General features: G+C 40.6%; 4 protein-coding genes, 4 long non-coding RNA genes and 1 other non-coding gene across 36 annotated transcripts in view; 5 read left to right on the plus strand and 4 right to left on the minus strand.

Annotated features, from left to right (window-relative positions):
• The first annotated feature begins 40,355 nt into the window (after positions 1–40,355).
• LOC101094765 (60S acidic ribosomal protein P2-like) lies at positions 40,356–40,718 on the plus strand. The gene has a single exon (XM_045060668.1). The coding sequence runs from the start codon at positions 40,356–40,358 to the stop codon at positions 40,716–40,718; it is 363 nt and encodes a 120-aa protein (XP_044916603.1).
• Positions 40,719–59,958: 19,240 nt separating this feature from the next.
• OTX2 (orthodenticle homeobox 2) lies at positions 59,959–69,925 on the minus strand. Of its 8 annotated transcripts, none has more exons than XM_019833051.3 (5): positions 69,748–69,925; positions 69,529–69,596; positions 64,647–64,862; positions 63,504–63,679; positions 59,959–61,602 (listed from the first exon to the last, which is right to left on the minus strand). In XM_019833051.3, the coding sequence occupies exons 3-5, from the start codon at positions 64,741–64,743 to the stop codon at positions 60,982–60,984; spliced, it is 894 nt and encodes a 297-aa protein (XP_019688610.1). In that variant the 5' UTR covers positions 64,744–64,862; positions 69,529–69,596; positions 69,748–69,925; the 3' UTR covers positions 59,959–60,981. The 8 variants fall into 8 exon arrangements, with proteins under 8 accessions (XP_019688610.1, XP_006932953.1, XP_003987729.1 ...); XM_006932891.5 differs by having other exon boundaries at positions 63,504–63,655; positions 69,748–69,902; XM_003987680.6 differs by lacking the exon at positions 69,748–69,925 and having other exon boundaries at positions 69,529–69,736.
• Positions 69,926–71,103: 1,178 nt separating this feature from the next.
• LOC111560878 lies at positions 71,104–285,179 on the plus strand. 6 transcript variants are annotated; one of them, XR_002743105.2, is made up of 7 exons: positions 72,151–72,832; positions 157,791–157,933; positions 158,360–158,484; positions 202,654–202,794; positions 226,768–226,973; positions 238,772–238,883; positions 241,748–243,535. It is a non-coding gene; the product is annotated as an uncharacterized LOC111560878 (long non-coding RNA). The 6 variants fall into 6 exon arrangements; XR_006599633.1 differs by lacking the exons at positions 157,791–157,933; positions 158,360–158,484 and adding an exon at positions 71,104–71,571 and having other exon boundaries at positions 72,675–72,832; positions 241,748–243,533; XR_002743100.2 differs by lacking the exons at positions 157,791–157,933; positions 158,360–158,484 and having other exon boundaries at positions 72,183–72,832; positions 241,748–243,534.
• Positions 140,034–144,117, minus strand: LOC109500854. The gene is made up of 4 exons (XR_006599634.1): positions 143,783–144,117; positions 142,776–142,906; positions 141,962–142,246; positions 140,034–140,995 (listed from the first exon to the last, which is right to left on the minus strand). It is a non-coding gene; the product is annotated as an uncharacterized LOC109500854 (long non-coding RNA).
• LOC111561056 lies at positions 177,321–177,425 on the plus strand. The gene has a single exon (XR_002743426.1). It is a non-coding gene; the product is annotated as a U6 spliceosomal RNA (small nuclear RNA).
• Positions 285,180–416,674: 131,495 nt separating the features above from the next.
• EXOC5 (exocyst complex component 5) lies at positions 416,675–479,426 on the minus strand. The gene is made up of 18 exons (XM_023255717.2): positions 479,264–479,426; positions 458,994–459,088; positions 458,008–458,155; positions 455,838–456,032; positions 452,249–452,313; positions 449,431–449,459; positions 448,149–448,258; positions 446,635–446,679; positions 446,392–446,532; positions 444,475–444,557; positions 443,245–443,454; positions 441,256–441,403; positions 433,387–433,495; positions 428,897–429,017; positions 427,584–427,670; positions 424,054–424,162; positions 423,641–423,856; positions 416,675–422,989 (listed from the first exon to the last, which is right to left on the minus strand). Exons 1-18 carry the CDS (start codon positions 479,288–479,290, stop codon positions 422,801–422,803), a joined length of 2,127 nt encoding a protein of 708 aa, XP_023111485.1. The 5' UTR covers positions 479,291–479,426; the 3' UTR covers positions 416,675–422,800.
• AP5M1 (adaptor related protein complex 5 subunit mu 1) lies at positions 479,424–523,883 on the plus strand. Of its 13 annotated transcripts, XR_006599641.1 has the most exons (13): positions 479,424–480,033; positions 484,116–484,761; positions 488,228–488,455; positions 490,494–490,633; positions 491,375–491,460; positions 491,831–491,949; positions 495,075–495,171; positions 498,009–498,087; positions 509,370–509,596; positions 516,874–517,294; positions 520,098–520,144; positions 522,130–522,182; positions 522,571–523,883. XR_006599641.1 is itself a non-coding variant. In XM_019833058.3 (9 exons), the coding sequence occupies exons 1-9, from the start codon at positions 479,960–479,962 to the stop codon at positions 500,255–500,257; spliced, it is 1,488 nt and encodes a 495-aa protein (XP_019688617.1). In that variant the 5' UTR covers positions 479,424–479,959; the 3' UTR covers positions 500,258–504,778. The 13 variants fall into 13 exon arrangements, 3 of the variants coding, with proteins under 3 accessions (XP_019688617.1, XP_023111487.1, XP_003987731.1); XR_006599640.1 differs by having other exon boundaries at positions 516,874–520,144; XR_006599639.1 differs by having other exon boundaries at positions 522,130–523,883.
• The window catches only part of LOC111560881, a 73,584-nt gene continuing 3,431 nt past the window's right edge, over positions 506,564–576,716 (minus strand). The window contains exons 1-4 of one of the 4 annotated variants that reach the window (XR_006599645.1): positions 576,590–576,716; positions 552,855–552,943; positions 520,081–520,128; positions 506,564–507,057 (exon numbers count right to left, since the gene is read on the minus strand). The exon at positions 576,590–576,716 is cut by the window's right edge and continues 3,431 nt beyond it. This is a non-coding gene — a long non-coding RNA (uncharacterized LOC111560881). Of the gene's footprint in view, positions 507,058–520,080; positions 520,129–548,048; positions 548,511–552,854; positions 552,944–564,521; positions 564,581–576,589 lie in introns of those variants that run through there. The other 3 variants (XR_006599644.1, XR_006599643.1, XR_002743112.2) reach the window with 3 other exon arrangements.
• LOC123386100 lies at positions 545,345–554,270 on the plus strand. The gene is made up of 3 exons (XR_006599646.1): positions 545,345–545,861; positions 549,019–549,091; positions 552,864–554,270. It is a non-coding gene; the product is annotated as an uncharacterized LOC123386100 (long non-coding RNA).

Raw genomic sequence — 576,716 nt, forward strand, 5'->3', positions numbered from 1 at the left:
TCCCTAGAGGTCAAAGGAAATGGTGCCAGCATGAAGCACTATGAAGGAAGACAGTAAAATGCCACCCAAGACTTTGAATCCAAATCAAATGCAACAATTCACCTCAGCTGGGCATCAAATAATTTTCTTTGCACGTGTTCTACTAGCAAATGACCAGCTTTGAACATTTTGTTTTTAATGTTTATTTAGTTTTGAGACAGAGGCACACAGAGAGCGAGTGGGGGAGGGTCCGGGAGAGCGAGGGGGGGGGCACAGAATCTGAAGCAGGCTCCAGGCTCTGAGCTGTCATCACAGAGCGCGGCGCGGGGCTCGAACTCACAAACGCTGAGAGCAGACCCGAGCTGAGCCACCCAGGCGCCCCTCAAACAGCCAGCTTTTAAAAGCACACATGAGCATGATATCATCCAGCAGGCCATATAATTCAGAGGTGGGAAAAGCATTAGACACGATTAAAAAACAGAACAAGACAAAGCTACATGAGTCTTCACAAAATAAACTAAAACATTTTCCCGTTCCTAATAGGACCCCGGTGAAAAACCTACAAAAAAACCCAAAAAACCAAAAACAAAAAACCCTTAAGACCTGCAGGAAAACTCAGGCCCAGGATGTTTTACGAGCTTCAAATCTACCTGGGTGTCCCAGCACACAAGCCGGGTTATCAACTTGACAACCTTCAAGCAAAGCAAACACATGACATCAGACCATTATGAAAGAGCCTGCACTCAGCTTCCCCGTTCTCTCCAGAAGGGCTCCCAGCCTGCTAGTGGGGTGCTCTGTTTTCAGTCTCCTGGGGCGTTGCATATATCCTTTGTTTTTGAAACAAGAAAGTTTTCGTAATTCTTCCAAAAGGGTGCTTTCTATTTTAAAGGCAGCCCAGGATCTTGACTGTTTTGCTCCCTTTTCTGCCTCGAAGCCCAGCACGTGATTTTTTTATTTCTTTGTTTTTGCATTTTTACATCAGGACTCGCCTGATTTTCAGGGCCATGGGGGCCACCTGTAGGGTTACCTGTTAGTGTAAGCCACCCAGCAAAGGTTGTGCTCGTCCTGTATGCTACTGGCTGGAACGGAGGACCCGGACTAAGGTCAAAATTATTATGTGGAGATTAAACCGTAGAATTTAATTATGTGTTCTGTTGCTCCTGGTACATTTATTAATTTAGCAGTATAAACTGACTGGAGCTAAACAAGCAGGACTGATTAATTTGCAAAGACATCTAGGTAACAGATTGTGATCAAAGCGGAGACCTGATCCTGTTAGATTGAAATGTGTTGTTTTGTGCTTGCAGGAAGGACATGGTGTGGCGTGGTTTATCTTTATCAATGCTTTCCTCTGAAGGAGGGGAACAAGCTTGCAGATACTAATCAGGGCTGAGGCCCTGCCACTCAATAATTACCCACTGTCTCATCATAATCCCGGAACTAAGCCCCTGCCCAATCCATCTGGGACCCTTTTCCATCTATTGCACAGCTCAAGAATACGTGTGTAAGCTATTACCTCTGGTCGTGCTATCTGTCCCCTGAGTATAGATTCATGGCAGTGACCAATTAGGTGGCCGAGTTCTCTCTCCCCCTTTGCTTCCAAACCACGCTTGCTGTACTTCTCAGCACCGGAAAGGGAAGCACAGACTCGTGGGGGTGCGGGAATCCACTCACCTATAAAAGCTGTCTCGTCACCGTCACTGGTAAACATCGTATGATGCTTAATTTTGTGGGCTGCTCTGAAAATAGGAGCGGCAAGACCAGAACTCTGTATCTCGAGGTTTCTTTAAGCCACTCTCAACCTGCCACTGCCTTATGCTGGAAACAAATCACAGAGTGAGGAAAATATTTCTGACCTTAATCCAGAAATCAAACGGCCGGGAAGTGAGGAGGGCAAATGTGGGTATAACTGAATTCTGGATCCCTGAATGAAAACCCTGTATTGTACCGCGGTTAAAAGCACGGAGCCCTGAAGTCCAAGGGGACTTCGGTTGAAATTCTGGCTCTGTTCTCGCCAGCTAGTCACTTAACTTTTCCCTCTCGATAAAACAGTGCCGGCCATATAGGATAGCTTTGGGAGTTAACAGAGACACTCCCTATAATGCATACAACTTGAAAATGATAAGGCCTGGGGGCATCTGATTGGCTCAGTTGGTAGAGCATGCAACTCTTGATCATGAGGACGTGAGTTCCAGCCCCGCACTGGGTGTGGAGCCTACTTCGATAAATAAATAAATCCAACCTCAATATGTGTTAGCTAGCCCTCCCACTACATTTATAGCCAGAACCAAAAAACCCAGCTCCGGTTCAAATTGTGCCAACCATTATGTGCTAATTATTTTACATATACATTTCCTCTTCCCAAATAAATTGCACATTCCTGAAGGTCAAAATCCATTTTTTTTTAATATCCCACAGGTGATAGTTAACAAATGCTGCCTGATTCTTTCCCTTGAACTTAAAAACACCCTTCATAAAATTCTTCATGAACAGTTTTGAAGAGGGACAAGTAGTCAGTTACAATTTTCCAATAAAGAAACAGAGACAACAGTGATGGTAAGCAAGCTGCTATTGTTAGTGGTAGAAATCAGTGGATACAATCCAGTCGTCGCTAGTAGAAGAACCCGAGGGGCAACTGCGTGATGCCTACTGTATGCTCTCGGTCAGGGCGAAACCCATTTCAAACCTCAGGGACCGTTTTCAGTATATACGCTGTCAGGGCACACGCCCAGCTCCTAATTAGCCAGGACCCCATTTCAAGATCTTTGCTGATGCTGACGGTATTTTAATTAGTTAAATCTACAACTTGGCTCTTCTTGTTCTTCTCTGGCAGTCAGAGAGGAAAATCTGCTAAAATGCGAATGTTTCACATTCACCCTTCCAAAACACCCCTTCCCTCACCTAAGGCGTTGAGGAAGCACCCTGAAGACGGACCATCCTTTGGAATTTATACCGGCAGCTCTGACAGCTGTTTTGTATTTATTTCCATGGTCGGCCCTTTCAATTTGGGACTCTTATTCATTATATAAGCAAATATTTGTTAAGGGATCGGGCACAGGATGAGGTATGTTTGTCAGGATTGTAATTAAGGTGGTGTGTGCACCAGAGTTAGAGGAAGACGGGAAGGGGGGGGGGCGGGGATCCTCAACTCACGGTGGCTGTGTTACTTCGAAAGACTTACCAACCTCTCTAGGCCACGTCTGTCCCCTGTATGTGTTATCCTTGTTCGACTGTCCCAAAACACAGGTGAGTAAGAAACAACCTGGATAAATATTTTAAGACGCTCATACATGACTTTTGACAAATTCTTGGCCTATAGCATATCCTAATGCCCTCTTATTTTTTAGAGTGAATTCTAATTTTAAGGAATTTTTGACTATGTTTTAGTTCAATGCTCTTACTTCTAATGCATTCATCAACATTTTAGCTCGTACAAAATGATTATAGATATTACCGGTGAGTACTTCGCATATGACATGATTATTTTTCTTTTTTTTTTCCAATATATGAAATTTATTGTCAAATTGGTTTCCAAACATTATTTTTCTGAACGGTTATGTGGTTTCACGGATTCACCCGGCAGTTGCCCAGACAGAAAACTACCCTCAGGAGTGTGGCATTCACTTTTTAGATTGTTAATTGAAATGTGCTGTTTCATGCTGCAGGAGGGACAACCCTCCTGTGTGCCCCAAAGCTACCTGTGGACATTTCATTGCATATTTGAATCTGCAGTAGACGTTGGCTGTTTGTCAGTAAACTCCCTCATTTCATATAATGCCTTACATCTTGGGATCTCTACAAATTCATTAATGTAGACGCCTCAGGCGTTCAGGGAGGGTGAGTCTAAGTTGTGAGGCTGGTCAGCTGGGGCTATGAAGTTACAAGTTCTGCTATGGGGCTGGCCCTCTTAAGAGGAACTCAAAATCACTAAACTTAGCTGGGCTCCCTCACGAGAGAACCCCAGCCTTTTCTCTCTGTGGCTGGTGACACTGCAGAGCTCTCTCCATCGAACAGAACTTTGGCTTCTATAATATGACCTTCCCTGGTGGTTTTCTTCCCCCAGTCCTCTCACTGTGGATGTTCTTTAACCCTCTGCTTGTTTCTTTCTAAATTTAAACTGTCTAGAACTTACTTATTCTTGTCTCCTTCACATCACCCAGTACAGCACTTGGAAGCCTCCTTCTCCATTGCCGACCATTCACCCAGGCTCTAATTCTGCATTACCAGCACTTTCTAGATGTCTATACTGGAAAAACCCTCATCTGCCAAAATTCAACCTGTTCTCAAATAAGCCCATTAATATCCCACCCCACCCCTCAACACACATTACAGTATTTTACCTCCAGCAGCGGCTCGACACAACTTGACACTTCTCTGTTCTCTAATTGCTTACTTTGTGTGTCTGTTTTGCCTCCTGACTAGATTGCAATATCTCGGAGGAAGGAGGTTCCGTGGAGCAGGAGGCCCCTGGAGAGACCCTAATAAGTGCCAGATGCAAAAAAGGTCCAAGTCACCAATTGAGAAAATCTGCATAAAATACACCTGAGCTTTTGGCCTGTATAAAACCAGCATGATGTTTTCTCCTGGGAGAGGTTCACAGCATATAATTTTTAGTTCCTGTTTTCCCCAGTGCTCAAGTTTCTCCAGGAAGCAATTTGGGGTGAGAGAAAGGCACAGGTTCAGCTGAACACATGGAACCAGAAAATGCTTTAAAATGTCTTCCATGAGAAAACTTTGTTTTCTCTTGAATGAATATTCTGGGGACATAGGTAAGCCTCAGAAACTTCCCGCAAGCCGGCAAGGTATAAATACCTTGCTAAGGGAATACAGCATGGGATAATGGAATCAGAGGGACCGCAGGTCAAATCTGACATTAGTTGCTACATCTGTGTGTCCTGGAGAAAGTCACTTACCATCTCTGAGCCTCATTTTCCTCACTGTAAAAATGGAAATAAGATCATTTCTTAAGATTTGTGTGAGGACTAGTAGTAATATACGTGAAGTACCTAATGTAGTGCTTGGCATAGAGCAGGTTCTTAATGAATAATGGCTGTTATTTATGATGAGGATGAGGACAGGTTTTGATGATGGTTATGGGGATAATGTTGAAGACAAACCCACCCACAAGAGAGGTTCATTGATACGTAATTTGGCACACACTACAGCCTGCCCAGTGCACCACGATTAGAGAGGTAAGGATCTTCACTGCAAAAAGTAGCCAATGAATTCTTTCCCTTTGGGATTCTATCATCAGCTCTTGGGGTGTACTGCTTGCTCCCCACCCTGATACCATCCTGCCCATTTTCCCAAGCATTGCCCTGCTCAAGAAACTTGCCAATCATCTGCCATATTCATCTTGAAGAAGCTGAAGTTGCCTGTTCACAGGCACACCCGGGTGACTTAGTTGCTTAAGCGTCCAACTTTTGATTTTGGCTCAGGTCATGCTCTCACGGTTCATAAGATGCAGCCCTGTGTCTGGCTCCGCACTGACAGCGTGGAGCCTGCTTAGGATTTTCTCTCTCTCCTTCTCTCTCTGCCTTTCCCTTGCTTGCACGCGCGCACACCCACCCGCCCCCACACACACACACACACGCTCTCTCTCTCTCAAAATAAATAAGCGTTAAAAACAACGGAGTTTTCGGGGCACCTGGGTGGCTTGGCCGGTTAAGCGTCCGACTTCGGCTCAGGTCATGATCTCACGGTCCGTGAGTTCAAGCCCCGCGTCGGGCTCTGTGCTGACCGCTCAGAGCCTGGAGCCTGTTTCAGATTCTGTGTCTCCCTCTCTCTCTGCCCCTCCCCTGTTCATGCTCTGTCTCTCTCTGTCTCAAAAATAAATAAACGTTAAAAACAAATTTAAAAAACAACAACAACAACAGAGTTTTCTATTTACATCCGGTCTTCTCTTCATCTCTCAGCAACAAAAGCACAAAAGCACAAGCATCGGTCATGACATTCCCTTTTGGAAAGCTTCCAACCTAATGTATAGACACTGTCATCTCCTATCCATCTATCAATGCATTCATATAGTTAGTCCTCTGTTGACTGATCTAATCTATCTATACTATGTGAATCCAGCCCTTATGCAGGGAGAAATCAACCACTTTGAACAATGCTTATCCTATTGAAATGTTACCTGGCTAACGGTTCTTCAGGGACAGACTTCAAAAGGCTTTATGACAGTGTCATAAGCTCAGTCTATGTAAGTTGGAAGTTACAGCCTCTGAGCTTTAGGGGTAAAACATCCTATAGAACTAACACACCATGAAATGACCATGGGATGAGAGCTGAGACGTGTTTGATTTAATCATTGAGTATTGTGGTTGAGGGATATTCTAAAATGGTTTATGGTGATTTTATCAGCCCACTTGAGTTAATGTTGAATTTTCTATTTGACAGGACCTGCCAATTTCCCATCTGTTGGATCTCAGTAATATACAAAATGCCCAAGATGAATTATAATCCCTTTACTATCATAATCAATGTTCAGTGCATATGGCGCCTTGGCCCACAGACAATGGCTGGGGGTTTGGGCAGATGATTATCTTCATATACTTGCCGGTTGCCTGATGCTTCCCTTTCTGGTTTCAGATTATGTGCCTCAACTTTGCTGTGATAGAGAATGTGCTGATTGGTGGGGATTTACTCAAGTCTGAGGCATTTGTTAGACTCTCAGATTCTGATCCAATAGCTGCCTTTGGCTTTGTGTTTCTCTCACAGTGATAATGATTGAGAGCCTCTAACCTCTCTCGGAAAGTGTGAGAGGAAATCTGAGTCCCACCAAAGTTGAGTTTCTTGATAACATTTCAGAGTTTGAGAAGGGAGCCTACAAAGGACTGAGACAGGAAAGGTGTGGATTTGCCCCTCCAGGAACAGAGTGCAAATCTTGAAATTCATAGTCTCTGATGTAAGAATGGGTTCGTTTATCTTAAAATACCTGCCTTTACAGACAGGAGATGTCTATATGACATTTTCTCAAGTCAAAAATTCATTAGTTCATTGTCCTCCGAGGCAATTCATGGACTTAAGTAAATTTTTTAACTGAATCAGTAAGACAGCATTCTACTGATTCAGACAAAATTAAGACCAAGCCTTTCCTCCCCAAACAGTCAACTGGTGACCAAGGGTTAGGAAAGGGCAGACTGGTGTGCCTTGCTAAGAAATTTCTCCCCTGACAGACAACATGGGCAGGCTTCATCTATGGCTTGAGCACAGAGAAAAAGGTGACAACATTATAGTCTAGATGATAAAACCCCCAAGACAGAAAACATCTGGATGCTTAATGACTCTCCTATAATTGTTCCACCTTCCTCCTCACAGCAGGGAGAGCAGTGCCTTTAGACCAGTGGCTTGACTTCACGTTTGAGAGGCTCCCTGGGCTGGGGCCTACCACAGATGAGGCTCACCTCACAAATTAACAGGCTCTGGGGGGAAGGCATCATTTTAATTGCTCCCAAATGTCATCAAAATCCAGAAATCTACATAGGAGGGGAAGTCACTTCTATGATAGGAAAAGCAGAACTGAAGACGATTCGTGCGTCAGTGTTCCCACATCTGTTTGGTGGTGGTACCTGGTATTCCTACTGTCCTGGATCATGCCATTTATTCCACGGTAGAGACCGAACACGTATGAGTTAGGGTAATACTAACCACTGTAACAAATGGATATCAGGTTTCTTTTTTTATATACATACTCCAAGCATGTGTTGGTGAGAGATAGCGCTCTTCAGGGACCCAGAGGTTCTGCCACCTTCAACACATGACTTCCAAAGTCACCTTGATCATTCTCCATCAGAATGGGGGAAAGCATGGAAGAGCACGGATATCACCCTGAACCATTCACATGGTCTAGAACTCACGTGAATGGCCACACATAACTGCAAGGAAACCTGTGAGATGTAGACTAGCTGGGTAGCCAGAAAGAAGAGGAAACATTCTTGGTGAACAGTTGGAAATCTCTGCCCCTAGCTTATAAGACAGAGGTCTCTGGGAAAATAAAACATTGGCTATTAATGTTAGGGACTGGCATGAGGCTTGATTAGGAAGGAAAGTGTAAGGAGACTGGAAATATGAGGAGTAAGGTGAAAGAACAATATTCCAGATGAGGGGACGATGCCACACCTGACGGTCCATCACGTTCTATAAGATGACTTCCCGTGTTACCCTGAGCTGTACACATGGTCTCACAAGGTCCTGCTTATGGCCAATGGTATGATGGCTGACGGAGGGGGGGCCAAAACTGTGACCAGGGAACAGATCTATGTGGCTACCACAGAAGGATGGAAACTGTAAGCCTCAGCCATCGACATCAAAAAGATTGCAAAATTGACTTCCTTGCAGTTAGCTCTGAAAAGAAGGATGAATGTGATTGATTTCAGGTCATGGAGCTATACAAAGCCAGAGTCAGAAATAGCACATGGAAAAATCCGGGTGTCTTCACTTCCCAGCATTCATTCAGGCATTCATCCCACAGGCTAAAGGAGCCACTGTCCTTAATCAAAGATGGCATCAGAGGTTCTGGGGGTGGCCCATCAGATGAACAAGTAAATACTTTCTTGGCAACAGGCACTGACACACTGACCTGAGCTGGGGCCCAAAATGCTGTGTAACTTTTGGCCAAAAATGCCACTCCATTGCTTAAGATGAATGACAAGCTGGACTCTTGCAAGGTGCATGCTCCCACTCATCCAATACAAGACTGTGAAGTTTGATGTGTAATTCATTATGCCCTTACATTTTTTTCTTTGGTTGATCTGATTTTTGGCTACTTGATTTTGGGTAACTGGGCAGCATTTCCCGGATGGTTTTGCCAACCATTTTCTTTTCTTTTTTTTTTCAATATATGAAATTTATTGTCAAATTGGTTTCCATACAACACCCAGTGCTCATCCCAAAAGGTGCCCTCCTCAATGCCCATCACCCACCCTCCCCTCCCTCCCAGCCCCCATCAACCCTCAGTTTGTTCTCAGTTTTTAACAGTCTCTTATGCTTTGGCTCTCTCCCACTCTAACCTCTTTTTTTTTTTCCTTCCCCTCCTCCATGGGTTTCTGTTAAGTTTCTCAGGATCCACATAAGAGTGAAAACATATGGTATCTGTCTTTCTCTGTATGGCTTATTTCACTTAGCATCACACTCTCCAGTTCCATCCACGTTGCTACAAAGGGCCATATTTCGTTCTTTCTCATTGCCATGTAGTACTCCATTGTGTATATAAACCACAATTTCTCTATCCATTCATCAGTTGATGGACATTTAGGCTCTTTCCACAATTTGGCTATCGTTGAGAGTGCTGCTATAAACATTGGGGTACAAGTGGCCCTATGCATCAGCACTCCTGTATCCCTTGGGTAAATTCCTAGCAGTGCTATTGCCGGGTCATAGGGTAGATCTATTTTTAATTTTCTGAGGAACCTCCACACTGCTTTCCAGAGTGGCTGCACCAATTTGCATTCCCACCAACAGTGCAAGAGGCCAACCATTTTCTTCACATGTCCACCCCAGGGTATGGGCAACACAGCAAACAGCATTTCAGTGCCGGAAAACCACAGTCCATGATATACTTAGAGGTTCATTATTGCCATGGTATGTGCTGGGCTCCAACATTGCGTGTAGCATCCAAAACTACCCAGCTTCCCTGTAGGGGCTGATTTTCAGGGCTGATTCACTGCAGAATCAGAGCCATCAAGCCACGGCTACTCAGATACCAGATATCCTTTGAGTAGTCTGATGCAATGGAAAATGCATGGGATTTGGAGTCAGGCTGTTCTGCTTGTCCCTGGCAAGCTCTGTGAATTGGGGCAAATTCTTTAATCTCTCTGAGTCTTAAGTATCCATTCTGTAAAATAGCAATTATAATATCTACTTTATACACCATTATAAAATAGAAAGTAGTAAGTGCTTTATTGACTGCCTTCCATATAGGCTAGAGATTTTATATATCTTAACTCTTGAAACGATTCCTTGAGTTAAGCCTCATTTCCACACCCTTCATTTATAGATGAGCAAACTGAGGCTTTTAGACTAACTGGCCAAAGACCTAGAGCTAGTAAGAAGTAGGATTTGAATCCACAGCCTTCTCATCCAAAGATAGCCTTAATTACTAAGTTACCCTGCTGAGATAAGGTGAGATAAATTATGATACTTGGCAGCAGGTACTCAGAAAATGTTAGTTTTCTTCCTTTTCCCCTTTTGTTTCTAAGGTTCTAGGCTACAGCTTTCCTTTCTGGGCTCAGATAATTCATACTGTTTTGCAGTTGGCTTGCTTTCATTCACACTCACTCAATAAATATTTACTGAGTGTCTACTATGTGTCTTGCCCCACGCCAGACACTGGGTATTCAGTGGCGAATACAAAAGACATGATCCCCCCATCCTCAATGTACTTGTAGCAATGCCAACTGCGTCCTCCAGGAGTCTCTGAATATAGAGACTGAGCCATGCTTCTCTTCTTTAAGATGGATTAATACCACAGCATTTGCAACTATAATATTATGTTACCTTGGACACCAGGCAATTAGCAAGCAATTAAATCTCCCTTGGTCTGAATACACCTGCAACCAAACTGTCTGCTAAAGTTCTGTTACACTCATTAATTAGCATGAGTTGAATGACAGGATAATCAGAAAGGAAATACCTCCTCTTGGAGACCAGGAGTAAATGATTAAAAAGTGGAATGTGCTTTTTAACACTTTTGCTTGAGTTTATATCAATGTAGAGTATATGGAGGGGCCCACTGTTTATCAATATTAATGTCTCTGGCGGTGAACGTGCCAAGAGAGAACTGACATATGCTAATATTTATATTCGTCCATTTGACATCACGAAAACTTTGAAAATAACTTGCTTAGACACCAGCCAAATGCTTCCGATAGTAACAGGCAACCATCTCTCAGAGCTAAAAGTGAAGACCCTTACACCTGGTCAAGTACAGGAGTACTTACTCAAGAAGCCACAGTTTTATTTTTATGACCATCTACTACAAAGGCACTATAAAAAATAGAGGACTCTCATCCAATTTCTCTCCCATCCATTATATTACCCGTTTCTTCTTCTTTTTTTAACTGTTTATTTTTGAGAGAGGGAAAGAGAGAGTGTGAACGGGGGAGGGGCAGAGAGAGAGGGAGACAGAGGATCCCAAGCGGGCTCTGTGCTAACAGCAGAGAGCCCTGTGCGAGGCTCGAACTCACAAACCGTGAGACCATGACCTGAGCCGAAATCAAGAGCTGGACACTTAACCGACTGAGCCACCCAGGCGCCCCTATTACCTGTTTCTATAGAGCCTGATGGCAACCTAGATGAGCTGATACATCAGGAAAAATCAGCTTTTTGGCTGTAGAGTATTTTTTTTTAATGAACAGAAAAAACAAGCAGGAGATCTTTAGATATTATGTTTCCTCCTTTTAAATCCCTTAGTTCTTTGATTAACAGATTGCCTTAAAAACGTCGGGAAGGAGTATCACAGTATCACATTATCCTTGTGCTATTCCCCCACTAAGGAGCCCGTGAACATCTCTCGACTGCAGACAAAAAGCAACTGTCTGGGCTGTGTGGCTGGTTCATTGTACAGGCTCCGCTGAACCTGCCCCGGTTGAGTCAGTGGTTCTCATCCCTCCAGCCACAGCCTGGGCAGACCGCAGCCTTGTGGCCTTCAAGAAAGGCCATGAATCGGGGCTGCTGCAGTAACAGTCAGTTAGAAACAGACTCAGGGCCAAGTCAGAGGTCCTGGAGCCCACTCTGGGTTTTCAAATGTCTATTGTTCAAAACGTTTGCCAGCCCTTCAACAAAAGCTCGATGGGACAAACCTCAATGCTCTAAGCTCTAAGGGAATTTAGCTTCATGCTAACGCAGAAAAAAATGTCCCAGCCACTCATGTAACATTATTAGACAAAGTGGAGCCTGCCCGCTTTTAAAGAAGAAGAAGAAGGAAAAAAAGACATTTTCTTTTTCCGAGATTGTGCTACCCTCGAAAGGGAATGCATTTGAAGTGGCAAATGTAGACGTTTCAGGCAAATGTGTACTTTGTCTTCAAATGAACAGCTTTCAGAATGATCTTGTTTAAGCCCCCTTTTATTTTTATCTTTTATTCCCCCACAATGCCAGCCGAGGTTGTCCATCTCCCAACAGCTACCAAATGGACTCGTAATTGTAAGGCTCAGTGATTTAATTAGACTCATTCTAAACACTCACATTTTTATCAATTAGTTAATGGGCTAAAGAGAGTCTCTTTGTTGGAGCCAGGTCATTTGGAAGCTAGAGGCTTCTTGAGGGCAAGAAGCTGAAGAGCCACAGCGTTAATATCTGTAATTAACCTCACGAGTCCTAGGTTGTTCAATTAGGAATGACCTCCCTTCCCTTCCATATGCCGATCGTCAAATGGGATGCTCATGTGAAATAATCACTGAAGAAAAATGAATCCAAAAAGGATGCCGCAAAAAAAAAAAAAAAAAAAAAAATCACACCTGGATGAAAATAAAACAAAAAGTTCCCGGTCTTCAAATGCTTCTCAGTTATTTTTTTCAATTACAGTGGTTTGTGCTTTGCAGCTTCCCCTAAAAATAATAATTCTGGGTGTTTCAGATCAGCAATGCCCCCAGTAATAGATATCGAGGAATGTTGAAAAACAGGGTTTTTTTGTGTTTGGGTTTGTGTTATCAAACAGGCCAGTTCTGAAACAGGGATGAGGGGCACCTGGGTGGCTCAGTCAGTTGAGCATCCGACTTCGGCTCAGGTCATGATCTTTCGGTTCGTGGGTTCGAGCCCTGCGTTGGGCTCTGTGCTGACAGCTCAGAGCCTGGAGCCTGCTTCGGATTCTGTGTCTCCCTCTCTCTCTGCCTCACCCCTGTTTGTGCTCTGTCTCTCTCTCTTTCAAAAAAGTGAATAAACATAAAAAAAATTTTAAACAGGGATGATATGCTATGATATCAAAGTTCAACCTTTGATCACTTTTTGCAAATTATTGCCTTCAACTTTTTTTGGCTTGGAGAATTCCATTTACTATTTCTCTGTGAAAGAAGACTTCCATCTTGTACCTGTGGTTATAATAAATAAATACCAGATGCATTAAATCGAGGATTATTTTGCTTCTTAACAAGCTACTCAACTTCTACTCGTGTGAGAAGTCTATGGAAAATTCATAAACTGCCCATACTTATTCCTATCCAATGACAAAATGTGAAGCAGGCTTACATAGAAATAAAAACCAGTACTGACAGAAAAAAAGTTAATCTGTAAGAAAGGGATAAAACAATTTACAAATTAAGGTATACAATAGACCATAACAAGCGATCTACCAGGAAAAAATCCATACCCTCAAAGAATATACACCACTATTTTTCATTTCTAACTAAATCTATATATAAGTTGTTATGGTTCAACAGCATCAGTGTTTTGAATGTGAAGGAAAAAGATACATTGAAGCCAGACACATCAAAATAGTAGCCGTTACAAAGATAACTTCTTTGTTTTCTGCTTGGTTAGAAACCACTCACAGATGAGAAAATGAAGGCATGAACTTCCGAGAACCAGGCAAACCAGAGGAAAAGCCACTTGTTTTGAGGATTTTAACAAGCAACGAGCATGGACTACCATTTGCGAAAATCTGAGTCTGTCAGGCATTCTTTGCAAACTTAGAGCCCTATCTCCTACCGCCGGGCATCAAAATTACAGGCACCAAAACAGCTGGTAAAGAGTAGCAATTCCCCACTCCTACTGTGATTGTGTTTATGTATCAGCCGCGCTGACCAGTAGCAGTTTACGTTTATTGTTATGGTCAACAATTATATTGTGCATGCTCAGTAAATACGCTGCTTGCTGCGCTTCATAAATGTGCCCTTTGTTCCCTTCATCATTAGGCAGACAGTTCGTTCTGTACAATGTCCAACTTCCAGACAGGTGGAATAAGGAGGTGGCATCTGTCTAAATATTGAATGCCACGCTTCCCCCATCTGCTGTAATAACAGTGCCGGGTCTGCTTGGCTTCGGTTACCCTCTTCTGCACACAACCAGTCAGCCATATGCCCTATATAGTGCATGTGCCACCAGAGCGACAGGGCCTGCTCTGCAGCCCCTGAGCTGGTCACCAAACAAGTGGGGAAAAGACGCGAGGTGGAGACTGGAGGTCAGGCACGTGCAGGAATCAGCAGGTGATGGTCAATATGGCCACTGGGAGCTGTTCAAAGAACCAGTAGAAAAGGCCCTCAAAAGGCAATGGCCAGCATAGAGCACATTGCCAATCAAATTTTACAGGGCATACCTTCCAGGCTAGGCAAATAAGAAGATTTAGAGCACATGGCAGTTCATCGTTTATAATCCTGTCTTAGCCCAGCATGGCTTAGTGACAGTTCAGTGACAGATGATGAGCACATGACAGCTGCAGGATCTTATACAAACGCATACAGTAAAATTAAAATTAAATTAGTGACACACGTGTACACATTGGTCGTGCAACAGTTACACAATCTGTTCGGGACCCCTCACAGACTCTGCCACTGTGCCCTCGATTCGGGGTGCCTATAACCACTTTCAAAAGGTCCCCAAGAGCTGGTCCTAGCCAGGAAGGGTCCTTCCCTTGGACAAAAGTGGAATTCAGAAGTCCTCTAAGGCAAATAAAGGTGCTCAGCATCCCCCCCACAAAACTGACAAAGTTTAACGATGTACCCAATTGGCCTAATTAAAATCAACTGAGGGTTTGGAGTATTTAAAGGAAGAAGAAGGGGCGCCTGAGTGACTCAGTTGGTTGAGCGTCTGACTTCAGCTCAGGTCAGGATCTCGCAGTTTGTGAGTTCAAGCCCTGCGTCGGGCTCTGTGCTGACAGCTCAGAGCCTGAAGCCCACTTGGAGTTCTGTGCCTCCCTCTCTCTCTCTCTGACTCTCCCCTACTCACACTCTGTCTGTCTCTCTCAGAAATAAATAGGGGCGCCTGGGTGGCTCAGTCCGTTAAGCGTCTGACTTCGGCTCAGGTCATGATCTCACGGTTTGTGACTTCGAGCCCCGAGTTGGGCTCTGTGCTGACAGCTCAGAGCCTGGAGCCTGCTTCAGATTCTGTGTCTCCCTCTCTCCCTGCCCCTTCCCCACTCATGCTCTGTCTCTCTCTGTCTCTCAAAAATGAATAAATGTTAATAAAAAAAACAATTTTTTTTTTTAAATGGAGAAAAAAAAAGGCCAACACAACCAAAGGAAGTAAGCGTATCGGGCCTGGAATAAATCATTAACGACCTTGCACCTTCAATCTGTAATCTGCTGATTTTATTACTCACAAATTATATATATTTTTTGTAAAAATACAAATGCCCATACTTGAGAAATCTAGTTTGGGTGTGACTTCGATTGTTCTAAATGTCTCCGTCTTTTGCTTTACAAATGTTCTATCATTCATTTGTCTGAATATTTGTTCAGGTAACTTGCCATAATAAAAGAGTTTCTGAAATTGTGCTTCCCTGTGAAACTTTATGAAGATGTTACCTATTTTTAGAAATTGAAGTTTGTATTTAAAATGTTTTTACTCTCTTCTCTGGACCTAACCCACTTCAAAAGGAATTGTGGTGACTACGTTTCACATTTACATTTGCTTTTCCTCAGATTGTGTTGGCAAGCAAAAATGTTAGATAAAAAAAGAATAGTTTCAGCTCTGACCTGCTTGTCATATGTCCATAAGATATCTTTTTTTTTTTTTTTTTTTAGTATATTAGTCGTACAGTCATGTCTTATTGAATTTGCAATTCGCAGATTCCCGGAAAAGAGTGTGTAGGGGGAAAAAAATGATAGTACAGACACAAACTGTACTTTACTGATTTGGAAGATTTTCACAGTCATCTAAAAAAAATGTTAATTTCTTCTCAGGAAAGCAACTCAAAGATAATAACAATGGTTCTTCCAAATGTCCAGATCTGTTTATACCTCATGGAATCTAATCAAGATGTGTAACTCCACAGCCATGCGTGTTTATGACAATATATTCTCTACATAATTACTTTATAAATCATTCCATATTTTAGCACACAAAATAACTCATGAAAGCTTTTTTTAGTTAATGTGTTTTTAAAAGACTATGTTAAATTATTAGAACGTTATATCAAAATTAATTTTTTATAAGTAATTATTATGAATCCCCCCCAGCAGCTCTGTGAACACTAGGACTCATTAATGCAACAAAGCCCTGAAAGGGACAAGCCATTTGATCGAAGTCACATGCAAAAAAATCATCAGTAAAATCAAGATTCAAACAAAGAACTTCTTACTTTGCCTTTTACATTTTATTGTAGACTCAAAATTTCTTCACCGAATTTAAACTCCTGTCCCCTCTTTTGGGACGGATCCTTTACTCTAGGTCGATCCTTTACTCTAGGTCACCTGTCACTTGTGTCTCCCATGTTACTAAACTAAACATGAAGCAACCTTAGAATCCATGTGAATAGGCTTACCAATAAAGAAAAGGCCAAAAGGTGTTTAAGGTGGGTACTGAAGCCTGATTTCTGGATGCTTTGGGGCCATTTCTAAAAACTTGTAAGGATCGGGAGTGCTGGCTGGCTCAGTTGGAAGAGTATGTGACTCTTGATCTTGGGGTCATGAGTTTGAGTCCCATGTGGGGTGCAGAGATCACTAAAATAAATAAATCAACTTACAAAAAAACACACTTCAAAGAACTATACTTTCATAAGAATGAAATCTTAGCTATCAATGCTGATAGTGTTTTGGATATAAGATTTATTGGAACATGTCAAATTCTCCTGAGGTAGTAATAAAATCACCTCCTATTTTCCAAGTGAAGAATCTTTAAACATTTCTTCTCTGACTCCTATATGATATGTAGCTTCTCTGGAGGTCAATTTCTACTGAGCATACACACAAAATATCACATGCGTCAACTAAGGAGATTTCCTGGAGCTACTCTTAAAAAAAAAAAAAAAGAAAGAAAAGCTTTGATAAGCAACTGTTTTATTGTTTAGTTGTTACTGCCCTTTAGCCAAACTTCCTACTGAATCCCAGTTCTCTGTCCCATTCCCAGAAGGGCCATCCAACAAGTTTCTGTACTGGTCTTACATGCTGCGTGGTGGTATCCTATAGAAAAGGCATGGAAAACATGAGTCCTATGACATTCCACATTTAACGTAAAGCAGCAGGGATATTTGCCTGAAAGCGAAAAGCAAGTGACAATTTTGAACCTATACTGCTAAGCCTTATTTGGTATATCCAAACAAGGGGCTGAAAATCTACCAGCTCCAGAACCATGCATTCAAGTTAGATTCCTGGTCCATCCAAATTTTGCATGTGGTCTGAGTAGCTGTGAGCACAAAAAGCCAGAGGGATCCTAGTCCCAACCTGTGTGAGCCCTTTGAGATCTCCAGACAGACCGCAATAAGGCTGCGCTCACAAGATGCCTTTTGGCAAAGCTTGGAGGAAGTGGAAAATAAACACTGATAGAAACTAATATGAAAGTCCCATTAAAAAAATACACACATGTACATTTTTGACAAACAGGTTCACGCAGACAGAGCATCCAGGGGTCAAGGGCAGTGAGATGGTCACAAAAGTTCTCCAAGGGAATGAACCACACTACGTACGATGGGAAAGAGTAGCAGTCACTGCAGGTGGCCTTGTGTTTATTGAAAAGTGACACAAATCATACAAATAACAAATCATAAAACTTCATTATTAGGTTGATGGAGTGGCCATATTTGACACAAGGGTGTCCTCTGGAGGGAGTTCTGTGTCCGAGCTTCTCTGCAGCCCACCCATGAGAATGAAGCTTAAATCTTTGCTGGGTGAGCAGCTTTGGGGGGGGGTAGGGAGGGCAGAAGGCAGGGTAGAGAGCAATCTCCCTAAGTCACTAAACAAACCTTAAAAAAAAAAATCTCCTCGTTACTATTATTATTTCCAGCCCCAGTTCTTCATTAGAAATAAAAGAGTTGTACTCAGGAGCCAAATCTGAAATGATGAAAATCCTTCAAGGAAAAGAAGGAAGAAAGATTTAGCCGTTCACCCTTTTATTACTGTTATGATTACTCTTTATTACTTGGCACTTACATGGTACTTTATTTCTTCCAAGTGCTTTACAATCCTTAATTACTTAATCTTGAAATATATTTAGAAAGGCACTTGAATTTATTTGACGCTGCTATTCAAAACCTATTTTGCCCCATTTTCAGCCCCCACTCGCGGAGGTACGGTATCTTCCCGCTGGGGAGCGAGGTGCAGAAAAGGGGTGGCCCATAGAAAACTCCTGAAGAAAAATAGAGGGGGAGGAAGGAGAGGAGAAACCAGTCTGTGATACAATAACAATAATCAGCCATGACTACTACTCTCTCCTTCTCTTCGGCATTCTATGCCAATCCGGTGCCTTTCAAATTTGTAAATAATCAGTAATTTATAAAATGCGGTAAATATATATTATGCATAGCATACACACAACAGATTTTTCTGACTGAATTATGTTGCTTGTCATGCAAATAGGTAATCCCGAATCAATTAAAAAACAAAGGCACGTTGTAATGGAGTAATGGAAGTTTCTGGATGCCAGCTCCTAGGCACAGGGTCCTTAAAGACAGAGAAGAAAAAGGAAAAGAAACCCGGAGAACAATATCATCATTCTATCAGCAGTTAACTTGAGTCTACTTATGCATGATCAAAGACTGCAAATATAGTTTAAACAGCATGAAATAATCGCTGGGTTTACAATATGAAATGATTTTTAAAAGCGAGACCGACAACAATCGTGGTGCCACTATGTTCGGCGACTAAAGACTAATTTTGTGATGCACAGCCAAGCTGAGGTAGTGGTAGGGAAATTAGGGTTAAGAGGCTAACCTCCCTCCCGGGTTCCCTTTGAAGATTTCTATATTCTGGGGGAGAGGGTAATGAAAATATTTTACCTCCCCTATTGCAATTAGGTCAGTGGGCCAAAGAAAAAAGCTGCTCCCTCCACCACACGCCAGCGCAATTGCAATCCCAAAAGAGGCCGAAGGGACAGGATTCCGCAATATCGCCTGCTCTAGAAAGGCCAGTCCAACGACAGTGAGTTCGGCTCCTCTGCCAGCTCCGGCATTTTGGCAAGGGAGAGACTAAAAAAGAAGCGCAAGCCTTCCTTCCCGATCCTTAAGCTTCTCACACCTGCCGAGCATCCACACCAACTGGGAGCTCCAGTGAACCAAAACGACTCACGGCTTGGAGATGAGGGCCAGTGTTCCTAACGACAGAAAGGGAGACCCTGGCATCTCCATTGCCGGACGCTCCTTAGCAAGGAAAGAAAGCCGTAACAGGGAACAGCCATCTGCCTGGTTGCCTCGCTGTTGCTGTTTTTCTAATTTCGCTTCTGACACCGATGAGGCAAAGGAGTGGCGTATAGAACATTCAGAACCCAGAAACTTAATAAAACGGCTCGAAACATGACAGCGTTTATGAAAAAGATTAATTACTAGGAGTACGGAGGCCTGATGCCAGGAATTTATAGGATTGATACAAATACGATGCCCTGCTGGGCTGCTAGGCCCATAAAATGCGACCCTAATCTTCAGGCCTATTGTTGTTTTTGCAGAAACAACAGGCTTCAGCCAAGACAACAAAAGGGTCCATAATAGAGTTTCAGTAGGGGGAAAAAAAATCACCAGAGCCGTGGAAAATAAACACCTTTAGAGAATCTGTTTGTGAACACCTAACCCGGCCTTCCCTCAGAGCGCCCATGTCTACAGAGTGAAGGCGCCATTGTTGTGTTTATCTCTGAGCCCAGCTGAAGGAAAGGGGAGGACCAATTAGGAAAAAGAAATGGGGCCGCTAACCGCACAGCCCGCAGTTCCGACTGGCAGTGGACAGATAGTTTGTTCTTTAATTGGGAAATAATCCAACCGCCTTCTTAAAGAAGAGAATTGCTCTTGCAAACACCCAGGAAGACCTCTGCCTCCGATCACTATTTTAGTTCTTTGTAAACATGTTTTAACCTCCTCTCCCCGCCTTATGGTTCTCCTTACGCATCTCGCCCACCTCTCATAATTGATGTGTCTGACATTCAGAAACACTTTGCAAAACCGCAAATTAGTCATGGCAGGAACAAGAAAAGAAGCTCAACTCGGCAATTGGATTACACTAACCAATCGGACCGGTGGCTGCCTGTGTTTGTCCTCGCCACAGTGATGGTAAAGAGAAAGACAACCTTCGTAACTAGTAATTTGAGGTCTGCACTACATTCGTGTTTAAAATCGTACACATTCCCTGGGTACCGACCAAAGGGAAAGCACTGCGTTTTTCCATGTTCGTGTGTCTGCAATGTCTTTATAAAGTGTGAAGGGGTCAAGGTAAAAACACCTACCCTAAGTGCAACCTGTGTTCACGTACAAATTAATCTTGACATTCGACATCATTCAAAGGGTTCGTTTACAACATATGGTGTCTGTTTCACACGCTAACGGTGACTTTTTAATTTGAAGTCAGCCACAATCAGTGGTCCTAAATCCTCACTGTCTCCGGGATTAATTATGGGCACTAGACAGCAATAGCAATCCTCTCTTCATGATAAGCTGCATGGAGGAGTTGGCAGGAGGAGAAAATAGGGCTTTCAAGGTTAGAGAATAACCAGACGGACACACACATCTTTAATGACACCCGTTTGAAATATTAATGATAAGATGGCCTCCATTCTTAGAGCACCTTAGTAAAACACCCTAGACCCAAGAAATGCCATTCCTAAGTGCTTCCTACTTCTTCCTCTCGGTAGAACAATTGAAATAGCTACACTCTTCTGCCTCTACAGTGAACAACTGCTACACAAACAAATACACGAAATAACAAGAACAACAATAATGGACAGCAACTATGGCTCCATCGGCCAGCAGCTTCCCAGCTTAACCAGCCAGAACCTGCAGGAACACGGGTGGTGCTCATTCAGGACGTGCCGCCTCACCATGGACGAAAAGAATCACAGTCTCTACCCACAGATGAATGAAGCAGCCACAGATTCACTGACCACATATCTACCTATGCTTCCCGCAATGTATAACATAAAGTGGAGTTCCTAATCACAATCATTCCTGCAGACCTGCTCACACAGCAAGATGCTCAAACCTCTGTGCTGTTTTAGCAATGTATTCTTCTACCTGGTCATCACCTGTTTCTAAAGACTGAGGAAAGGGGTCAGGTTGATTCCTTGCAATACTTTCCAGTCCTGTTTTTCAAAATCTAAGATGTTTTACTGGATCATCCTGATTGTGTCTTGGGTAACTTGTTGTATATTCACTGGAGAATTTAAACACCTACAATGTGTCAGGCACCGTCCTGGGCCAGAGGATACAATGGTGTGCAAAAACAGGGGGGTTCTGCCTTAGGTGGGAGGATGTGCATTAGAGAAAAGAGGCCAGGTCATTCTGGGGACTGCGGGAAGCTTCCTTGAGGAAATGACATTTTGGCTGAAATCTTAAGGAGGAGTAGGAATTACCTGGGGAAAGTGGAAGGCTGCTCACTCTAGGCAAAGAGCACAGCATGTGCAAAGGTCCTGAGGTGGGTGAGAGCTTATTTTTTTAGGGAGCAAAAGAAGGCTGGTGACTGGAAGTGAGGAGCGCCTGGCGCTGGAGGAGGTGACAGAGGCAGGCAGGGATTCAACTACAGGGTGGTCTTGCATAATTACAGAAACCCAGAATCTTTTTTCTTAGTAAGTCCGTTGCTCTTGTGGAGTTTTTCCAATTGCATTGTGAACAAATAAGAATATAGGATCTCACTTTGGAAACTCTTAGGGATTTAACATTCCCCAAAGTACTCACAAATAATATAGAGTATAGAAACCTAGGGTGTACAGTCTGAACTGTTCAGACATTCAACTCCTGTTTTATAATTTACAACACAGTTTAAAGGCTTAACCATCCAAGAAATACAGACCTATCTCCATAATGTTCTCCTGTGTATAGCCAGTTAGTCTCTGAGTTAGTAGCTTTACTAACATACAGATGAAGAAACTCTTTTTATAATTGATCTTTTATATAATTATGTATTCATACAGATGAATAAACTTTTAATAATTATAAATTTTATAATTTTGTAATTATAATTTTATAATTTATATAATTTTATAATTTTTATAATTGATAAATTCAACAGAATTTTAGCTTTTTTATGGCTAAAACTTTGATTCCATCATAGCTCAGAATTTGTCCCTCTGTGTCTTCTTGGAACACCATCCAAGATGGGGGGGCCTGGCTAGCTCAATCGGTAGAGCCTGTGGTGGTGAGTTCAAGCCCCACGCTGGACCTAGAGCTCACTTGAAAAAAAAATGTCCAAGAGATTTTAAGTTAAATACCAGCACTGAGATACTACCCTACTAAAAACAACTAAGTCCTAAAAAACAGACAGCCAAACCCAAAATGTCAGCCAAACTTGTTATGAGATTAAATCCTTTTTCAAATGTGGACAAAAGACTTGAACTAATTGTAGATACACAATTACAACAGAAATAGTTTTAGGCCATTGGAAAGTGGACTCCATGAAAGGCAATGCAAGGGAGCATCATAAATAGGGATGAGTTGACTATCACACTTGACCCAAACATGTCTAAAGAAAACATCTTTGTTTTTTCAGCCTAATTAAATATGGACATTACTGATAGACAAGACAACATTCAGCATTACATTTTGCCATTTCTCAATTCATAAATAGCCTCCGATGCATTGAATTCTCACCGAAGAATGAAGTGCTTCTGGTTCTTTCTGTAGTCTGGGATCTTATCTCCCATTGTTGACTCTATCTTAGTAATGGAGATAGATTCAGGATTTTAAATGAATTGGCTTCTTATTCTATATTCTTTTTTCTTTCACTCAATCCCTCCCCATTAAAAAAATAAATAAATAAAGGTGTAGTTGTTGTTTTCCTGAGGCAAATACTGCTTTTGTATAATGGCAGCGTCCTTTCCTTTGTCCACCAAGTAGGGACCTCTCCCTGCCATCCACTCTTCGGCACCTGGCTCCCGTAACCACACATCAGTCTCTGGGCTTTGTTTTCTGAAGTTCCTCAGTGAGTCTTAGCACCTTCCCCCCTCAAGAGTAGTGCTTAATTTTCAGGAACAGAAACTCAAACGTCAGGAACACCATTCCCCTTCAGTTGCTAAAGAGCCACTATCCCAACAAAACCCACTCGGTTTATCCAGAAGCTGTATTTGCAGCCTGTTAATTACATAGCTCCACAGCAACCCTGCGGGCTGTTGGCTTCTTGGCCACTTCACTTTTCATTAGCACTTTCAGCAGAAAAAGAACAAGAACAACCAGAAGGCTGAAATTCTCATAAAGCAGCCTTGGATCCTCCCCTGCGAATTTGGGATCTCATAATTTTGGAAAGGGCCTTACGGATCACCTAGCCCATCCCAGACACGAGGAAACAGTCTCAGGGCCCCGTGCGATTCCCAGGGACACGGGCTGACATAATGGCAGCGAGGAGATTAGAACCTCCATGGCAGACTCCTGTGTCTTCTACTCCTGTGTCTTCTACCGCAGTGTAGATTCTTTTACAACGGGAGGTAGAAGTTTGAAATTCTAGTTCCATCTTTGCGTCCTCCTCGCATTGTACTTTCAGGGAAGCCACAGAGCTTTTCTGAAACCCCAGATGATTAATACCTGCCTTACCTATTGCACAGAGTTACTGTACAGGAAATTACTTTAAAATCTATAAGGAGTGGGGGCTCCTGGGTGGCTCAGTAGAGTAAGCCTCTGACTCCTGGTTTCGGCTCAGGTCATGATCTTACGGTTTGTGGGTTCAAGCCCCGCATTAGGCTCTGCGCTGACAGTGGGGAGCCTGCTTCTAGGATTCTCTCTCTCTCCCTCTCTCTCTCTCTGCTCCTCCGCCACTCACGCTCTCGTGCATTCTCTCTCTCTCCCTTTTTCTCTCAAAATAAATAAATAGACTTAAAAGAAATAAAATCTAGGGGGTTGGGGGAGAGGGGAAAGTGGGTGATGGGCACTGAGGAGGTCACTTGTTGGGAGGAGCACTGGGTATTTTATGGAAACCAACTTGACAATAAATTATATTTAAAAAAATAATAACAATAAAATAAAACCTAGGTGCACCTGAGTGGCTCAGTCAGTTAAGTGCCGACCTTGGCTCAGGTCATGATCTCGCGGTCCGTGAGTTCAAGCCCCGCGTCGGGCTCTGTGCTGACAGCTCCTAGCCTGGAGCCTGCTTCAGATTCTGTGTCTCCCTCTCTCTGCCCCTCCCCTGCTCGTGCTCTGTCTTTCTCTCTCTCTCAAAAATAAAACATGAAAAAAATTAAAAAATAAAATGTTAAGGAGTTGGCGTTGTGGTGTGTGTTTGTTTTTGAGGGCAGAAGAAAATGTATTCAAAACACTGTAGTAAAATATACCTGGTTCCTGACAAGGTGGTGAACAACTCAGGGTGTTAGCTTCCAGCATTAAACCTTAAATCCCGGGGGCGCCTGGGTGGGGTCAGTTGAGCATCCGACTTCGGCTCAGGTCATGATCTCACCGTTTGGTTCTTGAGTTTGAGCTCTGCATTGGGCTAGCTGCTGTCAGCACAGAGCCCACTTCAGATCCTCTGTCCCCCTCTCTCTACCCTTTCCCTGTTCGTTCTCTCTCTCTCAAAAATAAATAAAACATTAAAAAACAAAAACAAAAACAAAACCTTAAACCCTCTGAAGTGAGAGGGGTACGGATGAATCCAGAGCTTAAAGACCTGCTCAACACAAGGCATAGAGAGAGGGACAGAGGATCTGTCACAGGGCAGGGGCAGGGGCAGGTGTCCCAGACACAGGACAGGATGGGGAGGGTTCTTGTTCCTGTTGTGCACTTTTTCTCCGCCTAAGTGCTCCGGGAGGCCCCCCACACAAGCAATGTCTCCTCAGGGCAAAGAACTATCAATGCCAGCCCAGCACTCGCTGGAGGCAGCAGGTAACATCAGAACAGCCTAGAAGCCCAGTTGTAGCTGATAACATAGTCTATTTCTTGAAATTCCAATCAGAATTCCAAGAGGACTTAAAAAAAAAATGGAAAAGTTACTGTAACTTAAATACAGAGAATAAAGAGCCATAAACAGCTAAGATACTTTTGAAAAAGAAGAACAAAGAGGGAAGAGCATGATTCACTCTACTAGATTCAGGAATGCAATAAAGCCTTGGTGGTAATAATTGCTGTTTAAAAAAAAAAAAAAAAAGTCGGGGCACATGGGTGGCTCGGTCAGTTGGGCGTCCGACTTCAGCTCAGGTCATGATCTCGCGGTCCGTGAGTTCCAGCCCCGCGTCGGGCTCTGTGCTGACAGCTCAGAGCCTGAAGCCTGTTTCAGATTCTGTGTCTCCCTCTCTCTGACCCTCCCCCATTCATGCTCTGTCTCTCTCTGTCTCAAAAATAAATAAACGTTAAAAAAAAAATTAAAAAAAAAAAGTTGTTCAGGTACTGAAATAGACCCATGATCCAGAACAGAATGAATATTTATGGAATACAAGTATGGATAAATATATGGTATTTCTCTTAGCAACAAGAACTTTGTATATAAGAAAAATGTCACCAAAACTCAGTGAAGAAAAGATGGTCATTAATTAATTAATTAATTATTCTTATTTTAATTTAAATCCAACTTAGTTAACATATAGTGTAATAATGACTTCAGGGGTAAAATTTAGTGATTCATCACTTACATATAACATCCAGTGCTCATCCCAACAAGTGCCCTCCTTAATGCCCATCACCCATTTAGACCATCCCCCCCACCCACCCAACACCCCACCAGCAACCCTCAGATTGTTCTCTGTATTTAAGAGTCTCTTGGGGCGCCTGGGAGGCTCGGTCGGTTAAGCAGCCGACTTCGGCTCAGGTCATGATCTCGCGGTCCGTGAGTTCGAGCCCCGCGTCAGGCTCTGTGCTGACAGCTCAGAGCCTGGAGCCTGCTTCACATTCTGTGTCTCCCTCTCTCTGACCCTCCCCCGCTCATGCTCTGTCTCTCTCTGTCTCAAAAAAATAAATAAACGAAAATAAATAAATAAATAAATAAACGTTAAAAAAATTAAAAAAAAAAGTCTCTTATGGTTTGTCTCCCTTTCTGTTTTGATCTTATATTTGCTTCCTTTCCCTTATGTTCTTTTGTTTCATTTCACAGATGAGTGAAATCATACTAGATTTGTCTTTCCCTGACTTCACTTAGCATTCCATTCATATTGTTGCAAACGACCAGATTTCATTCTTTTTGGTTGCCAAGTAATACTCCATTGTGTATATATACCACATCTTTATCTATTCATCAGTCAATGGACATTTGGGCTCTTTCCCTACTTTGACTATTGTCGATAGTGCTGCTATAAACGTTGGGGTGCATGTGTCCCTTCGAAACAGCACACCTGTATCCCTTGGATAAATACCTAGTAGTGCAATTCCTGGGTCGTAGGGTAGTTCTATTTTTAATTTTTTGAGAAACCTCCAGACTCTTTTCCAGAGTGGCTGCACCAGTTTGCATTCCCACAGCAGTGCAAAAGTGTTGTCCTTTCTCCACATCCTTGCCAGCATCTGTTGCTTCCTGAGTTGTTAATTTTAGCCATTCTGACAGGTGTGAGTTGGTATCTCACCGTGGTTTTGATTTGTAAGAAAACATGGTCATTTAGACTGATTCAGGGTTGGAAAACTGATTATATCAAGAAGAGTAAAAGTTGCTCTCTAACCTAAAAGGATGAACTTCAAGAAAGAATTAGAGATATCAATGTGAAAGATGAAACTACAAAACTAATACAGGAAAACTGCTGAAGAATATCTTTGTGAGCTTAGGGTGAGGAAGGATTTTTTTTTTTTAATTTAAAGGCATAAACCATAAGAGGAAAAACTGATGGACTTGACAAAAAATAATAGAGGTAGTAATTTTGATTCAACAAATGACACCACAAAGTTAATGAATTGGTGATATATTAAAAAAAGATATCTGTCCTAAGTAAAACCAATGAGATATTAATTTCTAGATGACACAAAGTACTCCTGTATGTCAGAAAGAAAAAACCATGAACTCAAATAGGAAAATGGTCCAAAGATATAAATATTCCATTCACAGTGAAGGAAATAGAAAGAGCTAATAGATACACCAAAAAATAGACAACAGTGCTAATAACCAGAGCTATGTACATTAAAGCAACACTAAAATAACTTTATGTTCATCAGATGGGTCCAAAACTGAAAAGTTAGATAATGTCAAGTGTTGGACTATTTGGGGAATCAGGAATCCTCATACATTGCTGGTGGGAGTATAGACCTAAGTACAGTTAAGCTACAATATGATCTGACACTATTTACAGTATATACCTGAGAGAAATGATCCTGTACAAGGCCATTCATGGCACATTTTCATTACAATGGAGATTTCAAAGTAGATGCCTGTAACATTAACAGTATGTGGCAGTCAAAAGCCATGAAGTACGTAAACATCTAGCAATGTTCATTTCAAGCAGAACTTGAAAACTGCACGGAGGGAAAAATGAGAACTGGATTGGGATCCATAGCACAACACCACTTATGTATATTACGATCATACATCCTTTGGGGCACCTGGGTAGCTCAGTCAGTTGAGCGCCTGCCTTCGACTCAGGTCATGATCTCACCGTTCCTGGGTTCAGGCTCTGTGCTGACAGCTCAGAGCCTGGAGCCTGCTTCAGATTCTGTGTCTCCCTCTCTCTCTGCCCCTCCCCCATTCTCTCTCTCTCTCTCTCTCTCTCTCTCAAAAGTAAATAAATATTTAAAAAAGTTTAAATCATACATCTTTTAGAAAAAAATTCACAGTGTATATCTTCCAAGAATCCATGCATATCGAAGGAAAAACATGATCTGCATTAGAGACAGTGCCTATGGAGGGTGAGGACATACGGGGATACAGGTGGGGTCGATGACTGTGTGATCAACTGGAGAGTATGATTAATCCAACTCTCTGCACCTCAGGTTAAAAAAAAAAACCCTGTGGAACAGCTTAATGAACATTATTTTTTAAGATGCTAAGACCAACAGCAAGGAAAGACACGTTTAAACATTAAATAAAATGGTCACTCTAAACTTTATCTAGAAACTATCTCATAAATTCAGCATCACTGAGGGAGTGATCGCAAATGTCAAGGAGTTCTTTACAGAGTCTGTCTTGTGAAACGGGTACAGGGGAACGTTGCATTTCTAAAACAATGTGCAATAAGTTTTATTTATTATTTATTGTTTTTATTTATTAACAGCTGAAATAAACACTTGCGTTTATTCCGGGCTCATTTCAGAGAAAACCAGTAGGATAGTGACACCACCGTTTGGAGAAGTGACTAAGTGCCATTCCCTGCACATGGGGAGAGCACCCACTCTAAGAGATTGTGCAGATTTGCACCAGAGACCATTCTAAAGTCCTGAAACGTTAGAATAAAAAATAAGGGCAGCCGTCTCTGTTTCCCTTATTTCCAATGTTGCTGTTAGCATCCGCCCAATGTTTAAACGGAGCGTCATTCGAAATGTACTTTTTATTTCAGTGATTCAAAGCTCTTATAAAGCTGCTCAGTAGAAAAGCATGACATAGCTTCGTCTCAAAAGGACTTCGTTTCCAAAGGAATTTCATAATACATGCGATATGACCCCTCTACCTGTAGGAGGGATTGGAAATGAACTGCAGGGCTGTGAGTTCTGTCCCTTTCGACTCTGAAGTCATTTGCATGGCGTTGGGTGGTGTAGAACCAGCAGTTGTAGATCCCTGAACAGCATTTGTGGCTCCTCTGCTTCCAGCCCTGCGTGGACTGTCACCAGTGCATTACTAATTGAACATGATGGGCACTAGGTTGATTAAAGGGAAAATTGCATTCTACTTATCAAATGCTGATTAGCATAAGTAGCACATGTGCTTGCTTTCTCTTGCCCTATTCAAGAAACATTTCATTAGAAAAATGAATTCTGTCACTTGGGAAATGGGGTTCTAACTCATAAAGTTTTTACTCGGCATGTAATATTCAGAGGAACTTGATATACAGTCCGTGGGGGGTGTGTTGCTGTATTTATTTAAAAAACTCCCCAAGCAGATCTTGGCCAATACTTTGCTTTTAAATTTTTTTTTTCAACGTTTATTTATTTTTGGGACAGAGAGAGACAGAGCATGAATGGGGGAGGGGCAGAGAGAGAGGGACACACAGAATCGGAAACAGGCTCCAGGCTCTGAGCCATCAGCCCAGAGCCCGACGCGGGGCTCGAACTCACGGACCGCGAGATCGTGACCTGGCTGAAGTCGGACGCTTAACCGACTGCGCCACCCAGGCGCCCCAATACTTTGCTTTTAGAATAGGGGAAGTAAAAAGGCAACTGATGTGAGGTCTTGGCCCCAGGACATGAAAAGCAGCTGACCCAGGTCCCCTGGGCAACAGATCAGAGCCCTCCAGGGCAGAGACACCAGGAACATAGGCTGCTCCCCTCAGGAGACAGTCCCACAGCCAAGCGGCAAAAGGCCTCACCGAGCGTGGCCCCTGCCGCAGCTAGCTGCCTGGGTTCCAGGTCTGGTGCCCCACTGCAGCTGCAGCAACTTTCCCAAGCAGCTGTAAACATCTGTCTGACCCTACCTCTCCCCCACGCCAAACAAAGTTAGAGGAAGGCAGTGTAAGGGAAATGAGGGGAGTAAAGTATTGACTTCCCGGAGCGCCTGGGTGGCTCAGTTGGTTAAGCATCCGACTTCGGCTTAGGTCATGATCTCATCATGGTTCATGGGTCCGAGCCCCCCGCCCCGCATTAGCACTGATGGTGCGCAGCCTGCTTGGGATTCTCTCTCTCTCCCCCTCCATCCCTTCCCCACTTGTGCTCTCTCTCTCTCAAAATAAACAAGCCTAAAAAAAAAAAGAAAAAGAATTGACTTTCCCCTCTGTTGTAGCTGACACCCTTTGGTGTGTCTGACTAGCTTGCGGTGGCTCCCTCGGTTCTGGAAACCGTTTGCCCACTTTGCCTGCCAACGTGGTTAATGGCTTGCACTCCGTGACCCACCTGGACCTTCATTGATTGGATTGGGGATGGGGGAGTCACCTATCTCAAGCTGGGCCAGTTACCTCCTTCTTCAGATTCTGGAACTAGGTCAGAGCGGCAGCAAATTTCACTAGTACTTGGAATCGCAGCAGGTAGGCCATATTCCACATGGACCACAAAGATAGAGGTGGTCAGAGAGAAAGCAAGCTAGAAGGAATTGAGTAAAAATAGCCAGAGGAGAGGAGAGGAGAGGAGAGGAGAGGAGAGGAGAGGAGAGGAGAGGAGAGGAGAGGAGAGGAGAGGAGAGGAGAGGAGAAGAAAACCTAGAGACTTTGCACTTCAGATGCAAAAACGCCTTTGGCATGCATGCCCTTGAATCCAAAAGAAAATCCCTGGGTCCTGAAATATTCTTCCCACTTTTGCTTAAACCAGTTCAACTTAGTTTCTTTTCCACGAAACTATTAGGTCTTGACTAATTAATATAACATTTTTCTTTCAAGAGGTTCAAAGTGACTGAAAGAGAGCCCAGGATTCATCAATATCCATGAGAAGCTAGTGCCAAGATGTCCACAAAAGTTTGGAAGATGGAAAGCAGATGGCCAGGCAGTAATTGACTCAGCAAAGCAGAGAAAGTACAGTCATCAGCACCTGCAGAAGGGAAAGGTCAAAACAAAACAAAACAAAACAAAACAAAACAAAACAAGAGCAAGTAGATACTTGCCATAGAATCCAAGAAGGGGTCAGGATTTAGAAGCACCAGATATAATTGAAGAGTAGATTGGGGTGGGGATTTTACACTGAAGAATGCCATCCTATATGTGGCTGCTCATACAGGAGCTGAGTGACCAGTTCTCCCTCAGACCAGCAGAAGTTAGGATAGTGCCTCTCTGAAGAAAAAGGACCAGGGGGGGCTCTGGCCATAGACATGGGCTCATAAGACAAAGAGGAGGACAAGGGGGAAACATTCCACTGAAAGACAGAGAAGATGATTGACAGTTTGCATGCTGAATCAGGACCACCCAGCCTCCCTCTCCTGCTCTCCCAGAATGCAGGTAAATGCAGGGAAATGCTTATGCAAGTAAATGCATTATAAGATGTTTATGCCTTATTCTTCATATGTCAAATACAGCCAGTAGAGCACAGACACCAACCAACTGGAATGAACACTGGCTTTAGCACTGAGGTTAGATCTTGTAGGTGTTAACCCTATAGTTGCTAGTTGTGGGAAGTGGGGTTTCAGAAGGGTCAGGGTGGTAAAGTAAAAGGCAGTCTGAGAGCTCAGGACAGTGGCTCTTTACCCCAGTAATAAGAGTTTCAATATTTTAACAACAAGTGTGTCTGCACTAGTGTGTCCCAGCCGAACATCAGCCTTGTTCATACCTATAGGCAAGAAATTCTTCTCTGGTGAAACTGAATTTTTCTCTGATGAAAATCTGAAAACTTAGGGTCCCTAAATATAAAAGCCAGGTCACGCCCAATCATCTGACAGCGAACCCCAGTAGTCAACAAAACTGCCCATGCACACAGAGCTTCCAACTGGCTTCTAGTACCTCCAGTTTAAATAGGAATGGACATGCCCGGACCATTCCACTTTTGAAGGAAGCCCGTGCCATTAAAGACGGAGACCAAACAAAGGAAATACAGAACTCAGAGGAAACAGACATGAGGCAGGGAACAGGGGGTTAAAAAAAAAAAAAAGACTTCCAGTTATAGAATTAATATCTTTAGAGGGCTAAATAAAGAACTTGCAACCAGAGAAGAAAAACAACCACAAAAGCATATATGCCATTCACGTATTCAACAATTGTTTATTTAGCATGTACTATATATATATCACCCTGTTTCAGTGATCACTTCCTATTTTCTGCCCTCCTGCCACCCCCACAGCCACAGCCCTAGAGGCATGCTTATCACTTCTCAGCTGAACGTTAGCAATTGACTTCCAATTCATTTCCCTGTCTCTAGTCTTGCTCTCCTATAATCCACCATTTACATTTAGAAGGTAAACTCCCAGGATCTATGGGATTTCCACTGCTCAGAGAAAAGAGCCCAGAAACCTTAGCTCTGCACACACAGCCTCCAACTCGGCAGTACTAAAGCACTTGACATTCCCCTAAACGTGTTGACATTTCCCAGCTTCGTGTCTTTGAGATCCTTCTGCCTGAAATCACCTTCCTTAACTCGTCCACATTGAGAGACAGCTCCTCTCATGTCACCCTAACACCAGGTAGCACTGAACATGCTCTGCTCACTGTCACTGTACCGTGGACTTTGTGCTCTTCCCTGTCACGGAAATGTTGTCCCTCAAGGCTCGGGACTTTGCCTCATTTGGATCCTCGTGACCTTGCCCAGTGCTCGACACCTGGTAGAGTGATGTTCTTAGGCTAGACAGGTGGGTGGGTGGATGAATTTAGGAACTGAGCTGTGTCTTATGGGGTGAATAGAATCTGGACTGGCAGAAAGAAAAAAGGAAGGCATTCCAAAGCGGGAGAATGTAATGAGTGTTCAGGTGGAAGCAGGGACAGGCACGGTGAAAACACTACCCAGCCTAGAACACAGGATGGGAGCTAGGCAGAGGAGAGTCCGCGAAGCCTCGGAACAGGAGTTTGGTTTAGATATGGCAGAGCATAGAAGCTGTTGTTAAAATGGTTTGCAGGTCTTTGAGTAACTACAGCTTTGAGTTAGTCCAATGAATCTGTCGTGAAGCCTGGTGGAGACCCCCCAAAAAGCGAAATGTATAAAGAGCAACATGTGTGAACCCTGAGTGCGTACAAGACGTATCATGCGGAATATCTTAGGTCAGACTCATTTCCTTCTCATGAGGCAGGAATCATTACCCCCATGCTGGACACGAAGGGACTGAGACTTGAAGAAGTTAAGGAGCTTGCCAAAGACCACAGCAAATGCCAGTAAACTTGAATCCAGATCTAGCTCACCACAAATACTGTATTCTTTGAACTCTGTATTCTAACTGTATTCAATAACTCTGATTGATATAGAAATCTAGGTCATTTCCATACTTGACCCAAAATGTGACAACTCTGCTGAAGTAAACACCATTTAAATTAATTTCTGGCTTTAAGGTCTGGTGTATTTTATTTACAAGCAAGCAAGAAAACACTTGGTATGATGTAAACAATCACATAATTTCTTCGGCCTTAGTTTACTCATCTATAAACAAATGATTACCTCATAGAGTTGCTACGGGGGGCTAATGAGTTAGTGAATTTAAAGTGCTTAGCTAGTATTTGATACATCCCAATACTTGATAAATATTAGCTACCGTCATTACGTTTGTTTTACTAACTTAATAATACCATTCATGTAATAACTTTAATCCTTTAAATGTTTTACGAAACGAGCTAAGAGAATAGGTCTTAAATGTCCTCACCACAAAAAAGAAATGGCAGTTCTGTGACATGATACAGATGTTAGCTAATGCTATGGTGATAATCATTTTACAATATACGAGTATAATATCAACACTGTTGTGCACCTTAAACTTACACAATGTTGCATGTAAACTGTATTTCAATAAAGCTGGAGAATAAAAAAAAGTAATAAAATAAAATAAACATGAGATAAAATGTTTCTCTTCAGGACACAAAACCTTCACATCTTGCATTACATACAAGAATTACTTTGCAAGTTAATATTTTGAAATTATAGGCAATATACAAGTGAATCTTCTTTATACACTCTTACTACATAAATGGCTGTGCTACAGTCAAATATATTAAAATTACTCACTAGAAACCAGAGCCACCATTTCCATCACAGTGATTTCCTAAGCCATCCCACAAAATACAAAATCAGACACATAATGAGGCACTGCTTTTGAACTTCTTATAAGCCCAAAAGGTACTGCACCTTGTTTACTTGACAGCTCAGCCATTAATTTCAGAAAGGCTAAAATGAATAACCACCCAGGTTACAGTTGCCTTGCAGGGATCCCTCTGCTATAATCTCATAGTTTTTTCACCTAATTAATTTCCCCTTTCCTTACACCAGAGTTTCATGAGTGTATCTTGTTTGGAGGAGATTAAGAGCCACACGCTTCATTAGCAAGGTGTAAATTATCAGCGAGGCCCTCTCCATCCACCTGCTTAATCGGGTTAATGAAGCACCTCTGCAGGCCCTTCCTAGTGCCGCCCTCTCCATGCTCTCTGCAGGTTTCACCTCCCTCGGCTGCTGGAAAAACAGGGAAGTGTTTAAAGGTGCTACCGGCCTGCTCTATTTCCAACAAGGGAAACCTTGACACCAAAATTCAGCTTAGCTTTGGTCTTCTGAAAGACAAAAATTGTTGCTTGGGGAAAATTACCAACAGGTGTTTCCACTTTTGCCTTCCTGTCTCCTGCTCTTTCAGACAGTTTGCCCTGAGTGGGGCTTGAGTCAACTCTTGAGATTAGGGTTGTGACCATCGAATAGAGAGTCCTAATCTCCCTTTAGGCCTCTTGAATATCAGTGCAAATGTCAGGAAAGTAAGCTCCATCATGGTTTTTTCTGGTTATCTCTGCTTTGGAGATCATCAGGGTAGCTTTTTCTTTTTCATCATTTCTAAGTTCTTGAGTGTTGACTTAAAACCTCTGCCAAGAAATTTTTTTAAATGTGATGCATCACGGTTAGCTGTGTGTAAGCTGGTCATTTCTACAATATCCTTACTCATAAAGGAATGTTCGTGGTGGCTCCTTAAGCCCTCCGAGTGATCTGCAAGCTTACTTGGAGCATGCTGATCTTACACCTATAAAGACAGAACGAGACAACTACGTGCATCCAAGGTAAACATTTACTGGAACACTCTTAAATGGGCTTCTGTTCTACTCCCCATTGCCAGGGGTAAAGCTAGCGGCTTCACGGCTTCCTCAGGTCTGTAGCTGAGCGGGAATGAACACTTGGGTCCCTTCTGGCATCCCCTCAGGCCAAATTTTCAATGAACTTAAAATTAATTAGAGGTCAAATTTGGATGTCAGTGACTATCTCGGGAATTTTGTCCGAGAAAGAAGCCCATTGTGCTTAAATCCCCTGACCATATGAATTAAATCTCTTCTTAGAATTTGCCATTATCAGTTCACTGAATTGCCCATCCCCGACGGCCAATGAGAAATACTCCAGCTCCTGCTTTCTGAAACTCCCTAAAGTGTAAAGACAACATGCGTGGAGAGAAAGAAAAAAAAAAAAAATCCTTTACTAGATCAAGTTCTCCCTTTAACCATCTGTATACACTTTGATTCAAAGTGAATGGGGTTGGGGGGTGGGAGAAGAAGAAAGTCAGAAGTAGAAGAGGATCCATAAGTACATTCAACTTGTGTGCTTGTTTTGGGTATTCAGGTGGAAACTACCAAGTACAGGTGTGCTAAAGGCTTTAGTTTCTACTAGAATATGTATACTCTTCAGTTTATGCAACCTTCAGCACACTGCAATTTGAGCTTTTAAAACCATGTCTCATACGATTAATGCCATCCCTCAAACATAAATACACACACACACACGTACACAAGCACACGTATAGTCCTACGTTTCACAGGAATCCTTCCTTCAGCCTCTTCTGATAGGGCAATTTAAGGTGAATTATATGAATAAGCAGATTGGTCCATCCGTAATGTCAACACCGATAATGCAAATACAGTAGAGGATTTTAGGCACGTAGGTTTTTCTTTTATTATTAATGAAAAGTAATCAAATGACAACTGAATGTGTTTCCATTCAGGCCAGGGAGACAGTGTTAACATTAATGTCGGGATCTGTTTATCTTCGCACTCAGTTGTGTGGTTGCAATTATTACGTTGTTCAGATAAGAAACCTTTACTTTTGCAGCAGCTCCCTCATTTACTTCCTTTATAATCACTCCCATTACAGTCACAACTACCCACGTCTGATGTAATAATTCTCTTTGCAGCCGTGCAATCTCTAAGACAACATTCATTAACATGCACCACGCTGACCTGAGTGTGTGCTATGCACCAAGAAGTGCCCAGGGCTGCTTGGCAGTCAGGGGTCAGCAGATAACTCTGCCACCCAAAATGTGCTAGAAAGCAACGTCCTGCCTCCTCTCCACATAAGGAATACTTAGGCCCCTCTTTTCTCTGTAAGCACACGGAAGTTCTCATTGGCTCCAGAATAAACCTAAGGAGAGAAGGTCGCCTTAAATTTCATATCTGGATGATGGCTGCACATAGGACATGTTCCAGAATCTGATCTGTACCTCTTCCACACAATGTTTGTGAAGGCAACCCAGTGAGAAGAGACATCTCCCTGCATCCCAGGCACTATCTATGTTTGGACCGTTCTCCACCTTGGGAACCATAAATGTCAGCCCCACGTCAATTGCACCGAAAGTCTGCGTTAACGTAGACTGACAACTATGGGCATTATAATCAGTGTGCAAGTAATATCAAAGGATAGGTGAGAAACTGGATCTTTTGGGAGAACCACCTGCGATGTCAAATGATTCCCAAGAATGTGAGGGCAATCACATGATGCTCAACTGCCTCAGAGCTGTGAAAGCTGACTCTATACTGTTTTTTTCCATAGGCACCTTAGTATATTTCTAGCTATAGAACTTTTAATAGCCACTGGTGTTTTTATGCCTTCAAATTTTCATTAAATTAATTAATTAAATCTCACTAATTAAATAAAAATCAAATGCAACTTTGAAGTCTCTTAATTTTCTGCTACCCTGAAAGCATGTTCTGACTTTCCAGATAAGATGATTACATTCCTTTATGATCAAACTTTCTCGCATTTCTGATAAGTGAGTCTGCATCAGGGAAGAAGAGGGAAAGAAAGCACATAACTTAGGAGAATGAGACTTTCCTGTTGAAGATAACTGCAAACCGGAGTGTCCCAGCTTAACTGCCTTGACTCATGTTTCACAGTTCATAGGTGAATTGAAATTGCCTCCATTTATTCATTCAGCATTTGACAATCATTCACTGAACGTCAGTGCTCTGTGCTGAACGCAGCACTAGACAGTGGATATATGTAGATAAAGAACAACCATGTCCTCAAAGTGAGGCTCCCTCCCTCCAGGATAGGAGGTTCCTTTGGTGAACAGAAACCAATGGCTTCAAAGTCGCAAGGTATCTTAAACATCGGTAATTCAACCTCCCTTCTTTAAACTACAGGAATTCCTTCTACAAAACACATGACCAAAGTTTCAGCCTGTTTCTGCTTGACTAGTTCACAGATGGAGAGCTGACACCTCTGCAAGTCAACGCTTTCCCACTATTTGGTCACTCTCTGTGTTACTGAATTATTTCTTAGCATAAGCCCCGATTCTTCTCACTGTAACTCCATCCACCATCACCCCACTACCTTTCACTCTAGAATATAATTAATTCCTTCTTTACCTTTTCTGTGTATCACATATTTACAGACAGTGATTATATCTTCCCTACTTATTAAGTATTCCAAATTTCTTCCAATGTTCTTCAACGGAGAGAATTTGCAAGTCACCGTGTTTTTCAAAGTCCTTCATAAAGTGTGAACCCAGACCTGGGTGCAGCTCTGCAGTTATGAGTGGAAGACTGTACTTCTACTAATTCAGTCTCCAGAGGCATTTCATGTGTATTTCTCGATTGGGAGTCTCTCACTTTTCCTGCACCCCAGGAGTTTTTAGAGCCCAAGCCATTCTTATCTGGCAACTGCCCCCCAAATCCTTTCTACATACTCCTCTTAGGGATGTCATTGTACTCCCAGGCACCTAGATGTGAAACCTTGAAGTCTTTTTTTTTTTTTAAGTTTATTTATTTATTTTGAGAGAGACAGAGAGAGTCCTAGTAGGGGAGGGGCAGAGAGAGAGAGGGAGAATCTCAAGCAGGCTCTGTGCTGTCGACGCAGAGCCCTACTCGGTGCTCCAACTCATGAACTGAGATATCATGACCTGAGCCGAAATCAAGAGTCGGGCACTCAACCGACTGAGCCACCCAGGTGCCCCAAACCTTGAAGTCTTAAGTGGGTATTTATTATATCTCACTTGGACTATTTACTTATTTTTTTTTTAATTTTGCTTTTGAGTAAACTCTACATCCAATGTGGGGCTCAAACTCATGACCCCAAGATCAAGAGTCTCGTGCTCTACCGACCGAGCCAGCCAGGTGTCCCTAGTTTGGGCTATGTAAATGGCTGCCAACCGGTCTTTCTGCCTTAAATCTCTCTGAGCTACAATCCATCCTTCAGCTACTACCACAGTCATCTTTGTAAGGAGGTACCTCTGATCATTTCGGTCCAAGCTGAGGTAAACTATGCATCTTTTTATACTTCCCCTCCACTTCTGTTGGAAATGTTTCAATTTCTTAACCAAATATACATATTTTTACTTGCCACATTTTATTTGTACTCCTATCACTACCATTAGGGTGATAACTGTGCAGTTATATTTACAACCTTGGTTAATACTCCACGTTCACTTTATTACTCATGTAGTCTATTGATATCGAACTATCGAGGGCCCTAAGAATTGGGTTTTTTTTAACTTTCTATTCTGCTTTTCCTTCCATCACTGGGCACTTTTTCTAGTATAATATTTCTCCAAAGGCCACAACTTTTGTTGTCCATAGAATCAACAAAGAGAGTTACTGACCATAAGAGAAATAAAGATAAAATGCTATAAAAGAGGCAGAGTTTGAGTTGAGCCTTAAAGGATGGGTAGGACTCAGGGATTGCGATAGAAAAAAAGGCATTATTGGTGTCAGGATTTGCAAAGAATAAAATGGAAGCGGGCACAGAATTTTGATAGGTCTAATTGCCAAGAATATAAAGTGCATGAGAAAAGGATACATGGACCCTAAGAGAAAAAAAGGGATTGGATCTTAGTGTGCTTGAATGCCAAATGGTGGCATCTGATACCATTGGAATGACAAATTTATAATTTACAGTGGTCAAAATTCTACCTGTGCCTCCAAACTTTGGATTCCCTATCTCTTCAAAATTGATAAAGATATATACTAGGTTAGGTTTACACTGTGTGGTTTGTTCTCATTTGAATCAGTTGAAGTAGATGGAGGGTAGTGGGCTTTATGACCCTTGCCACGTATCACCGATTCAGGAAGATGGGGACGCTGCCCACTCTGCCACCACTTGACAGTCGCAGGCACAGATCCCTTCGTGCTCCTCAGTATGGTAACATCACAATGTGGTTCTTTCTGTTGGGGACAGCTACAGAATTTCTTCCAGTTGCTAAAACTTGCATGTACGTTTTTGGATTCTTCCAAGTTTTCTTGCCCCATCCTCTTCTGAACATCTCTGGGTCCACTCCACAAAGGAAGAACTTCTTACCTGCTGCAAGGCTCGAATGCTGCTAAGTTTCTCCTCTTCCTCCTCCTCTCTCCCTTTTATTATACTCCTTCACCATGTGCCTCTTGCCACTGATTTTGTGCCATTTCTGTGCACGGGACAATTTTTTCCATCTGGCTGACTTCTATCTCTGAGCACTCCAACCTCTTCAAAAGGCAGAAAATCTGTCCTTTCTAGAACATGGATTCCTAATCTGAAGTTCAAAGGACCAATCCCCACATACACATATATAAGGTGTTTGTGCACAGAATTCTGGGGGAAGGGGCCATGAACTTAGATGGAAGGAAAAAAAATCACACCTTTAATTGCACTCACCTCTTAGAGATATTTAGCATTTTCTTCCATTATGAATATAGGCAACAAACTTCAGTATCTTTTTTTTTTTTAATTAAAAAAAAAATTTTTTTTAACGTTTATTTATTTTTGAGACAGAGACAGAGCATGAACAGGGGAGGGTCAGAGACAGAGGGAGACACAGAATCTGAAACAGGTTCCAGGCTCTGAGCTGTCAGCACAGAGCCCGACGCGGGGCTCGAACTCACGGACCGCGAGATCGTGACCTGAGCCGAAGTCAGCCGCTCAACCGACTGAGCCACCCAGGCGCCCCAACAAACTTCAGTATCTTAAGCAACACCTGTGACTTTGTCTTGAGTAGAGAGATCACAGATATTTTCGTCATATTTCAGTTGCAGATATCTCAAAATATTGTCTAGGCCCATCAAAACTTCAGAATTAAAGTCATTATTAGTCTCACTGCTAGATCTTATTTTTAAGGCATTAAAAAGGAAAGGTACAGGGGCTCCTGGCTGACTCTGTCGATAGAGCATGCAACTCAGTGTCGGGGTCTGAGTTCTAGTCCCACCTTGGATATAGGGATTACTTAAATAAATAAAACTTTATTTATTTATTTATTTATTTATTTAGAAAGGCACCTATTACTATATCACAACTTTTTTCTTTTTACTATTTTGATAAACCATATTTCAACTAATTGGTTTCCTTTGCAATTCTGTTATTTTTAATGCATTTAAAAATGTTCTGGGGTGTCTGACTGGCTCAGTCAGAAGAGTCTGTGACTCTTGATCTCAGGGTTATGAGGTCAAGCCCCAGGTTGGGCCTAGAGCCTGCTTAAAAACAAACAAACAAAAAAACCCTTCAGTCTCTGACACCGCAGGAGATGTGTTACATTGCCTCTTACCTGCTGACGTCCTCTAGGGCAATGCCTCCCCCCAGTGCCAAGGACATCAAGAAGATTCTGGACAGCATGGGCATTGAGGCGGATGACGACCTGCTTGACAAGGTCATCTGTGAGTTGACCGGAAAAAGCATTGAAGACATCATGGCCCAGGGTATTGGCAAGTTGGCCAGTGTGACCGCTGGTGGGGCTGTGGCTATCCGTGCCTCCCCAGGATCTGCAGCTCCTGCTGCTGGTTCCATCCCAGCTGCATCAGAGGAGAAGAAGGATGAGAAGGAAGAGTTAGAGGAGTTGGACAATGACACGGGATTCGACTTGTTCCATTATAGTCCCGCTGTCCTGTAAACAAAACCCTTTTTTACATACATACATACATACATACTTTAAAAAAGTGTTCTGCGCAGTCTATGAACATTACCAGACTGCCAAAGGAGTCCAAAGCACAGAAAAGGATTAGGATCCCTGCCCTGGAGGGAAACCCCACTGCATTTAGAGTACATATATTTTTGTTTTATAGTACGTGTGACTGGGGGCGCTTGGCTGGCTCAGTCAGAAGAGCATGCAACTCTTGATCTTGGGGTTTTGAGTTTGAGCCCCACATTGGGTGCAGAGATGACTTAAATAAATAAAAACTGTTTAAAACTAGAGTACATATAATTGGTGAATGCTCTTGAAAGAAGACACACTTACCCGGCTATTCTTCCAGCAAGGGAAAAATGGCTAAGAGCATGGACTGAATCCAGGTTTCAAATTCCAACTCTATCATTTCCTGGGGTTGCAGCACTGGATCTATCCTCAAAACTCTGTGTCTATGAACTTACCTAAGATAAAACATAGGTTGTAAAGTTTAAGTGAAATTTTATATCTAAGTGATTAGCAAGTACCTGGTACATAGCATTCAGTAGATAAAATACAGCTATCGTTAATAACAATTATAGTCAATTATTATCATAGATGATAGCAATATTAGTACTATCATTGATTATTAGTATTAATTGCTAATATAGTTATGGTTTATCACAATGACTATGATCCCTTGCTAAAGCATTTTAATTACCATTTAACATCAGCGACTATGATCCCCTCAATTCTGCCACGACATGTCTTTGTCTCAAAATGTTCATCATTAAAAGTCTTCTGCAAAAGAGTGATAATGAAAAGCCCATTCAATTCAACTAATATTAAGGTACGATTGTGTGTGCTGTGCTCTATACTGGGTGCTGAGGTTGTAAGATGGCTAAGGCTTGGCTGGCCCCCTGCCCTGGGTAGCTCGTGGTCTAGCTGGAAAGACAATCATGTAAACAAACAGTTATGATAACTTATAATAAGTGCTAAACATTAGTCCTAGCAAAGTGCTGTGAGAACCTGGTAGACAGAGGGATTAGCTGACCAAGGAGGCAGCAGCTGAGCTGGAAGTCTTCACAGAGATGGTGATATTTGAGCTGTCTGGAAGGATGAGTAATGGTTTAGGAGGCAGAAAAGGTATAATGTGAGTCAAAGCCCAAGTTGGAAAATTGCAAAGGAATGCCAAGAACAAAAGTTTTGCTAGAATGTAGGGCGCGGGGTGAGGAGTGAATCGAGATGAAGCTAAAAGGGCATTTACCACCTGGGCCAGGCCAAGTGTTGTAGAGACTTGCCGTTCAAAATGTGGTCCCAGGACCTGCAGCATCTGCCTGAGATGTTGTTAAAAATGCAAATTCTTGGGCCTCACCCCCAGACCGACCAGAACAGAATCTGCATTCTGAAAACCCCAGATGATTTGTATGCGCATTAAAGTTCGAAAAGCGCTGTTGTAGAACCGTAAATGCTAGGCTAACATGTTAAGCCTTTATCCTGTGGCCCTTATACGTTATAGATCTGGTTTGTAGAAACTAAATTTAATAGCAGCATGAACAGATTGGAAGGTAGAGAAGAGAAAGCAGGATGGGTAGATAAGAGACCAAAGTAAGGGCTCTGTCAAGGTAGAGAGGGAACAAAAGAGACAGATAAATACCCCCTGGCCTTGCCTTTGGTTGCTAGAGTCATCATGACCTGTCAATAATTTCTCTGTATTAAGCACCTGCTGTATTCCAAGTCCTGGACTGGGTACTGGGGGACAGAAATAAGTGTAAAGTGAAATCCCCTGAAAATTTCACCCTATATAATGAGATGACAGACACACGAAAAGTCAACAAATACACAGGGGGGTGTATATGTGTCACACATACATGTACACATGCACGTATGTGAACATGATGTTGGCTAATTGCCACCTCTCCCTGACTCCTGCTGTAACCTATGATAAAGTGATTACTGGTCATCTTCTGGAGGTGAAACTGGTCATATGGAGATAGGAACCAATCCCAGGTTCATGGCTGTGCCCGATTAATCTGAGATTGGAATGGATAGCTAATGGGGGCTTAGAGTATCATCATATCAGCCATTAACTTGAGGGGAGGCATTTTTTCCCTGACAACGCAATCACTTGCCTCGTGCTTGGAATGTTTAAACATAGATCATATTTTGTATCTAGCGATGTTATCTTTGTAAAAATTAAAATAATAAATAGTCATGCAACGTAATTTTTTCTCTCCCCATTAATATTACAATTAGTTTGTTAGATGTTTGGTGTAAATTTAATGGCTTTGTGGATCAGACGCACTTAATACTATCTCATAAGCATTAGTGATTATTCCAAATATATTAGCCATTTTATCTCTTTGCAGAATGCCTATCTGTGCTTGTCAAATGAAAGAGCATTACCTGCAGGAAACCTCCCCCCCATCTTGATCAATATTGTATCATAAAGTACACTGGGATTTTCTTTCCTACTGGTGTAGGCAACAGAAATGATGTCTTAGAGTAGCCACAACTTCAAGTGTTTTATAGCAGAAAAGTTATCAGAAGGAGCTCCACAGCCATTCAGCCTGAGGAAACGTTATCTACTCTTCCTCCCTGACCCAGAAGGGGTTAGGAGAATGGAGGAACCAGAACTTGGCTACATATCTAACAATCTCTAGATATACCACCATCACCTCTCCGTTTCTCCCCGACCCTCGCACCTCTCTCTCACTGTCTCTCTGCTTCTCTCTCTCTCTGGTTCACACACACCCACACACACCCACACACACCTCCTTCAGGAATTTCCTCACAGGAGTCAACTGTAAACAAGGCCAGCCCCACAGTTGACACAGCAGCAGTAAGGACTTTCACACTAAATTAAAGAATAAACATAATCTCACTCTATTATTTTTTTAATGTTTATTTATTTCTGAGAGGCAGAGAGAGAGGAAGACACAGAATCCGAAGCAGGCTCCAGGCTCTGAGCTGTCAGCACAGAGCCCGACATGGGGCTCGAACTCATGACCTGAGTGAAGTCAGGTGCTGTATCGACTGAGCCACCCAGGTGCCCCTAATCTCACTGTATTATCAAAGGAAATATGAATGTGTGTATAGAAAGCCATTTTGTAACAAACTGATCATTCAATTTCATTGCGATAGAACAAGGTGTTGGGAGCCCTGGACGTAGACAAGGTTCAAGAATGTCAGCACATATCACACCACTCTGAGAAAGAGTTGAGAACAGTGCGGGGACTCCCTCTCGGAAAGAGCTGTGGAAGCTACATGTACTGCAGACAAAGCTTTCTAATGCCTGCAGCAAGTCTGGTTGCTTGAAGACACATATATTCACTTTTTACCCCCCTAGGAGGATTATTTCTTGTAGGATTAATACCAGACCATAAGAAAGAAAACAGGGGCACCTGACTGGCTCAGTCAGAAGAGCATGTGACTCTTGATCTCGGGGTCATGAGCTCAAGCCCCCACGATGGGTGTAGAGATCACTTAAATAAACAAATAAACACTTATAAAAAAAAAATACTTCCAAAAAGAAAACAGAAACAAAACCCTAGTACTGTTTCTCTCACAATCAACTAGTTTCTTTTTTTCTTCTTCTAAGTTTATTACTTATTTTGAGACGGCATGAGCAGGGGAGGGGCAGAGAGAGGGGGGTACAGAGGCTCCGAAGTGAGCTCTGTGCTGACAGCAGAGAGCTCAATGAGGGGCTCGAACTCACGAACCCGTGAGATCATGACCTGAGCGGAAATCAGATGCTTAACCGACTGAGTGAGCCACCCAGGCGCCCCACCATCAGCTAGTTTCCGAGTTTACCCAGCCTGTCAGAACTCTGGGCGCTCACCTGGCATTTAACTCGCGACTTACAAAACGGCGTTTCCTTGTGGTTTCAGACTTTAAAAGCCCACCACAGAGATTCAACATCTCCACTATTTTTACTAAGTCAGCTCATTTCTGATGCATCAAGGATCTAACGGAGACCACTGAGGCGTAAGTTGAGACCTAACAACGGTACTTGTTCCAGTCAACGTTTTCTAAACAGAAGATCGTTCTGCTCCTTCGTCATTCTGCTCCTGTCCCTACCACCCCACCCCCCACCTCAGGACCCAGGACCGGGGCAAATGCCGGCCATCCCCCAGTGCGGACAAGGACAAAGTGGGAGAAAGGTGGTGAGCCGCAGATGGACGGCCAAGTTCATGCCAGCTGTAAAAAGGGAAATATTAAAGCCACGGCAGCCTTTTCGCGAACCCATTGATGCCAGGAGAAGAGAATCTGCATTGGCAGGTTTTGTTATTTTTTAACTTGACCCTGACAATACCTGCTGGGCTACCTGTGCTTTCTGCCAAAGAAGTGTCAGATGAGGGAGGAAGTTTGCGCACCTGGTGAATTCAACATCACAATGCCAGTTGGGAGGGAGGAAAGAGAGAAAGAAAGGCAACTACAGAAAAGAACAGAGCCAAGAAATAGAAACTGGGGAGGAGGAGGAAGAGTAATGAAACAAACAATTTGGAGGAATTCTTGTGTGACATTTTCCAAGATCGTATTACACCACAGGGACAGTAATAATTAACGATTCTAGTCACCTTGGGGTGTGAGTATACACCGTTCTGGGTTTGAATTTTTGTACCTGGAGCCCAAAAGGAAACTCTGCACCAGCCACCGCTGTCTGTCTTAGATTTTGATGCCCTGTTTGGCTGGGCTGCTGCGGAGTTTCCAACTGCATGTAATTAAACATTAAGTGGTCTCTTGATGGGCTGTCTTTTCCAAAAAGGCCTTTCTTTAATTTACAGTCAGTATGTCTGTAGAAAACACTAGATGGTTGCTTTTGCCTGTCCCAGGGACACTTCGGCCATTCCATTCACAGCCCTGTTTTTTAAGGAGTCAGTCTGATGGAGGCAACTGGAGGGGGGAAAGGAGGGGTGAGTTTCAAAGACGTCCAAGCCTAAGCCAAGCTTGTTAGCAGCAACTGTCACACAACAAGGCCAGGACACAGAACACCATATGGAGCTTCCGCAGCCACGGGCCCTGGGACCTACGTAGGTTCTCAGTGCAGAGCATCTCCTGTGCTCCGACCTCCCTCCGCACACCCAGGACTCCCAGAGGGGCCTGAGTTTGGAGCATCACAATCTATAACCGTTCATCGGAACATCTGGATCGTATTCAAATGTGTTAAAAATACGTGTTCCCATCCATTCGAGTGTCAGCAAACATCAAGCTTCTAGCGTCACTTGCATTTCCATACATCCTTAAACGCACCAGCATTTTCCTTTAGGCTCAGAAGCCTTGGCTTCCGTTGTGACCACCCAGCAGAATGGTCTCCCATAACCATGAATGTGAGTTCCATGGAAGCTGAAGCTTTGTGTGCCTGGTAGAAAGAAGACCCTCAAATAGTTACTGAATGAATAGATACATCTTACGAGGGCCCTAGTTTTCCTAAATCCTAATGAAGGTTTAAGTGGAAGCTTAATTTTGTAAGCTTGACACCTGAGAATCTTTTCCTACAGCCAACCTAACATCCATTTTAGGGGCGCCTGGGTGGCTCCGTCGGTTAAGCGTCCGACTTCAGCTCAGGTCACGATCTCACACTCCGTGAGTTCGAGCCCCACGTCAGGCTCTGTGCTGCCAGCTCAGAGCCTGGAGTGTGCTTCAGATTCTGTGTCTCCCTCTCTCTCTCTGCCCCTCCCCTGCTCATGCTCTGTCTCTCTCTGTCTCAAAAATAAATAAAAACATTAAAAAAAATAATATCCATTTTAATGTTTATTTATTTTTGAGAGAGAGACAGAGAGACAGACAGTGAGTGGGGTAGGGCAAAGAGAGAGGGAGACACAGAATACGAAGCAGGCTCCGGGCTCTGAGCTGTCTCTGTGCAGAGACTGACGCGGGGCTCGAACCCATGAACTGTGAGATCACGACCTGAGCCAAAGTTGGACCCCTAACCGACTGAGCCACCCAGGCACCCCTCTAATATCCATTTTAATGTCTCCGGGGCCAGAAAAATATTATAACTTTATCATTCATATAATTGTTAGTAATGCAGTTAGTGTCTGCTCTTCAGAGAAATTTACAGCAGGCATGAGAAGCTACAATGTGCTTGGTTATTCTTTCAATCTCCCGAAGAGGTCAAAGCTGAAGTGTCTTCAAGGCAAACACGGACTCTTATTAATATAACTACGTCTCCTCGTGGAACAAATGCAAATCTATATGAACCTACAAAAGTCCCTTTGGCAATAATACCATTAGTGTCACAACTGTCAAAAGGAATTGAAAAACGAGTGATATTCAATAAGCATATGGTTAAGTACCTGATAGGTGGGAATTCTCACCTAACAGGTCACCTAGTCATGAGTCGAGCTGTCGGCTGATGCTGGACAGTTCCTGAGGCTTAATTCCAAGGGTTCTTCCTTCCCTGGCTTTAAATGTTCCAGACTGGTGATTCTGTCACTTGCCTTGAGCGACTCTTCCCGGGCCATTGAGAGGTCATCACTGAGACATCTCGCAGTTTCATATTTTTATTCCAAATTAGCCCCTCGGATGCCCCTGGTCAATTCTGATGGGTGATGCCTTTTCAGACTCTTGCAGGTGGTTGTCAGGTCCCTGCTCCATCACAGACGTCACAAAGGAGGTCCTGTCTCCCTGTGCGTGCCCTCAGAGACATGTTTTGAGTTTGCAGTCTTAAACAAATTGCTTGCACAGACCTGTGTGCTGAAGAACTGTGGAAGCTGATGACTAAAGCTTTGCACTTTGCAAATGTGGTCCATTTTGCCTATTCAGGCTTTCTTGAGATATCAGCCCCTCTAGCCACTTACTCGTTTTCTCTGTAATTCCTTAGAGAGTTGAATTGCCGTCTTCAGTAAATTCATTTGAACAAATTCATTACCCTGTTCTCTTCTCCTTCTGCCATCATCCTTACTAGTTGATTTGCATAAAGCTTTTTTTTATTCCCAATTATTCTCTCCTTTTTTTAAACCAAGGGCCCAATTTACAAGGTCTTTATTATTTTATTACTAAACAACGTTACCACACTTTTCTTGTTAAAGGCCGATGTTTAGGGGGAAAATTGTGAAATGTGTTGGCAGCCCTGTTTAAGCCACATTTAAAAGGAAATTAAAACCATGTTTTGACAGCATTTTTAGAGATGAGGAGGAGGCAATAAACATTGCCCACAGACTGAATTAACCTGCAGTATGTGGGAATAAAGATGCTAGTATCATTCTCAACAACACTGAGAGCAGGTTGGGGTTCAGAGCATTTGGAGCTGGGAAAAAACTACTTGCAATAATGGATAAACATTTTAAATCTTACATGGAGAGGACTGAAAGTATGATTTAAAGATAGCAGTGTGGCAGCACCTGGGTGCCTCAGCCAGTTAAGCAGTTAAACATCTGACTTCGGCTCAGGTCTTGGTCTCCCGGTTCATGAATTTGAGCCCCACGTCAGGCTCTCTGCCGTCAGCATGGAGCCATATTTGGAACCTCTGTCTCCCTCTTTCTGCCCCTCCCCAGCTTGTGCATGTGGCTCAGTCGGTTAAGCGGCTGACTTCAGCTCAGGTCATGATCTCATGCCTAGTGAGTTGGAGCCCCAGTGGCGGGCTCTCTGCTCTCAGCGTGGAGCCCACCTCGATTCCTCTGTGTCCCTCTCTCTCTCTCTGCCCCTCCCTGCTTGTGCTCTCCCTCTCTCCTTCAAAAATAAATAAACACTAAAAAAGATTTTTTTTTTAAATAAAATAAAGATAGCAGCGTGGTTTGTTTTGTTACACTTTGACCCTCTTGTCAAATTTGTCTTTGCTCTTCCTTCCTTTTTGCCAAATGCCTTTGCAGATTTCAAAATCCTTACGGTTTCTTGGACTGTTGAACAAAATCAGAGGCTCTTTGTGACAAAGGCAGACCCAACACAAAATGAATTTAACCATGTGGTTATGCTACATCTATAATTTGGTACATATTATACAACAGCACACGATTACTCTTGCATTCTTCCTATAACTGTGTTCTTGTCCTATCGGTGGAGTGAAAACAGTCAACGTTAGTTCATCGAGCCTTCTGACTCTGACTCAGTTTTGCCGGCCAGAGACTGACTACCATGACAGTGACCATAAGGGTGGCAACAGTAACTGGGACCAAGGATTGAGCGCCTATTACCTACCAGACACTGAGCTAAGTGCTTTGTCTTCACGACAATCAGGGAAGTGGAAACTACCATGTTTTCCTGTTTTACAGATGAGGACACTAAGGCACAGAAGGGTTAGAAAATCTTCATGAGGAAAAATATCTACTTCATTATAGAGGAGCTTAACACCAGACAATCGAACTTTAAAGCCTGAATGCTCCCCCACTGCCTTTAACTACTCCCCTCCTGGAACTAGGGGGTCAGCTTCTCAAATAACAACAAAAAAAAAAATATGGACTGACTTATGTTTCCTAAGACACCTGGAAGTCACAATTGCTTATTTAAATACTGTCGTATGAGGGTTTCTACAATACTATGAGAGCCAGAGACATAGGCAAAAACCAAATACCTCTCACTCACACCACCCCTACCACAGCCCAATTTGTGTGTGAATTTGAGGTAAAATTAACCAAAGCTCAGAGAAAGCTCAAGATATTCAGAAAAAGATAAGCGGGCGGAGACCAGACTGCGCTTCCAAGAGGGAAGCTACCGGTTTTCTGCTCACACTAAATCCGCTCCAGTTATCCATGAAACGCACAAATGTAAAAGTTCTAGACCTACAGTAAAAAAAAAAAACTGACCTCTGGAAAGCAGCAAATTTGTCAGTTGGGATAGATCTTTGAAAGGCTGAGTAAATCACCTGGTCCCATGTCCTGCTGATTGGTCTACGATACATGCAAATCATTTCAATATGGGAGACTGATCCCACCTTCATCACTGCCATCATGAAGACGTGGCAAGACTAGACCAAGAGAACACAGGCCTGGTCTCCTCTGTCCAGGCTCTAGACTCTATCCCAGCCCACTTCTCATGGAGCAGACACATACTAAGGAGAGACAGTCCTGACACTGTAACCTCCTCCAAATACGTAAACATTTTGTTTTGCCTCTTGTCTGACCAGGCAAACGCTGTCCATGTTTTTTTGAACATTGTATCATCAAGACACTGGAGCCAAGGCCAGTCTTAAGCAGTAACAAGACTTTCCTGTTTATTCCATGCCCTATTTCCCCACAGTCCTTAAAAAAAAATCTTCCAATGTTACAAAACACACCACTGTTATCAATCAGTGACTTTTTACCCTAAGGGGTGTCCTTTTACCAATTGTATACAGCTCTCTCATCCTGAGATTAGTAATTATGACTTGAGTTTGTTTATTTAGTGTATCATTTGGGGGAGAAGATACCAAACAATGGGGTAGGGTTTGCAGATACCAGTTAATTAAAAAGCTAGGTCAGCAAACAAAGGGTCTAGGAATGAAGTTCTAGAACAGCATAGCGGGATGTCTCTTTGACACTGTTTGCTGACCGACTGAAATTCTGCATATGTCAAGTTGATTTTTGATCTTGTCCAAAGGAGCTTATTGCTAAAAATACCCAAAAGAATTTGTGTCTACTTCATCAATGACCCACTTCCAACACAGGGACCTTAAACAACATATGATTAAAATAGCTACAGTATTTTTGAAACCTCTCGATTTTTTTTTATCTGTCAATCCTTTCCAGAGCCATTTAACAAAAATCAAATAGAATGATTATAACTAGAATACTAAAGTAGCAGAGGCAGAATACTTCTACCAAGCAGTAAAGGCGTATTTCTGTGACTTGAGGCTAGACCTGAGTACCCTGGGATATGAGCCTAAAACTGTTCCCTCTGGATATTTGAAAAGTGCAAATAGTTAGCAATTGCCCTGCAGGTCACTTAGCCTGGTCTCCCTCTGGGCATCAACAGCTTTCCTTCACCACTACACTGCTTTCCTTTATTCTCCACTGTAACCCCTCCCCCGCCCCCGACTTTCTGCTGCCCCTCATATCCCTGAAATGATACGGAATGAGAACATGGTCATCTGTACTGACCTTCCAGATGGCAAAAATAAAGCCATTTTCAAAACAATAAAAGCAATTCTAGATAGTACTTTGCCTTTTATTTTTTATATGTGCATTTTCCCTCTACTGTTTGGCAAAAAAACATTCATTTCCAGAGGTCTTTTTCTAGTCATGGTCACAGTGATGTTGTTTAAAGTTTATTGGGCAGGGAAAACACACAGTTACCTTTTCAACCTTTCTAATTTGTATTGGATTCTAAGCTCCCACATCTTGGCCCTCGGGCATTTTCCTTGATAAAGCCCTCCTACCTTCCAGTCCAACAAAGACCAAAGACTTTGGATATGAAATTTTAAAGTAACCACTGGAGAAGAGGCTTCAATTGTATTGGCCCAACTGGCAATCTGTGGAAGGCCACATGAATTGCTCAGAGATAACGCCCTGCCTTTCACCTTGCGGTCACCAGTTTGAGTCAAGCAGAGATTAACGGTGTCCAAGGGTTGTTATCATCTGGTGATGGCCTGGGAGCTGATATGAAATAAATTGCTAGTATCTTGCGTCTACTTGCCTGAGGTCGCTCAGTTCAGGCTATTTTAGGGACCAGATCCAAATCTTAGCTGCAATGGTTACTCTAAATGGAAGCCTCTGCGCAAAGATCAAATGCTAAATAAACCCATAGATTATGCTTCCTCTTGCACTAATGGAAGATATCCCCTTAGACAAGGTTGGAAGTAAGCTGGGGAGTTATGGGGGTGGGAGGGTGGGGGAGGGATGGGCTAGATCTGCTATTCTGAAGACAGGCCTCTAAGTATTTAATTTAAATTCTACCCTGGGTCCCTTACAGGTGATTATACCATCTGACCTTGAATTCCTTACCTGGATGGTATAATCATGCCCTCCTTCTGATTCGGTTGGAAGGTCCCACCTCCCTTACCTATTATTTCATCCACCTTGACAATCATTAAACTTTAAGGAAAATGAAAAACCTTTCAACAGAAAAATTTGGGAACCTAGGCATGATTACTAAATCTATGTACGTGCACAAAGAGAAAGGGAGATCCAATTCATACTAAATTTTCTAAAGTTTTAAATTAGAGCCAGATAATATTTTGTTGTTATTACTGTTGATTGTCTTGTTTTGGGTAAAGAGACTTGGGGTGCCTGGGTGGCCCAATTGCTTAAGCATTTTGTTTTGGCTCAGGTCATGATCTCATGGTTCTTGAGTTCAAGTCCTGCACTAGGCTCTGGGCTGATAACACAGAGCCTGCTTGGGATTCTCTGTCTCCCTGTCTCTCTGCCCCTTCCCCACACATGCTCTCTTTCTCTCAAAAATTAAATAAACATTTTTTTAAAAGAAGTTTTTTGGTCTGAATCATTAAAATGTTTGCTTAAATTCTCTACTTCACATTTCATATGTAGATAATATTAAAAATAAGTTTTATTTAATTCATTTGTTGTTTTACAATGCGTTATACATAAATAGCCTCATGGGCAATAATTCAAATTGGGCCTAACTAGATAAAATTTAAAAATAAAAGGGATTTTTTAGATTACTTTGTTTAAAAAAAAAACAACAAAGTTTCAAAATGTTAGGGGTAGATCTAAATTTCACTGGGGTGCCATTTTGTCCAGGTTTTATGAGAACTACAAGTATCTATCCCCAAGTTCACTCTTCTTTCACAACATATGAATCATAAAAACCAATGGCTCTTAATTCGGGGTGGTTACAGTCTGTGTGTGTGTGTGTGTGTGTGTGTGTGTGTGTGTGAATTTAACAAAAGCTGTAGATCTGTCCAGAAAAATTACACTGAACACACACCAAAAAAATGTATTTTTCTATACAATTGAGAGAATTTATCCATCCTCTAAAATCTATCCATGGACAACCATCCCCAAAGGGAAGGTCACTGTTAAGAACTCCTGAAGAAGCACCTGGGTCACTCAGTAGGTTCAGTGACAGACTTGGGCTCAGATCATGATCTCCCTCTTCTGGAGTTGGAGCCCCATATCAGGCTCTCTGTTCTCAGCACACAGAGCATACTTTGGATCCTCTGCCTCCCTCTTTCTGCCCCTCCTCTGCTCACGTGCAAGTTCTCTCTCAAAAATAAATAAATATTAAAAAAAAAAAAAAGAATTCCTGAAAAAGATATCAGCGCAGACACCTCTTAATAAAATTGTGTATCATACACTCCATACCTTTAGCTATACATATGAAGGAAAGGGGGGGGGAAAAGAAGGAAGAAAAAGGAAAAGAGGAAGTGATGTGTTCATTTACAATAGTCAGGAATCAAGATTATTGGTTTAACCAACTCAATTACTTGTTCTTGAAAATAGGGAATGTATGTTTATACCATCCCCCCCCCCCCACCCTCCCCCTCATCTCAAGATCAGAGGGCCTTATCTGTGGTCAGTTTTAAGACTAAATAAAGGCTATGCTTTTTGGTAGAGATTAATCAATAGACTGAGTTCTTGTTAGCCTTCTAAAGCTTCAAAGTGGCCAATTTAGACTAAAATTAAAAATAGCACAAACTTAATCCGCAAGAAGAACTATTGAGAAAGACATTTCAATTAGAGACTTGCATCAATTTAAAATGTATAATATTAATGTGACTCTTCATTCCACAATTACCTAATTTCATTTTTGGATGTGTGCGTGTGTGTGTAAAACTCTCCAAAGTATCTGCCTCCCTATGAAAAAATTCCTTAGCACTGTGTAGCAATAAGAATGAATAGCTGGACATTTCGAGCCAAAGGTAACTCAAAGGTTGTCACACTCGCATGGGTCCATGGGCAAGAAGGACTCGGGAAAAGCTGTGCACCGTCCGTGTTCAAAACTCGAACGCAGCGTTCATTTTAGGACGCTCCTTACCAGCCTTCTGAACCTGCCCTGGCAGCTCCCGCGGGCCGGGTCAGGCCAGGCCAGGCCTCCAGGTGGAACCGGAAGCTGCCACCCGCGGGCCGGCGTCCAGGCCTCGGGGCCCGGATGGGCGCACTGCCGCAAGGATCCAGGACGGGGTCCAGACCCTGGGCACTGGGGTCCGAGCCCAGGCCCGCCCCGGGAGGCAGCGTTTACTCCAAGTCGCGAGCTCTAGGGACAAGCACGTCGCAGTTCTCCCGTCTTTTCGCCACGAGGTGCTCGAAGGAGGAAACGTGGACTTCTGCGCCCGCCCAGAGTGGGGCGCCCACGTGGGACCGGACCGCGGGGCGTTTTGGCCTCCTGCGTCATTACGCCCCCACGCACCACCCTGAACTCGGGGAGACTGCGGAAGCGGATAAAGGTGGGGCACGAAGACCACGGCACCCCCACCCCCACCCCACTTCCCGCTTTTTCGAGAGCGGCGGCACTGTGCCTGGGGCCCGAGCCTTCTCAGTCTCCACGGGAGCCCCATCCACAGCGGGTTCGAGGCCCGCAGCCGTCGGAGGTACGGGTTAGGGGTCTTGGTCTCGCTGTCCCCAGCAGCTGGCCGGAAGCTGCCTCTTGGCCAGGAGAGTGAGACTCTCTGCGGTCCCTGGCACTCTCTCTGGTCTCCAAGTCACCTTAGCGGGGGCGGAGGGGGGTGGGCGCCGCTGGGGCTGGGGAGGCCCAGCATGCGGAACCCTCCGCTTAGTTTGCTGAATTGGGGTGCGGGTGGGGAGGGTGGAGGACGGGAACACGCGCCTGCACCACTTTTGCTGGAAACCCGGGGCCCCGCTCCCTCCCTGGCGCCGCAGCCGCTGCAGGGGCGTCCACGGCGCCGTCGACTGCGAGCAGCCAGGCCTGTAGGCTTCCGCGCCGCCGGCAGGAGCGCCCCGCGAGTGTTCCAGACTCGCCGGGCCTTGTCGGGGCGGGAGGGCAGGGGCTTTAGGGACTCTGCGCCGGCGCTGAGAAGCGCGGGGGTCCCGCGGGGAAGCCCCGGACTTAGGGCAACGCAGACGTCCCGGGCGCGGGCCTCCATCGGCCTTAGCCGCCTTTCGGGCAAAGCTCCCTTAGAAGCGGGGAGGAGGGGCAGTGGCCCGCGACCCGCCCCTCTTTCGTCTGGAGGTGACCTTATGCCGACAGGCAAGTTTTCCCCCTCCCCTTTCCAAAACTCTACGCGTTTGTTAAATCCGGTTAAATGAAGAACACCGAAGTCTCCCGCTCTGCTGTCGGGAGAAACGCCTCTACTTAAGAGCATCGCAGCTAAAATGTGGTTTGGCTGTAAGCTGATAATCAAGTAGCTGTGGTCAGACACCCACTCCAGAACATCGCTATTCAGGGACCATGTTGTCACACACGACGTCCATTAGGCCCCAGTAATCCGCCATCAACGCATTTTAGAGCCATTTGAATGTTAAGGAGATTTTTATTAATGGCCCATGAGCCTAAAATGTGACTATTGATTCTTGGAACAGATTTTAACAACTAGGGGCCGGGATGAGTGATTTTCAGGTGGCAGTGTGGCCGCAGGCCTCTGGAGACTCCAGTTGGCAGATGGGGGGCAGGGCCTCAGGGAGAGTCTTCACCCAAAAGCTGGCTCTAAGGGGCACTTTCAGGCCTTTACCTGGGGAACCGAGGGTGGAGGGCAGCAGACCTGCAGGGTGCAGTCAAGTGCTGCTCCTGTGTTTCCCGGAGGCCGCATTTGCTGGGCTCGTCTTGGGCCGTTCAGAGGGGTAGAAATCAGCACTGGTATAGCTGCTAGAAACCGGCATCTTATTTTTAAAGACACCCTCGGCTGCAAGTGTCTCCTAGTAAGAAACATCTAATCCAAAGGCCCCCTTCCCACCTCCACAGTAGGCAAACCAAGGCGAGGACACCGGGAGAAGGTGGCAGAAGATTCTGATTCTTAGATAGCTTTTTTTTTTTTTTTTTTTCCCTTCTGGAGCTGAAACAAGTCAGTTCAAACTTTGGTCACTTACCATTATATATTTGCTGTGGGATTCTTTTTTTGTTTTCTTTGTTTTGTTCTGTTTTGTTTTTTTCCATCCCCAAATACCATGTTTCCTTCCACTAAGAATGGAAGGTAAAGAGTTGGGGAGATTAAGGAATAAAAGTGACTCATGGACCTCATGCTGTTCGACTTTCCCTTTAGGAGAAAAACAAAATTCGGAGTCGACCCTCCCCCCAGTGATAGCCTGGCCTCTCGGGCACCTGCAGTTATCTTTGACCGAATGGGTTGGGCTTGGTAGGGCTCCTTTATTTGAATTTGCTTATTGTTTGTTTGCAGTCGACAGCAGGTTGATTTTTAAATATAAAACCCGCTGCTTGCAAGAGAGGAAGTCTGACAGATTCCCTTTAGAATTGGGGGGCGGGGGGGGGGTGGTGCCTGCCTTGCTTCTGGGAGTTGCTGCATAGTAGAAGGTCTTGCAAACGCACGCCTGCTCACTTCTCTCAGCCACTTCTGCAGACAGAAGCTTCCTCCAGCTGGCAGAATGGGTTCCGTGTCCTTCGAATTGCCTCCCTTGGAAAAACTGCCCTTTCCAAATAGTGCCTAAATTTTGTTTTAATCGGGTTAAAAACAAAAACCCACAAATGCGTTCAAGGCCTCATATTGCTATTAACAGGCAGTTTGGAAGAGATGCTCCAAGCAATTCTATACAATGTGTCTCAATACACCGGAGCACTATGGTTTCACATGTAATGTTAATTCTGTCCGAGACAAATCCCATAATCTGTGCAGTTTCAGAGCCTAATAGTGAAAGACATCGGGGTGGGTTTTGTTGGGGGTTTTGCTCTCTCCATCCCAGGGGCTCCCTGTCTTTCCTATCGTGCTAACCCACGGGCGGAAATGGGGCAGCTGGGGGATCAGGTTTTATCCGGGCACGCTGCGCTTACTGGGTGCTACCCGTTGAGAGAAAAACAGAGGTGTGTTGAAGGCACTGGTCACAGATCTGGGCATGCAGATACGCGACTGGGGCTTGGACCCTTTTGTGGTAGGAAGGGGAAAGAGCTGTCCTTCCTAAAGGTTTCCAAGGAAGGCAAGAAGCAGGCTGAGGTCATGGCTGAGTCCGACCCTGTATCTTCCCGTTTGGGTTGTTTTCTACCACGTCCGCTTCAGTTGTGTGGGATGCGCCCGACGCCTGCCTGACTCCTTTGTTTTTCTCTTTTGCGTAATTAAAACATGTCTCTGTGTGCAGTAAACCACCACCTAACACTGGCACGCCTGGTTTTGGGTTACAGCTTTGTCCCGGTAACAACAGCGAGGTTTTCACCGGGTGTTAGATGCGGGTTCAAACTTGTGCTGTACGTGCCAGGTCTGGCTGCCCGACCACCCGCTTCTGGTTAAGTGCGGGCGGGCACAGTTCTGCGGCCGCTGCCCTGCAGGTGACCGGAATGGGCTTCCTGGCGCCTTCCAGGACGCCTGAGGCACCGCTTCCCCATTCCAGACCCGGCTTCCAGCCTTCGGGGCTGTTCAGTGCTGCGCCCAGGTCCAAAAAGGAAAAGACGGGGCACTCGGCTAAAAAAAGAAATGTAGAGGGGTAGGAGAAAAGGGATGAGGCTCCCCTCTGAAAGCCTCAGCCCAGAGCCCAGGACCCCGAGGGAGGGCGGAACACACAAGCACGACTTCCCCAGACCCGCCAGCCGGAGCACCTGGCTCTCCAGGGAGATCTCTGAGGGCCCAGAGCAGGCCCAGCTGGACTCCCTGTCGGCGCCACGGACGCCCCTCGGCGGGAGCCCCCGCTGTGGCGGCGGCGGCGGCCTCCCCCTCGCTGCCGGGAGGAGACCCAGCGGTCTGCGGCGCTTCCTCCCGGGAGACGAGGAGAGCCAGAGGCCGTAGGCCCCGCCAGGCCCGCTTTCACCTCCCTGGCCCCCTCTCCTGGGCCCGGCCTCTCCTTGGGTCTCAGTTTTCGTTCCTTTTCCAGCGCAAGGTGCTCTGCTCCTGTCCGGACCACACACACACTCTCCTCCCTCCCTCCGCAACTCGGGCCGGGCCGTGCTGTCAGCCAGACGCCCCCCAAGCCCGCGGCCGACCCAAAGGCGACTTCAGGGCTCGAGGAGGCCGCGCTCTCCGTGCGCTGAAGGCGCGCAGGCCCCGCGGCGGCTCCTCAGCTCTGCCCGCGGCCCCCAGCCCCCTGGGCTCGGGCGCGGCCGGATCCCGCGGGGCCTGAACACTTAGCCGAGCGGGGTGGGCTGCGGCAGGGCACAGGAAGGGAGGGGAACTCAAAGGACGAGAGACGGTCTCCTGTCGCCTCCGCCAGGCCCGCAGGGCTGTGAGTAGGGCCCAGAGGGCGGTATCGGCCCGGGGAACTGACTTGGGCCTCTGCCCCAACTGGGGCTCCCAGGGGCAGGGATGCGAGTCCTTTCCCCGGCCAACTCCGACGGGCCTCCAACCCTGAAAGATCGCGGTGAGTTCGGCCGAGAACCCGGGCCGCGCTCCTGCGCCGCCCCTGTGCACACCTTGGGGCTCAGTTCCCGCAGTCCCGCCCAGGGCCTCCCGGGGCCCCACGCCTCCCGCCCAGGCTGTGCGGGGCTGGGGCCGAAGGGACGTTTAGAGGAAAGGTGAGACCAAGGAACCGGATGGGAGTCGAGGAAACTGACCATTATCTAAAACTCGGAAATTTCGGCAGCCGGAAATTAATTGACTTGATTGCATTGCTCTTCTTATCTGGGAAGGCTAGAAACACTCCCAAGGTGAAATACAAACGGCCAAGAATCTTTGTGGGGAAGATAAAGGATTGGGGCGGCAGATTTTTTGTGAAGCGGACCACCCCACCGACCTCTGCCCCCCGCCCCAGTTGCCAATATGCAGTTGAACTAGCTCCCTGACGCCTTTGGAGGGTGACGTCATTTCAGTACAAGTATCACCATGACTGGGCTTAATTTTGTTAAACCCGGTCTTGAGTAGGAGGGGTGATCAGAACTCTCTGGACGTCTTTAAGCCAGCGCATGCTCCCCGCCCCCCTTTCCCTCCCTTCGTTGCCTGCGGTCAGGGGGAATTCATTTCTACTTTGCCGTCAATCCAAAGGGATTTAACTCCGTGGTCTGTTAAACGAAGTTGTGCAAAGGTGATGGAAAAATTAGTTTCAGAAGATGCTCAACGCCTTTTTCTGACCTCCTCCGTGTTTATAGTATTGGGGGAGCAATCTAACCGCGTTATTTGCTGAGCAATTATTATTATGCCATTTTATAATTACACCATTATTATTTTTAATGAGAGGGGGTCTTTTCCTGATCCTTTGTGGGGCATCCTGAAAACTGGAAGCAGGGAGAGAAATTACTTTCGATCTGCTTTCCTGTTGCATGAGAAAAGCTGGGAGAGTTAGATCCAGAAGCTGGAAAATTATGAAGCAAAGATTCTCTCTTGGGCCTCAATTTCACTTCGGTGTAAACTCTGTAGGGTAAATGTTATCAATGGGTACTGGAAAATCTTGCCATGAAGTTTTGCCTCAGTTGCTTCTTGTTAACTATTGCATTTCCTTTAGCAGTAAAACAAAACCAGTTTACTTATTAGGCAAGATTATGTAGGGTTCAAGAGAGCATGCACGGCCAGGGACAGAAAAATTAGCTAGGAAACAAAATGGTTGCAACTACTAAAGTCATTTAAAAAGTTAGTCAAGAGTCACTTAATTCGGGCCAAATTTAAGAACATGAAGAGTTTAACGTTCAATACTGCTTTTGCCTGAGGAGCACCATGACCCTTGGCCCATTTGTCTTTTCTGGCGATTGGTTTACAAAATGCAAGTGGAACTGAGAAGGGACCTACTTTCTTTCCCTCAGCACTTTCTTTTAAACAAAACAAAAACAAAACTGACCAGGGTGCCTTATGTTCAACTACTGAAATGATAGGTTTTAAGACTTTTCTGGAACTCTTTTGTTCAGGAATCATTTCTGCCTGAACTGCTTTCAGATTCTGATTACATTCCCTCTCATGTTCACCTCAGATTTTTTTGGAAGTTAAAAAATAAAAAGTCCCCTTAAATGCGAGAATAAAAACAAGGAATTCTTGCCATTCCCATTTTCTCCGAGGTACTACAGTTCTCCCTGTCGCGCTAAAAAAGGAATGAGCCATGTTAAAAGGTACCAGTAAAGTGCCTAAGAAATCACCATGGCATGCGGCAAGTAGAGCAAGAGCCTAATGATTGTCAGGCTCCCTATGTTCTGTTCCAGAGCAGTCCTGATGGAAGTCACACAAAGTGGACATGCCACAGTCACTCGTATCTAGTTCATCCATTGATCAAGCCAAAAATGCTTTTTAAATAGAGTTTATGGATTTCCTCTCTGGCCTAAATAAAATATGTTTAGGGAAGGAGAGGCTGAATATGGGCTTCTCATCCATAAATAGCGGCATAAAATTAAACTGGACCCAATATTGTGCTAGAACCATTTTAATATAATTATACATATCTGCCAAATCCAGGAAGAAAAGGTTTATGCATATATAACTTTTCCAGTTAACATCTGCAAGCATAAACGACAATGATCTCAGTCTATAAATTCATCAGGGTCAGAGCAATTGACCAATGTCTCTTTACTGCTAGGCTTACCAACAGTAAATTACAGATGAATCAGTGTCCTTCTGTTTCTCTTCTCTCACTCTCCTTGTCCAGAGACATTTTGTTGTAAAGTTTCAGTGCAGCTCACCTCCAGCCAAAGGTAATCTTTTTAGATAAGTACTCAGTTGCTCTGAATTTGCTTATAATTATAACCTATTTAATCACAGAAGAACCCCTGCAGAGGTGGAGTTCAAGGTTGCATACAATAACAGGAGATCACAGTTTTGAAGTCTAGCACAGATTAAAAACCACAGATGTACCATTTATATAAGACACACACTGATTGTCTCTTAAACTACATATTGACTCCTTATGAACATTATTTTTTAAATAAAGTAGTGCATCTAGGACAATCAGTCGCACAATTCACACAGCCCTGAAAAGTTTTTCAGTGCCAACTACCAGTTGGTCATGAAACGTGAGTGAGCTTGAGACACTGTCCATTCCTAAGATTCAACCACGGATTGGCTAAAACATTGGAACCCCTCTGCTTAAGAAGGCTATGTCCTTCCCTCCTTTCCCTCGCAATTTAGTTTTGTTTATTTTTGGTGGTGTTTGGTTGCACATGGCTAGAATGCTTTTGATCACTTTGCAAATCAGGAAAACCAATGACCTAAAACTATGACAGGATCTTAAGTAGACTGGTCTGTCCATTTCAGGTTGCTGGTTGGTGGGCCCCTGTAAGGCCCTTCATTTTTCCTTCTATGCCTCTCGGATCATTGATCAGAAGATGAGTCTGAGCATCATCCCATCTAACTCTTTTAACCAATGCCTGGCTAAAACTGGAATGTCCAGCCCAGTATATTTAAAAATCACCCACAAAAAGGTTCTACGGATCTTCACAAAACCTGGAATTTCCACGAGGACGTCTGATCTTTATAATCCAAGCAGTCAGCATTGAAGTTAAGCTTCCAGGAGGCAGTTTGGTCCTTATAATCCAAACAATCAGTGGTTGAGTTAAAACCCAAGCTTGAAGCTCCATATCCCTGGGTGGAAAGAGAAGCTGGGGACTGATTGAGATGGCTGGTGACTGCATTGGTACCCATGGGGCTGAGTGTGGCCCCTGGTCCAGGAAGCTGGTGATGCATAGGGGTCAGATAAGATCCACAGTCCATGCCCCCAAAGTAGGAAGTTGAGCCAGCATATCCTTGACTATAACCTGAAGCCTGAGTATAGGTCATGGGATAGGACCTCTGCATGCAGGAAGAGGAGGTGGACAAGGGATCTGACAGTGGGGAGATGGAAGCTGGGCTCCAGATAGACACGGGAGCACTGCTGCTGGAAATGGCCGGGACTGAGGTGCTAGAGGGGGGAGTGAATTGGCCACTCGTTCCACTCTCTGAACTCACTTCCCGGGCTGGAGAGGTCTTCTTTTTGGCAGGTCTCACTTTGTTTTGACCTCCATTCTGTTGCTGCTGCTGCTGTTGGCGGCACTTAGCTCTTCGATTCTTAAACCATACCTTGAAAGGGAAAGAAATTTCTTTAACGTGGTTTCAAGGACAAGAGTGGCTTCCAGATTATAAATCTGCTCTCCATGGACAGATGAGCTAAGCAGACAATCTCTCCTGCCACTGAAAACCCATTTTGTGGTGCTTTCATATGTACCCCTGGAATGGTAAGAAAGTGGGGAGGCTGTCTTAAAGCCTGGACTCCCAGCCCAGTATCATAAATCATATGGCTAAAAATTCTCCCTCTCATTTTCCTATCTCGTATTTCACCTTAAATACGCACATACACATAGACCCAGCAGTATTGTGGAACACTCTTACAGTGGAATTCCATGTTTCTATGTCTTTTGGGGCAAAACACAAGCAAAGCGAGGGATAACAATTCTCAACAACAAGAACAGCCTAAATTCAAAGTTTACAGTCCATCTTCTGGGGAGTAACTTTTAATATGGAGGTGGTTCCATCACTCTATTTTTTTTTTCCTTCTCTCCTAAAAAGGCTCACTTACAAAAGAGAGCTCCAAGGAGAAGCGTTCCTGTTGAAGGAGGTCTGAAAGCCACTGTTTGCGGAAACTGTCTTTATGGTAAGTGGAATGTTTTGTACGTACTCAGCTTTGAGCTTAAGCACAGACTTCTCTGCTAGTCTCAGGTCTGATACTGGAGTCTTTGCCTTCAGGGTGGTGCCACTCAGCACACAGATTCAGTGTCCTGGGCTATGTTCACTGGCTTGTCAATTTAAGGGTCTGCCTGCAACTGTGAAGACTGTCTTTACCAGCCCTGTTCATGTTCTGCAATGAAGGAACAGTATTTGCTGTGGGAGGGGGCCTATCAAAGAAATTACCACCCTTTGAGAGAAAACTACAGGCATTTTCAGAGCAACACGTCCTCCGTGGTTTTCTCGAATGAGCTCTACATATGGGTGTGTTAACTGTGCCCCCAAAGCTGAGCATATCACCACCAACCACTCAGAGCCACTTACTTTCTTGCAGTGAAGACTTGAGTTCAAGCCCCCCAAGTGCTAAATTCCTCCGTCCTACTTTGGAAAGTCTCTTGTGTGATCTGCAGGTCACATTGATATGTCCTGGCTAAAGGGGAGTCCCAGGTGTGTGTGTGTGTGTGTGTGTGTGTGTGTGTGTGTGTGTTTAGGTGCTAAACATTATTTCCAGAGAACTCTATATGCGACTTGCGTTTGAGGAAATTTGGAGTTTACTTTCCCTCTCCAGCTTAAGGTCAAGTTAAGGGGAGGGGGGGATGTCACTGAGGATGTTGCCTTGATATTTTATCTGCAAGATGGCTCAGAGCTAGCAAATTCTGTCTACACCCTGAGAAGTTAAAGAAAACACTATTATTGTGTAATTTCTTTGTTAAGAACACCAGTGTTTCTATGGCTTGGCTCTATCGCCAAACTGACATGTGACCTTGAGCAAGTCATTTACTCCATTTCTTCACCTGTAAAAATATTGGGGCTATACAGGAGCTAAGCTCCTTTCACCTCTAAAAGTAGATGAGAATGGGGTAGGATTTCCACACGGGGAAAGGGAAGTATTAAAATATTAAGTGACTGCCCTTGAAATCTGCCAAGACCAGGCCTCTGTTGGCTGGGGACCCGAAAGCTCTAGGACTGTGCTTTATCACTGCAGCAAAATCTCCAGTCTTCCCTTACAACCTAGGTCGGGAGACTCATGCAGAGACTCACCCCTAGGGTGGGGTGGGGGTGCAGAAAGGGGCAAGAGGAGTAATCAGGCCCAAGGAGCCTTAGAAGAAGAGTGTACTGGCCTCCAATGAAGGGCTGAATTTCCAGCCTTCCTTTCACACTTTCTAAGACCTGGGACTCTGCCGGGTCCTCAACATACACCGAGCTCAGGGGAGGAGTGGCACGGTCAGGAAGGACGGTTCTATCTACATCTGCCCTACCTGCACCCTGGACTCGGGCAAGTTGATTTTCAGCGCCACCTCCTCCCGCATGAAGATGTCTGGGTACCGGGTCTTAGCAAATAGAGCTTCCAGCACGTCTAGCTGCGCCCGTGTGAACGTCGTCCTCTCCCGGCGTTGCTTCCGGGGAGTGGCTGCGGGACAAGAAGCCCAGGGCCCTTTAGGGTGGGGGAGCAGTTTCTCAGTCATAGGGGTCTCTGCGGGTGCTCCGGCTCCCCCGACCCCCACTCCCGGCGCTTCCCTTGTCCTCCCAGCCCTTCAACCCAGAGCCTACCAGTGTTCTCCCCACCCCCTCCCCGGACCCGGAGCCGACACTCGGTCCCCAGACAAGCACTGTCCTTTCCAGGGGAGCCCCCACTTTTGACATTGGAGATCGCTCCAGCCAGAGCGACCCTTCCATAGATAACAGATGAAATAAAAGGAAGCCCAAAATCCTAAACTCCCACAGAAGCAACCCCTAAGCCACAACACAAACAAAAAATCCATTCCATGAAGTCAAGGGATCCCCGAGGACCCGCAGTTCGGATTGATGGGGTGAAATCTCGATCCTGCTCGAGACTCTGGTTTTGAGGGCCTTTGTTCCTCCATCTTTAAAATGGGGGCATATTTCCTACTTCTACGAGGATTTTAAAAAACAGATCTGACCGGAAAGGAAAGCACCCATACCCAGGGTAAGTCACACCTTTAGGGCTTAGAGGCATGGGGCCTGGAGGTCACAGGGGAGGCCCCAGGATTGGTCCGGAGAATTTACGAGGAGAAACCCAGCTTCTCGAAGAGGGTCCTTCGAGGAACTGGGATTCCAGATATGGGCGGAGGCAGGAACCTTCCTCGCCCGGCTCCGAAGTGTGTCCCCCCAATCACTCCAATTAAGAATAAAGCGGTGTGGGTTTCCTCCAGCATTGCAGGATCCACCTACTCCCTCCAGCCCCTATCCTCCCCTCCGGCCGGTAAACGCCCTGTGGCCCTGAGCTGCTTTTTCGAAGGAAAACCCAGTGGGGACCTCGCCTGGAGCTGGGGTGGGGGCAGCGCGACCGCCGGCCCCAGAGCTCCGGGGGGAAAGGGCGTCACAATCCGAGGGGCGGGCCTGGAGAAAGGCGAGGCAGGAGTGCCGCGAGGCTCACTTACCCGGGTAGCCCACCGAGGGGTGCAGCAAGTCCATGCCCGAAGTGGTCAGACTCAGTCCATTGACTGCGTAAGGCGGTTGCTTAAGATAAGACATCATGCTAAGGTTGTTTGGAGGCGCAAAATCGGCCCAAATCGGGGGGACCCAGCCAGAAGGTCTCGCTTCGCTGGGGGTGGACAGATTCAGGGTCCTTAGTGTGTGGGTTGGGAGCGGTTGAACTATGGGCAAAGCAAACAAACAAACAGAGGTGCTGGTTTACTGCTTCGCAGGCGGCAGCTCTCCCACGTTCCACCACTAACTTAGAAAGAGCCTGGGCTGTGCAAGGTAGAGGCTTTTAAAGGACTTGCAACCCACCCCTCACCCCCGCCCCCAGCTGCTGTGGAACTAGAGGGGATGGAGAGAGACCAGATAAACCTGTCTTCCCCACCCCCACACTAAACTTAAGGAAAAAAAAAAAAAAAGTACCAGAAGAAAGCAATTACAATCTGCCTTCCCCCCGAAGAACAAAACCCTGCGCCTTCAAATGCACACATTGCATTCCTATCCCTACATTTGCATAGGACTCATTGGCTGGCACTAGCTAATTGTCTCAAACAAAACTTGATTGGGGCCATTTGCAGAGACAAAGAACTCTTTGGCTAAATAAATAATGCTGATAACAAAGCCCATTGGTGAGAAACAAAGAAACAATTCAAGAAATCTACCTCTCCCCAGACTGTTGCCTTTCCAAGGCAAATTTTAATTATCTTCGCTTTTTTACCACTTTTAACTGCTGTGAACCTAAAATGTCAGTGCATTTAACATCTAAAATACGAACTTGCTAATCGACAAAGTTGAGAAAACTGCTCAACTGCTATGACTCCACATTTGAAGTCATTTCCAGTAATCATTTTCACCTAATTAGTAGTCTGGGTAATTAGATTTTGAGGTAAGTAACAGATTTATTAAGGTTTTGGAGGACCTTGATTATGTGTCTAAAGAACTAAAGCTAAACAAACAAGTATTTAACTTTTAATCGACACCCATCAAATATTTAAACACACTGCAAAAAAAAAAAAAAAAGTCTTAGAGATTGGCATGAGGTTTGCTAGAAATCCTGAAGTTAGAATCCCACCAATCAGATAATGACAGGCCCCCACATTTGCAAGCAGAAAGGGTGAGCATTTGTAGTGCAAGCCGCTTCCATGTTGGTTTTGGTGTTGTAGAGGCAGCAGATCCTGCGGGAGGCAAATTTTCAGACATTGGGGTCCTCAGCAGCTACAGCAGAGCTTCCTGTTAATTCTAGCTGCCTGCCTTTTGCACATTTTAGTTTTGAAGAAAGTAGATCCACAAACACCCAAAGTTGTGAAACTAGTAGAATTTCTCCCTACCTTTCAAGTTTTCTACAATCCTATAAGAAAAAGCTCAGGGAGGGAAAAGGCAGGCAGAAAAAGAAAAGTTATTTACTTTCTTCAGCTGTGTGTCTCTCACTGCCCCAAGCAAAGGGATCCCAAATGGATGTTAATACGGGCTGACAGTTTTCAAGTCTAGCTTTTATTTGACTAAAAATTGACACTTATCCTGCAAAGACCTCTACTTTGCAACTTTGACACTATGAGAGATTGCTTCAAAATGGCGGATACAAGATTAGGAGAAGTTCCCTCTTACTTTGACAAAGGTCCTACTGAGTTTTTAGGACTGGATTTTCATATTTCCATTGCTTTAGAGATCAAGGCACAAAATTCTACAAATGGAAGTCAGTTACTGCAACTTCTTCCCGATTTAAAGTCATAGCACAAAAATCATGCTTTCCTACCCTCGGGTCTAATTTAATGTAATTTTATAAATACCCTTCTTGGAGGAGTTTGAAAAATCTCATCAATAAAACTAATTTAGTTGCCCCCTGTAACAAAGACTTGATATTTTCTACTCTCTTTCCAAGACAGAGTTATTTAGAGCCTGTGAAAACAATGTTGCTTTAAAATACAGTCATTTATTTGTTTATGTAGCTTCTAAGCTGGAGTTCTTTCTTGTTTAATGCAGTCTTACTATGTTGTACAGTTCTGAACTACCACAGAAAAAACCAAAATCATAGCAGATGTACACATGAGAAATATGGAATTGTTCTTACATGTAGAGCTCTCACCCAATTAGAAATGCACATTCCAACATAAAAAGCAGTAACAGACAGAAAGCACTAGGCAAAGATCCTTCTCGGAACAGCTTTGCCCTTGCCATCGCAAAATCACTAAAATTCTAGGGATAAACTGTTTTCGCTTTAGCTACTCTATGCATCTTTAAAAGAAAAAGAAAAGCACCCCCAAATAAAACTATTCGATACTTTGAGCAGCCGGCCTAGGCTATGAAAGAGCCATGCACTCTCCAAAGAAGAGGCCATTGGCTCTTCCATTAACTTTCAAAGCCCTGCAAGGACGCCTTTCTCCCTTCCTCTCTAAAGCGAGCCCAGAAGGGGAAACTGAAATACCCTTTCAAAAATATAAGCGTCAGTATGACTGCTCGTGAGGTAGCCACTGGAGAAGTCCTACCCACGGGAGCGGGCGACGGTCGCTGGGCGAGTCTCCGCAGCCGCTGGGCGCCCGCACGTCCGGGCGCGAGTGCCTCGGTCCGGCGTCCCTGCCCGGCAGCCCCGCAGTCCTGGCGCCCCGGGTCCGGCTCCACTGCCCGCCCGGGCCCGCGCCGCCTTATATCTAACGGTCAATTCGTGCAATCTGTCGCTCTTCCCTCCCTCCCCCACATCTCCCCCCCTGTTGTTGTTGTGTGTGTGTGTGTGTGTGTGTGTGTGTGTGTGTGTGTGTTTCTTCCAAGGAGCCCATCTACCAGTTGCTGTGTCCTCGCTCAATAATAATTACCTCGTCCAAGAATTAATTATAATAAATGTTTTCTTGATAAACTAACGAGATAATCCGAGGGGCACACGTCCCTTAATTACAGGCCGCCGTGCTCAGCTCCGCTTCTCGTCCGGGCTGATTAATTTTCTGCATGATGGAAAAGAAACAAAACTACGCGGACTGGCGACTGGCCTGTGGCTCGGAGGACCGCGAAGAGCAAGAGGAGAGAAAGAAAGAGGAGAGAAGTGGGCACCGCGGAACCAGCCGGCGCGGGCCTCCCTCTCCGGCGAACTCGAGTGAAAGTTTCTGGCCTCAGGGAATCAAACAACGCTGCCACCCGCAAGGGAGGGAGGAAGAAACGTGCCAAAAGGGTTGGCCTTGACTATTAATTATGGTGAGGAGAAAGCCCCAGTGTTAGCTCGGGGAGTGAGGAGAGGTCTGGTGTCTACCTTCCTTTGGGGGGAGGAGTTTCCTCTCCAACTGGTCTCCTGTGCTAATAACTTTCGGTGCCTGGAAAAAGTCCCGAACTGAGCGGGAAAAATCCTGACCCCCCCCCCCCCCCCCAGGCTCTCGGACGGAGGAGAGCATTTCCAGGAACGACTTCCCCACCCCCTCCCCAAGTCATCCACCGCTCCAGGGTCAACGCAGCTCGGCCTTCCGTCCCCGCATCCCACTTCTGTCTGTGAAGGAGGAAAAAGCCAACTCGGGGGAGTTCTGACGAGGGACTTGATCTCAAAAAATGTGTTCTGAAATCGGACTGTGATTTCAAGAGCCACTTGAACACATCAACACGAAGACTTCTTTGGAGTTGGCGGCGTGACACGTCGCCGAGGCCGGCTGCCCGCGGAACCTGATGGTTCAACCTGCGTGGACCCAGAGCGGAGGCTGGGCCTCAGGGCACCCCTCCACCCCGGCCCGGCCCCTGCCCACGACACCCCGGTGTCCCCGAGCCTGGGAGGGGAGCGCGCGAGCGCGCACGCAGGCCCCGGCGCTGCCCCAGGTCCGGAACGGCGGAGGGCCGCCTTCCCCAGTGTAAGGTTTCCGTCCCCGGCCCCGCCGCGGCCTTAGGCGGAGCCGGGGCCACTCACCAACACTTCTGCCAGCCCCAGGTGCGTGCGGAGGGCTGCACCGGGCGGGCCCGGAGCCGTTCCGGACAAAGTCACGTAGCAAAACGACTCTCCCGCTTTCGCTCGGTCTGGAGACCCTGGTCTGGGACCGAGACAACCGGGGATGGGGATGGGGGGTTTACTGCACTCCCAGGTTATTTTGAGGGGAGGAATGTGGCGATCAAAAAGGAAAAGGGGACCTGGAGGCCTTTGAAAGAGGCTGAGAACGGAGGGCGAATCTTGGTGAGCTGCTCTTGGCTCTAGGGAAAGGGGACGGGACAGAGGGAGCGGCGAGCGCGGGGCGGACGAGCTGCCGGCGCTCCACGCCTCCTAGGTTATTCGCTCGGGTTTCCTCTCACGTTCGTTAAGGGCGGGGGGGGGGGGGGTGGCTCGAGCTGCGACCATCCTCACCCGCTGATCCGCGAGCAAGCCGGGCTTCGGGCACGCTGGCCCTAGAAGACGCCTATCTTATCATCATCATCATCATCATCATCATCATCATCCATCTAGCTACATCTGTATCTTTTTGTCTCGGACTCTGAAGATGTCCTTGAGATCAGTCCAAATGACCCAACCACATCTGAGGGCCAAAACGCAAACTAGCAGGGAGAAGCCCAGAATGGGCGTTGACATAAAACAAAACCAGAAACAGAACCCCTCCAAAACACCCCACGTTACCCTCACAGGGTTTCCACGACGTTGGGCGGAAGCGGCGACCCCAGGAGCGCGCTGCCTCCCCTCCTCCCACTCCCGCCCTCACCTCCAGGTCAGAAATTTTTCGCAATGCTCGTGACTACACCTAAAAAATTTACAAGGGAGAAAAACACGGCATGCTTCAGAAGAACTCCACGTTCGCAGAAGTGTGCATCAGTCGGTCTATTGGAGGTACCGGGGCGATGGTAGACAGGAGGACACATGGACATAGGCAGGCAAGACAGACGGACACTTACCTTACAGCCGCATGGGAAGTTAGAAAAAAAATTAAATTATCCTTCAAAATTCCAAATAGCCAGCTATCCTAAAAGAAATCAAGAGTATTGAGTTAGAAATCTTGCTGTCTTCACCCCTCCGTAAAAAGTCAAACAACGAAAAAAAAATATTTTTAAGAATCGAAAATGAGGAAAGTAGCTCGAGTTGGAAACACGCGTGGGTCCCTCTGTGATACATACAAAGTAGACGTGGTGAGGGCTGCTCTAGCGATTTTTATTTTTAATAACAGTGGAGGCTGAGTTGGAGCTGAGGTCGGTCCCGCTCTCAGGGAGATTTGCTGAGAAAGCGCCTCTCTGGCAACTTTTTGACGCAAACTCTCCAACCAATGGCAGGGAGAGAATGATTGACACATCTAAGCCAGAGGGAAAATAATAAAAACACACAACAGGGGGAGGAAAACAGGCCGCTGCTGCACGGGGGGACGAGCAGGCAACAAATCCAGGCCTCCGACATTACCAGAATGTTCTTGAAAGACACTGGGCTCCGCTTAAAATATACATTATGGGCTGGAGCATGTGAACTAATTGTATAATTAAAATGATGGACAGGGAGGCCTCCCTTACCTTCCTTCTCCTTTTCTTCTTTTCGTTCTTTTCCTCCCCCCCCCCCCTTTTTGTTTTGTTTTGATTTTAGGGAAGGGGAGAAAGGAAACCCATACAATACGATGGAAAGATAAAAATATTTAGGTAAATGTTGGAGAAGAGTGAGGGTGGGGGTGGGTTATCGCGTTCACCGCCACCAGGAAGGGTGTAGATCAAACGCAGAGAGCAAGTCAGGCTGAAGCCTAAAGCCACCACTGTGCTGTCTTAACCAGGATCGGACCACGCTGAGGGCCAGAAAGGGTGAAAGGAGGCGGCCTGGGAGTGAAGTGTGGGCGTGTAGGCAAGAGAGAGACAGATGCACAAGTCCAAGAACAAACTATTTTCAAAAACTCGTGTCTCTCCCGCTCGATGCGCCCTTCTAAATATTCCACGGTCCCCGGAGGAGAGACTGGACTCGTGGGATCCGCGCAGGGCTTTTAGAGTTGGAAAGAAACCCAAGGCAGGCTGCAAAGAACACCAACCGGGGAATCTAACCCCAGGGCCGGTTTGGGGAGACCACAGGAGCCAGGTCAGGACTCGGGGATGGAAGAGGGGTCGGCCGGACACCGGGGGAGGGAGCGAACGCAGGAGGCCCACGCTGGAAACAGAGTGTCCACGTTAATACAAACGCTACTCAATGCCCGCCGGCGCGGCCTGGAGCAAACAGCCCGCGCGGCCCGAGCCGGGGGCTGAGAGCCCGGAGGCGGGAGAGCGGCAGCACCAGGGGACCCGAGCCAGAGAGCGCACCCCAGCCTAACTTTAATGCTGGCACAGAGAGCGGGACCCGACAGCCTTCAAACCGGTCTGAGTCCCTAGAAAAGCAGAAACAGATTGGGCGGAGGAGTCGCGGGGGGGGGGGGGGGGTGAACAAGGGGACCGGCTGAGGGTGTGAGTGGTAGGTGGGGGGAGCAGAAGACATTTCTTCCCTCACAACTCCCAATGCCGGAAAAGAAAAATAAAATCTCTTTCTAAACACCCTCCCCCTTCAACCACCACCACCACCACCACCACGGCAAGTGGGCCCAAAGAAACAGCTCGCTGCCTTTAATTTGGGGACCTATGTTAATGAAGTTGGTAATTAATTCGTCGCTTTGTTGTCGGTTCTTATACTGTATGTGTAATCAAATGTGGCCGTCCTTGGGATTTACAGCAATTAACGAATTACGGGAGTGCGCACGAGGCAGCAAGCGCACGGCAGCCCGGCTGGACTCCGGCTCCGGCTCCGGCTGCGGCTCGGCCTAGGGCTGGGCATTCGGCGGCCGCGGCCAGCCTCGCAGGTGTCTCTAGAGCTTTGGGCCCCGGCGTACCAGCGAGCCCCCGAGCGGCCCGGGGTCTGCCCAGCAGCTCCAGTCCGGAGAGACCCGCTGGCTGTCGCGTTCCCAGGAGTCGCGACATTGTGGGGTCCCGGGCTGAGGGGGGAGGGTGAGTACGGACCTTTTTTTTCTCACCCCGCCCCCTCTGTTCTAAAACACCTGGCGACTGCTCCCCCACCCCGGGCCTTTAATGGGGGGGGGGGGAGAGAAGAGCCACAAATGCCCCAGGCGGTCTGGCCCATTGGTTGGGAGCACTTGGCCAGAGTCGGGATACTTTCGGTGAAGGAAGGGCAAATCCACCCAGCTCCCCTGAGCCAGAGCCTCCTTCCTACTCCGAGAAAAGACAGGGATTCTCCCAGTTTGATCGCAATGATGTTTAAAGCATCAAAGAACGAAAAAGAAAAATGGACGTTGTGCGTCTGGTGGAGGGGAAGGGCCGAAGGGAGGCCTTGGGGACAGTGGAGGTGGTGTGTGTGTGTGTGTGTGTGTGTGTGTGTGTGTGTGTGTGTGTAGAAATATCAGAATATGCGCTTGTGTTCTCCACGAAGTACGGGGAGCGTTTTAGGCCCAGAGATCTATGTGCTGTGGGGGGTCCATTGGTGTGGGAAACCCGTCGAACCCTACCGAGAGGTTTGCGGTGTCCTCTCAGTTGGCGGGGGCAGCTAAATCTCCCTGAAAATTCCCGGGTTCTGTCGGACAAGGGCACATTTCTGAGCGGTGGGGTGTGGGAGGGCTTTTCCCTTTACTGCGGCTGGGAGCAGACAGCTCTCGCTTCTCCTTTGCCCTTTAGTCTAATAACTTCGCAGAAATGCAGGACCAATAAACCACGAGTTGGAAATGGACAGTGTTAAATAAACAAGGGTCTCTTTAAAATTCCCATCCACTTCAGATGTCTAAAGTAAGATTGTGATGATTTTGTCACGGTTTGGTAAATTTACCCCTTTAAGAGGCTTTCATAAATCCCAGAACACACCTTCAGCCAGATTTGAATATAGATTTAGGTTTTAAAACCCAGAAGCTGGAAACGCCGCTTTATCAAAGAGAATTTCCCTTTAGCTTAGCAATGTGCTGAAGCTCTTAAAAGATTGGATCTGAGAGAGAGAGAGAGAGAGACAGAGAGAGAGAGAGAGAGACAGAGAGAGACAGAGAGGAGAAAGAGAACTAGAGACACAGGCAGACGGGGGGGAAAAAAGACTTTCTTTTTCTTTCTAGAGGAATTCTGCCCAGACTCTGCAGCAGTTGGTAGCAAGAAAGCTTTCTCCTGGGTGTCTCCTGGAAAAGTTGCAAAATTGCTCTTCACCTGTAAGAACATGCTCTTTATCTTCCAGTCTCTTCTTGTCAATTTGGAAATTGCAGACAGCCCGGCTCAGGTACAGTCCCCACAAACCATACTGTAGGTCAGGACAAAAGCCACTGGCTTTGGTGGCAGGGGGGGTTGGGCTGTTGTACGAAAACCGCAGAGGCTTGGTGGGAGAAAAAGACTCCTTGGATGAAAAGTCTAACTCTTGATTTCCAGTAAGTCCTTGAACTTCCAATATACTTACTATGTGGTCATTGTATTTTCTCTGTTCATGTTTAACTTTTTTCTCCCCCTACATCTTCTGTCTTTAGATTTTTTTTTTTCTATGAATCTGACTTGTGGTAGGTAGCATGCTTTGTGTTTGTAAGTAATTTTCATTAACAAGTGGATGGTTTTTAATTGCCATAAGTACAACTGTCTTGCTATCAATATGAGATATAAGTATTCAGAAGTGAAATTAAGAAAACCAGTACATAGGAAATCAAATTGTTTGTCAGAGCTTGCATACAGTTTCCAAAATATGGCTGATATTCATATTTTGAAATCTAGATTAATGTCTCACGCTAGCTGGATTTACTTTCTCCACCCCACTTGCCAGGCCAGTTTAAAATATTCCAAACTTTCCTCCAAGTTTATTAACTATGGTGCTGTGGGGGGGGGGGGGGGGGAGGAGTAGAGGAGTGGGAAGAGAAAGGAGAAAGATTTCAGGATTCTTCCAGGCTAATTAAAAAAGAAGAAGAACAAAACCCATATTCCGTGAGAACACCGCCTCTCAGGGGGAAAGGAGCCAGTTAGACTCCCTGAACACTTACTTCAGAAATATGAAGATTAATTTCCAATCTTTTCAGCGATTCAGTGGACAGTAGGGGACCACATCTTGCCTTAGAACTGCCACGATATTTAGAAAGAAGTCATTTTTCATTAGGTTTTTAGATATGTCTTTATTAAAAACTTTGACAAGATTAACTTTAATTAATTTTTTAACGAGGGTTAAAGATTGGCAATGCAGGCAGAATTTGGAGGGAAATAGAAAGCAGTAGATCACTTGTGAATTAAGCTTGAGTTGCTTATTCCCTGCATTTACGATTGCCTCAGAAAAGAGGGTAAGGGAGAAAGAAACAACTTCAAAGATAGGATTGTGCTGTCTTGATAAAAGAGTAGGAGGCAAATTCCAAATGCAGAAAAGAGGAAAAGAGGACCATGTTGTTCCGGAATGAAACGGATTAAGATTGTGTGACAAGTGCGAGATGTGGGGCTGGGAGACATTTATGAGCTGAGTGTGAGCTGGTTGCTGTGCGTCTGTCCCTGAGCATGTGGGGACCCAGGGTGTGTGCAGAGCAAGGTTAGGGTGGGGGATAGGAAGGGTTGGTGTGTGAGAGACGGAGAGCAATATGAGGGTGTGAGTGTGGGTGTGGGTGTGCGTTAGGAGGGTGTGGACGGGAATGTGGATGGATTGATGAGGGGTGGTAGCTGTCAGTTTATATAATTTTCATCTTCTGGTCCCGAACTTTCCTTGAAATCAATCCTACTGCAGGCAGTAGCCTTGAGCTTACAGAGCTGATATAAAACAACCATTACAGTCCAATATCTTGCCTGTTTGCAAACTTCATTTAAAACTGGGGGAAAAAAGACCCAGGAATGGTTTTGTAAGAAAGGGAAAAAAGAAGAAAAGAAAACCGCAGTGAAGCTTTAAACTAGTTTGGATAAATCTCTAATCTTTTATTTGTAACCTTTTACAAGCTTTATTTCCCGTATATGAAAAGCTTCTTTTATATGGGCACGACAGACTTTTCCTTTGGATTTTTAATTAGAGCCCATCAATTGTAGCCATATTTAAGAATCAATATAAAGTAATCCTTCGAGATGGGATAAGGTTTTAATCGAAAATCTAATTTCCCACTCTTTGCAGATCATTTTGAGGGGCTGGTTGATTAAAAAAGAGTTCAATTTTTAAAAGACATAACACCTAAGACCTGGAAAGATCATGTCCGCAGAAAAAGCAACTGATGTTTTCTTACAAAGAAAAAAGTCTGGCTGTTGTTGGGAACTTTTTTTTTTCTATTTAGAAGAATTTGACTTATTTTTCGCTCAAACACTACTCTCTGCTGTGGCTCCTATGAGGGTATTCACATTGAATGGGGAGAGAAAAAAAAGAGGAATTGTTTGTCTAAAACAGTATTTCATATGCAAAAGACAGTAACTTAAATTTTTTATTAACAAAGAAAACATAGATTTTGATAGATCTTTTTCACTACAACCTCAAAAAATCCCAAGATTAGAAAACGAATAACACATTTTTCATTTTTGTTCAATGGATGCAAACTTTCCACTTTCACATCTAGGAATGAATATTTTCAACAGATTTTTAAACTTCTACATTAGAATTTTGCAATTTTAATTTTCTTACAATTGAAAAGTTGCCTATCACAAAAGCATAGAATTGTAAACAGTTGTACCAGATTCACTAGCTTTGAATTTGTCTTTTTTTTTTTTTAAGGAAGAAAAATGATAGCGAGGAAGGAAGTAAATAAACACAAACTAATTGTAGGTGCACAGCCCAGACATTTTTTTGCTTCTTAATGATCAGGCTGAGGCATTTGTTCAAAAACTGCTCATTATCTAAATGGGCACAGTGCATTTTCTGCAAACACACCACTATTCTGTAAGATCTGCAAATCATCTCTAAACTAGAGGAGATCCCCCCTAAAGTTTATAGACGCATTTTCAGACATTCACTGACTTGTTTTTATTGTTACATCTGTTAAGTGCATTTCAAAAAAAGAACTCATGGTATTTGCTTTTTAAAATCTGAATGGAGCGGTTTGAACATAGTTGCTGCTCATGCTTTTCTTTTATCTGCAGAAATTTCAATTTATTTAAAAGCTTGGCGTTTAATGCACTACATGACCGCATAAATTTTAGAGAAACTCTCTTGCATTTCTCTGTAATCGCGTCTAATGAAAACCTGGGATTTTCCATTATTAAAAAAATGTGAAAAAATAATGCATCTTCATTAGGAAAATTGACTGCTGTGCTCACGACAGTTCTTAATTGAAAAGGCAACCTATTTTAATGGTGTGGTTGAGAAGAAGATTACATACTTTATCCAAACACAAAGACAATTAATAATGAGAAGCAGGCTGCTGCCATTAACTCTAATGCAGTTGCATCAATGTCAGTGAGAAGTGCTCATACCTGAGATACATGGTGCAAACTCCCCCGGCTCCCTCCTTCCCCAATTCACCCACTCCTTAATTTGGGTTTCTTAAGCAAGCGCCTGGACCGGCTGTGATCCGGCGGGCTAGTGTCATGCAAATGCGGCGCGGGGCCAGGCGCCCCTTCTTCCCGCGGGTCGCGCGGTCCGGGACAGCGCCGCCCGGCCGGAGGCTCCCCGGCTGCGGGAGGCTCCCTGGCTGCGGGAGGCTCCCCGGCTGCGGGAGGCTCCGCGCACACCTCGCGCGCTCCCGCCTGTGCGCGGAGCCTGGCCAGGGCAGCCGCGGCCCCCGCGCGCCGGAGGGTTTGGAGACCCAGGGCTACCTGGTACATGTTAAGAAGTTTACCAAAAGGGACCGGGCGGCCTCGGAGTCTGGGTTCTGCTTTGATTCGCTTACGGAAAGGTCGTAGGGGGGAAAAAAATCTTTTAAAATTGAGAGTGTGGTGGGGACGTCTGGGCGCAAGTGGTCATCCGGCGGATTCATCAAGTTTCCAAAGCGCCCCCTCTCCAACTCGGGCCCGGAGAGCAGAGCGTGCGTGTGTGCGTGTGCGCGCGCTCCTGTGTCTCCGTGTGTGTGTGTGCGCGTGTGTGCTTGCGCGTGCGTGTGCGTGTGCGTGTGCGTTGAAGGGGAGATCCCGACCTTTCCTGGGTTCGAGCACGCCAGGCTGCTCCAGGCTGGGAGCTAGGGAGGAGGCGGCAGCCACCTCTCTGCTTTTTCTTTCCTCTGCGAGGCGCGGCCAATTCAGGCCTCCAGCCGGCTGCCTCGAACCCGGGCCGGCGAGCTGCAGGAGACAGCGCGGGAAGGGGGGTGGGGGGACCCGGGGCTCCCAGGCCTTGGCGCTGGGGGTAGCGGCGGCGCCTTGTGCCAGGCGCGGCGCGGCCCGGCGCTCCTGGGCTCGAGGACTCGAGGGTGCGATCTGCCCTTGGTCGGCCCTGCAGCCGCCAGGCCCCAGGGAGGCGTGCAGGTTGAGGATGGGGCAGATCTCAATTTGGGTCTCTACGAGGGGCTTTGGCGCCCGAGGAGGGCTAGGCGCCTGCTGCGTGGCGTACTGCAGCCCTCCGAACCAGCTCTGCCCCTGGCCCTTCCCCAGCTCAGTTTCCCCAAAGAGGCTCAGAGCAGCGCGGGGGGGGGGGGGGGGGGGGAGGGGAGGGAGCGCCCCTCAATCGGTATTACTCCCTTCTCCCAGTGTGAACCAGGGCCGGGCTGCAGGCTAACAGGAGCTTTCACGCGAGGTGGTCACCTGCCTTCACCAAAGGGCTGGTGGGGGGGGGGGGGGGCGTGCTCCTTTGGGAAATTCTGGAGGCTTCTCGCATTGGCCAGCCATGCGCAGCGACCGGGAGAGAGAGTGTGCTGGGTGAGAACTACACACACGCATCCTGCAGAGGAAGAGTGAGGGACCCCATTCTCTAAGGCCCGACAGGCTACATCTCTACCCCTTGAGGGACAGCTTCACAGGGAAGTTCCTTCCACACATGCCACACTTCCCTCTGCAGCCCTCAGAGTCCCTGGGCCCACCTTGTCCTACCCCACTTTCCCTCTGGTTTCCACCTTTTCATCTACAGACATCCTGCAGATTTGCCATTTTTTGTTTCTGCCCACTGGTCAGGGATCCTCTCAAACCTGAAGACAAGAGGACCTGGAGTTTCCCTGAAGCCCAGGCTCCTCCGCTCCCTCCCTCAGGATAGGTGATCTCTGGGACATTGAAACCTCCCTTTGGTGAAAGCCAGCCATGGGCTACTTGGCATGGTCTGCCCTACATCTCTATGATGTATCTAGAGCTTTTCCTGTTCCTTTTGACTACCTTTTTCACATTGCAAAGGTTGAAGTACTCCAGTTATTATTTATCAGCAAATCTCAGCTTCTGCTGGTGCTGAGGCTAAATGTGTCAGCTGAGTATCAAGGGGGAGACCAGGTCTCTTAGACCAGAGAGAAGTGATTTTCTTCTTGGGAGAGCATGAACCTTAGATGTCATACTTGCCCAAGAACATAAGAGCAACAACAAACTAACTTGTATTTATGGATCTGTTTCTTGACATATGACCTATGGGTGCTGGAGACATCTTTTTTTTTTTTTTAAGTTTTATTTATTTTTGAGAGACAGACGGAGTGGGGGAGGGGCAGAGAGAGAGGGAGAGAGAGAATCCCAAGCAGGCTCTGCACTGTCAGCACAGAGTCCAATGTGGGGCTCGAACTCCTACACCGTGAGATCATGACCTGAGCTGAAACTAAGAAAGAGTTGGACTCTTAACCGACTGAGCCACCCAGTTGCTCCAGATGCTGGAGACATCTTTATTAGCATGTATGGACTTTGGATAGCCAACCAATAATGACATTCCTAATCATTTATTGAAAATTATTTAAGCTAGTTCAGCAAAAGACCGTAGCTCTTAGCCTAAATGGCAGGTTTCTGACAGCTTATTCAATGAGCAAACAAGCAAAAAACGAAAGATATCATCGCTTCCAATACTTAACTCCTGAATGTAACAGTCACCACTTAAGGGACACGCAGACCACACCAAAAGTAGATGGTGTGGTCTAAGTTATTATTGGAAAAGCAGTTTCTTTCTGATTGTGCTCTCTTGTATATAATGCACAAAATTATGTCAAAGAAACAGAAGAACCAGGCATGGTTTATAGATATTGGGTATCAACAGAATCATGGCCCCAAGTGTATCCTGACCTTTCCCTGCTGTTTTGGGAAAAAGCAGAAGTCGCAAAGACCTTGGTGAAGACTTTTTCTAACAGAAACATTCTGTAGACACTATGTATTCACCAAGGAGTAGGTCACCTCGAGTCAGCCTGCGTCTGTGTCAAAACACCTGGAAGGAAATTAAACAATTCCATTATTTTTAAGAAATATTTTTAAATGTCCTTGTTGTTGACTTTGGGTGGATACAACCCCAGTCAACTCTAGAATCCTAATGAAGATATTCCAGTAAAAGAAAAAAAAATTACCCTAGACCACACAATAGTAGCCCCTTATCTGTGGTTTCACTTTACACGGTTTCAGTTACCCAAGGTCAACTGCGATGTGGAAGCAGATGATCTTCCTGCTGGCCCATCATCAGAGAGTCAACAGTAGCCTAAAGCTACGTCACAATGCTTATGTCATTCACCTCAATTCATCTCAATTCCAAGGCATTTTATCATCTTGCATCATCACAAGGAGAGGAAGAATGAATACGGTACAATAAGATATTTTGAGAGAGAGAGAGACCACATTTGTGTAATTTTTATTACAGTATATTGTCATAATTGTTCTTTTATTATTAATTATTGTTAATCTCATGCTGTGCCTAGCTTATGAATTTTTGATAGGTATGTAGGTATAGGAAAAAACATAGTGTATATAGGGTTCGGTTCTGGCTGCGGTTTCAGGCATCCTGTAGGGGTCTTGGAACATATCCCCCTGCAGTTAAGGGGAGACTGCTATAGCGTCTTAAATCTGATTGCACATTTGGATCAATTTGGTTGATTAACCAATTTATTCATACATGGCAGGATGGATAAATCTATTTCTTTTTCATGTGCAGAATTTTTCATTGAAGTCTCTGATTTCTCTAAAGGTTTGTGATTTGCGATGTAAGAAGTCTCCAGAGTACATGCATTTTTTTTTAAGTGGACTGTAACATGAACTCGCATTGCTTCCTTCCTTCATTTCTTCATTTAGCAAACATATTTGGGATCCCACTGTATACTATGCGATTGTCAGGCATCGATTATGCTCAGGACCAGGAGCTAAGTTGTTGTTTTTTCTCACTTAAAGCAGAAGGCAGATGGTTATATAATAAACGTTTGGTCTAAAGGTATACATTATCTACTTTCTTCTGGGAAATTCACCATCCCAAATCTGAGGACAGAAGTCATCTTGATTTTTCTGCTTTCCAGAGTATAGATTATTGGAGACAAAAATTAAGCCTGGAGAGATTTGTGAGTTGCTCAAAGTTGTAAGACCTTGTTGGTCATTCACAGCAGTGCTCCTAGAGAAAGCTGTAGGAATTGTTTGTATTAACAGACACAAGTAGATGACTCTTAATGTTCAAATTTGGTTTGTTTCTAAAAAATAAAATCAGAAGGCAACTGAGTGTATAATTTATTGCATGTTTAGATAAATTATGTGCTCTTCAGTAACAGATAACTTTTTCATAGGAATAAAAACAAATTTGATATTTAACCTTCTTTTAGCCAATATCTAAAAGACGTAGAGATGGTGTGTATGCCATCATTACATTCTTACCTTATTTTTAAGAGAATGTAAAGAGTCGGATGCCTGGCTGGATCAGTCAACAGAGCATACGACTCTTGATCTCGGGGTCTTGAGTTTCAGCCCCATGTGCGTCGTATTTAGTTAAAATTTAAAAATCAATTAATTTTGAAAAGGGAGAGAATGCAAAAAGAAGTATTTGTAAGCCTAATACTATTTATTTTTTGAATCCCTTTTCCTGGGCTAGAAATAGTTGTTATGGTTTGTTTGTTTGTTGGCCTTTTTAGCTTCAACTACTTGCCAGTCCTCAAAGTTGACAGGTTTTCTTTCTTTTTGAATTTAGGATTTACAAAGTAACAACTTATACTCAAATATAGTCTTTTCTATAAAGATTCTCTCCTCCTGTTTTTAAATTTGTTTCTCATTCATAAAATAAACATGACCATGAGTTTTTGCATAGATCCTTGATGGAGTTATTGAACGTGGTGATCAAATGATAGATTAGAACTGAGTCTCCATAGAGGTGGCCAGTATAGAAAGCCCCTTTTTTTGCTGGTGAACTCTACCAGGAGGAATTAAATGCTACCTCTTATAAAGCAATCTTACTGATCTATGTCTGTTTGGGCCCACTAGTCTTTGAGTCCTCACTTTGCTAGTAGTTATTTTACCTTTTGAATATGATTTGTGGGTCATGGCACCCGTGCATAGCCTGTGGTCTGTAGAGAGGCCATATTGATTAATGCCTTTGGTGCAAATTATTCAGAAGGTTATTGTTGTTGTTGTTGTTTTATCCTAAAAACATCCAAACACTAATTCTTTACTTTCCCAATTTGATCTTTTTAATTTCCTTCACAGCTAAGACGGTATGAGAGCCCCTTTGTTCTGGAACTGCCGATTCTAGTGTTCAAGGTGTTTGTTCCAGGGGACTGCACTTATGATTTTAAAGTGCCATAAATTCTTCAAACTAAGCCCCTCTACTTTTTATAACACCTTACGAGCTTCGATTGTGTGATCTTGAGAATGAAAAAAAGTTTTCCATGAGATTAGGTAGCTATTCAGATTATAAATATGGCTTTATTAAATTTAACTGGCAAAGTGATCTATTGCAAGTAAAGAAAGTGAAAACACAGGCTTAAAATATCCAGGACTGAAAATAGAACATTTAATTTCTGATTCTCTCTGCAGGTGGGGTATGAAATAGAATGCTAGTGTTGCTGCTGCCAGAATGCTTGCCTGTTTTTATACTTTTGTCAAGGATGTGGGCAATGGAAACGGATACTTACTGAAGTACAACAGGGTTTATGTAGACATCCACAAGACTTAGGGAGGGCAGTATTTCCTTTACAGAAGAAAGTAGGTCTCTTAATGCCGGCAAGGTATATGAGAAAGATGGTGAAATGAAAGGAGATGAGAATCCAGACACTCTATCAGCAGCCTTACCCTGTGACAGACCCAGAGGCAACTCCAAAGCCACCAGGGCAACTGCCTGTTCAGTTTGCCAAAGAGCCAGATGCTGTTGCTTGGAAGAATCTCCTCCACAGCTTGATGTCTGGGTCCTGTGATTGCCATCCAAAGAACAGTGGTGGGGCATGCTGGGATGAATGCAATCCCGGCATCCCACTACAGTGCTTTCTTTTTAAAAAGAGTCATTTTAAATTAAATAAGTTTTAAAACTCACATGTTATTTTTTCTTAATGTAAAAAGGAAATTGGAGGAGGACAGTAGTACAAATCAAGGCTGTATAATTGAAAAAAAAATCCTCTTAAACTTTATTTTGCTTATAAGTCATATTTAATTATCCCTTGAGGATCGGGACATTTAGAAAAGACAAAAGACCATCTACTGTTCACAGTGATGAAATAAAAATCACTATAATATAGATGAATGGTGATGCAGAGAATTTTAACTATTTATGTTATTAACGATGGTCACTTACAGTATTTATTTGTGTGAAATAAGATACTCAATTTTAGTGTTAGTTTTGCCACAGAATTTTGATTGTGGGTGCCACTGAACACGTGTTTAAATTAAAAGGGCAATAAAAAAGTGATAGGTGACATCTAAGGGAAAAAATTATGCCTGAGTTTCTGATGAGGCACTAACATCTCTTCTTAAATGTCAGCAGTATTGTCACATGAAGCAACATCTCTCCTTTTCAAAATATGTGTTAATATCTGCTGCGTTGTAGCTGAGTGAATAACAGCTGCTGTATGTCTTTGGAGTCATTCAGACCACTTCAACAAATGAATGTAATTTGATTCCAGAGTACAACCAAAATCTTTGCTCTTTTCGTGTAATCTCTTATTTTTGTAATTATAGGAATTTTTTCCCTTTAATATTACCAGGCTTTGTCTAATAGCCTGATAGTAAGTGCTGGAGTGCCAGAGTAAATCTGTAATTTCTTTAATCATTGTGATCAATGCGAATCATGGCATGATTAATGCAGCCATGGTAATAGGTAATGGTTAAAAAGATAATCAAAATATTTGGAGAGTAATAACTTACTGTAGAGCAGTGGTTCTTAACCAGGGATGGCTTCTCCCCCCAGGGGACATTTGGCAATGTTCTTCAGACATTTTTGGTTGTCACAACTGTTATCTGGTGGATAGAGACCACAAATACTGCTAAACATCCTGCGATGCAAAGAGCAGCCCTTCCCACTCCCACAACAAGCTATCTGGCCTATCATGTCAAAAGGTACCAAGGCTGAGAAATTCTGATGTAGAGAAACAGATAACATGTATAATAATGTTGGCATTTAAAAATTTGGGTAGCGATATAGTTTCACTAACCCAGATGAAAAGTAAAAAAACTGAACAAAACAAAACAAAAACACAAAACAACAACAACAAAAAGTCTTAGTCACTCAAATATTTTCAAATACCTTTAGGTTTGGGGTCATATAGACAAGGCATACAGACATAATATTATTCTTACCTTCTGTAAAATATATTTCTCGCCCTCACCTCAGTTATTATTAAAGCACAAACTAGCCACATATTGATTAAATCAGTTAGTGACTTCGCGTTATTAAGCTCTGCTTCTTGAATAGAATATATTCAGCGGGAAGAAATATATTAAAGAGTTTTTAGCTTTTACTTTTTTTTCTCTTTCTAAAAATTCTTTCCAAAAAATTTGGAAAACACATAAAACTCTCAAGAGGAAAAGGAAAAGAATCTTTAATTTTACTACCTTAGGTTTTTAGTTTCTGTAAACTCAAAGGTATACCTATGGTCATTGATTTTTCGCTACAGCAACAAATATTGTTTGACCAGTATTTCACCGTGTTTAAATTTTCATGATACTAACTCCCCTGTTAACAGGGGAGATGAAAAGTGAAATTTTTAGTCATTTTCATAATTGTTGTTTGACAAATATTTCACTATGGTTAAATATTTCATGATATGAACTCCCCTGTTAATAAGGGAGATGGAAAGTGAAATTTTTAGTCATTTTCGTAATTGTTGTCAATACTAGTTTATCTCCCTGCTTTGGAGCATGAATTTTTTTAAGTTTTTTTTTTTTTTTTTTTTTTTAAGTAGTGTGTTCAGTTATACTAAATAGAAGGCGTCTCTCCATATAAAACTTTGCTTGGACAACACTAGCATCCTGCCTTATCTGTTTTTATGTAACCTTATATATGATTTGTCTTCTAATAATTTTTTCTTAACTCAGATGTTTATGCTAAAGTTGTTTTTCAACTTTGAACTACTGTTCATAGGTTAATACTTTTGTCTCAGTGAGATCTATGGGTGAAGATACCACCAAGATTAAGGTGGTAGGTAGTTAGTTACTAATGGCTATTAAGGGTCCTGGTAGGGAGACACAGGCACAGGGTCCTTGTCAGGGGATGAAACCTAGACAGTAGTGTAGGGAGGATTGCCGGAATGGCAGACTGGCCCAGTGTAGAAAAATGACAGAAGCAAAGAGGACAAATCGAAGTTAATGGAATAAAGCACAGCTTGTATTTTTTATTTTTTTTACCTTTATTTATTTTTGAGAAACCGAGTGAGACAAAGCGTGAGTGGGGGAGGGGCAGAGAGAGAAGGAGACACAGAATCTGAAGCAGCCCCCAGGCTCTGAGCAAGCAGTCAGCACAGAGCCTGATGCGGGGCTCGAACTCACAAACTGTGAGATCATGACCTGAGCCGAAGTCGGACGCTCAACCACTCAACCGACTGAGCCATCCAGGTGTCCCAAGCACAGCTTTTAAATAACAAACTGAACAGCAATGAGTTTGTATTATCATTTAGGCAATTAAATCCTTAACAGGACTTCTTTACTTAAGCCATTGATACTTGGTTTCCTCCTCAGACCCAATTACTTCTTGTCAGGAAAGCAGAGGGGAGAGTGCAAATGGCCCTTAATTTGCGGGGTTTATCTTTTCTAGGATTTTAAAATGGGGGGGACTGGGTGGCTCAGTCGGTTAAGCGGCCGACTTCGGCTCAGGTCATGATCTCACGGTCCGTGAGCTCGAGCCCCGCGTCGGGCTCTGTGCTGACAGCTCAGAGCCTGGAGCCTGCTTCGGATTCTGTGTCTCCCTCTCTCTCTGGCCCTCCCCCCGTTCATGCTCTGTCTCCCTCTGTCTCAAAGCTAAGTAAACGTTAAAAAATTTTTTTTTAATAAAATAGGGACAGTTCCCTCAGCTACCACCAGTTTTGTCTTATGCAGTTGATAATGGCAATTTTATGGAGCCCCCTCAATACAACACAAGAATTTCAGTGAATAGTTTCTTTCTTTTCATTCATTCATTCACTTAAAAGTAATCTCTATACCCAACGTGGGGCCTGAACTTACAACCCCGAGATCAAGAGTCACATGCTCTAGTGACTGAGCCAGTCAGGTGTCCCTGAATAGTTTCTAGAGTAGAACCACTTTTCTTCTTCATAGAGTAGGTCTCATTCCTGTTCCTGGGTAACAGGTATCATACTCAACAGTAATAGGCCTGTCTAGGGCGTGTTTGTTATTTTTTTCACAGACTCTGAACAACAGGGTTTAGAATAAGTCCAGTCTCTTGTGTCCACCAAGTTAAGGCACATGAAAAGAAACATAATACAGGGCCTTCAAAAGGTTGCAAAAGAATTATTTCAGGAGGAATAAAACATACTATGGAATGAATAATATTTCAGTTAGTAAGAAAATAATATAAACATATAACTAAAGTAGGGATCCTTTCTACAGTAAGGAATGGATGAACCCTTTTGCCACTAAGACGGTGGAGTGACTTGTTCTGGTTCCCTCTGGGGTCTTCTTTCCCATCAAATGATAGTAGGTGTCTGTTGGGCCTCCTGTGGGTGCCGTCCTGGCCACATTGAAAGTTGGCCCATGCTAGCCTCGCCATTTCTATGATTACAGAGAAATTTCAGTCTCTGGGTGTTTCAAACTTGAAATTTGAAATCCAATGTGGAGTGTCTTTGTGAACTTTATTTCTACACCTCTAGTTATTTCTGTTCCTGTTTATATGTGCAAATGCCAGAATAGCCTGCTCATTTAATTATGTCTTAAGATTTTTATGGCTGTTAATTATAAAACTCATTTTATTTTGTTCTGCTGCTATAGAGAATGGGGCCTTATACATCCACCCCAATGTTGATGGGAAGAGAATGTTAACTCCTCTGGGCCCAACTAGAAGTTTCCTTCTTTACCACTTACATGTCCTTGGCTTCAGGCTACTTTGCATATTCTTGCTGCACTTTCATCATTAACTAAAAAAACAGGGGCGCCTGGGTGGCTCAGTTGGTTGAGCGTCTGGCTTCGGCTCAGGTCATGATCTCACGGTTTGTGAGTTGGAGCCCCGCGTCAGGCTCTGTGCTGAGAGCTCAGAGCCTGGAGCCTGTTTCGGATTCTGTGTCTTCCTCTCTCTCTGCTCCTCCCCTGCTTGTGCTCTGTCTCTGTCTCTCAAAATAAATAAATAAACATTAAAAACAAAAACAAAAACAAAAAAAACCCAAAAAACAAACTAAAGAACCAGGTGCAGATTCTTTATTAGGGTTTTGCACTTACGTGATGCCCATTTGTATGTGGTTTGTATACACAACACCTAACTTCTTCCCAGACTGTTTTAAAAAAGAACAGAGAAAAAAATGGAACAGAGCATGCATAGCCTGGGAAGCACTCAACCCTCAGGACAGCGGCTGAGTATCATTAACAAGAATACAGCCCCTACTTTAGTCACTGTTCTTTAAAATACACAGGGTGTGTCGGGAGTGCCTGGGTGGCTGAGTGGGTTAAGCATCCGACTTCGGTTAGGCATCCGACTTTGGCTCAGGTTGTGATGTCACTGTTCGTGGGCTCGAGCCCCACATCGGGTTCTTTGCTGACAGCTCGGAGCCTGGAGCCTGCTTCAGATTCTGTCTCCCTCTTTCTCTGCCCCTCCCCTGCTCTTTCTCTCTCTCAAAAACAGTAAAAAGAACTTTTAAAATAAAATAAAATACACTGAACCCCAAGTGAATATGTTATGATAGAAGTATCTTGGGGCACCTGGGTGGCTCAGTTGGTTAAGCATCCGACTTGGGCTCAGGTCATGATCTCACAGTTCGTGAGTTTGAGCCCCGCGTTGACAGTTCAGAGCCTGGAGCCTGTTTCAGATTCTGTGTCTCCCTCTCTCTCTGCCTCTCCCCTGCTCATGCTCTGCCTCCATCTCTCCCTCAAAAATAAATAAACATTAAAAATTAAAAAAAAAAAGGAGTATCTTATGGGTATCTCTATGAGCATAGCACATAGTTAAAGGGTTAAGTTTGTTGAACTTGACTGAGAATGGCTAAAGTGATGACCCAATTAATATCATGAAGAGCATCTATAGAGATTAGAGGAGGAATTTTGAAGGACATTCTCTATGTCTTCTTTCTGAGATCAGAGATGATGAAAAGAATTGTTTTTGAATGTTTATTTTTAATTTTTTATTTTTTAAATTTACATCCAAGTTAGTGTATAGTGCAATAATGATTTCAGGAGTAGAATCCAGTGATTTATATCCCTACATATAACACCCAGGGCTCATCCCAACAAGTGCCCTCCTTAATGACCCTTGTCCCTTTATCCCATCCCCCCACCCACAACCTCTCCAACAACCCTCAGTTTGTTCTCTGTATATGAGTCTTTTGTGTTTTGTCCTCTCCCTGTTTTTATATTATTTTTGCTTCCCTTCCCTTATGTTCATCTGTTTTGTATCTTAAAGTCTTCATATGAGTGAAGTCATATGATATTTGTCTTTATCTGACTAATTTCGCTTAGCATGATATCCTCTAGTTCCATCCATATGTTGCAAATGGCAAGATTTCATTCTTTTTGGTCACCGAGTAATACTCCATTGTATATATACACCGCATCTTCTTTATCCATTCAAGATGATGAAAAAATTTAATGTAGGAGGTATTTCATCTAAACATACAGACTGATATCCCCAACTTACTCAGCCCAATAGTAAAACACAGGAATATATTTACTGTTGGCCATTGTGGAATCTCTATGTTTGGAGATCTCTGAGAAAAGATTTGAAAGTTTTGGTTAAATAGCCTGAGATAATCAGTCTTAAATTTCTTTCTAGTTCTTATTCTTTGATACAAACATAATTTTAAAATTATTTTTATTAATAGCTGAGAAAAATATTTATTTCCAACTAGTAAATCCTAGGAGGGTCTTCTTGTGTTTTGAGGCTATAAAAAGTTTATGCTTGGAAAAGTTTTAGTAGCTTTGAAATTCTCTCTTAAGAAAGCTCATATCCCAGATTGCATAGTTCTTTCATATTTTTTGGTATGTGCTTTAAAGCATTTTTCCTTGTGAGGCATCTGGCTGTCTCAGTTGGAAGAACGTGTGACTCTTGATCTCAGGGTCATGAGATCAAGCCCCACAGTGGATGTAGAAATTGCTAAAAAAAAAAATAATTTTTTTTTTGCTTTTTTCCATATAGTCTTAGCACTATTACTATTTATTTATAAATTTTTATTCCTTGCCACAGGTTATGTTTTATCCTTCAGAGGCCAGCACAAACTTAAAAAAAAAAATCTAAACCACTTGTCTTATGGTTTATAAAATGCTTTAAAAATTTTAAACAACTATACAATTTTTTTAGTTAATTTTGTTTGAATTATCATACAGTAAATCTGACCTTTTTTGGTGTATAGTTCTGTAAATTTTTAAACCTATATATAGATTCATGTAACCACCATCCTAATTGGGATGCCCTGAACTCTTTTAACATCAGACATCCTCCATCTTTTAATAATTTTGCCACTGAAATCAGTTTTCTAATGAAATTGCTCCATGAGTTTATATCCAGCAAACACTTAGTAGAATATAGTACTAAAATTGTAAAGGGGTCAATGTTTATCCACAAGAAAGTGCTTTACTCAAGATACTCTTTTTTTTTTTAAAGAGAGACAGACTCTTAAGCAGGCTCCATGCTCAGCGCAGAGCCTGATGTAGGGCTTGATCCTGCAACCCTGGGATCATGACCTGAGCTCAAATCTAGAGTCAGATATTCAACAAACTGAGCCACCCAGGTGCCCCTACTCAAGATACTCTTTTAAAAAATCCCAGTTTCTGAATTCAACTCATTGTGTCCAAATTCATTTTATACAATTCCTTATTATCACAATAGCTATCATCATTAATAGAAATAATACATGTCAATATAATATCAATATTCCATAATTTTGAAGGCTTAATTGTATCTCACAAGGTTTTTAGTTTTTTTTTTTTTAATCTAACTTAAACTATGACATGAACTTACAATCAGATTATAACTTAGAATATTTTCAGTCATTTGCCTGGTATAGAATCTATCTTGATTATATTTTAACTTATTCTTTTTTTTTTTAATGTTTATTTATTTTTGAGACAGAGAGAGACAGGGCATGAACAGGGGAGGGTCAGAGAGAGGGAGACACAGAATCTGAAACAGGCTCCAGGCTCCGAGCTGTCAGCACAGAGCCCGACGCAGGGCTCGAACTCACGGACCACGAAATCATGACCTGAGCCGAAGTTGGCCGCTTAACTGACTGAGCCACCCAGGCACCCCTAATTTATTCTTTTTATAAAAGTTGCTTAGAAGAGATTGCAGAAAATGTGACTTTTACCATAAGACATCAAAACAAAACAAACTCCTTACCATGCCAGATTTATAGATACTAAAAATACTATCCTCAGTATGAAAAGAAATTGATTTGAAGATTCTACCCATATTTTTATGGTTGAATTGGATACAACAAAAATTTTTGGTCATTCTGACTTGTGTAAACTACCTAAGAGGAATTAATACTATATGCAGAGTCTTTTATTTTATTTTTATTTTAAGTATACTCTACATCACACATAGGGCTCAAACTCACCATTCTGAGATCAAGAGTCACACACACACTCTATGGACTGAGTGAGCCAGGCAACCCCAGAATCTTTTTTTTTTTTTTTTAATTTTTTTTTGATGTTTATTTAGTTTTGAAGGAGACAGAGACAGAGCGTGAGCAGGGGAGGGGCAGAGAGAGAGATGGAGACACAGAATCTGAAGCAGGCTCTGAGCTGTCAGCACAGAGCCCAACACAGGGCTCGAACCCACGAGCCATGAGATCATGATCTGAGCCGAAGTCAGATGCCCACCTGACTGAGCCACCTAGGCACCCCAACCCGAGTCTTTTTGATAGGCATGATGAGTCAGATCTGTTAGCAATGCCAAATTTGCTTATCCATTTGTAGATGTATAGCATGATAATAATTTGTCATAAGCCCAGTTTTTATATAAATAGAGAAATAATAATATGGGTAAAGATAGCATTGATTTTTGGATATGTTGTTTCTGTAGATTGATGAAAATATGTGTTTGTAATTTTTTTAAATAGCTAAGTTAAAAAACTCAAGGATTTGTACCCCACTAATAGCAGTCAACACATTGAATAGAATGCTGTTAAACATGCCTCTTTCTTCACATCTCCTCTTCAGAAAAAAGGTTATTATGAGACAGTAAACATAATGGGGTTAAAAATACCTGGAAATTTAGCACGTGGTATCAGAGAAGATACCACAATAGTCAAATGTAATGAGGTTGGATTGTGTGTATTCTTCCAATTTGTCATTTCCTTTCAAAGCTATTATTTCACCCTTACTGATAACCTCTCTTCAGTTAAAAAAAAAAATTACCATTAACATTCACTACTTTTTGCAGGTTTTGAACAATTTTTTAATCCAACAAGCTATTTTACCTTACACAATAGATGTGGTCTTAGCCAATAATCTTCATTGTTAACAACATCCAATGGCTTTTTAACAATTACATGACATCCATTGTGTTCCATTTTCTTTCTATGTCAGTAAATGCCTTCTAAAGCACTCCAACTAGTAAGGTACACGAAGTATCACTTTCATAAAGCTATGCTAGCTGTCTCTAATTCAATTATTCAACTCAAAGACTGCCTTCAAAGCTGCAAAATTGTCCTGGTACTTCCCCATTTCTGATGTTAACCTGAGCTGTTTGTGGTTCCTTGGGTTGTAAAGTGTTTTCATTATCTATTTTGCTTATCTTTTAGAACCATTTTACTTGTCCTGAAGAAATGGTTTTAGATTTTTTTTTTTTTAATCCTTAAGAGTGACCATGGGGATTATAAGTGGTTGTCATTTGTCTAAGTATAGAAAAGAAATGAGCATCTTGCGGGAGAAATGTCGGCATCTGTACCCGTGAAGAAAGCCATGATGTTAAAGTTCAGACTCTGTACTACCCATGCCACTGCTTCTTACTGCTCTCTGCCTCCCACTCCCTTATTTCTGGGGTAAATCATATTTGGGTCATTTGATTATTTACTTATTATCTCCAGAGGCTGGGTAAGCTAGTACTATCTGAACTCTAAATACACTCAAAATGCAATAAAGGCCAGAAGCTAGAGAGGATTAACCCCTCTACATTTTATAGTGATTGTTATATTTACCTTTCAAAAACCCATCCAGCTTCACCCCACAATTTCATCCTGGGAAAAAGTAGAAATGATATTGGATACATTGTCAGAAGAGAGTAGGTATGTGGTTCTTTGTCGTAACTAATCATGAGTCATTTCTTCTCATAAAATAAATATTTGGAGTTAGTTTGTGATTTCTTTTTTCTTCCTCTCTGAATTTTTAGGTATGTAAACCACAGATCTCAAAATCTCCCCCATACATTTGATTCTACAGTGACTGAAACGGCAAATCATTTGGCTGACATGATTTTGCCTTTTTAAAAAATCCCTCAAGGGGCACCTGGGTGGCTTAGTCGGTTGAGCATCCAACTCTTGATTTTGGCCCAGGGCATGATCCCAGGGTCATGGGATCGAGCCCCATATTGGGCTTAGGGCTGAGCAAGGAGCCCACTTAAGATTCTCTCTCTCTCTCTCTCTCTCTCTCTCTCTCTCTTTCTCTCTTTCTCTCTCTCTCTTTCTCTCTGTGCCCTTTTCCCCTGCTCAAGCTCTCTCTCTGAAAAAAAAAAAAAAAAAGGTCTGGGAGTGGATAGGGGTAGAGTCTGGTATGACTGGGGCATCACTAATGGGGGTCCTAATTAAAAAAAAAGTAGGGGCGCCTGGGTGGCTCAGTCGGTTAAGCATCCGACTTCGGCTCAGGTCATGATCTCGCAGTTCGTGAGTTCAAGCCCCGCGTCAGGCTCTGGGCTGATGGCTCAGAGCCTGGAGCCTGTTTCAGATTCTGTGACTCCCTCTCTCTCTGACCCTCCCCCATTCATGCTCTGTCTCTCTCTGTCTCAAAAATAAATAAACATTAAAAAAGTTTTTTTTAATTAAAAAAAAGTAAAAAAGACAAAAGGAAGGAAAAAATAGAAATTTCAGTTCATTAACCCAACTAATTTTTCCTCCAGAAGAACAAGTGGGCTTAAATATATGAACTATATTTAATAAAGGTTAATATTATAAACACAAATCCAATAGAAGCCTGAAACACTATAAGAACAAAAGAAATAGCAAGCACTATATTTAGTTAGGTATAAGTACTTGCTGAAGGTGAATCTTCTTACTGATTGAAGAACCATAGTTCATAGAGTTGTTTTCTCTTCTGCAAGTCATAAAATGTTAATTTAAGTCTGGTAGTTCTTGCTTTGTTTTCTTTCTTCCTTTAGCAGATGCTTACCAAGTACCCACAGTGAGCTAGTAGCTGTTGGGGGCTATATAGAGGTGTAAGCCATGGGAATTCATAGAGGCTAAAGTAAAGCCAAAGTGCTGTCCTATCAGTTGGGATTTGGGCAAAGAATAGACAGTAATTGACGAGAGTTTAATGGAGGGACTATTTACAAAAGTGTTGGGCAGGGGTAAAGGAACCCACAAGAGATGGTGAAGTGCCATGGGACTAGGAATATTGGGGAGCCATCTCCACCTCTCCACCTGAAGGGATAAGGAGAAAGCAGTTACTGGAACCCAGGGCAGGCTGTAGCTGTAGAGAGAGCCACCCAGTAGGAACTGTGGCCTTCAGGAGAAGAATGGCTGATACCTGTGTCCCAATAGGGAGGAGATTGGGCAACAAATACCACATACTGTCTCTTCCCACCCTCTTATTTCCTTCTGGTGATTGTTACTGCTTAAATTCAACCCCAAACCAGTGAACAAGAGAGTCCATTGACAAAAGCCACAAAGGCCAGCATCCTGGTTTATAGAAGAGAGTGGAAAAGGGTAGAGGATGATGGTTCTAGAGGGGCAGGCAGCATACCTAGCACAGTGATCTTGAGATATCCATACAAAGAAAGTTAACCTCAAAAGAAGGAAAGAATACAAAAGATATCCCAAGATAAAGGATACCTGGTATAGACAGTAGGTCCTGGGTAAGGTGTGTGGTGTAACTCAGGGAAGACTCCTAGAAATAAAAGGAACACTTCTGTGATTGAGCCTTTAAGAATGATTTGGGGGCCGCCTGGGTGGCTCAGTCGGTTGGCCGTCTGACTTCGGCTCAGGTCATGATCTCGCGGTCCGTGTGTTCGAGCCCCGCATCCGGCTGTGTGCTGACAGCTCAGAGCCTGGAGCCTGTTTCAGATTCTGTGTCTCCCTCTCTCTGCCCCTCCCCCGCTCACTCTCGTTCTCTCTCTCTCTCTCAAAAATAAACATTAAAAAATATAAAAATAAAATTTAAAAAAAAGAATGATTTGGGATTAGGTGAGCACAGAGGAATGTGGAGGATAGTCGAGCTGGAACAGAATAAAGGGAAGAAAGGCATAGAAGTAAAAATAAATATGACATAACTGAGATTATATTCAATTGGCTGAAGCATGGAGTATGTAGAAGCCATAATAAAAATGCCAGGAACTTTCTGTGAGAATGGTGAACCACTTCCATTTATGGAAATCTTTTTAGTTCTACTGAATGCCTGCTGTATGCCTTGTACTCTACAAAGCTCTTGGACAAAAGAGGACATCAAAGGTAGGCGATCTGGCCCCGAGACCTTTGACTTTCACCTATATTCACGTGAAACAGTGAACCGGTTAACCATACAAAGACAAAATATCAAAGTGAATGTTACTTGGGGTTCAAAAGTGGGGTCCAGAATGTGTAATTCCTGATGTGTGTTCATTCGTTTAAAAAAATCCATCCAACCAACATTTTTGAAGCAACCAGGATGTGCCAGGCACTGCCATTGAAGACACAGCCCCTTGGGTTGATCTGGATCCAACAGCCAACAACTGAGAGTTTGGCTCAGACCGAACCTCATCTAATTTAGACAAGAATGAAATGAAATACACTTCTCCAAAGTAAACCGTAATAAATCCATGATAGGTGCTCACTAAATATTCGTTGACCATGTGAATAAGTAATTATAATGAAGAAGTGTTATAAATTTCTATGATATTTTGAAACAACACATACACTAGGCATTTATACTGATGTCCAAAATCTAATCACAATGCGGACCCACTATGAAGGCAGAGACCTGGCCTGTCTTGTTTACTGGAATAATCCCAGCTCCTAGCATGGAGCCCAGCACGGAGCTGGAGCTGGAGCACAGACTATATCTAGTGAATAAATGTGGGGATAAATTAATAAACGAATGCATTCTTGAAGCAAGTACTTTTACAGCGAGGTCGCTTTGGGTGGTGGCGTCCCTTGGGGGCATCCTTTGGGGGATGCAGTTACCATTACAGCACATTAAGTACTCCTTCAGATTGTTCATGAGTACTTCTTGAAAATGCATTTTTAACTTTTCCTCACTTTAATTCCTTGCGAGTTCCAGATGTGCCAGTTGTTTCAATAGCTCTGAATACAAAGGGAGAAAATCATGTCCTGCTTCACCTTTGAAAGGCAACACATGAGGGCAACACGTGAAGATGCAGGGCTTCTGTCTCCGGCCAGGGCCCAGGTGTGCATACCTGTGGTTGGCCTCAATGCCACTTGTACGTTTACCATCGTTCCTTCCTTTGAGAGCCCTAACTTCTTTTCCTACTGCCATTAAAATCATATTAAATCATTCTGAAGTGCTTCCCATAAACACCAAATAAGAGGTACAGCCGCGAGAAAAATTATCTACCTGTGTGGAATAGGTTATTATTTTATTTGTAATCGAAGTGGCGTATGTTTTAGAGAAGAGAGTATCCGGGTAGGCACCCTCCCCCCATGCCTCACATACTCAACAAGGAGTGTGGCTTTTACGCCACCCCCCTCTCCCCGCCCCAGGCTAGTTTTAACCCTACTGGCTTATTAATTATGATACCTGCAGGTACGTTTCTGTTTACTGGCTTTTATACAGTGTACTTTTTTATTTGCCATCGGACACAAATAGAGATCTGTGTTCAACCTGGTTTTATGGCTTATAGAAACTGAAAAGTCAGATAAGATTAATATTGTCAGATGATGACGGATATGTGCAAATTTTACCTTTAAAGCAGGCAGGCCTTCTTGTAGAGTGAATTGCATTTACACAACCGGATTTCTCCTCTGGTCGGCTTTCAGCTTAAGAATTCCTGCCTCTGTGCGGATGAGACGGGAGATTGGAGGCTTTCAGGGGTCTGTAAGATCTGGGAATACGTGCTGCAATCCAATTGTGGGCGAGGTGCTCTGCCCACCAAATCTTTGTGTTTGTATGTAGAAAGAACTAGAAAATGATTGTTAGGGCTGATGGCACCCTGCTGACTTGTAGACGGAGTTTGTAACAAGGGGGTTTTCAGAATCTAGTAGCTGAGATAGGACAAATTCTTTTCACTTGAACAAAAGATTATGGTGAAAACCTTAACCAGCACACCCTAAGACAGACTGAAATAAGAAAGAGGTGAAGGAAGTCTGAAATACATGGATGAAAAAAATGTTGTAAACATGTGCTGGGAATGGAATTGTGCACATGCTACTTTCAGTTGAGTGTTTGTCCTTTCTTGTTTTTAAGATTCCTGCCCCCAAATATACCTAGATATCAATATGCAGGTGTCTCTGCCAAGATTCAGTTTCTAATTGTACATGTAATATTCCAAGCAAGTTTTTTTTTTTACTTCAGATTATGAAATTAAACTGGGGTATTTAATTTTCCTCCCATAATGATGATTGTGGAGGCTATATAAAAATAAAAGTAAATGTTTTGGGGTGCCTGGCTGGCTCACTTGGAAGAGCACGCGACTCTTGATCTCAGGGTGGTGAGTTCGAGCCCCACGTTGGGTGTAGAGATTACTTAAATAAATAAATAAACTTAATAAACTTAAAACTTAAACTTAAAAAAATTAAAACAAACGTTTTGAACACAGTTGACACCACCCTAGTATTACGATTTGTGGAAAAAACATTGTTTTTCTTTTGAAGGTTTGTATACGTATGAAAAAAAAATGCTTTGGGCTGAAAATAAAACATGGGATGTTAGTCAAGAAGTATAATTTGGAATTACTTAAACATTAAGAAAAATCTTCTGAACCTCAAGAAATTACAATTAATGCACAATAAAATTAACTACATTTTGTGTTACTTCTCATCAGCTTTTTCAGTAAGTAAGAGGCAAAGATGGTCTGTTTATTAGACTATTATTGAGTAAGCCCTAAGTATTTTAGCAAATAAGAAAGAAAGAGGAGAGAAAGAAAGAAAGAAAGAAAGAAAGAAAGAAAGAAAGAGAGTAAGGAAGGGAGAGAGAAAGGGAGGGGGGAGGAAGGGAGGCAGGAGAGGAAGGGAGGAGGGAGAGAGCAAAGGAGGAAGCAAAAGAAAGAGAGAAGGAAAGAAAGAAGTTGGTTTGATCATATGATTCAGCCTTTTTAATTGATGGCATATAATAAGTTCAAATAAAAAATTCAGTTATTTCAAAACTCATGTCTGATTGTACGTATGAGCAGGGTAGGCAAGGCTGCGTAATGAATAGACCCAAACAAGTAAGGACTCAACACAATGGAAGTTTATTTCTTGTTTACGTCAGAGTCCTAGGAGGGTGAACAGATTGGCCTGTGGCTCTCCTCTATGTACCACGCGGGGTACAGGTTGACAGAGGCTCTTCTGTGACCACCATGGTTATCTCTGTCATAGCCTGCAGGAAGAGGAAAAGAGTACAGAGGAGAGAGAGGAGGAGGGCCCTACTGGCGAGGACTGGAAGCCGCGCACGTGACTCTGTTCCCCTTCCATTGGCTGGCGCTCAGTGACATGGCTACCTAACTATAAAAAGGAGTCTAGCTCTGTGCATAAGAAAAAAAGGAGGCAGATTTTGGTGAATAGCCAATACCCTCTGCCACAGTTTAGCACCTTCCCAGCCTAGCAGAGCGTGTCATGTGTACTAGACCTTCCATTAATATTTGCTGAATTGAGTATGTGCATACTGCCTTCCAAATGTGTATCTATTTCTATAATGTAGTAATAGGATAGTGGTCACATTTCCTATTTTGCTGCTGTGACTTGGATGTTTATTATTTATTGGTGTAGTTATTTATATTCCAATTTGTTACAAAAAATTAAACATACAGCGATGCAGCAAGATTAAATAACTGGTCATTAACTAATAAATATTTTTCTATGGTTCTGTATAACCTTCAGAATTACAGTGTTGCAACTGAATTTACTAAGGCTTATATCTAAAGGTGGACATATTTTTTTCTTTTGTACATACAATATGATGTATATATGCACATTGATAATGGTTTAGCTGAAGTAATTTCTTAGGATAAATTCATAGAAGTGAGAATATTGGATCAAAAGAAATAAATAATTGCATGATTTTTGTGAGATATTTACAGTATTTGCAGGAAGGAGTAGAGAACTCAGTGAGGCTACGACCTCATTGACTTGAATAGTATTTGTAAACACGTTTCACTGCCTATAATGTGCAATAAGGTATAATCGTTTTAATTTATATTTCTTTGATTGTTAATGGCATCTCCAAGTAGTACCTTCTATTTATATGTAACTTGTTGAGTGCTATATTAAACATGCCATTTAGGAATGAAATTCATTTTAAAGTCTTCAAGAAAAGTGGGGTGCCTGGGTGGCTCAGTCAGTTAAGTGTCCAACTCTTGATCTCAGCTCAGTTCATAACCTCAGGATCATGAGTTCAAGCCTCACATTGGGCTCCACACCCAGTATGGAGCCTACTTAAGCAAACATTTTTAAATTAAAAATTAAAAAAATAAAAAATAAAGTCTTCAAGAAAACGCAAATGCAGCGTTCTTTAATCTGGGGTCTGAGGATTCTTGAGGCCACAGATGGCCTTCAGGTAATAGTGACACTTCTGAAATTATGGGCAAGATGCTGAGAATAGTAGCACCTACAGATATTTTTCTGTGTATAGAATACATAATATTTTATTTTTTTTATTTTTATTTTTTTTAACAATTTTTTTTAAAGTTTATTTTTTTGAGACAGAGAGAGACAGAGCATGAACGGGGGAGGGTCAGAGAGAGGGAGACACAGAATCTGAAACAGGCTCCAGGCTCTGAGCTGTCAGCACAGAGCCCGACGCGGGGCTCAAACCCACGGACCACAAGATCATGACCTGAGCCAAAGTCGGCTGCTCAACTGACTGAGCCACCCAGGCGCCCCTAGAATACATAATATTTTAAAGTTTATTTATTTGAAAGAGAAAGCAAGAGTGAGAGCCAGGAAGCGGCAGAGAGAGAGGAGAAGGAGAGAATCCCAAGCAGGCTCCACTTTGCCAGCCCGGAGACCGATGCACATGGGGCTTGAACTCACAAACCGTGAGATCATGACCTGAGCTGAAATCAAGAGTTGGACGCCTAACTGACTGAGCCACCCAGGCGCCCGTAGGGTATATCATACCTTCTGCGTCCATTCTACTTCTTTCCATGAGTAACCTAAGAATTTAGATTTGTCAGAAATAGAAAAATATATTAACTTTTGCTCAACTTCACTGTAGGACTGTATACTAGGTTTCAGAGGTGCCTGTCTTCTGGGTTTAAAAGACAGAATTCATGAAATGCTAGTTCAGTAGGAAGCTATCTCTTAATTTTATGTTATTGAGATTCTATGGCTTTACGATTCGCAGATATCAGCGATATATGACTAATATTTCTAAGCTTTTGGCTCTTTGGACAAAAGTTTCAACAACAATGTGCTGTGATTTTTGAAGGGAAGTTCAAACATCAGAAGACGTGTGGAAAAATAGTGGGAAAAACAGAAACAATAGTCCCAACGAGGGAAAGCCCTGGGTTCATGGTACGTTTTAGAAATAAACCAACTTATAGCTGGAGACAAAAGTAAAGCAGAGGCAGAAACACAAAGTGACACCGGAGAAAGATGAACGTTCTTGGTCCTACAACTTATCATAAATTAGGAATTAAATGAGTGGATAGTGATTTCATCTGTGAGTAGACATGCATCACACTAGAATCTAAGCCCTGTGGTGGCAGGAAGCTTGCCTGCTCATTGATGTATTCCCAGAACTTAAAACAGTGTCCATTATAGTGGTGGGCATTTGATAATCATTTATTGAAAACTATAACTAAACCAAGTAAATTCCAAGTGAAAAACACACACCTTAAATTCTCATTGGAAAGGAGGCAAAAGAAGAATGGTGTAAGACAGAACAGGGGCCATTGACTGATTCAACAAGTGTACTGGGCACTGACTGTGTGTATGGGACTGTGCCAGGGACCACGGAGGTTACAGGTGGCTTCCAGTCTTGTAAGGCCAGCATCTGCACCAAGAGAAGCCTTGGAAGGCGAGGAAGAATTTCACTCCATTATAATCTCCAATGCCATCTTTCCTTCAATAAGTATTCTCTGAAAACAAAATGGGTATTTTTTCAGTAACTTTAAATAAAGTATGAATAAAAGCATCTTTATAAAGATGTTGTTCTCATATGGATTTTAAAAGTACAACCTAGGGGCACCTGGGTGCCTCAGTCGGTTAAGCGGCCGACTTCGGCTCAGGTCATGATCTCGCGGTCCGCGAGTTTGAGCCCCGCGTCGGGCTCTGTGCTGACAGCTCAGAGCTTGGAGCCTGCTTCCAATTCTGTGTCTCCCTCTCTCTCCGTCCCTCCCCCATTCATGCTCTCTCTCTGTCTCAAAAATAAATAAACGTTAAAAAAAATTTTTTTTTAAATTAAAAAAAAAAAAAGACTTTATTTTTAAGTAATCTCAACACCCAACGTGGGGCCCAGACTCACAATCCCAAGATCAGAGGTTGCACACTCTACCGACTTTTAGCCAGCCAGGCACCCCTCAAAATAAGAAATCTTAAAAAGCAAAGAAAGATTTGTGGTAAGTCCCTTAAACCTTTTCTCCTTTTGCTTTGCCTACATAGAATTCTGGGAACTGCTATTGTGTAAGATGAAGACAACAATGACAGGGACAATTATTATTCAAGATAGGAAATGTAAGGAGCCCTAAGAAGTGTATAGGTTAAATCTTACAAGGGTTTGGAAGAGGGGATGATCGCCTTTTCTTTTTTCTTTTTTTTTTTTTTTGCCTCCAATATTTTATCTTGAAAATTTTCACTCTTACAGAAAAGTGATAATAGTAGTGTAATGACATTCATACGCCCTTCACCATGTTAACATTTTACCCCCCTTTCTCTCCCACTTGAAAGTGAATTACAGATACCACAATACTTTACACCTAAATACTTCCTATGAGTCTCCAGGAAACAAGGATATTCTCTGACATGAATCACGATACTTCAAAATTTTAACATTATGGTAACAGGATCAACACTATATTATTCAGTATTCATTCCATAATGTTCGCCATTTCTATCAATCAGTGTCTTTGGGTGCAAATAATAGAAACTGGAAGTGACTAGTTTTATAAGAGTTCACTGGAAGGGTATGAAGTTCTTCATAAAAGCAAAATATAGGTCAAAGAAACCAACACTGGCAAGGACTGGAGCAGAGCAGAAACAGAAACTTCTGTGAGCAGAAATAATCAAATTGCAGAGAGAGAGAGAGAGAGAGCTAGAAGGAGAGCCGGCGGAGGCTGAGAGGAATGGCTCCTGATTGGTGAGTCAGGAGTGAGTGTCACATCTCTGTCCCTTCACCACTAGGGATAGGGCATCTTGAGTTACAGTCCCCTCAAGATTGTACGCAAAACTGATGCATTCCTCCTGAAAGAATGGTGAATGAATGATGCCAGAAAGGAAAAACCTACAGGTGTTCAAATACTCACTGAACTTGGGGTACAAGAGGCAGAGAAGTCTTCATGAGAGAGTTGGCATTGGAATTAGGCCTTAAAAAAAACATTTGAATATGTTAGAATGGAAAGAAGGGTTAGGTTTGAAGGCAAGAGATCATGGTATGAACAGAGGCACAGAGGATGGACCAGAAAATAGGTCTACCAGAGGTATGTTGGGAAGAGAGAATGGTACCGTTTGGATAGAGTATAGGGTGAGAACATACCGGGAAGAATTATGAATGCCAGCCTAAGAAGTTTCGATTTTATTCTGTAGGCAGTGGATGGACTGAATTTTTTTAGATGGGACATATAACTGTAATTAAATACTGAAATATTAGCTATGTGCTTTTTTCTCTTTCTTTCCTTCCTTCCTTCCTTCCTTCCTTCCTTCCTTCCTTCCTTCCTTCCTTCCTTCTCTCTTCTCTTCTCTTCTCTTCTCTTCTCTTCTCTTCTCTTCTCTTCTCTTCTCTTCTCTTCTTCTTTTCTTTCATGGAAGTTCCCTCTGGTGATGGGATGGATGGCAGAAGAGATTTGATACAGGGGAACCAGGACAGTAATGCAAAAGTTTGGTCTAGAAATATGAAGGAGGGGTGCCTGGGTGGCTCAGTTGGTTACGCGTCTGACTCTTGGTTTCAGCTCAGGTCATGATCTCTTGGTTCATGGGTTCGAGCCCTTGCATCCGCCTCTGCGGTGGCAGTGCATGCAGAGCCCGCTTGGGATTCGCTCTCTCCCTGTCTCTCTCCCTCTCCCCGACCTGTGCTCACTTTCTCTTGCTCTGTCTCTCAAAATAAATAAATTTAAATTAAAAAAATATTGAAGATTATGAAGCAAAAAACTATTGTAACAACTGTGGGGATGTTGTTTGAGGAGCTGGCACAGGAAACATGGTAACAGGTTGTGTTTAACCACAGGACTTACTCTCACCAAATGTACATGAAGGGAAGGGAAGGTAAATGTGTGGCTGAAGATTCAGTCAACAGAATCTATGCAATGTTGCTCACAGAAGTAATAACAATGTAATTTAGCCACCGTTACTTTTCACATTAGTTATCAATCAAATATTCTTCATGATTAAAACCAAGCTATTGGAGAAAATCCCTAAATGCATGCCTATGTTCCCATAGCTTGAGACTTCAGAGTGAAAGAAATCAATTTAAATAATATGTATCCATCTTCCACTAAAAACAACAGGAAAGAGGGGCGCCCAGGTGGTTCAGTCAGTTCAGTGCCTGACTTTGGCTCAGGTTATGATCTTGCATTTCCTGGGTTTGAGCCCCACATCCCTGCTTTGGATCCTCTGTCTCCCTCTTTCCCTGCCCCTCCCCTGCCTCACACACACTTTCCCTCTCTCTCAAAAATAAATAAACATTGAAAACAACAATAGCGACCACAGGAAAGGTACTATTGGGAAGGATCTGCAAACTTTTTCTGGGAAATGTCACATAATAGACGTTTTGGGGTTTGTGGCCCATGCAGTTTCTGTTGTAACTATTCTGCTTTCTGTCAGAAAGCAGCTACAGACAATATTCAAATACATGAATGTGGCTGTATCCCAATACATCGTTATTTATGGACACTGAAATGTGAATTTCATATGATTTTTACGTGCCATAAAACCTTCTTTTGATTTTCTTCTATAATATAAAAATGTCCAAACAATACTTGCAACTAGTAGATAAATCAGTCCCAGAGACCTAACACACCGTACAGTGATTATAGACAACAAAACTATATTATAAATATTAAATTTGCTGAGAGACTAGATCTTAACTGTTCCCAACACTAAAGAAATGGTAATTATGTGAAGCGATAGAGGTGTTAGCTCATGCTACAAAGGCAATCATATTGCAATATATATCGAATCAACATCTTATATACCTTAAACTTACACTATGTTCCGTGTCAAATGTCTCAATAAAAAATAATAATGAATACAAAATTTTTAATAAAAGCCTGGAAAAATAGAAACTAAATGAAATAAAAATATAAAAATCATTCTTTGCTCCCAGGCTGTAAAACACCAGGCAGTGGATTGGATTTCACACTTGCTAATTGTCTCATTGGCTACTATCACAACTTTAGAAATCAGGGCTAACATTTTTTCTCGTGAGTCAACAACAATGTGAACCCATTCTGAAAGTAGTAGCTGAACTAGAAGAAGGAAAATATGAGAACCAATTTACATTATTGATTCTGCTCTACTTGTTTTTAGTTTAAATGAATGGAGTTTTCCTTTCAGCTTTCTTTCTTAATGTGGCATGGTGTTAATGTTTGATAAAATACAGATGAGGCTAATGTAACAGAGGTGTTCCAAAACACAGTGCTTTGGGCGATATAGAAGTTAATTTCTCTCTGAGAAGTAAAATCTTCATCTGGAAAGCCATATGTCCAACTAAAATTGGGAGTTAACATTCCTACAGGAAGATGGGGAGAAGAGAATTGTAGAAATATCTGACGACAGCAGGAAGTCTTTGCCAAGGGTTGCATGTGACTAAACAGTTTCTTTATTCTAAACAGAGATTGTTTTATTGCTTCGGTCGGGGAAAAGGAGTCATTCTAAATATTTTTAACGATTGAACATTAAGAATAGAAATCAGTTATTTTGTTGGAGGTGCCTTTTCCCAGAGCTTTTACTATGGTAACTTCTATAACATCATAAATTCATTCAACAAACATTTTTGAGCACCTATGGTGTTTACCTTTCTAGGCAGATAAACACCCTCATTTTCTACACTACTAACAGTTTTAACATATCTCTGTTGAAGACAGTAGATTAGAACACATAGGAAAAGCTCCTAAAAGCATGGGGAATGAGAGTTGGGAGCCACGGTTGTTAGAATACAAAGTGAGGGGTGGTTGGGGGGACTCCAGCCCTTCAAAATCTCCATCAGCCTTACAAATTCACTTCCAGTAAACATGAGCTGCATGCAACAGCCTGTTCACTATGCAAACAGAGTTTCAAGAGAGGTCCTCTAGCTCTCTTTCCAAAAGATTGCCATCCTTGCACCTGTCCTTCCTAGAAATTCTGGACCCCTCCTTGGTATGGGGATTTGGGCTGATATTTAGGTGCTACCTCTCTCCCAGCCTTCCCAATGGGAAGATAACGGAGGATCCTGAAATGAGAGTCTACTTGCATGTGTTGGTGTCTTTCCCAAATTGTATTAAGAAAAAAAAAAAAAAAAAAAGGAGCAGTCCAACACTAAGCACTCCACCTGGCATGACTTCAGAATGCTTGTGATTAAGATATTCTTCTTATTGTTAGTCAAAGGTCTAGACCTGCCTCGCTCCACGTAAACAGAAGCTCTGTTTCTCAGCTGCCTGCGCGCATCCTCTCACATGTCCTTAGGGCGCTAGAACAGCAGGTCTTCTCTAAATGGCTCTTAGACTCGAAGAACATGAAAAGAAGCAGCGAAGGGTTCCTGAAAGCATTTACATCGACGAGTAATATGTATCGACAGTACATTTTTTCCTTTTCTTGCTATAAAGCGAAAGCCTTTGTGCGCCCCTTTCGTTGTTAGCACCAAGGCGTGGCCAGCAGCAGGAGTGGGCTGAAATTAATTAAGTGAGGCAGTTTGGGCCACTCCTTCGCACTTTAACTGGTTGGAATGCAAGGGGCATGGTGGGGGGCGGGGGGGGGGTGGAGGGAAGAGTGTGTGGCCATGCAAAATAGAAAGAATGAGAAACATTTGTTTGGGGTTCTGTCACCTGTCAGGTGGTTGGAGAGGAAGCCACAGATTAAAAAAAGCAGAAGAAGAAGGAAGAAGGAAGAAGAAGAAGAAGAAGAAGAAGAAGAAGAAGAAGAAGAAGACAAAGAAATCCCTTTAGTTTTTATAGCGTGAATCAGAGCGATTAAGTACCAATAACAGCTAACACTTATTGAGCCCCTTATATATGCCAGACACTGTTCTAAGTGTCTTACATGTCATTATCTCATCTGATTCCGACAATAACTCTCTGCAGTAAGTGCTCTAATTATTTCCATTTTACAGCTATGAAATTGAGGCCGGGAGAGGTGAAGGCTTTCAGCAGTAGGCCTGGGATTCTGCCCTTGGCAGTCTGACTCCGGAGCTGTCATGCCATCCAGTATGTCATTCTACCTTAAAGGCAGTGGATCCCTTGCTTGTCATTTTCCTCTAGATTTATAGCACGGTTTTTGCCACAGGTGACGGCATAGATTTGCATTTCCTAATGAAAGAGCAAGTGAAGTTAAATCACAAACAAGAGAATGCCTGAAAAGTATGATGTTCAAAAAACCGCACAGAGTTTGTGCCTTTTCCCTGATTGCCTGCTAGCACATTGCTTGCTGTAGGGAAGAAAGTACAGCCTAACAGTGCTAGATTCTCTATAAGGCAATTTATTATTTTTTGAAAAGTGATAATGGCCTTGTTTTCATCTTAAGAGTCCAGAGCAGCAAAGGACTGATAGGACCCTAAGAAGCATGCACTCAGCAAGATTCCCTAAATAGTTCTTTCCCCTCCAGTCCTGACCCAGTAACCTCCGGGCCATTCTATTCCCTGGAATCTCCTGTATAGGGCCCCAAAGAGTATGCTGATGCCTGCAACATCCTTTTAGGATTTGAAGACCTGTAGACAAATGGCTCCTGGGGACAGGGAACATATCAAAACGTAATCCTTACTCATAACAGAATTGAGTTTGGTGTGAACCCAGCAATCAGGGAATGAAAGGTGAGTGCATTAACCTACCATGTTATCTGTATAGGAGTTTTATATCTTAAATGGAACAGACATCCCTGCAAAACAATGACGGACCGAGATTAATGAGTTACAGGTGACCCTCAGACACGGGAAGGTTGACTTTGGATAAGCACCCACAAAGGTCAAGTGCTTATCTGAATTAACCACAAGTCTTGGATCTGGGGTAAAAATAAAGGACGAGAAATACCCCAGGGAGAGGCTTTCTTCAACCTGAGTTTTGTGTTCTTTCTTACCTTCTGCTAAATTCTGCATTGGATTGGACCAGCCCTTTTCCACACACATCTCTGGCCTAAGCCAGATCTCAACGTCGTGGAAACAGAACGAAAACCCAGAGCAATGCTTTTCAGATTTCCAGGGTTTCAGGATGTGTTGTAGACCAATTATTTTTGCTAACATAGAATTGAGTCTTTTTGACAGAGGCTTTTAAGAATGGGATGGAATCTTCCCAGCTGTAGTCACTTTTGCCTAGGACTGACTAGAGGATTTGCACGTCTCGTGGTAGAGTGCAAATATATAGTGGCGCTGACAACTTTCTGTGTTTCTCACTCTCGTCCTTGGGTCAATTTTATTTCCATTTAAGACAATAATTAGTCCCCAGAGCGGTGCTGTATTCCACTTAATGAAAAACACACTTGACACCCACCTCCCTTAATTAAGCGGAGTTGTATAGCTACCTAGTGTCTCCCCCATAGGGAGTATCTGCTGGGCTCTATCTTAGGACCCTGCCCGGAAGGTGAGTAGACTGGGAGAGGCCCATGGAGCTGGTGTAGACCCAGCTCAGGCTTCAGGAAGAGTTCTATGTGGAAAGTAGAGTGGTCCTGCAGGAAGGTGAGCATCCACTCACCTAATACAAAACACTGGGGCATCTCCGCGGGTGGACAGAATCCTGGTCCAGGTGTGTTGTCAATAATAGAGAAATATAAAGAGACAACTCTCAAACACCCCCCCCCCCCCCCCCGCAGAACTTGGAATTGAGAGAGAGAAGATGCCCACTGAGAGCAAAATTTTAAAAACAACGACTAAAAATAGAGCATAGATATGCAAAAATTTTCTTACACCTCAGATGAGTCCGAAGAAACCTAGGCAAATGCATTAACACATGCAAAGAAAGAATGTGTTAATCAAAGGGGGTTGGTCAGCCCTGGAAGGTGGTAAAGAGAGAGTTCCTGAGGCCAAGTTAGAGGTGCTGGTCCAAGTTTTGCCCCTGGAAGGCCAGACCTGGCCAAAGTTTTTTTCAAACCAGGGTAAGCCTCAACTAAACATTTACACAAATTGGTATGGTGTGCTTATAACATGCCAGGCTTGTGTCAGGCTTTGGGAGAAAGTGCCGAGCGTTGAGACTACCTCTCAAGACAGAAGACTGACCTGAGCTAGGCATCTTATGAAGGAGAGAACATTAAAATAACGAAGGAAACTGTAAACTGAGGACTCTTGGTCCGAGGAGGAAGTAACTCTAGACTGAAGAAGCTAAGGACTTGTAGGAGTTAAACAGAAGAAGGAGGAGGTATGAGGAGTGTATTTCAAACAGGGCCGGCGTTTGTTCAGAGCACCAGGCTGAAATGATCTTAGCTTGCAGCGTATTTGAAAGATGGAGGGAGGGCTGGTGTGGCTGGACCCAGGGTGGTTTCAGATAATAGATACCACTTCCTGGGCACCTAGTAGGTGCCAGACCGTGTTGAAAGCAGTTTACTCTCCTAATTTCATCACAATCTTATGAAGTAACCGCTATCTCTATCCCTATTTTCCTGAAGCAGAAACTATGGCACAATGTAAGTGAATAAACTGCCCGAGCTTGAAAGTAGAGGGAGGGGATTTGAACCATGGAGTGTGGTTGCAGAAACCTATGTTCTTAACCAGTTCCTACAGTGAAGACAGAGACTGAGCCGTCAGATCGCGTAGGGCCAGTAGCTGGAGGATTTTGCCCTCTTGTGAGAACAATGCCCAGTTTGAGAGGAGTGACCTAGTTGAATGTGTGCTTTGAAAAAAATCACTCTGGCTGCAATGTGATTAGCTACTATTTTTTAAAAATCTGATTATGATTTTGCTTCCTGTGTACGTCTGCAAAGAAAGAGGGAATGCACAGATCATATGAGCAGATCATATGCACAGAATTTTGCTCGCCAAGACAGCCATTTATTACTATGAATTAATATACTAGCTTTTTAAAATATATGTTCTAGCTTTCGAGCATAACCTGGCTTTTCAAAATTCTTGATGGTAGGCACAGAATATGTTGTGAGTGTGGCTTTGAGTATTCTACAACTGTTCTTTCTTTCTTTTTTCTTCTTTTTTTTCCACAACGGTTATTTCTTAGTGTAAATTAATAAATTACCCTGGTTTGATATGTCAGACTCATGAGATAGATGAAGCAGTCTGCCTTAGAATGATTGATTTACTTTCTAAAAATATGAAGTTTCTGATTTGCAATGCTAAGATCAGGCTTTGAATAGACTGCAGTAAATTCACCAAAGTAATGACTTTGCCTATGGCTGCTCAGGAGGAAGCAGCCTATGGCTGCTGCCTTTTCCCCAAGGGTAACATTTGATTACTCACAACAGTCAACATCACTGGGGCTGTGTACAACAGCCACGGGTCCTTCTTTTCTTCCTCCGTCTTCCTCCTCCTCCTCTTCCTCCTCCTCATAAGACATTCAGAAACCTAGACAGGTAGGCAGTTATTAGGAAAGTCTGCCAGAAGGTGTCATGTTTAGAGCCCTTTGATAGGAACCAACAAGAACAATTCAGGGACTCAGGCCTTAAGGGATTGTGATATTAGACAGGGAAATAAGAGGGGAACCCACTTAACATAACTAGGGCACAAGACAGAACCTGGATCTTGTTTTCACAAAAGGGGTGCAGCGTAAGGGCCATTCAGGCTAGATATATACATCTAGACAACAGTGTAGAGATGGTATATAAAGCTTTGTGACTGATGAAATCCTCTGTGGCTTGAATGTAGTTAGAGGACAAAAGGGTCAGAACCCTATTTGGGGCTCCATCTCACGACTATGAGATCATGACCTGAGTCAAAATCAGGAATCGGAAGCTTTGTGGACTGAGCCACCCAGGCGCCCTGGGAGGAAGGAGTATTGAGGACAGAGGAGGAGGGAATGGTGTAGGACAACAAATGAGAGCTGAGCAGCATTATTGGTCCGAGGTTATGATGACCAGGAATTTAGAATGAGATCAGCCAGCCTAGTTGTTTGTTTTTCTCCAACATGTTCTGTTCAAGGATGCTGACGTGGAATGGACAGAAAGTTGGATTTAAGAAGTTATGAGAATTTACCAGTATGCTCAGAGAGGAGCAAGGAGGATGAGGGTGCTTGCAAGAGAATAATAATGGTAATGGATCATGGACTTTAAGCAGGATAAGGAGGAGGAAGGTGAGGACGCAGAGGATGAGGACAGTGACAAGGTGGGAGGGAGCATCAATAGATCAATAGATTGTTCTACTGGAGTAAATATGGTATTTCTGGCCTTCATCCTAATAAATCTCTCAAATTTGGAGCACCTGGGTGGCTCAGTCGGTTGAATGTCCAATTCGGCTCAGGTCATGATCTCGTGGTTCATGAGTTCGAGCCCCGTGTCGGGCTCTGTGCTGACAGCTCAGAGCCTGGGAACCTGCTTCCGATTCTGTGTCTCCCTCTCTCTCTGCCCCTCCCCTGCTCGCACTTTGTCTCTCTCTCAAAAATAAACATTAAAAAAAAAATTTTTTTTTTTAAATCTCTCAAATGTTTGACGTTCACATTTCTTTAAATGTTGATGGAGATGACAATAACATCTTTAGTTTTGGGGGAGCCGCGGCTACTCAGTTGGCGCAGTTATTGCTGGGAAGTAGCTGGCATCAGTGGCTGTTGACAAGAGAGAGGAAAAGCGGAGTGTTAGTTCCTCGTCAAAGGGGAAAGACTGGTGTGGGGTAGGAGGTCTCAGAGTCTCCAGTCTCTTGAAGTTTATATTCCTAGGATTGTAGGAGGAAGTGTTTAGACTCCAAGCCACCCACCGACACACACACACACACACACACACACACACACACACACACATTTTTCTTCTTTACTAGGAATTAGGATAGTGCCCCATGCCAGAAGTGCCGTCTGTCAATGATTCTTCAAAAGATTTTGGAGAGGGGGGCGCCTGGGTGGCTCAGTCAGTTAAGTGTCTGACTTCGGCTCAGGTCATGATCTCACAGTTCGTGAGTTCGAGCCCCGCGTCGGGCTCTGTGCTGATGCCTCAGAGCCTAGAACCTGCTTCGGATTCCGTGTCTCCCTCTCTCTCTCTGTCCCTCCCCTGCTCGAGCTCTGTCTCTCTCTCTTTCTCTCAAAAATAAATAAAGATTTAAAAAAATTTTTTAAAAAGACTTTGGAGAGTAAGAGGAAAGCCACAGAGAAGACAAGATAAGGTGAAAAATCAGGACAGGTAGAGGCAGGAGGAAAAGCTTTTTAAATACAATGCTTTACCTTAGAATTTAGTTTACGGATGATTTCAAGAAATGCGTGTTAGAGCAGCACTTGGGGGGCTCAGTCAATTGAGTGTCAGACTCTTGATCTCAGCTTCGGTCATGATCTCACAGTTCATGGGATTCGCCCCATGTCAGGCTCTGTGCTGACAGTTCAGAGCCTGCTTGCGACTCTCTTTCTTTCCCTTTTTCTCTGCCCCTGTCCTGCTCATGCTCTCGCTCTCTCTCTCTCTCTCTCTCAAAATAAATAAACTTAAAAAAAAAAAGAAATGTATGGTGGAAGCTTGATAATAATTTCATTAAGGCTATAAGAATGCTCACACATGTCTTTGTGTATTGACTGTAAGATAGGCAGTTATTCCTATAGGCAGAATTCCTTTGGGAATTCTCATGTTTGTGGATTATTGTCAGCTTCTTGGCCCCTGGTCCCTGGTTCAACCAAGGATACTTGGTAGTTGAGACTTTTAAATCAGGAATGGGCCTTTAATTTTTTTTATTTTTATTTTTTAGATGATTAAAAAAAATTTTTTTTAATGTTTATTCATTGTGGAGAGAGACAGAGCATGAGTGGGGGAGGGGCAGAGAGACAGGGAGACACAGGATCTGAAGCAGGCTCTAGATGTGGGGCTCGAACCCACAGGCTGTGACATCATGACCGTAGCCAAAGTCAGACGCTTAACCAGCTGAGCTACCCAGGCATCCCAGAAATGGGCCTTTTAGATCATCTAGACCAATCCTTTCATTTTACAGATGTAAGGAAGACCTAAGACCTACTGAGGTGAAATCTGTGTTCCCCTATTTTACCATGATGTGGATGCCGTATTCTGGCCTCTGGCTATGATGAAAGCATCCCCTTCTTCCATGCTTCTGTTGGATACTTGTTCCTCGTCATGGCTGCCCTTGTCCTGTACTAAAAGTATCGTTCCGGGGCGCCTGGGTGGCTCAGTCGGTTAAGCGGCCGACTTCGGCTCAGGTCATGATCTCGCGGTCCGTGAGTTCGAGCCCCGTGTCGGGCTCTGTGCTGACAGCTCGGAGCCTGGAGCCTGTTTCGGATTCTGTGTCTCCCTCTCTCTGACCCTCCCCCGTTCATGCTCTGTCTCTCTCTGTCTCAAAAATAAATAAACGTTAAAAAAAAAAAAGTATAGTTTCTAGGGCACCAGGCTGGCTCAGTCCGTAGAGCATGGCACTTGATCTCAAGGTTGTAAGTTTGAGCCCTGTGTTAGGCATAGAGTTTACCTTAAAAAAAAAAAAATAGAGTTTACCCTCAGGTTGAGATGACCTCCCTGTGACCCAGGAAACATAAACTTGCTGCTTCCAACACTGTTATACAGAGGATGGAACAAGAAGGTTTGTGTTTTCTTTGCAAGTTGGATACACATCTTATTCACAAGAACAATCAGGGACTGAGGTTGAGGGGGGAGAAAGGTTTTCATCCTTCTTTAGAATAATTTTGCAGAAGAGATACAAAAATAATAGCATGAACTTTTTTGGAAGAACTCGGGTTTTGAACCCTGACAATTATGATGAAAGTTGTACTGAGTCTTACTTTATGAAGGGCAGTGTCGTCTCTCACATCCTGGTACCACTTATTATGAGATCTTGGGCAAGTTGCTGAAGTTTTTTGGATTTTTTTCCCCCATAGAAAGAAAGGAATATTAATGCCTTTTTTGCATGGTTATTTTTGTAAAATATTAAATTTGCTATCATGTAAATATCTCTGGCACATAACAGGTGCTCAGTAAATGTTAATTTGTTCCTTCTCTTTCCCTCAAGGTTCCTGAGGTTTATTTATTTATTTATTTAATGTTTTATTTATTTTTGAGATAGAGAGAGACAGAGCATGAACGGGGGAGGGTCAGAGAGAGAGGGAGACACAGAATCTGAAGCAGGTTCCAGGCTCTGAGCTGTCAGCACAGAGCCCGACGCGGGGCTCGAACCCACAGACCGTGAGATCATGACCTGAGCCGAAGTCGGCCGCTCAACCGAAGGAGCCACCCAGGCGCCCCCAAGGTTCCTGAGGTTTAAAAATACTTTTCCAGATTTTGAGCCGTTGAAAAATTTCAACGGCAAAGCGAGAATGGTTATGATTAAAACCAGTGGATACTGTGTATTCAATTTTGTAATGTAACCTGATACCAACAGCCAAGATCTTTGTCCTGAAGGGGATTTCAATATTCAGCAAAGTGAGGCTGATTTAATAGCCATTAATTCTGAGGATATGTTCAAGTTCAAAGTCCGTCTGTTATAAAATGTAAATTGCTCTTTTTGTAATGTATTTTGTATTGGAATTTAGGAACAAATGCTGTCACTTTTCCTTTTCTTTGCACGGGATTGCAGGCGCCTTTATTATCACAGAGCCCTATTATTGTGATACCTCACACAGGAAATGCTCACTCCGACATTAGTTACCAAATTGCTGAAATATCATGTGTTTTCTATTCATTAAAGCCCTAAAGCACTATGTGCAAATTCCCTTACTTTAATTACACACCTCAGGGATGTGCATGCCAAAAAAGGAGCCAGTCAGACAAAAAGCCGGGTCTTTGCCAAAAAACCCCAGCCCCCTAAACTGGTAAACATTTATTTTCAGCTGGGAAATCTGCTATTAATTCATATAGTGACTTTCCCAGCTGAAATAATGAGCCAAGCCAAGTGAACCAAATGTTCGCAGTGAGCAAACATGAACAGTGGGGAATCAGCCCATCTCTTATTTACATGTTTGTTCCTTCCTCAGTTAAGAACATTTGAACATTTTCCTTTTACCGGGAAGCATACCAGTGTTTATGCTTCAAGTGTCTTCGTTTTCAAACAGAGCGCATACACTGTAGACCTAGGGTAGGTGTTTTAAGAATTAAAAGAGAAAAATCACAAAACCAGATTATTTATTAGGGCTTACGAACAGAGTCACCCCATCAGCTTCATGGACTTCCCTATCTTGTCGGAGCCCTTCAGAAAAATCAGAATTGGCAAAATAATGAGCTTTTGAAGGACATGCCATTTTGAAATTTTTGTTTCGACAGAAGTTGACAAAAATTCTAAACTTATAAAGAAAAGAGTTTATTGTTCCACCAAGCAAACTAGGAATTAAAATACACTGTAAAAGTTTGGTTGTTTTTTTTAACGTTCATGGAGTCTCTTTTCATTTCCACTTAATTACGAAGCTTTAGCATGTGGAAAATAAGAAAAGAAATAGTTGTCCACAGGCACCATAGACATATGACCAAAACCAATAATAACTACACCTTGTTGAGGTCTGAATACTCAACAAAATGCACTCAGATTCTAGAACAGAAAGTTGCCCTATGTGTATAAAACTTAGAATAAAAAGTGGTTTGGATAGAAGAGCATGCATAAAGGCTTAATGGAAAGCAAAGAAGGAAGGAGAAACAGTTAAATTAGCACATGAAATAGCAAAGTTCAAGAGTCAAAAAGTCAATATATTGATTAATCCCTGTGATGATGCTGAGTATCTACTCAACAGTCAATTAACCATTTAACATTTTTCTTGATATAAAGGACTGTAAAAAAAGGTCCCCACCCCAAACTTATATAAAGATATAATCAATAATTGGAGTTTTAATGCCACTTTTGGTATAAGCCCAGGTGCAGAGTTTTTAATCTATTCTCGAAGAATAAAATGCTTTCCATTTCAATGAAGGTGTAATTTTTATTATAACAAACATAAGAAAAAGTAGCTTTCAATTCACAGTACTTTAAAATCAAGGTTGACCAGCCCCAAACCTTTTTCCTAAATGAAATTTTTAGCAGATACATGATTTCTTAGCAATGAATAAATGAATAAAATGTATGAAAAAAAATTTTTTTTGTTCTATAAGAAGAAGCAATGCCCTATTAATTTTGACAGACAACTTGGCATTAGCCATTTTAAAATCCAACATGGGATAAAGTTATGCATTACTAGTCTCTCTACATTTTTGTCAAGAGATGAACATTTTGCCAGATTTTTAATAATATGCCAAGAGCTTTGTCAGTCAGTTTATTTAGCCCCGCGTGGTTATGCCAGTTTTTGTCCACCACCCCCACTGGGTGTAACGCTGCCCGTCACAGCTCACAAACCCCTCCCCTGCAATTAGACAAAGTCAACACGGCGATCACTCCCAACCGCCCTGAGGTACCTGCACTATCAACAGTGCAGATTGAACAAGCTTTGCTTTGTCACTGCCTCCCCACCCCAATTAGGACTTTTTTCTGCCCAGGCAATTTAGCACCAACACCAAGGGTGAACCAGATAACTCTTTTAAAAAAGTGTGTTTAAGTCATTCTTTTGCCCTTCCCCCCCCCTCCCCCAGCCCAACCCAATCAATTCTTTCTCCACCCCCTTTCACTACTTCCTCCACTGCTATTGCCTCCTGCACCCCCCTTCCCTAAAAAAGCACTCTCAGAAGGAACTAGTCTGCAAGAAGGCGGCTTGCAGTCCCTAACTAGTTACCATGCCGACTGGAGCCTGTGCTGAGGAATGTGCCACTGCCACACGGAACTCAATGAAAAGATGAAGAAAATGTGCAGGCAATACTAGTTTGGCTGGGATGCTGGGGAATCTGAGACAGGGCTGTTGGTATGGAAGGATCTCACTGCATGCAATTTGCAAACATGCCAGCTCAGTAGCATGCGATAGGCACTGGATGGAATTTAGAGGTCTTGGAGGCTTCACGGCTGGAAAGGAATAAGAGAGCTGACTGGGGGGAAATCTGCCCCATGAAACAACCCCTGCCCCTTAGAAATGGAAATATAAGACTTACTATTAAAGTTTATTACTGAGAATCTGTGGAAAATGCTAAAAGAGATTGATCTTTTTATAAGCCCTCCTTTTCTTAGTCCACTCATTATGCTTCCTTGAGATTTATTTGCACCTCACTTCTGACTGGCCATAACAGTCTGACTTTCTGTCCTAAAAGTCATCAGCAGAATTCATAGGATACTAGAGCTGTGTGGTCAGGGGATCTGAGGCAGTTGGGGATCATAAACAATATTTCCTGAGCAGTTGCATGAAGGAGAGGACTGCTTTAATTTTGTGTGAAGAAAGGTGGAGGAAGAATGCAGAATTCTGAGAGTTGAAGACTTCCGCGGCTTTCCATCTGGATGGAGGCAGATTTGGGTCTCCACTGGGGTACTTCTAGGGAGTCTCCCTTAGTCTGGAGAACTAGGCTACCAGGAGATTATTTTTATTTTAGAGGTGCACTTGGGATATTGAGAGTAGATATGGGACCATCCTGAGGGCTAAGTCTACTCCAACAAAATTCTTACCCAAAACACCACTTCCTGCTCCACATGCGTGTGAACCAGAAACTGCCCTAGGTTTCCTGGAAAGAATAGAGAACATTTTCCAGAATTAGGATGGTTCAGGGTTACTACTTACACCTCACACTCAGAGTAGTAACATTTCTTACTTCTTGCCTTTTCAGTCTTCCACATTGATTGGTTCCAAACTGTCCTGCACATCACTGGCAAAATAGTTTTCCATGCTTGCCAATTCGACCCTGTCTTTTCATTGCCCACAGCCTCCCTATGGCTCCTCATTGCCATGGCAACCACATGTCCTGGATTTTTCAGGACATTTTGATTTCAAATATTCTGTCATGTGGTCAGACCATGTGTCAGATCATATGCCAAAAGATATGTCCTGATTTGGGTTTTGAAAATATGGTCACCATACCCCTCACTCCCCAGATATGAGTGTTGTCTCTTCTCCCTTTTCTAGCAAACTAGAAAACAGTGCTTCTCTTTTAATATAATAATACCTTATATTTTTACATAATATTTTGCTGCATGCTCTCACATAATCATCTTGATGGATCCTCTCCTCCGTGTGAACTAAGACAAGGGGAGACATTATTTCAGTTGTATAGATGGGAAGATTGGGGCACAGAGTAGTGAACCGACATTGTATTATTTCCGCAGTGGCAAAGTGACTAGAATCCCTGCCTCCTGACTCTAATGTTTCGTTTTGTTTTGTTTTGTTTTTTTCACTAACACACTGCTTCCAAATATAAATGCTTTGTCCTCTAGGTTTGTTTGCCATTTTGCCCCTGAAAGACTATCTATCAGGGACCATGTGACTGTAGATCAATGCTTTCCTGATTTATGCTGCACATCAACTCACGAGGTTGAGGAAGAATTGGGGGAAAGGCTTTAAGGTGAAAGATTGGGGGCTGAGATGTTGACAACTGACGTCATATATAACTTAAAAATAAAGAGAGAGAAAATGAGAAAAGGGGAGGGGGAGAGAGAGAGATAAAGAGGGAGGGAGGGAGGAAGGAAGGAAGGGCTATTCTTTATCATTAAAATTTCTCCAAAATGGTATTCTTTTTTTTTTTTAATTTTTTTTTCAACGTTTATTTATTTTTGGGACAGAGAGAGACAGAGCATGAACGGGGGAGGGGCAGAGAGAGAGGGAGACACAGAATCGGAAACAGGCTCCAGGCTCCGAGCCATCAGCCCAGAGCCTGACGCGGGGCTCGAACTCACGGACCGCGAGATTGTGACCTGGCTGAAGTCGGACGCTTAACCGACTGCGCCACCCAGGCGCCCCCAAAATGGTATTCTTATGTCAAATTCTCCCTAGCCAATATGATATATGGTGCTAGACACTATACATAAGAATAAAAAAAGAAAAAAGGGAGGAAAATGCTTGTGATTAGCATAATTGTTTATTTGCATCCCCAATAATAATTTGACAACTATCTAGCATTGTCTCTGAGCCGGGCGCCGTACCAGATGCTGGAGATGTTGTGGTGATAGCACGGTGCTTATGGTCCGGTGATAATTATTGATTGTGATAAGTGCTACAAAGAAGATAAACAGGATGATGTGATAAAGAGACCTGCAGGAAGCTGGGGAGATACTTAGGAGAGCTGCTTCAGATAGAGTGGCAAGGGAAAGCCTCTCTGAGGAGGTGCTGCTTAAACTGACACTTGAAGGATGATAAGGAGCCAGAGACATGCGTGCACAGAGCTAGACAAAGAGCATTTCAGAACGCGGGAACAAGAAACACAGAGCCCTGTGCTTGTCATGTTCTGTGTGTCTACAGCATAGTGACCAACCAGTTGGGGATCAGAGGAATGGTACGAGGTGAGGCTAGAGAGTTTTACTCACCTTGAAGGCCATGGTAAGGGGTTGGGACTGTATTCTAAGAGTAATAAAAAGCACCGAAGCCATTGAAGAAAGAGACCTGTAGGTAAGATTTTTCTAAGGAAAAACCTGTCATTCTCCTCCTAGACCCAATTCTTATCCTTAAAGCCCACGTCAACAGAAGCAACACTATAGGTAGAATATTAGAACTCTCAGAGGCTATTTGTGTGGCACTATGTAGTTCTTTACCCTCTAAAAGTGTTCAGAACAGAATTTTTACTCTAGATTTCAAAACGTAGATTCATTAGCGTCTCTTAAATGCCAAGAACTGTATTGTCTAGGCATCGTGACTCAAGATCAATAATATTACCCAAAAATGATCGTGCAACCAAGGTCAATTTGAGAGGAGAGGGCATGGAAATAGGAATAAGCAGACAGATTGTTTCTGGTGAGATAGGGATGGAGAGGCTTTGTTATTAAGCCCTGAAGAGCTTTAAATTCTAATTGTTGTTGGTATCTTCAGCTTTAATGTTTTGCCAGAAAATGGACAGGAGGCAGCAATGGTATGTAACTGAAGCTTTTCAGTTTACAGTTTACTATGGAATCAACTATGGAAGCTAACAGTTTACTCTGGAATCAACTCTCTAGGCAGCCAAATGGCTGTGACTCTAGTCAGAACACATGTGATGTGCCTCTCTTTCTGTTGTGATCCATGACAACTACTCAATGAAAAGGGAGAACTTTTAGTTGATTTCAGATGTTTTGCAATAGTCAGATGTCATACACAATACATGACTCACAGGTTTCCGTTTTCAGCTAGATGTGTCGGCATTGAATTGTAAGTGTTCTTTGGGGTGCCTGGGTGGCTCAGTTGGTTAAGCGTCCAACTTCGGCTCACGTCATGATCTCAGGTTGTGGGTTCGAGCCCTGCATCAGGCTCTATGCTGACAGCTTGGAGCCTGGAGCCTGCTTTGGATTCTGTGTCTCCCTCTCTCTCTGCCCCTCCCCTGCTTGTACTCTGTCTCTCACTCTCAAAAGTAAATAAACATTAAAAAAAAATTTAAAAAAATTGTGAGTGTTCACTAAGAACAGTATATACATGACCCTCAAAGGAAGCTCACCTAATGCACAGTTGCACAGTATAAAGTCAGGAGTTGGTTTTTTTTTTTTAATGAAATGTATGACTCTTGGTCTATATTATTTGTAGACTCAATTTTAGAAAAGGAGGAAGTGTTAGATGATTTATATTTAATTTGCTACGCTATTGGAGAAAAAAAGATTCCACGTCAATTCAGGCTAATAATCGTAGCTTCTTTAGTTCTTGAACGTATATATTTAAGGGCAGACATACCATAGCTTGGCAAGAATCCTCATTCAAGAGTGCTTTCTAATGAAAAAAGTGAGGGAACTGGTCCATTTGCGTCAATGTGGCTTATCATTGTGTTACTTCCAGAATAATCACCTTGGAACTATATTAACAGTCTTAACAAATAACACGATAATTCCATGTTATGAGCCTCAGGACCCTGTAAGGTCAGGAGGGGTTCAGTATGCATTTGTGTAGCAACCATAATCCGAAATACCTAACCACTCATTTGTTAAAACACACATCGCAAAAATAAATTTTACTTTAAAAGCATTGGTTTTCCAGGGCACCTGGATGGCTCAGTTGGCTAAGCGTCCGACTTCGGCTCAGGTCATGATCTCACGGTTCGTGGGTTCAAGCCCTGCATTGGGCTTTGTGCTGACAGCTCAGAGCCTGCAGCCTGTTTCAGATTCTGTGTCTCCCTCTGTCTCTGCCCATCCCCCACTCGTACTCTGTCTCCCTCTGTCTCAAAAATAAATAAACATTAAAAAAAATTTTTTTTAAAGCATTGGTTTTCCCATTTTGTTCTTTGGATTTGAGTCTTATAGATTACATAGCGTAAGGCAAACACTTAAAAGCCAAAACATATGTAAGTTACTTCACATTATTTTTTTTTATTGCTTTTTAATTTAAGAATAGAAGTATGATGTTCAGTCAATACTAAGAAAAAGTATAATTTTTTAAATTTTGTTTGAGAGAGAAAGAGAGTGAGCAGTGGGGGAGAGAGAAAGTCTCAAGCAGCCTCCACACTCAGTGTGGACCCCGATGTAGGGCTCAATCCCATGACCCTGGGATCATGACCTGAGCCAAAATCAAGAGTCAGACACTCAACTGATTGAGCCATCCAGGCGACCCAATTTTTTTTTAAATGGCCATGCTATATTCCCCAGCTTTTGGTCTACATCCTAAAATTATCAGTTCTTAAAATGAAAAACCAATTAAGATCATTTTTAAATAGTGAACTGAAGTTCTTTCTTTAGTTGTTAATAAGTAACTTTGCATGCCTACTGCGTGCCAGGCACAGGGTTAGAATCCAGGGATACAGTAAGGAGAAAAACCCAGTTTATTTTAGAAGGGGCTTTGAAGGCACCGGCCTGGGATAGGAGGCAACCTAACAAAGCACAGAAGGCTTCAGAGAAACCAGGTCTTGGAATATTCTGGCCCGTGATTTTTAAGCAGGAAGTAACTAAGCATGAGCATTCTTCATGTCAGTAGTTATGATGTTGTGTTAATAAAGGGATTTTCCCCACATTGCCTCATTACGCATCCCATCATAGAGGGCATTCACAGTTTTTCACATCCTTGACCACTGAATCAGTAACTAGCCTAGGCTTCTTTTTTTTTCTTTTCTGTGCATTGATTTTAACTAGGAGAATTTTATAGTTTCATCTGTTCTAATGTTTCGGCCTGTCTGTCCGCTTCTCAGAGTACGACTTCTTCAGAGAACATCCTAACCCTGAATGCTTTGGGGGCAGAGATGCATGGTGGTGCAAGGGGAGACAGGAGATAGGGAGGGAGTTGACGATTCTTTTGAAAATAACTTATTTTCCTGGATGTATTTTCTTCCGTTACACTACATTCCCTTGGTTCTGTTCTAGTTCTGCCATTTAGTGAAAGCTCACAGAAACATCCCAGCTGCCAGCGCGGGGAGAATAGAGAGTTTTGGTGACTCCGAAAATAACCATCTGGCACTCAAGCTTTATTTTGTCCGAAGAGAGCTCACAATAATTCAGTCATGAAGTTCACGCACTGAGACGAACACATGTACGACCGTGGAGCAGGTTTAAAATTGTAGCCATTTTTTTTTATAAACATTTTATTTTATTTTTTTCAACGTTTATTTATTTTTGGGACAGAGAGAGACAGAGCATGAACGGGGAGGGGCAGAGAGAGAGGGAGACACAGAATCGGAAACAGGCTCCAGGCTCTGAGCCATCAGCCCAGAGCCTGACACGGGGCTCAAACTCACAGACCGCGAGATCGTGACCTGGCTGAAGTCGGACGCTTAATCGACTGTGCCACCCAGGCGCCCCTAAAATTGTAGCCATTTTTGTTGTTTCCTACCCGAATGAATATGATAGGGCTTCTTTTAAGGAAACTCTCAACTCTTCCGTGTTGGGTGATTACGCTGCCAACTATTTTGGGGACCTTAAAGAACGGTGTCAGAGTAGAGTTGTCAGAATACTGGGTGCCCGGTTAAATGTGAATACCAGCGAAAAACAAATAAATTTTTAGCATAACTGTGCCCCGTGCCAAGATTAGGACATGCCTGTATCAAAAAAAATTATGTGTGCTGTCTTGTATTTTTTTAATTTACGAATGGTGGGCAACTCTGTGCCGGGGCAACGAATACATTATGGTGGTGTCAACAGACAGATCGGGAAATCGTTCCAACCCACTATTGTCAGCACGGTTTTGGCGTCATCAACAGCAGCACCGGGCAAACAGTTATGAAGCACCTGCCTGCTCACCAGAACCGTGCTGGTTGCCACACCGAGTTAGTTAAGTGGACAAGATCCTTTCAGTCGAGGAAGGCAATAACGGGACAGTATCACCGCGAGAAACCAGAGAAAAAGAAAAGGAAACATTAAAAGAAAACTTGACAGGGGCGCCTGGGTGGCTCAGTTGGTTGAGCGGCCGACTTCGGCTCAGGTGGTGATCTCGTGGTCCGTGAGTTCGAGCCCCGCGTCGGGCTCTGTGCTGACAGCTCAGAGCCTGGAGCCTGTTTCAGATTCTGTGTCTCCCTCTCTCTCTGACCCTCCCCCATCATGCTCTGTCTCTCTCTGTCTCAAAAATAAATAAATGTTAAAAAAAAAAAACAACAACTTGACAGCCATCAAAGGAACATATACAATAAATAAAGTACTTCTATTATGTGGACACCTCGTTGTTAGGAACCAACACAAGACCACAAACATTTCACAGAAGTCACTGGGCAACTGTTGACATCTTCTGTTTGGAAGCAAAACAATGACTCAGAAGTAAAAGAATCTCAGCTTCATTTAACTCCCAGAATTTCCGCAGCTCCCAAACCACCTCAACTCCTCATCTCTGCAAGACACTTCATGGGATTAAAAAAGTACGTGTAAAAAAGTACGTATAAAAAGGGACACGTGCACATACACGCATGCATGCGTATAAACTATACACACATAAATAAGGGAAAATGCAGCCATTGATGCAATCAGAAAATGCTCACATACGTATGTGTGACAGATCTGATCAGTTTGCTGTCAGCAATGAATGTTCAGGTCAATTGCAAAGATACTGTGCTAAGATCCTGAAATGACCCAGTCCATTGCACCACAGCCTAGTCTTTTTTTTCCTTTTTAAATTTTTTAAAACGTTTATTTATTTTTGAGAGAGAGAGAGAGAGAGACAGGGACAGAGCACACATGGGGAAAGGGCAGAGAGAGAGGGAGATGCAGAATCCAAAGCAGGCTCCAGGCTTTGAGCTGTCAGCACAGAGCCCAATGTGGGCCTCGAACCCACAAACTGTGAGATCGTGACCTGAGCCTAAGTCGGACGCTTAACCGACCGAGCCACCCGCGCGCCCCAGTGCCTCAGCCTAGTCTTACAGTGAATGCCCACTTGGCAACCAGCTTCTCAAACTTTAGAAACTGATTTTAAATGATTGATTCCCAATGTCCATATGTAGGATTGAGGTGGCCCAAGAGACTGTCAAGAATTTTCTGTGTATTTTTCCATATTCCTTTCTTTTTATAAAAGTAATGTAAGGGGCGCCTGAGTGCTCAGTCGCTTGAGCGTCCAACTTTGTCTCAGATCATGATCTCACAGTCTGTGAGTTCAAGTCCCGCGTGGGGCTCTGTGCTGACAGCTCAGAGCCTGGAGCCTGCTTCACATTCTGTGTCTCCCTCTCTTTCTGTCCCTCCCCCAGGCGCATTCTCTGTCTCTCTCTCTCAAAAATAAATAAACAATAAAAAAAAATTTTTTAAAGTAATATAATACCATCATAGAGAGTTTCAGAAAGCAGATAAGATGAAAGATAAAAAGTAACCATCATCTCATCTCTCTGAAATCCTCTTTAAAATTTTTAATAATGACTCATTTCATACACCTCCAGAAGATCAGAAAAGAATCTACCCAATTTCCATCTATCCACCACCAACATTGAATACATATTGTTATTACCCCATTCATATTTTATATTTTTAAAAGAATTATCTGTTTTTTAAGGGGATAAAATATAATAGATGCTGGTGAAGACCCATTTCCATCCCTTCTTCTTTTCCTTTCCCTTCCTAGGGCAACTACTACCGTGAAATTATGTATCATTCCCATCCATCCGTTTGTACTTTTGCAATACATGTATAGATACATAGTCTATTGTTTGTGTGCTTTTTTTTTAAAAAGGCATACTGCCCATTTTCTTCAGAATTAGCTTTCTTTTACTTACCATCATGTTTCTGAGGTGTATTCATGTTAATACATGTAGCTCTAACACATTCATTTCAACTGCTGTGCAGTATGCCATTGAGTGAATGCATCCATTCCTACCACTAAGGGACATTTAGAATGTTCTCTAATTTTTTCAAGAACACTTTTCTCCAATACAATAATTTTTCTGTAATACAAACAGCATAACAATGGGTGTCTCCAAGTACACGCGTTCAAGAATTTTTTACAGAGGATGCCTGAAAGTATAATTACTGGTTGCAAAATACGGAAACCTTCAGTTTTCTAGGTTTTCAAAATTGCTCTTCAGAGTGATGGTGACAATTTATACTTCCGCTAGGAGTATACATACTAGTTGAATTCCCCACATCTTTAAGAACGCTTGGTATTACCAGACAGTAAATGCTTGCTAGTCGGATGAGTGTGAAATTATTGATTTAATTTGTATTTCACTAATTGTTAACGAAGTTGAGCATATTTTTCGTGTGTACTCATCATTCACATTTCTTGATTTGTCAATAACTTATCCATGATTTTTGCTTTATATTTTTTTTCTTCGTCTCACTTGCTTTTAGGAGTTTTTAAACGGCTCGGATCCAAATCTCCCGTCATATCATTTGCAGATCTTTTCCTCTAATCCGTGGCTTCTATTTTATTTTATTTATGACATCATATCAAATATTTACATTTAAGGTAGCAAAAAGTATTCATATTTTCCTTTAATGTTCATGCCTTTCATGATTTAAGATAGTCTTCTTTACTGTAAAGATACTCAATGCTTTCTTCTAAAAGTTGTGCAGTTTTGTTTCCTTACATTTGGGTTTTTAGTCCTTCTGGAATTAATTTTTGTTTACAGTATGAGACAAGGATTCAATTTTATCTTTTTCCATATGAATTTCCAGTTGTCTTAGGGCCCTTGGTTGGGTGATACCTTTTCCCCCCATGGATTTGTTATGTCATCTCTGTTATATATCGAGCATCCGTATAAATGAGACTCTGTTTCTGTACTTTTTTATCCCATGGCCTTTTTGTCTATTGCTTCTCTAATACCACTCAGTTGGGAGTAAGCCTTCTCTTCTCATTCCTACTCCTCCTCCTTCTCGAGGATTGTCCAGCCTCTTCTCGGCCCTCCACTCTCATGTGTTGAGGGTTGCCACCATCTGTGAAAAATCATGTTGTGATTTTGATTGGCATTGCATATAATTTTTAGACTCATTGGGAGAGAGCTCTACTATATTGAGTTTTTGCTATGTAGCAATACTCTATATAAATCTTTAGTATATAGCAACCTTTACTATGCTGAGTCTTTACTATATAGGTATTTTACTATATTGAGTCTTTGCATCCAGTAACTTGATATACCTCTCTTTGTTTTAGTTCTATTATGCTGCTTAATAAAGCTTCCTATTTCTCCGTAAGGTTCTTTTGTTTTTGTTACATATTTCCCTACATTATAGGTCGTGAAGCTATTGTACATAGTAGTAGTTTGTGTTGTATAGAAATGCAATTAATTTGGGTATATTGATCTATGTTTAGCAACCTTGTTGAACTTTTATATTTTTTGGAACCAATTTTATTTTCTTTGAATAATAACAGCTTCATTTCTTTTTTTCCAATTCTTATATTTTTCATTTTTCTCCCCTGTCTTACCATGCTCCCTAGAGCCATCAGGACAATGCTGAATAGAAATGGCAGGGAGCGGGGGGCACCTGGGAGGCTCAGTGGGTTGGGCATCTGACTCTGGATTTTGGCTCAAGTCATAATCCCAGGGTCATGGGATTGACCCCTGTGTTGGGCTCTGAGCGGTGTGTGGAGCCTGCTTAAGATTCTCTCTCTCTCTCTCTCTCTCTCTCTCTCTCTGTGTGTGTGTGTGTGTGTGTGTCTCTGCCCTCTTCCCTGCTTGTGTTTTTTTTTTCTCTCTCTCTCAAAGAAAAAAGAAAAAAAAGAAATGGGGAGCATCCCTGTGAGTAAGGGCATGCTTATAGGACTTCACCATTAAATACGATGTTTGCATGAGGTTAAGGAAGTTTGCTTATCTTCACAGTTTGTTAAGAGTTTTTGGTTTTATTTATTTTGTTTTGTGATTCAATAATGGGGGATTGAATTTTATCTTGTATTTTTGTACATCTAGTAAGGTAATCTCATCGTTTTCTCCTCTAATCTATATTTTTCTTTTTATCATAATATCCTTCTCTGCTTTTGATGTAAAAAGTGAAGGGAATACCTGCTTCAAAAACTAAGTTGTCTTTTTTTTTTTTTTTTTTTTGAATCACTTTGTGTATGATAGAGTTTATTTACATTTTGAAGGCTTGGTAGAGTTTTTTTTTTAAATGTCTGAGTCTGGTGTTTTTTATTTGCTTGTTTTGTGGATAGGTTTTTTACAACTGATCCAATTTATTTTTAATTTCTTTTAATGTTCATTTATATTTGAGAGAGAGAGAGACTGAAACAGAGTATGAGAAGGAAGGGGGCAGAGAGACAGAGACACAGAATACGAAGCAGGCTCCAGGCTCTGAGCTGTCAGCACAGGGCCGGATGCAGGGCTTGAACTCACGAACTGCGAAATCATGACCTGGGCCCAAGTCGGCCCTCAACCAACTGAGCCACCCAGGCACCCTCAATATTTTTTTTTTTTTTGATTGTTACGGTCTTTAGTTTTCTATTTCTTTTTGTATCAGCTTTGATAGGTTTTATTTTCAAAGTAAAATTTCCATTTCACTTGTGTTTCTAAATTTGTTGGCATGAAGCCATTTAAAGTATTTTCTCATGATTTAGAAAATCTTTTATTTATCTGTACTCGTGTTCTCCTTTTTATTAGGTTATTGTTTGTTTATAACTTCCTAGTTTTTCTTAAACAGAGATTCGTTAATCTTGTGTATTGTCTGGACAGTCTAGGATAGTTTATGATGTGCTTTGACTGTGACTTCATCTCCAGTTAGACTTCAATCTGTGGGAAACCTGTGGGGCCCAGGTTGATGGACGTCCCCCCCCAGAGCAGGTGTTTTGGCCTGGCAGCTAAGTGATGTCACTGGATCCTTGAGGACCATCTCAAAGGCTGGCTACCACTGGCACGGAAGCACCTTTTATGTTGGTTTCTATACTTTGGGGCTCCCTGACTTTGTGGTATGAATTCAGGAAGTTTTATTCTCACCTAGAGGTGAGAATTTCCATGTCATTTCTCAGTGTTATTGGGTAGATTTTCTCATCCTTCCTTTCACTGAAGATCATTTCTCAGATAAATTTCCATGTCATTTCTCAGTGTTATTGGGTAGATTTTCTCATCCTTCCTTTCACTGAAGGTCAGAGTCCTGGTTTTATGCCAGAGTCTTAGTTTCAACTCCCACTTTGTGCTACCCCAGTCTTCTGGTCCTGTCTGTGTGTTAAAAGCCAAGCTTCTGTGAGGGGCACCTGGGTGGCTCAGTTGGTTAGGCATCCTACTCTTGGTTTCAGCTCAGCTCGTGATCTCATGGTTCATAAATTCGAGACCCGCGTGGAGCCCCACGGAGGTCTCTGTGCTGACAAGGCAGATCCTGCTTGGGATTCTCTCTCTGCCCCTCCCCTGCTCATGTGTGCATGCTCTCTCTCTCAAAATAAATAATTAAACTTAAAAAAAAAAAAGTCGAGCTTCTGTGTCACAGAGGCCAATACTCTCCCTTCCTTTCTCAGATGCTTACGTATGTATTGAAAAACATTTGTGTGTTTTATCTAGTTTCTCTAGGTATTTGTAGGGGAAGGGATTGCAGGTTACCTCGTTTTCCGTTTACCAGGACACAAGTTTGCTCATGGTACTATTTCAAGAAACAGAGGTCAGCTGATCCGTTTGTGTCTGCGCCGCTCCGTGTATCTGCCATTCTCTACGCAGGGAGCAGGGGGGGCTCCCCTGCGAACCTTGAAAGTGGCGAAATTCATCTTTAGCACCTCCTCGCTCGGAGCTCCCTCTCCCACCTCCCCTGTCCTCTACGGCACCTCGCTCGTCCTTCCTCACTGGGTCCTACTTTTCCAGGATGCTCCGACCTCCTTCAGGGACTTGTCATTGCTGTGCTTCCCCCCTGCTTTTTGTGGAAATGTGCCTCACCAGTATCTCTGCACTGTCCAAAGTGTCCAGGTGACAATTAGCTAATCTGATAAGCTCATTCATGCTAATGTGCTAATGAAAGAGGCCTACAGAAGATGGCTGTCCTTCCCCTACCTCCTAATCAGGGGCCCTTCTTCTCCTGCCAGGTAACATATGTGCATAGCAGCAGTGATCTTCCAGAGACCGTGACCTGGCTGTAGTGGTCTAACCTGGAGGATTGACGTTAATGGAATGAGATTTTTAAGTCAGGTAGGAGGGACAGCTGAGTTGAGGCAGGCAAGAGAGGGTTAGTCAGGCAAAAATGACCCTCCGATCATGACGTGTGAGTTTCTACTAATGTGATGATTGCATTAACCCTTGTCATACCTACCCCACAAAGAATAAAGAGGATTTCTCAGAACACCCTTTTGCTAAACCAGAATTATTCATATTGAAAACCCCTCTACAAAATCAAAATGAGAACCCAACAGAACCAAAAACACATAAGGGGCTCATTGCTACACATTCTGATATTTTCATTTTGCTGACTCCACAGGAACAGTCTATGCCCCTTGAAAGGGATGGACAGGAAAGAGATAAGTCCTTAAGTTGGAGGCCACAACTTACAGAGTTGGCTTTTAACAGGATACCGAAGGACTGCTAACTGTTTCTTCTCTCCTTCTGGGCCTCGGTCTGTTGGGTTTTGACCCCGGAAGAGTTAGGGTGTCAGTTCCCTGGAAGTGGTTCAGAGATGATCCAGACTCACGGGGCGCTGCGGTGGAGTGTGGCTTTGAGCCCCAGAGAGTAAGCTGTGTCTAATGAGAAAGAGTATCCAAGTACATACGTGTTTCTTTTTGGTTTCTCTGTGTTTTCACAGAGCAGATGCTTTGGCCCGGTTGTTGCTATGCTATGGGACCCAACGAGAAAGCAGACTTGGGTAGTATGCATCTGTGATGCTAATGGGTCTCTGTTACTGCTTTGAGGACACCGTATTACACCGAACCCTGTGGTGGCTATCTTCCTTTTGCCCTTCTTATCCACTCTCCATGCTCCCCTCTGGTGTCCTTCCTGCAGGTTTGTTACAGGCTGGCTCTCCCCACACTGAAAGTCTTATTCCTCTAGAAGAATCTTTCCACACAGCCTTCTGTTTCTTTGGCTTCTGGTTCCCTGCTCCTTCTATCCTAGCCCTGGGGTTCTCCTCTCTCCCTTGCCATTTCCTTATGCTCTGTCCAAACCTTTGTAAAGAGTCCTTTTATTAAACTCTCCTCAAATTGTCCTAATTTGAGTGTGCCATCTGTTTCCCGCTGGGAAGCTGACTTATAAAACACTCAAATTCTTCTTGTTATTTGTCTTATTTTTTTCTTAAAGTAAAATGTAACTTTTTTTTTTAATAATGGTAAAATATGCATGACCCAGCGTTTACCATTTTAACTATTTGTAGGCATACAGTTCAGTGGTATTAGTTACATTCACAGTGTTGTGCAGTCATCACCACCATCCATCTCCAGAACTTTTTCATGATCCCAGACTAAAACTCTGTACCCATGAAACAATAACTTAACCATTCCTCCCTGCCCCCAGCTCCTGGTAACTAGCTTTCTACTTTCTGTCTCTATGAATTTGACTACTCTAAGTGGAATCATACAATGTTTGTTCTTTTGTGTCTGGCTTGTTTCATTTAACATGATGTTTTCAAGATCCCTAAAAGTTACAAGTGAATTGATACAATAGTGAGATCCACAGGGGACAATATTGGTTTCCCGATATAAGCTTTTAAATCTTTGAGATATTTGTGGACAACTTCCCATGAAAAGCAGCAATGAGAGAATCAACATCCTGATTCTTCAGGGGTAAGGAATGACTGATTCCTTAGTGGTAATAATCCAGTTTCTTCCCTAGAGAATTTTGTGCAGTAAAACCAAACACTGACCAATAATACCTTCAAATAAGACCAGCTGTGCAATTGTTGTAACATTGAATGAATTTGAATCTTGATAATCCTTGAAAGGGCCTTTAAAACTATTGTGGAAGATCTCTTTCTTCCAAGTTGCATTCACAGTCATTTATGAATATTGGTGTAAATATGGCAGAATCCAAAAGTATCTTGTCCCGTGTCCTCTGGACATGCCTCACTTCCTGAGCTACACTGTCATATGTGTGATGAAGATCACTTTTGTCATGTAATGTGGATTGTTAAAGCATTTTTAAGGATTGTATTCTAATGGACTTTCCATGACTCTATGCTTTACAGATTATGTGAGCAGAGCAAGGATATAACTTCCCAACAGCTTGAAGAATGTTTGTTCTGTCTAGAATTCGAATTCCCTGTTTTGTGTATTTTATTGTTGCTGCAGGTAAAGGTGTTGAGTCAGAGGATGTCCTAGTTATCTATTGTCATATAACAAACCATCCCCAAATTTAGTGGCTTAAAACAAATTTGATTATTATCTATCATGGTTCTGTGGATCAGCTGGGTGTAGCTGGATGGTTCTAACTTAGGGGCTTTTATGTGGTTACAATCAAATGGTGGCTGGGAACTGGAGTCATCTGTAGGCTTCTTCACTCTTGTATCAGACATCTGGGCTGGGGGGTGGCTGGAACAGCTGGGGGCTGGACAAAGCTCTTCATGCTGCCTTTCCACTAGCTATCTTGGGCTTTTTCATGGCATGGCATTCTCGGGATGTGTCAGACTTCTTACTTCTGGCTCCCCTTGTAGTGAGCATTCCAAGAGGGCCTAGGCAAAAGGTGCGAGGCTTCTTCTGACGTAGCCTCTTAAACCCTCTATCAATTTTTGTCACATACTATTGGTCAAGCAGTTCGATAAGGTCAAGCCAGATTCAAGGAGAATTAGACTCCACTTGTCAAGAAGAGTAGCCAAAAAATGGTGACCTTAATCTCAACTCTGCAGCTTCCAAGCTCTGAGAAGTTAGGTCCATCCATCATATGCTTTTCCTGAGAATTAGTGTCCTCATCTGTGGACAAATTGCCAAAAAGTCTGTGAGTGATCTTAAAAATCCTTTCGCTTCAAAATTGTGAGTATGCTCTGTCTTCAAAGTATAGACAACATTTATAATAGGAGCTCCTCTTTAAATTTATCTAAATTTGTATTTCGTAGTTTTAGTGTCAAAACTTTTAGGATCTCTTTTGCTCATCCTGTGTAAATATAAAACTTGAGTTGGCCCAAAGATATCAGTACAAGATCCCAGTATGAATTATGAATTATTTATGAATTTTTCATACTTCTTGGTGCTAGCCAAGAAGTTTACAAAATGACAATGTTGAATAGAAGACATATTTCTGAAATGCAAAGGGCAATGTCCTCATTAAGGTGTTGATTTCAGATGCAAATGACAGTTCTCTAGACAATGGTAGCTAAGCGTTGGTGCCCGTTCCATAATCTGATGCTTATCGAAGGCTCTTACCTAGTTTTAGGTGAAGCAGGGACAATGACAGATACAATCAAGGTTAGTGTCTGAGTCTGGTAGATGGTCAGAGCACATTGACCATCATTTTGTTTCAGGGTAGGATGAAAGTCTCTCAGATATGAATTCCTTCAGTAAGACTGACTCTTCAGTTTTCATGGACACAAAAATAACTATTTAAAAAAATTTTTTTTTGAGAGAGAGAGAGAGCACGTGAGAGTGGGGAAGGGGCAGAGAGAGAGGGAGAAGGAGAATTGACATGGGGCTCAATGTTGTGAACCGTGAGATCATGACCTGAGCTGAAAGCTGAAATCAAGAGCCTGACATTGAACTGACTGAGCCACCCAGGTGCCCCGAAAATAGCCCTTTTCTTTTCTTTTTTCTTCTTTTTAAAATTTAAATCCAAGCTAATTACCGTATCGTGTAATAATGGTTTCAGGAGTGGAATTTAGTGATTCATCACTTACATATAACACCCAGTGCTCATCCCAACAAGTGCCCTCCTTAATGCCCCTCACCCATTTAGCCCATCCCCCCACCCAACACCCCTCCAATCATATGATATTTGACTTTCTCTGACTGATTTATTTTGCTTTGCATAATACATTATAGCTCCATCCATGTTGTTGCAAATGGCAAGGTTTCATTCTTTTTGATCACTGAGTAATATTCCATTGTATATATATGTCGCATCTTCCTTATCCATTCTTCATGGACAAATATCCATGGATGTTTGGGCTCTTTCCATAATTTGAAAATAGCCCTTTTATTATTAGTTTTATTTATTGTTTTCCAATTATTTTTTTATTATTTTTTATTTTTTTATTTTTTCAATATATGAAGTTTATTGTCAAATTGGTTTCCATACAACACCCAGTGCTCATCCCAAAAGGTGCCCTCCTCAATACCCATCACCCACCCTCCCCTCCCTCCCACCCCCCATCAACCCTCAGTTTGTTCTCAGTTTTTAAGAGTCTCTTATGCTTTGGGAAAATAGCCCTTTTAAATAGAGGTTTTCCTCAGGTTCCTAGGAAAGTCCTTTGTCAGTTCTATACCTGTTACACCTCAGAGTTAAATCGTATTGCTTGCACTGCCCAAATCTCAGATGTATTAATATTTTATTTATTTTTTTTTTTTAATTTTTTTTTTTTAAATTTTTTTTTTTCAACGTTTATTTATTTTGGGGACAGAGAGAGACAGAGCATGAACGGGGGAGGGGCAGAGAGAGAGGGAGACACAGAATCGGAAACAGGCTCCAGGTTCTGAGCCATCAGCCCAGAGCCTGATGCAGGGCTTGAACTCCCGGTCCGCGAGATCGTGACCTGGCTGAAGTCGGACGCTTAACCGACTGTGCCACCCAGGCGCCCCTTTATTTTATTTTTTTTAATAATCTCTATACATAACTCTATGCATGAACTCACAACCCTGAGATCAAGAGTCACATGCTCTTCCTACTTTAGCCAGCTAGGCACCCCATCAGATGTGTTATTATTTTAAAAATAAAAAATATATAAAACACAAAACAAGGAGTTCATAACCCTGCTAAAATACTTTAGTCTGATTAAGACTATTTTTTGATCTACTTCTTGTAAACCACTGTGATAAGTACCAAAATATCAAAAAAAAAAAGTACCAGAAATTTTCTGTAGCAGACCCTAATTGCCTTTTCAGTAGCCATTCCCTTGTTCTTCCTCGCTTATAGAACCTCAATCTTGTTCCAGAATCTACCCCTATTCCAAACTCTAGGGTAAATCCCAGTTAATGTAAATTAACCATGGTGATCCCATTGACAATCTTTGGTTTAGGATTGGGCCTGTGACCCAAATCTGACCAAGGAGACATGGAGGGATTCTGCTTGGGGCCTCCACAAGAAGTATTTTTCAAGTCAAAAGTATTTTGCTTGTGTGTAGCACACAAGAATGGACATTCCTCTTCATCCAGTGAATATTGTTGTGTCTGAATGTGATTCCCAGGCTATAGCTCCTGCAGCTCTCTTGTAACCATGAAAGTCCTGGCCTAAAGTCAGGCAGACATACTGAAGAAGATAGAGCAGAAAGATGAAAAGGATCTGGGTCCTTGATGATGTTATGCAGTTGATAATTTGAGCAGCTGCAGCACCGCCTACTTTTGAATTTATTATCATGTGCCATAGTAATTTCCTCATTGTTTAGGCCAGTTTAATCAGAAGCCTCTATTTCGTGAAGGCTAAAATATCCTAATGTACCCACTTAACCACACGCGGCTAGAAAATAGTGGCATACCTAATATCTCCACTTCACCTGTGCCTAGGGCTGGCCCTGATATCTCCTGAGACCTAAAGAAAGAAAATAATGTAGTAACATAACTCAGCGGGATTGTGTCCAGGTTTTGAAGCATGGCTGTGGTCTGATACAACCCTATACCCTAAGAGGAGAAGGATATGGATGATCATAATGATGGCTGACATTTTCTGTGTGTGCAGTCTACACCCCCAGACGCTGTTTTAAGTTCATTAAATGCATAAATCATTTCATCCTCCCCAAACCCTATCAGGCCAGTGTTACTTTTGCACAGGCAGAAAATGAAGCACAGAGAGGTTAAGTAATATGCCCCAGGATGCATATATAAATGTGGTGGAATCAGGCTCGCCATTTGAGAATTCACAGTCTCAATCTGTGTGCTTTTTAGTCTTTCTGTTCCCGAGGAAGGACTCCTCTCCATTGCTTCCAGCAGCCCCAGAGGAGGCAGCATGTTTTCCTTTTCTTTTTTAATTAATTATTTTAAAGTAATTCCTACACCTAACGTGGGGCTTAAACTCACAATCCTGAGATCAAGAGTTGCATGCTCTTCCAACTGAGCTGGCCAAGCACCCCGGGAAGGTCTTCTTTTCAAGGGAGCTTTGTGAATCACCATACCTGGTTCAAACCACCCAGTGTTGGGGGTCATTCATTCAACTGGCGAACATTTATTTAACACAGACTATCTTCTGGGCCTTGAATGAAGGTGAAGAAAACCTAGTTTCTGCCCTCAAGCAGCCTAATCTAACGGGAGGGCAGATTCTTGATCAAATATTTATCAAACATCATACTCTGAGAAAATAACTCTGCTTTATCTGAGAAAATAACTGAGCTTAGCGTCTTGAGCATGTGTCAGGGAGTCTTAAAGATGTAACATGTATTACCTACCTGGTCATCACACAATCCCTATTTCCCCCGAGAGGGAACCAAGGAAGAGCTCTGCCCACCGTGCCACAGCTGGTCAGTGGCAGAGCTGGATTTGAACCCGGGCAACCTCGCTTGGGCTGGTAACTGCTCTGCTAACGGGGTGAGGTATATACAGGGAAGCACAGGGAGCCACTACTTCAGCTAGACAGGACAGAGGCAAAGGAAGGATCTGGAATACTTCATCGATGAGATGACTTTTCAGTTGGATCTTGAAGGGTAAATGTGAATTGAGGTACCATAAAGGGTAAACCAACAGAGAATTAAGAAGAAGGAAAAGGAGAAGGAGGAGTAGGAGAAGAAGAAGAAGAAGAGGGGCGCCTGGCTGGCTCAGTCAGTAGAGCAAGTGACTCTTGATCTCAGGCTGTAAGTTTTCGAGCCCCCTGCTGGGTGTAGAGATGACTTAAAAATAAAAATCTTTCAAAGAAGTAGAAGAATGAAAAGTAAGGAAGAAAGAGGGGGGGGCATTCCAGGCAGAAGAAATTGCAGGTGCACGTACAAGGGCTTCAGGGAATTATAGGGTGTTCACAGAATGACATGTTCTTTGTGGCTCCTCCTGGTGTGGAGGATGGAGTGAGGGGAGATGCAGCTGGGAGCCCTTCTTGCACGTAAGGGATCGTTATTTGTTTTATAGATAATAGGAGGCATACTGGAAATTTTAAAAGAGGAGAACAATAGGGACTTGTTTTATCATGATTTAAATGAAAAGGAAAGAGTCGAAGTCTTGGGCTTTCAAATGTCTGATATAGAAAGATGGGTGGGGAGAGGCCAGCGTGGGAGGCCAGCCCACGAGAACGGCCTGAAAGTAGGTAGACCTGCTCGGGGCCGTTGCTGTTAACATAAGGCCAAAGCCAGCCTTGGAGCCAGGAATGGTTTGCACACTTTTAAAGAGTTGTAAAACAAAACAAAACAAAACAAAACAAAACAAAACAGCAAAGAATATGCGACAGAGACTATCCGTGGCCTGAAAAGCCCACAACACTTACCATCCGGTCCCTTGCCGACACCTGCCCGGCTTGGAGTCGGTGGTGGCCTGCAAGTGGGGAAGGTGGGAGAAGGCAATGTGGAGGAGGAAAGTCATCCTTAAAATCCTTAGTGGATAAGGGGCGCCTGGGTGGCGCAGTCGGTTAAGCGTCTGACTTCAGCTCAGGTCACGATCTCGCAGTCCGTGAGTTCAAGCCTGGGCTCTGGGCTGATGGCTCAGAGCCTGGAGCCTGTTTCCGATTCTGTGTCTCCCCCTCTCTCTGCCCCTCCCCCGTTCATGCTCTTTCTCTGTCCCAAAAATAAATAAATGTTAAAAAAAAAAATTAAAAAAAAAAAATCCTTAGGAGACAGAGCTGACGGAAATCCTGGCCAGAGGAGGTGGGGAATGTGAGAAGGAGCGATTTCAAGGATGAATCAAAGACTTCCGCCTCTTTAGAATATCATCATCCAACTCAGGAAATACAAGAGGGAGGATCAGGCAGAAAGATTCTTTGATTGGGACCAGGTGCTGGGAAGTATCCACAAGACATCGAGGTGGAGATGCTCAGGGGACATTATATTGAACAATGCTGATGTCTCTGCTTCTCTGCGATCTATGATATAAATTCCTCAAGGGCAAAGATAACACAACTGCTTAGTATAGATCCTGGCACGTAAGAGGCTATTAACCAAGCGTGTCGAGCTCACTAACCTGAATTAGGCGGTTGAATTTGGGAGGCTCAGTGTGAGATCTAGGTTAGAGGAAGAGACTTCCGTCATTGGCTTTGGTGGTTCCTGAAGTATAGAAGTTGATGGCATATTTAATATACTCTTATCAGTGCAATATTAAGTTGCATCGTTACATGAATCTTTCTGGCTGCTCTTCCTCTGGCAGAATGTATCACTCTATTTTTGGAGAGGCAGGAGAGCATAGCAGTTAGAAGCCAGAGCTTTTACCCCTGCAGCTTGGGTTTGAAAACCCGTCTCCTGCTTTCTAGGTGTAGCTTTGGGTGACTCACTCAACTTCCTTGTGTATTAGCTACTCCTCTGTTAAATTGGAGATGACAATAATGCCCTTCACAGGGGTTGTTGTGAGACTTAATAATACATGAATGTATTAAAAAGGACTAGATCTGGGGGTGCCTGGGTGACCCAGTTGGTTAAGTGTCCAACTCTTAATTTCGGCTCAGGTCATGGTATCACGGTTTGTGGGATCGAACCCCACGTGGGCTTCCACACCAACGGTACAGAGCCTGCTTGCGATTCTTTCCCTCTCTGTCTGCCCTTCCCCTTCTCGCTTTCTCTTTCTCTCTCCCTCTGTCAAAATAAATAAAAATAAACATTTAAAAGGGGCGTCTGGGTGGCTCAGTGGGTTAAGTGTCCAACCAGCTTAGGTTGTGATCCTGTGGTTCACAGGTTTGAGCCCCGCGACGAGCTACTGCTGTCAGCCCAGAGCCTGCTTGATATCCTCTGTTCCCCTCTCTCTCTGCCCCTCCTCCACTTGTGTTGCCTCTCTCTCTCTCTCTCTCTCTCTCTCTCTCTCTCGAAAATAAACATTTTAAAAAAATGAACAGTAAAGAAAGGGGCTAGATCTGTCCTTAACACAGCACCCAGAGTTATCCTTTTAAAAAGTACGCCAAATCATGGCAACCCACTAAGGAAAACCCTCCAGTGGCTCAGAGTGAAGGTCAGAGTCCTCACCATGGCTTCCTTTGCCTTACTCCCCTGAGTTTATCTTCTCCCTCTGCTCTCCTTGCTCCTGCCACACCAGCATCTTGCTGCCTTCTCATCCTCCCCAGGCACACTCCTGTCTTGGAGCCTCTTGCTCCCACTTTGCTTTTGCCTGGAGCCCTCTTCTCTAGGACATCAGCACGTCTTGCTCCCCTCACCTCCTCTAAATCTGCATTCTGACGTCTCCACCTTTTTCTGAACAGCAAACACCCTCACTCCTGGACCTCTCTTTCTCCCTTCTTTCTTTGTATTTCCTAGACCGACTCTCACATGCTAATATGCCAAATAACTTATATTCTGCCTCCTCCCACAAAAACGTAAGCTCCGTGAAGGCTGCAGGACTGCTGTATCTGTGAGTGAACGAATGATGCCTCCCCCATAGTAAGTGCCAGGCCAGGTTAGCTGTGGTTCTTCCCAAAACACCCGGGGCTGTGTGACTCCACACACACACACACCCAGCAGATTGAGGGGACAGGGGTAAGAGCAGGCACAGATGTCTACTTCTCGACCCGCCTCCCTCCATAAACCCTGCACAAGAAAGCTTCCATTCCGTCCGTCTCGGACAGCCATCTTGTTAAATGCATACATTTGGGGGAAATACGCAAAACAGGCGAATGCTTTATGAGAGTGAAAAACCCATTTATGGTCTTTTAGAACTAGTTTAACACCCCAAAGAAGAAAATTTGTGTATACACAGTAATGCTGTTCCTTTGATATTAAATTAGTATTAAAGTGGGATGGAAACTCCTCTTATATTGGGCTCCTATGGAGATGGACAAAGTAATTTTAGGGAAAAAGCAGCTGCTCTCAGCAGTAGGCTCAGAAATGTCAATTTTAATTAAAACATTTATTTTCAAATACATTTCACGGTTCATATGTAGTGATATGTGTCTACTTCATGCAAACGTTCAAACCGCTGGGCTGCGGAAATTGGAGAAAGGCATTTTGATAAAGAACATGAACGGTATGATCAAAACAAAGAAATGCAAAGAGAAGAAAAGCCACATTGGGCTTCGGTCCACACGTCAGATTGCTCCTCATGGACTTGCTCGCTGCTGGCCAAAGGCCTGTGGACCCCCTCAGAGAAATCTGGTGTCCGTGGGTCATCATGGGCACACGTGGGCCGTGCCCCCACTCCCAGGTGAGATCCATTTTGCGTACGGATACCTATTTACTTCAAGAACAGAGGCTCTCTCCCCGTGTTACAAGATCTTAGCCGAAGAGAACTACCAGAACCTCCAACTCCCAAATCAAAATTCACCCCAATTCCATCTTTCCCCAAGCACTGTTTTGGGTTTGAGTTATGAAAGCCGCAGAAAGGTGTCCAAAATTTTACAATGACCTTCTGAGCTCCCGTCTCCTCTTGCTCTCTGCCCTGCCGAGAGCTCTATGCACCTGCCAAACTTCTGTTGACTTCCCAGGGAAACCGGCCATGGCTTCAGTGTGGCCAAAAACCATTGAAATAAAAACGCGGCAATTTAAATAAGCAGCAATTTAGGCGAAGGGTTTCTGAAAATTTCGCTCAAATTTCTCTAAAGACATCTATGAATATACTCTTATTTAGCATTAGAATATTGAGATAATCACTGTGTGTGCTATGCTAGAAAAATCATTGCCACTGGGTTGAAATCAAAGGCGATAAGCAATATTTATTAATGTGACAAGTGTCCTTTATCTTGTAATCTGGTGCATGCATTTCTGATTAAGGTGTATCCTAATATTTGAGAAAATTACAACATATAAATACAGTTGCATCGATTGCTGCTCTCAATATGCTTTTAACCTCTTCAAAGGAGCCATTAACATCACAGTCAGAAACACATAGTGAAGTCCAGAGAATGTATGCACGTACTTGCAGTTGGCTGGGTACTCCAGTGCCAAGCACGTTTACGAGTTATTGAATGCTCCAATGTGTAAGTTGTGAGAGTTTGACTTTGTATTTAATGATGTCAATAGCATACTTCCAATTTTTTTTTAATTTCTGAGCTAATTTTAAACTGTTTTTGAGTTTTGCATTTTGATTTTAAAAGTGTACTCAATTATAATCAATACTTTCTTTTAAAAAAATATTTCCTTTGAGAGAGAGAGAGAGAGCATGCGCGTGCACATGAGAGGGGTCAGGGCAGAGAGAGGAGAGAGAAAATCCCAAGCCGGCTCCACACTGAGCACCAAGCCCGACTCGGGGCTCGATCTCATGACTGTGAGATCATGACCAGACCCAATATCAAGAGCCAGACGCTTACCCGGCTGAGCCACCCAGGTGCCCCTAGTCAATACTTTCTTGAACCCAAACATTTTGTTCCTTCCCAAGAACTATATATATAAGATTCTGATTAAGAGCTCTGATAAAGGAAAGGAGACCTCTGTTTTCTTTTTCTTTTTTGTTAATTTTTTTAATGTTTATTTATTTTTGAAGGGGAGAGGGGGGTGGGGGGAGGGGCAGAGAGAGAGGGAGACCCAGAATCCGAAACAGGCTCCTGGCTCCGAGCTGTCAGCACAAAGCCCTACGCGAGGCTCGAACTCATGAACCGCTAGATGATGACTTGAGCCGAAGTCTGACGGTTAACTGACTGAGCCACCCAGACGCCCCGAGGCCCTCTATTTTCTTTTGATTGCTAGTGGAAGGGCTATTTGGTCACGGAGTTATTTGGTGACAGCAGACATATGTCCTGACATATCCTGGCTGAGTGAAGAGAATGGGGCATCAATGTCACAGAAGAGTACATGGATAAGGCTTAAGAAAATCACCTGTGGGTTACTTAACACCAACAAAAGAAAATAGGACGCTTCTTAAGTGTTGACCACGTCAAAGCAGGTGCTGTTCTAAGAGGTTTTGCCTGGCGGTTCATCTAATCCTACCAACACACTGTGAGAGACCATACTATTATGATTGTTCCCATTTTTCAGACGAGGCAAACTGTCACAGAAAGGTGAAGTCGCCCTACATCATATAACCAGTAAAAGACTTAAAAGTAGGCAGTTGGGCTCTATAGTCTGTGCTGTTTAAAAGCACACATTTAATTAAAAAAAAAAAAAAAAGAGGATGCAGGACTTTCCTAGGACTTTCCTTTCCATAGACCAGTGGTTGTTCATAGCGTAGTAGTTAAAAGTAAAGGGCTTTCAAACCAACTACTAGGTGCAAGTCATAGCTGCTTTAACTCCAGCTGCGTGACCTTGACTGAGGTACTTAGGCTCTCTGAGCCTCAGGTTTCTGCTTAGGAAGATGGAGATGATATGAGGATTAAATGAGTTGGTACACAGCAAGCACTCATGAAGGGTAGTTATTGTTGTTATTAGTTGTATTACTATCTACTTACAAACAGAATGGGTCAGGAGCATCCTGGATTTACAAAGGCCAAGAAAACCTAACTCATTTGCATGGCATTTGTTTTTCAATAATGAAAAAATTGGAAGAAAGTTAAACAGTGTGTCTGCCCTCTTTTTAAAAGAGGAAACTAGATTTTTTTCAACTCTGATTTTGGTATAGATTTGGCATTCATTTTGATGTAACCTACTACTTAGTATTTAAAAAAATCTTTTTAATGTTTATTCATTTTGGAGAGACAGAGTGGGAATGGGAGAGGGGCAGAGAGAGAGGGAGACACAGAATCCAAAGCAGGCTCCAGACTCTGAGCTGTCAGCACAGGGCCTGACACAGGGCTTGAACTCATGAACCGTGAGATCATGACCTGAGCCGAAGTCGGATGCTCAACTGACTGAGCCACCCAGGCTCCCCACCTACCACTTCCTAATAACAGCCTTCAGATCACTGTTGCTTTGTTTTTCCCCACCCCCATTTTCCTGTTCTCTTCTTAACATCTTCTGAAATCCAGTCAGGATGAGGCTCGACAAAACCAGATGTCACAAGAAAAACAAGAAAGAATCAGATTAATGATTCTTCAGCTCAGAGGGAGTAGCGATTTTATTAAGGGAAAACCGCAGAAGTCGTGGATATTGTCGGCAGCATTTGCCCTAGTAGAGCATCTAACACAAACCAGTGAGAAGCAAATGTGTGTGTGTCCCATGTTTATGCTGCTCATGTAAGCACAGAAGAGACACGATCTTCAGAACCAAAGGATGTGGGGAAAAATGAACGGCTTTTTTTGTTGCAGTTAGGTGCCAGGTGGAATCCCTTATTACCAATATAGTAGATACGATCATTCCATACAGCAGTCATACATAGTCTTTACAGCTCGCAGGAGGGGCGCTGTCTACTGTAAATAATTTTACCATGATGCAGCCATGGAGAAAGAGGCACCATTAGCGAGAGGGATTCAACCAGCCAGCCGCTGGCTTGTATTAAAAGAAGACCTGTAATGAATGATTGGGAAGAAGTTGAAAACCGTAGGCTTCTTTGCTTGCAACTTGTATTTTTTGTTAGTGAGGATCATTTTTGCTTTCTAAAGCATTTGATTGATTTAAAGTAACTCTTCTCATTAAGTAATCTTTAAATTAACCTTCAACCATGTATCAGCAGCTGTACGATGAAAGCAAATGCATTATGTATTACTGTTTTGGATATAAGTTCTGAAAAAGCCAACTATCATTCTCAACATCAAAGAATGGCCCTTATCAAGGGCTTGGCTGAGAGGATAAAGCACTGGCTAGTTACCTTATGACCTTGGTTCCAATCCAATTTGTATCGCCAGTCATAGGAGTTCTATGATCTCAGCTCCACACAGGTAGATGGTAGTCCATATCACCAAAACACAGGTTGGCAAAATTGGAATTTTCCTGCTTAGGAGAGACCTAACGCTGAAAAAAGTCCAGAGACATGCAGGTGAAAAAGCATCCAGCTCATAAGCCATCCGAGAGATGGCAGGCTTCTCGACTGGGCGAGGTGGCTCAGAATAGCAGTCTGGGGATGCTCTCCAACCTGGCTTGCAGATAAAGAAATCTGTTTTCAGAGCCTGCAGTTCATCCAAGTCTATTTTTCAAGCCAACGTCTCCTCTCCAAACTTTCCCCTCCCCCATTTCTCTCCTTCCAGAAACAAAAAGCAGAAAGCCCACCAGAAGGATTTTTAGGATGCTATTTGTAGAACTAGTGTGATGGTTCTAATCTCTTGAAAGGATATTCCAATTGAGCTGGTCTGTTACAGACCTTGCTTTTTAATATTAAGATTAAAAATAATTAGTTATCACATTCTCAACAAAGCCATTTAGATTACAGTTAAGTATGAGGACAGCTATGCCCGTAGTGTTGTATTCTCAGGAAGGAGACCTACTACATCAACTGTAGGAGAAAGTACACTAAGCAAAAATACTTTCCTGGCCCCATATGAGCAGTTTTAAAATTTTGAAACATTTTAAATCAAATTAATAAAAGGCAATGCCGTTAGTATTTGGCATTTGTATTTGATAACAGGTAGTATGTGTCCCAACTATGTAGTGTCTTCTTTTCAACAATTTCTTTTTGCTTTTGTACATTTGATCACTGCCTTTATTTTTCATTCTATTCATTAGCACACTAATTTAGTCATTCCTAGGTCCTTTCAAGAAATATTTTAGTAATTGTGAAGTGAAATAGTTAATGTACATACTAATCCTATGTATTTGGTTTGGGAAGAAGGGAGCATTCCAACCTCTGGTTATACAGTATGTCCTTTATTTCCAAATATAGATAGATAAGAATCATCTCTCTTGAGCTCTAAGTCAGAGCACTCGGCCAGGCAAGCAAGGTGAACTTCTGTGATGGTGCCATTAGAAGCATTTAAGAACTTGTTCTCTCTATATACAAATATTAAGTAGCTTCAGCTATTTTGAAAGCAGAGGCACATTTCCTGAGTTGGGCAGGGTGCACTGCTATGGGTTTATGTTTCTACTAAAGGCAGACATGGCTCACCCATAAGATTGAAAGATGACTACACCACCCATGTGAAGCGAAGTCTCTTCTCCTTTTCTGTGTGTGGTGCAAAGTTGGAGAGCTTTGGGACTTCAGTCACCACAACTTGCTCAAATGACTCATGTGGTGGACTTGAAGGAGACACAGGTTGGGGTGGGGTGGTTGTCAGCACACAGAAAGTTGCACGGGGATCCAGACATTCCAATGGTTGTGCCTGGGAAGCAGGTCCCTTGATTTTCCAGGAGGTGGTTAGTCCTTGGTGCCTGCGCCATGAGGCTAAATGGGCTTCTCTCACACGCGCGGAGGGGAGAGCAGATGAAAGGATACACATTCAACAGCCTTTTATTGTCAGCAAACAAAAAGGGGCACACATGTGCCAGTTTATAAATTACTGTTTTCATTAAAAAGGAGTTCAAAAATCAGGTTCCACTTATCATTGTTAAAACCTTAAATTTTTTTTAGCCGTGTGATTTCATTATATGAATTGCAGAACAGTAATAGAGTAATATTACTCTTAAGCCAGCTCACTTAAATTTAAGACATTCAAGACCCAATAATGCATTAGGTTCTTTAGTTCAAGTTATGCAAATAATATACATTTTTTATTCGGCTTCCCACCAGGTTATACATGTATTATAAACACAACAAAGACCTCTTTCTTGTACAATATATTACTCAGAAGCTGGTGAAAAATAGAAGCCAAAATATTGTGAATTACATTCTCAAAATGGTTTGGCTTTGTACGACCGGCTGACATATTTTAAATGCTAAAGAGAAGCTGGGACTGGAAAGGAAAATGTTGACTCACTGTTACCTACTACTGTTGTCATTCATACCGATGTTCTTCAATGTCTAAATCAGATTATTATCTTTATTTTCTTTAGAGTGGAACTAGCAGACCCAGCTTTACTACATTTGGAAAATCAGCAGGGGGAATGGTCATCTCTAAAAGACAAAAATAAAAGAAGGGACTGAAACTTAACATAAATTACCATGGCTGTCCCCAAACTCAGAACTGGAGAGAACCTTTTTATTCTTTCACACAAAGCTGATGACGGAAATCGATATGGATTATTTCACAAGCCTTGTTTCTTAAATATTTTGTATGGTTGCATGATATAATTCACACACTTTTTAAAAAATATAGCCGCTGACGTATTAATTCCATTTGGGCTTTCAAAGAAAAAAAAAAAAAAAAGCTAAAGTTTAGGAAATTAGAAATACTGGTGGGTTCTGTCGTATGACAAACACAGCATTTACATCATTTATAGACTTAGCCCCAAAATTTATACGCTAGGTGGTGAGATAGCTCTGTGTCCTTGCCAAGGTTTCCATGTTGCCATTTATGCCCCATGTAGTCAATTGGTAACTTGCTCAATTTGATAAAATTAATCAATAATATATATATGTATGTATATATATATATATATGGATATATATGGATTTTTCGAGAAAGTGAACATGAGCATATTTGTGTGTGTCTCTGAAACATACAGATGAATCTCATCGTAATCTCATGCTTTAAAAATATCCCTTCACCCAGGGGGCTTTACTTGTTTATGCTGAGCAGACTGAAAACAAAAATAAGAAAAGTGGAAAATAAGAAATTCACAGTCCCTTGGCTTCATGACGTAACATGAGCTCTGTGGGAACGAGGGAGCATTCCTTTATACTTGTATGCAATCTGAGCTCAGTGGCTTTGAAAGCTCTGAAGTCCTCCACAAAACTCTTTCCTCCCTCTTACCCCCCCCCCCCCGCCAAAAATACCCCATCTCAACTAATTTATATAATCTCATCAGCATTTCTAACAGAAACTCTCACCTCGGATTCATTCCTTCCTGCGGTAGAGTGGGTAGAACCAGCCTCTGGAGTACTTAGCAAATCACTCCCAGCCGCTCCTTCAAGTCAACAAGTGTCAGTCAGCACACAGTTCTTTCTAGGCGGCAAGATGGGCCGCACTGGACGGCAGGCCAGCGCGTGTTAGGATGGGTGCATCATCATCTGTTTTGATGCTTGCCTGTCTGCCCCTGAGTCTGCGGATGGCTTCCTTCTTAACAAAATCTAGGCACGGAATCACATTTACTGTCACACCACATAGTGCTGCTGCTGTGAAAGATCAAAAATGGCCCTCCATCACATCGCTATTAAGAATTTTAAAAAAGACTGTGAGGTCCGAATTATTTCTTAATTGCATTTCACACCTGGTTAAGATAGTGTCTACAGCTGCAAGGAGATGAAAGGAGTGATTGATCCTTGAAAAGAGAATAGGTAGGGTAGGCCTTGGAAGGCTTGAGAGCAAGGCACACTGGGACGGAGTGAAAAGCAGAATCCACTTTTGCTAGAATGAGTTTCTTGCCAGCGTTTGAAAAAGAGGAAGGTGGCTCTGGGGGCAGCCTTCATTCTCCAGTGCGGACTGCAAATCCCCCACCGAATGGTCTCACTGTAAACAGCAGATATTTCAGACGCAATTAGACTTCCATGTGCCCTGCAAACAGCTGGGAAGAGTTTCCAAAGTTTTCCCTCTTTAATCTGAGTGGAATACTAAGGAAATAAAATATCCTGACAACTTCTGGCGTGGTCTTGTGACTTTAAAAAAAAATCAGCCTGTGAAGTATCACTGCTCTGTTTTAGTCTAATGCTACTTCTATCTTTTATCCTTTTTAATTAGAAGGCAAATTCTCAGACCGCCAGGCCTAATCCCTACACAGTGGAACAAAGCCCAGCAAAGCCTTTGAACACTGTTCAGCCGGGCAGCACAAACCCTAGTAACTGTTGGCAGTAAGGGCAGGACTCTGACCCTCATCTCAGCCATTCTCCTGCAGCTCCTGATGCACCCTGCCCTTCAGAACCCTATCTGTTGTTCTTCTGTTTGGACTGAAAAGACAAAAGAGGAGACAATGTGGGAAGCCTAGAGGATTGGCTAGGTAGGACGCGGGGCGCTAGTGGAGGATAGGGGCAAGTAAATGGAGTTTCACGGGAATGGACACAGTGGGGAGAATTGGATCACCAGATTAGGTCTTTAGGTTCAAGAAATTTCTTCATCCCTCACTAAATCTTTTCATGGACAATGCCACTTTTTAAACAATTGTTGCATTTCCAATTACTCCAGGAGTGTTCAAACAAATGCCCCCAAACCCTCCATGAAAAGTTTGCTCATATTTTAAACTCGCCAGATGAAAATCAATAAAACAAATACCCCCAAATCAGTGGCAGACACTGACATCTCCAAAGTATTTACACTTGTAATAATATTTGAGTCAAGAGCGTAATTTGAGCTCACTCAAGCAAAACCTGCAACTAGACAGAAACGTGAATTTTCAAAGCTAATGGGAACAATCATGAATCAAAAAGCCAAATTCCGAGTATGCAAATATGAAAAAGGATTGTTTGCATTTCCTACTCTGGCTGTGAATTATTTCAGCAGTGGAACGACAGATGCTGCAAACTTTTCCAAACTGTTCTTAGATGGAGCTACGTGTATGTGGGAATTACGTCTGCAGCCGGGATGGTTGAGAGTTGTATCGGGATTTCTGAAAAAAGATACGTGTTTTCTGTTTGTTGAGACATCTGGGAAAGACACCGCAAGGAAAAAAGGAGGGGAAAACCCCAGAAACCTTTCACTGGGAACATTTTTAGCAGTCCCGCAGACTCTTAAACAGAGCAGGTTTCACAAAACCACTGTCTTTTTTCCCCCACTTCGAATGTCCGCAGAAATACCAATATATGTAGTACAGTAATAAACCCAATCATTATGGCTGTCTTTGTAACCAAATAGAAAATGTGTTACTGACCTGGCTTTGGGTGATGAAGAGGTTAATTTAAATCACAGGAAAGGATTCAGTCAGGGGTTTAGATGAATGATGTCCAATAAATGTGTGCGTTTTATCATGTAATCTCAAATCCAAAGTTAGAGTTGAGCAGCCTTTAAGGAAGTTCCTATTTTTAAAGCTCTCAGTAAGACAGAGGTACCACATTTTATGTTGAAATAAAATGTGACTTTGGAATTTTTAAAATGTGAGTTTCGCCCTTATTTCTGGCATATTTATTTTGAGAACATATGTCTATCTTATTAAAGGACGCCAATCTATGGAATCCTAGTCCATTTCCATATCATATCTATTATTCAAGTGACAAAACCCAGTATCTTCCCCAATACTCTCTGCGCCGTGGAAGCAAATCCTTTCTCCAGGTCACACGGTGGTAAAGTAGGTGAAATGCACAAAGATGATCAAATACAGCTACAGATAGTATGTTACAAAGGATGACGTGGCATTACTGACAGTCTTCTCTCCGACTGCTTTTGTGTTTGTCTTTACCTTTGATACCTTCCAAAAGAATGTGAGACGTAACGGCTACCTACATTGGTGTTCTTTAAACATACCTTACGTTCATTCTTTTCTTCGTTTCCTTGCAGACGGTTTGAAAAATTAGGATACCCTAATTACTTCGGGGGGCTCCCAGCAGCGATCACAATTTGCAAATAAAAATACTTTCAAAATATTTAAAATACTCTGAAAAGATAGAAGCCTGTTAAAGAAATTGTCTAAATGTTTGCATACATTTCACCGTCCAGTGCCCCAATGGAAATGATCAATAAACATTTGCATAAACAACAGCAAATTTATTATGCTCATGCGGGTTTTAAATAATCATTGGAAAGCTTTACCTGGTGGGAAATTATTTCCTGTGGTCCTGCATGCACGTGCTGTCTTTTGCAGGCATGTTATAAAGTTCTATGGACAACCTGCTGTAGTGATATTTAACACTGCATTTCCAAAAGAAGGTTCTAGAGACTCAGAGATAGTCCTAGAAATGAACAGAAGCAACAACCAACACACTTCCCATAAGTCAAACCTGGCGTCACTTCCATCAAGGAATGTGTTTTCTGATTGTTCTTTTCACCATATCATTATCATCTACCTACTCACCTTGATCGTGTGTATGAATTAATTTTATAGGAGTATAATATAAAAGAATCGAGATCCCTGAAATCCAAAGCTTTTGAAAATAGCTTTTTCTTTTAAGAAACGAAGACTTGCATTGAACAGTAGCAATGCAGTATTACCTCGGTATTCAGTGTGGTTGAATATATTCATTAATACTTATTAGAATGTGAGAATTAAAATATCTACTTATATTTTCTACATTTCTCTTTTTTAGAATTCGTATAATTTAGCTGTACATAGTAGCTGTGAGTGAATAGGGTTGCCAAGGTTAAAATATTTTTTGTGCAGCTTAGTTTTTGTTATTGTTATTCAGTTTATTCTACCCAATTAGGCTTTTTTTACTAAGAATAAAACCTTAGAGGGTTTCTGAAGCTTATAATGTAAATGACCACAAAAACTAAGCTCAATCCAAACAAATACAAAAAGAAGAAGAAGAAGAAGAAGAAGAAGAAGAAGAAGAAGAAGAAGAAATCCTACCCTTAATTCTGTATTCTGATCCATCAGTGACTGTATAACTATATCATTAACGATGTTCTCTAACTGGGGAAGTCCCTACCCTAGAGTGTAAAGGATCAAAGAAAACATTCTTTTCTGTCTAGTACACTTAGTAGTCCGGCCTCCCAACAGTGGGATAAAAGGAACTTGCTAAACTGTTGCCATTTTGCAACATCTGCTATAATTCCCCTAAATCCAGATTTGTCTGACACAGAGAGGCCTGTTCTTACATCATTGCCATGTGACAGAATAACACCAGTCACATCAAGCTTGAGCATTGCAGCTTCAGGCTATGATAATATGAAGAAAACCTTTTTGCCTAGGGCAAAACACTTGTAACAAAGTATTATTCATCTGGCCAATTTAAATCTTCTCTCAAAAAGGTACCCAGAAACATATGCAGTATGCCTTTGTAAAAGGCTTGAGCAGCTCATAGGCAAATGACCTGAACCAAGAGTACAAAACCTAATGTCCTGATTAATTACTGCTAAGCGGCTCTGATACACAGAAAAGAGAATGCTGGTACTAATCCTTAACCCTGTCCTACATTCTCAAAATAGCCAAAACACTGCTGACAGTTAGAAAAACAAACCTGTCTAGGTTTTAAAAAAAAGAAAAAAAAAGTCGTACATTATCACTTGATGCCCTCCACCTAATAAAACCAGGATGCAGACAGATTAGGGAGTTAGTTACCAGTCCAGGGGGCTTCTTGGGACAAGGACACGGCCTCGTGGAAAGAAAACAATCCGAAGGGGGAAAAATACGTAACAACAATACACAATCCCCAAACAGAAATATTTGGGGTATTCTTATTTTCAGGGTTCAGCTTCCAAGAGACTGAGCTTGCCTGGAAATTGTTCCTTAAGAGTTGAGCAACCTCAATACCGCAATGCCTTGCTGATTAACCTGGAGCAAAGATTGCTGTGCTTAGAATTTTATTAGGAAAGGGTGTTAGAATTTTTTACCTATAAAAATAGGAGGATGCTCATATTTCACTCTAAATATCAGACATGTTAGATTTCAAACTATTTGAATTGGAAAGCTATCTTGGTTTCATCAACCACTCAAATTACATCTACCTTTATTAATAAAGCAGAGTTCTGGAGTCCTTGTTATTTTTGCTGAGCAAGAAATAAATGTCTAAAAAGAGAAAAGTCCTGTAAGGGAGAAGGAAGTTGCCTATCTTAGCAAATTTCTTTCATTAAAAAAAAAAAAAAAATCAAAAGGTCACTAAAATGCAGCTTGTCGTACTATCAGCCATAATGCTATTACATTGTAGGTAAATAAAATTAAAATACTTCTCTTGGACTTTATGTAAAAACATGTACTTCAATAACACTAATTTAGAGCAAATAATGACCTTTATCTATTTCGAAAGCTGTTCTTAACTTGACATTATCTTACAGGTACACCCTCTTCCCCCCCCTTCCCCCCCCCCCCCCACCCCCGAGTTCTAGGAAATAGCAGGGAACGGGGAAGCCATCCAAGGCTGGGGTTTTGAAGGGCCAGCCTAACTAGGTTCAGGGTCATTTTACTAACTAGGCTGCCCCCAATGCAAAGGAGAAGAGGCATATTTTCACCTGCAATGCAGTTGTTCTCAAGTCTAATTCCATTTTGGATTTTCAAGAATATTTCTCTGTGGGTGCACATCACTTGTAGACACAAGCATTTTCACGTGCCACAGCTACCCACCCATTCTTTAATAGATGGTATAGGAAATACATTTTCCACCTGTACGGATCAAAGCCATCAGATGATGACCGCCGGAGCAAATGCGTGATGCTGCTTTGGCATCACAGCCTGGGTTTTGATGGTTTGTGGTGTTTTTAAGGACACCAAGCCCTTGCTTCTCTTTATACAACCCTTTTTCTCCCTTTCCCTACCTTTTTGCTCTGCCTCTTCCTTCCGCAACTGGTCCCCAAGGGATGCACGTTGATTTCCCATCATTCCTTAGGCCCTTTCTTTCTGAATTAGGGCGACTCACCTTGTCGTTAATGAGGGTTCAACTTTGGAGTCCATTCACCTTGGTTCATGACATCCCCATAATTCTGAGCACCGTCTGCTCCTGCACATGCTGACCTTTGATGGAGATTGTCCTTCCTGAAGCCTGAAGCCCTGACTCTATGCAAGGCAGAGTAAAGAACCAAATCTTGCCACTTCTCAGCTCTGGACATCCAACCTGATAATCCTTCAGAGGTGAAAGAGCTGCTTTATTAAAATACTGCCAAGATTTGACACCATTTAGGGGGAAACTTCTCCTGTTGGTTAGTTGCAGATTTTTTTGGCAGATTAAAAAAGATAAGAAGTTTGAAAATCACTGCCCTTCTTGGAATTGAACTGAAATGTTACTAAGGATTGGAAAGACTAAAGTAATTCCCATTATCTGGTCTCCCTTTGACTTGTCAGTTTCCCTAAGGTGTAGGAAGAACAATGGAGAGCACATAAATTTTGGATTAAAGAGATCCAGACTTCAAACCTGGTTCTTACTTATGAGCTGCATGACCCTGAGTGAATTACTTGATGTCTCTAAACCTCAATGTCCTCAGCTGTAAAATGGGGCCACATGGGGCCTGTTTCACTGGGTTGTTGGAAGAAGTCAATGAGATAATGATTATAAAGCAAGCTCTTTAACCAACCTCAACAATCCTATTAGGCATTATAATCTCCATTTCACAGAGCAGGGGTGAATGGTTCAGGAAGGTTAAAGCACTTGCCAAATGTCACGGTCACATCACAGGTGTTTAATAAGTGGGGACTATTTACAATCATCAAACCAAGGAGCGTGGGTTCTCACCTACCTCCAAGTAACTCGAGCGCCTTTGCTCTTAGGGGTGAGAGAGCCAAACTTCCTTTTTGACTAGCTCTTCAGAGGCCTTGCCAAGAAAGCACAAGACAAAGGGAAATACCCTCTCCTCCCCTTTACCACCCTCCCACTTTGCAGTAGGCCTTTTTGAAGTTTTACCTCTTGTATCAATGCAACAACCCTTCAAGTTATCATCTCCTTTTCACCAGAGCACGATCCAGAGCCTGAGAAATGTTACATTGCTTGCCAGAGGTCACAGGCATTCTTTATGGTGGAACCAGCCTTGTAAATTCCAGCCTCTCCTCCCCTGGGGCCCTTGCTCTTTCCACTACGGCCCTGACTCACTGTTGTTCTGCTCAGGGGCATGGGGGCAGAGAGCGGTCAGGGGTTGGAGAAAGAATGGCTAAACCTTTTGCAAGGGATGTCGTCTGTAGCAGGTGCCAGGAACCCCTCCAGAAGGTCCTCTATACACTCAGGAAAACTACAAGGGTTTCTGGAATGAAGTTTACATAGAAACGAATCTTAGGTAAAAATAGAAATCAGGGGGCGCCTGGGTGTCTCAGTGGGTTAGGCATCCAACTTTAGCTCAGGTCGTGATCTCACGGTTCGTGGGCTCGAGCCCCAGGTCAGGCTCTGTGCTGACAGCTCAGAGCCTGGAGGCTGCTTTCGATTCTGTGTCTCCCTCTCTCTTTCTGCCCCTCCCCCACTCATGCTCTGGTTCTCTCTGTCTCAAAAATAAATAAACATAAAAAATATTTAAAAAAAAATAGAAATCAGGGTTAAATTACTAGGTCACTAAACAGAAAAGACCAATACAGTAGAAGCCATTTCAGGGTGTTTTTGCAAAAGAAAAATATTTCCAGAAGAAATAGTGACCTAATAGCCTATATATATTTTTTTTTTTTTTTTTTTTTTATATGAAATTTATTGACAAATTGGTTTCCATACAACACCCAGTTAATAGCCTATATTTTTAACCGTGTATGTACCAAAATGATTTTTTAAATTAGCATATTAGAAAATCAGGTTAGTAATAATGGAGTTATAACTGCTGATTCCCACCATCCCTCTGTCCCAACCCAAACTCCATATCCTCTCTGCCTCATTAGGGATTGTGATTAGAAGACAGAAAATTAATTGAAAGGACTCTCAAGGGTACTCTGTATCCCCTGCCTTCTCAAAGATCCTCAGGTGATTAAAGAAATGTGCATACGAATCACCTGGGGACCTTGTTAAAATTCAGATTCTGGTTCAATAGGTCTTGGGATGGGACCTACCATTCCACTTCTCCCATGAGAGGCAGAGAGTTCAGATGACCGAAGTAATACAGACAGTGGATCAACTCAGTTCTACCTCTTGAAAATGTTAGTGCAGCCCTTAGAGTTCAAGAGATCCTGGTTGAAGTCAGGGTGCTAACTCTAAAGTATTGCTCATTCCCAGACGTCAGAGGCAACCAACCTGGAGATCCTGTATGGTAGGCGGGTTCAGCTTGCCAAGTAGAACAGGCTACTCAAGTTAGAGGAGGCGGGCAACCTGTCGTATAGATCCCCACCTTTAACCAAAAAGGTCAGGAAGAGAAAGGTTTGTCAGTGACCTAATAAGCCCAGGTGAGAATCTCTAAGTAGGGACCAGACCCTGATTGTCTTAAAACCAAATTTCCTATTCAATTAGAATGTAAAAGGTGAACAGTTGGCTGTTGGTAGGACTTAATGGGTAGGTGCTGGGGAGAAAGGTACTGTGAATCCTCAGAAAAGGCAAAACTAGAGCATCCAAGCACAGAGCAGGGTGAGGGAAGGAGTGGTGGGCTTCCCCCCACCCACCCCCTTTTCCTTCTTTTACTGTGATTTTTCTGGCCCTGGCCAAGTGAAGGAGACTTGAGGGGGTGAGTTACATTACTGGCTAAGATTTTTTTTTTAAGTTTATTTATCTTTGACACACAGAGAGAGAGAGAGAGAGACAGAGCATGAGTGGGGGAGGGGCAGAGAGAGGGAGGTACAGAATCTGAAGCAGGCTCCAGGCTCTGAGATGTCAGCACAGAGCCCGATGAGGGGCTCGAACTCACGGACCGCGAGATCATGACCTGAGCTGAAGTCGGACGCTCAACCGACCGAGCCACCCAGGCACCCCAGAACTGACTAAGATTTAAGGATGAGAGTTCTGCTGGAGGGAGCCAGAGTGAGAAGAAGGAGAAGGCAGCTGAATGAGAGGTAAAAGCAGGCTTCGCAGGGTGGGGCTGCAGGAGGGCTGAAACTTTGGCTGTCTGCAGGCAAGGACCTGCTACTTCTCAGGAGCTGGGCCATACACTCTTATATGTTAGATCGATCACCTGGTGGCAGATTCGGATTGAGGCCAAATTGAGAATAGGATTAAGAACTAGGATTTGTCTCTTGTCTTGTCTTTCCATTCCCTGGGAAGAGTGAACTACATCAGACTGAAACCCACCTGCCCTCCATCCCTGCACTGTCCACTTCCAGGTCAGAGGGATGTTTAACAAGGGCAAGAATGGTCATGTGACTTAGGGTGCCCCAGTGGGAAATGTGATGGGAGAGTGCCAACGTGGATTGGTTGCTCTTGTCTCATAGCAAGAGTGTCTCTCGCACACAAGTTTTTAAAAGTGGTTTTGGCAGAATGGGTGTATGAGCCTATGGGAAAGTTCTATGCTTAAGTGTTCTATTAGATAAAAAAACTAATTGTTTCCGATTCTTAAACAGAAAAGGACGATCATTTCCTGTTAGCTATTAAAATACATGCTTTCTTATGAGACTGGCGGACCTGCTTCCTGTTTTCAGAAGCTGGACAGAGGGGTGGCTGGAGAGTAGTCATTGTGAAGCCCTGCGATTCACCCCATTTTGGCCGTTGCTAATGCCCCCTTGAATCTGTTAACACTTTTTTTCTGAAAACCTTCTTAGTGGATGTGAAGGGAAAAAAGGGGGAGGGGGATAAAGGCTACTGTCAGATTGATTAAGTGAACGCTCATTAGAGAAAGTAACAAGAGGTGAAATCTGCATATGCATTGCAGAAATGTGTCTGATCTTGCTAAGTTGTAAAAAGACAAAAGGGCTGAAAACCTCCCTAGCTGGAAGTACTTGAGGGAGAACTGGGGGAGGGGAACATTCTCTAATAGTGACCATCCTTCTTTATAAACACATGCTAGAGCAGCCACAGTCTGCAATACTTGGCTATATATTTGCAACTCTGTTTTCTAGAAATTTGTACTACAAATATAAACGAATTAATCTGACTGTTCCTAGAATACACTAGCCACTTCCTTAATTTATTTTAATACGAATTTTATTTCCTCCTTTTCCTTTCACTCCTCAAGAGACCCTTCCCTCACCCCATATATAACTATTCTATTGTACCAAGAACCTAAAGCGATTAGTTTTGTGTCATTGGGGGCATAAACTGTTTCTGTCCAGAGTAGAATAGATTTTTTTTCTTTCTCAGTTGTAAAAGATAAGCAAACCTAGAGTCAATTATTTTTGCTTAAATTTCTTGTTTGTTGGAGGTGAGTGGGGCCATCCTTACCAAAATTCTCCCTAGCTTACTGGCCTGAACAAAAAATTTAGAATAGGATCTAGGCTCCAGGCAATCGATATTGACTTTAAGCAGGCGAAGGTCCCCCCCCCCCCCCCCCCCCCCGCTCGCTATAAAGTGGTCAGCTTGGTATGTAATTACAATGAACAGTTAAGCTGGTAACTTGAGTAACGCTTTTAAGAAGACAGCGTATTTCCAATTCCTCTCATCTGTGGGAGAAGCCTAATACTATAGCTGTAAGATAACGGTGATGATTTTTTGTTAGTATGCATTTTTTATGAACAAAAATTTCGTAAGTAGTGTCAAATCTGATGTTTCTGTTAACGTTCATTGTCAGGCATTCCTGTGGTTAGCTTTCTACCTTTCTGCTAACACCTCAAACTCAGCTCCTCGTCTCCAGAAACCTAACCAGAAAATTCCTTACCGAAAGAGATGATGGTGTTGACCTTAACCTGCAGAATGAAGATACTTCAGGGCTTAGTGTGAAAAGCGAGATAGAGGGGCGCCTGGGTGGGTCGGTCAGTTAAGTGTCCGACTTCGGCTCAGGTCATGATCTCAAGGCTCATGAGTTCAAGCCCTGCATCGGGCTCTGTGCTGACAGCTCGGAGCCTGGAGCCTGCTTCAGATTCTGTGTCTCCTTGTCTCTCCGCTCCTCCCCCGCTTGCACTCAGTCTCTCTCAAACTAAATAAACATTTAAAAAAATAAGGCAAGGTAGACAGTGATATCAAATGTGCCTCAACTGACACCAACCTTTAATTTTAAAAAGTTAGAAAGAAGAAAAGCACAAGCTTGACATTTCTTAGGTTTAGAAAAAAGACAGCATGCATGAGGGGTGGACCAGACTGCCCTGAAGATTTGAAAGGAGATGAACAACAATAATAATAATGCTTTGCCAGAGGATGTCCTTTGAAATATCTGCAGACTGCAACAAAGTGGCTCTTCTCATATGCCGGGTTGTCTGGGCTGTTTTGCACCATTATGTGCTTTGGAGATCCTTGTAATTACAAATTTAAGACTTAAATCCTCAGTTCTTCTTTATATTTCTAAACTACCCCCATAGGTATATTTACTTCCTTCTTTTGTCAAGCTTAAACATTTCCAATTACCTCAGATTCTAAAGGGAAATGTGATGGTTAAATTCCTGCACTTGTAATGACATTTATTAATCCAGTTCTGGTGAGAAATGTTGAATGTCTTGCCTTCCCAAATCATACATTTTAATTCCAAACACACCTCCAAAGAAAATTGACATTGTTTAATTAAAACGAGGGTGCACATTAATAAGAAAGGATATCATTTTGTTATTTATATATAATTTTATTTTGTTAAAAAAAATGAACAGAGACTACTGGTAAGTTCCATAATTGCCCTCCATGGTGAAGGAATAAGTGTAGGAGAGAAGAAAAGCACAGTAAGACACATATGTTAGTAAAACACTCCTTAATACTACACAAGCTGTAGAAAATGCTACTTTGCATTTGGTCCTCAACATGGCTAACTGCAAGCCATTGAGTAAAAAGTGCACCTTTTAAACTAATTCCTTGGTCCGAAGATAGAACCACAACTAGAAACCTCCTCATTAATACGCTATAATGGTCAAGTAAGAGATTAATAGCAAAGTCACCTGCTAAAGCAACCAGGAACCTGTTGATTAACAATAAGCCTCCAAAAATAAGATACCAGATTGCAAAGCAAAATCGAGTCTCAGGGCAACAAGTGCTTCTGTAATTTATTCCTTCTTTATATGAGGGCATAAAGCTCCCTTTATAAACGTGTTTTCCAGGCCCTGCTGTGAGCTGTAGGTGTGAGCTTTTCAGCTGATTTATTAATTTTAGTTTCAATCAACGTGTCACCTGCAGACACAAAAATGTAGGCCTCACCACAGAAAATACAATTTAAGAGAAAAAAAAAAAGTAAAAGAAAAAACAGGGCTCTGATTCAAAAAACTCTGCCAGCATTTTTTTTTTTCCCGACGAACACTGGAACGTCTATTCTTTGAGATCTCAAATAATTCCCAGCAACATAATTAAAAGAAATCAAAATTAAACATTTTTGTCATACTTCGAAAGTCAGTCTTAGACCCGGGAAGAGTAACATGAGGCCTGCCAAAACCATCAGTTCCTCTTGTCAGTAGGGGTACATTCTCCCCAAAGAATCGAGTGAACAACAAGTCCCCTGGGCAAAATGTGCAAAAAATTCTCAATTAGTTGTCTTTATTTAGTGAGCACTATGGGGTCCTCAACCACACTATAGAATTATGGCAAGAAAGCTGAGCTCTTCACTAGCTTATTAGCATTCTCAGAGGGTTGGAGCGCTGCTGATAGCAGGCTGTTGCCTCCAAGAGCTGTTGGTGGGACCCCTACACTCCCGGGCTTTGTCCTTTTGTCCTTCCAAGCCAGCAGGAAGTACTGCCCTATGTTCGGGGCATTCTGGGATACCTTCATTCCATTCACAGTTTGCATTACCGACCGGGCCCAAGTCTTTGTTATTGACTATGACCATCACTGTTGCAGGTTTAAATGAAAAGCAAAAGCAATCCGTATGTATCAGTCAATCCTAAATGCAGGTTGAGGAAGTAGCCCCTTCCAAATGAACATCCTCGTAGGGCTGGAGTGGCCTTCTGCGGCCAAAGCCCCACAGGAAATCCATGTCCCAGGTTATAATCTGGCTGCTTTCTTTCATCCCGAAATGACGTTAGGCGAGGGGCTAGAAATGGGAGTGGGTTAGTGAATATACCAGACTGCGTCCTCAGCGGTTACATTTTTACAGCACTCCCTTACCTATTGATCTCCTCCCCACACCCACAACCCACTTACCTCTAAACACTCTTGTCCCAGAAAAAGAAAACGAGAAAGATGAAAAGTGAAAATAAAAGGAGAACTGGCAGCAAGTGTTAGAAATGCCTTTTCTAAAGAAGAGGGTATTTGCCGCTTTAGGGAAAACACTATCATTGACTAAATTAACAAGTTGTCTTATCAACTGCCATAAGCCTCGGAGTCTAATTAATTTAGTACTGATCAATAGTCCTGAATGAGGCATTGATTTCTGCCTGCTCGAAAGGGCTGCAGCTGAAATCACTTTCTCTGTATGCCACACACACACACACACACACACACACACACACACAGGCATCCAAAGCTTATGCGTTATCACATTAAGATTTTATTTCACTCCTTCTATGTGAACGGGAATTTCATGAACCAACTATAAATGAGAAAATGGAATCAAAAGCAACTTTGGAAGTAAGAACAGTTTTACTAGCAAGTGTGAACAGAGCTTGAACACTCCTGGCCAAAGTTCTGCTTCCTTAGAAAATGTCCTTTGAGTGAGATAAAACATTAGCAAAGAAAAAAGAGAACTGAGGTGCTTTGCTTACAATAGGTAGTAAGTGCTTTAATTGGTCATAAAACATGCAAAGAGGGCTTGGGTTATTCCTTTGTCTCTTATTTTTCGAGTGCTGATGATACTTTATTAAAAGTATTCTGATCCGAAGTAATAATAACAGTAATGCTATCTGGCCAAGGGCAGAAGCAGATGGTGAGTCTCTGATAAGAATGAAAACATGTGGCAGAGCTACACAGATTTGTCTTTTACTGCTGGGGTTGGTGGGCTAGGGGTGGGGGTAGGGGTGGGGGGGGGCGGAGGAGGACTTTCTACTTCCAAAAAAGAAAAAAAAAGATCAATGACAATATATCGGAACGGTATTGGGATGAAAATAATTCAGGCATTGGACTTTTTAAATTTGACGTGTACTGACAAAAATCTTTATTCTCTTATGATCTATATCTGTAAAAAGGTCTAGGTTTGAATTCAGACTTTCACATCCTCCTACGGCACACTCCTTGCGTTTGCTTTTGGGCCCTCCCTGCTTTTGCGATTTGCTTTCATTGTGGCGGCCAGCTGCCCGGCACTCCTGAAAATCTTAAGAGTTTTCCCCCTCAGGCCTGGTCACTGGGCAAAGTTTTCCTCCCACTGCTAAATCATTACTCGAAATAAGAAGTACAGCCAAACTCTTCAAAGATTTTAAAGACGATGCTTCCGTTTCAGACCCAGGAAACAAGATAACGAAGGAGCTTGCTTATCTCAGAGCCGATGTTCTGCTCAAGAAACATCACCAAAAGAAAAGGAAAAAAGGAAGAAAGAAAATGAAGAGAGGAGGCCGAAACCCAGGACCAACCTTCTTTCACAGGGTTAGAGAAACAATCCCCAAATGATCAAAACAACACAGAATTCACCTTCTTTTCAGTGCGCTTATTTAATATAATTTGGCTTTTTGAAACTCTCTCTCTCTCTATGTATATACATATATATACACACTCTCTCTATATATACTCTACGTATACTCTATATGTAGTTTTTCAAAATCCCAGAAAAGTCCTCCCCTTAATCTCTTTGGGGCCTCCATGAGTTTCCATAGCACTTTACAAAAGATCTTTATTGAGGAAAGGATTGGACAAACTTTCCTTATATGTGTGGCCCACACCATTAATTGCCCCATCTCCTTTAGTGAGGCCTTATTCCTATGTAAATACCCTTGCATAATGTTACAGGCTATTGTTAGGCCAGCGCCAGTCAGTCGCCACTTATATGCATTTTTATTTCAATCCGCTGCTCAGAGAATGAAAAGATGTCTGGACTTAAGCTGTTTACCAACTGGGCCAAAGCTGCAGAGCGGCAAAACTGAAGAAAAGCCCCAAGCAACTGCGGGAACAAGCTTTTACAATGCGAGCGGCCATTTTCAGTTGAGTTATTAACCCACCCTGAAACTCTTCTAAGCTATGCCTTTTTTAAAGAACAAATGTGCTGAATCAAACATGAATGAGCCAGAACTATTAAGAGAGAAATCCCCTAAAGAACTATTGAACACAACATAGGTTTGTAATCATTTTGTCTCAGTTGTGGGCTACCAACATTATCAAGGATGATAATGCTGGCTCAGTTGTGGGTTGGCTCGTAATTAAACAATAGTGTGGTACAGTAAAAACACACACGCGAGCTGCACACACCCAGAGTCAGAGAACTGCGTGCAAGAGATGAGAAGACTGAGTTAATAGTTCACCACCAAGACCTTGCTACCAATTTGGTCACCAAAACACGGTGATCTCCCTTGGGAGCATTGGAAAACTGCTTCTGAATCAAGTGTCGCTCCCCCAGCACGCTACGGCCTCCTCCATTCTTAAATTGAAAACATAAAATAATTTTTACTTTATGGTTGTAAAGATCCGAGGGAATGAGACACCATGAAAATAAAGGAGCAAAATTCTACCGAAGGGAGCTGGCTGTTTCTCTGCAAAATGTGCTGCAGGCGACCAACATCGTACTTATTTAATGGCAACCACAATCTGAGTTAGTGTGGTATTAGCCTAAAGAAACTCTTGACTATTTGCATGCTTATTAGAATCCAATGAGTGCTTAATAAGTGCATATATATGACAGAGGAAACATCTCATTGCATAGTTAGTGCTACAGGAAACACACACACACACACACACACACACATACACACACGCTGAGGAAAGCAGTCTTGAGTTAATTACCATCACAATGCAATCAAGTACAACAGTCATAGCTGAAAACCGTTTCTATTAAAGCTGCTAGACTCAACCTTGCCTCTGCAGGTCAGCTGCGGCACTGATAACCTTTCCAGCAGACAAATACATGTAACATTGCCTCATCTAATTAAAAGCTCAGGGAGGTGTAGAAAAATACCAGCACATTGAATCCGAGCAAATGAGTGCTGCCTTCGGCTGATGAAGCTACCATATGCTGCTGCTGTTTACTCTGGAAGGAAACTGAGTCACTTAACATTTCAATAGGTTAATCAATTGACAATTAAATGGAGAAATTGGTTAACTCTGAAAACAATTAACATGACACTCCATTAAGTACACTTTCTAATTGCCACAGCTGTGAGTGGAAATTAACGTGCATGTTAAAGCATCTAACTGGGGTGGCACTGTTTTTTGTGTTTGAGAAAACGGAATTAGCTGAAAACTCGGGTTTTATTTTATAGATTAGACAGTAGGAATTCTATCATCAACTGCAGTTTTAGCAGAGGGGAGCTATGTACATTTTTTCATTCTTTTAAGGGCTCACTTCAAGTTGTTGAAATATTTAATTTGCAATAATTAATTAAAATAGCCTACACCCCTCCTACCAAATTATGGGTTGGCGTACAAAATGGGAAATCTCTCCCTTTGCCCATTTTGTGGACAGAATTACTTTGCAGGATCAGGTATATTTCAAGATTTCCTTTCTAATTAAACGATGCAATACGCAAGTCTTAAAGTCAGAATTTTTGCCGAACATTTCTGTGAATGGCTTCTGATTGTTGGCCTGGTTCCCTAGCCTTACTATAAAATAGTAACAATGGTGTTTGTTAATAACAGTTTTAAGTTGGAGGATTTGGATTTTTACAGGCTATTAAACATGCTAGCTAGCAAGCAGGCAATCATTAAGGCAAAGAATATTCATTTACAAAAGAGGTGATAATTTAAGCGACTCATAAATGTTTCTGATCTATATTAAGTGTGAAATATATATTTTGTGAATGAATGAGTATCTTTAAGAGCTGATTATAAACATTTTATAATCTTCCTCCTTCCCACCCCTTTTGGTAGCTTTACTATCCCTGGATACACAAAAATGGAGAGGATAAATCCTACTTTGAGGGGCCGGTGGTCTGTCTGGCAATGGAGTAAGAGAATGGCATTTAAGAAGAAGAAGGTAGGGGTGCCTGGTTGGCTCAGCCTGTGGAGCACGTGACTCTTGATCTTGGAGTCGTGGGTTTGAGTCCCACATTGGAGGTAGAGTCTACTTAAAACAAACAAAAAAAATTAAGAGGGTAAAGGACACAGCTAGTGCAGAAGGGGAACACTAAGACTTAAAATTTTCCGGTTTGGGCATCTGGTTAGATGGTGAGGTGATTCATCAAAATAGCAATAAAGAAGAAAGGTGGAATGGGGTAGGGATACTAGATAATGAACTTAACGTGGAATATGTTGAGTTCAAAGTGCTGTAAAACATGCGGCTGCAGATGTCAGCGGGACAGATGGATGGATGGAAACTCATGGACTAGAGATATTTCGGAGTTCTCAGAGTACATGTGAGTGCTAATACCATGGAAGTGGGATGAGATTTCACTTCCATTTTTTTTTCTGCATCGAAGAAGACCAGGAGAGGGTGGAGGAGAAGACCTTGGGTAATACCAGCATGCTTGGGTGGACAGAGGGAAGAATCAGCAAAGGAGGCTGAAAAGAGGTCAGAGGAAAAAGAGAACAAGGAGAGAGTGATCCTGGAGGTCAAGGGAAGAGAGCACCACTGATGCCCAAGACATCTAGTAAAACGAGGGCAATTTGAACTACTGGTACCGACTGATGGTTGGTTAGTGTGAGGAAGGCTTGAGTCAGAACACAGTTCCCGTGGGGAGTTAATGGGAGGTGAGCAAGGAGGGGTGTTGAGTGTGAGCTACTTGGAGGAGCTTTGTTGCAAGGAACAGAGAGGGCAGGGGCTTGAGGACCGGAGGATGGAGGGCAGTTTTGTCTGTTTATACCTAAGTTTGGAAACAGCCATAGGTTAGGCTATATTTGAACAATCCAGAATGGGAAGATGAGGAGATTCTGGACTGCTGGCTTCTTTTCATGCGTGTATTTTTTTAGTCTGAAATGTTGAAGGAGGAAAAAATGGTTTGGCATCACTGCCGAGAGGGCTGGAAGAGGGATGTGACTGAGAATGGAGGAGAAGGATTACCACTGAAAGGCTAGCTGGAATTGGACACAACATCCTGTGGTCATACTCATTCATATTGCAGTGGGATTTTTCCCTAGGAGGACTCCTTCATTCATGTATTTATTCATCCATTCAACAAAAATTAATGAATGCTTGCCATGTGCCAGGTACCATTCTAGGCTAGCAAGACATGGTAATGAGTGAGACAGACAAGGTCCCTGCCCTCAAGGAACTAGGGAGTTCCTGGAAAGGATCCTATTTTAAATTTGGCACCTCCTAGGAGGCGACCTTTGAGTCTTTTTCTGAAGGATGGGAAAGACCTGGAGGTCAAGGATCTTGGTGGAAGAACATTCTAGGAGTTGGGAGAATGGAGAGTTCCTTGAGGTTGAAGGACATGTGTCCACATAACCAGCTGTTTCCTACTTCATCAAGTCTTAACCACTGTAACAGCCACGTGAAGTGGATTATATGCTACCTTGAATTCGTCTTTAGTTACTAGTGTTTGTATATAACCCTTTTGAACAATGCTGCTTCTAGAGCCGACACTTAAAACACTGTTTTTCCCTCCTTAATCAGTGAGCAAAATGAACTTTATGAGATACAAATTTGGTAGTTTTAACTTTTTGTTAGGTTTGCTCTGGGATCTTTGAATGATCTTCAATTAAGAAACCCAGGCTGTGGCACAAAGGGTACTTGTCCTGTGAGATCCCTTTCTTCTGTGGTAATAGCTCCAGATTTTTATCTGGACATAAGACTATCCAGGAAAAAGGCAAAATTTTTCAGTCTTCCTTAGAGCTACACATGGCTATATGACTGGCTTTTGGACAATGGGCTATGGAGGGAATGATGTGTATAACTTCTAAGAAGTGCTATTAAAGGAAGTGGTGTCCTTCTCCCTTTTCTCCCTCCACTGCTTTTGTCCATCTAGTTGTTTAGAAGGTAGATGTGATGGCTGAGTTGTCGTCTTAGACTATGTAGTCAACGCCACACTTGGGAGTTAGTAGAGTGAAAAGTGAGAGTAGTCTAGATTGCAGATGACCAAGGAACTGTCACACCAGCCGTAAGTTGTTTCCACATTGACCCACATGAAAAAGAAGTAAACGTATATATTGTATAAGGCGTGGTCATAACACATGGACACATTTTTGTCCTAACTATTCAATCATACCCTTTCCTATCATATCCTATCCTACCCTATCCTAAACTGTGTTCAAACTACATACATAACAAGGGTCTATTAAACAACCATTATTTTTTCATTAAAAAAATTGATTTATTTGGGGTGCCTGGCTGGCTCAGCCTGTAAAGCATGCAACTCTTTTTTTTTTTTTTCAACATTTATTTATTTTTGGGACAGAGAGAGACAGAGCATGAACGGGGGAGGGGCAGAGAGAGAGGGAGACACAGAATCGGAAACAGGCTCCAGGCTCTGAGCCATCAGCCCAGAGCCCGACGCGGGACTCGAACTCACGGACCGCGAGATCGTGACCTGGCTGAAGTCGGACGCTTAACCGACTGCGCCACCCAGGCGCCCCAGTAAAGCATGCAACTCTTGATCTCAGGGTTGTGAGTTCAAACACCACACTGGGCATAGGACTTACTTAAAAATTTTGATTCCATATTGTTTAAAGTTTTATTGAGATATAATTGGCATATAAAGATTGTATATATTGAAAGTTTACAACTTTATTGTTTTTTACTTTTACTTTTAATTTTTAAAAAAAATTTTAATGTTTATTCATTTTTGAGAGACGGAGTGTCAGCGGGGGAGGGGCAGACAGACAGAGAGAGCGACACAGAATCAGAAGTAGGCTCCAGGCTCCGAGCTATCAGCACAGAGCCTCCCTTGGGGCTTGAACTCAACCAACGCGAGATGATGACCCGAGCCAAAGTCAGACACTTAACCAACTGAGCCACTCAGGTGCCCCTTTATTTTTATTTTTTGAGGGGGGGAGGGGCAGAAAGAGAGGGAGAAAGGGAATCCTAAGCAGACTCCTTGCCCAGGCTGAAGAAGGGCTCCATCTCACCACCTCAGGATTATGACCTGAGAGGAAATCAAGAGTGGGACGCTTAACTGACCGAGCCCCTCAGGGGCCCGTACTTGATTTTTTAAAGATTTTACTTTTAAGTAATCTTTACACCCAACGTGGGGCTCAAACTTACCCCAAGATCAAGAATCACATGCTCTACCCACTGAGCCAGCCAGGTACCCCTATAACTTTTTAAAAATGTTTATTTATTTTTGAGAGACAGAGAGAGGGAAGGGCAGAGAGGGAGGGAGACACAGAATTCCAAGCAAGCTCCAGCCTCTGAGCTGTCAGCACAGAGCCTGACTTGGGGCTCGAACCCACCAACCGTGAGATCATGACCTGAGCGGAAGTCAGACATTTAACCGACTGAGCCACCCAGGTGCTCCTTTTTTAAAAAAACATTTTTTAAATGTCAGGCACCCCTATAACTTGATGTTCTGACAAATTTATACATTGTGAAAAGATCACGACCATCAAGCTAATTAACATAACCATCACTTAGGTATCCCCCCGGCTTTTCTAATGTTCTCTACTTTGCTTTTAGGAAAAGCCTGCATTAGTGCCTGTTTTCCCTAACCAAAAGAAATTCAAAGAGGATTCTTGCTTTTATGGAAAAAGGTGAAAAGTGAAAACAACATTCAACATTTGTTTTGCAGGGAGGCCTTACAGAGGTAGCGTGTACCCCAAGCAGCAAGGATGGCCCTGTCAAGCTCCTCTGGGAACTACACTTAGCATCTCAACGCCAAGTTGGCCAGAGCTTTGAACAGTGTCTGTGAGCATCTGTGCTTTATCTCGATTCATTTTGCGCATCCATTAGCAAGATGTGTTCTAAGGTATCAGGAAAGTCTTAAGAGAGTGTATAGCCTTCAGGTCTGAGAATGCTCAAAAGTTTTTCATCTGAATTCCTGGTAATCACTTCTTTTAATGCCATTTCATTTACAAAAGATTCCATAGGAATGCTCTACTTTGATGCAGTGGAGGAAACCTGCACCATACTGTCTGTGTGTGTGTGTGCGTGTGTGTGTGTGCGTGTGTGTGTGTGTGTGTTATGTTGTTTGTGCATGGTGAGGCGACTATTGCTTTTTGACTTTGTGAGTTTTGAGATTGTGTGACAAATTTCCTTGACATAATAGTCTAGAAATAAACTACTTCTGAGTGATCAGGTAAATGTTAACTCCATGTAAATCCAAATATAATGATCGTCATTCTATAAAACAAAGCTGTTTCCTTTTCCCAGTGGGTGATCATAATAAGCCCCTTTTGTCTTATATGAACACACTGCTGTGGCATTCTGTGCCTATTTGCCTTATCATCATTGATAGCCTTCCCATGTAAACGTATGGAAATGCCTACCTTGGTTAACTTTTCTTATGGGATTGAGTCATCAAAAACAGGAATTTTGCTGTGTTTTCATGTTAGCAAGCACTGAGAAGAGATGAGATTTTAGTTATTTTGTAGTTTTTTGGTAGCAATATCCATCGACTCCGTGTGTTTCAGACCCATTTTATGGACCTCCCTAGAATTGCTTGGCCTGTGTGCCTTCCCGACGCTCCTCTGCTTGTTCAATAGGCAACCTGGCCACCACTATTGTTAGTGCCTTGTCTTCTAAAACTGCTGGAGGTTCTAAAACTTTCTTAGTTCTGGCCTAGGACTCCCCGCATTGGGAGTCATAGCAGTTCCAGTAGCCAGACCTCATCCTGCCATACTCACAGAGACTCTGGCTTGTCCCATCACTTGTGGACCCAAATGCGTCACTACATCTTGGGGCATCAGATTTGGCTTACTAGGCAGATGGCCAGTGGAGCTGGTTAACAAGAAGTGTTTTTCTCTCACTTTAACCAGTGAGAGATTGGGACTAACAGGCAGTTCCATGCTCCCTGCCTGGAAGATGTCTCCCATCATTCAATGGCTGGGTTTTCTTATTATGCTGTGGTCAATTCACCGTCGATCATGTTTTACCTGATTTTCTTTCTTCTCTGCCTCACTTCTTCTTTTCCCTCACTTTTAATACCCTGGCGTTGTACCTCCCAATAAAGCCTTCCATCATAACATTTGCCTTAGCACTGTTTCTAGGGATACTCCTATTCCAGAAATGTGATGGAGATGGCAATGAATGGTGGCATCATCATTGATATTTCAGCCCATTTTTTTCAGAAGAGAATGCAGCATAGGAAGGAAAGAAGAGTATAGTCAGTATACTGACTGAATCACCTCGGCTGGATTCCCTTTGTGAGGAACAGTCCGTACGCGTATAGTTGAGCATAGTAGAAGTTACACAACTTATAAAGGAGTAAATTCAGACAGTTCAGGTTTTTAAAGCAATTCTAGCAGTGCTTTGTTGATGTGGTTATATCCAGTTCTAAAGAAAAAGTAAGTTTCACACTTTATTGTTTACAGTCTCCAGTTATATGACAGTTAATCTTAGGACAGAGCTTAAATGGTTCTTCAGAAGAGAGACGAGTTAGGCTGAGTCATAACTAACTGCTTCAGTTCACATTTAAAATTGGTGCCTCGGGATGCCTGGGTGGCTCAGTCAGTTAAGCGTCTCACTTAGGCTCAGGTCATGATCTCAACGTTTGTGAGCTGGCGCACCGAGTCAGGCTCTGTGCTGACAACTCTGAGCCTGGAGCCTGCTTTGGATTCTGTGTCTCCCTCTCTTTCTGCCCTTCCTCTGCTCAAGCTCTCTCTCTCTCAAAACATAAATACATACGTACATATATACATACATAATTAAAATTAAAATTAAAATTTAAATTTAAATGAAAAAAATAGGTGTTTAAGGGGAGGCTGGCTGACTCATTCAGTAAAGCATGCACAACTCTTGTCCCAGGGTTGGGACTCCAAGCCCCATGCTGGGCATAAAGCTCACTTAAATAAATAAATAATGTTCTTTAAAAAAAAAAAAATTGGGGGGGCATCTGGGTGGCTCAGTCGGTTAAGTGTCCAACTCTTGATTTCGGCTCAGGTCATGATCACGGTTGCGTGAGTTCAAGCCCCACATCAGGCTCTGCACTGACTGCATGGAGCCTGCTTGGGTTTCTCTCTCTTTATCTCTCTGCCCATCCCCCGCTCATGCTCTTTCTCTCGCAAAATAAATGAACCTTAAAAAATTGTTTAAAAAAGAGAATGTTTTTTAAAATAATAAATAAGTAAAACTGGTGTTTAAAATGTGCCCAGGCATCATTTCACATGTGGTGCTACAGTGAGAAATCAGCACAATTCTGCATATGTTTTTTGCATCTTCTCACAACCCTGGACTGAAGAGTAGAGAAAATGGATGGTTGAGTTTATCGAGGCCTGGGAATACCTTCCCCCTCCCCACTTTTTTTAAGCTTCTTTTTTTTTTTTTAATTTTTTTTTAACGTTTATTTTATTTTTGAGACAGAGAGAGACAGAGCACGAACGGGGGAGGGGCAGAGAGACAGGGAGACACAGAATCGGAAGCAGGCTCCAGGCTCTGAGCTGTCAGCACAGAGCCTGACATGGGGCTTGAACTCACGGACCACGAGATCATGACCTGAGCTGAAGTCGGCCGCTTAACCGTCTGAGCCACCCAGGCACCCCTAAGCTTCTTTAATCTTACCTATCACTCAAGTCTTCAATACTTTTCTACCCCTCAACTTTCTACCACACCGCAGGAGCACTTAGATTTCCTGCTTCTTCCTTATTGGAAAGAAATCCACCCCCCCAAAAAACCCCAAAGAAATGGAAGAACAACAGCTATTCTGTTTAATTTATCTGCTATGGACAACACCCCTCCCCCTTCCCAAATCTCGGCATATTCAGAGCCCTGCAGCTGGCAGATGGGGTTCCAGATATTTGGTGGAATGGTAGGAGAGAAGAGAGGAAGGGAGACAAAGAAAAGCCCAGCATCTGTCCTTAGGTGGGGCTAAACACACCAGCTGGAGACCTCCCCACTACACATCTTAGGCTAGAAAGACCTCCTCAGCTCCCTCGGTTCAGCAAACATTTATTCATTGCTTACCATATACCAGACCTTGTGCTGAAAAGTGAGTAAGAGTTTCTGCCCTTGATGAGCTTATGGTCTAGTAGGAAAGTTGCAAGCATGACAGATCATTTCAATCTAAAAAGTGTGTAGATTGTGCTGTGGGAGGCTGGGGCAGGGGTGGTTCATCCCCCTTAGGGAAGGCGTCCTAGAGAAGACGGAGGAGTTGCCCCTTTTGAGTCTGTCTTTCAGGGACTGAATACAACCTGGCTCCCTATAGACTCAACCTGTCTGGCTTTATCCCTTGTCAATTTCTACCTAGCCCTCCTCAATTTACTGTGCAAGCATTCACACTCAGCTCTCACTAATTTCTACCACTGCATGTTTACACAGCTAGGCTTTCTGTCTGCATGTTCTTTTTCCATTTACACATCTAGAAAACCTCTATTCATCACTGAATACCAACCTCAAAATCACTTAAAAATATTTTATTTTATTTTTAAGTTTATTTATTTACTTTGAGAGAGAGAGAGAGAGTGAGCGGGGTAGGGGTAGAGAAAGAAGGAGAGAGAGAGAGGATCCCAAGCAGGCTCCACACTGTCAGCATGCGGAACGCGATGTGGGGCTCGAATCCGTGAACGGTGAGTTCGTGACCTGAGCCGACATGCTGAACTGACTGGGCTACCCAGGCGCCCCAGAGTCACTTCTGTGAAGCCTTCCTGAAGCTCTTTGGCAGAGTTGCCTCCTTCCTCTTTTCTGCTCCTAGCCTACTATTTATACTTCTATATTTACCACAGTGTACTCCTAAGATAATCTTTACTACAGTTTTTCTGTATAAATATCTGTTTTCTGTATAAATATCTGTTTCCCCATTAGACTGCGAGCTCTTAGGACAGAAGTCATTCATCTTTGTTTCCCCAGGGACTAGCATCTCCAATGACCCTTAGCCCTGTACCTTAGTATTTGATGGATGAATGATTATTTTTAATATACTAAGGAAACACCTTAGTAGATGGAGTTGTTCACTATGCTGTTCATGCTGAATACAACATTTGAAGCATATGTTAACATAGTAAATAGGCCTCTGTGACAATCTCTGAGAAGATTTGGAGGGGTCCAGGACAGAGCCCTGACTTAGAAGATGCTGCCAGCTATTCAACAGAATAGATGTTCTTTCAGGTCTGTTGTGTTTGCCTGGCTACCATCTCAATGTACGTCACGGATTGTTGAGTGCTTTATAGATGATTGAGTCAGGAGAATTTGCTTTGTTTAAAGTTTTATTTAAACTTTATTAGTTGTTCATTTATTAATTAATCAGTTTGTTAGTTGTTCATTTATTAATTAGATATTTATTCAGTGCCTATTATGTTATTTAAAAAATGTTTATTTATTTTGAGAGAGAGAGCGAGCGAGCTTGAGCAGAGGAGGGGCAGAGAGAGAGAGAGAGAGAGAGAGAGAGAGAATCCTAAGCAGGCTCCACGTTGTCAGTGCAGAGTCTGACTAGGGGCTCAATTCCAGGAACGTTGAGATCATGACCTGAGCCTGTCTCAAGAGTTGGATGCTTAACTGACTGAGCCACCCGGATGCCCCCAGTACCTATTATGTTATCGAGTGTTATTCTGGATGCTTGAATACATGGTAATCAATTATAACATGTATGGTTGAAGGGTCTATGGAGAACACACTATGACAGCCGTTCTCAAAGCTTCTCTTTATTTAGATCAACATCACTTGGGAACTTATTAGGGAAGCAAATTCTTGGACCTCAAATTCTAAGACCTACTTCCAGACCAACTGAATCCGAAACTCAGGCAGGGAGTGGGTTGGGTTGTGGGAGTTAGCAATCTTGCTTAACAAGCCCTCTCCTTGATTCTGACACCAAGAATCATGGCTGAGGTTAGCCCAAGCCAACGCTAGAGAGACCACCTCTGTCCATAGCTTCCGACGGGTCCTGCACATCTGCCCTTCCAACAGTGCTCTGCCCTGGGAAATGAGCATGTGTGAACAGCATCAGCGCTGGTCATGCCCTTGGCTTTTGGTTGGGCTCAGTCAGTGGGGAAGAGAGGAGAAGAGCAAGGACCTGTTATTTATAATCCTGGCTTCTTCCCTGCTATGTTATTCCAGGCCAGCGGTGCCCCTCAAGTCAAAGCCATGTACCTCCTAAAGACAGCTCCTCCGCAGCTTTTTCCAGCCTCTGGTAAATAAACTTTGTTCATAAGCCCTCCATGAACTCTCTTGAATGTCTTTTCTGTTCTCTATTAGAACTCCACCATTCAGGTCAGGTGTTAACCTCTCATGTCTGATCTTCTGTGGTCCAGGACCTACCTCTTCATTTGGCACAGTGGACACAAGTGCCTACAGCAGTAATTTTAGGGGCCCATGAAAATGTTTAAAAGGTTTTTTTAAAATTATTTTTTAAATGTTTCTTTCTTTTTTTTTAAATGTTTTTAACGTTTATTTATTGTTGAGACAGAGAGAGACAGCATGAACGGGGGAGGGGCAGAGAGAGAGGGAGACACAGAATTGGAAGCAGGCTCCAGGAGGCTCCGAGCCATCAGCCCAGAGCCCGATGCGGGGCTCGAACTCACGGACCGCAAGATCGTGACCTGAGTCGAAGTCGGACGCTTAACCGACTGAGCCACCCAGGTGCCCCTGTTTGTTTCTTTTTGAGAGCGACAGTGTTAGCAGGGGAGGGGCAGAGAGAGAGGGAGCCGGAAGATCTGAAGTGGGCCCTGCACTGACAGCAGGGAGCCCCACGCGGGGCTCGAACTCACGAACCGTGAGATTGTGATCTGAGCCGAAGTCAGATGCTTAACCAACTTACAGACATGCACGCATATTTGCCCCTCCACACTAGTTCTCTGCTTTTCTTCACTTTCTCTTTCCTTGTCTGGGAGGCAGGGGGAGGCTGACCTCTGTGAACTACATTATTCAGGCTTCCTTGTCGGGCCTTGCTTCTCTTTGGGAACTATGAATAGGAGGCATCAGTGGGAGATCACAGGGCCAGAGGAGGGAGAAGTCTCTGGCACCCTCTCTGCTTCTGGCAGTGGCTGCCCTACTCTACCTAAGGCCACAGCTTCTGCTGCTGAGCCCCTCCCATGCTACAGCTCTTTCCAGCTTCCCACAACCCACACCCGCTCCCTGCCCCTGCTCCTTCAACTCTAGAACAGGTCTTGGCTCTCCACTGTTAGAGCCCAGTGGCCCCTCGCCACGCCATCCCTTGTTGGCTTCCCTTTACCCTTTGTTAATAGCCTTTGTAAATAGTTTCTTCGTTAGCATGCGTTGATAGTAGAGAAACATGGCAAGTTTTGATTTGTTCATTTGCCACGATATCACAAACATTTCCTGAGGTTTCTGCAAAGTCTGCATAATGATGCTTTATGACGACACAATATTCTACCTTAAGACGTACAAGAATTTGGGGCCTCTGGGTGGCTCAGTCGGTGGAGCGCCAACTTCGGCTCAGGTGTTGATCTCGTGGTTCATGAGTTCGAGCCCTGTGTCGGGCTCTGTGCTGAGAGCTCAGAGCCTGGAGCCTGTTTTGGATTCTGTGTCTTCTTCTTTCTCTCTTTTCCCCTCCCCCACTCACACTCTGTCTCTGTCTCTCTCTCAAAACTAAAATAAACATTAAAAAGATCCTTAAAAAGATGTATACAAGAGTTTTGGGGTGCCTGGCTGGCTCCATCAGTTAAGCATCTGACTTGGGCTCAGGTCATTGTCTCATGGTTCGTGAGCTCGAGCCCCACGTCTTGCTCTGTGCTATTGTTGCAGACCATGCTTGGGATTCGCTCTCTCTCCTCTCTCTGCCCCTCTCCTCCCTCCCCCCCCCCCAAAATAAATAAATAAACTTAAAAAAAAAGATGTAGAAGAATCTACTCTCTGGAGCGCCTGGGTGGCGCAGTCGGTTAAGCGTCCGACTTCAGCCAGGTCACGATCTCGCGGTCCGTGGGTTCGAGCCCCGCGTCGGGCTCTGGGCTGATGGCTCGGAGCCTAGAGCCTGTTTCCGATTCTGTGTCTCCCTCTCTCTCTGCCCCTCCCCTGTTCATGCTCTGTCTCTCTCTGTCCCAAAAATAAATAAATGTTAAAAAAAAATTAAAAAAAAAGAGAAGAATCTAATCTCTTAGTATATTCTCCCTTTGCTCTCCTTCTGCTTGACTTGCTTTTCCTTTTCATGTCCTTTCTTTATTTCCATTATAGACAGACAAAATAAACATTCTCAAGGTGCAGATTTTTACTGCATGTGAACTTTTATTTCATTCATGTTTTTTTCCCCCTCGAGATTCTGATGCCGCCTTTTTCTGAATGCGTCTGTAGGCAAATAGCCTTACTCATTCTACTTGGAATGTAGTTAACGCTCAGCTCAGCTGTCAACAGACGTGTGTTTAAACTATTCTGTCCGCTTGAAATACTCTCTTCTTCACAGTTTTTCAAATGTCAGTTTTTCCTCCCTACTTAAGTTAAAGATGTTATTCTCTCTTTTGAATTAACCTATTCAAATGATTGGTTTGGTAGTTAGTGATTTTTATTGTTATATTTTTTAATGTTTTTATTTATTTTTGAGGCAGAGAGAGACAGAGCATGAGCAGGGGAGGGGCAGGGAGGGAGGGAGACACAGAATCCGAATCAGGCTCCACGCTCTGAGCTGTCAGCACAGAGCCTGACGCGGGGCTCGAACTCACGGACCGTGAGATCATGACCTGAGCTGAAATCAGATGCTTAACTGACTGAGCCACCCAGGTGCCCCTTTTATTGTTCGTTTGAAATGTAATTAAAATCTTTTAGGTTATTTAACTTGGTTATTTAACTTTAAATATGGTACTATCTTTTCCGAAGTTGATGATTAATTTCTTGATTGACATGAATTATTTTCTTGGGTCACTTTATGTCTCCTGTAGGGACATTCCTGCAGTAATTGCTTAATGACCATATGTTGATTTGAAAAGTATTGGAGTTCCGTATATAAAACATTGACTTTCAGAATCCTATGTAGGTTCAAGTGTAATTAAAGTTGAGTTCTTAGTCCATCTCTCTGACTACAAACTGTAACTTCATCACAGGGTGCTCAGATTTCCAATATTGTTTGGGGATCTTATTGTTCTTACATGTTGCTAGGAGGGGAAATGCCTTAAAAGTGTTTACGTCTCTCTAAGCACAAGTGGAGCTCATGCCTAAGAAGTGCCTGAACTGTGTAGAGAAGGAAGAGTCAGGTAGTAATACGCGTTGTAGTAGTAACTCACTTCTGATTAGTAATAACAGAGATTCTCAGTCATCCTGTGACATATTGCCCTGTTTTCTTTCGCCATAACATGTATCACCTCCAATTATATTTATTTGATTATTTGTAATTATAATAAAACTTTCCCCACCCCAGCTAAGATATACCGTGAGAGTGAGGACTTTTTTGTTGTTCTTGCATTCTGTACTGTACCCCTAGTCCTAGAATAGGTCTGGCATAGAGTAGGCACTCAATAAATGTTTGCGGAGTAAATGAATGAATGAACATTTGTCAGTATTTTACAGTTTTCCAGATGGTGCTATAAATGCTCTGCACTGCATCTCATTTAAGCCTCACAACACGCTTTTAAATAGGTACTGTACTTTTTTTTTATTTATTTTTTTTAATCGTTTATTTATTTTTGGGACAGAGAGATACAGAGCATGAACGGGGGAGGGGCAGAGAGAGGGAGACACAGAATCAGAAGCAGGCTCCAGGCTCTGAGCCATCAGCCCAGAGCCTGACGCGGGGCTCGAACTCACAGACCGCGAGATCGTGACCTGAGCTAAAGTCGGATGCTTAACCGACTGAGCCACCCAGGCGCCCCGGTACTGTCCTTTTTTACAGAGGAGGAAACTAAGGCTTGGAGGAGTTAAAGGAGTCCCATGGTCACAAATCTAGTAACTGGGGGATATGGTACTTAAATCCAGGCAGTCTGGCCTAGAGACCATAGCTTTAGCCACTATGTTAAATTTTATTCAGTCAAATATTGTGAAATAACCACAACTACCATTTGTTAAAATGTATAAATTACTGTCACGTGTGTTTCCTCTTTTGATAGCATTCAGTGATCCTGAGCTAATATTTTCATTATCCCTACTTTACAGATACGAATACTAAGACATGATTTGTCAAAGTTCACCGTACCATTAAGTGGTAGCCCTGGGAATGAAACTCAGATCTTCTGAGTTCAAACCCCATCTCTCTCCCACCTCCTTCTCCTGTCATCCACTGTGCTGCAGCTTAAGTGTGGCCAGAGACCCCAATTTATGGCTTTAGACATACATGAAAATGAATTCTATTTAATTAGTCACTAATAAAACCATTGTATTAGTACTCAGCAAAAAATAATTTTATTTTAATATTGACTAGTTTTATTTTAGTAGTTACTAAGTTGTTACTAATGAAAAATTACACAGGGGCGCCTGAGTGGCTCAGTCCGTTAAGCGTCTGACTTGGATTCAGGTATGAGATCCCTCGGTCCATGAGTTTGAGCCCCTTGCTGGGCTCTGAGCTGACAGCTCAGAGCCTGGAGCCTGCTTCGGATTCCATGTCTCCCTCTCTCTCTGTCCCTCCCCCACTCATACTCTGTCTCTCTCTCTTTCTCTCTTTCTCAAAACAAGTAAACCTTAAAAAAAATATTTTTTAATCACACGGAAGTTCTAAACTTGGAGGTGATGGCAAATGGCTCCCAGTTGCGTTTTCTGGACAACATAGTAAAAATTACAAACAATTAGGAGTCCTTACGTGAATGGAAAGAAGAGAAAGGAGTAGCCATAGATAAAAGTAACTAACATTGAAGAGATCAATAGGCCCCATGAGTCACTGAGGAATGGCGGGGGTGGGATTGAGACACTTGGAGCAAAGTGCCGGAGGGTGGTCAGTGGCAGGGGTGACAGGGGGAAGGGTGGCAAGAAAAGATGGCACAGATTTCACAACTTTGAAGTTGGAGGGTGATGGGGGGGGGGCGTTGACTTAGTAGTGAAGTGAGGAACATGTCAACCTTCTCTTCAGGGCGATGGATGAAGAGGCACGCTCCACTTGTGGAAGGCACAAAAGGAACATTGTCACTTTATGCCCAGTAAGAGGGTGGAGTAATCATTCGTGATTAGAGTGGAAAATACAGAATAATTCACTTTATGAGAGAAGATCTGAAAACTACTTGGAAATCTCAGGGGCCAGTAACTGAATATGATTTAACATAGAAGTATTAGCATTAAATAGAAAGATAGCGTGCTTTAACATAGTCAGGAGGCATTGCTATTGTCCACTCAAAACTTTTACTTTTCATAAAGCTTTTATAGTTCATACCGTGCGCTGGCCAATTTAATGTTCCAATGAATCCAAGACTCATTTTAAAGCATGCAAACCTGCCCACCTACCTCCCCAATCTGCAGAGATTTCTCTTTTTTTATGAACATGTCGAACACTTACTTTTCTATACCACTCACTTGGAATCTATCACACTTAGACTTTTGATGATGGTCTGACTTCATATGCATACATGCATGTAGTCTAATGGTGACTAATGGTAGACTAACGAGGTGACTATGTTTATTGAATTGTATTCAATATTGTTATTGAATAGGTTTATTCATAGGCACCTGTCTTCATGAGTACCTACCGTGTGCTTTTTCCTAGATCCACAGCGCTTACTTAGTTTGGGGCCTGATGGGATTGTTATTTTGGCTTAGGCTGTTGTTTTCTTCCTAGCCAGCAACAGTTGCAATGAAAACCATGTGGTACTATTTATGGAAGTTGTGAATCGTGATGAAATGCAATGAATGTCTCTTTAGGTGAGAAATTTGATAAAGACTGGGTTTTGAGGAAGCATCTCCTCCCCCAAGGAGTGGGCTTCCTTTCAGAGGAGATCCCCTTCCATAGCTGCCCAGGTTGCTAAGGCAAACCTTTGCATATACAAATTTGGGTCAATGTGTTGACAGGATGTCAGATTTGTGTAGCTAATGCAGCTTCAGCATGAATACTGAGCTTTATGCCACTCCATTGATGCCCAAATGAATCTGTAGGTGCCTATTTGTGCCTGAGGCTACTGGGGTAGAAAATAGAAGCCCTTGTGAAAACCTGACCCAGGTCCACAGCTTACACTTGACCAGTAGTAATTGGCTTGCAGCAACATCTGAAAAGTAAATTCAAAGCGATCTGAATGGCAGACCGCTGACATCTTTCCATCAAATCGTCTGTAATTTCTCGTTGGAGTTATTTTGCCTCACAGACTTATCCGTGAGTGTTCCAGGAATCCTCATCATGGCATGGATCCACAAAGAGTTGCAAAAGAATTTATGTAATCAGCTGATTTGGAGGGACCGAGTTTTCTGTATTACGAAAGACCTAAAATATCAGTTAGTTCCTGAAACATAAATCGCAGTGAGGACAATGGTAAATGTGACAATTCTTTTTTTCTTTTCGTTTTCTTTCTTTCTTTTTCTTTCTTTCTTTCTTTCTTTCCTTCTTTCCTTCTTTCCTTCTTTCTTTCTCTTTCTTTCTTTCCTTGTTTCGTTCCCTTTCTTTCTCTTTCTTTCTTTCTTTCTTTCTTTCTTTCTTTCTTTTTAAATAAAAAGTACTCTTTGAAATGACATGTCAGGGTCATGAAAATTTTGAGATTGATCACAGTAAACTGAAGACAACTTTTATAGTCTTTGAGAGATGGAAGTGTGAATTAAACAGCATTCACTAAAAGCCTTCTTTTTAACTTCTTAATTCTCTACTATCATTGTATTACCTAATGCTTCTACTTGTGAACATTTCTGCATACATATACAACAATTGATGTGATCACTGATCACAGTAATAATTTGTCAGTGAAAGACCTTTCTATTTATCAAAGAAAGAATCATTTGGACACAATCTAGTTTTATTTGTTTTTTGCTTTTCATTATCATTTTATGAGAATTGACAATCTATTAGAAAGCCATTAGCTAGATTATTTAAGCAGAAGACCTTATCTTCCAATCATTCAGATGATATAATTTATTTTCTTTGCTTTAGTAGAGCACATAGCATATTTGATACCTGGAGCAGATCACTTGTTCATACTTTTCTTGTCTTACACAACAAAATTATGTTTTGTAAAAATTATGAAATGAAGCAAATAATAATAATAATGTCCAGAAAAGAAATGAAGACACTGAATATTTTTTATCATACTTTGTGTTTATAGTTGTACAAGTAAAGGAAAAATGATTATGAATACAATAGAGATTACAATACAAAAATGAAAAATGGATTAATAGTTTTATGTATCTTTTTAATAATTTTTTTAAAAAGTTTCTATTTATTTAAGTGATCTCTACACCCAACATGGGGCTCGAACTCATGACCCCGAGATCAAGAGCTGTGTGCTCCTCCTACTGAGCCAGCCAGCCGCCCCTGGATTAATAGTTTTAAAACACATTAATGCATTTTTTGACAAAAGAGGAAATATTGTACTTACGTATTTGTCTGTGGCAGTAACAAACATGTGAGGCTGAGTCTGTGTGGGTCTGGGACAGTGCTCCTGGTAGTTTCCCAAATTAAGTTCCATGGAACGTGCAGTGATTATAAGGCCTAAGAAACAAAAATGCGGGGCGCCTGGGTGGCTCAGTCGGTTAAGCGTCCGACTTCGGTTCAGGTCATGATCTTGCGGTCCGTGAGTTCGAGCCCCGCGTCGGTCTCTGTGCTGACAGCTCAGAGCCTGGAACCTGTTTCAGATTCTGTGTCTCCTCTCTCTCTGACCCTCCCCTGTTCATGCTGTCTCTCCCTGTCTCAAAAATAAATAAACGTTAAAAAAAATTAAAAAAAAAAAAGAAACAAAAATGTGCTAACTTGAAATGTACACATAATTAAAAGTTGACAGTAACCTCAGAAATTGCTTAGAACTTGTGCTCGCTTCGGCAGCACATATACTAAAATTGGAACAATACAGAGAAGATTAGCATGGCCTCTGCGCAAGAAATTGCTTAGAACTTAAGACAAACAGGATTTTTGCAGAGAGAAGCATTTTACTCCTGATATCATTTGGAACGGGCAGTGCATGATGACACTGAAAGGCAGATGAGATTTCAGTTGGTTTTGACACTGGGTTTGCACTCTGTGTAGACTGTGCATTAGGGGTGTTTGTACCAGGGGCCACCGCTTCCACCCCTTCTCACCCCCACCCCCCTGCCCCCACCCCCTCCTTGCCCTTGGTCACCTCTGCTTTGCTTTGTAAACTTGTATTTCTATTTTCTCCTGGCGTACTTTGGAGTGTAGCTTTCGGGAATAATCTCTTGCAGCGCATTTCTTTTTTTCTACCGTGCCTCCTCTCAGTATATCAGAAATCTTACTTTTGTTTAGTATTTCTGAATTATTAATTGTCACTCAGAACGCTGTATACTGTTTGATGAGACCTAGACCTATAGATAAATACTGATTTGTATTTAGCATGTATTTGTACATTAGTTTAAAAGGAGTAATGCTTTTTTTTTTTAATAAGAAAGAAAGAGATTAAATAGAAGAACGTGGAAACATTCCCAACCATTTTGTACGTGTGTGTTTGTATTTGCCATCTATAGAAACCAACTTATCACATCTTATCTCTTTCATGGAGGCATAAAGTAAGAATCCTTCACAAGAGAGCTCTCTTCCTCTCATCTCTTCATCCGAGTGTATGAGTATGCATGGATATTTTTTCACACATTTATCAAGTTGTTTTTCCCTAGCCGGTACCCCAAACAGTGCCCAGGCAGCATTATCCTATGCATGAGCCTGTTTTTATTTGACACTATTGTATTTTTCCCCCTCTCTAAAATTAATTCCTCTATAGTGTCTGAATAGTTTTTTTTTTTTTTATCAATTAGCTTTCTCTAGGAAAATCTTTTCCCTTCTAATATAGAATCATGATTTTTTTTTCTTCTGTCAAGGGGGTTATTAATAAATGCCACCAGTGGGGTTAGAACATTCTCTGGTGTTTGCTTTAGGGGAACAAGGGGATTGTCGGAAATCCTAGCCAAACTGAACCATAATTAGAGAGAAAATGTTAGCAATTAGAACTATACATTAGGCTTTAATTTACTACCATGGAAAAGTCAAGGGTGGCATTTTTATTCCATTTTTAGGTGCAGCCAGATGGATTGCTCATTACAAGATAATTTCCGCCGACCCTCTGCATTTCTCAGAGTAACAAAGCCGCTGAGAACACTGTGTAGCAACTTGCTCAGATTTTATTTTATTTTTTGTGGGGGTGGTGAGCAGGGGAGGGGGGCTGCTGAGCCATCATCAATTTCCTATAGTTATTGACAGAGTTGGGAATCTTTTCACATGTGGAATAATTTTAGGCCAAGAAAACAGAACGCTAACGCATTAATATCATTTACTTTTCTATCCTCACCTTAACAATCTCCATGTTTAAAAAAAAAAAGTCTCCTTTTCGGTGTTTCTACCTTTAATTTTTCCTAATGACCAAAATAAACATTTTAACTTAATGATTAAAAAAAAAAAAAAAAAGATGATGTAGCTCCCGTCAAATTCCAGTCTAATTTCTCCAAAGCTTCCAGGTCCACCCAGTGCATTATTCTTGAACATGTGAGGTATCTGTCATCATTGTTTTCCTTTTTAACTCACACTCAGATGGCATTTTCTTATTAACTCTCCTATCCAGTTTTCTTTTCCGTCAAGTGAATTTGGGGCCAAGATGTTAATGACCATTGAAAATAAATGTATTTAGAGCACCTGGGTGGCTCAGTCGGTTAAGCATCTGACTCTTGATTTTGGCTCAGGTCATGATCTCACAGTTCGTTGAGTTTGAACTCTGTGTCTGGCTCTGGCTGACAGTGCAGAGCCTGCTTGGGATTCTTCCTTTCCCTCTCTCTCTGCCTCTTTCCTGCTCTCTCTCTCAAAATAAATAAATAAACTGTAAAAAATAAAATAAATGTATTTTTTTTTGAGCTTAACAATGTTTTCATGAGAAAAAAATCTATCTTTTGTTACTTTAAATTTGTTTTTTAATGTTTATTTATTTTTGAGAGAGAGACAGAGCATGAGCGGGAAAGGGGCAGAGAGAGGGAGACACAGAGTCTGAAGCAGGCTCCAGGCTCTGAGCAGTCAGTACAGAGCCCTACGCGGGGGCTCGAACTCCTGGACTGCGAGATCATGACCTGAACTGAAGTGGGACGCTTAACCGACTGAGCCACCCAGGCACCCCAGTCTTTTAGTTACTTTATATTATAATGAGTCAAAATCAGTTTCCTTTGGTTTTAAAAATATAGTTGTAGATACTTTTATTGTTATTTTATTTTGTTTTTATTGTGGTCAAATATATATAACTATATATAACATAAAACTTAACCACTTTGGCCACTTTTAGGTGTATCGTTCGGTGGTGTTAATATATTCACATTGATATGAATCACTATCATCCATCTTTGGGAATTTTCATCTTCCCGAGCCAAAACCACATTCATTAAATAATAATTCTCCCTTCTCCTCTCCCCCAGCCTTTGGTGACTACAATTCTACTTTCTGTCTCTGTGAATTTGAGCACTCTGTACCCCATTTAAGTGGAATTGTACAATATGTGGCCTTTTGTGTCTGATACTCAGCATCATTTCTCTAAGCTTCATCCATGTTGTGTGTATGAGAATTTCCTTCCTTTTTAAGACCAGATAATATTCCACTGTATGTACATACATACCTTTATTTTATATAATTTATCCACATTCCCTAAAGAGTTCCCTCCACACTCAAGTCTTACTGAGTTGACATCAACAGACAAAACGTTGGTTCCGCCACAGGTAAGGTAGTGGGTAAGAAGGGTTGGTGAGTTTTGCCCCAGGACAAAGTGTCAGGCATTTTGGACAATAAGCACTTGAGGTAAAAAATTGAGGTAGCCTCAATTTTCTCTTTAAGCTAACAATCAGAAGAATGAGAAATATTTTCCTTTCATTCTGTTATTCTTCCAGATTTCAGCTCATTTTCCGTGATTCTTATGGAAAACATTGACACAAAAACCCCATACTTTTGTCAACTGAAAATTCTACAGTTCTGTAGCCGTGTGACAGAAAGCATTTGTTTTTCTCATAAAAATCCGTATTATGTAAACAAAACAAAACATTACTGAACTCTTGATTTTTAAATGTTTTGATGGCAAGTTTATTTAAAGAGTGCCCTGCTGGGGTGCCTGGCTGGCTTAGTGGGTAGAGCCTGGACTCTTGATCTTGGGGTGGAGTTTGAGTCCTGCGTTGGGTGTAGAGCTCACGTAAAGAGAGAGAGAGAGACAGTGAAACAGAGAGAGATAGTACTATGCCTCAAGGAGAAGTTTCACTACATTTCACTTTTTCTAAGCTACCTTATAAGGGAACTCTTTATTTATTTTTTTTTTCAACGTTTATTTATTTTTGGGACAGAGAGAGAGAGACAGAGCATGAACGGGGGAGGGGCAGAGAGAGAGGGAGACACAGAATCGGAAACAGGCGCCAGGCTCTGAGCCATCAGCCCAGAGCCCGACGCAGGGCTCGAACTCCCGGACCGCGAGATCGTGACCTGGCTGAAGTCGGACGCTTAACCGACTGCGCCACCCAGGCGCCCCATAAGGGAACTCTTTAAAACAAAGGAAGGGTTCCTGGCTTAGTGGGCGTCAGACTCTTGATTTTGGCTCAGGTCATGATCTCAGGGTTCATAAGATTAAGCCCAGGGCAGAACCTGCTTGGGATTCTCTCTTTTCATCTCTCTCTGCCCGCCCCCTCAAAACAAATAAACTTAAAAAAGAACAGAAAAGAAAGAAATGAGGAGACTTCACAGAAGAAAACTTAGAGTTTCACAGTATTTTGTATTTTATTCATTCTTTACAAGAGGCAAACCTCTAACTTTCTTCACTGCTTGAAACAGTTCCACTTCAAAGGTCACCAGTTTTGAGCTCCCCATTCTGACCCCAAACAACCTTTTTTCGCTTTCCCTTTTCTTTCATGTCTTTTGAATCTGTTCTTTATTTTCATGGGGGGGGGGGACTCCGTTCTCTGCCTCCTTTTCTCCCTCCCTCCTTCCCTTCCTTCTTCCATAATTATTTCTTGAGCGAGAGTTTATTGTGTGCCAGGTATAGCCCTTGGAGAGTCAAAGATTAATCTGACATGCTTCCTGCCTGGGTTGAGCCTGCTGTCTAGTGTGGGTCTGTCCAGTGGTTTTCACATTGGTTGTTCACTCTCAGCGACTGAGACCGGACTGCTGGAGCAGTGAATTGAGGAGGGTTTTGGGCTCATATCTAGTTCTGGTAAGAAAGGATGCCAAAATCAATTAGCGATGTCGGCCAGTGGCCTGGGAACAGAATGGTTGGTGTGTGTGCCGTGCCTTGCCAACCCGTAATCCAAGAGAGCCAAAGCTTTTTCCAGATCTGTTTTTCCTTTGCCCAATCTGACCCTCAAGTTGGGAACTTTAAAGGGTGCTTTATTATTTAAAAAAAAAAATGAATGTTTATTTATTTTTGAGAGAGAGGGAGACAGAACATGAGCGAGAGAGGGGCAGAGAGAGAGAGGGAGACACAGAATCCGAAGCAGGCTCCAGGCTTCAGGCTCTGAGCTGTCAGCACAGAGCCTGACACAGGACTCAAACTCATGAACCGTGAGATCGTGACTTGAGCCGAAGGCTTAACCGACTGAACCATCCAGGCTCCCCTAAAGGGTGCTTTAATTAGCATCCTAGGGGCGCCTGGGTGGTTCAGTCGGTTGGGCGGCCGACTTCGGCTCAGGTCATGATCTCACGATCCGTGAGTTCGAGCCCCGTGTCGGGCTCTGTGCTGACAGCTCAGAGCCTGGAACCTGTTTCGGATTCTGTGTATCCCTCTCTCTGACCCTCCCCCGTTCATACTCTGTCTCTCTCTGTCTCAAAAATAAATAAACGTTAAAAAAAATTTTTTAATTAGCATCCTAGTGTACGTCCCTTGCTTACATATGGTAAGTGCCCACCATATCATTCCCTAAATCGTGTTCACCATTGCCAACTAATTTCTCTTTTCTCCCCTAGGCTATCAAGTTTTGCTAGAGAAAGACGTGAAACCATTCTGATTCAGGTCAATAAAAATTCATGCTTCCAAACTTCTTTAGTTCTTACTGCTGCTCTGTACTCGTTTATTACTCTCTTGGAGATTCACTAATGAGTTTCCTCCCTTGGTTGTTTAAGGCCATCTGTAAATCTCCTTTGAGGTCCTATTCCTTCCCTCAATCTTTTCTATTTTCCTTCATCCATTGCTTCTTCTGCCCTTCTGCCTCAAAGGATGTGGCATCTCTCTTATTTCTAGATTGACCACAACTCATCCAGGACTTTTCTCTGTAACGTCCGTTCATTGAAACTCTAAATTCCCTTGCCATAGGTTCTTTAGTTTGGAGAAAATAGAGAATAAAGTACAGAGATTAATACCACAAATATGGGTGTTTCCAATACCCAGCATGACCGTTGTCACTGTTATGATGCATTGGGTTATCTTTTTTGTAATAAAAAGAAAAGTTACAGGGATGCCTGGCTGACCCAGTTAGTAGGGCATGCAACTCTTATTCTCCGGGTTGTGAGTTCAAGCCCCACGTTGGGCATAGAACTTACTTAAAATTTTTTATAATTTATTTTTTAACTTTTTTTTTAACTTTTTAAAGTTTATTTATTTGTTTTGAGAAAGTGAGTGTGTGTGGGAGGAGAAGAGAGAGAGAGAAAATCCCAAGTAGCTTGAACTCATAAACCGTTAGTTCATGACCTGAGCTGAAATCAAGGGTCAGACGCTTAACCGACAGCCACCCAGGCACCCCCAAAAACTTAAAAATTAAAAAAAAAAAGTTACAGGTAAGGTTGAAGTTCCCTTTGACCTACATCCGCAGTGCTATTCCTTTCTTCCCCTTCCCAGAAGCAGCCCTATTATGTATGATTTTTCTATGGGTTCTCTAACTTTATTAAAGTATTTATTTACATGTGTGCATACATAAATGACATGTAAGATTATTTAGTGGAAAATTTAAGGACTTACGCATTTCATGTTTTACAACCTCCATTTTTCCTTCCACATGTTTCTGCCCTCTGTCTGTGCTGATACGTGTGGATCCAGATGTCAACTCCCTGACAGCAGGGGTTTTGGCTTATTTATCTCTAAATCCCCAGAACCTAGAACAGTACTGTATTTGGCATTGAGTAAATACTCAATATGTATTTCATAGGTGAATTAATATAGCTAGCTCATTTTTAGCTGCTATGTACTAATCAACTGCATGACTATCCCTCATATCACATTTTATTTATTTGCTCCCCTGGTCCATAATTTAGGTTGTTTCTCATTTACAAGCAATGTTGGAGAACACTCTTGTGTAAGTCTTCTTGTGCCTCCACTTGATATTTAAAAAAAAAATGTTTAGGGGCGCCTGGGTGGCTCAGTCGGTTAAGCGACCGACTTCGGCTCAGGTCATGATCTCACAGTCCGTGAGTTCGAGCCCCGCGTCGGGCTCTGTGCTGACAGCTCAGAGCCTGGAGCCTGGTTCCGATTCTGTGTCTCCCTCTCTCTGACCTTCCCCTGTTCATGCTCTGTCTCTCTCTGTCTCAAAAATAAATAAAATAAAAAAAAAATGTTTAGTTGTTTATTTTGAGAGAGAGAGAGAGTGAGCAAGGGAGGGGCAGAGAGAGAGGGAGGCAGAGAATCCCAAACAGGCTCCACAACTGTCAGTGCAGAGCTCGATGCAGGGCTGGAAACCACGAACTGGGAGATTGTGACCTGTGCCAAAACCAAGAGTTTGATGCTTAAGTGACGCTTACCCCACTGAGCCACCCAGCAACCCCTGTTTGAGATTTCACCAGGCATGCTTACCTAAAGTTGGAATTACTACATTGTAGGAAATAAGCTTTAACCTCTCTCTAGATAATTGCTTTTCAAAGTTTCCTGGTTTTCAAACATGTTCAAGAATTTCTCTCTACAGTTGTCCCTCCCCCTCCCCCGAGTGCTCTATACCCTGAAACAATAGTTTTATCTTATTCTTTCTTTTGGCATCTCAACTTTTGAAAATAATAATCTATTGGCCCAGGATCCATTCATGCCTAATGCTTGAAAGAGCCAACCTCTGATTTTTAAGTTGTATTAGTGAATTAGTTCTCCCTTTTAAAGATAATTACTATATGTATACACATATATAGTAAAAATTATTATATACAGTAAATATGTAGTATACATATGCTATAAATATAGTAAATACAGTAATTTTTACACTATTTATACTTATGTTTATAGTATTACTATAGTAATGGTATTTATAGTATTACCCATCACTACTGCCCTCCACAAGGGTAGTCACCATTCTGATTTGTAACAGCACAGATTTTATATGAGTTTATACGAGAGAGAACAGTTGTGGAGTCCTGGTTAGACCAAAGTCTCCAGGGCAGTCCAGCAGGCTGGAGACAGGGGAGTTGATGTTGCAGCTCAGGTCTAAAGGCAGTCTGGAAGAATTCCCTCTTTTTGGGGAGACCTCAGTCTCTTTCTCTTAAACCCTTCAACTGATTGGATGAAGCCTGCCCATATTATGAAGGTTGATCTGCTTTATTCAAAATCTACTAATATTTTTTAATTAAATATTTTTTAATGTTTATTTATTTTTGAGAGAGAGAGCAAGAGAGAGAGAGAGGGAGAGAGAGAGAGAGAGAGAGAGAGAGAGAGAGAGAGAGAATGAGTGGGGGAGGGGCAGAGAGAGAGGGAGAAGCAGAATCCAAAACAGACTCTAGGCTCTAAGCTGTCAGCGCAGAGCTTGACGTGGGGCTCGAACTCCCGAACCATGAGATCATGCCCTGAGCCCATGTCAGACGCCCAACTGACTGAGCCCCCAGGTGCCCCAAAATCTATCATTTTTTTTCAAGTTGTACTTATTGAAGTAATCTCTACACCTAACATGGGGCTTGAACTCACAACCCTGAGATCAAGAGTCATATGCTCTACTGACTGAGCCAGCCAGGTGCCCCCCACATTGACTAATTTAAATGTTAATCTCATCTAAGAAATACCTTCACACCAACATCTAGACTGGTGTTTGATCAACTCGCTGGGTACCATGGCCTACCCAAGTCAACACATAAAATTAACCATCACAATAGGTGATAAGCTTTTTAAGCCTCTTAATCTATAGATTTTCCCAGGCATAGTCTTGTCTCTCTTTTCCTTTTATAATTTATTTGTTGAAGAAGCTGAGTCCTTTGTATTTTTTTTTTTTTCGGGCTGCATCCTCATGGTGTAGTTTGATTCTTTTCCCTATCAGTTAGTAGTTGGATCTCAAGGTTTGATCAGATTCAGGTTTGAAATTTTTGACTAGGTTGCTTCACAAGTTGGGTGTTTATTCTTTTATCAGAAGGCACATAATGTCTGGTTGTCTCTCTTTGTGATATTACTGGTCATTGATGGCTCGGTGCCTAGACCCATGAATTCATCAGGAGATTGCGAAACGGCAGTAATTTGATTCTATTATTTCTTCTTCATTTTTTAGCTGCAATGCTTCCAAAAAAAGAAATTTAACATATATTAATTGGTTAACTAGTGGTATAGGGTGAATAGGAAAGTCAGGATAAACTTTTTTTTCTCTTTGTTGGCCAGCTTTCAAATAATGAAGTTAGTTGACAAACATTCTCTGAAAGTGATCATTATGAATTCATGAATTTGAACTCATTTGATGGACCATATATTTACTGATACCTCAAATTGTTCCGTCCTTGGCAAAAGGGAGTCTTTGAATTGACTCCTGGGTCTGTCTTTTTTTTTTTTTTTTTAATTTTTTTTTTCATTCAACATTTTTTATTTATTTTTGGGACAGAGAGAGACAGAGCATGAACGGGGGAGGGGCAGAGAGAGAGGGAGACACAGAATCGGAAACAGGCTCCAGGCTCTGAGCCATCAGCCCAGAGCCTGACGCGGGGCTCGAACTCACGGACCGCGAGATCGTGACCTGGCTGAAGTCGGACGCTTAACTGACTGCGCCACCCAGGCTCCCCCAACTCCTGGGTCTTTCTGACATGCCCTTAATCATATTTACTGTGCTATCTGGTAGGATGGAAATATGTTCCAGGCTAATCTGGTACGTTTCTTTAAGGGAAATGGAACTTCTACTTCACCATCTCAATGTTAGGGATACTAATTATTATTATAAAACTTTTGTCATCCTTTCAGTGAATAGAGTCAGGAAATTGTTTTTAAAGTTTTTTTTTTAATTTTTTTGTTCTTTAACATTTATTTATTATTGAGAGATAGAGAGACACAGAGTGTGAGCAGGGGAGGGGTAGAGAGAGAGGGAGACACAGAATCCGAAGCAGGCTCCAGGCTCCGAGCTGCCAGCACAGAGCCCGACGCGGGGCTTGAACCCACGAACGGTGAGATCATGACCTGAGCTGAAGTCGGCCGCTCAACCGACTGAGCCACCCAGGCGCCCCTAAAGTTTTTTTATTTATTTTGAGAGAGACAGCACATGGGAGGGGCAGAGAGAGAGAAAGAGAGAGGGAGAGAATCCCAAGCAGGCTCTGCACTGTCAGCGCAGAGCCCAATTCCAAGCTCGAACTCATGAACTGTGAGACCATGACCTGAGCCGAAACCAAGGGTCAGATGCTTAACTGACTGAGCCACCCAGGTGCCCCAGGAAAAAAATTTTTTTTTCAATATATGAAATTAAAAAAAAATTTTTTTAAGTTAAAATATATCATGAGTTCATACTGATATTTCTTTTTTCTTTTTTTAAATGATTTTATTTTTAAGTAATCTCTGTACCCAACTTGGAGCTCAAACTCACAACCCCAAGATCAAGAGTCGCATGCTCTACCGACTAAACCAGCCGGCCGCCTCCATGCTGATATTTCTGATTCACGTTCAGGACTGTATGTTTTGCTGCTCAAACTCTCCTGTCTTTTATCTGTATCTCTTTTTTCTCTCACTAAGAATTCTGATTTCAAGGACACCATCTGTGGAGATGATAGAATCAGATCGTCAAAAATGTTCTCATTTTCTTTATTCTACATTCCACAGAATAATAGTACTAAAGCTACGACTTGTAATATGATTATTATAAAGGGGCGCCTGGGTGGCGCAGTCGGTTAAGCGTCCGACTTCAGCCAGGTCACGATCTCACGGTCCGTGAGTTTGAGCCCCGCGTCGGGCTCTGGGCTGATGGCTCAGAGCCTGGAGCCTGTTTCCGATTCTGTGTCTCCCTCTCTCTCTGCCCCTCCCCCGTTCGTGCTCTGTCTCTCTCTGTCCCCAAAATAAATAAACGTTGAAAAAAAAATTTTTTTTAAAAAATGATTATTATAAAGAGTTTTGAGTTCTTTTTTGCTGCTGTTTGTTATCCTATGAAAGACTGGGTATGCATTTAAATTAATTTTATTTTTAAAGACTGCGTTAAGATTTTAATTTTGTACGTTTCCCAAGACTTCTTGTTAAACACGTGCGCTGAGTTATGTCTCTGCCCACAAAATTATGTGGCTCATGGAGCTTCCTTGCCCTCTGCCTTTTGTTAGCTTTTATTCTCATCACTTCTGTGTATATTGAAAGCTGCTTTTGGAGGTTTAAAGTTCTTTATAATATATATATATATTTTTAAGTTTATTTATTTATTTTGAGAGAGAGAGAGAGACAGCATGAGGGAGGGGAGGGGCAGAGAGAGAAGGAGAGAGAGAATCCCAAGCAGGCTCTGCACTGCCAGTGTAGAAACTAATGTGGGGCTCGAACTCACGAACTATGAGATCGTAACCCAAGCCGAAATCAAGAGTAAGACGCTTAACCGACTGAGCCACCTGGGTGCCCCAAAGTCTTTATAATTTAAAAAAGTCAGATTTCAAAACGTCATCACAGATAACTTATATTTTTTATTCAGTTTTTTCCTGTTAAGAAGACCCTGATCAAGAATAGCCTGGGGCACCTGGGTGGCTCAGTCGCTTAAGCGGCCGACTTGGGGTCAGGTTATGATCTTGCAGTTTGTGAGTTCGATCCCCACCTCGGGCTCTGTGCTGACAGCTCAGAGCCTGGAGCCTGCTTCAGATTCTTGTCTCATTCTCTCTCTGCCCCTCCCCCACTCGTGCCCTGTCTCTCTCTGTCTCTCTCTCTCTCAAAAATAAACACAAAAAAAAACTTAAAAAAAAAAAAAAAAAGAATAGCCCAGGTTGATATCTCTGTATTTCCACTAGACAGTTGTCCCTGGTCTTCCAAAACTGTATCTGATCAAACAATCCAAGATTTTTATAACGCGGTGTATCCACAAGTATTAGATTAACTCCAATATCCCAGTTACTAATGGTAAATGCATGCTATTCATCAACGATGCACCATAATGACAATCTCTGGGGACTGAAGCCCTTGCCAAGACTTTTGACCCCAATCGGGTATTAGTGACATCTTTTAAGAAATTTCAAAAAACCTTGTGAATCCGTCCCTTTAAACTTTATCTTAGGTGTAGTCCAAGGACTTTAGTCTAGCATAGACTGTCCAGTAAGGTAGATGCCAGCTACATGTGGCTATTTAAATTTAACAATAGCTAAAATAAAATAAAATAAAATAAAATAAAATAAAATAAAATAAAATAAAATAATAAAATATTCAGTTCCTTGTTACACTAACCAATTTCGAGTACTCAATGGTCATATCACTAGTGGCCACTAGATTGGAGAGCACATATTATATAACACTTCCATCGCTGCAGAATGGCCCTGATTTAGAAAGTCGTAAGCTGTGAAAGAGGCAACACAACTCCTTGGTTTTCGTGGTGTTCCTGAAGAACCTCAGTTATGTTGATGACAATGATGATGATGATTGACCGTTACAATAATTATAAAAACTATGGCCATTTATTTGTTTTTTTAATACTACACCAGGAACTGTACTAATCTCTTTTCAAAGGCGTCTCATTTCCCCCTCTCATCAACACCGTGCCGTAGGTATTAATATCCCCATTTTACAACTGAGGCAGTTGCGGATTTGCAGGAGCCCGAGATCACATAGTTAGCATATACTGGACTGGAGCCGGTGTTCAGAGCAAGTCTGTCTGACTCCAAAGCCCATGGGTTAAGTCATTCTGCCACATACCACATATCCTCTCTGGATGGCTCAGTCGCTTAAGCATCTAACTCTTGATTTTGGCACAGGCCATGATATCACAGTTCATGAGATCAAGCCCCATGTTGGGCTCCATGCTGACAGCGCAGAACCTGCTTGGGATTCTCTCTCACTCTCTCTCTGTCTCTGTCCCTCCCCTGCTCTCTCTGTCTCTCTCTCTCTTTCAGTAAGTAAATAAACTTAAAAAAAAAAAAAAAAGGAGAAGTGACATAAATTATGGAAGACAGAGTTAGGGATGCATAACATAAAACCTCTCCAGCCTGTAACTATTTTCAGCTAAAATAGACCAAGATAAAGTAACTCAAACCTTGATTTTTGAATATAATGGAATATCTTAAAAATCATATTCATGTAAAAGAAGGATGCAACTTTATATTTTAAAAAGATCTACACTGATGTTGAAAATGGAAGTGGGGGGCGCCTGGGTGGCGCAGTCGGTTGAGCAGCCGACTTCAGCCAGGTCACGATCTCGCGGTCCAGGAGTTCGAGCCCCGCATCGGGCTCTGGGCTGACGGCTCGGAGCCTGGAGCCTGCTTCCGGTTCTGTGTCTCCCTCTCTCTCTCTGCCCCTCCCCCGTTCATGCTCTGTCTCTCTCTGTCTCAAAAATAAATAAACGTTAAAGAAAAATTAAAAAAAAAAAAAGAAAGAAAAAGAAAATGGAAATGGCCTGAGCTGTGACTCCTTTGCAAAGTTTTTGTCAGAAAATATAGTGATTAATGACGTGTTCTGGTGGCAGGCAGGAATGCCTCTGCCAACCTCTACCTGTGATCTTGAGCAAATTCTTCACCAGGGTAACACATTATCTGTGAAGTGGGAATATAAGTGCTATTTACCCACATTGGACAGTTGTGGGATTAAAATGAGATCATGCAAACAAAATGCTTAGCATCGTATGTGGCCTACAGTAAATGCTCTGTAACTCATACTTTCTTACTCTTATTACTTATTAACATGTTGCTTCTTTGCAACTGATGTGGGATTCCAAATGGCTAGGCCAGGGTAGGGTCAATTGGCCTTAGGCTAGGTGGGGGGGCCCCACCTAGGACTTTATTAGTTCCCTGCAGGCCCACCTCAATAGGTAAGAAAGATACCATATTGCTTCCAATGTATCCTAAGGAAGAAGTACCAACACGGATGACTAAAAGTCAAGGTCTCGCATAAACTGAGCTAATGACCAGATCAAAGGTTCTTAGTCACAGCTGCACATAAGAATCATCTCAAAGAATCATCTCAAGAATCATCTCTTCAAAGAAGAGCTTTTGAAAAATAATTTCCAGACAAATTAAATCAGAATCTTTGGGTATAGGGCCCAGAATCAGTATTTTTAAGAAGAGATTCCCCCAAATGATTTTAGCGTGCAGTTAGGATTGAGAGCGATCTTACCCGATGGTGTGTAAGGTTTCTTCCAGTACCCAGAATATCTGCTAGAAGTCCTCAGGCATGAACTCCTTAACCTGTGATCTCCTGCCCATATATATCTCTTCAGGGGCAACTGTCTCCCTTTTCTGAAGATGAGATGTCTTTATCCTGACAAAGCTGAAGGCTTACCCCCGGAATTGTGTCCTGCCTTCTTGAGGAGCAAATTCTAGTAATTACTTCTCTTCTTGTATGTTCATCCTCTCTGCTTTCTAAGGCTTCCTTCTCCCAGTAAATAAATATATTCAAATTGTTTTCATCTTAACACACACACACACACGCGCACACACACACACACACACACACACACCCCCTAGAACCAAATCAAACCAAAATAAAAAGACCCTTTCATGGTTCTGTGTCTCCCCATGTGACTACTGTCAGATGAAGTGCTGATACACGCTCCAGTTCATGGCCCTTCAGTTCGTAGTCCAGCTTTCAGAAAACACTGTCTCCGCCCATGTTCCTCATAGCACACATTTTATTTAATCTCCCCGCCCCCACCCCTGCAGTGTGGCACTGCCCCATCCCCCCGAAACTGTTCTCAGCAATGTCAATAGGGGCTGCTGTCTTATGGTTCTCACCTAACAGGACACTGCTGACTTCACTCTCATTCTTTTCTTTTTCCTTCGCATTTTATTGGGGTAAAATATTCATAACAGAACATGTGTGCGAAACCATTTTAAAGAATACATATGGTATTACATACCTTCATAATGTTATATAACCATTATCATTATCTAGTCCCAGAACTTCTCGTCATCACAGACAGAAACCTCCTACCCATTAAGCAGGCACTCTCCACGCCCCAAACCCCAACAGCCTCAGGCAACCACTAATCTCTAGGGATTTTCCCATTTCGCCTATTGTCTCTAATAAAATACGTGACCTTTTGTGACTGGCTTCTTTCATTTAGCATAACGTTTTTAAAGTCCACCATGTTATAGCATATATCAATACTGCATTCTTTTCATAGCTAAATAATACTCCATTGTATGGATATACCTCATTTCGTTTATCCATTCATCTGTTGATGGACTTTTGGGTCGTTTCCACCTTTGGCTATTGTTGAATAGAAACTGCTGTGAACATTCATGAATGTGTTTTTATTTGAATACCTGTTTTCAATTCTTTGGGGGTTTATTCCTAGGAGCGGAGTTGCTGAGTCATGTGGTAATACCAAGTTTAACTTATCGAGGACCCGCTGAGCTGTTTGCCACAGTAGTTGTGCAATTTTACATTACCACCAGCCATGTATGAGAGCTCCAGTTTCTCCACACCAGTGCCAACACTTGTGTTATTTGGTTTCAAATTATGGCCATCCCAGTGGGTGTAAAGGGGTATCTTATTGCTGATTTGATTGGCAGTTTCCTAACGTCTGATGATGTTGACCATCTTTTCATATGCTTGTTCACCACTTGTACTCCTTCTTTGGGGAAATGTGTATTCAAGTCATTTGCCTGTTTTTAAATCGAGGTGTCTTTTCGTTGTTGAGTGTCTCATTCTTTTGTTTGTTTGTTTTTAAAGATTTTATTTTTAAGTAATCTCTATGCCCAAAGTGGGGCTTGCACTCACAACCCTGAGATCAAGAGTAACACACCTCACTGAGCCAGCCAGAAGTCCATCATTTTTTTTTAATTTTTTTTATTAACATTTATTTATTTTTGACACAGAGAGAGAGAGAGAGAGACAGAGCATGAACGGGGGAGGGTCAGAGAGAGGGAGACACAGAATCTGAAACAGGCTCCAGGCTCTGAGCTGTCAGCACAGAGCCCGACGTGGGGCTCGAACTCACGGACCGCGAGATCATGACCTGAGCCGAAGTCGGCCGCTTAACCGACTGAGCCACCCAGGTGCCCCTCCATCATTTTTTTTTAATCCATGTTTTTATCTGATATTTTTCACACAAAGAAAGAAATACATGCTTGCTAAAGAGCGTAAATAAAATATTTCTCTTTCTGGTTTTTCATGACAGCACTCTTTCTTAATTTTCTTCCCACTTTCCTTGCAAGTTTCTTCTGGCTTCTATATATGTTCTTGTTCCTTCTCCTGACATTTTACGGGTGGAGCACTCCAAGATTCTGTGCTCAGTCTTCTTCTCTTCTTACAGTAAACATTTTCTGGTGTTCACATTCATAACGCTAAGGATAACTCCAGTTATGACTTCTTTTTGAGTCTAGGAAGAAGAGTATACACAATCAGACATAACCACTTAGGTATCTCAAACGGATTTCAAGCTGAAAATGTCCCCAAATTACTAACTACCTCCATAAACCTGCTGCTTCTCCCTTTTTTTTTTTCAAGTTTATGTGTTTATTGTTTTTAGTAATCTCTGCACCCATTGTGGGGCTCCAACTCATGACCTTGAGACCAAGAGTAGTATGCTCTTCCAACTGAGCCATCTTGGACTCCTTTTCTTCTTTCTTTCTTTCTTTCTTTCTTTCTTTCTTTCTTTCTTTCATGTTTAGTTATTATTGAGAGACAGAGAGAGACAGAGCATGAGCATGGGAGGGGCAGAGAGAGGGGGAGACACAAAATCCAAAGCAGGCTCCAGGTTCCAAGCTGTCAGCACAGAGCCCGACGCGGGGCTTGAACTCACAAATCACACAATTATGACCTGAGCTGAAGTCGTACGCCCAACCGACTGAGCCACCCAGGTGCCCCATCAGATTCCTTTTCCATTTTTCTTATAAATAAGTGGCACCAGTATCTGTCAACGTCATTGCCTAAGGAAAAATCCAGACAGTTATTTCAAGATTTTTTCCCCCTTCGACTCACATCTAATTAATCAATAGCTACTGTTGATTCTGATTTCTAAATGTATGTTTTATCTTTCTCCTCTTTTCCAACCTTAGTACCTCTGGAAAGGTTCAGCTCTTCAATATCCATTGTCTGCACCATTGAAGTACTTGGTCATTGTTTTTTCTGCCTCCATGTCTGTCCTCCCCCAACTTATTCTATGCATTTTCTAAATAAAAAGCTGATCACGTTACTTGAAATTCTTCAATTAACCTCTATGGTCTATGGAATAAAAATTACATATTTAAAAATGATTGATTTATTATTATTTTTTAATAAAGTATTTTAATTTTATTTTAATTTTATTTTTTAAAGTTTATTTATTTTGAGAGAGAGCAAGAGAGTTTGTGTGTGTGCAAGTGGGGCAGAGGCAGAGAGAGAAAGGGAGAGAGAGAATCCCAAGCAGACTCCGTGCTGTCAGCACAGAGCCTGACATCGGCCTTGATCCCACATGAGATTATGACCTGAGCCAAAATCAAGAGTTAGATGCTTAGCCGACTGAGCTGCCCAGGTGCCCCACATTTTTATTTAATGTGAACTGTATGCCCAGTGTGGGGCTTGAACTCATGGCTGAGGCAGCCAGGCGCCCCTATTCTTTTAATGCAGAAACAGCCAAAGTTTTAGTTTTTAATATTTAACAGCAGAGCAGACCAAGGTCTGAGATGTGAAGTTACCATGTTCAAAAAATTGGTGGGGCAGGAGGTAGAAATCACTCTATAAACTAATGGTATAGTATGTGATAAAAAGAATACTCACTTTATAAAAAAAATTAATTCTGAAGACATTCTTAAGCATAGCATAAAATGAATTTTGCTATTTGTCCTCAGAATCCTGTTCATACCTCATTTCTTTCATATTTTGTTTGAACAATAATAAACTAGTTGTGTTTTCTTAAGCAGCCTAAATTATACATAGCTCTATGTCTTGGCATGTGACAGTCTCTCTACCTGGAACAGTTACTATTTTTGCTGCTTTTTATTCTTGCTCATTTTTCTTTCTTTCTTTCTTTCTTTCTTTCTTTCTTTCTTTCTTTCTTTCTTTTTTTTTTAAGATTTTATTTTTAAGTAATCTCTGCACCAAATGTGGGGCTCAAACTCAAAACCCTGAGATCAAGAGTTGCATATTCTCTTTAAAAAATTTTAAGGGGCGCCTGGGTGGCTCAGTCGGTTAAGCGTCCGACTTCGGCTCAGGTCATGATCTCGTGGTCCATGAGTTCGAGCCCCGCATTGGGCTCTGTGCTGACAGCTCAGAGCCTGGAGCCTGTTTCGGAGTCTGTGTCTCCCTCTCTCTGACCCTCCCCTGTTCATGCTCTGTCTCTCTCTGTCTCAAAAGTGAATAAACGTTAAAAAAAATTAAAAAAAAAATTTTTTTAAAGGGGGGGAGGGGGGCACCTGGGTGGCTCAGTCGGTTAGGCTTCTGACTTCAGCCCAGGTCATGATCCCATGGTTCGTGAATTCAAGCCCTGCATCAGGCTCTGTGCTGACAGCACAGAGCCTGGAGCCTCGTAAGGATTCTGTGTCTTCCTCTCTCTCTCTGTCCCTCTTCTGCTCATGTTCTGTCTCTCTGTCTCTCAAAAATAAACAAACGTTAAAAAAAAAATTTAAGAGTTGCATGCTCTTCCAACTGAGCTAGCAAGGCACCCCTTCTTATTCATTTTATCAAGTTCTATCTCAAAAGCTACTTCCTCTATAAAGTCTTCCAGACTCCATCATAGAACTGTAATTCTCTTCTTATATTTCTATTGTGCACTGCGCATGCTTATCACATAGAGATTACCTTATTGTAATTTAATTGTTTAAATAAATGCTTCCTCAAGAGACTGTGACATCCTTGAGTTCAGCAACTATGTAGGCCCAATGCCAGATATGCAGCATGTTGTCAAGTGAGCAGGCACTCAATACATATTTGTTGAATGCTCACTGGACTCCAGTGTTGATCCTTCCATTAGTAAAAATGCCCTTAAACCACAATGGCTGTGCTGAATCACTAAAAAAAACCTTGAGTGAAATTAAATGGTGGCTATGTGAAAATCCTTCACCACCAGAAAATAGTATATTTGTTTGTCATCATGGGAACAAGCCATAAAACTAGATATAAAAGCAACATAAAGGTTCATTACTCTTCCATATTTTGAATTTTTTTTTTAGTGTTTTTATTTATTTTTGAGACAGAAAGACACAAAGCATGAGCAGGGGAGGGGCAGAGAGAGAGGGAGACACAGAATTCGAAGCAGGCTCCAGGCTCTGAGCTGTCAGCACAGAGCCCGATGCGGGGCTCGAACTCACGGACTGTGAGATCATGACCTGAACTGAAGTGGGACACTTAACCGACTGAGCCACCTAGGCACTCCTACTCTTCCATCTTTTGTAAGCAAGCTCTAGGTATTAAATTACCTCTTACGGGACAGATTTTTTTTTTCTTTTACCATTAGCAACTGAGTCTCTATTTTAAAAAATGTTGCTCAAAACTTTCATATTATAGATCTTACAAAAACTTGCATATTAATCTCAGAGTTATCCCTTAAACAAGGGTATTTTGATAACTCCAAGTAGCTATTTTAAAACCGTACATCAAAACTTTTTTATGGTATCAGGTTCCCTGAAAAAACATGCAAGGAATTTCCTTTATTTTTTTTGATGACTGTATTTGGCTTAGGCTGATCCCAAAACATAATACTTTCATTTTATAAGCAAGAGTTATTACATTTTACTTGGCTTTAAAGTCATTGCCTTTGTTTGCGAACTGTCCTTGATAATGTTAATGGTTCATGGATAAAGTTATTTGGAAAACAGATTTCATGCTACTCTGAAGAATGTCAGAGTTGAAAAATCAGCCAGAAGTAAAGACAATAATACCTTAAGCCTAAAAATCTGGTCATTCTATCGCACTGTTAGTGCCTATGCTTACTGGTCCTTCAAGACTCTGAAATGGAGGTGAGAAAACTAAGCTGTCTTCTTAGTTCTGGAGGGTGGTGTGCAGATTAGGGAGATAAGAGTTAGACCGTAGGGTTCACCAGTAAACAGATTGGAGTTTCTCCCCTTTAATGGCTAATGCACAACATTTTGGTGAAACCATCATATTTCTTACCAGATGGCTGAAACTTTGTCCTATGATGCAGTTTGGAGATAGTAGAGAAGTGGGCATAGCTCTCCCCAAAACAGACTTAAGTCATTGCCACTAGTTTCATCTTTATTTCCATGATGCTCACTTTCTCCTATTGAATTAATCCATCTATTGGGAACCATTTGGAGAGAGAGGAAGAGTGAACAACATGAGAGAAAAGAGAGAGAAGAGCGAGGAGACAGGGAGGGAAGGAAGAATGGCAGGGTGTAGGTGAGGACGCCTGGCTGGCTTAGTCGGTAGAGCATGTGACTCTTGATCTTGGGGTGGTGAGTTCAAGTCCCATGTGAGGCGTAGAGCTTACTTAAAAAAATCAGATGGATTTAATAAAAACTTTTTAAAAAATCAATGATACTACAAAAAAGAATGGCAGGTGTAGAAGAAGAGGAAAAGGGAAGAAAGGACAGAGAAGGAAGAAGTATGTGTGTGTAAAAGAGACAGACAAACATGGGTGGGGGGCTGGGGAGAAGCAGAGGAAAGAAAGAGAAAAAGATAATAGGTGATATTCAGTGGATTTTCTAGCAGCTTTCACTTGATCAAAATAAGTGGAGACAAATTAAAGTCTTCCCTTGAAAGTTCTCTCAAGTTATTTTTCCTTGAAGATGAGGTAAAATGTCAACATTTCTACTAGGAAATTTAATAACTTAAGGGAGTGTATATTGTTACTTGGCCTTCACTTAATAATGATTTCAAAAATTCAGAATAGGAATAATTTTATTTCAAAGTACTGACCATATTAGGGGCACTTGGCTGGCTCAGTCAGTAGAGCATGCGACTCTTGATCTCAGGGTCATGAGTTCGAGTCTCACATTGGGTGTAGAGATTACTTAAAAATACATTAAAAAAATAAAAGTATTTACTATATTAGATCATAACATTTACCCCTGAACAGAACAAGTACAAAAGCAAAGCTCATTCCTGCCCCCACCCGAGGTCCGCCCAGAATATAATGCCATTTTCAGAAGAGAAGGAAGAAGTCCATACCTTTTTCTTTTGCTCTTGCTGATATGAACGAGTGGCCCTATCCTCCTGAGCTTCATAGACCAAGTCTGACCATGATCTCACAGAGTCAATGTTTGTTAGATGCTTTGTCAGCATCAGTTTCATCCTTTACTCTTCCCAATAGTCTCTAGTTTCCTTTGGGGGTCTATGTAATTTTATGAAAGCCTACCTCACTGCATCCTAGAGTAGGCCAAGCCAATCACCGCATTCTATCTTCTTGACTGCAGCAGTGGAAGCAAGGGTCAACATGTGAACTGAGCTGACCATACAGTGGCTATAGAGGGTTTTCTGGGAATGCTAGAACAAAGTTGCTCTCCCTGACACAAAAAAAGAAAGCATATGGCTCCAGAAACTATGAGCAGCCATTTTGGGAGTAGGCGTGGAGCTAGTCTTGGATGAAGCTGACATGAATTGCTGGAAAGAACTCGCCAGATCTTTTGGATATCCCTGAGGTATCAGATCAAGCCTCATCTACAACATCCCTATCTCTGGATTTTTTGGTTGTGTGAGGTGATAAATGTTCTTTTCTGTATTATTTACTGTCAGTCTGAGTGTAATGTAAATGTTTTCCCTTCAGTAAAGAGATTATGCTGCCAGAAAGAGCCATTACTATGCTTTCTGTTTTAAGTAATGATGACTGCTCTTTTTGAAAAGATCCCGGGACAGGCAGCAGCAGAATTTTATACTGGGAAGATACTTTCAGACTGCAGAAAACAGAGTATCTTCAGGGGTTGGCCAAGGGATTTCAGTCTGGGATTCTTCTAAGAATGTCCCTCTTGCTATAAGATACTAAAGCTTTTTCATGATTAAAATTCCATTGTAACTTGTTTCTGATTTATTTATCATCTATAATATGTGAGAGAAATTAATGTATAAAAGTTCATGAATGAAATAGTGTGAAGATTAGACAGAATCTTTTGAAATAGGGTCAATTTTTCATATCTGGAAGTCAAAGAAGAGAGTACAATATAGTTCTATTCTACAATTCCTGGAGCCCTTAGTTTACGCCTGGAACTCTTTAGATTCCACAGGCGCAGCAGAGGCAGGCAGGTCAAACAGACTTTACCTTCAGGAAGTTTCTAGTCCAGCTGGTAAGGATTAGACAGGGGCTTAAATTAGACTAGCAATAGCTGTCATTGTTAGCTATACTTATGAGCTTATGAGTAAAAAGAAACAAATATAATAAAACTATAATGTGGCATGGGGTTTGGATGAAGGAGAAAGACCATATAGTTGGGAGAGAATGGGAAAGGGCAAAGGTAGGTTTCATGGAGCTGAGACCATGTGAGCTGGATCCTGAAGAATCGCTGCTTCTGTAATTCCCTGTCATTTGTTGCTCCCTTTCATGGCACCCTTTTCCTTCTTCGGCAGCTACTTGCATGTTTATTTATTTAATGATCCATCTCACCAAGCTATTGATTTCCACTCTGATTTGCTCCCCATTGTATTCCCAGCACAAGGCCCAGTGCCTGGTACATAGTATGCGATCAATAAAAATCTGTTGAGTGAATAAATGAACAATTAGATGAATGATGGACGGCACTAGGTACTATTGCTGAAGGCCAGTTATGGAACACTCACTGTGGTCAGCACATAGGTAATCAAATGTATTGCATGTAACAAAAATACGAGGTACGTTTTATGTCAGCTTTGTAGAGGAAGAGACGGAGAACTACAAAAGATAGATAGCTTACCCAGTGCCATGCTACAAGTGCCTGGCTGTAGCCATACCCACGGAGGTCTCTCTCCAAAATTTGCGCCGCCAATCACTGCACAATATTGCTTCCCCTTCACTATGTACCATGTGCCATTTGTTGGACACGCGTTACCCCATTTTACTTTCTCATTTACTTCTAGCAACAACCTGTGAGTTAGTTATCGCTAGCCTCGTTTAACAGCCGCGAAATCAGATTCAGAGATGTTTGTTCATTCACTCAACAAATATTTATTATCTGTCTACCAATTGCCAGTCGCGATGCTACTCCTGGAGACAGAATGGTGAGACAAACAGTCATCCTCCCTGCCCATGTGGAACTTATGGACTTCTAGGGGAGGCAGACAGTGATCAGATGTACAATAACAAACCGTGAGAAGTGCTGCAGGGAAAGTCAGGGTGTCCTACGTGCACCTCATGGCTTCAGTGAGGCCCATGTGACTCCAAGGCTCTCAAGTTTTTATACGACTCTTTTAAAAAAATTATTTTAAGTTTATTTATCTATTTAGTTATTATTTGAGAGAAAGTGTAGGAGCGGGGGAGAGGAGCAGAGGAAGAGAGAGAGAGAAATCTTAAGCAGGCCCCACTCTTAGCAAGGAGCCTGACGCAGGGTTCAATCTCACCACCCGGAGATCATGACCGGAGCTGAAATCAAGTCAGATCAGAGTCTTACCGGACTGAGCCACCCAGGTGCCCCTCTTTTTGGTTTTTAACAACATGGTGGATAAAACTTGAACTGGCAGAGAGGAAGGACAGGAGTGGCCCCCAAAGTGCAACTCTCTAGTATGACCAGAGAAGGTGGGGGGATAGGTGTAGGAAATCATGTGAGTAGCTGAGGCTGGAAAACTCACAGAGTGTTGAAGGTCTAGTAAGGGACTGTCCTTCTTTAGGAAGGCAATGGAGAGCCATTCAAAAGGTTTTGAATGAAATCTCAAATCAAAGTATCTTTTAGAGAAGAGTAGCTTAAAAAGCAGAAACAGTGACAGAGGTGGCATGGGGGGAAGACTTACTGACTGGTTCAACATGGCACTAAGTTTGGATTTATTTTGCCTATGTTTTTTTTTTTAATTTTTTTTTTTTTAACATTTATTTATTTTTGAGACAGAGAGAGACAGAGCATGAACTGGGGAGGGGCAGAGAGAGAGGGAGACACAGAATCCGAGGCAGGCTCCAGGCTCTGAGCCATCAGCCCAGAGCCCGACGCAGGGCTCAAACTCACGGACCGCGAGATCGTGACCTGAGCTGAAGTCGGACGCTCAACCGACTGAGCCACGCAGGCACCCCAATTTTGCCTATGTTTTGTCAGTGTATTAGTTAGGATGTAGGCTTAGCTGAAAACACAGGGGTTTTAACAAGACAGGAGCATATTGTTTCTCTCACATAGAGGTTGAGCTGAGATGGCAACTCTGTTCCCGAAAACCATTAAGGGTTCTTTTATTTCGATTTGAAGAGGGAGAAGGGTGAAAAGAAGTCCTGCTACTTAGGGACCCAACAAGGAGGAGGTTGCACACGTCACTTCTGCTCGCTTCATCTCGGCCAGAGCCGAGCCTTAGAGCTGCACTCGGCAGTTATAAGGAGATGTGTAAACGTCATCTCTGGTTTTGCTGTCTGCATGCCTTAGGGCAAAAATCCATAACTATGGAAAAGAGGGCATGATTATTAGGATACGACCAGCAGTCTCTGCCATACTCGCAGGCTTCTCTTCTGAGAAAGAGAAATCTCGGTGATTCATTTGCTCCTGTTAGAAAAGCATCCAAGAAAATTAAAAAAAAAAAAAAAATTTAATGCTTATTATTTTTGAGAGAGAGAAAGAGAGCAAGCAGAGGAGGGGCAGAGAGGGAGGGAGACACAGAATCAGAAGCAGAATCCAGGGTCCGAGCTGTCAGCCCAGAGCCCGACGCAGGGCTGGAACTCACATACTGGGAGAACTCCCATACCGGGAGATCATGATCTCAGCTGAAGTCAGCTACTTAACCCACCGAGCCACCCAGACCCCCCCCCCCACCAGAAGGCATCCAAATTTTAAATAATGTTGGATTTTTAAAGAATTAAAATTGTTAAAAAAATTTTTTCACATACCATAGAAAGCTAAGTAAAATTTGACAGCTTATAACTCAAAAACACAATAATAACACAAATAATAACACAAAATAATAACACAAAAAGCAAAATCCATTCTGATTCCATAGATAACTATGGAGAAAAACTTTATTTTAAAACAAATTACCTAGAAAAAGATAAAGTAAGTAATCCATCATATACTTTTATGTCCTTAAGACTGCAAAAGGTACTATTTGACACTCTGATATTAATATTAATGTTAGCCATACTAGTATTTGACATTAACATTGCATATATTTTCCTTCTCCCTTAATTTCCCATTAAAAAGTAACAACCCATTCCTTAGTTGAAGACTGAGAGTCATTTTTACCAAACTTGAAGAACGAGCAGTCAAAAGAAAATGCCTCTGTGTTTGGGGTGTTCCCATCTTAGCAGGTTCTATGATGTGAGTGGCTTCTGCCCTGAACCATGAAAGGAAGGATTCCACTGGGAGGACTGAGGCTGAACTGATGCACTTCCTGTGTCACAGCTGGGACAGCAACATACAATATCCACGCCATAGAGTAAAGCACATTTGCTGTCCTGGGCAGCCCTTAATTTTAGTTCATTTTCCTGCACCTATTTATTTGATCGCTCATTAATTGCCTCTGAGCAGAGAAAATGTTTCCTTTAAGAAGGTTAAACAAAGAGTTTATTGACATAAGTGAATTGGTGGAAGAAAACATTATTAAATAAAAGACACTTATTTAAACACCAAATTAATCATTTAAAGGCAAATTAGAGGTCATATCCCCTCCTAACTAAATAATGTTAACCAGTAATGAGATATCCATTTTAGATATAAGCACTTTCAGATTCAGGCTGCTGGTTGAGCTGTGCCTTGGGTTTCCAAGTGTTCAGAGTCCATAATTACACTGGTGCTTTAAACGTCACTATTTTAAACCATATTCCATCTATAATGGGATAATGTGATATCGTTTTTCATTGTATAATTAAAAACTGAATAAATAAAGCTTCTCTTTCATCCCAGCAGAAAAGAAGACTCGTGCTCTGAGAGAAGACCCCCCAGTGGAGACAGACTCACCTCGGGCTCTGGCTCCAATTATTGAACTTCCCACACCACCGGTGCTTGCGTGTTCTTGGCGACGGCCAAGTTGATCCGGCTGGGCCACAGGTAACTTTCCGATATCCTAGCTGGGGCCATATGCCCGCCCGGCTATTCTACATCTGCACCTCTTTCAGGACTCCATTATGTAAGCTTCAGAGACTGAAGAGAAAGTCACAGCGATTTTTGTTGTGCTAGAGGTAGTGCAGTTCCTGCAGTTGTCTGGTATTTTAGCTTGGTATTTTTCTCTTCCAGTTGGAGGGTGTCACAAGTGCCTACCCACATCCAGCCACACACCTTTGTCACGCAACCACAGGGGCAATGCCCCATGCACCAGTCCACTGCTGGGCTCGCATTAGCTGGACTCCCAACCACCATGACTGTTGAGTGTTGACAGGTGCCAGAGATTCACCCTCCAGGCTCTTCCATTGAGAAACTGACGCTGAAACCAGCGGCTTTGTGCCACACGGTGCTGAAGTTTCTTTTGTAGCCAGACAGGAGTCAGGAAAATTTTAAGGTTAATCCAATCTGACGTTAGCCCGCCCCTGTTGGATATGACCATCAGATGGTCCAGCAGATTCTTTTTTATCAGAATATTTTATTGTGCATATGTGGAGAAGATGGGGGAAAGACTCCCAATGGACAAGAGCTTGATTTGGTTCGTATTTTTTTGAGCGTCCGTTTCCGACTGATCTTTTAACCCCCTGTAAATCAATTAATCTTGCTTTTATAATAATTGTCTTGATTCAGCATGGTTTATCAATGAATACTGCTTACCTTAACTCATTGCTGCCCCTTGCTTGGGTAACCTATGCTTTTTGAAGGCATGGGACTAGATCCAGGCTTTAAAGGCCTGAGGTAACTCTTGGAAATACCATCCAACAATCTGAGTCTCGCTGTTCCCACCACATACTAACTGGAATTATGGCCTCCTCCAAATCCTATTCTCCCAACCACATGACTTCTTTTTTCAGCTGTGACAAGAGAATCAGCTTATGACAAATTGCGCGTCGGAGAAGGTATATCTCTATGATGTGGGTGGGCAACGTAATTTAGGATTCTACAGGCTTATGCCCAACCCATTATCTGAAGGCTAAGGAGCGGTAAAGGGAAAAGTTGGTCCAAGCAATCCTGATACTGCTCATTAACTGGGAGACAGAAAGGAATAAAATAGGACTTTCCTGATTATTGCAGGAGCTCTCTCCACTTCCCCACGCCACACCCCCTCCCCCCCATCAGACATTTAGACTGAGGAAGAAAGGCACTTTGTGTTTAAGGTTAATCAAGTTTCAGTACAATTTTTTTTTTTCAAACTAGAATCACACTAATCTTTTTTTCTTGCTCTAATGTGTGGCTGTTGAAATCCTCAGCTGTGATAAATTAAGCTACTTATTAATCTAATTATCGTACATTCATCCTAGAAACTTTCATGTGACTTGAAAAGGCTATTCAACCTTTTCCCTCCCCTCCTAGAAAGGGCTCAACCTTGCACCAATTAAGATCATTCTGAAGTAAGGCTTTAAAAAAGCTTTCTCTAATCACCCAATGGAACATGGACCAGTGGAAACCAAACTCAGAGCTCTGGGAAAAAGTTTAGCATTCCTTTCTGTCTGCCAACTTTTATGGTTTCATGGCACAAGGGAGGAAGACTTCATTTTCCTATTTAGTTGTTCTTTCACTGACCTCCAAATAAAGTCCATGTAATTACTGAGCAAATAAAGTTGCAGCATGTGTTTTAAAAATCAATTGCCATTCTTGGACTATAGAAATGTAACAATACACAGATTTGCCGGAAAATGCCCAGCACCAACCATATGAACTAAACCCTGTACTATATCTGTACAATGGAGTAGTTTTGACCCCTAAAGCACATATTTACTATGCAGATTTTTAAAAGGGTTTCTTTTATGACTTATCTATTGATATTAAAATGTCCCCATCCTAATATAGGTTCAATTTAGGATTAAAAATATGTTGCAAATGTATCATATCTTAAACATCCATTCATTGCCAAATGCCTCACTTCTTTTTTTTTAAATGATGGCATAAATGGAGCTATTTTACATTCAAATTAAACTAGCTATTAATTTGAATGCAAAGCAGCTCAATGTACAGGATGCAATTTCAATGACAGGTTTACCCCAAGACAGAACGGAGCAAGTCAACATGGGTGAGTCCTGGTGGATTGTCCCCTACTCTTGGTGCCTGGCAAACTTGCTCACTGTGAATAGTTTTTGAAGTGAAGATTAAAAGAGTGGCATTATAAAGTATAATTACATTTTATTGAAACTCTAGAAATCAGAAAAAATTCAGCAGGAAACTTTTAGTGAAACATGATGTGTTGTCATTATCATTAAAAGATAAAAGTTCCATACTGTTTTTATCTGTTTATTTGGAAGAAATCCAGCCTTTACAGTTATGCAGGAAACAAAAAACGGGAATGCAGGAGTAATTATTAAAACTGTGTGATTTGTTATCTCAGCTACTGTCTTTCCAAATGGTAATGCGATATCAGCAGCTGCAGACGGTGGCTGATTTCCTCTATTAGTAAACAAGTGCTTTGGAGACCTGTGTGGGGCACTTTAAGCTCGCTACTCCCCGAAGTGCTGTCAGGCTTAACTACTAATCCATGGTATTTCAGAGCACTGGAAATTCATCTTTATAAAACCTGAACAAAAAAGGGAAAAAAGCCTGGAGGGCATGAGCTCCCTCTGGTGAGACAAATGACATGTTCATTTATTAATGAAACAATAACCCTGGAAAGAGGATCAAAGCACATTCCATCCTCACTTTACAATCCCCAATTTTCTCAGGCCAAACCATTTAATTGAGCCATGACAATGGAATACTTAATTGTTGCCTTAAAGTTTTGAAGAAGCGACTTCTTCAGCATCAATGTACATTTCAGGATTATTATTCAAGTACAATGTAGCCGGATTGAAGCTGGTGGAATTTGATTCATCCTACGTTGGGGGGTCTTTAGCAGGCAGAAAATGGGTTTTCTTGAACATGCCAGCAGCACCCACCACCAGCACCTCTTGCCTGTCACTGCCCCTTCCCTTGCCTGAAACAGCCCTGATGGGTTGCTTCCTCATGACGAAATAACCGGCCTCCTGTGTGGGTGACTGGGTAAGACTCAGGTCCTTTTTGGCATGTCCCTTGCATCTGGGACATAAGTGAGGCACAGGGAGTTGCCAGGCTCAGAAGCTGGGAGTTGAGGGAGTTTGGGGGTACCCAGCATGGAGTATTAAGTCTTGATAGACCCATGGCATGTGCCGTGGAAAAGGCACCCCTGTGGGCTATTCTCCAGTTGTTTTTGAGAGTGATTATCACGATTCCATCTTATCAAAACTAACAAACACACATGTAATATTAAAAAAAAATGAAAAGATCTATATTTAATTTCTACATACGAATCCTGGATTTTACCACAGCATTCCAGCTTGATAATTTGTTGTTTATACTCACGTAACAGCTATTCTAGGGTTTACATGACTATGCTGTTTTGCACATTAACCAAAACTTTCAGGGGAGTCTTAAGGCACAGAAGTAGGGTGTCCAAAAAGTGCTTGCTGACCCATTGTGTAAAGAGGACCATGAAGATTTTATATGTAATCTCTACGACTCACCTGTTTTGCGTTCAGATATTCTAGGCCAGTTTGATTCCAGGCCCAATTTTCTATTACATGGCCTCATTTGGAGTTTATAAATAGATTTCCTTTTACTTTGCACCTGCTCATATTTATTCCTTAGGAGATCCATTAAGCCAATGAAAACCAATAGTCAGAAAGGAAGGTTGCAAGCAATAAAAACACTCCTGCTTCTGTGTTCATGAACACCATCTATTTTATTATATTTATTTATTTTTTTAAGTAAGCTGTATGCCCAACATGGAGCTTGAACTCACGACCCCAAGAGCAAGAGTCACAGGCTCTACCGACTGAACCATCCAGGCGTCCAATCACCCTCCATTTTATTAAAACTTACGCGAGCTGGACAGTGTATTTTGAGATGATTTCGATTACCTGTACATAGGCTCTTTTTTTCTGACCTGCTTTTGAATGCCAACCTTCTAAAATTCTTTCTTTTTGTTCTGGGTTATCAGACATAGGCATAAATATCAGGCTTATGAGTATTTTTATGTTGAATTTTAGTAAAGTACTTAGGGAATTCCTTATAAAGACATTTTTATAATAAGGCCATCAATTTGAAAAAGTTGCATTTGGTCGGAGCTCTTCTTGGTAAACTTTTCTGCAGGATAATTGTTTCAGCTGCACACAGGGGAGTGATGATTGATTATTCAAAGTGTATAGTGAGCTCTATGGGAGAACACAGAACCCTGTAAGTCAACAATTATAGCAGGGATTGGCCTAAGAGCCAAAAGGGAGTTTCAAAGGGAGGGTCTATATGTGAAACAGAAACAATTATTTTTCCAATCTCCCCGTTTGGTTATCTTTCACCCCAAGATACAAAACATGTATTTTCAAAAATACACACCTAGAAAGACTTCATGGGCTTGGCTCATGAGTGTTCAAACTGCCATGACTTTGATGGCCACATCACACATTTCATACAAGTCAAAGATGAGACAGAACAAAGATATTTACATCTGCTGAGAAGATATCCATCTCCGTGAACACACTCGACTAATATTTATATTATTCATTCATTCATTCATTCATTCATTCATTCATCTTTTTCTGTCACTTATTTAGCCTGTCAGTTACTCAGTGACTACTGACTGAGGTCCTACTGCATATGTATCATATACATGACAACAGATATAGCTTGGGTTATGTGTACTTTTAGAAGTATGTGGAACCTGAGACTATATGTAATCGAAGGAAGCAAGGAGTGGGTTGGGGATAAATAATTTGGAGGCAGAAACAGAGCTCCCCTTTAGCACTGTTTTGAAAAGGGGCAAAGACCCTTTGAGGTGTGTCTGTTGAATATATGATGGAAGTATTCATTCAGCAGTATCTCTCAAGCAACTACCTCATTGCATGTGCCATGCAGAACACTTACTCAAAAAAAAAAAGAACCACTGTCCCTATCTCCCAGGATCTTCCATTCCGTAGTCTGAGGGGGGCAGGGCATAATATAAACACATAAGACAGTTAGCTCAAGGTAAGTGATGAGACTCCATATTGAAAGGTACAGGCAATTTCAAGATGAATTGTAAATTTTGAGTTATTATAATTTTCATCATGCGGTCTGGAAGTTGGGGCTTGGGCTTCCTATTTCCCATTTTGCTGAGAAATGTGTGCTCTGAGAAGGAAGATGATAAAGAGGCACATAAACAGGTGCACGCATTCATTTTTTGGTTCTTATCTCCCACTCTTGGGACCTTTGTTCCTTGAAAAAGAAATAGGCTCATTTCTAAGAATGTAATGTTTGATCATTTTTACTATCTGTAATAGCAGATACATAAACTGATACTGCCACTATAATGGTGAATAAACCCCATATTCTTTAAACCTGCAAGATGAAATTAGGAATATAAATTAGGTAAATACATATGTACGGATGGTTACATGAACGTTTTTAATAAGCACTAAGGATTAAAAACAACAACGGAACTCCTGTACTCTTTGCCCCTTCTGCAGTCCAAGTAACTAAAATTTAAAACAATACCAAATCACCAACAAATGTAAGGAGGAACAAAGATAGGGTTTTTCTCTTTTATGATGACTACTTAGAATTATGTTGAGATTATTGGAATTCCTTACAAAATCAATTATAAAATTTAAAATATTTTTTCTTACTTCTTTCCCCTGATGCCTCTGGTATGCTGGTAATGGGTAATCCTGCACTGGTTTGGCATTAGAGTTGAAGAGGTGATTACGTTGTTTTTCTCTTCTGCCTTTTACTAAAAAATGAGCTATCAGAATGCCCTGGTGTGGCTTCAAGTTCTGTTTTCTTTTTATTCCCAAATTCTGTGCGTCGCGTACAGGAGCTCTAATAATATACTTAACCAGTTTCACTTCGGGGCAATTATCCCTTTTTAGCATTCTAAGCTATGGTTAAATTCTCCTAAATGTAGTACAGGGACAAGGAGCATATATTATCTCTCTAGGTTCTCCTTGGTCCGTATCCATTTCATTACATGCCAAAAGAGCTTATAGTGTGGAATATTTAGAAAATATATAAATAGTTCAGGATAAACGGCTCAAAATACGGCCATGGCTCCTTACTTAAATTAAACAACATTTTTTGCTTAGCTGTTTGCTGTTGATTTCTTGAACTTAAGAAAGAAATTATATTTTAATAAGTGCTGAAATAATTAGTTGCAAATATTTAATAAAGTGAAACCACAAGACCTAACCAAAACCATTTATTTTCTTATTCTCTGAGGTTGATGTTTATATTTAATACTGTTAAAAAAAAACATGCAATAAGTATAATGAAAAGGACATTTTAAATAATAAGGAAAATTTTAATGAAAAATTCAACACATATTTTCCTAGTTAGGGTTTATCTTTCTCTAATATCTAAGATGTTACAAATCATTTTTAAAGTTGCTATTCTTTTTTTTAAAAGATCAGTAACTTAGAATAAACGAACACTGCTTTCCCTAATTACACCTGCACTCACCACCCCCATTGGACACATGATTTCATTCCATAAAATAAGTAAATTTTGTTGACTATATGTACATGACAACATAATAGTATCAATATATAAAGATAACACACCAAGTAGACACAAAATAATTTATATCTCCTGCTTAAATAATTTCTGATTGCTTCTATCAGTCAGTAAAAATTAACTGGAGGTCATAAATATATACTTCTTCTTGACATTGGTAAAACAAAATGGCTCCCACAGCCGATTTGTGGGGAACACAGAGGATAGTCTATATCACTTAAATGAGACTAAGTACCGAATACGTGAACCATTTTGAAATCTGTTGCGGTATTTCTAAAATGCAGGTGGCTTATCTAACATGATAGACGCTGAATGTTATTAATTAATTAATTAATCAATACATTGCCTCAAGGCTCGCGCTGACATTTAGGTCCATGTTAACGATTCAAAAGTAAGTCCCAGAATAGCTTCAGAAGGAGAATATATTCTGCCAGAGAAGCAGAAACGGGTAGGTCTTGAAGTTGTTTCCCAAGGTCCTCTGGGACTTGGGACAGCCTCTAGAAGCACTAGTTTCAGAAAGGGGAAGAGTGGCTCAGGAGCATCCCTGCTCAATTCAATAGTCAGGCAAAGAACGAGAGCTTACAAACAAAACAGAAAATAACTTTCCCAGACCGGGGAGAGAAGAACCCTTGGCATTCCTGAGGAACAGCTGTTTATGATAATAAACTAAACTGGGTGAGCATTTCTTAAGAAGAAATATTTAATTATCCTGCTCACCATTATGAGGAACTTCTGCCACTCTTCAGGTTATTATACAGTAAATAACCATTTTTCTAAAGGACAGAGCTGTTTTAATTATATGACAATGAATGCATAATTATTATGTTTGTTAGGAATGAATCACAAGACAACAGACTTGATATTGCTGCTCTGGTTAGTGCATCTTAATTACTTTTTCATTTATTTTGCATATAAAAGCTATTTGCTAATTGTCTTTGCTGTAAATATGCAAAATATAATTAGTCATTCATAATTCTTTATGTGTTATCTAACTGTACATTTGTTTCTGAGGAACATATATTAAAGTGTGAATATTTAATGAGCTTTTCTGTGTGTGTGAGTTCTTCTTCTTTTGACAAAGTTTTAAGTAAATATTAGGCATGTAACAGTTTTAACCCTATTCTTAGGGAAACTTGCTCTGAAAACAAAAAGAGAGACTGGAAAATACAGAGTTATGGAATGAAGACCAAACTGTGTGGAATTTTAAAAAATCTTCCATGTGAAGAAACTGATGATGACAGGGAGTATCTCTTATTAAGCCTTTAAATTAACCTTTTAGATAATCTCCCAAGCTACTCAGATAAATCTTTAAGCATTACCCATTTCAATTTAAGTTTTTACATATTTGTGTGGATACTTACCAGAAGGAGAAAAGAAATCCATGGATGTGCTTATTAAGCATGCCTTTTTAAGTGCTACCAATAGATTGCTTACTGTATCTGTTTAAAACACTGGGCAAACGCTCTCAAAATTGTAAAATCTTAACTATGAGTACTGTATAAAATCTGTGTGAGCGGCAATGTGAGAGTTTTCTTCAATAAGGTCATTTTTGTGTGTGTGAATAATGTGGATGTTCCATAGTGGCGTCTCAAGAGTGAACCACACTGACCAGTTTTTCAGCCTCGGGTGCAATTTTTTTTCCCTTTTTTTTCTTTGTTGGAAACAGAACTTGGGCTACTTTCTCCTGTGGCTATCACTACTCAGTAGGAACTAACGTTGCAGGGTATGTCTTAATGCACTCAGATTCATTACAGTGACTGACTGGTTAAATGGACCACGTGCTTTCAAAATTGTGCAGATATCAGGCACATCGACCAATGATGACAATTTTTCTTTTCACTTGTCTCCATCAAATCCTGCCCGTCCATCCTGCTGATGCATGTCACATTCCACTTTCTTCACCTCAAACATTTGATTTACTAACCGGTTGTACTGTTAATCCCATGTCATGACACTTCTATTCACTTCTGCTTTTCAACTGAAAGCAGCTTCCTATGAAGATAAAGCTAGGTAAAATCTATTGTAAAGAGGAGAATAACTTGAATGCAGCTATCATATCAAAATGAAAACACACTTCTGCTCTCCTCACCCACTAGACATCCTGAATACTTTTCTTAATGATGAAGTCAAATAGGATAGCGGAAGAGAATACGACCGATGATCTTTTTTTTTTTTTCCCCCCTTCAGAAGTAATCCTGCTCTGTAATTGTTCTTATTTATGTTTGGCAAATCTTTTTAAATGAACATATATAAAACCAGAATGATGGCAGGGTGTGAATGAGAAAAGAACTAAGTAAACATGCTTTGGAAAATTGTGATATGAATACATTATATTGATTCCTGTTTATCACAAAAACATTTCAAAGTCGCTTCAAATAAGGCTTTTTAACCAGCACTCGCAAAAACCGTAACTGTTATATAGGGTTCTTTGTTTTCATTGTGAGATTTTTCTTTTTTGGCTCCTTGAATATTTTTTTTTCTTTTGCCTTCACAATAGCCAAAAAAAAAAAAGTAAAATATATATTTCAAATATCATTCCACTCATACAAGAAAGTGGTAGGGATAACCCTCTTTCTATCAAAATCGCAATTATAAACACCTAGTGTCCTAGAGTGAAATGATTTAGTTGGATGAGGTTGTAAAATGAAGAACATTGTGCTAAAAAAAATTAATCATTTCACTCTACCATCTGAAATAGTGAAATTCAAATCGATGAATTTCTGTTAAGAGTGATTCATCATACCTTTTATGAATGTGTTGATAACATGAAGTAGGTTTGAAAATTAAATTTCCATTCATACTACCAAATACCTTCATTATTATAAGGATAATCATAAGAATGATTTTGTTTATAATTTTTATAAACCTATAGTATTCACAAGTGATTTAAATATACAAGAGCGACCAGAAAATGCAATATGTGTTTTGCGATATGACTAAATGTTCAAAAGAGGCACTAGGCCTTAGGAAGAAAAAAAAATTTAATTTTTCACATTAGCTAAAGTAACTCTGATTGTATTGTGTGGCATGAAAGTATTGAAAACATTGGAAAATTCTAGATTTGCCTTCAATGATGACAAGGATCACTATCTGTCCTTCTTTACAAGAAGTTTGAGAGGGTAATCACTTAAGGGGCTTTTGGTCTTTCCAAAATAATCCTTATCAAGCACCTATTTCACAAAGAATCATGTCAGAAAAATAAACACAATCTTTCTAGAAGCATTATGCAGGATAAAATTCAGAAGAATGGTAAATGTAAAGAGTGACTGATGTTGAACAGATGATAGGAAAGTAGGAGCCATAAAAGCTTCCTATCAGTGTATTGACCGAAAAATTCCCAGTCTTTGTATCTTTCAAGATTCTGGATATTTTTACATAGAATTTTCCAAAACATACTTTAATTTAAAGACTTCTTTACAAGCTCTAGGAAAGAGACAATTCCGATCTTGTGGGTTCCGAATTGCACATTGTAGAGAGGAACCGTCTCATTGGCCTTAGCCAACTAATTCTAGAATCTCAGTGCTCATTCCTAAAGTTAAAACACTCAAGAAAGAGGATGGGCAATGGCTCATGGAGATGTTGTAATCACATCGGTAAACTTGTGGAAATAATAAATAAAAATTATTGCAATGAAAACCCCTAAGACATTGTTAGAGGAAATACTGCTCATCTAATATTATTTAACTGTTAGAAGGATATGTGTGTACGATGTACTATGTACAATGTATTACACACACACACACACACACACACACACACACACACATCTATTTTCTAACCTTCTTTATGGGGAGATGGTGTCTGATCTAAATCTGTCAAATAATGAAATATCCCAATGGCAACCAGTATTTGTACATTGTCTGTTAATTCAAATTTGAAATCAAGAGATAAGACACTAGTTCATTTATCTTTTTTTTTCTTAGGTCCAAGCTCCACGTCTTTTCCTTAACACTTCTAAGATTTTGCAAACCTTTTACAGTTAAAAAATTTTTGTCACATGGTGCCACAATTTGTCCCCTGAAAAATGGTCTCAGATGATCATCTGAAGAGTCAAACTTAAAATATCCGACTTTCTAGAAATAAAAACAGCATCTTCTTCTCTGGCGTTCGACGAAGTCTTTGGGCTGGGGGAAAATTGTCCGCCTAAGAAAAAACAAACAGTCCATCTACTCTGTGTTTGTGTTTGCATGGATCAATTGTGAGACAAACAACATTCATTGACAGTTGCTGGCCATGAGTCTGCCTGTTTGAAATACCTTAGTCAGGAGAAGTACCACAAACTGAACCGAACAATCTCTCACAAAACATCTGCAACCATCTGACCCTGGCCTTAACCTTTAAATCTATCTTTTCATATTCATCTCAAAAGACCTTGTCAATGGCCAAGGAGACTCAAGAAAAGGATTCTTCAACAAACAAAAAAGATACAGAGGAAATTCAACCCAGATTAGGTGGCAGAAGATAATACAGTTTGCTCATTTTTATTCTGCTGCTCAAACTGGAGTTGAATTCATTTTCACTTTATCTTTATTCATGTTATTTAAACATAACATTCATTAGGATTGTGAACTGCAACAGATAGAAGAGAACAAAACTACTCGCCAAATTTGTTGGGCATCTGTTCCCACTAGAGGCGGCCCTTTGCCAGCTCCACATCGTGTCATTTTTTTTCCCCTGAATTCATTTCAAAGTCAATCCATCAGTTTATGAACTGTTTGATCAAACTTGTCATTAACCAAGTGAAACATTTAATTTGTATTAACAAAAATGGGACAAATAATTAGTACAGGGATTAACCATTTTACTTTTTTTTTTCATTCTTATTTATCAAATGTGTTCATTGTTGATATAATTTTTTCATGTGACACTATCTGGTTTCACTGGAAATAATGGGAAACATTTTTTTTTTAAATGAAAATACTTACGAACTGATGGCCATTAAAAGAAAAATCCATACAAATATTTGGATCTCACAGCTTCCACCAGTAACTGCTAATTTCGAGTCACCATCGTCATTAAGATTGAAGCATAGATTCCCCAAAGGCAAAGAGAATGAATGAGCCAACTGGCCAAAGACTTATGAGAAAATTACCACGGCTATATCAAGTATCAAAGGAGATTTTATTTTCATGTTTTTTAGCAGCCAACCATACTCTTAACAAAATGGCATACGTAACTTACCACAGAGAGCCCTCCTCCTCCCTACACTCGCCTGCAACCTTTATTTCAGGTTTTCCATCCCAAATTGCTTTTTACATAACACATGAATTAGAAATGGGACGATTGCTGTTGGTTGGGAGTTTTGCTCTCGGGAAAACTCTCTTAGTCATCATCTTCTGCATTTGCCATGACCGTGACCTCATTGGGCACTCGTCGGCCTAGCTATGACAATTTGTTAATGAACTAGTTTTGTTTTTAATTGCTTACTTAATTATGGAGCACCGACATAATAGCATTTCTAATTTGTATCATAATTGCATGCAGAGATGAAATGTTGGTGTCTATCATATGCTTGCTTCTAATCATCTCTTGTTCGTGGAAAATTTTCCAAAGAGATATCTTCTTTAATATGATGATGTGGTACCAGTCATTTGAAATGTGTTCCTCTTAAATGCAATTGTGTCCCTAAACTAATTTCAATCTTTCTGTCTCTATGCGTGTATATGCATGTGTATATGTATAAATATTTATAAATATAAAGTTATTTAAATGTTTTCTACTTTCGATGAGCTAAAAGTGCATAAACATGAAAAAAAAAACCCCCACAAAAACCTGTCGTTGCCTAAACAACAAACATCGGTATTTTGACAGTATCTGTGATCGTGGCGGTTTTTAAAGAATAGTTTTAAAAATAGTGAATTTAAACCGTAGGAAGTTCTCCTCACCACTGCGTTAGTGTTACTGCCGCTCTGTAGAATGTCTAAGATATGCCATTGGTGTGTGTTGTGCAAACCCGTTTTCAGTATGGTCCGAATCCATCAAGAGAAATTGTAGGCCATCATTCTTTAAAATCAAATCACTAATCTAATAACTTCTTTCTTGTCATGACCTAAATTTGAAAAATGTAGAGAAATAAACCGAGTCTCTTGTAAGATAAAGAACACGTGGAAACAAGGCTTCAGAAAGGAAGTCATGAAAGAGGCCACTGAAGTCACCATCCACCTATGTCCTTCTCAATGAATTTTCTTCTGTACAGTTAGTTGCCCGTGGAAAAATATACTCAATGCAAAACATTAGTTATGGGCCTGAAAGCACAGTTCCAAACATGTGTCACTGACGTATGTTTCCCCCCAAAAATACAACGATTGGCCTGTTCATTGTCATCTACACAAAGAACTGAGTCCTAAAATCCTTTACTCAACTAAATTCTTAATAAGTAAACTGAGACTAACCCTCTAATACCAGATTTGTTAAACAACATGATTTAGGTCCTTGCTATTCATGCACCTCGTACAACTAAAATGACTGGTAAAGCTAGCATCATGAAAGAGTCATTTTATGTAGCTGCTAAATTCCTCTCAAATCTCCTTGCAACTTAACGAGTAAAGAAAGCTCAATGTGTAATGCCGGCTAATGTGGTTTATGCTAGAAAATAGTATCAACCTATCTTTGTAGCTTATCTAAGCCAGGATAATACTTTTAGCCTTTATAGTAGACCCAACTCCATTTTTTCAACTCTTGACTATGTATTTCCTGAAATCCTTTTCCAAAGAGTTAAATTGGATGTGAAATCTGTACTAGGCTATGGAGCCGTCTTTGTTCTAAGTCTCGCCAGCAAAGCCTTGCCTCTGTATCACTTTCATTGCGTTCTGATTGAGCTTGACAGTGTGACAGGAAAGCAAAGGGAGGCAGTTCCAAACTGAATGAGAGTCTTTTTCAGCCACACAGCAGCCTCCTCCTTAGCCCCTAAGAAAAAGAGGTAACAGATGCCGATAGCAAAGCATCCCTAACAAAGTCCTAACTTTGATGCAGGCAGAAGAAGAAAAAAAAAAAAAAATGGAAAAGATTGTCTCAGTGCAGGCAAACCTTGAATGGAACACAAAGGAAGCAACATGAGAAAAATTGCGGTGCAGGAAATGGCTGGGAGAGTTAGGTAGTGACAGCGCATTTAAGAAATTATTTTCCTCTTAAAAGAGGTTAGGATCTTCAAAATCTGCCCTGCCAGGTATGGTGCAGCCAGAATGTCTACATTATATGGGGCCCGATGCTGTGAGTGCTTGGAGGATGTTCCTGGGAACTAATGCCCTGTCCCTTGAGTGGAAAGTGACACTGTGAAGAAAGCCACCTTTATAGTTTAGCCGTTACCTTTGTACACCGGGCAGTGGATTTTTTCGGATTGAAAAAAAAAAGATTAGTAGTTATTATCATCTTTTACTTCAATATGTTCTGTAATTAAATGGGTTGGTGCCTCGCCCACCTTACACCGCTTCATACTGTCTTAAGGATCCGCACCTAAAGATCTGGTCTCATCAGAGAGTGGCTTCCGAGGGTACGTTGGACTCTGGAAGGGAACTATGATTAGTTGCGTGAAAAAATTTGTTGTAAGATAGAAGTACTTAGAATGCTTAGTCGTTCTTACTTAAAAAGGAACTGATTTAAAATATTAATATCTGCACCATCTGCTTTAATCCTTGTGGCAAGAGCATGTATCAAAGTAGACAAGGTCTATCCCGTTGGATTGGGCATCACTGATGCCCATATAGTGCTGAGCCCATTGCTAAGATAAAGGCTGGGAAGCACGAATGATCCCCTTGCATCCACATACAAGGCCTGGGTGAGAGCACCAGGTCCCAAGAGTTCGTAGAAAGAACTCACTTCTTTGGTGGTAGGAGTGGAAGACATAGAGGAAGAAAGAAGTCTCATCATGCTCTTCTCTGCATTTGTCCTCATTTGTTTTCAGAGACTAAAAAAAAAAAAAAAAAATCAGGATCAATATGATGTGAAGAATAGTGGGGAGCATTTACATGAAGAATTCCTTTCTCGATAATCCTCTGACTGATGTGCTTGGTGAAGCTCTGTGAATTCAAAGCTCAGTGCCATGATGAACTTCCCCTAAGGAGTCGTTACTGGCTCCAGTGACATCTGTATGGTCGTGGTGCAGTGGTACAAATACTATAAACATTGGTCCTTATTGCGGGAGAAACGTGCAAGGCCCTGGTCTGGTACACGGAACGCATCTGTTTTATGCTAATGTCACAGGGAAGTTTTCTTTTTCTTCCCCCCTTTTAAATAGACTTAATTTTTGAACAACAGTTTTAGGCTCAGGGCGAAATTAAGCAGAAAGTACAGACAGTTCTTAAACACCCCCTGCCTTCACACATGCACAGCCTTCACCACCGTCAACATCACCGGAAGAATTTCTAAAGTATGGATTTTGTGGCATTCTTTTTCCTCTGGAAGCTGGATGGCTAATTTTTTTTTCCTCTCAAATATGATAATGCTACTTTGTCTCAGGATTAGATGTTTAAATTGCATATACATACTGAATTAAAGGTTAGAGTCCATGAAAATAGAGCTTGGACCAGGAACATAGTTGGAGCAAATGACAGTTAAGAGCTGTCTGCTATCTGCACATTTTGCTAGAATTAAGATTGAAAATGTATTGAAGATAAAAGAGATGAGGAAAACGGGAATGACCTGGATTTCTAGAACTCCTAGTTTAACGTTTAAGTGATTATCTGTGCTATAATAAAGCGCAGATAATTATTATGTTGCGTGCATACGTTATCATTAAGATACCCAGATATATAATTCATATATGGGATACTCCTATAGATTAACATGAACATATATACGAGTTCTCATTTACTTAAAATGCTAGGACATTAACAGTGATTTAAATGATCTCTCTCACACTCACGTTCGTATACAGGTTATACTATTACATTTGCCAGATAATTAATGTCCTCTGTCTATATTTAACATGATTTGATTTCCTTTAAAGATAGCTAATGAGATAAAACAGGCACTATGAACCAGTTAAATCAACCACCTAATCTTGCACATGAAACATTAAACAGAAAGGAAGCATCTGCAATTAGCAAATTGCTTTGATGTGACTAAATATCTGGCTCTCTCTGTCACCAACATTGTGGGTCTAAGTCCCAGATGATCTAGACGTGCTGAATGTAAACATAACAAGCATGCATCTTTTCGTGTAGCTCCCTTCTTGAGGCTGGTAGTTCCATTCAGTTCAAAAGAACTCGGGCTCTTCGTCTGAAAGATCTTTATTTCCTTCCTGAAAAAGAGAAAACCGCACACTTCCAAGATGCAGAAGTGTGTAGCATTACCTACTAAGATGCTGAAAATGCAGAACTGTTTAAGGGATGGCGAGGATCCAGATATTATCCTAAAAGTGGATCTGGTTATTGGGCCCATCTAACGTGGATCTGATGGACTCAGGCAGAAGAACTCACACATGGGCTTCTTCTTCAGTGTCTGCTTGATAAAATTCTAGAGTTTACCCAGAATGTGGATGGAGTGGCACAGGAGTGACTGTGGGCAAAGCCATATGGAGAAAACCAATGGACCTCGAAAAAAACTTCAATATGTGAATGTTCATTTAGGAAAATTACTTTTTTACTGAGTGCTGTTGGTCACCGTTCTACGTGCTTTATATAGGTCATCTCATTTAATTGTCTCAAAAAAAAAAAAAACTTGGGGCGCCTGGGTGGCTCAGTCGGTTAAGCGGCCGACTTCGGCCCAGATCATGATCTCGCGGTCTGTGAGTTTGAGCCCCGCATCGGGCTCTGTGCTGACAGCTCAGAGCCTGGAGCCTGTTTCAGATTCTGTGTCTCCCTCTCTCTGACCCTCCCCCATTCATGCTTTGTCTCTGTCTCAAAAATAAATAAACGTTAAAAAAAAACAAACAAACCCAACACGCATGAAAGAGGTATTATTTTTTTTATCACCCCCGATTAACAGATGAGAAAACAGAGGCAGAGAAAGGTCAGACAACTTGCCCACCATCACCCAGTCCCTTGGTAGGTAGTGGGAAACAACTAGAACATACGCATTTTGAAAATCAGCTAGATGCATGGTTGGTTTTGTATGGAGATGTATGGGTGATCGTGATGTGCATATATTGAAAGTGAAGAGTTCTAAGTGTGATCACTATCAGGGAAGTAAACCCCCTTCAGTGACTAGGAAAAAGAAAGGGGGCCCACAGGAACCAAGGGCACTTGACAGGCAGAATGCCAGACAGTACATTCTAGGTGCCAGGCATACTCAGGCACAACACTTTCTTTGGTCCTCTTGGTGACACTGGCAGGTAGGTGTTCAAATCTATTTAAAAAAATTAAAAAAAAAATTTTTTTTTTCAACGTTTATTTATTTTTTGGGACAGAGAGAGACAGAGCATGAACGGGGGAGGGGCAGAGAGAGAGGGAGACACAGAATCGGAAACAGGCTCCAGGCTCTGAGCCATCAGCCCAGAGCCCGACGCGGGGCTCGAACTCACGGACCGCGAGATTGTGACCTGGCTGAAGTCGGAAGCTTAACCGACTGCGCCACCCAGGCACCCCCAAATCTATTTAAAAAATTTAACAGACTTTGTTTTTTAGAGAAGTTTTGGCTTTACAGGAAAATTGTGTGGAAAATGTGGACTCCCCGGTTTCCCTTACTGTTAACATCCTGCATTAGTGCGGTACGCTTGTTAAAACTAACGAGCCAATACTGATATATTATTGCTAACTAAAGCCCGTAGTTTACGTTAGGGTTCAGTCTTTGCATTGACCAGTTCCGCAGCTCTTGACCAATGCATAACGTCCTGTATCTACTACTGCAGTATCATACAGAATAGTTCACTGCCCTTCCCTCTGTCGGTTGAGTTATGTACTCTGTCTGTAGTTTTGCCTTTTCCAGAATGTCATACGGTTGGAATCGTATCACGTGTCGCCTTGGCAGAGTGGCTTCTTTCACTTGGCAATCTGGGTCTCAGATGCCTCCATGTCTTTCCAAGGCTTGAGAGCTTATTTATTTTTGTCATGGAATCATATTCTATTGGGTGAGTATCTGACAGTTTCTCTGTTCACCCATTTTTCAAAGGTGGAAATGGAGACTCAGGAAGTTATCGATGTTTCCACGGCCAGAAAGTGGCAGAGCTGGACTTCCTGCTCTATGGCCAGGGCTTTCCCACTACATGATAGCTGCCGAGGAGAATTATGAAAAAAACCCAAAAACCAAAAAAAAACAAAAAATCAAAACCAGGTTGGCATTGGGTCATATTGTAAACTGGGGCACTCAATCAAACCAGGTGTCTCATTTTTCTTTTTAAGTTTTCTAGCTGTATTTTCATTGGGCAAAATTTATGCTTCTGTAAGAACTAGCCCCAGTAGACTCCTGTATCTCCCCCAAAGTAAGAGCTTTGTGTATGAGCCAGGAAAGTACTTTAGGGGTGCTTGGGTGGCTCAGTCAGTTGAAGGTCCGACTCTTGATTTCGTCTCAGGTCATGATCTCATGGTCATGGGATCGAGCCCTGCATTAATCTCCTCCCTAAGTGTGGAGGCTGCTTGGGATTCTCTTTCTCTCCCTTTGCCCCTCTTCCCCACTCATGCACACATGCGCTCCCCCCCCTCTAAATATAAAAAAAGTTTTTTTTTAATTAAAAAAAAAAGGAAAAGAAAAATACCTTTAGGGAAGACAAACACTCCATACCGGGCTCTGGGTAGACAAAGTGAAATATCTTGGGAGTACTGGCCAGTAGATTGCTACCTAAGGTAGTATTGTTTTCAGGAGCCCTACAAAGGACTCATTGACTGACCGCACAAATTACCACTCCGAATTCTACCACAGGACATTTATTCCTCTCATTTAAGTTTTTTGAATTCCTGTTCAGGGTCCAACCCCCTGGGAAAGGAGGCAGCTGTGCCTCCCCGTGAGTAAGGCACTGGGAGCCCAGGGAGAAGGGGAGCAGTAAGGTATAAGGAAGTGATGGAGAGCCGGAGGGAAGTGGGTGCTGAGTAGGGGTCACTGTTTCCTAAAGTAAAGCTGCTGTGTCCTTCTACTCAGAACGCACTGCCCTGATAATAACACCCCGGTCTCCTGTGCCCTCACTCGTGGAAGCAGAGCGATAGCTAGTTATAGTAAACCTGTGAAACCCAGGCCTTTCTTCTCAGGAGCCAGCCGCCCAACACAGAGCCCTTCCATCCTTCTATCTGCAGCGTAAGTAACCAGAGGCCCGTCCCGTGGCCTCCCGTGCGGCCTCTGCCTGTGGCACAGTAGGACAGAGGCCTGTTTGTCGTTGTGTTCAGTATTAGAAAGTATCGTCTGCACGTAAAAGCCACATTCTCCAATATCAGCTTTGCCAGTGATGAAGGTGACATTTTGATCTTTATTTGCTTTACTATCTTATCGATTTCTAGTTGGTTCAGAATTAGTGAGAAGAAGTGATATTTTGGGGGTTCTCATCAAACCCAATTCATGGGAAATCAGAGACCACCCTTTTTTAAAAAAAAATTTAAAAACTGTTTAATTAAAAAAATTTTTAATTCAAAAAAATTTTTAACAGAGGCTCCATGGGGCACCTGGGTGGCTCAGTTGGTTGAGCATCCAACCTCAGCTCAGATCATGATCTCGGGGTTCGTGAGTTTGAGCCCCACATCTGGCTCACTGCTGTCAGTGCAGAGCCTCCTTCAGATGCCCTGTCTCCTTCTCTCTGTCCCTCCCACCCTTGTGCTCTCTCTGTTTCTCAAAAATAAATTAAAAAAAAACATGTAAAAAAATTAAGTAAGCTTCATGCCCAGTGTGGAGCCCAATGTGGGACTTGAACTCACGACCCTGAGATCAAGGCCTGAGTTGAGATCAAGAGTCAGCTGCTTAACTGAGCCACCCAGGCACCCCTTCCTTAATCCTTATAGATGTCCTTATTTATGGTTCTTTTCCAATGGCACCTTGAACTCTGACAAGAGACGGACTAAGGAAATAGAGGGCAATGGAGGAAGTTTGAAGACAGTCATCAATAGTAATCATAACTACTATTGCCTCATTGAATCTTTATGAAAAGAATACCTGTGGTGTTGATAATATTGTACCCATTTTTCTAAATGAAAAGCAGAGGGACTTGCCCAAGGTAAGAACTAGTAAGTGGCACATTCAATTCTGGTTGAGTCCAAAGCCTCTGCTTTACTTCTGCATTTCTCCAAGAATTGTTATGTTTTCCTCCTCAGTGTTCTTTCTCTCTCCCTTCTTTTCCCTTCACACTGCCACATTCCCTGTCTTAGGCTCATGTCTGGCCTGTCACACCATAGACCCCCTCCACCCCTAGGCTTCCACTGAGTCCATTCTGCACCCTTCGAGACCAACCTTCCTAAAACTTGATTTAAAATGTGCCTTTCCAGATCCAAGATTGTTCTCAGATGTTCTGTCAGCTCCTAAAATATGGCTATCCCTTGAAGAATAGGACACTTATCAAGAGCTCCAGGTTAGAGCCCAAATCTGACCTGGTATGAACCATTTATATGGAAGTCTATGGAAGTCAACTCAGTCTTCTTTGGATAATAGCACTCATCCCCTCCCCCCCCCATGATAGTTATTATAATCCACTCAATAATCCCATTTCTTAATGTGGAATTATAAACTGTTCCCCTGTGGGAGCACTACACAACCTGCAATATTTACTTGTCCTTGGGCTTCTTTGTAACCTCCTCAAGGGATGTCACTGATGTATCCCCTGAGCCCAGCAGAGCACAGGGAAGACAGAAATAGAAACTGCCCTATAGATGTCTGTTGAATGAATTAAATGAGTTCCCGTTTGTAGTGGTAGGCATGAGAGCTCCAGCTTAATATGTGGCCCTTAAATACTTTTGAATACATGAAAAAAAATATTTAATTACTTCAAATAGATAAAATATTCATCTTGCCTCCTTTCTAAATACTTCACCCAAATCATACAAATATGAACTTTGACACTTCAGAACCTTTTTATTTTTATTTTTGGCAAGGGGCTGCAATGGCTGTATTGGGACCTTCCTTTCAGCCCAGCTCTGTTACTTACTAGCTGTGGTCTCTAGGGCAAAATATTTAAACTCTCCGTGACTTATTTCCTACCAGGGATAATAGGAGTAGGATTTCTTTCTTTCTTTCTTTCTTTCTTTCTTTCTTTCTTTCTTTCAAGTTTAAAAGTTTTTAAAATGTTTAGAATAATGTCTAGCTCAGAGGGCACTCAATAAATACAAGCTGTTATCATCATCATTATTGATAGAACAATCATGAATGACATAGGCACTTTGGAGATAGTATATTTTTAAAACTGCAAAGTGTGGGAAAGAGGTCTTATAGTTTTGTCTTAACGAGCTGTCACCCTTTGAGATCCTTCTACCTTAACCATCACCTTTGGTTTTCAGAGACTTTTGGAGATTTGCTGAAGTTTTTGCTCTTGTGGATGTTGTGGTGTAGGGGGCCAGTTTTCTTGGAGCAGAACCACCCACAACTGATTTCTGAACCTGTGCTAAGCAGATAAGGATTCACTGGATAAGCATGGGGAGTAGCAATGGTAGTATGAAAAGGGAAATATTAGACCAGGACGCAGGCACTGGAACTTAGAGTTAGGTGGAGAAGTGTAGGACTTTGGTTATGCGATGTTTAGTTCTTCCAGCAAGAGATGGGACACTGGAGAAGAAAGGAGAGTGATCTCCAGGTCTCTAAGAGGAAAAAAAAAATGAGCAATGTGGAAGGTTGATACTGACATCCCTCCCTTTCATAAAAGATTTTTAAAAAGGAAACTTTGCTGATTAACTTCTAGGCATTCATTGGTTGCTCTGAAGATGCATCTGTACCTAATGCTTTTAGGTGAATTATACTATTGGCAGAGAAATGAGAGCGGGGTCCACACATGTGCCTGATGAGCCCAAACTACAAAGCACAGTCAAGAGCCTAGCCCCACGGCACTGGGGCCACACCAAGCAGAAGCCTTAGAATGTGCATCTTCTTTAACCCTCACTTTCACACCTGAGAATTCTTTCTGTAAATATATTTGGATAAGTGGGCAAAACTTAAACGTGAAAGGCAATTTACCACGGCATGTCATACTACTGCAAACCTAATAGCTGATCAGATGAAATAACTTAAATATCCCATAACAGAGGATTGGCTCAATATATTTTGGGACATCCGTCAGTTGAATGCTATGGCCATTTTAAACAATACTGTACATGTATATTTATTGACACAGGGAGATGTTTGTGCTCTACCGTCAGGGAGTAAAACAATATGTAAATTTTGATCCTGCTGTAAACAAATGGATTATATGTGTGGGTATAATTACCTGGGAGAGGATTTGCCAAAATGCTAATAAATGATGATCTCTGGATATGTTCAGATACATTTAAAAAATATTGCTCTGTATTTTAAAAATGATCTACAGGGCATTAAAATTGTGATGAAAGTAAAAAACAAAAAGCAAACACAGAAACAGATGGTCTGATAAGCAGCTGAGGCGGAATGCCTGGGCTCCCATTGAGAGGGAGATATAGGACTGAGGGGGCAGCTCTTCCGGTTTCAAACCTAGAGGAGAGTACACACACGTTACCTAAGCCAGTCATCATTTACAAAGAGTGGGTAGGCTCTTTTACTATAAAGAGCCTGTTCTTCATGCGTCCTGCTTGTCCTCACACTGGTAAAGATTTAGTCATTTAAAATACATCTGTGGGGCGGGGCACCTGGCTGGCTCAATTGGTAGAGCCTGGGTCGCTTGATCTCGAGGTTGTAAGTTCAAGCCCCACAATGGGCTTAGAGATTACTTAAAAATAAAATCTTAAAAAATATATATGTCTAATGAGTGAACAGGCAAAATAGAATAATATGTTCACTCGTCTCTCCCCCTGGATGGTCAGCTCCACGAAGGGGAGGGCTCCTGATGGCTAGTTTACGACTACTGGAAGGACTTACAGAGGTGATCCACCCTCAGTGTGTGCCTTATATTTGCCACTGAAAGAGAAAAAACTAGCATTCATTAGGTATTCAACAGATGTTCTTTGAACACTCAACTGAAGTGTATCCTTTATCATTATATTGCGAGTTCAAACCTTTGGCATAGGCTCATCTCTTTATGGGGATAGGTGCGTTTCAATTCTATCGTTAAGACAGTGAAGCCTATTTATAGTTAAGAGAATAAATCTTCCTTACATTTGGTAAGTCATTTCAGTCACCCATGGCAAAGGAAAACTTGACACTAGGTGAAAATTATCCACTATGGCAAAATAGGGAACGTAGCTTGAGAATTACATTCTTGGGGCTATCTTTACCCAGTTTTGTTTTGTTTTTTGTTTTTTTGGTTTGTTTGTTTTGCAAGTCTTTTCTTTCCTTCCTTTTTCTCTCTTAAAAAGTTCAGTACATGTTTTTTTTTTTAATTTTTTTTTTAACGTTTATTTATTTTTGAGACAGAGAGAGACAGAGCATGAACGGGGGAGGGGCAGAGAGAGAGGGAGACACAGAATCGGAAGCAGGCTCCAGGCTCTGAGCCATCAGCCCAGAGCCCGACGCGGGGCTCGAACTCACGGACCGCGAGATCGTGACCTGAGCTGAAGTCGGACGCTTAACCAACTGAGCAACCCAGGCGCCCCAAAAGTTCAGTACATGTTTTTTTAAAAAATGTGAGCCCTAAGTTATTTTAGACCAGTTACCCCCCCCCCCGGAGATCCCCATAGGAATGTGTCACCGTCACCTCAGACCCCAAACCGAACCCCACTTATTCCTCACGAATCCAGCTTCTCATCTTCAATTTCTCAGCATAAGAATGTGCAATATCTCTTCAGTTCTCTGGTTCAGAAATTTGGAATAATCCTCAGGCCCTCGGGCTTCCTTCACTGAATTCCTCCGTTGAATAAGTCTCAAAGTCCTAATAATTCTACCTCTTAAATGACTCGATTCCAGTCCCTTTTCTCTATTCTTACTGCAATTCATCGATGATGAACAAATACTGATGAAGCACCTATCATGTTCCAGGCACTGGGGTTCCAGTGGTGAACAAACCAGATGAAGTCCCTGTCCTCAGGGAGCTGATCATCCAGTGGGAGAGACAGATGATCGACAAGACTATTTTAAGTAACAGTTTCAGAGATTGCTAAGGGCAAGAAGATAAAACAGAGGGTTGTGGGAAGGGAGTGTGTTAGACAGGAGGGTAGAGCTTGGCCTTTCTGTGGAGCAGACAATTTGAGGAAAACTCAAAGGATGTGAAGGGTGAGCCATCTGAAGATCCGGGGAAGAGTGTTCTGGCAGAGAGAAAAGACAACGCAGTGATCCAAAGTGAGAGAAAGTTCAGTGTGTTCTAGAAGGCCGGGGTGTCTGGAGCGGAGCAAGTGAGCAGCAGAGGCGGTGAAGGAATGCGCAGAGGCCAGGCTCGCGGGAGGAGGTCTACATTTTTTGCAAGGAGGTGAGATTTTCTTTTTTCCTTGACAGGAAGCTATTGGGAGGTCTTGAGGAAGGGAGTGACATCGCTTGATTTACATTTTTGAGAGCTCACTCCACTGCAGTGTGGAGACGATGGTTGGAAGGCAAGAGAAACCGGAAGATCGACTGGGACACTGGAGAAACCCAAGCAAGAGGTTTAGATGCTGGTAACTGCGGAGGCAGAAGGAAGTTACCAGATTCAGTGTGGTTTGAAGGTAAAGCCGGGAGGACTCGTAGGTGGATGGAGGGGATGGTTGTGAGGGAAAGAAAGCAATCAGCATGGCACCTGGGTATTTAGCCTGAGCCAGATGCCTCAATGTAATTTATTAAATGATTCATCTTTTTGCCAATCAGGAAAAAATCACCTTTCTTATGTATTATAAGGCTGGATCTATTTCTGGATTTTCTGTTCTACCTATTCCTGATCACACTCTTCTAATTCCTAGTTAAAAACGAATTAAAGGTGGGGCGCCTGGGTGGCTCAGTCGGTTGAGCGTCCAACTTCAGCTCAGGTCATGGTCTCGTGGCTTGTGAGTTCGAGTCCCCGTGGGGCTCTGTGCTGACAGTTCAGAGCCTGGAGCCTGCTTCTGATTCTGTCTCCCCATCTCTCTGCTCCTCCCCTGTTCACGCTCTCTCCCTCTCTCTCTCTCTCAAAAATTAATAAACATTAAAAAAAATTTTTTTAAACCTAATTAAAGGGGCACCTGGGTGGTTAAGTCAGTTAAGCATCCGACTCTTGATTTTGACTCAGGTCATGATCTCACAGTTTGTGAGTTTGAGCCCCACAGCAGGCTCTGTGCTGTACTTGTGATTCTCTCTCTCTCCCTCTCTCTCTGCCCCTTCCCTGCTCAGTGCACGCTCTCTCTCTCAAAATAAATAAATAAACTTAAAAAATAAATTAAAATTATTAACGTATTATCAATTTATGCAGTATACAATAGGTTATAAATAAAATACAATAAAATTAATTTTCTAACCATTCTTACTTTTTCAGATCTGTTTCAGTTTTTCTCACATGCTAATTCTACAAATACATTTTAGAATCACTTTTATCAAGTTGAAAAAAAAAACTGCTAGGAGTTTGATTGTTTAGTATTGTATTTATAGTTTCGTCTGTAATGTTTTGTTTGTTTAAAAAAATTTTTAATGTTTATTTTTGAGAGAGAAACAGACAGATTGTGAGTGGGGGAGGGGAAGAGAGAGAAGGAGACACAAAATCCGCAGGCTCCAGCCTCTGAGTTGTCAGCACAGAGCCTGACACAGGGCTTGAACTCGGGAACTAACTGTGAGATCATGACTTCATCCAAAGTCAGACGCTTAACCAACTGATCCACACAGGCCCCTTATTTGTTTGTTGGTTTTAAATGTTTATGTATTTATTATGAGGGAGAGAGGAAGCATGAGCAGGGGGGAAAGGCAGAGGGAGAGAGTAGAGAGAAGCTCAAGCAGGCTCCGTGCTGTTAGCGCACAGCCCAATGCAGGGCTCGATCTCATGAAACTCAAGATCATGACCTGAGTCAAAATCAAGAGCTGGATGCTCAAATGACTGAGCCACCCAGGTGCCCCAGTCTATAACAACATTGTATTTTTTATTTTTTAAAATATTTACTCATTTATTTTTGAGAGAGAGAGAGAGAAAGCGAGAGAGAGCTCATGAACAAGGGAGGGGCAGAGAGAGAGGGAGAGAATCCCAAGCAGGCTCCCCACTGGCAGCTCAGAGCCCAACATGGGGCTCGAACTCAAGAACCGTGAGATCATGACCAGAACCTAAATCAAGAGTTGGATGTTTAACTGACTGAGCCACCCAGGTGCCTCTGTTATAACATTTTGTTTTTAATGTATTTTTTATTTTTATTTTTAAAAAGTTTTATTATGTAAGTAACCTCTACACCCAACGTGGGGTTTGAACTGACCCAAGATCAAGAGTCATACGCTCTTCTGACTGAGCCAGCCAGGTGTCCCTCGTCTGTAATAGCATTTTATTTTTATTTATTTATTTATTTATTCAACGTTTATTTATTTTTGGGACAGAGACAGACAGAGCATGAACGGGCGAGGGGCAGAGAGAGAGGGGGACACAGAATCGGAAACAGGCTCCAGGCTCTGAGCCATCAGCCCAGAGCCCGACGCGGGGCTCGAACTCACGGACCGCGAGATCATGTCCTGAGCTGAAGTCGGACGCTTAACCGACTGCGCCACCCAGGCGCCCCTGTAATAGCATTTTAAAACATTGTTTGTCCTTCCATATTCACGATGGCTTTCTGTAGGTTTATAATTTCCTTAATATAAAGCATACACATTTCTTGTTGTTGGTTCTTTTGTGAATGGGAATCTACTGTATCTGTTATACTTTCTAACTAGTTATTGCAGGCAAGTAAGAAAGTTATTACTTTTATAGATTTATATTTTAACCAGATAATCTACTGAATTCGCTCCTGTTTCTAATAGTTTTTCAGTTGATTCACTTGGGTTTTTAAGACTATAATCTTTAGGGGGCGCCTGGGTGGCGCAGTCGGTTAAGCGTCCGACTTCACCCAGGTCACGATCTCGTGGTCCGTGAGTTCGAGCCCCGCGTCGGGCTCTGGGCTGATGGCTCAGAGCCTGGAGCGTGTTTCTGATTCTGTGTCCCCCTCTCTCTGCCCCTCCCCCGTTCATGCTCTGTCTCTCTCTGTCCCCCCAAAAAAATAAATAAATGTTGAAAAAAAAAATTTAAAAAAAATAAAAAAAGACTATAATCTTTAGAATCTGCAAATAATGATACCTTCTGCCTCTTCCTTACCCAATATTTATGCTTCTTATCTCATTCTCTCATCTAATTACATTGGCAAGCACTTCAAGAACAATCATTAAATAATTGTGGTGATAACAAGTACCCTTGTCTTGTTCCTGACTTTAATGAGACTACTTCTAGGGTTTCACCAGTAAGTGTTATGCTGGCTGTTAGTTTGTGACGTGTAGGTATGTATTAGATATCTTTTTAAACATGGCTTATAAGTTTTTTTCTATTACTACAGTATTCAAATCTTTAAAAAAGTCAAGTGTTTGGGGGGCAAGGAAAGCCAATATTGAAATAATCATGTGGTTTTCATTCTCTAACCTATTTATACGATAAGGTCTTTTAATAGAGTTTGCATTAATGAACTATCTTTAGAAATCTGAAATTATACCCACTTGATTGTGGTATGTTCTTACTTTACTCTGCTATTTACATAATAGAATATATTATTTGGCATTTTGTATGTTATTCATGAATGAGATTAGTCAGGGGTTGCCTGGCTGGCTCAGTCAGTTGAGCAAGTGACTTTTGCTCTTGGGGTCGTGAGTTCAAGCCCCACGTTGGGTGTAGATTACTAAAAAAATAAATAAAACTTAAAATATAAATAAATCTTTTCTTTGCCATTTTTGCCATCCTTTGGTATCATTGCTGTGTTGGCTTTGTGGGAAAATTCTTCCCTTAAATTGACACAATTTAATGACAAATATTCTATCAATGCATGGAAAGCCATCTGGTTCTGGCCTTTGAATAGTACTTTTTATTTTTTTTATTTTATTTATTTTATTTTTTTTAAATTTTTTTTTCAACGTTTATTTATTTTTGGGACAGAGAGAGACAGAGCATGAACGGGGGAGGGGCAGAGAGAGAGGGAGACACAGAATCGGAAACAGGCTCCAGGCTCTGAGCCATCAGCCCAGAGCCCGACGCGGGGCTCGAACTCACGGACCGCGAGATCGTGACCTGGCTGAAATCGGACGCTTAACTGACTGCGCCACCCAGGCGCCCCTGAATAGTACTTTTTAAAAATTTTTTGTTTTAAGTTTATTCATTTTTGAAAGACAGAGAGAGAGAGAGCACAAGCAGGGGTGGGGCGGAGAGAGAGGAGGACACAGAATCCGAAGCAGGCTCCAGGCTCTGAGCTGTCAGCACAGAGCCCAACGGGGGCTCGAACTCAGGAACCGTGAGATCATGACCTGAGCCGAAGTCACAGGCTTAACCGACTGAGCCGCCCAGGCACCCCTGAATAGTACTTTCTTAACCACTTTGTAGCAGCTATATAGGTGTGCTACCATTTTTTTTTAATGTTTATTTATTTTTGAGAGAGAGAGAGAGCACGAACAGGGGAGGGGCAGAGAGAGAGGGTGACACAAAATCTGAAGCAGGATCCAGGCTCTGAGCTGTTAGCACAGAGGCCAATGCAGGGCTTGAACCCAGAAGCTGTGAGATCATGATCTGAGCCGAAGTCAGACGCTTAACTGACTGAGCCACCCAGGCGCTCCCAACTTATATTTTGATTAAAGAGATTATACTATCAAATACATTTTTCAGGGGGGAACTGTGGATAGAATCTCTTGAGTCTTTTCATATTTGAGAATATTGTTATCTTTACTTGTTGAAAATAATTTGACAAGGTCACATGACTTTCCTCTCAAAAATTTTCAATTATTGCTGTCCACTGGCCTTATATGCTGCCATGGACCAGTTTGAGCCCAGTCTGGTATTTTCCTCTTTTGATTTACTTCATCTGCCTAGATGTTAGAAAGATTCTTTTTCTATCCACAAAGTGCAGTAATTTCAGTGGGAAATGTCTTAGATTAATTATAGTATATTAACTATGTTAATCGGAAGATTCAGCTCTTGTAATTTCAGAAAGTTTTCTTCTATTATATCTTTAAATATCTGTTCTTTTTTGTACTTTGGAGAGAATAGTTATGTATATTTTGTAACTAGGTTGGCTGTCTTCCCTAGCTACTAACTTCTGTGTAATAATTTTTATTTTATTCCTTTCCTTTTCATCCTGTATGGTTTTTCTCCCATCTACCGATGAGACTTATTATTTTGCACAACCAGTTTTGCTTCTTGGTGTTTCTAAATTCATTCATTATATCTGCAATGAAATTTTTTTCCTTCATCTTTGCCAGCTTCCTTTAAATTTCATGTTTTCTTATCCTTTTATCTTTGATAATCATCTTTCATAGAGTCCGGCTGTCTTTAATTATATCTAAGTATGGAGCATTTATTTTATCAAATTTTCTCCTGCTTCTCAATGCTTTTTTTTTTTTAATGTTCATTTATTTTTGAGAGAGAGAGAGAGAGAGAGAGAGCAGGGGAGGAGCAGAGAGAAAGGGGGACAGAGGATCCAAAGTGGGCCCCACACTGACAGCAGCCAGCCCATATGGAGCTCAAACTCACAAACTATGAGATCATGACCTAAGTCGAACTCAGGCACTTAACTGACTGAGCCACCCAGGCGCCCCTCATTTCTCTTTCAAATGTGTTTCTTCTTGTATGTCTTTATATGTCTCTTCTTTATGTCTCCCTCCCTCCCTCCCTCCTTTTTTCCCTCCCTCTCTCCTTTCTTTCTTCCTTACTTTAATAAAAAAACTCTCCAAATGGGCTTCATCTGCCACGTATATAATTGTGGCTGAGATTATCTTTTCGACCCTGCTTGCCTCCACACTTACTCTTGCCACAACTGCTGGCTCCCACACGGGCTGCCCCATGAATCATAGAGGCCAAGCAGTTTCATGCCTTGAAAGGGCAGATATTCTTTCCTCCTTTTTACCCTCCATTAAAGCTTTCAACAGAACAGCTTCCTAGATTCCAAATCATTGTTTAGTGTTGCAGTTCTTTGAATTCATAAGCATCAAATTTTTCCCCCGAAGTCCATGTATGGTGCTGTGTTGGCATGAGTTTCTAACATCCATTGTGCACTGTTCCTGAAACCAGCACAGTTCTGATGGTTCTGGGGCTGACTCTGGCCAGCAGCTCACCCTAAGTTATCCCATGTGACGAGTTTCCTCTTAGGAGTCTCTGTTCTTATAACATGTCCTTAGTCAGACACTCTGGCTTAGCAGATATATCATAATATCTTTGGACCTCTGGTGGGGAGGAAAATTTAGCTATTCTTTTCTCCTCCTATTCGTTTTCTCCTATGGGGCTCTTCTGACTCTATATGAATTTAGGCTAACCACCTTCCTTCCAGATTCTCATAATGTTGGAAGATCAATAATACATTAACTCTATGCTCAAGATCCTTGCATGTCTCCTATGTATACCAGACATATTGCAAGTGGCACATTCCAGCAGAATGTGGTATTCAAATGATCTTTGCTTCTGGACCCATCTAGCCCCGTAGACTTGAGCAGCTGGTGGTAATGCCCACATAATGCGACTGTTACACAGCCAGCAGAGTAGGTGATATACTTTCTCAACACCTTCTTCAAATAAAAGTGCTGGACCTGCCGGTACCCTGTTATTTGAGCTTCCTCCTTTCAAGGTCTAGAAATCCCGACTTATTCATGCAATAAAGAAAACATACAATGTTTATTAAGCTCTACTCTGCTATGTGCTAGGAGTTATTTGAGGTTCTTGTCATATAATTGTGGACAAGAAATAAGTTCCCGCCCTCACAGAGCTTTCAGACTAAAGGATGGAATTGTTTCTCATCTTGCCATCCATGCAGAGTTTGCCTTCTTGTGGTTTGTGTATAAATTCAAAGATGGCACCTCCTCAAATGGGAGAAATAGCAGGAATCTGAATACTTGCCTTCTGAGTTTGTCTTTGTTTTGCAGGCATAAATTCCCCTTCCTTTACTTTTTAAAAACTTAATTAATTTGGGATGGCTCAGTGGTGAAGCATCTGACTTAGGCTCAGGTCAGGATCTCATGGTCCGTGAGTTTGAGCCCCGCGTCAGGATCTCTGCTCTCAGCACAGAGCCCACTTGGAATCCTCTGTCTCCCTCCCCCTCTGCCCCTCCCCCACTCACATGCATGTGTGTGTGAGCATGCTCTCTCTCTCTCTCTCTCTCAGATATAAATAAACATTAAAAATTAATTTATTTATTTATTTACACCCAATGTGGGGCTCGAATTCACAACCTTGAGATCAAGAGTGACATGCTCTACCGACTGAGCCAGCCAGGCGCTCCAAAGTCCCCTCTCTTAAAAAAAAAAAAAAATGGATTTAAAATGTATTTTCTGAAGTTAATTCATGCAAAAGAAAGTTCTGGAAATGCTGCGTAGGCCTGCAGGGCAAGTTAAGCATTAGCATCTCTCCTTGAGGCTTCATTTCAACACTCCACAGGTCCATTTGCAACCTGTACTTTGAATCTGATTAGTTGCATAATAACTCTTTACATTTTCATGCAGTGTGACACCTTTCTTTGGATGAGCTTAAAGTGTTTTACAGCCATTATCCTATTAACCCTCACCCTAGGGAGTGTTGGGGGTGCGTGGAATATGTTATTATCTTTATTTTATGGAAGGGACATGATGGCACAAGGAAGTCAACGAATTTGAGCAATAGCACATGGGAAGTTGGGTGGAACTGGGGACAGAAACAGGTCTCATAAACAGGCTTTTGCTGCTGTGGCATAAATCTCTCCGCTTCCTTTATCAGAAAGAGCCAAGCGGCCTTAGTGGTGATACTGAAGGTCTGATCTTTCATCCAAAGGGAGGGGTTAAATATATGCTGGGAGGAAGGAGCAGATGAGTTAAGTTGATTCATCTAGAATGATAGGAGCTGCTCGATAAACTTCTGCAAGCAATCTGCATGTGTATTTCACGTCTGCTCTGCTGCATGGTGTCATGCTGCCAGGTGCTGTAGGAGAACCCCAGGGAGTGTTCTGCTTGGCACAAAGTAGCTCCTAAATACATATTTGTGGAAGGCAGGAAGGCAGGAAGGCAGGAAGGGGGCAGGCAAGAAGAAAAGAAGGAAGGAAGAAAGGGAGGGAGGGAAGGAGGGAGGGAGGAAAGAAAGTGGGAAGAAAGAAGGGAAGGTAAGATATCATTCCCGTCTTCAGGGAGCTTATAATTAGAGAGGGGGAAACCAAAATAATATAAAGAAAAATTATGTGCTGAACAAGGGAGTATTGTCCATTGATGCCTAAGCAGAGCAGAGAGGGAAGGAACCTCCAGGCCTGGAGCCATCAGAGAAACTTTCTCTGATGGAAACTGAATAAGCCTTGGAGGAGGGAGGGATTCTGGAGATGAAGAGGAGGAGAGAGAGATTATTTGGGGAAGTGCGAGGGCCTGACTAGTCTGGTGGTAGAGAGTATCTGAAGGAAGGAGTGCTTTTTTAAAAATGTGTTTTTAAAGGAAGAAGTGGGTCTTGTGAGATTGCAAGGAGGGGTTGTTTCTTTCATTAGATGTTGTGGAGTGCCCACAATTTACTAGAAGATAAAGTGCAGGGAATCAGAGCAAACTCCTAGATTCTGAGGTTGAAAGTGTGCTGTTGCTGAGAAGGAAAGCTTGCATTTTGGAAGACGGTTAACTTTGTGAGTCTCTAATAATTTCAGGAGCTAGTCTCAGCACATTTATTTTGAAACTGTATGGACTCCATATTCTGCTCGGAGTGTTTGTTTCTCCCTTAAAGGTGAGATTGAGCTCACGATTATTCTGTTATCACTGAAATGTATTCTTTTTTTTTTTTTTTTGCCGTTTTTGTATTTTTTTTTTACTTGGTTTTAGTTAGTGAGCATATAAATGTATTTATCATTATTCTGTTATTTTTACTGCTTTTACTATTATTCAGTTCTGATTACACTACCGCATCCGTCGCTCTCCTATCTCGGATCCACTTTTATCCCTTACCACGGCTCGTATCTGGCAGAGTTCTCTAACAAACTTTCTTCTTCTGACCTGGGTTCAGCGATTAAAATCATACATTTTGAAAATAGTTATTACTGTCTTTTAGGATTTTCCATATCTTTGGGGATCAAAACTCTTGTTTTATTTTGGGTTCTTTCTTCCTCCATGAAACAGGGAAGGTGAAAAGCTTTAGACACTGAAATCTCTTCTACTCCCAAATAATGTTGGCCTCTGACTAGAGGTAGATAATCAAAATAAGAAAACAAAACAAAACAAAACAACTAACTCAACAAACATTATAGGAAATGCGTATCAACCCAAGTAGGAGATTTCATGGTCTTAAAAGGTGATTGCCATTATGTGGAAGTCTGAAGAAAGCAAAGAGGGCAGTGTGAATGTGAGGGTTCTGCAGACTCTCAGCAGGGTGGTAAAGTTGCAAGTATTCATATGCATAGGTGCAGAAGAATAAGATCCCTAGATTTGCAGCCAGGTCCCAGGTATGATTGAGGGCTGGGCGGGGTGGGGGGGAAAGCGTATGAGCAAGAACCCCAGTTTCCTACTGCCCAAAGCAGCAGAGGGGACATATTTGGAAGAGAGACTGGCAGAATTTTCTGAAATGCATTCCTCATTTATTACCTTGCCATCTAATGGAGAGCCTGACTGAGAATGAGGTTCATATCAAATTCCTATTTCTCTTTTCTCTCTTTGAATGTTCCCAGTTTAATTCGGGCGCATGCATTATCAAACATCTGTTTTAATTACAGCCATTGTTGAGGTAGTTAATCAGTTGTCGTCTCTCACCAGCCAAAATCCTATATTGCTGAATTTTTGTACAATCAAAGATACAATAAATATAAAAGGAATTCTTGTATATCAGCAAGGAAAAAAAAATGCATACAACTTCTTTGCTCACTGATGCAACCAAAACACCAAGGAGTTATTATAATGTGCATTCCCCTGACACAGACTTTTATTTCATGCAAATGACTGTGATTAAGATTCAAATACTTTTTTTTTCCATTTTCACACATTACTTAATCAATGTGAAGTACTGTGTAAAAATTGCATCTCTTCATAACAGTGATTTTGACCAAGTCAAGTGTTGCTCCTAGAATTATAATCCAGACTTGTGATTCAATTATCATTTAGAGACTTTCTAAATTCAAATTAAGTTCACTCTCTCCTCCTCCTCCCAACACTGTAAACTTAATATCAGTATGGATCATTTGTAAGGTGTGACCAAAATAACTTTCCATTTCAAAGAAGTATACAATGTGATGTGTAAATTTCCCTTACTTGCAAAAAAAAAAAAAAAAAATAGAAAAAAGCACAGCAATCAATAGTGAGTTGCCATTAAAATGTATGAAATGCACAAAGTACAGTCTATTTACGTTACACTTAGCTTTTACGCTGGATAATACCGACACTCTCCAGCATATTTATCTATTTAAACTTACTTGGAACACTCACACAAACCACCATTTAAAAAGTTCAAAAAGAACCCACGGAATACGTAAAGTTTGGCATCGCCATTTGATGATTTAACTATTGGACATTCAAAAGCTCATTCTTACAGGAATCAACTAGGAATGAATAAAATGAAGTAGGATTCCAGAAGCCAGCTAGGTAACTCTCCTACAACTGTAAACGTTGATCTATTTACTGCTTACTGCACCCAAACCAGAGGCTGAATCTTGTTTTGTTATTGTCTGTGACTCTCTTTCTTGTTCATCTTGCATTTCATTTATACTCGAAAAATTAGATGTTGCCAGTGACTAAGTTTCGGTTATTACCGGGTACTATCCACATCCATTTTCTTACCCTTACCCTTACCCTTACCCTAACCCTTACCCTTACCCTTTCTATACCCTAAATGTCTTTACCCTCTGAGATGAAAATAAAATCTAATTTTAATTGTTTTCCTTCTTTAAACGTTCACCCAAAATTCCTCCTTTTGTGTCCAATTGCAATGAGCAAAGACACTCATCTTTTGTTCTCCATGGTTCCTAGAACACAATGCTTTCTCTATGCTAGAGCTGAATCTCTTGAATTTGAATAGTTTTTTTTTTTTTAAGGGAAGTAGAATTTGCATTTGATTGAGTCTGATGAATTCAAACATATAATGTTTGAATCTGGATATTCCTTTTGGAAGTTTCTTGAACATTCTAAAAGAGACATTCCACCTTTTCTGCCAGGAAAGATAGAGAGACATTGGCAGTTCATATGAGGGTCTCAACTTGTAGAGACCTTGGCCAGTTGAAACCAAAGGTCTAGTCCTGAATTTACTGGAAGACTAGGAAACGTCTTTGAAGTTGAGGTGGTTTTATAGGAGGAACAATCATGAGCTGCCTAAGAAGGCATTGTCACATTCTACAGAAATAAGAGTAGCCAGCCATGTCTGGGTCTTTCAAAGCCACAACCAAGTCATTTGAAGTCAGTGCAGACTACTTACAGAGGACCAAAGAGATGATTCCTATCTATTCTGATTCCATCCAGGGAGTTGTGTGGGGGCTTTATGATAAAGCTTCGAGGGAGAAACGAGACTGGATCAGAGGCCCTGGCTGGTCCCCATTATCTAACCTTCCCTATCCCATAGAAATAGAATTTTTGCTGGGCACATGGCTGCCCAGAACAGGACTGCATTTCCCAATGTGGCCCTTTCCCATAGCCCTTTGCATAGTCCTCATAGCTGGTAATGGATCCATGATTAAATTCTGGCCAATAGAATGTAAGAGTATAGGTCCAAAATTCCTTATCCCGAATAGAGGTCATATATGGTATGGAATTCAGATTTCTTTTTTTTTTTTTTTTTTTTTTCCGATTTTGAAGGTGATACGATGCATATTCTGCTTATTATTATGGAATATCTCTATCGGTGGCAGGGACAGCATCTCACTATCAACTGCAGCAAAGCATAGTGATATTCACTCTAAATGGGATAAAGACAATGATCTCACGGCGATGCAGGCTGGCTGAGCCCAAGACCCAGGGGAGGGTCCCATAGGACCGGCTAACATGGTCCTTGGCTTTACGCAGCATAGAAATCAAACAGGAACCAGAGCAAGTGAAAACAGAGTTTCTTGAACAGTGTAAGTGACAGAAGAGTGCCTGGGAGACTCAGAAAGGAACAGAGAATGAGTCTCGTCAGTGCTTGGGGCTACGGGTTTATATTAAGAAAGGGTCTAGGGTACGTTCTCCTCCAGGAACCCAGGGTAGAGGCAACTGTCAGATGAACAATAGGTGCTTTTCCATAAATGACTGAAGGTAGGGGTACTGAGGCCAGCACGCGCTGAGGTTTGTTTGAAGCTCATGTCCTGGAACACGTTTGAGATCTGGCTCTTCGTAGGTGTTATCAGGTGTTTGGGGCCTAGGACAAAATTCAGCCAATGATTAACTTTCTTGCTTCTTCCCTGAAATGGGAACATAGCTTCTTTGGCTTATACAGGGGCAAAATGTGGATCACGAGTTAACGGGGCCTACCAGAAAAACAGCAGAGACGGAGCGTTTCTAAAATGGAGTCTCTTCAACCTGCAATCCAGGTCAGGTTTTGTCCTCAAATGAACTGTTGTTGCAAACTATGAAAGGAATTTTGGTTTTTAGAGCTTTTTGGATCTCAGAATTAGGTATCATGTGGCAGCTTCTAGAAACCTGTAGAGACAGCTCACAAATATCCTTCGACTCTCCCTTGTTTCTTCCTACATTCTGCCTTCTGGAAAGTGAAGCTTCCTTAGACCACGAGGACCGTGGTTTTAAAGACAATATAAATTGCCCTTATTTATTTTTTTCCTCAAAGTGCTATCAACTTTAAATGTGAATCTTTTTGTTTTGCTGCATCACTTAATATTGAATGCACACCATGTGCAACACACAATACTAAGTATCTCATTTAATTCTGTGATCAGTTCCATTTAACGGATGAGAAAACTGAAGAATAGAAAGTTTGTCTAACTTAGCCAAGGTCCATATTCAGTAAGTGGCAAAGCTAGGATTTGAAACTAAGAAGTCTCTCTCAGTGAGACCATACTTGCCATATAAAAAATGTGTTGGAGACTCATTGGTCAAGTTTCACATTTCCCTATGGTTCTGGGATTGCATTCTTTAGAGGCCTTGTTGAGATACTGTGCTTTTTTTTCCTCCTTCATTTTAGTTTGGCAAGTTTTAATTTGCAATTAACCAGCTTTCTTTTTTTTTTTTAATTTTTTTTTTAACGTTTTATTTATTTTTGAGACAGGGAGAGACAGAGCATGAACAGGGGAGGGTCAGAGAGAGGGAGACACAGAATGTGAAGCAGGCTCCAGGCTCTGAGCTGTCAGCACAGAGCCCGACACGGGGCTCGAACTCACGGACCATGAGATCATGACCTGAGACGAAGTTGGACGCTTAACCGGCTGAGCCACGCAGGCGCCCCTGTTTATTTATTTTTGAGACAGACAGAGACAGAGCATGAATGGGGGAGGGTCAGAGAGAGGGAGACACAGAATCTGAAATAGGCTCCAGGCTCTGAGCTGTCAGCACAGAGCCCAACGCGGGGCTCGAACTCACGGACCGTGAGATCGTGACCTGAGCCGAAGTCGGCCGCTTAACCGACTGAGCCACCCAGGCGCCCCTAAGCAGCTTTCTAACAACCCCCAAAAGAGAAGGGTAAAGCTAAAAGCCAATTGCTTTCTATGATCACGCTAACATTCATGACCACAACTACATCATGATGTAAAGCACCGGACAGAAAGGTTTATAGATGTAACTGTTATGCAGACGTACCTCCCAGCCAAATTAGAAGTGAATATAAATTTGGGATACTAATTAACCTATCATCTTGGCCATATTTTCCGGGTGACATCTATGTCTCTCTCTCTTTTTTTTTATTTATTTTTTCTATTTTGAGAGAGAGAGACAGAGACAGAGAGAGTGTGTATGTGTGCACGAGCGGGAGTGGAGCAGAGAGACAGAGAATCCCCAGCAGGCTCTCCACTATCAGTGCAGAGTCCAATGTGGGGCTCAACCTCACAAACCGAGAGATCATGACCTGAGCCGAAATGAAGAGCTGGACGCTCGGCCAGCTGAGCCACAGAGGCACCCCATCTGTCTCATTTGAAGTGTCCCATACTCAGTGGTAGGTGCCTTCTTCCTGTTAATACCTGAGTGCCAAAAGAAGTCACAGTCTAATAGCAAAGCCATCCCTGCTCAAATCTGAGAAGATTTCAGAAGTTATAAATGTTGTATTCCCCAGTAATTGTCATTACATTGTTGGCATTTCTGGCACAATTCACTCTAGAAACTACGGGGAGAAAATGTAACTAGTTAACAATAGGAAAGGGCGCTGCTAATGAAATTGGTTTTGACTCTAGAAAGATGTGTGTATGACTTAGCCATTCTTAGTTTCGTATCTTTGGTTTCAACTCATTCACGTAGTTGAATCTCAAGTATTAGTGTAGCAAATATGGTAAAATATTAAGTTGTTGAATCTAGGTGTTGAGCAGATGAACGTTCATTATACTATTTTCCCTACTTTTGTGTAAGTTTGACAATTTCATAATAAAATGTCAGAAGACCAGGGAAAAATCCATACAAATGATAACTTTAAAAATCTGCCATTATTTAAGTGAGGTTATCTAGGTGTTTAGCTCTATACTGTCCAATACAGTGGCCATTACGCAAATGAGGCTATTTAAATTTAAATAGAAATTCATTAAAAAGGCATAAATTAGGGGCGCCTGGGTGGCGCAGTCGGTTAAGCATCCGACTTCAGCCAGGTCACGATCTCGCGGTCCGTGAGTTTGAGCCCCGCGTCAGGCTCTGGGCTGATGGCTCGGAGCCTGGAGCCTGTTTCCAATTCTGTGTCTCCCTCTCTCTCTGCCCCACCCCCGTTCATGCTCTGTCTCTCTCTGTCCCAAAAATAAATAAACGTTGAAAAAAAAAATAAAATAAAAAGGCATTAAATTAAAAATTGAGTCCCTCGGTTGCACTAGCCACACATTTCAGTACTCAGCAGTCACCGCCTATATATTTTTTAAACCATTCTTAATTGTGGTAAAATTTGCATAACAAAATTTACTATTTTTAAATGTACAGTTCAATGTATAAGTGCGTTTGCATCGCTGTGCAACTATCGCTGTGCATCCATCTCCAGAACTTCAAAAAATTTTCTCTATTTTTTATGTGATCCATTTTTATTGTGGCAAAACAAATATATGAACATATTAAGAGCCTGTTGAATTTAGCACTGTTGTCTGTTCCCAAATTTCTCTGAAAATATTGGCTTGCTACTTGCTCATATCCTCATATGGATTGCAAACATAGAGGTAGCAAAAACCTCCGGGTTGAGAAACCTTAAAGGAGAAAATTCTGAATTGTGAAACTTTATACGTTAACTGTCTTTTTTTTCCCCCTGGAAATGGAGAAACAGGAGGAACCCCATTCTTCAACCATAACAATGAATCACACCTCATTCCACTCGTAGTTCCCCAAGGCTCTGATCCTCTGGAACATAATCTGAGACACACAGCTCTATTGAGCACAGACATTGATTCACCAGCAAACATTTGTGTGAAGCCTCCTGGAGCCAGGCGCTGTGCTGGTGATGGGAAGGCTGGTAAGGAAGACAGGCAAGGCTCTTGTTTTTCATGGCGCTTCCTTTCTGGTGTGGGGAGACAGACAATCAACCAGTTAGCAAGTCCGCAGACAGACCCAAGGTATCATATGGTCGTGAATACTGCAAAGAATATAAAACAGGGTGATGTGTTGGAAAACTTCACTGACCGGACGTTAAATGTCCTATTCAGAAGCCGATTCCGAATTAGCTATAAATCATCTAAAAACAATGAAATATGACATTCACCAAAAAGAAGTTCACCTTCTACTACCTTTGCTTTTCCTGCCTCTGACTGTCATATTGGTTGGTTCTACTCCATTATTTACTTTTAATAAGCTTGGGAGCTTGGGGGATATAAATCTGGTAATCGCTCAGGTAATTCACACCTTATCTTTATGTTCAAAAAAGAAGATACCTATAACTTTTGCAAAAGAAATTCATCTAGATTGGTGCTTGTTGCAAATTGAACCCCGGGTTTTCAACGAATAAAGAACAAATCTGAAAAAACAGAGAAGAAAAACTATGGATATGTCGGACAGCTTTGCATAACGCCTGTCATTGTCTTCTCGAGCCCAGTCAAGATCGGGAGCCATGTGAGTTAATATTTCCACCAACTTCTCCTCTGTCGTATGTTTGCCAAGTATCGCCTCTACTCGGGATACAACACTGATTTGCAGAGCGTGCAGTTGTGTGAACCCAGGAGGAAGGCAGTGTGATTCACACAACTCCCCTTCTCTCGACAGGAAATACAGCAAAGCATGTCCTGTGTTCCCATAAAGTTCACCGTCCTCTACGTTCTATACCTAAATCGATGACTGCCTAGGAGAAAAGTCAACGTATGACAAGAGATATTTTCTTTTCACTGAGTAAAAGTTCCAATGAGTGAAGTGAGTAATGTTGTTATAATCGTCCACATAAAAGGAGATAAAGCAGTTGGAGAGAGAGAAATGCAAACTGTTCCAAGGTCTGATCTTGACAGTAAAGACTTAATCTTTTTCAAGCCTTCTTGATTTTCCTGCCTCTTGTCTACACACTCCTGCCAATGTTTCATCTTTAAGATCTATTCACAGCCTTCAAAACAGCCTGGGGCAAATAGCAAGGACGGCCAGAGAATGTGGTTTTCAGTTACCCTACTATTTGGGTGACTCCTTAGCTGGGATAATGCGATTTTGAACGGATTTTAAATGGTAATGGTGATAGGGGATGGTCAATATTTATTTATAAGCTTTCTTAGTTGGGATGCTATTTCAATTTTTACATATCTCTTAAATTTTAGAGAAATACATTTCCCGACTGAGTTTTTTAGGTTTAGAAAATTGACCATTATACAAACATCCTTCACTGAAATTCATTGCCAGCATTTATAACAACAATACTAATGACGAAACTGATATTAACTGTGCTGAGAGCTTACCATATATTACCTCATCTAATTCTCATGACAAGCGATGGAGGAAACTAAGGGTAAGGGAAGTAGAGTAGCCAGCGACTCTTTTTTTTAAATTATTTTTTATGTTTATTTATTTTTGAGAGAGAGAGAGACAGAGTGTGAGCAGGCAAGGGGCAGAGAGAGAGGGAGACACAGAATCTGAAGCAGGCTCCAGGCTCCGAGCTGTCAGCACAGAGCCCGATGCAGGGCTCGAACTCACGAACCACGAGATCATGACCTGAGCTGAAGTCGGAAGCTCAACTGACTGAGCCACCCAGGCACCCCAAGTAACCAGCGACTCTTGTTATATGTCCTGTGTTGGCAATGAGGTCAGGTTTCAGGGGGTGCATTGGAGAACGTTTAATTTATCATAATCTTGATCAGAACTACTTCCTCTAAGCCACCCAGAATAAACATTTTATCTGAGTAAGGGCAGTGTGGTTGCTAAGGAAAGGCAGATCGCAATCCTGAAGGCTGTCCCAGGAAGATGTTCTGGAGCTGTCACTCTATATCCACGTGACTGTTACCATCAAATTCCCGTTTCTTCAATGCTCATTTTGTTTGGACACTAGATTCAGACACTTGCCCAGTGAAGGGGACGCAGAAGACATGGGGGGCATCCAAAGCAGCATGGCAGCATGGAATGGTAGGACACGACCAACCCTCGTGGACAGATACACCTATCTTCTAGGCTCGGGTCTTACAAATTATTTCTTTGACCTTAGACAAATTACCTAGTTTCTTTGGGCCTAAGTTTATTGGATCTAAAACAAAAGGTTTGATGTAGTGATTGCTTAAGATCCTTGTAGCTGTAAATTATGATGACTCCATAGGTCTTATCTTCCCAGAATTTACAATCCAGTGTGACAATCAAATAAACTGAAGTATTTGGAAATGTTTCTAAACTTTATCTTGTAATTGCTTTGGTGTGTTTTTTTCCCCTTAGTCTTGAACCTAAGGGCCGTGGGCATGTTCTTTGTACCTCCTCCAAGATTTCACACTTATTAGGGGCCCCATAAACGTCTGTTACATAAGTGACAATGAGTGAATACCTGAATAAACACATAAATTTAACTTCCCAAAGAAGCAGTATATATGTAATGACACCAGCTTCTTCTAAATTCACATTCGGGTCTCGTTTTTATATCATTTATCCCTGGGAGCAGATCCAGGTTTTGATGAACCCAAAGTTAATACAATTCAAGGGCTCCTCTTTAAGAAAAATTAAAAATTTCAAATATACAATTAAGTACAGCGCCCTTGCAGGAGCCTGTGTAAACGAGGAGCACCAAGGTGTATACCCTACTGGCTTCCAACCCACTTCTGGCCACTCCAGGCATATCTGCCTTCTCTCTTCCTGAAAAGTTTACTCCTACCTCTGTGCCTTAGAAAGTGCTCCTCCATTCTCTACCACAGTTCCCTGATTAGTTTTTAAATCATGGTAAAATACACATACTGATCATCTTACCCATTCATAAGTGTGCAGTTTAAATACATTCACAATGTTCTGCAATCGTCACCACTGTCTATACCCAAAACCTTTTTTTTTTAAGTCATCCCTAACGTAAACTCTGTACACATGAATCAATAACTCTCTTCTCCTTCTTCCCCCTAGCTGCTGGTAACTTCTGTTCTACTTTCTGTCTCTAAGAATCTGTCTGTTCTAGGTACCTCATATGAGTAGAACCAGAGAACACTTGCCCTTCTGTATCTGGCTTATTTCAATAAGCCCAATGTTTCCAAGGTGCGTTCGTGTCGTAGTATATATCAAAAGTCTATTCCTTTTTATGACTGGCCAATATTCTATTACATGCATACACCACATTTTGTTTATCCCTTCATCTGACTTGGGTTGTTTCCACCTTTTGGATATTGTACATAAATGTTGCTGGGAACACTGTATGTAAAGTATCTGTTTGAGTTTCTACTTTCAGTTCTTTTCAGTACATCCCTAGATGTGGAATTGCCCGGTCATTTGGTAGTTCTGTGTTTTATCTTTGGAAACTACTAAACTGTTTTCCATAGCGGCTGCACCATTACACACACACACACACACACACACACACACATTTACTGTTCATTTATCCTTGAGAGAGACAGAGACAGAGCACAAAAAGGGGAGGGGCAAAGAGAGACAGAGACAGAATCGAAAGCAGGCTCCAGGCTCTGAGCTATCAGCACAGAGCCCAGTGCAGGGCTTGAACTCTTGAGCCATGAGATCATGACTGAGCCTAAGTCGGATGTTTAACTGAATGAGTCACCAAGGCACCCGAGCACCATTTTTTATTTTTACCAGCAAGGTCTGAGGGTTCCAATTTCTCCATATCCTTGCCGACACTGTTATTTTCCATTTTTTGAAATTATAGCCATCCTAATGGGTGTGAAGAGGTATGTCACTGTGATTCACCTGATTATTATTTGCATAGCCTTTTACATGATATGAAATGGTCCCATTTATTTGTTACATTGCTTGTGCTGAGATCAATGCTTCAACAATAGCACATGAATTAGATAACAAGTGCACAGTCGTTTGTATTCGGCATCAGAAAAATCCTGGTAGCCTTGAGCCAGCAGAGCACCGTTATCTTAGGTCCTCAAACAGCGAAGACCAAACACAATTGAAATGAAAAGATGTGTCATAAGAATTGGAATTCAAGGTGAGTCGATTAATAATTTTCATAAAGCTTGCATGGATAACTGCATCCTGCTACCTTTTCAAGCTGCCCGGCGCTAATGTTGCTTTGGACCAAGTGTAAACGGAACAAAAATATTGCACTGGGGTATGGGAAGGAGCTATGTCACGGAAACCCAGGTCCTAAATGGCTGACTGCTGTGTCAAGTTGGGTTGATAAGAAAGTCACAGCGCTGCCTGCCTTTCCATTTATAACTGTGGGGAGAACAAAATTTCATTTCTTAAACTGAAGGCTGAAAATTACTGAATCCTTCAGAACAATATGTGATCTTAACTCAACACATGGCTTCTGTGCGTTCTTTAAACACACAATTTCACAACTGAAAGCTTTCAACAATTCCATTCCCTATTGCTAAGAGCCAGTCCCCGGACAGGGAGATCCCAGAAACGGCCCGAGGAGCCAGAGCAAACAGGAACTGTGTATAGTGTTGCACCGCGGCGAATTGCAAAGCACACTGCCGTGCAGTATCATACCTGCCCCACTGGGCACCACCCAGTTTCACACGATCTGTTTGCTAATGCTGCAAACGCGAACCAAATCACGACCATTGTGTAGTCCCCAATTGTTCCCGGTGGCTCTCTGAGTCACTAAACCAAGTTGCATAATGTTAATATTTTGAAATCACGAAGTGTATGTCTCTGAAGGGCTCGCAGAGTGTTTTATTAAGTGGTCAGTATAACTGCTGTCAGGGAAGGAATCAGAGGGCTCCTGAGTATGGAAGGAGGACAGGAGACCCGCCTGAAAACAGCTGTCCTAGCCAGAAGCAGATTTGCCCTGACACCCATTGAAGATGGAGCTTTCCAGCAGCCAACCTGTGTGGGTGCCTCCCAAGGGCAGAGGGAGGAGGGGACAGAGTACACAATGACTCATGAAACAATTATGTAACTTTTTTGGGGCATATATACCATTATATGTTTTTTTATTCATTGGGAACAAAAAAAAAATCTGTGACTTTTTGATTGACATATTATTTGTTTCTACCCAATCAATTAACATAGATTTGTTCAGGGGGCCCCTGGCTGGTTCAGTCAGCAGCATGCGACCCTTGACCTCATGGTTCTGAGTTCAAGCCCCACGTTGGCCGTGCAGCCTACTTTAAAAAAAAAAAAAGAGGGGTGTCTGGTTGGTTCAGTCTGTTAAGCATCCCGCTCTCGATTTCAGCTCAGGTCATGATCTCACGGTTCATGGGATCGAGCCCTGCATCAGGCTCTACGCTGACAGTGCAGAGCCTGCTTGGGATTTGCTCCCCCTCTCTCTCTGCCCCTCCCCTACTCATGCATGCTCACAGGGCAATTGCAAGCTCGCTCACTCTCTCTCTCTCAAAATAAATAAATAAACAATAAAAAGAAAAAGGAAAAAATTGATTTGTCCAGGGGTAGCTGGCTGTCTCAGTTGGAAGAGCATGAGGCTTTTAATCTTGACATTGTGAGTTTGAGCCCCACGTCGGGTGTAAAGATTACTGCTAAAAATGTAAAAAAAAATAAACTTAAAAAAATAGATGCATTTAACTATCTTGGAATGTATCGAAAATCCCTTTGCACAGTTAAAGTTGACTAATAATTGCTTTCAGAAATGAAACATTTCAAATGGCAATAACTCCCGTGCACACAAGATATGTTTCTTCTGGACCCTCCTGGAGTTTGAAACCCAGTCTGAGAAGAATCTCTGTGAGAAGGCCTAGCTAGTTCACATCAAGTTAGTTAATGTGAGTGCTGTCAGGTGAGGCTTCTAAGTGATTGCGTGGAAAGTTCTTGAAATAACCAACCTTACGGATGCTTTGAGAAATTCCTCATCATACCAAACCAGCTGAGACGTCGTCCCTTCCATACCCAGGATCTGTGCCCAACACCCATGCTGTATTTCCTGCGAGTGGCTCGCTTTTTTTTGAGACCTTCACCGTAAAACTTGACCCTCTGCTTTTAGAAGCCGCCGCTCATCTATGAGATGGGAACTTGGTGGGCATGTCCTATTTCTTTTCTTTCAGTTCCGAGAGAAGCATTAGCGGGGAAATTCAAAAGCAAGCAGAACACTGGCATAGCTAATTTAGGCTAATTAGGATGGTGGAGGAGAGTCATACTTCAGAGCTTCCCCTGCCCTCCCGCGTCTCCACCTGATTGCTTTGTCCAGCAGCAAACCCAGGAGGCACTTCCAATTACATCATATCCTCTTCAAACACCAAACCACTCAAGCTAATTTTATCCTATTAAACAGACTGAAGGATCCAGAAGAAAGGCTCTCTCCACCTCCCCAAAAGCTTCAATTACCAGGGTCCCTGATTATCATCGCTTCAATCCTATGTGCACTGCTAAATACTTTTTTTGCTTAGCGTTGCCTTCTTGATTCAGATGAAAAGCAAATATTATGAGCATGTCTTTACAGCTCTGGTAAGTGACACGAAGAGTAAAACTAAAAAGAAACTCCCTGGTTATTAGCATGGTTAATCAAAGTCAAGTTTGAAGTTGCCAAAGACATTGGAATCACAGAGATCTCGGCACCTCTCGGAATGTTAGCATTTAGAAAAAGCCCCGAAGATTTCTTTTCTTTCTTTTTTTCCCCTTTTCCCCTTCCCTTCTCTTTCCCACTCCTACCCTCTTTCCTGTCTTCCTTTTAACATTTTTATTTTTGAAAGACAGAGTGCAAGTGGAGGAGGGGCAGAGAGAGAGGGAGACGCAGAATCCAAAGCAGGCTCCAGGCTCTGAGCGGTCAGCACAGAGCCCCACGTGGGGCTTGAACTCACAAACCGCGAGATCGTGACCTGAGCCGAAGTCGGAAGCTCAACCGACTGAGCCACCCAGGCACCCTGGGTCTTCCTTTTTTCTTTTCTCTCCTTAAAGGACTATTCAAAAAGTTAGTAGCAAAAAGGAAATTTGTGATTTGTGAATGGAAATAAACAGCTTGGCCATGGCAGAAAATGTGAGGAGGTTTAGAGAGATGAATAACATAGTCATTCCTCATTCGGTCTACTTTTTTTCTAGCCAACAAATGTGGAGAGTGTAGTTTTCATGACATATGTACACAGACAGTAAAAGTTAACAGAGTACGAACTTTCAATTTCCAAACTCCAAATCAACTTTCCATTCAATTTTGACTCATTTGGGAAGCCTTAATCTGAAATATTTTAATATATATGTATATATTAAACATATAGATGTTATATATAGATTATATATTATAACATATATTACAATATATAGATATATATTATATATATTATACATATATATTTTTCCTGATGACAGCACGAATAGAACGATGTCTAATTCTGAATGTAAAATTCTTTCTAAACCGTTCGTTTAAGACTTGGAAGCAAAATGGAACACTTAATTGTTCTTGATTCGTTTTTGAAGATTTACAAAAGCCGCCTTAAATGTTCCATGCTTAAGAAGACATGTCAAGTTACACAGATAAAATTTACAAGAAGGGGGTTATGATGTCTGAAAGACTTAAAAAAGAAAAAAACCTGTTTCTGAGGTTTAATACATTTACTGTGCAAGCTCTCTTCCTCTTTTCAAGGACGAGAAATAGGTTTGACAAACCTTAAAAGGCAAAGGTGTCACAAAGAAAGGTTTTCTTGCCTTCAGTGTTACCCAGTTGCATGGAGCCTTTCACAATGAAAAGAACAGTGATTTTGCATTTCGCCCAAAAATGTATTATAACTTAAAAAAAAAACACAAAAAAAACACATCTTTCCAAGACTTTTGGTGGTCCTCAAAGTATTTGCCAGTTTTGTTTTTAGAAAATCTCATTAATATTCTGTGTAGTCAGTCCAAACGATTGAAATTAAATGTTTGCTTTTGTAACAATCTCTCTCCTTTAACAGAAAATCTGCCCAGTGGCTCTCACCAAGTGCCACTGTTTCACAGGTATCAAGAAGCCATTGTCTTGGGACAATCACCCTCCCCCACAAAAAAGCAGCAGCCACTCACCAGCAATCCACCCAAACTCTGTTTGGGCCAATTTTCTTAATGTTTCAGCAAGGCTTAATCTGTTGGCATAAGTGTTTAGACCCATTAACAGCTAAAGTCACAGAGTCCACAACTCACTGTGCTGACAGTAAACAAGGAATTTGAGGAATGGCTTTTAAACAATGACTAAGCCCCGAGCCATTTTGTCTTCAGATGCTGTGAAACTGGTCCACGCCAGAGTTGCCTCCTTGCTGCAGCCCCACTTTTATTTAAAATGCATCTCCCTCCCACTGTCTTGCATGTGCTGATTAGATTTTATTTTCCTAACTTCACTCTCCTCTGGTTGGCCCCTGAGGACCCCCATGATCATGAAGATAAGACACTATTATTTTTTAAGAACAGTCTTTGGTAAAAAGGAGAAAATGGGTGAGTTTGCCCACACTGGATTTCTTTCCAGAGAACACCATTCGGTCTCCTGTGGGACACGTTCTTTGGGTGGGAGCAGGGGGTTCTTGACCCTTTGTTCTAGTCTTCTGGAGAGCAGAGAACAGGGAGGACAGAACACAATAAATGTGCATGAATAGACCTCCTCGCTGACAGAAATGATCCCACTAGGGGTGTCTGAGTATAATACTCACCAGAAGTGGTTCATTCTTCTCTTTAAATATCTAACTTTGGGGCACCTGGCTGGCTTAGTTGGTGGAGCATGCCAATCTTGGTCTCAGGGTCTTGAGTTTGAGCCCCACGTTGGGTGTGGAGATTACTTAAAAATAAAATCTTAAATAAGTACATAAATATCTAACTTCATATTGAAGGTTCTTTTCGGTGTTTTCATCAGTAGAGCTGTCCTATTACCTCCTAGCTCGTATTCCATATTCATCACATAACGCCATAAGCAATAGTCAACAGCTTTGTATCTGTGACTTCTTTTTCCCACTCCCCATCCTTTCGCTCTCTTCCCATTAGACCCATTGCCCACCCAGAACTTACAAACAATAACAAAAGAGAGTATTCTTTGCCTCCGGATCTTCATATGATTCCAGGATTAAAGGAGATTCCCCAAGGGATCCAGGCTCCACTTTGGGGGCTTTTTTTTTGCCTAGTGATCTTTTTAATGTGAGCTCGCATCTCCTACTTGGCCAATGAAAAACACCAGTTCTTTTCCTGAACCTACAACACGTGATAGTCAAAATCTCTCATGCGTGCTGTCCAGGATTGCGGAATACAAAGGGGTTACACTAGGAGTGTGGTATTCTGGCAGGCTGAGGTTGGATTTGTAAACAAAGGAGGTGAGGAGAAAGCCTGTAAATGGAGAAGTTGACATAGCTGGTAGGGAATTTTGAAACTCCTTTCTCAATCTTTTGTCAAATTAAAAAGCATACAAAGTAAGAGGAAGAAAGAGAGCAAGGAAAGTGAGGGAGTGATGTATTTCTTTCACCTTCCAACACCGTTTAGCAAATGCCCACTCTATGTCAGACATTGTATTCTATAGGTACTAAGGGCTGGGGATACGGTATGGCAAGATGTATTTACCTACCTACAGTCTGGGAGGGGAAGCAGACCAGAAAAATCAGTTGTTACTAGCTAGAGTGTTAAGGTGCGTTGGGAACCCAACCCTACAGGAGAGGCACCTAGGTTATCCGACAGTGGGGTGTGCTGGGAGTTAGGAATGAAGGCTGCTCAAAGAGAGGGTGTTTTAGATGGGCACTGAAAGGCAAAAAGCAACCACTAGGCAAATGGGGGTGGGGGGTTGCAAGGATGCATTGTACGATGAGGAGAGGAGAGCCCCAGGATAACAAAAAAACTCTGATGCCAAAGCCCAAAGATACAGTGTGTTCGGATACCGTATGCTTCTTGGTATGGCTGGAGATTAGCGGGGCCAAGAGCGAGCAGAGTCGTAACTCAAATTAGAGAAGCCTAGAAGTCTATGAAATGTGGCTATAATTTATTCCCCTATTTCAATTTTCGGGAAATACTTAATATTCTAAGGTCTGGGGGTGGCTGGGTGGCTCGGTCGGTTGAACCTCTGACTTCGGCTCAGGTCATGATCTCATGGTTTGTAGGTTGGAGCCCCATGCCAAGCTCTGGGCTGAACTCTTGCTCAGAGCCTGGAGCCTGCTCTAGGTTCTGTGTCTCCTTCTCTCTCTGCCTCTGCCCCGCTCGCGCTCTGTCTCACTCAGTCTCTCAAAAACAAATAAATGTAAAAAAAAAAAAATTTTTTTTGTAAGTATCTGAGGTCTGTGGTCTTACCCAGATAACGCTACTGCCGTGTCTAAAAGTCTTATAGATGTCAACCATGAGTCTTACAGCTAGGACCTTCAGTTACCTTCATAGTTACAGTTATCTGCAGTCTGTGCAGAGTCCCCCAACTCCAAAACTAGGCTGCTCCTTCTCAGAAACCACCTACTACACACACTGTTGTTGTTGCAGGGTTCTGTCTCAGCAGTGTTTGGACTTTACCCACTTTCTCTGGGCAATTTCAACCACATCCATGGCTTCTACCAACACTATAAAGTAGTAACTTCCAAATCAGCGCCTCAATCCAGGTCTTCTTCTGAGATCCCAATCCTTATTCCACTTGCTCACCTCAAATGCAACATGGTCAAGATTGGACTCTTCCCCGTGCCAAACTGTTCCTCGTCTTCCTATTGCTATATTGTGGTGCCACCACCATCCGTGTAAAGCTGGACACCTGGGGATAATCTTAGAATTTCCTCTTTCCCTTCCTCACTCATGCATCTGAATCCAAAGTGTTGGCCATTCTATCTCTGAATAGCTCTCCCATCTTTCTCCTTCTCTCCATCTTGATTTACCACGACACTAGAGCAACTAAGTTCAATTCAGTTCCTCAGCTGTTTATTGAACGGCTACTGTCTGTTGTTTATCGAGTTGATAGCCCTGTGAGGAAATAGACTAGTTGGTGGGTTATCATAATTGCAGCTCTCCCTCCCTCCATCTTCTCCCACATCTTCTATCGCATTACTGTCTGCTCAGGAATTTTCAATGGCTCTCCTTGCGTAAAATCCCAATGTCCTAACATATAAGGAGCTTTAAGATTGGCTCCTGACATTCTGTTGAATATCACCTTTCCACACACTCTCTACAAGAGCCAATCTGAAGAGAGTGCTATGTATGTATGGATATGTGGATATATTTCATGAGCATACTATATTCTGGCAAAACTCCATGATATGTTGTTTCTCTGACAGGAATACCCTAATAGGTTCAAAACACTTTTCTTCAACCTTCGAGTCTCAGCACTTACGTTATTCCCTGTTTTTGATTCCCCTCAACCCTTACCCCAATGATTCTACTCACAAGATACAACCTTTCGTGTTCCCTTTATACCTTGTAAAAACCTCCTTCAAGTAATTTTTTTTTTCAACGTTTATTTATTTTTGGGACAGAGAGAGACAGAGCATGAACGGGGGAGGGGCAGAGAGAGAGGGAGACACAGAATCGGAAACAGGCTCCAGGCTCTGAGCCCCTGACGCGGGGCTCAAACTCACGGACCACGAGATCGTGACCTGGCTGAAGTCAGACGCTTAACCGACTGCGCCACCCAGGCGCCCCGTCCTTCAAGTAATTTTATTGATTGATTGATTGATTGATTGAAAGAGAGCAAGAGTGGTGGAGAGGGAGGGGGGGAGGGGGGGAGACACACACAGAGACAGAGAGAGAGAGAGAGAGAGAGAGAGAGAGAGAGAGAGAGAGAGGGACCCCAGGCAGTCTACACACTCAGCATGGAGCCCAATACGGGTCTTGATTCCACCACCCTAGGGTCATGACCTGAGCCAAAATCAAGAGTTGGACACTCAACCAATGGAGCCACTCAGGTGTCCTCTAAGCAATTTCTGTGATGTGTTGTAAATCATTTCTTACAGGTCACAGCCCTCCCCTCACTGAACATTAACTCTGTGAAGGTGGGGTCTATGTGTGTGTCTGTTCATCTCCATACAGAGGCTGGAACACAATGGGTGCCCAATGCATCATTCAGGCTTTTCTGCAATGAGATCTTACTATGTACCTCGGGGCTTAATGAGTACCTTTTGTTCCTAGACAGAGATCTTGTGAGTGACCCAAGTGACCCAGTCCCTAGCTGCTGCTCAGTTGCAGGGAGTGTGGGGCCTAAGCGCCATGGATTCCCTGGGCACACATGCCTCATTTCCCTTTCAGGGACATCAGAGAGGGAGGAATAGTGGAGCACCACTCAGAGGGCAGTGCCTGTCATTGTCTCCCTCAGCCAATGCTCCAAGGGGCATGGTCCATTTCTGCAAAGTCCTTCATTGGGTGTCCTCCTGCTCCTCCTCCCAGCCCAGCCAAGTACTACCACTCGGTTCCTCACCTCTGTGAGGATTTCTCACCTCTGTGGTTTTGCTCATATCCCTTTGCTTGGACTGCCTGGCTTTCGATTCTACTTGTGAATTCATATCCAATCATTCTTTAAGACTTAAACCCAAATGCCATTTTGTTTGCAAAGTTTTCTCTACACTTCAAATTGGAATTGGCCCCTCCCCCTAAGAGCCTTCTGTTTCTACTTAGCATTAATTATGTCTGCTTGTTATTATTTGCATCCTTTCTATCAGCTGGTGAGACTAAATCATAGTTGTTTTCACCCTCAGAGTCTAGTACAATTTCTTACATGAAGTAGGTACTCAACCAATTCAGGCTTAGACATTCATTCCTCCAGAGAGCCCCCCGCCCTTAATCTGTGTCATGTCCCCTTTATATGTTCACCTTTAGCATCCTGTGTCACTCACTGCCATGTCTGCTTTGGATGGCAGGGATTGCCCTCTTGTCCACAGTTGATATTCCCAGTATCAAGCATAGGACTGACCTCAAGAAACACTTGTTGAAAAAATGAATAACAAAGCCAATATGGGGTATTGAATATGGAGAACTCAAGAAGAATGAATTATCCTGGGGCTTGAGGAATGGCTGCCTTTTAATATATCTGATTGGCTTTATGCCTTTATTTCACTCTCTGAGGTATGTTGCCAAATGTCGATTCTGCCTTCAAAGCGAAGGAATGTCCCATAGCTGGCCAGTGCTATCAAGGAGTCCTGGCTGACTGAAGAGTGATACTGGATGTGGGATGGTGGGAACAAGTTGGTGAGGAATTGGTGGAGATGAAGCCATGGTTATCCTCAAATCCCCAGCATCATCTTCCTTTACCGATTGGTACAGAGCATTCTCTTCGCTCCTGATACTCCGTGTATGCCCGTTCTTCATCTCTTACAGTTTAGGGTGATGGGTTGTGATGGGTTGTGGTGAACTGAGGGAGGTCCTCATACTGTAGTCCTAGAATAGATTTCCCTGTCTATAGAGCAAGTCCTACTCTTTGCAGACTCAACCATAGCTACCTTTTAGCCAAGAAGCTTTGGGAAGAGTGGAAGATTTATCTGGGCTGGGGGGCAAGGCCCATGCTCAGCTGGAAAGAGAGTCACTTCAGGATGAGGAATTTTTTTTTTCTTTTCAGTTTTATATGTTTATACATTTTTTTTTTAACATTTATTCATTTTTAAGAGACAGAGCATGAGTGGGGGAGGGCAGAGAGAGAGGGAGACACAGAATCTGAAGCAGGCTCCAGGTTCTGAGCTGTCAGCACAGAGTCTGATGTGGGGCTTGAACCCATCAACCGTGAGATCATGACCTGAGCCGAAGTCGGGTGCTTAACCAAGTGAGCCACCCAGGCGTCCCCTTTTCTTTTCAATTTTATTTTATTTATTTATTTATTTATTTATTTATTTTTCCAACATTTTTTATTTATTTTGGGGACAGAGAGAGACAGAGCATGAACGGGGAAGGGGCAGAGAGAGAGGGAGACACAGAATCGGAAACAGGCTCCAGGCTCCGAGCCATCAGCCCAGAGCCTGACGCGGGGCTCGAACTCACAGACCGTGAGATCGTGACCTGGCTGAAGTCGGACGCTTAACCGACTGCGCCACCCAGGCGCCCCTCTTTTCAATTTTAAAGATTATTTAAATTTTGTAGTCCGTCTACTCTGTTCCTCAATCTTCAAAGAGTGAGATTCCTTTTCCTAGCTCAGCAGTAAGCCTCCAAACTTCACATGCACAATTTCCACCCCAAATGGGGGAAAAAAATAGGCCATATTCAAAACCGAAAAGGAAAATTCATCATAAAACCTTCCCAAGAGCTGTATTATTAAAGTTACCATCATTCAGTTGGATATTATCAAGGCAAAAAAATTAAGGTAGAGATTGTGAACACCGCTGCTCACTTTTCCTCCTCTGCTTGTAAATGAATGTTTTTCAGCCTTCCCCATCCATCTTCATTAACATTGTGAGCAATTTGTATTGGCCCGCAGTGCGACATCTTTACATTGTGCGAGTGTATGTGATGTTCTGGAAATGGGCAATTTAATATGAAAAGCGCACCATATCTCAGATTTTTTTTTTTAATTTTCTAAACAGTAATTTCTGCTAGGAATTATTCCATGATTTGTGCATAATTTCATGCAGATGGTTATTTAAATATAAATAGAGAAATGTGTCGTTAAATACTGTGCCTGCCTCTACTTAGGTTGGCATTCCCACATTTTAAAATAGTGCCATAAATAAAAGATAAAAAACATCCCTAAGCCACACACTAGTCAGAAGATAATTGTGCCTGTTTGTTCATTGTCATTTGAGTGCCCTCCAATTAACTTTCTTAATATTTTCCAGTTTCTTTAAAAAGAAACTTAAATGGGTCTTTTTGTGAAATGTGTTTACAATGTAATGAAAAACCCCTTTGTTTACCTAATTAAGACTACATTCTCCCTGTAGTAAAAACAGCACTTCAGTCTTTGGTGACCATCCCACTTTCCTGCCCTCCCAAATGCTGACTTGGGTCTGTAAACTAACATGAGAACGCTTGGTGTTGGAAGCCATATACATGCACAGATGACGGCCTGATCCAGCCATTTAAAAATTCACGTGTATCTTCCGCAAAAAAAAAATGCCACCCAGTTGTTTGCCTTGAAAAGCTTTGTAATAATTAAAGTAGACAACATGAAGGAAAATGTGCAATTAACTTTCTTTATTTGAACAAAGTCTAATTCAGTGGCAGCAGGTTTAGAACTACAGGTTTTATGAACGCCAGTCCAAAACATCGTTGAAGTAAATATCCTGCAACACTCCTTAACCAAAAACTACGATCTTGAACTTACAAAATGGCGAAAGAAAACCCAGGAGTCTTCTCCAGTGCTCTCCCTTCTGTGTTGTTATTCTGTGGACCTTTACTTAACTGTTCTAGCGGAGAGGCTGTGGAGATTTTTCCAGACCAAATTTTACTTCAGCGAGTGTGAGTTGGAACCTCGTTTAGGACAAAGGTGATATTTTCCGTCCCTAAAAGATGTCTGGAAGCAAGAACCAGCATAAGAAAAGAAGGTGAAGACGTGTGAGCGCGCGTGCGTGTGAAAAGATTTATTGGACCTCTTGATACCAATTCTTGTGTGGCATTGACTCTCTGATCTACATCCAGGGCCTGGAACACTCCTCCCTTTTGCATTTCCAAGCTTCTTAATGGCAACATGGCATCTGAACTTGGAGATCCGGCGTCCACAAAAAAGCAAGTATGCTGATACTCAACAACTTATTTTCTGTCCTTGTCCCTCCTCCCAGTTTCACCAATACCTCGAGACCGAATTTGAAGCGTTCTTTTCCTTCATTGTTCACGTCCACTCTGTTACCAGTTCAAACCTATAAACGCTTCCTTTAGCAACTTCAGGACATTTCAGCAGTTCCTGTGCCTACTGGTGGGAGCAGGCAGCGTCTTCACACATGTCTTTTTGCCTGCTTTCCTTTCTCCCAAGGAATCCTGAAGTAGCTGACCGATTTTGAATATTGGAAAAGGCCTAGCTTGAGACTTAAGAAAACAAGAAAACTAGGAATTCTCGTCCCAGTTTTGCCTCTGACAGCGAAAGTCATTTCATCTGTCTGCACCTCAGTTCCCTCATTTGTAAAATAAAACGGTTAGACTGAATGAACTATTAATTCCTTCCCAGCTCTCTCCTCCTACGTAGAGGTCTGGATTAAAGCTCCCAGCAAGGGTGTTAGGGTCTTACGACAACTGCTGTCTATCGTGGGTCCTATTGACCCCATCTAAATCTTCCTCTGTTTCCCTGGGCGTATGCTTTCCACTGTAAGAACCCTGCAGGCTTAGATGTGACTTGATATTTTCAATCCTATCGAATGTGTGAGAGGCTAGTGTCACGTGGTTAAAAGGAACTCCGGCCGGATTACCTGGTTTTGAATCCAGCTACATCACTTACCAGCAGCATGACCTTGAGCATGTTACCTGACCTCCCTGAATCTCAGTTGCCTCATTGAATAAGGCATTTCATAAGGTTACCAGGACTAAATGTGATCATTGTTGTAAAGCTCTTAGAATAGTGCCTAGACCTTGGTTAGGACTCGAAAAATACCAGTCATTAAAATGAAATAACTCTTCAAGGGTGTCTGGCTGGCTCAGTCGGTAGAGCATGCAACTCTTGATCTCGGGGCTGTAGTTGGGCCCTACATTGGGCATAGAGTTTTCCTTAAGAATTTTTAAAAAATTTTTTATTAAATAAAATTTTTTTTAACGTTTATTTATTTTTGAGACAGCGAGAGACAGAGCATGAACGGAGGAGGGTCAGAGAGAGAGGGAGACACAGAATCTGAAGCAGGCTCCAGGCTCTGAGCTGGCAGCACAGAGCCCGACACGGGGCTCGAACTCACGGACTGTGAGATCATGACCTGAGCCGAAGTCGGCCGCTTAACCGACTGAGTCACCCAGGCGCCCCTATTAAATAAATTTTTAAAAATGTTTTCATTTATTTTTGAGAGGGAGAGAGAGTACAAGGGGGAAGGGCAGAGAGAGAGGGAGACACAGAATCCATAGAAGGGTTCAGGCTCTGAGCTGTTAACCCAGAGCCTGATGTGGGGCTCGAACTTGTGAACTGCAAGATCATGACCTGAGCTGAAGTCAAGGATGCTTAACTAACTGAGCCACCCAGGCGCCTGTAAGAAAAAAAAAAAAAAAAAAAAAAAAAAAAAATTAACATTTATTCATTTTTGAGAGACAGAGGCAGAGCATGAGTGGGGGAGGGGCAGAGAGAGAGAGGGAGACACAAAATCCAAAATAGGCTCCAGGCGCTGAGCTGTCAGCACAGACCCTGACATGGGGCTTGAACCCAAGAACATCGAGATCATGATCTGAGCCGAAGTCAGATGTTCAACCGACTGAGCCACCCAGGCGCCCCCCCCGCCAATTTTTTTTAAATAATAAAATGAAATAGCTCTTCTTTTCACATTATAGATTAATCGGTAAAACATACCAGAACATGTTAGACACAAATGGCTCATAATATTATCCTTTTTAAATGTTTTGCACATTAGCTAGAACAGTTGCCTTTAGAGCTATCCCTGATAGGGAGGTATGCTTTTATCACATCATAAACAATTTATACGTGCTTATCTTATCTTAATCATAACAATTTCTACTTGTAAGAGCACAGAGTCTCCTCTTTTTTAATAGTGGAGTACATGCACAGTGTCAAAAGCCAGTTGATTTAGTCATACAGAGCTAATGATCCATTTGGGGAAAAAATATTATACTGGGTCTATTTACAAAAAGTAGTTTAAAACATCCCACTTGTATACATTAAAATGAACAAATACTTAAAAAAAAGGAACTATGCCATAATTTTAAGTTTAAAATGCTAAGCCTCTTTGTTATTTTCCCTAATAGGATATACAATGTTTGTTAGGCTAGAATCATATTTAAAGACCCATATTTTGGAAGATCTTATTTTTGTCTTTGAAGGCCTACCTAATGACAGTAATCGAAAATTCTTTTGCTAGTGGTATTTAATGAATGTGTGGCACTGGCTTGATGACCTGTTATGTGAAACAGCTCCTGCCATTAGCTGGTTAAACTTTAGACGGGACATTGTTAATGTCCTAGAAAGATCAAGTAGGTTAATCTGAGTAACATACATTGTGTACGCGATGTAAAACGCACATGCAATTCTGTATAAAAATAGCGTATTGCTGGTGACAACCGAGGAGCTACAAATATTAAAGATCCTGTTAAGATTAGCAATTGACGTAGTTTGATAATGAGTGACTTTTCTTTAAAGCTCGAATCTGATATTTAGAACGATATTCGCAGTTTCTCTGTTTGATCTTCACATCTAAAATAGAAAGTTTGTCATCACCCGCTCGCTCCTGCTCCCCTGCACCTCATTACCTGTGTCACTCCCGAGCCTAGCAGGGTCTTCTCTCCGGGCCACGCCCTTCCATTCCCCACCCCCCTGCTGACGTCATGCCTCTCCAGGGTCAGAGTAACCTCAGCACCGCTCTCCAGGATGCCGCCTGCATCTCAGGGCCACCGAGCTCCAGTCTGTAAACAAGACTTCCGAACCCGCTTTCGTGTTACGCAGCAGTGGGTATTCTGTGTTTGCTTGACATTCCCTTGCTCTAAATTCGACAATTTGAATTCTAGATTTGAGCGTCATGCTCTCCCTGCGTAGACCCCTGCGAGCCGTGTTTCCGAGGCTGGTCGCCTGAAAGGACGTCCAAATCTCTGATCTGTGTGGGTGTAAGAGTGTGCGGTATGCCTTGCGCAGGTGGAAGACCATAGAACTTCTGTGAATAATTAAATAGCCAATGATTTGGGGACAACAAGACACAAGTTTGATTAAACTACGCCTCTAGAAATTTAGCAGAAGTGTTAGTGAGGTAAGACTGTCTTAAAACACGAGCATCTGTATATATAGCTAGTTTCTTGTAGGCACTGACATTTCTGTCCACAAGTAAATGGCAGAGAAAACTATAGATGTTACAAATTATAAAAGTTGCAAAGACCTAGGTAGCAAAGAGTAATTTTTAAAAATTAGCGCCTTGGTAATGGAGGAAAGTTAAAGAATGCTATCTCTAATTCATGTTTTTTACGGTAATTTTCTTTTTCTTTTTTCTTCCTTGCCATGTTGCTAACTGCACACATGATCTTCCATGGAGACATAACCCATGCAAACCAAGGTGATTTTCCCTAAATAAAGACAACACGATTGAATTCTATGTACCACCTAGGCCCACGGGTGATTTCTAGCCAACAGGGAGACATTTGACCAAAAATTTCAAACCAGAAGAAATAGGAAAATAAAGAGACAGAGCTGAGTTCTCTAATTCCAACGAAAAGCTCAGTGAACGTTTCCTCCAGTATCTTAAGGGCTGTGGAACTTGAAATAACTACTTCCTGTGGACCTAAGTGTCCACTGCCTCTTGTTAATAAAGTAAGCTAGTTTTCAAAATTATTGCCACGAAAATAAGCCAAAAATGTCCTCAGAAAACATGAAATGAAGTTGAGCCAGAATCAAGGCTGGGGATGGGAGAATATTTGCAGGGGAAAGGCAGTGGGACGGGGAGAGGCTATCCGCGGGAGAGGGGGAAAAAATGAAGGTCAGTCTTCACGATTCCAAGCCAAGAATCCAGAAGAGCACGAATGGACATAACACCACCTCACCTGTTAAACAAAAACACCAGCAATTTAAACTGAGATACATTCAGATAAAGCACTTTTACTTTTAGTGAATATTCTGTTAATTCTTAAAAATACCCTTTTGGGAAAAAACATTCTTTGTTCCCCCTCCACTCCATATGGGCATCTCTAAAAGCCTCCGTATCTGGAAACATAAGTAGATATCCATCCAGTGAAATATGAGTTAGTCAGACACATCCAGTTTTACCTCCATGCTGAATCTAAAACTGCTTAAATGTACAAGTCTAAGAGAAGAGAAGAGAAGAGAAGGGAGAGAGAAAAGCAGATAAAGAGAAGGGATCCAAGACTTCCATTTTCTTACTTGCAGATAAACATATTCAACATCTACGAATTACAAGGGAAGTTTTAGACAGCTTTGAGGAAGCCCCACAGAATTATTCACTAATAGACCCCAAATGCACATTTTAACTGCCTCCAATTGCCCAATTACATTTTTAATTACCAAGTGCCTTCCACAGGAGTAAAATGTCATGGTGTGAACACCACCCATCTCCTTTTACTCCCCCCACGCCCCACCCCGTTCAGAAGAGTCCTTCTACATTCGTTTAATCCCAAATCTGATTTCATCGGTCTAAAATTTTGAACGTGGTCAACGACACAGTATTTCCCTCTTAGAAAACCTGAGACAATGACAGGAATTCATAGTAAGTTTTCCCATTCAACCAGACATTTCTTGAGGGAATTGAAAAGGCTCTGCAAAGAAACAGTTAATATGTATACGTCTCTCTGAAATTGGCAACTGTCTTTTATTTCCTCTAATATGCTAGCCAAAGATCTGAGCTCATTTTTTTTTTTCTGTCCATAGGCTCCAAAAAAAAAAAAAAAAAAAAAAAAAAAAAAGACTGTATTCTCGCTAATTATACATCCTGAAAAGAATTTGGTTCAGTGTAAGATGATCCTAGTGATATGCTAATCCTTTTTTCTGCTTGGTGCTGCCTGAAGCTTGTGTCTAACATTTTTTTCAACTGTATGACAATAAAAGTTCTGGCAACAAAAGAAATAAATGGGCAGCTAAAGAAGGTATAGCTCAAACACATGGCAGGCCGGCTCTCCCCTCTGCTGCTGGCTGCTCTTTTGTAAACTGCAGTTTGGTATCTTCAAGTCAATAGCTGAAATCCAGCCACCTTAGCAACTTAGTATGACACCCAAGCCCTCTCTCTTTACATTCATGAATAGTCAGCACCCAGCAGACAAAATAGAACTAATCTTTTTTGACAGAATTGTTCAATTTTGGAGGAAGAGCTTTTGAGTCTTCCACACATTTGCAGAATATGAGACAACAATGGCTGCGATCAAATTTTAAAAACAACAGTGGCCAACAGGGCTGCGAAAAAAAAAAGTCTCTTTGAATTAAACAGCACATGCAGGCAGTCCCAGTGGTCATAAACTTGGGGCAAACATTAATTTCAATACGTGAAAGAGAGAGAGACAGACAAACGGAGAGAGTACCCCACAGCCTGCTCTGAGCTTCATGCAGCAATTCCTTCTGCTATGATACACACATAATTTTTTTTCAGTTTCCTTTTTATTTTTCTTTTGTGAAGACTGATACAAATATTTCTTCCCTCTCTAAAATAATTTTGTTTGGGGGGGGGGTGGTGGTGGGAGGCAACGCGTCTCGGTTTAAAATGCTTTTTATCCAGCAGCCTTTTGTAGTCATTTGAAAGCAGTTTTACCATTTAGAAATCCTGTAATGTATCAGTCACTTACAAGTCTAACATGTGCTAAAAATGAATCTTCTCTCCACTCCCGCCCCCGCCCCTCCCCATTTAATACAAGGCGTCGCTATACCTTTGGAGACAATATGAACAAGAAGAAAAATCTACCCAGTTCATGGCAAAAACAGAAGTTAGCAACATGGTCCATGCAGCTGCAACATTGCATTTAAAATTCAGTTTCCTCATAGGAAGAGGGCTAATCCTGCCCCTGTAATTCCCTACAGCCAAAATGTGCCCCCTCCCCTAGTGACAGTGCAATGCAAAGACACTAGCACGCTTATCTTGCCTAACCAGATGGCCGACTTGGATCAATGCACACACGCCACGATCAATGGGAGAGATAAAGAATTAGGAAAACAGTGGTACATGCTCCCAGAAAGCTTGTACACTGCATAATTATTTTATGATTCTACACATGGCTACATGTGATACTGAAGTAGAGAAGGAAAGGATAATTAGAGTGCTAGGAAGAATTTTGTAGGAGACTACACTTTGTCTGTCAGCACTTCCCACTCGAGCAAACTCACTGCCCTTATCGGAAAGTGAATTTAGAAAAACATGAGCAAAAATGTCAGGGAAGGTATTTCCATTTTTGCCAGGTCCTGTCACATCCCAAAGTTTAGCTCAAAGCCTGAGGAGGCTTGCTGGGATTTGGATATGCCTCTCGCCATTAGCCACCCCCGGTTCCCCAGCCAAGGAAACCCACCAGCTAATATTTGGATGTGATGCAGACTGTCACGAGGAAGAATTTGGTCTCCAAGTGATTTCAGTCAAGTTCATTCAGTAAAATAGAGCGGGACGAGGCATTCCCTTAATTTCTGTTTCCTGATTGGCTAACCAAAGCAATGTTTTTGAGCAGGTTAGTTGCCCACTTCAAACTAAGAAAAAAATACATGGCCCTACATCCCTGTGAAGCGCCCAGGTTAGGAGGCAAGTATACGAAGGGGCTGAAGCTGGCACACTGCCGCTTTATTCTGAATTCAGACCAAGATCATAAACCAGAACAATAAACTGCTGCAATCCTCCACTGTGGCAGTGTGCTAATCAGAAGAGAAGACAGTGTTCCTTCAGCCCCTAGCGCACGATGGGTGCTTAATAAATGATTATACTATCGTTGCAAGTAGCAATAATAATAATAATAATGTTTTACCCGGCGCTAGCCCCAAATTGTATTCTTGCATCGCCTTGTGTTAGATGCAATTAAAAGTAGTATTAGGGTCTCCTTTTGGATTTAAGACTCAGCTTGCATGCTAATTAAAACATTCAATGAACTTTTTACACCATTTCTTATGTAAAGAGAGACGGGAACTGGAATCTTGAATTAGACACAGCTCTCCCCCACTATCAACCTCACAAAACCCCGGGGGTGAGCTAGTCATTTTAAGTAGTCTATTACATTCAAAATAGAGTGAATATTCAATATCCAAATAATTAAAATTACTATAATTTAGTTCCTGAGGATAAATAAAATATAGTCTGGGTAAAAATTCAGAGGGAAAAAGAAAGAAATGTTGACAATTGTAAAGAGCCAGAGGCGACCTCTTTCTATGTGATTTTAGTTAGGTTAAATATGATGCTTTGCATTTTTACATGATTCGGTTGTTCTCTGTGATGTTCTTTGTCGAGTTGTTTTGTTATCTCTGCCCTGAACATTCCTCACCTCCACCTGAGCGCAATACGGATAGTTATATGTAAGTAGCACTTGGCTTTGCTGCCCATAATCAGATTTGGAGAAAGATCCTGGGTTCGGGGATATGATGCATATTATCACACCTATTTTTAGTTCAAAACCCTTAAAAGGCAAGGCTATCATTTTACTGTTTAGGGCTGAGCCCCCCCTTTTCTCTGAGGCTCAAAAACATGAGTGTAAACATGCCATACCCTGCCAGCCTTGTAACAGATTCACTGAGGTTTCCTTTTGCTGTAAAACAACTGATCGGCATGTGGCATCCTTTCTATCACGTAGCTGAGTTTGCAGGGAGTAAGAGAAACCTCTGGGTGTTAGGGAGGGGAGAAATCCATGAGCTGGAGCTGGAGCCTTTGAGGAGAAAGAGCATATGAGTTTTCTCTGAGGTCAAGGCTGAGATGAGCTTAGCTTTGGGCTGGAGACAAGGTTGGTTGGTAGCCGGACCTGAGTCCCACCATTAAGTTGGAAAACCCGGAAGCTGGTGTGCTCTCAGCTCAGCAGTACCTCTGGCTCCCTGTAAAAACAAACACAAATCATGTCTGCAGTAAAGCGTCATCAGGTTAGACCCCCAGGTTTTCAAGGAATTAAGATTAATGAAATGTAAACTTCTAATCAAAGATCACCAATGACACAAGAAAATAATCCTCTATAAGTGAGGGTCAGTGGAAATAGTCAACAGCGTTAGAAACTTCTAGGACTAAATGATCAGAATGTATCAGATACAGAATACAAAATAAACAGGTGTAAAATATTTATTTTAATTAAAGTTGAAATTGCTAAAATGAGTCAATATTAAGAGATGATCAAAAATGGGGGTGGCTGGTGGCCCAGTCGGTCAAGCAAGTGACTCCTGATTTCGGCTCAGGTCATGATCTCATGGTCGTGAGCCTGAGACCCACATCGATCTCCATGCCCAGTGTGGATTCTGCTGAAGATTTTCTCTCTCCCTCTCTTCAGCCCCTTCCTTGCTCTCTCTCTCTTTCTCTCTCTCAAAAAAAAAAAAAAAAAAAAAAAAAAGATAAGTTGGAAGAGAACCAAATAGTACTTATACTTTTTTTTAATTTATTGAGGAATCATTTACTGACAATACATTATACGCATTTAAAGTGTACAAATCAGTGAGTTTTCAAAAAGCGTTAGTGAAACTATCTCCACAAGCAAGACACAGAACATTCCATCAACCTCAAATGTTTCCTCATGCCCCTTTGCAATTTATCCCTCCCTCCACCCCTGGCCCCAGGGGACCACTGATTTGGTTTGTGTTGCTAGAACTACTTTACATCTTCTAGAATTTTGTATAAATGAAATCATACATTATAAACATTTCCGGCTTCTTTGACTCAGCATAATGATTTTGAGATGTGTTCATTTTCTTGTGCATATCAATAGTTCATTTCTTTCTGTTACCACTGTTTGGATACCACATTTTGTTGATCCGTTCTCCAATTTACCGACATTTGGGTTGTTTCCAGTTTTTGGCCACTGTGATTAAAGATGCAATGAACAGCCACATAAAAGTCTTTGTGCAGACATATGGTTTCATTGCTTTTGGGTAAATACCTCGCAGTGGAACGGTTGGGTCATGTGATAGATGTACGCTTAACTTTTAAAAAACTGCCAAAAAAGTTTCTAAAGTGATTGTACCATTTTCTCTTCTCACCAGTAGTGTATGAGAGTTCCAGTTACACTACATCCTCTGCAAGACATGACATGGTCAGTCTTTGTAACGTTAACCATTATAATAAGTACTCATTGTGGCTTTTTAAAAAACTTTTTAAAAATGTTTATTTTTGAGTGAGAGACAGAGACAGAGAGACAGAGAATGAGTAGGGGAGGGGCAGAGAGAGAGGGAGACACAGAATCCGAAGCAGGCTCCAGGCTCTGAGTTGTCAGCACAGAGCCCGATGTGGGGCTCGAACCTATAAACCATGAGATCATGACCTGAGCCAAGATCAAGAATCAGATGTTTAGCTGACTGGGCTACCGAGGTGACTCTATATTATTTTATTTTTAAATGAATGCTATACCTAAGATAGGGCTAGAACTCACAGCCCAGAGATCAAGAGTAGTATGCTTTACCAACTGAGCCAGCCAGGTGCCCCACCATTCTTCTATATTGTTGTGTGAAGTGTTCAAATTTTTTGCCCATTAAAAAAAATTCTTTTTTGGTTATATTGACTTGTAAGAGTTCTTTATGTATCCTGAATACAAGTTTTTTGTCAGATTAATCTATCTACCTATTGCATTATTTTCTCCCTTTCTGTGGCTTGCTTTTTTATTTATTGTATTTTGCAGAACAAAAGTTTTTAATTTTGATAAAGTCTAATTGATCAATTCTCTGTTTTATAGTTGTGTGCCTTTTTGTGGCTATCTGAGAAATATTTGCCTATTACAAGTTTGCAAAATTTTTTTCTCCTGCATATTGTTTTATAAGTCTTGTAGTTTAGGGGTGCCTGGGTGGCGCAGTCGGTTAAGCGTCCGACGTCAGCCAGGTCACGATCTCGCGGTCCGGGAGTTCGAGCCCCGTGTCAGGCTCTGGGCTGATGGCTCAGAGCCTGGAGCCTGTTTCCGTTCTGTGTCTCCCTCTCTCTCTGCCCCTCCCCCGTTCATGCTCTGTCTCTCTCTGTCCCAAAAATAAATAAAAAATGTTGAAAACAACAACAACAACAACAACAACAAAAATAAGTCTTGTAGTTTTACCCTTTAGGTCTGTGTTCCATTTTGGGTTAATCTTCGTGTATGTGTAAGATAAAAGTCTGTTTTCCCCCCCATACGTAGTGCCGATTGTTTCAGCGCCATGTGTTGAAAAAGACTTCCCCTGTCAAATTTTCTTGGCAACTTTGCTGAAACATTAACCGAACATACATGGGTCTATTTCTGACTCTCTATTCTGCAGATCTATATGTGTATACTTGCATTAATACCACACTGATGGTATTGATTTTTATAACTTTATCGTAAGTTGAAATCAGATACTAATATCATCCCATTTTGGTCTTTAAAAAAGTTGCTTAGGCTATTCCAAAACACTGGCTTTTTTTTTTTTTTTTTTTTATGCTTTAAAATCAGTTTGCCGATTTCTATAAGATTGCCTAGTGGGGTTTTGATTGGTATTATTTTTGGTCTATTAATCACTTTGGGGATAATTGATGTCCCAAGAATACTAAGTCTTTCAATTCATGACCATGGTATATGTTTTCATTTATTTGGGATTTAAAATTTTTCCCTTAGTAATGTTCTGTAATTTTTAATGCAGAGGTCTTTTTAGCACTGATGAGTTTATTTGTAAATAGTTTTTGGTTTTGGACACAATTGTAAATTGAATTGATTTTTAAAATTTAATTTTCCAATTGCTTGTGGCCAGTATATAAATATACAGTTGATTTTATTATATTAACAATTTATCTTACGATCTTACTAAATTTACTTATTAGTTCTCATAGTTGTGTTTTGGATTCCTTAGGATTTTCTATATAAATAGTCATGTTTTCAGCAAGTGAAAGTTTTCTTTTTTTCCTCTTCAATATTTATGACTTTTATTTATTTGTCTTGCCTTATTGCAATGGCTAATAAGGCCATTCCCTGTTCAATGTTGAATAGAAGTGGTGAGAACAAGCATCTCTGTAATGTTCCCAGTCTTAGGGGGAAAGCACTCAATTCCTCACCATTAAGTGTATTAGCTATAGGTTTTCCATGGATACCCTTTGTCAGATTGAAGAATTTCCCTTTTCTTATTTTCCTGAGTTTTTTTAAAACATAAATTGATGTTGAACCATGTCAAAAGCTTTTTATGAATCTATATAAATTATTATATGGGTTTTCTCCTTTATTGTATTAATAAGGTGATTCTGCTTATAGTCTTGATTTTATATTTAAAAATACCTTGCAGTTAGTTCTGGGATAAAACCCCTCTTGGTCATAATGTAATAATTTTTAAATATATTGTTGGGGCATGTTGGGGCACATGGGTGGCTCATTGGTTGAGTGTCTGACTCTTGATTTCAGCTCAGGTCATGATCCCAGGGTCGTGGGATCAGCCCTGCATGCTGAGTGTGGAGCCTGCTTAAGATTCTCTCTCTCTCTCTCTCTCTCTCTCTCTCTCTCTCTCTTTCCCTCTGCCCCTCTCCCCCACTTGCACTCACTCATTCTCTAAAAATTTTAAATATATGAGTATTATTTACTAATACTTTGTTAAGAATATTTGCTTTATGTTTATGAAGGATGGTGATCCATTATTCCCTCCCCCCCTTTTTTTAGTAGTGTTCTTGTTATCTTTTGGTAGAAGGATATGATATCTGTATAGCAGTGTGCCTTACTAGCTCTACATATTTTTCATGAACCTGACAAGTGCTTACATCTGTTCCAAAATACAAAAGATAAGTTCTGTTATAGGAACTATTCATTAGGTAAGAGGATGTGTCATTAAAGGTTCTGCTCAAATGTTGACAGGCCTTTCCTAACCACTCTAAGGCAGTACCATCTGTCCATTAGTCTTAGTTTCTTGCCATATTTTATTTTTCTTCATAGCACTTATCACTACTCAACCTACTATATATGTACTTGGTTTTTTTTTTTTTTCAACGTTTTTTATTTATTTTTGGGACAGAGAGAGACAGAGCATGAACGGGGGAGGGGCAGAGAGAGAGGGAGACACAGAATCGGAAACAGGCTCCAGGCTCTGAGCCATCAGCCCAGAGCCCGACGCGGGGCTCAAACTCACGGACCGCGAGATCGTGACCTGGCTGAAGTCGGACGCTTAACCGACTGCGCCACCCAGGCGCCCCTATATGTACTTGTTTATTTGTTTACAGTCTAATTTCTCCACTAGTATGTAAACTCCATGAGAAAAGGGTTCTCACCTTCTTTCCTCATCATGACTCTTCTTCCTTGTCTAGGATGAGTTCTGGTAGATTGCCTCAAACACCTAGAAGCTAGAGAAAGACCTCCAGAAAAATAAAGACTGACTTTCCAATTGAAATGAGACACAGAAGATTGTGCTCTGGAGTCAGACTGCTTAGACTTGAATCCTGGTTCCACCATTTACTAGCTGTACAAACTTAGGCAAATTACTGAGTCATTCTTGTTTCTTAGTCCAATTGAAAAGAAGATAGGGGGCCTGGGTGGCTCAGTCAGTTAAGCGTCTGTCTCTTGATTTCGGCTCACTTCATGATCTCATGGTTTATGAGTTTTAGCCCTACATAGGGCTCCTCGCAGACAGGGCAGAGCCTGCTTGGGATTCTCTCTCTCTGTCTCTCTGTCTCTCTCTCTCCCTTTTCCCCTCTCTCTCTGCCCCACCCTGCATGCACCCCATCTCTCTCTGTCAAAATAAATAAATAAATGAAAAAATTCTTTAAAAAATAGCATTTATATAAAAAATAATAGAATAATAGCAGCACCTAGTTCATAGGGTTGTAGTAAGAATTAAGTAAACTGATACATGTGAAACATTACAAAAAGGTCCTGACATGTTATAAATGACCTCTAAATGTTTATAAAGTAAGTTGTATGCATACCCTCAGAATCAGATGTAATTATTATAATGCCATGAATTTAAAAAAAAAATAAACTCTATGCCCAATGTGGGTTCAAACTCACAACCCCGAGATCAAGACTCTCATGCTCTACCGACTGAGCCAACCGGTGGCCCCTCCTGTGAATTCTTTTGTTGCACACATGGCCAATCTTACCTTCTTTGCTGTCAGTTTGATGATTCTCCCTATCAGTGCCTCAGCTCTAGAGCTGTAGTCCCTCCATTAACCCAGATAGCGGTTTGTACTATAATTTCATTTCTAATAGGATGCCCTATTTAAGCTGTGCCTGAGCGGCACAAGTAAGGTTACCGAAGCACACGTGTGCTGCTGTAATGAAATCTGAATGAGGTTCCTTTACAAATAAACTATTGGAAAATACCTGAATAACACCATAGAGGAATTTATACACAGAATTACTCACAGTTAGATGGACAGTGGTCTTGTTTCAATACGAATTCTCCTTCTCTAGAGGGTGGATCTATAGCCACATACAACTGAGTCCCACCCCACTGTTTCTCCTGTTCTCATCTGCTTTGTCCTTTTCTTTCCTGACCTGCATTGTCCTCTGCTTAGTCCCTTGCTGTCCCAGGCAAGCGGTTAACATCTCTTGCCGGGGCACTGTCTGTAGTTGTCCAGAGGTCACAGGGCTTTACTGACTCCTGTGAATTGCTGGATGACCAGTTATGGTATAGAAGTTTGTTGCCCTAACATCAAAAAAAAAAAAAAAAAGTCCTCTGTTACTGCTGCTCTTTCTGCTTCCGCTGTTTTACCATATACATATACACATTCCACACGATGCTAGACTTCTTTCGCTTAGCTTATCAACTCCACCCAAGGCTGAACAGGAAACTGCTGAAGTCTATTTCAAATAGAGCTATTAATTAGAATACTCTCTTCCCTAGAAAGCTAAAACAGATCCTTATTGTGGTTTTTCCCTGTTCCACTTTGGAGTGACCCGCTTGGATACAACAAAAGAACTAGAATCAAAGATGTCATCCAGCAGTAAAATAGTATCTACTTCTCTACTGACTTTTCTTAATAAAGATTTGTATTACATTAGTGGAATGCTCCCATCATATCACATGGGAATATAAGGTAGACCAGTTGGTTACAACTAGGCTGAGGATGCTGCTATCACACTTCCCATTCTGGGAGGCTTAGATAGTTATTGGGCCATTGGTCTTCCTGACTTCTCTGAACATTGACCAACAACTTCTGGAAAACACCTGGTCACAAGATCATTCTTAAAGACCGATTTAGTTTGGTATATCTTAAATTCCTTCCAATACTCTAGATTTCTGCACTTTAGTGGAAGAATCCAAAGAAACTCTCCCACGATCTAGTTAGGGATTATACTCAATACCAGTGTATTTATCAATCATTTAAAACTCCCTAAAACTGAATAAACTCTGAATCCCATGTGTAGGATATGCCTTAAAGGTCCCAGAGTGATTAATAATTGTAAATGATATGAAGCCTTATCTTTCATTTAACAGACTAACCATATTCATGACATACTTCTAGATGAACTGAAATGCTATCTCCTATGAAGACTCATAAACACAGAATCAAATGAGAAAAAAATAGACTTATCGTTCGCTAATTCTCAATCTTACTGCCTTGTTTCTTTAAGTACTTATAGCAGACATATCTATCTTTGCCTCTTTGGGCACGGTCTTTGCTTGGAGGGGCCATAAATTGCATGAGCCTACCTCATGGCCACAGCTAATGACTAGAGCTAGACATCTAACCAAGGAGAGCCAGTCAAATTTTTTATCTTATGAATTTGAATCAAGAGACGAAGAGTATCTGCCAGCACTGGAAGGCCATGTGTGGATGTGGGGGTGGTGGCCATGTTTTGTGACACGTGAGATGAATAGAGGCCAAAGATCCTGCAGCCCCAGAAACACAGCATGGACGTCATTCCTGAGGACCTACCAGGAGCCAAAATGCCAACTCAGCTTTAAATCCTATCCTTGGATTCTGCAAGAATCAGATCTTTACAATAAACTGCTCTTTATTTGTACTAGTTTAAGTCTGTCACCCGCAAACAAAAGTGCCTTGGGAACGGCATATCTTTCTGTGCTGGAGAACAGGCTGGGTATCTTCATTTGACTCTATTGGTATCCCAGCAGAACGCAGTGTTTGACACAGTAAGGACTCAGCAGCTTGGTTGAACTTTATGACCGTGACTAACCATTTTTCACTTTCAAACCTTTTAAATATGTTCTACCATACAACTTAACTCATCCTTAGAAGACCACTGTTGTGTCTAGTTTCTTTAATAACAGAAAAGCAAAGTTCAAAAAGCCCACCTGTCTTATAAGCAAGAAGAACTATTGAGAAGGTACACAGTGTGATTTAGAGGCAACCGGAAGCCCTCATATTTACTCTTCCCCCCCTTTTTTTTATTTTGTGGGTCTCTGAAACACTATTAGAATCACTCCTGAAGTTGTTCTCTTCTTCCAAGTTGTTAACTAAAATACAAATATCTTGGCCAATATTTCCCAAAATGTGTTTTGCCGAACTCCAATCTCTCAAGATCCTCCCTGAAAAAAAATAAGAGAGGGAGACAAATAAGTAAGAGAGCCACAGTCTACTACCTTCTCATGTTGGAGACTCACGGGCACTACAGCATACTAAAGGCTCTGAGAACTCCTGCAGTGAAGAAACCTACTTAGGTTGGGTTTGGTGGAGGTGAGAATGGCTGACTCATTAAGGAAACTGCCTGGGGGGCAGGGGAGCAACTGGGTGGCTCAGTCAGTTAAGTGCCCGACTTGAGTTCAGGTCATGATCTTGTGGTCTGAGAGTTCTAGCCTGGCATCGGTCTCTCTGCTGTGAGCGAGGTGCCTGCTTCAGATCCTCTGTCCCCCTGTCTCTCTGCCCTTCCCTTGTTGCACTCTCTCTCTCTCTCAAAAATAAGTAAACATTAAAAAAAAATAAACAGGAAACTGTCCGGGGAAGAGGAATGACTCTCTGTCACCCACCGGTTGTGTAACTTAGACAAAATGAGGATTACAAGAGCCCCTAACTCATAGGTTTAGTGGGAGAATTAAATGAAGTAATGAATATAAAGCACCTAGCACCTCAGCAACACAGAAGCAGTCCACAAAGATTGTGTTTTTTTAAAGATTTTATTTTAGGCAGTCTCTATATCCGACACGGGGCTCAAACTTACAGCCCTAAAATCAAGAGTTGCATGCTCTACTGGCTGAGTCAGCCAGGCACCCTGATAAAAACTGTTTTTATTCTTATGTAGCTTTTTCTAAACTCACTGAACCGTGCTTTTAAACACAAGTCATTTACTAACCTCTCAGAATATCTACTGTGGAGGAAATTAGGAGGAAGAAAAGCTGTTTGAGAGGCAGGAAGCAAGAGGCACTGAAAGGAGAAAGAGAAATAAACAAAAGGTAACTTTGCTTCTTCTATAATTCTGTAATTTAGCGACGAGACATTCAGGTCCAGCCTCTTCTCCAATCCTAGTACAGTGCCAGGTTTAGAGCAGGCATTTAACAAAAAAGCTAGCCATTTAATTAAAAATGCAAATGGCAAATTCATTTGAACTCTTCTGCCCCCTACCTTATATTTTAACTCATTTCAGAGCAAGAGAAAAATCCTAATCTATTAAAAGTCCCTGGAAATATTGATCATCTGGACATTCCAAAGCAGGCCTCGAGTTAGTTTTCAGGGCTACAAAAATACTTCTGGGGCTGCAGGGCCGGCTAAGCCAAGGCAAACGCATCTCCGCACCCGCCCACTTTCTTTAGGCTCTGAATTTAGGGTCAAATTCTAACGCCAGGACGAAAGCAAAATAAAACAGCAACACCCCTGCTAGTTAGAAAACAGGGTGAACAAGCAGAGGCTTGGGGCGCCTGGGTGGCGCAGTCGGTTAAGCGTCCGACTTCAGCCAGGTCACGATCTCGCGGTCCCTGAGTTCGAGCCTCGCGTCAGGCTCTGGGCTGATGGCTCAGAGCCTGGAGCCTGTTTCCGATTCTGTGTCTCCCTCTCTCTCTGCCCCTCCCCGTTCATGCTCTGTCTCTCTCTGTCCCCCCAAAAAATAAATAAACGTTGAAAAAAAAAAAAAAAAAGAACAAGCAGAGGCTCAAGTGCAATTTTAACTGCTTTTCTGCCGGGGCTGTACGCTGGGATGTGGCCGGCACCACCTCGGCCTGCAGAGGAAATAGCAGCTTGCATTCAAAAGGAAAACGATAATTGCTCAGTGGAGAAGAACAACATAAAAGGCCCTTCATAGTATTGTTTCAGAAACACCCAGATGAAGAACGTATACTTGGGAGTAAACAAACCCAGCTCTGGCTGAAGTTTGATGAGTATCTCGAAGTCTCAAACCCGTCCCCAAGTACTCATGTCTGGTTACATCTGTCAGTGCTTTTGTGGCCAGCCCTTCTTGGCTTTTCATAAGATAGATAGGTGGAGACTAAGACAGACAGATGCATACAGAAGCATCTTACAAGGGCCTTTCAAATATATTAATTTTTTTAAACGTGTATTCATTTTTGAGAGACAGAGTGTGAGTGGGGGAGGGTCCGGGACAGAGAGGGAGACACCGAATCCGAAGAAGGTTCCAGGCTCTGAGCTGGCAGCACAGAACCCGACATGGGGCTCAAACTCACAAACCAGGAGATCATGACCTGAGCTGAAGTCGGATGCTTAACCGACCGAGCCACCCAGGCGCCCCTCAAATATATGAATCTTTAAAAACTCCCTCATGTGTGCTATGTCCCGCATCCCTGGCAGCTCCGGGAAGACAGACCGACATTGAGGATTTGAGAATGAATGGCAAGAAGAAGGACTACAGAGCCAAAGGCAGTTTGCCTAGTTTTCAGAATGAGAGAGACCCGGAATCTCAACTCTAGACTCCCACATAGTAACAGCTGAAATGCGCTCCACCTCCCCAGTCTAAATCTACTGAAGGTAACAATATGTAAGTTTCCAGGTGTTGTAAGGATGAAATGAGATAGTATATGCAAAATATCCAGCATAGGGCAGGGCACAGAGCCATAATAGCTAGCATTTTAGTGAGCCCTGTGTGCCAGGAACTGTGCTAAATGCTTTAAATGCATTATTTCACCTAATCCTCAAAATAACCGTTTACAAGTACTTGCATATATTATCTCCTCTTTGTAAGTAAGGAATCCCAGCTTTCGAGTCACTAGGTAATTGGCCACAGGAATCCGTCTAGCCAGGTTTTGAGTCTATGTCGGACTGACTCCAGAGACTTCACTCTTGGCTCCCACATACAATGGAGTCAGGACGGTAGTTACTTAGTTTACTGAGAACCACTGTGTGCCTGGAGCTTCACAAGTTTAACAAATAACTCCTTTAATATTTGTTATAGCACACAGCCAATTTTGCCTTCCATTTTACAGATGGGGACATTAAGGCATCAAGAGATCAAATATGACCCTCAGGGGGCGCCTGGGTGGCTCAGTCGGTTAAGCGCCGACTTTGGCTCAGGTCATGATCCCGCGGTCTGTGAGTTCGAGCCCTGCGTCGGGCTCTGTGCTGACAGCTCAGAGCCTGGAGCCTGTTTCAGATTCTGTGTCTCCCTCTCTCTGACCCTCCCCCGTTCATGCTCTGACTCTCTCTGTCTCAAAAATAAATAAACGTTAAAAAAAAATTAAAAAAAAAATATGACCCTCAGGTTGGGCTGGCCACATAGGTCTTCAACCCTGTGCTTAGAAGGACTCAGTGCTTGTTTAGTGCCCTGCTGTTGCCATCTTGAAATTCTTAAGCATCTTTGAAGAAGGGACTACATATATATATATTTGTATTGGGTCCCACAGATTAAGCAGCCAATCCTGCCTTCCAACCTTTTCCCACCACACTGCACTTCCATGGGCAGAGTGAGGGGGTCACTTTATTCTCTGAAGGCAATACTAGAAGCCTTGTGCCTTGACGATCCTAGAAACAGATGCCCACAAAATTAATGTTGGCAAGCGCTGCCTAATTAAGGACAGAGCCATCTCAGAAAATGAATGGAATGGTGCTGGAGTTGGAGTTGGAAATAAAAAACACCCTGCCTTCTTGTAACTACTCTTTAAAAGGAAAGGAAACCCGGGTCCGTGCTTTCAAAGTGTTCGTGGCAACAGTGCCGTATATTTGCTATCAGAGAAGAGGTGCTCTGATCTGTACCACAGCTGGACGCCACCACCCTGCCCAATGAACGCTAGAGAAAGAATGCCAAACACATAAGAAGACAAATGTTTACCATGGCATTGTGGCCAAGCTGCCGGCTTAATTTAACACATAGTATACGGTAAGAACTTGCAATTGGGTTAGTTTAATATAGGTAGGGAATGAGCACTTAATCACTATCAAACCTTGGCATAAAACACCAAGAATACCTCCAAACAGTTGTCAGAGTACGGCCCATCTGTCTTTATCTCTTGATTCTTCTTAGTTACCCTTCTATTCTCTTACTACAGGCGGGCTGTGTTCAAATGGTAGGAAGCACAGCGGTTGCCCACAAGGCTCACATCCTTGCAGCATCCAACCAACATGGAAAAGAGACCATCACTTCCCCAGCCTCTTTGTATCAAGTCACATGGAGAGGTTCTGACTGGCCCTACCTGGGACAAAGCTTATGCATTAGACCAATCAATGTGAACAGGGGGATTAGGGATGCTGTGATTGGTCAGTTCTGGGTCATGTACCCCCCTATATGAAGCCACGTGGACATTCTGATTGGCAGATAAGATTGCTCCATTTATTTATTATTCTTCGCTTATCTGCAATTCAAATTTATCTAGGGATTCTGTATTTTAGCTGATAACTCTACCTCCAGAACCAAGGGAAAGAGCAAGAGCAGTTCCCAATAGAAAGAAGGATTGTGGACCAACAAGAACGACACTCGACGAAGACAGCATTCAGCTCAGTCCTATTGGTTTCACACCTGGTTTGGAAAGGCTAGGTCTCTCTCAGTCCCAAATTCCAGGAGAAAATGCTGAGTTCCAGTTACAGCCCCATTTTCAGGGTCACACCCTGACTTGTGAGGTAACATACTACTTGAGGCTCAAAACTGATTATGTTTGACCCACTGACTTCTGTGTTCAAAGGTCTTCAGGGGCGCCTGGATGGCTCAGCTGATTAAGTGTCTGACTTTTGGTTTTGGCTCAGGTCATGATCTCACCAGGCATGATGAGCTGGAGCCTAACTTGAGGCTCTGCGCTGACAGTGCAGAGCCTGCTTGGGATGCTTTCTCTGTGTGTCTCTCGCTCTCTGCCCCTCCCCCACTCTCTCTAAATAAATAAACTAACAAAAAAGCTATTGAAATTCTACTCAAAATTTAAATTCGTTTCTTTAGTGGAATGATTAGCAATGAATCCGGCTTGATCACAGTACTTCTGTCATTTATATATTTGGGTTTGTTACATTGAAAGTATGAATTTTTTTTCTTACAAACCAGGATATACTTTTAAAAAAACGGTTGAACAGAAAAAAAATTTTTTTTTTCTTTTGCCAAAGGCCTCTACAGTCTAATCCTGTTGCAGAATTAATCTATTTAATTGAAAAATATTTAAGGGAACTCTAGCCAATGGCTCAGATATTGCAAACAATATCAAATGGAATTAAATTATTGTACAAAAGGAAAATTTGGATGGCCCCCTGTAATATGTTGAAATGTAATTTATTCTTGAAAACCAGGCTCAAGCATTTTGACCTGAAGGTGTATTTAAAAATGAAGATAAAAAAATTTCCCTTTCTTCCTCTCTCATCTTCTGACAGTCCTTTTGCCCTCCCTTGGATTCTAATCCTCATGTAAAACATGATAATAATGTAGGAAAAAAAAAAAACCTAGAACAGCACTGTCCAGTTAAAATAAAAGAGAGCCAAATACGTAATTTAAAATTTTCTAGTAGCCACGTTAAAAAAGTAAAAAGGAAAGATGAAAGCAATTTTTTTTTATTTTTTTTATATAAATTTTTTTTTCAACGTTTATTTATTTTTGGGACAGAGAGAGACAGAGCATGAACGGGGGAGGGGCAGAGAGAGAGAGGGAGACACAGAATCGGAAACAGGCTCCAGGCTCCGAGCCATCAGCCCAGAGCCCGACGCGGGGCTCGAACTCACGGACCGCGAGATCGTGACCTGGCTGAAGTCGGACGCTTAACCGACTGCGCCACCCAGGCGCCCCAAGATGAAAGCAATTTTAACAGTATATTTTATTTGACCTAATATATTCAAAATGTTATCATTTTAACATGTTATCATTATAAAAATTATTGAGGACATAGTTTATATTCTTTTTACATTTATAGTACATCTAAACTTGGACACTAATTTATCTTTTTTTTCAACGTTTATTTATTTTGGGGACAGAGACAGAGCATGAACGGGGGAGGGGCAGAGAGAGAGGGAGACACAGAATCGGAAACAGGCTCCAGGCTCTGAGCCATCAGCCCAGAGCCTGACGCGGGGCTCGAACTCACGGATCGCGAGATCGTGACCTGGCTGAAGTCGGACGCTTAACCGACTGCGCCACCCAGGCACCCCAGACTTGGACACTAATTTAATTGGAAATATTTGATCTGTATTTCGCTTTCACAAAATTTATATTTGATTTATATATTTTTATATGTTATAAATTATATTTTTATGATTTTTTTATATACCCAATTTGTTCCAAAAATAGTTAATCATTGTCTAATAACTGAATTGAGTTTCATTTCAGATGTGTCAGCCATGGTCCACCTAGGAGACAAACCACATCGGTATTTGAACGCGGAGAAATTCATCCAAAGAATTGTTGGCTATACAAAATTATCAATTTGGTAACTAAACAGGCTAAAAAAGAGAGTTGAGAGAACTGTATGCTCTCACCGACATAGCAACCGCAGGAAGCAGTGACCACGGCTAGGGCTGCGGAAATAAAAGGAAAGGACTGGAATTAATAAAACTCAGGAACTTAAAAGTGGGGCCCCAGGAGATAAAACTCAGCCCTTAGAGAAAGAAGCACTGCTTGCCTGCCATTGCGCCAGCATTCGGAGGATTTCTAATTAGCCCCAGTAAAACTGTTGTATGCATTTCCAAACATTCTACTGCCAGGGCTAATACATTTTTACATGGCAGCTGAAATAAGTCTAAACTACTCATAGGTATAAAATTAAAAGCATTAAGCTGATGAAGAGCTGGACTGAAAAGGTTCTTGAAATTTTCATGGGAGCAAGAGATACTCCCCAAAGTTGCCTTGTTCAGTTTTAGTAATTGACAAATGATCACCTCAGTCAGGGATTAGCAGACTATGGGATGGGGATCAAATCTGGTCTGCTACCTGTTTTTATAAATACAAGTTTTATTGGAACACAGCCATGTTCACTTATTTATGTGTTGTCTATGGCTGCTTTTCCACCACAATGGTAGAGTTCAGTAGTTGCAACAAAGGTCATATGGCCCTACAAAGCCTATAATAGATACCATTTTGCTCTTTACAGAAAAGTTTGCACAACCCCGATGTAAAACTTCTGCTAAAATAAATGTTTAAACATGATCTAGTAGCAAAGCATTTCCTAATATGCCAGACAATGTATGTCTGTGTAGAGCACAATCCAATCATCCTTATTCTGGGTACCCCAACACTTGTTTCTTAATGTTGGCTTGCTTTAAGCTTTCCCCAAATCTTAGGAACTGCATAATATCTGCAAGCATATGAATTAAAAATATCCTGGCTACTGGCATTATCTCCTCTGGATTTCTAAATTCTACTGTACATATTTTTTCGTGGAGTATGATCTAAACTTAAGAGTAGAGTATATCCATATATTTCTTTAAATAATAAACTCCTTCAAAATAGAAAAAGTAGTCAATCAGTGTAAGAAATAAAAATAAAAAGCTCAATACAGATATTATGGGGGAAAATATATCTTACTCATTGTCAAAGTCAATTGCAGTGCAAAATTATATTTAATTTTCCATTCATTACAGTAAAATCGCACAAAGTCTGAGTCTTTCCAAATAATTTTTAACAATATAATTTTTCCAGAAATGGGAAAACCAGGATCTTTACAGAAATTTTAAAGCTCTAAGATTTTTTAAAAATTCAATATTTCGTTCAGGTTCCCATGTAGAAAGCTAATGTGTATAATTTTCTGGTCTTAGGCAAAATCTGTGACTCTTAAAGAGAAAACAAAATCTAGACTGCTCTCTTGGACTTTTTAATAACATTCTTTTTATTGTACTTCATCATGTGGGTGATCCATTTCTTTATCTAAAGTCACAGCCAGACACATAAATGAACAAGAAGGCAAATAACCACCAATGTTATTCAGAGCATAAACTAATTCTGAAATTTGGGCATGGTCCCTTTAATAAAAAGCTTACCATTGTGGGAATAATAAACAGTAATAAGCCTTCCTCTTCCTCTCCCTCTCTCCCCTCTTTCCCCTCTTTCCCCTCTTTCTCCTTGCTTATTTCACTCAGCATAATGTCTTTAAAGTTAATCCACATTGTAACATATGTCAGAATTTCCTTTCTTTCAAGGTTGAATAATATTTCATTGTTAGAGTTGCAATTAAAAAAATGTCATTTTTAGAAGTGGAAAGATACACAAAAGGATAAGCAAAGACACAGAGAAATTAAATAATAAAAGCAATAAAGTAGACTTACTAAAATTGCGTACAATTTGTATCCTGCCAATACAGAGTATGTATTTTTTATGATTATAAAATGTGTAAAAATGATGATACATTTGACTGCAAAAGAAAAAATCCTTAAAACTTAGGTAAGAGTATTCACAGGCCACAAGAAAATTACAAAGAAATAACAAACTAGTGACTAAAATCATCTTAAAGTTTGGAAGTTAAGAAATATTTACCTAAATAGCCTCCAAATCAAAGAAATTTAAAACTGACATTGCATGCTATCTAGAAAGCATGGAAAGAATAATTCACATTACATACTTTATATTAAAACAGCTTAATTGTATTCAGAGAAAAACACACAGCCTCAAATTCTTTCATATTTGAAGAAAATTGAAAATAATTTAAACTCACTGTTACAGCCTGAATTGCATCCACCCAAAATTCATATGTTGAAGTCCTAACCCCCACACTGTATTGGAGATAGGGACCTTACAATGGGTGTTGTATGTAGGGGATGAATCACAGGAATCTACTCTCGAAGCCAAGACTACATTCTATACACTGTATGTTAGCTAACATGACAATAAATTTTTTAAAAAAGAAAGAGGTCATTGGGGTACAGTGAGGTCAAAAGGGTGGGCTCTAATCCAATATGACTGGAGTCCCTATAAGAAGAAGAAATTTGGGGGGGGCGCCTGGGTGGTGCAGTCAGTTAAGCGTCCGACTTCAGCCAGGTCACGATCTCGCGGTCCGGGAGTTCGAGCCCCGCGTGGGGCTCTGTGCTGATGATGGCTCAGAGCCTGGAGCCTGTTTCCGATTCTGTGTCTCCCTCTCTCTCTGCCCCTCCCCCGTTCATGCTCTGTCTCTCTCTGTCCCAAAAATAAATAAACGTCGAAAAAAAAGTTAAAAAAAAAAAATGAGAAAGAAAATCATACAGTAAAAACGGATGTGGAGGGGCGCCTGGCTGGCTCAGCTGGTGGAGCATGCAACTCTTAGTCTCAGGGTCATGGGTTCAAGCCCCATGTTGGGTGATAGAGATTACTTTAATAAATAAATAAAACGTTTGGAAAAAAAAAACAGATTTGGGGAAGATGTGGGAATAAATATGTCTGAAAAGCCAAAAAAGAAAGCAACAGCCTCTGAAGACACAGGACAAGTTCACTGTATTGTGTTGTGTAAGAATGAGAACTTGAGATTCCCTACGAAGAAATAAATATCATCCAACTTCCTACCCGAGCAAAGGGCAGCTTAGTAGGAAAGGAGGTACCATGAGTATTTTTAAGATTGCATTCTTTCTAGTATACTCGATGTCTAAATCTTACAAAGAGATGTCCTTAGTTACCTCTGAGCTGGGAGACTGTAAAGTCTAACCTGACAGGAGCACCAGGGTGGCTCAGTGGGTTGAGCATCTGACTCTTGGTTTCAGCTAAGGTCATGATCTCATGGTTCGTGGGTTGGAGTCCCATGTCTGGCTCTGCACTGAATGGTGGAGCCTGTTTGGGTTTCTCCCTCTCTCCCTCTCTCTCTGCCCCTCCCCTATTCGTGCTCTCTCTCTCTCTCTCTCTCTCTCTCAAAATGAATAAATAAAGCTTTAAAAAAGTAAAGCCTAACCAGACGTTTGTTAGGCATGGCTCACTCAGGTCACTTGCTCTGTACCCATCCTGCCCACTAAAGTGTAAGCGTCATGAGGGCAGGGACCATGTCTGCAGTACATAATCCCATCCCTTCTAAAGTGCCCGAGCATGGTAAGTGCTCGCTGAGTATTATTTAACCGACGGACTGAATAACTTTTTGTTATAAAATTATTTCTCAATCTTCTCTAATGAATTTTATACGATAAGAGATTGTTTTCATTGAGAAATGGCATACAAAGGGCTTTAGCTCCCCTGAAGATTACATACGAAAATCCCCATAACCATTTGTTGTTCTTACGGGACTGCATGGACTCGAAGGACATTTATAATGCCACATAATGCTCTAGGAAGTTAGCCAAGAACTCCACCGTCACCTAGAAGTTTCGAAACCTTGAGAAGTTTCCTCCTGGTGTGCCTAAGAGTATTCAGGCTCAATCTGCACGCGGAATGTACTGGCTTACGTTGGCATTTTTGTCTTTCCCCACCTCCCCCCCGTAAGTGACACCACAGTTTCTTTTCAGGGTCATCCGCGATTCCAGCAGTCTTTTCGGTGTGCGGACGAGAGCTGTACGTGCTTCCCCCGGCTCTCACAGCTGTAATAAGAGACAATCCCCGCAGCACAGTACAGGTTCTCAGCAGGATAAAAGCTGGTTTCTATAAGGTAATATTTCTCCCTTGAGAAAGTATAGTTTGTAACTCTGGCACTATCAAATTTCCAGGTCATCTTTGCTTGCTGGGAAAAAGAATCCTTATGAAGGGACGTTGCTCCCTGGAGGGAGAAGAAGGCAACGATCTCCCTCGCCCCCAAACTGCCCCCGCGTCCCGGAAGGATGGCGACAATGGGCCACACGGAGGCCGCCGAGCTGTTGGGCAGAGGTGGTCTGGGTGACCACAGAAGGGAAGATCCCTTAAATGGATTGACTCCCACGGCCTTCGCGTAAAGCTCTCGCCAACTGACCAACGCGGTCATCAGCCGTGCTCTGATCAGTTTCAAGTTGTTGAAGTGGCTCAGCGGATTAATAGGATGTTGCGCTGGCTTTCTCAAACGCACACGCCTGGAATCATTTAATGCCATTTTCAAGGGCAAAAGGAAGGAGATGTGCTAGCACGGCCAGTGAACAGAGAATGAGGGAGCCCCCATCGCCACCACCAAACAGCGAGAAAGAGCACTGCGTGGGAGAACATGAGCCCTCCCATTGCACCCGCCTTGCACTCTCTCCGTCTAAACTCCTGGCCGGCACAGTTCCACTTTCCCGGGTCCCCGCCTCAAAGCTGCTAAGGGAAGGTCCCCTGCCCTCTAACACGAACCCCAAAGTACATATACCTGCCCATCTCACTGCACTTCCCGTCAGGAGAACACTACAAGGCAACATCTTTGTGACCTTTGGAGTTTACTTCGATTTTTCAAAAATCTGGAATAGACCTAGTAAAGGGGGAAGAAGAATCACTTGAGTAGAGTTGCACCCTGGGTAGCCTCAGGGTGAGGTTTACAACATCATTATTGGGTTCTATTTACTGAGTGTCTTACCTGCTCTATTATCTGTTTTTTTCAGATGTGAGCTGTTTTTGATTTTTAATTGCTCTCAATTACCAAATGCCTTACTCATTACACTATCTGGCCTTTCAGATGCGCCCTCCTTTTTCTTTCACTGTGAAGAGAGTCTAGCCTGACAAAATTGGTAACTTGTTTAGGAATCCAAGAACTGTGAAGCACTACAGTGTACATACAGGTTGAGCTGACAGATTCCATAGCGGTGACTGGCATTTGTCTTAGTCCTTATGATCAATGCTTTTTATAAGGACCAAAGAATTTGCCTTCAAAGAGAAATTTTAAATACTGACAATGGATTCGATAAGGATCAAATATTTCGTTGCATCAAAGGCCTTCCGTATTCAAAGGGACCGCTTCAGTGTCCTCCCATTATCTTCTAAAAACAAACAAGCAAACAAGTAAACCTTTGGGGTCTTTTGTAATTTAAAGAAGTTATAGTAGCGCTTAAATTTCTGAAAATGCCCATGTAGACAAATATATCCTAATATGTCTGCGGGAGGAGATAACAATGGAAACCCTTTCCAAAAAGTGTGAAGTCAGTGATAGATTGAATGGATATAATATACTTTATAATATTTGGGATGTTTACATTTTGTCATTTTTTTTTCCCACTTAAATACTGGACAGAAAAATATTTTGGCTCATTTATTCTCTTCTAAGAAAGTCTAAGTTGCTTTACATGTGACCAAGCGCAGAGTTAACTAGAATTCCATAATCATACAATTCACTGTATAGATTCAGATATTCCGTGGCACAAATCATAACCAACAAAAAAATCAGAGCTGCAAAAAGAGAAAAAGCTTATATGAGCATATGCCTATCTATTTGATTTCCTTCTAAAGAGTTTACTTTCTTTGTGCACTGTCTTTGGCCAACTACATTATCATTTAAGTTTTTTCTTTTTAAAAAAAAATTTTTTTTGTAATATTTATTTATTTTTGAGAGAGAGAGAAAGCAGAGTATGAGTAGGGGTGGGGAGGGGCAGGGAGAGAGGGAGACACAGAACTTGAAGCAGGCTCCAGGCTCTGAGCTCTCAGCACAGAGCCCGAGGTGGGACTCGAACTCACAAACTGTGAGATCATGACCTGAGCCGAATTCAGATGCTCAACCGACTGAGCCACCTAGGTGCCCCTATCATTTAAGTTTTAATCAGTACTCAAGAGAAATCTCTCTGTCTCTCTCTCTCCAATGATTATAGGTCCTTTAGGTATTAGGTACTTTTCATGAACTCTCAGCCAGTAGCTATGTGTGTGTATTCAATTACCAAAAATCTCTTTCAGATTTCTCTGTCTCAGAACTATCTAAAGAATGAATTGTGCTGGCAGCCATACTCATTAAGAAATAGCTTCATAAAAGCAATTTAACCAGGTGAGGGTCCCTGTGCTTATGTAACAGATGGATCAGGCTCTTCTAAGTTTAAAATTTTTCCCTTTTAAGGCTTTTGATCACCCTGGAGGCTTCATAGAAAGACCAAAAATCTACCTACTTTCACATGTTCATAGTTAACTCACTTCAACATGTGATCGCTTGGGCTAGGCCCTGGGGTTCAAACATGAATACCACATGGTTCCTCTTCAAGGATCTAACAATCTGAGAAGAAATCAGTAAATAAGATAGCCAACTGTGTCGCAACATAATAACTATAAAATTATCACTATGGAAAAGGCTCCCAGAGTATGTGAGAGCAAATGATCAATTTCTCCTAGAGGATGTGTAGAAAGGTCATAGACTCACTTTATTGCCTGCTTCCAAATATTTAATTTTTCCTTTGGGTGGGATTATAAGGATTATCCCCACTTTGGCTCCAGGGCTGAGTCTTCACAAGTATAACCCACTCCCAGACCTCTTCAGGCGATTAGCTCAAAAATGGACGCTATTGGGGCGCCTGGGTGGCGCAGTCGGTTAAGCGTTCGACTTCAGCCAGGTCACGATCTCGCGGTCCGTGAGTTCGAGCCCCGTGTCAGGCTCTGGGCTGATGGCTCAGAGCCTGGAGCCTGTTTCCGATTCTGTGTCTCCCTCTCTCTCTGCCCCTCCCCCATTCATGCTCTGTCTCTCTCTGTCCCAAAAATAAATAAATGTTGAAAAAAAAAATAAAAAAAAAATGGACGCTATTATTTTCATTGGTCGTAGGGACTGGTAACAAGGATCCTTATGTCCCATTGGAAGGCTTTAAATATTATCTGTACACCAACAATTCTGAAATGTATCTTGCCAGTCTAGACTTCTCTCCCAAAGGTAGACTCAGATCCCTCTGCCTACTCAACTTCTTCACCTGGGTGTTGAGAGACTTCTAAGAGTCCACATGTCCAAAACCTACGCCAGGATCTTCCTCCCCAAACCTGCTCTATCTAGGGCCCTCCCCATCTCGATGGTTTAGGCCCAAATCTCGGAGACATTCCGGACTCTTCCTTCATCTCTCACCTCCTATCTGTCAGGAAATCTTGTTAGCCCTACACTCGGACGCTTTCCAGAATCCCACCATGCCTCATCACTCCCCTTGTGACCACCCTGGTCCAGCCATATTGTCTCTTGCCTGTATTATTTTAGTAGACTTTTTTGAGTCTACTGATTTCCCAGATTCCATCCCCACGCCCCTACAGTCTGCCTTCAAAGCAGCAGCCACAGAGATCCTATCAAACCTGACTTGGATCATTTACTCTTTGATTCAAAACCCTGCAGATGAAAAGCCAGAGTCTTTATAGTGGCCCTTATGACTTGGCCCTCCGATACTTCCGTGATCTAATATCCAGCTGCTAATCCCTTATTCACTCCATTCCAGCTACACTGGTCCTCTGATGCTGTTTAAACATTCTGGGAATATTCCTGCTCAGGACCTTTGTGCTGGTTGTGTCTTCTGCCGGGAACACTCTTCCCTAAGCCATTCACATGTCTCTTTTTCACATCCTCATGTCTTTGCTCAAATACCATTTTCTGGATGAAGGCTCCCTGATCACCAACATAAACTTCAACCCCCCACCCCTTCCTACACTCTCCATCCTCTTCACTCTGCACTATGTTTTTCTTTCTCCATGGACTTCATCATCATCTAACATGCTATATGAATTACATATGTGTAAAGTTTACATATAAAATATAAACAAATATATATATATATATATATTTAATGTTTATCTTCTCCCATTTGAATATATGCTTCGGAAGAGCAGGGATCTTTATTTAGTTTTGCTTACTGTTGTGTCCCAAGAACCGAGAAAGTTCCTGGCATGCTGTAGGTGCCCAATAAATATTTTTTTTTAATAAACAAATAAAATAGGAAAGTCAGAAAGGGCAAGAACTGAGAGAATTGGATCCAAAGCCTGATCAAACTATGCCTGAAGTCCACGCTGGACTTTTTTCAGTAGCCCAAAGCCACTATTGGATTTTACTTTTTAAGCCAGTTTGAATTCAGTTTTCTGGTACTTATCAGCAAAAGCAGCCTAAGAGATCCAGAGAAACTTCAGAGACCTTGTATGAGGAGGGTCTTAAAAGGTAAATAGGATAGGGGAGCCTGGCTGGCTCAGTTGGTGGAGCACACAACTCTTGATCTTGGGGTTGTGAATTCAAACCCCAAGTTGGGTGTAGAGATTACTTAAAAAAATAAAACCTTAAAAAAAAAAAAGTGAATAAGATCTCATACTCCTTCACAGCCAAGACATTTCCAAGAGTGGTCTGTATACTTTGTCTGCATTTCCTCGTCAGCTCTAAGTAGGCCTCCACACCTAGCACTGAACCAAAACTATAGTCAGTCAGGCCATCAGGGGTCTTCTGATTGGACATGTGTTCAACTGCGATCTTGTTTGCCCTCTCTGTAGAGTTTGCCTCTTCTCTGCAGGGTTGGCCCACTTACCTCTCCGCCTTCCCTTTTTATTATACCACCTTCTTCTGGATTCCCCACTTTGTTTCTGGAAACTGCTTTACACCTCTGTGATGGAGGCTGGGCATCTCCTGAAATTTGGTGTTCTCCAGGGCCGCGTCTGTGGACCACATCATCTCAGACTCTGCAGTGTCCCTGGGAGGGATCCCCTCCAGTCCACGACTTCCATAATGTGTAGATGATCTGCCACCCATTCCCAAATTTCTGTGTCCACCTTAGACCTCAGAATACCACATGCACACATTCCATAGCCTAGCTCTCAGTACCCCTTAGATCTCCCACAGGAATCCCAAACTCAGTAAAAGGAATCCATTGATTTTGAAGCAAAATCCTACTCCGGTCTTCCTTATTTGAACGCTCCCTCCTCTTCCAGTTGGTTCTCCAGCCATTTCTCCCTTAGATAAAAGCAGCCACTTCCTACCTGTGCTCCCGAACTTCAAGTGTCATTCTCTGCCTGTCCCCTCCACGACTGCCAATCTTTCTCTAACCGGTGTTCATTACTGGGGACAGCACCCCACCTAGGGGGCATTTGGGAAAGGTGACGGGGGTGGGGGGTTACTTTTTGTTATCACATAGATTGCGAGGCAGTGCAAGCATTTAATTGTCACGGTCCAGGGAAGCTAGACACCCTGCAGCACCTGGGGCAGCCACATGTCCCTCAAATGCCTTGCCAGTCAATTGTGCCACCAAAGCAACTATTGAAATAATTCTCTTTTTGTTTCTTCTTTGTCTTATAATTAGGGCCTTGTTGATGTATATATATATATATATATATATACACACACACACATATATGTATGTACATATATATGTATGTACATATATATTACATACATATATACGTATATATATGTATATATATATATATGTATATACTTGTGTGTGCTTAATCTTACAATCCTAGTTTGACCAGCATGCTGCTTTTTTTTTTTTTTTTAAATCAGCGTATCTTTACCTTCAAATTTTGATTTCAAGATTTCTTTGAAAAAAGCAGAGGTCTAGATTTTTCCTATACTCTTGCATGGCAACAGGCAGCTGGAGCCGAACGGGGGCTGTACCCCTTCCACGGCACCTGCTCTCCAGAATTCACTGCAGCCCCTGCCCCACGTTCTCCCCGACTGAGGCAAGAAAGTGAAGCATTGCCACTCATCAAAGTGTTTGCTATCGGTAACTCCTGTGGCTAAAAGAAGAGTCAAGTGTTTCTTTCATTCATTTGTTGTATCCATCAAAAACCAAAAACTGAAAGATAATGAATGGGGCCATGTCTTCAAAAAAATGGGAGGGAATGTATTTCTTTGAGGATGTGATGAGCTTTCTCATGTGTTTTCTTACTTTGACCAGCTTTATTCAAGTCTTAGAAATATTTAACTTTCTGGCATCTTCCCCAACCTAATTTTCAAATTGATTTAACCAAAGCTGCAAATACGGCTATTGTTTCCCTGCTTAAGTACAGAAATCCCTCAGTAGCTGTCCATTTTTTTCAAGTGACAAGTCCAAAATCCTGTCCAGGACCCAGAAGACCCTCCCGACCTCATCTGTCACCCCTCCGACTTACTCTTTCTTTCTTCATCTGCTCTTGAAAGTTTCAAATCAGGGGCGCCTGGGTGGCGCAGTCGGTTAAGTGTCCGACTTCAGCCAGGTCACGATCTCGCGGTCCGTGAGTTCGAGCCCCGCGTCGGGCTCTGGGCTGATGGCTCAGAGCCTGGAGCCTGTTTCCGATTCTGTGTCTCCCTCTCTCTCTGCCCCTCCCCCGTTCATGCTTTGTCTCTCTCTGTCCCAAAAATAAATAAATGTCGAAAAAAAAAATTTAAAAAAAAAAAAAGAAAGTTTCAAATCAGTTTCAAATACTCACGCGTTCTCTCATTCCCCCTTGCTTGTCTAGGGACATTCTTCAAGCCCTAACTCAGGCATCCTTCCTGTGAAAGGCCCCTTGATGTGAGTTATCATTCCCTGCACCTCCCTCCTCACCCTGAAATTTGAGTTAGTACTCCTCAGTGAGCTGTCCTAATGGGCCCACCCCCACTGTATTATCATTTACTGTCCTTCTTTCAGTGCATCCCATCAGACTGTGAGATGGTTGAGGTCAGACACCCAGATTTACTCCCCTCCATAGCCCCAGAATCTGGCCCATAGGAGGAGTTCAATATATGTGGAATCAACAAACAAGTGGACAAGGAAAGAGAATTCCAGGCACAAGGAACAGCATGAGCAAAGGCACAGAAACACGAAGGCACAGGTTGTGTTTGGGAAATAACAGGAAGTTGGGTAGCTGGTGCTGTGCTTGGAGATGTGGTGGCAGCCAAATAAATCTGCAAAGGCTGTGGCATCAGATTATAAAGATCTCGGAAAACAAGACTGGGGAGGTTGGACTTTTCTCTGTAGGTGTTAGAGAGTCAAAGATGGGTTTAAGTAGGGAAAGCATGTGAGCAGATGCATATGACAAAATCGAGAAGGACACAGAAATGCCATGTTTTTCTGTCTGCTCTTTTCCTTAAACATTAAATTTTTCCCTAGCAGCGATTACATTGAGAAGACGAAGAGGGGCGCCTGGGTGGCGCAGTCGGTTAAGCGTCCGACTTCAGCCAGGTCACGATCTCACGGTCCGTGAGTTCGAGCCCCGCGTCAGGCTCTGGGCTGATGGCTCCGAGCCTGGAGCCTGTTTCCGATTCTGTGTCTCCCCCTCTCTCTGCCCCTCCCCCGTTCATGCTCTGTCTCTCTCTGTCCCAAAAATAAATAAACGTTAAAAAAATAAATAAATAAATAAATAAATAAATAGAGAAGACGAAGAGAGGGCAAAAAATAGAGAGAAGAGAGAGAGAGAAGTGATTAAAAGAGTTAAAAAATAAAAGTATCAGAGTTACGATGAGATATATGTGAAGCTCGAATTTTGGCTCTGTCTGAATTTTCTTAATTCTTAATTTCTGTTTCCACATCCGAGATGTTAAGGTAACAACTTTTTACCCTCCTCAGAGGGTTGCTAATGATTAATTGAAATAATGTGTGTCGGGGCACCTGGCTGGCTGAGTCAGTAGAGCATGCAACTCTTGATCTCAGGTGGTGAGTTCAAGCCCCACATTGGGTGCAGAGCTTCCTTAAAATAACACATGCCCGCTACAGAGCTTGTCCAAAGTAAGTGTTCAAATAACATTAGCTGTTGGTGTGGCTTCCCATTGCGTGCCACCTCCAGATGGCTCCCGGAGCAAAGCAGAGAAAGTTACAGTTGAGAATGGAGGCAACTGTTCCTGCTCTGAAGGGAACACGGTGATGCTTACTGATGCTACCTTGCTCCCAGCCACAAATTAGGCAACATTCCCTTGCCTTTCCTCCTATCAAAAACTGGCCCTGTGAGCTTATTGCTGTAGGGCTATTGGTGAGAAAAAGTTTGCTTCAGGCACAGCTGTGGTGTGTGGACATCACCAGGGGCCTCCTCTCTTACAACTCCCTGGTCCTTGAGTCCTTCTAGACGTGATCCTGACACCGATGAGACTCTGGAGGAAGCTGTTCTCATCCTGCCCCTGACTCAGGTCTCAGGGCAATTGTTTCTTCGTTGCCTGACCTTTTTTATCTAGATTCTGTTCCCTCGAGTTCTACAGAGGTGACTGAAGGCAAGGTGGCCACTGAATTCACAATGAAAGGGACGGTGACTTAATGTGTGAGCCCTCTCTCATCTGGTAAGTCTCTGCCTAAAGAAAGGGGGTGTTTCCCCGCTTCTAGGCCAATAGGTTTGAAGAGAAGTGATCAGTGTCACTTGTGGGCTGAACGTTGAATGGCTGACATAAAATCCCTAGAGGTCTTTTCTCCTCTGCATGTGACCAACAAGGTCCAAGATGGTGGCTGCTCCATCCCTGAATGACTATCCCTGAATGACTGTCATGGGCGGACCTTTGCCCTGCTAACCTACATGGATGTGTAGCATTAAGTTAGAAATAATTAGTTGCTTTAAGCCCATGAGAATATAGGGCAGTTTGTTATGTAGCATAAACAGCCTAGACTGACTGATACACTAAATACAGTTAAGCACTTTTATGCATACACTACTCATCCTCCAAATAAATCTAGGAGACAGGTATTATTGTTATGCACCACCCCCCCCCCTTTTTTTGAGAGAGAGAATCAAAGAGAGAAGGAGGCAGAATCCCAAGCAGGCGCCACACCTTCAGCGCAGGGCCTGACTCAGGACTCAAACCCACGAACCGCGAGATCGTGACCTGAGCCGAAATCAAGAGTCGGACACTTGAGTCCCTGAGCCACCCAGGCGCCCTTGTTATGCCCATTTCAAGGATGAAAAAGCCTAGGCTGAGAGAAGTCAATTAAGTTGTCTCTGGCCACTGCAGATGGCTAAGGCAATTTTTTATTCCACATCTCTCTGGCTCCCAGTCCTGGCTCTTAATCAGCGCTCCACCTCTGTCCTTTCGGTCTAGGTGCTTTCTGAGCCAGGAGGAAAGTAACGCTTGTTACACATTCTCCCCAAACACGTATTTACTTCATCTTGCCACCCACCACATAAGCTCAGATTTCCTGCCGTACTTAACATCCACATGTCAAGAAAGCAAAATTCTGTTTCTGACAACCTACGGTAGCACCGTAAGTTATAGTTCAATGGCCGGCATTCTATCACTTTCCTGAAAATATGACCTGGCAAATATAACTTCTTCTCACAGCAAGCAGCCCTCAGCTAAGAAAATTAGTTTTATTAACCAAAAAATCATTCTTCGACTTGATGGCTGTGTAGCTGACCTTTGGCCTCCTGTAATATAGCAATGTGTCTACCACAGTAAAAATGCCAGAGTAAGACAGGTCCCACAAAAGGCAATAAAGGAACAACATTCCAAAGACAAATGCACTTGAGACACATATGACAGCCATGGGAAGGGAGAGTAATCAGTTATAAGAAATGACAGTGTTTTGGCAGCTTCAGCTACTTTAACTGACAGGACACATAAAACTAATGTAAATTATTTTTTTTTCAAGAGCAAGTCAAAAGATTTTCAAATACGAATTGGAGTTAGTTTTGGAGTTTGATTTAAGTCTGCTGGGTATTCCTAGTTTTTCAATGCACCGAGGTCGGCATTTTCCCTGGTACAAGCATTAAAATCTGTCTTGTTTTACTAATTTTTCTTTGGTCATTTGATTTAATCTGGGTTTTATTTTGCTGTTAATCCTCTCAGATTGACTTTGCCCTTCCAATATTCTCTTTGAGGCGTATCCTCATCTGGGTGTGTGTTTACAGTTACGTGTAAATCCCCCGTGAATTTCACTGGGGGTATAGAGGGCAGTCCATTGAAATAGCCACTGTTGCTTCAAATGCAACCTGTTCTAAAAAGATCGTGAGATATTCCAACTTTTGGACGTTTTAAACGGGGACCCTAAAATACTACCACGACTTACTTCTCAAATGCCTATAAAGGGCTCTCGGGGAGGCAGAAATGAAAGCCTTAAGCTACGTTCACATTTATCCTGTGAATAGAAGGAAGAAACCAAACCAATAAACACACTGAGTACCCTCCTCCTGAGGGCATTTCTTCCCCTAGCGTATCACTTACTCATCACTACTCGCACTGGGCCGGGCGGGTTCTACTTTATTTGCCGCTCAGAGACGAGGGTATTGGGATTCTTGCTAAAGAACGGGACCTAAATCCAGGGGCTTTTGAAGTCTTCAGTGGCTTAATGTTCAAAACTTTACTTCCTCAAGATGAAGGTTCAGACACAATTTGGGTCAAAGGTTAAAGAAGTCTGCCATTCAGCGGACAGATAAGGGTTTTGAAGGTTGCCGCGGAGGCCGGGTGGCTGGGCCAGCCTGGGAAGCTAGAGGAGAAAGGAGACTCGGCCCCACCCTCGGCTATCTGCCTCTGGTTTCCTGAAGAACTAATGTTCATTACGTTCCTCTCCCTTGATAAAGAAGAAAGACTCACACCCACCAAGAAAAGTAAACCCTATGCTGGCAAAGTAGGTCAGCGTCGTGTGTCCCCGCTGACAGTTCTCTGCGGTGTGGGCTTCGCGATGAGTCACAGGTATTTAGGAAACTGTGCTTGATTAAACTTCCCCTTTGCCCCATCTGAAGGCTCTAGTGTCTCTTAGTCGGAGAGAGATGGAGTTGGCGGGTGTCTCTCTCGGAAGCCTCGTAAGTGAAGACAGCAGATCTGAGGTCTACCTGGGCGCCAGCTTGATTTGGAACCGAAGCATCAGAAACATATACGCCGCGTGCCGAGAGGCCGCTGTCACATGAAAGCGGCTTAGCAGCATGGGAACTTTATTTATTTATTTTTTTACAACCCGTTTTAATGGGATTGGAGTCAGTGCTAAAAAATTGTACTCTCTGCTCTTAAAAACAGAAATGCAGACACATCGCCCCCAGACTTCTGGTTCTGTCTCCAGACTCATCAATATGGCCATTTAGCGCTTCTGTGGCAATCAGAGAGCCACGGTAAGGATTTTCTCATTGAAGCAGTAAGACAATAGCAGTCTTTGGATGTAGTTCTGGGGCGTCACAGGAGAGTGACGCACGGCTTATGGATGTCAGTGCAAATGCAAAAAGTAAACCTCCCCTATGCAAGCAGATGAGGTGGCATTCGTGACTCTCCCACGCACATGGCCTCAGACAAGTGTCCCCAGAGCCAGATTGTACTCACGGGGACAAGTGTACCCAGAGCAAGATTTTTGAGGGGCGCCCAGGTGGCTCAGTAGGGTGAGCATCCGACTCCTGATTTTGGCTCACGATTGTAAAATCAATCGTCCTGCATCGGGCTCTAGGGGGACAGTGCAGAGCCTGCTTGGGATACTCTCTCTCTCTCTCTCTCTCTCTCTCAGTCCGCCCCTCCCTCACGCTCCCTCTCAAAATAAATAAATAAACATTAAAAAGAAAAAAGATTTTTGTAAAGGAGGACTTAATAATCGTTACAAAAGATTTCACGTGCGTGTTCCCATTGCTGGAGCCAGAGAATAAGAGCTAGGAATTCTTGGGTCTTGTGATTACATCCATTGCCAACTCACTGTGCACTTGAGCCTTATGTATTTTCCACTTCTGTTTTTCTTTTCTTTTTTTTTTTTAATTTGTTTAATGTTTATTTTTTTGAGAGACAGAGAGACACAGAGCACGAGTGGGGGAGGGGTAGAGAGAGAGAGACGGAGACAGAATCCGAAGCAGGCTCCAGGCTCTGAGCTGTTAGCACAGATCCCAGTGTGGGACTCAAACTCACAAACCGTGAGATCGTGACCTGAGCTGAAGTCGGATGCTTAACCCACTGAGCCACCCAGGCGCCCCTCCACTGCTATTTTTCATGACTGTACAGGAATATAGCTCTGCAATAAACCGATGGGGAGCGCTACCTTTTCCCTGCACATTAGCTAGCCTCTCGGAAGTAACTTTTTTGTGTGTCCTTGCCTGTTAGCACAGGTAGAAACCAGCGCAGGGCACGGCCAGGCTTGGAGTTGGCACCTAGAGGGAGCGGCTGTGTGACCCGAGTCCCCACCTTCTCTTCTCATGAGCCCCCAAAGCTTTCTTGAGTTGTGTTAGAAAGACATGTGGCCATTGGTTAGAAGTGCTTCTGTCTTAAAAGAAAAATGCTCACCTCAAACCTCATTTGAGAGGGAAGCAAAGAGTAGGGACATGAAGGAAGCACTGGGTTAATTATCTGCACGCATTACTCTCAGCAGCCACCCAGGACCAGGGCCCAGGGGCTTCACCAGCTCGTGGGTCATCTGGGCATGTTGTTAAATGCAGATTCTGATTCCCTGGGTCTGGGGTGGTCCTGAGATTCAGCATTTCTAGCAGGGTCTCAGGCGATGTGCGGTTGCGAGTAACAAAGAAACGATATAATCTTGGCTCAAATCCTGGTACGAACAAATGTCATCATATGCAGCAGGCACTTAATCTAACCAAACTCCAGTGTTTTCTTCTGTTCTGGGTATTAACTATGATGGCATCTTGGAAATGCAGATGAGAAATGACAAGGGCTGGAAAGAAGGCCATGGTAATCGGGTGGACATAAGGGTAGATATAAGCCCCTGAGACCCCTAAGGAGGCCAAATTGATGGGATCGACTTAACTGCAGGAAGTGGGGTGCCGGAAAGAGTCAAGGATGCTCCCCGGGTTGTGGAAGTGGATGGGCAGGTGCACATGGTTGCCTGAAGACAGGGGAGCACACGGTGAGAGAGGGGAGAGGCCACACTGGGGAGAAATGACAAATACAATTTGGGGCACACTGAGCTGGGGATGGGGGCTGGAGACACAGGTTCGAAAGGGCTCACACGGGAGACCAAATGGAGTGACCCGAAAGGAAAAGCCGGGAAGAAGCTGGCAAACGCTCGTGTTTGGGCATAAGTGGCAGAAGAATCTACAAAAGAGACGGAGAAAGATGTGCCCACGGGTAGGAAGAAAGCCAGGAACGCGTGGCACCTTGTGCTGGGAGGCTGGGAAGGGTAACGCTGGCGAAGACGGAGTGAGTGGGAGAGGACGCCTGTTTGGGAGAGAAGATGGCAATTCTGAATTGGAGACACTGATTGTGAGATGTGGGACAGTGACCTGTGACTTTGCCAGGAGCTGCACCCGCAGAGGGGTGCCATGGGGGTCCAGCCCAAGCCGACCAGAGTGGGGAGGTGGTGAGTCACAATCAAGGTACACTGGGAACCGCACACAGAGGCCCTGCGATGGGGGGGTGGGGGGGTGGGGGAGTGGGGGCAGCCGGAGCGCGGGGTTTCACACAGGCTGACCCAGGCCAGTTTCCCAGTTTCCCCCACTTTTCGTTTTTAAAAGTTAGCAATTAGAAATGCTAAAAAAAGGGGCACCTGGGCGGCTCAGTCAGTTAAGCGTCTGACTTCGGCTCAGGTCATGATCTCACAGTTCGTGAGTTCGAGCCCCGCGTCGGGCTCTGTGCTGGCAGCTCAGAGCCTGGAGCCTGCTTCACATTCTGTGTCTCCCTCCCCCTCTCCCTCTCCCTCTCTCTCTCTCTCTGCCCCTACCCTGCTCATGCTCTGTCTCTCTCTGTCTCAAAAATAAAGAAACATTAAAAAAATTTTTTTTAAATGCTAAAAACAAATTCTCCATGAAGAAAATGTTTAAACCTTTCAATACAATATCATAAGTATTAGAGAGTGAAAGCATCAGCAGAAATTGGAAAGGAGCCTTTCAACCTAATTTCTGTAACAGCTGCCCCACTAGTTGAAAAGTTTAACAAAGCGAACTTTTTTTTTCTTTAATTTTTTTTCAACGTTTTTTATTTATTTTTGGGACAGAGAGAGACAGAGCATGAACGGGGGAGGGGCAGAGAGAGAGGGAGACACAGAATCGGAAACAGGCTCCAGGCTCTGAGCCATCAGCCCAGAGCCTGATGCGGGGCTCGAACTCACGGACCGCGAGATCGTGACCTGGCTGAAGTCGGACGCTCAACCGACTGCGCCACCCAAGCACCCCCAAAACGAACTTTTTGTGAGCCAAATGGCACATAACTGACTGGAATACTTTCTGACAGAGTTGGCCAAACTGACAGATGATTTTAAGAAGCGTGCATGTGCCCGAGGCCTTTGGTAAGCTCCTTTTGGTAGAGAGTTTTAGGGTGTCCCATCTACATTATCTCTGAGACACATCTGAGACAACAGGCTGTGTAGCCCTTTTGATTTTCCCTGATCTTGCAGTGACCAGAAAGCCAACATCAGAACTGAGATGTAGAAAGTTACGTAAAAATTCTAATGTGAGCCAAAACATGGTATGTGCCGGGGTCAAAATGAATAGCCAGGCTTGGGAATACGACCTTGTCTTGTTCATCTTGCCATCCCACACTTTAGCTAACCGAGGACCCAGCCCACAGAGACCCTTCACAAATGTTTGTGGAATGAAAGGCAACATAAAATATTGCATTTAGCAAGCCCCGCTCAAATCCCACTACTTCAGAGGGCTTTTCCTGACGAATCCCACTCTCAGAAGGCACTTTGTACTCGTGGATTTCTATATAAGCTTTTAATCTTGCCATCTTGCAATTATTATTATTCATGTGTTGTTTTTAATTATTCTCTTATTAATGTGTGTGTGTGTGTGCATGTGTGTGTGCACACGTGTGCGTGTGCCTCACTTCTATTGACTACAGGTCCCTTCAGTCAGATCCTTTATGTTTTTTCTGTTTTGAATTCCCAAAGTGCCTTATACGGGTCTGGGCACTGCGGATGCTTAAAAATACTTGTTGATGAAAAATCTCTCCTCTGCCTGGATTGCACGGTCAGATATTTTAATCACTACCAATAATTCTCCTGTCCTGAGTATGTATGCTTTTCTACTTCACAGGGAAAAAATGAGAAATACTCAAGTGCTAAGATTTTGTAATCGAATGAATTTCTAAGATAACTAAGACTTGATTTTTCTCTAGAAGGTCAGTAGAGTCCTTATTTTTGGCCGCAAACTCTCACACACACCTAAAGGCTAACCTAGAGTTGATAATACATCGCATCCAAGCTGGGGCTCTCATATACCAAACACATAGTGCACTTCAATTCTGTAGATCAGTGATGCAAAAAAAAAAATACACTCCCTATTTCACATACAAACAAATATATCATGGGAAAGATCCAAAGCAGCGATTGTACAAACTAAATGAATTCTTTATGATTTACTAAAATTGGACATTTCACTGATGAGCATTCACTTCATCAAGATGCTTGATAGAAGCAGAAAGTTTTCCAAGTCAGAGAAGAACCAGTCCTGTTTGGCACAACAGTCAACATTAAAAAGGGCGAGATGCGGGGTGCCTGTGTGGCTCAGTCTATTGAGCTTCCAACTTTGGCTTAGGTCATGATCTCACGGTTTGGTTCGTGAGTTCGAGCCCCATGTCGGGCTCTCTGCTGTCAGCACAGAGCCTGCTTTGGATCCGCTGTCTCCCTCTCTCTCTGCCCCTTCCCTGCACGTGCTCTCTCTCTCTCTCAAAAATAAAATAAAAACTTTTTTTTTAAAAAAGACTAGATGCTTCCTTTTCATATTTAGGGAAATGCAAACATCAAAAGGCAATCTCTTTTGATAACTATAATTACAGTCTTCATGTAGTATACAACTATAATATACACCTTTTATAGGCTTACCATAAAATTCATCCATTCATTCATTCATTCATTCAACAAATATTTATTGAGCACCCACAAAAGGGGCTTAGGATATGTGAGAAAAGCAAACAAAATCCCTGTCTTCAGCTACCGCATTCTGGTTTAATAAAACAACATCAGCACAATGGCATTATATTTTGGAATTAAAAGAAATTGCTTAGGGTTTTTTTTCTGGAGAATATATTTAAAATTCAGAACAACACCATGGTCAATTGAGGTTATAATTGTCATTTTAAATAAAAATTTCTAAATAGTTTCTTTTTTTAATAATTTTTAAAAATTTAAAATTTTTAAAAAGTTTTATTTATTACTGAGAGAGAGAGAGAGAACACAAGGTGCGGAGGGACAGAGAGAGAGGGAGACACAGAATCGGAAGCAGGCTCCAGGCTCTGAGCTGTCAGCACAGAGCCCAATGGGGGGCTTGAACCCATGAACTGTGATATCACGACTTAAGCCGAAGTCGGGCACTTAACTGACCGAGCCACCCAGGCACCCCTGAAATACTTCCTTATTCAGTATTTTAAGTCCACCAAATAATAATTACATAAAAGAACCACTACCTAGTCTTACGGATGAAGCCTATGGAGACTCAGGAAATACACATTTTTCTACGTTTTAAGCTTTTATGACAGAATACCTGGAGTCTTCTATAACATATAGCTTGATTACATGCCAGGTTAATTAAAGTAGAATCTTGTCTAAGATTGATCACAAAGAATTTACTTACAGGACTTCTATGATCTATTAAAAGTGAGTTTCAATTCAGGCTCCCCGGTTTTATTTTTATCTATGAAGCCACCGGGATGAGCAAAGTCTTCTAGTGCCAAGCCCTTAACTCTAGCTCAGCACAGATAGCTGTGTTTTGAAAAGAAGGCCATTTGAGTGATAGGTTCTTTTGGCCTACACGTTGACCTTATTGTTCTGTTTCCCAAAGCTGTTCATGTTGTGGTTATTGTAATAAAGCTCAGCTATTGAAAACCCGAGGCTACGCATCATAGCACGTGCTTATTGGATGACATGTTTATTATTTTTCTTTCCGCTGGTTTTATGGTACATTCCCACGGTGGCACATGAGTAACTATATATGTTTGTTTTTGAGGTGTGTGAGTTGGCTCAGAGAGCGACAGCAGTGCTAGCCTCACCTGTGGCTGTATGCTTATTAGAATTCCAAGAACCGTAAAGGATCAAAGGTAGCCCCCGGTACCTTGGAGCAGCACGGCCCGAATTTCCTAGCCGAAGACTTTAATTCAAAGCTCATTTATTAGGAGGACTACTAATTAGTTTGTCTCCTTCCTCGGTTACAAACGAGAACAGGCAACATGTTATGGGAATGCCAAGGTTCTAAACCGAGTCCCTGCAGCATTCCCTCGCAACGCACCCTTTTCGAGAGACTAGATCCTTTAGACCCATTTATTCTGGCGAAAGAAAGTCCAATTTGTTGATTGCTGGGAGGAGAGAAAAGCCAACTCTATCGATGACATTACCTACATGAGACCAGTTATCCCAGAAGAAAAAGAAATATGATTTTAACCTTTGCCCGAAAAATATGTTGTAGAAAACAGTTTGTCTCTCAAGTATCAAACATTAGCAAATCTGCTTGCTTCGTATTTTTGAGGTCTGCCACTCTGTCACATTCTTTTTTTCCCATTAGAAACCTTGGCTTTCTCATTGGTTCTTGATTAAAATTCCTTGGGTTGCCTCAAAGTGCAATCCCTTAGACAAATTTAGTTGCCTTTAAAAAACGCCAGCAATAGAAAGCCCAGTAGGAAAACAAGCATTATTCTAGAGAGCAGCAACCCTGGAAAGACAGTTTTGTTAGTGGAAACACATTAGTCTTTCACAAACTAAGCAACGATGATATTTACAGAGCAGTTTATAAAAGGTCAAATGCGCGTCTTCTGCCAAGGAGCGATGCTTCTCCCTGCAAAAAGGAGAGAGCAGGTTGTTCAAATTGGGGGTTCATGGGCATGTTTCCAGGATTCCAAGACTTTTAGGGTATTTAAAACATTTGTAATTGCTTTGTTTCACGAAAAGACCAAAGAGTTCAATGCTCCACCTTTTAGCAGTTACAAAGACAGAACTTGTCTTTGCTGTGAGAATCCTGAACGGAAGGAGATAGCTATAGAATGAGATCTTAATTTTTAAGCCGGCGTTTCCCAAAGTGGACTCCACTGATGTATTGCGCGTTGTGCGGAGATTAATCTACCATTTTAAGAGGGGTCCGGGCAATCTTCAAGTTTGAGAACCGGTGCTCGGCAGTGGGACCGGCTCCACACTGCAGAAAGGGCCGGCAAAGGTAGAGGGCGCCACCGTGAGGCTTCCATTTCAACGCTTGTCATTTCAATTGTGGTGGGTTAGAGATCACAGGGAAGCAGTGCTATCTGTTGAAGAGACATCAGACAGTGTAGTAAAAAGGGTAATCCATTTATTTTTAGAGAAGTTTTCCACTCAGAGATCATACACGCTGCAGATCACAGAAACACATGCAAGCATGAAATTTAATTTTTAGGAACTCTTTCCCGGGGCTTCCACAGAAAGCGACAGTGAAAGGAAAATGATAATCATGACAAGGCAATTATAGAAAGGTTTGGGGGAAATGAAAAACTTCGAGAACACGTCGTTAAAAATATTTTTTAATTAAAAAAATCACGCAAGCTGCATTATTTTAGCTCAAAAGAGCTAAATGAACATGGCAGAGACAATACTTTTAAACTTTAAAATAGTAAAAAAAAAAAAAAAAAAAAGAACGGTGTGCGTGTTTTTCTCCAACCCGATTTTTTACCCCCGTGGTGATTCAGAATTTATAAACGTGATAAATATTGACTTATGAGGCTTCCAGCAGACGGAATGAAACATGCAGTAAAACAAAAGCAATACATTTGTGCTTTCGGCATGAAATGAGTAAGAGATTAAGCTGAGGCTTCCCTAGATTATTAAGAGGGAACAAAGTGGATAATATTAGTGTTTATGCACAACTGCATGCCATTTCCAGCAAATAAATATGGCAAATTAAGAAAGGAAACTCAACCATGATTCCCCCCCCCCCCAACCCCCACCCAGGGCGATAATTCCTTTTCCTGTAATTTTCCGGTTTTGAAAAACATTCCTGAAAAACAATAATAAAAAAAAGTTTATATTCTCTTTGAGTTTCCTGATACCCCTTTCAATGGCATGTCTTCAACCAAATACTCAGTGAACATTTGAGAATTAAGATTTGGCACACTGAACAGCACTGAGAAAGAATACCAGCACAGGAGAATACACATTTCCTGAGATTCCCCAGCATTCAGGAGATACCGCCAACAGAAGATGGACTTTTTGAAACTTACACTCAGATCTTTCCCGGCAGCAATGGTGCATTGCAACAGAAATTCGAACTGTGGAAGAACTACTTTATGACCTGATATAATCACACCGGCACGAGTGTCTGTTCCTCCACAAAAAGATCTTTGGGAAGAACGTTTAGCTGAAATATGGGCCAAAATGGTAATTTTTCCCTGCAAGTGTTAGTTGAAATAGCATGTGATGAAAGGATGAAAGCCCACTTACCGGTGTTTTGGTTTTGAACACACACACGCACGCACGCACACACGCACGCATACACACATGCACACACACAGGCACTTTCCACGCCCCCCTAAAGGTTGCTACCTTTGTTGCATTGATAAAATGCCCTCTCGGTCCAGTGGGAAAACGGGAGGCCTCTTACGTGTCAGTTTTTCCAAACCGTCATCACCACAGCAAAATAATTTGCCAAATTGTCAAAATTTACAGCCATCCCAGACCCGGAAAATTTTGACCGAGGTTATGCCTTCACAAGGTGCCAATCTGACTCCCGGAGCTGTAAACATGATGGCCGAAGTGACAGCCTGGCCACAAATCCGTCTGGCAGCTTCATTAGGCATCTCTCGCCTGACTGATTAAACTGCATTTAAGACCCACTTTTATTTTTTCAAGCCTTTTGTTTAAATTAAAAGGTCATGTTTTCAAGCAAATGATCCGCTGCTCCCCTCAGCCTAGCACCATAATACAGTTGCATTATTACTAGTGTTACCCCAAAAGCTCCAGTCAGCTGTCTAGGCACACCGGCCAGGGCCCCTCCCTTGGGGCTGGCCAGGACCCTGGGGAGGGGATTGTTTATTTATTTACAGTAGGGCCTAGGGAGGGAGCCTGGCTGGGGGAACCTTCAAGTTGTTGAATAACAAAATCCTAATGGAAGCCTAATGGCAAAACGGGGTTCGATACGTAAGGCACCCCTGCCATTTGGACATCCTTCCTTTGCAATTTGAGCAGTAGGTTTTGATTTGGCTTAAACGGACAGCATTTCACAAACCTCTGTATTTTATCTCTGTCGTGTTGGAAAAACAACCCAAAAAAAAAATCAACTTTCTCAGAGCATGGATAATGGCATCACGAAAATATAATAGACACACGCGTCACACTTTGAATAGTATTTGCTAACTGTGGTCTATCAAGAGGTTCATATCATGTATAAAACAGAGAGTAGGCCCATACTCATAAGCCCCTACCTCCGGCATTCAAGCCAAAGAAGGCCGTGGAGGAAGCTTTGCTTCCTCTTTCTCGTGGTTTTTCTGTTAGAGTGCACGGCAAATACAGAGGAACCATCCGAGACCTAAGGTATCCCTGGGCTGTTTTAACTTTGTGGGCAGCCACTAAAGCTGTTCCCCATTCATTTCATATCAGGCCCAGGAGGCGGAATCTACAAACTAGAGACTATGGATGCAAGGGCGGCTCAGCTTCAGTATAAAAGAGGAGGAAGAAGCTGTCTGTTTGCAGGCCTGTTTTTGCCTTCGTCCTTTGTCATGAATTTGACGAAAGAAGCCAGGTCAGGAAGCATCTACACAGGTGTCGGGATTGATGCTGGGAATTAGTTTTACTTCCTGGTGCTGATAGGTTTCATTTGGTAGGTTTAGAATCTTGAGCTTTTATCTGTTCTTAAGTTCTATGCCAAATTGATTTTTGGATTCGATTTCCATCTTTCTCTTTTTTCTTTCTTTCTTTCTTTCTTTCTTTCTTTCTTTCTTTCTTTCTTTCTTTCTTTCTTTCTTTCTTCCTCCTTTTTTTACATTTTCAATTATAATTAAATCCGCCATAATCATCAAGGGTTGAGCAGAACTGGTGCTGGCCAACCCCTAGTGAGTGAGCATCAGTAACTCAGTGTGAACAGGGTCAGTGAACCATATTAAAGAAATAGTATTGCCTTTTCATTTTCATTTCAATGAGATTCAACCGATAATAAATACATTTGCATGTTGATATGCAAATAAAACCCCCAAACAAACAAGCAAACAAACCACCCCCCCCCCACACACACACACACGTTCACATACTTGGAATGTAAGCAGTTTCTAGTTCTTTGAGAATATTGCTAGGCTATCTGTTCCGCAAAGCCCACTGTTCCTGAAACACATGCCTGTGAGCCTATTTGCGGGAGACTTTGCTCCCCTCGATGTGTGGGGAGTTTACACGTGGGCACCGAGAAGAAAAGAGAATCTAGATTTTTGTACTTAAATGAAGGAACTTTCGCATTTTCATGTCTCTAACCTTCTGATGCTGCAAATTAAAATAAAACAAAACAGAACAGGAAAACTGGATTATAGAAAAATAAAATACACATAGCGTGGTCAAGTCATTACATAACCTGAATAATATGCCTAAGAGTCAAAGGCAGCTAGTGTTCAATTCTGGCACCTAAAATTTAGATTAATAATAAAAATATCTTCCAAAAGGTACAGAATTCCTAGATATATTTACCAGCTTGCAAATTTCTAAAAGCGTAGTTTACCATTAAGCTCTTTAAAAAACAAATCACTATAAAAAGTGTATTAACAACAACAACAAATATATATATATATACATATATATATATGTATATATATATATATGTATATATATATATATACTAACACATACTCTAAATCAGGATCACTTGGAACATTACACGAGTGTGTCCCTATTTTGTTTTATGCAGCACAAAGTCCAAATTAATTTTAAACCTTAAAATTGATTTCAATAACTTTAGTAAGGAAACACATATGTAATATCCCTTGTACCTCATCAGTGCTTAACAAATGCTGTTTGTAGTTAGTGATTAGTTTCTAATAAATAATCTGACTACTAATGATCAAAGTAGTTGCTATTCTACACCTTCTAGTCCTGATCCAATATTTCAATAAAATAAGCCAACCGTTACTTATGGAACACAAATACATAAATAAACAAAGCCAATAATTTCAAAATGTTTTCAGATATCAAAACCTTCTTAAACTCAAGCTCACGTCGTCAGTTTTAGGTGCAAAGATTTTCCCCCAAATAATGCCACATTGGCAGGAAGAAGGGGAGATATTTTTCTAGTCTTTTCCTATAATGTTTTCACTCTGAAAATAAGAATCCGTTTTCCATTTGGAAATCTCTTCCAAGTGGGTCTGAATCCAAATAACTTACAATTTGTTCCATTCATTAATCATGAAAGCTCTAAATATGTTTTTGAATACACTGTATCAGTACTGATGGACATATTTAGCAAAGCAATATATCAGCTATATACAAAAGCCATTTTAACAGCCTCTTTAATAAAGTCAGAGACAAAAAATACCAAGGCACAGTGATATGTGTTTAATTAGGAGGTATACTGTACTTAGGAACATTCTAATGAATAATAAATGATGTTTTATTTCCTGTGTCTGAGACACAAAGCCAAATAATCAAGAATCAAAGCAACTCAGAGTATTAGGTAACAATCAGTAAACTTGGGCAAGATCCTTTTTCCCTCTCAAGTTTAATTGGCTCATTGTTCCCAGGAACTATAAACCATGGGGTTGGTGGCAGTGCTGAAGTTTACTTCTATAAAGGAAGATTAACATATTCTGGAACTTTACACTAATCCTTGTTTTGAGTTAACTCAAGCAGATTGGATTAGTAATTCTTACCTACCACCCACTAGAAGGGACCCCAGCTTCTTTTCTTTGACAAACGGTGGTATTGTACCCCTTCTGTACATTATCCCCCGCCGAAAACGTTGTGGGGAAAAGAAATTGTGTTATATGAGGGGGGCAGGAACCCAGAGTTTCTCTATTATCAGCCTGGTGCACATTTGGTTAATTCAGCCCGTGGTGGGGACTCTGAGAAGTTCATTAAACATTTCCTCCTCACTGAATGTGGGGAGGGCTGTGGCCGGAGGGCGAGAGAAAAGCCTTCTCCCGCCCAGCCCTGTCGGACCATTTCCATATCCTTTCTTCCCTTGTATTCCCTCAACTCTCAGATATGAACCCAAACTGGCCCATTCTCCAGAAGAGCCATTAGGTACTTCTGTTCTTCCTACTATCGTGACTTCATCTACATATTGAGGTGGCGTCTCTAGTCTTGAAAGAAAAGAATACCAACGAAATTAAGTGCTGCCGAGTCCCACGAAGGAGATGCCCTCGCCCTGTCGACCTCCCAGTCCTAGGCTTGTTGCCATGTGCCTGAAGAAGTCTGATTTTCCAATTATTTTAAATGTTTTTTTTTTTCAACGTTTATTTATTTTTGGGACAGAGAGAGACAGAGCATGAACGGGGGAGGGGCAGAGAGAGAGGGAGACACAGAATCGGAAACAGGCTCCAGGCTCTGAGCCATCAGCCCAGAGCCTGACGCGGGGCTCGAACTCCCGGACCGCGAGATCGTGACCTGGCTGAAGTCGGACGCTCAACCGACTGCGCCACCCAGGCGCCCCTGATTTTCCAATTATAAGTAAACACTTGAAAACTTCTTTCTTTTTTGCAGTTTCATTGAGATACAATTGGCAAACAGCACTGTTAAGTTTAAGATACACAGGACAATGATTTGACTGACACAGATTGTGAAATGATTACCATATAAGTTTAGTTAACATCTGTCCTCTCATACAGATGCAGGAAAAAAAGGAAAGGAAAAAGCAAAAAATATGTTTTTTCCTTGCGCTAAGAACCCTTGAGATCTACTCTCTTTGCAACGTTCAGATACGCCACACAGCAGAGCTAATTATAGTCATCATGTGCACATCACATCCCTGGGACTTACCTTCTAACTGGAAGTTTGTACCTTTTAACCACTTGTGTCCAATTCTCCTTTGATTCCTTTCTTTAATTTTCCAACAGTCATAAACGGGGAGCCACACCCACTCAGGACCTACTTCCCTTCCCTATAGAACACTGTCCTACAAATCTACTGCTGTCCTCGTTTGCTTAATTGCTTCGGCTTCAGAGCAGCCAGATGGCTCTTTTGTCATGATGGGACATAGTTAATTACTGGCGTTACTATGAACAATTATTAGAAACAGATAAAACCGTCCATTTTTCGTTCTGTGAGTGGAAGTCTAAATCTTCACTATTGTTTTACTTGAAATAACCAAAATAATGTAGTCTGAAGCAGGATTTCCAGTACATTAGTTTTGAATCTGATGTTTAAGATTCTTTGACCTCGTTCCTGTAAGTGGACTCCAGCAAATGAAAACAAACTACGTACTGATCATTAAATGAGGAATAGCGATCTACGATTTTGAGGAATTTGAAAGGAGCAAAGAGGGATATTTGCTTGGCATCCACTGGGCACCAGGCTCTCGGCTGAGCAATTTATATACAATTTGAGTGAGCGGACACTGGTTTGCATGGATGTAGAATCCCAGAAGTTAGAATGAAGTGCTCGGGGCCATACAGCGAGAGTAGGGCTTTGAACCCAGGTCGACTTGATTCCAGTACTCATACTGTTTTCCATACCAAGTGTCTTCATGTTTTGGGAGCTATATGTTAATAAGTTATAAACACGGAACAGGAAACGAATCCACTCTACATGTTTGCCGTGCCACGGATGACGCTGATTGACAGAAAGGGGAGGGACGAGAGGCTGGACAAGAAATGAGATGCGGGCAAACTCCCCCGCCCAGCAGGCAGGCCTGCGTAGGACTGGTAACCATTGGCTGCCCATGCTCACGAATACCTGGAAACGCTTTAAAGGGACCTCCGACTGTGGAGGCGAGGGCTTCAAGAAAGGACATCACCTACCTCTACACTGTGTCTCTGCCTCCTTCCCTGCCCCCAACCTTCCCAGCAGTGTCTGTTCAGTGCTGGCCTGGAAACCAGACCAGCCGCCCTCCAGGCCCCTACACAAAGCAGGTCCAAGACGCCGACCCAGACCCTCTGCCGACAGCACTGTCACCTCTTGCTAGTGCCTAGACCCCATTTTCACTGGCTGCAAGATCTTGGTCCCCTGACCCAGGTGCACCCCTCCCTCCCTCTGGCCTCCCTCCAGCCCCTCTCTGCCGGTCCTCACCAACACTGGCTTTGCTGACCCCTTCAGTGCTGGGGTCTCCTGTGCGGCCCCCTGCCTGGTCCTCTAACGCTCACTGTCTGGTTCCATCAGGTCACCCCTCACGTCTTCTCTGCCCCCTGCCGCACTCCAGCTCAGGGGAGACCCTGCCAAGAACTGGCCCCAAGGAGCCTTCAGTGAGAAGCCCTCACCACGCATGGGCCGGGTTGGGTCAGGATGGACCTTCACAAAACTGCCACCACGCTTTCTGCTCCTGCTCCTTTCTATCACCTTCTCGGGGAAGGGAAGCACAGAGAAGAGAAGAAGAGAATATAAAGACACATTAAAGGTTGCTAGAGTAGGAAGTAACTTGGAGGCCCCCCAGGCTTAGGTGGGAACTTTGAGGTCAAGGGGGAAGGGAAGGAGGTAGGGAGGGAAGGGGAGGTGGCCTAAGTCCCTCCCTGCCAGGGACAGTGACACCAATAGGTCAGTGACACTTCTCCTGTCCCTCCTTTCCCCCCTCCCCCCCTGCCTCATGTGTGTGTGGCTCTCAAGCCTGGGATTCCTGATTCTGAGGTTCTGGTTTCTTTCCAGGAAGAAAGAGAGGGAGGGGCAGCGCTACTTTAAGCCAACATTTCTTGAATACCTCGGATCTTCCCTGTGGGGGCTGGTTACCCCGAGGGGTCAGAAAGGAGACCCCCTCCCGGGGCACACACTAGGATCCGGCATAGGTGCCTGCAGGTCTCAGACCAACTTCCTGCTTTATATGTCAACTCCCTCTTTCTGTGGCTGTAACTGTGTGAAAGTCATGTAAACTGTGTACGTGTGACCAGGCAGGAAGGGTACGGCTAGACACACCCGTGAATGTGGTAGATACCCGGATTTATTCATACGTCTTCTGCTCGGGATTACTACCCTGAACTACTTCTTCCTTTTCTTTTCCTCCTTTTCCTTCTCCTTCTCCTCCTTCTCCTTCTCCTTCTTTCTCCTCCTTCTTTCTTCTTCTTCTTCTTCTTCTTCTTCTTCTTCTTCTTCTTCTTCTTCTTTATAAAATTTATGGTTACATTGGTTTCCATACAACACCCAGTGCTCATCCCAACAGGTGCCCTCCTCAATGCCCATCACGCACTTTCCCCTCCCCCCTACCCCCCATCAACCCTCAGTTTATTCTCAGTATTTAAGAGTCTCTTATCGTTTGCCTCCTTCCCTGTCTGTAACTTTTTTTTTCTCCCTTCTCCTCCCTCCCCCCGCCCCCGGTCTTCTGTTGAGTTTCTCAGGATCCACATATGAGTGAAAACATATGGTATCTGTTTTTCTCTGCCTGATTTATTTCACTTAGCATAATACCCTCCAGTTCTATCCGTGTTGCTACAAAAGGCCATATTTCATTCTTTCTCATTGTCAAGTAGTATTCCATTGTGCATATAAACCATATCTTTTTTTTTTTTTAATTTTTTTTTCAACGTTTATTTATTTTTGGGACAGAGAGAGACAGAGCATGAACGGGGGAGGGGGAGAGAGAGAGGGAGACACAGAATCGGAAACAGGCTCCAGGCTCCGAGCCATCAGCCCAGAGCCTGACGCGGGGCTCGAACTCACAGACCGCGAGATCGTGACCTGGCTGAAGTCGGACGCTTAACCGACTGCGCCACCCAGGCGCCCCAAACCACATCTTCTTTATCCATTCGTCAGTTGATGGACATTTAGGCTCTTTCCATAATTTGGCTATTGTTGAAAGCGCTGCTATAAACATTGGGGTACAAGTGCCCGTATGCATCAGCACTTCTGTATCCCTTGGGTAAATGCTACCTTGAACTTCTTATCTCTGCCCAATCTCCTGAGCGCACTGCTCAGGAAGCATGGGGTCGCTGCTCCCTACTTGAAAAAATTAAGAAGTGCAGCATTTCCATGCATATTTGCTACTACTGTCTCCTTGCTCAAGAGGTTTTCTGCAATACTCAACATTCACTGAGCCCTTGTATGACTCTCTCGCGTCAGGAACAGGAAGAAGACCCGAGTCTTGTCCTCAAGGGGCTCACGGTTTAGTGGATGACGTAAGTTTGTCTCATGAGATGAAGGTGAAGGACAAAGCGTTATGCAAGTTAGTCCTATTAATAAGTGTCCACGTACTTGTTGTCCCTGAGTCTTCATTACTCGTGTCCCCTTGCAGTCTCAAACCTGTCCTAGGTTAGAGGCTAAATTATGCAGTTACCCTAGCTGTTGGGTGAGGACACACACACACACACACACACACGCAACCATCAGCCAAACTCACTGAGCTTTCCTTACAGATATGCCTTCCCAAGCAATCGTGGACAGGGTGTACATTACGTTTCTGTGGAAAGGAAAGGAAGGAACTAGATTCTGACCCTTCCTCTGAAGTCACACGCAGAAAAGGGAATGGGAGAGAGGAGGCAAGCCAGCATCTCTTCGCTACTTCCTGTGTGACGGCCAGGCATGGCGAGTAGGTTTCAGTGATGTGTTCTTCCCAACAAGTGGCAGTGTCTGTGTGGAAGACCGAGAGCCTGTCCATGCTCAGGCACACAGATGCCACAATGGACCCACAGCGTCAGCAGCATCTGCAGAAGGAAAGCGTTCTGGATGCATTCTACCGACAAACACTCCCTTGGTTTCTGTGTGTACTTTCCAGACTAAATTTCAGAAGTTCGGCTTTATTTTGTCGCTTGGCCTGGTCTTTTCTTTTTCTATTTTCCCAATATTCTTTTCGGTCCACGAGCTATATTGATTACTTAAAAATTTCAGTGGGACAACTGTATCACAAAGAAAATTTAGTAGCTCACAATACCTATAAGACATTAAAGAGAACAGTGTGTTAGAACAGCAACACCCGTGGTTTTTCCTAAGTCCATCAAAATAGCACACAATATCTGACATTGTAGCCAGGCTTGATTTTTTTTTTCTTTTTACCATCCTATAAATGTTTAAATTATAGAACATTCCTTGACTATGCATTGGATTGTCCCACATATAAGTCAAGGCTCTTTGAGGTGCTAGTGAAAGAGACCCAGATCAAGGTAGTGTGAGCCTTAAAAGATATTTGACTGGCTCACTTAAATGAGAAGTGCAAGAGTAGCTTCAGGTATGGCTGAATCCAGGGGCAAATGTCATCCAAACTTTCTCTGTACCTTCGACTACATATGGGTCTCTTTAATTCCCTTGCTTTGCAAATGTGCTTCCTCAAAGGGCCTGGCTGCCAGCAGTTCCCAAACACACACACACACACACACACACACACACACACACATGCACACACACACACCCATTCATTCATTGAATGGAGAAGGAATGCCAGGAACACCAAATGAAGGGCTCTATCTTATACATTCTAAGACCCCTTCCATTGTCCATTCTGTCCTTCATTCTTTTCTTTCTTCTGTTCTTTAAATGTTTTCAGCATTTTAACATCTATAAAATCAGAATGTATCTTAAATTTGCTGTTATTAGGTGGCAGTTGAGACATAGTTGTTTTTACCTGGGCACATGATCAAACCTGCAGAATGAATGTCTGTAGCTCAAGAAACCAGTCCTGGGGCCGTAACAGAGCACTCTTTTCAGAAAGTCATACTAAGTCACTGATATTCCTGATAGCACAAAGAACATTGGGGGGAAAGACGTATATAGCAACCACTGCAAATGCAAAAGGACATTGCACATAAAAAAGTTTTAGAATATCATTAGTTTTGGGCACCTTGGTGGCTCAGTTGGTTAAGCGACGGACTCTTGATTTTGACTCACGTCAAGATCTCATGGTTTGTGGGATCGAGCCCCACATGGGGCTTTGAGCTAACAGTGATGAACCTGTTTGGGATTCTCTCTCTCCCTCTCTCTCTGTCCCTCTTCTGCTCACACTCGCTCTTCTCTCAAAATAAATAAATACATAAAAAGAAATATCATTAGTTTTGTTTACATCTTCGTTTTAAAAGAGATATCTTCTTTTTTTAAAGTTTAGTTATTTATTTTGAAAGACAGCTTAAGCCCGAGCAGGGGAGGGGCAGAGAGACAGGGAGAGAGAGAGAATCCCAAGCAGGTTCCATGCCGTCAGCGAGGAACCAACGTGGGGCTCAGTCTCACAAATCATGAGATCATGACCTGAGCAGAAATCAAGAGTCAGGTGCTTAACCGACTGAGCCACTCAGGCACCCCATCCTCTTTCCATTTACCCACAAGAATCAGAAGGTCTATAAACCAGTGTCTCAGCGAGTCTAAAAAAGTTTTTCCAGTAAATACAATTTTATAAGGATGCGTCTGACACTTGAGGGCATCTTAGTGCAATTAAAGTGTTGCCTTCCAAGTCACTTTCTGTTCACTAGAAGTGGCTCAGCTCACAAGTGTGAGCTGATTGTTCTGTGGCATTATAACACCATTTCTGTTCTGCACTTACAGCTGCACAGGGGACAGTGGGGCTCCTGTGGGACAGTCCAGCAGGAAGAGCCCTGGTCTGTCATAAAGGAGCTGAAGATTCCGGACTCCACATCTCCCTCTTACCAGCAACTGCTGGGGACCTACCTCACCTCTCTGCACCTCGGTTTCTTTATCTGTAACAGAAATTGCACGATCGCTAAGAAGTCTTCTGGGTATAATGCTTTTGAAGCTAGCAATGGCATATGCTATATAAACCTGGTGTTCTTATCATAGAGCTATATTGACTATTTAAAAATTTCAGCGGGACAACTGTATTTTAGCTCACAATACCTATAAGACATTAAAAAGAATGATGTGTTAGAGCCGCAACACCCATGGTTTTTCCTAAGTCCATCAAAATAGCACACAATATTAGACTAAGCTTTATTAAAAATCTTTTCTTTTAACCCACCCATGCTAAACACGCCAAGGCATCCAGTGTGTGCTAATGAGGTCAACACTATTAGGCAACATCAGGAAACGCTGATTCCCGACTCTAAGTTATTTGTTCTGCAGTTTGAGTCTGTCTGTGCAGAAAAGGTGTCAGTCAATTTCTTCATTTCTTCCCCAAAAAGCAAGAGAAAGACACGGTCACCAGGTAAGCAGTCCAGACTAAAGGCATCCCACAGCTAAGAACCAGAGTGCAGAGGAAAAACAGCTTGGTGTTCAGAATTACATTAAGTTTCTGTTAGAGCACAATGCAGGCAAAATATTCCAGTTTACAGAAAAGTCTACCAACCCAGGAAAGAGGAAGAAAACAGGTGACAGACCTATGGTAACCTGACGACAAAGACGCTAGTTCCTGGGAGGCAGTGTTAACCCCTGCATGGAATATCCAGGCAGCCAGTCTTTCCTTTGTCCGAGTTTGTAGTACTCATTTCTTTTCATCACATCTGCATCGAAACCCTGGGATGTTGGTGCTTCTGATTTCCACAAAACACGTAAACAGTAAGGAGCGGGAAGAGGGGAAAACAAAACAAAGCAAAACCAACAAAACACCAAACTTTACTAAGCTCTGGAAGCCCGGTGTTTCCTAAATGCACAACAGAGCCTCCTTGGCAGCTTCTTTTTTGGTGAGGAAATGGAGGCAATTAAGGAGTGAGTTACCCAGGGTCACAAAAGAATCAGTGCCTAGAGGGGCGCCTGGGTGGCGCAGTCGGTTAAGCGTCCGACTTCAGCCAGGTCACGATCTCGCGGTCCGTGAGTTCGAGCCCCGCGTCGGGCTCTGGGCTGGTGGCTCGGAGCCTGGAGCCTGCTTCCGATTCTGTGTCTCCCTCTCTCTCTGCCCCTCCCCCGTTCATGCTCTCTCTCTCTGTCCTAAAAATAAAAAAAAAAATTTAAAAAAGAATCAGTGCCTAGAATTCGAACAAGTCTGATTCCTGAGCCATTGATTAAACGAAAAATTAAGCTCTCATTTCAAAGATGACTGCCTCGGGACTTTCACTAGAGCAAGATAACGTCGGGGTAGGCATAAGGAAAAGTTTCCTGATATGAATATATAAGATGGTAGGCTATGCCAAGGAAGGAGAGAACCCAAGTCCTGCCCTTTGAAACAAGAGGTGCTGGCTAATGAGTTCGTTCCATACAACCACTGCTAGCCTGGTAATCTTGCAGACATGGGAATGTTTTCTTCCTACCCATCTCTCTGACTGCTTCTTTCTAGTTTCCTTCAATAGCTTCCACTTTCTTTTAATATTCCGCCATTCTCCTGTGCCTCAAACTACTTTACCAGTAGTATGTTTCAATGCTGTGCCCCAGCTGAATGCAGCACCCTTAAGAGTGGTCTGACCCATAGAGTACAGAACAGTCTAGTTAACTCCCTTTTCTTCTGTACAAAAGTATTAATGCAACCAGTGTTCCCTGTGGCTTTTTAATTTTTTTCTTTTGGTAGATTTTGCCTCATTTTGATGTCAGTCCAAATCCCTGAAGCACTTGTGCTATTATGTCACCATTTCCCCATCCCATACTTGATTTGGGGACCCAAGTGCAAGACTTCACTTTTTTTTTTTTTCTTATTACATTCCTTTTTGTTAGATTTGGCCCACGGAGATATTTTTAGATTCCGAGCCTGCCTTCCAGCAAATAGCTTTTCCAGCCAGCTCCAGGCCATTTGCAAATGTGATTAGCATACCTGCTACATCATCAGCTGAGTTATTGATAAAAACGGTGAGAGCGAGAGGAGAGCCTGGAAGCACCAGTCTAAACCTTCCTCTAGAGTGACATTCATAGGTTAGCTGCCCTATTAGTCAGGGTCCAACCAGGAAAAACAGAAACCACCCTGAGTGTTTAAGAGGGAGAGAATCTAATACAGGGGAGTTGTTTGATGGACAATGGAAGACGGGAGAAGTCAACCAGGGAGCAATAAAGCAAACGGGTGTAGTGATGGCAGGAAGCCATTGTCACGCACAGGCTGGAGTACCCAAGGGGGGAGGGTCAGTAGGAGCCACAGAGCAGTGAAAGGTGGGCCCAGGGACTCCTACCCTGTCATAACCGCCACTCAAGTCACAGAGGTGAGGGGGGAGAAGTACCCAACTTCTTCATTCCTGCCATTGGCCTAACCCAGCTGGAAGCCTTCTTCCCAGCTTGGGAAACAGAGCTCTTGTGTGATAAAGTGGAGGAGCAGAAGAGGAAGAAATGGATTTGAGTTTCCACAGGCCCCGGATGGTATAGCACACCCCACCTCGCCCCAGCTTTTTTTTTAACCTATAAACTTTATTGAGGCTGATGATACAGCTCTCTTTTTCTGGGGCTATTTAGCCAGTTACTAACGGATTGTTCTTGAATCCAAGATAATTTCTCCATCTTGCTCACAAGAAAATAAGAGAAGAATTTGTCAAGTGTCCTGGTCCATACCCTTAACCCTATTTGATTTATCCAAATAGATGGATGGTCCCATAAAAAATAAAATAAAATAGGGGCGCCTGGGTGGCGCAGTCGGTTAAGCGTCCGACTTCAGCCAGGTCACGATCTCGCAGTCCGTGAGTTTGAGCCCCGCGTCAGGCTCTGGGCTGATGGCTCAGAGCCTGGAGCCTGTTTCCGATTCTGTGTCTCCCTCTCTCTCTGCCCCTGCCCCGTTCATGCTCTGTCTCTCTCTGTCCCAAAAATAAATAAACGTTGAAAAAAAAATTTTTTTTTTAAATAAAATAAAATAAAATAAAAGGAAGACTACTATGATCCTTTGCTTTCTTATCTGAACTCCCCACAATCATTGGACTATACGCACAGGTTGGCCAACTACAGTCTATAGGCCAGATGCTGCCCAATGTTTGTTACCGTAAATAAAGTTTTATTGAATACATACTCATTCATTTCTGTGTTGCCTATGGCTGCTTTGATGCAACAAGGGTAGAGTTAAGCTGTTGTGACAAAAACCAGATGGCCTGAAAAGCCTAAATTATTTACTATCTGATCCTTTACATTAAAAGTCAACTCCTGGTCTATAATTTACTTCTAGAAAGAATCCAATTATTTTTACTTTCTGAATATCAGACATTTCGCATCTTTGGCTTTTTCTTCCTCTTCCATTTTCTATTTTATCTCCTAGATCGTCAATAGTGGTTGAGCAATCTGTATTCTTTCCCTCAGGGGACCTGAAAATGTCCCCACAATAACCGTTAAGACCTTATACAAAATGAACCCCTCTCGAACCTCATCTACCACCCCTAACCCCTTGTCCACTCCTGTTAAATTCTGTCTTGTTTGGGTTGGTCCATTCAGACCTTTTTAAATTCTGATTCTTTCTCGCTACCCCCTAGGACATGGTAGGCACATCCTGCTGAAGGGTCTTGGCCCCTGTCTTTCTCTGTCCAGCCAGCTCTCAACCCCGATGTCTACAGAGATGCCTCCCATGTTCCTTTGCTGAAGATTCCCTTCTCGGTGAGCCTTTCCTGACTTTCTTATTCAAAATTGCCTCTCTCTCCCTGTAGTATCCCTCCTGCCCTTCCTGCTTTACTCTTCTCCATAGCACTTAGCACTTTCTGACATAATTATTTGCTTATTGTCTGTTCTCCCCACTCCCACTAGAATGGGAACTCCAGGAGGGCAGGATTTCCGTCTGCTTTGTTCACTAATGCACCCCCAACATCTAGAACAGTGCCAGGCAATAATAGGTGCACAGTAAGTATTTTTTGAAAGAATGAATGAAAGTCAAGACACTAGCAAACTCATTTGGAGGAACTGACTACTCTCTTATATCTCCAGCCACCTCAGGTTCTCTTGTGTCATCTTCTGCGAGCAAGGAGAACGGGTACCGAATCATGCCTGCAGCTAGACCCGCAAAGAGAGAACTTCAGTGTGGTTAACCATTAAGGATCTATTGGAGTTTGCATACAAGTTAATCACAAAGGAGTCTGTAGTCAACATTTTAGAGCCAAAGATGAAAGAAACTTGAAAGAGCCGTGTCTAGGTAGCAGCTGGTTTTTAATTGCTGTTCCAGGGACGTGTCCTTTCCCACCCCCACCCATGACCCTCCTTTAATAAAGGTGCTATGACTCAACCCTACATGGGTGTAATAGCTGTATTTGAAGAGCTCTGAGAAGTTTCTTATAACTCACTGAGCCGCAGGAAGACCTCCCAGCACCTAAGTCAGAGTATTTGTCCATGCCCACTCCTTTACCTTTTCTTATTCATAAAGACGTCTTCAGGAATATAGAACTGTAAAGCCCCAAATTCTTCACACACAGAGTCCTATCACGGGCTTGATGAAAGAAGGCTGATCTAAATATATTTCACTGGGTAAACTTTATTTCATTGTCAGCCAACAATTACTGTTTCAGACTGTGTTTATTGATCAAGTTGACTTTTTAAGGTTTTGAAATATGCTTAAGTACACAATACTGTATTTTTTTCAGCGTGAAGTTTCCATTGAATATTTTGTACCTAAGCCTTCAGCATAATTGAAATCTTCGCAGAGCCTAAAAGTTAGCATTTTGTCTTTTTTTTTTTTTTAAATAAACCTGTACTTTCAGAATACCACTTCCTTTTTCAAACCCTTGTCTGTCTTCACTGTGGATCTTTTTCATTTGGGGATTATAAAATCATCTTTCTTTCAATTTTACCTTATAGAAACATTTTACAAGTGTTCAGTCATTAAAGCATTAAGATCTATAGGACAACATCATTGTTGTTTTAAAATTAAACACGAAGCCACTGTGCCTCAGACCTTTTGCTCTGAGTCTTTGGGTAAAGCTCACACAAACGAACTATATGAGATGATCTAAGTTCTTTTCAACCACCCTTTAGGACCTAACTTCAGTGCTTGAAATTTATTTCTAAGTATTTTTATAGTTAATAAAAATATGATTAAAAAAAAGATTTAATCGCATCTCCAGTGCTAACCTAAAACTGTTTCCAATGACCTCCATTTCATGATTTTACAACAGCCTTTTGTTCTGGGGTTTTCCAACTGTTTGCTAAGCATTTTTCAATGGAAGTCTCAATTAGAAGAAAAAAAAGGAAGGGGGGTACAATCATTTAATTCAAAAATTAATTTGGAGATCAGGCAACTGACTTAGGCTCATGCCAGCAAATTAAGGCTTTCAGCCTTGGCCACATGATCCCAGGAACTGAGCAACAGCTGTCTGGCTGCTTTAATCCTCCTTAATTTGAGAGCAAAGAAACTCACATGTGTTTCTAAGAACATTTTTGGAGCACAAGAGGTCCATTTCTGGGGGACACCGTCTAATGCCCTTGTTCCGCTGATCTCATGTATTTCTAAGTTAATTTTTAAACCGCACATGAGCAGCAGGTGGCCTGGGGTGGGGGTGGGGGGAATGTCCCGTGTTGTTAAAACAGCTACGGAAGGAGGCTTGGAGAACCTCGTCCTCGTCCGGACCGTGGCCTGGGCCCCATACGCGAGGAAGGCGAGAGTTGCAGTGCTTGCCCTGACTTCCCCCTGAGAAAGAAGCTAGTGAAAGACCCACAGCCGTCAGGCTGCTTCTCCCCCTATGTGTGCAGCCCCTCGAGGCTCATGGTCCCTAGAAGAACTTAATTAAACCCTGTGGATGGTTTTCCCAGAAGTAGATTAGGCCCTATGGTAAATGTGATCTTTTGGGGGAGGGGGGATCTTTGATTCTCTCTGGACTTTTTTACTTGGGAGGGAAAAAGCTTACCGTCTGAAAAAAACTGGTGGGTCTCCCATGCGTTTCAAGTCTGATGAGTTGACAGGCAACTGGGTTCTCAAAACTTTGTCTCTGGGATTTATGAATCAAAATGGAAACTCAGGAAGCCGAGCAGGGCTGGACCTCCAGGGGCTAGGCCGCAAAGATGTTTCTCTCGTACTCTCCGTCTCAGCTTTCTTTAATCTTCTTCCCCCTTGGTTTTCGTCTGGAGCCCTTCAAAGAGCCGCCTCCCTTCCTTTCCTTGCCCTTCACCTACGCAGAGCCAGAGTTACTCTCAAAGAGAGTCTGATCAAACCCTTCAAACCAACGAGCGCATAATAGCTAGCATTTCTTGATGTTTGACTTTCTGCCAGGCACTGGTCTAAGCATTTTACATGTATTATTACTTAATGCTTGTGACAACCCTATAGACGGGCATACTCTTACTTCTATTCTACGGAGGAGGCTAGGGGATTGTGAAATTCACACAGGGATTCCAACCCAGGGAGTCTCATCACCAAGCTTGTTCGCTTAATCGCACACCCCTGCAATCATTATGCCTCAGTGTGTCTGTACCAGAAGACTGGGAACCCAGCGTTGCTTCTCCCAGATCGGCCGCCATTGACTAGGGGACAGAGCCTTCAGCGAAGGAGTGAGGCTGTAACTGTGTGTGTTTCTAATCAGTGGAGCCTTCCCTGGGCCCCTGAAACCCAGTCCCCAAAGCGGTGGCCCATTCTGGCCTTGCCCTCAGCCTTTTGCACACTAACGAGCCAATTTGGAAATGGAATGAAATAATATTCATCAAGCCTCTATGACACAGAGTTATGTTCGAGTAAAAATATTCAGGGAGCCACAACCCTTTGGGTTATATGAATTTTCAGTTTCCTAATCCAACTTCCCATTCAAAACAGGAACCCCCTTTCCGAATCCTTGAAAGATAGTCTGTAAGCCTCTTACTTCCAATGCCAGCGAGTTCATTGTACGCCTCAGCTGACTGATCTTTACTAATTGTTAAAATGTTCTTATTCATACTGAGTGTGAGCCTGGCTCCCTATAAGTGCCATTTGCATTGAGGGTAAGACAAGTACAAGGGTGTGGCGTTACCTCCTCTCCTCAGACCTTTCCAAACGAAATTATATTCTCAAGGGCACTGTCATGGACCAGAGGGGATACACGTGGGCCCAGGGTGGGAAGGCCAGCTCCACCAGCAGTGGCTCTGAGGATAAAGAAGCAGAGTTTTACCATTTTCTGTAGCAATGACAGAGCTGGGGGGCTTAACTCTGAAGAGTGGTCTTCTATCTCCTCAAACGCCCTGCCATCTGATCTGCCCTTCGTTTCGCAGTCCATACTCTCAACCCCCTTGACTTTGACAGCATATCCTTCCTTGACTGCACACCCCCCAATTATGCCTTCTCACAATGACCTAAAAAAAAGAAAAGAAAAGTGGGGTGCATGCTTGAAGGGCCTGGGCTGTGTGCTTCATTTTGTTACTGGCAGCCGGATCTCAGACCCACACTATTTGAGGTTTTCAGTATGTGATCCTTTGCAGAGCTCATGGTTGTACTTTTAAAAAATATTAATAAAGGAAAATACTGACTTTTATCAATAACGTGTGGATAAAGAGTAAGCAGCATATCAATAAGACACTGTCTTTAAGATTTGAATAAAGAAAAGGAATCTTCTGTGAATGAGCTATCTGCCCCCAAACGCGAGTCTTGTTTGCTTCAGGTTTGATGGGCTCACTTCCGGAAACCAGGAATCCTTATTAAAAGAGAAAAGTCCGTGTTCTTTCCGGAAGCGTCATTACGAGAGGGTGAGGGGACAAGAAAGACTCTCCTCTTGGCTTCCAAACTCTGATCCAGAGTTTACCCAGTCCAGTAGGGTAGTGCCGTCACTGTAAGGTATTCAGCCTTAATGCACCCACTCAGCTGGTGAAGAAGCACCACCAAAGTAATTACAACAGGGTAGGAGAAGAGACAGGAAGGTCTGAGGGTGATAGTCACGTTTGTGCTGATGTTAGTCAAGTTTTGGACTAAGTTGGTGGGAATAAGTATCTCGAGGAAACAGCAGTGAACAGTTCCAACATTTCGTGAATATAATTTGGGCGTGCTGAAATCAATAGGTTTCATAAATACTTTATTGTGATTGTTGAAATTTTTGGACCTTCTTGGTAGTTCACCTATTTCTTACTGACTGGATGGCAGACGTAATCAAGCATAGACCCCGAATTACATCATATATATAAATTACTGTGTGTTGGAAAAAACAATGACTAGGAGTCAGAAGCCAGTTTTCTAGCCTCAACTTAAAAACAGTTAGCCATGACCTTGAGCAAGTCACTGAAGCCTGTGAACGTCTATGAGAGAAGAACTTTAAGACCTCTTACATCTCTGCCAATTTAATGCTTTAGTGCTATATAATAGCTCACCCCAAAAGATATATCTATCACTATCTATTTCTCTCTCTCTCTCTGTCCATCCATCTATCCATCTATTCATATATCATTATCCATTTCTGCCAAGGGGTCCAATGTAGTCTCAGTTTCACTGTGTTTCCAAATTCAGCCATCAGAAGTCTTCAAAGGAAGCACTGTTGGAGGGAAGGCAGAAATGTATGGATGGCCAGATAAATAGTAACAGAACGGCAGATCTCAAAACAACTGAAGAGGCAGGAAGAAGGAATTAAATTGTGGTATTAAGAAAAACTTCAGTAGGGTAGGGGCTACATTTAATTAGGGCAGTGCCCAGCGTAGTACTTGTAGGTGCTCACTTAACATTACTGAATGAATGTGATACTTATAAACAAGGACCCTCAGGAAATGGATAGAGCACGTTCCAGTGCAGGGTTAAGTTTCGAGGTGGGGGAGGGCACTACCAGAGTTCAAATCCTATCCAGTGACTCTAGAAGCGCAGAGTCAGGCAACCACAAAGCACATTTTTGTATTCACGTTATGGGGTCTATGAATGTTCTGCGTTGACTCAAATCAGTCAGAAAAGCAAAAGTGCAGACAGGCCATTGCAAAACCAGTGCTAGGTCTGCTTTATGGAGAGCTCAGGGCAGTGTGGCCAGGATGAAAGGTGGTCCAGCTGCAGAGGCGAGTTCTGGAAGAATGAGCGATCACTCTTGCTCTTTTCCTAGCACACATTTCCTGGTGAGGAAGAGCAAGCTTTCTATAGCTGTCATCAGCAGGACCCAACCTGGGCATAATGATAAAGCCATCAAACTTTGCCTTTTGCAGCTCAGGGTCCTCTTTCTTCCATTTACCCCTGAATTAGACTTGTTGCTGTCAACTCTTTGATTCAGGGGTCTGGCACCAGGAGCTCTGGGGAGGAGTTCTGTAGAGCTATTTTTAAAGGTGTTCATTAGGACAACAGTACATTCAACTAGTCGTGCCCAACTATATATCATGCTGTTGGAGGCATAGTTACGTCGCCACACACCCACAATGGCGAAAACATATTGAAAACCGACGATTTGGCTCCTAATTCTCTCTGCCTCTGATCCTGTAAAAATGCGAAGGCTTCCGTGGCGCCCTTTTGGCATGGGATGTAGTTAACTCCATTTTGAATAGAGATACCAAATCTGCTCCAAAATTTGGTTCAGTTATCACCTGGGTTACAAGTTGCCTGCCTCTAGGCTTCTCCACTTGAGTGGTATTTTTCTGCTTTATAACCAAGCTTCTTGAGTGGTCATTTTGCAAGGCAACTGCAGGACAGCAAAGAGTGAAGGTGTTATTAATCCAAATGCATTCCAACAACCCAAGAACATCATTTCCTCCCGATTGCTGAGAAGCAAAAGAAAAATCCCCCCCGATATTTGAATCTCCCAAATAAAAGAGCAAGATGGAGGAGGAGGACCAGACTGGAAAACAAAAGAGGGGAGGAACCTCCAGGGAGAGGCGGCAGATGGTCCACCAGGTGGACCTTGACAGTCCACAGAACTGGCCAAACCGACTGGTGGACCAGGCAATTTTTAGCAATGATTGCAGTGTGAGCCAGAGTGCACCAGCCACGGGGCACGTTGCCAGTCATCACTCCTAGTGACATTCCAACCAGATAAGCAATACATTCATTGCTGGAAGGGGGTTGAGGAACACTGGGGAGGAAGTTAAGGAGAACAGGCAGGCAGGCAGGCAGGCAAGATAGAATAAAGATGGAACAGAGCACGCTCGCAACCCACGTCTAACAGGTTCCAACATGTCTGAACAGGTAACTAGTAAGGTGGCTTAACCTTTGGTCTTTGCACACCCGGGGACATTGCTCTGTAAGAAAAATTTGATTTACTCAAAGAAGTAATTAAATCTGGTGGCACAGTGCTAATCAGAATCGCATTCATCAGCACTCAGAGTTGGAAAATTCTTTCTCTCCCCTTTGTAAATGCCCAAACCCTGGGCACCTTATTATTCAAGTTTTTAATTAAAAAGGAACATGAACAGTTCAATAACCTGGAGCAATCCATCATGCTCACAACCTAATAAAAGAATGCGGGGTTGCAAAGACACTCGCCCCTCGACAGGATACTGTGAGCTCCATGGCGAGAAAGCCAGGAGTCACTCGGTTTTCTACCTCTCCGCTGACTTAACCGTCATATTACATACTTGCTGCTAAACTGCACGGAAGGTATTTCTAATCTCATGACGGTGACTGGAAGAGGTTGAAGGACGCAAATTAAGTCTCAGAGCAGTACAGCTGAGTAAGAATGGAAGGTCAGTCAGTTGACTCTTCCCACAATTCCCCGAACAAGGCAATTATTCATGAAGGAAATTTCAAATTATTTTCATTAGACTTGTGTTTTACCAATCTAACCAAAGTGATTAATTAGGGATTAAAATATTTACTCTGCACATGCTGCCTTGGCTCAGCACTAGCATATTTAAGCATTGTGCTAAAAGGGTCAGCTGTTTCCAGTATTGTTTGGAATTCGTTTCCTATTTTCTAGGTAAAAGGGCACTGACATGCATGTCCATAACCATACTTAGGGTCTCTCCAGGCACCACACCGGAGAAGAAGAAAGAGGCTTCAGAGCTCCCACCCTTGACCCCCAAATTTCTTCCTTGTTAGAACCACTTTGCGTCTATGGCCCTGGTTTTGCTGTATCTCAACGTCATTGGAACAAGGTGTTTAGCCCACCTGGGGGCCAACGACAACACCCTGATCAATGACACGTGATAGAGCAGTGACAATTGCGCAGCGGAATACATCGTGGCACACAGGTGTGAAGGAGACTACGAGAGCGGGGAGCTATTCCAAGACTTTAGAGGGCTTTTCAGCACCATATGACTGCATAGAGCAAGTTATAATAACTATATCCTGTGTGTCGAGACGGTGGCAGCAGAAGTGGCTACTCAAACAGGATGCCCAAGGCTCACTTGTTCCAGGGGTACCCAACAGTGCCAGAGCATTTCTGAGTTTAAACTGCCACCTTAACAAGACTCCGAATGGGATACCAGTGTTCAGAAACTTCTAACCTTTTAAGAGATTGCTAAGACGTTGCATGGAAAGGAGGTGGTGAGAGAATTCCTTATATTGCTACTGGACACCCTCACTGAAGGGATGAGACTCGTGCGAGTTTCATGATTGCACCTCTGAAGGTTTGTAAAGAGTAGTTAAGAAGATGCAGATGATCCTTAGGCATTTTCCCGTTGGCTTCCTGCCAACACTTGTAATCACGCTCCTTCGAGAGTTCTCACCAAGCCTTTAGAGATGTAGAAAACAAATTATATATATAACTACATATATAACCATATATGGGGTGACACCATTTATGGGAATAAACCAATTAGTGGTTCTGGAAGCAGAGATGGTGAATAATGCAAGGTGATACATATGGAGAGGTAAATATAACCGCGATCTTTGGAGGGTACAGTTGAAGAAGAGAAGAGTGAGTCCACGACTTTGCAGGAATAAGCAGAGCTCGAAAGGGTGGGATGGGGGAAGTGGTGCCGTGAGAAGAAGGGGGAGCCATGTCTGAGGAAAATCACCAGGGTGGGGCACGCTGATGCCAAGACTGAAAAGCCTCCAGTGGAGAGGGATGAGTCCGCAGTGCCCTGAGCAAGGAGAGAGGTCCTGGATTGGTCAGAAGGAGGTATTTATTGACAAGGAGAGCTGTAGTTTCAGTGGAGTATGGAGGCCAAGAGCCAGATTGGCCGGAACCCAAGGAGACAGCTGGTGTGGAGACGTGGCTATGGCAGCAGGTACAGCAGTGCGGCTCTGGAGTTTATCTAGCAATCGTAATAATAACAACGAAAATTTGTTGAGTGCTTTCCATGCACCAGGTACTATGTAGGCAATATCTTACTTTCTTTAGTCCTCACAAGAAACCTGTGTTCATTTCATACACGGCTACTAAGAGCCAGAACCAGGATTCAAACCCAGGTCTGTCAGGGAGCAAAGATTATGCTCTCTTAATGAGCACAAAATGCAGTCTTCATAGAAGAGCAATGAGATGGGCACAGCTGGGAACATTAGTGACAGTTATGATGCCCAAAGGGATAAGATGTGGAGGACTGAGGGCCATCTCTCACCCCAGAACAATCATGTGCTCTAGGAGACTCTAGGGAGCAAATGTGAGGTTGGAAACCAGCAGGTTTGGATTCCAATTTTGACTCAGATCCCCCCAAACCTCTGAAAGTTACTCAACCTTCATGCCTCAGATTCAAAGGCACCCACTGAACAAAAATAATACTGCACATTTTAACTAATTTGTGAGGCTATCGTAAGGATGAAATATAGTAAATTAATTCATTAAAATGGTTTACAATTATTTGGCAAATGCTATGGGCCAGCACTGTGCTAATCACTTCACATGCATTCTTTCATCTGGTTCTCATGATAACCCCGTGCATAGGTACTATTATTCCCATGAGATAAAAGAGAAAGAAAGAAACATTTCATAAAGTTCAAAGAACCACAAGCACGTAAGGGGTGATTATGATTTTGTAGGAAGTAGCATTATCCAACTTGAAAAGGAGACGGTAAAAAAAAAAAAAAATCTCTTCTGAACCTTCTGGAAAGAAAAAAGGATAGAGGCTGAGGTAAGGTATGCATAGATACGCAATTAGGAATCATGTGATGTTACTGAAGGCTCGGCTACGGGGGACATTTTAGAGAGAAGCCATGTTGGTTACCTGAAATTCTGAATAACTGAATTTGGGATAATCTTGGCTGGATTTCTGAGAAAGAATGTATCAGATAGAAGACAAATTGATCTTGGCCAGCAGCTTTGAAACACTATCTGCCCCTAGAAGTTGGACGTGTTTCAGGGCATTTTAAGTCTCCAGGGAAGGTATACTTCGCTTTACCTTATATCTAACTTTTATGGCCACTGCAACCGCACCAAGATGAAAACGATGCATAACAGGATTTGCATTCCTTCTCAGAATATGACCGCTGCAAGCAAACAGTTCAGAACTTTCTTGTTAGCAATATTATTAGAAGTCTCAATCGTTTCCTCACAGGGCACAAGGCCCCGAGGGGAAAGAAGTCACCTGCCACTTTCTAATGTTATTTAATCTTTTTAGTCTGAGCTGTAAACTGTCAATCACGGCGAATGTTTAGTCGCCTTGAATGCTGTTTAATCAGTAGCATGCTCTGTATATCTATAAATACCTGATGACACAGGAATTAAGTCTTCACAATAATTACCCCACTACATCATTTGACATCATCACTCACAGGCAAGGCCAAAACCGTTTTTAATCTCTCCTGGTTTTTCACTAAAAGAAAATGGTTCATTACGGCTACGTAAATGAAATTGCTATTTCACATTGAGAAAAACGGGGAACTGAGATCTGCACACGGGGCTGGGTATAACGTCTGAATGGCCCTGTCTGTCATTAAATGCTGCTGATGACAGGTTAATTATGATCATGTGACCGGATTGCCAAGTGTGTGCAGCAAGAAACAAGAGCAGCCTTCGTTCAGCATTTGAGAAGTGATTCATGTTATGTGCACTGAGGTTCACGCTAATGTACTCAGTTTGTTAAGGTCATTCAGAGATTACTGTTTTTTTTAAGTTGAGAAAAAAAAGGGGGCACCTGGCTGGTTGGTAGAGCCTGCGACTCCCGATCTTGGGGTCATGAGTTCGAAACCCATATTGGGCAGAGAGATCACTCAAAAAAAGTGTACAGAAAAAAGATGTCAGGTCAACCAGGAGGTCAACTGTGTACGTTTGTGACTGTGGCTGTTCCTCTCTTTCTAGCTTTCCTTGTCTTTCACTCTTTGTTCCTTTACTATTTTCTGCATTTTCCAAATCACGTATCCTGAATAGTTATTTACAGAGAGAAATATAAATGCATCTTAAAAACGTGTTAAAATCATAACCATTTGGTAATATTGTGTAAAATAAAAACACACTTGGTTTGACACACTGTTATGTTAAATGTAACAACACTCGCTTCAAGTGCCTGCTTGGCATGGATTCTCGGAATGCTGATCATAGGACCCCAATTTTCTATGGAGGGCTCTGTCAGCATGATTATTGGGATGGATTCAATTTTGAGGGCTGTGAAAATGATGCTTGGTAATGGTGCAGAATATTTTCTGTTAAGTGTATGAAGCTATCGCTGTCTTTCCCTTTCGTTTCTTATTTCTTTCGCTTATGGTCTGTTTTTTAAGAAACACTTTAAAACTTGTATATTCCTGTCTGTGCAGAAAATTCATTCATTCACCCATTCATGCATTCCATAAATATTTCTTGAACACTCATGAGTGCCAGGCCCAGTTCTAGGGGCTGAAATACAGCAAGGAGGAAAACAAACAAAAATCCTTGCCTGCATTGAGCTAAATCCTAGGGAGGGCAGGCCAAAGAAATAAGACAATTAAAAATTTTTTTTAATGTTTATTTATTTTTGAGACAGAGGGAGGCAGAGCATGAGCAGGGGAGGGGCAGAGAGAGAGGGAGACACAGAATCCGAAGCAGGCTCCAGGCTCTGAGCTGTCAGCGCAAAGCCTGATGTGGGGCTCGAACCCATGAGCGGTGAGATCATGGCCCAACTGACTGAGCCATCCGGGCACCCCAAGAAATAAGACAACTTAATCAAATGAATTGTAAGCATGATGGTGATAACTGTTATGGAGAAAGACGGAAGAGGAAAGGAGAGAAATAAGCATGTGTGGACGGGGCACCATTTAAACGGGTAGTCATGGGAAATTCACTGACAAGGTGATATTTGAGTCAAGAAGGTGATGGGTGGAGACCCTGGGGCCATGTGGGGACTGAAACCAGAAGAAAAGAGGCTTTGAGGTGGGAGTGTGCAAGAGGAGCAGTGAAGACGCCCGCATGGCAGGAATGTTGGGACGGAGAGCTGTAGGAAATGAAGTCAAAGAAGTAATGGGCTCCTCATGTAACAACTTGGAAGCCATTGTAAGAACTCCTGTATGGGCGCCTGGGTGGCGCAGTTGGTTAAGCGTCCGGCTTCAGCCAGGTCACGATCTCGCAGTCTGTGAGTTCGAGCCCCGCGTCAGGCTCTGGGCTGATGGCTCGGAGCCTGGAGCCTGTTTCCGATTCTGTGTCTCCCTCTCTCTCTGCCCCTCCCCCGTTCATGCTCTGTCTCTCTCTGTCCCAAAAATAAGTAAAAACGTTGAAAAAAAAAATTAAAAAAAAAAAAAAAAAAAAGAACTCCTGTGTTTCCAGAGAGCGGGATGCAAAGCCAAAGGTTTTGAACAGAGGAGTGACATGATCTGACTTTCATTCTAACTGAGTCATTTTGTTGACTAGGTTAAGGACAGATTAGAAAGGGCAAGGGCAGAAGCAGGAAGATCAGTAAGAAGCTGTTGCGATATTCCAAGTGTAGCTATTAGACCAGTGGAGATGGTGAGAAGGGAACAAACTCTCTCTCTCTGTATGTATTTTATGTTTGTTTATTTATTTATTTATTCATTCATTTATTTATTTTTAATTTTTTAAATTTACATTTATTTATTTTTGAGAGACAGAATGAGACAGAGCATGAGCAGAGGAGGGGCAGAGAGAGGAGACACAGAATCTGAAGCAGATTCCAGGCTCTGAGCAAGCATTTAGCACAGAGCCTGTTGCGGGGCTCAAACCCACCAACTGTGAGATCATGACCTGAGCTGAAGTCAGACACTTAACGGACTGAGCCACCCAGGAGCCCCTATTTATTTATTTTTGATAGAGAGAGAGAGTGGAAGAGGGACAGAGAGAGAGGAAGAGAGAGGACCCTAAGCAGGCTCCGCACCGTCAGGGCACAGCCCGACATGGGTCACGAAAACATGAACCGTGAGATCATTTCCTGAGCTGAAATCAAGAGTAGGACGCTCAACTGACCGAGGTACCCAGACACCCTGATGCTAGATATATTTTGAAGGTAAAGCCAACAGGATTTATCGACTGGTCAGATGTGGGGTTCGAGAACAGTTTTTAGTCTGAATAACTGTAAGGATGACTGACAAAAATATGAATGGCATTTAGAGGCACGAGACTGGATGAAATCCTAAGAGAAGAGATCCAAGGACTGAGCCCTGGACACAGTGTTGAGGGAATGCAGAGATAAGATTGGTCCAGGTAAGACTACCCGCTGTAACAAACAAAATCAGAAATGAAGAATGGTTAATAGAAGTCTATTTCTCACTCACGTGAAGTCCAAATGAGTGTTCTGATTCGTGGTGTCTCTCCTTCCATTTTGTGGTTCCTCTATCTTCATATGGTTTCCAAGGTCACCATGAACATCCACGTCATGCAAGGAGAAAGGGAAAGATAGTGCACGGGGGGATTTTAAGATCACACCAAGAAGTGGCACCTGTGGCTTCTTCAAATTATAAGGGAGATTTAGAAATGCAGTCTAACTAAGTTTTCATGAAAAATAAAAACCTTGTTTGGTAAGCAGCTATCCAGGCTCTGTACAAAGGATGGAACGGTAAAGGAGACTGAGAAAGACTGGCTAATGAGGTGTTAGAAAAGTTGGTGGAGTTTGATGTCCAGGAAGCCAAGCGAAGAAAAAATTCAAGGAAGAGAGAATGGTCAGCTGTGTCCAGTGCTACTGAAAGATCAAATAATATGAGGACTGAGACCTGAGCAAAGGATTATCATTGTTAAAATTGGTGACTGTGACAAGGGCAATGACTTTTGGAATGAATTCAAGAGACAGAGAAAGAAAGGAGAATAGACATGGATGACTCTTTCCAGAATTTGTCGAATGCAGATCAACACGAAGACTTAACAGCTACCTTCCTGGTCATGGTTATGGCGGGAAACAGAATTCATCCCAAGTGGTTCCAATGAAGAAACTTTAAGAAAGTAGGGGAACCTGGGTGGCTCAGTCGGTTAAGCGTCCTACTTCAGCTCAGGTCATGATCTCGTGGTCCGTGAGTTCGAGCCCCGCGTCGGGCTCTGGGCTGATGGCTCAGAGCCTGGAGCCTGTTTCCGATTCTGTGTCTCCCTCTCTCTCTGCCCCTCCCCCGTTCATGCTCTGTCTCTCTCTGTCCCCAAAATAAATAAACGTTGAAAAAAAATTAAAAAAAAAAGAAAGTATTACTGGTGGAGGTGTGGGCTTCCCTGAGGGAATAAACGACAGATAGTGAGGTACCAAGGAACTAGCTACAGTGGGAAGCTGTTACCGCTTCTAAACTGAAGGGACAAGGAGAAGAGATCAGGTTAGTGGAACACAATGAGAGACGAAAGACCAAAGAAGAATCACCCAGTGGAAGCCATGGGCCTGGGGAGAATCAGTCGTTGCCTGAATAGAGCATGGAAGGGAGGAGGGAGCAAGGAAGAACTACCAGAAACCTTTACACTCACCCTCTGATCTCCAAATATTGGTCAAAGCTAAACATAAGTTCACCAGCAAGGGAGCTCAGGAGATGTGGCCCACAAGGGTCACCCTCCCATGGCACAGAGCAAGGCTGAGAAGATCAACAGCTGGGAAGGGGAAGGACAGCAGATAACAAGCTCAGAGGGGTTGCTCGAACTTTCCCACGGAGGTGGACAGATGTTTGTTGCCCCATAAAGGGTATTCTACTTCCTTGATTGAGTGCTCGTGCGATAGTTACCGTATCTTTCCTGTTGATTATCATATGGCATGAAGAAAATATGATGACTCCAAATAACACCAGACAGGTTTTACACAGGACACCACAGTTGTGTAGATTAGCACACTATGTCTACTTAACATGGGAAGCAAATATCTGTTTCCTCCAAATGTTTGTTGGACTCCTCCCAAACCCGATTCAATGATAGCAACGATTTATAGGAAGGAATATATAAGTCCCACAATGTTTTAAGGAAGCAAATTATGTGCATAGCTAAACTAGAGAGGGTTTGCTTAATAACCAAGGCTATTTGCATTTAACTGAGAGGGAAGCAAATTTGTACTGGTAACTCACACGCGAAGTACGGTTTGTGATTATAAAGCCAGGTGATGTTATACAGTTAAGTCCCATGTGAGCATATGAGCAGGCACCATTCACAGAAGGGAATTAAAGAGGGATTCCAAAATGTACTAAAATCAGCATAACCACTATGCCCTCCACCTCGGCCCCCAGCTCCTCCTCTTCTGATTTTGTATAATACAAGCCCATCCAGGAATCATCTCTCTTTTGTAGAAGGGATAACAGCTTTACACAATATTCATGTTTTCAATAATATCCCATGCAGAGCACACTCGAGGTTTCTTTTATAACTCTCCTAATCATCTTCCACCCAATACAATTAGCATTATCTAAATTAGTTATCAGTTTACCAAATTGTCTCCTCCTTTAAAAAAAGTCATATTGCAAAATTATAGGTATAGCCATAGACAAAACTAGTGTTCTATGCTTGCACACATCTGGAGAGAGATAATGTTCTTAATCCTAATTAGAATTCTTTCCCTTTCCTATATGAACTTCTCGGAATCAGGGGTGACCTTATTTTCATTTGGATAGAGCCCTGGTAAATCAACTGATTTTCATTTGTCTTGCAACACATCACCTCCTGTTCAAATGTGTTTATTTAAGCTCTAGGCCTTTTACTATCTTTCTGCATTGCTGCTTCTCCCAAAAATATCCATTTGGAATAGAATGCATTCCATTTCCCTTATTCTGCAATAGGATCTTTAGTGCAATTCAACCATTGTTTGAGCCAAAGTCCTGCCTTTTGAAGCTAGTGCCTCCAAGCTCAGCCAATGTGATGTTTCTATCAACGTGTCCCACAGAGATCAGGAAACTCCCGGCTGGCGGTCAAAATCTGTTCTCCCTTCCTTCCCCAGCACTAGAGTTTAAACTAGGCGACTGGATGGCCATTTTCACCCTTCCTTGCAACCGGATATGGCTCTATGACTAAATTCAGGTCAATGGGATGTGTACATCTCCTGGGACCTTCCACTTTAAAGACAAACCATGAGTCCCAGTGTACCTCTCTTCCCCCTTATCATAAGTTGGGACATGTTTGTGACCATGTCCATACTTTGATTATCACAGCTGGCTTTCATTATACAGACAAGGACAATGCTCTAAGGGATGGTAGACCAACAAGACAGGTTCCTAAAAGACCATATGGAGGAGAACTTTCACACCATTTTGGAATATTCTCCCTAGAATTACCTTCCTTAAGACGCTGTATTTAAGGTTACTTTGTTAAAGCAACTTAACCTCTACCCTAACTAAAACCATTGTCAAATCGACTGAACTTCTCAAACATGTGAGAAAAGATGAAATTAGATCAGAGTGTAACTACTTTCAAGCTGGAATATCACTTTTTCTTAATTGTTCTGCTTGAGTAAGTAAAACATGGACTCACCCAGAATGTTACCTTTGACAAAGTCTAAATCACAACTCTTACTCTCAACTTTTCATCATCTGGTCTTTTTTTGAAGATGGCTCATTCAAAGTAGAATCTGAGTAAAGTAATTCTTTCTAAATAACACTATAGGCATTGTCTCAATTAAAGTAGGATCAATTATCCAGGATTAGTAATTTAGTTTTTTTAAACATACCTTTTTGTTGAGGACTTCTAAATTCAGGTTCAAATGACAATAGAGTCATCAACAACAGCAAATAATAATAATAACAAAATAAAAAATAAAGAAATGCAGACAGACAAACAAAAACACACAGAGAAATTTGGATCCTGGTTTTTTTGATCTTCCAGTGGGTGAATCTGGGTATCCATCTGTTTGGGTGCTGAGGTGAATGGTAGTATTTGTTGGTATAATTATGAGCTGTCACTCAAAATAAGAAGACATATTCTCCAAAGAGAGTTGACTCCTGAAAACATTGTGATATGTAGAAATATATAAGATTTCTTTGTTTTTCTTCAGGAAAGTGTTCTGCATCTTCTTGCTAATACTAGAAAGAGCTTATGATGTACCATTTGCTGCAATAATTAGGCATTTTTAATTGATGTATTTTAATTTTTTCAATGTGTATTTATTTTTGAGAGAGAGAGCGCGCGCAAGACAGAATGTGAGTAGGGGAAAGGCAAAGAGAGAGGGAGGCACAGAATCTGAAGCAGGCTCCAGGCTCTGAGCAGTCAGCACAGAGCCCGATGTGGGGTTCGAACTCACGAACCAAGAGATCATGACCTGAGTCCAAATCAGACACTTAATCACTTAACCCACTGAGCCACCCAGGGGTTCCAGGCATTTTTTAAAGCAACAGAACAAATCAGCATGAAAGGTTTCTTGTTCCCTGAGGTTGTAGCAGTAGATCCAGTTTTTCTTTGATTTTTTCCTTAACATTTATTTATTTTTGAGAGACAGTGAGACAGCGCATGAGCAGGGGAGGGGCAGAGAGAGAAGGAGACCCGGAATCCAAAGCAGGCTCCCAGCTCTGAGCAAGTGTTTAGCACAGAGCCCAATGCAGGGCTGGAACCCAGGAGTGGTGAGATCATGACCCCAGCTGAAGTCGGATGCTCAACCAACTGAGCCACCCAGGCGCCCCGCAATAGACCCATTTTTATCTGTCTAAATATCCAAGTGATTTGATACAAATATCCTTTAAGAAATTTCTTTAACGTTTATTTATTTTTGAGAGACAGAGACAGAGCGCGAGTGGGGGACGGGCAGAGATAGAGGGAGACAGAATCTGAAGCAGGCTCCAGGCTCTGAGGTGCCAGGACAGAGCCCGATGCGGGGCTCGAACTCACAAACAGTGAGATCGTGACCTGAGCTGAAGTCAGTTGCTCAACCGATTGAGCCACCCAGGCGCCCCGATACAAATATCCCTTAAATTGTCTCTCTTCCTTTCCGATTTTGGGGTCAGGACAGTGCATAGGTGCAACACCGCACGCGAATGGATCCGTCATAGAAGTCCTCAGATGCGCGAAGGACTGGTGTTTGCTGCTGACCCTGTGTCCCTGTTATGAGATCCAGCTGCAGGGTCTTGTGACCCGACTTGTTAAAAAAACAGAAATTTCATGATTATGGCAACTACACCTGGAAGCTAAACCGCAGTCAAGTGGCTTCTGCCTTGAAGCCTAATATTCCAGTGTTCTATGTGCTCCTGGGTTCAAGGGGAAGCACCTGAAAGAGGCAAGAGCTACAGAGAGGATGCAGACACAAACACAGATTTAGCTGGTGCACAGCCCCCTTGTTTCTGTGGTCACGGCTCCTTCCTAAGCAGCTTCTTTAGAAGCCGACCGTTTTCTACACCTCCTGCCATCCATCCCACTCTTACATGTTGGTGTTTCTAAGGACTCTGACCTTTAATCTTTTATTAATGTACACACTCACCCTGGGGGGTTGCATTCTCGCTTATAACCCGCACAAAGAGCCGCCAGTTGACGCTTTCCAACTGTACCCTCCACAGAAATTTGAAACTGAAAATAACCAAAACTCAGCTTCAAAAACTCTCTTCAAAAGTGTTCCTCCTGTTTCCTATTTAGTGAAGAGCAGCATTATTTACCCAAGCCCGAAACATAGGGGGAAGCCTTCACACCTCCTTCTCCATCAGCACCCCCCCCCCCCCGGTCTCCTCCTACACTGATTCTTGCTGATTCTACCCTTTAAGTGTCAACCCTGTCCCTTCCTCCTGAAGACAGCTTGTCTGCCCTTATTTCCACGCAAGTCATTTATAAGTTTCTGAATTGGACTCCCTGGATCCAGGCTCATCAGCGTGGCATCTGTAGGTCAATCTCATACCACCCCCAGGGCAATCTGTCTCATATGAACATTTCTCCCTCTGATGATCCTCTGCTTAAGAAACCTAGGAGCTTCTGGGGCACCCGGGGGGCTCAGTCGGTTAAGCGACTGACTTCAGCTCAGGTCATGATCTCACGGTTTGTGGGTTCGAGTCCCACGTAGGGCTCTGTGCTGACAGCTCAGGGTCTGGAGCCTGCTTTGGATTCTGTGTCTCCCTCTCTCTCTCCCCCACTTGCATTCTCTCTCTGTCTCTGTCTCTGTCTCTGTCTCTGTCTCTGTCTCTCTCTCAAAAGTAAATAAGCATTAAAAAAATAAAAAGGAAACCTAGGAGTTCCCAATAGAGCAAAGCCCAGAGCTCTCACCAGGCACAGGAACCTTCCACATGCTCATTTGCAACCATTGTCCAGGAAGCAGTTCTTGCTTCCAGCCTTGCTCCAGATGAAGTGAGCTGCTTGTGTTCGTATCTCCAGCATGATGATATTGCCCACGTAATTGGCATCGCCAGGAATGCCCACTCCACTTTGCTGGCCCATGAACCAGCTCATGTTCTCCCCTTCTCGACTATCCTGCCTGCATTTCTCTAGACAGGGCTGGTCACACCCTCCCTCACACCATGTCGGTGCTTTGCACTTCTGCCTCTATAGTACTTATCTCACTGTAGAACGATTATTTGTTTACATCATGTTCTGTGTTTCCAGACTAACCGCAAATTCCTTGAAGATGGGAGTTATTTTGCAATCATCTTAGGATCTCAGATCTGCTTTAGAACTTGACACCTAGCCGGTTTGATGCACATTCATGGAATGAATGAGCAAAAGAACATGCCTGCTGAAGATGTGGTTACTCAGAGTGGTTACTATTAGTGCAGGTTCCCCAGAGGAAGAGATCCAACAGAATCTCTTTGTGGGTGTGTGGGGGTGTGTGTGTGTCTGTAGTATGAAATAGTGTAATATATATTTTATATATTAAATATATTTTTTAAACATACACGCATATATACATATGTAACACATAAATGGACATATATATAAAATAAGATACATTATATTATATTAGATTTATGATAGGAATTGGATCCCATGATGACAGAGAGTGAGAAGTCCCACAACCTGCCATTTGTAAGCTTTCTGTGTCCTAAGATGCTCCTGCCTGCCCTCGGGTTGCAAAAATACTATCCAATACTTTCTTCAAAAATCTTTTGAGTTCTAGCTTTTACATTTACTTGTGTAATCCATCTTGAATTGATTTTTGTGTTTAATGTAATATAGGACCAAGGTTCGTTTTTTTCCCCCATGTGGGCATCGAGTTGTTTCAGCAGCATTTGTTGAAAAGATTTTCTTTCCCTGCCAGATTACTTAGGTACCTTTACCAAATGATGGTAAACGTGGGGCTCTCTTCTGTTCTACTGCTTATTTATCCGTTCATATGCCAATGCCGTATTATCTTGATGACGGTAGCTTTATAAGTCACAAAATCGGGTAGCAAAGTCCTCCATGTTTGTACTTCTTTTTCAAAATCCTATTTGATATTCTCTGTTCTCTGTACTCCCAAACAAATTTTAGAATCAAAATTTATTCATATACTCTTAAAAACTGAAGTTTGAAAGGTCTAATACAGCTAGGCATCCAAGTGGAATTCTTTGTTTTCGTGTCTCAGTGTAGATGGAGACACTAATATCTTGGGATCACAAATGTCTTCATGGGTATCAGTTTTTATTCCCACTCGTACATGAACTACTCCCAAATTTTGTGGCGTATGCTCCTACCCATGAGCCATTTGTCCCTAGCTAGCAACGCTGCGTTTCTTAGGACTGGATTAATTAACCAGGTCTTATCATATTGTAAACACAGCTAGCCACAACAACAAAATAGCTCGTTACTTTGACTGAAGCCAAGTGAATTCAAACATCAAATTTTTAACTGATACATAAAACAAAACAAAAAAAAGATTGTGGCTCATTTGTTTGTTTCAAATAAATCCTGCTGACCAAGTTCAAACAGAATTGGTAATTTCTAAAATGCTCAGAAATGCCAATTAAACTATTCTCTAAACTAAACTTGAAGAAATTTCAGTCACATCGCTGAACTAGGTTTTAAATAAAGATTTCTATAAAGAACAGCTTCCCATGACTTAAATATTCTTTCTGCAGGGTATCATAGAGTGATACTTTCCAAAGCCAAGTTATTTTATCCATCATATGGTAATTAATAACAACGGGGTAGCAGGGCTTCCCTTTTTAAATTCTAGTCAATTCCATCCTTTCCCAAAGATTCTTTCTATCTTGAGAAAATGGTTTAGAAAAAAAAAAAAAAGAACAACTAGTGGAAGGGGAAAGGGAGAAAGAAGTCTTTCTTATAAAATTAAATCTTCTTTAGTAGACACTGGCATGTACTTAACATATTCACAGAAGTATCCCCTCCAGTGATGTTGCAAAAGCCACGCAAATAATAATTGTGGCTAAGTGCACTACATTGACAGTCAATATTGTATTTTCCAAGCTTGTACTCATTATTCTTTATAGTATTCATGCATTTTGTGAAAGATCAAAAGATTTACATATCATATGGAGTGCTTTAGGGAATAACTTGCTGAGTACTTTAAATGCACAATGTTCCACAGCCTTTTAAATACGGATTTCACTTCTCTCTTCTTTGTGATAAAGAAATAACAAGATAGAGCTAGATGTTTTTTCTTAATATAACAAAATGGCTATTTTAAAATATAAGATAAAAGTTTGATATTTTATCTGTAATTCTGAGTACAACTTTGTGATCCAAAACAATAAATTGTGGTTTTCTTTCATTGTGTGTGCTGAAAAAACATCCATACAAACCAACTCCAGCAGCTTCTCAAGCAAACCGTTACACAAACCTGCCACAACTTTTTTGAAGTCACAAAATAATAGAACTGAATCGTCTGCCTGGAGACACTGATGGTGTAGACTCCATGGCCTTTATTCCACAAAGCTTTAATCTAAAATAAGGAGGGATGAGCTAGGACCAGTCATTTTTCAGCTGGCATGGATATAGGCATGCAAGGGAAGAAGCTCTTAAGAGAAAAGGAATCTGAACTAGAACTGAAATAAAAACTTGAAACAAACCAACAAACAAACAAAAGGGATCTGGCTTATTGGCTCCCCTTCCTGACCTGAGACGAACCAAATAGGAGTTTGAGAAGTTCACCCTTCCTCCATAAGGTCATTGGCATTTCTCTTACCCATAAGGTTATCATCAACAATAACACGCATGGGTAGTTAGCAACATGAACAACACTGGCTGAAAGACACGCTCCGCAAACAACTGCTTTTAAGAGAAAACAAAAATTTCCTGAAATCACCTATGCCAGTGTGAACCACACCAAAAAGACAAGTTCGCCAATACCCTCAAAAACATGAGTGATTAGAAATTTTAGGAACACGGGGCGCCTGGGTGGCTCAGTCGGTTAAGCGGCCGACTTCAGCTCAGGTCATGATCTCGCGGTCTGTGAGTTCGAGCCCCGCGTCGGGCTCTGTGCTGACAGCTGGGACCCTGGAGCCTGCTTCCGATTCTGTGTCTCCCTCTCTCTCTGACCCTCCCCCCATTCATGCTCTGTCTCTCTCTGTCTCAAAAATAAATAAACGTTAAAAAAAATAAAAAAAAAAGAAATTTTAGGAACACATCTTTCCAGGTGTGTGTGTGTGTGTGTGTGTGTGATAAATCACACCAGTTTGTTGTACAAACACTACTTACCTAGATCAATAATTTCTATATCTAGCCTATTTATTTTATTTTATTTTTTACAGTTAGTCACTTTTCCCTGGTGCTGTCTATGGCATGTATATTCACCTGGGAAGTAAAGAGGAGGCAGCTGAAGCAAATGGGTAGGGAAGTCCCTACGACATCTTAGGACGGGAGCCCTGACACCATACGACTTTAGGATACTATACAGATGATGTGTTTTTATTCCATCCAGTCCAACCGAATACCTGAAAACTTCTGCAACACAGGAAAGCACACGAGCAGGTTGAGTGTTGAGTGGGACAATTCAAAGCCCATGCATCGGCGGTTAGGAGAAGAACGCCAGTCATAGTTCACTACTTTGAGCAAAGGTATACACAGATACCCTTTATTTTATCCATTTCAGCACCAGGTTTTCCCGCCACAGGCCAAATTCTGGTGGAAGGGCATGAACGAGAGAGAAGGGCTCATCATCATAAAGCTCTTCTTCCTGAGAAGCCCTTGTCTTCCTACTGTGGGGGGAAAAGAGACTGGGGCAAACCGGGGAGTGTATTGATTCGGAGCATTTCACTTTACTCCAGAACAAACTGAATGAACACTGTTCTTTAATGAAGCATAACAGGGTAGAGAATTCTGCTTAAATATTTGCTCAGATAATATTTTCTTACTCTGAAGCTATGAATCTGGCAACAGAGACAGATTAATAATAGCAATGAGTCCTGTGGCTGTTTGAAGAGAAACTCCGTGTATCCAGAGGTAGCAATCAAATAAGCTCTGAAAGCTTATGCCACAGAACCATATACAGATTGCCAGGGGGCTGTCCCTCCATAAGCCTGAATGTTGAAAGCGGTGACACTGGCCCTTCTACATCCTAGAGTGTCACCGTAGCGAGTGCCATGTGAAATATGCCGTCTGATTCAGCTTTAGCTTCGGCAATAATATTTCAAAAACACTTGAAGCTTTTCAACCCATATCGGCATTTACCATCATGATGAGGAACATGTCTGGATAATAATCCTGAACTACAGAAGCCCAGATGATAAAATAGTGATTTTTAGGGAGATGAAAAAATATAAATACAAATTTAAAAAATAGGGGTTTGGTTTCTTTTTTTAATGTTTCTTTATTTTTGAGAGACAGAGCATGAGCAGGGAGGGGCAGAGAGAGAGAGAGGGAGACATAGAATCCGAAGCAGGCTCCAGACCCCAAGCCGTCAGCACAGAGCCCTACATGGGCCTCGAACTCACGGACTGTGAGATCATGACCTGAGCCAAAGTCAGACGCTCAACTGACTGAGCCACCCAGGTGCCCCTGGGTTTTTATTTTTTAAAGAGAAGAAAGAAGAGAGGACGAAAGCAATAAAATAAAGTGAGATCCTGGTGTTCCCCTATCGGATTATCAGACCATTTGCACCCAATGTTGGTGACATGCAAAGTAAGGGACACTAGCATAGTGTCTAGTGACCTTGGAAATTGATACACTCTTTATAGAGGGCAACCTGGTAATACATATCCAAGATCTTTACAATGGACTTAGAAATTCCTCCCCTACATATTTACATTATAGAACGAAATAGAGAGGAAATGAAAAATGTTCATTTTGGCTTTGTTTACAACAACCGAAAATGTAAAACAACCTGAATATTCAAATAGGGGGTGGGTTATAAAAATACATGGAAGGTATATGCAATCTCTACTAAGAATTTAATAACAATGATACAGATTTGGTATGAAAATATGTTCAGAAGATATCACATGAAAAACATATTACAGAGCAATATTCTTGTTATGTTCTTGATTTTATGAAATGTGTTTGTTATATATAGGTCCAAATACAGAAAAAAAAATGGAGATTATTTCAGATTAAAGATTTGTAAACAAACTTTTGCTTTCTTATTCCTTTCGCTATTATCTAACATATTTATTATGCACACAAGTTCATCTAAAATCTGATTCAAAGCTACAAAACGATTTCCATTTTGAACAAAGTAAAAAGCAATATGTTTTATTTTGAAATAAAAACTTTGGGGATGTCTGGGTGGCTCAGTCGGTTGAGTGTCCAACTCTTGATTTTGGCTCAGGTCTTGATGTCACAGCTCCATGGATTTGAGCCCACATCGGGCTCTATGCTGACAGTGTAGAGCCTGCTTGGGATTCTCTCTCTCTCTCCCTTTCTCTCTTCCTCTCACGTGTGCATGCTCTCTCTCTCCCTCAAAACAAATAAATAGACTTAAAAAAATAATAAAATAAAAACTTTGGATGCTCAGCACCAAATCCTAGTTTTAGTACATAATTCCATACATATATATATATATATATATATATACACACACACACACATATATATTTTTTTTAAATCAAATACAGAAACTTTGGCCAAAGGTGACAATATTAGTCAGGGTTCGGTTACAGAGAACAAAATCTACTCTGATTCACTGAGGCAGAAATGGATTTATTACATTGTACTGCATGGTTTATGGAATGGATGGGATCACCAAAGAAACAGATTTTAGGCTGAGTTTATAGGAACAGCCCAAAGTAGCAGACCTGTTCATTCTTCTTTTTTGTTTTTTATTTTTTTAATGTTTATTCATTTTTGAGAGGCAGAGAATGAGCAGGGGAGGGGCAGAGAGAGAGGGAGACACAGAATCTGAAGCAGGTTCCAGGCTGTGAGCTGTCAGCACAGAGCCCCATGTGGGGCTTGAACCCATGAACCGTGAGATCATGACCTGAGCCAAAGTCAGATGCTTAACCGACTGAGCCACCCAGGCGCCCCTCTGTTAATTCTTCTTAACTCAGCTCTATATTTGTGTTGAAAACACATCTGATTGGTGAAACCAAAGTACATCTGAGTTCCCAGCTGCAAGGGAGTGTAGGAAATGTCGTTTTTAACTTTCCAGCTCCTGCAGTACAGAAAAGCACTCAAAAAGGAGGTTGAATGGTGAGTGGGTCAATCCAAAGATATGCTTCAACAATTGAGTAGAAGAATGTCAATTAACATGCTCAGAGATTTCTATTACTATTTTGCTGAGGGATTGTTGTAATCTCTCTCTACAGAGTTTCTATTCAGATACCAAGATTGATGGAAGGCAAGAAGTGTGGTGGACTGAACATGTGTAAAGACCAAACAGGTCGGAAAGACAAGTTGGTAAAGTCATTAATTAGCCTTCTCTTTATACTTCGCCTTGCTTAAATAACACTTCATGTTTTAAAGAAATAGCTTTGTTATCATTTGAACTTCTTAATGTAATTATGTATGTTCCATAAAATTTGCACACGCTTTTCAAATCTAAACCCAATTTCACTCATCAATAGCCTTTGATAAAGCAGAGATTTTTAGTTAAATAATTGTCTTTTTAAATTGACTAGCAATAGGGGCGCCTGGGTGGCACAGTCGGTTAAGCATCCGACTTCAGCCAGGTCACGATCTCGCGGTCCGTGAGTTCGAGCCCTGCGTCGGGCTCTGGGCTGATGGCTCAGAGCCTGGAGCCTGTTTCTGATTCTGTGTCTCCCTCTCTCTCTGCCCCTCCCCTGTTCATGCTCGGTCTCTCTCTGTCCCAAAATAAATAAATAAACGTTGAAAAAAAAATTAAAAAAAAAATTGACTAGCAATAAATGCTTCGTTCATAGGTTCTTTTTTTCTGAGTTCTTACCTGCAGGCGTATTCTCAATTAATGGTACACATAATCTTCATATATTTTTCTGTCTTTCAACATATAGTTGTGGGTATCTGTTCTTAATCTGCCACTGGCAAGGATGTTGATTTATGATTGCCCTCTCCACTGTCTCTGCTAGAAAAATATTATTCAGTCTTCCAGACTCAACCTGAATATATCTTCCTTTGAGAAGGCTTTCCAAATTCCTTGTCAGAATTTTATTATTTTCACTCTTTCTCTATACTGTCACTATGGGAAGACTTAATGTTGTGTACTATAATGGATATACCCGTCTGTAAGCCTGCTCTACCCCTCATACTGAGAGCCAGTTAGAAACAGGTTTTAGTGATATGACTACCCAGGAGACTGGGGTTGGGGGTGTGGGTATGAATGGACTGGGAATTGAGGAAGGTCCTCCAAAGGAAAATTTATGTGCTCTTAATGGAAGGAGAAGGAGGGAAATTAGTGAATGCCTACCACACAATGCAGACAGAACACATCAAAGGCATTATACTGAGCAGACTAAAGTCAGTCTCAAAGCCCACATACTGCACGATTCCACATATATAACACTCTCCACATGACAAAACTGTAGAAATGGAGAACATATCAGTGGTTGCCAGGGGTTAGGGATGGTGGTGAAGAAGGAAAGTGGGTGGGACTATAAAGCAGTGGCACAAAGGAGGTCTGTGTAGCAAGGGCATAGTTCTCCATGTCAGCTGTGGTGGTGGTTATACAAATCCACATGTGAAGATCAGAATTCTGGAGGAAAGAAAATGTGATCCAAGAAAATCATATCCAATGAGGCAAACGTTGTTCTTGTAGGAAAGCTACAGGCAGATATTCTCAAATTAAAAACAAACAACCAAAAAAACCCCTCAGAAACTGAGCATGCATACACCTTTCTCGAAAAAACTACTTGGCAATAAAATTCATCGTATCCTGAGGTTAATCAAAATTCATAACTTAGGATGGAGAAGCGGTTAAAAATAGCCGGCCATGACCATCATGTTCATTTAAATGTATTAAATGAGTTAGTATGATACATTTTTATTTTTTTAATGTTTATTTATTTATTTTTGAGAGAAAGAGAGAGAGCACAGTCTGTGTGAAAGTGGGGGAGGAGCAGAGAGAGAGAATTTCAAGCAGGCTCTACACTGTCAGCACAGGGCCTGATGCAGGGCTCACATCCACGAACTATGAGATCATGACCTGAGCTGAAACCAGGAATTGGATGCTTAACCAACTGAATCACTCAGGCTCCCCAAAGTATAATACATTTTTAAAGATCAGAATCTCAGTATTATAAACATGGGTATTGTACAAATAATAACAAACATTAAAATGTGAAAATAAAGCATATTTCATGGAAAAGCTGAATTGATATATCTCATATTGAAACATATATAACTCCAATTCAAAGTTCATCATAATCTGTTTTCTTAAACTTAGAGATATCTTTTGGAAAACACGAATCGTACTGTGAAAAATGTTTAGTTAAAATTCACCAATGCCTAAAGTTTCTTTTTTTTCCTTCATAAATTAAAGGGAAGTCTCATGTATTTTTTTTTTGGTTTTATTAAAAATAAGTTCTAGGGGCGCCTGGGTGGTGCAGTCGGTTAAGCGTCCGACTTCAGCCGGGTCACGATCTCGCGGTCCGTGAGTTCGAGCCCGCCTCAGGCTCTGGGCTGATGGCTCGGAGCCTGGAGCCTGTTTCCGATTCTGTGTCTCCCTCTCTCTCTGCCCCTCCCCCGTTCATGCTCTGTCTCTCTCTGTCCCAAAAATAAATTAAAAAAAAACGTTGAAAAAAAAATAAAAAAATAAAATAAGTTCTAGATTATGGTCCCCGTTTTATAAAAGCATTTTTTTGTCTGTCTGTCTCTCCATGTGTGTGTATACATAGATATCTGAAAACATATTCATCTAATGTAATGTTAACAATATTATTTGGGAATGATTGAATTTGAGGTGATTTTTAAATATTTAGTATTATTCTTCAATGTCTGCTTCTTTTCTGTATGTATGTTTCTTTTTTTATAAAACGAGTGGCTTTTTTTCTTACCAAATAATACAGATAGAAAGTATGTCACTAAATCAACAGTTGTTATTTCTATGTGGCAGGTTTATTTAAAAATTATTCCTCCTTTGGACTTTAATTTTCAGAAATAAAATAATATTTAACTTTTTTTTAAAATTTTTTTTCAATGTTTATTTATTTTTGGGACAGAGAGAGACAGAGCATGAACGGGGGAGGGGCAGAGAGAGAGGGAGACACAGAATCGGAAACAGGCTCCAGGCTCTGAGCCATCAGCCAAGAGCCTGACGCGGGGCTCGAACTCCTGGACCGCGAGATCGTGACCTGGCTGAAGTCGGACGCTTAACCGACTGTGCCACCCAGGCGCCCCAGTATTTAACTTTTATGAAGAAGATGAGAGGCAACCCAAGCAGCAAAGAAAGACTTTTTCGATACCTGAAATTTAGTGTTGAATTTAAGGCTAAAGAACAACAGCTTAGGAGGACAGGAGGATCGAGAAACACTGGGCTCCATTTTTAGGTTCTTTCTCTGTACTGCTCTAAATCACTTAACATTTTTTATTTCTTGGTAGTTGGATGTGCACACTGATGGACTGTGGGACCACCATGTCAATGATCTGGGTTGTCAATAAAAGACGTAGTGCTAGAGAGTTTCTCAACCCCACTGATTTGTTTCGGGTCACGTGGTTTTATTTGCTGCCCTGGGAAAGGACTGGGCACACCTTCCAGTCAAATGGAAGCTTCTCTGGAATTGGGAGATGACCAAGAAGGTGTGGAGCAAGCTGAAGGTATTGTGGAGATCTTAGTAGAGAAATCGGAGAAGAGATGGCATCTAGAGCAAGAAAATATACTTCAGGCACCACCTAAGAGGGGTAGGCATCAAAGCCCCTTGGTGTAAAATGCTCTAGCTTCCAAGAAAGCCCCATGGCTTGGGACCCAAGCATCACTTTACAATGAGCTTCCCATTAAATACCGTTGCTATTCAAACCCAATCCACTGTAAGATTTACTTTTTTTGCAAGTATTTCCAAAGATCCTACCTTAACTTTGGCTTACATTCATTTGCAGCTTTGTGTGGGGTCTTCCACCTACATGAAGGTAAAGAGAGTAGGGGACTTGACCAAATATGACCACTCTTGCTGTGAAGCACACTTTCCATGACCTGTGTCTAGAGAAATGTCCTGGAGTCGGAGAGAAGAGCTCTCCTTCCTGGAGGTTAAATTACAACTTAGAGGAGGATCTGCTAATCAAAACAGCTGACATTTCTCAGGAACCTAACGTGGGCCTGCAACCTTACTAAGTATTGGACGTTGAGTATCTTGTTTAATCCTTATGATCTCTATTATTCTCATGTTGTAGATAAAGAAATTGAGGATTGAGGAAGTTAAGAAACTTGCCTGAGTTTACATGGTCACTTAGCTGGGTAGCACAGTATCCCGACTCAGTTTTGACTTTCCTGAACATTGTACATCCTTATGGATGCCGACTGGTAAGAGGGAGGATAAGTAAGACTGGTGGTGACCACAATGCATGATCTACTTCGGCACCGGAAGGCAGAATTCCTCTTCTTGGTTTTAAACCCCAGAACAACCTCCTTATATATTAAGGCCACATGTAACAATATCAAAAACATAAATTTAAAATAACGATCCAGATAATGCCTATTTTATAAAAAAAACAAAAAACAAAAAACCACACCTAGCCACTTAAAAACCCTCTGAATTTACCAGAATACAAAGGAAAGAATAATTTAACGTCCTTTATAAAAATGCAGGGACACCTGGGTGGCTCAGTCGGTTAATCATCTGATTCTTGATTTTTCATGTTTTGTGGGATCAAGCCCTGTGTTGGGCTCTGTGCTGACAGCATGGAGCCTGGTTGGGATTCTGTCTCTGGCACTCTCTCTCTACTCCTCCCCTACTCACACACTCACTCTCGAAACAAACAAACAAACATTTAAAAAGTGCATAGAGGGGGCGCCTGGGTGGCGCAGTCGGTTAAGCGTCCGACTTCAGCCAGGTCACGATCTCGCGGTCCGTGAGTTCGAGCCCCGCGTCGGGCTCTGGGCTGATGGCTCAGAGCCTGGAGCCTGTTTCCGATTCTGTGTCTCCCTCTCTCTCTGCCCCTCCCCCGTTCATGCTCTGTCTCTGTCCAAAAAATAAATAAACGTTGAAAAAAAAATTAAAAAAAAAAAGTGCATAGAGGTATAACAATTTCTCTTATGATGCAAGACCATTTAACATGTCTGAAGTCATGGGTGTTTGGAACCTATGTAGAAACATTGCTTCCCTGGGTGAACCAAAAAAAAAAAAGAAATTTTGCTTCCTCACAAGATACATAATTTTAATCAGACCATAATATTTTCTGTTTAAGGACCTCAGATGATGGATAAGGCAAAAACCACTTTTTTTTTTTTGCTCAATGTGCAATTTTTATTAGTTTTACACATAATTTTGCTTCCTATCTAGTGTCCTACTGAATGTTGCTTATTCAGACTAGTAAATCAGTTTGTTTTCCTTGAGTGTAAATCAACTAAGTTGGAGAGAGTATTCAACATGTTAAGGAGTAAAAATATACCAAGTGGCAATAAACACACATTTCCCGCATAGATCATCTGGTACAGAAGCCTGAAATCAGTATTCTTTGAGGACTCTGAAGAAGTCTGCCCTCACGAAATTTATAGCCTAGTTGTAGAGACAAAATATGCACATGTTAGACACCTTAAAATTTTGAAACCACACATTAGCAAAAGCAAAAGAGAAAAGATGTGAAATATAATTAGATACAAAAGTGTTAAGGATATGAGAAGACCAGGATGATTTCAATGAAGATATAACTAGTAAGGGTTTTTTTTTTAAGTTTATTTATTTATTTTAAGACAAGAGAAAGCTCAAGTGGGGGAGGGGAAGAGAGATAGATTGAGAGAGAATCTCAGGCTTGAACTCATGAAGTATGAGATCATGACTAGAGCTAAGTCAGATGCTTAACCGACTGAGCCACCCAGGTGCCCTGTAAGTGAAGAGTTTTGAACTGAGCTCTCCATGAAGTCTTCCTAGGACGAAACAGACTTCCTAGTCTCAGTTAAATAAAAGTTGCCGCTTGATCTTTTCTTCTTCATATTAAATATGCCAAGAGACATACATGGTCTTGTATCAGTAGAGTTACACAGTGAACTCTGTTTTTCCTTTAACAAATAGGAAAGGCTTTCAATATCTCTCTTGATTTCTCTTTGAGAAATAAATATTTCAATGCATTTCTTAGATATCAGAGGCTAACAAGGCCATATGTAAATTGCCTTTCATTCCATCCACATTTGAATTTATTTGAGAAGAAGAGCATGGCCACAAACATCTCAATCTAATATACATTTTAGGATAAATAGCTATTGGTTCTATTAACTTATGCCAAGGTGAGGAGTTGGATGACTTATGGTGAGTAAAGAAAATGTCACTGTACAATCACATATAGATAAAAACTGAAATACACAACACAAAGTAGATTGTTAGCTACAGAAGATACTGAACATATCATGGTGCTTTTCTTGGAGTGACTTTCACTTCACTTCTGTACACAGAAGTTCAGAAATCAACTTCTTTACCAATCTGCTTTTTTGCCATGAGCATGTCTCTCAACCCAGTCACTGCAAGTTCTCTTATCATAGTTCCTATTATAAATGCCTTCAAATCCCAAACTGTTATCTTTTTTTTTAATTTTTTAACGTTTATTTATTATTGAGAGACAGAGAGACACAGAGCATGAGCAAGGGAGAGGCCAAGAGATGGAGAGACGCAGAATCTGAAGCAGGCTCCAGGCTCTGAGCTGTCAGCACAGAGCCCTACACGGGGCTCGAACTCACAAACCGCAAGATCATGACCTGAGCTGAAGTTGGATGCTTAACCGACTGAGCCACCCAGGCGCCCCATCCCCAAACTGTAATCTTGGCATGATTCATAATAACCAGATAGCTGTAAAAGAAATCCTAAGGGAGTCATTTCTGTCCCCTGAACTTCCACTCTGCTCTTTATATATACATACACACACACACACACACACACACACACACACACATATACGTATATATATACACGTATATGTGTGTGTGTGTGTGTGTGTGTGTATATATATATATATATATCTGTGCAAAATACAGAGGCGAACATGGATCTAACTCATTGTTATAGGTCAGCTTCAGCATAAGCATCCCACATTGTGAGAACACTCATTAGATTTCACTAACCACTAATGGAAATTGTCACAAGAAAGCATTGGAGAAGGTGCAGTTCAGTAAGTTGGACTCCATATCCTTAACACATACATACACACTCTCTGTCTCTCACTCTATTCCACTTTGTCCCCCCTCCCCACGTTTTTTTAACATTGTAGATATCCGTCTACTATTTCCTTTGAAAAAAGTGTTCTGCCACTTTAAAAACATATGTTTGAAAACTGTTTAAAAAAAAAAACCTATTGTTCTGGGCGCCTGGGTGGCTCAGTCGGTTGAGTGTCCGACTTCGGCTCAGGTCATGATCTCACAGCTTGTGAGTTCGAGCCCTGCGTCAGGCTCTGTGCTGACAGCTAGGAGCCTGGAGCCTGCTGAGCCTGCTTCAGATTCTGTGCCTCCCTCTCTCTCTCTGCCCTAACCCACTCCCATTCTGTCTCTGTCTATCTCAATAATAAATAAACATTAAAAAAAAACCCCTATTGTTCTGAAAGATGAGGTATAATACAGTACAACTTGTCTTTTAACCTAAAACTGCTATATTTAAGGGTGCCTGGTTGGCTCAGTCAGAAGAGCATGTGACTGTAGATCTCAGGGTTGGGAGTTCAACCCCCATGTTGGGTATAGAGATGACTTAAATAAATAAATAAATAAATAAATACATAGATACATACATAAATCTGCTATACTTAAATTTGAATTCTTAGTAGAAAATACTGTATATCAGTGAAGAGAAATCCAGAAAAATAATTAGTTTATCAAATAAAATGCATTCAAAACAAGTGAAATGAAAGAGTAGTATTTAGTAGGTCAAAACTCATGTCTTTTTTCTGAGACAAGAAACGTGTTTGAGAGACCCTACTTGTATCTTACTCAAAGAGTCTAAATGAAAATTCTTTGCATGAATTTAAGATTATATGAACATAAAATTGTCGTCTCATGAAACACATTTGTGCTTTTTAGGATTCTGCTCTTGTGCATACATAAACCCACAAGAATGGGCTCAGTCCAGTTACCTAAGAATTATCTACTTTAAACACGGGTGCCTTGTGTTTCATTTCATTTTATTTTATTTTTTAATTTATTTCTTTCTTTTGAGGGGGGAGGGGCAGAAAGAGAGGGAGAGAGAGAGAAACACTGACAGTGCAGAGCCTGATGCAGGGCTTGAACTCAAGAACCATGAGATGGCGACCTGAGCCGAAGTCAGACACTTAACCAACTGACCCACACAGGCGCCCCTCATGTTTCATTTTAGGCTCCTTCTGATTGGATGCTGCCACAATACTGGTCTTAGGGGAAGCTGCCCTTGTCAATGGCAGACACTCAAATCAACTTGAAGTTGCTGATATCTTTTATCGTGACCATTGTTCAGAAAACAGAGTCAATAAAGAACTTTGAAACAAAGTCCGCTTGATTTTTACTTCAAATGAGTGTGATATCTAACAATAATAACTAACTGAGCATTACAGTTTCCAAGTGAGCTTTCATTACCTCCTAGCTCATTTGGTCTTCCGAATAGCCTCACATGATGAGTACTATCACATTCTTTTTCTGTTGTATTGAGACTGGGAGAGGTGGGAGGCCAATTTGACAGAAACTCAGATTTTCTGACTCCGAATTCCTCACAGAAAGCAAGCTTACCTCTGATTTAAAGCTTGACTATATCTAACGTAGTAAACATTGAGTAATGTACAGAATTATGGAGTAATTATGTCACACATCTGAAACCAATATAAATTATATATCAGCTATACTGCAATAATAAATAAATAAATAAATAAATAAATAAATAAATAATAAATAAATAATAAAGCTCAATGTGCTTTCATTCAAGGGCAATATCAAACTTTTGATATCTTATGAAGTCTATAGGCAAAAATTTCCTCTCTCCGTGTATTTCTTTGACACACTGTCTATAGAGAAGAGAATGGAGAGAGACGGCATTCTGATGTGAAGGTAAGTGAACATTTCAAGTACATTCTTGGATCCCATAAAAAATTTTTTACCAGTTTCTCCTATTATTTATTATAAATAGAGTCATGTGAATATGTATATACAAGAATGAATGCAAATTGAAAGCATCAAAATGCTTTCAAAATGCAATACAAGGGACTGGGGACTCAAATGCTATTGCAGAATTATGGCAATTAAGTTCTTAAAAGCAATCTTATTTCATTCATGCTGAGCAACAATTATTCTGAGTTGATTTGTGACTGTGGAAGAAAAAGATCTTCATCATTTACAGTCATAACAGATCTTTTGACTACGTTGACTTGTATTTTCTAACTAGTCACTAGACAGTTACATTTAACGAATCAAGTTACTAATCTGTAATAATGGTCAAAGTAGATGTGTGCGAAATCACACTCAGCTTAAAACAAAGGAACACCAACATTTTTCACAAAGCTAGAACAAATAATTCTAAAATTTGTATGGAACCAGAAAAGACCCTGAATAGCCAAAGTAATGTTGAACCCCCCCGCCCCCCCAAAAAAACTGGAGGCATCACAATTCTGGACTTCAGGCTGTATTATAAACCTGTAATCATCAAGACAGCATGGTACTGGCACAAAAACAGACACACAGATCAGTGCAACAGAATAGAGAACCCAGAAATGGACCGACAAATGTATGGCCAGCTAATCTTCGACAAAGCAGGAAAGAATATCCAATGGAAAAAAGACATTCTCTTTAGCAAATGGTACTGGGAAAACTGGACAGTGACATGTAGAAGAGTGAACTTGGACCGCTTTCTTACACCATACACAAAAATCAACTCAAAATGTTTGAAAGACCTAAATGAGAAATAGTAAGCCATCAAAATCCTAGAGAAAACAGGCAGGAATCTCTTTGACCTTGGCTGCAGCAACTTCTTACTAGACAAGTCTCCGGAGGCAAGGGAAACAAAAGTGAACGTGAACTGTTAGGACCTCATCAAGGTAAAAAGCTTCTGCACGGCTAAGGAAACAATTACCAAAACTACAAGGCAACCAACGGAATGGGAGAAGATATTTGCAAATGGCATATCAGATAAAGGGTTAGTATTCAAAATCTATAAAGAACTTAACCAAACTCAACACCCAAAATACAAATAATCCAGTGAAGAAATGGGCAGAAGACATGAATAGACACTTTTCCAGAGAAGACATCCAGATGACACTTGAAAAGATGCTCAGTATCGCTCATCATCAGGGAAATACAAATGAAAACCACATTAAGATACCACCTCACATCGGTCAAAGTGGCTAAAATTAACAACTCAGGAAACAACAGACGTTGGTGACGATGTGGAGAAAGGGGAACCCTCTTGCACTGTTGGTGGGAATGCAAACTGGTGCAGCCACTCTGGAAAACAGTGTGGAGATTCCTCAAAAAATTAAAAATAGAATTACCCTATGACCTAGCAATAGCACTACTAGGAATTTATCCAAAGGTTACAAGAGTGCTGATTTGTAGGGGCACATGTACCCAATGTTTACAGCAGCACTATCAACAATAGCCAAATTATGGAAAGAATCCAAACGTCCATCGACTGATGAATGGATAAAGAAGAGGAGACACACACACACACACACACACACACACACACACTGGAATATTACTGAGCAATCAAAAAGAATAAAATCTTGCCATTTGCAACAATGTGGATGGAACTATAGCATATTATGCTAAGCGAAATAAGTCAGGCAGAGAAAGACAAATAAATGATTTCACTCATATGTGGAATATAAGAAAAAAACAGATGAACATAGAGGAAGGGAAGGAAAAATAAGATAAAAACAAAAAGAGAGGCAAACCTTAAGCAATTCTTAAATGCAGAGAACAAATTGAGGGTTGCTAGAGGGGAATGGGGAGGATGGGCTAAATGGGTGATGGGCTTTAAGGAGGGCGTTTGCTGGGATGACCACTGGGTGTCACATGTAAGGGATGAATCACTGGGTTCTACTCCTGAAACCAATACTCCACCATATGTTAACTAACTTGAATTTAAATGAATACATTTTTCAAAAAAGAACTTTGAATTAAATATCCAGTACACAACTTCAGAGCTTAGTGAGAAATAAGTTTGTTCATTTATTTTTCACGCTTTTGAAAACGTGGTGTATGTACACAGTAGCAGAAAAAATGAAAATAATGCAAAACAATACATAGTAAAATTTGTGTATCTGATCACTTGGCCCCCGTTCCCAGAGATAACCACTGTTAAGTGCTTCTTATTTATGCTTGAGACATAGTCTACGTATAGATAAGCATACATATGCTTTCTATGTTTACACATATGGTAACACATCACACACGTTATTGAACACCTTGATTTTTGCCCTTGATGTGTCTTGAAAGTTAGCCTATGTCTCCACGTATGGAGCTAATTCACACTTCTTCACATTTACATAGTGTTCTTTGTGTAGATGTACTATCAGGTGCCCTACCGATGGGCCTTTAGGGTTTTCCTAGTCTTTTGCGATTATTTGCAAAAATGTTGCATTGAATGTCATTGTACACGTGCCATTATTATAGCTGGGAAATAAATTCCTAAAATAAAATTTTTTGACTCCAAACATGGTGCTTGACTAAGAGTCTGTGATGTGACTTATGGTTTCAGCCGAAAGCCACTCAAGAAAGACTTATCATCGTGAAGAGAGTAGGGTATCAAGAGTGTGAGTGATCTTCCTTCACAAACCCTACACTGAGATGGAGAGAGAGCCTTTCTCAAGAAGCGTAATGTGCGCGTGCGTGCGTGCGTGCGTGCACATGTGTGATGTTAGAAGGTCAGGAAAGAGAGCGGGGTAATTTGTATCATTTGAGGTCTAGTACTCATTAAGACCTCTGGGAGAAAGGCTATCGAAAACAGTAATCCACAAAGCTTCCGTCCTCCTTAAGGCTTTATCTCCCTCCCCACGTCTACGGCATGCTGGCCCGAAGTGGATGAAATGATACACGCCAGAATATAGAGAAAGATAGATAGATAGGACAGATCTCTTTTCTAAATCACAAACAGTGGTCTGTGCAGAGAAAAAAACTCCCTCATCCAGATCTGAGACTTCTCATTCCTCAAGGGTATCCTTGGCGTCTCGAGAAAAGATAAGAAGAAATTAGACATATCTGACACTTCTCCACCTCCGGAAGCAATTTTGTAGGCAGAACCAAACTTTCCTAAAACATGCCGCCGCAATTGTGAAACTCTCTCAGCTTAGCTGAGAATCCCCCAAATTTCAAGGTGTGTGAATAAAGGAAGGGTCTGGGTGAGCATAATGTTTGCATGAGATAAAATGTAAAACCCCTTCTATTCTTTCTTTTCACACACACACACACACACACCCCAAAAATTAAAATTACCCAGCATATTTTTCTAGCCAACTGCCAAAAACCTGCAATGGAGTTTTTTTGTCTTGCTCTCCACTGCCGACGCTGGCTCCCTTCGAGGCAATTCAGGACGGCATCTGGCTTACCTCATGTTCCACTGAAATACAGGTTCTGAAAAGCAGCCTGAAGATGACATTCTGGGAAGAGGAGCGATGTTCTGTGCGGCGGGGGAGGGACGGGGACGAGGAGCAGGGGGAGGTGGGGAGCGGTGTTAATGCAAATGTATTCCCCGGGCTTACTCGCTGGCAGACCCAGTCGACACCCAGCCATTTGAATGAGGGCCAGCGAGTTTGGCACATCTTCTGCTGGCAGAGCACGAGCCCGGCCCAGCGTCCTGCTGCGGTTGGCGTGTGTACAGCTGTCTTTCTTCATCTGACTCTCCACCACTGCGGCAGACTCAACAGGTGTTGCCAGGGACACAGTGTGGTTGGCAGCTGTCAACTTTCAGTAATCATCTCTGTAGCATATCCCTTTCTATTCTCCCACTCTGTCTCATCTCCCCCTCCACCCCCTGCAAACCCCCCGCACCATTTGGGCCTTTGCAAAGGGCAGAGCTGGGCAAAGATACTGATCCAGGCGCACGGTCATCTGGAGGGAGAAACCCCGCCTGCGCCTCAGCTGAAGTGAGATAGGATTTTTCGGGGACACAGGGCTTTGGGGGCCGTGTAGTTAGCCTTTTTTATTCCCCCTTGTGAGGCAAGCTACTATTCCATCTTTGCCTGACCTTTATTCCTTCCACTTTTTATTAGTTCTTTTGAATGTTAGCTCCTCCTCTCACAGCCTGTGTGACCTTAACTCTGTTCTTTAACTATTCAAGCCTCAGTTTCCTCATCTGAGCAGTGGGCATAATATTTGTTGTCTATGTCAATGAGATCACGTAGACAAAGTGCTTAACACTAGGTGCCCAGCAGTCAGTGTTTCCTCTCTTCCCTAAAGACCCTAGACTTTCATAATCGCCCTTGAATTCCAAAGATGGGAGGCCTTGCTCTGTTCTGGGCCTTCCCTCCCACTCTTATCAAAGTCAGAGCCAGAAAACACACTGGCCCAGGTAGGCCAAAAGATGCCTTTAAAAGACAGGAACAGGGGCTCTTGGGTGGCTCAGTCAGTTAAGCGCCTGACTCTTGGTTTCGGCTCAGGTCATGATCTCATGGTTTGTGAGTTCGAGCCCCTCGTTGGGCTCTGTGCTGACAGTGCAGAGCCTGCTCGAGATCATCTCTCTGCCTCTCTCTCTCTCTTTCTCAAAATAAATAAATAAACTTAAAAAAATTTTTTTAAAAAGGGATCAAGACAAAATAAAAAATAAAAGGAAGGAAGATATAGCTGTCTCTTACAGCCTTGTTTCTAATTCCAAATGTTGGAAATCCCTAAATGTCCATCAGCGAGAAAAAGACAAAGCAATGCTGGCCCTCTATGAAGCAGGTAAAATTAGATAAATTCATTAGCTTAGCTAATTAATAAATTACCTGGATGGCTTATGGAAGCACATATAGCCCTCACTGTATGCCAGATACTTTGTAAATGCTAACTCATTTCAACCTCGTAAAAACCCATTATCATCATCAGCATTTGCTGATGAGGAAACTGGGGCACGGAGAAGCAGAGCACCCTTTGCGTGTACCAACATGGATAGATCCTACAAACCAGGCCGAGCACAAAAAGCAAGCTGGCAGGACAACACGTGCATCAAAGAATCGATATAAAGTTCAAACACACGCAAGGAAATATGGCCTTCACGGAAACACGTGTGTAGAAGAGTGTGAAAACAAGGATGGGAAGAATAAACACCAAGTTCATGTTGTAGCCGCCTCAAAGCAGGGGGTGGGGTGGGGGGAGAGCAGGGCTGGGAAGTGCATAAGGGAGACTCCACCTTTATCTGTAGGGTCCCACTTATGTTATCTTGAAAGGGACCAAGCGTTAAAGTTAAATAGTTCTGGGTAATGCGTACAATGCTTTTAAGCGTATTTCCCTCTGTACTTTGTATTGCGAAACAATGTATATACAGAAAAGGGCATAAAATGCATTTGCAAGGTTTTACGAACAATTATTAAGCAAGTGCCACGTGACCACCATCCAGGCCGAGAAAAAGAAAGTAGGAACACAATTTAGGAGCACCGCGGACCCTTTCTCTACCATAACTCCATCCTGCACCCCTCCCAGAGATAATCTCCGTCCTGAGCTCTGGGATGTTGATCGCCTTCCTTCTCCCCTACAATTCCACCACCTCTATCTGCATCTAAACAACAGAGATGCTGCTGAACTGTAACAAGTTTCTGAACTGTAACAAGTGGAATCACGCACTATGTATTGTTTCCTGGCTTTCTTTCTCACAACGTCGTATCCGTGACATTTACCCGTGTTGCTTCTTGCTCATTGTCGCTGCTGAATAGACTGCCACTTAGAGTTATCCTTTTCACTCTGGATTGACATTTGGGTTGTCGTCTCTATAATTTTCAAGCTCAAGAGAAAAAAAAACAGATACTTTGTCCAGTGTATTTCAATTCCCAGGAATGAATATCTTCAGCTATTTCCTCGGTTCATCTTTCAGAACGGACGAGAGTAGACTTAGCTGTTTAACCAAGAAAGATCTTTTCCTTAGACTTATTATTGATTTCTTTTCTTTAGTTTCTTACTCACTTCCCTTAGTCAACAGGTTGCTTTTCTTTGCTACCTTGTTGGCCTTTACATTGTGAGGTACGGGTAGTCCAGAAGGGGATTGTTGAGACCATAATCTAACCCAAGGGCTTTGTTTTACGCAGGAGGAAACATGCATTGTGCCCTGCAGCTCAATTTTAAGTAATCTCAGTAGCTCTGAGACCTATAGATGGTAACTTGGTCCCCGGAATAGAAGTTTTAAATGTTCCATTGTTTCTGGCAGCTGGTTAATCGTATGTTTAAGAATAAAGCGTTGCCAGAGTCTCTCTGCAGGGCAAATCTACTCTATATGAGACCCATACTGAGGGCCACAAAGATGTTGCCAAACGTCTAAATGAATTTTTCCCCTCCTCATTATTAATTGCTATACAGCATTGCTTTAAAAAAAAACCCACCCCGGGTCCCAGTGGTGGGGAGGGAGGGGCCCACGGAACAGCATTATTCTCCCAGCACATTCCAGTAATAGGGCCAAGTAGAGAGGCATTTCTTTATTGTAAGGGTCTCCGCGATGCCGTAAAAGGCACCTTCCTGCTCTCCACTATTGCCATTAATATGTAAAAGCTTAAGCTTGCTAAAGGGATTATTGCACATCCTATCTGATGGTAAACTGGCATTGCAATGATTACATGTATCTTTTTGTCATTTTCTCGTAAAACATCTTAACTCTTGAACAGTATAATTGGCCTCTTACTAACGTTAATGATTAAATCAGCATAAATGTAACACGCTGCTTTAAGTGGAAGGCATGTTTGCAATCTCCAGGGTTTTGAATGTATGCTTTACAGCATGGTCATTATATTCATTATATATGTGTGTGCGTGTGTGCCCACAAACACATATGTGCACATATATATTGTGTGTAATATATACATATCATGATAACAGGAAGCACAAATTTCCCAAGTGGGTCATTGGGTGTGACAGTCGGTAGAGACAGCGTTACTTTCAACCTTGCTTCATGGACCCATATATCGGAGATAAAGCAGCATATATCAGCCAGTGGTACAATGCACCTACCGCTTCCCAGAAGACAGTGCTCCAATAATGCACGATATTGCCCCCAAGTCAACCAACACCTTTGCTGAGACTTCTACCGTTTAATCAGGCAGGCTACTGCTGGGTGATGATGTACATGGTAATCCTTTGGCCACGAGTCTGTTTTCACAGCTCTTTTCTCGTTTTTATTTATTTTTTGCCATAAAACAGGTCTCTGGGCCTGGGGCGCTCTGAGGGAGACACGACGTTGATGGATCAGGTGGTAATGTTAGCAGAGGCTCTGCAAGCGGGCAAGGTAAACTCTTATCCAAAGTATGTGTTGACCCCAGTAAGATGAACTGCTACCCGCTCCCAGGTGTAAGGGGCTAGATGTGGTTGAACTACCACCATGTGGCTTCTCTGAGGAATGCTGGCAGGCTGAAGGCTCAGTGACCATCCCTGCTGCCAGGGGGTTGGACTCAGCGGTAGCAGAAGCTAGCTCAGACTTAATGAGGGGGACCCACATGGTATAGGGCCATGCACAGCCTCAATCCCTTCTACGTGATCACTATATTCATGGGTCATTCAGCAACCATCAGGGTGGCTAAGAAGAAAGTCTGATTAACATCCACAGGCTGGGTCAAACTCTTCACCTGTTAGTTAAGGGCCTCTTCTGGGGAGGTCATTCACAATACACTCAAAGATACACATGCTTTGTGGCACTCCCACAGGCTTTCTGCTTACCTCTTTCCTCAGCCTTCCTCGTCACTGGTCTCCCAGTTCTCTTCCTTCTAGGTCCCCTCACTAATCAGCCAAACTGTTAGCCACCTACTAGGAGCCCATGTGCATCCCACCTATATTCATCCGATCTCTTCTACTTTCACACGGATTGGACAATTTGCATGTGATTAGGAGGCCATAACTAATACTCATCATCGCCCTCCTCCAACATTGATGTTCAGCTTCTGCTCGTGTAGGCGCTTGCCTGGTGGGATAATCCAGACTCTCATCTCTAAGGGACCTGGCTCCCTGGTTATCATGCCCTTTTCAGGCCATAGCTCCTGCGCTTGTCCATTGATTGTTAAAATCGGACCGGGAAGCACCAGAGACACAACATTGGGTATACTGAGCGCCAACCATATTCTTCTCTGCCCCCATTGTGTAGCAGCGGCCCTGCCTGCTCCTGGTAATTACCCATCTCACGGGGCCCTGCAGATCAGGCCTCCCCATGCCACCACTCTGTCCTGGCCACTAATTATAGTAATTGTACCTACCTTGCTTCTGATGTTTAAAGGCTGCTAACTATAATCCCCCTTTGTTCTCAGAGAGTCCGGTTCTGTGACAGCATCTCCACTTCCATCCCTGACCTACCGTAGCGTTCCTATGCTATATTAGTGTAGTCTCTGGAGGCTTTGACGGTCTATCAAATCTTGTTTCACAAGAGATTACTTCCATTTCAAACTCTCCCTTACTCAGTGTTAGGTTCTACTCTCCTGAGTCAGCACCTCCAGGAACCAGTCCCAAGCATACTCACCTGGCCGTAGCTCCTTCTGTATTTAGTGTCTCCTCCTTACTCAACCCAGCACATCCCCAGCCAGGCTATGCTGAGATTTGATCTTTATTATGGGTGTGGTAATTAGGAGGGAGACGGAACATAGGGAGGGAGGTAAGAGGGAGATAGCATGGTCTTTTAAGGCACTTGCATGATTTGAGTCTTCAGCGTGTTCTCCAGTCAAGAGGTTCCACTATATCCTGACAAGGAGGAAGGCCCCCTTCTATAGGCCTGCTAGCTCTGGGGAACTTGGGAGTTCTATTTTCAAACACATGTACCTAGAGAGCTCCATCTCACATCACAGGGTCCACTCGGACTTGGTGTGAGCTCTACTTCTTTTGTGATTAAGTCCTGAGCCTGGTACTCCATCCACCTATACTTTGGCTGTAAGACATGAGGGGCCACTTAAATGTCAACAAGCAGGCCCGTTAGCTTTTACATTTTCCTCGAATTGGTTGTTAATCACTAGAGCCTGACCTTTTCTCTCTTCAGCTCATCAGAGGCACTCAACAATAGCCACACAATTCCATTGTCTTCATAGAATCATTTCTCCCTCGCCTCTTACACAGTAGAGACATTGCACGAGATAGTGCATCCGCTTCCACTGGTCTCCCATCCCAATTTCCCACTGGTGAAAGTTTTCACAATTACACTGTGAGAGCATGTTAGGGGCTAGCCACACCCTACCTACTATCAGTGATAGAGTTATTACTTGTTGGCTGGTGACCATCCAGTTCCAAAATCTGACTTTAGAGTCTGGTGCCTAGGACACTTGTGACACCAACTATTTCAGACTGGGTTCTCTGGAAACACCAGGGAATGGGCATAACCTTGAGTGTAGCATTTCCCAAATTTAGACACATTTCTGAGCTGTTAGCCAGCAATATTCCCAGCAGCAGGGTGCACTAGCCCTGGAATAGGGCCCTGGGTAGAGTACCACAGTATCTACGATAGAAAGTTTAAAGTTTCCACCTGATCCCTGCCATTCCCCAGCCCCATTAATCCCATCTAATAGCGGAAAACCCTGTTCCAAGGATGTGAGTGCCTCCCTCTCCAGTGAATTTCTCATACTAAAATGAATACCATACCCTTTAGACTCTCCCAGGAAATATAGTCAGGTGATGGGTTGTGAGTGTATGCATCATAAATACATTCTAAAATTTTCACACCCTTGAGCCTTCTGACCTCCTCCTCTATGCCAAGGAACTTCTGACATCTCCACTTTATTTCAGGAAACATTTTCAAATTCAAATATTAAGGAACTATCCCAGAAAACTCTTAGATTTGCTTTACAAGTACATGACATAATATTAAGTCCTGAGTCCCAGGTAAAAATACTCATGTCAATGAACTTAAACTTATATTCTGCCCCTAATCTAAAACCCTCGAGATCTTTTCTGTGTGGGGTCTCCCTTCTCCTGCCAGTACATAATAGCCAAATCTTACTATCCCTTTGCAGATCTTACAGAAACTGACCTAATAGAAAGTCTATCAAAGCCAGGAATCAGTCATGAAAAGCGGAGGCAAGAGCATGGTCACTGGAATTGAGAACAAAGTGGAGAGTTGGTGACAAGAGAAGATAGAAGGGCAGCTGAAGTTGGCCAGATTTTACCATATAGAGGAGAAAACATCTACACTATGTCACCACCTTGAGGTGACCTTCATTCAGTGCTTGCAAAAGCTCGCTTTAGCAAATGTTCTCATTAGCCTAGTCCCCCTGATGACTTCTCAGCGATATCACTGAGCAGAGGTCCATTTAGTGTAAATCAAGTACCAGATTAGAGCTGGGAGAGCAGCAAGAGTGACGGCAGGTGCTGGGCTAGAGTTCCTTCATCTCGCTCAAGTTAGGACTAGATTGGTTTCAGAGTCAGTGAATGGACTGAGCCTAGAGGTGGGCAGCCCAGGGACATGGAGGCATTATATAGAATGGTTAAAAATCTGGGGTAAGAAGATAGAGCCTCCATTCACTTCTCAGTTACTACTCTACCTCACACTTGAGTGCTCTTGAACTTACAGAGCTCGCTAAGTTTCAGTCACCCACTCCTTTGTAAATTGGGGATGATAATAGCCATCTCAGTGGGTTACAATAAAATAAAATAAAATGTTACATGTGGAGTACTTGGAATCATGGTCAATGCATAACCAGTACTCAATAAGTGACAGTAGTAGCAACATTGGTGACTGTTGTTCTTCCTATTAAGGAAGAAGACAAAGGATCAGGGAACAGAGAACCAAGCTGTTAATTATAAATATTGTCAAAAAGAATGGTAGTCTCTGGCCAATGCAAGAGGGGAATTCACAGGCCAATGCCTAGGGAACTTGGGGAGAGCTATAAATTCCCTGGGGAGTTGGGTGACCTCAACAGTCCCTAGCAGATGACAGCGCATGGCATCAGATGTCAGGAGTCCCAGAAAAGCAACTTACGTGTCATGAACACTGCTTTCTATAAATTTAAAAATATATGCAAAGTTGGCAGGGAGGGAATAGGTGAATTAGGTAGTTTCATACATGGTGGGATTATAAATTAATATAACCACTGGGAAGCAGTTGACTAATCTATTAACAGTCTTAAAATGTTCATGATCCAATAAGCCACTTCTAAGAATGTAACCTAAGGCAATATCTCCAAATATGGAAAAATCCCTATATGTAAAAACTAATTCTGTCATATAGCATATAATTGATAGTAGCAAAACATCAGAAGACAACTAAATGTGCAACATGAGGAAATAGTTATGTAAGTAATAATACCAATTATATGAAATAGTATGCATCCCCTTAACATTATATGTATTAAGTATATATAATAACATTACAATAAAATTTTCATGTTAAACAGAAAGTAGAATACAAAATTTGTGCATATATTATGATGATGAGTATATAAAAAAAAGAAACAAAAACTTGAGTCAGAAAAACTACTGATGGGAGGGGGCTCCTGGGTGGCTCAGGTGGTTAAGCATCCGACTTCAGCTTAGGTCATGGTCTCACACTCCGTGAGTTTGAGGCCATGTCAGGCTCTGTGCTGACAGCTCGGAGCCTGGAGCCTGCTTTGGATTCTGTGTCTCCCTTTCTCTCTGCCCCTCCCCTGCTCATGCTCTGTCTCTCTCTATCTCAAAAATAAATAAAAACATTAAAAAAAATTTTTTTAAAGGAAAAACTACTGAAGGGAAAAATCCACGTCATGTCCCATGAGCCTTCTCTCTAAGGTCACTAGATACAAGGCTAACAAACTGATGCAGGTGAAGGACTTGATATCCTAAAATCAGAATGGGAAATAGGTCTCTTCTCTTGCCCCAACACCAAAGGCTGGTTAGTGGCTTCCCATAGAACTGTCTTAAAAGGACGCTAAAGCCCTGGGTTTGGCTCAACTGGAAAGAGGATCGAGGTCGATTGGTAATGTCTGCCACAGGCAAATTTGGGAACAGTGGTTGGAAATGCTCGGCATATTTGACATCCTTGGGTATGATTCCTCTTTCAGATAATCATAGCATAAGAAATTTGGGTTACTGAGTGAAGTGTGGTGGATGATGTCCCTCCACTGAGAAGAAAGTAGAAGTACGTAACCTTCTACCATTCAGGGAAAAAACATTCATCCTAACCCTGAGAATCACGAGTCCAAATATGTTAAGTCCTCATGGGGTTAGCAAGGAAGATGTTTTGAGGGAACTGGGGGGCTCCCAGAAACTTCCAGAAAGGAGGTTTCAGAGCCCCTCAGAAGTCACCACACAACTGTTTACTTCATAGACTGGGCCCACGGGCGATCCAAACAGAACACTGTGATTATGGATTCTTCACTTGGCCCATCATCCCCAAAGAAAAGTAGATAAAAGCAATTTCACACAACAGTTCTGAAGAAGCAATTTGCTTGTAAAGATTACGCCTGGAGTCTATCAAGTTGCAGGTGCATTTGTATATCAGGTTTCACTGCCTCCTGACCAGGCAGTAATCAGTCTGTACACTTGACCCAACCCGAGAGTCTCTGAAAGTAAAACACAGAGCCCTCGAGCATCCCTCAAATTATTCACGTCATTGATATTCTTACCACTCTAGTCAGCATCAAGTTACTCAATTGAGTATAAATTTTTCCCTCTATGTTCGGTCAAAGGTTAACTTCTTCAAAGGGAACTGTCAAAACCTGACATCATGTTTGGTTTGCACTAAACGTACCAATGTGCTCCTCTCCCTAAGTCTTTGGGTCATGGTAGAATCAACACATGTTTGAGTTCCGAGCAAAAGCTGGCCTGTGGCAGCTTGGGAAGTGAGGCTCACCCCAGCAGGTAAAACACAACAAACAATGTGGCTTAAAATAATTAGTTCCCATGCTGAGGGATCCATACAGTGTTTTCCTAGACCAGGTGCTTGAAGCTTTCTTTTGGATTAAAAAAAAAAAAAAAAAAAGGACTGATGGGCAGGGAGAGGAGGCTTGAGATACAGGTTGAGAAAGGAGGCTGGAATTTTCTGGCATATTATAAAGCAGAGCTGAGAAAAGCAAAAGTTGGCCTCCAGGTCTCAGGCATACCAAAAGGCCACATGAAGCCGAAACTTCCTGTGAATAATTAAGTTTTACTCCATCTGGGTGTCTTTTAGTGAAATGATCTAACCATTTCAGTTGAAAATTTTGTTTTATTTCCCAGCACTCTCCAATTGGGAAACCTTGCTGTGATCTTTCTTAATAAAGCCAGTGTTTATTTTGGTACTACTAAGGACAAATAAAGTTTTGGCAAAAGTTTCCCCAGGCTAAGAGCTCTTGGGGAATGTTAGCTTTTGCCCATTGAGCCTATTTGCCAGAAACATTTGGATGAGTAGGACAGCCAAAGCATCCAGAAGTATTTTTTCCTCATAATTGATTCAAAACATTTTTTTAGGGGCGCCTGGGTGGCGCAGTCGGTTAAGCGTCCGACTTCAGCCAGGTCACGATCTCGCGGTCGGTGAGTTCGAGCCCCGCGTCAGGCTCTGGGCTGATGGCTCAGAGCCTGGAGCCTGCTTCCGATTCTGTGTCTCCCTCTCTCTCTACCCCTCCCCCGTTCATGCTCTCTCTCTCTCTGTCCCAAAAATAAATAAACGTTGAAAAAAAAATTTTAAAAAAACATTTTTTTAAATGTTTATTTATTTTTGAGAAAGAGAGAGAGGGTGAGTGGGGAGGGACAGAGAGAGAGAGGGAGACACAGAACCCGAAGCAGGTTCCAGGCTCCGAGCTGTCTCTGAGCCCAATGCGGGGCTCAAACTCAGAAACTGTGAGATCGTGACCTGAGCTGAAGTCGGACGCTTAACCGACAGAGCCACCCAGGCGCCGCAACCTCACAGTTGATTTTGACCAAAAGCTTTCAGTCCCATGCACACTCAGAATTGAAACATGAAGTGCAAGTACATCCGGAGAATTGTGACAATCCAAATGTATCTCAGGTTTATAGAAGATACTTATTGTAAAGGTGATGATGTCAATTTAATTTCAGGTTCCCCAGGAAAACAAGGCATCAAAGCCCTTTCTGCTTTTACTATTTACAAAATGGGCATCTCTGAAGGAAGGAGTGCTGTTCCTTGATGCGTCCCAACCTCGGTCTATTTTACGACTATGTTGAAAATTGTCAGCTTTCAAACATACTTATTATACAGAGAAAGAATTAATCTAGGTCTTGCTTAATTTAATAGAGCTTGGGAGCCCCGATGCCCATTCAGTTAATTAATAATGAAAAAAGAGTCCAAATATCAGCCATTTCTAAAAGCTCTTCAGCATGATGAACAGAGAAAGATAAGCATTTCATTAGTGCAATGACCACTTGCATCTAATTCTTTGATGTGCCCTAGATAAGCAACTCCAAATGCAATTACAAGGGCATTCTTGGAAGATGGTTCCCAGCTGTCATAAATAGAAATGGCTCTCATGTTTTGTTTTTATTCTAATAACTTAATTCAAATAGATTCCTATTGAACTGACAGCATTTTCATATATGAAAATATTTAGCAACAATCATGCACCAGATAAATTTCTTATAGTACTTCACTGTCCGGAGGTTAAAGTACTTAGAATTTCACGTACCAAAACTTGGTCTTGTGGAAACCCTTCTGTGATAACAGGAAATCTCCCCAACCTTGGAATAATGGAGAATATTTAAGCCCATTCTTCATTCCAGTCCATCTGATGCTTGGTTTTAGCTGGTTGCCTCCCACAACAAGAGTGTCCAGTTTTAGAATGCCTCCAATAGTGAGCAGCGTGACATGCCCTTCTAAAAATAACTTATTCCATTTTGGACAGTTGTAGCTTAAAAAAAATTTTGTGCATACATTAAATCCAAACCTTCTTCCCTGTAATTTCCATCAATTCATCTATGCACTGTCTTCTGGAATCACACCGAATGAGCCTACTGAACTTCCCCTTTCCAAGGATAACCATCCATAATATAATTCCTCATAGTTTGTCTTCTCTTTTTTCTTAAGCTTTTTAAAAAATGTATTTATTTTGAGAGAGAGAGAGAGAGAGAGCAGGGGAAGGATAGAGAGAGAGGGAGAGAGAAAATCCCAAGCAGGCTCCATGCTGTCAGTGCAGAGCCCAATGTGGGGCTCAATGCCACGAACTATGAGATCGTGACCTGAGCCAAAATCAAAAGTCAGGCGCCTGACTGAGCCACCCAGGCGCCCCCTCAGTTTCTCTTTTCAAGATCCTTTATTCCCATAACTCTCTTTTGATTCAAAGACCAGCTTGCCCACCTCCTTATCTGGTTGACCTTGGTAGGAGAGCCAGTATCATTTTTTTTTTCAACGTTTATTTATTTTTGGGACAGAGAGAGACAGAGCATGAACGGGGGAGGGACAGAGAGAGAGGGAGACACAGAATCGGAAACAGGCTCCAGGCTCTGAGCCATCAGCCCAGAGCCTGACACGGGGCTCGAACTCACGGACCGCGAGATCATGACCTGGCTGAAGTCGGACGCTTAACCGACTGCGCCACCCAGGCGCCCCTCCAGTATCATTTTAAGTAACAGATTGCTTATCAATTTTTTTCAAGTGGGAAACAACAACTTACAGGATTGTCATAGGGACTAAGTAAAGTATCAAATGCAGTATATGCCTAATAAATGTTTCTTTTCCCCTTCCCAACATATAGTGAGGCACCTGTAACCAAATGAAATAAAATACACCATTTGGGGCACTGTCCTTCTATTAACGTAAAGTATCAACGTCTTAACTGAAGGTTGGTATTTTCTGCAGCTAAGTCACACAAGTGACTAACGTTATGGACTGAGTGGTGTCCATATTCATATTGGACAAAATTCATATGTCAAAGTCTTCAAATCCAATGTGATTACATTTGTAGAGATAATCAAGGTTAAATGAGGTCCCGGGGAGCCCCGATGTGATAGGATTGGTATCTTTATGAGAAAAGGAAAAGAGACTGGCTCTTTCTCTGTGCCTCAGAGGAAAGGCAATGTGAGGAGGCAGCGAGAAAGTGGTCATCTGGGAGCCAGGGAGGGAAGCCTTGCCAGAAACTGAACTTGCTGATACCTTGATCATGGACCTCGGGCCCCCAAAACTGTGAGGAAAGAAGTGTCTGTCATTGAAGGACCCAGGTTGGTATTTTGTGATGGCGGCCTCCGCAGACTAATATGGGCCCTCTGTTGTCGGTCAAAATGTCTACATTTCCCCCTTCATATATAGCTGTTAAGCTGTGTCTACCTAACATACCTGAAGCATTATGAGAAAGAGAGGTGGAGAGGCTCGACATGACCTTTTAAGTGATTCACGAGTAACTCTTTCAGTCAAATGTAACAGAATCTTACCCAAATGTCTACGCCAGCTCATCAGGTTATAGTTGGTAGAAGGACACAATTATGAAAATTTGGAATAGTATTGCCTCGTCTCCAACCTTCTGGAACCTCCTTATTTCTTCCTTTTTTTTCCCCCGCTCAGGAATAATAATAACAGCAACCATTGCTAGGCATCATGCTAAGTGCTCTGGGTGGATTCACTGACTTAATCTTTTTGTGCCTCAGTTTTCTCACCTATGAAATGTGCGTGACAGAAATAATGCCTGCCTTATAAGGTTGTTGTAAAGATTAAGTGACTTAGCGAAAGGCACGTAACTACTAAGTGGCAGAGGCCAGATGCAAGCTGGTTATAGGACCTTGGGTAAGTTACTTGACCTCTTTGTGCCTCCGTCTTCTTATCAATAAAATGAGGATAACAACAGCACCTGCCACATAGGGCTAGTACGAGAATTAAATTATTTATTACGTGCAAAATGCTAGGAGCTCGCATACTGTCCTGTAAATCACCAGACTCAGGCCTGCTCTCAAGGCTAAGGCTGGAATTTTCAGCTCCCTGAGGGCAGGATGCTGTTTCTGTCTCGTTCACTGGTCTATTCCCTGCTCTTAGTGTGTTAACTGACACACAGCAGTCATTCCATGGATACTTGTTGAATCAGTCAGAGGCAGGTAAACGTTGTGGACGAAAGGTTAAGGATAGGAGGACAGAAACCGGCAAAGGGTGTGTTTAGCTCCGCCTACGATGCCTTCAGTTTCCTCAGGTCTTATTTTCTCCATACAGGCCAAAGGGTGTTTCTGAGAAATCCCTCCCTCTCTCTCGGGAGGAAGAGCCAGGGTCCCCGACGTGCACTCCCACGCGTTTCCAAACCTTCTTTCAGGGTCCTGCCACATCGTAGTCGCCGATTTTTGTCTTTCCGGTCGAGCTGCTAGTGCCATGAGTACTGGGCCTTATCGTCCGGCTCGCCAATGGGTCTCCAGTGCCCCGCACGTAGCAGTTGCTCAATAAATCGTTGTGAAAGAAAGAAATGAGAGAAGGAGGAAGGAGGGGGCAGGGTCAGGAAGGGACCTAGAGAGAGAAGAAGGGAAGGAGGAAAACTAAAAGGGTTCTGGGAAGTTCTGTCGAGGAGGAAGGGTGTGCTGGTGGAAGAAGCAAGGAAAGGAATGACATAAGAAGAGTAGTGGGGGTGGGGTGGGGGGGGCGCCTAGTGGCTCAGTCGGTTAAGTGTCCGACTCTTCATCTCGGCTCAGGTCATGATCTCACAGTTTATGGGTTTGAGCCCTGCATCAGGCTCAGTGCTAACAGTGTGGAGCCTGCTTGGGATTCTCTCTCCCTCCCTCTCTCTCTCTTAAAATAAATAAATAAATAAACTCAAAAAAAAAAAAAAAAAAGGAACAAAGTAGTTGGTACATAATCCATCTAGGCTGAGAGACTTGAATTTGTTGTAATCAGCTACCTGTTCCCTTGCACTCACCTCATTGTCAAAGTCTGATCTCCTTTTCAGTCTGACAATGATCTTGTTCCTGGATTCTGGAGAGGGTGAAAATGCACGTGGAGCCCGATGACTAATGATGCGACACAGGGGGTAAACTCTGCTATCCAGGAGGAAAGCCCTAGAGGAGCCCTGAGGGGAGGGAGGATGGTTGTGCACTGGGGAGGTCAAGAGAGTCTCCACGCAGGAGGATGGAAAAGCCAGCCCGAGAACTGGCAATGACAAAGGGCCAATGAAGATGAGGAAACAGGGACCTGAACTGTCAGCCTCAAAGAGGGTGCCAACCAAAGACAACTGGATGATTGTGAAAAATGAAATAACGGTGTGAGTAATAGCTAACATTGGGCATTGCTTTGAGCCAAAAATTGTGCTAAGTGCTTAACAACATATTAACTTCCATTAACGTATACTCTAAGTATATGGAGGTATACATATGTATGTATACCATTTTCCAGAAGGAGTCAAGTCACAGAGGGGTGAGCTAATATGCCTGCGATCACTCAGTGCGTAGATGGCAGCACCAGCCTATGAGGATATGGACCGGGACCCACTCTGGCAGACAAAAGAGTACATGTATTGTCCTGAAAGAGGGCAGCCTCTGAAGCCAGTTGTGTTACAGGGTACAAAACTAGAAAATTCAAGTCCTCTGAGATTATACTGGGAAGATGGGCAGACCAGGACGAGTTGCTTCCAGAAAATAAGGATAAAAGAATGGATGAAAGGGTTGAATGATTACTGAGTGTCCATCTGACATCTAGCCCCATGTTCCTTCCGCTAAATTCTGACACAGAGACAGAACCACTTACTAGAAACCCCTTCCTTCCCACTTCGGAGGAATTACTCAATTGTATGCCCATTTGTCTAGAGAGAGAACGTAAAACAAAGAAACTAGTGCGCAGCTGAGAAGCCACCCAGAGGCACTATCCTGTCACCTTGCCCAGCAGAGCCAGCACTGCCTCAAATGTGTGTCATGAGAAGTTGTAAGGATCAGGCTAATTTTCCCTCGAATCCCTTTGGCTGGTCATAGCTCTGCTCTGCAGTGCAAGGTCCTGCTCTTCTTCAAAACAAAACTCATGAATGGAGCCAGACAGAAGAACCTATGTGGATAACATCTTCCTTTGCATGAGATTCATCTTCAAAAAATTGTAAAGCTTGTGGAATGGTGGCATGGAGTTTGGGGCTGGTAAAGCCTGAGCACAGATCGGTAGTGGATCCTGCGACGTGCCAGCCCACATCCTCCTTCACAGCTGAAGAACCAAATACCCCCACCGCTGGGAGTGTTGTTGGCACACAGCCCCTCCCTGGTGTCAACCCTCTCAGGGAATATCCTGGGTGAAGAGAGCTTCTTCACATCAGCGACACATATCCAGAGACTGATGTGTGCTTCAAAGGCCCTTCCCCATCAAGGGCCAACTCTGAAGGATCATCCTTTCTCCAGAGCTTCCCGGAGATCAAGTGAGATCTTGACGGAGACTATTTCCCAGCTCAACTTGTCCCTCTGAGTCATCCTCTGCCTTCCCCACTATGGTGTTGGTTCCAGAGCACTCTTAATGAATATCCTACATGTTAGTCTCCATTTCAGATACAGCTTCCTGGGGAATCCCACTTGTGACAGGATCTGATCAGATCATCTTTCGAGAAGGGGCACTCTAGTTGCCCCTCCACCCATCCACACCCACTAAAAAGTAGTGCATTTCTTCGTTCAAAGTTGATTTTTATTTTATTTATTTTGAAGGGAGAGGCCAGAGAGAGAGGGAGAGAGAGAGAATCCCAAGCAGGCTCTGTACTGTCAGTGCAGAACGCAATGCAGGGCTCGATCTCACAAACTGTGAGATCATGACCTGAGCCAGAATCAAGAGTTGTACACTTAACTGACTGAGCCACCCAGGCGCCCAAAAAGTAGTCCATTTCTAAAGCGTGTTTTGGAAGGAATATTTGAGGGCTGGGGAGAAACCTTATCAGCTTACCTCATTAGAACTATGTCTTGCTTTGCTTTTCCCCACATATCTCTTGTTCTCACACCGTTTCATTCAATTGCACTGTGAGTTGCTTAAGGGTAGGGCCCTCTCTCATACATCTTGTACCAGCAGTGCCTAGCAGAGATCGTAAATGCTCAATACCAGACTTAATACCTGTCTTCTCCTCTCACTGCCATGAATCCCAGATGCATTCATGTCTTATTCCTGCCATTTCTAACAATCTCTTATAAATGACAAGCTAAGGTAGTTTGGGGAGAATCATATGCTAATCATTTGTGTAAGCCTTTAATCGCTAGACCCAGACTTTCTTTACCACTGGCTCAGAAATCTTGGGAGAGCGATTAGGTGTAGTGCTGACTGGTGGCCCTAAACAGATATGCCATCATTAAAATCCCCAGAATCTGTGAGTGTTGCCTTATTTGGAAAAGAGATGTCTGCAGATGGAATAAAGGTAAGTATCTTGAGATGAGACCATCCTGGATTACCAGGGTGAGCCCTAAATCCAATGACAAGTGTCCTCATAAGAGACAGAAGAGAAGGAGGCCATGTGATGGGCAGGGATGGAGGGGGAGGCAGAGATTGGAGTGATTCAGCTGTAAGCCAAGGAGTGCCTGGAGCCAGAAGAAGCTGGAAAATGCAAGAAATGCGACCTCGGAGCCTTTCAAGGAGCTCCTGCCCTTGATTTCAGATGTCTGGCCTCCAGAGCGAGGAGAGAATACATTTCTGTGGCTATAAGCCACCAGGTTTGTGGTAATTTGTTACAGCGGCTCTAGGAAACTAATACATTAGGTCTGGAAAATTCCACATGGTGTTAGGACTTGGATTCCTACGCCAGCAACTCCCAGACACCACTCTGTTGTCTCCCCCTTTGCAGATGACCTCAGCCTGAGTTCGCAGGGCATTGAGAACGCTCAGTAAATCTTCAGTGGTGGCTCCAGTGCCTGGGGCACAGCATGGGCCAAGGCAGGGCCTGAAGACAGGCCAGAGCACTTAGACACTCCAGAAGAGAGAAGGACAGCCTCACTCAGGTGACTTTCATAACATGGAATAAAGATTTCTTTGAATTAATAGTCCAATTGCTCAAAAAGAAAACAAAAACCCTCAAGAAAAGGCAGTACTATTAGATGGTGGATCATAAACCTTGTTGGAATCGGAAGGAAAACTAAGAAACACCACAAAGGAGCAAAGGGGTAAAAAGAAGAGAGGCGAACCAGGTAACTCTAGAGAACAAAGTGAGGGTTGCCGGAGGGGCGGTGGGGGAGGGGGTGGGGCTACATGGTTGATGGGGATGAAGGACCGTACTTGTTGAGACGAGCACCTCGTGATGTATGGAAGTGTTGAATCACTATATCGTACACCTGAAACTAATATTACGCTGCATGTTACCTAGCTGGAATTTAAACAAGCACTTAAAAAAAAAAGGGAATTTTTAGCAGTCACAGACCGATCTTGATTTTAGAGGAGAAAACTGAGGCGGCAGCATGTTGGTGGCCGATGACCAGGCATCCAGCGGGAAGAACATGACGCAGGGCTCAGGAGCGCAAATTCTCACCCGGCGTTCTTCTTGACCTCCCTCTACTAATGCAGATGCTTGGAACAGCTCTCTTTTGGGTCGCCTTCGCAGTTCTAAATTACCAGAGAGGATTGCATATCCATGAATTTCAAACGAGCTATGTAAAAGTAAAGTGCTCATCTTCATTTTTGCAACTGGCTGGGCTGTGGACAGATATCTAGAATTCCAGACCAGGTTGCATCCCGGCGACATCCGGCTAGATGGAAAGAGAAGCAAAGGGACAAAAGGGAAGGGCTTCGGAGCGGACCTCCCAGCTTCCCCGGGGAAACCGGCTTTGAGGCGGTGAGGCAGCATGTCTACACCCTACACATACATATTCAGGCGCTTTGTCAAAAGAGCCCAGTGCTGGAGCATTTCAATTAACAAAGTGGGATGGTTTACCTGATAAAATGCTCCCTGTGTGAGTGTAATTACATATTTATACCCCACAGAGATTTTTTTAATTTCTGTTTGGTTTGTTTCCCTTGCAAGTGTTTGTCCCTGGAAGTGTTCTTGATGTGCTGTGCTAAAGCGGCGTTGGCCAACTGTGTGGCTGGTTTTCATTTTAGATTCATTACAGTTTGAAGATGATGCCTTCCCCCTGTCAACACACAATATTGATACTTGCACAAGAAGACAATGCATCAAGGGACGGGAAAAGCATTAAAGGGATGCTGTCAAGTACCTGTCTTCGGGCTCTCCCCTAGTACTTTTCTCTTTTTAACCCACCCGAGGCTGCTGATGGAATCTAAACGGCTGAAAACATGTTTTCTTCCTTTGCAAGTTTGTGCGTTTCTGTAGTCTGTTCATAAAGCTTTTCCTTCACCCGCCCCCCCCCCCACCCTCCCCATCAATGTAGCAAATTAGGCTGAAAGAATGGAGCTCCTTTCCGGGGTTCTCCACCCCTCCCTTTCCTGAGGAATACACAGACACACAGATATAGATTGCTGATTAACTGGGGTTGCTTTCATTCCATCGCGAAGCAGCAGAGTCCCCGCTGTGTCCCCGGTGCCACTGACAGGCTTCGGGTGTACAGCGATAAGTCTTAGTCCCTGATCTCATGCCAGCAGAGAAGCCAGGTGTGGAGAGGAGCAATTACAGCCTCGTATAGCAAGTGCCGTAACCAAGGTATGCACGCAGCACAGGGGCGGCACCGGGGACGCGGAAATTAATTCTGCCCAAGGCAGGCTTCCTGGAGGAGGAGGTGGCTCCTAAAGAGATCCCCCCACAGACATGAGAGCTTACTAGTTGTTCAGACCCGTGACAAAGCCCTGAATAAGACCCACGTGGTCCCTGAACACCTTCTTCTGGGAGGGAGCAGACATTGAGGAGGAGAACAAACAAAGAAGATAATTGCAGATGGTGATGTGTGCCGGGAAGGGAGTAATGTGAAAACTCCTTGATACGGGCTGGTAAGGGAAGGCCACTTCGAGGTAACATTTGAGTTAAGACCTACAGGAGGAAGGGTGGCAAGGAGCTATTCACAAGCAAAGCTAAGGGAAGGGCAAGTGTCAGGCCCGGGAAGGGGTGGGAGCAGGCAAGTAGCATAGAGGAGGCAGGTCTTGCCGAAGTGGACAAGGGGAGCACTTAGCTGGAGCCAGGTCCCAGAGGGCCATCAAGGCCATGGTGGATGGTAGGATCTTATTTCTTGAAACAGAAATCAAAACCATAATGAGAAATCACGTCACACCCATTAGAATGGCTGTCACCAAAAAGACAACGGATAACGAGTGTTGGTGAGGATGTGGAGAAAAGGGAACCCTTGTGCACTGTTGTTGGGAATATAAACTGATGCAGCCACTGTGGAAAACAGTACGGAGGTTTCCCAAAAATTTAAAAATAAAACTACCTTATGATCCAGCAATCCCACTTCTGGGTATATATCCAAAGAAAATGAAAACAAGATCTCAAAGAGATACCTGCACTCCATGTTCACTGCAGCATTATTGACAATAGCCAAGATATGGAAACGACTTAAATGTCCATCAACAAATGAACAGAAGTTTTATATATATATATATATATATATATACACACACAGCTATGAGAAAGAAGGACTTTCTGCTATTTGCAACAACATGGATGGAACCCCAGAACATTATGCCAAATGAAATCAGTCAGACAGAAAAGACAAATCCTGTATGATCTCATGTACATGTGGAATCTAAAAAAGATGAACCCATAAAAACAGAGTACAGAGCTAGTTACCAGGGGGCCAGGGAGTGGGAGAAATGGGGAGATGTTGGTCAAAAAGTAAAAACTTACTCATAAAATGAATAAGTTCTGGAAAACTAATGTACAGCATAGTGATTAGAATTAATAATACTGTATTAGATACTTGAAACTTGCTAACAGGATAGATCTTAAATGTTCTTACCACTGGGGCGCCTGGGTGGCTCAGTCGGTTAAGCGGCCGACTTCGGCTCAGGTCATGATCTCACGGTCCGTGAGTTCGAGCCCGGAGTCAGGCTCTGGGCTGACAGCTCAGAGCCTGGAGCCTGTTTCAGATTCTGTGTCTCCCTCTCTCTGACCCTCCCCTGTTCATGCTCTGTCTCTCCCTGTCTCAAAATAAACAAAACGTTAAAAAAAAATGTTCTTACCACTAAATAGAAATGGTAATTATGTCACGTGATAGAAATATTTGTTGACACTATAGTGTAAACATTTTGCACGCCATAATGTATCAAATCCATATGCTGTGCGCTTTAGACTTGTACAATGTTATATGTCAGTTATATGTCAATAAAGCTGGAAAAATTTTTTTAATGTTTATTTATTTATTTTGAGAGGGAGATAGAGCATGAGCAGGGGAGGGGCAGAGAGTCAGGGACAGAGAGAATCCCAAGCAGGCTCCATGCTTAGCATGGTTCAATTTCACGACCCTGAGATCGCTACCTGAGCCGCTATCGAGAGTCAGATGCTTAACTGACGGAGCCACCCAGGCATTCCAAAGCTGGGACATTTTTTAAATCAAAAAGATTTTATTCCCAGAAAAATAAAAACTCATCGACGAATCTTAAGCCGAAGAATGACATGATTTAGGTTGTTAAAAGATTAGTTTGGCTGCTGTACAGACAACGGGTGAGGGAGAACCATAACAAAATCGAGAAGGTAATTTGGATAATTCACTGGTTAATGTCTATCTTCTGTAATAGATTGTAAGCTACGTGAGGGCAAGAGCGATGTAACAACATAAATTGCAATGAACTGCCAGACACATGGTAGCAACTCAAGGACGAATGAATGAATGAATGAATGAATGGCATTCTGAGCCCAAACCAGCCTACGCAAAGGCAAGGGAACTTATTGACTTTACAGCTTGTCACAGACCAGAATTCCTTCCACTCTGAGAGCTGGAATTTGTGCAATGAATCCATCCAGTGGCAATCCCATACATGCCCACAAGAAATCAAACCTGCCCCGTGTCTCCCTCATGCAGCTCAGCCCATTCACTCACATTCACCGGCACACTCCTGGGAGGAGGCCACGTGCAAGAAAGAAGCATCAATCTGTTAAGTTGTGCTGGCCCAGGACAGACAGTACATAGAGCCACTGAAAGCCCAGCACTAGATGCAGTGTGGATCACTTGAGTCAAAGACACATGCTACCCGTAGCTTTGCTGGTAGTTACTGCAGAATTAATGTTGGTAGTAGACTCCTTTTCTTCCACACGGTGAGAATTTCTGGGCAGCAGGAAAGAACGAGACCAACCAACCAACAAACAGAAGAAATGCACAAGTTAAGAGACAGAGACGGAACAAGGCCTCATCGTTGAGGTCCTGGATCCAGCAATGCCTGCCTTCCAGGCGACCTGAAGCACATTTGCATTTTTGTCTAATCTAATTGAAGTTGGAATTCTTTTTATTGCCACCAGCTGTTCTCCCTGGCTTCGTCAGATTCTCCTGCTCTGGGAATCTAGAACAGAAGCCGTCTGCTGGTAGGCAGAGAGCATCAGTGGGAAACTTGGAAGTCAGGTGGTCAATTCTAGCTGACAGTGAGGGAGACACAATCCACACAAAATTATGTCAGTTCAGTTTTTGTATTAGGCCTCTGAATTTCTGATATTCTGTATTCACAGGATAGCCTCTTTCTGTCTTATTTTATTTTATTTTATTTTATTTTATTTTATTTTATTTTATTTTTTATGTACACATATCCTTTAATATATTTCCGTCACTGGTCACGTTTCATTTGGACTTGCTAATTTTTTAAATTTAAATTCAAGTTAGTTAACATACAGTGTAGTCTTGGTTTCTGGAGTAGGACCCAGTGATTGATCTTTTACATGTGACATCCAGTGCTCGTCCCCAAAAGTGCCCTCCTTAATGCCCATCACCCATTTAGCCCACCCTCCTATCCAGCCCCCATCCAGCAAACCACTGTTTGTTCTCTGTATTTAAGAGTCTCTTATGGTTTGTCTCTTTCTCTGTTTTTACCTTAGTTTCCTTTCCCTTCCCCTATATTCACCTGCTGAGTTTCTCAAATTCCACATATAAGTGAAATCCTGTATCTGTCTTTCTCTCACTGATTTATTTCGCTTAGCATAATACATTCTAGTTCTATGCACATTGTTGCAAATGGCAAGATTTCATTTTTTTTATCGCCAAGTAGTATTCCATTTTGTGTGTGTATGTGTGTGTGTGTGTGTGTATACACCACACCTTCTTTATCCATTCATCAGATGATGGACATTTGGGCTCTTTCCGTACTTTGGCTATTGTCCATAGTGCTGCTATAAACATTGGGGTGCATGTGCCCCTTCGAAACAGCACACCTATATCCCTTGGATAAATACCTAGTAGTGCAATTGCTGGGTCATAGGGTAGTTCTAGTTTTAATTTTTAAAGGGACCTCCATACTGTTTTCTAGAGAGGCTTCACCAGTTCGCATTCCCATCAACAGTGCAAAAGTGTTCCCCTTTCTCTGCATCCCCACCGATTATCTATTGTTTCCTGGGTTGTTCATTTTAGCCATTCTGACAGGTGTGAGGTGGTATCTCATTGTGGTTTTTTAATTTGTATTTCCCCGATGATGAGTGATGTTGAGCATCTTTTCATGTGTCTATTAGCCATCTGGATGTCTTCTTTGGAAAAGTGTCTAATCATGTCTTCTGCCCATTTCTTCGCTGAACTATTTGTTTTTTGGGTGTTGAGTTTGGTAAGTTCTTTATGAATTTTGGATACGAACCCTTTACGCAGGATAGCCTCTTTTATCATGCCTAGGAGAGCAACATACAACAATGGGCCCAAGAGAAGCCCTTTGCTGGCTACTTCGAATATTTGGGCTCTGAGTCACTGCTGAGGGTGTCACCATTAAGTGCAAGAGTATCAACTGTTTTGGAACAAATGCGCCAGCTCATGGTAGAGAGGCCCGCTCTCTGGGAGCCACTGTATTGAGATTCTGCCGCTGACTCTCATCTAGATCGTGAACAAATATTCCCCTCTGCTGTGTGCCCCTTCCTCCCATCATTTTCCTAAATTGCTTTTTTTAAACTTTTAATTTCCCTTCAAATACAGTGAACATGCCATTTGATGTTCCCACAAGCTCACACTGGATACTATGGAGATGAACTGAAGATTTTATCACTATTCATCGTTCACGGACACAAAAATAATCAGCAAAATAAAAGCATGCCAAAGAGTAGAGAACTCTGAGTTGGTGGTATATTGTGAACCAGACAAGGGACTCCTCTTAATCAGATCGTTAGAGAATGGCCCCGAGATTTAGTTTGAATTTAGATGCTGAGAACTCCTATAGCGTAAGGCACACTCATATATGAAGGACATTGAAACACAATCTGATACTTTTCCATTGGTATGCAGGCTGTGATGTCATTTTAAATAGTGTGTGAAGTTCAAATGCTTGAGATGTTTGCTGTATAAATCAATAATAATAATAATAATAATAATAATAACTGCATATTTATCCACTAGGCTACCTGGAATATAGTCATGTTATTTTACTCAGCATTCAGGGAAATGCAGGGTTTTCATTTTCTTGCTCTTTTTGGAAGGAAGCATACTGCTGAGACTATTAAAGAAAATGCAAATCTCCTGGCTGTTTGGGAAGGCTCCAAAAGAGTGAAAGTGAGCAGTTGTTACCAGCGGTGTTTGGATGAAAATGTAAAAATCTTTGTCTTTAAAAATGTTTGTTTAACTGAGGAGAGTTTACACAGCTTGTAGAGAATTATAGTGGAAGAAATTACATTTTGCTTCTATTTTTCATCATCCATTTTCTCCACCTGCCAATTGTCCCCATTTTAGTCTGTTGGGGCATTAATGATGCTTAAAATGATCAAAGAAATGATCAGAGAGAAATAAAACACACACACACTTCTTATTAAGATGGGAAAGAATAAATTTAGCTCAAAATCAGAAATTTGCATCCTTCCTGGTCCACACACATTCAGAATAATTTCTTCTAAAGTAAATATGTCAATCAGATTTATATTCTGCTTTCTCCCTGCCCGTGGCTAATGAACTTGGCAGAGAATATTTAGATAGTTCCTAAAACCACTGACCCTTGGCAAGCACAGAACTCTAAGGGACCCTATAAATGCTCAGTAAATATTTGTTGACTAAATTTTAAAAAGTAAATGCTTATGGGGGCACCTGGGTGGTTCAGTCAGTTGAGCCTCAGGACTTCAGCTCAGGTCATGATCTCACGGTTCATGGGTTCGAGCCCCACATCGGGCTCTGCACTACAGTGCAGAGCCTGCTTTGGATCTTCTGTCCCTGCCCATCTCTGTCCCTTCCCCACTTGAGCTCTCTCTCTCTCTCTCTCTCTCAAAAATAAATAGTTTTTAGAAAGTGAGTGCTTACCTAAATTAGTGATGAATAATCAATAATGGATCATGAATTTAAGTTCTTTTTGGAAAAAAAAAACTACTTGAAACAGAGGTAAGGTAACGAATGTCTAGTTTCCTTTGTAACATTTTCCTGTCTCTCCCCAGACTCTTCCCTTACTTTCAACCAACCCTAGACATGGACACCACAAGGAGATGCCAATTAATAATGAGTAAGCCAGAATGTACCAGAATGGTCACTTTGTTCCGAGTTCCTAGGGTCTAATCATGATATTCTCATTAACACTCTCTTCCTGTCATATTAATATAGAAACTATAAATACCAGAAAAGCATATCTACTTATTGTACTGAGATGATAATGTGGCCAAAAGGAAAGATACAAAAATACCGCATCAGTCTGTCAAATTATGGTTTATAAGGCCTCTGTTGGTTCCTAAACCAGATCATGGGATTCATGTGGTGAAGCTTTTTTAAAAAGCTCATGATTCTCAGGCCCACCCTAAAAAAAAATCTAATTGAGTATGAATGACACCCGGGGATCGAATTTTTTTTTAACTTCCTTTCTTGCTATCAACTACCTCTGGGATCTATTTCTCCACATTGCAACAGTGCAGTCCTTAAGAAGCATCCAAACACGTGTAACAGTTAGATGGAAACATGAATATAGGGGATACGAGTGTATTATAAGAATATATTTGGCTTCCTGTGAAGCAGATGCTTAGCTGACTGAGTTACCGACGATGAGATTCTAGATTTCATTCACTTCATGTTGATGGCTCTGTGATGGCCTGGGAAACAACTGACTTGTTTTGAAATAAGCACCTTTCTACTCTATCAAGGTCAAACCTTTTACTTGATGTACTTAACTAACCATGTAAAATATTACATCAGCAAGCCTACGAGGCACTTAGAGATATATTCACATTTGCATAATGTCCTCTGTAAGTTAGTCTTTGGTCCTTAAGGGTGTTTAGAATAACTGCATGCAAGAATATACTTAATCCAATCTCATTTTAGCTTTTGCTCTTTTAAGATTTCAAAATTAATAAATCCTCCTGATACTCCAAATTACCATGAGCTTTTATAAGCATAACTTTGTAACTTTAACCCATTTATGAACATACCCCACAGGCAAATGTACTAATGAATAAGAAATAACATTAGAAGTTTAAAAGATGGTCTCTTTATGAAGTAATGTAAGAAAATCCTGTTAGCTGGATCAAGTACAAAAGTGCGATTTCTTAAAAAATAGAAAATCCGTCACAAAATTACATGTAATTACAATAACCAAAGGATAGAAAGTAAGAATAGTTGAAGTACCATGCATTATTTAACTTAGTACATGTTATCGCTTGCTTGCATATGGATGAAAGCAGGAAGGAAGGAACTGACAAACTGTTTGCCTGTGGCTACAGAAATTGTGGTATTCGTGTCTGACTTCCTGGTATGTGAATTCTTGACCAAAGCTATCAACACACCTGACAGCCATTACCTGCCCACCCCCTCTCTGCTTTCACACCCTTTTCTCACCGCCTGCCTACCTCATGGTAAGGTCACACTACCGCGTAAAGGCCGTGCCGGCTGTCTCCTTCAAAGCCAAAAGAAATGGGAAAATCAACTTGATCAACAAAGTAGACGTCTACATTGGCAGGGCAACCAAATTAGAAGCCATAGATGGTCATTACCGGCACACTTACCAGGGAAGTTTTACTTGCAAATCATTTGGTAGTGATTTTATTCACTCCAAAAATACCGTGACTGGGGCGCCTGGGTGGCTCAGTTGGTTAAGTGTCTGACTTCAGCTCAGGTCACGATCTCGCAGTCCGTGAGTTCGAGCCCCGTGTCGGACTCTGGGCTGATGGCTCAGAGCCTGGAGCCTGCTTCCGATTCTGTGTCTCCCTCTCTCTCTGCCCCTCCCCCATTCATGCTCTGTCTCTCTCTGTCTCAAAAATAAATAAACGTTAAAAAAAAATTAAAAAAAAAAATACCGTGACTATCGTATTGCAAAAAAGCCTATTACATGTATCTCTAGTTTACTGATTAGGACACCGGGGCACTGAGGGGATAAGTTACTTCCCAGTGTCACACAGCCAGTCCCTGCCCGAACAGAAAACAGAATTTAGATTTGCTGAGGTTCTAATTTTTGATGGTTTACTGAAATGATATCCAAAAAGGGGATGAAATGTCACCAGAAAGAATTTGAAAGGAAGATTGTGAAGAGCAAGAAATGATATTATTAGATAAGCTGAATACAGATCGAGAATCCAGCCTATGGACCGTCAGAGTCTTGTGACAGAAGAGAATATTCAGAATATTCGATGAGGTTGAGATCACCAGGAGCAGTTCAGCACCAGGAAAGGCGGAGCAGTCATGATCCGGTGAATGTTTCCAGGTTGGAAAAGTGGAGGCTGACTTCTGCAGGCCATTCCTGGAAAGACACTCTCTTATGTTGCTGACAACCTTCCTGGGAAGCACTTCGGCAGTGCAAAGTTTATATCCTTTATGTTTAAGTAAAACTGAAATGTGGGCCAAAATGTATGTTCAAAAGCCGGCCATAGACTTGTTCATATAGTGAAAAATTAGGAGTAACCGTAACCTACAACTGGAAAACAGTAAATTTACATAAGTAATGATGGTAATTTCATGGCACAAAACATTTAATGTCATGGGCAAGTGCTTTCTCTATAATATTGAGTGAAAAAAATAGAGTAAATCAAAAAGTGATCTCCAATGAACTGTATTAAAATATTAATAGTGAATGGGCTAAGATGGGGTTAAGTTTCTTGCCATTTTGATATTTTCCAAATTCTCTATAATCAGAAACACAATGAACTTTTAAAAATTGCCATGCTGGGTTCTTTTACTCTGTTGATGGAAAGAGGGATTAGCATGATTTGGAGGGCAGGCGTACATGTAGAGATGTTCACTGTAGCGTTATTTATAAAAGTAAAAATTAAAAAAAAAACCATGAATGTCTATCAGGAGGAATTGGGCATATTTAAATTAATAATAATAATTATTATTATTTCTGTTTTTATTAGTAGGTAAAATTTATTGGTTCTTACCATGTGCTAGATGCAGTTCTAAGCACTTCAGATGTCTTAACCTTTTTAATCCCCACCATAACTCTCTGAAATACACACTATTATGCTACCTATTTACAGTTGGGATATCACATTCGTGTAATATTCCTCACATACAGCTTCTAAATAATAACGCAGTCTGACGTGTGGACATGGAAAGATGTCCATGACTATTGTTATGCGAGCAAAGAAAATCATACAAGACAATGTTTAGGATGGTTACCTTTTTTACTGTTTAAACGCGTGTACACAAAAATGTTTGCAAGCATTTGCACGTGGAAGAAGGTCTGAAATTGCGAACCAAGTTATTGACAGGACTTTCTCCTGGGGAATGAGAGTCTAAGTGATGAAGAGAGATAGTTTCACATTGTACTTCATATACTTTTAAACTTCTATTTAAAAAATAAATATTTACTCTTGTACTTAAAGTATGATTATAGTTCTAAAAGGCCAAAGAAGAATAAAATTACCCTATTTTTACTAATATTTAGGAAGACATAATACAACCCAGCTGGAAAACATTCCCCAAACCACCCAACAGAGAGTGACAAGGATAGGCCAAAAGATGCTTGGAGTTGTCTTAGCCAAGATGACATGGATAAAGAGAGGGCAAAGTTACTCAGAGAAGAATCATAAGTTTGGGAGGTACAAAGAGAACAAAAGGGCATTTATTAGTAACCAAAATTAATTCCAGGTACGTCCGGGTGGCTCAGTCGGTTAAGCATCCAACTCTTGATTTCGGCTCAGGTCATGATCTCACAGTTTATGAGGTCGAGCCCCATGTAGGGCTCTGCATTGACAGTGTGGACCATGATTGGGATTTTTTTCTCTCCCTCTCTTTCTGCTCCTCCCCCACCCATTCTCTCTCTCTCTCTCTCCCTCTCTCTCAAAATAAATAAATAAATAAACATTAAAAAAAAAGAAAATTAATCTGATGATGTGAGATAGTCTATTAACATTTGGAACTTGATCTAGTAAGCAACAGGTAACTACTATAAGTTCTAAGGCAAAGAAATGACTTGATAGGTCCCAGAATATTATGGAAATTCACCTTGATGATTCAGATGCCTTGGAAGGAGAAGAGCCCATAAGTGGTTGGAACTTTTCAAATACCAAGGCATTAGATAATTAGAACCATGACTAAAAAATGGAGAGGAAGAGATACATCAGAAGAGTCCCACCTTCAGACCCAGGCAAGAAGGCTGGAATCCCAAGCATTAGAGGGCCCCACATGTCACAAAATTAAAAAAAGATTTTTGGTAAAGAGCACATGGACACATCTTTCTGGGTTCAATGCTCTGTGCTGGCACAGCACAACCCATAACCCTAAATGTCTACTCTACTAACACTTCTTAGGTCCCAGGGAAATGCTTTCCCACCTTTCTTGCTCTCAAAGCTCTTAAAGCAAAATGCAGTGCTGTTCAGGCACCTGTGTCCAAACCACGAAGGCTGTCAGTTGAGATCCTGCCTACATTGGAGGCAAACAATGGAGTACAAGAGGGCTTGAGCAGCAGGAGTACATAGGTTCGAGAAAAGACAATAACTTGCAAAAAGCCTTCTTCTCAGCATGAATGCAATAAATTCCTGCTTAAAACAAATCTTTTCCTGCTAGCGTTAAGCATCCATTTTCTTGCTTCTCTTTGTGCTCCAGTTTGTGGCTTAATGTATATTAAAAGCAATTGCACCTGGGAGCTGAAGAACATTTTGCAGTATTAAACAACTATCACCCTTCAGTTTGAGGATCTAGCTATAACAGGTATGTAATAACGATTTTTCACTATGGCTAATTATTTCATTTTGACAAGAGCAGTTAATAATATTAAATTCATTTTAAAAAATTAAATATGGGGGCGCCTGAGTGACTCAGTCGGTCAAGCGTCCAACTCTTGGGTTGGCTCAGGTCGTGATCTCATGTCCTGTGGGTTTGAGCCCTGCACTGAGCTCTGTGCTGACAATGCAGAGCCTGCTTGGGATTCTCTCTCTGCCCCTCTCCTACTTGCACTGTCTCTGTCTCTCTCAAAATAAATAAATAAGCTTTATTAAAAAAAATTAAGAGGCACCTGGGTAGCTCAGTCAGTTAAGCATCTGACTTCGGCTCAGGTCATGATCTCATGGTTCATGAGTTCAAGCCCCGTGTCAGGCTCTGTGCTGACAGCTCAGAGTCTGGAGCCTACTTCGGATTCTGTGTCTTCTCTCTCTGCCCCTCCCCTGCTCACACTCTGTCTCTCTCTCTCAAAAATAAATAAAAATGTTAAAAAATAAAATAAATATGAAGATGAGCTTTATCTGAAAAATTTTACTTTAAAGCATAGAAGTTCAGGGGTGTCTGGGTGGCTTACTCAGTTGAGCGTCTGACTTCGGCTCAGGTCATGAGCTCATGGTTCATGAGTTCAAGCCCCACATTGGGCTCTGTGCTGACAGCTTGGAGACTGGACCCTGCTTCAGACTCTGAGTCTCCTTCTCTCTTTGCTCTCCCCACCCCTGCTCACACTCTGTCTCTCAAAAATGAATAAATATAAAAAAAATTGTTTTAAAAAAATAAAGCATAAAAGTTCACCCTTTGCATTTTGTCCTTTTAACTTCAAAAGATAAATTTGAACATTTTAGAAGAAAATAACTCTTTTGAAAACACATTGAGTAGTAATTTTAATTTTAATTTAAAAATTAATTTTCATTTTTTTAATGTTTATTTTATTTTTTATTTTTTAAAATTTACATCCAAATTAGTTAACATATAATACAACAATGATTTCAGGAGTAGATTCCTTAGTGTCCCTTACCCATTTAGCCCATTTCTCCTCCCACAACCCCTCCAATAACCCCCAGTTTGTTCTCCATATTTATGAGTCTCCTCTGTTTTGTCCCCCTCCCTGTTTTTATTTTATATTATTTTTGTTTCCCTTCCCTTATGTTCATCTGTTTTGTCTCTTAAAGTCCTCATAGGAGTGAAGTCATATGATTTTTGTCTTTCTCTGACTAATTTCACTTAGCATAATACCCTCCAGTTCCATCCACGTAGTTGCAAATGGCAAGATTTCATTCTTTTTGATTGCCGAGTAATACTCCATTGTATGTATATATATACCACATCTTCTTTATCCATTCATCCATCGATGGACATTTGGGCTCTTTCCATACTTTGGCTATTGCTGATAGTGCTGCTATAAACATTGGGGTGCATGTTCCCCTTTGAAACAGCATACCTGTATCCCTTGGATAAATACCTGGTAGTGCAATTGTTGGGTCGTAGGGTAGTTCTATTTTTAGTTTTTTGAGGAACCTCCATACTGTTTTCCAGAATGGCTGCACCAGCTTGCATTCCCATTTAATGTTTACTTATACTTTAATTTATACTTTTGCTAAAAATATAACAGTTTACTCCTGTTAATGGAATACAAATTGAGTGAAAATCTTCATTATAGCAACGTATTTGGTGATTTTGCTAAAATGAAGGGAAGAAAATAAATTTTATGAAATATGTACATGACCTTTGAAATATGTATATCTTTACTTTGTCACTCACCTAAACACTACCAACCTACCAACAAGACGCCCAGCCACATGCAATTATAATTCGTTTCAGTTGTCTTTGACATTCTGCCAACTTTCAGTCTCATATATGCCAAGCTGTACTCATATTATTGTGTCATTATGAAGGTATTCTTTGTCCAGGCAAAAGGGATCAGATCTTATTCAATAGTTTGTGAGCTCAATGTTTCATAACTGCTAGGTGTTTTAGACACTAGGTATGTGGACCACTATTCTTTTACTCTTGTCCTGGGTCTCTCAAGTGATAGGGCAGTGCTGGATTCCAGAAACATTGAAAAGGAAGATCTAAAATAGGATATGGGGGGCAAAGGAAATGGAGACAATAAGGATAAAAAAAAAAAGATTATGAATCTGGTGGTCTCACCAACAAAAAGAGGGAAGTTGGAGGGGGCAACTTGAATCCACCCGTCCTGTCATGAAGTCCAGTGAGCATGAATAGTTGCAACCAGTCATAAATCTGAAGTCATAAACTAAGGAACTACAAATTCAAAATCAGTACTATCAGTCAGGAACAATGGGAGGATGACTGTGGTATCATCCCTGGGAAGACACCACTTGAACAGCAGTCCCCGATGGGCCTCAGCTGGAGTGAACAGCCATGTTCACTCTGTTGGGTGGAATCAGATTTAGGCATTTCTATTACGGACAATTCCCGAGTGGTTCTATAAGAAAGATTTCGGAAACACTAGCATTACTTCAGAATTCCTGAGTCACATCATGGGGTTGCTTAGAAACAAGTTTTATTAAATGAAATCTCTAGATCTTTTCTGTTCCTGTTCTCTGAAAATCATTTCCTTTTCTCTTAGGCAGGCTATACATCTGGGCATTGTCTCGCATGATGTGGACTCAGTTGACCTCATCTTCATGCTCCCTCCATTTTGTATGAAGACTACAAATTTTTTCTCTGAGGTTGCCTGACACTTTAGAAAAAGGAAGCACCCACTGTCTGCCTGACCTCTCAGGTCTATGACTCAATAGGTCAGTTTTTCTTTCTCACCACATTTACTACACAGGTGGTCACAGCCAATGGCTGTGGTGGCTGCACACTGACTATTTTCGTAGCCTCAGTCCCGCTGGTCCGATTGATCTCAGTCTCCTCTGACTTTCTCCTACATGAGGCAGGTTTTGACCATATCCAGGTGATCCCTGCAGATTTGAGTGGAGAAAGAAGAGGATCTCAGCAAAAAACAGGAGGAAGACAACCATCACCCAAAGAGATGACTTAGTTTTTTTTCCTTCCTTTCAGACCCTTCTCTCCCTATCCTACCCTCAGCCACCACCACACAAATCTTCAGGAATCTCCCAGGGCCAAAGTAACACTTTCTGCAACTCTGAGCCACACAGGGCACTCTTTCAATACTATTAAACCTTTTAACAGACTGTCCTGTTTATTGTATGAGGTTAAGATGTAATATCCTGAAACTTTACTCACATTCAATTTATGTTGTTTTTTAAAATTCAGTTCAAGTCAATGAATCATTTCTGGAATAAGGCTTTTTTTTGGGGGGGGGGGAAGAGGGGTAGAAAGAGAGAGGGAGAGAGAGAATCTTAACCAGCCTCCACACCCAGCTTGAGCCGGACATGGGGCTCAATCTCACCGCTGTGAGACCATGACCTGAGCCAAAATCAAGAGTCAAACACTTAACCTACTGAGCCACCCAGTAGCCAACCCAGTTTGGGCTCTTTGCCATATAGAATTGGAGGAAGGAATAGACAGGGGATCCAAAAGAAAGAAGAGAGTGGGGAAAAAATCTTGCTAGCCATGCTGTTTCCATTGCTTGCCCTTGTTGAAAAAAAAAAAGAAATCTAGGAGATGGGAAAAGCTGAAAGAAAACTTTTTTTTAAAAAAGAAGCATGAATGGTTTAATTGGTCCACACTGTAAAGAACAGAAAATACCCCAGTATGAGGTGTCTGGAAATTATTTCTGAGATCGAGGTGATAACTGAGAGTCTAGAACTGCTGCAGGGTGTGGAAGAAGTGAGAAAGGGAGAGGGGATTTTTTTTGTCAGTGTGGGATACGAAATATACCTCCTAAAATGTTCTTTAAATAATTCAAGTAAGAATTAGAATTCCTTTAAACGTCTGTGGTTGCTGGGCTTCTCAAGAATATAACTCCACACGGAGTCTGGGCTACTTTGGCTTTAGTTAATATTTAAATTCCATAATTATATAAGCCTCTGGCTGGAAAGGTATTATCAACTCCTTTTTACATCCCACCGGGTGATGGCTCTCTAAACAGAAGGAAGAGCAGGGGCAAAGGCACAGAAATCTGTTTAGGCAACAATGAATGTTCTAGTTGTTGTAGAGATGACTCCTCAACACCTCAGATGAACTTAATATCTCCCATTGACACGATTTCCTTCTGTTTCCCTCTTAGGAATCTTTCAAACCCCACTTCAAATAGAATTTCAAAAGGATGGCCTTTTTCTAACTGGAAAAAATAATGTAGGAGGGCTTGCTACCTTCCTTGACCTGAGAGTAGGCCTACAAATGTTATTTGTGGATAGATCACTGGAGCTAAACATTATTTATTTTAGCAATATTTTGGTGTGTTTGTGTATGTTTCACAATAAAAAGGTTAAAAATTATTAAAAGCTTTTCTTTCTGCTGTGTTGGTAACTAATAATTGAGACTCAAAATGCTGGAGGGGTGCCTGGGTGGCTCAGTCGGTTGAGCATCTGACTTCCGCGCAGGTTATGATCTCACAGTTTATGAGTTTGAGCCCCATGTCGGGCTCTATGCTGACAGCTCAGAGCCTGGAGCCTGCTTGGAGTTCTGTATCTCCCTCTCTTTGCCTCTCCCCTGTTCACACTCTGTCTGTCTCTCTCTCAAAAATAAATAAACATCAAAAAATGTTTTTAACGCTGGAAAAAAAATGAAAGAGTACCTTTATTCCTTTTGACAATCTGAGAGTTGGGAAACTGCTTCTAAATTTAAAAACATCTACATTTTCACATTCGCTGTTCCTTTCTCACTCAGTTGAGAACATCAGAAAAAGATTGGTTCATTTTAAAACTACTCATAACATATTTAAAATTTAGCAAAATCTGGAAATATTTTACTAAATATTACCCAGCCCCATTGTTGTCACTTTACTACTGAAATGAATATATATTTTATACACTTAATTAGGTGATCTGGATACTTGCTTATAACTCTGCCATATTGTTTATTATCAAGACGTGTGGATTTCCATCTGTCAGAGTTTGAAATCAGATTCCAAAACAGGGAGCCTAACTCTGAATAAAAACCCATGGAAATTGTTAAGACCCATTTTCATGAGGATATAATCCAAGTCTAGAAGCAGCCACAGTTTATGCCAGATTTGAGGATAAAATCCCTTTTGGTCTGTGAAGAGGGTTGAAATTTTAATCAACTATTTTCTAGCTCATAGAATCCCATATGGTGTTGGGTCATTTTGAACATGGGAATGCTTTGACATTGCATATCACTTTTGTTTCTCCCCTAAAGAAAAGCCACAACACCCTCTATCTGAAGAGCTGGGTGGAAGCCACTCCCAAGAGCCCGTTGATATCTGCTGGCAAAGCCACCGGAGCAAGTCACGCGTGAGTAGTTTCCTTGCTAATGTTTTGGCATGCCATGATTATGCACTGCTAAGTCTTTGTCAGGAATAGACCTGTTGCCAATGTTTGTTGTTCATGCCTGTTGTTATTAATTTTCTCTCTTCCCCTCCCCTATAGCAATCGTGCTCTGTTGTAAATGGGAAGGAGAACAAGCTAGAAAGCTAACCATTGCCGTCCTTTCCACTGGCTTGCAATAGCAAAAGGAGATGAGATGTAGGAGAGGGAGAAAGGAGTGTGTCAGCCTCAAGAAAGGAGGCTCATTGGTACGAATTCCTAAGTCTAAAGCCATTGTACTTCACCTTGACTGCTGAAATCACTGGGGATGATTTGAAAAGACTGACATCTGGACCTCATAACTTAATGTGCCCGGAGAGAGGCCTAAGTATTAGGATTATTATTTGTTTGTTTACTTATTTATTTTTAAGTTCATGAAATGATGCTGAGATAAAGTCAAGGTTGAGAACCTCTGCTCTCAACTCAATGAGCCATCACAGTGAGGATCAGCTCTTTACTCATTTCTTATCTTCCATGCAGACTCGTTGAATTATACCCTCTCAGTTATCATGGGACCACGTTACATTGGAGCCATCCAGGACCTTCAAGATCAGCTAGCCTTGCTTTTGAGGAAGCAATAACGTGACAGAAAGAGCACTGGACCTATGGCCCAGGACTAGACGGTTCTGTTCAGTTAAATTAACTATGACAGGGGCACCTGGGTGGCTCAGTTGGTTTAGCATCCTACTCTTGATCTCAGCTCAGGTCATAATCTCATGGTTTGGTGAGTTCGAGCCCCATGTAGGGCTCTGTGCTGGCAACACAGAGCCTGCTTGGGATTGTCTCTCCCTCTCTCAGTCCCTCCTCCCCACCCTCTCAAAATAAGTAAATAAGCATTAAAAAAAATGAACTATGACAAATCATGAACAAATCATGGCATCTCTCTGGGTCTCCTTTCTCTAAGATACTGGACTTTGGGAAATTTAGCGACCATGATGAATACATCTAATTCAATATCAGGAATATATGGTAATGCATAGTTGCTCAGCAAATACTTTTTTCTTTATTTTTTTATAGATAAGGGCACTGCACCCCAAAAGCATAAGATAATTGCTCAGAGCTCTTTCTATTATATCTGAGGCCATCAGCATTTTTCTTGTTTGCACGTGGGTTTTTTACCATTGGTCCAGTTGAAAGCATATCATTTTTTTTTTTTTAATTTTTTTTTTTCAACGTTTATTTATTTTTGGGACAGAGAGAGACAGAGCATGAACGGGGGAGGGGCAGAGAGAGAGGGAGACACAGAATCGGAAACAGGCTCCAGGCTCTGAGCCATCAGCCCAGAGCCCGACGCGGGGCTCGAACTCACGGACCGCGAGATCGTGACCTGGCTGAAGTCGGACGCTCAACCGACTGCGCCACCCAGGCGCCCCGAAAGCATATCATTTAATTCTACCCATCGGTCGCCTCTCATCCCCTTCCTCCATGAAGATACACAACATATAGTCATAAATGTGGTTCAAGAGCATCTACAACTAGGCACTTGTTGTGATGAGCACTGAGTGTTGTAAGTAATCGCTGAATGGATCGCTGAATTCTACTCCTGAAACCAATACTGTAGTGTCTGTTAACTAACTAGAATCTAAATAAAAATATGAAAAGAAAAAGAAAAGAGAGGATGTACAATCCAGGAACAAACAGATATGTTAATGCTGCCTCGGGATTTCTAGGGCTCGGACTGCTTACCAAATCCCAGCTCTGAAAACATTCCACTTTGGAGTCCCCGACTATCTACATCTCCTCTGCTATCTCCTCCATCGACAAAATGGAAAAATTCCACCAGAGATTAATTCTTGCCTGCATGGCACTTTAAAGATTAAAATGCACTACACAAAAAAAGCAAAGCATTAGCCATAGGGGAGGAATAGGAAAATCACCAAGAGAAGAGGTAATAACAAGTGAATCAACCAGAAGGGAAACCATTGCTAAAAATGAGCTACGTGATTGATATAAACTTAAATTTCCTGTCTTGATCCCTGGAGTATCTGTAGTTTGCCTGATTGAGACTTAACTAAAATCAAATTTCCAGGCAAAGCTGCTGTGTTTATCTAACGGGCAAACCCATGTTTTTAAAAAAAAAATTTTTGTAACGTTTATTTATTTTTGAGAGACAGAGAGAGGCAGAGCACAAGCAGGGGAGGGGCAGAGAGAGAGGGAGACACCAGGCTCTGAACTGTCAGCACGGAGCCCCATGTGGGGCTCGAACCCACAAACCGTGAGATCATGACCTGAGCCAAAGTCGGACGCTTAACCAGCTGAGCCACCGAGGCGCACCAAGCCCATTCTTTAAACTAGAAAAACTGAAGGTAACTTAATTGTTAGGTGAGCGTTAGGGCGACTTTTATCTCTCTCTCTCCCCCTGTCTGTCTTTGTCTTCCTGTCTCTTTCTCTCTCTGTCATGTGTTGATCCTCACATTCAATCATGTCACAACTGATGGTGTTCTAAGTTATGTGTTGTACAGCTAAATATCTACCTGTAGAGAAGCTTTTTTCTTTACTGACAAAAGTGCTTAGGGGCCATCAAATATTTTGAAAACAGAGAATGCTTTCAGGTGTGATAGACTCTTTTGTCCCTTACTACCACCCAAAGAGATTCCAAAGTCTCCCACATGGATTTTATTTGGGCAGATACATGCTAAACCAGGTGAGTGTTTTCTAGAATACTGCAAAATCAGCTAGGAGATATTCCTTACTTGCTTCTGTAAAGTTTATGTTTCCTGAAATGTCTTCACTACCCCTTGGGACAACTACAGTTCACATTTCATCGAGGTGTGAGCCTCACTTCTTTCAAGAAACCCTTGCTGCTACAACCAACACTGGAATGACTCCTCTCCAAGTTTGTAAAAGAAAAGAAAAACTAAAAACCTTTTTTTAAACATGAAAAGGCAAATTTGAATATGATAAAAGTAATGATTGGCTGCCATTGTCTGCCCATCACTGTCCTCAAAGATGCTGGAGGGTGGGAAGACCGGCTGCTTGGAAGGGAAGGAGAAGCCTACGCGGGTAACCGCATCAGGAAGCAGGGAAACCAAGGGTGGTCTCCACGTCCCCAGTTTCTGTGGATTGAGCTAATCTGATGGGTGTCAACTCTCTGGGAGATTCCTGGAATCACTGCCTCTTTCCTGGAACCCCGGGCAACTACAAGGCCCAGCCAGCATCATTCCATGTACACTCGGGCTAGAGTCGACAACTGCCACTAGGTGGCACCAAACTGTGGCCAGGACGGGGACTGATTCAGATGGCACAGACTCCTGGAACTCCCAGATGGCTAGTTGGGCAGCCTGACTCTGGTCATTTCATTAATTTTGCAATATGATGCCAGGATCTAGGCAAGTGAATTTTTTGGGCCATGCGTCTCTCATCATGGCTAGTTTTACTCTACTTACTATTATACTCAATGTTATGTAGTGTTACTAACGAGCTTGTATATTTCAACTCCCAGCCAAATTCCAAGTTCCCCAGAGAAGAAAAATCATGTTTTCTATAGTTCTTGTATACCTCACCGTGTCTAGTGTGGTATGGATGAAGGGTAAATATTCAACAATTACCAGTTCTATTGCACGATCGAACCTTTAGTACAGTATCCATTGTCTCAATATAGATTTCTTTAACTGCCTGGATAGAAACCTGTCTGCCATAGATACTCCAACCCCAGATACATCCCACATGCACAGGAGGCTCTGGCGCTTGACTCTACAATTGGCCAGCCTTTCAGAATACAAGAAGTTCATTCCTTTCTCAGAGAGGTAAACAAAGGAACAAAACATCTTTCGTCAAAATATCTGTGTGATTCCACTGCTGAGTTATAAACACAACTTACTACTTTTTCTGATTTTGGCGGGGGTGGGGGGGCGGGGGTTTGCACATGGCTACTTATACAACCTCTGTTTTTTCCTATCTATGCTAAGTGATCGAGGAAAACAGAAACACACCCTGTACACACACAGTGTGTCCTTCTCAGGAGGAGTCGCCAGCACAAAAGTCTGGAATGTGCTTGGCTTTGCACCCATCACAGCAAGGCATTAGAAATATTGGATTTAGTGTTGTGCATCCACAGATATAAAATTAGGCCGACAGAAGTCTGGATCTGGGCCTCGCTCCATACTGCTAACTTGTAGAGCGCTGGTAGCCAAAAGGGTTTGGAACAGTTGTCTCTCTACAGATGCTGCCATTCATTTCTGTGGGAACAGAACCACTTACATCTAATTACAGTTTCTGCTTAAATTAACAGGACAGATATGACAGCAAAAACTTCTTCAGACTAACTGGTGGGGAGACCTTTAGCTGACACAATTTATGAGGTAGTTGGCTTACAGCAAAGTAATGTCAACTTTCAAAAGTAATTTAGAATTCATATGATGCCATCCAGCCATTTGCAGCAGCTACAGGAAAATATGTGGGATGGGGGTTTGGGCAGCAGAAGAGGCAGGCAGAAGCATGCACTGTTTTAGAAAGAAGAATAGATTATCTTACAGAGTCAACAATTTGAGACAGATTAGGTTATTTTACACAGTACCATTACATTACATTACAGTAGCTAGTAAGCGGTGGAGGTGATGTGCGAAGCCTGACAGTTGAACTCCAGAGCCTTTGTTTTTAACCTTGACTGCCTCGAAGGATAGCTAAAGTCCCAAGTCATGTTGAAAATGACCACTAACACACAATGAAAGGAGATTCTGTGCTGGTTTGATGACAGTGTTTGTGGCCTTCATTCTGGCCAGTCAATTTCATGCTGTGAGATCCAAGGTGAATTGATCCTTCAGGACCCTATAAGTCCCTAGAATGGGTCACAAAGTAACCCACTGAGTCTATTCACTGTAAACACTGGTCAGGCTGCCCTTGAGAAGGGATGTCCCAGCGGATGGCCAGGGTTCATAGCATTTGCTTCCAAACTGTCTTCTTGACTATTCTATGTCACCTTTTCATGTGTTAAACCTCTCCTACCCATCTATCTAATCTGCCAATTCCAACCTTTGCCTTCATGACCTGGGCTCTAATTACCAATCCCTGTACCATCCATTTGATCAAAAAGCTGGCAAGCAATCGCTTTGGCTGGGGGCAGCCTTAGAGCCTCAGATATCCATGCCTGCCTCCATGGACAGCCCTCACCTGGAATAGATCAACTGTGGAATCACTAACAGACATATGGTGGGTTTGGGATGATTGTTTCTCTTGGAGTCTAGAGAAGGACAAGGAGGGACCCAGTCTTATTCTTTGTGAAAGTCACTACCAAAAATAAAGCTTGAAAAATTGTAGGATTTCACAGGATACTAGATATAAATATAAATAGATGTATAGATACTATATATGAATATATATGTAAACATGTACATATATAATACATATTTTCCTGAGTAATATACCTCATTTAAAAGTTGTATGCTAAAATGAAGCACTTAAATTAAGTTCTCTTAACTGCTCATCCTGCTAATTCCTGATGAGAGGATAAAAAGTCCCTCTTTTAAAAGTATAATTCGGAGGGCACTTGAGTGTCTCAGTTGGTTAAGCATCCAACTCTTGATTTCAGCTCAAATCATGATCTCATGATTCATGGGATCGAACCCTGCATCAGGCTCTGCATTGACAGCATGGAGACTTCTTAGGACTCTCTCTCTCCTCTCTCTGCCCCTCCCCTGCTCTCTCTCTCTCTCAAAAAAAAATAAATGGACATTAAATGATAAATAAATAAATAAATAAATAAATAAATAAAAGTATAGTTCTGGATCCTGAATCATAGGAGTTAGAACCATAAAGTTTCTGGCCTACAATTGGCTGATTTTTAAATTTTTATCTGATATGATTTTCTGTAGTTCAGAATAACAAATGTATTCCAAGAAGTGCCTAGATCAGAGGTCATCAAACCGCGGACCCTGGACCAAAATCTAGCCTACTGTTTGTATTTGTAAATAAACTTTCATTGGAAGGTAGCCACACTCATTTGTTTACGGATTATCTACAGCTACTTTCACACTACAATGGCTGAAATGAGTACTTACAACAGAGATTGTACGACCCACCAAAGGAAAAACTGCTTCCTTCTACTCATAAGACTTCTGACACCAAATGTGTGGGTATTTGCCCACCCCAACCAATTATCCAACTCCCCACACACCACCTGGGTTGTCCCACAATTCCATTCTGATACTAACTACCCAGAGTTAGTGCACACCCCTAAGTTAAGGGCTTAGCCCCATGAGACTCCCCTCACTTGAGAGACCAGTCACAAGTCCCCAGACTGTTACTTGTATTTTTGATCAATGGGTTGTAACCTCCTCAGGTTCAATAATTTGCTAAAATGGCTCACAGAACTCAGGGAAACACTTAAGTTTTACTAGCTTAATATAAAGGGTATAATAAAGGATACAGGTGAACAGCCAGATGAAGAGTCATATAGGGCAAGGAAGGTCTGGAAGGGTCCCAAGCTTAGGCGCATCTGTCATCACAGAATTGGGGTGCACTGTCCTCTCAGTATGTGGGTGTGTTCACCAACCCAGAAACTCTCCAAACCCTGTAGTTTAGAGATTTTTATGGACGTGTCATCATGTAGGCATGATGGATTATTAACTCAGTCTCTAGCCCCAGAGGATGGAGTGGTAGGTAGAGTCACTGAAAGTTCCAAGTTTCTAAACATGGCTTGGTCTTCCTGGTGGTCAGCGCCCATCCTGAAGCTATCTGTGTCCTCCTCACCCCACAACCCCCTACCCCCGACCGCCCACCGGTCCTCTCATTAGCATACAAAAAGACCCTCTTACCGCTCCAGAGATGCTAAAGGTCGTAGGAGCTCTTGTGTTAGGAGCCTGAGTCAAAGACCAAATATCCCATCACTCAGGAGATGACAAAGGTTTTAGGAGTTCTATGCCAGAAACCTGGACAAAGATCAAATATGTTTCTTATTATTCCACACATTTAAGCGCTGAGAAATTTATTATCTGGCCCTTTAGAGGAAGTTCACCAACCCCCCTCTTCTAGGTGAATAATATGGGAGAGCTTATATGAATAGCTTGTAACGTAGATTTTACCACCAAAAAGAAGCTTTTGGGTATGTCTGTCTACTCAAAGACTAATAAACATACCACATCTGATGTCCAGAATTCAGAACACACTGTTGCCAATAGCTGATTTTTTAATTCATACACTTCACAGCCAAATCTTTGAAAAACAATCAACCTTGAACTTTAACGTCAAGACATTTTTGCCAGTTACTTTTCTCCCCGGGGTACTCAAGTTATAAAATAAAATCATCGTTCTTTACTCGCATAGTCTCAGACTAGCAAGAGTACATATTTGCCTGGTTGATTTAAATAATGAAGAATAACAGAAAAAGAGCAACTCAGAGGGTTAATATAAAATTTAGAGGTAAAGCGAAAAGAATGAGGGAAAGAAATAGTGACAAAATTTTATTTCTCCTTAGAGGAAAAAAAAATACCGCTCCCAGCTCATTTAAATAATTATTCGTTTAAAACACTCACATTTGACTGTGTAATAATGAGATAGGTTTGTAAACCATCCCTGTAAAGTCTCTTCTAGCCACAGAAAATAATTCTAAAACATCCGTAATGAACAACATGAAACATGTTTTTACCTGTGAACTTCAGGGAGATGGAAGGGGGCTTCCCAAGCCCATACAGTGCTGGGGTTGAAGAAAGCAGAGCCTGGGAAGTTATGGAAGCATGTGCTGGGCTCTTGACTATGAACAAAAGCACCTCCACAACCCTGGGCACACGCATAAAAATGTGTCCTCTTTGAGTCCAATTCTTATGTTGTTCATTCTACTAACCTTTCCAAAGAGGGCTTCTGTTTTATTGATGTAAGACCGTTTTTGGATGACTCTTTCGGTTGAGGGAAAAGAGAATAAAGTTTGCAGCCTCTCAGTTATATAGTTGACATTGCTTTAAGGTAGAGGCAGAAAAGGATTTGGGCTGGAAGTCACAAGCAGTGATTTGGGTCTCATCTCCGCTTCTCTCTAGCTGTGTGATCCTAGACAGGTCATTTGCCTACTCTGTGTCTAGGTTCCTCCTCTGAAAAATGTAGATCAGGGAGGAAGCCCCAACCTACCAGAAGGCAAAGTTGCAAGAATAAAATGAGGTCGAAGATAAAGAATAAGTCTTTAAAAGTTAAACTTTTAATAAAAATTAGCATTTTCTCCCAGGGGTGTGTTACCTTGTATTTTTAACTCAATTGGTCAAACATAAATTGAGCCTTTTCTTACCCGGAGTGTGCTGACAATCTTAATACAGAAAACCCTGATTAGTTTGGATGTACCAAGATTGGCAGTTGACTTCTGTCTTCCTCTAGCCCTCATTCTCAAATTCTAACCTTCTGTGGGGAGGGGGTGAAGCTTTAGGGGGAAACGCTGGGAAGCAGGGAAGCAGAGCGTGGAGCCCCAAATCCCATATCTTCCCAGCCCAATTTCCCACTATTAGACCAGGGCAAGCAGGGGTAATTACCCGGGAGCTTTTTGGAACGGCTGTCATTGTCTTGTCGGTCCCAGATAGCCTCAAGACCCAGAACTACCTCACGGAAATACAAGCCAGGGTGAAAAACAGACACAGGTGGGGCCAACCAAAGCCAGGAAAAGAATAGATTTGAATTGGTCATTTTTACCCAATACCCAGCAGCTAGTTGAACACGACTCTCATGGCCATTTCCTTGTAATGTTGTCACTCATACTTCAGCCAATTTATTTCTTCAGCCCCCACTGGTCACATCATGACCAATGTTGACCCATGACCAATGATGACAAAAGTGGACCCAAAATGGGGCGAAAGCCAAAGATCGCTAGCTCTCTCCTAAAGTATTTGGTGGTGAGGAAATGGAAACATCTAGCATATTGGCTTTACTGATAAAGCTTTGGCGAGGAGCTCATTGCTACACAGTAGCATCCTGAGTTCGTGACCAAATGAAGAGGGGATCTTGTTTAGGATGGGACCTCTCTCACTGAATCTTAGAGTCGAACGATAGTTGGAAACTGCCTTTGAACTTGTAGTTCCCTGAATGTCTCTTTTCCTTGTCAACTAGGACTGTGAAACAACCTTTTTAGAGCTCAAGACCAGTAACAAGGCAAGGAAGATATTTCTCCTATGATTTCCAGCACGTTTTGAAAGCAGAAACTGACACAGAACCCTATTTAGAGAGTAAGTATGACCAAAAGTCTCAGATAGCCACGCCATCGGGTAAAGAAAAAATGATAGAAATGGAAATTTTAGCCTTCAGCACACTGGCACTATCCTCCTTCAGGCCACCAATACGCGTTATGATCAAAGGAAAGGCAATTTAAATTTGTTGGGCAGAATTTTTTTTCTCCCCAGCCTATGGGCAAGGCTGTTTTATTTGCTTGACCCTCTCTAGTCCTAAAACTATTTATGGTCAGATATTACCCAACGTGTGAAGAGCCACAGAACAAAATTACATTTCTTTTAACCAAGGGTAAGGGAAATAAGTTAATTTCATGCTATTTCTTGAGGTCAGATAACAAAACGCACATTTACCCGGGAAGAGAAATCATAGGCCTTTCTTCCCCAAATTGTGAGGCCTGAAAGTAAAAGCAGCTGAATCCAGGCAGTTGATGAAGCAAAGCTCTGGGAGTGCAGCCAGCTGGATGCAGAGCCCAATGGTGGCCAGTCGGGCTGTGTTCAGAGCACAGGGTCATTGGTAGTGGCTCCTTCGCTGGGTGACTACCATGAGGGGACTTAAGAGAAGCCCCTGAAGATAATCGTTTCTACTTCTAACGAGCCCAGGAGAGAACACAGTTGTCAAGGCTTCCTAGAGAGCGGACTTCTAGACCAGTGGTTCTCAAACTTCAGTGAGCATCAGAATGACTGGGTGGTGGGGGCGGAGGGGGGGTGGTGAGGCTTATTAAAGCATAGACTGCTTGCCGGGCCCCACTCCCAGAGTTTCTATCAGAAAGTCTGGGGTGGAGCTCATAATTTAGGTACCTTTTTTTTTTTTAACGTTTATTATTGAGAGACAGAGAGAGGCAGAGCATGAGCAGGGGAGGGGCAGAGAGAGGAGGAGGCACAGAATCCGAAGCAGGCTCCAGGCTCTGAGCCGTCAGCACAGAGCCCCATGAAGGGCTTGAACTCACAAACCGCGAGATCGTGACCTGAGCCGAAGTCGGACGCTTAACCGACTGAGCCACCCAGGTGCCCCAATTTATGTGCACTTTTAACAAGTTCCCTTGGTGACGCGGCTGGTGGTCTGGGGAATCACACTTTGAGAATCACTGTGCTAGATTAAGATGACAGTCTTAGAACAGGAAAAGAGTAAACATAACCTTATATTTTTCATTGAATTGTATTTGTAGAGCGGATTCCATCACACGATATTGATGAACAACCACAAGACTTACTAAAGAAGCTCAAGCTCTGAGGTTGCCTTGGGTTGATGTTTTGGGAGTCTCTCACATCCCCAGGGAATTACAGACCAAGAAATGGGCCCTTTAAGGGCTGAGATATTGGTGGACCCAAAGCCACCAAGATAGCTTGAGAGGAAACTCTGGTCCTATATCCTCAAGGGTACATGGCTCACTGATTATCACAAGCTACAGTGGCTTAATTTGGAGCCCCGCCCAAGGTCAGATCTGCAAACCCAGGAGTCCATGCAAATCTTTCTGATGCCAGATTCTAGGGCAGAGCACCCGATGAGTGATATCCCCAGAGGCTGCTGACAATGACTCTCAAGACGTGGCTTCAGGCAGACCAGAGGATGATCTCAGCGCATTTGTTCTGAAATGATCCGTAGACCAAGAACAGACACGTTAAAATATATCCCCAAACAATCCAGCCGTCTTTCGTGCTATGCTGAAGAGTTTAACAGGTATTTCCTGTAGGATGGGCCAAAGAAAGAGGGGTGGGGGGTGGAAATCCCTTGCACAGCATGTTATAGTTTACAAAGCAATTTTCACATATATTGTCATTCAGTTTTCATAATCCTGCAAGGCTTGTAGCATCGGTCCCATTTTACAGATGAGGAAATGGCAATCGGCAAGGTGTGCTCAAGTTCAAAGACCTGAGATTCAAACCCAGGCTGCACAAGCTTGATGCCTGATGCCACACTGCCTCTCAGAGGCCATGAACAGATGTACAGCAGCAGCCCCGGAAAATGTGCTACACAAAAGTCAGGAGGACAACCAACACAAAGCACTTTAAATTCTCCACACCAAGCAAAGTAAGAAGTGAATGAGGCAAGGGGAAAGCTGTTTGGCCAGCCAACGATGGAGAAGCAAATAAAAGTCAGATAGTATAGGATTGTTTTTTTCTTTTGAAAGACATTTATACACCGATCTCACAAGAACAAAATAAGAGATTTAACTGAAGGTACACTTCAAGATTCTTACATGAATCCCTGAGGGATCCTTAAGCCGATCCCTCACTCACCAATGCTCCCATAGACATATTTAATGCTCAAATTTTGTGGGATTTTTTTATTTTAGGATTTTCCAGGAAGACTCAGTACTACAGGAACTAAAATTGCTTTTAAAAGCGGTCAGTTTCCGAGAGCCAGTGATGTTGAGAATGCTTGTCGACACAGTTTTTAAATATGTATTCATGAAGTTACACTTCTCTCCTGAGCTCATTCCCCTCCCTCCTTCTTATCTCTCTTACGTCCTGGGTCAGAGCCAGCCCTAGGCAATACTGACAAGTACAAGTTTATTTTCAGCACCATCTCCTCATTCCTAATCTCCACGCTCTCCATCTTCTTATAAAAACCCCAGGTTCTTCTTCCTACCTCCCTTCACCCAAGAACTCGGTTTTCTTTCCTTTCCAATCAGAATCTGCCCTCCAGAAAGGATATGATCAAAATGTCCACACTTGTTCTAGACCAGTGGTTCTCAACTTTGGCTGCACATTAAAGTCACGTAGAGTAAAACCTTGGCTAGCGGGGCACCTGGGTGGCTCAATCGGTTAAGCGTCCGACTTCAGCTCAGGTCACGATCTCACGGTCTGTGGGTTCGAGCCCCGCGTTGGGCTCTGGGCTGATGGCTCAGAGCCTGGAGCCTGCTTCCAATTCTGTGTCTCCGTCTCTCTCTGCCCCTCCCCCGTTCATGCTCTGTCTCTCTCTGTTTCAAAAATAAACGTTAAAAAAATTAAAAAAGAAAAAAAAAACCTTGGATAGCAAGCAGCTTGTTCTGTGAGTGTTCTGCAAGACAAGGAAACATTTCTGATAAATTTTAACTGGATAAATGAGCGATGTCTTGCAATACCAGTAGTCGGTGACACTGAACATCACATGAGCACAACTGAGCCAATGGTTCTTCTCTCTCTCTCTCTCTCTCTTGCTGTGGGACTGTGGGTGATCGTCTCCCATGCTCAGATGCTCGGTCTCAGGCCACGGTGTTTGGCAGAAATCAGTGATTTTTCAGAATGTTGGAAGATGCCCACGACTGGCACTAGTGTATTTTTTGTCACTTCAAAGCACCTATGGACAGTCCTTCGCTTTTCCATCTGGAATGCTTTGCTTCATTCTAGGTCAGGCTGCCTGCCTGTATAGACCCTTTCCTCTGCTGTCTTATTGCCAGTTACATTAAATACAGTATATGACAAGAGTTTATTAATACTGTACTGTAGTCAATATCCATATGAGCATATACAGTGGCCCCCATGCAGAAAAAGATTCTGTTGAGCCAATAGATAGCAGTGGTTCTGTTACTGATAGTGAAAGTCATCCTACACAATAACCCTCCTCTCTCTAGTTTCCCTCACACCAGCCATGACGGTTTTCCAAGGTAAGTGCAGGTTAATTTGTTTATTTTTCTTCATATTTTATATTTTCTTTATTATTTTGTATTATATCTCAGTATTGTAATCATTTTTATATGAATATTTTTGGGTTGTGGAATAAATCATCTGGGTTTCCATTATTTCTTACGGGGAAATTCACTTTGATATACAAGTGGTTTGGATTACAAGCATGTTTCCAGAACAAATTATGGAATTATGCTCACAAACCAAGGTTTTACTGTGTGTGTGTGTGTGTGTGTGTGTGTGTGTGTGTGTATGCCTGAGCTCCACCCTGGACTAATTGAATCAGAATTACTGATATGGAATTCTGGCTTCTGTATTTAAAAAAAATCACCCCAACAGATTCTACATAGCCAGGGTTGCGGATCACTATCTATACATAAATGGGTAGGCTTATTATATGTCTTTCTGGAGATTTGAATTTCATATAGTAGCACAGCCTTAGTATTGGTATTTTCAGGCAGCCTCTAAGATTAAGGCAGAGTAGGAGAATCAGAGGGAGAGGAGAAACGTTACTATGAAGTCACTCCCTGTATCCTATGATTGTCATCTCCACTAGTGAGCTTTGTGGGACTGGTCATTGGAAGGTCCTTCAGACATGTGTATTTGGCTTAAGGTCATTCTATCTCATGGTTTGCCTTTCACACACACCGCCCTCTGACTGGTGTTCATGTTGCCTACACTCAGAGACCCTTCAGTTATCTCTATTTTTCCTCCATGTTGTCAGATTATTTTCTTTTATAGGCTTGATTCAAATACCTGCCTATGATTTCCAGCATTTGTCTGGAATAAGGGGCCCCAACTTATTAAGCATGGTAAATGCTGTGGCAATGGACCCCAGGTCTTTCTGTAAGGAGAACAATTAAAGCTGACTGTCACTTTCTGGACAATTCTCATAGAGTGGCAATTTGGTAGGATCACTGAGAAAGTAGGATCTGTTTCTCAGCTTTGTGGGCTCTAAACCACAGTTTTATTATTGTGCCTGAGAGTGATTCAGCTTCAAGAGGTGGCTCATACTAATTTACCCCACAAGTCATAATCCCAATGGACTCATTTTTATTGAGATATTTGATTGCTAAATGGACTACTCCCATTGTCCAGGCTATCCTTTAACTTAGAAAATTAAATTAAGATCAAGGGCTTCGTTAGTGAGAATAAAGGTAGAGCAAAAATATATAACAAAGCAGTGCCTCCATAAAGTACTTCCTGAGATTCCATCTGGAAATTCTAGAAAATATTTAGCCATACCCACTGCCTCGTTTTCTCCTTGCCTTTGAAGTAGAGATGTGCTTTCTGGAAATCAGACTTTGGGAGGGGCAGAAGGATCAGTCCAAGAGGACACTGTTGTTGAGGGATATTGCCAAAGACAATCAGTTACCTGATGTCTGATGTAGTCTCTCCAACCAGACCAGTGGTTCTCAAACTCTTCTGCACATTAGAATCACTTGGGAGCTTTAAAAAATTCCTGCTACCTAAGGCACACTCCAGACCAATTAGGTCAGTATCTGTGGGGTGGGAACCCAGGACATCAACATAATGCGGGTTCTAAATATATTTTAGAAATGTGTCTCCAGTGAACTCAGGTTATATTTTCAAGCTCCCCCAGAAAAGCCAAGTTTGTGAACCACTGAACTAGGTTAAACTATTAGCATATCCACAGATTCCCTTCTTCCTTAGACAAGGCTGGAAATAACCCCCTACTTCCTTTTTCTGTCTGCCGTCCTGTTTAGGAGAGTTCAGGGTAAGGGAAGTATATATTTATATGGCAGACACTGAAGAGGCCTTTATATATTTTGTCTCATCAGTTCTGAATGTAAGCTCCACATTCTAATCCACAGGGCTGAGCTTCCTAAAAACACATTATGTCCACCACAACCCTCAAAACCAAGGCTGAGAGAATCACTGAGCCACATAGATCCCTTCGGTCTTTTGGCACTTATCATAATAATATCAGTTGTTATATAAGCCAGATTATGGAGGGTCCCATCCGGACAGACACCTGGTAACAATATAACAGAAGTGTTAAAAATATCACAGAATATATTGCCAGTGAACTCGGGTTTGCATACATACCTCCTAAGATGAAGGGCAAAATGTAACATGGTTCCATTTCTACTGAAGTAGAAGACCTTCCATCCAGAAGAAATTAAAATGGAGAAAAGGAGAGGAAAAGAGGGGAGGAGAGGAGAGGAGAGGAGAGGAGAGGAGAGGAGAGGAGAGGAGAGGAGAGAAAACAGAAAGGAAAAGAAAAAAGAATGAAAAGAAAGGAACAGAAAGAAAAGCATTCTTGCCAGCGTCGACCCACATCACTAAACAAATGTTCAACAAGTATTTTCGACACCCACAGTGCCCACAAATGTCAATTCAGCCCTAATGTCATGTCAGATTTTCACTGATGCCGTTTGGGTTGGTTGTTTCCACGTAGACTGTATGATAAAATAATGATGCCAATAGCACTACCATTTACTGAGCTCTTACTACACTTCTGGTGCTAAATCTTACTATAACTTGCTTCTTACTAAAACTCTTCCTACGTAGGCAAAGTCCCACGTAGGCAAAGTAGCGTTCATTGATTCATTCATTCACTCAACAAGTATCGACTGCCCGTTGCAGAAAAAGGCGGTATCTGATAATAGGAAGTACACAGGCTTTGGAATAATACAGCTTGAACTTGAGTTCCCGCCCTGTGAGCTGCAGGTTGTATGCCTTTGGACAAGCGATTCACTCCTTCTAATCAGAGTTTCCTCCCATGTATAATAGGATAATGACGTCACCATAATGAGTAACTCATTAAAATACTGAACGTAATGTCTGCTAACTCTTCACAAAGAGTAATAAGCATCAGAGACTTATTGCTACTATGTGTACGAACTGTGCTGCTAGACTAGGTGCGAGACACCTTTATCTCACGAGCAAATTCACCCATCCATTTGTTTATTCATCTATTTAGTAATTCAGTCAGTCAACAAATCATTTTTTAATGCTGTGCTAGGCTGTGGGAGCTCACAGGAAAGGGAAACAGACAATAAGTAAATAGTGATGAGAGCTGCATCAGAGGTGTGTATGTGAAGCACCCTAGCCGTGCAGAGGGAGGGGCCAGCGACCTTGCCCAGGGCAGCAGGCAACGGTTCATGGCACAGGAGACCTCAGAACAGCATCTCAAAGGAAATGTGCAGCCAGTGATGTGTGGGTGGGAGGTAGGGAGGGGAAGAGGATGCCAGGCAGAGGGAAAGCAGTGTGACAAGATAGGTTTCTGGGACGATAGCCATCGATCGCTGACCAGAGAGAAAGAGCCTTGACTTTTCCCTGGATATGGCATTCTGAGGAGTTGAGATCTGATTTTTGACCCTGTAGACTTAGGTTTACCTGCCACACTTCTCAGAAAATCCTCATTAAGCTTCGATGAGTTACCTATGCAATTCTTAGGAATACATTGAGCAAAGCTGTAGGCAAGTAGTGTTTTCATTGTGCAGTCGCTCAATCATTCACTGGCAAGAACCCCCAAGACCAAGGGCAAAAAGGAAATTTGGGTTTAATAACTGTTTGCAATGGATATTCCAATATGATTTTCATAGAATTTTCTATCACTTGGATTTATTTTGTTAGACTTGAAATATCAAACACATGATTCTGCAGCAAAAACAGGCTTTTGAAATGTTAACAAAAAGAGGTATTATCAACATTCACTTATTAGGTTAGAATATATTCTAAACACAAAGGAGCCCGTCACCGGGGTTTCTATGGGAAGAAAGCTCTGCTGATAACAGCTACAAAGCGCAGACCAGACCTGTAGCACGTTGTTGCTCGCCCCCACTCCAGAGGCTGCCAGGCACCCTTTCTGAATTCTGCATGCTCCCAGCAGCCAGGATGTCTCCTGGGAAGTATATTTTAGCCCTTAAATCTGGATCTTTGCAACTCACTAAGGAAAAAAAAAGAAAGAAGACTATACATGATAGTGATTGCCTCTGAAAACCGGGATTGAGGGCCAGATTTATTTTCTTTTTAAACTTTTCTGTGTTTTCCGATTTTTTGGGTAATGAATGGGCTTATTTCTTAAAAATTTTCCCCAAGTCATAATTAAAGACATCATAGCGGGAACACAGGTTAAACACCAAATCACTTGGGCTTCATACACAATTCTCTGTCACTTCTTATAAGCCCATCTTGTTTTGTTTAAGGCAACTGTGACAGAGACCTTAAAGCTGGTACTTAAGGGCCTTAATGAAAATTACTCTATTGTTGCTGTTGTAAAATTCGTCTTTCATTCTTGTGCATCTTCTTTTCTTAGTTATATTTTGTTTTGGAGTTTATAATTTAATTAATTAGATTTTGATAATGTGTGTTCTTAAATCAGTTTATTATCACAACCGATAAAACAATAGGAATTCAATAGCTGAAATTGATCCATTCCTTACAAAGGCTTTACTGGAAACCTTTACACAGGAGCAGGAGGCTTGGAGGTAACTTACTAGAATTTCTCCCAAGAACTTACAGCAAACTGCACGAAGTCAATAGTGATAACGTTTGAATCACTTGTAAATACCAATGGCTAATATTATATTTTAAAAATCAAATCAGGATTACTATAATCTTACAGACTGCTTCTTTGCTCAAGAAATTAAATTACAAGGGAAAAACGTCATCTCCTGGTCATAGTCTTACACAGCAAGAAACATTTTAATTGTAAATGTGCCTTTTAGAGCCTTTAAATTTCAAAAAGATGAGGAGGAGGACGGATCCTGTGTACTTACTAATCTGTAAATAGAGTACCAGGCCAGGAATCAATTCTGAAATGCGGCATCAATTGCACAGGCTTCCACTTAGTTTTAGTTGAATAAAAGCCCTACTAGATACGCAAATAACATCAAACTTGCCAGATTAAAGAGAGGCCCCTCGTACTCTAAATCATGATTGTCAATCATCACCCAGGATTAAGGGATATATTTTAAAAACCTAAAAGCAAGCGCTTCCTTTTAACTTCTGCCTACTGCACATTTTGGATTATCGCCCAGAAATAGTATTACTTGAAACAAGACTGCCTCCCTCCTACCATCTATGAGAAGTGCATTGTTACCATCTGCTGTTGTCTATTTGGAATAAACCTCAGCAAGGCAGGCAGCTTAATGTGCAGAGCCCTTCAGCAGCCTGTGCTTGTGTTTAGAATGCAGCTTCACATTTAAATGGAGCTGATTTTCAGTGTAGTCAGTACTTTCTCAACACCCCTATCCTCCCCACCAGAAAGAAGCAAATTAGGCCAAGAACTAAGACTACCACAACATATTTACATTGTAAAGTGGAAACTTTAAACCCTGCAGTGACCAGTGAAGCTTTACTTGTAAACTCTCCAGGTTTATTCAGGTGAATAATTTTCCCATTTTGTATTTTCTCATTAGCCTCACCTGCTCCAGACATTCATATTGCTTTCACTGTAGAAAATATTCTTTTAAAAGGCATGTGTGCTTAATGAATAACCACACCAAAGATGTAATCATCAAAGGTCTTAGATCGATCTATCTATATCTATATCTATATCTATATCTATATCTACATCATCTATATCTATATATACATATAATAGGGAAGATTTAAAAAGAATTGTAATAGGTCTAAAAAAACCAACAGATTCTGAGAATGTGTATGAAACAGAAGTGCAAATAATCTCTCTAAAAGAAATACACAAGACACTAATAGCAGTTTTCTTCAATTAGGGGTGGGGAAAGGCTGATAGAGGGGGAAAGACATTTATTTGTCTATATTTTTTTGTGCTTTTTATTTTTAATATGTCACTGTATTAAAAATTTTTTATTAATAGGCTATTTAAAATGGTGAGAAGACAAAATATATATACAGTTTCTTTAAATGTAAAACGAAGTCACATTCCAGGCCTAATCTTACCAAAAAAATAACCTTTTAATAAGATTATTAAAACAAAGTGTTAATTTATGAAAAGTTCAGCGCGCTATTAAATTGCCAACAAAACACTGAATTACAACCCAACAGGTTGCTTCATTGAATTCATTCATGTACTCCTGGCAAAGACATTCCAAATGTGAACTTAATTAATATTCCTTCTCCTGGTTTCCATAGTTTCTTTTTAAACATGAGTACCAGCAGAAACTGGCAGTAACTTTACCCATATTCTCAATAATAACCCCCTCTGGCTGTCAATATGTATGAAAAGGAAAAATTTTTTTCATACCCACAAGAGCCTCCATTTTCATGCCTTTTGTTTAAAAATAGGCTGGTAACAGTTCTTTCTCCCTCTTTCTTATTTTGTGTATGCAGTTTGACATACACAACTCTTACCCCGCCTGCGATTCACACAATGCTCAGCTGAAAAACGAATGCTAAGTGTGGTGTTACCATTCTGGATCCAGACAACAGCCTCCCATCCTGCCTTCCCATGGCTGCAAATTGCGGTGGCCTGTGAAACTGGGGCCTGACAGTTAAGTGTCCTGATAGAAACCACTATCATGGCTTGACATTTATCTGGGTGCAGAAGAGGCTTTTGTTCCTATTCTCACTCCCGAATGAAGACTGCCTTGGCCACTGTAAACAAAGAAATATGAATTGGTAAGAAATTATACCAATACGAGTAGATGGCATATGTCCATTAAAGTGGTTCATTTGGACACAACTGATTCACTATACTCCACAATTTCTTAATGGCTAGGTATTCCCCTATAGCCCAAAGCAGAAAGAAGCATTCTCAGACCCGTCTTAGACCTCCTCCTCTCTGTGCCTCATCTTCTCTTGGATCCATGCTCGTCCTGGCTGGGCTGATTGCCTTCTGAGAATCCCAGTGTCTCCAGGAGTATGCTGCTGGGCTGGAGCAGTCTATGAGTACCTCTGTGTCCACTTAATTTTAGTCTAGAATATCTACCTCTTTCTGCCCTGATGCTATCTTTCAGATTTTGCTCTCATTTTACATCTGGCCGTTCCATCTCTGTGTAGTTGCGTGTTCTACACTGCTGGTGAAGATACTTCTGCTGATTCAATACGTCTGCTGTGGTTTACAATAAGACCTACAGCCTTATTGATCTGGGATGAGCTCCATTTCACCGGGTTGGCGCACATCAAGCCTGGACCACACATCACATCAGCCCCTATGGTTCCTGCTTTTGCTGCTCTTTGCATTCAGTCCTCATTGGCCATTGGTGTCAGCGATGCATGTGTAGACCCCACCCAAAAGGCCATGGGGCCATTGACCTCTCTGGCTATTTCTCTTTGGTCTTGCTGACAGCCATGGCTATCCCAACAAGTAACCACAGAGCAGTCTGTTCTCATGGCCAATATAGACTTTGTCTTGTCCACGACTACTCTAACTTTCACACTTACTGATCTCTCTGTTTTCCCCTGAAAGGGATTATTTATCTAACTCCAACAAGTTTGATAACAAACTTGCAAGCAAAGGACAACTAGGAATACAATGTGCCAGGAAACACGTTTCTAGTTGTATGTTTCTCCAAATATTTTCTCTCTTCTCCTATGATTATAAGTAAAAGGACAAAATACAGGAATTTTTTAAAAAGTTTATTTACTTAGGGGTGCCTGGGTGGCTCAGTCGGTTAAGCGGCCGACTTCAGCTCAGGTCATGATCTCGCGGTCTGTGAGTTCGAGCCCAGCATCGGGCTCTGTGCTGACAGCTCAGAGACTGGAGCCTGCTTCGGATTCTGTGTCTCATTCTCTCTCTGTCCCTTCCCCACTTGTGCTCTGTCTCTGTCTCTCAAAAATAAATAAATGTAAAAAAAATTTTTTTAAAGTTTATTTACTTATTTAAATAATCTCTATTACCCAACATGGGGCTCAAACTTACAGCCCCAAGGTCAAGAGTTACAAGTGGCCCCAACTGAGCCAGCCAGGTGCCCCCAAATGCTGGATTTTAATACAAAAAAAGATGTGCCTTGCATTGAAACTGCTGTTCTCCCAGAAAAGTCCTGTGAATAAATTCCAATACAATTTAAATTAAATAAATTAAAAAGAAATGTGCTGACCTTAAACAGAAAATACCTATGTAATATCACTGAAGGACATAAAACCAGATAGAAAATCATACCATCTTCTTGAATGGAAAGAGCTTAATATTTTAAAAATATCAATTGTCCCTAAATTAATATGCCTATGTACTACACTTTCAAGTAGAACCTCAACAGACAAAAATTGTGCATATCCCCTCTGCTTATACACATAACTCCCTTGTTCCATCAGACTTCACTTAAAGAACATTAAGTTCAGGGGCACGTGGGTGGCTCATTGGGTTAAGTATCTGACTTCGGCTCAGGTCATGATCTTATGGTTCATGAGTTTGAACCTCGTGTGGGGCTCTGTGCTGACAGCTCCGGGCCTGGAGCCCGCTTCAGGTTCTGTGTCTCCCTCTCTCTCTGCCTCTCCCCTGTTCATGCTCTTTCAAAACTAAATAAACATTAAACACACACACACACACACACACACACACACACACACACACACACAGAAATTCAAATACAAAATTAAGAATTTCAGGATGTCATTAGAACGTCAAACCAAGTTCAGTCCCTTCTGAGCATGGGCCACATGCAATTGCAGATTGCACTCATATGAAGCTGACCCTGCCATCCTGACGTCCATATTTAAAATGGAAATTCTTGGGGCGCCTGGGTGGCGCAGTTGGTTAAGCGTCCGACTTCAGCCAGGTCACGATCTCGCGGTCCGGTCCGTGAGTTCGAGCCCCACGTCAGGCTCTGGGCTGATGGCTCAGAGCTTGGAGCCTGTTTCCGATTCTGTGTCTCCCTCTCTCTCTGCCCCTCCCCCGTTCATGCTCTGTCTCTCTCTGTCCCAAAAATAAATAAACGTTGAAAAAAAAATTAAAAATAAATAAATAAATAAAATGGAAATTCTTCCCTGCCAAGTTTTTTTCTCTATACTGTGATCAATTTTTTCCCCAAAGCACTCATCACCTTCTAATATATTGTAGAATTTACTTATTTATTATAATGATTGGCTTCTGCTGCTGGAATGTAAGCTCAACAATATTTGGGGTTTTGTCCACTGATGTATCCCATGTGCTTAGAACCCTGCATATAGTAGGCGCTCGGTAAATAGTTATTGAGTTGAATGATAAATCCTCAGTGCTAATAGGGTCTCCATCCTAGACTAATAAAACTCTATGAGGTAGTTTGTGATGATTCCTCACTAGAAATGTGCTTTGGTAACTTGTGAACTTTGGGCATCCTTCCACAAAGAGCAAAGGAGACACTGGAACCTCTCCACTCACACACTTGTATTGCTGCTTATTTGCAGATTGGTTAATTGGGTAAAAGCATCCTTAAAATGGGCCCAAGTTGTCTTTACTGCCCATCTTTGAATCTGGACAAGGCTCTGGGTGTGGCCTAGCCCAATATTTAGGCAGCATTATCAACAATGAATTTTTACCCTCTGGCTTTTTAAAATAAGAAAGGCAAGGCTCCTTCTCTAAACTCTTCATGTTGGTTTAGGTAATTCCAACCTCTGCTTATGCTATGAAGGACCATATGAATGTTCAATCTGCTGTGTATTGAAGGGTGAAAAATATGGATTTTTTTAAGGGTAAGAACAAGTTTTAAAAGTAACATCAATCAAAATCCATGGCTTTGACTATTAACAGAGTTGAGGTCAGAGCAGAATTGCTGGGAATTTTCACTTTTCCAATGTTTTGGTTCATTGGTTTTGTAAATGATCTAGCTTTTGGGGGTTGCTGGATAGTTTGGATTCCTGGTAGAAGGTAAATCCATTATAATCCGAGATGTACCCTTTGTTTGGGGGAAATTATCTAGGATAAACTCTTCACCAGTTGATCTTGAAGAAACCTCTGAAGTCATCAGAAATCTAAATCTGGATGTTATAATCTGAGGGACTGTTTTTCTTCTTTTTTTTTTTTTTTATTTAAAAAAAATTTTTTTTTTCAACGTTTATTTATTTTTGGGACAGAGAGAGACAGAGCATGAACGGGGGAGGGGCAGAGAGAGAGGGAGACACAGAATCGGAAACAGGCTCCAGGCTCTGAGCCATCAGCCCAGAGCCTGACGCGGGGCTCGAACTCACGGACCGCGAGATCGTGACCTGGCTGAAATCGGACGCTTAACCGACTGCGCCACCCAGGCGCCCCTGAGGGACTGTTTTTCTAAGAAATGTGACATCGTAGAATTAACAGTATGGGCTCCAATGTCTCACTATGTTTCATTCCTGCTCTACTTCCCCTACCTGGGTAAATTTGCACTGGGTTTGCCTTGACCCTTTCATCTACGAAATTATGACAACAGTATCTATTCACGGAGTTTTTGTGTAGATTGAATGCAAACTCATTAAAATAACATTTGGTACAAAGTAATGCTCCATGAGTGTTAGCTATCATTAGTTCTGTTTAGCAACTGAACGTGGTTGGTGTTGGCTGTGCTGGGCTCCTGAAACATTGGAGAAATACTTCCCTATATGTAGATTTAGATAGAGGGTTCTCAGTGCTCCTGTGTGGCTATTTAAAATGAACTAACTTGGGCTTTGAGAAATCCACTCTACTGTAACTGACCTTCTACTCCCTCTCTCAATCATTTTAAAGCAGAAAAATGAAGGGGCCTTGGAATTAGCAGTGTGGAAGTGGGACAAAAAGAGCCTCTTTGGGTCTGGATTTGGAGCATGAAAGTTCTTGGAGAGTTTCTTGATGGGAGTTAAATTGCCCTCAACATCTGGGAGCCTGATAGAAACTCCACAGGGTCCGATATTGAATTGGGGGCTCATGAACCTGAGAAAAATCACTGCCGATGGCAAAGTAAATCACTTTTGGAGCTGTTCTTTGGTTATCCCCCAAGCATGCAGTAAAGCTTTACTAACATAACTTTAGGTCTGGGGGGAATGCAAGGTGTTAAACTGGAATTGTTAGAACTTCAATATTTTTAAAAAATTGACCTTTTGTGGACCAAGCCAGTAAAGCAGTGCCCTACACTATACATTTCTGGTTATACTACACTGTATATTTCTGTCATGTTTGGAGTACTTATAGTATATATACATCATTTTAGAAATGAGAAAAGAGAAAAATTATTATATATACCTGTCTTAATCAATCTACAAAGGGATTACTATAGTAGGCCTATCTTTTGAGGTCAGGTGACATTCATTATTAAACATGTAAGTGATCCAACCATAGGAAGTCATCTACATACTTCCCAATTTAAACTTTCTAAAGGATTGCCTTCAGTGGGGAGGAAGGGGGACAGGTGTCATCCCATTTAATTCTACCCAATATATCTATACACTAAAATACTAAATATTTTTGTTTTGTTTTGTTTTGTTTTGCCTAAAGTAAAAACCAAACTCAACAACTATACAACCATCAAATAATATATTCAAATTTCAAAACCATTCTCCTATGTTTCAAAGCCAATGGATTTTTTTCCCTGCCACAACTTCTAGTATATCTGAAAAAATGCAGACGATTGAAAACTTTAAATTTTTTATATGACCTTAACCAAGTTCTCCTGGTGCAAGAAGATATTCTTCCGGCATGCTTGGACTCTCCTCCACACCTACTTTTGCTAATGTATACAACATTATACATTATTGTGTAAATTAACAATGTTCGCATTCACCAAGATAGGTAAGCTAAAAATCTTGTAATCATCTTTGATTCTCTTCCTTGCCCTCCACATCCAATAAGCAACAATAAATAGGTTCTATTAGTTTAATCTTCCAAGGGTTTTCTGAATCCATCGCATCCTCTTCATTCCTGTGCTACGCTGTTCAGGCTTTCCCCATCCAGACTAATGCAGCAGCCTTGCTTCTGCTCTCTTCTCCCCTCTGAACCACTGCATGCATTCCTGTCATCCTTTTAGAGCTGTTCATGTCATTCACCTAATCATTAATGGTCGATTTTGTCATCTTCCTGATACAGCTGAACAATCAGCATAACATTTAAGATTCTTAATAAGCTAACCCTGACCCAAGTATTCCAACTTTACCTGCCTTTTGACAGACCACACACCCTGAGCTCTACTCACATAAGTCTTCCCATTCAGTGAATATACCAGTGACTCCCGCGCTAAACCCTTGCAAGTATGAGTCACTTTTACCTGGAATGCCCCTTCCCCTGCCCCGTTTCCTAAAATGTTCCTTGCCTTTTAAAGTTCGATTGAAATGTTAACTTTCTTTTGCGAAACCTTTTTAGAGGAAATAAAGTGGTTAAGGCATTGGCTCTGGGAGCTTGTGGGTACCGTTTGAATTCTGACTCTATTACTTTTTAGATATATAACCTTGGTCAAGTTATTGAACTTCTCAGTTCCCTTTGTAAAATAGGGATAATAACACCCTTGCAGTGTGAGAATTAACTGAAATAACAAATGTACTTGTTAGCAAGCTGCTTGACTTAGTATCTATTTTAATAAATGGTCACTTTAGTAGCTTTAATGACCTGCCTCACCCCCTACCGGCCCACAAACTTAATCACCAGCTTCTCTGAGCTCTTGCAGCACCTGGTCCCATGCTACTATCACAGTACTTATTACAGATGTAATAAGTATGATTGGTTGCATACGTGCTCACACTAGGCTAGATTCTTGAGGGCAGGATCTTTTTAATTCCCTTTAACTTCTAATGCAGTACCAGTCAAAAAACAGAATTTCAATATTCATCCGATGAAGAATGAAGTGATCCCCCAACGGATTAGAAACCCCTTTAAAAGGCTTATAAAAATGGTGAGAATGAAAAATGATCACAAATGTTTCTCCCCACTTCACAACATTTGTAACAAGGTCACAGAATTAATAAGCAACAAAGCCAAGATTCATATCTGCTATTTGTCTGATCAAGAGCCTTAGCTCTTCATCACAATGGTATATGGTCATTGCGTGCTGGTAGCATTAGGGGAGGATTTGGCTCTTATACATTCATTCTCAGCTGGGCTCGGAGGTGACTTCTTGAGCTAATCTACTTCTGACATCATTATAAGCTCTTAATAGAATGCCTGCATCTTCCTATATTTAGAATTATAGAATTTTAGTAATCATAGAGACCTAACAAGGAAACTGAGAGTTGACTAATTTGTTCATGTAGACTCCCATTTCACATTGTTTATTATAACATCTAATAAATTCATCCCAGATATCGGTTTTCTCACATAAAGTCTATCTTACTTAAATGTATTTTTATTTTGGCCTGTGAGATGACAATTGTATGATCATTTTCCCTCTGAATTTTACTAGTAAAAATACCCTATTGGTATTCAGTCATCAATGGTCAAATTTGCATTCGCAGTTTCTCTGATGTACTGTAATTAGCAACTACTCATAGTAGCAAAAGATACAGAAAAACATATGCATATGCATGCACTTCAAATTTAATTCCTTCAAAATGTTAAGTGCCATGTTTTGGAATAAACACTTTAACCTTTCTCGATTTGGCTTTACTAATTTGCTTACAGTAAAAGAAAACACACCAAAATATAATTGTTTCTGAGTGATGAAATTATGAGTAATTTTTATTTAGAATCTTTCCATGCTTTCTGTAGTAACCATTTTTCATTCCCCTTTATACTAAAGCCAAAACTCTGGTAACTGAATGGGGTAAGGAAGGCTTCCTCCTGACTAGGAGAAACCCAATATGGGGTGCTGGAGCTCAAGTGGAGAAGGGTGTCACATAGGAGAGTGTATGTGTATGTAAATTTAAAAAACTTAATTATGTGCCTGTATATACACACATAAAGCCCCATAGCACTGTCCCCTGAGAAGCAGCAGTAACAATGACACCTCAGTCATGATAAGCACAGCTCACGCACAAATCATGGCTTCTAAATACCAATTCCCACCAAATGGTAGAGAAATAGCTGATTCTAAGGCTGGGGCAAAGGCAGTACAAGAAGAGTTTGGAAAACTTGTGTGCCTAAAAGTAAGAAAGTGCTTTAAAAATGATGGCAACATATCAAAAGGGCATAGGAGCCAATGTGAAAGGGCTCACAGTGTCCAAACATAGGACAATTTGAGATGCAAAATAAGTAACAGATTATAACCTATTGACTAGACAACCATGGGTGTGCCTGGATGGCTGAGATGGTTGAGCATCCGACTTCGCCTCAGGTTGTGATCTTGCAGTTCAGGAGTTTGAGCTCCGCATAGGGCTCGCTGCTGTCAGCCTGTCAGCATAGAGCCTGCTTTGGATCCTCTGTTCCTCCCTCCCTCTCTGCCCCTCCCCTGCTCATGCTCTCTCAAAAGATAAATAAAACATTTAAAAAAGAAAACAGAAAACCATGGATTCACACTGACATTAATAAAGTGAAGATTTGATTAGGTGCAGGATATATACATAGCTTCAACTATTTTCCCAAAAAATATTTACAAAGAAAAACCCAGTAACTTGACAGTGGAAAAGCATGATAGGTAAGCAAGAGATCAAAATCAAAATGAACATCATCAGAAATGGGGCAAAATGAAATTGTGCACTATCTGACAGAATTGGTTCAGTAATATTCCTGCAAAAGAAATGCAACTAGAATCTAATCACAAGGAAACAGATAAATCCAAATTTAGGGACATTTTACAAAATAATTGGCCCGTAATCTATGTAAGTCGAGGGTAGCAAAAGTCAAGGAAAGATGGAGGAACTGCTCCAGAGCCAAAGAAATGAGAGATTCTGCAACGTTAAGACAACGTGTGACTTTGAACTGGATCTTTATAAAACATCACTGGGACAATTAGTGAAAATCGGGCAAGGTCTGAGGAAGTAATACACCAGTGCTAATTTCTGCTAATTTCCTTATTTTGATGGTTGTATTGTGGTTATATGGAAGAATTCTTTCTTTTTGGAAACGTAAAAGTACTGGAGGGTGATGGGGCACCATGACAGCAGCTTACTCTCAAAGCAGAAACATTTTATTTGTACAGTATTTACAACCTTTCTGTAAGTTTGAGATTGTTTCAAAATTTTTTCTTTAAAAAGCAGAATGCAGAGAACTAATCAATAGATCATTCTTAAAGAGCTGATAAAGTAATTCAATGAGATATAGAACTCCAAAAAACATAATTTTAATTATGATGAACTTTGTCCAATTCCTGTGTCTGCTGTGCACATACAGGTTCTTCAAAACGGTTTTAGTTTTGTCATTAATTGACCCAGAAATTTTTTTCACATGACTTTCAGAATCGCACACACGCGCGCGTGCGCGCGCGCACACACACACACACACACACACACACACACACACACTATTAGGATGGTGATAATGTTTGTAAGTGCTGTTCAGTAGAGAAACACAATGTGAGTTCTATTTTTTTTTAAATCAAACAAAAATGTAGGTATTACTATAAAAATAACTTCTCCCCCTTGTGGCAAAAAATGAAAATACATTTTACTGAAGAATCCTAATATAGAGGCACTTAGTATTACTCCTTCTAAAGTATTTTCACATAAACTCATGTGATCCTCTAAATAGCACACAACATTTGCAAACAATATACTTAGAGGTAGTTTCACAGTTCTCTTAGGTCAGCAGTGTCTAGATTCTGTGTGGATACTATTCTCTATAGCAAAAAGCTGCAGGTTTGATAAAACTGCCACAACAAAATACTACAGTTCAAAGGAACCAAATCTACCCACAGTATAAAGATTAATATGATAGGCAGATAAAAAGGGATGGTTTCACTTAAAGGCACCTGCCTATTTAAGATTACAGGGGCACCAAGAAGGCTTCCTACCTCTCAAAGTTTAATCCAAAAATTTTGAAAATCCACCATTTGAGATTAATTCCTCAGAGGTGGTTCCATCCAATCTGCAGACTTAGAGTATTAATATGAAGATACGTTGGAAGGGATAAGACATTTTCCTTCATTTAAGATTGCTAATAGTTAAAATAAAAGGAAGTCATTCATCTGAGCTATAAATAAATGAAACTTAACTTACTCATTCCAGATTCCTACACCTATTCTTAACCTTCCACACTTCTTCCAATTAAGTCACCAGTCACTGATAATTCTATGTTTTACTGACCTTCCAGTGATTATAAATTTAAGTGGTTTTTCAAAGTAAACTTAATTCCAGTTTCAGACTTTTAAATTAAAAGTGGCTCAGTTGGATACTGTTTCTTCAACATAGTAATATAAATATTAGTATCCTGGCTAAAATGAATTATTGACAATTTTAATACATGTTGCACAGTACATATTAATATAGAAAAATACATGTTATCAGCAGCATAATGTTGACCATGTTCTAATCCATTCCACCTGCTCAAATATTAGTGCAAATAATTATATATTTGTAATGCATCACTGCTGTCTAGCACAAATCTATGCCTTCTGAATAAATGACTTTCCTCTGAGGTTGTTTGCTGTTTGGAGTATGATGTGATATATTCATATTTAAATTGGCTTTGTACGGTGAGGCAGACTGCAACCATCTAAAACACTCAAAAAATGAACAAGTATGGTTAATTACTTTTCTCTCCCACCACAAGTGATATTCATCTCAAGAACTGAAGTTTACTGTTATCACCCAAATATTAGTGTTAAAGTATACAGGGCCAAATATTCAAAAATATCAATCTTGTTAAAGCCCAGAGTTATCAGCCTAACTGCTCCAAATCACCAATTAAAATTCTTACACTCTAACATGTCAGGTTTCTCTCTCATATACACTTAGGAGTTGTTTCCTCCCTAAATTTGGAAAGAGAAAGGACTGATCAGTGGTAAGAATAAAAGTTAAGAGTCTTAACTCTTAAAAGATTAAACATGCATGTTTCCCCCTATATTTTCACTCCAGCATTAGCCATTTAAAAACTACCAAATGCATTAAATAATTAACACAATTGGCAAACGTATGACATTAAATAGTCTGTGTTTGAAGGTAGAAATACTGATTTGCCCATATTTTCCAAGGTAGAGTTGTGATTTACTCCTATGTTATAAAACACTTGGACTCTTTCTTCGGTAAAAGTTAAGCAGATATAGTACTGTAATTGTGTAAAATAATACTACAGAGAACTTTTTGAAAGATTTCTATTAAGTACAAACTTAATATTAAATTAAAATTTCATGACCACTTATAAAATTTTAAAAACCAAATTTAAAAAGTATGACCACACATTGGGAACATTAAAAAATCCAACAGTAAATGAAATACTGATCCTGTGTATCAACTTCATAGCCTAAACACTACAGTGGGAAACAAACATTGAATGAGAAGGAAATTAGACTAAGGAAAACTAATGAGTCTATCAAAATAAAAGACCTATTTAATGTTACATAAGGAGAATAGTGCACAGAACATCAAGATGAGTGAGAAAGATTTAGGTTTCAATCTGAGCCTTTTATTACCTACAGACCTTTAGCAGGTCTACTTAATGTTTTTTGTGGCTTAGATGTTTCATCTGTCAAATGGAGATAATACTACCCAACTCTTAAGGCTGTTTTGGAATCAAATGAGATCATGTATACAAATGATTAGCATAGTGCATTGAATTTGAACCAATAAATGTAGCTATAATTATCTTTATTATGCACCAATATTTAAAAATTGTTGTTTTACTTTATGTAGAATTATTTACTCTAACAATATAAACTGGTCTTTTCCTCCAAAGCGCATAACGTATTTCAGGACCGAGTTTCTCAAGCGGAGAGAAGTACTACCGAATTGAGTATAGTTAAATTAACTGGATGAAAGCTTAAAGTGCTTTTGATATCAAATTCTCCAATAGAAATCAGGAGAATTCAGTACACTTCTAGAAAGTACCTCACACTTCTGAGTCAATGAATAGTATGTGGGTAATATGAAACCTACTTTTGTATTGATAAAAAAAAAAAGTTAAATCCCAGATTTGAGCTTTTTAAGTTAATAACAAATTATGCACAGAGTGAACCTTGCTGACTCTCACATAACAGTTGTTCAAGCATGTTTTAGGCACTACCTTATAAACATGACCACCTTAAAAGGTTTTGTGGCATTTTAGGAACCAAAATCTCTTTATCTGGATACCTGTAAATATTCACCATCTTAGGTGAGAAAAAGGCATTTTAAGGAAGCAGTACATTCTCCACTTTGAATCAATCTAATAATAAAATTATTTCACTGTAAGCCAGAAGGCTGATGTTCAGATAGTGAAAATTTAAAGTGAAAGAGGAAAGAAAATCATCTAAATATATCGTAAGTTAATGTATTTAGCAGTTCTTTTTTAAAAAAGGAAGGTGCTAGGGACTTGCAACCATGGAGATGCTCAAAATGAGGCTAATACTTGTCTTGAAATAGTCAATGAGTCCTCTGTCTAAAGATTCATTCAACTGTTATTTTATAATTCTTCATAAGGACTATTCATCTACTGTGGTCGACTGTCATTTTCAATACCATAACTTATAGAGGCTAAAACCTGTGTCCTGTATTTTAACATAATATACTTAAGTTTCAGAAAAATAATTTGCAGTGTTTTGGAGCATATTTTCCACTTCAAAACATTACATAGATATTGTCTGTTAGCTCCTGTAGAAATGCAGAAAACTGTAAGGATTCTCTTTAATCAAATGTTGTCTAATGTTACTAATATACAAAGTTCCATTATTGCTACTTAAAATTTTATCATGTGCATTTGAAAAACATCTTACTTATTGATCATCTTTTTTGAGTCATAAATTGTGGGCCAAATTTTATAGTGGTCATAAATATAAAAAATGCCTTAAAAATTGGAATAAAAACAATGCAAGGAATGCACAGGGCTTTATAGAACAAAATTTTTTAAAGAAAGATAATCAGTTAAATTTCTAATCTTAGAAAAAAAAGTATTTTTCTTCTAAAAAAAAAAGGAGGTGAGAAGACCTATAAAAAATAAGGAACATCTTAAAAACTGAAATAGCAATAATTTAGAAAATTAAGTATGGATATCCTTAAGATGTAAAAAATGGAGTGAAATAAAAAAACAATTGCAGGGAATTTGTTTATTAAGCATTAATGTTAACACTTCTAAATTAAGTATTCACTTATGAGTTTTCTTTGTCACTGCCTTGGTCAATGGACATAATGGAAAATATTGCACAAAATTCAAGCATGGAAATAATAATTAACAAAATATTTAAGCAACATGTTTATGTTTTACATTTAAAAAAATTAATCCAAACAAAATAATTTGAAGCACTTCTCTGATTTGGAAGTCTTAAAATGTTCTCTCGTGTTTTATTTAAGATTTTGTTTTCTCTTTCTCTCTCTCTCTCTCTTTTTTTTTTTTTTTTTTTTTTTTTTTTTACAAATTGACACTGTACAAAGAGTTCAAATGGCCAGTAAAACTACTGCTTTAAAATTGTTGGCTTTAAGTAACAGAGGTATAATTTGAATTCACATCAGAGCTTTCTAAAATGGCAATAGTACAAGCATATGACTTTCTCTAGTATCCAAAATCTGTTCTGGCTCTCCCCTTGGCTAGGGAATAGAAAACTAGACAGCTTTCTAAAGCTGCCACAATTTTCTAAAATGCTTTGATAAAAGTTGGCATACTTTGTTTCTTTTGCTTACCTTGATAACACTGGGCTAAACAGAAAATTAAGAGAATTCAGTCAATAGTAACTTAAACAGTAGGTAGTGCTGGATCTGGAAGTTTTGGTAAGATTGATGACTATTCAGAAACATAGTCTTAAAAGAAAAGTAGTTTGCCAAAATTAGGCCAAAAAGCCTACATTAAAGGAAAAAAATGCCAAGAATGAGCTGAACATTAAAGTTTATCTGTTCTTAGAAGATTGCGAACAACACAAAGGGAACTGAAATACTACACACAGATAAGAATGAATTCTTGCAGAGCAAGTTTAGAGAGATTGTAGAGTAAATAGCCTTGCTAAATTTCCACTTGACGTTTAAAATTTTATAAGTGATTTATTATGTCACCATATTAAGCCAATTCAGTTAACTCCATTCAAGAATTGCTTCAGAAATGCCTTGAAAAAGATAATGACAGAAACTATAGATCTGAAAAGCAATCAGTCTTCACAAAGCTTGTCTCCAGACTTAGAATATATAATGCTGTCTATCAATTACTGATTCCCCTTAAAACAGATTATCAATGTTCAGCCATCCCATCTTATTCCAGTTTAGTATTAAGAAAGTAATCTTAAAGGGCTGCATTGTTGCTAAACACTGTCAATATTTCTCATATTCACCATTTAGACTATACCTCAACTTTACTTCCCTTATAATATTAAAATAATGAATAAATATGGTCCTTCAGTTAAGGTCCTCCACCTTACCTTAAGTGAAATATAAAATAAGGTAGACTTATTAATTTCTTGCTAGCATTGGCTTAAAATCTGTTTATGAAATAAGAAATAGTAAACTTTAAGTTTTTTTACCCAGAAAGCAGATGTATTCTGATCCACTCCTAATATCTACATAAAACATTTCATCATATTAGTTCAGTTTATAACATTTTTCTTGGAATACTATTGTTGTACCTCAGGGAAAAATCCAATTAACCAACTACACAAATTATGCTCAGTTGTTAACCTTTTGAAAGAGGCAAAAGTTCTCTAAGAAAACTAAAATAACAACTGGTTAACAATTACCAAGTGCTGAAAAGGTCATTAAAAATTGGTAAATAATAAATGCAGTTTTGCTGTATTTTACCATCAATGCAAAATAGGATGGTGAAACTTCCCAATGGAATATGTCAAAGAACATGAACTGGAACAGTGATAACATCTCATTTGTCTTCTGACACCAGCATTTTCCAGGATGAAAAGAGTGACACGTAGTTTCACATAATTTGAAATTTAGAATTTGAAATTTGTTAAGTTCAAGAATGGAATTAAAATTTAACTTAAGGGGAAAAAAGCAAAATATGGCCGGGTAGTGTCCAAATTTCAAATAAAATCTCAAGGGTAAGTATGGCTGCTGTTTTTCCAAACAGTCATTTTTCCATAAAATGTTGGCTGTGTCATAAGAAATCTCCTGTGCTTTCTGTCAACCAAGACCTGCTGAAGTACAACATGTTTCCCTTGTAAATTCAACCTCAGCTGAAATGTCGAGCAAGGCGGGCAGATCTATAGTCAGCACGAAGTTGTACGAAGGAGTGAAGAATGTTTTTGTCCAGATTAGCAAGTTGTTCTCCTGAGCAGACTTGCTTTAAATTATCTGGGGCAACTACCAGAAGATTGCAAAGTGCATGCAGAGTATCAAAAAGCTGTAATACCAGTGGGATCTGAATTAAGGAAAAAAAAAAAAACAGCATTGAAACAAAACGATTTCTAGTTTTACAATTAGTTTTTAATCCTTCTCACTTATTTACTGTTATTCAGGAGTTACTAATGTGGGAGAGGTTCAATATATTAAAAAAATTTTAAAGCTTCAGAAAGTATTAAAACTCAAATATTTCAGACATTACAAAAACGTGGTATAATCTTTTTGAAAAGATATATAGTATGCCAGTTTTCTTCAATAGTTAACAATCATTTATACTTTTGTGGATTAGAATTAGTTATCATTAATTTAGCACTTTTCTTAAATAATTTAAACCTTAAGGAAAACTGATTTCAGAGAGATGTACATGAAGAAAGAACATATTTTCCTGATGTGTGATATATACAGCTTTAGTTATGAAAGTCAACAATGTCATTTGAATTGTGGAACTGAAATATGGCCTTGTCTAAAATAAAGCACAAAGCAAAAATGTGTTAATACTGAAAACATGATTGGAACAACACTTTTCCAGTTAGAAAATGTTAGATCTGTCTCGCTACAATATCAACAAGTTGTAAACTTTTCAGTAATGACAGTAAGTCAGCATGCATTCTTAACGGTCTGACTTATGTTCCTGAGCCTATTTACAAGCTTCAGATTTGTGAATACGTACCTTGAAGTCTTTGGCACACTTCCTATATTCAGCTACATCACAAATTGCTAACATGCCACCCATACAACTGTAGGAATATTGTTGAAGATGCTCATAAATAAGTCGATGAAAACGTACACCAAGTTCCATCAAAACTGTATCCACATTCTTCCCATCCATGGAATTTTTAATCTTTTCCACTTGCTTTCTCACGTAAGCACAGACTTTAACACAGGCCTGTAAAATTTTTTCTACACTTATTACATAGAAATGGATATCAACTTAGATGAGGAGAAAATATATATAGTGTCTCACTGATTTCTAAGTATAAAAGAAAATAACTTAGAGCACAGTAAGATGCACCAATGAAAATGTTAATGAAATTATTAAGCAAAGCAGATATTCTTACTAGTATATTGAATCATTTTACTCACATTAGTATATTGAATCAAAACATTGTTTTCATCTTCTGGCTTAAAATCTGTTTTCTTTTGTTCTGCAGCCAAGATATGCTTCATCTGTCCAATCATACAATTTAACGTCCTAGAGAATTGAGAACACCATATATTTGATCCCTTTATTTAAACATTTAAAAAAATTTTTTTTAAAAATGTTTGTTTATTTTTGAGAGAGAGAGAGAAAGAGACAGTGTGAGCTGGAGAGGGGCAGAGAGAGAGGGAGACACAGAATCTGAAGCAGGCTCCGGGCTCTGAGCTGTCAGCACAGAGCTTGACGTGGGACTCGAACTCAAGAACTGTGAGCTCATGACCTGAGCCGAAGGCAGACACTTAACCAACTGAGCCACCCAGGAGCCCCTTGATCCTTTTATTTTATATTCACTTCATATTATTTATACTAAATTGAAATTATTTAATTCCATAGCTCTGTAAAATTATTTACTGTTGGTAGACTTCAGATTTTAGAAAAAATAAATTCTAGGTCTTGCTATCAATGAACTCTGGTTTTATTTAGATTCCTGCTCTTTCCCAATACTTTATTTAAGGTAATATTAAAGATCTTAGAAATCTGTCCCTAACTTATTTCCTTAACAATTATATACAGAGAATGGTTAGCAAGAGGGGCAGATAGAGGGTTTAAGACGAATGGCCAACATTTGGAAGAAGACGTGAGAAGCATATGAGTTTACACTCTAAGGACAATCAGTAGGCTGAACAAGTGGTACTAAAGACCCAGTTGAGAAATGAGAGCATGGGTTTGTAGTGGTACCAATAACATTTGAGTTATGTGATATTCTCCAACAGCAATCAGTCACCCAGTTATGGTAATAAAAGAGACTGCACTGATCCAAAACTTAGGATCTGTAAGATAGTTATGGTTAATGGAAATATATTTTAGGGGAATTAGAAGGGACTAATTCAAGAGCTGGGTCAAGCAACCTAAGCATAATAATAAGGTAAAGCTAGGAAAAGGGTAATTGGCAAACGATTAATAAATTAAGGGCTAGAGCTCCTGCTGAGGTCAGAAAGCAGGTTGTGGAGTTGGAAGAACAAGAGGTTATGAGCAATGAGTGGGATATTCAAGTTTGAGGTTTTTGTTACCAATGATAACAAGGTCTAGCAGGATATGAGAGTAGGTAGCTAAAGTGAAGATGGTCAAGAAAATGAATGGGTCAGACACAAGGAAGTGGAAATGACCTACACTAAGGTTAAAAGAAAAACTGTGAGCCTGTTGCCCAAATTCTCAATAAATACAGGGGACTAACGTAAATGACTGAGAGATAACAGCAATAAGAAAAGATTATGTGAGCTTCAAAGGCAAAGAGGTTCTGACCTAATACCCACAGGTGGACACTAGTCTGAAAATACCAGAAGGGATCAGGTGGATGCTCTGCTTCCCTCTTTTACCCATTATCCATGGAAAATGCGTAAAAAAATTAGAAGTTCACATTCATGAGACCACTACAGATCACTGTGCTTTCAATTGGTCAACCAGTACAAAGACTTTGAGACCAAAGCTTAAAATTTTTTTAAATATTTATTTATTTTTGAGAGATAAGTGGGGAGGGGCAGAGAGAGAAGGAGACAGAATCCAAAGCAGGCTCCAGGCTCTGAGTTTGTCAGCACAGAGCCCGATGCGGGGCCCGAACTCACAAACTGTGAGATCATATCTGAGCTGAAGTCGGACGCTCAACTGACTAAGCCACCCAGGCGCCCAAGACTAAAGCTTATATAGAAAGATATTAAGAAGATACCTAACAAATACATCTTTCCTGTACCTCTGAAAGCTTAATGTATCCAACCTCCCCACGTCCCAAATATGATTTTTAGGTATTCTGAGGCAAACCAAGAAGAAACAAATTAAGTTAATATGAGGGATTTAGGTTAGGAAACTACACACTTCTTGAAGGGATGATTATAATGTATATAAACATATTACATTATGTGAAATACTGTGTATGTATAATCTCCTGTTGTCCTGACTGAAAGCAAAAGGTAGAGGTCAGTTTTTAGGATTATTCTAAGCATATAATCAGTAAATTAAGCTCAGTAATTAATTCTATAACATGCCCTTTTCCCAGTTTTATTCTTTAACTTTATTTTTCTTTCCCTCATTATCATATACTCTACAGTATATTGATCTTAGTGAAAAGGTAATTGGGAGGTGACCTGCAAATTTGATACTACTAATAAAGTAAAAATTATTTACTTTTTCACAAATTAGAGTGAATTTCAGGCTATCCTTGTAACAGCACTGTTAACTAACTTGCACTCAAATATGCTTTGTTGAATAGAGGAGAAAGGAACAGAATTACAATATATAAAGAAGATATGCCCAAACCTAGTAGCAAGGGCTTTAGCATTTGAATCCTAGCTCTACCACTACTCTTGAGCAAATACTTTATTTCTTTAAGCCTCCATTTCCTCATCTGTAAAACAGAAATAGTATTTTCTACCTAATAACACAAGTGAAGGTCCTTAACACTGTGCCTGGCACACAGCAAAAGCTTGATAAATGGTAACTGTCATCATCATTAGTAAGTATAAGACCACCACATCATCTCAAGAAAAGAGACCCACTGCTCTATACCGTAAACAGATAATTAACTACAAAAACTGTTACAAAAAGTTTTGAACAGAGTTTGCATTCACTTAATGAAATTTACTTACAGAAAATTAGCATATTTATTTAAAGCATTTCAGACATAACCCTGAAAATTCTAAATGAAAATAAAATCCTCTATGTTACATACCATTTTTAAGGAGTTTTGAAAGAGTAGGAGAAAGGAGGAGGAGGAGAAAACGGTGGCTTCCAAGAATAGTTTTCAACTGAATCTAGTTTAAAAGAATCTAAACATACTAAAAACCATTTTCACGCTGCATTTATAATAGTGTTTTTACAAAAATTTTAAAAGTTTTAAAAAAATATTTATTTTTGAGAGAGAGAGAGACAGAGTGTGAGGCAGGAGAGGGGCAGAGAGAGAAGGAGACACAGAATCGGAAGCAGGCTCCAGGCTCTGAGCTGTCAGCACGGAGCCCGATGTGGGGCTCGAACTCTCGAACCGTGAGCTCATGACCTGAGCTGAAGTCGGACACTTAACCGACTGAGCCACCCAGGCGCCCCTAGTGTTTTTACAATTTAAAAAATATAAGAGGCAAGGGAGGGGGGTGCCTGGCTGGCTCAGTGGGTGGAGCATGTGGCTTTTGGAGGACTGAGAGTCCAAACCCCAAGCAGGGGTGTGGATTTTAAAATAAAATCTTTAGGGGCACCTGGGTAGCTTAGTTGGTTAAGCATCTGACTTCAGCTCAGGTCATGATCTCATGGTTCATGATTCGAGCCCTGCGTCAGACTCTCTACTGTTAGCACAGAGCCTGCGCTTCCAATCCGGTCTCCCTTTCTCTGCCCCTCCCCTACCTCGCACATGGTCTCTCTCAAAAATAAACATTAAAAAAAATAATAACATAAAATCTTAAAAAAAAAACAAAAAATAAAACTAACAACTTGCCTATCAATGCCAGTATCCAATTTCATCTCCATTTGTTCAATTATTTCTTTTTTCTTCTGAAGGCATTCAGATAACTTAGGAGAAGAGCTATTCAATGTTTAAAAGGAAAAAAAAAATCACATTAGTAGCCTTATAACTCTGAAAGTTTTTCATATGCATATGTATATTGTTATAAAAATTTATAAATACACAAACATACATATATATTATTTTAATTTGCTTGCAAATCCAAGAAGCACGTAAGTAGTAACTACAGTGCCCAATTCAAACTAGGAAATTATGCAGTATTACTATGCCTAATAGTCACACTAGGAAAAATTAACCATTTAGAAGAGAAGGAAGAAGATTTAGATTCATTACTTTTTTTTTAATATATGAAATTTATTGTCAAATTGGTTTCCATACAAAACTCAGTGCTCATCCCAAAAGATGCCCTCTTCAATACCCATCACCCACCCCCCACCCCCCCCATCAGTCCTCAGTTTGTTCTCAGTTTTTAAGAGTCTCTTATGCTTTGGCTCTCTCCCACTCTAACCTTTTTTTTTTTTTTTTTTTTTGATTCATTACTTTCATCTCAGAGAAGATATCCCTCAAGAATATAAATATATGTGATTTTGAAATTTTGGGATTGTTTCGTTTTCTTCTTGTTTTGTTGTTTTGTGTTTGTTTCCTTTTTAATTAAATAACAGTAAAAAACAAAACAAAAAATAAAAAACAAAAAATCCATTGGATATCTTAAGAATATAATCAATTATACTAATTAAAGTTTGGAGACTACAGCCAATCCAGTTGATTTAGCTTTCCTACACTAAAAAATAATTTTGACAATCATATTTGCCTTCTGAATGCCACCTAAATGTCAAAAACACACAAAATATTAAGGAATATGCAACTCTAACAGTTATGTGGATTCTTTGCTATGTGGCATTACAGTTCTTAAATTAGTACATTTCCTTTCAAAGTGTGATTTAGGGATTACAAGTGATCTTATCTTTAAGACTGTTTCTAGACTAATTTTTTGGCATATCAATGTTTACAATAAAATGTTTAAAATATTATCTTTTATATATTGTTCATCTTTTAATAGTACACATATAATTTTATAAGGCATGTTCACATATACTCCACCTTATTTAATCCTCACATGCTTGAAAAGTTCACATAAACTGATAGGAAAATATAAACCAAACCTTATTTAATGTCGTATATTAAAATCTGTCCTATTAATCTCATGAAATTTTTGTTGTAAGTCTTTATATGTAGAGAACATTATAATATTCACTGACATACCAACAAAAATCAATTTGACTAACCTTATTAGTGGCATAAGGTGATCATTAAACTGCTTGTCAAAAAGATGAAAAATAGTATTGGCCTGTTGCACAACATCCAAAAAATAGAGATTTGCATTCCTAGAATCTGAAGAAGGAATTCCTAAAATTGGAAGGCATGTATGTATTAGAATACACTTGAAGAAATTCATCTTGCTAACTGAAAAAATGAATGTGATATTATGAATAAAAGCAACTGCTATTTTAATAAATCAGCAATGATTTTTGTGGACAGAAAAGTAAAATTAAGCTTAATAATAAAATTAATCCTAAGTTTTTACACGCAAAGTTTCACCATCTACTCAGTTTTCATTATTTGCTGAGATAAACAAAAAATACATCAATAAATGAATCATCTTGGTCTGTATCTTTTCTTTCCTACTCTCTCATGCCCAGTGGTTCACATGAGCCATGAACCACTTCCACCATTTTTCTTATAACAAGGCCTCATTATCTCAGTTAAAATAATTTTTTTGTTACTTTCCTGGGTTCAAATCACTTTATCTTTTCTGTTAATATATTGTTGCCAGAGTAATATATTTAAATTTACACATTTCACTCATCTTGCTCTCTATTATTTCCTCAAAAATATTCAAAGTCTCCTCGTTGTCTACAAAAAAATTCTTGATTTTTCAGCATGCTATTCAGGTGACTCCACATGCTGACTCCAAAAAAGAGAGCTGACCTCTCCAGATTTCAGATTCATCTTTTTTGTAAAAGAGCAATAGATAAACTCTAAGATACATTCTAACCTTAGATGTCTATGTTTCTAGTGAAAATTAAGAAGCATAATGGGCTAAGGAAAATATTCATACATGAGAAAATAAAAGTTAAATACCTAGAATTCTTTACGGGATGATGATTTTTTTTCAAAGTTTTAAAAATGAAAACAAAAGGGGTGCCTGGGTGGCTCAGTTGGTTAAGCGTCCGACTCTTGATTTCGCCTAAGGTCATGATCTCATGGTTGTGAGACAGAGCCCTGCGTTGGCTGCATGGAGCCTGCTTATGATTCTTTCTCTTCCTCTCCCTTTGCCCTTCCCCCACCTGTGCACATGCTTGCACACGCTCTCCCTCTTTCTCAAAAAAAAAAAAAAAAAAAAAAAAAAAGATACGATAAAATCACCAAATAGTAAGAAAACTAAAGACTCCAACACAAACTTAGAAAGAAAATTAAGTCAGTACACATGTAGAAAATACCAATCCTTATTATTAATGGAAGATACAAAAGGTAATATTTATGTGTGTTTTCAACCATTAAATTAAAGGTTTTTAAAGAATATCCAAAGGCACCTGGGTGGCTCAGTGGTTGAGCATCTGACTCTTGATTTCATCTCACATCATGAACCAGCAGTATGGGACTGAGACCTGCCTCAGGCTCTGTCCTGAGCATGCAGCCTGCTTAAGATTCTCTCTTCCTCTGCCCCTCTCCCTCACTCATGTGTGCGCTCTCTCTACATAATTAAAAAAAAAAAAATCCCTTTATTCTAAAAAAATATTCAACACTATGTAAAGAATTAGTACAATCATAAAGGTCAATAACAGTGTAAATTACTGCAAAAAAAAAACCCCTTTTGCAAAACTGTATATGTATAGAAATTTTGAAATTGGTAACACACTTTGTGTGTGTGTGTAAACTCTGCCCTCAACGTGGGCTTGAACTCATAATTCAGAGATCAAGAGTCATATGCCCTACCAACTGAGCCAGCCAGGGGCCCCAGGTACCACACTCTGAACTGCTAATTTCACTTCTGGGATTTCATACGAAGAGAATAATTCAAAATAAGGAAAACACTCTAAGCTCTACAATGTTCACTGCAGCATTATTTATATTACTGAAAAGATTCAAGATATCTAGAAATAGGGGATAGTTATTAAGTAATATAGTAATAAAGTTTATTTAACTTTATTATATATATGCATGACAGAATTGTATTCTATCATTAGAAATAACAGCAGTAAATACTAACTAAATGGCTGCATGGAAGAAAGTTTATGAATATAAGAAACATTCTCACCCCTAAGCCCTTCCAAACTGTGAATACATACAACTACTAAAATGAAGATGCTAGATTTCCATATGAGCTTAATAACAGATCCTTCATACCATATGGATTCAAATTCATGTTATCTTTTTTCATTATCTTCTTTAATCTTCATACCTTTGAGGTATTATTACCCAATACAAATTGCCACATTAAGTCATTTGCAAATGGCAAATGTTAAATACTCGATGTCAAGATCTGCTGTAATTAGGGCACCTGGCTGGCTCAGTTGGAACAAAACATGTGACTCTAGATCTTGGGGTTGTGAGTTTGAACACTACGTTGGGTGTAGAGATTATTTAAGAAAATGAATAAACTTAAAAAAAAAAAAGAGTCTGCTGTACTTAAGTTAAAAAAAAAAGCAGGCTACAAATGTTTATCTACATCATGAGAGCAAATAAAAAAATGGGTAAGAATAAACCACAAGGTTACTGAATTATGGGTAAGTATGCTTCAATGTTAAAAACTTTATGAAATGATGTGACATACAGTCAATAAACATTTTTGAGCATCTACTATGTGCTTTCTAGGTGCCAGACAATAATGGTGAATAAGACAGATTAAGATTCCTAGCCACAAGAGCATACATGCTGTTCTCTTAAAATACTGTCTCCAAATTCTCAATTCACTCCTTCACCTCATTCAGCTCTCTGGATCATGTCTCCTCAGACAGGCAGTCTCTGACCATTCTTCCTCAAAAAAAAAAAAAAAAAAAAGCCCTCTGTTCCTGAATTTCCCATCCCAATTCCCCAACACTTCTCATTAACTCTTACTCAATTTTACATTGCACTTTCTAGTCATTTGTCTATCCTTTCCCTGAGATTGAAAGCTCCACGAGTGCAGGAGTAGGCACTTAAAAGGTATGTGTTGAATTAATCAATTCTGGTTAGTGGAGGCAGATGTTAACATATGAAAATTTCATTGCAAGAAGTGCTATGAAAAACATTAATTCAGTGACGAAATAATGAGTTACTGGACTGGGAGAGGTGGGCTACATTGGCTAGTGTGATCAGCAAAGGACTCTTTGAGAAGATGACCTCTTAGTTGAGATCAGAGGTTGAAAAGCCAGGCATTGAAGAGCTGAAGGAAAAGGATTTGAGGGATAGGGAAACACCAAGTGCAACAAGCCTGAGTGGGAAAAAAGAATGAAGGCCAGAGTGGCTGAGGTAGTGAGAGGAAGTGCAATATGAGATGTGGATGAATACATAAGAGGAGGACAGATCAAAAGCCATGCTTTTGTGAAGTCTGTTATTATCTTCCCCCTAAAAGTAACAGGAAGTTACTAACGGGTCTTAAACAAAGAAATAATAATCAAACTGACTATTATGTGGAGTCAGTACTGTGCAGAAGTGAGAATGTACACAGAAAGGCCAGTTAGGAGTAGACAGAGATGATGGTATGTATGTATATATGTATGTATGTATATATGTATGTATGTATGTATTTTAAATGTTTTATTTATTTTTGAGAGAGCGAGTGAGCTAGGGAGGGGCACAGAGAGAGGGGGACATGAATCTAAAGCAGGCTCCAGACTCAGAGCTGTCAGCACAGAGCCTGATGCGGGACTCGAACTCACAAACCATGAAATCATGACCTGAGCCGAAGTCAGACGCTTAACTGAGCCACCCAGGTGCCCTGAGATGATGGTATTTACATTAGAGTGGCATCAGTAGACCTTGAGAAAAAGTAGATGAATTTGAGTTATGTCTGCAAGTATACTAATGGGATTTGCTGATAGACTGGCTATCAGCATTCATGAAAAGGAAAAATTATGGCAACTCCTATGTTTGGGGCCTGAGCAACCCATAAATAGTAATACCTTTCAAACACATGGAGAAAAATGGGAGTCAAACAGATTTAGATGGAAGATAAAGAGCTTCATTAGGCCTATGTTATATCTGAGATGCACAATAGACAGGTGGAAAGTTCAGAGGCAACTGGATTAATGGGACTGGGATTTAGGGAAGAAGTCATTATTACCCTATGAATACCAGTAAACCCAAAAGACCAAAAGCAAAAGAAAAAATTTTAATATGAATTCATTTCTTTCCAGGCTTATTTTGGAATATTTTTCTTTCTACACCTTATATTACTCAATTGCCTCAACAAGAATTGCTGTCATCCTTATTTCTGCTCCCTTGACATTTTATAACCTATAGCATTGTATTACAGTCTGCCCATATGCTGCAGTAACTTATGTAGCTTGCCCTGCCCTGCTTGATGTAAGAAATATGAGACAACTGTGTCTTTGTGTAACTTTCAGCACCTGGAAAACCCTTGCATTAAAGAAGCTCAAAAAGCATTATTCATTGCATTGAACTGAATTTGATGTATAAAGTTGAATATATATAAAACAATATTATGCATACAGTGAACTAAGCATGATTAAAGAAATTTAATGCAAATTATAAGACAAATAAATATACTTACCAGCAAGTCCTGTTTCCAAAGCATAATCGATATGCTCAATACATAAAAATTCCACAAGAATGGTAAAAATTCTAAAGGCATTCCTTGGTAAATCAGAAGGATCAGAAAGCTTTAAAAAGAAAAACCAAACACATTACTCCTCAAGTCTATCTTAAAAAAAAAAAAAAGCAACTTTTTTTTTAGCAATCAATTTTGTCTAAGATGTAGCCAGTGTTCAGATATCAAAATAACTTACACTCCCATTCCCACCCCCAATGCCTCTCTCACATACATAGACATATAGTTATAATGCTCCCTATTTGTCTACAATTCTCCTGGCTTAGACTAGATCAGTGTTTTTCTCACCTGGATTGCAATCCATTAGTGGATTGTGACAAGAAAGAGAGGAGAGAAGAGAGAATCAATAGAAAATGAAGTACAATGTACATATTAAAACCAAATATAGTTTAATGAGATGCACATACACGCAAAACATAACACATACACAAACATACATATAACAAATGTCCCCTGGGCTGCCATGTAAAATCCACTTCCTTTTTTTTTTTTTTTTAAATGTTTATTTATTTTTGAGAGAGACAGAGTGAGTGGGGAAGGATCAGGGGGACAGGGGGACAGAGGATTTGAAGCAGGATCCATGCTGATAGCAGAGAGTCCAATGTGGGGCTCAAATTCATGAACTACAAGATCATGACCTAAGCCAAAGTCAGATGCTTTAACTGAGCCACCCAGGTGCCCCTGTAAAATCCATTTCTTATTGTAGGTTGTGGTGAAAGAAGTTCCAGAGCCACTAACTTTAACAAAAGCTATTCTAGCAAAACTCAAAATAAGGATTCTTTATTCTACTGGGGGAGGAGATGGGGAAATCAGTAGCTGATGCGCTAAACTATGACAGGCTCAAATCCCAGCTTCATCACTCCCTGGTTGAGTAAACCCTTAAGATGTTATTTAACCCCACAAGGCCTCACTTTCTCATCTGTAAGGTGGGAATACTATTAGCAGTACTTATATCCTAGTCCAGAGGTGAGAATAAAATACCAAAATGCACATAAAGTATTTTTAGCACAGTGTTTGGCACACAGTAAACTCCCAAGTGTTCATTTTGCTGTTGATGTTGCTGATGGTTACTCAGTAAAAGAATTATTAACGTCACAGTGAGGAAATGAAATCTCTATTTAAAAAGTTAGAAAATTACCTCTCAACTTCTTATAACTGCTTCCTGTATTGTTTATCAATTGATTGTTGCCTCTTTGTAGTCTCCATTCACGTACCTTTCTCAGAGTAATGATTATCATCTGATATAAAGAGGGGGGAGTTGAAATACATAGCCCACTTTAAAAGATCTATTATAAATACTGATTTGATATTACTTGATTCCCTTCCTGGTCTTCTTAATACCACTCCCCAAAGTTTATTCTTCACTACTCACTCTAACCACAACCTTCACCTCTCTTCTTTGCTCACTGATGCTCAACAGATGCCCTTAACTAGCTATAAGTTAGAAAGGTCTCAAATCAATGACCTCAGTTTCCACCTTAAAAAACTAAACAAAGAAGGGCAAATGAAACCCAAGTAGGTACCAAAAAAAGAATAAAGAGTGGAAATTGATGACACACAAAAGAACAGAGAAAAATCAAAGATACCAAAAGCTGATTCTCTGGGAAAATCAATAAAACTGATAAACCTCTAGCTAGACTGATCAGGAAAAAAAGATACAAATTACCAATATCAAGAATGAAAAGGTGACATCACTATATATTCTACAGATATTAAAAGGACAATAAGGAACTATCATGAACAACTTAATCCCAATAAACTCAACAATTTATGTAAAATATACAAATCCTTAAAAGACACTACCAAAGTTCAATTAAAAAGAAATAGATAACCTATTTCTAAGTCTATTCAAGAAGTTGAATTTGTAGTTAAAAACCCTCACAAAGAAAACCGCAGGCCCAAATGACTTCCCTGGTAAATTCTCCCAAACATTTAAGGAAAAAATAATACCAATTTTATACAAACTCTTCCAGGAAATTGAAGAGGAAGGATTATTTTCCAACTCATTCTACAAGGCCAGTATTACCCTGACAACCAAAACTAGACAAAGACATTATGAGAAAAAAGTATATGTATTAAGTCAATATCCCTCATGAACACAAACACAAAGATTCTTGACAAAAGTTCAGCAAACCTAATCCAACAAAATATACATGGGATAACACATGGTGAACAATTGGGGTTTATCCAAGAAAGGCAAGGTTAACTTTTGGAAATCAGTGTAATTCAGCACATTAACAAAATAAAAAGAAAGCATGTGACAAAATACAACACCTAATCTTATAAAATTACTTAGAAAACTAGAAATTAAAGAATTTTGTCAATCTGATTAAGAGCATCTGTGAAAAACCTACAATTAGTATCATACTTAATGGTGAAACACTGAATGCTTTATTCTTTTTTTTTTAATGTTTATTTTTGAGTGAGTGAGAGAGAGAGAGAGAGAGAGAGAGAGAGAGGGAGGGAGGGAGGGGCATAGACAGAAGGAGACACAGAATCCGAAGCAGGCTCCAGGCTCTGGGCAGGCAGCACAGAGCCCGATGTGGGGCTCGAACTCATGAAATATGAGCTCATGACTTGAGCCGAAGTTGGATGCTTCACCGGCTGAGCGACCGGCTCAGCTTCACCGGCTGAGCCCCCTGAATGCTTTATTCTTAAGGTTAAGAATAGTACACAGTGTTTATTCAAACTGCTTCTATTTAACACTGAACTGGGGTTCTGAGAAATGCAATGAGGCAAGAGAACAAAATAACAGGTTTTTATACTTGAAAGGAATAAGTAAAACTGATTTTATTGGCAGACAACATGATTGTCTATTCAGAAAATCCTGTGGAATCTACAGAAAAAAAAAAAACTATCAGAACTAATAAGTGAGTTTAGTTAGGTTGCAGGTATAAAATCACCATATAAAAATCAACTGTTTTTCTATACACTAACACAGAGTATCAAAAATACAAATTAAAAAAATACTACTGACATTACATTAAAATAGCACAAAAAATACTAAACACTCAGGGATAAACCTTGTGTGCTAAGAATTAGAAAACATTGCTAAGGAAAATTAAAGAAGATCTAAAAAACTGGAGAGATATACAATGTTCATAGACCAAAAACTCAATATTGTTAAGATGTTAATTGTCCACAAACAGAACTACAGATCCAATGCAATCAAAATCAAAATTTCAAACTTTTTCCCCTGAGACTGACAAACTGATTATAAGACATATGAAAATATTAGAGGACTTATACTACCTGACTCAAGACTTATAGTGATCAAGACAGTGTAGTCTTAGCACAAAGACAAGCAGGTCAATGGAACAGAGTCCAGAAATAGATCAACATATAAACTCTCAAATGGCTTTTGACAAAGGTTCCAAAGCATTTGGTGGAGAAAAGATAGCTTTTCAATAAATAATGTTTAAACAGTTGGATACTAAATGCAAAAAACAACAACAAAAAACCCAAAACAAAAAAACCCCACCTCTGATCCATGCATCACATGACATGCATAAGTTAACTCAAAACTGATTAAAGACCTAAATGCAAAATCTTAAACTATTAAACTATTAGAAGAAAACATAATAGGAAGTCTTTGTGTCCTTGGGTTAGGCCAAGATTTCTTATATATGATACCAAAAATTCTGATACCATCCATAACAGAAAAGTGTTAAATTGGATTTCACCAATATTAAGAACTTCTCATCATCCATATTTCATCAAATGAAACACTACTGTTAAGAGATTAAAAAGACAAGCCACAGACTGAAAACATTTGCAAATCACATATCTGATAAATGAAATGTAACCAGAACACAGAACTCTCAAAAAATAAGAGAACTCAATTTTTAAAATGTACAAAAAATACCTCAAATATATACAAATAGCAAATAAACACATGAAGACAGTCAACATCATTAGTCGTTAGGAAAATGCAAACTGAAATCATAATGAGATATCACTATCCACCATTAGATTGTCTAAAATTAAAAAGACTGATCATACCAAATGTTGGAGGTCATGGGGAAGCAAATGCAACTTTCACATATTGCTGGTGGGATGTCAAATGAAACCACCACCTTGGAAAACAGTATGGCAGTTTCTTTAAAAGATATACCACATGACTCACCTGTATTACTACTAAGTATATATCCAAGAGAAATGAAAGCTTATGTCTGCATAAAGACATATGCATGAATGTTCACAGCAACTTCATTCATTAATAGTCAAACAATGAAACCAATCTGAATGTCTATCAATAGGTAAATACATAAACTGTGGTATACTCATGCAAAAACATACTACTCAGCAATAAAAAGGAACATAGTAAAAAATATACACAACATGGGTGAATTCTTAAAGAATCATGCTGAAAAAGCCAGAAACACATGTACATATATTCTATATACCATTTATAAAATACTATATTATAATACCCTATATACCATTTATAAAAGAATTCTAGAAAATTAATCAACCTCTCGAAGACATCCTATTTGGCTTTCAAGACTCAGTCCTCAAATGTCGACTTCTTTTTGAAAATGAATCTACAGTGACATAAAGCTGTTCAGTCTCATGCAAATGAGAACAGAAGTGGAGGGAAAGGAAAGGGAGATTATAAAAGGACAAAGGAAACTTTTTGGGGTACTGGATCTGTTATCTTGATTGAAGTTATAGCTTCAGAAATGTAGATATAACTTATCAAAGTTATCAAATCATGTGGTTTAAATACATGCAGTTTACTGAATGTCAAAGATATCTGGAAGTTATTTTTTAAAAAAGGAAAAAAAGGACCAATTACACTGCCCTTTTTAATTTTAATATTTTAATTTTGTTTAAATCCAAGTTAACATAGAGTTTAACAATGGTTTCAGGAGTAGAATTTAATGATTCCTTACTTACATGTAACACCCAGTGCTCATCCCAACAAGTGCCCTCCTTAATGCCCATCACCCACTCAGCCCACCCTCCCCCACTCAACACAGCTCCAGCAATCCTCCGTTTGTTCTCTTTAAGAGTTTCTTATGGTCTCTACTTCTATTTTTCCATCCTTTCCCCTAGGTTCATCTGTTGTTTCTTAAATTCCATATATGAGTGAAATCATATATTTGTCTTTGACTGACTTATTTTGCTTAGCATAATACTCTCCAGTTCCATCCATGCTGTTGCAAATGCCAAGATGTCAGTTTTGATTGCCTAGTAGTATTCCACTGTATATATACCACATCTTCTTTATCCACTCATCAGTCGATGGACACTTGGGCTCTTTTCATAATTTGGCTATTGTTGATAGTGCTGCTATAAACACTGGGCATTTTTTTATCCTTTGGATAAATACCCAGTAGTACAATTGCTGGGCTAGAGGGTAGCTCTATTTTTAAGTTTTTGAGGAACCTCCATACCATTCTCCAGAGTGGCTGCACCAGCCTGCATTCCCATCAACAGTGCAAAAGTTACACTGCCCTTTTTAATTAACCTTTAAAGCTTCCATCATCAACTACAAGGTCAAGTCTAAATTTCTAAGCAGAGTACACAAAAAGTTTCTGTCTACATTTTCAACTTCCTTTTTTATTACTCTCCAATGTACATTTTTATTTCAGCATTTTATGCTGCACAGCCAATCTTTGTGTATGTCTTTTTTTTTTTTTTTTTTTTTTTTACAGGAAGAAAGCCATTTGACATCCACCAAGGATTTATTTTTATTTAACATTTTTATTTATTTTTGAGAGACAGAGAAAAAGAGAGAGAGAGAGAGAGAGAGAGAGAGAGAGAGAGAGAGCAAGCGGAGGGGGGGCAGAGAGATAGGGAGACACAGAATCCAAAGCAGGCTCCAGGCTCCGAGCTGGAGCACAGAGCCCAACAAGGGGCTTGAAGCCATCAACTGTGAGATCATGACCTGAGCCAAAGTTGGACGCTTAACTGACTGAGCCACCCAGACAGCCCTATGTATGTCTTTTTATATGTAGTATTCTCTCTGCAAGAATTATCTTCTTGTAGATATCCTATGTAGCTTTCAAGACTCAGGCCTCAAAAGTTCCCTTCTTGTAATCTTTTATAAAAAATACTCTTCTTCAATTCCTTCACCAGGCAGAGCTGGTTGCATCTTCTTTGGTCCCAGCAGGATATACCTACTTTGCACTGATTCTTTATATGCTACCTCCTTTCTCCACACTATTCGAAAGTAAGGTATATGTCTTTCATTTATATCCTCAATGTCTAACATGGCAGCTGGTACAAAGTAAACACATAATGTTGCTGGATCAGAATGCACTGAATTGAACTAAATTTCTATCTTGTAAGTTTCCAGACAAAGGTCATGATTTAGAGCTAGTTACTGTGACTCAAACAATATAATGTTGACAGTTTCAAGTTCGATGATCTTTAGAAGTATTTTAACCTATTTCCAGCATTCAGAAAACTAGACACAGTAATTTACCAAATATATCCATAACCCCCAGATGTGTCATATCTTAACATTTTTCCAAATGTACTTCAGATCTGGGGGGTGAGGGGGTCCTACATTATAAATATGGATACAGTCCCTTAGGTACTCCTCCTTCATGGCAACCACTATCCTGAATTTATCATGCCTATGCTTGTCCACATCCCTAAACGATATAGTTTTACTTTTTAAAAATTTATATAGAGGTATTATACTGAATATATCTTTTCCCCATCTTGTATTCAACATTGTATTTCTGAGATTTGCTAATGTTGATACATGTAACTCTAGTCATTTAAATTGTTATATAGTTTTCTAGTGTATCAACAATGTCAGTTTATCAATTCTCTTTTTGAGGCACACTTAATTTGCTTCTAATTTTTTACCATTATAAACAATGTGGCACATATACCTATTAGTTTCTCTAAGGAATTCTCAAGTTACTATCCAAAGTAAAGATACAATTTTTATTCCAATGGCGCAGTGTATGAAAATATCTATTGCTCCCCATCCTTACCAACACTTGATATCATCAGACTTAATTTTTGCAGACTGAATGAGATACTATTTTCCCTATTTTACGTTTCATTTTCCTATTAGTGAGAGTGAAAATCTTATTGGTAATTTGCATTTTCTCTATTTGTTTATGTGTAGCCTTTGTTTTCTATTGATTTATGTGTGTAATTTATACTGATTTACCGTCTGTCAATATAAAATATATAAACCATATACACATCAATACAAATAAAAAATTAGGATGGTCTCAACTCTCATTTCCACTGCTTAAGAGGTACATATCTCAGTTTCTTCATCTGTAAAATGGAATAAAAACCTCACAAGGTTGTTACAATGATTAAATGAGTAATGTATACCTAAAGTGCTCTGAACATGGTATGTGCTATACAATTATGTGCCACTATTATTTGTTTCACATAATCTTCTGCTAGTAATACTAGCTATAAATACTTCTTGCAGGCTGTGACTTATCTGTTTACTTTGTTAAAGTGTGTTTGTTGGAAAGAAATTCTAAATTTTAATAGAGTCATCTTTTCATTCTTTTCCTTTAATACCTGGGTTCTTAAAACATCCTTCTCTCTCTAATGCTCTATATTTTTATAAGATAGTTCTAAACCTCCCTTTCATGTATTGATTTAATATCTTACAAAAAAATTTGGTATATTCAACTCGTAAAATTATATTAAAATATACTTCTAAATAACTTTAAAAATAATTCTGTTCTTCAAAACAAAAACTCTATCTTTATTACAAAAAATAGTTGTACCTAACCAGATAGCAGATTTGTATCTTATTACAAGGCAAAAATTAAAATACACAACTATATATAAATAAAATAAATTTACAATTACTCTTACCCTATGACATCTTTCAAAGGCTTGTTTGGTTTCTTGTAAAAGATTAACCACCACTTCTTGAGATAGGAAAGTTTCCCCATGAGTATCGATACTTGGCCCCAGTGGTAAGTTAGTACGTTGTCTAATTCTCTCTTTCAAATCTTGAATACTAATGGATCATGACAAGAAATAAAAAGAGAACACTTTATTATACACAGATTTCAATTTCAAATGCTGTTCAACTTAGTACACACCAACAAAGAAAAATGGACTAACTGCCAGGAGACCTAAAAGTTCAAATTCCAATAAACTCTAGTTCTATAAAGTGAAACAAGCCTTAATGTCTACACAGAAGACTTTCATCTGAAAAATTAGTATATTTGGAGTTAGGACTTTTAAAGTCTTTTTCAGCTCTATAATTCTGACTCAATAGCCAAAAACTCCTTATTTGGTTTCCTTAGCAAGTGGACTATTCCAAATTAGTTAAGATAACTAAATGGTCCTTCTTAAAATAAACTTTAAAAATGTAATGCTTTTTTAAATACATTTAACCATTTTAACATACTTCTTATTTCTTCATTATTATTAAATAAGATATATTAACCATAATATAGCTTTTCTTAATGATTGAGTAACCAGTCACTTTGAACATTTATTATACGGTGGTATCTTTAGGTTAAACTTCTTTTGTTCCTAGAATACCTAACTCTGGAGTATTGTGAATATTTTTTTTTTTTTAAAGTAATCTCTACACACAATGGAGGGCTCGAACTTACAACCCTAAGATCAAAAGTTGCATGTTCCACCAACTGAGCCACCCAGGAGCCCCAAACTAATTTTTTTTTTTTTAATTCTCATGGTTGTTCTTTAGTTTTTTTCTTCCCTTATTTGCTGCTGCCTTTCAGATGTCACTTTTTTTTTTTTTAATTTTTTTCAACGTTTATTTATTTTTGGGACAGAGAGAGACAGAGCATGAACGGGGGAGGGGCAGAGAGAGAGGGAGACACAGAATCGGAAACAGGCTCCAGGCTCTGAGCCGTCAGCCCAGAGCCTGACGCGGGGCTCGAACTCACGGACCGCGAGATCGTGACCTGGCTGAAGTCGGACGCTTAACCGACTGCGCCACCCAGGTGCCCCCAGATGTCACTTTTTAAGTTTATTTATTTTGAGAGAGAGAGACAGAACACACGTGCACACACACGTGCACACGAGCACAAGCAGGAGAGAAGCAGAGAGAGGACAGAGAGAGAATCCCAAGCAGGCTCTACATTCCATGCTAAGTCCGACGCAGGGCTTGATCTCACAACTATGAGATCATGACCTGAACTGAAATCAACAGTTGGACACTTAACCTACTGAGCCACCCAGGTGCCCCCAAGATATCACTTCTTATTCCTAACTATAACCTCTCCTTGATCATTATGTAGTATATGCCAAACTGGGAATCAAGAAAGTGATTTGAGTATACTCTGGACTCTAATTACATGGCTCTGCATAAGTCATTCTGCTTCATACTAAAAATGACTGGGTTCCACATAGTTGAGATCTGGATAACTAAGATGCCACCAATTCTTAGAACAAACCATTTTCTTCTAGTATGTGAATAATCCCAGGCTTTAGGTATTAATTAAGTAATTTTATGCCCAAGTCATTAAAAGCTCAGGGTACTTAAAATGTAAACTATTTGCTATTTTTTTTTCCACACCTGCAACAACAAAAAATGATGTGCTTCCTAGTTAATAACCTGGAATAATTTATTCAGTCTAGGGAAAAAAAAGGCGACTATTTATAGTGCTGGTATTCTGCTTTACATTTTAATTACATCATGTTAGGTCATTTCAATACATGGTTCAAGAGACAGGATTTGATCAGTGGTGTCATAAATAAGCTGGGTTAAATGAGTTCTTCATAGAAAATTTCAGTAACTGTCAATATTTGACAAGTTTGTCCAAATACAGTAAATTCTTAACATCTTTAGTTTTAACTGTAACATTTAACAAAAACACTTACCCTCCTGTGCCAATGGATCTCTTTTGATGGTTTTTTGAATCATAATAGCGCTGTAGGATCATAGCACTTCTGCTTTTCAAATATCCAGTCTCTACCTCAATGTAGTTCTCCAAATAGGAAATGAAAATGGATTTGATAAGCTTAGACAAGAAAGTCTGTTTATCAGTACCTAAGTTAAACTCCATCAACTTGCTGGAAAGATTTGTGGTTCTTTTCATGGAAAAAGGGAGAAAAAGATGAATGTATATTTTAGGTATAGTAATAACACTGAGGAATACTATTTTTACAATGTAATTTTAATAACTTATGTTAAACCACCATTTCTTAAACCTTGGGAAGGTGCTTAGGATACAGAGAGAAGCTGCACAGCGCTATATATAAAGTAGATTGACATCACAAACAACATTGTGGTTTTGCAAACTGACTAAGGATAATCTCCTAGGGATAGGCGACTTAAGAGAAAAAATCTAGGCAACCAACCAGTCTAGAAATGACAACAGTGGCAGAATGACTTCAACTACACTCTAATGGCATTTATAACATAGTACCCAAGTCAGAATACTGAAAGATCTACTCTCTGTTCATTCTCCCTTTTGTCTTTGCCCATGTGGACTTTTCTTTAATTTTCTGTTTTGCATTGTTAAATACAGACTCACAATAAACGTTGTTGGGATGGACTTCCTGATTATAGTTATTTTTGAAGACCCTCCTCCCAAAATGACGTCACTGACAAAGAACAATAGGACTGGAAAAAAACTCCATTAAGAGGCTTCTGATATAATATTTCTCAGTGTAACACTTTCATTTACAAAAGCCTAAGGCAAATTTTCATATCAAACTTAAGGCTGAAACTTATTTGTTAAGAATTTGTGACTTTCTCAATTTCTAAAGATTTAACTGCAGATAAATATAATCATACTACTTCTTAGAAAAAAAATGATAGGGAACTAGCTTACAATTAAAATTCAAAACAAAATTCTTGAGTCTTAAACAACATAAACAAAGTTTCATTAAGGTACATGACTATAAAGAATATCTCATTCCTTAAGTTAATGTGCTAAGAATGCTGCTCTTTCTATAACAGTAATCTACGTAACCAAGTATTTAATGCTGAAAGGTATACTACTAACAAACTTTTACTCAAAAATACCTGAATACTTCACCATTTTCTATTAAAAAAAAAAAAAGAAAATCTGAGATGTTACTATTTTCTAGTAATTAAAAACATACCTTGTATATAAATCATAGAGATTTTTGAGATACTGCTCTGCATCAGACTTCCTACATTCTTCTAACTGGTCTTTCACAAAACTCTGGAGGGGAAAAAAAAATGGCCAACATTATGTCAAGTAAACATTATATTTTTTCTCTAAATTACTCCACATTCTGGGGCTGTTCTTACTTAAAATACAATGGAAAAGGCAATGCATAAGAAGTATACCAATATAAAAAAACAATAGGCTTTTAATTTTTAATGCTTCTCATATTTACATGTTCATCTATAGCAGTCTTGGGAATAAGTATTAAGAATTTCAAAATTTCTTTTGAAACTGGCCTATCTTGCTTTTTAAAGTACATTTAAAAAACAAAACCCAGAAGCACCCAGGTGGCTCAGTTCGTTAAGCATCAAACTCTTGATTTTGGCTCAGGTCCTGATCCCATAGTTCCTGGGGTTGAGCCCCACATCAGGCTCTATGCTAATGGAGTGGCACCTGCTTGGGATTCTCTCTCTGCCCCTCCCCTGCTCATGCTCGCTCGCTCGCTCGCTCTCTCTCTCTCTCTCTCTCTCAAAATAAATAAATATTCAAAAAAACAAGAAACAAAAAAACCCCACAAAACCCAAAAAACAAAACCTGATGCTGTATCGATATAGTCAATTCCTTAAAGCAGCATTTCTCAAACTGTGCCCTGGCTAACACTAGTGTCCCCTATGATTAACAGGCATTACTCTAAAATTGGGAAATTCTGTACTTTACATTCCTCCTAGAGAATCACAATATGTGTTAGTACTTTTAAAGGCTATAAAAAGTTCTGAATTGTGTTTTAAAAACAAAAACTTCTTTTATGTTGCTTAATCCAGTAGAAAACATAGTTTGGGAAATGTTGCCTTAATGTATAGTGCTATGGGAGTCCAGGTTGTACATTAAATTACTGTTTTCGGGAGGAGCCAAGATGGCGGAACAGCATGGAACTTTTTTGTGTGTCTCACGTCCATGAAATACAGCCAAAACAACACTAAACCATCCTACACACCTAGAAATTACTATTTTTTTTCTTTTCATATTAGTACCATATTATGAAAATTCTACAGACTGTGCTTAAATTTCTTACTCAATTTCATAAATACATTCATTGGTCAAAGTGAGCACCCAATAAAAATAAAAATCTGAGGCTACCGGGGCACCTGTGTGGTTCAGTCAGTCGAGCGTCTGACTTGGGCTCAGGTCATGATCTCATGGTTCATGAGTTCAAGCCCCACATTGGGCTCTCTGCTGTCAGTGCAAAACCTGCTTTGGATCCTCTGTCCCCCTCTCTTTCTGCCCTTCCCCTACTAGCATGCTCTCTCTCTCTCTCAAAAAAAACAAAAAAAAAAAACAAAAAAAACAACAACAATCTGAGGCTACCCCTCTACAACCTTTTATGACTTGTACTGCTGCTACACAAATTTTAAACATGTGCTCTGATGATGCTTGGTGATTAGCACCTTTTTTCTTGGTGAACAATATTTTTTTTAAAAAAGCATGACGTTGTTATTCTTTTCCCATTCACTGAATAAGGACATTACTATTCCAAAGGGCATTACATGAGTAAACCAAAAATTAAAAAATAAATAAATAACTTTCAAAATAGAGAAAAAAATCACTTATTGCCTTAAGAATTACTTAGTCATGGGGCGCCTGGGTGGAGCAGTCGGTTAAGCGTCCGACTTCAGCCAGGTCACGATCTCGCGGTCCGGGAGTTCGAGCCCCGCGTCGGGCTCTGGGCTGATGGCTCAGAGGCTGGAGCCTGTTTCTGATTTTGTGTCTCCCTCTCTCTCTGACCCTCCCCCGTTCATGCTCTGTCTCTCTCTGTCCCAAAAATAAATAAACGTTGAAAAAAAAATTAAAAAAAAAAAAAAAGAATTACTTAGTCATAGTTTAAAATTACCTGTAGTTTGATTTCAAATACATTTTGAATAAGTTTAGCCAGTACTGTTTCTGGATTACTAAAGATATCTCCAACTTGTTTGTTTACCCGTTGACAGAGTATTGCTGCATCTTCAAATATATCATTTCTCAAGTAAGCACCCTAAACAGAGGCATTTTACATAGTTAATGTATAATTTTAAAATGGTTTTTAAAACACAAATTAGCATAAAATAAAATCCAGAAAAGTGTACTATTAGGTTACCTCCTGGCACTGCTTTATATAAACATCAACACAATGGGAATAACCCTACAAAGAAGAAAGAAATACATTATCACAGTTCTGTTTTAATAACAATAATCACAACAGTAATAATCTCAATAAAAATTATTATATGTAATAAAGCTATGTCTATGTCCTAATAAATCACCAATAATAACAGTTGTTGGATTAAATGAAATTCTCCAGTTGCTTTTTATGAAATTGATCACCTGGTTCATATCTTTGCAAGATTTTAGAATGAAAAGAAAACTGGTATGAGTTTTTTGTAGTCATTTTGCCCTATGATCACCTAGCAAATCTCCTTCAACTCCAAAACATGTATATGCATGCATGCATACACACACACACAGATTCAGTCTTGAGAAAAGGTTTTTAATATATACAAATACATTATGTATTTCATATTAATATATATATATAGATATATATATATATACACATATATATATATACACATATATATATATATATTTCCTTCTTTCCACTCTTGGATTCAAAGCATTTGTGTTCCCTTGCAAGACTCTGAACAGAGCTGTATTTAACTGGCATTCTGGAAATTTACTTTTAAAATTAAATCTATTTTAGCAGAATGTATTTAAACAAAATAATGTGTCATATTAAGCTCTCTATAATGATTTTTGTCCATTAACAAATCATACATAAAAACAAGTAAAGTAAGCAATGCCAAAGTACACTATTGTGCCAGAAGCCATTCTCAATACTTAATATGTTGCTTGTAAGTGAAAAGTCCAACAAAAAACTCCTATTTCCTACTCAGATACAAATATAAACAGATCGGGGGTACCTGGGTGGCTCAGGTGATTGAGAGTCCGACTCTTGATTTCAGCTTGGGTCATGATCCCAGGCTCATGGAATCAAGCCCCATATCAGGCTCTGTGCTGAGCCTGTTTAAGATTCATTTTCTCTCTCTCTCTCCCTCTCCCACTCCCTCTCCCTCTGCCCCCCTACCCTATTTGCATTCTCTCTCTGAAAAAAAAAAAAAAAGGAAACAAATTGCAAAGCACTATTTCTTTAATTTCTTTATAAGGATTCTCTCCCTAATTCAAAATCCAAGAAGATAGTATTTCTTTGTATTACCACCTAAGATCTTCTGGATTTAAGTCTTTTACTAATTATATTCCATCTAATCTCTGGCTCCTACATTCCACCAGATATTTAAAGCTAAATCTTTTTACTTTTGACCTATTTCATAACATGTTTAACTGAAAAAATAAAAAGACAAGAAGACAGTATGATTTTCTATGTCAACCAATATAAAAAGTCATTGATAAAATTTTATTGAATATTAAATACCTAAAATTTAACATAATTTATGGAAGAGATATGAAATATACATTTAAATTGTTCAAAACAATAAAAATAATCACTGTGAGAGTCATACAACTAACAGGATAATCGGTGACTATAATATATAGAATTTATATAATCTCCACAATCTTGAAGATTAATCTTCATTTTTAATCATTACTATTTACCTTAAAATGAAGCAAAACTGCTGCTACTTCTCGCATTCTGGAGATTTCACCTCTTCTTTGAGCACTGGTAAACTCCTGAATCAGTTGGCATTCTAAATCATGGTATTTACCTAAAAGTGAAAAGGAAGTAATTCAGCTACAACGGGACAACGTATGCAAGTTATTTACGAGCACATGAATTATTTACAAATATAATGACTACAGATCTAGCCTTCTTTTGAAAGACTTATAAAAACAATATGTGATTATAGGCAGTGAGTCTAGCCCCTAAAATACACTATGATATAATATAAATCTATATTTTTAAAGACAAAGAAATCTTCCTGACCAGGAAAACAGCTGAACTCCCTTGGTCTGACTACCACTTACCACTGTTACTTACAAAAGCAGCTGACTGAGATAAACCTCTGGATGTCATTTCTGATAGTATGAGATAGGACAAATCTTAAACATAAAGCTGTAGAAATGGCGAAGAGGACTACAGAACTCTTTACTAGAATTCAGATGTCTTTACCATGAACTATCGTGGATTTAACACCAAATATCACCTTAAGATAATACATGGTGTCTGATTCACTACATTATTGAGGCTACTAATGTTCTGTGTGAAAACCTGAATGCTGTGTTAATCTACAGTAATCAGAAACGTTGCCAAGAAGTCCAACTATCTATGTCATTCTTATTGTAACACTTTTGGGAAAATAGGTGGCTCTCTGAACCTTCTATGCAATGGTCTCCCAAACATGACTCAAATTACCATGGGAGCCTGCAAATATAATGGCTTTTCCAGAGACCCAGAATGATCTGCTTAAAATATAATCCAAAGATTGGAAAGGATAAAACTAATCATGTAAGCAGTTATAAAGATACTGAAATGCTCACACGAGCTTTTAAGTTAAAAGCTCTTAGCTTTTAAGACAAAGAACCTACTTTACAGATACATGGATACAAAACAACCTCCAAGATACACTGTTAAATTAAAAACACAAGGTATAAAGCTATTTGTATAGGATGCTACCAATTATTTAAAAATAACCAGTGACAGTAGGACTAAATTCTACACATGTATATGTGATTTATGTCCTATGCTCGTATATCCATAGGATATTCTAGAAGAATACCTAAGAAACTGGTAATGACTGCTTCAAGGAAGAGGAGTCAAACTCAGGGATAAGGTGAGAAGACAACATTGTTCCCACTATCTCTCCTTTTACTATTTTTCTTTTACAGAAGTATTTTTATCACCTATTCACAACTATTAAATAAATCAAACTCCACTTACTCGCAATTTTGGATTTTACTTCTGAAAATCTGGAAGATAAAAACCAATGATGAGGTTCATACTAGAGAAAAATGTACCACAGTAATCTAAGATGTTAATAAAAGCGGAAACGGGGTCTGGGAGTGTAAGGGAAACCTTTGTACTAAAGGTCATCATCAAGGAAAGAAGGAAGGGAGGGGAAAAGGGAAGAAGAGAGGAAAGAAGGAAGGAAGGCGGCGGGGGGGGGGGGGGGGGGGGGGGGGGGGAGGGAGGAAGGAAAGAAGGAAAGCAAACAAACCAGCTAGTCAGCCAACCAGGAGGGAAAGAGTACTGACAGTAAGCATGCCAGGTAACAAAACTGAATTTGGGCCATTCAGATGGGGCGGCTAGTTCTCATTTATGAAATTCACTCTGAATAACCAATAACTTGTTAAAGAGGGAGATGTTCTATATGAGGCATTAACAACCCCACCAGCCCCAACACTGAGCTATTGTCTCTGCTTATATTCACTAACAAGTTTTTAAAAGATTTTTTTTTAATTTATTTTTGAGAGAGAGTGTGCACAAGTGAGCCAGGAGCAGAGAGAGAGGGGGAGAGAAATTCCCATGCAGGCTCCACACTGTCAATGTGGAGCTCAGAGCAGGGGCTCAAGCTCACCCAATGCAGAACTTGAACTCATGAAACCTAAGATCATGACCAAGCCGAAGTCGGATGTTTAACCGACTGAGCCACCCAGGTGGCCCTATTCGCTAACATTTTAAATTCCTATTCGTTTATTTGCCCCTTCTGTTGGGATTTTTTTCATAAAAAAAATTCCATTACTGTTATTTAAAAGAAAAAGAACAAGAACAGTATATGAAACATAAAATAGAAGTCATAAAAAGGACCCAGCAATGTGTGTTACAGACAAACCATCCAATCTTTGCAAATTCAAAAACTAAAATATTACATACTACCATACACTAGAATTTTTTTTTAATTTTTTTTTTAACGTTTATTTTTGAGGCAGAGAGAGACAGAGCATGAACGGGGGAGGGTCAGAGAGAGGGAGACACAGAATCTGAAACAGGCTCCAGGCTCTGAGCTGTCAGCACAGAGCCCGACGCGGGGCTCGAATTCACGGACCGCGAGATCATGACCCGAGCCGAAGTCGGCCGCTCAACCGACTGAGCCACCAGGCGCCCCTACACTAGAATTTTTTTAAATCTTAAATATCAAGGGAGAATGTACATTATGAAAAAGTAATGTTGAGAGATTCTATGTAATCAGTTTGGAGAGAGAGGAGGATGGTTGGCAAAAGAGATGGCAAAGACAGATAAAAAAGGTGATAAAAATGTAGAGTTGTACAGGGGCGCTTGTGTGGCTCAGTCGGTTGAGCATCCGACTTTGGCTCAGGTCATGATCTCACAGCTCGTGAGTTTGAGCCCCATGTCGGGCTCTGTGCTGACAGCTCGGAGCCCGGAGCCTGCTCCAGATTCTGTGTCTCCCTCTCTCTCTGCCCCTAACCCACTCTCACTCGCAATCTGCCTCTCTCTCAAAAATAAATAAACATTAAAAAATTTTTTTTAAAAAGTAGAGTTATACAAAACTGATGTATCAAAGTCATGGTGGAATAGAATGCATGTAAGGCCATACTGATCTTTGTGAAAGAATTAAAACTAATTAGGACATATATTCAACTCCAAGGCTTGGCAGAGACTAAAACAGATTTGTAAGAGAAATATGTAACTGAGAAATAGGAGAAGATGAGTATATGCAGAATAGAATGGAGAGATTATCCAACAATTATCAGGCAACCTATTGTGATCTACACATTTTACCCATTTAAGGAAATGGTCCAATTTTGAAGTCCCTAAGGAGGAGTCTGTGGCTAGGCTAAAGAGTCTAAAATTCCATGAAGTTGCTTATAACAATCTGTGTGGATCTGAATTTTCTGAAGAAACTTTTTTAGCTTTCATCAACTTTTTTTTTTTTTTTTAATTTTTTTTTTTTCAACGTTTATTTTTTTTTTTTATTTTTAGGACAGAGAGAGACAGAGCATGAACGGGGGAGGGGCAGAGAGAGAGGGAGACACAGAATTGGAAACAGGCTCCAGGCTCCGAGCCATCAGCCCAGAGCCCGACGCGGGGCTCGAACTCCCGGACCGCGAGATCGTGACCTGGCTGAAGTCGGACGCTTAACCGACTGCGCCACCCAGGCGCCCCTCATCAACTTTTAAGGTGTCTAAAACTCCATAAAGTTTAAGGACTCTCATCTAGATATAAGAAAAAGCAGCTGAATGGCCCCATGTTTAAACTTTCTCCATTCCCTCCATTCCAGCTTATCAGAGTCCAAAAAAAATGAAAATTTAAAACATCACTTTAGGAAATTTCAAAATTCTTCAGCAATTTTTTTTTCAGAAGAAAGACAAAGAGGGGCACCTGGATGACTCCATCAGTTAAGTGTCTGACTCTTGATCATGGCTCAGGTCATGATCTCACGGTTCATGGGTTCATGAGATCAAGTCTCGTGTCTGGGGCTCTGCTGGCAGTGTGGAGACTGCTTGGGATTCTCTCTCTCCCTCTCTCTCTACCCCTGACCCGTTTGCGCACGCACACGCTCTCTCTCAAAATAAAATAAACTTAAAAAAAAAAAGACAAAAGGGTGAAAGTATTTCAAAGTATACCACTAAATTTAGATATTAAGAAACTATATTTTTTCAATCAACTCTTACATACTATGCTTGTACAAAGGAGGTACTCAATAAACTCTTGTTGAATAAGCAAAAACATACAGGGAAAAATAAAACTTTATAAATTATAGCATACATGCAAATTAGCTCTTGAGAAATGAACTTGCCTGTCAAAAGGTAACTCTTGGGCAATTAGGTGCAACTTCTGAATGATGTCTGCTGCCTCCTTTATCTATTCAAAAATAAATGAAAGCAATAATTAAAAAAACAAACCCTACACATACCAAATATATCTTTATATTTGAAAATAATAATAATCCCCTATGTATGCCAATAGACCCTCACTCCAACAATTATCTTTTAAAATCCATACAAATAAAACCTTGTGAGCAACAGAAATACATTATCATCAATAAATGAATCAATAAAACATAAACATTTGTCTTTCTGGTATTGAAATTTTGTGATTTTATAATGCCATAATCCCTTCCCAGTGAAACTTGCAGTTCAAGTTTACTCTGAAAAAATTAAAATCATTGCTTGCTGAAAGCCTAAGTGTCTCTTCTGGTTTATGAAACCAAAAAAGACAAACAAGATTTATGAAAATAATTCAGATCATATTGCTGCATATATCCCACTTTAACCTAAACTGAATGAATATAACTAAATAAAACAGCTAAAATACCTATCATTTAATAAACACATAAATTTATAAAACTTGTTCTAAAAGCAAATATAGAGTTGAATATGAAGTCTCCTGAATGAAATATGGTACAGAGGTGTACTTCTTTAAGTGGTGGAACTAAAGGATTCAGGCCAAGGGTCTAAAGTTCTTGAAATGCAAATATTTGACCATGCTTACTTACACTAATGTGTGGGGGGAGTTACACAATATTCACTTTTTCTTTAAGTTTCAATTAAGTACTGAGTTTTGGCACACCTTCAGTAACTGATTTATGATCACTCACTTTCTTTTACACTAAAAAATAAAGAGACTCTTACAAACATGAAGCAAGAGCTAAAAACATTAACACAGATCTTTCTAACCAAGCACTCATGTGAAGTCTGGCAAGCAAAGTGAACAACAGCAGGGCCAAACAAACTGTTGCCAAACAACAGTGAACATAGCATTCTGGTTTTAGTTATCTCTTCTCTCCTTGTCTGTATGTCACTGTGATTTTCAGTTATAAACACTCACTCCATCCTGCTGCACATGGGAACAGGTACCACTCCAATATCACTTTGCACCATGCCATTTAGTTGGACTAGCAATGTCCAACCTTTTCTCCTCACCAATATCCCCTTCAGAAAAGACCTGCCTGGTCTATAGCCAGTTCTGTTTCCACCAGGAATCTGTCCTATTATTTTAAGAGACGGAAGTCCCCATTATGTGCTGTTTGCAAACTTTCCTTAATGTAGTAGAAATATAGCAATAAGTAACACTTGACTTTATTGAATTTCCACAAGTAATTATTTTATAAAAATCATTTAAAGCACAATAGTTCTCAAGGGCATCAATCAGTTAAAAGTATAGTACAATAGTAAGTACAGAAGTTGTCAAATCCACAATCTAATAATTTGTCTACATGTAGAGTAAGGTGAGAGGCCACCCATGCAGCAAACAGTGTTAAAAATAATCAAATCATCAGGCATTATCTACATGAAGAACAATAAGCTGTGATTCTAGGGAGTAAAACAACTAACAAACTTTGTAAGAATAGAGGTAAGAGCGAATACATATGACATGGACAGAAAATAGGTTTTTTAAAGCAAAGTTAAAAGAAATAAAAATGACTACGGAGCAGGAAGAAGATGTGTTATCCTATTCTAATTCCTCCTGCAATCACACTTCTCTCTAGGTGTGGGTGATTTGCCTTTTCTTTCCATTGGGAAGGGAGAGCTGGCAAGAGTATAGAAACTGAGATAGCTAGAAGTTTAACTTGTAATTGGCAATCTAATACCAAATGTAAGTTCTTAAATGTAGTTAACTGTGATAATACTAAGCCAAAAATAATGATTCATAACTGGCAAATAGTAACCCCAAACTTATGGAAGACATGAGAGAAAAACAAGATGATTGGGAAAAAAGGAACAAAACATAAGAAAAAAGGAACACAAGATGAAAGAAAACGGAAAATAGAAGAGAGTGAAGCAAAGAAGAAGAATTCACTTAAAAATTACTAGTCTAAAAAAACAAGAACAAAAAACTGTTAGTTTATACTTGCACCCCAAAAACTACAGATAAATGAGTGAACAAGTGAATGAAATAGTAATATGAAGACTTTTTCTTTCAATTAGAACTTAACAGATAATACAAAGAACTACACAATAACCTGAGGATAATTATAATGTTTAAATAAGCGTATAAAGAACTTAATTTCATGATGTAAAACATTACAAACAATACAAATCAGATTAAAAATATGTATGATCAGTCAATTTTAAAATATTTTTTTCTCTAGACTAAATGGCTACTTTGAGCTGCCTTCAAATAAAAGGCCAACTCACATTGGGTAAAATATCTGCATTTGGTTTATAACAGCATAAACGGATTACACAATCCAACAGGTATAATACCAGGTAATCCAAGTTATAAAATTTAAGTTACATACAATTTTTCATATATAAAAACATATTTTATAATATGCATAAATATGTACTTTTATATTATAACCATATATTTTTATATTTAAGAAACAAAATAAAAGCATTCCATAAACTATCCTGAAAAACAGTTCATTGCTCAAGCTTTAGGGTGTGTGTCTGTGTGAGTATACTTTTATACTTAAAAATCATATAAATGTAACAAAAGCTAGATATTGCCACTGTCTTACAAGTGTTTAAGTTCGACAACATTCTTAATGTTAATCTTGTCAATTCTACCTTTATACAATAAATATAATTCCTTACACTCATTATTTAAAATACTGTCTTTTCCTTAGAGGAATTATGTATAATATGTAACTGCTTTTTCTGTAAGCTTATACAGTTCCTACTTACAAAAAACAGTGTTGCCGAATTCAAAGTAAACTTCAACAATAGTTTTTAACATTCCACTATCATAAATATCCCATGGAGTAAACTTGGAATAATGCAGGAAGACTGTATATTCAATGCATTAGTGGACAATGTTACCTTGTGCATATAGTATCTATAAGAATGTTTATTTCTTCATGCATTTTGAATTTTTCCCCCTTGGGGGGCAGGGGGGGAAGAAAGTCAGCTAAACAACCTTCTTTCAAGATTGCACAACAGTCAATACCGTGTACCCTCAGACCAGTATTAAGTGACTAGTGCCATGAAAAGGATTAACATAAACAATTCAGATTTTTCCAATCTCTTTGGTCCAAACTAGAGCTCTTTATTCAAGCAACAGAAACCAGAAACTCTGAATTCCTTGTGCAGAAAGATATTTCAGCTTATCAATGATTTAGGTCACACTACCCCCTAAACCCAACAGAATATAACTATTAAATTCTGTTAATATTAAAAGTCAATTATGGGAAAGAACTGTTAACATAGTTACCTCAGCATTTCCAAACCACACATAATTCTATAAACAAAAATGCCAAGACAATCCTGTAGTTAAAAATCTGAATATACACATTTCATCAGGAATCTGCAGGCAAGTGTACTAATACACATTTCAGAACAATAAAAAGTTTCAATAAATCAGCTACTCAGTGATTTGAAAGTAATAATTAGGGCATTGCTATTAATGATGCAGCTTGCTTTTATCATTCTGATAGTGCTCACCTTTTCAGAATTTGTAAAAACATCAGATTTCAATTCTCCATCTAGAAACTCATTGAAGTATTTCATCAATTTCTGAGCCTCCACTGCCCGTTGTCTAGGTGTGTTTACCCCTTCCAACTGGTCTCCAAGGTGACAGACCTTGGTTGCTACATAGCTGATGTGCTCATCTAGTTCTTGGAAATGTTGGAAGGCAACCTAGGAAAAATGTACACAAGCATAAAATATAATCAGAGAATCCAGTTTATAAATTAATTCATATCAAACCCAGAGCACCAATCTCATCCCTACTCTCTAACTTAGGTAACTGAAGATAATATAGAAGTTATATATGAGGTAAACTACAAAAACAACTTATGCCCATTAGCAGCATAACATGATCTGAAAACTTTTTAACAAACTTGCACACTTTTATACCTTTAACTATTAAAACATTTTATCAAGAACATTTGTTTAGAAACAAAACAGTATCCTGTTTAACAACATTCCCAGTACCATTTAGTCCTGAAAACAATGAACTAAGCATCAAAGGGACCCAGGATCTGGACAATTTGCTTGCCATCACACAGAGTCAAAATACGTCAGACGTGAAAAACACTAATTAAAAATAGAATATTGGGAGACCTTGGTGGCTCATTTGGTTAAGTGTCCAACTCTTGATTTTGGCTCAGGTCATGATCTCATGGTTTGTGAGATTGAGGCCCATGTCTGGTTCTGCGCTGACAGAGCCTGCTTGGGATTCTCTCTCTTCCTCTCTCTTTGCCCCTCTCCTGCTCGTGCTTTCTCTCTCTCTCTCTCTCTCTCAAAAATAGAGTAGTTAACATATATTTTAAATATCTGAAGAGCAATGCCAACATTAGAAATAAGGTAAGATGGTTCTTGCCCAGTTTTGAAAACAGAAAAGACTATAACAATTATTTAAATGAAGCAAAGGTACAATACTTCCTAACATATTTTTCCTCTTTTCTGACTACAGAGATTGTTCTGTGGTGTATGAAAATTATACACAATGAATGCCTTAGAACTGCCAATAACAAAATTGGTGATAATTCAGTATGACACTTCATTCTTACTTTAAGTTAAGATGGGGGTCGGGGGGGAGAGGCAAACATTCACTAAGGACTTCCTCTGGGCCAGACACTGTTCTAAGCATATTATATGTATTAACTTATTTAATCCTTGTAACCACCTATTTTTATAGATGAAAAAAACTAAAGCACAGGGAAGTTAAGTTGCTAGTAAGTGGCAGAGCAGACTTATCTCCAGAGCTTGTTAGGTTAACTAATAATACCATTATTATTACCAAGAGAAAACTGCATTGGAAGTATTTGGAATCTATCACTTTGACTATGTAAAAACACATCCTCTATCTTATGTAAACTACTGACTTTATTAAATGTTTTCTCACAGCCATATATGCTTAAGCAAAGGAATCTAACTAAATAAAATCTGAGCAGAAATCAGTTTGCTAATCCCTAACACTAAAGAACAAACAGCCCCTGGGAGGCAGCAATGCTGCACAATGCTCCATGAACTACACTTATACAGGGCAATCAAGTTCCAGACCAGGCCCAGGCCATAAAAGGGGTTCACAGATTCCAGCTTCAGTGTAGGACCTAAGAAGGGCTAAGAAATTTGGCCTACTTACTCCAGGGCCAGGCTGTGATTTGATTTGACTTCAAAATGGATTGAGGAAGAGTACTGCATTCACTTTCCCCATGTTATACTACAATTCTCATGGGGACACATATTCCATGACTTCTGTAAAACTTCCCAGATCAGGGAAAAATGTGATCCAGACAATACTGTTCTGTTATTGCTTTGTTTTATGTTTAAATGAGAATGCAAATGACACTTAAATATCCAAGCTAATCATGAGCCCCTAAAAATGCAGGTCAGCTAAAGTGACATTCTTCAAAGAATGCACTGTGACTGTACTGGATGCCACTCCAACCTAAGAAGGGAATACTGTGATCCCAAACCATGGATCAACAGCAAGTCTGTGCTAAGAGTGCCTCACAACAATTCATTGACATTTTTCCCCAGAGATGCAAACGGTGGAGAGAAACCTCAATGGTTACTATTATTTGACTAGAGTTCTTTAAGAACTTAATAGTGGAAGGGAATAAAAATATAATCTGTATAAACTATTCATTGCTTAATCAGTGTTTACCTGATTGCTTTTCTGGAGCTCTTGTACCTTCTTGGCAAATTCCTTGGCTTCTTTCTGACACTGTTGCTCTAGTTTCTCTACTTTCCTTTGAATCCTTTCATCCATTATCTGGAGTTCTTGAATATGATTTACAAATTCTTCTAATAACCTAGTAGAGGAAAATCAGAGTATGTATCAATCCATCTAAGATTAATCATTAGGAACTGACCAGTTCATCTGTAACAGAATATTAATAAGCATTTCTTAAGGTAGGATAGCATCTTAGGAATTATCTTTAACATGAATGAAAACCTCACTCAGAATCTCTGCCAGAATAGAAACCAATTTTACAGAAAACAGTCAAAACGATAAAGATGCTATATAAAAATAATACTGTGCATTCCAGGGAACAATGACTTTCTGTTCCTCTGATTTATAACTACACTTAAAACAACATATTCAGGGGTGCCTGGGTGGCGCAGTCGGTTAAGCATCCGACTTCAGCCAGGTCACGATCTCGCGGTCTGTGAGTTCGAGCCCCACGTCGGGCTCTGGGCTGATGGCTCAGAGCCTGGAGCCTGTTTCCGATTCTGTGTCTCCCTCTCTCTCTGCCCTTCCCCCGTTCATGCTCTGTCTCTCTCTGTCCCAAAAATAAATAAACGTTGAAAAAAAAAATAAATAAAAAATAAAAAAAACAAACAAACAACATATTCAACATGTTTTTATTTTACAGGTAGAACCAACCTTTTCTGATTTATTATTAATTGAATATTAAATTCTTATAACACAATAAAATTCCTCCCCTCATACCAGTTAAAATCCTTCTCTAAAAGAAATATAAAAGAAACTAAATCAACCCCTAACTTCTAATGCTTGTGTCTTTATCGTCCAACTGTTAACTAAAACCCCTTTACATAAACGTTGAAAGGAATTTCAATAGTCACCTCTATTCCAAACACAAACTTGAACTAGGTTGGATCTATGGGGAAAAAACATTTTTACTTCACCTTTTGGGATCAAAAGCTTCAGGTCCCCCTCTAGAGCCTCCTCCTGGGGTTCTCCACACAAGTCTTTCAATATACTCATCTGCCACAAAAGGCTCCTAGTATACAAAATAAGTGTTCTTTTAAAAAGTTTCATAGAAGATAACTTAATGCTACTGCAAAAATTAAACAGGTTCTACTATGTGAGAACTTAAAATAGAATTAAATTATCATTTAAATACATCTACATTATTAAAACGTACAAGGCTTTTTCAATTGAAAAAATCAAATTAATAAAAATTAGGATATTAAAATATCAGAACAGTATCATGACTAGTTAGAACATCCCAGTGGGAAAATGAGCAAAGGACACAATTTATAGAAGAAATACAAGAAACATGAAATATATGTGGCTTCACTAGTAATCAAATGAGGTCAAATTATCACTTTTGTTTTTAACCTCACTCTCTGGCAAAGTGGGTGGGTTTTTTTGTTTTGTTTTGTTTTGGTTTTGTTTTTGGTAATTACAATATGCAATATCGGAGGGTAAACTGAAATTCACACTCTCATCTAATCTAACATGTACAATATTTTTAAAGGATAATAAATAATGATTTAGCAACATAAACAGTATTACAAATACTCATACCCTTTAACCTAGTAATTCTACTTTTAAAATTCTAAGGGAAAAGCAGACATGAACACAAAATTTTTTACAGAACATCCACTTATTATGTACAATACTGAAAAATTGTTCATATAAATACTTAATGAAATCATTATTGAAAATTTATGACAAACTTCCAGGATGAAAACCATGTTCCTATTAAAACCATGCTGAAAAATCATGCAATGAGAAAAAAATGTTCATCTATAATACTGAAAAAAGTAGGATACAAAATTTTCTAAATTTTCTGAGGAAAAAAGCATTTATTATGAAAAAAAGAATATTAGAGCAGATGATCCAATCAAGAAAATAAACACTCAAATGTTTACCATTAGCAGCTGACAATGAATTTTTTAGACTAATACACGCTAGTGTACATATTTTTCATACCATCTTCTTTCATGTAAATGGGTATCCTGAATTGCTTCCCACTTAGCATGTAACTTAGACTGCTACTATTTGCTGGTGATTCCAGTCTGAATTCTTATTATCTGCAAAATTTCCTATTTGTTAATCATATCTTAAAAACATATTTTCCTTGATAAACATTCATTAAACAATAAAATTTCCAGTGCCAAGCACGCTGTTAGGCTTTGGAATAAAAAGATGTATTAAAAAACTGCAACCTCAGGAAACTCACAACCTAATAGAGAAGAAATTATAAAGAATGCAAAAGTATGTGATAAGTAAAATTAAGAACCTGTGCCCAAACTTTAATATTAACACTGCTGAATAAGTCGCTACCTCAACAGGCAGTTGGGCAACAAAAAAGGGGTTATTTATTAATTCAGCAAATTTTGCTGAGCAACTGCTATGTGCTGGGCACAGTGGTGGGTATTGAGAATACAAATTGTAATTCAATAGACAGGGTTCCTGAAAGGCCTCAAAGAAATGATCTTCTAGGTAAGGATGCCAACATTAAACAATTACAGAAATAACTAGTTACAACTGTGATAAATGTAAGGGAAAAAAAAAAGTCCTGGATCCAAGACTATATAACAGAAACAGAGATGACAGGAAGACACTAAGGGATAGAAGACTGGTAAGACACAGGAATTACAACTGGCAAACTTTCTGAGAGCTTAACAATTAAGCTGAGACCAAAAGAAAGAAGAAAAATCATCCAGACAAAAATGGAACAAATATCTTTCCAGATCATTAGGGAAAAAGAAGATAGAACTTAACCTAGTTGTGGAACTGAGAAGATGGATAGATCACAAAGAGCTTATCTGGATGGAACAAGAGAGGTGACTATTAACGCCAACAGATAACAACTTTGCTCTTTTTATCATTATCATCACACTGGTACTCAAGAGACTGGTTCACTGACATGAGTCTGATGTGAGAGGAGGAATGGGAGGATGAATTTCAGTCAGACTATGGATAACCATCATCACAAAAACAGGAATATGTACCCAAAACAGGAATATGTACCAACAAGAATAACAGCTCACGTAAACAGTTTACACGCATTACCTCATTTACTACTCTCTTCATAAGACCTAGAAGGGAGGTCCTATTTCATCCTCACTTTATGATGAGGAAACTGAGAGTAAGAGAGGTTAATTACTTACTCAAGACAACACAAGCTGGGCTGAGATTTAAATCATTCTATTCTATTACTAGGTAAAACTGAATGGCAAATATGGGAAACTACAAGTAGCTCCTTGTACCTAAAGTTAGGTGGTAAGGATAACAGGTGAAGCTAAAAAGGAGAAAACTGTCACATGAAGGCCCACACACATCACTCATCATGTCTTTTGAAATTTCTACTTAAATTTATAAACATTCTAATTGTATGACCCATCAATAATGTAAACTAATAATTTTCTCAGACAACTGATAAACTGTCACATGCCTATCTATACATAAGATCTAATATCAACTTTCAAACTGGACCATATCTTATAAGAAAACCATACAGCTTTTACGACCGTTAATATCGCTGACTGCCCCCCCCCAAAAAAGTAAACACTAAACAGTAAGAACACAAAACAATATAAATGGGCATTAAAAATTTTTAAAGACTTTTTATATTGTACCTACAAGAGGCTCTTTTATAGTGATCAAATAACTAAAAAATAGCAGTTATATTAATCCAGTTTCTCTCATAAGATTTCCATTATAGGAAAGCTATCTGATACGAGGAAGGCATAGAAAATAAAGAATATTGTTAACTACTTAAAAAATAAATCAGTTTATCCATGTGCTGACATGTTTGAGAATTAAACCCTAATGATGAATTAGATATCCTGCAAAGGAAAAATTTTGACCCTCTGAAATAACAATTAACTCATTTAGCAAACATATCATCATTTAGATAATCATACCTCTCTCTAGTCAATTTCATTTGTGTTGAAACAAAAGTTGACATGTCTAATAATTTTTAATTTACATACATAAATTGGGAAACATTGACTCAACATCAAGGAATTTATGTTTAGAGTGAATACTTAGATCTTTAGAAACTCAGCTACTTACAAACTTCAGGAAATCTGACAAGCATATGAATTACTCCTAAATAATGACAAAATGCTGACAGCAGCTAATTTTTAAGTGTTTATTAGGTGCCTAACACTTTACATACTTAGTATCATTTAATACAACTCTATGAGGTAGGTTTTATTAATATTCATTCATTTTATACCTGTGAAATTGTGTGATACAAAAAGGTTATTTAATCCAAGGTCATATAGATTTATCTGATTTCAAAGGTCCAAGTTTTCAGTTTTGGTAAAATCCAGAGTTTTTTCTTCAAAAAAAGCTAAATTAATTACGAAGTAGTCAGCTCTTCCCAAACTCCACAATACTTCCATTAAATAGCTTTACCTAGTAATGTTCTTTTTCCCTGTCAGTTTTTGCACATGCATACCTATGTAAATACTTAATAATCATAGTTCTCATTTGTTAATTTATTAGTTATTCAGTAGTTGCAATTTTTTTTTCAATCTATGAAGTTTATTGTCAAATTGGTTTCCATACAACACCCAGTGCTCATCCCAAAAGGTGTCCTCCTTAACACCCATTACCCACCCTCCCCTCCCTCCCACCCCCCATCAACCCTCAGTTTGTTCTCAGTTTTTAAGAGTCTCTTATGCTTTGGCCCTCTCCCACTCTAACCTCTTTTTTTTTTTTCCTTCCCCTCCCCCATGGGTTCCTGTTAAGTTTCTCAGGATCCACATAAGAGTGAAACCATATGGTATCTGTCTTTCTCTGTATGGCTTATTTCACTTAGCATAACACTCTCCAGTTCCATCCATGTTGCTACAAAGGGCCATATTTCATTCTTTCTCATTGCCACGCAGTACTCCATTGTGTATATAAACCACAATTTCTTCAACGTTTATTTATTTTTGGGATAGAGAGAGACAGAGCATGAACGGGGGAGGGGCAGAGAGAGAGAGAGACACAGAATCGGAAACAGGCTCCAGGCTCTGAGCCATCAGCCCAGAGCCTGACGCGGGGCTTGAACTCCCGGACCGCGAGATCGTGACCTGGCTGAAGTCGGACGCTTAACCGACTGCACCACCCAGGCGCCCCTAAACCACAATTTCTTTATCCATTCATCAGTTGATGGACATTTAGGCTCTTTCCATAATTTGGCTATTGTTGAGAGTGCTGCTATAAACATTGGGGTACAAGTGCCCCTATAGTAGTTGCAATTTCTAATTAAATGTTACACTGTTCATTAATTTCAATACACAAGTTTTATCAAATGATATATGCCCCAAAACTCATACTGCAACAGACAAATATTACTGACATGGAGAAAAATAAGAATTTTTCATATGAAATATTTCAATTTTCTCAAAATACAATATTCCTTCATTCAACAAATATTCATTGAGAGCCTACTAGATGTTACTGACTATTCTATAAACCAAGGAAATAGCAGTAAACAAGGCAGGAGAAAATCTCTGCCCTTCTGGATATCATGAAAGGGAATGACAGACAAACAAGCAGATACATGATAAATAAGAACTATTAAGAAAATTAAAAAGGATGCAGAGTGATGGATTAAAGTGGTTATTTTGGTAAACGTGATCAGACAAGGTCTAAGAAAATAAATTTTGAACAAAGACCTGAATACATCTAAAGGAATAAGCCATCTAGGAAAGGAATGCTCCAAGTACAGAGAACAAACAGTATGTGAGCAATGACAAGAGACCAGTGTAACTAGCAGAGTGAGTGAATGGGAGAACAGTTGTAGATAAGGTACAAGAGGTAGTAGAGGCCAGAGATTGTAGGATGCACTTTGATACACTTTCAGCTATGAACGAAGAAAAGGCAGGTTCCCAGGATGAAGGACTCTGCAATATACTAGCAAGTATATGCAGTAATGACTCTACTATTCCTTCCCCCCGCCAAAAGAGGTACAACCATTTACTTGAATAACTAACTGTACACAAGGTAAAGGGAAATACTCAAACATTTTGAGGTCTGTTGTATACAGAGTCCTAGTTGATTCCGATACTTGATGGACTCCAAGCATCATGCACTCAAGAGAGTGAAGATATACAAGAGCCAAGATCCAGCTCATCACTGATCCAATGGGTCCATTAGCCCAACTACTGGCCATTTTCCCAGTCCGTAAACATGTAAGAGGGACAGGCACACTTGATGGCTGACATAATTCCCACATTGGGTCCTTGGTCTATAGAGTAAGAGCCTTCACAGTAGGGAAGTCCAAGAAGTCTCTGAAATTGCCCCTCTGTACTCAATGTAGTAAATCAAGTGGAATGTCAAAATTTAGTACCATTCTTAAGGCTCTAAAGCAAGGATCAGCAATTTTTTTTCTTAAAAAGGTGGACAGTAAGTACTTTACAATCTTTCTTATAACCATTCAGTTCTATAGCTATAGTACAAATGTAGCGATAGACAATACATAAACAGATGGGCACAGCTGTATATCAGTGAAACTTTAAAAACAGGTATCTATCCCAGGGGCTATACGTTTGCCAACCCCTTATCTAAAGGATGTTCGGGCAATATTCCCCACAATTTTCTAATTTAATTCATCAGTCTGGGTTTTTACAAAAACCAGATAAATCCTGAAAGGTGTTTATCTCAAAATCAACAAAAAAGTAGCCTATTACATCTGTCATGCCAGATATAGTTTCTCCAAGCCTCATGGTATATGGCCAATGATTTGGCAAATACATTATTTTCTATGGCAAATACACTATTTTCTGTCCCTATTGGGGGAAAAAAAAAAAAAGAGGATCAGAGAGTTTACAGTCACATAGAACTGACAGTGGTATACAATTATAGCTTTGCTTCAGGACTATGTGAACTCTATTATAACATGATTTGTACCATATGAACATTCTGCAGAACACCTTACTGATCCATCATACATAACTGACATCATTGGTGGAATCTTGGTAAGATACATGTACTCATGTATATACTATACAAAGATTCCAGGGCACACTGAATCAGTAAAATTTTAAGGTAGTCAGGGGCCTTCCAGGACATCTCACCCAAAGTAAAGGAGAATTATTGTACCTTGCACATCCCACCACAAGGAAAGACACACAATACCTGATAGGACTTTCCAGGTTCTGCATGCAGGGCACACATGCTCTGGCACATATACCAAGCGACACAAAAGCAAGAAAGGGCTCCGAAGAAGTGGGGGCCATACAACCAACCTTGCTGTCTGGGCCATACAACTTTGCAGACCCTATGGTATTAAAAGAATCAGTCTTAATTTAAGTATTAAAGGTATCAGTATTGGGAAACAATGTCACGTGGAGTTGTAGCAAACCTCAGTGAATAATCACAACACAAATTGCTAGATAATAAAGCAAGATCATGCCATCTACAGCAGAGGATTACACACCTTGTGAGAAATAATTCCCAGTGTGCTACTAGACCCTGGTAGAGACAGCACACCTAACCACAGAGCAGGAAGTGAACCTGCATCCAGAACTACATAGCATGAGTTGGGTTCTAAAAGACTCACCAAGATATTATGTCAACGGACTGAGAAACTATTTAACCTAGATGGATGTGGTAGACCCAGAACCAAACATGAATAGGACCAGAAAGCAAACTGCATAAGCAGGAAGCCAAACTTCTACCATTATTGTGATAGCTTCTCTCCTTCAATTTACATGGATAGCCTTATGGGGCATCTCTTACAACCTGCTGATGGAGAAGGAAACAGCCTGAACTTGGCTCATGCAGAGAGTTGGCTAGGCATGTGGGTGCCAACTAAAAATGGACAGCAGCAGTAATTAAAACTTCATTCAGGGGAAGCCTTAAAATTCAGTGGCAAGAAAAATCCTCTCAATAGTCAAAGTTTTGGTAAAGACATCTGGCCATCATCTTGGGTAGACAGAGAACTGACCTTAGTTTAGAATATATATGGACTCACAGACAATGGCAAAGGGCCTGACTATGAAAGGACAAAGACTAGAAGATTGAAGACAGAGAAATCTGGGATAGAGGCATGTGCATGGACACATGAAAGTGGGCACAGAGTGTGAAGATCATTGTGCCACATGTTAACACTCGCCAGAGGACATCCACCATGGAAGAAAAATCAAACAACCAAGTAGACAAAATGATTCTGCCAGTTGACATCAGCCAGCCTTTACCCAGCATTAGCACACTGGGGACATGAACAGAAAGAACACAGTACAGAGACAACATGGCCCCCATAGCATGAGGTCCTACTTACCATGGCTGATCCAGGTACTGTCAAAACTGAATATCTACCCTAACGGTGATAGAAACCAACTCTGAGCCCCTGAAATCACCCCATCCTTCAAGAAGACTACTAACCCAGCCACATGGTGGCAAGCTGATTACCTGGTTCCTTTCCATTTTGGATGAGTAATTCATTCTGACAAGAATAAAAGCATTCAAGTTGGGTATGCCTCTCCTCAGAGGGAGTGTCTGTTCCTGTGGCACTGGATCCCACATATCACATCAGAGTAAAGGACCCATTTTACAGCAGACAAGGTAACCATGGATCCACTGGTCATATCACAAAGCACACCACCCAGAAGCTGTCAGTCTAATAGGGCACTGGAACAGTCTGCTGAAGGCATAGCTGAAGCGCCAGTTCAGAGACAATAACTCAACAAAGATGGAGCACTATTCTACAAGATGCGGTATATATTCCAAATTTAAAACCTTTATATGAGGGACACCTGAGCGGCTCAGCTGGTTAAGCATCCAACTCTTGATCTCCGCTCAGGTCATGATCTCACAGTTCATGAGGTCAAGCCCCGTGTCAGGCTCTGTGCTGATAGCATGGAGCCTGCTTGGAATTCTCTCCCCCTCTCTCTGCCCCTACCCAACTTGTGCTCTCTCTCTCTCTCTCTCTCAAAATAAATAAATAAACTTAAAAAAAAATAAAACCTTTACATGATACTGTGTTCCCACAGGAAAAACAAGAGTCTGAGAACAAAGTATAAAAGCAGAAGTGGTCCTGCTTATAATGACTCTCCATTTGTACTTGCTATTCCCACAATTCTGGAGTCTACAGGGCTGGAAGTCTTGATCTCCAAAGGCAAAGATCTCTTTGCCTGAGCATATAGTAAGAGTCCCATTAAACTATAACTACAAGTGCTGCCTGGGCTTTGGCTGCTTCTATCCAGAGGATAAAAGGCAAGAAGAGGAGTGACCATCTTGGCAGAGGCAACAGATTCTGATTACCAGGAGGCAGGGCTGCTATTACACAATAGGTGCCGTAACAGTATTTGTGACACACAGATATATTCGTGGAGTACTCTTGGTACTCCTTTGACCAATTCTGAAAGTACGCAAACAAGTGTAGCAACCCTGGCCTAAGATGGGTATGGTAACCAGTTAAGCCACCAAGAGTAGTGGAGGCACTAGCTGAAAGTAAGGGGGTATTAGAATGGAGAACAGAGAAGGGAAGCATAGAAGAGAGAATTATCAGTTGCAACCTGAAACCAGTCACAATAGTAGGAACCACAGTTCATCCCACTAACCTTCTTCTAATTTTCCTCCCAACTGGAATGCCAAAGGAGCTGCTCCCCAAATGCGTATGAAAAAGTGGAGCCTAGTGGCACAGAAGTGGTCTGTGGCAGACACACTGATGTATTATCCAGATCTCCCTTCAAGAAGGGACTTGTTCTAAGCTGCTACCAGTGCCATGCTGTCAGTAGAGAGCCTTTAGCTGGCAGTATTTTCAGGGATCACCTCAACTGCAGAGAATCAATTCACTCAATATCATACCTTTCCCAGTGTGGTCTATATAAATGACTAAGATAGGGACAATTTTGGTCTAAAGCAGGACAACTCTGACAGTTTATTTTTGTTTCAGAACTTGCCCCAGGGGCCAAAAACACTCTCACTGGGCCAACACTGTAACTCTATTTCTCCATACGTCCGATCTTGCATCCTTACTCTGTCCCTTCGCAGATATTCACACCAAGGGTATCTCCTAAAAAATATTCTGCACACGAAACTCTGTCTCAAAGTCTGCTTTTCAGAGAACTCAACCTGCAACACTGTAGTAGTCCAATGGAGAGATGATGATAATGGCTCAAACGGAAGTGACGGTAGTGAAGATGCTAAAGAATGGTCAGGTTCACAACATTTTAAAGAATGTATTCACACAAATTGCTGGATTGGATGTGGAGACAAAGTTAAAAAGGAAATCATGATTATTCATGGAGGAACGCAGACTGAACAACTGTGTGAATGATGGGTAGTGTCATTTACTGAGACTGGGAAGAGATGCAAGAGGGAGTGAGGAAATGAGTTCTGTTTTGCATATGACATGTTGTGGAGGTTTATTAAATATACAGTAATTGAAAATAGCACATGATTAGAAAAATAAGTTTGTATTACAGGGAAGAAACTAGAGCTAGATATAAAATTAGAGTTATTTAAAATCTCAGAACTAGATGAAATTTAGGAAGGAGAAGAGCATGCCAACAACATTCAGAGATAAATGAAGGAAAAGGATCCAACAAAAGAGACCAAGTAGGAGGAACTAGAGAAGGAGGAAGAAAACTCAGGAGTGAAGGAGTGTCCTGGAAGCAAAGTGCAGGTTTTATCTCAGAGGCAAATTATCACTAGAGTTTAAGATAAATCAGCTACTGCTCCCAGTGGAATGAAAGTTCCAAAAAAAGCAAAAAGCAAAACCAAACAAATGAATCCCAATAACTTGCTCTCTAATACTTAATGTTGCTGCAGAGGCATTTACAATAAGAAAGATAGCCAAATTAACAGATTTTAAGACCTCCAAATGACCAAGTCATCCCAAAGGATTCTCAAAAATCCATGTAAATAATCCCCCCAAAAATCTTTCAGAATTTCACAAACCTGACAAAGTTCTATCTTTACCTTCTATTTCACTATAGTAATTAAAAGCAAAAATTGTCCCAACAAAAATTATGCACTATAGACTAAAATGCTATTATATTAAATTCAACTTTATGTAACTCATTATTGTAGTCAAACTGATTTCATATTTTTTACAAATGCTACCAATGACAAGAAAAACATGGAGTTTGTAGTTATTTCTATTAAAAACTAAGACATCAAGCCCCTGGACAGGACCATGAATCCCTAATTTAACACTGTTTGAGAAAAGTGAACTTTTATATTTTCTAATAGCATCCTTTCCCAAAACAGATCCAATACAATGTGTTACAACCACCTAGAAACTCAAAGAAACTGTAATATTTTGCCCTAGCCTATGTAAGAAAATAAATAAATAAGTATTAATTAATTATTTAAAAAATAAGGCTCAAAGGATTTCCGAAAGAAGTATTTCTGTATCCTATTAAGCCAACAAACCATGGGTTCAAGTACTACCTACAAGGTATTTTTCTTAAATTTATTGTGCATATCATGCCAAACTAATCTTTAAAACACTGCTTTCTGGGGTGCCTGGGTGGCTCAGTTGGTTAAGCATCCGACTTCAGTTCAGGTCATGATCTCATGGTTGGCGAATTCAAGCCCCGCATCAGGCTCTGTGCTGATAGCTAAGAGCCTGGAGCCTGTTTCCGATTCTGTGTCTCCCTGTCTTTCTGCCCTCCCACATTCGTTCATTCTCTCTCTCTCTCAAAAACAAACATAAAAAAATAAAATTTAAAAAAAAGGCACTGCTTTCTTTTCATCAGAAACTTCCCTATGCAATTCCTAAACTATCAAATTCACACTCTTCTGTCTACCCTTTTAGATTCTTATCTTACATTTCCTACCCAACTTCTTTGCTCCCCAAAATGAACAGCCACACTAGCTAGCATCAGCCAATTTCAGTCTTCTCTTCATACCCATGCTACTTCTGCTTCCTTACATGTGGCCAGGTAACTCATCCCACAAGGCTACTCTTTCTCCTCCCACAATTTAAACACCTCTATATAATTATTCAAAGCCTGGCTCAATTCCCATTTCCTCCTTGAAGAATTCCTTCCCTACATGACCTCCACTGATTTCTTCACTCTTTAAACCCGAAAGAGGCTTAGAAATTCAAACCTCAACACAGAACACTATACTATTATCATTTATTGTTTTACAATAACTTTCGTAAGTTTCACTCTTCCCCACACTTAAATTGAAAACAGACGCAGCATCTGCTGAAATGTCATACATTTCTCTTGCTTTCCAACTGTGGTCAATAGAATAATGTTGAGCACCACAGATGCACAATAAATCAAAACACTTGCTAGTTAGAACCATGGCCAAATCCCCTGCAGAAGATCTTGAAAATCAAGCCCTGATTCATACACACAAAATCAGAAAGGCAGTACTACCACCCCACACACCAAAAATAAAGAACAAGCATTCTATGGTAGTATGAATCCAAAATTTTATCAGAAACCAAATATGAACCTTATGCAATTCTAACACTGGAACTAAATGAGTTTTACTACATTTTGCCTCTCCTTTTTTAGCCCCACTTGATTTGGTTTTCATGAGACTATGTGTTTTATGACAGATTAAGAAATGAATTACATTTATTGAGTATTGATGGTTTTTTTTTTTTTTTTTTTTTAAAGCACACAAAATGGATTCATTCTACCTAGGGAAAGGTAGGAAGACAAAGCACATTAAGACACTTAAATACAGGGGCACCTGGGTGGCTCAGTAAGTTAAGTATCTGACTTCAGCTCAGGTCATGATCTTGCACTCCATGAGTTCAAGCCCCACACTGGGCTCTGTGCTGACAGTTCAGAGCCTGAAGCCTGCTTCAGATTCTGTGTCTCCCTCTCTCTGTCCCTCCCCCACTTCTGTTCTCTCTCTCTCTCAAAACTAAATAAACATTTAAAAAAAATTTTAAAAGACACCTAAGTACAACTAAGGCAAACTTTTACAAGGTTAAATTTGAAAACTACCTGCAACACTGAGATGAACAGTTTTAGTTTTTTAGAGTCATTTTTTTAAAAATTTTTTTAAACGGTTTTTATTTATTTTTGAGACAGGGAGAGACAAAGCATGAACAGGGGAGGGTCAGAGAGAGGGAGACACAGAATCTGAAACCGGCTCCAGGCTCTGAGCTGTCAGCACAGAGCCAAACGCAGGGCTCGAACTCACGGACTGCGAGATCATGACCTGAGCCGAAGTCGGCCGCTTAACTGACTGAGCCACCCAGGCGCCCCTAAAGTCATTTTTAATATCCATCTTGAAGGAGATGGCAGCTCTTTAAACTATGATAAAATGTGCCAATTAATCTTATTAGCAGAACTGTTTTGCAGACAATTACATGGTGGTACTTTAGACTCCTATGAAACATTTTAGTTTCTCTTACACAAAATCTCTTTTCAGAATAGAGTATATCTCACTTCTGACAGTAAAGTAGTATCTGATTTCCATGCCCAAAAGAGAAAGGTAACAGAACATTACAGCATTTTTTATACCAGTCTCAAAAGAATCACAAATTAGGTTTAAAAATTTTAAAGCTAGAATGGTCATTAAATATCATCTTACCCTAGTCCCTTCAACTCCTTCTTATATATAAGTAACTGAGGCAATGAAATTTAAGCCTGGTCAAGGTATTAATCCAGTATTCTAACCAGAGATTTTTCCATTCTATTACAGTATCTTTTAAAATTATACAAAGACCATGAAAATCATCACCTAAAGTATGTAACAATATGTTACATTAGCATTTCAAATCAAATCAAATGCATTTACCAATTTACACATTCAATGTATTACAGGCACTTAATAAACACCTCTGGAATAAAATTAAGCACGTGGATCCAAGGAATTGTTCATTTTTTTGATTCATTATATCCTTAACAAAAATGTATATATATGATATAGTTAACTGTATTGTTATTACCATTTTCATATTTCCATTCCAAGGAAAGAAAACAGAATCAGAACAGAACAAGTTTTTAAAATATCTTATATACATAAACTTTTAGCAATCAAAACTTTTAAATTGCATACCACTCAGCTCCGGAACACACCAGGGACTCAATATTTTACACTAATTACACATACACAGTCAATAAATGATCCTCCACTTAAAGGCTTGTTCATTCCAAAAGTTCACTACCAGGTTGGCTTGACTGGAAAATTCAGTCTACAAAATACTTAAATATAAAACCATTATTACTCTTTAAGCATCTGCCTCTACCTCCACCACTCCACTGAGAGTGGCAGAAGCCTACTAAATCTTGGTGTAGATAAGGAGTTGATCAGCCCCAGTTCCAAACATCTATTGCTGCATAATTACCACTCCAATAAATTAGTGGCTTAAAATAACAATGATGATTATTTCTTCACAAATCTGCTATTTGGGCAGGGCTCAGGAGGGGAATCTTGTCTCTGTTCCATGTCACATCTGCTGAAGCAGCTCAACTTGGCGCTAGAAGATCTACTTTCAAGCTAGCAAGTTGATGTGGACTATGGGCTAGGAGTTCAGTCAGAACTGAAAGCCTTGGCTTTCTCATTGGACTATGTGGTATGGTCGCTGGGTTCTAAGAGGGGGAATCCAAATAAGGTCAAGCATATCGCCTTTTATGACCTAACCTTGGAAATCACATAGCATCACTTCTATAGTTATAGTCCTGTCTAGATTCAAGAAGGCAACATGGACCCTACCTCTCAACGTGAGGAGTGTCGACATCTCATTATAGGATAGCAAATTGTGGCCATCCTGGAAAACACAAGTCTCCATGTCACCTTTTTGTAATTCTCCCCCTAGTGTGATCTCCTACTTCCAGGATTATTTCTTCTTAGTCTCCTTTGAAGGCTTTTTCTCCCTGACCTATTCTCAATCTAGTCCTGTTCTCAATCCACTTACCAATATTAATTTTAAGAAGCTACTACTCTTCTTTTTTTTAATTTAATGTTTTTATTTATTTTTGAGACAGAGAGAGACAGAGCATGAGCAAGGGAGGAGCAGAGAGAGAGGGAGACACAGAATCTGAAGCAGGCTCCAGGCTCTGAGCTGTCAGCACAGAGCCCAACATCGGGCTTGAACCCACAGACTGTGAGATCATGACCTGAGCTGAAGTCGGATGCCCAACCGACTGAGCCAGCCTGGTGCCCCAAAAGCTACTACTCTTCTAATGGCATTCTTCTAAGCAGTTCAAACATCGATTTGTTTAATCTTAGAGATAACTCTCTAAGGTAGGTACTATTACTATCCTCATTTTACAGATAAGAAAACAGGTACAGAAAGGTCAGGTAACTTGTCCAAGATCATAAAATAGTAAGGGATAAAGCTGAGAGATGTCATCCATTCCCAGGTCTAAACAGCCACACATAAAAGATGAAGATTCCCAAAATAATTTGTTATCTCCACCTGTGGTGTCTTTCTGAAATACTAATTCATATTTCCAACTGCCTTCTGGACTTCTTCACCAGGATGTCTTACTAAAAACTTAAAACAAAGGTTTAAAAAATGAATACATGATCCCTTCCCTCTGAAAGGGTCTTTCCTATTTTCTCTGTCACAGTTAATCAATCACCAACCACCTACTTTTCTAACTTCATAAATTTGGAATTAACTCCTCAGTAATCAAAATCTTTTGATTCTTCTTCCAAAATGTCTTCCCAAATTTCCTGCTTTCTCTGTCCCCACCGAATTAGGTCAGAATTTCACCTGCCTAGACAAGAACTATGCCTGGCAGGGTATGACTTCTATTTTACCAGCTAACAATTTCTTCCTCATTGAAGGCCATTCTTCACAGTAACATTAAAATTATCTGCCTCTCCACTCCTACCCCCCTCCAACAAAAGTCATGGCAGCCCCCATAAGCATGGCCTATAAGGCTTTCTCAAAGATTCCCCCAAACTGCCTCTGTGGTCCGAATGCCTTGCTATGAGCCACCATTCCACATGCCTAAAACATGCATACACAGACCCGATCTCTTCTCAACTCAATGTTTTCCTGAACACAGTTCACCTTAAAAATTAGTCACTTCTCTCTCTGCCTTGGAATGCCCTTCTTCTGCTTGAGAAGTTTCTAGTCATCTATCAATACCCAGTTTATATGTCAATACTATATGAAAGCTTTCCTAATTATCCCAGGAAGAGATTGTGTACTTGTACTACACTGTATTATCTGTTAATATATATCTCCCTGTAATACTGTAATATAACAAATACATATATATGTATATAAAATATACATATTAAAAAAAATTTTTTTATGTTTATTTATTTTTCTTGAGAGACACAGAGACAGAATGCAAGTGGGTTAGGGGCAGAGAGGGAGACACAGAATCTGAAGCAGGCTCCAGGCTCTGAGCTGTCAGCACAGAGCCTGATGCGGGGCTCGAACTCACGAGCTGTGAGATCATGACCTGAGCTGAAGTCTGACACTCAACCGACTGAGCCACCCAGGCGCCCCTAAAATATACATATTTTAAGAAATACACATTTTAGTCTTTGTACTTAGCTCCTGACTATAGTTTCTAAAGCCTTTGTTTTTTCCTAAGTGAAAAATGTGCTAGAAGCATCTTTTGTTCTAATATTTGGTCTTTAGCTCTGGTTCCAGATGCAGAGCTCCTAAAACCCTTGTAATTTCTTGAGTGATGTGGTTGATAGGAGCATCTGACGTAGAGCACCTAAATCTTGGAATTTCCTGGGTGTCTTTTGTTCTACTGAAGCAACAGGGCTCCTGGATGAGGGCTGGTTGCCAGAAAGATCAAGCATGATTAGAAGCCCCTCTACTCCTGAATTAACTGAGTTAATAATTGGTTATTCCTAAGTGATAAAGCCTCTATAAAAATCTTTAAAAAATCTCTGAAGTATGGGGTTCAGAGAACTTCCAGGTTGCTGAATACATCAAAGTGCTGGGAGGGTGGTGCACCGAGGGAGGGAATGAAAGTGCTATGCTCTTTCCTCTATACCTTGCCACATACATCTCTTCCATCTGGTTGTTCCCAAGTCACATCCCTTGGTAATAAACTCATAATCTAGTTTGTAAACTGTTTTCCTGAGTTCTGGGAGCTGTTCTAGCAAATTATCGAATCTGAGGAGGTGGTCATGAGAACCTCTAATTTACAGCTAGTTTGTTAGAAGCACAGGTAACCTGGACTGCCGCTGGTATCTGAAGTGGTGGCATTCCTGTGGTACTGAGCCCTTAACTTGTGAGATCTGATGCCAACTCCAAGTACACAGTGTCAGAATTGAACTGAACTGTAGAACACCCAGTCACTGTCTGCTGGAAAACTGCACTGTTGTGGGTAAAAGCTGTACACATCCGGGGTCAGGATGAATAATTGAGACTAGTGATAGAGTGTTGAGAGAACAGAGTTCTTTTCCTTTCATTCCCCCAAGTAGGTTTTTAACTCAAACCATCTTTTAACTCCAGTACTTGAAATGACTTCTGTCCTAGTACTCAATAATTGTTTGGGGAATAAACACATTTCATAAAATACACGATAATTAATTAATCGGTAGCCACGTTCCACAAACACTTATCTAACAGCTAACATGGCTAAAACAAGAAGCATTTCAGCAGCGAGAAGGTAAAGGAGTGGTGCTTACTTGCATATCTCATGTTGACTTATATTTAGCCAGTTAATTGAACAAGAGAGATTTTTCACTACATTTAAATAACTTTTGTAACTTAGTTTCAAAATCCAAGAAACATAAATGTGTTTGTGCGCAAAAAATGTGTTCCTGGCTATTTAAATTCTAATCTGGAGGTCAAAACAAACATTGTTACCACAGTTAAATTACTTGACTTCAAACACAATTATCAAGATACCTACATTCACAGGAAAGAAAAAAGTCAAATTCTTAATCCTGGCATTTAGGACCTCCACAATTAAACCCCAAATTACCTTACATGCCACTCCTCTTCTTCATGCATGCTATACTCCAGCCAAAGTGGAACTCTTCCCCTTGCCTCAAGGATCTAGACTTGCCTCCCTTTGTGTGTTGTCTTTTACTGTCTACTTTATGAGAAAGTCCCTCCATGCAGTTGCACAAACTCAAATCTAACAGGTCCTTTATACATCATTCAAATGCCACCTCTTAATCCTTTCCCACTTCTAGAGGTAAATCTTCTCAACTCCTACAGCACTTTGACACCATTTACAACTTTGTTTCAAGTGTACATAGTTGTGCATCTATATTCTCTCCTCATATTTAATAATAAGGGCAAGTTCTATATGTAATTAAACATTTCCCAAAGTATGCTCCATGGAATTCACAAAATTAACAAGCAGTAGAAAATATAACAATCTTTAATATATGGAGGTATGTTGTAAACCTCTAATGAAACAAAGTATGCCCATTTCCAAAACTTATTTGGCCTCTAAACCATTTGGGTTATTTTGCAGCACATCTCATAGGACTAATATTTCTATGGCATTCCTTTTGAGGCATGCAGTCTCATTAATCTTGGCATCTTCTCTTGAACTTAATAGGAACTCAACAAACATTTGTTGAATGAATGGGTAATGGACCCTGGTTAACAAAGAACTCCTCCATAAAGGTAGCCTGCCCAAAAAGAAGACTCCAAGAATGACAGCAGAGAAAAACAGTAAGACTACAATGTCCTCGGTAATGCAGTAAGAGAAGAGAGGAGTATCTGTGACAACAGAAGAAGAATTTACTACCTCAGCCACTTTTTATATGCAGAGGACATAATTAATCCAAACCACACAGGAATTCCTAGTTGCAATGCCCATCCTGAGGTAAACATGGAGATAGAACTTTTCAGCAAGTCTGTCAAAAAGGGTTGAAACTATGAAGATATTCCGGTCAGTTTCCAGGACACATGTTATTAAAATAACTCTTCTTCTTTTAGAGTCTTATTGTTGATCCTATGAGACTTCCTCTTATGATGTAAACACCCTCATACAACAAAATAAAACTCCAGGATATGATTTAGTAATAGATGTTTCAGTTAACACTTTATGAAATTTCATGGATTGAAAGCATAATTTTGTATTGATTTAACCTCATCTCCAATGTGGAAAAATGAAAGCAGAAACCAGGATGCATAAAAACAAAATATCCTGACTACATCCTGACCTGTTTCCTACAGTTCTCTAGCTATGTCTAAAAAACGGGAAGAGAAGAAGACCCTCCCTAACATGTCCTACAATCTAGATCCTATGGTAGTAGCAACAGGAAACGGCAGCGATGACTGGGGTTTGTTTTCTGTTTTCCTCCTCACTCAAAAGCAGAGAGACCAACTTTTCACTTAGGGATGAAAGCTTACTCAAGAGTGGAGTCCACTGCAGGGCTGAAAAGATAAATACATTTCCTAATCATAACTATTAACATTTAATTGTAACTTTTAACACAACATGCTTTTAATTTTGATGAAGCAAGAAGAGAAAGTCACATGAATTAAGATCTATGCATGTGTACGGCTGTCCTAGGAACCCTGTGGCCACAGGACTAGTCTGCCATCACTGATCAGTTAAGTGAATGTTACCAGCTATACATAAGGAGTCACTCAGTTAAGTTAAATCCTAATTTGGTTTAACTACTTTACTAAATGGCATGACCCTAGAAAGCAAATATAAATATTTACTACCCACCCCCAAATATATATATGTATTTCTCTACCTCCTCCCCTCTACCCCAGGAGGGGAAGGAGGGCAGAAATCAAATATATTTTAAAGTTAGGGGACTCATGTGGTCAAACATTTAAAGAAAAATAGATATAAGATGGTCCAAAACACAACTGGAAACGTCAAGCAGGATTAAGTCACAGGTTAATGCCTTATGAATCATGTAACAGAATAACAGTTTTCTGTTAACAGTATTTCATGAAGTGTATTAAAGATCTCAACTTCATGAACAGTTTTCTACCTTTATGAGACGTGAAAAATAAAACAAGAAACGACAGAACTATTTAGTATCTGGCCCAGGAACATACAATAAAAGCTTTTAGCAAAGGAGTGTCTTCCTGCTCCTGAATCAATCAATAAACAGATGGCACAATTATGAAATTTGAGAAGTTAATATAATCTACCTCCCAACACTTATATCTGAGAACATACAATTAATATTTCCAAATTCTCTCCTGTAATTCTCTCTCTTCACTCACAAATTACTATTTGATTATTAGCTATTATAACAATAATATATGTTATTCCTCTCAACAAAAGCATGATCTATCCAGGAGCTGAAAGAAATCCAAAATATAGTAACAGTAACATATGAAAAGTTCCCAATTGTTGCAACAACTGTGGCCAAATTTCAAGCCCAAACTGCTGACTCTGAAGCAGAAAATCCAATCTTCACTTGCGGAGAAATTCTCTATTGTCAACTACAGTCGTCTCAATTGTTATACTTTTGCTGTGAAAGACGAGCACACACAAAAAGGGCCTTTTCCTTCCTTTTTCGTTACATCTGTTTTCACTTCTTTCCCAAAAGGAGAGCCTTTATAACGTTTCATTGTTTGGCGATCCAGTTAGAATTTCCTATTCTGCTCATCTCAAACACCACAGCTTCTTACATTGGATTTCACTAAATTAAATTTTAAGTTTTAGAGAGTGAAAACGCTCAAGGAAAGAAACACAATAGAATGCTCATTGTCTCAGGCACTAAGGATTCTCTCGCTAGCAGTCAGGTGGTTTTATAACACATTTAAATTCCTTGAGACCCGAACATTGATGTTTAGATTCGCTCCCCCCGCCTCCCTTCAGTCTGAAGGGCTAAGTGGGCCTTTATTGTCCTAAAAAGCATTTCAGCCTCTTCGAACGCAAGGTAAGGGGAAACTGGCAGGCACCTGAGTGCCGCTCGTAACGTTCACTAATGGAATAATTTTGATGACTCAACAGCGAGAAGCCCCCAGTCGGCCCCCTTAGAATATTATCTGAGGATCCAAGCGACAAGACGGGAGACTCGCCCAACCCGGGGCTCCCGGCTGCTCTCTCCGCGCCCTGAGCCAGCCTTTCCCACTTCTCATCCCCAGTACATCTTCCAACGCCCAAACCTCCGACGCTCCCCTCCAGCCCCGCGGACAAAACCCACCCTCCTCCTTTCCCGTTCCGGGCTCCCTTCCCTGCCCACCTCCCCACCCAGGTCCCCCAGCCACCCCTCCCCCATTGCACGCTCCGCCCGCGCGGCCCCCAGAGCCGCCACCCCACCCCTCGCCTTTCCCACCTTTCCTCCCAGGGCCGCGCCCGCGCCTCCGCCCGCCCGCCCACCTCGCGGCCCGCACTCCGGGCCTGCCACTCCCCGGGGAGCCGCCGGGACTCACCTCGAAGAGCTCGGCCGTCGTAGCCATCCCGGCCGGCTGAGAGGCTCGCCTCGCACTGGAAGCCGTCTCCTCTTCACATGCTGCGCCTCAGCGGCGCCGCGCACAGCCCCCTGCTCGGCTCGCCAGCTCTGGCTCCCGGCCGCCGCGGGCTCCCCCACTCCCCACAGAGCCCAGGCGGGGCGGGAGGGCGGCCATGAAGCGAAGGCGCAGACGCCTGTCAGCTGCCTCCCGGCGCCGCCCGCGCCGCTCCCATTGTCACCGCCTCGTACGCCGGAAGTGGAGCTGCGCGCGCCCGGTTGGCTGTCGGGAGGGGCCGGCCAGGGAAGCCGGCAGCCGGCGAGCCGCAGAGAGGCTCGTCGCCTGGGCGAGTGAGGAACTGTGATCCTTGCGGGCCACCGTCCCGGAAGTGGACGGTAGAGGAAGAAAGCAGTGGGTTGGTGGGGAGGAATGTTTCTCGAGATTCTAGGCGAGGAGTCACAGAACTTCTGTGGCGTGTGTTGACAGGACGGACTCAGAGGTTTTTTTAGTCACTTGACCAGAAGGAGCCAGCGTCTCTGCAGAGCCCGACCTGTTTGTGGTGAGGCAGAAGGTGGCTCAGGTTGAGGGAGCCCCGGGTCTTCTGGTAGAAGTCCATCTGAGAAAGCCAGTCCTTTTTCCGTAGAGACCTTAGGGATCAGCTGATGCTTTAGTGGCTTAATGGCCCAGCGGGCAGTGTGGCTCATAAGCCGCGAGCCGGGAACTCCATTTTGTGGCACCGTCAGATTCTCCAGGTAAATGCAGGTCTGAATTCTCAGAGGTGTTGGATCGGAGGAATGGATGATGTATTGTAGTTTGGGGATGTGTCTTTGGTCCGCCACCTTGGGCAATTTACTTAACTTCCGTTTCATCTGTTAAATGAAGATCTTAATAGTACTACTTAATAGTGTTGTGAGAATTAAATGAGTTGATGCTTGGCACACATTAAGCATTATGTGTTCTACAATATTGTTATTACTTTCTCTTAAAATAATTCCACCTGCTTAGGATTGAGATGGAGATGACCAAAGGAAAGAAAGGAAACTTACTGAGCACTAGACAGGTTTCACATTTTTCTTTGGTTGATAAAGATCATTCAAGGACATTTTAACTCATTCTTCTGGAAAATCATGGCTGATCATTAAAAGACTGTTATTTTAGAAATTTTTAGAAATTTTCAGATGGATTGTTGAAGAAAATTGAAAAAGTACAAAAAATTGAACCGTATTCACTTTTTCTTAGATGGTGTGAGCTGATCTGGCCCCACTTTTAGGATTTGCCACATTTTATCAAAAGAGCTCTGTGATGAGAATTATACAATAACTCATTGTAAGATATAGGTGGCAATTCTGTGACCTATGACCTTTTATTCGCAGTGGCTATGGACGTTTCTTTCTTGCCAACATTGTTACTCTTCCCTGGGGAAAGCTCTGTAGGGAGGTAGCATAGCCCTGAATTGCAGATAAAGATGCGTGTGATTTTAAATGAAAGTGGTTGGCAACGTGCATATGAAAAATTCCCTCCTGGCAACCTAAACATGTTTTGTTCCTGAGGGCATCAGAGTTATAGTTTGCCATTTCCCCCTAATATACCTGGCTTACTTTGTTGTTGCTGTACCTCAAGCAAGGAGTTTAATAGTATTCATTGGTACGGTTAATCAGCCTCACTGGTTTATCCAAGGACTTACATATTACCTTGAGTATCCTTATTTCTGCCACTCTCCTCCTCCTCACAGGTAACTCTCATATGTTTGTTGCTACCCTTTTATTTCTGTGTTTGTCTATGCATTTTTCAAATTACACAATTAAGTGTGCTATAGACTTCATTTCCTTTTTCTCCATTTGCCAGACTTCTCAGCACTATTTTAAAGAAACGTCCATGTTACTTTATGTTCATGCAGAGCAGCTCTGCCCAATAGGATTTTCTGCAGTCATGGACATGGGAAGTGTTCTAAATCTGTGCTTTTTAATATTGTAGCCACTAGCCACATGTAGCTATTGTGCTTTTGAAATGTGGCTATTGTAACTGAGGAGCTCAGTCTCGTTTAATTTTAATTTAAGTTTAAACAGTCACACGTGGCTAGTGGCTCCTGTTTTGGACAGTGCACATTTAGCCCATTGCTCTGTTGTACCCTGTGGTCTACATCCTCCATATTTTACCTGTATCCTTCCCTTAATGATGATACCCTGGGTTGCTTCCAACTCAGCCATCCAGAATAGTGATGCAGTAGATAGCCTCAAAAGGTCCATAGGACATATCTTTGCTGATTTTGACTAAATATTGCCAAATAATTAGCTCCTCGGAATACTTTAACAGTCAACACTCTTCTCATCAGCAGTGAGCAAAGGTTCCTATATCTCCATTCCATCCCAACATTTATTCCAGTTTTTGCCAATATTGGTGTAAAGGATATCTTATTTTCATTTGCATTTCATTGTGTAGCAATGATTGTTAGCCCTTTGGATTTCCTCTTCTGTGGTTTGCTTGTACATATCCTTTGTCCATTTTATCTTTGAGAGTTGCTGTTTGTTTTCCTGTTAATTTGCACGAGTTCATTGTGTATTCTTGACATTAGGCCTATGTCATTTCTAGCTACGATAGATATTCTCTCTCATTTTGTCGTTTTCAACTTTATCCCTTGGTTAAATAGAAACCACTAATTTTATTACTATCACAGTAGTACTTTGGGGATTTTGTAGAAGTTTTTCTCTACCCTTATTTCACAAGCTATATTCTTAAATTATCTTCTCTTAACTTTATCATTTTGCTTGTCATGTTTAGATCTTTAATCCATCTTCAGGTGTGGTGTTAATAGAGGAATCCCCTTATATTTTTCTCTATTGTGTGGGCCAGTTTTCCTATATATGTTTAGTATATTTTTTTCAGTATATATATTTTTCATTGATTTCTGGGATTATTGATAGTTGATATGTCTCCCATATAAATATTGGTCTGTTTCAGTTCTATTACTTTATTTGCCTATTCTTGCACCAGTACCATACTGTATTTATATCTGTGGCTTTGTAGCTTATCTTAATATCTCACAGAGATGAGATTTTTTTTTAATGCTTATAAAAATAAATTCCTTAAAGAAGTCATGGTTGTTTTCAGAAGATTTTTCTCATTGTACTTAGGAATTTCAGAAGAAAAATTCAGATATGTTTGGGTGGGCTTTTCAACATCTCTGTGGAGGCAGTAAGTTTTATTTTTTTCAGTTTTCTGATTCCTTGGAACTGATGTAAGGGCTAAACATAAATGCTCCGGCATATTACCCATATATATGCCAAAGGATAATGGCTATCATTTAAGATTTTTAAAAGCAGATAACCTTTCCTGTATGTGGTTACTTTTTCCCAAAACAAAACTTGGTCTAAATTCTGATTTAGGAGTTTACTGTCCAGATACACAGTAATAGCATCAGCTTAAGTATGGCTTAGGTTGTTATTGTACTCTATGATTATAGGGCCAAGGTCTGAGTCCTATTTTAGAAAAGGTATAGAATAAATCTGAAATGATAGGTTGAGTTATCCAACAAAAATATTTATTGAGCACATATCAAGGCATTATATACACTCCCAGATTAACTTCTTATCTGTACATTCAATATTGAGATTCTTACACTTAAGAAGGACTTTAATTATCTTCTAGATAACCAGAGGATAAGACACTGGGCTAGAGTTTAGTTCAAAATTCTCAACCTTTCTCATCCAGAGACTCAGAAAAAGAAAGGGCATTCTTTCTAAGCCATTACCGGAGAGCTACTTCTTTTCCTTTCTCAATCAAAAAAGTACATCAGAATATAAGTGAGTGAGGTTCATTAATATATAAATAAGTTTGAATACATTCTTATTTTTCTTCTTAAAAATTATTAGTAAACATCAATAACTTATTAGTGGTATTCGTGCAAAAAAAATATTTTGGCTAAGTTTGTTCTTGATCCTTGGTGAGAATTGCTTATATATTCTTTAGCTGCCCCTTTATTTTACAAATAAGAAAATAGATTTATGAAAGTGGGTGATTTACACAGAAGTTAATAGCCAATAAATGACTTTATTCTGGACATTAGAGTGGAGGGAAAAAGAGTAGGAAAAGTACATTTTCTTTTAAACTGTAACATATCATTCTGCAAATAAACAAAAGCATCTTCTAGTCTTTTTCCCGCCAAAAGGATAAATTAGTAACTTACTATTAAGTCTAGGACATGCAAACCATAAAAGATTATTCAGTTTTTATTATTTTTATTATCTCATATTTATCAGGGCCATAGAGATAAACAGTTTTATTAATAAAATGTTCTTATATTTTAAGGAGTTGGCAAGAAGACTCAGGGTATTTTGCTATTCACTATTACTTGAGTAGAATAGAACATTCCTTTTACATTTGTATCATCTCAACTAGTGAATCCAAAGTTGTGGAGGGTTAAATTGAACCTGCTAAGACAGAATCAGAAAAAAAGTCCTTATAGATGCCTAAAATGTATCCAAGTATGCGTACCTGGCTGACCAAGTAGGAATCTGAGTGGCCAAAGAGACTAGAATTTTGAATTAGAACTGTGTGCTATGCCTATTTAAAAAATTAAATTGAAGTATGTTCAGTAATAAATGACTTTATAATTTGAGATAATATGCGAACAGTTACATAACTGTTATACAAAAGTTAGTTGTTACAGTAGAAATTTAACATGGAATATATTTTTTTGGTTATGGTTTTTGTGGATATGTGTATGTATTTGTTATGTGTTTTGTTATTATGGTTAGCCTTGTGTTTTAGGGTTTTTTTTTCTATTTTTATTTTCCTTGGAAGAACCATTCATAATATTTTTGTTTCCACAATAAAGACGGTATCCAACTGTTGAAAAACGAGCCAAAGTCTTCAATGGAGCAAGTTATGTGCCTATTCCTGAAGATGGTCCCTTTCTTAAAGCACTACTCTTTGAACTTAGATTATTGGATGATGATGAGGACTTCATAGAGAGTCGTGATAGCTGTTCACACATCAATAAAACATCTGTCTATGGGCTCCTCATAGGAGGTGGAGAACTCTGGCCAGTTGTTGCTTTTCTGAAGAATAACATGATATATGCTTGTGTTCCACTAGTTGAACAAACTTTATCCCCTCATCCACCGTTAATTAGCATTAGTGGAATTTCACAAGGCTTTGAACTTCTTTTTGGAGTACAGGATTTTCTTTCCTTGAGTCAAAAAAATGACACTGAGCTAAATACAAAATTGAACCAATTACCTGATTTGCTTCTACAAGCTTGTCCATTTGGAACTTTGTTGGATGCCAATTTACAGAATTCATTGGATAGTATTAATTTTGCTTCTGTGACTCATTCACAAAAACAGCCAGCCTGGAAAGTTGGAACATACAAAGGAAAACCACAAGTTTCTATTTCTATCACCGAAAAGGTAAAATCCATGCAATACGATAAACAGGATATAGCAGATACATGGCAGGTCGTTGGAACTGTCACTTGCAAGGTAAGATTTTCTCTCATACTTGTTTTATCTTACCATTTAACATGTACGGAGAAAAGTAAAATTTTCTGACTTTATTTTACATTGTTATATGACATTCTTGATTTTTCTCATAAAACAGCAGTCATTAAATGTTAGATTTGTGTGAAATTTTGTAACATTACCTTTTTGCATTCCTTATGAATTGTATTAGTTATATATTGCTGCATATTGATTTGCCTCATTATCCCCCAAATAAACATTTATTATCCTCATAGTGTTCTATGGGTTAAGACTTCAGGAACAGCTTAGATGGGAACTTCTAGCATGAAGTCCATCATGAGATCACAGTCAAGATTGCAGCTAGAGCTATAGTCACCTGAAGGTTTGATTGGGGCTGGAAAATCTACTTGCAAGGTGGCTAACTCACATGGCTAGCAAATTATTGGTGGGAGGGTTCTGTTCCTTTCCACGTGGACTTCTCAGTAGGCTATTTAAAAATCTCCTCACAACTTGGTAACTAGCTTCCTATAGATCAAATGAGAGATCAGATGAGGGAGACAGAGAAAGAGAAAGAAGGTGCAGGTAGAAGCTATCCTTTTTATTACCTAAGCTGAGGTCAGATGACATTACTTCTACCACTTTGTTCATTAGGAAAAGGTCACTAAGTCCAGTCCACATTCAAGGCAACTAGAATTAAGCTCCATCTTTTGAAGAGTAATGTCAAAGAATTTGTGGAAATATTTTAAAACCATCATACCTATTTTCCATTTTCTCTAAAAAGGATGAAATTGACAAATCTCTGACTTAATATCTAAAACCATTTTGAAGGGCTCTTGTATTATTTAAACAAGTTGGTAGGTTAATGTAGGGTTCTCTGGTTTAAGGTTAGAAAATAGGAAATGACAATAGAAATAATACTATTATCACTTTGGGATCCCTGGGTGGCTCAGTCCAGTTAAGTGTCTCAACTGTTGATTCTGGCTCAGGTCATGATCTCACAGTTATATCAAGCCCCATATTGGGTACCACTGGGCGTGGAGTCTGGTTAAGGTTCTCTCTCTCCCTCTCCCTCTGCCCCTCCACTGCTTGTGCTTGCTTGTGCGCGGTCTCAAAAAAAAAAAAAAAAAAAAAAAAAAAAAATCAGGTAAGTTCTAGGTCCCTTCTGTGTTTTATAATTCCTGGTTAAAAGTTCAAACTTATATATGCCAGGTTTGTTTAAAAGATAGTATTCAGGTTTCATCTAGAACTTCCTTATTTAATAGTAAAAGACTGATGATCTGATATTTTAAATGACTAGGTGGCAGATAATCCATTGGTGGTTTTCGTAGTGGTTGCAATTTTCCGATCCCTTTAAGAATATTAGACTGTTAGGGGGTGCCTGGGTGGCTCAGTCAGTTAAGCATCAGACTTCAACTCAGGTCATGATCTCACTACCTGTGAGTTCAAGCCCTGCAACGGACTCTGTGCTGACAGCTCAGAGCCTGGAGTCTGCTTCAGATTCTGTCTCCATCTCTCTCTGCCCCTCCCCTGCTTGTGCTCTGTCTCTCTCTCTCTCAAAAATAAACATTTAAAAAAATAAAAAAAAAAAGAATATTAGATTGTTAGGATATTAGACTAATTTAATAAGCACAAACTGAATATTTAAACATTGTAATAGTATTTGCTATTAATATTTGCTCATTTTATTATCTCAATAAATATCAAAAAAAACTTTTTTTTTTTTTTTTTTGGTTCCTGCTAGTTCACATATAGAGAGTGAAGTAGCAGATGGTTTAAAAGTCAAAACACTAAAATATTTAAGTTTTGTGGTAAGATTATTAGGCATTTTTTTTTCCAAATGTGAGAGACATTATTGTAACTGTTACCAAAAGACCTTTATGAGGTACTGATTATATGTGGTACTGTTCATAATGCCTGCCTGCTCTCTAAGTGCTTACATTGTATAGCAGATGTATTCTTGAATTCACACATATGTCAAGCAGTAGATAAAAGCATAAAAAAGTGAAGCATGTCATACTAGAATGGAAAACAAAGGTGGGGTCCACAACTAGAAAAAGATACCTAATCAGTAAGCATTTTTTGAGTGTCTCTTATACATAGCAATGTGCTAGGCACTAGAAATACAAAGAAAGATAGAACAATTTTTGCTTTCAAAGAACTTAAAGCTTCAAGAGAGAAACAAACAGGACACAAATACCTATGGGGGTGGGCAGTTATTGCATGATGCAGACTATGTAGATGATAGTAGAACTAGCTGCTTGCATTTGAAGCTGAGCATTATACCTGCTGGGTTCTACTGACTCTTAAAATACTTGTTCATATCTAGCCAAATAAAACATATCAATAAGCCTTTATGGCCCAATTGGCTAGTTTTAATTGGGCGCTTTAATAGAGGGAAATGTCAAGTTAGAGTTGAGATAGAAAGGAAGAACCTGATTACCATGAACATATAGGTAAGGTGTATCATTCTGGTTGGGTCAGAAAAAGAGCCATTAGGGGTACCTAGGTGGCTCATTCAATTAAGCATCCAACTCTTGATTTCAGCTTAGGTCGTGATCTCACAGTCCTGAGATCAAGCCCTACATCATGCTCCACGTTGAGCGTGGAGCTTGCTTAAGATTCTCTCCCTCTCCTTCTGTACCTCCCCTGCTTGCACTCCCTCACATGTACTCACGCTCTCTCTCAAAAAAAAAAAAAATTACAAGTTTTAGGGGAGTAAAGGTATTTAATATAGGATTTAGGGCTTACTGAAAATAATAGTTAATTTAAAACATCATGAAAGTGTGAAAAATGATTTTGAATTCTGTGAAGCTCATACCAGATGGAAGAGGAGTTGAGAGAATAAAAGTTTCTGATCTTCTGGCTGCAGCCTTCCAGAAATAGTCACTGATGACTGTGGTCTGGAGAAGTTAGAATTTGCAGGAGATGCCACCATGTTAACGGCCTTGAAGAAATTCATGGAAAGGACTGCAAAGTGCTACATCTGGCCAGCACAGCCTTAAAGCAGGAGCTCAGGGAGAGGTCTGTGAAGCTGTCATATCTGGCTTCCATAACCTTCCCAAAACACTGGCTTCCCAGCTTCAGGGTAGAAAATGATGAAAGAGGTAGATTGGGAGCCAAACGATGAAAGACTTAAAAGTAATGCAAAACTGAGGGGGAACTATTGAAACACCTTGAGCATGGATACAATATATTTAAAGTTCTGTTTTGTTAAGATAGCTCTGGAGGGTGGATTGATTAGAGGAAAGCAAATCTAGGGACTTAAAATAGCTTTTCAAGGGTTTACAGGCCTTTAGGAAGTCTCTCCTAGTCTCTGGCTTGGAATCTGAGTATGATAGAACGACTAACCAGAACACAGAAAGCAAGAGCAATACCTTGAAAAGTGAGTTAAGCTGTGAGAAATGACTTAGATAAACTCAGAAAAGCCTCACCCAGAAGACGTATGCTTCTAAGATCTTGGTAATATCTGTTTCTGTTTTCATTGCAGTGTGACTTAGAAGGAATCATGCCAAATGTTACCATCAGCTTGAGTCTCCCCACCAATGGGTCTCCACTTCAGGATATTCTAGTTCATCCTTGTGTGACTTCTCTTGATTCTGCCATTCTGACTTCTAGTAGCATTGATGCAATGGATGATTCTGCATTTAGCGGACCTTACAAATTTCCACTCACACCTCCCTTAGAGTCATTTAACTTATGCTACTATACTTCCCAGGTAAGCAATCTTGGCAAAGTTGAGACTTTGCCAATCTTCATGTTTATGAATCATTGTAAACAAATCATTCATACTTTTGGCCCACGTGAGAACTTTTGGTTATTTATTTACCAGATAATAATTGATGAATGAAGATTAAGATTCAGTTCTTTGAATAGGATGCCTCTTTTCTCTGGTGTCTGTTACAGCACTGAATTGTTTTCAAAGTCATGGGAGTTATTTTTTTTTTTTTAATGCTTCCTAATAAGGATTCCATGAACATAAGGTAGATCCTACTATGATGTGGTCATGGTTTGAATCATGAACATAAAATACCTGTAATCTCAGGCAACTGTTGTTACAAATACATAATACTATTTTTAAAGGTTGCTTATTGAATAACTGCTGTGTCAGACACTGTCCTAGCCATGTTACATGTGTTTTCTCCAGTACTTTTAAAACCTTTAACGTAGGTATTACTAGCCCCATTTTACAGATGAAGAGAGTCTCAGAGAAGTTAAATGACATGCCCAGGGTCATATAACTGGTAAATAACAGAGCTTACATTTGAACCCACACTTTCCACACTCTAAAACCTAACCTTCTTTTTACTATACCATTTGTCTCTTGTCCTAATTGTGAATCAGTAGATTAAAAAAAACCTACTCTGGGAATGCAAGCTCGTGCAGCCACTCTGGAAAACAGTATGGAGGTTCCTCAAAAAACTAAAAATAGAACTACCCTACAACTACCCTACCTACAACAAGCAATTGCACTACTAGGCATTTATCCACAGGAAACAGGTGTGCTGTTTCGAAGGGACACATACACCCCAATGTTCATAGCAGCACTATCAACAATAGCCAAAGTATGGGAAGAGCCCAAATGTCCATCGATGGATGAATGGATAAAGAAGATGTGGTATATATAGACAATGGAGTATTACTTGGCAATCAAAAAGAATGAAATCTTGCCATTTGCAACTACATGGATGGAACTGGAAGGTAACGCTAAGTGAAATTAGTCAGAGAAAGACAAAAATCATATGACTTCACTCATATGAGGACTTTATGAGATAAAACAGATGAACATAAGGGAAGGGAAACAATATAAAAACAGGGAGGGGGACAAAACAGAAGAGACTCATAAATATGGGGAACAAACTGAGGGCTACTGGAGGAGGTGTAGGAGGGGGGATGGGCTAAACGGGTAAGGGGCACTAAGGAATCTACTCCTGAAATCATTGTTGCACTATATGCTAACTAATTTGGATATAAATTTAAAAAAATAAAAAATAAAATAAAAAAAATTTAAAAAAAGAAGGTAGAGGCAACCAAAAAAAAAAAAAAAAAACCCTACTCAAGCTAGCTTACATAAAAGGAATTTATTTTGATAATGCAAGAAGCAATCTTGTCATTCAAGGATAAAAAGCATACCTAGCCTGTACTAGGAATAGAACCAGAAAATGAAAATTAAAGTCACTCTGTACCAAGGTCTACACTGTCTGTCTCATCTCTGCTTCTCAGTTTCCTCTTCCAACTTGATTTCTCTGCTTCCACATGACCTATAGCTCTAAGTTATACTACATAAATAGAGTCTACTTATTACTTTAAATATACTAGAAGAATGATTGGCTCACTCCAGCCTACAGATAGTTTCTCCTCCAATTGGTTATTGGCAATCAACTGAGTAAGCTACTGCTGAGCCAAAGGGTGGGTAAGTCCTGCTGTCATAGGACAGCAGGAGCTGTGAGGAGGCATCAGTGAGCAATATGTCTAGTGCATGTCTTATGTTGCAGGTCATAGAGAACCTGGAGGAGGGGAAGCTGGATGAGTAAGAGGAAAAATGATGTATTGCATACCTTGTAAGGCACCTTTCTTATCACTGGAAATAGGAAAAATTCCTACCTTTAGAACAAATAGAGCTCCATCATCTATTATCAAAACAATTTGGAGTAATCTGTATATAATAACTACTGCAAGGCCTTTTTCTCAATCATTGGTATTTTAGATCCATTAACCTAGCAATTATACAAAAATTTGTTTATGTTTGTTTCCAGGTCCCTGTTCCACCGATTTTGGGTTTTTATCAAATGAAAGAGGAAGAAATACAAGTAAAAATAACAGTTAATTTAAAACTTCATGAAAGTGTGAAAAATAATTTTGAGTTCTGTGAAGCTCATATACCTTTTTATAACAGGTAGGAATAAAATGTGATGCAATGATTTCTGCCTTTCTTAGTACATTCCCACTGCACTACAATAAATTATTTGTCTTTGTTTTTTACCTTATTTTTAAGATCTAAAAATTTTATTTTATTCAAATGAATCCTGATTCTGAATCAAAACTTAGTCATATAAATAATCTCTTTAAGAGACTTGTTTAAGACATTGTTTAAGAGATTAACCTAGTTTAATCTCTAAACTTGCTAGTAAATATAAATTTAAAAGCAGTGTAGCTTCTTTAGGGATTATTTCACTCCTGGCTTTATTTCTAGCAATTTCTCTGTGCTGTACGTACAAGTCAACCCAACTATCAGCTACCTGGTGAATTAAGCCAATCATATCATAAGATTACATTGTCATCAGTTCTGTTTTTATTTGTTCTACAGTATAGTTCTTTTCACAGGATGCCAAAATCATAGTTTTAATGCTATGTCAATCTATATAACTGTATTAATACATGCTATATGATTTTATAGTTGTTTTTAGAATTAATAATGAAATGCATATCATCACCAAAAATGTTTATTGTGTTTCTGGTGTTTTTTGAGGTATAATATTCGTTATTTGTTCTACTTTATTCTGCAAACTTGAATACAGATCTGCTTTGTATGTTATACTTATAATAAATAACACTAGCAAGATTTGACTTAGATCTCTTAAAACTTTTCTATTTATGATCACTTGTTCTTTCAGTTGTGTCCTTTTCTTTTTTAAAGGGGTCCAATTACACATGTGGAATACAAAGTGAGTTTTGGCCAGCTTGAAGTATTTCGAGAGAAAAGCTCATTGGTCTGGATTATTGGTAAGCTTCTATTTATTAACTTTTTTTCATTCATTTGTTGTAGAATAAAATAGTTAAAATTGTTAAATAGTTAAAATAGTTGATTGGTAGGGGCACCTGGGTGGCTCAGTGATTAGTTAAGTATCTGACTTCAGCCCAGGTCATGATCTCACAGTTTGTGAGTTCGAGCCCCACATAGAGCTCTGTGCTGACAGTTGAGAGCCTGGATGGAGCCTGCTTCAAATTCTGTGTCTCCCTCGCTCTTAGCCCCTCCCCTGCTCACACTCTGTCTCTCTCTCCTTCAAAAATAAATAAACATTAAACCAATTTTCTAAATAAAAATAAATAAATAATAAAATAAAATAGTCAGTTGGTGCATTTGTGTTCTTAGGACAGAAGTTCCCCAAATCAATGGAAATTAATCTTTCTGGAACTGTAACTTTTGGAGCCAAGAGTCATGAGAAGCAGTCATTTGATGAGATTTGCATTGGAGGTACAGCATACTTAAAGGTAAATATATTTATATGGCTCACCACATTAGAAAACTTTCATTTCTTTTTAAAGTTTAAATACATAGGGGCGCCTGGGTGGCGCAGTCGGTTAAGCGTTCGACTTCAGCCAGGTCACGATCTCGCGGTCCGTGAGTTCGAGCCCCGCGTCAGGCTCTGGGCTGATGGCTCGGAGCCTGGAGCCCGCTTCAGATTCTGTGTCTCCCTCTCTCTCTGCCCCTCCCCCGTTCATGCTCTGTCTCTCTCTGTCCCCAAAATAAATAAAAACGTTGAAAAAAAAATTAAAAAATAAATAAATAAATAAAGTTTAAATACATCTAATTGATTTTTAATGTTTTCTAGCCATTTTTTGTTGGAGAAACTTCTTGTCTGCGCTAAGTCCTTTTTAAGATTTTTTTGTGCAATTTCTACTTAGTATTAGTCACTTTCTGTTTCACTTCATATGTAACAAATTTTAAGGTGAAACACTTAACTATAACTTTAACACATCAAATAAACCAAGTTCTATCTACCCAGCTCTTAATTATCACATTCAACATTTGTATACAAAAAATATAAGATGTAGCCCTTGACCTCTGGGATTTTCCACCAATACATGTCAATAATTGATCAATGCTAACTGCTTTTGGTATTTGAAGGAAACAGTGAGCACTTCTGACCAAAGTGGTCAAGGAAAGTTTTGCAGTAGAGATGGAGTTTAGGCAAAACTCTGAGGCCCAGATAAACATGAAAATGAAGCTTTGAAGATTGATGAACATTTATATAGGTAAATAAATGACTTAATCAAAGGAATGAATGGTAACAAAGCATGCTTAGGGGCCGTGCTAGAAACAGTAGTAACACGTAAGGTTGGATAAGTGATTTAGGTCACAAAGCTAGATTATAGCTTTGGAGGGTTTGCATTCTAACTTTTATTCTTTTGTTAGAAAATGTTGTACTTTTTTTGAATATGGGAGTGGTTGGTCTTTCAGAAAACAATACTTTAAGAAGATCAATCTAGAATGGATGTGAAAGGGAGGTAGAAAAAAAATAATGAAACTTGAGAGAGAGGAACTATTTTTTAGCTATATTAGTATTCCTGATGAAAGGTAGTAAGTTAATGATGCTGAAGGTCACAGAAAGAGAGACTGCTGGACAAGCTGTGATAAAGGTAAAGTATTCGTCACTAATTAAATATAGAAACAAGAAATGGTTTTAAGCCCAAGATTAAAAAAAGAAAAATGTGGCTTAAATCACACTTGAAGGTCCAAGAGGGCAGAGACCATGTGAGTGTCATACATTCATTGTTTTATCAGCAACATCTAGTTCATTCTCTACCACATAAATATTTGATGAAGGATGAATATATTTAGAAGAAAGTACTAATATGGAGAAAGTTGGGAGAGAGTGGGTTTCATATCATGTATGTTGCTGGTAATAGCAACATATCTCAGTATAAGTGTCCAGTAGGCAGCTAAAAACCTGAAGCTTGAGTCTTAAGAGAGAGCTCAACAGTTTATAATGGCTTAGGTGTTATCTGTGCGGAAAAAATAGTTGAGGCAGTGGAAATGAATAAGATCAGAAAAAGAGAAAATAAGAGAATGATTTAGAAGAACCAGTGAGAAGAATTGAAGGGATGATCAGAAAAGTAAGGAAAATCTAAATAGAATGGTAAAGAAATCAAAGAATAGAGATTGAAATCTATATATAAAGATAATTAGAGGAAATGGTAATGAAGTCTGAAGTACACTAGTGATATTTGTTTTTTCCATCTTGACTTCACCTATGCCCACAAGCTTTATTTCAGAGATTATTATAAAAATTCCTATTTCCAGATAGTTTTCAGAAAAAAATGTGGGATGTCACTACATTGTAGGTCTTGCAAACGTAGGGATTCTGACTTTTGTAATTTATTTTCATCCCCTACTCAGTTATAATCTTTCATCCCCTACTCAGTTATATGTATAAACATAATACATATTTGTGTTTACTGAACAGATTTATTTTTATAATATCTAGTTATGTGGAAATCAATCTTCGCATAACTTCCAGCATCCAGAATTATACCAAACAAGTAAAAGCCCTTTACTGTTAGAGTTTGAGATGCAATAGGAAAAAAATTGCTTCGAAGACTTGAAAATTCACATTCTATGTATGTGGATCAGTTAGTTTGGCAATCAAAAGGAGAAACTTAGGAAGTGGGAGAAAATTGCAGGGATGGGAGCTAGAAGAAAAAAAAACATAGAAAAGATATCAGGATATTACAAAATTGGGAGCTTTGAGCAGCAGATATGAGAACCACAGCAAAAGGAGACTGGTGCTCCCTCCATAAGACATAGATACCTTTCATAGTTCATCTGAATATCATTGTGACTCAGGCACCCCACCACTATGCCTTCAGAGAAGGTGCTAACAGCCCTTTCTACAATATAATAATTGGCATTTATACCGATGATGCCACATTATCAATTAACTCCAGAAATATGGATTACATTCTAGAAAGGTTTTATAGGTGAGAGACAGGATGATTTCTAAGCTTAATTCTATAAAAATTAAATTTCAGTTTTCTGGAAAATTAAGCAGAACATCTCATTCCCTCCAAACACCAGATAAACTGTTTCAGTTTTAGTAATTGCATTGTTGGGTTTTGCTAGAAAAGTGTATACATACATTTCTGCCTGTAAAAGGATTATGATCTGAAATATATCACAGCAAGATAGCCTTAGAGCTAGAGAGGACATACAGGGCACCAGACACCCTAGGGGAAGAAGCACCAGCTTTTGTTGTCATTTGGGTCTGAGTTCAAATGCCAGCTCTGCTCCTTATATTCTGGGATGCTAATCTTTCTCATCTCTGAACCTCATTGCCTCATTTATAAAATAAGGATGCTTTGCAGTATAGATTAGTGTCCATATTAGTGAAGCATCTGGTGTGTATTAAGCACTTCCTAATGACAACTTCACAAAGAAATGGTCTTAATGCAAAGGGGGAAAAAGTGTATATGTTTATGCATACATGTGTGTACACACATTTTTATTTTGAGAACTGTGTGAAGTAAATTCCTAAAATTGTGTCAAGGGAAAAAATGTAGCCATCACTTTTACCAAATAATCATCTCAATTTGGTATATTTCTCTTCTTTTTCTAGCTTCATTTTAGGATCTTAGATTATACACTCACTGGTTGTTATGCGGATCAGCATTCAGTTCAAGTTTTTGCATCAGGAAAACCAAAAATAAGTACACGTAAGTTGTAGAGATTCAGATTAACTTGAGGGAATAAAATGGTGCTATGCAATTACTACCTAAGATAAAATCTAACAGAAATAGATTAGAGAATAATGCCAATTTGTAAAAATTTTGACCTGATCCTATCCTGTGTAATAGTGTATGTACTTTTTTGTTTTCTTTTTTAAATTTTTTTTAATGTTTATTTATTTTTGAGAGAGAGAGAGAGACAGAGACAGAGACAGAACATGAAAAGGGGAGGGGCAGATAGAGAGGGAGACACAGAGTCCAAAGCAGGCTCCAGGCTCTGAGCTGCCAGCACAGAGCCCGATGCGGGGCTGGAACTCACAAACCAGGAGATCATGACCTGAGCCGAAGTCGGACATTTAACTGACTGAGCCCCCCAAGCGCCCCAGCAGTGTGTGTACTTTACATTTCACTCTGCCTTCTCTTGTTTATACAATGGTCTGGACGAGCAAGGACTGGCATAGAGGCAAGCTTTAGTATAAAGTTGGATTTGTTTTGCTATGGTTATTCTCTTTGATTCAGAAGTTTTCCCCAGGGGCTTTGGTGTTGGACAGACAAAGGTTTGAGTCTGGTTCAGACAATTTATTACCAGTGTAACTTTGGGCAAGTTAGTAAACTTCTCAAAGCTTTAGTTTCCTCATCCATAAAATGGAAATAATAGTACTGTTTACCTCAGGATTGTTATGAGATTTTGATAAAATTATATTGACCGAGTACTTAGCATGATGCTTAGAGCCTGTAGTATGGATTCAATAAGTGTTAGATATGATTATTACTTAAATTTTTAAATATTTTTAGCAAATGCTGTAGTCAATGAGCAGTATTTAGCATCCTCTGCATTTTACAAATGGGAGTGCAATAGAAAGTTTCCAGCCTTCAGTGAGTTTGTTGGTTGTAAATAAATATATATACTGTATTTGAAAATACAGGGAGACAAAAAGATGATTCATTTATAAATGAATCAGAATTATTTGATTCAGATCAAATATTTATAATAGCATAGAACAGAAAAGTAGCTAGAATGAGGTTAAGTTAGTTAAATGTAAGCAGACCTCTTTACCTCATGTATTAAGAAGAATAAAGGTATTAAAATCAGATATATAGTTCTTAAACTAAGGATTGTAGTCCCCAAAATAGGTAGGATAAGCCAGGACTTTGTACTTGAAAGTTTCAAAAGAATTACAGAACTTAGAACTATAGAAGTCTAAGCAATTGTGAATGGCAATAATAAATTCTATGTAATGTAACCAGAATAAGTCATATTTTCTTTATCTCCCTAGGATTTCTCTGTTCTCTCATTCATCATTCTTTTGGTTGTATTTTAAAGAAATGCATAAACATGAAAGAGTCTTCATAATGCATTTTTTAAATGAGGGCAAAATATGAGATATATCAGGTTAGACAAACCAGTGGTTTTGTCTAAATACAAATATTTTGGATTCTATCTATGGGATACTGAATGCAAACATAAAATTTTAGACTGTCTGTGGGACAATATTTTAGGTTGTCTATGTTGTCTCTTTAGATTAGTAATGTCTAAAATACTCTAAGTATCTTATTAATGTTAACATTATTGTAGTAATTCTCAGGGAACATAATATAGGATGGGACATTTCAATAATATACCTGCTTCTTAATGTAATTAATTTATATTTTAATATAAATTAATGTTACTATGTTGAATAAAAGATCATTTTAAATGCATAATTATGACCAGTCTTTTATTTCCTTCCTCTGTTAGTTTCAGAACAGTCTACCACTTTGTGCATCTTCACAGTAAAATCTATTTTTGTAATATATAACTTAGTTCTGAAACTATTAACGACGATAATAATGTTTATTTAAATAATAATAGCTAACAGTTATTGCTCACCTTGTGCCAGGCACAGTTCTAAGTATTCTATGTGTGTCAGCTCATTAATCCTCACGGCATCCTATGTAAGAATTGTCTCCATTTTACAGATGAGGATGCTAATGGAACGTGTGGGTTAGGGTCACATAGGTAGTAGATGGCAGGACTGGGACCCAAACCAAGCAGGCTGGCTTTGGAGCCGGCCCGCTTAACCAATATGCTGTGTTGCCTTTCGATGTTACCAGGTTCTCAGACTGAAAAAGATAAATCAATAACAAGGTAATACATCCTACCTTTATCTTCTTCATTATGAAGAAGGAAGGTAGAAAAGGCAGAATTAGATATTTAGTGGTATGTGTCATAACTAGAATTTACATGGATCTAGCTCCAAGTGAGCATTATTATCTCAAACTTACATATCAGAAAACTTGAGTTCAGAGAGGTTGTCATTTGTTCAAAGCTATAAAGGTATTAAAACAAAAAGCTTAAATTTGATCAGAACTTTAAGAAACCATCGAAGCAACTTTTTAAGACTATTACTAGAAAGTTGGATATTTATTTCTATCTCTGAAACTTTGAATGGGAAAAGAATAGTAAGATCAGAGTTAGGACCATGGTAAAGAGGTTACTGAAGGGAAACCAATAAAAAATTTTTAGTTTTTTTGTAGTTGACATAATGGTCCATAAGAAACAATTTAGGGAAACCATGAGAAAATTGATAGAAGTAATATGAGTAAGGGATATTGGCATAAATTTGGCATAAGCTCAAAGATGGATTTATACATTTAATAAGCCCATATTTTTAAAGTTGTAAAAATTATAATGCCTTGATAAAGTGAAATTAAAATGAATATTTCAGAGTGTTGCCTTTCTTGAAATAATTGCGTCCCACAATTCTAAAATATCATGACTTTGCTGTCTCATTGAATTTTTGTTAAGATAATACAGTCTTACCATTTATTTCCTTTTTCTATAGACCGGAAACTAATTTCTTCTGACTATTACATCTGGAATTCTAAGGCTCCTGCTCCAGTAACATATGGATCATTATTACTGTAATTATCTCATAGTTAAATAGGATTTATATAATGGTAACATAGTTCAAATCATTTGTCTTTTATTTTTAATGTGTATGCATATAAACTATGAATGAAAAAAAATCATTGAGTGATTTAATTATAAAAATGTTATTGTTTAATGTTTTTAGATTGACAGTGTTTGAAAGAACATTTTAAAGGCTAATGTCTCCTATTTTGTTACCCTTTGATTTTATTCAAATAAGATTCAGAGCATAAAACAGTCATGATTCACTTTAGGCTTATTTTAGACTAGTCCTGGGTCACTCTACCATACATGCTCTTTCCTGTCCCTGTGGCAGACATGGCCAATCAGTCACAGGCTTCTTTCTCCACTGAGCCTTCCTGGATATGGGCTCAGTCTCCTCATTGCAAAGGTGCAGGCAGCCATTCCCAATGGATTGTAGATGATGTGCAAGATAAAAAACTCTTTAACCTTTCAAACCTGAGTAGTAAGCTCCTAGTACAATGTGTTGTTACAGAGTATCAGATACCACATCAGAAACCAGTGTCAGTCTCTTGGAAAAAAAACAAAAACAAAAAACAAAAAAACAGTCAATGAAAACAAAGTAATGTTGTTTAATTAGTAACCTGTTCTTAATCAGAACTATCTTATTGACTAATAAAGAATCTGCATAATTCTATATAAGGTGTTTATCTGTTCTAGAGTTACTTTACTTTTCAGGTGAACTTGTTAATCTGCCACAACAACATTTTGCTCAGGATGTCAGTAAGCATACTAAGAGGAGTGGGATACCTTCAAAAAATGAGCATAGTGTTTTTGTGATCGCTTAATGCGTGCAAATTTTTAAAAATAAGTTTAGGAATAATACTGTTTTTCATGTTTATTATATGAAAGTTCTTAATGAATTCAGGTAAAAATTCAAAAGCTGTTCTGTGAGTAGAGAGTATTAGTCTTATTTCAATCTCATGTGGCATATTTTGTCACTCCTGCTTTCTTATTAGCATTCTCTTGATTTCTTTAGGGACCACCTGTACTCTTTATTCTCTACCTGTCTTTACAATTATATGTCTCATTCTATTTTCAAAGCAGTTCATTGTCAAGTTGGACTTTAAGTGACCATTCAAGAAAACATGAAATCTCAAGATCCTTAAAACTTAATCCATGTCAAGTTTCTTTTTACAGAATAGCATTAGAAGCATTATAAAAAATATGCATTACAGATTAATATTCAATTAAATTATCTCTTGGTTTCTATTTCTTAATGAGTCTCCTAAGGAAGAGCTTAAAGAAAGCTTCTAACTCCTTGAAAGAGAGCTATGATAGTTTGAAGGGATATTGCAAATAAATTTAGGATTTAAAATATGATTTTTTTAATTAGGGTCAATCTCACTCATTATAAATTCTCATTTTCTCAAGGCATTATCATGGCAGAATGCTCCATGTTCAAAATTATCCCAAGTAACAAAGAAAATAGAATAACTGCCTGACCAGGACTTTAACTTATTATTCTAGCTTAATCATAGATAATCAGTAGTAAAAACTTTTCTTTTGAAAGAAGGAAAAAGCCATTTCCCTTAAGTTATTTGATCTCTCTTAAACTCAAGGGAAGCTTAACATTTAACTTATGTTAATATTAATGGAGCCATTTGGACATCTTGATTATTGTATAAATGTTGGGTAGAGTACACTAAGATAGGCAAGAGGCATTTATCTAGTAAGTACACAGATATTCAGTATAATAATCCCCTAGGGAAAACTTTCCTTACAAGCTATCAGAAAAACCAGTGAATCTTTGGTTTGACATTTCTAGAAGCCTGAGGAAAATGTAGGGAGTCCTGGAAAAGTATAGGGCGAAGGGGAACCTGATGCCATCTGTTGCCATTCCATTCTAACATAATGCTACAGAACTAAAACCAACTCATGTTTTCATCCTGTTGAGATCAGCTGGGCACACTGTGATGCTTTTGATTTTGTCTAGAAACCTGTCACTTCAGGATAATTTCTGAAGACAAAGTCTGTTTCCCGTTTGGTAGGTGACCTGTTTAATGTTTTCCCTGTGTCTGGGAACTCCTTAGTGTAATTAGCGACCTTTGAACTCCACAACTAATCCTGAGCTATTTTGTATTCCTTACTCATCTTTAAGGCTGGACCTTTCTTTTCTTCAGAGTCCGCTGCCACAATTAAAGAAGAAACAGCTGCATTTCAAAGGGATTCCGATTCCAGAAGCTTAATCGTGATTGACATGTTCTTATTCTAAGCTATAAGACACTCTAAGAGTCCTTTCTTGGGTTAAAACTTCAATCATTTTCTAAAAAATTATCTCACTATGGATTTTATTCATTTTCTTTGATAACTATTCTTTGCATTTTTTAACTTGAAAGATGCTTTGCGTTTGTGGTGAATATGAGCATCTACTTCCAGTTAAAGATTTGGATGGTGTCAGACATACTCTAGACGCAAAATTGCTAAATTCCCTTTTAGTGCCAAAATATGATTATGAAATCTGATGTCTGTCGTAAGGGTAATTATTCTTCAGTAGACCCCAGAGGTACAAAAAGTGTTAAATTTCTGAAAACGGACTCAAAAAATAGTTTCATGATTTTCATAAAACCCTTCTTCATTTTTTACTAAACAATATTTTTAAAACTTTGTAAAGCCAGCAGTACTCTTAGAGTATAAGTTAATACCTTTACACTGGTGGGCACTTTTTACTTTTCTTTTTTAGATAATCAGTGTGAACGTCAGGTTTGAAGTAAATGGCCTTCTCAGGAATTCTTAAGAGAATTATTTATATAAAAAGGCTTTTTTGATTAAAGAATAGTCTGTCTCATAAACTAATTTTTTCACACCAACTCAGTGTTTTTCAGTTAAAATTATTGTCGTTTTTATACATTGTGTGATTTAAGATCTTTCAAAGCACAATTTTATATACAGTAACAACTAATATTTTCTTTCATGTTGTATTATAGTATTTCAGGCTGCTTTATAGATATTCATATGCCCCTGTACCACCCCTGAGAGGTAGGTAGGTCGAGTTATCATCCAGAGCCTCTGTGGGGACTGCTGCCATAGCAGAACGGTCGTTTCTAAGACAAAGGTCAGAAAAGGGATGTTAATAAACAGTCCTCAGGTTTAAGGGACTTTTTTAGGATTACATCTTAAATTCCAACAAATCAGATTTAGGAGTTACTGAAAGTGAAATTGATCCATCCCTCATCCAAACTTTGCAATACTTTCCTGTTCTGACATCATTTAGATAGTTAGCTGTATTATCAGATTAGAAACCATTGTACCCAGCTGCTGAAAGGAAAAGGAGGCAAAAAGCTAAACATGGGATGAATTCTGAACCTTTTAACCTGGCTGAAGTACGTTGGTCCCTGTTATGCAAATACCTTCAATCCTCTGCTAAGTTCAGTGGAAATAATTTTCTTGAATGACAGGTTTATTCAGCAAGGATTCAGTTGGTGATTAATCCCCCTTTGATCTAGGGTATTTCACTTAACTACCAGTTACCTCGTTCTGACAAAGTGCAACTGAGATTAGGGAGATCACTAGAACACTACCAGGGTGTGCGTTTATTCTCTCTAACCTTTTAAAGCAAGGGCCAAGAATGCAATTTATTTTCAGTATTTGAAGATGTAAAGTCCTGTCTGCTAAGTTAGAAAGTCAATTGAATACCAAATGAAGTTTATTTCTTACGTAATAGAACAAACATTTCTTTTTGCTTTGACTAACAATGATTTTAGGCAACATAGGCTTTGAAGAAAGAAGAAACAAAGACTATATTCTAAGTATATCTTCTAGTTTTATTTCATGTACTAGAGTGTATACTTATTGGCCCTGCGATAAACCCAAAATCAAAGCAATGGCTACAACTTAGGCTGAGAAAATGCTCCTATTTTTATTAAACTGCATGGTTTCTCCTTGCCCTCCCCCCCATTAAAAAAAATGTCATGCTATGTGGTAAAGAAATCCAATGGGGGAAACATATAATACACAATTATTCATCTTAAGACTTAGGGTTTCAAAGCTTTATTTGTTAACTTTGTTCTTTCTTGAGGAAAAAAAGGCTTGTTACATTGCCATCATAAGATAATCATGTTCTTTTTCAGAATGATGTTTTTTTCTATGAAGAAAGGTAAATGATGCCATTATAAAAACAATTCAGATTATTTTAAATTATTAAAATAACTGCCTTCCACTGTATTGCTCACTATTTTTTCTGCCTTTTTCTCATTTAATTGAGTACCTCTTCTTCCACAACTTTAAGCTTTAAAATATTTTACGTAATTTTGCACAATATTTTAAGAATAAAATATTAAGATGTGTTTTATGCTAGGTTTCTCAAGAAGTTCACTTAAAACTATTATCAACCTCAATGTCAGTATTTATCATCCGAGATATCAAATTTGGAGATTTATTTTCAAGTATATTTCAAGTAGGTTTCAAGACTGACTCTTAAAAAAAGAAACAATGGTGTGTAACAAAATTGTTTTTTAGTATTAAATTATTATTTTGTTATTACTGACGAGGCATTTTTTAAATGCTTAATAATTGTTCATTATTCTAGTAGCAGTTTGCAATGTAAGTTGCATATATACATAACTTTCTTACACGTTTTTTGGCTCATTTTGTGATCCAGTTTCTAAATTGAAACAATGTCTTATGCATATCTAATTCATGTTGGTGCCGAATCAGTCTCTCTAGTTTCAATTTAGTAACCAATCTGTTTTGAAATATCTTTTGATACCAAGTTACTTAACCAGAGGAAAATTGAAAAGCAGAAAAAGACTTAAGATGGAAGGGCAGGATCCCCTGGCTATGTTGCTAAGAAACTAGTATTTTTAATAATTACTACTCTATGCAGTCAATATTTAGTTAATAAAATGTAATGTATTTTGAAATATGCTGTCAGAGAAAGACTATATCAAACATGTGTATGCATATGTATGTGTGTATTTGTATAATGTATATGTTAGTATGTGTGACTTGGTGGGTTTCCCTATGAAATATTTGTGTATCACGTCAAAGGAAGAATATTGAAGTCAAGTATCTTCTCTCTAAACATATTTATTAATAGTGATGGAGAGGTTCGTTAAAATGAAAATTGCCAAAGAACTCATGCAATTACTCTAGAAGACGGTTACGGCTGTTAGGAACTGAAGCCTTTTCAACTAGTTTCTAATTTTTTTCATCAGCTATTTTATGGAGATGATCATATTGTCTGTGTGTAGCCTGGAGAAGTCAATGCCTTTTCTGTATGATCAGTTTACTCTGAGGTCCAGATTGACTTCTCTAGGCCCTGACTAATCTGTGTAATTGTTGGCAGTGTGGTGCTAATGTAAGATGCACAGCATTTATGGATTGTCAGGTACCCTGGGATGGAAACCACCTGCTAAATTGTTTTTTGCAGTAAGACATGTGGAAATTTATATGTCTTAATAATCCACTAACGTTTGAGGTCAAATTGTATGTTTCCTTTATGTGTCTTCTTTTTAAATGACAGTTTCTGTAAAAACAATATTGCTTAGTTAACATACTAATAATAGAAATGAAAAATAAAAAAAATTATCCCTCTTAAAATTTTTACTCTTTCTTTCAAAGGACTTGAGTGCCCTCTGCAGGCTATAAAGAGATAATTAATGACTATATTTACACCCTGTGATTTTTTTCCCTTTTAGAAGCATAGCCTGGATTAAGTGCGATCCATTTTATTTATATTGTTAACTCTTTCATTTGCCAGTGATTGAAGAAAGAGTTTCTTTTCTTTGCCAGTAGTGTGAAAAATACTACCATTGAATTTTCCAAATCACTTAGCTGGGACTCTTTAAATGTTGGAACTATACACATTGGAACTAACCATACACATTCCCTCAAAGAAAGGAGATCAGGAAAACATTTAGCGATTTTCAAATTTGTTGGAGATTTGGAGAGTAACTTGATTATTTCCCGTTACATTTTAGAATATTATACATTTGATGTAAAGCCTTTTTCAGTATGTACCATGTAAAAATTTTAAATTACATATGAGTTCTATGTATTGATCTTATTGATGGGTGATGATTGTGTTCAAGTTAAAAACCAAGGCTTCTTAGAATTTCTTTAAAGAAAGGATTGAACAGATAATGCTTCGTTGCAGTATTGTATAAGTCTGCTAAATAGAAGGATCATTTCTATTGGAAGAGCAAACGGCGGAGGTTTCATTGAGTCCCTCATTTCTGTGTACCCATACTTTCTCAACAGGTGTAACAGTTCTGTTCTTAAAGATCTAGAAGTTCATTTTGTATATAAACTATAGAACTGAAGTGCCAGTGGCTTTCTGATTCACTTAATGCTACCAGGGAAACTAAATATGATGAGAACAGGAATGACTGGATCAAATTAATAGAAATAGATCTTTTTGCAAGCAACATAATGCTCCTGATCATCAACCTTGAAAAGTAAATTAGAACAAGCAAATTACTGTTGAAAAATTCTTTCAGCACTCTGCTGTTGCTACTCAGCTAGTCATGGCTTAGCCAGAGGCAAGGGAAAAATGCACTCAGTTTTGTATTAACAAAGGAAACATTATTAAAGGGAATGTTTACATTGTGTTTATTGAAGTGTTCAAAGAATATTTGTTGCATCTTCAACCTGCTATTCTCTAGCCTAGTGCATGAGTCATAATAAAAATGAGCTGTGTGTACATTTTAGAAAAATAACTGACATTTAACTTAATTTGTTTCTGATCTATCTTCAAAATATTTATCAGACTTTAATACTTTCTTTTTTGAAGATTTTCATCTAAGAAATGTATCCCATAAGAAAAGACTCATTTGCTTGAATATACCTTCCAATTACTTCTAAATGCTTGGTAAAATTTTCTTCCCCAAAACAACAATGCATAAGAAATAATGAGCTAAAAATAAACCAAAAAAAAGAAAACAGCTGTGAAATTATTGAAGTGAATGTGTAACAATATGTAATATGTGCATTGGAGAAAGAGCATGATAATTGTGAGAGCTTTTGTGAGTTGCAGTTATCTTGAACTACTTCATAAAAACTAAGTTGACAGTAGACAAGACAGCAAATGATAACATGTCGATCTAACATTTAAACATTTAAGAAGTAATGGGGCGCCTGGTTTGGCTCAGGTCATGATCTCATGGTTCCTGGGTTCAAGCCCTGTGTCAGGCTTTGTGCTGACAGCTCAGAGCCTGGAGCCTGCTTCAGATTCTGTGTCTCTGTCTCTCTCTCAAAAATAAATAAACAATAAAATTTAAAAAATTTTAAGAAGTATTGTATGTACTGGTAAGATGGGAAATTAATAATTAAAAGTTCAGAAATAATTTTAGCCTTTCACCTATCTAAAATGAACAATTGAAATCACTTATATTTTAGAAGTAGGAAAAGTATAGTATTTAACGGATTAAAATACCATATTTTACTTGGTCTCTTAATAAGTGTTGAGTGTAATTCAGTATTCTGCAGTCTCTTATGGATTGACTAATTTTTGAAGACATTTTTCTTAGATTCACCAATAGGACAGGTTGTGAATCTTCTACATTTCAGCCTAAAAAATATATCTATCACAATTAGCAAAGATCATTAGCACATGCTGTAGGCTATTGAGAACCTCTTAGCCAGATATTTTATTACTTACATTTCTACAACATATACTTTAAAATCCAGAAAGAATTGATAAAAATTACTTAAAAGTTATGAATTGCTATATTTAAGTTTATATTTTAAATGAACTTTATTTAACATTCCTAAAAAACTTATCTTTGTCCATTTTTAAAAAAAAAAATTTTTAATCTGAAAAAAAGCAAATGCCTCTAACGCTGATTTTACTAAGGAAGTAACCAAGGAAAAGTGGTTAGTAATGTGTATAGCTTAGTTAATACTGGCAAGAGGACTTTTTTTTTTTTTTAAGTTTATTTATTTATTTTGAGAGAGAGGGAGAGAATCCCAAGCAGGTTTAACAGAGCCTGATGCAGGACTTGAACTCACAAACTGAGATCACGACCTGAGGTGAAGTTGGACACTTAACCAACTGAGCCGCCCAGGCACCCTGCAAGAGGACTTTTTAACTGATGTGGCTATCAGTGGCTTCATGTCCATAATATGTATTCCCTTCATATTAAAAACACAAGTCATTTGATTTAACATTAAAGGCCTAAACACAATTGAACATAAGGTATGACTTGGAACTAAAAACTGCTGAGTAATCTAGTTGAAACGGAGACCTTAATTTGGTCAATAAAAATTCAGTGTTAAACTTTTATTGTACTCTTATTATATGCCACTCGAGAACTAGACACAAAGACAGATAATATTTGAGTTTGAATGATACCTTATAACCCCCACAATGTATTAGCATTGTAATATGGAAGACTATTTCTATACGTTTATTTATTTTTATTTTTTTTTAACGTTTATTTATTTTTGAGACAGAGACAGAGCATGAACGGGGGAGGGTCAGAGAGAGAGGGAGACACAGAATCTGAAACAGGCTCCAGGCTCTGAGCCATCAGCACAGAGCCTGATGCGGGGCTCGAACTCACGAACCGTGAGATCATGACCTGAGCCGAAGTCGGACGCTTAACCGACTGAGCCACCCAGGCGCCCCTCTATACGTTTATTAATACAGAAATTGTTCAAAGAAGTGCTAGTAGATGTTCACCGGGCAAACAAAGAAGGGCATCAGAAGGGCAACATCATATCTGTGCAGGTCTATCTGACAAACAGAATTCCAGAAACCTGAACATCTAACGTGGTAAGTGTATACACGTAAAGGAATATTTTTTGCTTCCAAATGTCTGAAATTTGGAGGGAGAGAGAAATACAAATTTCTTAGCGAAACAGTTGTTGCAATATTTAACTTCCACCCTAACATACGTAATATATGAAAGCACTTTTACGTACTAAGTATACATTACCCTATTTTGTTTCCCCTTCTCCCCTTCCTTGATAATTTTGAATCCATAGTTTGAGATTTGCCTCTGTAATATCAAGGAAATAGGATGATGTATAAATAGGATTATAAAGAAAATTATAAGTGAAGAATTTATATAACTTGATATGGTAATATATGTTATAGTCAATTAATAAGCTAAAATTTTCTCTAGTTCACCTGTAGTAGAACTGGTACCTTTGGAACACATTCTTAGCCTTGTTTCATTTGAATAAATGTACATGCACACATATATATGTGTATAAGTAAAATAAGAAAAATACAAGTTCTCAAGCACTGGTCTCATGTATTAGTTTGCAAGCCTTTCCCCTGCTTCCCACACCAATATTTTGAACTTCTTGAGGACAATGACATCTTCCCATCTTTGTATTCCCCATGCCACAAAAGAAGCTTAGTCTTGATTCAATGAAGTAGCAAAATGTTAAATCTATAATAAAGCAGATTGTCTTTCCACTTAAATCAATGATGTTTCAGTGATTATGGTTTTGCATGAGTATATAAAAAGTTCATTGTGCAAACAGTGGTTCGGTCCACATTCAGCATAGGTGATTTCTGCCCCATGACTGCCATCTGTAGCACTACTGCAAGAAATGCCACCATTTATGACACTTCTTCAGACACACTGTGCAGAGCTTTGGCTCAGCCTGTTGGGCCAGCAACAGCTGAGGCCTGCAGTTGTTGCCCATCATAGGACACATTCTTTGCAGTTCTGCTTCAGTGAACCTTAAAGCACTGGGCATTTCCATCTTAGAAATCCCTTCTGGAACTCATTCTACAATGGCTTTGTGAGTTCCCCACTATTCAGAGTTGATCCTGATTGTATTCAATAGAGTATGACCTGATCTGCTATGACTCCTCTCATCCCATAAAGCCACAGCTTTCAGTGATTCCCTATACTGATGAAATAGAGTTGCTAGTATCCAAGAATCCCAACTGATTTTCTTGAGCATATCCATTAACATATATGGAACATATCCATATAATTAAGTGCTGTAGAGGAAATACGTGATCTTTGAAGTCATACACAGCTGATCCAAAACCCATCTCTGCTATTTACAAGCTGGGTGGTCCTGGATAAATTACTTAACTTCTGTGATCTTCACTTTCCTCCTAGCTTCATAGGGTTATTTTGAGTATTAAAGGATACCAAGTCTTCTGCATGGGTATTCAATCAATGCTTTTTCCCTTCTGTAGCAAATGTTCAGAATGGCCTTTTCATGCCACTGTTTCTGCCCATAGTTTGACAGTTATGCCTTCAGATTCTCCAAATTGTATGAGCTGTCCATTTGGGACAGCATTTGGCCTTGCTGTGTTTTGTTTTGTTTTGTTTTTTAAGTAACCTGTATGTCCAACATGGGGCCTGAGTTCACAACCTCGAGATGAAGAGTTGCTTGCTCGATCGACTATGCCAGCCAGGTGCCCCTATTTGGCCTTGGTTTTAAATGTTCAGCTTTATGTTATATTGCAGGAATGCCTACTCCGTTGCTTGACTCGGTGCTTGGAATTAATAAAATGGCTGTAGAATTGAGTGGGTGTAAGTTTTATAAAGCTCACTGAAGTTTAACAATTTGTCATTATTCCTGGAAGGACATTCACTCAAAATTTACATATTATAAGGTTTGAAAAAATAGCAATCTGCCAAAAGTGAGACTGAATGAAAATAAAATCTATCCACAGGAACACTGAACAAATGCAGCAATAGCACAAACTATTGATAGAGCTTAATTCTGGAAGTCTTTTCTGTATCTCATCCAAGATATAGTCTGTGCCATTCATAACTAATAGGTACATGTGAAAGTCATTTCTTCATAAGGTGAACCACTGATTAAGCCTGAGTCTAATGTCTGGTAAGGAAACGAATACATTCAGAATATTCTGAAACACATATTTAATGTAACCTACTGTACTAGGCTATAGGAAAAAATGTAAAGATTAAGTGCTTGCTTTCCCAGAATTTATAATCTAAGATATAGAAAGGCTCTAAGTTGTTATCTTTTGGATTTTCTTGAAACTTTTTCCTATAAATAATAGAAAAAAAATTGATTTAGTTGACAACATAATTTTTTCTTTTTAATGTCAAATTGCTTGATTTATTGAGTTAAAGCACCATTTGAGTTGTCAAATTTAGCTGGAGATCTGAAGTTACAGAATCAGGCAATTAAATCTTAGTAATGCTAAAAAGGGTTGAAAATAGTTTGTTCTTTCCCAACAGACTAGGAACATTTTGTTTTGTTTTGTTTTACTGGACCTTTTGCCCAAATTAGCTCTGTTGAATACAGCACAAGAAGCTGCGGCTGCAGAGTGCTAATAACAATGGGTATATTCCTTCATCCTCCCAAGGTCTGAGTCTCTCTGCCTGCTGTCTGAAAGAGGAAAAGTGAGGAACAAGATAACATAACACCGAGGCCTATGCGACCCTCAGGAAACTCCCGCTGAAGACCACGCCCCTACACCCATGGAGGGGAGGGGCTTCCTAAATTCCCAGTCCTGCGCTGGAGGGTTCCCTATGGTTGCCCGGTTGGTGGCGCCTGAGAGCTTCCCAGGGGCTGCTCGAACCCACAGTTCTCGTAGGTATTTCTCTTTTTGTTTCTATTTCTAGCAAATACACTGGTTTTACATTTTTAATAGTGATATAAAGTCTCCTCCTTAAATTTAAATGAAAAATGAATATATAACAGTATTAAGTGTACTGGAATTAAAATTAAATTTAAAAAATAAAAATGAATACACATAAAGAAAAATATTGAGTAAATAATAGTTCAGGTGGTAAGTGGTGAACAGAAAGGTGGAGACACAGATGAGTGCACAAAAATTATTTAGGAGCTCTTGGAAAACCAATGTTTGACACTTAGGGAATCTAAAATAGGAATAGCTCTTCATTATGCTACTTGAGATAGTTTTTCAGTAAAGTCCTCAGAGGGGCTGATAAGCAGTGTAGTCTGTGGAGTATATACTCTGCCTTTTGGGTTAGGCAGACACAATTCAAATACCATCTTCATGTAAGTAAACCTTGGGCCTGGGGTCCTCATTTGTGAAATAGGAATCTTACCTCATAAGATTGGTATGTGAATTAAATGACATAACACATATAAAGAGGATAGTGCATAGGTGATCTCATTCGTTCCTTTCGACTCACCCTCATATAATGTGAGCTGTTTCTATTTTATTAATGACTTGTGAACTGGAAGTAGGTCACAATTATTTCCAGTCCTGTTTTTTTTTTTTTTTTTTTGGAATGTCCTAGCAAAATAGAGGAAAGCAATATATTGAATTCCCACATTTAGTGCAGCACAGAAAAATTAAGTTTGTGTTATTGGCGAAGTCATATGTAGATGTTCATCTAGTGAAGCTAACCAGCCTCACTGCTTCTCCTCACACACACACAGTAAGTGAACCTACACACGTACTCATTCTTGTAACACACACAATTTTCCTCTCTGCTTTGGTAACTAAAAGTTAGAGGGTGCCTGGGTGGTTCAGTCAGTTAAACGTCTGACCGGCTCAGGTTATAATCTCATGGTTCACGGGTTCCAGCCCCGCATCGGGCTCTGTGCTGACGGCTCGGAGCCTGGAGGCTGCTTCAGATTCTGCGTCTCCCTCTCTCTCTGCCCCTCCCCCTCTCATGCTCTGTCTTTCTCTCTTTCAAAAATAAACAAACATTAAAAATTTATTTAAAAAGACTAAGAATTGACATGTTGACCTTATTTGACCTTTTCCAGAGCTTTTAAAATATATTTTTGGTTATTATTTTTGTATTGTATTCCTTTTACTATTTTATTTCAATGCATCTATTTTTATTCTATTATACTACCTTATCCTATTATATTGATCTTTATTAATCAATCTTTATTGCTATTATATCCTTTATTTTAGTTTCCTCAAGTTATTTTTGGAATAAGGTTAAGAATAATTATATAATTATTTAATTATATATTTATTTATATTTAATAATTATATCCAAAATAGTGTTATTAATCTACAACTGATAAAGTTCTAGGCAAAATTTAAAAGAAAAAGATTAGAGAGAATTTAATATGATCCTGAAACTGATCATGTCAGACAGTCCCCTGGTGACTTCTAACTTTAAGCAGTTCATTCTTGCTAAAACACAGTGAACTTAGTTATGCCACCAATCATGACTTTACATCAAAAGCCATTAGAATCTGTTTGACTATTTTTTAAAAATGAGACTCACTTCACTAACTCTACCAGCTTCTGTATTCACATACATATTGTCTTTCAAATTAGTCTCCTCTAGAGATGATTCTAGTGGATCCATCATAGCTAGAAAAATAATGAGGGGACTTCTCTTTGCAAAAGCCTTCAAAGCTCATTTAGACGCCGCAGAAGAAAAAATGAACTTTATGATTGCCTCTTTAAATAACACCCACTTTATCTAGCTTAATCAACCATCTTACATTCGTAGGATTCAATTTTTAAGAAGTCAAATATTTGGAAGAGTATGCCACATGATTTGAAGGCCAATCACAAAGAAAAAGGGATTTCCAGAAAGATTTGGTATGAGGACAGAAATCACTGGAATAAGTGTGTAGTTAACCAAAGAGACAGTTTTGGAGCTCTGTTGCAAGTTTAGGTGTGTTTGTTTTTTTTTTTTGTTTTTTGTTTTTTTTTAATATTTATTTATTTTTGAGACAGAGAGAGACAGAGCATGAACGGGGGAGGGGCAGAGAGAGAGGGAGACACAGAATCGGAAACAGGCTCCAGGCTCTGAGCCATCAGCCCAGAGCCCGACGCGGGGCTCGAACTCACGGACCGCGAGATCGTGACCTGGCTGAAGTCGGATGCTTAACCGACTGCGCCACCCAGGCGCCCCTAGGTGTGTTTGTTTTTAAATGCATCTCGTTCATAAGCACACCCCATACAGCATAATTCTGCTTGTTTCTTCTAGGAAACCAAAATATTTTCAATATCAGGATTTATTTGAGTTTTGTTTGTATAAAGCATAAAGATAATTTTTTTTCAATAAAAATAACAATTTGAGGCCCTTTTAGAGCAAAGATCTATTTTGACAGGAAAATTGCAGCATCAAATCTGTAGTGTGTAGGACTGGAACTGCCTAAAAAGAAGGGAAAATAAACGAGTATTCATGCATGTGTTTTCATATTCTAATTTGGATACTCTCAAGAGAAACTGAAAATTATGTTTTATAGGTCCCCCTTTCCCTTATAACAATCTTGTGATTATTTGTATTTAGTGTTAAATATTACCTGACACTTTTACTTCTATTATTTTTAGCTGTCCACACACAAATGCAGCGAGGCTGACATAATTACCCCTTTTTAATTCACAAGAGACATGTATTTACCTATTTGCCATGGCTTTTCATGCTAGCATGCTGTTTCTGTGACAAGACTACTTTGAACACACAGTAGGTAAAGTAATGTCGTCTGTTGCACAGCAACCTCAGTAGCTGAATGTTAATTTAACCAGTAAAGACAAAGTAATTCCAATAATAAGAATTCCTTTCTTCCGACGAAGTTAAAAATGGAACTCAAATTGTTCTTATACAGCTCATTGGCTTAGTAATCCCTAGCAAATCAACCAAAATGCAAAGCCCACTTGCAAAGCTGCAACTGGTTACTGGAGATCCTAGTTGAAGATCTCAGTATAGACTCAGTGTAGATATTAGTGGCATACCAGGTTATTTGACACCTGGAGTGGATTATTTTTAATACCTATCACCTCCATGTGGTTTTCAGTGATAATCATGAAAGGAATAAGAATGATGGCCAGAAAAGGAGTGCAGATAAATGAAAATTGTCTTTTATTGAACATTCATGTATAGATATTTTGGGGGCTTTTTACTGGCATAATAATCATGCCAGTGGGGGAAAAAATAAAACGGAATACTTAGTGCAGAATAAGTAAAGAAAAAATACTAACACTTTTAAATTACACTAATGTACTTGTTTAATGTTTATTTATTTATTTGAGAGGGGGTGGGGAGATGAGCAGGGGAGGGGAAGAGAGAGAGGGAGAGAGCAAGAATCCCAAGCAGGCTCTGCGCTGATGATGTGCAGACGTGGGGCTCTAACTCATGAACCATGAGATCATGACCTGAGCTGAAATCAAGTCAGACACTTAACTAACTGAGCCACCCAGGTGCCCCTAAGTTGCATTAATGTGTTTTAAAAGGTGAATTTATACCTTCACATTGGCTTGTCACAGTAATGCATTACAGTAACTGATGTGAATTTTAATAAAATCAAAATGTCTACAAAAGGTACAGTTTAGACAACTAAATCATACCACCATGATGTAGCCTTCCATTTTCTTGAGTTACTGTTTAGTTGAAAACAAATGATTAACAATAAAAAGAAGTGTTATTCAAATTTAGTAAAATATTTGATGTTTGAAATAAGATTGATACTTCTCAAACAAAAAGTTCACACTTCAGGTTTAGCATGCTGTCTTGTTATTGTAATAAAACTTCCCAGAATGACTGGATTGAGATGACTCAAGTTCTGTTTCTTATCTTTAAAATCACTGTGCTAAATTATTAATTTCAATAGGATTATGTAGGACCATAAAGTTTGTAGATAGAAATTGCCTGCAAAGCAGGCTTTAACAATCCATAACTGGGGTGTCTGGGTGACTCTGTAGGTTAAGTGTCTGACTTCAGCTCAGGTCATGATCTCACAGTTCGTGGGTTGGACCCCCACGTCAGGCTCTGTGCTGACAGCTCAGAGCCTGGAGCCTGTCTCAGATTCTGTGTCTCCCTCTCTCTCTGACCCTCCCCTGCTTGCACTCTGTCTGTCTCTCTCTCTCAAAAATAAATAAACATTAAAAAAAATTAAAAACAAAACCCCAAAACATCCCCAACTGCTATTACTATGTAAAGGAATGGATGCAACCAAGTCCGTGTGTGTAGGCTGATGGTATAACTGGGAATTCTCCACATTAACTTCCATGCAGGATGCATTGTTTATTAAAGGATAAATTATCAAAATGTGCTAATCTGAAGTTTACATATATTTTATTTCAACTCTACAATAACTAATTATTTAGAATTTAAACACACAAGAGGTAGTTTGGGAGAGAACTGTTTTGGCACTAACATTGTTTACAATTATTGGCACATGACAATAAAAAGCAAACCCATGGTTGGTCAGTTTTACTATTGTGTTTAAGCTTCTCTACAGAAAATGTCAGGAGGGCACCACCCGGCCCTCAACGCATGACTGCATACTTTGATTTCATCTCTACCCACAAAACATGCTTTGTTTCGTGCCAGGTACACCAGCTGCAGAAAATATCCAGAGATGCTCTGCACCGATCTTTACACGTTCATCAATACTCAGTGAGGAGAACCAAGGGTTAATTAGTAAAATTAACAGTTGTTAAGTAACTGTGTGTCACTGCTTCCCAGAGCCACTATACAACATGATTAGTTCGGCATCATATCCCACCATTGACACTATAAAGCCTTTAAAAAAAAAAAAAAAAAAAAAAAAAAACCGTTTAACTGGAGAAGCAACTCAGAACTCCTTAAGTTCTCTGAGCTCTCAGCATGTTTGTTTCATCTTTGAGCACAACCTAGTTTCCACTCTGTTCTTTCCCCAATCCTAGAATCTCAGTACTCCTGTGAAATCCCAGAAATCTAAGATCACTTCAAAGTTTGTGTCCCCGCTAAAGTATTAGGAACCTTGTGTGTTCCACCATTCAGAGGATTCACTTTTCAAATAGGATTGCAGAGTGAGTAAAGCTTAGCACAAAGACCAAAGGTGCAACTTCTGACGTGGAGACTGTTCTGTATCCTGCGTTATAGGGCCTCCATACCACCTCTCAGATCAGATCACACCACATCAACCACTCTGCTCATCTTACTCCCATGGCCCGTCTGATACAGTGACTTAGCCCATGTCATCACCTCAAGATTGCAAATGGTGCATGAGGGCTCATGAGCTTAGGGGAGCTTCTATCCTGATGAGGACAGGTTTGCAAATCTTTTTCTAAAGTCACAAGACTTTTCTATCCCCAAACTAAAACAGACAGCGCTGGTGGCTATGCAATCATGATTATATCATTTATTGTCAGTTTTTTCATTCAAAAAATGTAGGAACATGGCACGATGACTACATAATCTCTAAGGTTCCTATCACTTTCTATATTTCTATTGTACAAAGAAAACAAATTTTACATAAACCAAATTTTGTCGTCTATAGGCACATAATTTTGAGGAAACAGAAGAGACAAATTGTTAATAACAGGAAAAAGTGATAGTGGTGACAATGATCACAGGGCTCATGGTTAGGAAAGCAAATTGTAGAATTATGAAAATCTTTCCTTGGGGCACCTGAGTGGCTCAGTCAGTCGAGTGTCTGACTCTTGATTTCAGCTCAGGTCATGATGCCAAGGTCATGGGATGAAGCCCCGTGTCTGGCTCCACACTAAGCATGAAGCCTGCTTGAGATATTCTCTCTCTCTCTCTCTCTCTCTCTCTCTCTCTCTCTCTCTCTTTCTCTCCCCCCCTCTCTCTCTCTGTCTCTCTCTCTCCCTCTGTCCCTCTCCCCCACTTGTGCTCTTTCTCTAAAATAAAAAAATAAAATTAAAAAGAAATCTCTTCTCTTATGGAAGTCCCTTGATTGGGTCTCTCTCTTTCACACACACACACACACACACACACACACACACAAACACACACACATGATTTTGTGAACCTACAGATTTCTTCTTTAATTCAACAACATATAGAGCATGTACTATGTTCAGGCACTAAATTGAGCACTGGGGATTCAACAATGAATAAAAGAAACCCGCTGTCTTCATGGAACTTACATTAAGGAGAAACAGAAAATAGAGACATAAACAGGTGTTGAGAGTATAGCTAAACTACACCGTAAGATTGCTGCCTTGGCATCTATTTTGTGTGGCCAAGCTGCCTGCTGTGGTGTGGAACTCACACTTGCCCCTCCCTTGAACACACGCCCACAGTCACAAATAAATCTAAGTTCCTGACCTTTGTGATAAGCAGTCTCTCCCATCTCCCTCGGCCTTCCCCTTGTGTACCCCTTAAATGAGATGAAAACCCTGCTTTTTTTGGTTTGAATCGGCCAATCTGGCCAGGAACACCAGGGTCTACCTGCAGACTCCATTAAGGAAACACCCTATGTCTTACCACACTCTCTCCCCCGGCACCTTGCCTTGACCATCGTCCGGGCCCCTTGAGGCGTGCCATGTACTTCCTCCGGGATCTGTGAGTAATAAGCTTCTCTGTTTTACTTTCCCTTGTGCTTTTTGTTGAACCATGGCCCACCCTCCAACACCCTAGGGCTCTTAACAAATGTTAACAAACAAATGTTAACAAAATCACAACAATAAGTAAAGTATGTGGTATGTCAGTAGTGATAAATTCTTTACAGTTAAAAAAAAGGGGAAAGAAGGATGAAGAGTTCTGGGGGGATGGAAGCAAGGTATGATTTTTACATGATGTACAACTGTCACAGCAACTGAGGGCAAGAGTGAACCTTCTGGTAATCAGGAAGAGAGCAGCGAGTGCGGTAAAAAGTAGCTTCCACACCATTCGGGAAAGAAGTGACCTTGCTTGTCACAAAATGGCACGTATCACAAGGACAGGTGAAGGTGTTACTGAGAAGTGCTTTCACTTTTTAAACTCAGTATCTTGATACAAACTAAAAGATATTAAAACAACTGGGGCAATTTCACGAAACACCTACATTCTAACTGCAGTTCCAAACTACCTTCTGAAACACCAGCACAATCCACAGACACTAAGGATAATAATGCTTGAAACACTATCCTAGGGAATACTGTTTCTCAATAAGATAAAGTCTGCTATTTGACTTGCCATTTTTCTTTTCAGCTTTCTATCAGTAACTATTATTGGAAGTCAAAGGTTGAGAAATTGCAATCCAGGAAACCCTCTGGAGGGTGTTTTGAGGATTTAAACTGAGAAGTTATCTGATTCCTGGAGGTGTGAACTCCAGGGAAGGGTGAGAGAGGCTTCTGGGTTGAACCCACTCTGATCCAGAGTTACTGAGGCCAACGCATACCCTGGAGGCCATGGGGTATAAGACAGGTGAAGGCTTACGCTGGAAGTGCACATTTGGTCAAAGCTAGCTCCAAGGAAGAGGACTCGACCTTCATCTAAGAACTGCTCTGTGCTGCCCAGAGACTTCCTAGCGCTATGTGTCAGGCCTGTTGGACAGTGGAGCACCCATTTTTCAATGGCAACTCTATGTGGCAACGAGAAGCAGTTGCAGTAGTGGATTGGTGTGCTCAAGGTCAGTATTCCACTTCGTGGGGTGGAGAAGTTGGACCAAGCAAAAGCCTCTTGTGCTCTAGATAATGGGGGAGGGAGATACCCATTATTTGTCCACATTTATCCATATATTTATGGATGATTTGTAGAGCAGTTCAGATAGTTTCATCTCCAAATTGCAAAAAACATCTTTTACTTCTTAAATTGAGATGAAACAAAGTGAACTGTTCCCTGTCTACTGCCCAAGTAAAGTTTAAATCTTGGTCTCCAGAAGGAAATTTTGAGAGTATTCTTTGCACACCAATATTTACTTAGGCCATACAAATGCATACTGTTCTAGGCTGGTTCTGAATGTAGATCATAATAACTAACATTTCTTAAGCACTTACTGTTGATTGATCCCTAGGCTTTTTGTCTTTTAATCCTCCCAATAACCCATGGAAATTTGCTACCTGCTCTTTGTAGGGGAAGGAAATTGGAGCTTGGTGAGGTGGAGTGGTAGACCAGAATCTGGACACAGGGGAGCCAGTCTCAGGAGCTCTGTCCTCTATAATGCCTTCCAGGAAGCAAACCTGGTTCTTTGGCAGTTGGAATGAGAGACCTCACATCTATTTCCAGCACCTCCCCCACAATTGGTCTTTCTAACACAGGTAACAGTGAAGTTACTCTAAACACTGAAATTACCAACATGGATCCAGTCCATCTTTCCCTAATTAGGTTGGCATGAACATTTCTCTGCTTTCATCTTTCAAAGCCCTCCCTTTTACAAACCCACCATTCAGTTTGTATGTCCTCTCCGGCAAGTCTGCCAGTGACACTTTGCAGTCATCTATAAAATAAACTTTTAGTCCCAGCTCCGTCTCCACAAGCAAATGACTCACTCAGATTCCATCATCGAAAGGTGGGGAATGTAAATGTGATGCTTTGAAATGTCTCCTTTGGGTTCAGGGAATGTACATGGTAGGGGCTAATTGTCAGGAAATTTAATTGTTACTCTGTGTATCGAGCTTCCCTTGTGTGCTGGGGCACACCATAGGTGCTAATAGTGAGAAAATTTGACTGTAGCTCTGCTGTGCTCTCTTCATTAAGCTAATGGAACATTTTCCTTTCATTTTCTCCCTAGGGTGGCTGTAGGAGTGCAACCTTATAATTGTTGCTCTTACTGTAATTGGAGGTAGTAGGAGTATATATAATCTTATTGTCTTTCCTATGTGGTGGTAGTTTATTTATGACCTATTGATAATTCCCAGCCGGCAGTAGAAAAACTCAGTGAGTATTACATTAGCATTCCCTACTAGGAGAGCGCCTACCAAAGACTATTATTAACCAGGAAGAACACGTATGAGGGATGGCCCATCATACCAAATATAAACTTCATTACTGCAAAGATTGACCCATCTGGGTATCATGGGTGATTATTTGTTTCGCTAAAATTAATAAAGCCATCGTCTCTATCTTTCTTTAGATGTATGAATATAGATTCATGAATCTTTTTGGGAGGCTCTCAAGGCTACTGCATATCTTCAAAGTGATAAGGAGTTTTATTTGGCCATTGAGGTCCTTGGAGTGTAATGGGCCATACAAAAAACATAAGTATTTAGCATCTACCACCCTGATTCAGGGCACTGGGGTGTGCTGAGTACAGCTTAGGGCCAGCAGGACCCTCCCCAAAGGGCATCCCAGGGGATGACCTGGGAACCTGTTGCCCCACATACAAATGAGGAGATCTCCTGAGGCACAAACATCTGTGTTGTCAAATCTTGGCCTCCTACAACATATTTTGATGAAATAACCTTTTAATTTTTACAAGATGTAACATTTTTTAGGACACGGAGTATTCTCTGGATATTGTCCACAACTATGTGTTCCATTCAGCTTTCATTAGAGTCACTGAAGAGAACTAGCATGTGAACTATTTTGCTGTTTAAAATGGGTCCATTCAAGGACTGCCCTTTACTTCTGAACAGAAAGTATCTTCTAAGGTCAGTACACAGAGCTCATAAATATAAGCAAATTAGGTTGGCATCCATGAGAACATAGAATTATGTATTCCACCCCCCACTAGATTATTGAATATCAAAGAATTCAGTAGTGGACTGAATGCATAGTCAAATATCTAAATTGTTAAAACTTAAAATCTGAAAATTGGCATTTGGTCAAGTAGCTATTATGTGGCAAGCACAACACTACAAATCTCCACAGATATCATTTCATTTTATACTCCTGTAGTAGGGCAGAATAATGGCCTCCAAACATGTCTATGTCCTAACCTCTGAAACCCCTGAAAGTCTCTTACCTTCTATGGAAAAAGAGGCCTTGCAGGTGTAATTAAGGTAAGGATAAGATATTGGAAAATTAACCTGGATTATCTGGGTGGACCAATATAATCACAAGGGTCATTATAAGAGGGAAGAAAGCGGGTCAGAGTCAGAAAAGAAAATGTGACACCAAAGCAGGAGTTGGAGTGATGTGGCCAGGAGCCAAGGAATGTGGGCAGCCTCTGGAGGGTAAAAAAGGCAAGAAAATGGCTTATCCCTCTAGAGACTCTGGAAAGAATGCAGTCCTGTCAGCCCATTTAGGACTTCTGACCACCAGAATGGTAAACGAGAAGGCTGTGTCATTTTAAGCCACTAAATCTGTGGTTATTTGTTACAGCAGCAACAGGGCACTATATAACTCTCCACAATTTTCTAAAACGGGCCTATCTCCATTTTGCAGATTGAGGAAATGATATTTCAGGGACTCAAGTGGTTTAACTCACCCTGCTTCCTCTCCCAGTGCATGGAGTGTAGCTATTTTTGAGCGTACCTGTGTTTTCTCTTCAGGTAGTTGGGTCCTCCCAAGGTTCCGAAAAAGCTGCAAGACGCATGAGGTAGGTAATTTGCTAACTGCACATCCACACTTTTGTCTTCAACATAAGGTTAGATGACTTTCTAATGAGCTTAGCTGAGTTTTTTCTTTTCTAAAAAGTTGGCCGTTTTTGTGAAGATTAATTCAGCATTTCTGAAACCGGAGCTTCCTGTATTGCTCTCTCTTTTGGCAAACGTTTTCCTTTGTCTCACCATTTAAGTTTAGATTAAAAAACTAGACCAGGAGGGAATAAACAGTCTGTGAGCGGAAGGGGTTTAATGTGTTTCTCAGTTTGCAATAGTAACTTCAGTCAGGTAGGGTCTTAGAGAAAGATGTCCTATTCCAGTTTTAACTTCAAAGCCCACAGAAATGGAGAGCATGCTTTTGGAGAGTTAATGGTCATTTTCCATGTCCTTAGTATTGTGGCTCCCTGGGTTCTGCAGCAAGTCTAGATATAAAGGTCTGAGCCTTTAGGTTTGTTCTGGTTTTAAGCACATTTGGTTCTGTAGTAGATATGTGTTCATTACCCATCTCCCCTAGCTTGGGGGAATATTCTTCCCCTTTCTGTGTCGTATGATGAGTGAGGGCAACCTAGCCATCCCCTTGTGACCTAGGCTTGGCCAATCAGAATACAGTATGTTATATCCTGACTACAGTGATTGGTTCAGGGATCAAGAAAGATGGTGCAGAGGTTTATATGTAACCTTAAATATTTTCTTCATGTATATATAAGCAACTATAAAAATACATCCCTATTTTCTCTATTTTAACACAGGAAGTATATTAGACATACTGTTCTCCAATGTGCTTTTTTCACCTAACAATGTATCTTGTCAATCTCTTCCTATCAATAGATAAGAGAACTTCATCCCTTATGCAGCTAGATAGTATTACGGGATCCATTTTGATCAGAAGGACCTTGGAAAACCAGGTTGATTTTGAGGAGTTGGGTCAACTCTATATGAGAAAGGAGTGGTAGAAGGTTATAACTGGATCCCATCCCTTCTTCTACCTGGCAGAGAACCAGTACCTGGTTCTCTTACAGAGCTAGGAGAAAGAGGGTCCCTGGACCGGGAGGTGCTAGAAACAAGTTAATGGTGTTGACCTTATTTTGAAAGGATGAAGTTAAATAACGTATACATGCTAAATGTTGAAACTACTGCCAGCATGCCTCCCAACTTGGCTTCTAGACAGCAGACAGTTACTTTTATACCACTCAGGGAGGGATGAAAAAGGTTCTTCTTCAGAAACCTGACCCCACCAGGAAAGATGACCTAGAAATACTGCTGTGGGCTGGGAGTTCTCATCAACAGCCTGATCACTCTAGAGTGAGACCTTAGTCATCAAGCCTCCCAGCTAACCAGAGAACTTTCACTGAGCTTTTAAGTAATCTACTCTTAATTATCATCAAGCAGTTAAGAATTCTTAGATATCTGAGGGAAACTTCCAAAATAAAAGATATAGTCCAAAATGAACCAAAAGCAAAAAATAAGTAAGTTGCTGCTTGGAGGAAACAAAGACTACAGGGGGAGCTGAAAACTTTTTGAAAAAGCTATCATCAAAATCTTCAGAGAAATAAAAGATGATACTGCATCCATGAAACATGTTCTATTAAAAAGGAACATTCAGAAAAATGTAGAAGAAAAGAATTATTGGAAATTTAAGAAAAGAGAAATTCAGTAAATGGATTGGAAGAGAAATTGAGAAAGTCTTCCTGAAATCAGATTAAAAGGCAAATAGAAAATATAAAAGCAGGCTTAAGAAAATTAGGGAAATACAGAATGTCCCTAAATATGGGTTTGTCTGTGGCTAGACTGGGGATATGGGTATTTGTGAAGAAGAGCATGGAGGTGAAGTGTCATTCTCGTCACATCATGTCCGGGGTACACGCTATCAACGTTACATCACTGATGCTGTTAACCAAGATGACCTGGCCCAGATAGCATTTCCCACATTTATCCATGTAAAGTTACTTATTATTTCTCCTTCCCCTACTCTACTCTTCAGAAGCAAGTCACTAAGCATAGCCCACGCTCAGGGGTGAAGAACTGAGACAGGTGGTGAGTATCGACTTAAATCGTTTAGAATTATACCCTTCTCCTTTATTTATTTTTTATTTGTTCAATTGTATATTTTTGGTTATTAATTTTATATTTTGGATTATAATCTGATACTACCTTATTTATTTTGTTGCCTAAATTTTTCCAGGTTTGTCCACTGGTGATCTGTTAGGTTGGCTCCTGTTCCCCTTTGATATGCCTCATTTTCTGTTTGTTTTTTGAGTATTTCTCTACTCTCTGGCATTACAGGATCCTCTGAGTTCATCTGGAATATTTTCTCCCTTGGCTCTATAATCAGTCATTTTCCCAAGGAGTCTGGTTCCTTTTATTAGAGAATATCATATGCCCCTAATTTATTGCTGTGATTCTTTTTTTCTTTTTCTTTTAGGACTCTACCCCCTGTCAACTTAAGAGCTATTGGGAATATCAGGGAAAGAGCAAGATTTTGACAAGTTTCCTCAGGATTAAGGTAGACTTTATTTTAACACCTCACTCTAGCTCCTTACAAGACAGAGGCTATATTAATTGTCACTTATCCTAAAAGAACAGTATTAGAAATTGGAATTTTCATCCTTAACCTTATACCCTCAGAAATATTATTTAACCAGCATTTTACAATTCATCCAAAGAATGCTAAACAGGTATTCCAAGAATTAGATTCCATGATATTAAGTATTTTAAGAGCAGGAATCCCATCAATACATAGGATAGTTAACTTCTTAGTCTTTGCATTTTTATTAGGAATATCTAACAGATTTTATAAATCCCATACTCCGAGTCATTCAGTGTGTGCACAGCTAGTGTCATTTTTTTTTTTTTACTTAAGAAAAGAAAAAGATGTTTTCACTCTATACATAAAATGAATAACCAACACTAGAATTAAAAAATTACTTTAGAAAGAGGCAGTTCAATTAATCTGAAATCTATACTATATAAATGTGAATTCAAAGTTAATTGTATTCTTTTTCCAAAAAGCTACATTTGCACTTACAGATATAAGGCTCAACTCAACTGTGTGTGTCAAATGACTTAATCTGGTTATTGGGTTTATGGAGGGATTTAAACATTTTAGTGAAAGGAGACAAATACAACATTCTTTTGTTTAAATTAAGTTTTGTAATTCAAAGGATTTGTTCATTTGGGCCTTCAAGTTCCTCCTTTCAACACGAGAGAGTCTTGAAGGTAGAATCATTGCTTGAAAGGCTTTTGCTTTCGCATCTAACTTTTACTTTGAAACTAACCAAAAAGAAACTAAGTGTATCAGAAGCATACCTAATCTCCTGGAAGTCAGCATTGCATCAAGTGTATTAAAATTAAAAACTACTCTTTTTTTTCTCCTCCTTAAATAGGCATCTGGTAATAAGAGGCCAATCAGCTGGGTTAGGATAAAACAGACAGTGTTTTTCCTTCACTAGTTCATTTGGAAAAGTCGCTTTGCTAATTGAGAAAATTTTAATGAATTTTACTTGCATTAAAATAAAGGTGATTGCTTCATGGCAACAATGTACTCATTTGAGAAAGTCATTACATTTATGTATTGTGTTTTCAAGTAAATACTTTTGCCAAAATGTATTAGCAAGGAATATAATATTATGGTTCATGGTTCTTGTAGTATCTGAAAAGAATAATTGTATAACCAATCAATGAAAACAAAGTAAATGTTCCTCTTGGGTTTGTACAATAAAAATGGAATTAAAATTACTCAGGCTCAAAAATGCAAATATAATGCATCTCTACAGCAGAAAAATAAAAATTTTAAGAAAGAACTTTGTCTCTTAAGGCCAGTATTTCAATTCCTCTTAAAGGCTTCATTTGATTCCAGAACTGATCACTTCAAAATTCAGTTCCATGCATTTTTAGAAAGTAATCAAATATTTCACTGCTTTTAAAACAAAATTATCATTCATTCTCCTGAACAAGCTCACTGATATTCAGAACACATTCTGGGGAAAATTAATGCTAATCAGCAACCAAAATAGCACTTTCATGTATTAGACAGTAACATAAGATTAAATTCACATTAAACTCAAGAGCAAATAACCCATATCAATTTAAATAGATTAAATCCTGGGAAAGGGCAAAGGTGAGAAATGATCTGAAGGGATAACCAAATTGTACTGAGAACAATAGGCCTTGTATTAGACAACAGCAACCCCTACCGGAAGCCTGAGGCTGCCTGGACAGGCGTTCTTGGAGGCTGCAGGGGTGGGGGGAGAAGGGAAGGAAGCTGAGAGGATGCTCAGACCTCCACCTGGCAGATGGAGGCATCGTCAGTCTCAGAATCACTTCTTCTCTATTGTGTAATCATAAACCTTAGGTATATCACCTAGAATTTTTGTTATTTCTCAACTACAATTCAGAAGGAAATTGATTCTGAAGGTTTTATTAGTAAACATTTAGAGTGCCTTTTTTTTAAAGAAAGCTCAAATTCTGTGATAAATACTTGATATGAGAAAGCAATATAAAAGCAATATCTGTTCATGCAGTGATTTTAATTAGGCTTCCTTAGAATTTCCCCCACAGTGCTCAAAATTATTCCTGTCCTTAGTAGAGAATGTTTCATAGGGTGCCTTGATCTAATAATACTTCAACAAGCATGCATGGTGGCTATACTTAATACATCTTTATACAAATACATATGTACACACATATAGCATATATATATACATATATATACACACATACAGTATGTATATACACATGTGTATATATATACATATGTACACACAGCATATATTATGTAAAAATATACATGTATATATCACACGTATACAAATACATATGTACACACACACACACACACACACACACACACACTGTGTGCAGTCTATGGTTCAAAGTGGACCCTTGAGAAGCCTTGGTGAGATGGCAACCTTTCATCATCAATTTGTCCCTTAGGGTTCAGGTTTACAGCTTTTTTTTTTTTCTATGTTATTCTTTGAGTGACTAAACAACCTTAAAGACCACAAGAAATATGAAAACTTCTGAGGAGTAGTAAAAGGCAATCATTTGACAAACAGACTAGCCATATATAAAACATCCTCTTTTTAAAATTAACGTAGGGGCATCTGGGTGGCTCAGTTGGTTGAGCATCTGACTTCGGTTCAGGTCCTGATCTCACAGTTCGTGAGTTCCAGCCCTGCATCGGGCTCTGTGCTGACAGCTTAGAGCCTGGAGCCTGCTTTGGATTCTGTGTCTCCTCTCTCTCTCTGCCCCTCCCCCATTCATGCTCGCACGCATTCTCTCTCTCTCTCAAAGTAAATAAACATTAAAAATTTTTTTAAAAATAAAATAAAATTAATGTAAAATACCCAACAGTATTTTGAATTCAACAGTTCATATACATCAAGTATTTTTAAACTGGGTTATGTTCTATAACTAAAGGACACCTCAGTCAAGCTGACGTGCTAAACATGTTTAAATGCCATAGCAATAAGTACAGAAATCAGACAAACTGAAGACAAATCAGGGGAAATCATTTTAGCAAATGGGGGCAGATACAGAGTGACTAGGGGAGAAAAGGAAATAGAAGCAAGCACTCACACCAGGTTTGGTTGAAAAGAAGCCTAAACTATCATGAAAAAGGATCATGGAAACAACTCTCATCTTTGCATTTTATTTTCTGAACACCCACCCCACCACCTCCAGCACCAAATGCTTTAGTTCCATGACTAACCTGTGAATCGCTTTTATAAAAACCTACCAGGGAGGCCCATTCCCCAACCAAATGGATCCTATCCCAGAGACCGTGTTCATGCTCCCAGCCAAACGAGAAGGTGACTTTACCTCCCTGCAATTTTTGAAGTGTGTGGAGGAGGCCAGGGGCAGCTGACTTGGAAGGGGCTCTGTTTAATTCTCTTGCCTGAAATATGGAGTAAATTCGTTTCAGAAAGGAGCTAAGCAGCTATTGGGAGTTGTCTGTAGGTGGGAATGTTCATTTCCTGAGGCTAGAAGCTCTCAACACAGTTCTCAAAGAAACAAGATCAAAAGTATTTGCAATTACAGGTGCCTGAGGGAAGCAGTTTAGTAGTTGGAAAAAAAACAAGAGTGGTGACAGAGGAGCCCAGACTGTTAACCCAGCTTGGCCCTGCTGTGTGCCCCTGAGTGTCGTTTAACCTCTCTGTGCCTTAGTTTCTTCATCTGTAAACATGAAGACCTCTATTTCCCAGCTTTTATAGCAAAAGAAATTTTCATGAGGGTACTGTGTTCATACAAGACCCGATCTAGCAGTGCTTCAGAGAATCATCGTTGGTCAGGAAGAGAATGGGTTCACAGAATCAAAGAACTAAAGTTAATGGCACATCTTCCCTGGGTTCAGTCCTTCATTTATTTATTCTTCAATAGCTATTTATTAAGGGTCTACTATGTGTCAGACTCCAAACCAGGGGATGGAATACAAATTTGAACAAAACCCAATCTCTTTCCTCAAAGAATTTGCAGCTTAGTAAGGAAAAAAGACAATTAGACGTGTTTTCACAGCATAGGGTAGCGAGTCCTCTGCTAGTATAGACCACAGTGCTGTGAGAGTGTGTCCAGAGGATCTCAACCAGGCAGGCACGGGTGAAAACTGTCACCCAGGATGTGTGGAACAGCCCTACCCAATTCCCACCTTTAACCATGAACAGGAGTTAGCCATGGGGAAAAAAAAAAAAAGGAAAACAGGTATTTAAAGGTATTTTAAGCAAAGTGAACAGCCTAGAGCAGGGAGAGAACACCGTTCAGGCAACCGCAGACTGTTCAGTGTGGCTGGAGGCAAGACTGTGTTCAGAGAAGAGGCTGCAGAGGGAGCAGGAATGTCCCTAAAGTGCTGAAGGAGAAAGCTCATTCTGCCTGGGGTGAGGCTGGGCATGGGGACAGGATGCAACAGATTGAAGGTTTTTAAGACTGGCGGCAAGCAGACCAGTTAAAAGCTTGTGATGAAGAACTGTACCAAGACCACAGCAATGGAAATAGAAGAGAATAAATGTGCAAGTATTTATAAAGTAGAATTGACAGGGTTTAGTGACTGATTGTGTTTGGGGTGAGAGAGAGGGAGATGTTGAGGATGTCTTCCATATTTCTGGCTTGGATGGCTGGACACTGACAGCAATGTTGGATGATCAGTTTGGGCAGGAGGTGAGTGCATGGGGGGGGGGTGTGAAGAATTCTGTCTGGGTCATTGGTTGACGAGGCATTCAGATGGAGAGGTCTATAAAAATTCTAGAGGATAAAGGAAAGATTCAAGTCAGAGATACAGATTTGGGAGTTGTCTGGAGCGTTGTCTAGGATAGTGTAGTGTATCCTCATAGTTCATTGCCCTGAGAGGAACTGCTTTCTACCTTCTAAGCACCACCCACTTGCCCAACTAAGTACTGAAAAATCTTGTGGAAGGATTCTGATTGACTTGTATGGTATACCCAACCCTATGGCCAAGAAGGCAGCCTCTACTAGGACCATTTACTTGAAAGGATTATTTCCCAAATGGTATAAGAGTGCTGTGGAAAGCAACAAATGTTGCAACAAATGTTCCCCAGTCAACTCATTTTTTTCCCATTTAGTATTCAATAAATATCTGTCAGGCAAATGATATTTTCAGCAGATATCCATAGCCTTTAAATTTTTATTCCGTAAGCATTTTAATAAATAGAATGAAACCTTTTAATCCTCTCTTGACAAAATACCCAACCAACAGGGTCCATTGAAGAATATGGCGAGGAAGAGGTGACCCAGTTACTCCTAGAGTTAAGTAAGTCACACCTACATAAAATGAACATCAACAGCTACCTAAGGAAATAAACCAAGATATTATAAATATGTGACCTAAATCCCTGCAGTTAGGAACACCCACAATTCCAATCAAGGTGATCTGGAAATTGTGTTTAGAAAGGATAATCTTGTATAGTAAATTAATTATGTGGTACCACAACTGGAAATAGAGTGTATGAACTGTTGAGGAAAGAAAGCGACCTCTGTGAATACACACTTACATTTAACCTGATTATTTGATTATAAGAAGAGAATGTACTAGTTTTGCAGATAAAAATGCACCATCTTCCTAGCAGCTATATTTCTCTGAATTTCTCATTGCCAATGAGAAATTTTGTATTAATTTGCCCATGTGTGTCAAGAGTAGCTCTAGGTACTTTATAGAGGTACAAAAATGTATGCAAAATTCTTTCCTTGAAATCTTATTTGTAACGATGTGCTATGGACTAAACGTTTGTCTTTCCAAAATTCAAATGTTGAAGCCCCAATCCACCTCCAATGGTATTTGGAGGTGAGGCCTCTGGGAGGTGATTAGGTCATGAGGATGCGCCCCTTGTGAGAATAGAGCAGGCTCTCACCAGACGCTCTATCTGCGGACATTTTGATCTTGGATGTCCCAACCTCCACAACTGTGAGGAATAACAAATATTTGTTGTTTAAGCTATCCAGTCTTTGGTAATTTATTATAGCAGCCCAAGCTGACTAAGACAGTGAAGAACTGGAATTATTTAGACATTCAACGTGCAGTAATAGAATGTGATCCCAATTGGTAAAAACATACAAACGAAGAGACTGAAGAGCTATACATCGAAACATTAATGGACAGGATCAGGTGTCTTTTTTAATAATCTGCTTTGTTCTCTTATGTATTTAAATTTTTTCTACGGTGAACATATATTTTATAATTGAGACATTTTCTTTCACTATTAATTCCCAAGAAGAAACTTCAATATTATTGTGTAAGTCTACAGAATCTTCTTCAGATTGTATTATTTTGAAAATGTAGGAGTTCTTACATTGAATTTTTAGAGGAAATACAGTTAGACTATCTCTTCGGTTTACTGAAGACTTGATTTGTCATTCAGCTTACACACATTTGGTTCTTCATTCCCAACAAAACCAATAGCGCGGCATCAGCCCAATTTTGCTTCATTACCATAGCAACATAACTGTGACAAAAGCACACAGGCCCTTCTCTCCCTCTCACATATGTGCCTTCTTATTGTTTCTCATCTACTTTCATTCATTGCCATTTTCTTCCATCCTTTTTTTTTTTTTCATCCCTTTTCATATATTGGTTCCTTCTTCCCAAAAAAGTTCATGTATGGCAAAAAAAAAAAAAAAAAAAAAAAGAGTCCATGTGACTAATCAAAATGCCCTAAATTTTAAATGCCAACTTTGTTTTCTCTGTTTTATTCTCTTCAGGGATCCTCCTCATTAACCCTAAGTAAGGAACAGTTATATTTTTCCTGGGAAGCTTGTCTAATGCAAATAGTTTCAATATTCAGAATTTAATTCAAATTAACTCTTAAGTAGAAGGAGAGAATGCATATGCGGGAGCTGTTAGCAGTAACTGGGTTTGATTGGGCTTTGTTCCTCTCCCCACAAATACACAATAAATTCACTACTTGGGGAGCTGTGAAGAGATGAAACTATAACAAGAACCATCACAGACAGGTATTTTCTTTACTTTTTTTTTTAATGGACAGTATCCTGGCATATTTTTAAAAATTTATTGTCAAATTGGCTTCCATACAACGCCCAGTATTCATCCCAACAAATGCCCTCATCAATGCCCATCACCCACTTCCCCCTCTCCCCCACCCCCCATCAACCCTCAGTTTGTTCTGTGTATTTAAGAGTCTCTTATGGTTTGCTTCCCTCCCCCTCTGTTTGTAAATTTTTCCCCATTCCCTTACCCCACGATCCTCTGTTAAGTTTCTCAAGATCCACATATGAGTGAAAATATGGTACCTGTCTTTCTCTGACTGACTTATTTCACTCAGCATAATACCTGCCAGTTCCATCCACGTTGCTGCAAATGGAAGGATTTCATTCTTTCTTACTGCCAAGTAGTATTCCATTGTATACATAAACCACGTCTTCTTTATCCATTCAACAGATAGATATTTCAATTGTACTTAAAATCAGAGATGTGAACATTGTTGTACTCTATACAGAAGGATGGCACCTGAGTGGCTCAGCTGGTTGAGCATCCAACTTCCATTCAGATCGTGATCTCACAGTTCATGAGATGGAGCCCCACAATGGGCTCACTGCTGTCAGTGCAGAACCCGCTTTGGATTCCCTGTCCCCCTCTCTCTGCCCCTTCCCCCACCTGCATTTTGTCTCTCTCAAAAATGAACAAACGTTATAGAAGGAGAAGAAGAAGATGAAGAAAGAGGGGGAGGAGGAGGAGGAGAAAGAAGTGTGCAAGTGACCTTGCCTACCACATCCACCCTGGGCCCCTCCTTTTCCTATGCCTCTTCCTCCTTCTTATGAGTTCTAACTTTTGTCAGGTGGCTGCTTTCTTTCTGGAAGCCATGTCTTTTTGGGAGAGGATAACTCCAGCCCCAAACCTAGATGGTGAACCTTGATTGACACAAGCTAATTATGATGGTACCATTCCTTTACCAGGATTGGCCTAGGCATGGTCATGCAATGCTTGTCTGTCCAATAAGACATAAGGGAAGGTCTGCTGGTGGCTTCTGAGAAAAGTGACTGAGAGGTACAAGAAAGTGGCAGTGTCTCCTTGTTGCCCACATGCATGCTTCACTTAGCCATAGTGGTAGAAAGTTTCGGTGGGCACACGGACATCCAGATTAAAGAATACATTTCTGGGGCGCCTGGGTGGCGCAGTCGGTTAAGCGTCCGACTTCAGCCAGGTCACGATCTCGCGGTCTGTGAGTTCGAGCCTCGCGTCGGGCTCTGGGCTGAAGGCTGGGAGCCTGGAGCCTGTTTCTGATTCTGTTCTCCCTCTCTCTCTGCCCCTCCCCCATTCATGCTCTGTCTCTCTCTGTCCCAAAAATAAATAAAAACCGTTGAAAAAAAAAATAAATAAATAAAAAGAATACATTTCTGACTCTCTTTTGCAGCCCATTGTAGCCTGATAAGTTCTTACCAATATGATAAAAGTAGAAGTGTGGTGTGGCAACTCCTGACAATCTTCCTTATTAGACACTGACATGTGCACTTAACCTTCTTCCTTTATTCAGCTGTATGGAATGCAGATATGATAGCTGGAGGTAAAACAATCACTTGGGACTGTGGACAACCTTGGGAATGGAGACCATGTATAGAACAACAACAGCAAAATGAAGCCACACCTAACCCACTGTTATTTTGGGTGTTCTGTCATTTATAATAAAATCAAACACTAATTCAAAGAAAGAGAGAGGGGGCCTGGGTGGCTGAGTGGGTTGAGCATCCAACTCTTGATTTCAGCTCGGTCATGATCCCAGCGTCATGGGGTTGAGCCCCACATTAGGCTCCATGCTGAGTGTGGAGCCTGTTTAAGATTCTCTCTCTCCCCACCTCTGCCCCTCTCCTCCACTTACACTCTTTCTCTCTAAATTAAAAAGAAGATGCCTTTTAATTTAAAAAAGAAAGATGGCCTGTTTTCAGCCTCTAAACGTTGTTGTTTCTAGATGAGATGTCTGGAACTACTGCAGCCATTGTGCAACCATGAAGGAACTAAGCCTGAAGCCTAGGCCAAACATAAGAATGGCAGGTGGTAAGACAGAGCTACAGGGTTAACCAACCTTCCAACGATTCCTGTGGACTTTTTATTATGTAAGAAAATATTTTCATTATCATTTAAGTCACTGAGTTGGTGATCTGTTTCTTGAAGCTGAAAGAAATCTAGCTGGTACAGAATTTAACGGTTTCTAATGATTGTAAACTACATGCTCCTTCAGCAAAGACTTAGCTAACCAAATATTTGGAAGAAACAGAATTAAATATGAAGAGTTGAAAAAGGTGTGTTATAAAATATTTAGAAAATATAAAATGAGGAAAAAAAACCATAATCTTACCAGTCCCAAATGACCAAGATGAGAATTTTGACCTTCTGGTCTTTAAAAAAAAAAAACAAATGGCACCTGGGTGGCTCAGTCAGTTAAGCATCCAACTCTTGGTTTTGGCTCAGGTCATGATCTCATGGTTCTGGGTTTGAGCCTCGCATCAGGCTCTGTGCTGACAGTGCTGAGCCTGCTTGGAATTCACTCTCTCCCCCTCTCTCTGCCCCTCCCATGCTCTCTCTCTCTCAAAATGAATCAACATTTTTAAAAAAGATTTATATACGATCACATACATTTTTACACAATGTAATCAAACTCTATGTTTAACTTTACCTCTCCCATCGAATATAAATAAAAACTCTGGACAAAAGACAAAAAGCAACTATCTGGAGACTCTGAAAAATAAAACAGGGCAGATTAAGGTGGGAATTCAAAATTTGGAAGGAAAAAAATACCCGCTGTGGTGGGGGCAGTTTTTCTGCTGAGAGTTTTGTGGGGTTTGGGGCCATTTTTTGGTTTTTGGCTTTCCTGCTTCTTAATCTCTTAGCTTTTACTGGAGGGCGGGCCAGATCAGTGAAATGCTCGGTAGTTGCAGACAACAAACACTTTCTGACCAGAGGACTTAAGGAGAACCCCTGCAAGCTGAAGGGTAAGGGAGGAGTCTTGTTTTTCTATTTTCTATTTCCTCCCCCAGCCCTAACCTGAGGCACTGTCCCTGCATGAAAAGGGTGTCTTGTTATGTGAAGAGTATAGAGAAAGCCCCATTATTTTTCTCTCATTTTTTTCTCACTTTTTCACCCTGAAGATGGGTCAGTTGTGTGGACCTGGGATCTCCTTTAACACAGGAAGCTAAACCTCTTTTGTTGAATCTTTTTTTTTAATGCTTATTTATTTATTTTGAGAGAGAGAGAGAGAGAGAGAGAGAGAGAGAGAGAGAGAAGCAGCAAAAGGGCAGAGACCGGGAGAGAAAGAATCCCAAGCAGGCTTCATGCTGTCAGCACAGACCCCCACGTGGGGCTTGATCTCACAAACTGTGAGATCGTTGACCTGAGCCGAAATCAAGAGTCAGACGTTTAACCAATTGAGCCACCCAGGTGCCCCAGGAGGCTAAAACTCTGAAAGAAAACCATTCCTATGCCCAGAGGAGCCTGGAAAAAAGATCCACGGGAACTGAAGAGTATGAAGAAAATCTCCGAGAAGAGAGCTCTGAAGAATGAACCTAACTCTGTAAGCGAACTGACACAAGTCCCAGGCTCTCCTACAAGCATCGTGAAGGCTTTGAGAACTGAACTGATATTGGAACCCCACCACCCACAGATGGGCTAGAACTTGTGATTCAAACTATGCAGGCTGATCCCCTGCCAGAAAAATAAGTTCAACATTTTCTAGACATTTTAACAGGACCCAGAGAATCACAATGTAATATTTGAAATGTCCAGGATACAATCCCAAAGTATTTAACATATAAAGAACCTTGAACTCTGACCAATTCGCATGAGAAAGACAATCAGTTAATGCACCTCCAAAATCATCCAGATGTTGGAATTAAAATACAAAAACTGTAAAGAAATTTTATAATCAATGTCTAGGAGATAAAGGTAACTATTAATGAAATCATGAATGGAAAGATAAATTATTTCAGCAGAGAAATAGAAAGTATAAAAAAGAACCAAGTGGGAATTTTGGCACTGAAAAATATAATATCTGAAATTAAAAAAAAAAAAAAAACTCACTGGATAAGTTCTGTAGCAGAATAGAAATGGCAGAGCAAGGAATCAATATGCCTGAAGATAGATCAATATAAATGATCCATTTGGAAGAGAGAACAAAACAAAACAAAACAAGAGCTTCAGGGACCTGAGGGACAATATGGGAGGTGTAACACTCATGGTATTGGAGTCGCTGGAGGAAAGGAGAAAGTGATTGGTGGAGAAAAAATATTTGAAAACATAAAGGCTGAAGAGTTCCCAAATTTGGTGAAGGATACAGAGTTACAGATTTCAAGAAGCTTGGTGAATGCAAAACAGGATAAATTCAAAGAAAACCATGTCCAGACATCATCCAAACCGCAGAAAACCAAAAGGTAAAGATGGCGGAAGAGGCTATGAAGGGGAAGGAGTTTCAATACCTGAGAGTTGATGGATAAATAGAAAGATGAAAATGAGGCATTCACTAATTTTGAATGAAATCTGTGGTCTTACAAAGTAGCCCCAATCTCCATATTGTGTGAAATTCAGTGTGAACTGCAAAACTCTCTGATGCCTTGGGGTATGTGCCTGCTTCTAGGAAATTGTACCAGAGTCCTACTTCAGCTTCGATGAGGGCGAGACAGAGGCTGTCCTGTGTCTTGTCATTTCTGATCACACACTCTTTCACTTGACCTTGCTGCTTGCTACCTGCTGTTCACTTTCTCTCCTTCTGTCCTTTTTCTAGATGGGAGTGAGCAACATTTTCTGCAGGACGGCCATCTCAGAAAAAAATTAAAATCTGAAAGCATATTAAAATATTATGTTTTAGACAAAAAAATATAATATCTAAAACCAAGCTTAGGTATTGAAACTTTTTTCCATTTCACTAAAGGGTTTCTCTTTCTTTGCTTTTTCTTTCTATCTTTTCATTTTGCTTGAAGTTCAGAAACTACATAATTAGTGCACATTGGAATATCGATTATACATTTCTGTAAACAAATTTTGTTGTTACATTGTTTTGGCATCTTTTTATTTTTTTGCCTCTTCTTGATTTACCTTTTAGTACACCTTCAAGACAGTAGGGTACTACCTTTTAGTCTACTTACTTGCAAATGTTGATACCTCAGTAGGCTCCTTAAAATTGTGCTTCTTAAAACAAGAGATTTTCTGGAGTACCTAAGTGGCTCAGTTGGCTAAGCAGCCAACTTGAGCTCAGGTCACGATCTCACAGATCGTGGGTTCAAACCCCGCATCAGGCTCTGTGCTGACAGCTCAGAGCCTGGAGCCTGCTTCCAATTCTGTGTATGTGTGTGTGTGTCTCTCTCTCTGCCCCTCTCCAGCTCACGCTCAGTATCTCTCCCTCAAAAATAAACATTAAAAAAATTATTTTTTAAAAAGAGTTTTTCTTCTCCATTTTAAACAAGATAAACAACTATGTCCTAATCCTCAGAAGAACTCCTTGATTCACTTATTCCAAACCATACATTTCATAGCAAAGATTTCCATTTTCATTATACTCCATATCCAGCCAATTTGGCCCCATGACCAGCAAGAAAATTCAATCCATTGTTTTCTTCTGTCTCCTAGGGAGGACAGAAACACTTGGTTTTCCAAAATAGGAGGTGGGAGCAATGACCAGATGGCTGGCTGACTTTGGCCATCCCTGGGCTGTTTTCTCCCATCTCATGAACTAAAGGATTCCTGAGACTAGATGCCAGGCCACAGCTAATCAAGATGGCCTCACCCTCACTGCCAATGGGCAAAGAACGTGAGGACAAATCAAAACAGAGACAACACTGGATAAGGAGAAAGAGGATTGGTGTCATCTTGGCAGCAAAATGTTCATTAATCCTGAAGAGTAGGCCACTGAGATGGTTGGGATGTTTTTCTCCTTCCTAGTGAATGGATTTTCTGATAATCACAGCTCAAGAGTTGCTCCTTTTCAAGCAACAGCCTTTGGGTAGTGCCCTTTAATCAACTCTAAGTAATGCTTATTTTAAGATAACACTAAAGGGGAGCCTGGGTGGCTCAGTCAGTTAAGCTCAGGTCATGGTCTCATGGTTCCTGAGTTTGAGCCTTGTATCAGGCTCTGTGCTGACAGCTCAGAGCCTGGAGCCTGCTTTGGATTCTGTGTCTCCCTCTCTCTCTGCCCTCTCCCACTCACACTCTGTCTCTCACTGTCTCTGAAAAATGAATAAATGTTAAAAAAAATTTTTTTTAAAAGGTAAGTAATATTGAAGAAGACTAAAGCGGGAGGCATCACAATCCCAGACTTTAGCCTCTACTACAAAGCTGTAATCATCAAGACAGTATGGCATTGGCACAAAAACAGACACATAGACCAATGAAATAGAATAGGGACTCCAGAACTGGACCCACAAAAGTATGACCAACTAATCTTTGACAAAGCAGGAAAGAATATCCAATGGAAAAAAGACAGTCTCTTTAAGAGACTGGGAGAACTGGACAACAACATGCAGAAGAATGAAACTAAACCACTTTCTTATACCATTCACAAAAATAAACTCAAAATGGATAAAGGACCTGAATGTGAGACAGGAAACCATCAAAACCCTAGAGGAGAAAGCAGGGGAAAACCTCTCTGACCTCAGCCACAGCAATTTCTTACTTGACACATCTCCAAAGGCAAGGGAATTAAAAGCAAAAATGAACTATTGGGACCTCATCAAGATAAAAAGCTTCTGCACTGCAAAGGAGATACTCAACAAAACTAAAAGGCAACCAATGGAATGGGAAAAGATATTTGCAAATGACATATCAGACAAAGGGCTAGTATCCAAAATCTATAAAGAACTCACCAAACTCCCCACCCGAGAAATAAATAATCCAGTGAAGAAATGGGCAGAAAATGTGAATAGACACTTTTCTAAAGAAGACATCCAGATGGCCAACAGGCACATGAAAAGATGCTCAATGTCACTCCTCATCAGGGAAATACAAATCAAAACCACACTGAGATACCACCTCATGCCAGTCAGAGTGGCTAAAACGAACAAATCAGGAGACTATAGATGCTGGACAGGATATGGAGAAACGGGAACCCTCTTGCACTGTTGGTGGGAATGCAAACTGGTGCAGCCGCTCTGGAAAACAGTGTGGAGGTTCCTCAAAAAATTGAAAATAGATCTACCCTATGACCCAGCAATTCCAGCACTGCTAGGAATTTACCCAAGCGATACAGGAGTGCTGATGCATAGGGGCACCTATACCCCCATGTTTATAGCAGACTTTCAACAATAGTCAAATTATGGAAAGAGCCTAAATGTCCATCAACTGATGAATGGATAAAGAAATTGTGGTTTATACACACAATGGAATACTACTTGGCAATGAGAAAGAATGAAATATGGCCTTTTGTAGCAATGTGGATGGAAGTGGAGAGTGTGATGCTAAGTGAAATAAGTCATACAGGGAAAGACAGATACCATGTTTTCACTCTTACGTGGATCCTGAGAAACTTAACAGAAGACCATGGGGGAGGGGAAGGAAAAAAAAGTTAGAGAGGGAGAGAGCCAAAGCATAAGAGACTCTTAAAAACTGAGAATAAACTGAGGGTTGATGGGGGTGGGAGGGAGGAGAGGGTAGGTGATGGGCATTGAGGAGGGTACCTGTTGGGATGAGCACTGGGTGTTGTATGGAAACCAATTTGACAATAAATTTCATGTTAAAAAAAAAAGGTAACAGTGAGAACAAATTTTTAAATATTTTCTATGTTTTAGTATACATACGATTCATTTTTCTAATTATGCTATTTATGTTGTTTCAAAAATTAGTCCTTTTACCGTTAATAAGGGAATTGAGACAGTTCTGACATTTAAAAAATTCATGCTGCTTTTTTACATTTTATTACTTGTAAGGCATTTATCTGTCAAAAGTGCAAAACATCTTTGTAGATACCAAGTGCAATTTTTTAAAAATGGAGTCATTTCAGAAGCTAACTGTCCAAATAATTGTTAAACTGGATATGCATAATACAGCGATGTGTATACAGATATTTGAACTATTTATAAACTTCAAACGTAGCCAACTGAAGATTACCCACGTTTAAAAAAATTATCTTTGGCCTGACACAGCTTGCAAGGTGATAGCTTTTTGTGTAGTCTAAACGTTCCTCCTAGTTTTATAGAACAGAGACTAGAAAAGGTTCACGAATGAATAAAAATAAAGGAGAATTTCAGGTATGAACAAAAACTGAAAAAGAACGGAAGCTGTTACAAACCTCTACCAATGCATTCATGCTGGCGGCACTGCAACGAAAGTGCTAGAAATGTTTGTTGTGATCAGGATATTGCAAATCAATGAAAAGCCAGGGAGGTACATAGAGAGAGCCGAGCTGCCCTACACCAAGAAGGCAGAGCCTGCGGTCCTGTGGGGAGAGGCAGTGCTCAGGGCACAAGGGCAGGAAGCCCAGGGGAGTCTGCTCTCGGGAAGGCCCGACTGTCACCTAGAGAAACATCCATCTCCCTTATTACCCCACGGTGCTTTTCTGCCACACATCAAACACCAGATGGACAGCCAGCTGTCAGCACACACTGTCTGCCTGCCTCCTAAATGGAAGGATAGTGTGCGGAAGGTGCCGTTTTAGAGTCTTGTACTTTCATGTGAGAAGAGCTTGTAAGGCAGCAGGAGCTCAGGGTGGTTATGTGTTGCAAAAATGTTCAGAAACATCAAACATTGCGCTCTCTGCAGAAAGGTAGACTCCAGCTTCGGCTGCTGATGCTTTTGGCTCAAGCTGAGTCAAGTAGTACACAAAGCATAGACAAAAGCCCGCAAACGACTGGCAGTCGCCACAGGAGACGACAAACCAAGGCCGGCCGACTCCGGACATTGTTCCTTCTCTGCAGAAGACAGGCTGCACCTGCGTCTGGGTGAAGCGTGGCCGCCTCTCCTCCCACCTCTGGAAAACTCTCCTCGGTGAGCAGGCACGACTCTGGCCACTGAAGCCCCTGGTTTCTGTACGCGTTTGAATGTGTATGCAGATGGAGATTTTATTCCTCAGGCTTCACCAGTTTTAAGCTTGAGCTTTTTTTAAATGAACTATAAAATGAGGCACGACACACTGTTAAAAATAATTTCTCCTTCAATAACTGAAGCCCAGTGCAGTTTCCTTTTTCCAGAGGCATATGGAATTAGCCATGTGCCTCAGATATTAGTTCTTCTATCTCCCACATTACTTGTTGACCACCCAGACTAATCACTCTTTCAATTATCCACTGACTGTTTACTGCGAAACTAATCTTCACAAACCACTGTTCTGAGCGTCTTCTGCCCCTTGTCATGGTATATCAACTTTTTGAAAATATCATTGTTTTCTTCAATAAGAAGTAAAACAAAAAAGCATTTTCTTTCATTTAATATCACAGATGTCAAAAATAATAAGATACTTATTGGATCTTTAAAACAGTGTGCTCATAGGGTTTATTTCTTAAGTAAACACTTCTTAAATGTGTGTAAAACATCCCACTCTGTAAGAATGAGGCACCCATTACTCTATTTTATAGAAAAGGAAATAAAGGCCAGTTGCATGATTCCTACAGACCCCTACCATTGTAGTAGGGACATGAGAAATTCCTGCAATACTATCCAAAAGGTGATTTAACTGCTATTATTTTGTACTCTTTCAGTGCAGGAATAGCATCAAGAAATGTGCACATTTCGATTCTTTATATGGAATGCAAAATTGTGGAAAGGAAAAACACTTCTCTCACCACCTCCCCTTTGGGTTTTCTCCTGTGCTAACAGTAGGACAGGACTGCTGATCGCTGTTTACAGCTCCAGTGTGATCCTGGGCATCTCGAAGACAGGGCCTCCCTGAGTGGGAGATGTCTAGGGGTGAATGGAACCCTCAGCGTTCTGGAACAGTGGACACAAGGAGGACTGGTCTGTCATGTTGGGCTTTCTTTCTGATTTGTAGCTGTGTAGTTGGAAGGCCCTCCTTACAATCAAGGGTCGGTCTTCTTCTACACAAGTACATGGCTATTTTTATGTTCACAAAGCACTCTCTTCAAAACTCGACCTTCATGGATGTAAATTAAAAAAATTAAAAAAATAAAGGAGAAGTCCCGAGAACAAGTGAGATAGCTGTCCACTTGTAACTGAGATATTTTCATAACTCGTTCCTAAGAGCTTCAGAGGAAATACTTTGATATTCTTGGTGCTGACTGAGGAGGGCTCCTTTTGTTCAAGATAGTGATGGTTCCCTGCCCTTTTGGAACGTCTAGCCTGATGATTAAAAAAATATTGGCCCAAACAAACAAAAATTCGACCTTCAAATATCCTTGAAGGTGGAAAGGCAAACAAATGTGCTATTGTTCACTTACATGACATGAGGCACCTCCCAACATTTGTTCTAATCTGCTAATACCTCGTGGCAGGTGGACAGAGTCAAAAGAATTCCCACCAGAGCCATTTTCTTATTTGAACAAGATGGAAATGGTGCTGGAATAAGTTCAAATATCGTCTGTGACTGTAGCATATAAAGACATGCAAGAAGTTTACAATACTGTGATGACTACCCTTGCAACTATTACTCTCTTAAAATTCACCCCTCTAGCCCATTCCCACAGCTTGTTAAGAAAATACATTGTGAAAAGGTCAACAGCATAGCTTTTCACAGTATAGCTAGTAATCCACATACGGTTAGCAATTCATTCAGAGTCCAATTCAAAAAGACAAAACAAGTAAAAATGACACTGGGATTGTTTCATTCATGGTCAATCACACGATTCCTCAGTGTAGACACGATCGCCACCATGAGACACGCAAGTGCCACCAGGGGCAGTGGTGGAAGCCAAAGTCTCTAGAAGATACAAGTCGATCACTTGCCAAAAATAATTTCTATGGAATGGCGCTTGGGTGGCTCAGTCGGTTAGGTGTCTGACTTCCACTCAGGTCATGATCTCGTGGTCCATGAGGTCGAGCCCTGCGTCGGGCTCTGTGCTGACAGCTCAGGGCCTGGAACTTGCTTCAGATTCTGTGTGTGTCTCTCTCTCTTCCCCTACCCCACTGTGCTGTGTCTCTCTCTCAAAAAAAAAAAATCATTAAAAAAATAATAATTTCTATGGAAATTCACAAGAGAAAAATTCCTAGACAAGATGACTTCAAGAATAAAATAGTAGATCTGGTTTCTGAGTACAACTTAACAATGAACATATAGGGGCGCCTGGGTGGCGCAGTCGGTTAAGCGTCCGACTTCAGCCAGGTCACCATCTCGCGGTCCGGGAGTTCAAGCCCCGCGTCAGGCTCTGGGCTGATGGCTCAGAGCCTGGAGCCTGTTTCCGATTCTGTGTCTCCCTCTCTCTCTGCCCCTCCCCCGTTCATGCTCTGTCTCTCTCTGTCCCAAAAATAAATAAACGTTGAAAAAAAATTTAAAAACAAAACAAAACAAAAAACAATGAACATATAAATAGAAAATGTACAAGTACTGCAGTACTGATGACATTTTAAGTTCTGGTAACTTGTACAGTGGTAAGCCAACAGACTCAACACAAATGTTCTACGATTTTAAAAAAACAATTGATTTTTGGAGAAGTAACTGATACCACTGTCTCAATAAAAATATTATCACAAAGGTAAGTAGACTAGTTTTGGCAGAGGAAAAAGTTAAACGAAGAAGCATAAAAATAAGACAAGTTATCTTAGTAAGTCTCTAGTTTCATGTAGACAGGTGATACATTTTAAAGACAGTTCAGATAATATCTTAAAGATATTTCTATGCTAACAAATAGTTATTAAGTGCATGGTGTTATGCATTGTAACTGTTTCAACCAAGAAGCAGTTGTAGTAAAAACATGAAAACATGGAATATGGTATTTCTGGTGTCTTAAAATACAGCCTTTATTATACAGCAAACATAATTCATTTTAAACTTGATACTTTATTAAATCTTTATTATCACTGTTCTACTGTTATGTTTTGAATGAAATGTACAAATTGGCCTGAGTAGTATAATACATCCTGTGGCAAAACAAGATGAATAGTGTTATAATACACAGAAGAATATTCCATAGTTACCAAGAAAGACTTCAAGTGGTCCTATTTAATGGGAAAAGGAAAGAAAACACAAAAGAGTCCTGACCATGGAGATAAAGATTTTCCTGACATAGCAGTATTCCAGAGAATAAAACAAGGGAAAGCAGATAGAGTGATACCGGAGTTAGTAAAAAGAAAGTAACATTTGAAAACCAACTTAGGTTAAAAGAAACTGGTGGAAGTGTTGGTGGATATTTGGTTGGTTTTCTTCAGTAAAAAGAGATTTTTAATTATGCGAATAGGTGTAATGTATAAAATAGTCCATGTTGAGAATAAAATAGTATAATAAATGTGAGACCCTGTGATAAAAAAAGAACTATACAACTGCATAGTATATCTGCATTCATTTTGCCTTCATCGAGATGCCCATCTTGCTGTCATTTATAATCATCAGCATTAATGTGATGCTGTAGGGTATTGACAATAATAAATGCATATTTAGACAAATGTTTGCCATTGCTATTAAAGTCAATGTAAGTTTAACTGTTCTATTAGAATTCTTTAAAAAAAATTTTTTTTAACATTTATTTATTTTTGAGAGACAGAGCACAAGTGGGGGAGGGGCCGAGAGAGAGGGAGACACAGAATCCAAAGCAGGCTCCAGGCTCTGAGCTGTCAGCACAGAGCCCGATGTGGGGTTTGAACCCAGACTATAAGATCATGACCTGAGCCAAAGTCAGACGCTTAACAAACTGAGCCCCCCAGATGCCCCCTAGAATTCTTAAATAAGATATCCCTTCTTTGTATATGCTTGATAATGCGCTTAGTTTCACTTCTGCTGCAGAAGGCGTATTAATTTCAATTAGTCATTTTTTAAAAATTGTTTTTACTTGCTTCATAAAAATGAAAGTCTATGACCATAGTTTTGGTAATTTTTATATTATTCTAGGGAGGTTACTGAGCATAATTTATTATATCCCTCTTTATCTCAGGAAAATCAATATGGGGTAATTATTCACTATAATAATCTATGCCTATAAATAGTGCTCCAGCTGAAGCAAAGGAACTAGTTCGCGGAGATGGTCATCTGGAAATTCAGAGTTTAAAAATTCAGGTAACCAGTTAAATAAATCCCATTGTTTTTGTTTGTTTAATAGAGACACATTTCGAGCTCAGTCTCAATATCATTACATATTTTACCTCTTTGAGACTCTGTGATTTCTTCACCTTGCCACTTCTCCAAGAAATAACAAGTATAAGAAGGATATATATTAACGTATCTTACATTTGTCTCTTGACTAAGCCCCCATCTTTTTTTTTTTTTTAATTTATGAAAACGTAGAGACTGTACTACCAAAATACACAATTTCAATACATTTACACGTGCTTCTACTTCCAGGTGAGAAATGAAACAGTACTGCTGAGAAAATTATTAGAAATATGAGCCACATCTCAGTTGTGATTGCCTTAAAATCAATATCCTTTTATTTGAACAAATAGCAGCAAGAATCATTAAGATAGGACCCTAGCAATTCAGGATAAATCATAGCTCAATGGTGAAGTTGTTATATCATTTGAACAAATTGTTTCAACAACAATTGCATTTCTGCCTCTTGTATGTATAATAAGCTTAATCATCCTTGCTGGATGCTGTGACTTTGAAGAACATGTTTTTTGGAAAAATGTTTCTAGATTCTTAGGTATCTAATATAAGAGAGGAAAGATACTGCTATAAAAGTATTATCTGTCAATAGGAAAGTTTTCATCACATATATATGAGACCATGTCCTTATCCCCACATGAGTAGCATTCTCATACAATTTCAGAGGAACACAGTACATGAAATCAAACCCAGAATGGCCTTAAAAAAAAAAATAACAGGGCTCCTGGGTACCTCAGTCAGTTAAGCATCCAATTCTTGATTTTGGCTCAGGTCATGAAGTCATAGTTCCTGTGTTTGAGCCCCGGCATCAGGCTCTGTGCTGACAGTGGGGAGCCTGCTTGGGATTCTCTCTCTCTCTCTCTCTCTGCCTGCTCTCTCTCTCTCTCTCTCTCTCAAAATAAATAAAATAAACAACTTAAAGTTTATTTAAACAGCTAGCATGAGCAGGGAAGGAGCAGAGAGGGGGAGAGAGAGACGATACCAAGTAGGCTCTGTACCATCAGTGCAAAGCCCAAAGTGGGGCTCAAACCCATGAGCCGTGAGATCATGACAATCCGAAACCAAAAGTCGGGCACTCAACCAACTGAGTCACCTAGATGCCCCAATAAAATAAACTTTAAAAATAATAATAATAATAATAATCATTATCATCATCATCATCATCATAAAGAGCTTGAGGAATAAATTAGATGAGTTGATTTAAATGCCTGAATCCTGAGGACTCTATTCATTCCACATAGTATTCAAAACATGTTGATTCTATAAATTCCTTGGCTGATCTTGTTTTGAACTTCCCAAGTGAAAAACATAACCAAGAAACAAAATCCAATTTATTTGATTTATATATTTTTTGATGTTTGTTTATTTTTGAGAGAGAGACAGAGTGCAAGTGGGGAATGGCAGAGAGAGAGGGAGACACAGAATCCAAAGCAGACTCCAGGCTTTGAGCTGTCCACACAGAGCCTGACACAGTGCTCGAACTCACGAGTTGTGAGATCATGACCTGAGCCGCAGTCGGATGCTTAACCGACTAAGCCACCCAGGCGCCCTACAAAACCCACCTTTAGAATGAGCTCTACTGAGAGCTGTAGTTGTGACAGGTCATGTTTGAACAATGGCCAGCTTCTGCCTGCCTATGCCACCCGGCTGCCCCTCACAGCCCCCTGTTGTTCCAGGGATGACATTCCATGGCTATCATCCACCATCTCTCCGCACCTACAGCCTATCAGACAAAACCCTCTGCTATTTCAGAGTAACAGAGTGCTTGCAAAGCCACGTAATTATCCTCCATAGCTTCAATTTTCAAGAATTTGAGCACTAGCTAAAACAGCCATTTACCTAACTGTTCTCATAAAAATTATTTTCAATATTATTATTTCTAGTGGTTTCAACATTACAACATCTACTATTTCTACTCCACAATGCACATCCTTTTCCATTAGCTCTAAGTCTACCTGAAATCTCAGCTAACAAGATCACCAATAAGGGGTACCCGGCTGGCTCAGTAGATAGAGCATGTGACTCTTGATCTCTCGGTCATGAGAAAAAAAGATCACCAATATATAACGAGCCATTCCTTTTCTTTGAATGTCCTTTAAGACAGACAAACCGCAATGAAGACACACAGCTGGCTAAAAGTGCATCATTGGGTGATTCAACCACAGGCAGCAACTGCTAAAAAAATACCAGAAGTTGAAAGGAAATTCTGCTCTCCAGACCCAGGAAAGTAAGAAGTATCTTCCAGTAGCATTAGGATTAGCAGATATTAAGCCTCAGGTCATTGCTAGAAGATGTATTTCTTAGGGAGCTCATTCAAACTACCAGAATATCTTGGTCTTTCAGTTCTGCCTGGTGTATCTTCAAGAAAAGAAATTAACTATAGGGGAGACTGGGTGGCTCAGTTGGTTAAGCATCTGACTTTGATTTCAGATCAGGTCACAATCTCACGGTTCATGAGTTCGAGCCCCGCATCGGGCCTTTGCTGAGAGCTCAGATCCTGGAGCCTGATTCAGATTCTGTCTCCCGCTCTCTCTGCCCCTTCTCCACTCACACATTCTCTCTGTCTCTCTCTCAAAAATAAACATTAAAAAAAGTTAACTACAGTTTATGTTTGGAACTAAAAGAGATTTGTAGATTCACAATGTTTTCTCTGTGTCTAAAAATTTTAAGAGATAAATTTCCTTTTGTTCCAAAGATTATTATTCAAGTGTTTAACAATGTTAAGTCTTTTCAAAACATAAGATCTTCTTTTAAGAAGTGCAAATTCAATTTGTTAACATATCAGAATATTTTTTGAATTAATTTTAAGTATAAAATAACTAGTGCTTTTTACTCTATGCCTTCAGTTATTCATGTAGCATTAATTTAAACTGTATGAGTAAGTCATTTCTACTTTCCATGTATTACAAACTGTCTTGCCCCTAACAGGCAATTTTATATCGCAGAGAATGAAAATTTCAATTTGCAATAAGTAGCTTTTTTTCTCAGGTCGAATATCAAATACTGTTTATAAAGCGTGTAAGCAGGATTTCTTTTGGTAGTGTTGGACTGTGCACGTTGACAATATTAGAAGGTGAGTAATGAATTTTCCTGATTTATGCATATTCTCTTAATATAGCTGGAAGATAAAACCAGTTGTATGAGTGGGGTTGTGAGACAGAGATTATCTGACATTTTAATTATCAATTGAAATTTCAATAGTCAAATATCAGTTGTGATAGTGGCTTTGCAACCATTTCCAAAAGTCAAACAACATCCTTGCCTGCAAGCCACCTTAGTGTCTTGAGTGGCCTGACATGCTAGCTTTTCCACTCTCCATTTATGGCACTGTGATGGTGGCTGCCTCCCTGATGGGGTTCTAATTTACTGACATACTGAATATCAAATCAGAAAATACACAGACAAGCGACTCAGTATCACGAAGTTAGGAACACTATGGGGGTCTTTTCACCTTTCCAAAACCAAGCACTTTCTAACATATTCAACTCCCATTTTTCACTGAAGACAGGTAGAGTTCCAGCACTCACATCCTGTAAACCATTTGGCTCCATAAATCTTATAGTATTTCATAATGTACCATAAGCCACACAGTTCAGAGGGTTCTAGTTCTGCTAGTATGGTTATTCTTCCCTCCTTCAAGTCTCCTGAAGAGGATGGGGAGGGAACTCATACATATTGATATGTTTGTGGGACTCCATTGGGTACTTCATGAATTTATTCAGCAAATATTTATTGAGTTTCGACTATATACCATGCACTGTACTAAGCCCTGGGGATATAAGGGTGAACTAAATATGTATTTAATTCTTACAACAACTCTGTAAGGTAGATATTATTAATTCACATATTACAAATACAATTGTACTATCTGAATATTTTTAACCCACAGAAAAACATTAATACTTTGATCCTTTTACTACATGTTTAAAAAGGAAATTTAGTAAGCATATCTCTTTCTATGATGGAAGCAAAGAAAATTTCAACTTTTTCCCTATTGAAATCTGATAGTTTCCCTTTATTCTTAGATATTGATGGTGGGTATGTCTGTATGACTGTCTCTTGACAAACTCGTAAAAAGAAATCAGAACAATAAAAAAGACAACCCAAGTTAAAAAAAAATGGCAAAGGATGTGGATAAATATTTCTCTAAAAAGATATACAAATGGCCAACAAATACATGAACAGATTGTCAACATCATTAGTCATCAGGGAAATGAAAATCAAAACCACAAAAACATATGACTTATTCTTACCCATTAGGATAGCAGTATTCAAAAAGACAGACAATTAACAAGTATTGGCAAGAATGTGGAGAACTTAAAATCTTCATACATTGCTAGTTTGAATGGAAAATGGTGTAGTTCCTTTGGGAAACAGTCTACTAGGTTCCTCAGATAGTTAAACATAGAGGGGTGCCTGGGTGGCTCAGTCGGTTGAGTGTCCAACTCTTGGTTTCGGCACAGGTCATGATCTCATGGTTTGTGAGTTTGCACCCCACGTCAGGCTCCATGCTGACAGTGCAGAGCCTTCTTTGGGATTCTCTCTCTCTCTCTCTCTCTCTCTGCCCCTCTCCCACTCACTCTCTCTGTCTCTCTCTCTCAAAAATAAATAAATAAACTAAAAAAAAAATGTTAAACATAGAATTACCATACCACTTGTAGGTATATACAAGAGCTCAAATAAATGCTTGTACATGAATATTCACAGCAGCACTATTTACAAGAGCCAAGAGGTGGAAACAATCCAAATGTCCATCAATGGATGAATGCATAAACAAAATATGATATATCTATACAATGAAATTTAACTACAAAAAGGAATGAAGTACTAATACCTCCAGCAACACAGATGAACCTTGAAAACATTTTCCAAAGTGAAATAAGCCAGACACCACAGACCACGTATTCTATGATTCTGTTTATGTGAGATGTCCAGAATAGGCAGATTTATAGAGACAGATAACAGATTAGTGGTTGCCAGGGACTCAGAGGAGAGGGATAGTGACAGCCTATGGGTAGGGGATTTCCTTTTGCGAGAATTAAAATGTTTCAGAACTAGACAGTGGTAATGGTTGCACAACTCTGAATATACAAAAATCGACCAAATTAAATATTATATGTTAAAGGGAGAGTTTTATGGTATGTTAATTTTATGTCACTTTAAAAAATTTTTTGAAGTGAGCTAGACAGGGATGCCTGAGTGGCTCCATCAGTTAAGCGTCTGACTTCAGCTCAGGTCATGATCTCATGATTTGTGGGTTCGAGCCCTGTGGTGGGCTCTGTGCTGACAGCTCAGAGCCTGGAGCCTGCTTCGAGTTCTGTCTCTCCCTCTCTCTCTACTTCAAAAATAAATAAACATTTAAAAAAAGTGAGCTAAACAGATTTAAGATAAAATCTTAAGAGTACAGCTCCTGTTCCTTTTCACCCCAAAACATATCAAACACCACTGGCCTCAGTGTAATAAGGACAGCAATAGCACATGTAACTTCATGCTGCCTCAGTTTACTTTAGATATATTTCACAGTGAAGCTTGGAGTTTGGAGTTTTGAACAAAGGGACCCATGTACGAGGATTTGATTGTGTACCAACCTTGTGGTTTGAGCTTGGATTCCTTGGAAACAGCAGCTAGTATCATTTATGACATCTCCAGTGTAGGTACTTTACGGTTTTTACTACCATTCCCACAGATATAAATGGGATTAGCTTCTTGAAAAAGGATTTCTCTTCGGAGACATGTAAAAATATTGATAAGAATAATTTTACTCAAGTCAGATGAAAAATACCTTGCAACTTCAGTTTACACACACACACACACACACACACACACACACACACACACAGTTTGTGTGTATGTATTTGTGTGTGTGTGCAATGGAGAGAATTAGAATTTCTTAAAGTTCCATTGGACTTAGAATGAGATTTAGGCAAAATGTTAAGATGAATGTTCTTAATTCTTAGTAAATTTGGCATTATGCACAATCTGGCCTGTGTGAAGTGAATTTTAAAGGGAGTGATCTTTTCACATTTCTTCATTAGTAAATATCAAGTAATCTTTGACTTGTAAAAAGTTTTCTAGTCCCCAGGAGTAAGGAACTGGGTTGGAATGCATGGGTTCATTAATTGGGAATGACATAGATTAGGAGATAATTGGTTAGGACCCAGTAAATTCAACAGTTCTTCAAACAGGCTGCACTTTATGTTATCACAAACATCCCTGCCTTTGTGCCCTAGAATCCTTGGAATCATTCCTAGCTTTCTGCTTTGGACTTGGACCAGTTCAAGTGAAAGTTCAGAAATCTTATTGGTAAGTCTTGCCTTTTATTGATCCCAGCCCAAAACAGTGTTTGTAAGAATCAGACTTTTAAGAACAGACTTGTAAGAATCTCCTATTAAGAAATTTGAAGTAAAGGGGTGTCTGGCTGTCTCACTTGGTAGAGCATGCGACTCCTGATCTTGGGGTTGTGAGTTCAAGCTCCATGTTGGGCATAGAGATTACTTAAGAAAAGAAACAAAGAAAGAGAGAGGGAAAGAAAGAGAAAGAAAGAAAGAAAGAAAGAAAGAAAGAAAGAAAGAAAGAAAGAAAGAAAGAAAGAAAGAAAGAAATTCACAGTGAAGTATAGCTGTCTCAGGAGATACATGTGATTTGAAATAAACTATCAATATAATTATTTGTCTTCTGAACCCAAAGTGAGATATTCCATTCTTTCCTTTCTCATATATCCAAAACAAAAAGTAAGAGAGAAATGGAATGCTTCTTTATAAACTTGTGGTCCTCTTTGAAGCTCGGTGGCTATATACTAAGAAGAATGTTAATTACAGAAAAAAAATAGATTCAGTAGTTACCTGTATAGACCCTTGGTCCCTTCCCTCCAACACTATTTTTAAAGGTTTTGTTGCATCTACTCATAACTATCAAAGATATTTCCATTGGTTATAAGGACTTGGGCAAATAAGATTCACATTTTCAGGAATCTTTAAAAGGACAGTATTTATCATTAGTTAGGTTCAGTGTAATACTGAATGTTAATACTTTCCTATTGATTACCACTTAACATTTATTTATTCAACTGAGAAGATATAATATGCAAAAGTTGAATTTGGAAGGTAACTTTAATAAGATGTGTGATAAGACTTTAAAATAAGGTAATACTGAGTAATTTGGTAGATCCACGTATGACAGAAGTAAGCATAAAAAGAAAGGATGCCGAATTTTAAAGGTATAGAGCCTCCTGAAGATAAAAGAGTAAGAACACGGTCAGTCTGAGTATAGTTACACTCGGTGACAAAAGACTGAAATAGATCTATGATTCTATTATTCCAAGACATTGTGATAATACAGAAAATAAGCTTATAAAAATTCTTAACACCCAAGGAAAAATGAACCATTCAAAGAAAGTAGAACAATTCTGAGAAATTGATAATCCTCCTATACTTTCCAAAGCCACTCAGAGAAACCAAATAGGCCACAACTCAAATGACTACTCAGAACACAATGTGTTGGAGGGTTGCTTTCAGTTTTGCCAGGTTTCCAAATCTTTCTTTCTTTTTTTTTTTTTTTAATGTTTATTTATTTTTCAGAGAGAGAATGAGCTCACAAGAGCCTGGAGGCAGGAGGGGCAGGGGAGGGGCAGAGAGAGACAGAGAGAGAGATAAGCAGAGGATCTGAAGCCAGCTCTGTACTGACAGCAGAGAGCCCAATGGGGGGCCTGAACTCCCATGAGATCATGATCTGAGCCAAAGTAAAAGTTGGACGCTCAACTGACTGAGCCACCCAAGCACCCCTGAAAAACTTCTTAATGCCCTAAGTTATTAACCCTGGGGAAAAGCTGTGGAAGTGGTGGTACTCGTTGGGGATGATACTCGTTGTGATATTTATGGTCTGAATTAGCAAATGCAAGGCACAAGTGCGGTATCACCCTCACTCATGGCCAGCATTTCTACTTGATCATGCTGCTATGTCCCAGATTTGTCCTCTGGACGCTTTTCAGCGCAGTCCTACAGGCAGCACTAATTTTCATTTGGATCTGCCTCAAGAGAACAAGCTCATTCACCATAGGCTGCTCAAGGGTGCCCAGAGGCTGGAGGCCAGGGAGTGACTCATTAAGCAAGCGCCAGTAGTAGCAGAGGAAGGAGGAGTCCTGGGGTCATAAAGAACAGAGTTTACTTGATCTCATGGCCCTCCTCCTTCCATAAGTATACCCACCGATGCCGTATGTGGCTTGCACAAAAATGTAAGTGGTGTTATTTTTTAAAAAGCACACTAGACTTGAAGTCCTGAGGCAGAATGCTATTCCTGCTTCACCTCAATGAACCACTCTGGTTTGCCTGGCACTGTCTTTAGAGCTTTTACATGTATTTATGATATGCTTACGTGAGTGTGCACTTTTGCTAACAAAACAATTTATTGTTATTTTGAAAATTCAACCATTAGTAAAATATATAATGGAGAGAATAAGTAAAGATCCACCATAATGGTTCTGCTAGAGAAATAATCACTTTTAGTGGTTTTGTGTCCATTCCTCAATATTTTTTCATGCATATTTAGTTTAGTCTTTTTAACAATTGTATACTAGTCTACTCTCTAAATGTATCATATTTTATTTAATCAGCCCTTTTACTAATTGGCTTATGAGTTGGGGATAGTGTTATTCCATTACAAATAGCACCACAGTGAACAACCTAGGATGTATGTTTTTGGGTACTTGTGCAAAAATTGCTTTGGGGGAAATCTCTAGAAGTGAAATTGCAGGATTAGAGAGTATGCACATTTAAAATGTTAATAAAAATTGTTAAGTCAACCTCCAAATTTATCAATTTATACTCTCACCCACAGTATATTAGACTGCCTGTTTCTGGTTTGTGCTCTAAGGAACACAAAAACAATGAGGGAAAATTGTTTAATATTAGGCTCATATAGTCTTAAGCCACAGTAATTAATAGAAAAACATCTGTCCAAAGGAAGTAATATTTCAGTCACCTGCTGTGAATGCAAATATTACAAAATGCCTTCTTGGAGATTCAATTGATTTCTGAGATTCCTCTGTATTATCAGAATGGAAAAACAGAACAGTACTTCCATGGTTTCACATTAAGGGAGTGAGATAAAAGGAGAAAGTCAAAACATTATTATTATCATTATTATTATTATTATTATTATTATTATTTGGTTCATCTTCTGTTCTGACACTTTGTCTCAAGATCAAGACAGTATATTATTGAGAATAACATAATGTAAAAAATTAGGTTCCTAAAAGTGACAATGTATTTTCTTCACCAAATACCTGTGTTTGGGAAAATGAATTAAATAATAGATTTGGGTGGGAAAAAAATACATGCTTTTTAAAAATCACTTCTTGTTTAGTTTAAACACAATACTGCCTAGCCTTACACTATTTGTGTATTAAATAGTGAGAAAAGGTAGCTTAATGGACAATATTTGCAGATGTTATCTCATTTGATCCTTATTACAACCCTATGAAGTAAGTACCGTTTTATAGACTCAATACATAATTTTTTCCCCTGATACAACATTTTAAGCACAGCCACCATTATAGGTGCTTTAGACGGGATTTATCAGGCTGGAAAGCACCTTATAGCTCATCTTCTTCCTTTGAGTCATTTCTCCCTCAGAAGAGGGTACTGAGTGATTACACCTGTACCTCTCCTACTTTGGGTACTGTGAGGATTAAACATTAGCACAAAAATAGGACATGTAATCTGCTCTGGATTTACTTGAAAATGAAGTGGAGAATTTTAAACATGGTGGTAGATCCTTTCAACTAGGGTGAGCCGAGGAGGCTGGAATCCTGCTTAGGAGATGGCTTGCTTCACTTCCTCCTTAACGCCCCTGTGGGCAGAATGTGGCTCTGCAATTCTAGTTTTCTTGACACAGAGGGTCGCAACAAGCCCTAAACAAGCAGCAGGAAGAGGTCACTGGTGCTCATGGATAAGCCATCATGAGGACAATTTACCTCATTGATAAATTACTGTTGGACAATTGATAGATGACATTATAATGTGAGAATAAAGGAGAAGAAAGTCCTAATCCACAGTAAAACCAAAATTACCTTTGGCAGGGAAGATCCATGTAGAAAAAGAAGCATGCAAATCTTCATAGATACATGCCGGGCACAACATGGGCAATAACTTCTGAGTTCTGTAGACGAAATAATGGCATCACCGAAGACAAAAGAAGAGAAGAGAGAAATTGATGTAAATGCGCAAAGGGGGACTGACCTTTGTTTCACTTCAATACACAGGTATATTGGGTTTGTATTGAAATATCAAATCCGTACCCTAGTATATTCGTTTCAACGGCATTGCCCTTAGAGCACAGTGAGAAAGTCTCAGAACGTGTGCAGGAGGAGGGTCATAATGAAGCATCCTTGAATCAATTTGGTCAAAAGTAATGAGAGAGATGGAGAGGTAGTTGAGTGGTTTAAGCAGCAAAACTTAAAGGAAAGGACATCAGGTATCGCTGGTGTAATCTTTGGTATATAATGCATTTACAAATTAGAATTCATTTGCAGCTGCCATTCTTCCTCCATTTGAACATAGTTTATTTATTTACTTGTTTACTTGCTTGTTTGAACAGTCATAGTTTATTAACTTCAATTCCTGAACAAAATATTGAGTGTCTGGCCATGCTTTTACCAGAGAAAAGATTTCCCATGAGAGGGAACATTTCAGAAATGAACTTCTCGGGGGCGCCCAGGTGGCTCAATCAGTTAAGCGCTAGACTCTTGATCTCAGCTCAAGTCTTGATCTCAGAGCTGTGAGTTCAAGCCTTGCATTGGGCTCCATGCTGGGCATGAAGCCTACTTAAAAAAAAAAAAAAGAAAGAAAAAGAAAAGAAAGAAAAAAAGAAATGAATATCTAGGCTTTTAGTTTCAAAATATCCTCCTTTTCAGAGCCTATAATTGCTTTCTGTCAAACTGGGAAGTTAATCTGGAATGTTCTCAGGATGCCCAAGTTCTCGCAAGCTTTATACCTAAAGCAGATTCACAGCTATGCAGAGAACAACCTTTGAAGTCACCATGCCTTGCTAGTGTCTCAGGTTCTGCTTTGATCTTTAGGAACCATTTTTCCTAGGAAACTTTCTTGCAATTGTATTTTCTGTCACCACGTATTTTTATTCTATAATGTCCATATTTCTTACTAATCAAGGGTGTTGTTTTTGGTGATATAAAGAGAAACAATATCACAGAAGCTATGTGATTTCTTTTAAATGCTCATTGTAACTGATTTTGATTAAAGTAATTAATTTTTTTTTTTATTTTTACCTTCTGGCATTTGAACAGGAAAAGTGGAGTCACTTGTTTGTAAACATTATGTAAAATGAGAAAGAGGCAGAAAAAGTCCAATTTCTTGATGAGTTTTATCCTTTTACTTGTTACAGGTTGGGTTTGGGGAAGCTTTGCATTAAAATATCTAACAACTATTTAATAGATGTTTAATATTTAATAAAATAATAATTATATTGCATATGCTGCTATATTTTTAAAAATGTGATGACAAAAGAGGAGAAGAGTCAAGAGGAAAAAAGAAAGGGAGAAAAGGGGGAAATTTAAACAAGGGAAAATGGAAGTAAAAGGGAAAAGAACCAAAATCAAGGAAGAACATGAAAGAAAAAGGGAAGAGAGAAGTAGATAAAAAACAAAGAGAAGCAAAAAGGGAACAGGGGTAAACATGAAAACATGAAGCAATTAATTCTCTCCAAATCTTGCTATAGTTGTTGCTATTACTTCAAAAAATATATACTTCTTTAAATAAATGTTCTTATTATCTGAGCACACACAATACTAAGAAATAGTGACCCTGAATGCTTTTCTTTCCTATTATTATATTTTAAGGAGAAAAGGCTTTTGAAAGTGATCTTTATTTCACAATGTTCTTGAATGCAAGGATAGGCAGTGTGGTTATTACTTCTTAGTTACGGTTAAAAAAAAAAGCATTGTGTAGATTTTCCTATGCTGATATTTACTGTTAAGTTGTTCATATATTTGTTTATTCTAAAAGTGAATTGAATAGATGAAGGGGTACTTTATTTCCCACCAAAGGAAGGTGCTAAAAAAATGTTGGATAAATGAATAAACTGTAGATTCGTGTTTACAAAAGCTATTTCTATCTTAAAGTCAAATTATACTCTGCAACCAAGAGCACACTGTATACACTGTATGTTAGCCAATTTGACAATAAATTATATTAAAAAAAAAAAAAGCACAAATTACACTCCGCAAAACTGACACCCAATTCTTCCAGAGGGCAATGAATACTTTTGGGACTAGAATTTAAAACCGTTGCATTAAGACAATGTATGATAATCAAAAGGCCCTGATCTTGATAACAAATATTTTTAGTGCAGTTTTTGTTTCGAATGCAGCTTTACTACCAGGACCGCCTTGTGATTATAAATGCTATGTTATCAGTTAGAACTCAGCCTACTGCATTCAGTCCTGCCTATCTGGGCATTAGCTTTTTGGGCTGCCACGTACCTTGAGCGTACACATTGCCTACAATGTGTACAGACAGATGCATGGTGTCTGGCACAGCACATAAAACATCTTTAAAACAAGCCTTAACACTGGAATTTGGATCTGAATTTAAGTTGCTTTTTCAAATTTTCTTCCTTATAAGATGGCAGTCTTTTGAATATCAGCCAGCTACTTGCAACACGGGGCACTCAGGCTAACCCATTTCAGGTTTATAAAGGTTTGGTCTTCTTGTTCCTACCTATGTGTTGGCACGCTGCAGTTATGTTGGAGCAGCAGAAGTAGCCGGGGATCAAGCCAATTGGCTACATGACATTGAAAGTCAATTGCTGAGGAAGATGAAGCCAAGTATAGCCTTCTCTGTAAAGAACAGCCAAGAAGATTCTAAAGGTATTTGAGGATCGTAAGAGAAACAGCCCCAGACAGGAATACTACTAGTCTTGGGGGATGGCTGACAATTTATACATACCCAGCTCCTCTTCTCCCTGGGGCAGAAAACAGGACATTTTGAAATGTGCAAAACCTCTGCACAATATACAATGGTACCTTTCATCTATTTCTTGTGACTTTTATTTGCTATTGTTGTTGGATCCCCTACATAATTGTAAGCATATCGCAGGCAAGCACAATGGTAAACAGTGGGTGGACACTTCCTCTGCAGATGCAGACAATATCTGCCTGGCTGGCACTGCTTAATTCAGCCATTAACCCACTTTTATATACTCTTTTGAGCAAAAGGTACAGAAAACCTCTTAAGAACTTAAAGGAGAAGACGTTTTTCAAATTTCACTTCCTGGTTGAAGATATTTTGGTGAGTCGTTCTGAAAATGCTAAGGAAAAATCAGAAAGAAAGGCCTTCCAAAAACTCACAAACAACCCTGGGGCCTCTTTTAGAGTAAGCAACATGTGTGACCTTTGTCAGGTGCAATACTGCAACTCATAAAGCAACCCAGTCAGATAAAGAAATATATGGGTATATTTCAAGCAATCTTCTGGTGGAGTAGGGAGAGCCTCTGGATTATGGAAATTTTCAAATCACAAGCAAGCAGGCCTTTTGTGCCCCAGGTGGTGAGGGTGTGAAGGTGAGCGCATGTACCCTAACCCACTGTCTTTGGAAGTCTGGTGTTTGCTGCCTGACCTCTCTGAGCCAGCTGCAATTATTTCCTCTCTGGTTTTCCTGCCTCCATTAGTTTCTCCCCCTAATTACTTTTCCACAAAACTACAGCATAATCTCCCTAAGACACCAATGACTGAAAGCTTCAGTCATTGACCATTCCCTGGAGAATATGGGCATAGGACCCTCTCCCACAGTTTTCTTAGTTGCAACATGCTCTCAAAAAACTGGACAAAGTACTTGAAGTTTCTGGACATGCCCTGTACTGACAAGTCTTTACTCATTTCTCTTCTCCTAGGATACCTACCCTTCACCAACTGCCCTCCCTTTTTCTCCTCTGTTGGAATATTATCCATTGTTATGAATGAAAATGTATCCCCTCTCTCCCCCTCTCAAAGACATGTTGAAGTCCCAACTCCCGTACCATGAATGTAATCTTATTTGGAAATAGGATCTTTGCAGATGATCAGGTTCAGTTAAGATGAGGTCATTTAGGGTGGGTCCTAATCCAATATGACCGGTGACCCTATGCTAAGGATTGCCAGCCCCCACCAGAAGCTGGGCAGCAGCAAGGAAGGATTCTACCCTGGGTTTCAGAGGCAGCATGGCCCTACCAATACCTTAGCTTTGGATGTCTAGCCTCCAGAACGGTGAGATAGTACATTTCTGCTGTTTTAAGCCACCAGTTTGTGGTACTTTGTTACAGCAGCCCTGGGAGACTAATACATTCGTCCTTCAAGGCCCAGTTCATATGGCACCTACTCCATTAAACCTTCCCTGACTCCAATCTGTTTAAAGTAATCTCTTGCACTTCCTACAGCCTCATAATATTATTTTAAGAGCACAGCTTTTTGTTTTCATTTTCTGTATTAAATTGTGAGCTTCCTGAGCTAGGCTTTTATCCATTTAATCTTTTTGTCCCCGTGGAGGGTACAGCTCTGCATTTGGAAAGCCTCCCTTAAGTGTTTATTGAACTAAGTGGAACGGAATCTGTTTTTCACGACACCAATGACAAACAACTTCTTCTTAGAAGAAACTAATTTTAGATAATGTTTTAGTATCATCTGTTAACTCATTAACCATTTCTGGAAGAGCTCTTAGAAAAAAAATGCAATGAAAAATGAGGAATGAACAGCAACAGGCAATTCTCAGAGTAAGGTATAAAAAAATGCAGAAAGAGATCACATTACTCATAATTAAAGCAATGGCAATTATAACAAGTTACCATTTTCCACCTATAAATAACTGTTGGCATTGATTTAATAAAACTGGCATTCTCATTCAAGATGGTGAGGATGTAAATTAGTAAAACTTCTTTAGAGAGTAATCTGAAAAATGCCTATCAATGTTTTCAATGCACATGTCTTTGACCTAACAATTGTGCTTCCAGCAATTTCTCCTCTGGAACGCTCACACAACTGCTCAAATATAAATGAGCAACTCTATTCAAGGCAGCATTGTTTGAAATAGCTAAAACAAATTTTGGAAACTGTTGATGAACAGAGGACTAACTGAACAAATTAGGATTCATCCTAAAATGGAATATTTTGCAGTCCACAGAAAAAATGGAATAGAACTACATGAGCTAATAGGAAATGATCTCTAACACATATTATCAAGAGAAAGCAAATAAAAATATACGATGTTGGGGCGCCTGGGTGGCTCAGTCGGTTAAGCGGCCGACTTCCGCTAAGGTCACGATTTCACAGTCCGTGAGTTCGAGCCCCGCGTCGGGCTCTGTGCTGACAGCTCAGAGCCTGGAGCCTGTTTCAGATTCTGTGTCTCCCTCTCTCTGACCCTCCCCTGTTCATGCTCTGTCTCTCCGTCTCAAAAATAAATAAAACGTTAAAAAAAATTTAAAAAATATATACAATGCTATATTTTTTGGTATGCTTCTGTTTGGAAGAAGAAAGTATACATACATATATATGATTATGTATCATACGGTGATTTCATAATGATATACAAGAAACCACTGATTGTGATGGTCATTGGAAGGAAGACACAAAGTCTCAGGTAAGAGGAAGATTATTTTTTAGTCTGTACTTTCTTTTGTACTATTGGAGATTTTAACGTATAACATATAATTGTATAATTATAGCTGTAAAATGTATAATTATTCCATTTAAAATTTATTTTTTATGTTTATTAATTTTCTTATTTTGAGAGAGAGAGCACAGGAGTGGCAGAGAGACAGGGAGAGAGAGAATTCCAAGCAGGCTCCACACCCTCATTGAAGAGCCTGATGAAGGGCTTGAAATTATGAAACCATGAGATCATGACCTGAGCCAAAATCAAGAGTCAGACACTTAACTGACTGAGTTACCCAGGTGCCCCTCAATTTAAAATTTAATAAAGAAAGTTTTCATAGATACTAGTATTCAGCATGTGCATAAAATATTATTTGATAATGTCTATTAGATTCATTTTGCTTATTGCAATAAATAAATGATTCATCTAACATGATTTGATTAAATATAATTTTATACCTGTTAAAATTTGTAATTTGCAGATTCACTTAAGTACATTTTGGAAATCAGACATTTTAAAAAGTTTCCCAATTTTATTACAAAAGCAAAACATGATCACTGAAGAATAATTAGAAAATAAAGACAAAAATACATAAATATCCTTATTTCCATCATCCAGAGATTATCAAGTAATAATCTGATGAGTATCTTTCCAGAATTTATTTTATGCTAAAATATGTATACACAGAAAGGACTTGTACATAATTATAATTTTTCACTGATATTATTAATTTATTTCCATGTTTATATTTTAGAATGGAAGAAACCTTAAAATTAACTTAAAACAGAATACACAAAAAACAGCACTTGCACAAACCACCATACGTATATTGCCCTCCTCCTTTGCACGTCCATGACAGATATGCTGACTCATCATGATCATGGCACGTTCTGGTAGAGTTGAGACACAGCCTTTCGTCTTCCTCAACAAAGTGTTACACAAAACCACAACCAAAAGACTAAAGGTTAAAGTCAGGCAAGCTGATTATTTTTGACTAATCTAAGCCAATAATAAGGAGTCAAGTGATTTCCTGACCAAAGCCACACAACAGCAACAGGATTCAAGGTTAGGAACTTGCTAAAATATTATATTGTCATAAATTTAAAATAGCATTTTATGGACTATGCTTCACAATAGTAATTTTTTTTTTAATTTTTTTTAACATTTTATTTATTTTTGAGACAGGGAGAGACAGAGCATGAACAAGGGAGGGTCAGAGAGAGGGAGACACAGAATCTGAAACAGGCTCCAGGCTCTGAGCTGTCAGCACAGAGCCCGACGCGGGGCTCGAACTCACAGACCGCGAGATCATGACCTGAGCCAAGTCGGCCACTCAACCGACTGAGCCACCCAGGCGCCCCACACAATAGTAATTTTTAAACACTGAAATTAAAGGGATAAATGAAGTTTGGGGCAAAAGTATGTAATAATTAAGTGTACCTAAATTTCTATTTATTCTTTGTGTTTAATCCATATTTATTCAGTGTGGCAATTTCACTGCTGCTGTGGCACCCTGTCCTGAGAACACAACTGCTCCTCTACTTGATATTCTGCAGATTAAGACTTTTCAAATGTTTAGCAGATTAACACTGTTATACAAAAACCTAAAAGGCCCTTCCAAACTCTTTGTTTATTAAAGCCATCTAGGATTAGGAGATTCCCTGAAGCTCATGGTGTGCATTTTAGAAATCTGACAGAGAGGAATGTCACCTCTACCGAGCTCTGGGAGAAGAAAACCATCTGTGTGTGATTCATATCTTTGGATTCCTGAATTCTCAAGGCAGGTAGTAGCCTGTGGCCTTCACCATGTGATATGTAGTGGTATCTTAAACAGCCCAGGTTCACATACTATATGAGCACATCACTGCATTAGCAATATATTGTACCCTGAAGCACACATTGTAGGACCACACTCTACCAATACAAGATGATAAATACTGCCCATTGAGTCAACAATACTTAACAAATGTTTAATGAGCATTTATCTTGTGCCAAGCATTGTGTTAGGTTCTGAGGCTACAAAGATTGGGCAGACACAGTCCCTGACCTGAAAGAGCTTGCAATAAAACAGGGGGAACAGACATAAACAATTTTTTCTTACACTTTGAGGTTTTTCTATTGTTAACACTTATTTCATGGATAAAGAAACAAGAGGTGGGGCACCTGGGTGGCTCAGTCAGTTAAGCTTCCGACTCTTGATCTCAAGGTTGTGAGTTCAAGCTCTGCATTGGGCTCCTCACTGGGCAAAACATAAGAAATGAGAAACAAAAAAACAAAGAAATGAGGCAATATTTACAATAATAATCTATTTTTTTCTTTCCTAAATACTTTAACAAATAAATGTAGGAAACACCAAGTTACAGAACAATGTGTTTTGTTATTATATTCATAACATATATTATTTTATTTGTTGTTATGTTATTTATTTATTATTATTTACTTTATTTATATATACTAGATAGACAAAAGACAGACCTGTTAACATTGGTTATTTCAGAAGACCAGTATTGTCTGCGATGGGTGAAGTGGGAAACTGTCATATTTATTCTTTATCTGCCATTGTTGTTGGCTTTTTAAGTGAAAATATATTATTTGATAATTTTAAATAATAAAAGATATCTCTAAATAATTTCCATAATTTTAAGAATAATGGTATATTTTCTTATGATCCTTTTATATCATAAAGCTTTTAAAGAGGTTTAGCTAATTCCAAAACTTACGAATTTGAGTGTTGTTTTTTTTTCTTATAAATCAAAGCAAGTCTGCCCTGCTCCCAACATGTGGTGATTAAAATATTTCTACAGGACCAAATAGGTGTTAGAAGTAAAAGGGTTTGCATATATTTTTATTAATTCTGTAAAAAGAGTTTTCTCATACTGGAAGGACCATCTTCAGTCCTACACTTTCTTTGTAGACCTTGTCCTAATCCACGCATCCTCTTGAGGTCAACAGGAACCTATGTCATCTCCAAAAGGCATATAACTAGGTGAAAAAATTGCAATTCCATCTGACAGTAAGGACATGCTAAGAACAAAAGCTCAATAGAATCACACAAAATATTACAGCACTGTCCTTCCTACCACACTCTCCTTGTAATCCATGTTGTTACAGACTAATATTAGGTACACTAAACCCTCAATATAAATAGGATACTGGAACAAAGAAAGCAATCCAAGATTTTATAATAATGATGATGATGATAATACTACAGTATTCCTTGCATGCAAAAATACTTTGGATGGACAATAAAACAACTACAAGGTAGCTAAAAATGTTGAAAATATTCAGTGTAGAAAGAAAAACACAAAAATTAAAAAAATGCTTTAGCTTTATAATAGAAACAATACTGACATACAAGGCACTGGGCATCCCATAGTGACAGCATCTGGACAGGTGACTGTATTCCCCTCATTCTCCCAACTTTTCAGATAGTCTTTTGTTTTTGTTTTGTTTTTGTATCTTTTTATTATGGTAAGATATATGTTACATAAAATTTGCCATAAAGTGTATAATTCAGGTGGTATCTGGGTGGCTCGGTCGGTTAAGCATCCAACTTCAGCTCAGGTCATGATCTCACAGTTCGTGGGTTCGAGCCTGGCGTCCAGCTCTGTGCTGACAGCTCAGAGCCTGGAGCGTGCTTTGGATTCTGTGTCTCCTTCTCTCACTGCCACTCACCTGCTCATGCGCTCTTTCTCTCTCTCAAAAATGGATAAACATTAAAACAATTTTTTTTAAATAAAAAAAGAAACTATACTCGTTAAACAAGAATTCCCCAGTCTCCCTTCCCAACAGCCCGTGGTAACTTCTAATCTACTTTCCATCCCTATGAATTTGACTGTTTTAAGTATCTCATGTATAGGTGGAATTATGTAATATTCGTCCTTTTGTGTCTGGCATATTTCACTTAGCATGATTTTTTTTAAGATTCATTCATATTGTAGCATGTATTAGAACCTTATTCTTTTTCAATGCTGAATAATAGTTCATTGCATATGACACTTTGTTTATCCATTCACCTGTGAATGGACATTAGGCTTGTTTCTACCTTTTGGCTATTGTGAATAACACTGCTATAAATTTTTATGCCACTTGGCTAGGTGGCTGTTTCCTGCTACTTCATTCTGAAGGCACAGGACTTTGATCAGAGCATACATTAACTTCTGAATGGTTTTTGTTTTTGCCATGAGTGTAGTGGGGCACTAAGGAACCCACAAATTCAGATTTATTTTATCATTATCATTATTTTATTATTGTTATTATTATTATTATTAATTTAGAGAGAGAGAGAGAGAGAGAGAGAGAGCATGAACAGGGAAAGTGGGAGAGGGAGACAGGAGAGAATCCCAACCAGGCTCCACACTAAGTGTGGAGCTGGACGCAGGGCTTGATCCCATGACCCTGGGATCATGACCTAAGCCAAAACCAAGGGTCAGACCCTCAACCAACTGAGCCACCCAAACACCCCAGATTTTGACAAATGACGTCAACAAACAGTGAAAGACAAGACTCTGAAGCTAAAAGAATTTCTTCCTTTCATATAACTTGATCTGTGATATTAGCATATTTGAAGAAAGAATGTATCAACAATTGGAAGTGGCTTACATAAAGGTGTAGAAAAAGCAGAAGGTGAAGATGCGATTTGAAGCTGGAGAACCCTGATAAGCAAACTGTAAATTGTAAGTCTGTGGAATAGATACATTTATTGTGGAGACAGATGCAGCTATTTATTACAGTATGATAACATATTTAACTAAATAAACAAAGATACCAATGTATACCATAAAAAACAAAAAGTCTTTTCTCATAATCTACTTGATGATCATACCCTGTCACATGCTCTATAGCTCCCAGGACTTTTTACTCAGAGTTTTTAACTTGATAATTAGTTGTGCAATTATTTGTTTACTCTTTCTCTCCCTTAAGCTCAATGAGGATGGGGATTGTGTTTATCTTTTGCACAGTGCTAGCTGCATTTATAATCAGTCTCTTACAATCTTGGTTGGTCTAATCTGCTCAGCCCAGAACTTGGAAATTAAATGCCAGAACTTGAAAAGTTAAAGCTATAACTTTAAGTAATTCACCAAGATAAACTTGTAATAAAGTCAGCCAGGCAATTTTCCCTAAAGAAATCTTCCCAGCCCACTGGGCACCCTCTCAAACCACAAAGCACTCAGAATTGCTCAAGCACCACAGGGATACGATAGAAATTTTCATTGATATTTCAAAATGACCTCTGTAGAAATGTGCACAAGCACTTAAATTACTGTGATTATTTCTTCCTAGCAAGATATTGTCAGAGTTTAACCACTCTATCCAAAGTGGAAACTAAAATATAGATGGAATACTACAAAGCAAAAGTACAGCATTGTTAATAATTTTTTAAATGACTCATTTAACTATCTACTCTATATTTCAAACAACTTAGAAACCATGATAAAGGACATGAAAAATTCACTCAAAGAACAAAAAGAATCACAGAGAATCCTTTACCTGTGCTCAGAACATAGCAATGGCAGTGACAAGAATAGAACTCATATATCTCGGGTTTCCAATTTCAGGGTTGCCGGAAGAGAAACTAGTTTCTGAATATGAAAGTGACCTGACCGAACCATCTTGTACCACAAGTCAAGTTGTATATGACAGAAATAAGCCTCTGCTTATTTCCTTCTAGAAGGTGTTGCTTGTCTCATTTGCCTTCTCAGGAAACCTGTATCCTAACTCCACCATTTGAAGCATACTCATTAGTTCGGATTCTGTGAGTAACAGCACTGGACCTTAAGGGTCTCTTTAATAAAGAGTTTTATGGGCATTAAACAAATGACTTTAGAATAACTAACCATTGCTCACAGTGGAGGAAGAAGCAGATATGGTTTCTACATGGCTAATGTGAACAAAACTTTTACAGCATTTAGTAAATTGCTATTGTTAATTTCTGAGTCCTTCTCCCTAGTTAACTATAGAAAACCCTTAGCCAAACTTACCTTGAAAAATGGTCATAACTGGGGTGCCTGGCTGGCTCAGTTGGTTAAGATCTGATTCTTGATTTCAGCGCAGGTCATGATCTCATGGTTCATGAGTTCGAGCCTCATGTCAAGCTCTCTCTGTCTCTCTCACCTTCTCTTTCTGCCTCTCCCCAGCTTGTGCTCTCTCTCTCTCTCTAAAAATAAATAATTAAACTCAAAAACAAAAGAAAACTTGCTATAATCTCAAGTTTTTTTTTTCTTGTTGGTTCAGTATATCAAATAGGGTTCCTGCCTGTTTCATTTTTTAATATCTGGGTTCTTATTTCCATTAGAGATTTTCCTAGGCTCCCTCGCAAATAGAAATTATTAAATAAAGCTTACTTTGCACCATTGCTCCAAGTATTTATATATTCATTTAACATACAAAATAAACTTCATGAGATGTGAATGATTATAACTGCACTATACATATAAGGAAAACAAGGCACAGAGAGGTTAAGAATTTGCCCAAAGTCACACAGCTAGTATGTGGCAGAAACTGAGGATTCATTCTCCATGTGATTAACTACTATGTTATGTTGCTTGTCTAAGTACCAGGTACTTGATCACAGAATCCTCTGGGCTTGCTCCCACCAGTATGCTCAGAAAAACACCTATTTCTTTCTTTCTTTCTTTCTCTCTCTCTCTCTCTCTCTCTCTCTCTCTCTCTCTCTCTCTCTCCTGTTTGGCACTCTAAACTCCAAATTAGTTTAAGGGTATGGGAAGTATGACCACACAGACACTATCTCTGTGCTTGCTTTGTAGATGAAATCAAGATCTGTGAGAATTTGCACATACAAAGGTGCATGTAATTGTCTTAAACATTTCATTTTCTCATGCTCTTAATTTTTAGGGCCTAGTCAGTTAATCAAGATTATAGTCTTATTCAAGTGTCAGGAAATTAAAGTATGTAAAAAAACATACATGTTTGCTTATCTAATCATTAGAACATGCTCTTCCTTTAGCATTTCATTAATTTTTTTATTAAAACATTTTTATTTTAAAAGAAAAATCTCTTTCATGGAGATTTAATGGATCACATATCCCTAGCCAGAAAAAAATGAAATGATTTCCATTTTGAAATATATATTCCAGGAGAAAAAAAATATTTTATTTTTGGTGTCACTTCTATAGTGGATCAACTTCCTTGCTTTTCTATAAACTGAAACCAGGCAATATGTAGTGGTCAATGGAAAGTAGATTCACTTCTTTTGAGGATTAAAAAACATAACTCAAACACATGCAAAATTCATTGTATTGATGTTGGCACTAGATTTTCTTGCAAAGTCACTCTTCTATCACTGTTAATAAAAAGATAACACATATTGACAAGATTTTAAACATCTATTGAAAAAATTACAGTTGATTAAAAATACTGAGTTATTTTTTATCTGATACAAACATATTTATTGTTGTGCAATATTGCCCTCTTGTGTTTTCTCTAGTTAAGTCATTATTATTTTTATCAATTTAATATTCAGCTTTTAACTTTTCCATCTAAAATTAACTCACTCAATGACATGGGTAGGTCTAGAGAGTATTATGCAAAGCAAAATAAGTCATTCAGAGAAAGACAAATACCATATGATTTCACTCATACGTGGAATTTAAGAAACAAAAGAGATGAACATAGGGGAAAGAAAACTATAGAGAACAAACTGAGGGTTGCTGGAGGGGAGGCAGATGGGGTAATGGGCTAAATGATTGATGGGTATTAAGGAAGGCACTTGGGGTGAGCACTGGATGTTGTATATACGTGATGAATTACTAAATTCTACTCCTGAAACTAATATTATGTTAACTAACTAGAATTTAAATAAAAACTTGAAACATTAAAAAATAAATTAATAAAAAAAAATAAACTCACTGCTAAATGAACTTCAAAGCCTTATATTCAAAACCACCCTCAAACTCAATACCCATAAAGGAAATAATAACCCAGTTAAGAAATGGGCAGAAGACATGAATAGACACTTTTCCAAAGGGGACATTCAGATGGCTAAGAGACACATGAAAAGATGTTCAACATCATTCATCATCAAGGAAATACAAATCAAAACCACAATGAGATACTACCTCACACCTGTCAGAATGGCTAAAATGAGCAACACAAGAAACAACAGGTGTTGACAAGGATGCAGAGAAAGGAAAACCCTCTTGCACTGCTGGTGGGAATGCAAACTGGTGCAGCCACTCTGGAAAACACTATGGAGTTTCCTCAAAAAACTGAAAATAGAGCTACTCTATGATACAGCAATTGCACTATTAGGGTATTTATCCAAAGAATACAAAAAGAAAGATTTGAAGGGGTACATGCACCCCAATGTTTATAGCACATTATCAACAACAGCCAAACTATGGAGAAAGCCCAAATATCCATTGACTGATAAATGGATAACGATGTGATATATATATATATATATATATATATATATATATATATATATACACACACACATATATACATATACAATGGAATATTACTCAGCCATCAAAAAGAATGCAATCTCGCCATTTGCAACAACATGGATGGAACTAGAATGTACTATGCTAAATGAAATAAGTCAACCAGAGAAAGACAATACCATATGATTTCACTCATATGTGGAATATCAGCAATTCACTCATATGTTTAAGAAACAGAACAGATGAACATATGGGAAGGAGGAGGGAAAGAGAAGAGAGGGAAACAACCTACAGGAGACTCAATGATAGAAAACAAATTGAGAGTTGATGGATGGAGGTGGGTGGGAGATGGGCTAGATGGGTGATGGGTATTAAGGAGGGCACATACAATAAGGGTGTTGTATTAAGTGATTTATCACTGAACTCTACTCCTGAAGGCAATTTTGCACTGTATGTTAACTAAATAACATTTAAATTAAAAAACAAAAAAACATCATGATCAGTAGTTAATGTTAGTGTTATGGTTTATGGTATACCTATTCCTTTAAATCTCTGAGTTAATTTATAAAATATTGTGATCAAAAGTTAAGAGAAGCAGAGTCAAGCAGAAGTAAATACATAAACAAAAATCTAGCCTTATGTCAAGGAATACTAAAACCCTGACGGTTAGTACTCATTTTACCAAGTTATGCAAGATGCAGCCAATTTGTCTGTTAGGATAAGTCTGGCTTAATATCCTTGCAGTCAGTTTCTCCCTTTAGCTTACTTAGTTTTTATGGCTATATAAATACACTGCTAAAATTTTAAATTATTTTGAAAACATTTTTCCTTGCCTATTAAATTAGCAAAATTTTCTTTTTAATATTGTCTAATTAGGACAAGTACTCTTGGAGTGCCCAGGTGGCTCAGTCGTTTGAATGTCCGACTCTTGATTTCAGCTCAGGTCATGATCCCAGGGTTGTGGGATCAAGCCCTGTGTCAGGCTCTGCACTGAGAGTGGAGCCTGTTTAGGATTCTCTCTCTCCCTTTGTCCCTCTCCCAGCTCATGCTCTATGTTTCTCTGAATAATAATAATAATAATAATAATAATAATAATAAAAGAACAAGTACTTTCATATGTTGAAAAGTAAATTTGGTACACTCCCTTTTGTAAATCAAGTTGACAGTATATACTAAAAGCCTTAAAAAAAGGATTATTAGGTTTGCTTCTAAGAATTTATCTCAAATGCGCAATCCTAAGTACCCCAAAAATTTATGCTGAAACTACTCATCATAGCATTATTTATAGTACAAACATTGGTAACAGCCTAAAGATGGCTGTGTGTTGAATTTGATTGGAATATATACAGTGAAATTTTTGCAACAATTAACATTTTAGTGTAATATTTAAAATAACATGAACTTTTTCTATGTTGTTAAGTTTTAAAAATTCAGAATATAAATATACGTGTGTGTGTATGTATCACAATGATCTAAAAGTAATTCTCCCTAAACTATAGACAAAGACTAAAATAAAATGCCTCAAAATATTAATAATGGTTATCATTTGAGGGTGGCACTATGTGTGGCTTTTTTTCTTTCCACTTCTCTGTGTTTATGTTGAACATGTATTACTGTTACAGTGGGGGGAAGCCTGCATGTTACTCGAGCAGAATCGAGGCACTGTCCTCTATACAAATCAGGAATTTTATGGGCTTTCTGTGCAAGCTCAGAAAGCTTTTATAAAGGAAATGAAGACTTTGGCAATAGGCTCAGGATAGTTGAGCCACTGTAGGAAAGTGGAGAAGTCCCTCAATTAGGAAAAAAAAGTGGGTAAGTCCCTTAGGATGGATACTTTCTCTTCTAACACTTCATTCTTTAGAAGAAGAGCAAAAGTAGAGTTAGGTGATGGATTCCTTTTCCAAACATATAAAGGAACAAAAAAGCATCAACCATTTAGTTAGTGCTTAATATGTGCTAGGTTGGTTTGAAAGGGTGAAAAGCTAAATGTGATGAATGGGTGAATGAAAAGAAGGATGGTTACAGAATTTCATTTCCAGCCATCACCAGGACCCTGCGGTCAGATTATAGCTAAAGAGCTGGTCTTCCCACCTGTAATTCGGCAATAATCCTTGTCTCCCTTACCTCCCATTCCCATCCATCTTCAAGACTGCAGAGAGAGTGATCTTTTCAAAGAATAAACCTTCAACGGATTCCCAGATAAAATCTAAATTTATGGTGGCTGACAACGCCCTTTAAGATCTGGCTTTGGCTTATATCTCCAGCTTCCTCTTCTGCTTCCTCACTCCACCTTCCAGGCATTCTGATCTTCCCCAGGGTTTGACCATCCAGTCTCTTTTGTTTAGCTAACTCCTGCTTGCTTTTCAAGTCTCTGGTTAAATGTTGCCTTCATTGGGAAAATACAGCTGCCCCTACAATATGCACCTACCACAATCACTGCTTTCCTTGTCATAGCCCTTTCTGTATGTTACTAAATGCTCTGGTTTGATTGTCCTTATCAGGACTATAGGGTCTGTGAGGGCAAGGGCTAAGTCTGCCCTTCACCTTGATACCTACAATGCCTAACAGAGGAGCAACAGATGTTTACTGAATAAATGGATGAATAAGTGAGATTGTTTGATTATATCCAACTTCTCCAAAACTTTCTCTGAAGACTCACTCTCACTGATGAAAATGCATATTAATATAAAGATGATACATGTTGTGATGGTGGTGGTCCTGGGGATGCTTTGAGTTCTTCATTCAGCACTGTAGTCCTGAATCCTATTCTCACTTAACAGATACATGCGCATGTGTGTATATATTTCAAGAGATTTTTCAAATTAATTTTCATGCCCCTTATGGGGAAAAAAGAGACACTCTGATACATTAACCAATTGTTTCTAATCCTTACAAAAAGATATTTTCATCCAAAAATAGGGGAGTAAATATATTATAATTCATAAAATAATTATAATTTTTAAAGACATAAGAAAATAATACAATACCTTTTATAAAAGCATACAAACTACATATACAAAATAAGCTAATCACTCCCATACATAAAAGTACATATTATATATTTACATAATAGAAAGGTTGGAAGAAAATGCATCATATACTGTGATTCCTTCTGAGCATCATCACATGTAAAATACTGTTCTTGGGGCACCTGGGTGGCTCAGTCAATTGAGCAGCCGACTTTGGCTCAGGTCATGATTCTCATGGTCAGAGAGTTCAAGCCCCACATCTGGCTTACTGCTGTCAGCACAGAGCCTGCTTTGGATCCTCTGTCCCCCTTTCTCTCGCCCACCCCTGCTCTCTCTCCTTCAAAAATAAACATTAAAAAAGGGCACTTTTCTTCCTTACACTTTTCAGCATTTCTCTTCAGAATGAGCATGTATTACCTTGTTTAAAACACCAGAAGTTATCTTAAAAAAACTTTATAATATAAAGACAAATTCGTTTATGGGTAGGCAGTTGTTTCAAATATTGTTTTAAGACAAAAGTCTAGGCATGAACATTTTTCATAGAGCACACATATATATTTAAAAATATTTTACTGGGGGTGGCTGGGTGGCTCAGCCAGTTAACTATCCGATTTCGGCTTAGGTCATGATCTCACAGTTAGTGAATTCAAGTACTGCCACGGGCTCTGTGCTGACCACTCAGAGCCTGGAGCCTGTTGCAGATTCTGTGTCTCCCTCTCTGCTCCTCCTCCACTCACGCTTTCTCTCTCTCTCTCTCTCTCAAAAATAAATAAACATTAAAAAAATTTTTTTAAATAAAAATATTTTACTGAATAGATGTAAAAATGCAAATATTTTATACTTAATAGATTCAATGATACAATGACCTTTAATGTAGATGCTACTAGAAGACACTACAGAACTTAATCATCTTTATGTTTTTTACATTTTTTTAATGTTTATTTATATTTGAGAGAGACAGCATGAGCGGGGAGAGGTACAGGGAGACGGAGACAGAATCTGAAGCAGGCTGCAGGCTTTGAGCTGTCAGCACAGAGCCCGTCACAGGGCTCGAACCCATGAAACCGCGAGATCATGACCTGAGTTGAAGTTGGTTGCTTAACTGACTGAGCCACCCAGGCACCCCAAGAACTATAATCATCTTGAATCTGACTTCTCAAATATCCTCATGTTCAGAGTTTTTCATATTTCTCAAGGGAAAACAATTCTATTAAAGAATATTTCATGAAAAGTTTTGGAAAGTAAATTAATGCACATATTAATATGCCAAACACAAATAAGATGGACATTTTTAAAAAAGGATGGGTGGACGCAATTAACCAACCATACAGGTACTGTAAGTTGATTAGGGGACAGGTAATTTGGGCAGAACTGCCTCTTTGAAACAGGCCAGAAGGAGCAGTTTCTACAGCTAGTCTGGGAAAGTCCCTCACCTGCACCACCTATCTCAATAGATCTAGGAAGTTGCTTTTTTTTGTTGTTTTTTTTTTTTTTTTTTAGCTTAACAATAGGTTCAGTGATAAGCAAAGTTGCCCTCCTCCAAAGCTCCCTGAAGTGCAAAAGGACTAAGAAGATCAAAGGAGCCATTAACCACTCCCTGAACTTCAAAGGTTTCTCCTATAAGAACTCTGAGAAGCAGCTGTGAGTTTATAGATTACTTAGGGACTTCCATTACAGTGTATAAATATAACATAACAAATACCTTGGCTATCATATTCTTTTTATTTCTTTACTAGGGTTGCATTTTAGATTTTACAGTTTTGTACACATATGAAAATGAACAACAAATCAAAATATATTAAGACTAGAGACCTACACATTCCCAATGAACACAACATATTCTTAGCACTGTGCTCTCTTTTTGTTTTCTAAACCTAGCTTCTTAATGTCTTGTTTCTATATTTTCCCATTCAGAAAGAAAGTAATGAAACAACGACTTTGCTTCACAAAGTTTGTGTTTTAATGCAATATTCAAACAAAATCTACAAAATCACTTACTTTTCCTGGATTGGTTTCCAGACTCAGGTCCCTAGTGATGAAAGTGTCTCTTCACTAAAGCATTTCATGCAAGCTGGGGTGACCCACAGCCCAAACAATTCAGTCAGTCATGTGCGTGCAGACTGTTGTGTTGTCATTGAACACATCGTCTCAAAGTGGTTCATTTTAACAATAAGAACTGCATCTCTAAGTGATTTTTTTTTTACTTTTAACGAAATTATTAAAAAATTAAATTCTGTATTGAAATATCACATATATACATAAATCATAAGTTTACACTTCAATAAATGTCTATAAAAAGTATACACTCCTGAGATCACCAGCATTCAGATTGAAAAAAAAAAACAGATTATAGAATATTTCCAGCACCTCAAAACTCTCTCTTTGACCCTCCTCCACATTCCTGACTTCTGATACCGACTATAGTAGCCAACAATGGCCAGACACACATAAAAACAGAGCTCTGACCCACAACCCGGAGCAACCTGCCCACCAACCCCCATCTACAGTGAACAACCCAGGAAGCCAGGCTGCTCTGATTTGGACCTGGAGGAAGCCAGAGGGCTACCTCTGCTAACAATGTGGGAATCCAAACCAACTTTTGTAACAACTGACCCCAATGACCAGGACTTGATTAATGACTGACAGCTTCTCCAGTTTTCGTCCCTGCTTCAGACCAACTTCAGACCAATGCGAGAAAGACAAGCATGCACCCCTAGCCAATCCTGTAAGTGTTTATTTTAATAAAAAGAATCTGAAGTGAAAGACCCTAGAAGATACTACTAGATTCTTAGGACCTTTGAAGATACTTTTCTTACCACTTCTAGTGATGAGAAGTCCTGTATAAATAAACGTGTTTAAAGACATTCATACCGAGAGACATTTACAATCTGAAAAGGTGTAGAGCAAGATCAATCTTTGATTCATGCATTCAGAATTATGTATTATGCATCTACCAGTAAAAAGAGAAGTAAGACACAATTCCCATCCTTAAAAGTCTTCTATTCTAGGAGTGCCTAGGTGGCTCAGTTGGTTGGGCATCCAACTCTTGATTTTGGCTTAGGTCATGATCTCACAGTTTGTTAATTTGAGCCTCACTCAACCAGAGGGATTCTCTGTTTCCCTCTCTCTCTGCCTCTCACTTGTGTGCTATCTCTCTGTCTCTCAAAAATAAATAAATAAACATTTAAAAAAAAGTCTTCTAAAAGAAGCCACAGAAGAGCAAAGAAGCCATGAGCAAGTTTGGTCACAGAAATTGGAAGAACTCAGAGTAGGGAGAAGTCAGTTTTGCAAGTGGTGAGAAGGTAGGCGTGTGTGTGTGTGTGTGTGTGTGTGTGTGTGTGTGAAAGAGAGAGAGAGAGAGAGAGAGAGAGAGAGAGAGAGAGAGAGAGAGAGAGAGAGAGAAATTAGGAATGGTGGAGGTAATGATTTTAAAAACCAGTAGCAGGATGAGCACAGATACACAGGCCAGAAAATCATCTTACACATTTTGGGTATTACAAGTAGTAGTTTGGTTCAAAGTTCACTCATTCATATATACAATAATTATTAAATGAATGCTTTCAGTTGAAATTGTGAATGGCAAGAAATAACTTGTGCTTCAAAATAAGATGATCAAGAGCGTCTGGTCTACACAGTGAACACAAAACATGGCCTTCCTAACATCCATTCCCCATTCTTCTTTCTAACAGAACCTCAGTTTTGTTAGTATACACCTTTCTCCCCCAACATGCATGCCTCCAAAGAAGCTCACCCACTCTTAGTCCCAGGTAGCCTAGTATTATCCATATTTAATAAGTGGGGTAAACCTAGTCTCTTTCCACTGGCTGACTCTGGAATAGCACATGAGCAATTATAATCAAGGGGACTCCAAGAGAGGTTTGCTAGAGGCTTCTGGGAAAATAACTCTGTGAGTTACCGAAAGCCTGTCCATTCCTTTCACTGGGCATGAATCAAGAAACACATAGCCCGAAACACTTATGGCAAACGTATTATAACTAGGAAGGAAAGCAGCTTTAGGATGGAGCTGACTTCATGAAAGGCAGGAGAGAGAAAGAAACCTGGGTTCTCAAATAATATCACTGAACCAATTAACCCTAAAGTTCACCTTGTCATAGATAGTCTTTTACATGATCTAGTTCACTCCCTGATTTTCTTAAAAGCTAGATTGAGTTGGTTTTTCTGTTATTTGTGACCAAAGCACCCCAATTAGATTTGATTATTAGGCAATGGGGAGTCACTGAAGAAGTTTAAGCAAAAGACTGAAATAATCGGTTTGCATTTTTTGAAACATTTATTTATTTTTGAGTGAGAGAGAGAGAGAGAGAGAGAGAGCAGGTGAAGCAGTAAAAGCAGGGGACAGAGGATCTGAAGCAGGCTCCGTGCCAAGAGTAGAGAGCCCGATGCGGATTCAAACTTATGAACTGTGAAATCATGACCTGAGCTGAAGTAACACTGTGAATGACACTTAACCCACTGATCCACCCAGGCACCCTTGGTTTGCATTTTATGAGGATGACAGTGGCAGAAATGTTGAGGATAGATGGGTGGGATGGGAGAATGGCTAACATCTACTGAGGGCACACCATGTGCTTATATTAGTCTGAACACTTTATATATATTAATTCATTTAACCTTCCAAAACTCTATGAGGCATGCAGTATTATCCATATTTGATAAGAACAATCTGAAATTCAGAGACATTAAGTTGTCTAAGATCACATAGCTAGTAAGTGGCAGAGCCAAGATTTGAACCCCAATTTTATTATAGATATTTCTTCACCTCCCCTGGTCCCCAGCCATATATATCAGGAAAAGCTCATCTTACTCTCAGCCTCAAATTTGCCTCACTGATGTAAGAGTATACCCAATAACTGGGTTTCCGGTGACTGACTCAGGAATAGGCCAGTCACCCAATTCTGGTCTGGCTTCTAACCACCAATTGATGCTGCTTATTTCATTGGGCTATTGTGAGAACTAAAATGGGTTATTGCTTATAAGATACTTAACATATGGTAGGCCCATAATAAATGCTAGCTACTGCTGTGATGAGTTTAGTCTACTATATCAAGAAAAACTGAGGAGGGGCGCCTGGGTGGCTCAGTCGGTTAAGTGTCTGACTTCTGCTCAGGTCATGATCTCACGGTCTGTGAGTTCGAGCCCCGCGTCGGGCTCTGTGCTGACAGCTCAGAGCCTGGAGCCTGCTTCAGATTCTGTGTCTCCCCCTCTCTCTGCCCCTCCCCTGCTCATTCTCTGTCTCTCTCTGTCTCAAAAATAAAATAAAAACATTAAAAAAGAATTAAAAAAAAAAAAAAAGAAAAACTGAGGGGTGTTCAGAGGAGAAGGGCAAAGGTGTATTAGGACAGAAGCCAAGGGAAGGAGTTTCGGAAGGGCATAGCAGGATCAAATGCCATGGGAAAATAAAGTGACATGAGAGTTCAAGAGACTAATGGGACTAACCTTTGGGACATACAAGTGACTTTTGCCGGAGAGGTGACCGTGGAAGGGTTGAGGTGGAAGCCAACTGATTGGCTAACAAGAGACTTGCACCTGAGTGCAGACTGTGGCTACCTACTACAGATTAGCAGTTTCACTGTGATGGAAAGCAGAGAGAGAAAGGATGGTAGGAGGAGTCTCCAGATGGGGTGCATTTATAAGCTTTGAGGCAACAGCCAGCAAACGTACCACTGAAAATTCAGGAGAGAGAACGATGATGGGACAGGTCCCAAAGGAGACTTGAAAGAAACTGTAAACAGTGTATCGTTCTACTTTTTACCCTAAAACTGCTCTAAAAAATAAAGTTATATATATATATATAATATATACACATTTTATATATATAATATATATTATATATATAATAATATATAACATATAATATATAAAATATATTTAAAATATATATAAAATATTATATATTATATATTATTATATTATATATTATTATATATTATATATAATAATATATTATATATAATATTATATAATAATATATATTATAATATTATATATAATATTATATTAATATTTATATAATATATTTATAATAATTATATAATATAAAATATTATATATATAATATAATATTTTATATATATAATATATTATATATTTTATATACATATATAAAAATAAAGTTTTATATATATATATAACTTTTTAAAAAAAGGAGACTAGAGAGAGGTATTAGTCTTGAAGAATTGGGTCACCTTCTACCCTCTAAAACTGAGGGGGAAGGATATAAGGATAAGTGCAGATATAGATGCATTTATTGACATGGGGGGGTGGGAGTGGTGCAAGTGCGTCTCTGGAAGAGTTCCTTTTTCCTAGCGACGTGGAGGCAGGGGCATCTGCTGAGAAGGAGAGTGTGAAACAAGTAGTGGTCAAAAATGAAGCTAGCCTCGAAAACTGGTAAAAACAACTCTAGAGTACCGACAGCTGAGAGCATAGCTAAATTGGAGACCAAATATTTTCAATGGCTTTAATATATAGGAATATATGATTCTGCCCAGCACCTCTCACTTACCCAGGTGAAGATAGGAGAATCAGCCTGTCCCTGCCCTTGGCACGTTATGAAAGTACGAGGTTGAAAGTAACAGAAATAGTGACCATTTGCCCATAGTCCTCTCCGGTTCCTCATACTCCCCTGAGGCCTCAGTTATACAAACGAAATCTGTGCCTACAATTGGGACTGCCAAACACTGCTCTCAAAGGGACACAGCATTAAAAGAACAGAACGTCACTTCCTCAAATTCAAAGGGAAAAATCAAGTTGTTAATTAAAGCACTTTACCTGGGAATCTCGTAGTGTTCCAGGATTGCAGGTGGTAAAACAACATCCTTATATTCATCCTTTGATTAAATTCTATAGACCTCAAATTCGATGTATCCCCTTTCTTTCATCTAAGATAAAACAAAGA

This window comes from Felis catus, chromosome B3 (genome assembly GCF_018350175.1).
Source record: "Felis catus isolate Fca126 chromosome B3, F.catus_Fca126_mat1.0, whole genome shotgun sequence".
NCBI lineage: Eukaryota > Metazoa > Chordata > Mammalia > Carnivora > Felidae > Felis > Felis catus.

Bases quoted from the DNA above. Each gene is read 5' to 3' on its own strand.
- EXOC5 (XM_023255717.2), bottom strand. From the start codon at position 479,290: ATGGCTACGACGGCCGAGCTCTTCGAG. The intron at 446,533-446,634 runs GTAACCTAATAG...GCCTCTGTTTAG, and splicing joins ATATAAAGCAGTGCCAGGAG to GGTGCTTACTTGAGAAATGA. The intron at 423,857-424,053 runs GTGAGTAAAATG...AAAATTTTACAG, and splicing joins TTTTGATTCAATATACTAAT to GCCTGTGTTAAAGTCTGTGC.
- AP5M1 (XM_019833058.3), top strand. From the start codon at position 479,960: ATGGCCCAGCGGGCAGTGTGGCTCATAAGCCGCGAGCCGGGAACTCCA. The intron at 480,034-484,115 runs GTAAATGCAGGT...TCCACAATAAAG, and splicing joins GGCACCGTCAGATTCTCCAG to ACGGTATCCAACTGTTGAAA. The intron at 488,456-490,493 runs GTAAGCAATCTT...GTTTGTTTCCAG, and splicing joins TATGCTACTATACTTCCCAG to GTCCCTGTTCCACCGATTTT.
- OTX2 (XM_019833051.3), bottom strand. From the start codon at position 64,743: ATGATGTCTTATCTTAAGCAACCGCCTTACGCAGTCAATGGACTGAGT. The intron at 63,680-64,646 runs GTAAGTGAGCCT...CCCACCCTAAAG, and splicing joins CCCCTCGGTGGGCTACCCGG to GGCCCTGGGCTTCTTGTCCC. The intron at 61,603-63,503 runs GTAGGGCAGATG...TTCCCTTTCAAG, and splicing joins TGCCCGAGTCCAGGGTGCAG to GTATGGTTTAAGAATCGAAG.
- LOC101094765 (XM_045060668.1), top strand. From the start codon at position 40,356: ATGTGTTACATTGCCTCTTACCTGCTGACGTCCTCTAGGGCAATGCCT.